At 40.0% G+C, this 576,716-nt stretch overlaps 5 protein-coding genes across 6 annotated transcripts in view; 2 read left to right on the top strand and 3 right to left on the bottom strand.

Moving 5' to 3' along the window:
- Nucleotides 1-17,253, top strand: part of CLRN3 (clarin 3) — a 17,542-nt gene extending 289 nt beyond the window's left edge. Inside the window, exons 2-3 of the mRNA XM_075215151.1 lie at nt 12,413-12,595; nt 16,808-17,253. Coding sequence (XP_075071252.1) covers nt 12,413-12,595; nt 16,808-17,082 — 458 coding nt within the window. The 3' untranslated portion in view covers nt 17,083-17,253. The remainder of the gene's footprint in view (nt 1-12,412; nt 12,596-16,807) is intronic.
- Nucleotides 17,254-73,929: 56,676 nt separating this feature from the next.
- On the bottom strand, nt 73,930-76,860 carry FOXI2 (forkhead box I2). The gene is made up of 2 exons (XM_075215150.1): nt 76,211-76,860; nt 73,930-75,134 (listed from the first exon to the last, which is right to left on the bottom strand). The coding sequence occupies exons 1-2, from the start codon at nt 76,764-76,766 to the stop codon at nt 74,656-74,658; spliced, it is 1,035 nt and encodes a 344-aa protein (XP_075071251.1). The 5' UTR covers nt 76,767-76,860; the 3' UTR covers nt 73,930-74,655.
- An 86,179-nt stretch (nt 76,861-163,039) lies between these two features.
- NPS (neuropeptide S) lies at nt 163,040-170,446 on the bottom strand. The gene is made up of 3 exons (XM_075215149.1): nt 170,358-170,446; nt 170,193-170,271; nt 163,040-164,560 (listed from the first exon to the last, which is right to left on the bottom strand). The coding sequence occupies exons 1-3, from the start codon at nt 170,378-170,380 to the stop codon at nt 164,381-164,383; spliced, it is 282 nt and encodes a 93-aa protein (XP_075071250.1). The 5' UTR covers nt 170,381-170,446; the 3' UTR covers nt 163,040-164,380.
- A 69,239-nt stretch (nt 170,447-239,685) lies between these two features.
- On the bottom strand, nt 239,686-495,867 carry DOCK1 (dedicator of cytokinesis 1). Of its 2 annotated transcripts, XM_075215996.1 has the most exons (53): nt 495,740-495,867; nt 459,419-459,502; nt 457,459-457,499; nt 452,169-452,198; nt 449,029-449,084; nt 440,835-440,931; nt 440,498-440,646; nt 436,555-436,690; nt 435,398-435,552; nt 430,554-430,635; nt 428,381-428,516; nt 427,775-427,847; nt 422,637-422,716; nt 420,000-420,125; nt 415,677-415,801; nt 413,905-414,003; nt 412,858-412,930; nt 412,503-412,606; nt 411,092-411,275; nt 410,060-410,157; nt 407,041-407,130; nt 406,503-406,603; nt 403,572-403,706; nt 403,361-403,469; nt 395,923-395,993; nt 393,832-393,938; nt 390,806-390,933; nt 389,430-389,525; nt 330,259-330,360; nt 328,395-328,489; nt 302,635-302,713; nt 300,475-300,575; nt 298,504-298,562; nt 294,435-294,583; nt 286,248-286,333; nt 285,919-286,075; nt 285,327-285,367; nt 284,266-284,356; nt 281,092-281,211; nt 272,196-272,285; nt 270,810-270,914; nt 267,821-267,962; nt 266,312-266,393; nt 263,337-263,421; nt 262,704-262,790; nt 261,129-261,305; nt 259,279-259,362; nt 254,218-254,355; nt 250,631-250,776; nt 247,577-247,775; nt 245,966-246,119; nt 244,163-244,311; nt 239,686-240,442 (listed from the first exon to the last, which is right to left on the bottom strand). In XM_075215996.1, exons 1-53 carry the CDS (start codon nt 495,783-495,785, stop codon nt 240,347-240,349), a joined length of 5,625 nt encoding a protein of 1,874 aa, XP_075072097.1. In that variant the 5' UTR covers nt 495,786-495,867; the 3' UTR covers nt 239,686-240,346. The 2 variants fall into 2 exon arrangements, with proteins under 2 accessions (XP_075072097.1, XP_075072098.1); XM_075215997.1 differs by lacking the exon at nt 452,169-452,198.
- Nucleotides 347,359-386,229, top strand: INSYN2A (inhibitory synaptic factor 2A). Its single transcript, XM_075215995.1, has 4 exons — nt 347,359-347,628; nt 363,087-364,266; nt 379,183-379,254; nt 385,030-386,229. Exons 2-4 carry the CDS (start codon nt 363,092-363,094, stop codon nt 385,211-385,213), a joined length of 1,431 nt encoding a protein of 476 aa, XP_075072096.1. The 5' UTR covers nt 347,359-347,628; nt 363,087-363,091; the 3' UTR covers nt 385,214-386,229.
- Nucleotides 495,868-576,716: the final 80,849 nt, after the last annotated feature.

Here is a 576,716-nt window from a genome sequence, read left to right as displayed (position 1 = left end):
AGTTTCAGTGGTTGCTCCCATAGTCCTCAGTAGGCCCCAGAAGGCAAGGTTTCCTGTTGTTCTAAACAAAAAATGATCATAGTGGATTGCCATCAACATTTGTAACGTTCCAAGACTGATATAAACATATCTGAATGATTACTGGCTTTGATCAGCATGCAAAATGGAAAATATAACCTGTTTTTGAATTCTAAGTCCCAATGACAAAAACACCTATTGAGTTTATGAGGTGTTACCAATCAGTCATTTCGTCTACATAATTAAGTATAAACTTGCACATACTTATGTTTTTGTGTCAGAAAATCTTTTTGATTTAAAAAAAATGTTTTTGTAACTCTAAAAACATGTCAGGTGCACCAAATTAAGCTTTTGTTTTTATAAAATAGATATTGGGGTAAATGTATCAAGCTGAGAGTTTCGTGGTGGGTTTGAAAAACCAATCAGATTCTATCTATCATTTATTTAGTACATTCTACAAAATGCTAGCTAGAATCTGATTGGTTGCTATAGGCAACATCTCCACTTTTCAAACCCGCCGGAAAACTCTCAGCTTGATACATTTACCACATTGTAGACAAAAGAGATTTCTTCTCTTACAAATTCATTTATCAATTAATCTAATTAACTGCAGTAGTTTTCATTGTTACAGAATATCTTGTGTTTTACAAAACAGATGCTTACCTTTTCTTTCATGTCTTTGTACGTGAATTGTTTATTATTATTATTATTATTATTATTATTATTATTATTAATAATAATAATAATAATAATAATAATAATAATAATAATTATAGTTGAAATAACTTTGTGTCTCAAAAAACAGTTTTGGTGTTGCAAAACAATGCCTCTAGAATGCAGATTTTGTATCAGGAAATTTGAAACACAAAATACTTTTATACAATTTATATACACCGATCAGCCACAGCATTAAAAGAAATGCTGACAAGTGAAGTGAATAACGTTGATTATCTCATTTACAAAAGCTCCTGCCAAGGGGTGGGATATATTAGGCAGCAAGTGAACAGTCAGTTCTTGAAGTTGATTTGTTGGAAGCAGGAAAAATGGGCAAGTGTAAGGATCTGAGTGACTTTGAGAAGGACCAAATTGTGATGGCTAGATGACTGGGACAGAGCATCTCCAAAACGGCCGGTCTTGTGGGGTGTTCCCAGTATGCAGCGGTTAGTACTTACCAAACGTGGTGAAAGGAAAGACAACCGGTGAACTGGTGACAGGGTCATGGGCCCCCAAGGCCCATGACATGATGTGCATGGGGACACAGATGTGCATGGGGAGTGAAGACTAGCCCGTCTGGTGCAATCCCACAGAAGAGCTACTATAGCACAAATTGCTGAAAAAGTTAATGCTGATTATGATAGAAAGGTGTTCGAGCACACAGTGCATTGCAGCTTGTTGCATAGCGACAGATTGGCCAGAGCGCACATGCTAACCCCTGTCCACCACCGAAAGTATTTACAATGGGCATGTGAGCGCCAGAACTGGACCATGGAGCAATGGTAGAAGGTGGCCTGGTCTGATGAATCATGTTTTTTGTTTGCATCTTGAGGACGGCCGGATGAGTATGTGTTGGGGACGGGATGGCACATGGATGCACTCTGGGAAGAAGTCAAGTCGGCTCTGGGTAATGTTCTGATGTGAAATCTCGGGTCTTGGCATTCATGTGAATGTTACTTTGACACGTACCACCTACCTAAGCATTGTTGAAGACCAAGTACACCCCTTCATGGCAATGGTATTCCCTGTTGGCAGTGGCCTCTTTCAGCAGGATAATGGGCTCTGCCACACTGCAAAAAATTGTTCAGAAATGGTTTGAGGAACATGACATACAGTTCAAGGTGTTGCCTCAGATTTTCTCAGATCTCAATCCGTTCGAGCATCTGTGGAATGTGCTGAAAAAACAAGTCAGAGTCATGGACCTCGCAACTTGCAGGACTTAAAGGAGCTGCTGATAATGTCTTGGTGCCAGATACGACAGGACACCTTCAGAGGTCTTGTGGTATCTTGCCTTGAAAGCCATTGCCGATTTAAATCTCCCCTGCAAAGTGGCCGAATATCGACGACTTGCAGAATCCGCTGCTTAATACATTTACCCCCAGGTGTTTTCCTATACAAGTGGTGCCTGTGACATAGGATCTACTTTTTTTTCCCTCCATATGCCTCACCACAGTTATTGTACCGATTGCTGATCAACAATGAAAGGGGAATGAAGTTCCACATTAAGGATAGATGGACAGGATGGGTACGTTGGGAATGTATCCAGGGAAGATTTATCACTAAGAGACATCATTAAAACAGACAAAGAATCTGAGAGAGATATTACATTTAGTCAGGCAGACTGAGGTTAATACCAATGATCAAAATGGCACATAACCAAGACACATACACAACACACAAGACAGCAGCAGGATAGACACAAGGATGGGAAAGAATTAGTCACCTAAATCAGAGAAAGGAAAGGAAAAGAGAAACTAACATACACAATCCACAGAGAGTAACAAAAACAAAAAGCACAAGGCCTCAGATCACAACAAGAATCAAGACCAGAACCTGACCCAATATAAAGTTACAATAGGCAGCCAATCTACTGATAGGTCGCAATCAACCTTTTGTCCATCTGCCCTGTAATTTGAAAGATATTTTATATTCTGTTCTGCCAAAACTAATTGACGGATTATTAGTTATGATAGCTCTTCCCCTATGTCTTCAGCAAAAGGCTCATCATCCTGGTGTCAGGACTCTGCATTTGCTACTTCTTCCCAAGCCTGTGGGCTAAACACTTGTCTAATATTATGTTCGTGTCTGTTCCTGTTACACTACCTAGACCCACATCCTGCTTTTCTGAATTAGTTTGCCTTGTTTGTAACTTTGAAGGTCCTAGTCTAATCATTGTCTGTCTGGCCTTGCCGTGTTTCTCAGTTCCCGTTTGCTGTGTGACTGTATATTGCATCATCCATATCCTGGACTGTTTTGTCATCAATCATTACTGTGAGATCTGGGCTTCTTCATCTGCTGATCTTTGACGTTTGCTATCTTTTATTTGTTTCTGTTGTACTGTACTGGTTTATTCTTTTGGTACAGTAAATGATTATCTATTTCTAATTGGTGTTTGTGTGTTTTGATGTATGCATCAATCTCCTGGTCTCACGATTCCCTGGTCTCATGTTACTTTGCACGCAGAGGCAAGATAAAAAAAATAGAGAAGAGTTGGGTAGGGTTTAATGTGGAAATTCATGTAATCAAGTGGGCGGGGCAGTCACATAATCAGGTCACACCCCACCCCAGTAAACAGCAAGTGGTAGGGGCTTGATGACACCGTACAAAAACAGAAATATAGTATGTAGCTGTGCATGTGTACGGCGAAATTAAAATGGGTGTGTCTGCGTGTTTTATGGTTGGTAAATTTACTGTAAGTGGCAAAGTTACTTTCATAAGGCGAATGGGGCACATGAACACAGGACAACAGTGATTATAAAATACAGGATCAACGAAAGCTGTCTCCTATTTGTCGACACTTGCTCTGTCCCCTCACATATTACTCGTCATCTTTATCTTGAGCCTGGGAATCTCACCAAGGGCCCTATTGATTTAGGCATTTTTAAATATAGTGGCAATTTAGCAAAAGCCTAATGCAGGAGATATCAGAGATATAAGAACTGCACAAAACCACAGTTTCCATAATACGCAATGAGGACTGCCGTCTGGGCCCCAATGGCGAATGCCATCTGAAGCTGGTGTTAGCCATTCAATCCTGTTGGGAGAGCATCGCAGGAGAGATATTCGCATCCCTCTCTGGTAGTCTTTGTGCTCTCCCCTGCGTTAACGGAACTGACAACTGAGCGGTAAAGACTCCGAGCCAGAACCCAGAATTGTGTAGATCCGTGGTTCCCAAACTTTTGCAGTTTGCGGCACCCTTAGAGCCTCCATAGGGCACCCCTCCAAAATAATTACCGAGCAGTCCCGTTTTATAAGTAGTTGGGTCAAAAAAAACATAATAAGTATTTAGGTCAGGACAGAAATACTTATTTAGTTGTATGCACAAATAATACACAAATAATACACATAAATCTAAGGGAAAAAATATTTTTATATATTTTTTTCAATTATATTTCTGTGAAAGAATAATTTACAGCTAACTCACACTGTACCCTCCTTCATCCACACACTGTGCCCTCCTTCATTCACACACTGTGCCCTCCTTCATTCACACACTGTGCCCTCCTTCATCACCACACACTCTGTGCCCTCCTTCATCTCCACACACTCTGTGCCCTCCTTCATCTTCACACACTCTGTGCCCCTGCATCCACTCACTTTGTGCTCCTGCATCCACTCACTCTGTGCCCTCCTTCATCTCCACACACTCTGTGCCCTCCTTCATCTCCACACACTCCGTGCCCTCCATCATCTCCACACACTCAGTGCCCCTGCATCCACACACTCTGTGCCCCTGCATCCACTCACTTTGTGCTCCTGCATCCACTCACTCTGTGCCCTTCATCATCTCCACACACTCTGTGCCCTCCTTCATCTCCACACATTCTGTACCCCTGCATCCACACACTCTGTACCCCTGCATCCACACTCTGTGCCCCTGCATCCAGTCACTCTGCTCCCTCTGCATCCACACACTCTGTGCCCTCTGCATCCACATACTCTGCCACCCATGCATCCACACACTCTGTACCCCTGCATCCACACTCTGTGCCCCTGCATCCAGTCACTCTGCTCCCTCTGCATCCACACACTCTGTGCCCCTGCATCCAGTCACTCTGCCCCCTCTGCATCCACACATTTTGCCCCCTCTGCATCCACACACTCTGCCCCCTCTGCATCCACACACTCTGCCACCCATGCATCCACACACTCTGTACCCCTGCATCCACACACGCTGCCCCCTCTGCATCCACACACTGCCACACCTGCATCCACACACTCTGTGCTCCTGCATCCACACACTCTGTGCCCCTGCATCCAGTCACTCTGCACCTCTGCATCCACGCACTCTGCCCCCTCTGCATCCACACACTCTGCCCCCTCTACATCCACACACTCTGTGCCCCTGCATCCACACACTCTGTGCCCTCTGCATCCATACACTCTGTGCCCCTGCATCCACACTCTCTGCCCCCTCTGCATCCACACACTCTGTGCCCTCTGCATCCATACACTCTGTGCCCCTGCATCCACACTCTCTGCCCCCTCTGCATCCACACGCTCTGTGCCTCTGCATCCACACACTCTGTGCCCTTGCATCCATACACTCTGCCGCCCCTACATCCACACACTCTGTGCCCCTGCATCCACTCCCTCTGTGCCCCTGCATCCACACACTCTGTGCGCCTGCATCCAGTCACTCTGCCCCCTCTGCATCCACACACTCTGTGCCCCTGCATCCAGACACTCTGTGCCCCTGCATCCACACACTCTGTGCCCCTGCATCCAGTCACTCTGCCTCCTCTGCATCCACACACTCTGCCGCCCCTACATCCACACACTCTGTTCCCCTGCATCCACTCACTCTGTGCCCCTGCATCCACTCACTCTGTGCCCCTGCATCCACACACTCTGTGCCCCTGCATCCAGTCACTCTGCCCCCTCTGCATCCACACACTCTGCCCCCTCTGCATCCACATAATATGTGCCCCTGCATTCACACACTCTGTGCCCCTCTGTATCCACACACTCTGCCCCCTGCACAAAGGCCATACAGTCTGAAATGTAATACATTTCATTATCAAATCCATGCTACATTAAAAAACAGTCAGTATTTAACTTATGTGCAAAACAGAATACTAATTTGCACCCCTTGCATTGTAACATGGTTTTGTCCAGGAGACTGAAATAAGAAGTTTCTTAAGTTAAGATCCCTAATGAATCAGGCCCCTTATCTTGTGAAAAAGTTAATATGCTTATTTTTAAGAAGAAACAGGGAGTTAAGAGTGAAGTTCAGATGGATTTTCATCTTAACTTAAGAAATTCTTCACTTATGCAGTGAATTTTGCTTCTTATCTCCCTTTTCTGAGCATGCACAGAGTGGATTTGCTTAAGATAAGCAAAAACGGCAGATAAAATCACTAATGAATCAGGCCCTACATGTTTAAACTTGCTGGTTTTGAATCAGTTACACGCCAGTGTTAAAGGATTGCACAGGTCTGGCCCTTCTAGGATGAAAAATCTACAGTAAAAGTACTTGATACACTCTGCTAAAGAAAGTATCTAGGATATGATGGGACATAGGATAGTGGTTTTAATGGCAGAATAAACAATTATGGTCTTTTTTCCCCTACGCAAAAAGGAATAGCCATATTAGGCATCTCAGAGCCGTAACTAGACATTTTAGTGCCCTTTGGCGAAAGACTCCATTGGCGCTCCCCCCCCAACAAAAAAAAATCTTTGTGAGTGTAGATGCTGCCTCCCAACGGTAATGCACTACCGGAGGAAACACAGCCATCCTTCTATGAGTGTGTGCCTAGCTCTTTACATGTGCCTGACCGTCAAGGGGGATGACCGCCTTCGTTACGGCCCTGCCAAGACACAGCGCTGACAGTGAACTGGTCTGAACAATCATATGACAAGTTTGCAGGTTAGGAGGGAGAAACAAAAGTGGCACAGCACTTAGAAGTCCAGTATATAAAACTGTAAAAAAGCCTCTAGAAAAATATGTAAAATAATTTTTATAAAAGATTAACTGTGAATCGCTAGTAATAAAAAAATGCATTAATACCAATAAAGCTAATTTTAAAACAAAATATGTGAATAGAGCCTTATAATTGTAATCTCGTGGTCATACCTGCACTTTATAGCTGAATGCAAACACAATGTAAAAGAGGATCTAATAACAAGGCAGCTCTTGCAGTGCAAATGTTCATGTAATCAGGGACCAATATTCAGTCCTAAGATATTGCAATATGTTCAAAGGGTCTACAGTATCTGTCCCCCGTTTCGTAATCTATGAAAACTTCATCAGAGGAAATATTTAGACACTCCTCCTCACACACATATAGGGGCATATTCAATTAGCTTTTTGATTCGCGGTAACGCGCGTTGCCGCGAAAAGTGCGCGTTCTTGCGGGTATTACGGTACCGCATTAACGCGGATTTTCGTTCGCAACCCTATGGGCTGCGAACGAAAATCCACGTTATTGCGGTACCGTGTATTACGTTTCGCGGCTGTTCCGGCGCGTTACCGCGAATCTAAAAGCTAATTGAATATGCCCCATAGTGTGATTTTAATTTTAAATCTATGTACCGCTGAGTGCAATACATTCGCTTAACGATTCACACAAACATTGAGAAATATGTGATTGGAGCAAAAACAAGACAATCATGTTTCCAAATAAATACAACATAATAATAAAAACAAATAAATATAAGTAAACATACATATAATATATATAAAATTGCTCAGTGAGCATTAAACTCAGTGAGGAGCCACTGTAATTTGATTTTAGCTCATAAAATTGCTCAACAATAAATTATATTAATAACATTCATGAAAGTCAGAAGAGTGTCCAATTCTTTGAGTACTTGAATATATATATATATATATATATATATATATATATATATACAAGTTCACCCGTGCATGATACTCATGCATTCTAGTCAAATCAAGCTACTTAAGGTGTTAAAAAGGTTCTTGTCATGCATTTGGGCCATAGCCCAGGCCTCAACCACCAACCACTCCCCACTGTCACCCCCGGCAACCACCAACCACTCCCAACTGTCACCCCCGGCAACCACTCCCCACTGTCACCCCCGGCAACCACTAACCACTGACAACTGTCACCTCCGCAAACCACCAACCACTCCCCACTGTCACCCCCGGCAACCACTCCCCACTGTCACCCCCGGCAACCACCAACCACTCCCAACTGTCACTTCTCCTTCAAGAAATATATATATATTTTTTTTAAATCTTTATAAACACTTTTAACAATTAACAAATTAAATTAACAAATTAAAAACATCTTAGTATACCAAATTTCAGCCCTTTCTGAATTTTTTTTTCCACACACTAAGGTGGGTATTCAATTGTTGCTTTTAACGCGCTAAAACCAAAAAAAACGAGCGCTCGAAAAACATTACAGTTTATACGGTAATATGCGCGTAAATACCGTTAATACGGTAGTTTACTCGCTGAATTTCATCTCGCAGCTCAGGGAGCTGCGAGATGAAATTTAGCGTGTAATTGCCGTATTAACGCTAATATTTTTAGAGCGCTCGTTTTTTTTTGTTTTAGCGCGTTAAAAGCAACATTTGAATACCCCCCTAAGAATTTAGTAGGTCAGTGTATAACTCCGCCCAGCAGGTGGCGCTGCAGCTTGGTTTTATATTTTCCACACACACACAGACAGACTAACACACGCCACTAGACATTTATATTATATATATATATATATATATATATATATATATATATATATATGGACTACCGCAAAATCTAATAATTATCTTAGATGTTGGTCACATACTACCTTGTGTGATAATATGTAATCATATATGTTCTCTTTTACAACTTTAAGGTTATATAATATTCATTCTTATTCTTATTCTTTTGAACAGACAACCCCAAACTCTCTAATGAGTTCTCTGTATATAAACTATATGTCTCAAAACATGAATCTCTGATACTAACCTGCAAACTGTCCTTGCAATTTAACTCATAACAGCTATAATAGCATACCATCTATCATGTATACTAAAAATTCTCAAAGGACAAAATCAATTGCAGATAAAAATTGGTATCTGCAAGACAGCAGCTCAGTCCATACAGCATCATTGTCTAAGCTAACAGAGGTAAACTTTAAGGGCAAAAAAAACAATCCCAATTACCAATCTAACTTCCTTCCTCCTTTCATCCGCTCCCCCTCTGCTCCTCTCCTTCGCCCCCCCCTCTTCTCCTCTCCTTCGCCCCCCCATCACCTCCTCTCATCCGCTCCCCTTCTCCTCCTCTCAAGGGCTATCCTTCTCCTCCTCTCAACTGCTCCTCCTCTCCTCCGCTCCCCCTCTCCTCCTCTCATTCGCTCCCCTTCTCCTCCTCTCATCCCCTCCCTTTCTCCTCCTCTCATCTGCTCCCCCTCTCCTCTCATCGGCTGCCCTTCTCCTCCTGTCATCCGCTCCCCCCTCTCCTCCACTCATCCGTTCCCCTTCTCCTCCTTTCTTCCGCTCCCCTTCTCCTCCTCTCATCCGCTGCCCCTCTCCTCCTCTCATGCGCTCCCCTTCTCCTCTTCTCATATGCTCCCCCTCTCCTCCACTCATCCGCTCCCCTTCTCATTCTCTCATTAGCTCCCTTTTTCCTCCTCTCATATGCTGCTCCTCTCCTCATCTCATCCGCTCCCCCCTCTCCTCCTCTCATCCGCTGCCCCTCTCCTCCTCTCATGCGCTCCCCTTCTCCTCTTCTCATCTGCTCCCCCTCTCCTCCACTCATCTGCTCCCCTTCTCCTTCTCTCATCTGCTCCCCTTCTCCTCCTCTCATCCGCTCCCCTTCTCCTCCTCTCATCCACTGCCCCTCTCCTCCTCTCATGCGCTCCCCTTCTCCTCCTCTCATGCGCTCCCCTTCTCTTCCTCTCATCCGCTCCCCTTCTCCTCCTCTCATCCACTGCCCCTCTCCTCCTCTCATCCGCTGCCCCTCTCCTCCTCTCATGTGCTCCCCTTCTCCTCCTCTCATGTGCTCCCCTTCTCCTCCTCTCATGCGCTCCCCTTCTCCTCCTCTCATCCACTCCCCTTCTCCTCCTCTCATCCGCTGCCCCTCTCCTCCTCCTCTCATGCGCTCCCCTTCTCCTCCTCTCCTCTGCTCCCCCTCTCCTCCTCTCATCCTCTCCCCTTTTCCTCCTCTCATCCCCTCCCCTACTCCTCCTCTCATCTGCTCCCCCTCTCCTCCTGTCATCCGCTCCCCCCTCTCCTCCACTCATCTGCTCCCCCCTCTCCTCCTCTCATCCACTGCCCCTCTCCTCCTCTCATGTGCTCCCCTTCTCCTCCTCTTCTCATCTGCTCCCCCTCTCCTCTTCTCATCCACTCCCCTTCTCCTTCTCTCATCCGCTCCCCTTCTCCTTCTCTCATCCGCTCCCCTTCTCCTTCTCTCATCCGCTCCCCTTCTCCTCCTCTCATCCTCTGCCCCTCTCCTCCTCTCATGCGCTCCCCTTCTCCTCTTCTCATCTGCTCCCCCTCTCCTCCACTCATCCGCTCCCCTTCTCCTTCTCTCATCAGCTCCCCTTCTCCTCCTCTCATCCGCTCCCCTTCTCCTCCTCTCCTCCGCTGCCCCTCTCCTCCTCTCATGCGCTCTCCTTCTCCTCCTCTCATGCACTCCCCTACTCTTCCTCTCATCCGCTCCCCTTCTCCTCCTCTCATCCGCTGCCCCTCTCCTCCTCTCATCCGCTGCCCCTCTCCTCCTCTCATGCGCTCCCCTTCTCCTCCTCTCATGCGCTCCCCTTCTCCTCCTCTCATGCACTCCCCTACTCTTCCTCTCATCCGCTCCCCTTCTCCTCCTCTCATCCGCTGCCCCTCTCCTCCTCTCATCCGCTGCCCCTCTCCTCCTCTCATGCGCTCCCCTTCTCCTCCTCTCATGTGCTCCCCTTCTCCTCCTCTCATGCGCTCCCCTTCTCCTCCTCTCATCCGCGCCCCTCTCCTCCTCTCATCCGCTGCCCCTCTCCTCCTCTCATGCGCTCCCCTCTCCTCCTCTCATGCGCTCTTCTTCTCTTCCTCTCATCCGCTCCCCTTCTCCTCCTCTCATCCACTGCCCCTCTCCTCCTCTCATCCGCTGCCCCTCTCCTCCTCTCATGTGCTCCCCTTCTCCTCCTCTCATGCGCTCCCCTTCTCCTCCTCTCATCCGCTTCCTTCTCCTCCCCTCATCCGCTGCCCCTCTCCTCCTCTCATGCGCTCCCCTTCTCCTCCTCTCATGCGCTCCCCTTCTCCTCCTCTCATGCGCTCCCCCTCTCCTCCTCTCATGCGCTCCCCTTCTCCTCCTCTCATCCGCTCCCCTTCTCCTCCTCTCATCCACTGCCCCTCTCCTCCTCTCATCCGCTGCCCCTCTCCTCCTCTCATGTGCTCCCCTTCTCCTCCTCTCATGCGCTCCTCTTCTCCTCCTCTCATCCGCTCCCTTCTCCTCTCCTCATCCGCTGCCCCTCTCCTCCTCTCATGCGCTCCCCCTCTCCTCCTCTCATACGCTCCCCCTCTCCTCCTCTCATGCGCTCCCCCTCTCCTCCTCTCATCCGCTGCCCCTCTCCTCCTCTCATGCGCTCCCCTTTTCCTCCTCTCATGCGCTCCTCTTCTCCTCCTCTCATCCGCTCCCTTCTCCTCCCCTCATCCGCTGCCCCTCTCCTCCTCTCATGCGCTCCCCCTCTCCTCCTCTCATACGCTCCCCCTCTCCTCCTCTCATGCGCTCCCCCTCTCCTCCTCTCATCCGCTGCCCCTCTCCTCCTCTCATGCGCTCCCCTTCTCCTCCTCTCATGCGCTCCTCTTCTCCTCCTCTCATCCGCTCCCTTCTCCTCCCCTCATCCGCTGCCTCTCTCCTCCTCTCATACGCTCCCCCTCTCCTCCTCCCATACGCTCCCCCTCTCCTCCTCTCATACGCTCCCCCTCTCCTCCTCTCATGCGCTCCCCTTCTCCTCCTCTCATGCGCTCCCCTTCTCCTCCTCTCATGCGCTCCCCCTCTCCTCCTCTCATGCGCTCCCCCTCTCCTCCTCTCATGCGCTCCCCCTCTCCTCCTCTCATGCGCTCCCCTTCTCCTCCTCTCATGCGCTCCCCTTCTCCTCCTCTCATGCGCTCCCCCTCTCCTCCTCTCATGCGCTCCCCCTCTCCTCCTCTCATGCGCTCCCCCTCTCCTCCTCTCATGCGCTCCCCTTCTCCTCCTCTCATGCGCTCCCCTTCTCCTCCTCTCATGCGCTCCCCCTCTCCTCCTCTCATGCGCTCCCCCTCTCCTCCTCTCATGCGCTCCCCCTCTCCTCCTCTCATGCGCTCCCCCTCTCCTCCTCTCATGCGCTGCCCTTCTCCTCCTCTCATGCGCTCCCCCTCTCCTCCTCTCATGCGCTCCCCCTCTCCTCCTCTCATGCGCTCCCCTTCTCCTCCTCTCATCCGCTGCCCCTCTCCTCCTCTCATGCGCTCCCCCTCTCCTCCTCTCATGCGCTCCCTTCTCCTCCCCTCATCCGCTGCCCCTCTCCTCCTCTCATGCGCTCCCCCTCTCCTCCTCTCATGCGCTCCCCTTCTCCTCCTCTCATGCGCTCCCCTTCTCCTCCTCTCATCCGCTTCCGTTCTCCTAATCTCATCCGCTCTGGGCGGTCACACCGGCCGCGCCGCCCTCGTTACGGCCCTGAGGCATCTACTTTGCTGAAAGTTAACTACTGATGTGTTATTTATTTACTAATTAAGTTATTTACTGTCTTTTTCTAAAATTCAGTTTTTCAGGTATTAAAGGAAGCAAACAGCGCTAAGATTACCCACATTGTAGTCATAGTGTTCCTGGCCATCGGGCTGATATCTTCATTTCTGGGTTCGGCAACAACCTTCCTTAATAGTGTGAGCAATCCTTATCTGACGTTCCTGGGCCCCCTCGGAGTTTATGTATGGACCGCGGTGAATGGTAAGCAAATGAGAGCAAAGTCTATTAGTACACCAAGGAACCAAGGATATCATTATTATTATTATTATTAACCTTTATTTATAGGGTACATATGAGTTCTGCAGCACAGTACAGAGGACAAACAACAAGACAGTACATGGTATAACAGTACAATGCAGTAAACAAATAATACTACAACTCTCAACACAGCTACTGGGGTGCCCATTACCGTGTGCACAACAAACAGCTATTAGCCTGCACGTATTGTATTTGCGCAGTGTTTCCCAAATCCAGTCCCCAGGTAGCACTAACAGTGCATATTTCCCATATCTCTTTGCTGGAGCACAGGTGTACTCATTATTGATTATAAAAGATCCACAGGCAATACTAATTATGTCACGGGTGATCTGCCAAACATGCACTGTTAGTGCTCCCTGACCACTGGATTTGGGAAACACTGTACTTGTGTGTGTAGAATCACGCAATCACACCAGTAGACTTTCAGATACACATTTGCAAGAAGCACCATTATAAATACCACATAGTACTAACGTAACAAAATAGAAAGTGGAAATTCTATTGCACTGGAGCCCATGAAGGAATCTTTCGATATATATAGACATGCGTGCCAGTTCAGGAGACACATGGTTAAGAATTAGTAACAGACAAGAGGAGATGCTTGGCTGGCATTAGAAGAGATTTCCCTACGGGCAATTATGTTTCCACGGGTTGATGTCTGAACGAACAAAAACAAAAACATCTTGCAGGTCTTGAGGTACATTTGCAGAAAGGTCTCGATTTACTAAAGGTCAATCAGTAAAACAAACAAAACGTTGCTATAGTGTTTAATATCACCTCGGGCTGTGTCATTTATATTTAATACTGTGCTAGATTAATAGCGCATAATTTATTAGTTTTTAGGCATATAGGGGCCAATAGAGGTGCCCAAGAAAATCCGAGATGTTGGGTACCGTGGTACCCTGGAATACAATCAGCCACACATCACGCTGAGTTCAATCGGTCGCATATATTTTCCTGGCAGAAAGTAATGTCATCTCCCCGAGTTCGTACCAATTTTATTTATGGTTAAATATACTGAGGGCAGACTTCAATTTCTTTCCAAGAAGGGCATTCTATAGTTAAAATGTTTTTGCCATGGCCTTAGAGACATAGAAACATAGAAATTGACGGCAGATAAAAACCACTTGGCCCATCCAGTCTGCCCATTTTTTAACCTATGGTAACCCCCAACCCCATTTAATTATTATTTCTTTTGTAAGAATATCCTTTTGTATATCCAAGCATGTTTAAACTGATCTACTGTATTAGCCTCAGCCACCTCTGATGGGAGGCTATTCCACTTATCCACTACCCTTTATTCAAAGTAATTTTTCCTCAATCTAAGCTGAACCTACTTCCCTCCAGTGTCAGTACATCTCATCGTGTTCTCATACTTCTCTTCCTTTGTAGAATGTTTCCCTCCTCTACCTTGTTATAACCCTTGATATATTTGAAAGTTTCCATCTTGTCCCCCTTTCCCTTCTCTGCTCCAAACTATACATATTAAGATCTTTTAGTCTATCTGGGTAAGTTTTGTGCTGTAGGCCATGTAAACGACGTGCAATTACATTCCCACACAATGAGAATTTGGGTTTAACATCTGCCCCTGTTGCAATACTCTTCTCTGTGTCCTTACCTGGAAATATTAAAATTTGTTGATAGTTGGAATTAAAATTCTCAATCCAAAAATGTTAGCGTGTGACTCAGAAAAAAAATAAAGAACAAAAGTGTACACTGTTTGTTTGAAAGATTAGTATAATTATATTATTGCACTCACCTTCATTAGGTGAAATCGGCATTCCGGACAACATGACACCGATGTCCGCCATCAGGTGTTCTCACCACACTGTTACTACATGCAGTCTAGTATCCAATTGATACACGACCCTTTATGTCTTTGATTTGTCTGGTTCCTCCAAACCACAATAATCTTGAAAAATGGAACAAATGACAGAGATGGTGCACACTTTGGGCAGTATTAAACCAATGTTTACCAACGTCTTGGTAAGAAAGAATCTTCAATACAATAAGCGACCCGTTCCGCTAATCATATTCCTTGTGAATGCAGACTTCCAAAATTGGAAAGTGAAAATCAAGCTAAATTTAGCCAAGCCCCCATTTTGAAAGGCCACTCCCATCCTACAGTGTAAAAATCATGAAGTTTACCCTAAAACGGGAGTACGGCAGCATCAGTACTTCATCAAAAGAATGATCGATTGATCAATATAACAAGCGCTGTAATTATATTTTGCAGTTTTCTCAAATGGTGGATGGCTCATGGATGCAACACGTATGATCTAAAAAACGTTTAGGGGTATATTTACTAAACTGCGGGTTTGAAAAAGTGGAGATTATTAGTGTTAATAAATACAAAAGTTGTGTATGTCATAATTGTCTCCATTGAAGCTCATTGGTGAGAGGTGTGAGCCTGTCAATAGGTGATTTGATCTAGAGTTTTGACGTATTTTGAAGTGTCTTTGAAAACCACAAAGTTGGATATGTCCACTTACCAGTACTATACCAACATTGCAGTCCTGTATTTTTCTAGGTGTGTACATTGCATCAGTGATTCTGTGATTCCGTTGTCATTGTTACTGTGTCAATAAAGATTTAAATTGCTAATCTGTGTGCAATAAAATTGGATTGTTCAGGACACAAATACTGTAAATGGGGATTCCGCTCCGCGTTCTATATGATACGCAGTTTGGACCTAATTGAAAGTTAGACACAAGTCCAACTCTAATGTGCAAAATTCTGCTTTGCTTTACTATGCAGTAAAACAACATACAATTTATATTATAGTATAAGTTGCGCTGGCAGCCAACACTATAGTGGAGAGAGAGAGATTGGGGACATGTAACTGCAACTGACTCATAGCCTGGGAGGGTTACAGCTTACGTGGGGAGAAGACACTATTACAAATAGAGTGGGCGCAAGAAGCACCAGGCTATTCTAAGCTGGGACGGTCCCACTATAACAGAGAAATCCCCTATAATAGTATTAAACAATCCCAGCCTGCACAGTACAGGTCTGAATTCCCTGTAGGGATCGGATTCACAAAAAAGTAATTGTCCAACCCTCCCTCTTTTTGAAAACCGGCCTCTTGCTGATAGCACTTGGGTTCACTTAAACCTCCCTGGTGCCATTTGGATTTTGGGGTAATAAGTTAAGTAGTAATAAATAATACTATAGTATGTATCACTTGTGGTCCCAACAAGTCATTCCAACCATTAACTGCTTGGTTATGCAGCATGCCCATGACAACTAGTACCAGCTAGACCAGTGCCACATATAAAACTGAAAGTTAAAAAAAATACACTGATTACAAACATTCAGCCATGTTTTAGTTGCCATTTTTATTTCACGCCTATATCCATAGGGATCTTGATCTTTTGGACTTATATCCATAGGGATCTTAATCATCTTCTTTATAGTCTAAAAACATCTTCTTTTCTTCTTTTTTTCTTTGCAATCTATAGGCATCTTCTGTTCTTATTTCTGCCTTGTAGTCCATAGACATCTACTTTTCTTCTTTCTTCCATGTAGTCCATAGGCATCTTCTTTTCCTCTTTCCTCCCTGTGATCCATAGGTATCTTCTTTTCCTATTTGTTTCCTTATAATCCATTGGCACCTTTTTTTTTCCTTTTTCTTCTTTGTAGTCAATAGGTATCTTCTTTTTATTCATAGGAGAGCAATTCTCTCATCATTCAAGATTAATTTATTTTATTAGTGTACGCTAGGACCGTAAAATTGTGGTAAACTCTTAAGCCAGTGTCCTTATCTGGAATATTCTCATTGTATCCGGACTTTACCGTGCTTTCAAATGATCATCAATTCCACACATTGGCACAGGTATCCAATCAGATCTTCTTCCTCCAGTTCACGTCTCCATAGATTTTCTGTGTCTGCTTTACAATGCCATAGCCGATAAATAAACTAGACTTTTTAAACTCTACTGGATATTGTGCACATCTGCCATCCAGGATAAATTACTAGGAAGTGTATGGTGGGCACAATGTTCTGGTTATACCAAGGCATACGCCACTGTTGACACTTCACTAAGACAGCCGTTTAGTTTAATAGAAAATATTGTCATGTTTTACAAATCTACATTTATGTGTCAATTGATTAAATAATAAATGAATGATTAATTAATTGATTGATTCTTCCAGGGGTCCTAATTCTTCTCGCCATGATCCTGAGTGCTGTTAATATGGAGGTAAATAATATGCCGAAGGAACTGGCAAAAGCCATGGACACCACAAGTGACTTGTTTGGGGACAGCCGGAACACGTATGGATATTCCTTCTGGCTGCTACTCCTCAGTATATTTCTTGACCTCGCCACGATAGCAGTCATTTACTACTATCAACACGCGAGATACAAGGAGCAGAAGCATCAAGAGAGACCTATGGAAACGGCAGCCCAGGAAGTCATCTTATTCTAAGTGAAGAGCCACAGTTTCCATGCAGAGGAAATGACTAATTATTTAATTACTTATAACGTGTGTATCACCAGCTGCCCACAATAAAACCGCAGGGACTTCTGGGGAGGAATGTTTTTAGCAAATAAAGATGCTGTTTTGGTGCTTGTTTAAAACACTAATATCCCATACTTATTAGATGGTTTTAGGTTAGAGAGACTCCCTAAGTATGTATATGTTAGTCTCTCTCTCTGCTTATCTCTCTCTCCTTAACTCTGTTTCCTCCTCTCTCCTCATCTATCTCTCTCCTCTCTCTCCTCATCTCTGTCTCATTCTCCTCTCTCTCTCTCTCCTCCTCTATCTCCCTTCATCTCTCTGTCTCCTCCTCTCTCCTCATCTATCTCTCTCCTCTCTCTCCTCATCTCTCACTCTCTCCTCATCTCTGTCTCCTTCTCCTCTCTCTCTCCTCCTCTATCTCCCCTCGTCTCTCTATCTCCTCCTCTCTCTCCTCATCTATCTCCCTCCTCTCTCTCCTCGTCTCTCTCTCCTCATCTCTCACTCTCTCCTCATCTCTGTCTCCTTCTCCTCTCTCTCTCCTCCTCTATCTCCCCTCGTCTCTCTGTCTCCTCCTCTCTCTCCTCATCTATCTCCCTCCTCTCTCTCCTCGTCTCTCTCTCCTCATCTCTCACTCTCTCCTCATCTCTGTCTCCTTCTCCTCTCTCTCTCCTCCTCTATCTCCCCTCGTCTCTCTGTCTCCTCCTCTCTCTCCACATCTCTCTCTTTCCTTATCTCTCACTTTCTCATCTCTCTCCCATCTCCCTCTCTCTCTCTCTCTCTCTCTCTCCCCTCATTTCTCTCTCTCTGTCTCCTCTCTCTCTCTGTCTCCTCTCTCTCTCTCCTTTTCTCTCTCTCCTCATCTCTCACTCTCTCCTTCTCCTCTCTCTCTCCTTCTCTATCTCCCCTCGTCTCTCTGTCTCCTCCTCTCTCTCCTCATCTATCTCTCTCCTCTCCTCATCTCTCTCTCTCTCTCTACTCCTCTATCTCCCTTCGTCTCTCTGTCTCCTCCTCTCTCTCCTCATCTCTCTCTCTCTCTCTCTATCTCTCTCCTCCTCTATCTCCCCTCGTCTCTCTGTCTCCTCCTCTCTCTCTTTCCTTATCTCTCACTTTCTCATCTCTCTCCCATCTCCCTCTCTCTCCCCTCATTTGGATCAAAAAAGATATTAAGAAAGGTTGCCCGGGATATTGCTGAGATTCAACCTCAACGTAATTAAAAACATTTTGCATATTCTAGCAATGGGAGGATGTGTTACTAACCACCACCTGGTATGAACAACTAAACACAGGTACTCAGATGACATGAAATATAATGGAACATTGGTGGACACTAAAGACCAACATAGAGCAAGTACTGTCACCTGAACCCTCTAAGTAACATCAATAACCAAACAGAGACCACATTCATCCCTGAAGAAAGGTGAAACGCGTTGGTGTTTATTGACTTTTTATGCAAAAACACATATAAGTGTATCTATGCCGACAAGCAGGATACACTGTTGAGATTGCATAGAAATCGCTAAGAGCGAGCTTACGGAGACACCTAAAACTGGACACTGCTGTGCATTCCACATTGGAACATAAGTAAGGCACACAGTTTTTATCAATACCAGCAGGAACCTGGAAGTAACAAGTGTCCTATAAGCAGAAGGAACATGCGGAAGTTTTCCTGGAGAGAACATAGGAGAACCACTTCTAATGGGATATTCCTTTTACATGAAATCCCTGGAGAGATTGTCTAACACTCAATTGCTAGATTGTGATCTCACTAGGATCACAGGTTGTACTCTTGCAGTCAATTATTTATTGCTCTCCCTTAATCAATTGGTGGAAATAGGACACCTCCTCTCCACAGTCACTCCCCAGAAACATTAGATTCTAGCATCCCAGATATCCCATTCTGAGCGCAGGTTCTCTTCCTACTTTTAAAATGGTGCCTCAGAACACCTTAATTTCTATAAGCAGTGTTTACATTTTTCTATGCAGTATATTCCATTTCAGTTGTCACAGTCATATGTAAAGGAGAGAGAGAGAGATTCAAAAGGTAATCTACAAGATTAAAAAATTACACAGCTTTTGTTCCATGCCTGACCGTTTTCATAATGCAGTGTTGAGTGTCGGCAAAAAGATCACTGTAGTTCAGTGATGATTTTGAGCAACCAAGACTGATCACCTGGAAATGGGGCATGCCATTAACCAAAATGGCTCTTTGACTGGGTCTAATAGTCATACTCTAATGTTGGCAGGGAGGCACATATGCTGTTGCTCTGAGAAGAAGGATGACATTGCAAATAATCACTTTTATTTTTTAAGGGTACCTATCATGCAATCTTTCATCCAGCATGCAAATTATCAGTATTTGTGGTTACAATTTCCGCAAAGCCGAATATTCGGGCTTATTTAAGAGTATCGCTGGGCAGTAACCAACAGCAACCAATCAGATATCCAATGATAGCAGTCTGGTATAGTCAGATGAATGGAGGCAAATATCCAAATGGTTGCTAGGGGTAAAGCACTGTTTAATTATTTAAGCCCTATTGTGATATATGGTAGTGTGAGGTGTAACAGGGCAAAATATGGTGGTATGAGCACAAAATATTGTAATAGTACAGGCAGCATATAGTTTGAGCTGCATTTAGTGGATGAGCTTAGTAGGAATTACCAGCCTTCAATAAAATGGCAGTCAATTATTTATTTGTCTAACAAACTTGCATACAATTTCACACAGCTTTATTTATTTGTCATAAACTTCATCTATTCAGGAAGGAGTCTTAGGGCTCATCCACACAAGTTTTTTCTGAAGCGGGTGAGAAATTAATGCAGATAGACTTCCCCACCACAACATCCATGCTGCCATGTAGCAGTGGATCTCTGGATCAATGGATCTCTCTTTCCTTTGCCGTTTTCTTCACTCAATTTCCATTTGGAGCACAGCTTCAGGAAACGCTCTTGTGGACGAGCCCTTATGGTAACCATAGTTAGCTAGATTTTAAAAAAAAGACATCAATTTCAATGTTATGGTAAATTTCATATTCACATTTTTTGTATCCACTGTATTCACAAATAATTTTGATTATAAAGTGATCTGAACTCTCTGTAACTTTTAGTAAGTTTTGCTGATGAGAATCAGTACTTTTCTATTAAAATGCAAATTTTAGTCAAATTCTCCTAATTCATCTCCTTTGAGAATTTTGAAATTAGAACGGCTCAGAGGAATAATGTACAGCAATAAATAGACACGGCTACATCATTTTACTGTGTTGAACAAGGAACTTCATTCACTTGAAGGCATTTTAAGTCAAACCACTGCAATTATTTACTGGAGGGCATTCAATGCTTAGATGTATCCACTTCTTATAGCGTTTCATATTTAACCTCCGTCCTGTTGCCTAGAATATATATAGATTTCAAGGCTAAAGGATCTGCAATGTGGTCTGCAGAGAAAAAACATCATATGTGAGATAGGTGATCTATTATCTTGTTATAGAACAGACCTGGCCAGCCTCAGGTGTTGTGAAACTACAAGTCCCAGCATGCTTTGTCAGTAGATAGCCAGCCAATAGCTGTCAGTGCATCCTGGGACTTGTAGTTTCACAACACCTGGAGAGCTGCAGGTTAGCCTGGCCTGTAATAGAGGTTTGAATATGAAAAATACAAAAAATATAGCAAAAGCATTTCTTCCCAAGCGGTTGAATGACTGGGGACAGAATTATTACCTGTAATAATGAAAACTAAAACTTGGTTTCTTTATGCATGCAGTGGAAGCTGGCATTTATTTTTATGTCTGCTTCAGTGATGTCACTTGATCGTGGTGAAAAAAAATACAAAATTTTGTGAATATTAGTTTTGCCCACACAATGTTTCCCTGTACAGTGTAACTGACCATAGCAACAATTGTCACCAAGGAAATAAACTAATACATACCTATCCAGAACTTATCTTAAATAGACAACATATTTTATGCATTTGTTAACATTGCATTTGAATGCAAAATTTGCACAGAAACAAAGCGACCAATTAGACACTGGCTCTCATCGACAGGCAGTAGACTGAAAAATAGCTAATTTCTGATTGGTTGCTGTGGTTAAGTGTAAATTGTGCATCTGAATTCAATATTAGTAAATGATCCCTTCTGTCCAATTTTGCTTCCCCTTCTGCGCTGACTTTTGAACCTCTATAAAATATGTACTGCTCCTACCACTAAACGTTTGTACCATTTTTAGAATATACTAACCCTGCATCATTCGTTCTCTTCATCTGTAATACATCCACAATGAGAGTGTAAGGAATTACTGTGATATTTGCACCTCCGGCCAGTAGAGGTCTCTGTATTTGTAAACTTGCCCTTAAATTTGCCCTTTTTCAAGATGGCCAGTATGGCATCAAAGAGATCTTGGATCCTGTTTCCTGTTTGGGTCTATAATAGGCACTTCCTGGATCAAACATGTGCTTGAATATTCTGCCTGCTCAGCTCCTGCTACTTGCCACACTTCCTTGCATCCATGACTACCTTGTGTACTGACCTGGCAAAAGTCTGACTAGCCGCTTGTGCACCGACCCGGCTGACGACTGACAACCCATTTGTGCACCGATCTGGTAAACGTCTGACTACTCGCTGTATATCTGCTCGGCCATTGGACTTTAGATAATACCACCAGTATCGTTACAGAGATGCATTAAGGGCCAATTACAAACCACACCTACAATGTTTATTCATGTGCTCCCCCTATTTGTCGTAAATGCCTGTATAAAAGCCTTCTGCCCGTACATCTGTGCATCAGAGAATACTGAAAATGCGCCTGTTGAGACCAGAAAAAAGTCACATAAATGTCCAACCTACTAACACTTTAGGACCACGCCCCTCATAATTTCAACTTTTATGTCTACTCTACTAAAATACTCCTCTGTTTAGCCTCTTTTATGCCTTAATTAATTGTTAATAATATTTATTATGAGAGTGAGAGAACATCAGGGGGTATATTTACTAAACTGCGGGTTTGAAAAAGTGGGGATGTTGCCTATAGCAACCAATCAATTCCAGCTTTCATTTATTTAGTACTTTCTACAAAATGACAGCTAGAATCTGATTGGTTGCTATAGGCAACATCCCCACTTTTTCAAACCCGCAGCTTAGTAAATCTAGCCCCAGGTCTTTATTACTTATCACTTTGTGTATTTGAATTTATTACATCACACAAAGTGCATATGGATGGTGCGAGATGCGTCTCGTACTACAATAACACTAGGTGCATTAATTATAGGAATGGGGCTATCACCAACTCTGATCAGCCAGAGAATTCAGGTCCTTGGGAGAAAAGAGCTGAGTGCCTATCATGGGCGGAACAGAGGGCCCCATAGTAAAGTTGGGTAGGGGCCCAGGAAAGCCATTCTAGCCTTCCAGGTCCCAGTGCTCTACTTTAAAAAGAGCAGAAGGGAGGGGGGGCGCTATTGAGTATGCGCAATCCTATTCATACAAGAAAGGTGGGTGGTGGATGAGGGGTGGAGGCTTGGATTAGAGGGTCGACCTGGGTCCCCTCACCTCCTGACCAGCTAACAACCACACCTCCTGCCACATGAGAGTTCAGTGACTAGTTCCAATATGTAAAACATTGAAAATCTCCCTGCATATGCCTCTCCAACCCTGTTAGCTCATTCACATAATCCGGTCATACAAAATGAAACATCGTTTTATGCTCAAGTGCAAAGCAAGGTTAGCAATTGTGTGCTTAGTCTGTACTTAGCAAGGGACTCCCCCAACCTGCCTAACTGTCCTCATCAGATGGTGAAAATCCCATTTCCCTCCACCTCCCGCAGACGCTACCATTTTGGTAGAAAAATCCATATGTTCCAGGTGCTTGTGCGTGGAATTAGGCCCACGAGGTCACAAAAAAAGCGTTCACACTGCACTTTTGCATGTACCATTTATCCTTTGGATTATTTTGCAAAACCAAAATGACTGTTTATTACAGTTTGCTCATTTGGTTATTTCATTTCAGCAATATATTAAAAAGTATGAATGTACTAGTTGAAGTATCCAGCGTTGGCCGGGTTTAAATCTTCAAGTTATTAAGTTATCAATGAGTTGGATGTAACTGTCAACATTTTAAAAATAATTAGCAGCTAAGATGTCATCCAAATCCATCCAGTGGACGACCCAGAACAGGCTCCATGTGTCAAAGTTTTGCCCAGCGTACACCAACAGGAGGGCCGACTGGGACCTCAACCCCATAGTATGCCTTCTGGGATCCAATCTTACCAGTCTGTGAAGTTTTCGTTCAAATCCATCCAGTGGAAGGCCCAGAACAGATTCCGTGGGTTAAAGTTCCTGCCCACCGTACAGCAATGGGAAGTCCGACCAAGACCCTAAACCCCCTAAAATCTGTCCAGGATCCAACTGGACCACCTTGTATTGGTTTCATCCCAAATCGGTGCAGGGGTGTCCGAATGAATCACCGGGCAGACAAACAAACAAACTGACCAATGATTGTTATATATAAGATATGTAAATAGATACAATGGTTTGTATTTGTTTCCCTTGTTGAACGTTTGCCTGTTTGATGTAAAACCCAATATATAAATTCTGCTTAAAGGATAACAAAGAATGGGTCTATTTAAATTCGTCTTTTAAACCTTGCTGCCATCTAGTGGATCAAAATAATTTTAAATGGATTTTACAAAGAAGTTTTCAAAAGTGTCATATAGTGAATTTAGGATGATAAAATATCCAGTTATGTGATGAGGTGTGTTTGGTTATGCTGAGAGCACTTCATCTCCTGCTCCTCCATGCGTCCCCAGCTTTAAAGAATTTAATAGCAGCCAATTAACCTACCATTATTAAAAAAAAAAGTCCACATCGGACGAAACGCGTAAAAAAAAAACGATCTTGAGAAAGTCCACATCGGACGAAACGCGTTGATCAGTCTGCTTTTTGACACATTCAGCTCACTGTAGTGACAGGAACCTCCGTCAGAGGGAGTCTACACAGCGCTCACCGCGCTTACCGGAACAAGCAGGGGACGTGTGTGGACAGTATCCCGGGAGGATTCACCTGGTTCCTTCACCTCCGGACCCACGAGATTACCAAGGAATAGGGTAAGACACAGGGAAAGTGAGGCAATCTTGAAACTATCACTGCGGAAAAGAGTGTAAACATTTGTGTGTATGTCTGTCATTTGCGCTCCCTGTCCCTGTTATTTTAACCTACCATTATGTTTTTGGAGTGTGGGAGGAAACCGGAGCACCTGGAGGAAACCCACGCAAATACAGGGAGAACATACAAACTCCACACAGATAAGGCCATGGTCGGGAGGTGAACTCTTAACTCCAGTGCTGTGAGGCAGAAGTGCTAACCACTAAGCCACCATGCTGCCCACACTGATCCCAGCAGAACAGATTATTTCAGCAGAAAAGTGTGGTGCTCTTGTGTCTTGAGGGAAACAAGCAGGAGGCCACAGAATAAGAGTTAGACAGTGTTAGTACCAAGGTCCCGAAACTTTGCAGAGTAGTAATGTGAAGCTTATGTCAAACTTTTAGGGATGTTATTGGTGTCAGACACAAATGTTCATTCATTCAACTGTTTACAGACATTACACCCCTGCAAAGGGACTTAAAATTCCATTCCTGTCTTGTACCATACCTCCCAAATGTTCTGATTTACATGAGACAGACCCAATTCACAGACCCTGAAGGGGAGGAGCTTTCTGGAGCATGGGTGGAGTTTTCCAGAAAGTGGCTGTGATTGGTCGTGTTTTGTGTGAAGTTGGGACGTGTGTTGCATAGATTGAGCGGGACTTGATTTGTCCCTATTTTGCCTGTCACTATGCAAACATTTTGGGTCCTCAGTGTTTTTACCAGTGCTGTTGTTTTATTCTCTTTAAAGCTATGCACAGTGATAAATGTCATTTTTAAGTATTAAAATAACACCTGAAAAAAACTCTGTAATAGTTAATTGATCTTTCAAGTTGTTACACTAAGGCAAAGGAATAACACTGAATAAGAGGAGTTTTAAATTAAATTAAATCTCTTGGGTTTTTAAAACAAAAACAAAAATATTTATGCAGAATTTTAGCAAAAATAAATAAATGTTATGTTTTATCAAGGGAGTGTGCAGCACATTGATTTGTTTTGCTATAAATTATTAAACTTGTATTGAACTCTTTACTCAGCAAAGGAGGAGGCTGAATTGGAAGTTTACTGTAGCTGAATATGGAATACCCAAAGAACAAGCCCATGGAAAAGTTCAGGTAAAACTTGCAATCCTTGGGCCTGAGTCAATAACAAGAGCAAAGCATAGAAAATGAGTAACTTTGCATCTGGGAAAAACCATGTTGCATTGGAGGGGGAGGTAAATTTAAAATGTGGGGACAAATTTATAGTTGGGATATGGCATGTCCTAGATCAACTTCAGTGTAAAAAATAAAGCTATCAAGGATTTGTGTGATACATGAAAAAATAACCAGTAACAACTTATGTGCAAAACAAAAAAGTAATTTGCACCCCTTGCATTGTAACATGGTTTGTCCTGAAAAACATTTACTTCTTTTTTGCCTTACTTTCCTTAATAACTCAGGCCCCTTCTCTTTTATGCCACGCAGAGCCAAGCCTTGCTAAGTTTGCTCTGTTTTACAAAAGCTATACAAGTCATGGGGGTGAATGTATCAAGCTGCGAGTTTCTGACGGGTTTGAAAAGTGGAAATGTTGCCTATAGCAACCAATCAGATTCTAGTTATCATTTATTTAGTACATTCTACAAAATGACAGCTAGATTCTGGTTGGTTGCTATAGGCAACATCTCCACTTTTCAAACCCGCCGCTTGATAAATTTACCATATAATGACTTAGCTGAACAGGAACAGCTCAGAAAAAAATGATCTTTTACGTGCCAACATTTTTGGTTATAGGTCTGGCCAAGAGTTTGGACAGGAGTTTTACTGTTCATAGACGGTAACCTTACAGATCTGCCATAGGGTTCTTGCTTTCAAAGTTAAGCACCTGTACAGAAAAAAATAATCAGAATCACTATAGCGCTGAGTCAATCCAATCCCCACAATTAAGAATTCATGGGGAATGTGGATTAAAAATTATATATATTTTAATAAAATTCATAAAAAAATCAATACAAACATAAAGTAAAACAATACACTTGATATAACAGTTCTACATATACATTTTTGGTGTAATATTTCGCAGTCCTAATCAGGGCACTGATATTTACATCTTTTTTTTTTTTAAATCAAATATTTTTTATTGAATTTTTTCCAAACAAACCAGAAATAAAAATAACAAAATAACAAATATAGTTCCATTGTAAATCATACCTCACATTTAATGAGTGTAATAAGTACAATAATTCTAGATATTAAACCTTGTATTTATATCAAAGTAGATTTGTAATGTGATCTGATAAGCGGTATATGGATATCTATCCTGGATATCTTCATCATGGAGAGAAGATGTCGATGAGCATGAATGACAATGACTCAAGTGTCTCAGTTTAGTTTAGTCTTATAGAACATGTATCTGAGTATGAATTAGTAATGGGGAGAGGGGTGGATGAGGGGTGGGGTTGTGGTAGGAGTGCTTAACCCGGATCAAAGATATTTACATCTTGAGAAAAATAAAATCCTCTATGTTTATTAAAAAGCCAACAGCTTAATAGGCAGTGTTCTCCTGTGTGTTGCTTGTTGATTGGATTCAAATGAATCAATAAATCATTTGAAGTCTCATAAGGTCATACTGCAAAGGACGCTCTGCTCCGTCTAATTTAGCTGACAAGCAATAATCAATAATGGTGTTTATATGAAGTCTCTGGACAAGTAGGTAATCAGTCAATAAAGTGCTTTTTCGAAAACTACAATGTTTCTCCATCGTAATGCGCTCTATGGTTCTGCAAAATTGTGGTGTGTTAGTAAAACGGTTTTTAGCAAAGGAAAAAAGACACAATGCACTAATCTGTCGTGTCCTGCTCTCATTGGATGTTTCTAGTTGGTATACTTGTCTCCCAATAATGCTGTATCACTACCGAATACTTTTCAAGATCCACTATACCGACCTTATAATCTGCCAGACAAAATCAGGGCATGAAACACCAACCTCATTAGACTCGGGGCTAGCGAACAAAATTTCCAATGCCAATCAAAGACAAAGCATCTGCAATCCCATTATCAGACCCAGGCACATGCCTTGCCCTAAAGAAAATGTTAAACGATAAGCATTTGTACACCAAATGCCTCAATAACCTCAAAGCCAGAGGGGAGGTAGCCTTTTGATTATTGATAGCATGCACTACCCCTATATTATCACACCGGAAAGTTATATTTCTATTGCCAAGGCGATTACCCCACAATTCCATTGCCACAATAATTGGGAACAATTCCAAAAACAGGAGATTCCTCGTGAGACCTTCCTGCCGGCAAGAAAGGGGACACGATGACGTACACCACTCCCCATCCAGGTAAGCACCAAAACCGGACAAGCCAGCCGCATCCGTAAACAATTGAAGCTCAACATTATTGGCGGCAGGCGACATCCACAAACAAACCCCATTGAAGCTCTCCAAAAACAAACGCCACATAGCCAAATTGTCCCTAATCTCCTTGGATATCCTTACCAGATGACGGGCTTTCCTAACCCCAACTGTAGCTCTCTCCAACTTCCGGCAAAAAACCCTACCCATGGGGATAACACGACAAGCAAAGTTAAGTAGACCAAGGAGGGATTTAACTTGCTTTAACTGTACCTTACCCTCAACCTGCAACGAGTCAATCCCACCCCTCAATTTAGCCACTTTCTACATAGGCAGCCTACAACACCCTGCTCTAGTGTCAATTTCGATACCCAGGTGTCATGTGCAAGCTAATTTTTAGGCATAAATCTGCAAATATATGTTTGTGAATTACTTCCTAGAAATAGTGAGACATGGTTCTCTTAGGAGCTGTTAGATCAAGGGGTTTTGTGTATGTTAAACCACCCAGGGGGGCTGGTAGATAAGGGTAGCACCTTATACCATTTATGGCAGGATGGCAAATGTGAATGCCTTTGAGGAGATCTCTTGCAAGACAATGAAATCTCACACATGTTTGGGAGGCCCCAGACAGGCCGACTGCAGAGACTGGGTTGTATGTTAATGACAGATTTAAGCTGAATAAGGGCACAGGAAAAGATCATATCATTTTCTCCAATATCATACATACCAGAGGCATGTGTGGTATGCAGATGAAGGGAAACTTAGGACCTGTTGTGTGAAGGTAAAATCATGTTCGTAAACCATACTGTTGAAAAGTTAGGACGGTGTAAAGAAAACTTGACTTAGAGGTATTCAAACAGCAAAGTCATAAGACCCTAATTTGCATTCTCCCCTCCTGTTGGTTCTGACCTCACAGGGAAGGGGGCTGGGGGGCCCTGTAGCTTGACTTTAAAACTGTATTGAAAATGTAACCCTGGGTTCTTCTTCTGAGGGAGTTTAATTGAAGAGGTTCCATTTTTTCCTGCTCCTCCCGGCACCACAAACTTGATTCTAAGTGAGGTATCAATTCTGTGTTTTATCCTTTTTATTTTATAAGAAACAATTGCACTCCATTTGTATGTCATTTTATTATCTTTTTATCTTAAGCATTGTGGATGTATTTTCCATATTAAATTACACTTAATAAGTTCTAGTCTCTGTGTTCTTATGAATTCACGCGACAGTTTGGTCCAGACGCTACCTAATTGAAACTGTGCAAACCTTGTGGTTTAAGTGAACTCTGATTAAAGTAAATTGTGTTGGATTAATGCTAGGGAGAACCGAAGGCTTCCTAAATAAGAGTGTCAGCTCTTATCCGAAACAACCTTGGTGGTGGTAATTAGTATCGCAAAGCTAGTGTGTGGCATAGATAGGGAAGGATTTAATCATTTTAGACAGACCAGGTGGTTGTCTTTGTGGTTGACCCTGTGTCACATATGCGTCACGTAGACTCAGGTGAGTGCTGTTCGTGACACCAGGTATGACAATTTCTCCGTCGAACCTTCCGATTTTCCTGCTGCCACTGGAAGTCCCATAACTCTAAACAATGACTGAGCGGAAAAACAACAAATCCTGACACACAATGGACCCACTCGGCCCAATGAACAAGAAATCGTCCAGGTGATGGGCCACACTTTGATGCCCTAACCCCGCAACAATACACCACTTTTTCAAACCCGTCAATAATATAGTCATTTATGATTAGAAATGAAAATTGTATATAAAAAAAAATATATATATTTTTTTTCAGCTGAAAAACAAACGGGCAGGTAAATACACAAGGGAGATCCAAAGAGAGGTCAGGCAGGCCGAGTCAGATCCAAGCAGACAAGGAAAGTACCAAAAGGAGATACAAAAGCGTAGTCAGGCAGCCAAAGTCAGACATAGGGATCAATAACCAAAGCCAGGAGGGATAACCAAGAGCGAGTCAGGAGATAGTTGAAGTCAGACACAGGGAACAATCTGGATGCTGGTTGGCAATTTAGGCAGCGCTGTAGCATGGGGACCCAACACTATAAATAAAGGAAGGAGGTGAACTGCCACCGCGGGCCCAGGATTAGTGTCCCGTTGCCTAACAACGGGATACGCAGGCGTAGAACAGTCCCGCCAGGCCGCAGCTAGTGCTTCTGGTTGCCAAGCAACCATATGCAACTTCGTCGTAGGAGAGGGACGCCCGTCCCTGTGCGGAATCGAAAGCACAGGGATGGCTCCTGACACTTAATTGCTAATTCTATACATTATCCAGACCACGCTTCTCCCAGCACTGACATAACTGTATTACTCTGCTATGATGACCTTGTCACAAACGTAGATTGTATCATTCCTGTCTTCTTCTCCAGTCATCCTTAGGCTCCCACCTGCAGGGAACCCTCTGCTTCATGTCTACACCTTCGCCTTGTTCTCTTTCTATGTGTGATTTGTTTTGTGTATGATATTTTATACCGTCTGTCAGGCACTGCAGAGATTTGTGGCGCCTTATAAATAAATAAATGATGATGATGTGACAAGTACTTCCTCTAACACTACTGACATGACAGCCACTGTATCATGTAATTCTCACATCATACAGGACATGGTGAGATGTCTTTATAAATGAAGGAACTTCAGACACTATCCAGTCTCACAGACTAGTAGCTACTGGGTCTGAGGAGCAGCAAAGGGAGAGTTCAACCATGTAGAAGTCACCGGAGAAGAGGTAGTTATAAGGAAATATACATTTAATCCGACCAGACCTTTTCTAGCACTAATAGAGCCCTGTGTCTCTGCTCTGCTGCCCATACCACAAATATACTGGGATTTTTGTTGAATTTCATTTTCATTCATCTCTCCACAGTCATTCTGTGGAGGTGACATCTGCTGGTACTCAGAGCTGTAATTAGACATATTAGTGCTCTAGGTGAGAGAGAGTGCCCTCCTCCCATCCAGCCATCTGATTGGGGCGTGCCTGGCAGTGACGGAAGTACTGTGGATGCAGGGGGTGTGGGCACTATGGGGCTCAGCGTGAGGGGGCCTTACAATGCTGGGTGACCCCCTTCTTCTCTGAAAATAGCAGACCAGGACCTGTACCACTCAGAAGAGCCCTTTTCTGACTGCCCAGTGGGCACATCCGCCGGATCGTGCATTCTTAGAAGAGGCCAGGAAGGCTACAGTCAGGGGCAAACGCAGAATTTTTAAGGGGGGGTTTCCTCCCCCCCCCACCAAAAAAAAATATATAGAGAGAGAGAGCTGCTGCAAATGCGGCCGTGCATGTGCAACAGCTCCATTTTGGCGATGCTGTACTGCACAGTGCTGCTGTGTAGGGGCAATGTATTGCGCCCGTTAGTTCGCGGAGGGGAGGGGTTTCTGGAGAACCAAGGCTAGGCGGGTGTAGTAACAGACCAGCCCTCACCGCCCCAGTAGTAATATAATAATAATAATAATAATAATAATAATAATAATAATAATAATAATTATTATGTTATAATGATAATATAATATAAATCAAAGTCAGCTATTTGAAAAAATAAAGCAATTAATCTCACTACCTGAGTCGGACACATCTTGCACTATCCAAGAGGTTGTGAGCTCCTTTTATAAAGCTAAATTCATGACATTTATTGATGCAACTGATTGGCCTTTACACATCCCATGCACTTTGATTGGCCTGATTCTACTGTAGAAACAATTTGCATATTAATTTGCTGACGGAGAATCTCTGAAATGCGGACAAATCAATTTGCTCCCTCTCTACTGACTACAGTCCTGCTAGTTTATATATTGTGACTATAAGGTTGTTGTTTTTTTAATTTGTGAAAAAACAATGTTTACTGTTCTTGCTGCTAGTGTGATCTAAAGGAAACATAAAGAGAGCTTGCGGTATATTACTATGAATTTGGGGAGATGTTATTGCTGTTTGAAAGTGGGAGACCCCTTATGGGTTTCCTCAGTTACAAAGAATAGCGCATGACGGTCAAGTTCAAGCGTTTCTCATAGTTAAGTCATTTCCCAGAGTTGATCTGCAGAGTTGTTGAACAGCAAAGACTCGTAATTCTAAATCAGCATATAAGTAATTATATGAAATATAAGCATTTGCCTATTCTATGAAACCAACAATAGAGAAATAACATGTAAAGAGGCTCTGAAGCTACCGTGATATTTCTATCTCGATATAAAACTTAACAGTAACCCCAGTCTTTTGCATTCTGTTAAAATATAATTGATGTTTACAGTGTAAAATGGAATTTCTTAAGCATACTTGCCAACCCTCTCGAAAATGTCCGGGAGACTCCCGAAATTCGGGTCGGTCTCATGGACTCCTGGGAGAGCAGGCAAGTCTCCCGCATCCCGCAACTGCCTAGCCTAAATGACGCGATTTCTCGATGAATCGCGATGTTTTGGCGCGCCCCCGCGACAAAACCGCACTTCCATTACAGGGGCGGAGCCAAAATGACGCGTTGACCACGCCCCATCCCCTCTTGCTCTCTAGTCACGTCCCTCTCCCAGACTGCATTTGCCGAAAGTAGACAAGTATGTTCTTAAGTTGAACTGAAAGCTACAGTATATAAAAGTATGTGAAGGGCACAAAATTATACTTCTAGCATACCATAGACCAGACCTGGCCAACCTGCAAGTCCCAGCAAGCTTTGCCAGTAGACAGCCAGCCGATAGATGACAGGGCATGCTGTAACTTGTAGTTTTACAACAACCGAAGAGCCACAGGTTGACCAGGCCTGCCATAGATGTTAATATGTATTCATCTTTAAAAATTTGCTTTGCAAGCTACTAGACATATATGAAAATATCTGGGGCAGGGCCATCTTAACAACATTATGGGCCCCCAGGCAAAGCAGTGCACCGGGGCCCCTAGATATAGATATAGATATAGATATAGATATATAGATGTATACAGATACAGATACAGATATAGATATATAGAGATAGAGATAGATAGATGTACTTGCTCAGTGACCCTTGTAGGTTTTTTTTGCAGGTTTTTTCTTTTGCAGGATTATTTATTCTCATTAAGAGCCCTGCCTATGGGGCCCCCTTGCCCGTGGGCCCCCCGGGCAGCTGCCCATCGTGCCCAATGGAAAAGATGGCCCTGATCTGGGGGTCTATTTACAAAATGTTTGTATTCACTTTGCCCTATATATACTACAGGAGATGGCCCATTTATCACTAACATAATTCTGCCGAAGTATTGTTGGCTTTTGATGACAATATCTCTCCCATGCAGAAGCAAAGTTCGAAAATATCCAAAAAGCGCTAATAAGATTTGTGTTAAAGGCTACGCCCCAGAGGATTTCAACATCCATCCTTAGAAAACCTATAATAAGAGGGGGAAAAGGACAAATTATATTACCTGGCTTCACATTTTACACAACTAGCACCGAGCTTTGTTCCCACCAATACAATTGTTTGCCTAGATATTGAAACCAAGTTCTCCAACTTGTTATCCCTCTCGTTTATCGGGCCCATTCAAAATAAACACAGACCTCCTCTGTCCAATATTCTACCAACAGTATGGTTCTCATGACAAATCTGGGACTCTTACTCTTTCAAATATGATCTCTCTAGTCTGAATTTCCCCGTTAATCCTCACTTGAATAATCCATATATTCCACCAGTCATATCTACTACTCGATTTATCTACTGAATCTAAGCAGGATAACGGTTTGCAGTAGATATGACAGATCAAAAGCGATGCATATCTCTGTTCAACATTCAACAGAAATCTCCAGAACTGACTCTTCGTCACCTAGACCATATCCAGAAAAAGCATTTTATTACTTCTATAACAAAGGGAATAGTTTGCCACAGGCATCTAAGAGAAAAATTAGGCCTTCAGTTGACAGTCTGCAGGGCAAGGCTGCAGACATTACACACTTATACAGCAGTATACTTCAAAGATACACAGGTGGAGGACATATGTGTGACAAAAGAATAATATAGAGTGGTTTAGAAGTCTCTTTTGTCCACAGCTAGCAGCAAGCTGACAGGGTATGTCTGCAGTGAGAGTAATCAAGAAGAGCACCTGCAGAGAACTCCTTTTAAAAGGTAATTTGGCAGTGTCACATGACCATCAAGCTAGGGCTGTGGGAGGAGTCTAAACTATTTAAGAATGAGTTGTTCATTATTCAGTGCGACCAATAACAAATAAGTTGACCAGTGTCTAGGGAGCTGGTCTCTGTTACTTTAGCATTATGGTGAAGAAAGTGTGTGGGACTTTGTGTTATATGTTACTTTGCCATTCTGACAATAAAAAACAAAGTACAAAGCAAGAAATTGTTTGAGTGTGCATCACCAGAGGGGAGCACACTTCTCTCCCACCACAACAATCTGCTAAAGATCTACTACCATCGAAAAAATTTGCCCTTAGATCTCCTGTTTGCAAGGGTTTGATCTCCATACTATATGGTCTTCTGATTAACTCTTTTAACCAATCGTAAAGTCCCCATGAGAAGGAGTGGGAAAGAGACCTAGAACCCCTCCAGGTGAGAATGGATGAAAAGAGATAAGAAAGGACATAATATATTATAGGTAGTACTACATCCCAGAGAGACTAAATAAGATGTTCCCTACATCTTACCCGAAACGCTGTAGTAATTGCATACATGCCAACTTTCAAAACTTCTCAACCCGGGAGATCCTGGGGGAGAAGTCATGTGACAAGGGGTAGGAGGGGGCGTGGTGACGTTGTTGAGTCACCATAGCCCTACCCCCACTATAAAATTCTAAAATGCTGAAATTCATGGCATTGAATTGTGCTGGTGGGGCTTAATGACACAATTAAGCCCCGCCCCCACCATTCAATGCTGTGAATTTCGGCAATTCCGGGAGATTTGCCTACACTTCCGGATGTCCAGTAGGACCCCATGAAATTCGGGAGCCTCCCGGGAATTTCGGGAGAGTAGGCAAGTATGAGTAATTGTGGCCACAAGGGTACCTTTCTCCATATATGGTTGACTTACCCCCAGATCTCCCCCTTCTGTCCCTGCAGCTGCAAAAGGTCTTATAGCTAAAACCTGCAAATTGCCTCCCCCTACCCCTCCCTCAATCTGAACCCTTGAGAGCCGTATTTGGCAGATAGCCTCCATTGAACAAATAACATAATTCCTCTATGACAGAAGGCATGTCTTTAACATACTTATCTACTCTCCCGGAATTTCTGGGAGGCTCACGAATTTCGGGGAGTTTTCCAGGACTCCCGGAAGAGTAGGCAAACCCGGTCCCTGTAAAATGCAGAAATTCACGCCATTGAATATAGGGGGCGTTGCTTAATCCCGTCAATAAGCCCCACCCCCCACTACTCAATACCTTGAATTTCTGTATTTTATGGTAGGGACGGAGCTATAGTGACTTAATGAGGTCATCACGCCCCCCCCCCTACCCTCAGTCACATGATCTGTACTCCGATCTCCCGGAGTACAGATTTAAAAAGTAAGCAAGTATGGTCTTTAATCAGGACATTAGTTAAATTACAAAATCAAAAGCAATCCACCTCTGACTAATATTCTCCAACCCATTAGCACCATTATAACTCCTCTCTTCCGAAAATATATCCTTCATTATAAAAGAAAATTCTAAACAAAAACAAACCAAAAGCCATCCGAACTCTCCTGACCAATTTACTGTCATGAGTTTTCTAAAAAAAAATCCTCCTAAGCTGATATTTCCTGAAGTATCCCCCAGTTTATTATACAAGCCAACCCTCCCACATGTCGATCATAGGTACATAATTATACTATGTCTTACAATGTGCAATGATGTACCCAAAAATGTATATATGGTTTACTAATGTTAACCATTTAAATAAAGAATAAAATAAAACTGCACTTAAGATTTTTACGAAAATATCTATTGCAAACTCTATTTGCAGTTCAGTCTTAGTGATTGTTCCCTAAAAACTCATTTGCATACTACAGCTTAAATCATTATACATAAAACCATTCCCCTCCTTGACCACTTGATGGCACTATAACCTTTGCCATTAACACACATGCATCACACTAAATATTTTTCTTCTAAATTTCAGCATAGTTAGCTGTCTTTTATGTTAATTTGTATCTGAAAGTGTACCAATGTCAAGGTATTTGTATACCCATTGTTAAAGTGTCACTCTTTTTTTTCTTTTTACATTTGGGAAGTATATTATTATATGGTAATTTTATATTATTATATAGTAATTTTATATTATTATATGGTAATTTTATATTATTATAGGGTCATTTTTTAAATGAATTAGCAAAAAATGAGAACTACAAGATTTAGATACAAAATGTTTCAAATTTATAAAAACTGTTGTGATCATTTGTTATAAATTTTTATTTTGCAGTAGTTCTAAAAAGAAGTTTTAACAGAAGATACATATAAACCCATTTTATGCCATGTGGCATTTAAATGATAATAATACCCAGAGCTGAAGATTCACGTTTTGTTGGAATATCCAAGTAATATAAGTAAAGCCCAATTCAAAGAGTAACTGGGGTCCAGCATTAAAGCTGTCTAGCAGGTTGTGGTCTTGAGCGCCTGTTGTTGATGGACAATGCGCTACCTGTCTGAAACAAGACCAATGGTTTCTTCCATCACGGATCAATGCAAAGTGCTCTGTAATGTCAGATACAAAGACAACGCCAAACCTTTTTGTTAATTAATTATAAATAGCAAACATTGATTGCATAATTACTCCCCCTTTTTTCTACGATACATCAAAATAAACATGGGTGCAAACAGATGATAAAAAAAAGAAAACTTGAGTCAGGCGCTAGAGAGTAAATCCAAAAATATATCTAAAACACAACTTTTTTCAGGAAAAAAAGCAAAAAAAAAAACAAACACCAAAAACTTACTACAATAATAATAAAAATAGAAAAGTACAATGTATACAAATGTAATAATGTATGATAAATAAACTAAAGGAGGCATAGCCTAAACTGTACATTAACAGCAACCAACATTAATATTAATCTTCAATACATAATTTATTCTTGACCCTCTTATAATAATAATAATAATAATAATAATAATAATAATAATAATAATAATAATAATAATAATGAGACTGATCTTCCTCTCTCATCGCTCCACATCTGCTGCACCACTTTGCAAATCCCTACACTGGCTCCCTGTGTCTTCCAGAATCCAATTCAAATTACTCACCCTGACCTACAAAGCCCTCAACAACACCACCCCTGCATACATCACAAATCTCATATCAAAATACTCTCCCTCCCGCCCTCTTAGATCTACCTCTGACCTGCACCTTGTCTTGTCTCTGGTAACCACCTCTCACTCCCGCCTACAAGACTTCTCCCGTGCTGCTCCCAACTTATGGAATTCCCTACCACGCCCAACAGCCTTCAAATGTTTAGACGTTCTCTAAAAACCCATCTCCTTTTTAGAAGTGGTGACCTTATCCCGATAACACTATTCACACTAATAGACCCTCACAACTGTTCCAATCTCCACTATGAGCCACACTCACTCCTCTTGTTTCAGCTGTGACCTCTTCTACTTAGAATGTAAGCTCTCTAATGAGCAGGTCCTTCATACCCTTTGTTTTCATGTCTGTATAAATATTGTCTGCATTGAATGTGCATATTTTATGTATGTCCTGTTTTCTCTACAGTACAGCGCTGCGGAGCACTGGGGCACCATACAAATCTACAATAATAATAATAATAATAATAAAAAAGTAATATAACAAACAAACATCCAATGAAATAAACCTAAATTCCAATTAGTGTTACAGTTGCTCACCTAGTGATTCACATGACTCCAGGCAGCCAAAAAACTGCAGAATATCACAAGCAACTTAATTTTATTGCATTTTCCTTTTCTCTAAAGTGACAGAAAGACTAGAGACGAAAATGTGAGAACAATTCTGGCAGCCATTTTATTGAAGCCAGAGTTCATTAAAGCATAGGCAGATGCCCACAAAAATTGGGTCTTAGACTGCTACCAGCGAGGTGGGTGGTGAACTATCATGGTCGTACAGGCAGACATCAAAATTGTGCGGACTAGTGAGGTACCAGGCAGTAGACCAAGCAGGGTCAGCAAGCCAGGGGTCAAAACCAGAGAGCACGGAACAGATCAGAGGAGAATCCAAATCGGGGTCAGGACAAGCCGGGTCGGTACACAGGGAGTCAGTCAGGATACAGAAAGAACTGCTGAGGTGCTGGAGCATAGGAGACCTAGTTACTCTGGCACCACTAGGATGCCAGAGTCTCTCATATATACAGGTAAGTGCTCACTCATTGGTGGACAGTGGGGCGGCGGTCAGCGTGGCTGACCGCCAACAGGAAGCTGGCTGGCGAAGAGGAGAACGGCGTCCGTCCCCGGCGAGAGAGAAGACGCGGGGACGGCACCTGACACTTATGCAATTAGCTTTTGCCTGTTTTTTATTTGTAGCGTCATTTTTCGTTCTTATATACTACAGAGTATTTTGTGCTGATCAGCGCCAAGAACACTGGAAATTAATCCATTTAGTTTCTATGACGTAAGAAAATGAAATGTGGAAAAAGGTAAATTTTTACATCCATGTTACACTTGTTATTAACATTTGGGGCATTAGGAAGAAGATAACATTTTGTGCTTTATTTAAAAGTTAAGTAAAATAGTTTGAAAATATTGTAAAATTAGCACTGTTTTATAATAAAAAGTTTTAAGGGTTAAAAATGTTTGTTTTGCAAAGTTATTTTTCATGTTTCCTCAAAATATTGTGAAATGAAACCTTATTTTTTAAAAAGTGGAGTTAAAATGTTGATAGGAAGACATTAGAAGATAAAACAAATAACAACATTGACATAATACTCCATTTATTCCTAAACGTGATGGGAGGGTGACCTGGCAGTGTGAGTGTGGTCTCTGGCTGTGCTAAGATCACAAGTAATATTTTTGAGAATTATATTAGAGTATGTGGACTGGACAAAATCATTTGTGCTCAGGAAAGATGGATACGGCGCCAGAACTATCGCTGGAGCATGTCCGTTAATCTAAATGAAATTCATATGATGTCACATTATAAAATGCATACCTCCCAACTGTCCTTATTTTAGCGGACAGTCCCTAGCGCTTAGGCAGCCCTCTGGGGATGTGGCCACACCTCCATCATAATGTGACCACGCCCCCTGTCCCGCTGCCAGGGTCACTCATGTTGGGAGGTTCGAAAAATGTAGAGGAAACATCACTGAAAAGATTGTAAGCTTGTGAGCAGGGCCCTCTTACCTCTCTGTCTGTATGTATTACCCAGTATTGTTTTATTACTGTTTGATCCCAATTACGGAATTTTCTGGCGCTATATAAATAAATGTTGATGATGATAGCATGATAAGCGATCAGTCGTATGCCTTTTTTTTTCCATCTTGTGTTATTTTATGTTTCTGTGTTATGCAAAGTCACGCAACTACATCAAGGGCCGCAAAAGTAATTATTAGTTGATCAACAAAACTGCACGACTAGTTGCCTATGAAAACGCGATCCTACTAATTGCTATTGCATGAGATTAATCACATGGCCGTTTTCAATGGTCTAGTGCACTCAATTACTTCTCTGCATACAATTGATTGAGATTTAAAAGGATTGTTACAAAATAATTTTCTTTATCACTTCCAGGAATTCCTCCTCCGGATAGGAGCTTTCCACTATATTTAAGAGGTTTAATAAAGCCTCTCCCTATCCAATAATAGTACTTTGATGAGAACCTCTACCTGGCTCCCCCCATTTGCTGTATTTGTCTGGGTCCTGGAACTTACATATAGCCGGAACTTCTACCGATCACCTTCGTCCTTGTTCGGCTCTCTCTGTAGCAGGAAGAGGTCAGACACAGCAGTTTTCAGTTAGAACCTCCGATTCAGAGAGAGCCTAGAAGCCCTAAATGTGATCATCACAAGTCCCAGCTATCTGCGAGCTCTGGTACCCAACTACATACAGCGAATGGTGCAGAATCCAGCAGAACGATCCCCACCATAGTACTAATATTGCTAAGGGACATTATTTATTAAAATTCAGTTTTAATGTGGGAAACCCATTTAATGTGATTTATTGGGAATTCATTAATTTTAATGAGTGTGTTTAATTGCAAGCAGATGAATGCGATTAGATTAAACTTCAGCACACTGTAATTGTATCAAGGAATTCCAAACAAACAATTTGCAGGGCTCATTATCAACAATCTGTAATCATGAGATTGCAAATCTAAAATTGATCATGTAGCCTAGCTCTTAGGGCTATGACCATTTCTGCTCAATTAACCCAATGAAAAACGGATCAACAATAACAAATAATAAATTAAAGTCAATAGTAGCACAGTGTCAAACACAGCTGCAGCATTCACAAACTGATAGAATAGGACTTTGGAATAGACAGCAGAATATTACTTAAAGCAGCAATCCCCAGGTGAGTTTTTCTTTCTATCTTACATCACCGTTACATCTTGCAGTACCGTTGTTGGTACCCCATAGATTGTTAGATTGTGAGCAGGGACCTCCTACCTTTATGTCTGTCTGTATTACCCAGTATTGTTTTATTACGGTATTTGTTCCCCATTTGTAAAGCCCTACAGAATTTGCTGGCGCTATATAAATAAATGTTGATGATGATTTACCATTTTCCCTTATTTTATCTTGTCTTCAGGCTGCTATTAATGATTTATTATACACATGATATTGGGAGCAGAGAGGCCTTGGAATGTTCCTCTGAGCTCTTCCTGCACTGTGACCACACTCTTCTGCCATCACATGACCTGCTGAGAGCTGTGAAAGTGTGTCTGTACAGCAGACTGATTGGGCTGTGTCTTGCAGATATTTTTGCTTGCCAGACAGAGATATTTTGAAATGGAGATGATTTGTAGGAGCACAGCAAAGAAAAATGATTTCAGATGATGCTTAAAAGATACTTAACTTGCTATTTAAAGAAAGAAAAATAAGGTTGGATTACTGCTTTAAAATGATTGTGTCACACATTGCACCTGCTAACCTGCATTTTGGTCACTGTTCTTACCTCATACTTTCCAACTTTTTAAATCTGTACTCCGGGAGATCGGAGTACAGATCATGTGACAGAGGGTATGAAGGGGCGTGATGACATCATTACATTATGTCACTATAGCCCCGTTCCTACCATAAAAGACAAAAATTCACGGTATTGAATAGCGGGGGCGCGGGGCTTAATGACACAATTAAGCATCCCCCCGCTATTCAATGCCGTGAATTATGGCATTCTACAGGCTCTGGGAGGTTTGCCTACTCTTCCGGGAGTCTGGGAGGACTCCCCGAAATCCGGGAGCCCCCCGGAAATTCCGGGAGAGTAGGCAAGTATGTCTTACCTGTTTCCCTTGGTTCTCACTCCCTGCATTCGCTTGGTGGACTGAATTGAGCATGCGCACATCTGGTCTTTTCAATACTTCCTGCATTCTATTGATTGGCTAATTGCCTGTCAGCTCTGTCTATTTAAAGCACCTGCTTCTCTACTAAGTTGTCAGAAATTCAGGTCTCCTTACCTGTTGGGACGCTGTTCTTTCTGGCTCCTGTCCGGACATCAGTATCCTGTGTTATCTGTTCAACGATCAAGACCTGTGGTATTATTGCAAGAACCTCGTGCCTCACCATTGGTCCCGTCCTCAAGCTATTAGCTTTCCAGGGATCTCAGTGCATCAGTTCTCTGCAGTTCACCACCTCTCTGTTGGTATCCTGTGTTACCTGTTCCACGATCAAGTCCTGCGGTATTGTTGCAGGAACCTCGTGCCTCAAAATCAGCTCTGTTTCAGCAATTCGCTTTCTAAAGACCTCAATGCTTCGGTTCACTGCCGTTCACCTGAACCTCTATAGTTATCATCCAGCAGTCCTGCTCCACTCCACGGCTCCATCTCACCCTGCTCTAATCCCCCTTAGAGGACCGCGACCTCCAACTAGAGAGCAGCTAAGTCCATATTCCCTTGCGGCGATCCCTGGTGAATACCTCTTTACCGTAGACTTTGCACCTCTCTGGGGGTAAGCCTATCTAGAGCCGGGTTTGAGGCCTATTCCAAACTCAGGCTCCGTGAAAGATTGTTTTCCATTTAAAAGTAGGTGCTGTTCTTAAAAGTCTTAACAGCTGATATCCTGACTTCCTTTACCCTCTTACGTAACTATAACCTTAAATAACTGACATGAGAGCTGAGTGTGGCAAATTTAAATAGTTTATTTAAATATGATGGTGGAGAAGAGAACAGTCAGTCTGACATCCGCCAGGCAAAACCCAACTGTCCCAGCATTACCATGGGACCTCATCAACTGGGGGACAATCAATCAAACCCCATGTTCAAGTGGGGGACAACTAATCACACCCCGGGAACACATATCTACCTTAGCGGAACACCAGGTCCCGGGCTTACAGAACCCACCAATCCTCTGGCCTAGACGCAAGCACACGGCGACCCACAGGGACGGTACCTGTACCGAGACTACAGCCGATTCACTCGAAGACAGGCGGGTTCAGCCTGCCCACTACCATAATGTGCACCATAACCACTGGCCGTCGACTGCAATGCGTTTTCCGGCAAATCTCCATCCACCAGCCGTGCCAGCATCCCAATAACTAAGCACTAACATGATAAGCATCCAGCCCTGTATCCGTGTCACCAAGTACCGCCAACCAGGGAGGGTGGGTGGTCAACGTCCAGACTGCAGAGACTGTTTAATTCCCTGCCCATCCAGCTTATAGACCCTGTCTACCCCTCCCCTGTGACAACAGATGGTTGTACTTTATAGTTAACTATTAACCCCAGAGAATAATCCAGTTTAATGATGCAACCTCAGCTTTTAAATTGTCTTCGAGCTTGTTTTAGCCTTCAGATCTTATTACTTACCTGAATACTGTATACTGTTAAAAGTGATGGAATAATGTAATTTATTTTGTGGGGACTTTGAGGACGTTATCTCTTTTAATCTTACCTGTCTATATTATTCTGCGTGGAGAGCATCCTTCCCATGATCATTCCTAGCCATAAGTACTTTGTCTACTTACTGCACAATACTTGTAAACTGGTGTACACATTGGGAGGAAGTATGGATTTGCATATTAGTGTCTGGGGACTCACCGTTTATAGTGTAAACATGATCCAAAGATCTTTATAAATCCATAATCCCTTCCGCTCCTCCGTGGCAATTGCTGTCACAATTGAAAGATTTGCAAAGACCCAAGAGGCAGCTTTAATGTCATACAGGAATATAAGAGCTTGGAAGATGGTAGAACATTGTTATATCGTGTAAAACGCACAGGGACCATACCAGGGGGTCTCTACTATCACTGGGGAGTGGGTGCCCATTGCTTGTGTCAAAATGATTGTGGAGAGCGGAAGCCTGTAGCCAAGCATTGCATATTCAGAGGCACAATGTATTCCGTCAGTCAAGCTACCAAATAATTCTGATGAACCGACCAGCAAATAACAGTGAAAGCAAACTGCTTATCAGAAATATTAACATTTAATAAATATTAATACATTTATTTTTATCCAATTGTCAGAAAATCCATCAATCTGTTTAATTCTGGGAGTTTATGTGCTATTCCTTTTTTTGAGCTACTTTTGTGCTCTTAACCCTTCACTGTGTCCCGTTCTTTGCCATCCTGGGCATTATGAGGACCTTGCCTTCGGTGACAACTAGCGCCAACAGAGCACAGTGCCCGGAAGCAGGCTGCCAGTGAGCTGTGTGACACGGACTTCTGGCACTTAGCTAGTTGTCCAGCACTTGATCCATTGACAGATGTAAAGTTCTAGAAGACGGTCTGATAGCGCTTAATTAACATCCCACCGCTGAGAGTCTAACTCCAGGGAGTAAATGTACTAAGCTGAGAGTTTTCCCGGCGGGTTTGAAAGTGGAGATGTTGCCTATAGCAGCCAATCATTTTGTAGAATGTACTAAATAAATGATAGCTAGAATCTGATTGTTTTTTTTAAACCCGCCGGAAAACTCTCTGCTTGATACATTTACCCCCAGGAGGCGGGAAGAGAACACTGGCGTCGTGATTGTTGAACATAAGAGTCCTAGTTCTATTCTACAGCTTTTTAAATAGTTCTAGGGGGTCTAATTGTTTTTTTTCAGAAACCTAAAACTTGTTTTTAATTGTACTTCCAGTAACGAATTGACTGTAGTAATGAAATATGTGTAAAGGAAAAAATGTTTAATACCAGGGGGAGAGAAACAATCATGTGTGACATTAACAGGAATACAACTAGGGTTATCTATGGTCTCTTCTGCTTGCTAAACCCAGCAACTTAATGTGTAACAGACCTCCCACCGTGCCATCCATATGTGAACTGTTTTCCTGCTGCAACAGTATCATATGTAGCTCCTTATTTAAAGAAAGAGGCTCATTAGGTATTTAAGTACTCTGTTATGTACACTCACGAATTATTAGAAAAAAAAATAACAAATATTACTTAATTTCAGCTACTTGAGAGTCCAGGCAAAATCAGGACTTTTGTTAAATATTACATTGTGTAAAATCATCATCTATATATACATCATTTTGCAAATTGCTACTTAAAGAGTTTGTTAGGTAAAATAGCAAATAATGAGTCCAAAAAAGCATTTGATATCATTTAAAACACAATGGGGCATATTCAATTCTTTGAATACCCCGCCACGTTAAAACTATCACCGTTAATATGGTAATAGTAAGCTGGATTTCAGCTCGCGGTTTAGGGAGCTGCGAGCTGAAATCCAGCGAGGAAACAGTCGTAATAACGGCTTTTACGTGCACTATTGCCATAATAAAGGTAATAGTACGCGGCGGGCGAGATTTTCGGTGTTTCTGCCGACAATTGAATATGCCCCAATGAACATAAAATAAATCTAAACATTAAAATGTGATTAATTACCCAACCACATATGTACATATACGAAGGCTAAATTGGCAAACTTAAACCGCCACGGAGTGCTTTCACCACCGTTGAAGGCAATGCTTGGCTCATTGAATTCCCCCCCCCCCCGTTATGTTATTCAAAATGCAAATGAAAGTAACAAAAAAATAGACTATTTAGAAAAACGCTACATACATGAATGTTATGTCAAAGGGGTAGATTTAACAAATCTTCTAAAAAGAGTAAGGGCTAGATTTACTAAGCTGCGGGTTTGAAAAAGTGGGGATGTTGCCTATAGCAACCAATCAGATTCTAGCTTTCATTTAATAAGTACTTTCTACAAAATGACAGCTAGAATCTGATTGGTTGCAATAGGCAACATCCCCACTTTTTCAAACCCGCAGCCTAGTAAATCTAGCGTAAAGTGTTGCTCATAGTAACCAATCAGATTCTAGCTATCATTTCTCTAGTACATTGTACAACATGAAAGCTAAAATCTGATTGGTTGCTATGGGCAAAATCTTCCCCTCTCTTGTTTAGAAGACAGGGGCTGGCTGGGCTGTGGGGCTACCTGCATTGTTTTTCCTTTAAAATGTCTCCCCCATGGGCTAAAATTTGCCAGCCATCCCGTTAGAAGGTTTGATAAATCAACGCCAGAAGCTGTGAAATTCAGCTCTTTGTTCATCTTCAATTCTATGGATATTATTAATTTAATTATTAATGCAAACTAATTTCCATTTGCTACTTCGATTCCACACAGTAGATCCTATAGTGGTAATTTATGGCCTGCTGATATATACTTACTATAGTATGTTACACAGTGGCCTAGTGGTTAGCACTTCTGCCTCACAGCACTGGGGTCATGAGTTCGATTCCCAACCATAGCCTTATTTGTGTGGAGTTTATATGGTCTCCCTGTGTTTGTGTGGGTTTCCTCCGGGTGCTCTGGTTTCCTCCCACACTCTAAAAACATACTGGTAGGTTAATTGGCTGCTAACAAAATTGATCCTAGTCTCTCTCTGTCTGTGTGTGTGTGTTAGGCAATTTAGACTGTAAGCTCAAATGGGCAAGGACTGATGTGAATGAGTTCTCTGTACAGCGTTGCAGAATTAGTGGCGCTATATAAATAACTGATGATGATGATAGTGGCAATTTACGACGTGCTGATATATACTTACTATATATATACTTACTATAGTATGCTTAAATGCAAATAAAACACTAACTACTGCAATAACATTTGTTAATGTTTACTGTCAATATGAGCCAAATTAATCCTGGAGAAAGGCTTAAAAAAAGGATATTTTTATTTAATAAAGAACGAGAGCCCTTCTCTGTAAGGCTTTTGATGCTTTTGATGCTTTGACAAATGAATACAATTTGAATAGTGCTTAATGAAATCAGTAGAGGGAAAGTTAATGTACTTGACACACACATGGTAATGAGATGTTTGATGGCTCTTCACATATGTTAGTGCATAAATAAAATAGTTACTGACTTATGTGAAGGCTTTATTGTGCAGTAATCCCTACACGTCTTAAAAAAGTAACATTCATGGAGCATGGAAAAGGCTTTTAAACACTTGTCTGCAATGACTGAGCTCTCCCAAGTTTTATGCAGTATCTGTTCATTCCGTATCGAATCATTCCTGCATGGCAGATTTCCCACTATAAGGCTTGTGATTTACAGAACATATGTGGTCTTTAGTTACACCAGTGATTCCAAAACCAGCATGCTGAGACATGTCTATTTGTCATAATACAATGCTGGACATGAATTCAGCTGTGATAGGTGGAGATGAGCGGAATTTTCAGAACTTACTCGGAATCTTTGCTTCCTTCTGCATTAGTGCGAAGACTGTCGGTGGAATTTAACCTTAAGTGTTATGTAAGGAATCCCCCCTATCATTTTGGTGCTGATATGAACCCGTTACCATTTTTATTCTGCTTAGGTTTATCCCTTATTATAGTCCAATCATATCACAGAGCTGAATTAATTGACACTACTTGTTGTCACAACTCTATTGATAAACGGTAATTTCCGTAACATCCTGCGCGCACATGTACAGGGCAGAATGGCTACAGCAAAGCCAGAGCTCAAAGATTGTATCACCCGATCTTTACACCCTTACAAAATGGGCTGTTCTGCCAGGAAATCTGATTTTAATGAAATTCTGGCACAACTTTACTTCTGTCTAGTAAGTCTTAATAAAGATTTAAAAATAAACAAGAAGTGCGCTGTGGGTTTATAAGTGATGTATATTTTAAATAAAAAATAAATAACTAATAATTCCCTTCCTGTTATTAGTTTATTGTATCATATTTATGACAAAAATTTTTAACAAATGTGTATTATGAAACAATAGAATACAAGAAAGCTTTGACCCAACATATAGGGGGGAATTTAATTCAGCCGCGACTAACGCAGCTCTAAAGCTAATACCGTTATTACGGTAATTTTAAGCCTGCTTCGTGCTCACGACAAAAAGCCGGCATTGACAACACCGTATTAATGGTGATTACGCGCACCATTACCGTAACGGCGGTAATAGTGCGCAGGCCGTGCTACTTTGTACAGTAACGCGGCCAATTGAATTCCCCCCCATATTATAGGATATGCGTCAAATTGTTGCTACGGAATAGATCTAATGGATATTTCATTTTGTCTTGTCAAAAAGATTCCATGTGTAAATGGACAGTCTTAGATACAGTGTAAGTGGGTACTACTGGGTAGTCTGTTGGCAGTGCTAGATTTAATTCTTTTGCACTCCCCCCCCAACCCATAGCCAATTTTACTGTGCTCTTTCTTCAGCCCCCTTGCCATAAAGCTGAAAGACCCCCACCCCAGAGGTTGCTATTGGTCCGCTTTCCCACTCGTAATCTGGCACTAGTGGGTCCATGGATGGGCGCATGATGGGCTGGAGGGGGTAGGCTGAAAGAGCTCAGGTAGGTACTTACGGTACTTAGTCCCCAACATGGTAATGACTGGAGAGAGACTGGGACAAGTGCTCACATTGGTAGATGGACTTTCACATAGGTTCACACAGTTTTCTACTGTGATTTGTCTACTTCTGTTTCCTTCTCAGATTCATTACATGGCCCAAGAGGTTTATTATTTTGCCATATGGTTGGTCTCTTGGTACTAGTGATTTCCGAGGGAGTCACCCTTGTAGATGTTATACACTTACAACACACATTTGGAGTCATTTAAGAACATTCAAATTTCTGCCCCAGTTGAAAACTGCATTTTGCGCAAATGTGGAAATCTGCAAACCGTGAGTGAGAAAATGTCGCACAAGCATAGGGGCCCCATAGGCTTGCCAACTTTATAGTATATTTTTCCAGGAGATTAATTCAGAACCTTAAAACCCTCTTTATTAAAACCTTTAGGTGGACTAATCACCTCAGTATCAGCTGTTATCTGTACATTGCTATCTTGCTGTTTTGAATACACATCTTGACCTTGACAAATACAACGTACACGTACTAATTGTACATAAACAAAACAACATGAACACACATCATTTTTTGAAGCAATTTTTGAAGCAATTCTCTGCAAATAAATTTTGCAATGTTGAACACTTGATTAACAATAAATAATTCATAGTAATTTCCTACTGTGCCATCTCCGTCTGTATGATTTACCAACTGAGCACCATTTTTATGTTGAATTTCTTGTTTTTCAACTTCAAGGCTCATGTTATATTGTCCAAACGTTTGTGTGGATCAATCTCTGCTGTACAGCATGTTTTTTAATGTTTAAACACTGATTTTGTTGGAGGTACCAATAAATATAAGCTTCATTTTATCGATCATTTACATATTTATTCTTGTGAGTGGTTGTCTAGGTAGGGCCCCAGTGCACTGCTTTGCCCGGGGGCCAGTAATGCTGTTAAGACGGCCTTTGCCAGAGGGCCACTAATTCACCCACGTATTCTTACCAGAAGATGCCATATTTTGTACCCCTTCATCTGGACACAAAATCCCTGTGCTTTCTGTAAAAATTGGCCCATTTGCACACAAAAAGGCACATTATGTTACAACATACTTACCGACTACTTGAAGTCGGCTTCCGGGAGCTGCCAGGTGAGGTGGGCGAGCGGGGGCGGGGCTCAGCAAATCGCATCATTTTGGTCCCACCCCTGTGATGTAATGACGCAAACACGACATTTTACAGCGAGGGGCGGGGTCAAATGCTGCGATTCCTGGAGAATCGCTGCATTTTGGATCTAATTCTGCGCACTTCCTAGTGAAGGGAGGCTGCCATATTCTCCCGGGAGTCCAGGAGACCTACCTGCAATCTGGGAGTCTCCCGGACATTCCGGGAGAGTTGGCAAGTATGTGTTACAAATGTCTTTTTCACATTGGGACCTGTTCCACAACTTTGTAAATCACCATATGTTTGTCTACCAAGACCCAAATGATTGTCATATACCTTAAACAGTATCTGGATGACAGTGTATGTTCTAGAAGTCTATCAGCTGTTGTCTGCTGTTCAGAGAGTGTTCAGCGTCAGGTAATCCCTACACACGCCTCATCACGGAGACTTTCTGTAGCCAAAGGCTATCTCACCTAGACATAATTATCTACTGATTGGTGATGAAAAGTCTGCCTCCAGGGGACGAGCAATCGTCTTGCAGAGCAATCGTTCTTTCGCACCTGTCAATGTATTATATTCAGCGCTAGAAATTGGCATTGTGGCAGCAGAAATTAACACACTTGCCAGTGTTTAAATTTATTTTTTACACAAATGTTGTTGTTAGGGAAATGGGACAGAGCCAACCCCAGACAGACGTAGGGTAGTTAATCCACCAGCATGAAAACTTGACAAGACCATTAAAAATACTATGGTGTTTTTAGTTCTCATATTTAGGGGCGGATTCAATTCAGTGTGAACTCATTGGAGCCTTTTGTGATGTGCTCCTGTGCGGTTTTCTGGGTATTACTGTACACAACACATCACTTATTTCTGCTTGCACCTATAACTTGAGGAAAGGAGCTAATGAGGTTGGCAACAGAGTAGGCAGCAAAGCAGCATAAGAAAATAGATATAAAATAGATATTGGGATAAATGTATCAAGCTGAGAGGTTTGCGGCGGGTTTGAAAAACCAATCAGATTCTAGCTATCATTTATTTATTACATTCTACAAAATGACAGCTAGAATCTGATTGGTTGCTATAGGCAACATCTCCACTTTTCAAACCCGCCGGAAAACTCTCAGCTTGATACATTTACCCCCAGATGTACATACATGTTTACACAAAGGCACATATTGGACTGTCATACACATGCATAGGTGAACACTGGCAGGATTGCGATGAGAATGGAAATACTGGAATAAGTAAAAATATCTCTGCACTATTGTTCAATTAAAAGCCAATTGCTAATGATCGTAAATAATCATTGCGCATGCTATTTGTATAGGGCAAGTTAGAGAGTAAAATCAAATATCTGACTGGTCGCTATTATTTAGGGCAAATTTACACCTATCCACTATGGTAGTAAAATGTTAAAATGCAAATGTGCATAATTATTCATGGCCGCAGAAATGTAAAGGACTACAGCAGGGGCTACAAATCATGAAAACCTTTTTTGACCTTCATTGATATCATGCTTGTCTTGCCCCAAACCCCATCCCGGCCAAAAGTCTGATCGCTTATCACAGTTATCAAAAATCCCTTACCATTACAATTTAATGGTAATATCGCCAAGGCAGGTGATCACTTTTTGTAAAAAAAAACAAAAAACTTTAATGCACAAAAAAATGCCTGTTTTTGTCTGTTCTCACCATCCTGCGACGGCAATAACAGAGCAGATACCACCGCAATACTTGGTAAATAGGCTTTGCCAAGGCAAAACTTACCGCCGGCAGAGTTAAGAAATGTCGACTTTACTTTCTCATATTTAATTTTAAACTTAATTTAATTTGTTTATTTTTCAATTAGTGGTTCTGTAGCCCAAATCTGGGCTTTCAGCTCCATCCTGCACGTGCCAGTCTGCATGCCGACTCACGCGTGCGCTCTACTAAGGAAACTTAGCGGCAATTTAAATTTTAATTTGCCGGAGCAGCCGAGTATTGCTTAGCTGCATCAGCAATATTCTCTTGATAAATGCTGGTGATAAGATATTTTATATAATTTAAGATAAACAGCAATAAAAACAATACTACTTATGGCTGCGGTCAGAGACTTACTGATAAATAACCTAGGAGAGCTCTCTGATGTTAATACAATGGCTTGGGTGAAGCTGAGGAACAGAGCACAGAGGCAGGAACATCTGCGCAGTCTGCTCTACATATGAATAGCCAAAGTGCAGCAGAGAAGACGGAAATATACAGCAGTTATAGATGAGCAACGTTGTGGACAAAACAGGTTTTGCAGAGGTGCAAATTTCCACATTGTACTTGGAAACCCACATTTTGCAGAATTTATAACATACTTGCCAAATCTTCCTGAATATCAGGGAGACTCCCTGAAATAGGGGCGATCTCCCTCACAACCTGAAGAGTCTGGCATTCTCCCTGATGCTGAGCCAGTACAAGACGTGGTTGGCTTCTCCATCTGTGGCATGATCACACTGTTCAGAAATTCTGTCCTATGTCCATGTATTGATGCCTATGGAGGTGGCCATTTTCATGGAGACCAAGATTTAATCAGACTGACAGGTAAGACAACATGACTTCAGTAAGGGAGACAGAAATGTAAAAGACACTTCAGTCTCTCGAGATTTATTAGCTGCTTTTCTTTAGTGCACAGTTGCCGGGAGAACCCTGCATTTCTGGGAGACCTCCTGGGCTCCCGGGAGAGCAGGGCAACCGCCCGGTTCTCGCCCCTGCAATAGATAAGTGATGGGGGCGGGGCTTAATGACGCAAATATCTCGTCATCTTTGCCCCGCCCCCTGCTGTAATTGGCCAAAATTGTGACAATCGCTTAGGGGGCGGTGCCAACATGATGCCCCGCCCCTGCACACCTGCCTCCCCCTGGATCTCCCTGAAGCTAACAAGGAAAAGTTGGCAAGTATGATTTATAATCTATGAACAGAACTTGGATGATGACAGGTGAGGTTGTGGGAGGACTGGGAACAACAAATTAAGCTGATATTCTGTATTTAGATTTTGCTCATCTGTAATGCCATTGTGGGGACAATTTGCACACATGAAAAATATCATTGGCTTAACCAAAGTACGCACATAATATGTTTGGGAATATATAGTGTGTTAGGGATATACATCCATGTACTGCATATTTGTTGTTAGAAGTGCAGTATTAAGCGTTCAGAGAGGAGGAATACGGCTCTGCGTGATACAGAAGATATCAGTTTATGCAATGATTTCATATAATGAGCATAAGTAAGCCGAACAGTAGGCAAAGGTAATTGTATTATTTTACCCCTATTCGCCTGAATACCAATAAACTATAATTCACATTTCCTGTCATTTTGCAGCCCTGAAACAGCTATATTGAATGTTTCATTTTTATTTTCAAAGTAAAATATAATTCCCATGTAGTTATTATTTTGTGCATCCTAATACACCTTTTACTTTGAAATACCCACCTAAAAATCTTTGCTAGTGACCACTATACAATACATAGTGACTCAAATATAATATTAATAATAGGAACATTCTAGTGAACCACGTACAATACAGGGAGACTTACAGTCACTCAAATATAATACATGGAGCATATAAGTGACACATATACAATACAGGGCGCATTCTAGTGACCGACATACAATACAGGGAGCATTCTAGTGACCGATATATAATACAGGGAGCATTCTAGTGACCCATATACAATACAGTAAGCATTCTAGTGACCCATATACAATACAGGAATCACACTACTGTCCCGTATACAATACAGGTAGCATTTTAGTGACGCATATACAATACAGGAATCACACTACTGTCCCGTATACAATACAGGGAGCATTCTAGTGACCCATATACGATACAGGAAGCATTCTAGTGACTCATATACAATACAGGAAGCATTCTAGTGACCCATATTCAAGACAAGGAGAATTCTAGTGACCCATGAACAAGACATGGAGCATTCTAGTGACCCATATATAATACAGAGAGCAGTCTAGTGACCCAAATACAATACAGAGATCATTCTAGTGACCCATATATAATACATGGAGTATTCTAGTGATCCATACACAATACAGGGAGCATTCTAGTGACCCATATACAATACAGGAAGCACTCTAGTATTCCATGTACAGTACATGGAGCACTCTAGTGACCCATATACAATACAGGAAGCACACTAGTGACCCATTTACAATATAGGAAGAATTCTAGTGACCCATATACAATACATGGAGCATTCTAGTGACCCCTATATAATACAGAGAGCAGTCTAGTGACCCAAATACAATACAGGGATCATTCTAGTGACCCATATACAATACAGGGAGAATTCTAGTGACCCATATACAATACAGGGATCATTCTAGTGACCCATATACAATACAGGGAGCATTCTAGTGACCCATATACAATACAGGGATCATTCTAGTGACCCATATACAATACAGGGAGCATTCTAGTGACCCATATACAATACAGGGAGCACTCTAGTGACTCATATACAATACAGGGAGCATTCTAGTGACCCATGTACAATACAGGGAGCACTCTAGTGACCCATATACAATACATGGAACATTTCAATGACCAATATACAATACATTGAGCATTCTAGTGACCCATACACAATACAAGGGGCATTTTAGTGACCTATAAACAATAGAGGCAACAATTTTAGCGATCCATATACAATACAGGAATCATTCTAGTGATCTATATACAATACAGGGAGCATTCCAGTCAATCATATACAATCCGGTTTCTTCCCCCACTCCAAAAGCATACTGGTAGGTTAATTGGCTGCTGTCTAGTGTGTATGTTCATGTTTGTTAGGGAAGTTAGACTGTAAGTTGCTACATTGGGTCATGAACTAATGTGTATGACAAATATTTTCTCTGAACGTCGCTTTATAATATAATGGCGCTATATAAATACACAGAAATAATAAGAAATGCACAAAACATCTTAATGATCACTATAAAATATATCCCCTTAAATCTCTCTCAACTTAAAAAATGACAAACCGCCTTAAATCTCCAGTGGCTATACAATTACAGTCACTCAAATATAATACATGGAGCATATAAGTGACACATATACAATACAGGGCGCATTCTAGTGACCGACATACAATACAGGGAGCATTCTAGTGACCGATATATAATACAGGGAGCATTCTAGTGACCCATATACAATACAGTAAGCATTCTAGTGACCCATATACAATACAGGAATCACACTACTGTCCCGTATACAATACAGGTAGCATTCTAGTGACGCATATACAATACAGGAATCACACTACTGTCCCGTATACAATACAGGGAGCATTCTAGTGACCCATATACGATACAGGAAGCATTCTAGTGACTCATATACAATACAGGAAGCATTCTAGTGACCCATATTCAAGACAAGGAGAATTCTAGTGACCCATGAACAAGACATGGAGCATTCTAGTGACCCATATATAATACAGAGAGCAGTCTAGTGACCCAAATACAATACAGAGATCATTCTAGTGACCCATATATAATACATGGAGTATTCTAGTGATCCATACACAATACAGGGAGCATTCTAGTGACCCATATACAATACAGGAAGCACTCTAGTATTCCATGTACAGTACATGGAGCACTCTAGTGACCCATATACAATACAGGAAGCACACTAGTGACCCATTTACAATATAGGAAGAATTCTAGTGACCCATATACAATACATGGAGCATTCTAGTGACCCCTATATAATACAGAGAGCAGTCTAGTGACCCAAATACAATACAGGGATCATTCTAGTGACCCATATACAATACAGGGAGAATTCTAGTGACCCATATACAATACAGGGATCATTCTAGTGACCCATATACAATACAGGGAGCATTCTAGTGACCCATATACAATACAGGGATCATTCTAGTGACCCATATACAATACAGGGAGCATTCTAGTGACCCATATACAATACAGGGAGCACTCTAGTGACTCATATACAATACAGGGAGCATTCTAGTGACCCATGTACAATACAGGGAGCACTCTAGTGACCCATATACAATACATGGAACATTTCAATGACCAATATACAATACATTGAGCATTCTAGTGACCCATACACAATACAAGGGGCATTTTAGTGACCTATAAACAATAGAGGCAACAATTTTAGCGATCCATATACAATACAGGAATCATTCTAGTGATCTATATACAATACAGGGAGCATTCCAGTCAATCATATACAATCCGGTTTCTTCCCCCACTCCAAAAGCATACTGGTAGGTTAATTGGCTGCTGTCTAGTGTGTATGTTCATGTTTGTTAGGGAAGTTAGACTGTAAGTTGCTACATTGGGTCATGAACTAATGTGTATGACAAATATTTTCTCTGAACGTCGCTTTATAATATAATGGCGCTATATAAATACACAGAAATAATAAGAAATGCACAAAACATCTTAATGATCACTATAAAATATATCCCCTTAAATCTCTCTCAACTTAAAAAATGACAAACCGCCTTAAATCTCCAGTGGCTATACAATGCAGATCCCAGATCTCTGGTGGACATTCGCTCTCAACATTCCTGTTTGTGTTCCCTCTCAGCTACCACAGTGGGCTGTTCTGTACTGGCAGTGCTCATATCCACCAGACCATGTGTTCTGATTGGGGGAACAACAACCTCTATCCACCAATCAGAGTGCTGGGAGTGGTATAGCAGTATAACCACTTTGTGGCGCAGCCACAACTTTAGTATAGCAGAACGGAGTTACAGATTGGCTGCTGGAGTGCAGTTGCGTACTCTCTACCTGCAGCGGCGGTGTAGGTGTGAGGAATGTCCTACGATGGATCAGTCTGACACTGGGTAGTTTTACAATACAAATTTAATGAAGGGTAAGTAGATTTCTTGTTTTCACGTGCTCTTCCAAGGTAATGGTACGTCTAACATTGGATCTAACTTGGATCAGTATTTAATGACATAATCAAGCTGAAGGTAACCTTGCTAGGTGTTATTTCATCTAATATGCAGTTATAGGTGAACATTGGGACATATAGAAGCCTATTTATCAATATTCACCTCACCAAGGGGAGAGAGATCATTTTTGTAATCACTAACGTGGCGATAAAAAAATTACTGTTCATCTACAAAAAAATTAAAAGCGGAGACAACTGAGCATTACTCATCTGTTCCAGCGACACCCGGAGTGATACAATTTCTTCCCGCCTCGTCAGGCCAGACTCTGTGGTTGTGCCGCCACGCATGTGCGAGATGACTTTCCAGCTCCCGCATGTGCAGCGCAACCGAAGGCCTCGTAATGTTTTTAGTTTTTTTTCAGAAAGACCACACAAAAGCAGCACTATATATTATATTAAACATATTACATATAATGTTGTTTTTAACTTAAATGAATCAGCTTTATTTTCTTCTTTTATAATAATCAAATACAAATAATTTTAAAAGTATTGCATTAGGAATTGTTATTATTCATGGAATAAAGCATTTTTTTAATTGCTTGTTTTCTGATAATGCCATCCTTAAATGGCATTACCAGAACAAGCATTGTGGCATTACAAGCACTGCCACAGTACTTCACCAATTGCCCCCCACATGTAAATGCCAGCAAACTAAGGGGTCTATTTATTTAGCTTCGATGAGCCAAAAATCCAGATAAAATATCTGTTTTCTCCAGAATGGCCATCGCAGACCTTCTTTCAATTTATCAAGGGCTTACAGCAGGAGAAATGGGAGATTAACCTATTTTCCGCTGGTCACTGCAGTCCCCATAGATTTCTGTGTGGACTGTGATGTGACCCAATTTAACTATTTCATCGCCAGCCTTAAAAAACTTATGTCATCTCAAGATAAGATGGCGTTAGTTTACCTTTCCAATTGAGTCCACAGCTGTCCATGGCCACTGGAGACGCCTCTGTGGATCCATCACCGAGTTCCATCCCTTTGCGAGACCTTAACCATGCATGCGCGGGAGCCACACGGGGGTCACATGCTCCTTTCTCGCCAATGAGTCCTGGCATGGTAAATACCAGGGCCGTTTTGTATCGCTACTCTTTGGAGGGTGGAGTCAGGGGCAAACGCAGGATTTGTAGAGGGGGGTTTCCACACCATGCCGGCAGTGGGCGTGACAAGCATGCATGGGGGCGTGGCTATAACTTTAGACAGTGCCTGGCTGCTCTCCAACTCTTACTATCCCTATAATATACATGTGCAATGCTGCATGCACTGCTGTTAGGTGCATGCAGCTCTCCCTATTCAAGCAGAGCTGTGTGAAGTGGGGGCAAGATCCAGCCACCTCAATTATACAGGCTTGGAGGGGGGTTTCCAAGCACTAGGAAGCCCCCTCTCGGTTTGCCTATGGGAGTGGGGGTCTTGGGGATGGGGAAGGGGGTGTTCCAGGGCCTGTGGGAACCCACACTACAAATTCATCCTTCCCAGTGACTTCCACCTCTTGCAAAAACAACAGTGTACAGACTAAGAAGAAGATATGCTGTTAGGTAACTTTTGTCCATGCGCCTTTGGAGAAAGGACGTGTAATTGAACCCTTTTTATTAAAGTTCCTCCATACGTTCTGCTGGTAGACACAAGAAGAGACCTACATCTGTAACATTCTCACTTCTGTACTCTCAACTTAAAAACAACAACTGTTATTCCAGGCGAGTGAGTTCGCAGAAGATGACATTACCTGTTCTGTGAGGTTTCTTGCTGTCATTTTTGTAGCTACAACAAAGTGTGACCGAAGCCTTAAATGAAAGTGTTTGTGCTTTTCTCAAGACATACTGGGCAGATTGTGGAGTAAATATGATCTTTTAATTTGTTAACTCGTGTATCTCAGATGAAAGCAGCTTATGACACTCAGGAACGCTCCTCAGATCTCAGTCCATGCCTCGGGGAAAGTCTTGTGTGGTCCTGACAGCAGCAATGTCAACTTGCCTTAAAAAGAAGTGATCTTAATACAGACACTTGTTCATTTTCTGTAATTACTTTTTTTTTTTTTACACGGATCACTCTGCACTTGGATTTATTAAATTGCACATTTATTTTTTGCAGTTCAAAAGCTTCACAGCTGTCTGCACTTGTGAATCCAGTGTCCATCTGTAACAGAATGTTATGCTTTGTTTTGCTTTGAGTTAACATGCGATTGGATACAAAAGAATTTACTTGCTATTAATGGTTCAACCGCCATCTATCTGAGATTGTCACCTGTCCTGAGCACTCCATACATTATAAGTATATCTCAAATGATTTCCGTAAAAAAAAAAAGGAGCCAGGGATTAAACAATAAAGTAATTTACAGCAACTAATGGGATTATTGTCACAGGTATAACATGTGTTGGGGTAATCACTGACTAAATATCTGACCCTATCATTGAATAAGTGTAACACAAACATGTGAACCAAACGATCTGTTTTACTTCTCCAGTTTGAACAGCTGGGTCCAGTTCTCAATTCTGTTCTTATTTTGATGACACAGTTTCTGGTGTCAGATTTTCTCCCACTCAATTATGCGTTACTTGTACATTTTGACCAGCAGCTGTCTTGTCACCACTCTTTTTAGGGTATTTTATGTGTGCAGAGTATACACGTTTATAGTAAAATCTAAATATATTATTAGTTATCTCATTTAATTTTAATCATACTGCCAATTTATTGGACCTTTCCTCTGGGAGATCCTTGAGGGGACGTCCATGGGACACGCACAGGGGGCGTGACGACTCAATTTGCTCAATTACACCAGGCAGCGGGGTCACGATGGCGCAATGTCCCCATTCAGCCCACTTCAGTGAGATGCAGGAGGGTGGTCTACTATCGTGGGAGAGTAGGCAGGTAAGATTTTATTTTAGGGCTCAACAAATAAATTGATGAAACTGTACTAATATGCTGTACCTAATAACAAACAATGAGATATTAGATCAGTGAGGGGCAAGATGAAAGAGGTGGAGAGCCATATGTACGGCCCTCAAGCCTACAAAGGGGCCGAACAGCTGCAGAAGGGAGAATACAGTCCATGCCCTACTTCTTCATGTATGTAGTGTGACCTCCCTGCACTGTGCAGAGGAGGTCACGTGACACAGACGTTAGCTGATGCCTCTATGATAAGAGCAGCCACCAGAGGTGCCACAGGTGAAGGCTCGAGGACCACTTGCTGCCCAACCCTGAGTTAGATAAAATTATTGCACATGTCTGGTTGCTTTAGTGTCACGAGCTCTGACTTGCTCTCATGGCCTTACCTGCCGGTATTGGCGCTGCTGCGCTGGGAGGTGCGGAGTCTAAACACGCCTCAGGTCTTCACCAGGGATCCCCGCAGGGAGATTTGGGTTTAGCTGCAGAGATGTGCAGGTCGCGGCCCTTCCAGTTAGGTACCATCGAGGTGTAGGGAACAAACAGAGTTGTACAATCCAAGTTCAAAACCGAACGGCAGAACAGGTACCGGAGGATAAGGCAGAAGAAGCATCAGGAAGCCAAAGGTCAAAATCAGAGAATCAGGATGGGTCCAAGGGAGAATCCGAAAGAGTGGTCAGGCAGAACTGAGGTCAGAATCCGAATACTCAGAAATACAGAGTCAGGTTTAAATACAGGTTGCCTAATTATCATGGGTGGATGTGGGTTCGGAGTCTCCATTGCCTAGCAATGGAGACACAATGTTCCGGCGCATGAGCCCGAACCTCCTGTAGAATCCCGTTAATAGCGTCCCATTGCTTGGCAATGGGACGCCCGGGGAGAACAGAAGGCGACCGTCTCGGGACCTAGCATGAGTGCGGGTACGGCGCCTGACATTTAGGTTATAGTTTAATTGGGAGCCTCCCAGATGGAGATTTCAGCAGTGTATTACACAGATCAACTGCAAGAATTAATATCAGTAATTTACAGCACCCAGAGGAAGTTTAATTTTAGACCATATATAAACAGCACGGAAGAAGAGCATCTGGGAACATATAAAATGGTGACAGTTTTGTTTATTTTTCTAGCAACCTGATTGGGTGGACAGTATAGGGAATCTGCTTAGCCACTCTTTTTTTGTGGAGACCTATCTGAACCTTGTGGTAGAGCCACTCAGACATTAAGGTCTATTTATAAACCTTCGCATTTTGTGTCACGTTATCATTTTTTATCGCAATGATAAGAAATAATTTAGCAATACTTTTTTTTAGAAATTCTTTACCGGGACAGAGCTCCGATAGGAGTCTGTTCCAGCGAATAGGCTATAGTACAGTGATCACAATCGCCATCATATTATTTAAAGGTACTACTGGCCTTTACAAATTTGCGATATGGAGGAGCACAAAGTCTGCCAGAGAGGGATACAAAGATCCCTCTCCTGCAGTGCCCTCCCCATAGGATAGAACCAAGGGAGGGCCGGCAAATTTTAGCCTGGGGGGCAAGACTGGACTCAGCAGCAGCCTATTAGGAACATTTTAAAGGAAAAATAATGCAGGTGGCCCAGTGACCCAGCCCAAGGTAGCCTACTATGGGACCGACCAGGGGGAACAGATGCCCCCCTGCCCCCCTGCCCCCCAGCCCATGGATAGAAAGGGTAACACCACCTTCAGATGGTGTCAGCTGTCGGATTAAGCTACGAATTCAGGAGCTTGATAAACAGGGCATTTTCACAGTCCCCATAGGCACCCCTGGGGTCTGCACCTGCGATGAGGTTGGGACCACAGCCCATATTGCAGGTATCTGATGCGATCCTTCCATAATAATTAGTCTCTTTACTTTAATGTGCAGTAAAGCTGCATTTTTCAGGGGATTTAAACCTCTTTGGAGGTTCATAAATAGACCTCCTTGTTTCTTAGCTTTATTTCAGTATATTATGTATTTAATACAGAGCTACAGGAGGAGGTGTGTTATCCCTTGTAATACACAAGTGTCAGTTCTAAATGTTAAAATAAAGACATCACTGATCGCTCTTGTTTCAGTTATAATTTACATTAGTTCTAGTTAAACTAATACCATGGTGAAGTCTAATTGCAGATATGAGAATGAGCACCAAGACCCATTAAAATAAGCCAAAGTTTTTGCTTGTAGTAGCAACACACCTTCCTGGCCTCATGGGGACCTCAAGGGGCACCTTCCTAGGAGAGTCACAAAGGTAACAATTACAGTTCTTAAGGTAACCAGATGGTACTTAGCATTGTTGGTAGAGTTTGGGAAGAAATGGGTGCTAGTCCATTTGTACGATTTTCAGATTATTATTATTATAGGTATTTAAGTAAAGTGGCTTGGTTATAGGGATTTACACATTACCCCAAAGATGTTTCTTTAGATGCCAATAGATGACACCCAGATGATTCCAGGAGAACGCTGATGCAAATTGTGCAGCTATAACTAAATTAGAAAAGTTTTATGTTAAAATTAGAGCAGGGGAAGTAGGTCTCTCAAACTGTCCTTCAACTTTTGTAATCTCGGCAACTTCTAGGCTAGAAATGGTTTTGTCCTGGAGTAAACATAATCATTTTTTTGCCTTACTTTCCTTAATGACTCAGGCCCATGATGACCGGGCTGAACATACGCCGTTAGTAAAAGGTCTGTGGGAATCATAACGAGGTCATGTAGATGGTTCTTACGTTTTCACCTGGGGCGGTATGGTCACAGCTCAGTGGTGAGAGGCTGATTAAGACCCTAGCACTGGAGCCCCAGGAAAAAGGTTGATGGCCGGCAGGAAAAATGGTCAAATGACAGGGTGGGGAACCCTCTCAGGTAACCGCAGCTTTATACATTTCCAAAGGAATTCTGTATAATCATGAAGTAGATAATAGTTCATGAAAGCTTTGCTTTGGGCTACTCACTCTTGTGTGCACATTCCCTATAAGAGACATATTACATTTATATACTTGTGTATGAAGCAATGATTCTTTTACTTTGCACAATATTATATTATTACCTTAACCCTAACCTTATTATTATTATTATTATTAATTATTATTATTATCTTTAATATCATCATCACCTTTATTACCATCATCATTATAATTCTCGATAATGTTATGCACTTAAGTTTTATATGTCCCTGCCCTTCCATATGTGTGTATAAGTTTATATTTCTTCCCGCTATCAGGGCTTCTTATAGAGATTTACCATTACTATGGCAGGTCTTATGATGGAGTAAACAATTAGTGCAAATATTGCACCATGTGTTACCGTCCAATGAATAGATTGTAAGGCCAACGCAGGAACAGGACATCGCTGCCGCCACCTAAGGGAGTTATTATTCGCTTACACTAAGGGGCCAATTCAATTCGTCCGCGTTATTCTAGGAATAGCGCAGCCTGCGCACTATTACTGTTAGAACAGTAATGTTAATGCTGATTTTTGTTTACACCTCTCGGGGCTGTGAATAAAAATCCAGGTTAAATTTTTAAAGCTCTTTCTAAAATATTTTCATATAAAGTAAATAAGATTAAATAAGGCAAGACTTGGCAGTCTGCCTTTTTCTTGTTCGTACTCCAGGGCTCATGACTTAGATAGTACTTGTGAATGGTTCCATACGGAAGGGCACTGGGACATTACGGGCCTGATTCACTAAGACGCACCAAACGAACATATTTTGCGTTTTTTAAAAATGCACGTAAATTTTGTCTGTAGCCAAGAAGACCAAAGACCTTCTTTTGGCTAAACCTAGATTTACATTTACACCTGGCAATCTCAAAAATTGACAACACCAAAGTAAATGAGAAAATCCTTTGTCTGTTTGGAAACAAAGAGCCCGATTCATTAAGGAAATTAATGCCGATACAGGCTGAATTTTGCGCCAAATCTCTCTGCGTATGCCCAGAACGCATAGAACGCAGCAACGTTCAATTCATCTATGAGCGCAAAGGACCCTCACTACGGACTACAATTTCATCCGTGGAAAGAGGGAGGGGGCTGGGTGTATGCACGTAGTCAATGTACAATTAAGGCATGCACAGCTTGAGTGCCGGCAGCAAGCTTTGGGCATCTCAAAGGTACGTCCGCATTCAACAAGGAGCGGATGTAATGAAACGTCAGTTGTTGAATGCGGATCACTATCACTCGGCATTTGCATCTTGAGATTGCCAGGTGTAAATGTAAATCTAGGTTCAGCCAAAAGAAGGATTTGTTCCACTTGGCTACAGACAAAATGTGTCAATCCAGCCTACGGTTTTGCAAGTTGACACAAACCTTACCAATTTAAAGTGAATAACAAAAAAGTGGTAAAGAAATACAAAAAAACAAAAATAGAGAAGAAAAAAAGCAAACAAGTTGTCAATACACTTTTTATTATAACCCAAAACATACACCAAGCCTTCAATAAAGTGCACACAAGTGCGTGTAGTATTTGCATTACAAGTTACAGGATAGAATAAGCATTTTTCATGGGTTGAATTCATTTCAAGAAACTAATGTTAGAATCACAAAACAGAAACTTTTTTTTTTAAAAAAAAACCAACATCACTACTTCTTCATTTCCCATATACTCACCATATGTCACAAAGTTTGTAACTCGATTATGGTACAAAAGAAATGACTACAGTATGTTGGTCAAAAAAAATATCATTTGGATACAATAGTTTATTCCCACCTAAACCAGCGCAACTCAAACAAATGGTAGATCCACCTGAATTACAAATCTACCACAGACCACTGGCAGTAACTCTAACATCTAGACATTAAATAAATACGTATGTTGTGATATTACAGAAATGTTCTCTCCCCTCCAGTTGGTAATACAGAAGATTATCTATTAAATTGATGACCAGTTAGGTTTGTAAGACTATTTGTACTTTAGCTTCAGATATCCTTAGAGGCAGATGTCATAGAGAGATATACTGTACATCTGTATTTTCATAACCTCTGACCTACAAGTGTTATATTTTATGATGATATGGAGACCTGCAGACACAACAGGAGGTCTGGTAAGCTGTCTCTGACACCTGATTCTTGTAACGTATCACATACCTGAGCTCTATATGTAATATGGGATATAGTGCATTACAATGTTCTTGCATAGTTCATTTGGCTATTAAAAGGTTAATTGCATCCAATGAAGTTTCCATCAATTCCTGAACTACTAAAAGCAAATTTTCTTTTTTACAGTTTTAATTCTGTTAAATTCACAAAATAATAAATGTACGTTTGTGTCAATGTGTCTAATGTGGAACATTTGTGATTCTGGTGATGTTTATTACTTCATATTCTTAAAAGTAATATGCAAACAATATTTATTTTTAATTTTAAATAAAAATAAATAAATTTGGCTGACTACATGTAGTGATCCACAAGGATTTGTGTTACATAAGTTATGTGTTGTTTATTTTAAATACGTTTTATAATACATTTTTGGATGGACTGTAAATAGATTTATTTTGCTTTCCATCCATTACATATTATATTTGTATATATATATATATATATATATATATATATATATGTATATATATATATATATATATATATACACACAGCAACACTTTGTTGGGGTCCGCATATATGATATTCCCTTGTGCTGTCGCTTTTTTGCTTCAGATGTTCTTCTGTCTCCTCCTACTAGTTGGGTGGAGTCAGAGCCGGCTCCTCCCATCTCACCACCACTCACAGATATGCGCACTGCTCCTGCCTGACAGTGGAGCTCAAAAAACAAAAAAACACATTTATATATAGGGCTCTAACAGGACAGATGGCCTCCCTCAGGGGTAAGCCCCATATCAGCCGCACCCCTCTAATTATGGTAGTTCTGCATTTGTAAAAAGGGTTACAGATCAAAGTTAATAATTATAAACTTGAAGTCATTAATACTAACAAATCAGTGAGGCAACTGTATTGGGCAGGTTTAAGTATAGGACTACAGAAGCCCGGCCCCCCTAAAGATGGCAAACTCTAGGAGAGGTAAGTGTTAGATATATCCTAGAAAAGAGTGTATCTAACAATCTGTTATAATACAGTGTATATAATTGCACATATAAACAAAAAGGCTGTCTTATCCTTTAAATGTTATTTAATTGTAGGCAACATATTAATTTGTGTTTTAATTATAATTTTCTTTTAAATCTACACACAGACTCATCCTAATGACGTCTGCCAATAAGAGAGATTACCTGTGCTGCACATTGGCCGGGAGACTGGCGCAGACACTAGGTTTCATGATACTGTCAGTGTCTGCTTCCTCGCAGAGGGTGGTAGGAATCTATTAGGGCCCCCACTGTGGTTCCCAAAGAAGAACATTTTCATGCATACTTGTAGAAATTCTGTAACGGATTCAGTATGCGCCTGTAAAGCAGCTTTAGACATAGATATCCAAGATGTACATCATTTTTATGGTGTGATAAAGCTCTTCCCAACTCTCTGTATTATTGCAGCAAGTCACGTTAAATGACCCCATTATATCTCAACTGCTTTCAAGACCATGTGCTGTATCGAGCACCACATTCAATCTAATGTTGATAGATTGTAGAAGAAGTTGAAACACAGCACAGTGGCCTAGTGGTTAGCACTTCTGCTTCACAGCACTGGGGTGATGAGTTCGATTCCTGACCATGGCCTTATCTGTGAAGAGTTTGTATGTTCTCCCTGTGTTTGCGTGGGTTTCCTCCGGGTGCTCCGGTTTCCTCCCACACTCCAAAAACATACTGGTAGGTTAATTGGCTATTATCTAAATTGATCCTAGTCTCTGTCTGTGTCTGTGTGTGTGTATTAGGGAATTTAGACTTTAAGCTCCAATGGGGCAGGGACTGATGTGAATAAGTTCTCTGTACAGCGCTGAGGAATTAGTGGCACTATATACATAACTAATGATAATGATGACACCAGCTACTTTTGTAGTTTCATTTAACTGTGGCCAGACACAGCTTTATACTATTATCATCATCATCATCTTAATTTATTTATATGTCGCCACAGAATCCGTAGCACTGTACAATCAACAAAAAATAAACCAGAAAAAAAAAATAAAGATAAATAAGGGACAAGAGAAACAATAAAATCTGTAGAAATCAATACAAGAGAAAACAACTACATAAGAAGATACTACTAGAACAAAGGAAACATTACAAAGAGGATGAGGAGATAGGAGGTAGAGAGGGCTAAACTTGTGAGAGGTAACATTAAGGGGATTAGGGTAGTAAATGGAGATGATCGAGGTGGAGTGAAAGGTGCTGGTGGAGCATGAAGAGGAAATTGTCTAGAGCAGTGTTGGCTAACCTGTGACACTCCAGGTGTTGTGAAACTACAAGCCCCAGCATGCTTTGCCAGTTATCAGCTAGTATTGGGCAGGTCAGGGAGTTCCAAATGGGGGGTGCAGAACGGGCCAACTCCTGAAGGCTGGAGTGTGAGGTAGGGATAGGTGATGAGGCGAGGTGAAGGTCATTGACAGAATAGAGGGAAAATATTTCTTGACAAGAATAATTAGAATATTTTAGAAACTTCAGAACCCCAAGAATAAACACATTGGCGGACAAACTTTGCTGCACTCTCGGGAATATCAGCACATTATCGTCACGTTTGTCTCTCCGTCTATCTGAACAAATCAGTGAATCTGTGAGAAAAAATTGGCAAGAATGTGTGATCCAACGTCTGATTTCTGCGCTAGCAATCACAACGGGTGATATATGGTGCAGGAAGACGATCGCTGTTCATTATAGAAGCATGGGATGGGCATAAAAAGACTAGCAAGTAAATTCCTATTGGGGAATAAAGACAAGAATGTTCACTTGGATGGAAGATCTACATTAATTATTTATTAGAGTTGCGTGATTATACGAACAATATATTGTTGAGACAATATAATAATAATATTAACGTCACATGTTTTCTTTTCACATGTGATTAACACAATTGAACTCTTCAAGTGAATATTATTAAAGTTCCGAAGAAAGGATAGAGACAGATAAAAATGTAAGTAATTTTATTGACATTATATTTTCGTGAAATCAATCATTAGAGCTGGAAACTCTCTTAGCTTCACATATTTCTTGACAGGGTTGCAGATGTAAGAGGGCTTTATAAGTGAGGGTAAGCAACTTGAATTGTATTCTGGAGGGAATGGGGAGCCAATAGAGGGTTTTGCAGAGAGGCGTATCAGAAGAGGAACATCAAGACAAGTGAATTAGTCACAACGCCACATTCAGCCCAGGTTTCAGCGGGGACAGACACTGGTCAGACAAGCCAGAGGGGAGAAGATTGTATAATTAATGCATGAGATGACAAGAGCATGGATGATGGTCCTGGTGGAGAATTTTGACAACGTTGTGAAGGTGCAGGTAACAAGATTTGGCAAGAGAGTCGATGTGGGGAGTGGAATTGAGGGCGGAGTCAATGATGACCTCCAGGCAGTGTTCGTGGGGAACAGTGGAGAGGACATCACCATCAACCTTTAAGGAAATCAGAGGAGAGGATGTGACGCTAGGAGGTGGAAAGATGATAAGCTCAGTTTTGGATAAGTTGGGCTTGATGTTGTGTCCAACCATTCAGTTGGAGATGGTGCAGAGACAGTTAGACACACAGGAGAGGAGGGAGGGAGACAGGTTAGGGGAGGAACGGTAGATTAGAGTGTCATCGGCATAGAGATGTCAAAGGAGCGGATGAGTTGGCCAAGAGAAGAGGTGAAAATAGAGAAAAGTAATGGGCCAACAACAGAGCCTTGAGGAACCCCAAAATATAGAGGAACAGGAGAGAAGTAGGCACCAAAGGAAGATACACTGAACAAATGATCAGAGAGGTAGGATTTAAACAAGGAAAGGACAGTGCCATGAAGGGTGTGAAGGATGTCAAGGAGGAGGTGGTGGCCAACTGAATCAAAAGCGGAGAGGTCAATGAGCAAGAGCAGGAGAAGTGACCCTTCGGCTTAGCCTTGAGTAGATCATTAGACACCTTGCATTATCTCTCTGTACAACAGTGATGGGTAACAGGCCCTCCGAGACTTCACCTGCAGCCACAAGCTCCGTCCTGCTCTTCTGTTAGAGTTGTTTGTTATAGCTTGTAACACTTGTTTCAAATGCCTGCTGATGTTATTACAGACAGGTGTCTATTTCTTTGAATAGATGTACTGTTTTACCTATTACTGAAATTAAGGGTAATGTGAGGCCCTTCAGACGGTTAGAGGGCTGCCCATGTGGCCCCTGATGTGTATATCAGGTTGTCTATCAATGCTCTACAGGGTATGAGCAAACATACGGGTTTGTGCCTCGCTCTCCAAGAATTAAGGGAGTGGTAAGAATCTCTTTTGAGAAATACATTGAAACTTTTCATATATACTATTCTTGCCCCCTCACACCATTGCTTCCCCACTACGCAACTTCGGATTCCCGGCTCCAGTGCAGCTCCACCGCAAACATCCTATTACAGGACATCAAAGAACTGTAAACAACACTCCAATATGGCAAATGGGGACGTAAAAAAACCAAGAAAAAAGTATGACAAACTCTGACACTACTATTCTAGAGATCACGTTGCATTCACCACTCCAATACCTTCAAACTGTCCCAACTACTGAGAATGCTGGGAGGTGTCCGCCCTCACAGATGCTCCACCGAGCCGATTGGTGGAGAATGGATGCTGGTAGCAATGGAGGGGAGTGTCCAAATCAAAAGAGGAGTGGTGAGCTAGGCCTAGCAATTAAAAAGCACTAGATATGCCAACAAGGGTGTGGTTATGCCCACTGTCACATGACCACACTGCTAATCTGATGCAGTTGGCAATGATGGCATGGGCTATCTACAAAGTGTATGGGATCAGGTAATATTGTGCATATATGGGTATTTCAGAGGTATTGGCAATTTTGCCTTTATGCTGTTTTCATTTATGAAATATTGGGAAATGCTTAAATAAAAATTTAATTGAGAGAGGACACCCCATTAAGAAAAATCCACCATAGGACAGCACTAACAACATAAACCTGTTATGTCAATACAACTCTCACAATTACGGTCTATTACAAGTAATATCACTTTGATCAGGAGTTATCCTCTCATAGAGAGGCTACAAAGTAATCAAAGTGACATGGCCCTAAATGTATCCTGCTTTATAAAAGTGTCAATAGAAGAGGAGGTCGTGACTCCTCCAGTGATACTTATATCACATTAAAGAGCTTGCTGAACCAAGTGGAGATCATTGATTTAAAATTGCTCTCTGAATTTGAAACCTTCCATTAAAGTATTAGTGCAACTGACATTTAGGACCATGTCTACCTTCAGTGTCATTTAACTTGCCCCAGGCTCACTAAAGCAGGGGGTTAGTGTAACGAACTAAGCCTAAGTCGGACAGCTGACACTTTCTTTGGGAAAGGTGCTAAAGTGAATCACTACTATAGGTGGGGATGTCAGAATCAGCACATGATCTTTTACTGATTAATTATGTTCCTTGGAGAGGACACACAAATAGCCGTCCTGTAGAGGTGGAAATGTTCATTTAAATGTGCAAGTATACTTGTCAAAATGTTAAATGTGCAGTATATACTGAAGAACAAATAACAGGCAAACAAGGAAAGACGTTAAAATAACGTATGTATTAACATACATATATAATAACAGGACAGTTTAATTATTGATCCAAGTCAGTGTCCGCCCAACAATTGTATCAGTGTCAAGCAACAACTTCCGAATGATGTCTCCAGTAAACAGAACTGTTTGGACATTAACAGAGAAGGATGAGAACATTATTCCTCCTCCATTACAACATGTCAAATTATTTTTGGTGGGATAAATGCAATTGGATCATAACTTAAATGGACTTTCATTAGTTTACTAATTATTCTAGTTATGCCAGAATTTTGTAATAAACAACTCTATTGTTTCACGACAATGTTTGATCGATAATAGGAAGGAAAATAGCCAAGGATCTCACTGACATGAGAACACAAGGGGCTAGATTTACTAAACTGTGGGTTTGAAAAAGCAGAGATGTTGCCTATAGCAACCAATCAGATTCTAGCTGTCATTTATTTAGTACATTCTACAAAATTACAGCTAGAATCCGATTGGTTGCTATAGGCAACAGTTCCACTTTTTCAAACCCGCAGTTTAGTAAATATACCCCAAGGTGTATTGATCACTGGTGTGGAGCAGACACAGTTACCTACTTTTTGGACGTTACCTCCAGGGAATCCCAGAGGAAAGGGCCAAGTGCAGGGGGCAAGAAGATTCATCATCGCGCACCGGGGAAATTGCCATGATGACGCGATTATCATCAGTCAACGCGATTTTACAAGAAAGAGACGCGGGATCTGGGAGGGTCGTTGTTTATGTTAAATGCCTTCTAATTACATTCACAAATAAGTGGAAAACTTGCAGAAGCTCATCATAAATGAAAAGGCATTTCCACCTTTAACGGATCTTCTGCAATGTTTCTGATATATGTTGCTTTATCTTTCCTCTGTGCTTTTCAGCCATGAATTTATTTTATTAATTTTGTTTATTTTCCTTACCCATGAACATCACACACAGATACACGTCCTATCCAGAAACAATTGTATTCAGTGCTTAGAGCATATCCCAGGGAGCAACTGAAATATATGCATATATGCTCTCTGATGATTAAAAAGGCATGGCTGAAATAGGCAGCCAGAACGATAAATACATGTATACAGTAAAAGAGGCAGCAATGCATGCACAAGTTAATAAATTAAAGGCTATGTTTACATTCATGTACTTCAAATTCAGGAGTTAAAGCTGCAAAATAGATACAACGGGTTGATTTTGTAAATGTTACACCTATGCTATCTGACCATTTGCTATATAATTATGTACTATATTTTGCGCATTTGACACCTAACTCATGGAATGTTTCTTAAAAGACATCTGAAGGCGGAGAACCATTTTCAAGCAGAACTAAACCTAGGAAAATAATTGTATGAGAAAGGAGTGTAGACTGTATTGCTTTGTCATTCCTTTGTTTACAGATATTTTCCTTCTTTTTTTTTTCTTCAAAAGTTGCTCTTTGCATGCCGCCATATTTCTGTGAAATCCATCTCGCATCCCTGACTACTACCCTTAATCAATAAACTACAGTGTACACTGCATTTTATTACTGGTTTACAGAACATACTTGTAAAATGTATAGAGAACAAAACAAGGAAAGATTTGCCCCCACTCACACATATTAGGAAATCGTTTTGCGGGGTGTTATTAATGTGTGCAACTCACAACTTGAGATGTAGTATTATCTCCCTGTAAAGTGTGCTGGGTAAGAGATGTATACTTTAAGAGGGGATATTAGGCAGTGTGTTTTTTTTTTTTATTTATGAGCCACATTTATTAGCAATCTTAGATCCCTTCAAATGTGGAATAATAGCAGCTATATCAGATTATATAAATTAGTATCATGGATTGGGTAGTGGTATTGTACAGGAAGGATGGATTTGAGTCTTCTTAGTCCTATGTAAAAGTAAATCTAAACCTAATATACTTAAACCTCATGTAAACCATCTATATATGTGAAAGCACTATATTGGTGTTTTAGACTTAAATCAGTTTTACACAGCACCTGATCTCAAGCCACAGCAAAGGTGCAGCCACTCTGATGCCAGAGATGGAGGGAGGTGGGGCAGCACTGCCACACCTCCCTCATGAGGCTCCGCCTCTACTCTCCTGCACATGTGCTGTGGATGTCCCATTGGAGTGTACAGTATATATATGGGAGCAGAGGCATTCCTATGCTGATGTAATGAACAGATTGTTTCATTATTTTTTCCCCCAGAGTGTGAAAAACAATTTAATAGAAACAGGCTGTTACAGTATAACGTTCTACAAACAGGGCAGTTTATTCATTGACACAATGAGTATGGATGATAGACTGACTTTCATAGACATATAATCATGTGAGTAACACGATTATTAAACAGAGATACTGTGATTTTCAATGACTGATGGGACAGTCTTTGACCCTGCTCTGCAACATTTTCTTTTCTTTAAGTTCCACCTCAGTTTCAGTTTCTACTGGGGCACTTGACAATGTCTGGCCTGGGGAAGAATAGTCCAAAAAAAAAATCAAAAAAAAGCGCAGCATTCCACCTCAGACAATCACCTTAGCAATCGCTTTTAGGTTAAAGCAAAACAGAGGTAAGAACATCATAATGAGCTGTCTTCACCTACAAGATAATTGTTTTTGTATTTAATCCAGTGACAGGTAACCCGATACACTTCAAGGACCGAATGTGTGACTGTGCCATAAAAGGTGAGAAGAGGTCAGAGCAGGGGGGCATAGGCTCAGGGACCCATTCCCCATCACTGACCTCGTCTCTTATAGCCTTCTAGGAATACCCGCAGCACGTCTGCAGCAATGGAACAGTGAGATTAAAGATCACAAATAGCCAGCTCTGTATACAATAACTAATCTGGAGGTGGCAGCCAGCAGGACCGTGCCTAGGAGTAAGCAGAAGAGGCAACTGGCTTGAAACCAATGACGCTTATAGGTACAAGCTTAAATGCTATTATTACATAGAACAATATCTTCATTATGAAGTCTGCATCTGACCATCAAAAAACCATTTCCCAGTATATAAATAAAAGGCCATCAGAACACATAGGATAAAATATTAGCTCTGCAATGACACCAGGTTTATGTGAAAAGGCCTAGAGAGTTGGATATGGTTTGGCATCTTTGCGCTGGGTGCGATAACAGTGAGAATGGGCAGTGAGACTAGATGACATCCTGCCCCATCTTTGGCATTTGCATTCTCAAGGTCAGGCTGGGTGGCATCTGCCCCACACCAGTCTCATTGTAGAGTGTTCCCCACTAATCTGACTTTGTATAAAACCTGTAACGAGTGCTTCTGCTGCCAGCCCCGTCCTCACCCTCCACTGCGCTGCCACTAGCATGACAATAGCTGGCTGTAGCATTCGGTATTCAGGCCAGAAGTAATTACAGAGCACCCCTGCAGAGATCCGGATTTATTGAGACGCTCAATTAAACCCTAGATTTTCTCTCTGCAAAAAAAAAAGAAAAAAAATTGGACATCTTCATAGAAAGGAAAAACAAAGACGTTATTTTTTTTTTTCTTTGAGGTGAGAAAATAAAACACTGCTGTGCTTGAGCGTGAACAGAGCCCAATTCACCACACAATAAAAATCACCATAATATGACATGTGTATCAGACAAAAGTGGAATAAATATTGTGATTAGGGGGAGTAAATAGTAATAGAGCTGTTTGTTGTGTTTATAAATGATCATTCTTAGGTGCAAGGAGGACTAGATAAATATATATACACAAGTCATCTGGTTATTCTGAAGATCAGAACATTATTGCAGCTTCTCATACACAAAGTTCACCAAGTGCCTCTTTCTACAGTCACTGAGCAGGGCCATCTTTTCCATTGGGCACGATGGGCAGGTTCCCGGGGGCCCCACGTGCAAGGGGGCCCCATATGCAGGGCTCTTAATTAGAATAAATAATCCTGCAAAAAAAACCTTCAAGGGTCACTGAGCAAGTACATCTATCTGTATCTATATCTAATGTAGGGGCCCCGGTGCGCTGCTTTGCCCGGGGGCCCATAATGTTAAGATGGCCCTGTCCCTGAGGAGCAGTGTTAAACAATTTAATGAGGAGAAAGACAATGGTCGCATATAAAATGTATATTTTAGGTACAACTAATATCAGGCAAAGACTGAGGAGTAAATTTATCAAGCTGTGGGTTTGAAAAAGTGGTTGCTATAGGCAACGTCGCCCCCTTTTCAAACCAACTGCTTGATAAATTTACCCCTAAGGGGTGTTAAAAAAAATAAATAAAAAAAAAGTTGGGCAACACAAAAAAAACAACTTTCTAGTAGTATTTTTCTGAAATAGAAAATCCAAGTCTAGATTAACAATAAAGTTTGCACAGGCAGAGTGGAACAGCAAGCCTGCACTTAGGGTTCCAGTTCTACTTTCTACAGATATTGTAAACAAAAACACATAAAATAAAATACATTTTATGGAAATAATAATTCTGGCGATAGGACAGCAGTACGTATACCACTGCTGTGCATGGTAAACAGGCTCCCCATGCAATGCAGAGATGCTTCCCCACCCAAAGGACATCACCAGCAATAGCCACTGGCCAAGCAGCTTTGTTAAATAAGGAGAAGCCCTAAATCCAGCAAAATCTCCTGTTTTCTATATCTAGGGAGTTTCTGTCTAGAATAAATAGACCACCTACGTCCCAGCTTGCCAGATAATAGATCCCAGACTGCTAATATTTCTCACTGATATTTTAAAATACAAAGACTAAGAAGTCATATGTACTAAACTTTACAACAAACACGGCATTGTCAATTCTGGCTGCATCAGCAGAATGAAAGGTCTCTTTAATGATCTCCCCTCATTCAAAAATAAAACATCTTTTCTTTTAATAAATACACTCGTATATGGAGAACATGATGCTGGTTACAAAGAATATTCAAAACCTGTTAAAAACACACAGCAAAAAAAACCCTCCATGACCTCAGTGATGGAAAAGCTACTTTATATTTTATAAAAACAATTTAAAATTTGTACAAAAATAAATGGAGTGCAAAAATAAACTTTCAAAATTAAGTAATTTCATTAACAAAGGGAGAATATGTAATCTCATACTTGTCACAAAGATATTGTAATGTCTCACTAGTGATCTGGATTTAAACAATAAAACACACATCCCCCTTCGAAGTACCCCAAAAACCCATTGGAGCAGGATCTCTATGGTTCTCAGTCCGGCCTTCATGCGAGTTTTAGCCTCAGTCCTCCTTATCGCTCCACTTGTGCGCGGTTCTGTACAACCACCATCGAGCGACAATATGCAGCTCAAGGTGGAACTTCTTAATGTTCTATGAGTTACAGAGTGTTCCATTCAACCATCTTTAACGGAACACAGCTTAAGGAGAGGAACATGGGCCAAATATCCAAACATGTACTGGAAACCGTAGATCTAAAAATCAACCACTTTAAGTTGTTGCATAGTCTATTTGTCCCATTTTCATGACACTTTCCAAAATTCAACAGTTACACAAGTCATTTGTTCTGACTTTATGAAAAAAAAGTGAGGTAAAATGTGTCATGTAGCCCATCAGTGTGTTCCATAGTCTAGGTCCATTGTTTAAATACAGTATGACAAAAATGATAATAAGTCAAAGCAGTTCAAAAAGGCACAGTAATGCTAAAATGCATAAACATAACTTCAGTGCAACAGGCCTGTGTCATACCCCTGACTCACAGTTATAGAGCATGAGACTGGCATGCAGAGGATTAAACGGGGAAGAACCAAGACTATTGTGGTTGGTTGGGTAACACCTAGGTCTGAGGCTGGCTTGGGACGTAGGTTCATAGAGTTGCGAGGAGTTGTTAGAGATGGGGTAAGAGGCTTGTCCAGTATAACAGGGCTTGGTAGGAGAAACATCCACAATGCTCCCGGTAGTCATCATGGTGTTCATGGCTGATGTCAAGCTGGGGAAACATGACTTGGTGTCCAGCGTTGGAAAGGATTCTGGAGAATACTTAATCATACTCTTTGGAGTTCCCGCAAGGCTGGACTGACCATCACTCTTCTCAGCCTTTTCAGGGCATTCAGGCGCTCTGTTGGAACTAGCGGCATGCTTCTTTTTCCTTCTCTGTCTAAAGTTACCTTTATCAAATATCTTCTCAGAGTTAGGATCCAGTGTCCAGTAATTACCCTTCCCTGTGGGAACATTGAAAATATGTATTAAGAACTTTGACAACCAGTAAATGAGAGGCTGATAGAAATAACACACAATACACCACTGGCTACAACCAGTCTTTTTTTAATCAAGGAACAGAGCATCCTTAACATGTCCTTAAAAGCAGCATGTAATTTAGAAATGTAAAGTCTCCAAATATCATCTGAGAACGTTCTCAATTGGGCTATTCTAGTGTTGTGATACTTTGTTTGCATCCAGGACAGCTTGTAATTTATTGTACCCTTTAGACCACTTAATTTTCAGGGGTTGCACATTTTCAACAAGTTGCACCACCCATTAAAGTCAGTGGCTGACATCTGAAATTAAGAGGTATCCAACCTGCTACAACACAAACACTACAGCCAATTACAGGTGCAGATCACTTCCTTTATAACAGGCCATGTGCCTAGTCAGTGACAAAATGGTTAGCTGTGCTTAACCCTCAATATCTTGTTGGGTGAGGGGTAATAATGAAGTGGAGTTAAGTTGTTCCAAAATCACTGATATTATCCTATATATTAGCCAAACTGCAGAAATAGTACATGACTCTAAACATTACTACCACCTTACACTCTACTGGCCAATGTTTACAACCAATAGTGATGTCAACAAACTGACAGTGTTAATAAATACTTCCAATTTTCATTTGCCCCTCATGTGCAATATATATTGTTTATCATCAGTCACTGTAATTCTGGGAACATACAGCCTTATGCTTTTATACAGGTCACAGAAGTTGTATGCCAATACCAACACCTGTAATAACCTACAAACAGGAGAGTAATATTCTTTATAGAGCTATAAGATGACATCAAAACACAGGATCTAGACAGATTTAACTTGTGTATTACAGGTTTATTTTACACAAACATGAAATACTGGTTTAACAGAAACCCTTTTAAGCAATATCGAAGACATGAATGAAAATGAAAGAGGAAAAAAACCCAAAAACAAACAATCACCCCCAATAAGAGACCCAAGGACCACAAGAACTAAAAAGGTGGATATTTCATTATAAACTCCTATACACAGTAGTCTTGGAATCCCCCCTCATTACCTGGGTCAGTTTCGTCTCTAGCCACCTTCTTGAAGCAGGCATTAATGGACAGGTTGTGCCTGATAGAGTTCTGCCACCCAGCCTTGCTAATCTTATAGTAAGTAAAGCGCTCAGCCACATAGGCGTAGATCTGGCTGAGGGTGAGTTTATTCTCGGGACTGTCCTGCAGAGCCATAGCGATTAGAGCAGAATAGGAATAAGGAGGACGCACAGTGTGGATCAGCTCATCCTGAATGAGATAAGTAAGCCAGGGGATCTCTTGTGGGACGTAACCAGATGTATGTGACACGACCTGTGCCTGGCTGGGTCCATAACTTCCCTGCGCATAGCAAGACGCACTTCCATAGAGGTCTGCTGAGGAGTTACTGCTCAGCCCATTCAGCCACCATGGAGGAATAATACTACTAGGCGCAGTGTTGTCGTTTATACCGTATCCAAAGGTGTCGGCAGGTGGGTTCTGCTGGTATATACTGAAGTTCTCACAGTACACTCCCATGTCCTGTGCATAGGGATAGCCTGGCTGGGGGTTAGGTGGGTACTGCCCAAAAACATTCATGGTGTTTCCTCGTAAGTGCTGGGAGCTTGGACGTTGGCGCAAGACGTTCACCCCTTAATGTGCTCCAAGGCGTAGGATCGCATTGAAGTAATTACCTGGCACACAGCTTGCAGGCTATTGTCAATTAAGTCACAAGTAGTTGAAACAGTTTGTAGTAATGAGACAAGAGCCGCCCCTGACCCTCCCCTTGTATGGACATTACAAGGAGACTGATAATACTAGAGGTAAGACATGTGTGTATTATACATAGTTACATACTGTATCGTTATCTCTATAATAATCATGTCTGCTGGATTATTATAATAAATATATGCCATACTGCTGACTGATTACAATACTGACACTGTTTTTACTAATAAAATATAACGATCAATAAGTTAACACAATGTTTTATTTTAGCATATTTAACATGTTTCCATTTAGAGGTTTATATAGTATATGGAGACTAATGAGAGGGTCACTGAGTCATTTACACCTTGTTCCTCAAGATGCAAATTAACAGTGGTCACATGATCTGCCTAGTTATTCACACACCTGACTTGTGCAAAGTTTACTCTTCCAGCAATCACTGTGGGCATGTAACCTGCCGCTAGAATGTGGCTGACAAAGTATCCTTGAGACTGTTGCACATTCACATCTGAGCACAACTAAAAGATACTCTGAAATGCCTGATGCTGGATTATATTGTTTTTATTGGCTCATCCAGATACATACTTGCCAACTTTTCCTCGTTGGCTTCAGGGAGATCCCGGGAGATGTAGACGTGCGGGGGCAGGGCTTGACAAATCACATCATCAGGGTTAAGATGACAAGATATTTGCGTCATTAAGCCCGGCTCCCACTTATCTATTGCGTGGGCAAGACCCGGGAGGTTGCCCTGGTCTCCCAGAAATGCGGGAGTCTCTATGGAGTATCTATGGGATGTCTAATAGATATGCCTCCTAAGGACCTATACTAAGGGGCATGTTCAATTGTGCGCGGAGTGCCTTTGCACCCATTTCAGAGGCACTCTGCTTTACCGCAGCATCATTGATTTCCCTTTGCCTCCCCCATAGTGTTGGGAAGGGAAATCCGCGATGTTGCGGTACCGTAATAACATACAAAATGCGCAGCTGCAATGCTAATGGAATATGCCCCTAAGTGTTGTGGGCATCATACGTGTGCACACCACTACTTATGGAAAATTCTAAATCAGGCTCCGATGCCTGTGTGTGTGCACAGACCACCCAGCTGTCCTTATCATAAACTGATACCCATTGTTATCGTACTAGTGACCCCCACTGCTATGATTCTAGCATCTCCTCTATGTGCTTCACACTGAGCAGTGCAAGCGCATCTGACCAGGAAACGATCGCGCACTTTCCAGTTCTTTGGGGAATACCTGAGATATGGCGGCACTTCAGCTGACCACAGGAGACACAAGTTTGCTACCAATCTACAGGAATGTATAATTGTTGTATTCTGGTGTCAGACTGCACTAATTATACAAAAACACCAGCTGACAAGAGAATGGCTATATTTATAAGGGAACTGCTAAGTAAAAGTGTGGCCACATATAAGTTTTATATTTATAGGCAAACTGAGGGGGGGGGGTTCCTAGTGCCTGGAAGCCCTCCTCTAAGCCTGGGGCACTGTATAATTGAAGTGGCTGGACCCTGCCCCAAACTTCACATGGCTCTGCTTGAAAAGGGAGAGCGGCGTGCACCTAAAAGTAGTGCACGCAGCATTGCCCATGTATATTATGGGGATAGTAAGAGTTGGAGAGCAGCCAAGTACTGTCTAAAATTATACCCACGCCCCCATGCATGCTGGTCACGCCCACTGGTGGCATGGTGTGGAAACCTCCCTCTACAAATCCTGTGTTTGCCCCTGATATTAGACCATTTAACATAGATAGTGACTCTGCAGAGCACTTGGAGGAAACCCACGCAAACACAGGGAGAACATCGAAACTCCACACAGATAAGGCCATGGTCGGGAATCAAACTCATGACCCCAGTTCTGTGAGGCAGAAGTGCTAACCACTAGGCCACTGTGCTGCCTGCTCCTTTCTTTATCTTTGGTAGTGCTTTGTTAATTATCTTACTGAAGATTTTGGAACTGTCAGACAGAGCACGGTACAACTGGAACTTGTTCATAAGGCTGAATCAAAATACTTTTTGAAGTACTTGGAAAAGAACTCTATTGACATCTGGAACAGGGAATCTAACCCTTGTCAGGCACACTATACAAATAGAACTTCATTTAGATTTTGGTGTATGTCCAATTTTTTGGTGTGAATATTCGCATTTCTGTATTACACATAAACACCAAAATGCATCAGTATCTACATTTATGTGTATTTGAGACTCCGACGCCCTAATACCTAGAATGGGGGGGGGGGGGGCATGATTTGAGTACAGTAAGGACGTGTTCACAAGTAAGTATACACATTTGCATGCCTGAGGCAGAAATACTGCAGTTTTGGAGTTGGACATATCTAAAGATACGTACAACGCAAAACACACGAGTATGTTATCCTTCTCGCAGCCTCTATTTTATTTCTACCCAGTACTGCTTCACCAGATAGTAGTTTAAAATGAATTGTGAATATTGTCCTCTCTGGTATTTTACTAGAAACAGCTGACAATTTGCAACTATGCTGTCAGCACTTAGCATTGCTTATACGGGTACACAGAAGTTTATGTTATAGTTAAGTAATTTGTAAAGCTAAAATATATTTTGTTTAGGGAACATAATAAGAATGGTGCCTTGATGAAAGTTTTACCTTAAATGTCTCTATTCAGATGAATAATAATAGTTCTACCGCCAGGCTCAAAATCTGAGCGTGTAAAAGAAAGCTACTTCCCACACACAACCCACAAAGCTAGTACACCTATGTTTGTCACTGTTTTGAATTGCATTTAATGTACAAGCTTCTGTTGCATTTAAAATTTCATTTAAAGGAAACATTAACCCTATTTATAGGTAGCATTTAGTTATCTAGAAATGGTCAGTAGAATATAGGGCATAGGCTATTCTGCGAAGGTACACAGTGGCCTAGTGGTTAGCCCTTCTGCCTGCACTGGGGTCATGAGTTCGATTCCCGACCGTGGCCTTATCTGTGTAAAGTTTGTATATTCTTCCTGTGTTTGTGTGCGTTTCCTCCGGTTTCCTCCTACACTCCAAAAACATACTGGTATGTTAATTGGCTGCTATCAAAATTGACCCTAGTCTCTCTCTGTCTGGGTGCGTATGTTAGGAAATTTAGACTGTAAGCTCCAATGGGGCAGGGACTGATGTGAATGAGTTATCTGTATAGCGCTGCGGAATTAGTGGCGCTATATAAATAAATGAGAATGATAAAAGGTAACTCAGATTTTCTGACTTTTGTTATTGACATTAATATTAACATTTATTTATATAGCCCTAGCATATTCTGTAGCGCTTTACAATTGCACCCTGATAAACGATAGTGGGAGCAGCCATAGTGTTTTCTCAGACAAGGTAGCATCAAATACCATGTAAGCCATAGGCCAATTTTGCTTTATAAATAAGTCATGTTTCAGTATATTAGAAAGAAATATGTGGGGTAAGATCTGAGTAAGGATTTATGGGGATATTACATTTCTATTTTATACATCATGGGATAATGATTAGTGATTAGAAGGTACAAAGCCACAGACCACAGGAATCCACGGTGACTGCTAAAATATTTAATAATTGACACTAGTACACCAATTAAATGACAACTCATAGTTTATAGGGATATTATTTACAGGAGTTTATAAATTTTAGCCTTGTATTATAACTCTGCTTTCAACTGTAGAAACAGTACCATTTGCAAAATATCAAAGAGACATGGCATACTGTATGTAGGTTACTAGAGAAATGTTATAACAGTCTCTGAATGTATTTAGTTGATGTATAGCTCTTCAAGACGACCTCCCACAGTAGCAATCTCACACAATGTTAAGAAGAAGATTAGTTCCGTGAGAGCTCAGTATCGGTAACAGTCTGCAGGGGGCAGAGATGACCAGACCTTAAGTGTCTTCTAAAGAGGAAATAGTCAGGAAGATGATCTTTAATAGCTGTTTGGAAATTCCCAGCAGATAGAGTGGCCCTGGGGCACAAGCAGAGAGTAAATGACTTGACACCTCACCGCCCTTAGGGAGCAGGTGAAGGTACTCTACTAAACCAATTTGTGTCGCATATGAAGACGGAAAGACATTTTTTTTACCATGGGAAAACAAGCAGACAAGTTCAGTTTCTGTCTACATGAAAATGTAACTGTATCTTCCTTGTGTCAATTTAATGATGAATCACTAAGTCAGAATATAAGTTTCAGTACATGGGATTGTTGTATGTTTTCTATCTATATAATATAATGTGAATGTCTTCTATGCGTTAGCAATACCTACACACTATTACCACAATGATTGCGTCTTCCATGAATGTCTTTCGACCATCTGGTTGTCTATAATGGTTTCCCGTGTGAACCTGTCACCATATATCAACTTTTTCTAATTCAATAAAGCAGTATAAAGCTGTGTTTATTATTCTAGACGTTTGTTCTAGAAATGGTTACTTTTTATGTTGTTTAACGTTTGCTACTTACTCTTGGAATGAAATATGATTGTGGAAAGCTGAGATGAAGAAGGACTTGTGAATACTAGTTGACAGTAAGCTGAGTAGCAACACACAGTGCCAGGCAGCAGCTGCAAAGGCAAATAAAATCCTGGGACTGCATAAATGCAAAAAAGGGGGATAAATGCATGAGATGCACACATAATATTCTCATTTTATAAGTCATTAGATAGACCATATCTTGAAAATAGGGTATTTTTTGGGAACCTCACTGTAAAAAGGACATAGAAGAACTTGAGATGGCAGAGGGAATGGAAGGGTTAAATTATAACGAGAGATTATAACAAAGAATGGGTTTACTTTCTTTGGCAAAAAAACTTTGTCTTAGCAATGACCTAATTAATATGTATAATCAATGCAATACAAAGATTTGTATAATGATTTTTTTGTACCAAGACTGGACTGAGGACAAAAGTTCAACAATGAAGAAAGCAGGAAATAATGCAAGAAAAAACAGTTTCATCCTGAGCGTGGGAAGGGTTTTTTACTGTAAGGGTGGTAAACTGTGGAATTGCTTATCAAATGAGCTGGTGATGACAAATTCACTAGCAGAATTGAAAAATGCATTGGATGCCCTTATACAATAAGTGGTATCTGTAGCTGTAAATAGTAGAGGACATTATGGGGGTTATGAATGCAAGAGATTTGTCCGATTGCTATTTTAGATTCAGGAAAGTACTTTTTTGTTGATCTCTGTGAGGCTAAATTGGCAACTCTCACACTGAGGGCTTTGTATACCCTTTCTCTGAATCTATGGAGCTTGTCTTTTTTTTTAACCTTACTATGTAAAATGTTTTACTACCTCCTGAAATTGAGAGGGAGGAAACAAATATATAATAAGCATTTCTAATTTACAGCGAGATCTTGCTTTAACCATTGTAGCTTTGGGGAAAGGAGTGGTTTTTTAAAAAAAATTATTTGGTATAAGCACCTTTACGGGTCCCTCAAACATATGAAATGAGTACATAAATTCTAATAACAGGGTAATGTGTTTAATAAGAGTAAAAAGGTAAAAAGAAGAATTTGATGTTATATTCAAAACCTATACATACTTCAGATAGTCTTGGGAAACAATAAAGTTGTGACTATTTTGTCAGCCGATAGAGACCAAATTGTTCCAAAATTACTGTTTGGGTGTGTTGCCATCCCCACAATCCTGTCTGTACAATGGTACAGTTGGCCGACGACAGCTATTGCTATGTATGTGTATGTTCATCAACTGTCTGCACTAATGAAGCCCGATTCTGCCATTCAGCCCGACCAACTGAATGTCAAATCTGTCCAATTTTGCCACCAAGTATGGGAAGACATTAACTGCAGATCTGTGAATCGGTTAAGTATTACAAAGCTTTTGATAGATACAAACAATGGGTTGCTGATGCTAGAAAATGGCAACAAATTAACTACTCATTAACTGTCATATGCAAACTAATTACTAGTCAAATAAAGCTGCAAATATTTGTTAATGAATTAATTCCTAGTATTAGCTTGGTGTGGCTCAGATGAACCCCGTGTCCAGCCATGGGCTAAAACCTAAAAGAGAGGATGCTAAATTAATTTAGCTCTTTGATTGTACTAAACTCTTTTGTTCTCATAAGGTGTTTATGGATAAACATGTGGTTACAGATGAGTGCCCAGTACCAATTTATGGTAAGAGTCGTAAAATCTGAGGCTTTTTAAATATCTCTTCAAGGGGGATGGGGGGTTGTAGGTCAGACCAGTTGTGACAAGTGTGAATAAAGGGCAATAAGGACACACCAAAATGTCATATTTAGTCAAATATCTCACTTACAGGAGTCATGTTGTGTATGCAAATGAAGGGAAACTTATGACCGGTTGCGTGGAGATAAAATCATCTTTGTAGAACATTCTGGTAAAACCTAATAGATTTGTTCACTTTTGGGAGTCCATTTCATATTGAGAAGTGTCCCTTTATTCCTGTTCTCCTTGCAAGCAGAAAACTTGATAATTCGTAAGTTTATAAATTCTGTTGGGTATTCCTTTTTATTTTACAAGACACTATTGTATTATATCTTTGTATGTCATTTTGTTAATTGTTTTTCATCTTAAGCATTGTGGATTAATTTTCCACATTAAATTACACTTAATATGTTCATGTCTCTGTGTTCTTACGAATTCACCTGTGAGACTTAGGAACGCTACATAGTAGAAACAGAGGAGATCATTTGGTTTATGATAAATCTGGTTCAGGGAGATCATTTGGTTTATCATAACGCTGATGAAAGTAAATTGTGATAGAAAATTTAAAGGGAGAACTGAAGACAAATAAATGTTGGTGATGGCATAATAGGTAACGCAAAGTTAGTGTGCGGCATAGGCAGGGAAAGGTTTAATCATTTTCAACAGACCAGGGGGTAAATGTATCAAGCTGAGAGTTTTCCGGCGGGTTTGAAAAGTGGAGATGTTGCCTATAGCAACCAATCAGATTCTAGCTTTCATTTTGCAGAATGCTCTAAATAAATGATAGCTAGAATCTGATTGGGTTTTCAAACCCGCCAGAAAACTCTCAGCTTGATACATTTACCCCCAGGTGGTTATTTCTGATTAACCCTTTGTCACACACACACATCCCGCAGGCTCAGGGTAATGCTGGCTTGTGATAAACTAACAAAATTTAGCTGCAAAACTTGCACTGACCCACAGCAACCAATCAGCAATAAGCTTTTATTTGTGCAGTGCAAGTTCAACAATGAAATCATGTGTCTAATTGGTTAGTGTTGAATACTGCACGTTTTACACCTAAGTGTACGGGCATTTTTTCCATTGGTGGAGGTGAGAAGGTTTTCTTAGGTGGCACCATCCAAGCGATGCCACAAATGAGGTTCTCACTTCCCGGTTGTCTGTCTCCAAGTTCCCCAGTTCTGCAGTAATTGAGTACATAAGTAGCACCGGATAATAAGAATCTCCTGTAATCTCTTTAGCATGGGAACTGACTGTAGGGGAAGAGTAGGGACAAAAAGGGATGCATTCAACATGTCCTGCCCATACAAACCTTGAGCGACCAGTGACCAGAGTTTCAGGGGGTTGTTAGGGGGCAGCGGTGCAAGTTCTGTCTCAGGTGACAGAAAAGGGTAGAACGCTCCTTCCAAAATGCCTTATTGCACATACCTTTACCTGCAATCTGCACTAAGGACTTACTACGGTGACAGCAAATGGTGCAGATAGTGTTCACTATTTAGTGTCAACATAGTTCTGAAAAATGTTATATAAAAATAGTGGTTGAATGATGGATGCTGTCATTGGTTTACCTCAAACCTGAGTTATTTCCGTTTAGCACCAACGTTTTGGTGAAGAACTTATGGAAGGTAAATTAATTTCTAAAAACAACCCTCTAAGGGTTATTTACGGTGGCATAGTGGTAGCATTTCTACCATGGCCTTATCTGTGTGGAGTTTGTAGGTTCTCCCCGTGTTTGCGTGGGTTTCATCCGGGTGCTCCGGTTTCCACCCACATTCCAAAATCATACTAGTAGGTTAATAGGCCCTAGTCTCTACCTGTCTGTCTGTCTCCCTCTCTGTCTGTGTGTGTGAGTGTGTGTCTATATTAGGGAATTTAGACTGTGAGCTCCAATGGGGCAGGGACTGATGTGAATGAGTTCTCTGTACAGCGCTGCGGAATCAGTGGCGCTATATAAATAAATGATGATGATGATTAGAAAATCTGCAGAGTCACAATTATTCATGATGATGATTTTTTCATGCCCGATTCCCGTTCTCTGGAAATACCTCTCTGTATGTAAGCAGCCTCGGCCAAGTTTTGTGGGTTAACTTATGCTCCTGAAGATGTTCATGGTGGAAACAGCAAAATAACTTCACAATAAAGTCCTGCCTACTATAGGACCACCCCTTTCTTTATTTAAATTTGTAGGTGTTTCTCCTAAAATAATGCTTGGTTGAGCTTCACGTCTAGCTTAAATTATAATGATGATGATGGGACATTGGGACGTCTGTATTATGTTGCCTTTGTGTATAAGTTTTTATTACTTTGTTGTAAGGTAACTCTTTCCCACTGAAGTGTAATTAAAAAGCAAAAGTGTGTTCTATTATAAATTTAGGGATTATACCTGAACCCAGAGATGTCAGAAGCTGTGGAGAATTCAAGTCCTTTTGGAAAAACTGTGACCCCTGTAAGTGTGTCTTCTACACCCCTTTATCTAATTTAAATAATCTTGTCTCGCTAAACAAAATCCCATTTTTCCATGCCTAATCCTTATTCAACCCCAACCATCCAGATGCCACCATCTTGCTCCATAAATTCATGCACTCTCATGTAAAACCATGACGCAAAAGTAGGTTCATTAAATCACTAAAGAGCCTTTCCGCTTTCAGACAGTAAACCCATCATACATCTACCCCCAGCCCAAAATTGTGTGTCCCAAAATCCCAAGTATCACTTGCTCACATATTAGTGTATTGTGTATGGTTATTTCATTTCTCCTGTCATGACTTACAAGGCTTTTTAAACTGCGCAATTATATTGTTTACTGATTCTACTCATTATAATGAGATAATAAAGACACCAGTAATGTGTTTTTCAGCAAAATAAGCAGTATATTACAGAAATACATTTGGCAACTTAGGAAATACAAACAAAATTGTTCTACTGAATAGTTTATGATCATATATGATGCACTGTATAATTCTGGTGCTATTAGTCTCTGATTTAATGACTATCCAATTTCTCATAACTGAAGTTATGAGGTCGTTTTATCTACTCATTAATTCAGCACATGTAGCTGTTGCTACAGTAGGCATTTGCAAAGTATAAGTGAGCTTAGGTACTGATATAACTAATTATATTTATGATCAAATCTGATTAAAGTAAAAGTCCTTTCTGGTGGACTTTTTTAAGGGGTGGTCTATTCTAGTACAATCATGCATTAGATACTTTATCTTGCAAAGTATATCTAGCACAAACCTTTACTCCAGCATTTTAATCTCTGGGGGGCTCTAGCACATCTACTGGTTGGGAAAGGGAGGGGAGGTTTGTCCTTATATTATTTTTTTTTTATTTAGATGTTCTCCCTTTTAGAATGAATAATGCTTCTGTACATATATAAACATGAAATATACAATGTACTAAGTATAGACAAGCATTGCTTATTGGCTAAGGCACACCAGTAATTTAAATATTTTAGTAGCCCGGTAGAGAACAAACCATGTACATTAGACCCTTTATATGCTTCCATTGAGCTACACATACTTCCATATAGCCAATATGCCAACATTATAGTCAATATACCGTCATACAGTCTCACATGCTACTACTAAACCAATATACCTACAAATAGTCTCGCCTCACATGCTAACACATAGCCAATATACACCATAAATAGCCAAAATACCTGCATATAACCTCCATACAGGGGTTGGCTGGCAAATTTAAGCCCAGGTGGTGAGACTCAGCTGGGCAGCCTATTAGGAACGTTTTAAAGGAAAAAAATATACAGATAGCGCAGTGACCCAGCCCAAGATATCTCACTAAAATATGCCCATGTGATGTCATATGCCCCAAACAGTATATGGAGGCATTTGAAGCTATATGATATATAGTCTCATGTTCCCCCACCTCTTTCCAAGACCTATAGTACTGCTTATTTAAAAACGCAGCTGATGAGCTGTGAAGACGTAAGAACAAAGGCAACGTAGGAGACTCGGCTATCCAGTCTTTGGGAAACAAATGGTGTTCAGGGTTCACCAAGTAATGAGCTCCAGGCTCTCTGAGACTGTGTGCCGACTAGTTGGACCATGTGACCTGGGTAGTATGAGACACTTGTAGTCCAACTTATTCCAATGTCTTTACGGATAATCTGCGCTGCCTTGTAATGAATGTCTAGCAGTCAGGAGTGCTGCCTATGATCTCTGTATCTCCCAAATCCACTTGCAAAGTGTACATCTGTGAACAGTAAAATAAACCCTGTTAGATAATATGTAATGGGGGTGTAATATGTCAGCCAAATTGAAAAGTTCTGATACAGACGCATAGTTAAAATTCAATGTGAACCTTTACTGCAATTGTTAAAGTTACTTACATTATTAAGACATAAAGTTGCAAAACCCTGGTGTTGTTTCACACAGAATTTATCCCAATAAAAGAATAAAGAGATCTTATAATAGCACACTGAAAGTTATGTTTGCTTGTTAAAGTCTATCAATTAATAGCGACAGTTTATATTGTCCTTTATCATGTATTATCCGTGTATCAGAATAAAAGAAGGGTTTTAACTGTCACTTACTGCACGCAGAAGCGGATCCTAGAAGCTCTGATTTCTTTAGTGCTCTTTTCAAATCTTCTCTTTCGTAGTTGTTTAAGAGCCTGTTCACCCTTTATTGGACTATGCAGTGAGACAGCTTGGTACGGTGCCACTCATAGCGTGATGATGTCCCACAGCTCATCATAGTTGGAATGGAGTAATCCACTGCTCTCTCTGCAGCTGTTCTTAGAAGTTATATACACTTAGAAAAGCTAGTCCTTTAGCAATTATATAGTGCTGCGTGCTGTCTTTTTAAAAAATCATTCGATATGTTCAAGTTTTTACCCAACACGTTTCATCTGGTATCCATCCACCCTTCTTCAGAGAATACAAGTATGTGTTTGCTTGGTATTATCATCATCGTCATCATCACCATTTATTTATATAGCGCCACTGATTCCGCAGCGCTGCACAGAGAACTCATTCACATCAGTCCCTGCCCCATTGGAGCTTACAGTCTAAATTCCCTAATATACACACACATACAGAGAGAGAGAGAGAGAGAGAGAGAGAGAGAGACTAGGGTCAATTTTTTTTTTATATCAGCCAATTAACCTACTAGTATGTTTTTGGAGTGTAGGAGGAAACCGGAGCACCCGGAGGAAACCCACACAAACACAGGGAGAACATACAAACGCCACACAGGTAAGGCCATGGTCGGGAATTGAACTCATGACCCCAGCGCTGTGAGGCAGAAGTGCTAACCACTTCGCCACCGTGCTATTAGTCATCTCTTATAGATATGCCCAAAGTTCTTATTTTTGTGCTTGTAATTAACCTCATACAACTGATGCTCAATTGCGCTCCTTATTTTTTGATTGTTAACCCATTGATTGCTGATTCTTATTTACATGAAATGGGATTTCTCCCTCCTCTGTTCAATATATTGATAGCGTCCTTTTTGATAATATCGGCTGGTCTTCGTGAGATAAGTGGTGTGACATAGCAAAAAGCCATTGGTATAAAGAACATCAAAATTCATTAATAAAAACCATTAATAGATTTTTTTTTTTTTTTTTTAAAAAGATCAGGCATATATTATAGCACTGCGCTAAAAGGTGTGAGTTAACTCTATGTTGGGATTCTGCAAATTATTGTATATAACTGTTCCCGGGATATAAACCCTGTATACTGTCACAATAAATAAGTTGGCTCAAATAATGTGTGAAATAAGAGGGGGATTCTTCGACTGATGCAGCTGATATTGCAAACTGGTGGTTGGTGCAACGATGTCCAAAATTCTCGTAAAAAATTGCCCAATTAAAAATCTCTGAAAAAATTGCTGAAATGCAGCCTCAAACTTGCGAGGAAACCTCCACCATGCATCACTGTTGCCTGAAGACACTTATTATTGTACCTCTCTCCAGGAAATGGAGTTGGGTATTTGGTCAGGATTAATGGTGTCCTCAATGCTGAGAAATATAGGCAGGTACATATCCATTATGCAATACCATCATGGAGGCGTCTGATTGGCTCCCACTTTATTCTGCAGTAGGACAAGAACCCCAAATATACAGCCAATGTCATTAAGAACTATCTTCATCGTAAAGAAGAATGAGGAGTCCTGGAAGTGATGTTATGGCCCCGACAGAGCCCTGATATCTGTCGGGGCCATAACATGGTCCATCTTTACCTCCAAAAAAGTCTGGTGACAAAAGGGCATATAGTCTAATAGACTAGCTCTATCTGTATTCCCTGGCTGTAATTTAGCAGCTTCGATTCTGCTCTTGTCATAATCCCTTTCTTCAAACTTGAAGATAATTCTTTTGTTTGTTTTGTAAATAAATTACCCTTATTACAATTGCGCCCAGGTCTAGCAAATTCTAACTGTGAAAAATTGTTTTCCATTGAGAGAGATAACAGCTGCTTTATAAAATGCTGTTGGTATCTACTTTAAAACAAAAAATGTACTAGTGAAAATCTATCCTGTACTATCAACTTCTATAGTTTTATATACCTTATGGGTACAGTTAATGTTCCAGTCATTGATATTGCTATATGAAATGAATTACTCAAACTCTAACTGGCTACCATTCCTAGTCAGCAATTAATCCTAAATGGCTCAGTGATAAATACAAAAATCTCTGTGTAAGCTGTTTTATTATTAAAAAAAAGTATCATACTTAGTGATCATTAACTCCTATTTTCCTGCGATGTGGCATATGTCATGATGTCATCACCATGTTGCCTTTTATTAGAAAAAAAAAAGTATCATACCCAGTGATCTTTAAACAAATTGGCATAGCTGTGTTCAAATTTTGTACCCATAGCAGTCCCACTTACTTGCAAATCGTAAACTTTCCTTGCAAATATTATATTCTTATTTAATTAAATAAGATTCTATCACATTTAGTCCCTTTATCATGTGTAATGGATGTATAAAGAGCTTGTAGATCAATAGCTTCTTAAATATATGTGTCCTCCCATTGAAACTGGTCTAGAGCTTGTATAATAAAAGTGGTATCTCTAATGTACAATGTCAAACAAATCACACCATTTTGTAATTGTAGAACTATAGAGTGATTTATATAGTGAGAAAAATGGGGAGTCAATGTGGATATCCAGAATGATGGGAAATAAATATATTTATTTTATTTCATGTTGGTATTTTATAAAAAGCTTCAAAATAATCCATATGCTTTGTATACATAAGATATATTGTCTTGAACCACTATAAAACCACCTTTATCTTTGTGATTACAATGATTCATCCCTCATTACGGACTCAACAGTCTGTTTTTCAAAAGTAAGTTTCTGTGTATACCGTAGATAAGAATCACAAAGTTTACTAAAAACCAACTTCACTAAATAAAAAATTATATCAACATAGCTACCTCTGATTCCACCAGATAGAATTTTGCAAGTAGTTTATAGTCAAATTTATTAAATTATAATAACATTTTTATTCAGTTTAATTGGATTTTTGAGATAATTATGCTTAATAGTTGAAGAATGTCTAAATCAATTTATTGAGACCTAAAAGTAACTCAAAGTTGTTTGTATAATATATAAAAGTATACAGACACAACTCAGGGTGGGGCCTAATATAAATATAATGCTAATGTTATTGTTGTATTAATATAAATTATACTATGCATGTTTTGTCTAAAATGAATTAATGAATTAATACATAACCATATATATAAAGAAGGAGCACAAAGTTGATTACAGTAAAAATTAATGAATATAACTATAATTAAAAATAAACAATATGTGGAATAATCAAAATAAAGAATAGAAATAATAATAAAAAACTAGGAAAAACAAGCGGTAAATGTCTTAAATTAAACTGAAATGTAATGACTAATTTACTTTATTAACATAATGCAATAACTTTTTTTTATACACTACATTACCTGTAGAAAAGTTAACAACGGAGTGTAATGAATAAATGACTATATTATCTGTGCCTTATTATCTGTGTGGAGTTTGTATGTTCTCCCCGTGTTTGCGTGGGTTTCCTCCGGGTGCTCCAGTTTCCACCCACACTCCAAAAACATACTGGTAGGTTAATTGGCTGCTATTAAATTGCTCTTATTCTCTCTCGGTTTGTGTGTGTGTATGTTAGGGGGTTTAGACTGTAAGCTCCAATGGGGCAGGGACTGATGTGAATGAATTCTCTGTACAGCGCTGCGGAATTAGTGGCGCTATATAAATAAATAGATGATGATGATGATGATATATTATAAATCACTATATTAAAGAAACAAAATAATGCCTTTATACACTGCATTATATGTATAAGTTCTTCCATCAAAGTTACATTGCTAGGCATGGATCCTATGGAATAGTCAACAATCAAATCTAATTTAGCCAAATCCTCAATTTCAGTTAGAGTGAAGGAAAATTCCTTCAAGCTCTTCTATAGATGGTATTTAGTCCCCTCACTTTTATATGTCATATTTTTTATATATTTTTATGTCATATTTTTTATTTTTTTATATGTCATATTTCCAAATTCCATAGACCTATGCTGGAGAGGATGTGGCTACCGTGGTACCTAGCTGCACACTTGGTGGATCTGCCTAAACATGAGACCCTATTGGCAGCAAGATCATGCGCTCATTGATTCAATCACACAGATTAAACCGCCTGACTCCCCGCTATTCTTGCTGCTCTCCAGGCTTCTCCCGGAAACAACCCAACCTGTACAGAAATTAATCAGGCATATATTAAATGCAGCTAAATGATTAATAGCGTCTTATTGGAAAAATGTTCCTCCCTTCTTTCTGCAACTCCTATGGGGGACAAAGAAAAATCTGCGATTTTACTTCGCTGCATAGTGCCTTTGTGACCCTTCCGGAGGCACTCCACGGCTAATTGAATATGCCCCATAGAGACGCCGTGAGCGGGCAACATTTTTCCACCATATTTTATCCTTGATTCTAATGGATTTCCTCAGGAATGGATAATATTTTGGGGCAAAGCTTAATCCACTATGAAATAGATATATTTGCTTTATAGCTAACATTTTGGAAGAAAGGTTGAAGACCCCAGTCATATTTTTATCACTTATGAAAGATTCTTCTTTTTAAATAACCTGAAACCTCATCTCTTTCATCCTCTTCTTTTGATTCTCACTGAGGAACCTATTTGTGTGGTATATATTGGTCTATGTTGGAGACCTTTGTGCATACATTACGTTCTCCAATTATGCATTCTGCTTACAGTATACTCTTATCTTTGCCTCCAAATATTTTTTGTGTAATGGCATCAAACTCTTGTTCTATCTTTTCAATAATGATCTTAACCTTATCACAATGTGATTAATATTGTGCAGTGTTTTTGAAATGTTTTAAGGAGCCATAAATAAGTAACCCACCTGTTTCTAAATCATATGATGCCTTTTTTTGTTCAAAAATAATGAATCTTCTAAAATTTTATACCAGCACTTAACAAAATGTGTATTTTGTGACCAAATGTAGATTAATTTGTTGTAATGCCTAAGGAATATGTCCCACTTCTAAATATTTTATTTATAGGTGTACTCCTATTCTACCACAATTTAACTATTCTAATTAATATTTATTAGTGCAATAAATGATGTACCTATGGACTGTAAGTGCTACAGTACAAGGAGCTTTGGTGCTCAGTTGTATGGAACAGAGCTCTGCTATATGTAATATTTAGTTACTGCACACAATGGGACACTAAGGCAGCATACTAAGCGCAGAATACATTTGTTTTAAACTGCACGTAACTCGGCTCTGCGTACTCATGAATTCATCATCAATCATCAACATTTATTTATATAGCGCCAACAAATTCCATAGTGCTTTACAATTGGGAACAAACATTGATAAGACAATACTGGGTAATACATACAGACAGAGAGGTAAGAGAACCCTGCTCGCAAGCTTACAATCTATAGGACAATGGGAGTTAGAAACACAAGGGCATGTGTTACATCATATTGCACAATGGACCAGCTAGAACGCAAAGGTAAAAGTATTGAGTGGGGGGGTGTGTTGCAGTGTTGGTCAGAGGGTTGTTGTCTTGCGTTAGCTGTGTAGAGGACGGTAATAGGGTAATCTAGGGAAATTAAGATGGTGGCTTAGGAATATCATAACCTTGTCTGAAGAAGTAGGTTTTCAGTGAACGCTTGAAGGTTTGAAGACTAGAGGAAAGTCTTACTGTGTGAGGGAGGGAATTCCACTACGTGGGTCCAGCCCGGAAAAAATCCTGTAACCAAGAATGGGAGGATGTGATAAGAGTGGAGGAGAGACATAGATCTTGTGCAGAACGGAGGTGTCGTGTTGGGAGATATTTTGAGACAAGTGAGGAAATGTATGTCGGTGCAATTTTGTTGATGGCCTTGTATGTTAGTAGAAGAATTTTATATTGGATTCGTTGAAATACAGGCAGCCAATGTAGAGACTGACAGAGTGGCTCAGCAGAGGAAAAATGGTTAGTAAGGAAAATCAATCTAGCCGTTGCATGCAAAATAGATTGTAGGGGTTCAAGTCTGACTTTGGGAAGACCAGTAAGGAGGGAATTGCAATAGTCGATGCGGGAGATGATGAGTGCATGAATTATTGTTTTTGCGGTGTCTTGTGTCAGATATGTGCGTATTCTGGAAATGTTCTTTAGGTGTATGTAACATGATTTAGATATGGAGTTGATGTGGGGGATAAATGACAGTTGTGAATCAAGGATTACACCTAGGCAGGGCCGGTGCTAGGGTCCACGGTGCCCTAGGCATTTTTAAAAAAGCGGCGCCCCCCTTCCTCGCAAAAATCGCCCCCCCCACAAAAAACGCCGCCCTCCTCCCTCCTCTCCTTACCTTGTCTCACCGCTGCCGCCTCTCTGCTCCGTCTCCTCCCCTCCACTCACTGACACTAGTAAGTGGAGGGGAGGAGACGGAGCAGAGAGGCGGCGGTGGTGACAAAATAGCCTCTTCCCCCCCCCCTCCCCGTCTATCTGAATGCTGTGCGGCAGCCGTGACAGGTATGGTCAGCGGTCGCCGCACAGTTTTAAAGTATTTTAGAATACTGTGGCGCCCTCCAGAGCCCGGCGCCCTAGGCAAGTGCCTAACCTTGCCTAATGGGAGCACCGGGCCTGCACCTAGGCAACGAGCTTGCGGGGTGGGATTTATGGTCATGTTATCAACAGAAATTGAAATGTCAGGCAGGAAGCTTCTGTTCTTAGGTGGGAATATTATTAATTCAGTTTTTGAAAGATTGTGTTTGAGTTGGCGAGAAGACATCCAAGATGAAATGGCAGAAAGACAGTCAGTAACGCGAGACAACACAGATGGTAAAAGATCAGGAGAGGATAGATAAATTTGTGTATCATCCGCATAGAGATGATACTGAAATCCAAAGGAGCTCATTAGTTTTCCAAGAGAAGTGGTGTAGATAGAGAACAGCAGAGGACCTAGGACTGAGCCTTGTGGTACTCCAACTGATAAAGGAAGCGGAGCAGAGGTGGATCCAGAGAAAGTAACACTGAAAGAGCGATTAGATAGGTAGGATGAGAACCAGGATAGGACAGTGCCTTCAAGACCTATGCAGCGTTTGTATGAGGAGAGAGTGGTCAACAGTGTCAAATGCAGCAGAGAGATCCAGGAGAATTAGAAGAGAGTAATGGTTATTATTTTTTGCTGTGATCAAATCATTGACAACCTTGGTCAGTGCAGTCTCTGTGGAGTGTTGAGAGTGAAAGCCTGACTGAAGAGGATCCAACAGGTTATTTGCTGTAAGAAAGTGTGTGAGGCGAGTGTAGGCAATTCTCTCAAGAAGCTTGGAGGGGCATGGGAGCTGGGAGATGGGGCAGTAATTTACGAGAGAGTTAGGGTCAGAATTTTGTTTTTTTAAAATGGGAGTAATCACTGCATGCTTGAATAGTGATGGAAAAATACCAAAAGAAAGAGAGAGATTACAGATTTTAGTTAGAGGGGGAATGAGCACAGGAGACAGGGACATACCCATTTGTGAGGGAATGGGATCAAGAGGACAGAAGGTAGAGTAGGAATATGAGAAGAGAGTAGAAACTTCCTCTTCATTTGTGGGATCAAATAGAGAGAGAGTGTCAGAGGGTGCTACAAAGGAATTGAGCCTGAATTCATTGCCTGTCAAGGGAGATGATACCATTTCAAGCCTGATCTTATCAATTTTGTCCTTGAAATAAGAAGCAAGAGCCTGTGCACTGATGTTAGTTGGAGGATTCGGGGCAGGAGGATTCAGAAGAGAGTTAAATGTGTTAAAGAGGCGTTTGGGGTTAGAAGCCTAGATGAGAGATTGGAAGTATGCTTGTTTAGCAGTGTCCACAGCTTTTCTATAGGAGTGGTAGATATCAGTATATGTGATGAAATCATTAGAGGCACAAGATTTACGCCAGTGACGTTCTGCTTTACGAGAAAGTTTTTGTAGAGTTCGTGTTACTGTAGTGTGCCACGGTTGGCAACGATTTCTACGCGAAGAATGTAGTGTCGCTGGAGCCACTTGATCCAGGGCAGTTGCTAGGGTTTGATGAAAATGGGGTACTGCCCGATCAGGGGAGGAAAATGTAGAAATTGGGGAGAGAAGGTGTTGAAGAGAGGTGGAAAACTGTTGAAAATCAATAGAGTTGAAATTCCTGCGGTTGTGAGGAGGCTTGGAAGAGTTTGACACTAGGGAGAGAAAAGAACTGGGGGTGAGCGAGAAGCTAATAAGGTGATGATCCCAGAGGGGGAAAGGAGTGTTTAGGAAATGAGAAACTTAGCATAGTCTAGAGAAAACAAGATCAAGACAGTGGCCATCCTGATGAGTGGCGGATTCAATCCACTGGTAGAAATCAAGTGAGGAGGTTAGAGAGAGTAGTTTGGAAGCATCATTGGAACGTGGATTAGAAATAGGAACGGAATTCAACAAGGAACGGATCTCAAGATATGTGTGATGATGACTATGGGTGTATTATATGTACAATATCTATGTGAAATATAAAACCTCCAAAGAACGCATAGAAAAAAATATATTCAATTAATGGTACATGTCAATATTATCGTCATTTATGAGTATTTTTTTTAAATGTTTTTTTGCTTGAAAAACATTTATTAGTTTGTACTTAATGTCTTCTGTACATAACAGAGATTTTTACAGTGGCTACTGATTGCAAACACATGTTATAGCATGCATACAATACTGACATCACTAGGACTCAGGGCTTAGACTAGACCTCTAGCTGGTGCAAGAGATACTGCAGAAAACCAGCGTATTTCTGCATGCACCAAAGTCTGACTTGGACATGGACAATGTACAACGCTTTGCAAAGTACACTGTCCATGCCCGCATACTTACGTTACCCCCTTAACAGCACCGATAGCAGCGTTGCGGTCGTCAGTGACATCATCATCTCTCACCGGCTTTTTCATTAGTCGTGATGCCTTGCAGTCGGTTGCCACATCAGTCGTCCTGGAGCCTGGTCAGGACGGAGCCGTTCACTGTGAAGACGACGGGGTAAGTCTTGTCGGAATAATCATCATCATTATTCCATACCCCACCCGTAGTAAGTGTCATTTGTGCTCAAAGATGACTTGGACGTGGCTCAGAGGTGGAGGAGGACTTTCAATCACAGAGAAAGAGAGAGAATGGCGCACATCACCTCTTTACCATGCATGCATGCGCTAGCTCCGCCCTGACTCCTCCCCTGGCCACGCCTTCAGGTTGACAGCCAAACAATGGTGAGACAAATAAATAAGAATGATGGAAATCTGATGCTTTTTCATCCATGTTTGACTTTTTACGTAGATTGTTATATTTTTAATCAGACTGATCAACTATTTCATATGAAAAGAGGACAGAACAATGTTGTGGCCATGTAGTCCTATAGGCAAATATAAATCTAGACTATTACTAATTTGGGCCCTTTTCCAATAACAAGACTCATTTTTTGTTATCATGGTGAATATAGGAAAAAGAAGAAGGGACGTCTGCACAGATTATCCACTGACATTGTAAAGGATTGTCGGATGAATAGTCTGCTCAAGATAAATTATCAAAGCATATTCTACTTCAATAACTTATATAATAATCATTCATATGAGCAGAGGGTGCTTCCCATTGAGAATATAATACAATATATTAACCAAACAAAGAAAAAAGTTCTCTTAATATCGGGGCACTCCTCTATTCTTAGTAATGATAAATATTAACTGTTAAAACTTGACTTATTTTTCGTTAAAATTATACACATACATTGAAGTCGGCGAAAGATAAATAAAATCAGATAGAGTTTAGTGTAACTAGATAGAAACAGTGAATCTAAAACGTTGTATTCCTACCTAATGTTGTAATTGTGCTTATTATAGCTTAGATTCTCCTTAAGATAGAATCAATCAAATATTTTATTAATATAATCCACTTTAGAAATCTCTATTAGGCAGAAAAAAGTCCTCAAACTATTGTTTCCAACCTGAAAACAATTCAGCTGTTTGTGATTCTCTGTTGCAATATGTAACACATCTGTTACTAGATAAATATTTGTGTCAGTTCATCACATCTATACAGGGCCGGATTAAGGGAATGGAGGCCTGGGCTAAGGGGCTTCCACTCCCCGGTGAGGGGCTTCCCCCGTGATCTGAGCCGAACCCCCCCCCCTGGTGATCCGAGCCACCCCCCTGGTGATCCGAGCCGCCCCCCCCACAAGGCACTTACCCCCTTCTCCTGGCATTGCAGTCCTTCCCCGGTGCGCTGTATGCTCTTTACTGAAGAGATCTCGTGAGAGTGAGACTCATGCGATCTCCTCAGTAAGGAGACTACAGCACGCTGTGGAAGGACCGCAGTGAAAGTGCTCAGCAGCATTGATCGCGCCGGGGGCGCCCCCGCCTCGGACCAATCACTACTGCTGCTGAGCACTTTTAAGGGCCCCCTGGATGCCCGAGGCCCCTGGGCTGTAGCCCAGTTAGCCCTATGGTTAATCCGGCCCTGCATCTTTATTAGTATATCTAGTATTATTTCTAGTTATTAGTCGCTGGTGGCATTATAGAAGGACACAATTATGCTGTTATCAATATTTTCATATATTCGTTAGATTGGTTAGTGGTCAACATAAAGTGATAGTCCCGATCAGTTCAATTTATTAGCACAGCGCAAGGAATGTACTAGTTACAGGATTGCAATAGACAAATTGCGCTCTGCTAATAAACTGAATTGATCAGAACTATCACTTTATGTTGACCACTTACCAATCTAATGGGTAAGGGTCCAAGCAACTTTTGGGCCAAATTGTGATGGCTAGAAAACTGGGTCAGAGCATCTCCAAAATGGCAGGACCTGTGGTGTGTTCCTGGTATGCAGTGGGTAGTACCTACCAAAAGTGGTCCACGGAAGGATAATTAGTGAACCAGCAACAGGGTCCAAACCCACAGAAGAGCTACTGTAGCACAAGTTGCTGAAAAAGTTAATGCTGGCTGTGATAGAAAGGTGTCAGAACACACAGTGCATCGCAGCTTCCTGCGTTTGGGGCTGAGTAGCCGCAGACTAGTCAGAGTGCCAAAGCTGACCCCTGTCCACTGCCGAAAGCGCCTACAATGGACAGTTGAGCACCAAATTAGGACCATGGAGCAATGGAAGAAGGTGGCCTGGTCTGATGAATCACGTTTTCTATTACTTCATGTGGACAGCCGTGTGCGTTGATGTACTATGGGAAGAAGGCAAGTCGGTGGAGGCAGTGGGATGCTCTGTGCAATATTCTTTTCAGAAATCTTGGGTCCTGGCATTCATGTGGGTGTTAATTTGACACATGCTATCTACCTAAACCTTATTACAGAGCAAGGACACCACTTCATGGCAATGATATTTCCTGAGGGCTGTGGTGCCTTTCAGCAGGATATTGCCACACTGCAAAAGTTGTTCAGGAATGGTTTGAGGAACATGACAAAGAGTGGCCTCCAAATTCCCCAGATCTCAATCCGATCAAGCATCTGTGAGATGCGCTGGAAAAACAAGTCGGAGCCATCTAAAATGTTATCTCTGGACAATGAAGAAGAACACAGATGTTTGTTTCCCAGGCTTTATTTCCTACCAACGATGTACAGCAGGTAACACAATCTTTAGTAATAGAGGATTTCAGCACTTAGCTTCATGAGACCTTTCCTGGTCTAGGCAGACAACCATCGGTGAGAAGGTCAGGAGTCTTCTAGGAGAAGGCTGATCTTGTCTCAACCCACTGACAGAGCCATGACTACGTTATCCCTTTAGTACTCTGCTGCAGACCCCAAATTTCTGTTTGTAAATGTCCTGGGACCCCTATAAATCAATGGGCCCTAAAGAGGCAAAATATTGCATGTGTGACCTTCAAGAGACCCCAAAAAACAGGATTTAGGACCCATATGGGGTCATGACACACATAATCTAATATATGGGAGATAAAGATATATTTTCTTATAGAGAAATCATATAAAAAAAACATCATTACTTTCTTTTCTGAATCTGTCTTTTGAATATGTATAGATCAGAGGTGATGAATCCGATTAATTTAGAACACCATGGCAGAGGAACTTTGAAGTTTTTACATTTATTTTGGTAGGATCCTTCTGAATACTGTAGCAAAAGTTATTGGGGTGGTAAATTAGAAAAGCTGGCTTTCCAAAAGCCTAACCAAGTTTAAAGTCCTTTTGAAGGTTTTTTGTTGTTTTTTTTAAAGTGAAAACTGTGTTTACATAATATGACCCCCAGAGGGCTAGCAAATGCTTTAATATAATGTCCCAAAGTAACATACAGCATGAGCAGAATGTTCTTTACACGTGGATCAAATCTTTTAAAGAGAAAATAAGGCTCATAATTTAAATGCTAAAAAAAGGTGAAAAGTAGACACATTGCAAATCCAGCTAGAAGTTACATATTGTACCTTGGCAAAAAACCATATTACGCTGCAGTGGGGCAAATTTAAGTTTGGTGGATATATTTAGAGTTGGGAGGGGAACATGTCCTAGATTAACTCTAATTTGCTATATAAATATAATGCTTCCCAGTATTTGTCTGCTGAATGCCAAAACAAGCAGTATTTTCCCTGTATGCAAAAGCAGAATTGCATTTACACCTCTTGCATTGCAGCATGGGTTGTCTAGGTGGAAATATGCCCTTTTTAGCTAAATTTGCTCCTAACACTAACTGAGGCCCTACGTTTGCATTTATTTATTCCATACTTAGCTACTTATTATATGCTGTCCTGAAGATGCCGAGGACAGGTAGAAACAGAGTGGGTGTGACTTTGTGTTCACCAGTGGGCGGGGCTAGGAATGATGATGATGTAATCTGCATCATCACAGCACACCCCACTCATTTTGGAAGCAGATGCAGTGCCCTCCAGGAGCTTAGCTGTTCCTCCCAGGAGCCCGAAAGACCTCCCAATAATCTGACAATGATGGTTTATTTTGCTATACATATATGCTGATACTAAGGGGTATATTTACTAAACGGCGGGTTTGAAAAAGTGGAGATTTTGCCTATAGCAACCAATCAGATCCTAGTTATCATTTATATAGTACGTTCGACAAAAGCATAATTAGAATCTGATTGGTTGCTACGGGCAACATCTCCTCTCATGTTTAGTAAATCTAGCCCCCACAAATGACACTTACTACTGCCCGTGACATGAAGGGCGGATGTGAGTAGGTAATGTACAGTCTGCGTCCCATCCAAGCTCTGTGCATCCCTTAGACACCTGTGTTTTAGCCGTATCACTTGCACCAGCGACTGATGACTACACGTATATATGCCAGAACATGGGTTTGCAAGTAAGAGAATCTATAGAAATGCATTGTATGTACAGTACGCATCAAGAACATCCTGATTTATGTATTTCATGTAAAAAAAATAAAAATGATCTTTCTTTAACATGTATTTTTATTAATGATTATAGTAATAAGTTGTTCATTTATTTAATAGATTTTTTTGCTTTCTGATGGGTCTTTATATTGCACATATATGTTTGCGTGTTCTGCAGAGTGTTCCGTCTATCTGCATACGGCAACTAACGTGTACCGAGCGTACTTATACCCAGAATCACATGTTTATTGACATCCGCTTGTGCTTCAGTATGGGCGTCTGTGCGTGCAAGTCATGTGCGATTCTTATTATTAAACGCAATTTGCGTTCACATTACGTTCGAAGATGAATCAGACCCAGTGTGTTCAAAAGTTTACTAAAGAGACGTCCAAAGGGTGAAGTATATTTAAGTGGTGCCCTGAATATATTCTATGAATGCAAACTTAACAAAATGTATTGTGATAGGGATTGGGACAGTGTCAAATATGGAGGTATCCAAACTCCTGGGGGGATAATTACTAAACTGCAGGTTTGCAAAAGTGGAGATGTTGCCTAAAGCAACCAATCAGATTCTAGTTATCATTTATTTAGTACAGTCTACAAAATGACAGCTAGAATCTGATTAGTTGCTATAGGCAACATCTCCACTTTTTCAAACCTGCAGTTTAGTAAATATACTGCCTAGTATACAAAATCTGAATAGATATCTGTCTCTCAAATCACAATCGTTTAAGGGTGTTCGTGCTCAAATTGTGATGCTTTATCCCTCGGCTGTTGGCAGGTTTCTTCGGACCCTGTTGTACTAAAGGATGAAGATATCCAAACCATGGCCGAATGTAACAACGTGAGACAGAATTAAACAATGTAACGTGGCAATAATGACCTTGGGGTATATTTACTATACTGCAGATCTGAAAAAGTGGAGATGTTGCCTATAGCAACCAATCAGATTCTAACCGTCATTTTGTAGAATATACTAAATAAATGATAACTAGAATCTGATTGGTTGCTATAGGCAACATCTCCACTTTTTCAAACCTGCAGTTTAGTAAATATACCCCCTTATGTGTCAGCTGTCTCAGTGTCACTCCTAGTTTGAACTTGGTCATAAGGGCAGATTCAATTTGCTGCGAAGTGCCTCGTGCCCCATAGAGGTGTGAGGAAAAATGAGCAGAGTTCTTACAGTAAAAACGCGCAGCCAAGATGTTCCCAGGAACATTGCGGCTAATTGAATCTGCCTCATTATGTCCATATTAGATAAGTAATGCAGGTGTGTTCTTTGTTATTTCGTTCCACGGTCAATGTCCCGACATATTCACTGTCCAAAGACCATGTATCTGATTGGAGTTTGAAAGTTACAAATGTCAAGTTACTTTCTCAGTGTGGTTTAGTCTCTTATTCAGAGGTTGTCCTTGGTCTCCTATTAGAGTACCTACAGGAAAAAAACGTAAAGTACAAAAAATGATGCAATAGGGAAGTATTGTGGGTAAGGTGGTCTATACATACACAGTCATGCACTTATATCTCAGTAGTATGGTCAGTGTCCCTGTTCCCAGCAGTGACATCTGGGATCCTCAGATCATTACGTCTCATGTGTAAAACAGAATCATATGATATACTGCTGATTAGCTGTGACTGCAATACAATCCTCATGTTCTTACACTATATACTAATGGGTGACGCCCAGTGCTTTTTTTGTATGAAAAAAGGTGCCAGAACTCACATCACGTAGTCACTCACAGTACACACACCCACACACGTCAGTTGTGTAACGAAACATAACGGTCACCGCCCGCAGTAAGCTCTCAGCGCATGACCAATCACAAGCTGAGCAGCGCCACAATCCGAGAAGTGCCATCAAGACCAGCGAGGATGAAGTACGCAGACATCGGACTCGACACTCAGGCAGCCCGCATGCACCGTTTTGATGATTTTGCTGCCGACCTGCTACACTCGACGGGGCGACTCAAGTCCACGTGGACCAAACATCAAATGCTCAAAAGTTACTTTTAAAACTTGGAAAATCCGTTCAAAAAAGGTGCGAAAACTCAGTTCTGTGAGTTCTATGACAAAAAAAAGCACTGATGACACCTCAAAGAGCTGCTCCTGTAGGGTCCATCATTTTTCAACCATGGAACTTCGACCCTCTTTATTGTTAGACTGTCCTTTGACGCTCTGGCTCCTCCGCTTCCCGAATCGTTCAGTTTATTCAGTTTGTTATCAGTGTTCCTATTGCACTGTGTTACAATTGCGATCCATCAGGAAAGCCTTCTGTCATTCCCCCTCACTCTGCACATTCTGTTACATTTGCTCATAATATTTATTATAAACATAGTATCACACATAAGGTCGATATTGTCACATTCCGTTGTTTTCATTCTGTTTCCCTTAGTTGCATTCTGTTAAATTCAGCTATAGTTTGGAGATCTTCCTCTTTTAGCACAAAAAGGTCACAACTCAGCAGCCAGGGGGGTGGGTACAGCAACACAATTTAAGCACAAAATACCGTCATACCACTAGAGGGGATGGCGTTGTGGCGTTTTTGCACTTTGTAAATGTTGACATCTAACAAGTTAAAAAGAGGATGTCTGCAAACTGGATTTATGAAAAGGAATTAGGAACAATTTGTAAGTCTCTCCCCTTTATTACTAGGGGGATGTGTCGTCTTGCGTGCTATGGTTTTGCAGCATAATGCTGATTATTAATCACATGTATGCAGCCTGCTATGAGATGACCACCCCGAGGAGAGTAATTTGCAGCCACATAACAAATGTGAATACAATTTCAAGTACATTAACATTCTGTTAAGGAAACAGAACTTTTAAATATATATATTTTTGTCACTTTTACAAGATCAGATCTTGAGATAAATGTATCAATATGCGGGTTCTTCAACACCCGCGTGTTCAGCCTCTTCCGCGATTAAATTTCAAGCGGCGCTGCATTGTAAAGGGAAGTTAACCCTTTACAATGCAGCGCCGCTTGAAATTTAATCGCGGAAGAGGCTGAACACGCGGGTGTTGAAGAACCCGCATATTGATACATTTACACCCTTGTGTCCTTTTTTCTCATTTCTGTTTCCTAGTAGGATAAAAGATTAGAGGCTTTCCACGTTCCCTCTTATAGGGGCATAATTAACAAGTGGTGCTATTACACTTTCACACACTTACTATAGCTTCAACGCCACTTGTAGTGTCCCGCAGATTTATGAATCGTGCATCGCAGCAGATATCGTGGATATTTTATATCTTCGTTTTTGGGAGCAGTCACCATGCAATAGTACGGTGACTGCTCCCTTCCGCAATCTAACAAGTTCCGCCAAAAAGGTTTTTTTCGGTAACTCGTTGTGCTAATGCTGAAGCTGCCGTACATTATCGTAATTGAAAAATTTAAGTGCTGTCAGCTCTGCTCCGAAGAGCAGAGCTGGACAGCGCATGTGTGGAGGGATCACATGATCCCTCCCTGTCACTCACCGCTCTCTCTCTGCAACTATAGTTGCAGAGAGAGAGCAGAGATGTTTGTGCGCATGCCCAGGTCTTCGAACTGCACATGCGCAATTGCAGTATGAAGAAGAACGAAAAAGACAAGGAGGAGATCCAGAGACAGTGCATTCCGAAGAGGACGTGGTAAGTATTTTTTTTTTATCACAGAAACAGCAGTTTATCGGAACTGCTGTTTCTGTGTTGCGTTCTTCATAAATTTGAGAAATAGTTCAATCCTTATTAGTGCTATAAGGATTGAAAACTATTTTTCACTTCTTGAGAACATTGATAAACGTGCCCCATAGCTGAGAGTACAGCTATACTTAGTGGATGTTTGGCTTGCACTGGTGACGTGGGTCCTGTGTATAAGACATTATAATGATGCACAGGCAGAGGGCAGTCACAGCCAATCTCAGCGATTGCTTTTCTAATAAAATCCTCTCCTTGGTCACATTTAACAGACGTCCATCAAGCAGCTGCCACATTGTGTTAGACGGAAAGGAATTAACCGCAAAGCTATTGGAGCCTCTATCATCTGTAAAGAAAGGCTAGATTATACACTGACACGTGAGGATGCTCTCCAAAGCTGTGATTTTTAGCTGGTGTCTTGTTATGCCTGCAGACATCTGCGGTATTCAAAAATACAATATGTATTTTTTTTTTTCTTCTAAAATGATCCTGTTCTGTTTAAGTGCCTCATTTGCGGTATTTTTCTCGGATCCCTGTAGCGTCTTATAATGGCTATAGAAACATTTACCCAACTTGAATTAACAGCAGTCGACTTGCTAAATGTTCTGGAATGTTTGATTGTCCATTGTTGGGAAAGTATGAAATGCAGCCATTGTGTCCAGATTTTTATGTATATTTTATCCTATAATGCGGAGTCGCCAACATAGCCGCAGGGTTTTGTCATTTACTTAGATTCCTTTCATTTAGATTTTAAAACTGTAGAACAAAATAAGAAAACTACAAGACACTGTGTTTTTATATATAATTTAGTCTCTGCACAGGTAGTATTCACTATGTGACTTTCTAATCTCTTTCTTCTATTACGATAATGGCTACTTAGTGATGACCTGATCTGACCGTACTTCTATTTAAGAAGTGGTGATTTCACACATCCCTGCTGTCCCGATTTAGGGGCACATTTATCAATGTTCTCAAAAAGTGCAAAAATAGTTTTCAATCCTTCTCGCATTGATAAGGATTGAACTATTTCTCAAATTTATGAAGAACGCAACACAGAAACAGCAGTTCCGATAAACTGCTGTTTCTGTGATAAAAAAAAAATACTTACCACGTCCTCTTCGTAATGCGCTGTATCTGGATCTCCTCCTTGTCTTCTTCGTTCTTCTTCATACTGCAATTGCGCATGTGCAGTTCGAAGACCTGGGCATGCGCACAAACATCTCTGCTCTCTCTCTGCAAATATAGTTGCAGAGAGAGAGCGGTGAGTGACAGGGAGGGATCATGTGATCCCTCCACACGTGCGCTGTCCAGCTCTGCTCTTCGGAGCAAAGCTGACAGCACTGAAATTTTTCAATTATGATAATGTGCGTCACACAACTTGGCACAACAAGTTACCGAAAAAAACTTTTTTCCGGAACTTGTTAGATTGCGGAAGGGAGCAGTCACCGCACTATTGAATGGTGACTGCTCCCAAAAATGAAAAAGAATGCAAAGCAGCAGATATCCACGATATCTGCTGCAATGCACTTTTCATAAATATGCGGCACACTCAAACTTGCATTGGAGTTACGGAAAGAGAGTGAAACTGTGCTAGTACCACTTCATAAATATGCCCCTTAGGGAGGACAGTCCAGATTCTGGGGTCCTCAGTGATGTCACTAGTGTATAGTAGGCTACATTCTCATGAATATTGGTTCAAGTACAACACATGAAATGATTACTTCCAGTGTGTGCAGATAACTGGTACATGTTAAACAAAAAATTGCATGGAAGCCTGGGGAGATTAAAACTATTAAACTATTTGAAAAGTTAGCATTTGCTAACTGGATGTACAGAGGCGGAACATTGGATTGCCAGGTCTGCCGGTACTGATCTAGTCTCCTTGGCCCTATGGCCGTATTTCGCAACCATCCAATCAGAACAAACCTTCGTACTGCTCTTTTGAGCACAGAGCGAGGACTTGTTGGAGCTGGGAAGCCCCGGAGGGGGCCCTGACATGGCTCTGTAGTGGCTGGAACGACTGTAGCTCCGCCCTTGTGCATGCGTGGTACGTAGACCATACCAACCAATCCAGGCAAGAAGTCTGTATTATTAAACTCTAAGGACAATGGGTGTTCCTAAGGTTGCTAGTAGGAAGGATTTTGAAGTGATGGGTTCCCAGGTGATATCCCTAATGGATACATTAAACAGAACAGTCCCTGTTACCCTCTGGTCAGGTACCAAAGAGGGCTCAGTACTGTTCAGCATTGGGCCAGGCCTCTCTAGGTGCGCCCCAGTAGATCAGGCCTGATGCTGGATGGATTGGAAGGTAACGTCGGTTGTATAATCGGATAATTTCCATAGGATTTTACTATATTTTTTGGCCTAAATCTATGAGTTTTAGGGCTAGATTTACTAAACGGCGGGTTTGAAAAAGTGGAGATGTTACCTATGGCAACCAATCAGATTCTAACTTTCATTTATTTACTGTATTCTACAAAATGACAGCTAGAATCTGATTGGTTGCCATAGGCAACATCTCCACTTATTCAAACCATTTAGTAAATCTAGCCCTTAGTGGTTTTCAAACTACCACACATCGCATATTGAGTTTTCGCCCTCCAAACCACAGGATAGTAAATTCTGCAGTTTGGGGCTGGAAACCACTGGGGATGTGGGGCAATCTGCAATGCAACAAAAAAACACCCCTTAGTAAATGTACCCCATTGTCTTTTAGCCAAAACTTTATCCATATATCCATCCCACTAACATTGAGTCAAATCCATGCATTTTCAGTTTTTTTCCATTTATTATGGGATAGTGTCACTCACCGGACCGTGAGTGCCTCTGCGCTGGCGCGTGGTTCTCTAGCCTTCCTGCCGGTGCCTGTCCTGAGCCGCGGCCTTCCGCCATCTTGATGGACTGCGCATGCGCAGCATCCAAAAACTTATGACCTTTGCTTTTAATCTAATTGGTGGATCAGGCACCTCTCCCTATTTAAGGCATCTGTGCTCATTACATCGTTGCCTGATCTTGAGTCTCATTCCCTGTGAGTCTCTGAAGGTGTCTCCTGTGTCCTGCTAGTGTCTTCAGCTTCCTGCTGATTACCTGCGCTACTCATCGGGGGTTCCCATACCCGCTACTGATTCCTGTATCCTGCTCATGTCCTCAGCTGGCTTCTGGATTACCTGCTCAGCTCATCAGCGGTGCCCCTACCCGCTACAGTTTCCTGTATCCTGCTCGTGTCCTCAGCTAGCTTCTGGATTACCTGCCCTGCTCATCAGCGGTTCTCATACCCGCTACAGACTCCTGTATCCTGCTCGTGTCCTCAGCTGTCTGCCGACTACCTGCTTTGCTCACCTGCGATTCCCATTCCCGCTACAGTCGTTCAGCGCTCCTGCTGTGCCTGCATATCCTCGTTGGACAAGCTTCTCCACTCATCAGCGGTATGCTTACTTGTTATTGACTATCAGCTGTACCTTGCATATCCGCTTAGGACAAGCTTCTCTACTCAGCAGCGGTATCCATACCCGCTATAGACTATTAGTTGTCCCGCTGCATATCTGTTTGAAACAAGCTTCTCTACTCAGCAGCGATATGCATACCTGTGATTGACTATCAGTTATTATCTCGCATATCCGCTTTGTACAAGCCTCTCTACTCAGCAGTGGTATACATACCTTATAGACTATTAGCAGTAACGCTGCATATCTGTTTGGAACAAGTTCCTCTGTGCTTCCATTGTCTTCATTCAGTTATTGACTCTTTTCATGCATCCACTTATCCGCACCTGAACAAGTCCTCACTTACTAGCAGTGGTACAACTTGCTATACGCAGACCACTGACTTCCCCGCTACCTACCTGGACAAGTTTTCTCATCACAGCAGTGGTACAACTTGCTGAACGCAGACCACTGACTTCCCGCTACCTACCTGCACCTGGACAAGTCTTCTCATCACAGCAGTGGTACAACTTGCTATCCGCAGACCACTGACTCTCCCGTTACCTTCCTTCACCTGCTCACGTCCACTCAGGTCTCCGTGGTTAAAACCTGCCTTCCCACTATAGCTGCAAGTCGCTGACTCTTCTACCAATATAGCTGCAAGTCGCTGACTCATTTACCAGTATAGCTGCAAGTCACTGATTATCATCAACTCCATTGGCATCCTCTCTCCATCTGCTGTTATATACGTTCCACTATTCATCCTACTACCAGAGGACGCTGTGCAAACTCCGCCCCTCTGGTAAGCATAGTCAACTGGTGAATCCTGGGCAGAACTCCTAGTGCCCGTGACAGATAGTGTATAAAATATGTTGCTAAAATCTAAATAAGATATTGTTACTATCTTTTATTGACAAAGCACTGACATATTACTCAATGACATGAAACAGAAGATAAAGATGGTTCTGTCCACATGAGCTTACAATCTAAGAGGTGTGGGGAACACTTGACACATAGGGTAGTAGAATAACAATTGTATGTCCCAGTCGGGAAAGTACAGGTGGTTATTGTCAGGTAGCAGCTTATCAGCCTCCGATAATTAAGCAGTCACTGGCTACCGGCATCACTGTACAGGTGGTGTAGTCCGGTTGGGACCGTTGGATCGGTGACCTTCAGAGCGGAGTGTCTGGAGGTACCGGCTTCAATTTGGCATGGCCCCTTCTGTTGGGTCCTGGCAGACTTCTTCCTCCACAGCTGCTCTGTTGTCACCGTCAGCCGTTCTTCAACCACCTGACGCCACCAAGATCACACGTGGTAAGTGCGTGCAGATTGTGGTTCTTGGGGAGTATTGAAGGGCTGCCCCAACACATGCTTGGCGGTAAGAAACGTACACTGCCCTTTCTACTGTGCCAAGTTTGGTGGAGAGAAATGCCCCATTGCAGTCTTATTGCTCGGCCACTGCGTGTGGTACAGTCCACAACATGTGCCAGAGGTAGGGTTGCCCAATCATCTGTATATCTACCAATTCACCCTGATCTATCATCTGTTACAGAGTCAAATAATCTACTTCATTTGATCTTCCAACAGAACATCCATGCTTCCTTGGAGTTTGCCATTTTTTATAAATAGTCAAACAAATTAAACATGGTTCCATTGATTACCCTATTATTGATACGAGACTCACAGATTTATACGTCCATTCTGCCCGTCTTCCTTATTTATTTACCTCCGAACATTCACTGCAGTTGATACAAGAGTACTAGCTGTTGGGATGGTCGGACAGTCCCCCGGAATAGGAACAGTCCCGCCTAAATTGGGTCAGTGGAAAGATATGCTCAGTTACAAGCTATACACAACCTACAGTCATTTTATTATTGTATCATTTATATTATTCTACTTATAGCACTGCATATAAAAAATAATATTGCTCCATATAAGCAAAAAAAAATAACCTGAATATTCATGTGGACTTCTTTAGTACTAGGTATAAACCTGTATTTTATAACATCACATCACAGAGTTCGGTACTATTGACAGAGAATAAGTGATTTCTCCTCTGCAAAGCTCTTAAAGGATTTTTTTTTTAAGCAACTTGTGAGTAGAATTAAGACAAATATAAAAGTGCTGATTTAGAAAAAGGTCAAGTGCATGTTTGTAGTTCGGATACAGAATTCCACAAATACTGGAACATAGTGTGTGAGCAATGAGCAGTAGAGGACAAAGCTATAATTTGCTATATTATCGAATATATTGTGGTATATGAGTGAATATACATGATTTAAAGAAAACAACAATACACTGTTTTAAGGAACTGCAATGCAGTATAATGTTCCCCCCTGTTTTATTGGGGGTAGGTGTAGGGGTTACTCTCATCTCTTACCCTCTGGTACCCTCAGGTAAACCATCCAGCATTGGCCTAGTCTTTCTCCCATCCCAAGGTCCTGCTGCAGTAATAATAATAAAAATAGAAAAGTACAAAGTATATAAATGTAATAATGTATGTTAAATAAAAGAGGTATAAATTAAGCTGTACATTAAAAAAAAAAACCCTTGCATTAATATTAATCTCCATTTACATAAATTATTCTTGACCATCTTGGCAAAATAATATAATGTAATAAATACCCTCTAAACCAATACAACAAAATGAATACTAATCTCCCACTGAACGGCTGGCTCATAAAATTTAGCCCCGGGGGCAAGCAAGCAGCACTGGCCCATAAGTAGCGGCCCTGGGTTGCACTAAACACACCCATAGGTGGAGCTAGACACACCCCTGGGGTGACGCAGGACACACCCCCTTCGGAGCAAATGGCGCTTAGGTGTTACTTTCCTGATTGATATCCCTGGAATGATTATTCAAAATTAGGCAAGTGTGCCATAGCCACCAATTGGACATTTGCTTTCTTATCCAATGTGTATTTGACTAGACATTTTTGTTCTCATCTCCTGGTAGTCCTTGCGTATACGGTTTAATTGTGGACAGGTTAGAACATCCTGTAGCCGGACAATCGCAATGGTCACAGAAGCAGGAGATGAGTGGGCAGCACGGTGGCTCAGTGGTTAGCACTTCTGCCTTACAGAGCTGGGGTCATGAGTTCAATGCAGAACATTTCTGTACATGATTTTTCTATTTAAAAGGATAATCTGTAAAATTAATTTATAGGCTATTTCTTTTCCAGTAAACACCTTCTCTGTAGATGACTGCATCCTTGGTGGTCAAGAATTGCAAATACACTTTCAAATTTGTATTGTACATGTCCAACAAGTGACAATCTATATTAAGATATTTATAAATGTATCAATGCGTCTGGATTCCCGGAGCTTCCAAAAATATTTTGGTGACAAATGATGAAGTAACGAGTGATGATAATCTCCCCCCCCCCCCCCCCTCCAAAAAAAACGGACCCTGAAACAATTTTTTTTTAGAATTTAATTAAATGTGCCCCAAGCTTTTTCGCTCTCGGAAAGAGACACCAAACTTGGGCTGATATGATGAAAGAGATAGGAAGGTAATACCAGTGTGAGCCTTAGAGCCTTTCTCGAGATGTATATATTTCTTTCTATATTGGGAAGCAGGATCAAGATGAAAACACAGGGATCCTGGAACCAGTGGGTATGATTAATTTACACATACATCAATGTGCCACAGAAGGTCACAATACATGCTTAGAAGTGTGGAATAATGAACCTGGTAAAGCCCAAAGGGTTCCTGCAGTACTGCATAGAAACTAGACTGCTTGCAGAGTGCTTGAAATCATTTAATAATTTATCGCTATCTCTTGCTAAAACCAATAGGATGAATTATTTAAGGCTTCCATATTATTAACGTGTCAACCTGATTTGGTGCTGAGAGACCAAAGTTGGCCGCGTACAAGTGGACAGAGGTAAGCAATAGCCGGGTCTCCGTTTTTCCGGTGGAGCGGACAATCTTGGCAGGAGTTATTTTAGCCGGGGACACTTTTCATTCCTAGACAGGAGTGTTTTTCCCCGTCAGGGATAACCTGTTTTCTTCAAAGGGAAAAGAAGAAAATAATGCATATGGTTCTGTTGAGCTGATACCACTGTAATGTAACTAGTGTTTGTAGCCCTAAGCGTGTAGAACATTTGTGGCTTGTTTCTCCAGACAAAACTGCTGCGGAGAATCTGTCCACATATGTGGCACACGGTCCTAGAAGTGACATTGTAAAGGCGCATCTGCAAGTGCTCGTGACAGTACTAAAATGAAGGGGTTATTGAAAAGCACCAACAGGGAAGGATATAAAAATGTTTGAAAAGATTTTTAATATCCCTGGAGCACAGTATAGTCGATCATTAATGTATGAGCAGGGATATATGATGTAAATGACAAACAAATATCAGTTGCATAGTAAATACAGACTGTTATGTCCTAGAACTGTCTGCAAGTAATTGGGAATATATTTACATGCTGTGGCCCGCTTATCCAATAGGCCGACCAGGCTGCAGCCTAGGGTGCAAGTCATTTTGGGGCTGTTATTTACAATACATACATACAAGAAGATATACATGTTATCAACAATGCAAACATTCAAGAAGCAATAAAAAGTTAAAGGGCTCTATACCTCACTTGGCAACAAACGGTACTGCAACAAATGTGCTCCTGCTAATAATGTTCAAAGGATTATTTCAGCTATATAGTATTACAGATACAATAAATGTATACTTTTGTTTCTATTTAATTGCATTAACGTACTTACAGACTCTCCAAATATCCACCTCTTCCTCCTCATCTTATTCTATTATTTTTAAATATATGCAACACTTGCTCTTTGTTCGTTGGGCGTGCCTTTGAACATTTCTTTTTATATTTCCTGACCACTAAATATAAATGTAAGTTTCTTTATGTAAAATAGCTGCTAATGAAATATTACTAAACACACACCTAAATTATAGTTGCTTACTCTCCCTGAATGTCCCAGAGTCACCTATTTTAGAGGACATTCACAATTTTTGGGGTCAAGAAGCGGTGAGAGGTGAGTCATTATACCTACAGGATTTCCATACCCACCCGTCATCCAAACCAGTCATGTTCCCCTCTGCATAGGGTGCCGAAAAATCTATCATAGGGGCCCAAAGTCATTTGAAGCGTAACATATGTAAGTGTGGTTGTGGCTGATGATCTGAGCCTGGTTTTGGCATACAGAGGATCTTCTTAATTTTGTCTCCATTCTTGGACCTGGAATGTCATACCACCCAGCTGTCTCGATTTAGGCAGCACAGTCTGGATTTAGGGCTCAGGCCCGCCGTCCCGTCAGTCAGAAGGTTGGGGGGTTAATTACTGTTCAGCATTGCAAAGAAGTTGGGAACTGGTGCACGCATCAATGAGAGTGTTGGGCGGGGTTAAGGGGTGGCCTAACGATTCAAAAGTGCTGTGCATACCCCAGGGGCGTGGCCATGCCGCCACCGTGATGTGGCCACGCCCTCTGCCTTGATTCCCGGCGGTCCAAAGTAGGGAGCCCTGGAATTCATGGACTTCCAGTGATTAGATCATGACACTGCTGGGAAACTTGTATTGCGGAAAATGACTGATAGCAGTACTGTATATAAGTGTAAATGCAATATTTAAATGTATTAACATACCTGAAGGTAATGAAACTGCACACTCACCTGATATAAAATGAACTCCTGATATTATTATTATAATAATTATGAATAATAATAGTAGTAATAATAATATAGTTATGACTAATGTTGTTATTTTACTAATTTATCTAACTCCTAGGTGTATATTTACTAAACTGCAGGTTTAAAAAATTGGAGATGTTGCCTATAGCAACCAATTAGATTCTAGTTATAATTTATTTAGTACATTCTACAAAATGACAGCTAGAATCTGATTGGTTGCTATAGGCAACATCTCCACTTTTTCAAATACGCAGTTTAGTAAATATACCCCCCGGTCTATGGCTTCCTGCTTGTCTCCTTTGCCCTCCTCACATCATGTTCCCCTTTCTGACACAAGCAGTCCTGTCCTTATCTCTTGCTGCTGTATGGACCAATGATCTGATTGGCTACAGATTTTTCTGGGCCCACCCACTTCAACAGTGGAGACAATGTGAAGATTTACAATAAAAATTAGGTGCACCCCAGATATAAATAAAAAGTTGGGTTAATGCTGAATACTTTTTTTGTTTGTTTTTAAACTCCACTAAACGTAATAACACACGTTATCTATCATGGGACCTTTTCCCTAACATAAGACTCTCCTCAGCAGTACACACGTACAGACGATGTATTAATATTGTGTCAACTGTGTACGTTCACTTTGATACATAATAATACCCACAAGGATTGTTCAAGTGTGACAGTTCTGAAATCCGTATGCCTGAATTCTAATAAAGCAGACTTATTCAGACAGCCGGAGGTTTTAAGAACCACAGTGTGTGAGCAATATGCAACAAACTCCTAGCGGATTTATATTAATAGTCCCTTCTCATTTAATGCATTGGCGCCTTAAGTTTTAAGCTATAACATAAATAAAAATGCAGTTTCATAAGGGAGAATATCTGTAACTCTCGGAGTCATTTCCAAGCAGTTTCCCCATACGCTGAACTGTCCTCTATCAGACAATCAGAGAACGTAGAGTGGAAATGTGACAGGATTTGTGACTCTGAAAAGAGCCTGAAACTTTTCAGAAGCTAAATGAACTTTCCTTCCAATAACCTTTACCTTACTTTTAATTGTCAGCTTTGTTTCTGTATTTCTTAGGAAATTGCTCAACAAAAAATCTTTTAAAAGTTAAATCCACCTAAAGCTAAATAGTTTACTTTTACAAAGTGATGTTTAGTGGATTCAGCTATTCAGCTATTTCTATCTAAAGATCTGAGCAGGAGATCCAATCTCCTACTGATGCAGACCTAGCTCTGGGTTGTCAATGCTCCTCCCCCATTAACTTTTCAGCTGTATTAATGGGAAGTTATGTGCAAGTGCTTTGCCAACACAAGCCAGGTTTGCCCGTGCAGGTGAGAGGATCTTTCTGATCGTTAGACACATCTGGGCATCCAACAAGTGCTGGTAAATTTGTATTTTCTTTTTTTTGAGTGATGATAGCCTTTAGTTCCATGAGTCTCTGGGAGTCATTCATGACATAGCGAGGCAGAGCAAACTTGTATGTCTTGTTGGTGTCAGCTTTTGCATCTAATGCACACTTTGGTTCATATCTTCTCCAGTGTGCTTGAATTTGTCCCAGCGGTTGTGTGCACCTACTGAATTTTGTGCACTGCAGTTCCCTTGCTTATTTGGGTTCATGGTTCAAAGCCACGTTAGAACTCAGTATCACCATTTGCACTTTTTCCCTCATTAACATTGTTTTTTTTTTAAATTTCATTCCTGGAGTTGTTAGTACACCCTCACTTGAGGATTAAAATGAGCTCAAACCATGAGCCTCAACTTTTCTTACCTTTTTTTAATCAATTGTGAGTGTAGCGACCATAGCAAATATGACATGGGTCATTAAAGCTACAGGATTTCCATATCCACCCGTCATCCAACCCAGTCATGTTCTGCATAGGGTGCTGAAAAATCTATCATAGGGGCCCAAAGGCCAAGTACAAGGTGCAGGAGGAGCTGTGACACTGGATAGTGTTGCAGGAGGAAGAATGACATTGGAAAGTGCTACAAGAGGAAGTGCGGCACTTGTGACTGATGCAGGAAGTCGTCTGATGCTGGAGACTGGTACAGCAGGAAATGTGACCTTAGATAGTGCTGCAGGAGGAAGTATGATACCAACAAGCAAAACAGGATGTATGGCCACGGAGGGATGCAGGAGGTGATGCCACACTGGATATTTCTGCAGGAGGAAGAGCGATGTTGGGAAGTGATACCTGAGTCAGCGTGTAATGGTAAGTTATCCAAGAGGATATGTGACACTGGAGAATCTCAGGAGGAGATATAACACTGAAGAGGGCTACAAGAAGAGGTGTGACACTGGAGAGTGTTGAGAGAGAAGGACATATGCTCCAGAAGGAGGCATGGCCTTGGTAAGTGATGCAGAAGGGTGTCAGACACTAAGACATAATGTGACACTCAGGAGTGTTGCAGGAGGAGAAGTGGCACTGAATACTTACATGAGGAGGTGCAACCCTGAAGAGCTCAGCAGGTGATGTGACACTGGATATTGCTGCAGGAGGAAGAACGAAGTTGGGAAGTGCTACCTGAGTCGGCGTGGTAATGGTAAGTTATCCAAGAGGATATGTGACACTGGAGACTCTCAGGAGGAGATATATGCGTGTAAGAGGGCTACAAGAAGAGGTGTGACACTGGAGAGTGTTGAGGGAGAAGGAATTATGCTCCAGAAGGATGCATGGCCTTGGTGAGTGTTGCAGGAGGAGAAGTGGCACTGAATACTTACATGAGGAGGTGGAACCCTGAAGAGCTCAGCAGGTGATGTGACACTGGATATTGCTGCAGGAGGAAGAAGGATGTTGGGAAGTGCTACCTGAGGAAGCATGGCGATGGTAAGTTATGTAAGTGGATATGTAGCACTGAAGAGCTCTGCAGAGAAGATGTGACACAGGGATTATACTAGTGCGTTAGAGGACATGACAATCAGCTCTTCTCTTACATTTATAACAATGTTTGCATGTTTTTTTTTAATACTTTCTCTGATGTTTATTTTCTGATATCAAAAGAGGACGTCAATACAGCTAAAATACACGTTATTTACAATAATGAAGTACTATCTGTACAGTAATGCTTGCTCCTGGTTAGCTTAGAGGCTGCACAATATCCGTAAGGTGTGCTAAAGCCAGCTGTAAATGTAGTAGTGCTAGATTAGGAACATGTTTGCGCAGTAATCATTTTAAGACTTCTAGAGATTTATAGCACAATTGCACATCTTTTTCTGGGATAAAGTTAAACTCACAGATTGAACGTTCAGAGTTTTCTAAATTTCCCTTCCTAGGGCTAGATTTACTAAACTGAGAGTTTGAAGAAGTGGAGATGTTGCCTATAGCAACCAGATTCTAGCTGTTATTTATTTAGTACATTCTACAAAATGACAGCTAGAATCTGATTGGTTGCTATAGGCAACATCTCCACTTTTTCAAACCCCCAGTTTAGTAAATATACCCCCCTAGACTCTGCCACGGTCTGACGGTAGAGTATGTCCTACCACATGCAAGCATGTATTTTGCATTATAAAGTAACAATCCCAAATCGCCTTCAAAGTGGCACTTCAGGAAAAAAAATATAAGAGAACTAAAGAGGTCCATTTATTTGTCCTGCCACCATCTGGGAAAATTATAATGAACACATGAGATTGTTATAAAACTATCTTTTTTGTTAAATGGAATCTCATGCGAGTTAAAAGTGGCTGAACTATATTCTCTTTTCTTTTCAAGTGATGGAATTACTCAGAGGAGAGGTTTAAAAAGAGAACGGCTAGTGGTCTTTGTCAATCACATCTCTCAGAAACAAGGCCAGTCCATTCGAAACATTTTGAATATGAAACCCACATCAAGGCTTTCATCCTCTGTTTGAAATTCTGTGTGATGCACACTATAGAGAGGAACAAAAATCACCCAGTGTCTGTTGTTGTATTTGTATGAGAATCTGCAGCAACTGTCGCTGTAATTTAAGTAGTTCAGAAATGAGCATTTATAAAGGTGTAGGACGTACAAACCTGGTTTGACAGCCAGTGATTCATCTGTGAAGCCCTTTTGCTGCACTTTATGACACATACTGCCCAGTTTGGTGCCCACATCCTCCCCAGTTACGTTAGTTTTTCTGTGATCACGCGCACTGGTAGATTATCGTATCACAAATTAATATCCACATTGGCACAAGATACATTGCATGACACAATCAGACACTTACCTGTTAAGTTGATATTCTTAGTGGGTAATTCTGCCAAAACTAAAATTCCACCAAATCTAAAATTTTTGCTTTGGAAATATTATTATTATTATTATTATTATTATTATTATTATTTGGAATTATTTCGTATTCTAAACTACAGGCCTCTGCGTATTAACCCTTTTAAGAGAGATGATGCCTCCCCTCCCCTTAAAGGATGTATATATTTAGTATTGGTAAGGGTATTGGCGCTGCCTAAACCTCTCCGGCTGAGTGGTGTTAAACACGTATGTTAGTTCACTTTGTATCGATATCTAAGGGCGATCTCTGTGACAATATAAGCTGCAATGCACTTTGACATTTAATTGCAACATATAATTGTAACATTGTTTCGTGATTAGAGATACATATGGGGAATACTGTGTATTGTTGCCCTAAACCATCTAGATATGTTACCCTCCTATACGGGTGTGATGTTACCCGTGACTTTCTGATGTTATTAGCTTATCAGTCCCAATGAATCAATGTTGTACAGTCAATAGGATTAGCTCAATACAGGTTTTGTTTCTTACGGTTCTGACACTCATACAATCCGTGATAGTTGTTTTTCGGAATCCAGGAATTATCATCATCATCATCAGTTATTTATATAGCGCCACTAATTCCGCAGCGCTGTACAGAGAACTCATTCACATCAATCCCTGCCCCATTAGAGCTTACAGTCTAAGTTCCCTAACGTAGACAGACAGAAACACACACACACACACACACACACAGAGAGAGAGACTGGGGTCAATTTTCATAGCAGCCAATTAACCTACCAGTATGTTTTTGGAGGGTGGGAGGAAACCGGAGCACCAAGAGGAAACCTACGTAAACACGGGGAGAACATACAAACTCCACACAGGTAAGGCCATGGTCGGGAATCGAACTCAAGACCCCAGTGCTGTGAGGCAGAAGTGCTTACCTCTATGCCAGGAATGTAAAGATTTGGCACACTTTCCTTTAACCCTAGAGTCCCCTTGCTTTTCCTTAGTCTCTCAGAGATCGAAGGGATTACATAGGGGGAAATAGAATAAAGCGGAAAATAGTGACGTAACAATTTAATGTTTATTAACAGATTAAAAAAGTTACGCTTATTTGTTTTCATTAAATAAGGCACTGTAACACGTTCAATGGCTGTCGCTGCCAGTGCTCCCCCCGAGGATGAGGTTGTAGACAGTGAGATTACCCTACGCGTTTTGTTGCAATCAAAGACTTCCTCAGGGCTTATGATTGTCAAGGCCTGTCATGATGAACTTCCCAAGTTCATGTGGGAGGGTCATTGACAACCACTGTGTGATGTTCTCAAGGCCTACCCAAACAGGAGAGACTGTCTCCTGATATAGCTGTTGTCTTTAACCCATACTTGCATTGAGGTCATGGGTTTGATTCCATCCAAGGTTGTGAGGAGTTTGTATGTTTTCCCAATGTTTGCGTGTATATCCTCTGTGTGCTTCTGGTTTCCTCCCACATTCCAAAACATCCTGGGAGGTTAATTGGCTTCTAACTGGACCCGTGTGTGTGTGTGTGTGTGTGTGTGTGTGTGTGTGTGTGTGTGTGTATGTGTGTGTGTGTGTGTGTGTATGTGTGTGTGTGTGTGTGTGTATGTGTGTGTGTATGTGTGTGTGTGTGTGTGTGTGTGTGTGTGTGTGTGTTAGGGAATTTAGAATGTAACTAGTGGCGCAGGAGCTGATGTGAATAATTATATATTCTATTTACAGTGCTGCGTAATATGATTGGTGATATGTAAATAAATGATAATAATATTATAAATTATGTTATTTATAGTCAAAACAATTTCTGTAATTTTGTTTTCTGTAGTCAAATTCTGTTTCTATATTTTAACATTGGATTCAGTTGGGCAGTTTTATTTTTGAATTGACTTTTTATAGTTGAGACATCTGTATTTTCTACCACTTGCAATCTACGCTATTTGTGTGTTAATTTATACATTGGTTAAGTTGCAGCACACTGGCAGATCTGCTTGTTCATTGTCAATTTAACCACCGCAGATAAATCAGAGTTAGTTGCTGTGAATGGAGCCCCCCCGACACATACTGTTGTTGTTTTTTCAATGTGATCCAATTTTAAGAACCATTCACAGCCAAACTAAGCAGCGGTCCGGTTCTCCTGCACCTCCTGCACTATTTACTCCACTAAACTCTACTCCACCTTTTTCAATATGATAATATTAATTATATGAAATGTAAATAATATAACTGAAGTCTGTCCAATTAATAAAATAAGTGTCCATAGAAAACAGCAAGAAGAACTAAACTGGGGCAGGGGACCCCCATAGATCGCCCCCCACAAATCTTTGTCTGACCTTGGCCTATCTGGCCTTTTGTGACCATCAGTAACCACAGTCTCTTATAGCAGCCCATTTCCCTTATGCTAGATATGCTCACAAATATTCTACTGCCCCCAGGACCCCTGAACTGAGTTATTGGTGGTAAATACTCAGGTGCAAAAGGTCAGACAACAAAGGAGAAGGCAAAGACAAACTAACCAGGGTCAGGAACCTAATCAGTAGAGGGAGTAGAAAACCACAGGGCATATCGAAGATCAGGAACGGAGCATGGGCTAGTGCTGGCAGTAGGGCTGATGGAAGCACTGTGGGCAGCCTAGGCGGCACTCACTCCCCTCAGAGTGTGGCACCCACCTTCTTTCTTTCTTAACCAGAAGGGAAGGAGTGGGGGTGACATACCCGGCTCCCTTTAGTTGGGGAGTGCGGCACCCAGCAGAGACACTCTCCCAGCCCATCACTGAGCACCAGGGATATTAAACACACTGGACGAGGGACATTATGTCACTCATTCAGTGTATTGGGCTGCCCTAGCCATTGACGCCCTACGTGACTGCCTAGGCTTGCCTAATGATAACACAGTCCCTAGCTCGTGGTGTTCAATAAAAGATAAAGGTTCAGGCAGAGTCAATACATGGAATAATAATAATATAGAGCACTCAGACAAGAGTTCTATAACTTACATCAGGCAGTGCATACACGTTAGATTTAAACATAGCGAGCTGTGGGCCCCGGTGCATGGAGGAGGGAACTGGGGCCCCCTATCCTCTGCATCTGCCATGCAGCGGGCCCCATTATCTCCATGGGCCCCTGTGCATGGCACCTGCCACACCAATGGTATTTCCACCACCGCAGCATGCACCCCTGTGTACGTATGACTTATGTTACTAGGTACCGTGGTGCATTCCTCCACCCGATGTCATGTAGACATAGAGCAGTTATGATGAATAGATTACAGCAAAACTTCATGTGCATGTCTAAGAAGTCAGTAAGAGGTAAGCCCTTTAAGTCAGCTTACCACTGAACATTTATTTTAAAAAGTTATATATTTTACCTTCACGGTTCATATCTGAAATTGCAATTTTGGAGCTTAGTAATCTAATATATATAAGCCTAGTGGCGTGTGTTAGGCTGTGTGTGGAAAAAAAACAACCAAGCGGCAGCGCCACCTGCTGGGCGTAGTTATACACTGACCTACTAAATTCTTAGTGTGTGTGGGGGAAAAAACTCAGAAAGGGCTGAAATTTGGTATACTAAGATGTTTTTAATTTGTTAATTTAATTTGTTAATTGTTAAAAGTGTTTATAAAGATTTTAAAAAAATATATATATATTTTTTGAAGGAGAAGTGACAGTTGGGAGTGGTTGGTGGTTGCCGGGGGTGACAGTTGGGAGTGATTGGTGGTTGCCGGGGGTGACAGTGGGGAGTGGTTGGTGGTTGCCGGGGGTGACAGAGCGAGAGGAGTGTGATACTCGGGACCGCTGAGAGAGATCCCTGTGTCTGGATAGACATCTGGATAGATGTGGCGATGAAGATGAAGGATGAGGTGATGGAGAAAAATGATGAGGTGGTGACATGTGGACAAAACCACGTTAAAAAAGGGCGCTTGCATCGGGAAGTAATGCTCTTCCCCTGAGGAGGCCTGGGCTAGCCCCAAATGCATGACAAGAACCTTTTTAACACCTTAAGTAGCTTGATTTGACTAGAATGCATTAGTATCATGCACGGGTTAACTTGTTCTTTAAATAAGTGATTGTCGGCTACTGCTTTGATCATACTTGTGAGCTTCCCTCAGTGCCTCACAGAGCCAGTCTAGCTATATGTCCATGAATAAGAGCTAACTCCAGCTTCCTGGTCCATCACCGGTTTATAAGACAGCCAGCAAGGCAGGCTCCGGAGGCCCTTACAGTGTAAGCAGATTATCAACAGATATATCTGAAATCTACGGGCCAGCTCTACAGGGGAGGAATGGCAAATTTTAGCCCGGGGGGGCAAGACTCAATGCAGGTGGCCCAGTCACCCAATACAAAAACCAATGTATCGCGCTCAATTACCTAAGGTACACTGATAGTTGAATGTGAGAAAAAGGGGGGGAGGAATATTATTGATGAATATGACGATCTAATGTGGTACAATAGTGCAAGAACTATACCTTCTTGTATAACCAGGGATGAAAATATATATCATTAAAATTATATCATTAAAAAGTGCAAAATTAACTGAAGTGCACTAATCTGTGGTTAATTATGTAAAAACAACGTTAGTGGTATGTATCAATGGATATGATGTAATCAATAAAATGGGCTTCCAGTGAGTGGATTTATTCAGTACATAGTCCAACATTGAACTGAAAACAACAGAACAAAATAAAAATTAAAAATAATTAAAAATTAAAACATCATAGTGCTGATTGACCTCAATGGCCCAGTCACCCAGCCCAAGGTAGCCCACTATGGGCCCGGCCCGGGCAGTAGATGCCCCCCTGCCCCCCAGCTCAGCCTGCCCCTTGCAGCTCTACAACTTAGAAGTCGCCATGTGCTAAGCCATATTTGCTGCCAGGTATAATACTAATATAATCTAAAACGGCTAAATCTTTGTATAATATGCTGTGCCAAGGTGCAGGTTACACAGAGTAGAGTCATATCTGGTGCCCTGTGTTATATGCAGGGCCACATCTGGTGTCACGTATAATGTGTAGAGTCAGACATGGTACCAGGTCTAATAAGCAGAGCAATAACTGAATCCATTGGTAATATACAGAATCATATCAGGTTCCAAGTCTAATATGTACAGACCCATATCTGTTGCAAAGCGTAATATGTAGAGCCAGTGGTGGAAGTGGGGATGTATAGATTGGTATGTCATACCACTTGTGTCAGCATCTAATAGATACTGACCTACAATGTCTGTCTATCCCCCTCTATACAGCAAACCAAGTGCTACCTACAGGTACCACTCAATGCATCTCTCATCCTATTAGCTTATAGTGCCGTTTATCTGAGCTGGGGGTGCTGAGATGATCGATTAAGGTTCTCTGTAGCTTGGGGCCCCACGTAAACACCCCAGTCAACAAAAGCCAAGACTGTAGAACTGATTATGAGGCAGTAATAAATATTAATAATCATTTAAATAATCCTTTTCACATTTAGGCTGAGTACACACTACAGAGGATTTCTGCCGATGTGGCGTCTTTAACGATTTTACCAATGACATAAAGAAAATAAAAAGTCCTGATCAGCAGCCGATTCCTGTGTACACACTATACACATTTTACATGTTTTACCCTCAGATCTGTGCTTTTCATCTGTAATAACCATCTGCTGAAAAGATAATGAATCTGTAATCTGATCGTGAGTGCGTACACACTGCAGGATTGGAACGCCATTGTTCTATCGTTGAACGAGATTTTAAGTCCATTTTAAAAATCAAATGAAACTATACGATGTTGTTTGGAACAATAATCGTTCATTGTTGAAGCGTACACACTAATGTGATATCGGTCCGAACGAGTGTTTATCCGAACGAGTGTTTATCGTGTGATTGGTCCAATAATCTTCTGAAAACACTGTAGAGTATACCCAGCCTTACAAATGGATGGCTCTAACACGGAGCTTTACTATCTGTTTGTGTAGCGGGTCTTCAGTGTCAATTGGTTGTTAGCTGAATGTCAGCGGAATGGGTCAAGCCGAACATAAAGAAACACAGGGGTAGAGAAAACTTTTAAACACCTTCATAACAAGAGTGGGAACAAACTGACCTTTTTATAGAGCTATAAAATCCCATAGGACTCTTTCTTTGCATGAAACAGCTCTTCTATGTTCAGGGGCTGCTTATAAAACAATTGTGATTCATACACTCGTCACAGCTGTCAAATCATTGCTGAGAAAAATGTAAGCGGAGTTTTTTTTATATATTCACCTTTGTGTTACAGCCAAACGTATCCAAGAGATGTGAGCACGTATGTTCCTGACACCTGGTCCTGGCAACACGTATTCAGATATTAAAGTCTTAGAGATTTGGTAATTATTTTGTTATAGCACATATATTATTTACTTCTTTCCTTACTTTATACTTTGAATGATATTGTACACTGTAACATTTAACGAAAGTCACCGGAAACACCGGTTTGTTGGTTTTATGTGTCGTTACGTAATATTCCGCATCATATGCAATCCTCTTGTATGACTCAATTTTTGGAGTGGATAAAGACATAGTTGCCTACTCTCCCGGAATGTCCGGGAGACTCCCGAATTTTTGTGAGTTCTCCCGGACTCCTGAGAGCGCAGGCAAACATCCCGGATCCAGCTGTCTCCATGTTGAAGATGGGTGGGAGCGGGGCTAAACGCGGCATCATGCATGGCCACGCCGCTTCAACGGACCCTCCTCCCGGACGGCTGCCTTCAAAAGTAGGCAAGTATGGATAAAGAGCATCATGGCTTTGTGGATCATTGAACTGTGTCCAATCTTTTATATTATTAAAAATAAAAATCCCCCACAAATTGATTTAATAATTTAACCCCGCATGAACATTAGGGGGTAAATGTATCAAGCTGAGAGTTTTCCGGCTGGTTTGAAAAGTGGAGATGTTGCCTATTGCAACCAATCAGATTCTAGCACTCATTTTGTAGAATGTACTAAATAAATGATAGCTGGAATCTGATTGGTTTTTCATACCCGCCGGAAAACTCTCAGCTTGATACATTTACCCCTAGGTTTCCTCTCCTGAAAGTTGCACTTGCTGCAGAAATATCTTATTGCCTCTTGCCTGTAAGTAGGCTGAAGGAAGCCCAGTAAGCGCTAAACTGGCGCTGGAGACTTTGCCGATTAATCCCGGGTAAACTCTCCACCAGGGGAAAAAATCCTGTGGATTGGTTAAGTGTTTGGCGGCCCTTTCTGAAATCAGCTTCCTTGTTATGTGACTCTGTACGAAAGAATAAACTATTCTGTAACGCAGACTAAAAATAAAAGCTGACGGTAATATATTACATTTTCTTTTACAACTGAGAGCATTTAGCCAACATGTGACATTTTCACTCACTAATCTTTATGATTTGTATTTTATTTCCTGCAACGATTTAGCACTATTGTGCTGTCACATGGCAAATCGGTAAACGTCTCACAAAAATATAGCTGGAACCTTTTGCCTTTGTGATACTTTTACAAAAAGAAAATGGCTTAAAGTAGAAACGGTTTCAGTTCTTTAGAATAAAATATATTGTCTGCCAGCAGGTGGCAGTAGTTTCTTTCTTATCCTTTAAATGATATTCTGCTCTCCTATTAAGAGGAAGAAAATGAGATGCACAGTCTAGTCTGCTTAGATTTAAAAATATAATTTCTTCATTAGCACTGAAGACTTCCTTTATCAACAAGTTGTACAATCCCAGACAGTCTCACTTCCCTCTGTAGCTTCGTTTGCCTTCTGTGTTCCGACAGAACTAAGACAATTTTCTTGCCAAGACCAATTATCATCATCATCATCATCATTTATTTATATAGCGCCACTAATTCCGCAGCGCTGTACAGAGAACTCATTCACATCAGTCCCTGCCCCATTGGAGCTTACAGTCTAAATCCCCTAACACACACACACACACACACACACACACACATACACACAACGAGAGACTAGGGTCAATTTTGATAGCAGCCAATTAACCTACTAGTATGTTTTTGGAGTGTGGGAGGAAACCGGAGCACCTGGAGGAAACCCACGCAAACATGGGGAGAACATACAAACTCCACACAGATAAGGCCATGGTCGGGAATTGACCCCAGTGCTGTGAGGCAGAAGTGCTAACCACTAGGCCACTGTGCTGCCCCAATTATTGAATGTATAGTGTAACTCTACATCGTATAATTAAAATAAGGCCTTTCATAAGTCTTAGAAATGTTGCTCCTGATGAAGTAAAAACCAACCTCCCAGAAACTTCATGAGGGGGGGGGGGAGGGGGGTGAGGGAAGGATTCACTTGCTTAATCACCCCAAGGCATACTTGCCTACCTTTTACCAGGGTAGGTGAATTGCAGATGATGAGGAGGCGGGGTGACATGAATAGAGTAATTTTGTCCAAGTCCCCCCCTCCCCCTTTGTCGAAATGACTGCCTCTCTTGACAGTATGCAGTCGAACTTCCTTAATAGGGAAAAATCAATTTACATTAGTAAATGTTGACAATATATTTTTACTTTGCTTTATACAAAGTAATCAGAGCCAAATATTATTATTATTATTATTATTATTATTATTATTATTATTTATTTTATTTATTTATGTATTTATTTATCTAGCACCAAAATATTCCAAATTGCTGTTCAATAAAATAGTATTGTTCAGGCACTCCAGTTGCTGTCCCAGCAGAGCTTACAATCTAATTTATGTATTCCAGGCAGGTAAATACGCACCAGGCCAGTTTTGTTATTTAAACTACCAGTTTGGGCTATGGGAGGAGACCCACATAAGCAATCTCCATGCAGATAACAAACCAATAATTGCAGTACTTGGAGCATTAATATCTACTGTCCAACCCTGACGCACATTTGCCTATGTTTAGTTAGTGGTTAATCGCTTTAAATGACCAAGCACAAGGATGAGGCTTAATTGAAGCGACAGTATTCTGATGCTGTAGAAGCTGGGAAATCTTATGGCTGCAAATTGCTGAGACACATTTAGTTCATGCAGTTGTATGTGTTTTACAGGTGACATTTAGTGCACAAATGCTGACTATCCAGAAGAAGGAGCGTTTTAAAGACATGAGATTGTCAACATTTTTACAAACATTTTTGTTAAGTACTTTTACATAATAGAATTTGTGCAACGATGTTGGTGACTTTATCTTCTAAATTCTGTCTACGCACTATTTCTCCCTGATGCATATTTTTAATTTTGCCCGATAATTAGGCAGCATTTTATACTAGAATTGTAGATTGATTCAATATTTATCTTAATCCTTCAGGAAAAATTTCAATACATTTGGTGTTGTCTAATTATACCTTCTCTTGTACTCAGTATACTGCAGCGTTTCTTATTTTCCAAACAATAAAAGACATTTATTAGAGTGTAAAATTCTGCATATATGAAGCTGATTGCTGGGTTTGCAGGGGTGCAAAGTTTGGCGTAGTTTGATTGGTGTGTTCCCTTTGGGCTGACTAAGGCGTTTGCATTCAGTAAGAGAAGCCTTTTGCATTTCCAGGAGCACCTTATAAAGACTGTCCCAATATCCCATTACTCTCGTGATTTAATTAAGGCCTAAACTAAGGTTAAACTGAGCAGTATTTCAGGAGACAAAACTGAAAATTAATGAACAAGGTGGTCCTAAAGTGAAAGTAATCTGGACTTAGACCACCATGCGTATCTTCAGCCGAACTTGCGCACCGGGAAGAGGTTGTGCAGAACGAATTTAAAGGGGGGAAGCTTTGTAATCAGGAATAAAGGTGTACTGCACCTTCTTATGTTCAAAGCAGGGGAGGGATGCAAAATTGTAGCCCAGGGGCAAGACTCAACTCAGCCTATTAGGAACATTACTGGGTCACCCATCCCAGCCAGCCCCTGGTTCGAAGCAGACAATTTGTGCTTCTGCATTTCTTCCAGGTAATATATAGCCCAAATATAGGGACTCTCATTGTTTAGAGTAGGACCATCCTATTAGCAAAAGCGCCTTGGCGTGGCAGGATGGCTTAAACATACATTTGCAAATGTGTGCAACAAAGACTTTTGCATTTTTATCTACAGTAGAAATGGCAGATCTGTTGCTGGCTATAGCAGTGTGCTGGGGGAAAAAATGTTGTGTGTATGTTCCTTGCAGGATAACCCCACCCTTTCAGCACCTGTTATGGCCTATAAATTGATTTGAGCAACTTCCACTTTTGTATTTCTTCCAGGTAAGTAAGTTGCCTTTAATGGGGACATTGTTTACAACTGATGCACAAGAACATATGATTTCCTTGTTCTAGACTTCTAGTAAAATTTAGACAGTAGTGTTTAGAACATTAAGACAAAGTTATATGGCATTCAGCAGCTTTTCACCTCTGCACTGGTTTTCATAAATTTGATATGCTTAACAAAATACAAAATCAGACCTCTGAAATCTTAGGCATGATTTTTTGGGTACAGAAAACAAAGTATTATGACATTTTGACCACTAGAGGCACCGTTCCACTGAAGCACACGGTCCATACTGTATAATTCTAATATAATTTTACTTTCTTTGAACTAAAAAGCTCCAAACTGCTATTAGCAATCACAAATATGCAGAGAATATAACATAACTAGCTCATTCTGATCAGTTTTGCTGAACAAAAGGGGAACATCTGTAAATAATGGTTTAGGTTTGGAATTTGCACTAATGGATGTGAAACTATACCCTTTTTGTCATAAAGATTTTGATATACCAATGTTATTAGTCTGTGCAGTATTCAGAATATCGCTTGCCAACCAATTACCTACCTCAAAGGAGTCATTTCCACTTAGAAAATGTAATCTTGTGATTAGGACTCAAAGCATACAGGCAGGAGATGTGCTAAATGAAGAGCTAGGGATGAACTGAGAACAATTTAGGGGCAGGAGCAGACAATGCTGTGACTGTTCTGCATGCACAGTGCAGAGCTTCTTGTAAATGTGTGATATTGCTCCGTCCGTGGCCACACACTAAGAAGGTCACCAGCCCATAAAGTGTAAGCACATTTTTATTAGTGCCAGTAAATTGATTATTGATTTAGACTGCTGCAGTAACGCACAAAAAGCCTTTGAGATTTTGTTTTCCTTCCCACTCTTTGTTATGCTTTCTTTTAAATGAGACGCCTTGTGGCTGGTCTACTTAAATAATGGAATGAAAACATTAGTGGTCCAATTCTTTTCAAACCACGCCCCTAATTGATGAGGCCACGTGCCCAATAACCAAGTTCAGATCCTAAAAATGTGCAGTCCTGCACAATTCCGGACTGATGGCAGCAATGTAATGTGTGCAGCTGTAGGGCAGGTGTTGTATCACAAAGCTGAGACATCAATACCCGCCCCTGTGTATGACTCAACCAATGCACATTGTGCATTTCTGCAAAGCAACTCTGCCTGGCTGTCAATAATGGCGCGTCTGCTGTGTTAGCGAAGCACCACACCCGTAATGTGGAAACCTGCCACTGAGGGGTGCAAGAGAGCTTTATGGACGTATTTTATTTCATAGATAAAGCACACAGATGGGGTGCGGTATATTTTAATGAGTATAATTTTCCAAGGTTAAATAAACGTACATTTAAAACTTTCCCATATGTGCAAAACTTAATATCTTTCATACAGAAACAGCATGGTACAGATCTGTTACCGGTTCAGCAATAATACCTCCCGGTGATAGTCCAGTCCAAACCACTCTATAAAACCATAGAAACAGCTCAGTATTATTACGCCATTCACCTCTCTACCCAACCGGTTTCGTCCCTTCCTGAGACTTCATCAGGGGTATTGGATGGTTCTCTAACACAGGTTTTTTATAGCTGTCTCTGACCAATGGTAATCAAGTAATTATAAATCGATTTACAACATAAGATTTAATACAAAGCACTTTATAAATCACTCTTAATTAACATCTTGGTGTCTGTAGTAAAAACTAATTCCATCAAACATATTTTAATACTGCGCTACCCTGCGCCTCCTCTGTGTTTTTTGTCTATTTCAGATTGGACCCTTAAAAGAAAGGGTGAAAAGAAGGGGACCTGCTGATCCTTGTGCATTTATTTTTATTCCTATATATGGACTATATTTTATACAATACAGCAGCTACACTGTTGTATTGTATAAAATATTTAAGCTATGTGAGAGAAACTCGGCTAATATTGGATATTTTACTTCATGTAATTAGGTGGTTCTATAAATCACGGCCTTTTTTATATAGATATCATTTTTTTTTAATTCTTTATTTTCAACAGACGTGAAGTATAATAATTGAATATTTACAGGATTTTAAAGAAAAATAAATCTTAAGGTAATGTTGTTTAACTAGGGTGTAGGAAGGATAGGGGAGGAAGAGGGGGTATCTACGGGAGAACAAGCGTAATGTTAAATGGATTTAACAAGATTCAATAAGAACGCTATTGTGAGGTAGGTAAGATTAAAAAGAATCGTAGTTATTGTATTGTGATGAGTATTATGAGGGAGGGGATTATGGTGTTTGTTCTTCTATGGAAAGCCAAGGAGAGAGAGAGACTTGTATGTAAAGGTCAGGTTTGTTATACTAATGTGTAGATGCCAATAACTGGCTCTTCAGAATCAGGACACACTCCAGAAGTGATGGGTTACGTCATGAGAGGTATGTGACCATGTCTTCTGCTGGCGTGTGTAGAGCTTCTGCTGAATCACTGCTAATCCCCTTCTTCTCCTTTAAAAAGAGGCCATAAAAATCCACGTCACTCACTACCCCTTTGCAATGCAAAGTTGGCGGTGAGCATGACATACACGCCAACAGTGTGGGTAGTTGGCGGTGAGCATGACATACTTGCCAACAGTGTCGGTAGTTGGCGGTGAGCATGACATACTTGCCAACAGTGTCGGTAGTTGGGGTGAGCATGACATACTTTCCAACAGTGTCGGTAGTTGGCGGTGAGCATGACATACTTGCCAACAGTGTCGGTGGTTGGCGGTGAGCATGACATACTTGCCAACAGTGTCGGTAGTTGGGGTGAGCATGACATACTTTCCAACAGTGTCGGTAGTTGGCAGTGAGCATTACATACTTGCCAACAGTGTCGGTGGTTGGCGGTGAGCATGACATACTTGCCAACAGTGTCGGTAGTTGGCGGTGAGCATGACATACTTGCCAACAGTGTCGGTAGTTGGCGGTGAGCATGACATACTTTTCAACAGTGTCGGTAGTTGGCGGTGAGCATGACATACTTGTCAACAGTGTCGGTAGTTGGGGTGAGCATGACATACTTGTCAACAGTGTCGGTAGTTGGGGTGAGCATGACATACTTGTCAACAGTGTCGGTAGTTGGCGGTGAGCATGACATACTTGTCAACAGTGTCGGTAGTTGGCGGTGAGCATGACATACTTGCCAACAGTGTGGGTAGTTGGCGGTGAGCATGACATACTTGCCAACAGTGTCGGTAGTTGGCGGTGAGCATGACATACTTGCCAACAGTGTCGGTAGTTGGGGTGAGCATGACATACTTTCCAACAGTGTCGGTAGTTGGCGGTGAGCATGACATACTTGCCAACAGTGTCGGTGGTTGGCGGTGAGCATGACATACTTGCCAACAGTGTCGGTAGTTGGCGGTGAGCATGACATACTTGCCAACAGTGTTGGTAGTTGGCAGTGAGCATTACATACTTGCCAACAGTGTCGGTAGTTGGCGGTGAGCATGACATACTTGTCAACAGTGTCGGTAGTTGGCGGTGAGCATGACATACTTGTCAACAGTGTCGGTAGTTGGCGGTGAGCATGACATACTTGTCAACAGTGTCGGTAGTTGGCGGTGAGCATGACATACTTGTCAACAGTGTCGGTAGTTGGCCGTGAGCATGACATACTTACCAACAGTGTCAGTAGTTGGCGGTGAGCATGACATACTTGCCAACAGTGTCGGCAGTTGGCGGTGAGCATGACATACTTGCCAACAGTGTCGGTAGTTGGCAGTGAGCATGACATACTTGCCAACAGTGTCGGTAGTTGGCGGTGAGCATTAACATACTTGCCAACAGTGTCGGTAGTTGGCGGTGAGCATGACATACTTACCAACAGTGTCAGTGGTTGGCGGTGAGCATGACATACTTGCCAACAGTGTCGGTAGTTGGCGGTGAGCATGACATACTTGCCAACAGTGTCGGTAGTTGGCGGTGAGCATGACATACTTGCCAACAGTGTCGGTAGTTGGCGGTGAGCATGACATACTTGCCAACAGTGTCGGTAGTTGGCGGTGAGCATGACATACTTGTCAACAGTGTCGGTAGTTGGCGGTGAGCATGACATACTTGTCAACAGTGTCGGTAGTTGGGGTGAGCATGACATACTTGTCAACAGTGTCGGTAGTTGGGGTGAGCATGACATACTTGTCAACAGTGTCGGTAGTTGGCGGTGAGCATGACATACTTGCCAACAGTGTGGGTAGTTGGGGTGAGCATGACATACTTGCCAACAGTGTGGGTAGTTGGCGGTGAGCATGACATACTTGCCAACAGTGTCGGTAGTTGGGGTGAGCATGACATACTTTCCAACAGTGTCGGTAGTTGGCGGTGAGCATGACATACTTGCCAACAGTGTCGGTGGTTGGCGGTGAGCATGACATACTTGCCAACAGTGTCGGTAGTTGGCGGTGAGCATGACATACTTGCCAACAGTGTTGGTAGTTGGCAGTGAGCATTACATACTTGCCAACAGTGTCGGTAGTTGGCGGTGAGCATGACATACTTGTCAACAGTGTCGGTAGTTGGCGGTGAGCATGACATACTTGTAAACAGTGTCGGTAGTTGGCGGTGAGCATGACATACTTGTCAACAGTGTCGGTAGTTGGCGGTGAGCATGACATACTTGTCAACAGTGTCGGTAGTTGGCGGTGAGCATGACATACTTACCAACAGTGTCAGTAGTTGGCGGTGAGCATGACATACTTGCCAACAGTGTCGGCAGTTGGCGGTGAGCATGACATACTTGCCAACCGTGTCGGTAGTTGGCGGTGAGCATGACATACTTGCCAACAGTGTCGGTAGTTGGCGGTGAGCATTGACATATTTGCCAACAGTGTCGGTAGTTGGCGGTGAGCATGACATACTTACCAACAGTGTCAGTAGTTGGCGGTGAGCATGACATACTTGCCAACAGTGTCGGCAGTTGGCGGTGAGCATGACATACTTGCCAACAGTGTCGGTAGTTGGCGGTGAGCATGACATACTTGCCAACAGTGTCGGTAGTTGGCGGTGAGCATTAACATACTTGCCAACAGTGTCGGTAGTTGGCGGTGAGCATGACATACTTACCAACAGTGTCAGTAGTTGGCGGTGAGCATGACATACTTGCCAACAGTGTCGGTAGTTGGCGGTGAGCATGACATACTTGCCAACAGTGTCGGTAGTTGGCGGTGAGCATGACATACTTGCCAACAGTGTCGGTAGTTGGCGGTGAGCATGACATACTTGTCAACAGTGTCGGTAGTTGGCGGTGAGCATGACATACTTGTCAACAGTGTCGGTAGTTGGCGGTGAGCATGACATACTTACCAACAGTGTCAGTAGTTGGCGGTGAGCATGACATACTTGCCAACAGTGTCGGCAGTTGGCGGTGAGCATGACATACTTGCCAACAGTGTCGGTAGTTGGCGGTGAGCATGACATACTTGCCAACAGTGTCGGTAGTTGGCGGTGAGCATTGACATATTTGCCAACAGTGTCGGTAGTTGGCGGTGAGCATGACATACTTACCAACAGTGTCAGTAGTTGGCGGTGAGCATGACATACTTGCCAACAGTGTCGGCAGTTGGCGGTGAGCATGACATACTTGCCAACAGTGTCGGTAGTTGGCGGTGAGCATGACATACTTGCCAACAGTGTCGGTAGTTGGCGGTGAGCATTAACATACTTGCCAACAGTGTCGGTAGTTGGCGGTGAGCATGACATACTTACCAACAGTGTCAGTAGTTGGCGGTGAGCATGACATACTTGCCAACAGTGTCGGTAGTTGGCGGTGAGCATGACATACTTGCCAACAGTGTCGGTAGTTGGCGGTGAGCATGACATACTTGCCAACAGTGTCGGTAGTTGGCGGTGAGCATGACATACTTGTCAACAGTGTCGGTAGTTGGCGGTGAGCATGACATACTTGTCAACAGTGTCGGTAGTTGGGGTGAGCATGACATACTTGTCAACAGTGTCGGTAGTTGGGGTGAGCATGACATACTTGTCAACAGTGTCGGTAGTTGGCGGTGAGCATGACATACTTGTCAACAGTGTCGGTAGTTGGCGGTGAGCATGACATACTTGCCAACAGTGTGGGTAGTTGGGGTGAGCATGACATACTTGCCAACAGTGTGGGTAGTTGGCGGTGAGCATGACATACTTGCCAACAGTGTCGGTAGTTGGCGGTGAGCATGACATACTTGCCAACAGTGTCGGTAGTTGGGGTGAGCATGACATACTTTCCAACAGTGTCGGTAGTTGGCGGTGAGCATGACATACTTGCCAACAGTGTCGGTGGTTGGCGGTGAGCATGACATACTTGCCAACAGTGTCGGTAGTTGGCGGTGAGCATGACATACTTGCCAACAGTGTTGGTAGTTGGCAGTGAGCATTACATACTTGCCAACAGTGTAGGTAGTTGGCGGTGAGCATGACATACTTGTCAACAGTGTCGGTAGTTGGCGGTGAGCATGACATACTTGTAAACAGTGTCGGTAGTTGGCGGTGAGCATGACATACTTGTCAACAGTGTCGGTAGTTGGCGGTGAGCATGACATACTTGTCAACAGTGTCGGTAGTTGGCGGTGAGCATGACATACTTACCAACAGTGTCAGTAGTTGGCGGTGAGCATGACATACTTGCCAACAGTGTCGGCAGTTGGCGGTGAGCATGACATACTTGCCAACAGTGTCGGTAGTTGGCGGTGAGCATGACATACTTGCCAACAGTGTCGGTAGTTGGCGGTGAGCATTGACATACTTGCCAACAGTGTCGGTAGTTGGCGGTGAGCATGACATACTTACCAACAGTGTTGGTAGTTGGCGGTGAGCATGACATACTTGCCAACAGTGTCGGCAGTTGGCGGTGAGCATGACATACTTGCCAACAGTGTCGGTAGTTGGCGGTGAGCATGACATACTTGCCAACAGTGTCGGTAGTTGGCGGTGAGCATGACATACTTGCCAACAGTGTCGGTAGTTGGCGGTGAGCATGACATACTTGTCAACAGTGTCGGTAGTTGGCGGTGAGCATGACATACTTGTCAACAGTGTCGGTAGTTGGGGTGAGCATGACATACTTGTCAACAGTGTCGGTAGTTGGGGTGAGCATGACATACTTGTCAACAGTGTCGGTAGTTGGCGGTGAGCATGACATACTTGCCAACAGTGTGGGTAGTTGGGGTGAGCATGACATACTTGCCAACAGTGTGGGTAGTTGGCGGTGAGCATGACATACTTGCCAACAGTGTCGGTAGTTGGCGGTGAGCATGACATACTTGCCAACAGTGTCGGTAGTTGGGGTGAGCATGACATACTTTCCAACAGTGTCGGTAGTTGGCGGTGAGCATGACATACTTGCCAACAGTGTCGGTGGTTGGCGGTGAGCATGACATACTTGCCAACAGTGTCGGTAGTTGGCGGTGAGCATGACATACTTGCCAACAGTGTTGGTAGTTGGCAGTGAGCATTACATACTTGCCAACAGTGTCGGTAGTTGGCGGTGAGCATGACATACTTGTCAACAGTGTCGGTAGTTGGCGGTGAGCATGACATACTTGTAAACAGTGTCGGTAGTTGGCGGTGAGCATGACATACTTGTCAACAGTGTCGGTAGTTGGCGGTGAGCATGACATACTTGTCAACAGTGTCGGTAGTTGGCGGTGAGCATGACATACTTACCAACAGTGTCAGTAGTTGGCGGTGAGCATGACATACTTGCCAACAGTGTCGGCAGTTGGCGGTGAGCATGACATACTTGCCAACAGTGTCGGTAGTTGGCGGTGAGCATGACATACTTGCCAACAGTGTCGGTAGTTGGCGGTGAGCATTGACATACTTGCCAACAGTGTCGGTAGTTGGCGGTGAGCATGACATACTTACCAACAGTGTCAGTAGTTGGCGGTGAGCATGACATACTTGCCAACAGTGTCGGCAGTTGGCGGTGAGCATGACATACTTGCCAACAGTGTCGGTAGTTGGCGGTGAGCATGACATACTTGCCAACAGTGTCGGTAGTTGGCGGTGAGCATTAACATACTTGCCAACAGTGTCGGTAGTTGGCGGTGAGCATGACATACTTACCAACAGTGTCAGTAGTTGGCGGTGAGCATGACATACTTGCCAACAGTGTCGGTAGTTGGCGGTGAGCATGACATACTTGCCAACAGTGTCGGTAGTTGGCGGTGAGCATGACATACTTGCCAACAGTGTCGGTAGTTGGCGGTGAGCATGACATACTTGTCAACAGTGTCGGTAGTTGGGGTGAGCATGACATACTTGTCAACAGTGTCGGTAGTTGGCGGTGAGCATGACATACTTGCCAACAGTGTGGGTAGTTGGGGTGAGCATGACATACTTGCCAACAGTGTGGGTAGTTGGCGGTGAGCATGACATACTTGCCAACAGTGTCGGTAGTTGGCGGTGAGCATGACATACTTGCCAACAGTGTCGGTAGTTGGGGTGAGCATGACATACTTTCCAACAGTGTCGGTAGTTGGCGGTGAGCATGACATACTTGCCAACAGTGTCGGTGGTTGGCGGTGAGCATGACATACTTGCCAACAGTGTCGGTAGTTGGCGGTGAGCATGACATACTTGCCAACAGTGTTGGTAGTTGGCAGTGAGCATTACATACTTGCCAACAGTGTCGGTAGTTGGCGGTGAGCATGACATACTTGTCAACAGTGTCGGTAGTTGGCGGTGAGCATGACATACTTGTAAACAGTGTCGGTAGTTGGCGGTGAGCATGACATACTTGTCAACAGTGTCGGTAGTTGGCGGTGAGCATGACATACTTGTCAACAGTGTCGGTAGTTGGCGGTGAGCATGACATACTTACCAACAGTGTCAGTAGTTGGCGGTGAGCATGACATACTTGCCAACAGTGTCGGCAGTTGGCGGTGAGCATGACATACTTGCCAACAGTGTCGGTAGTTGGCGGTGAGCATGACATACTTGCCAACAGTGTCGGTAGTTGGCGGTGAGCATTGACATACTTGCCAACAGTGTCGGTAGTTGGCGGTGAGCATGACATACTTACCAACAGTGTCAGTAGTTGGCGGTGAGCATGACATACTTGCCAACAGTGTCGGCAGTTGGCGGTGAGCATGACATACTTGCCAACAGTGTCGGTAGTTGGCGGTGAGCATGACATACTTGCCAACAGTGTCGGTAGTTGGCGGTGAGCATAACATACTTGCCAACAGTGTCGGTAGTTGGCGGTGAGCATGACATACTTACCAACAGTGTCAGTAGTTGGCGGTGAGCATGACATACTTGCCAACAGTGTCGGTAGTTGGCGGTGAGCATGACATACTTGCCAACAGTGTCGGTAGTTGGCGGTGAGCATGACATACTTGCCAACAGTGTCGGTAGTTGGCGGTGAGCATGACATACTTGTCAACAGTGTCGGTAGTTGGCGGTGAGCATGACATACTTGTCAACAGTGTCGGTAGTTGGGGTGAGCATGACATACTTGTCAACAGTGTCGGTAGTTGGGGTGAGCATGACATACTTGTCAACAGTGTCGGTAGTTGGCGGTGAGCATGACATACTTGTCAACAGTGTCGGTAGTTGGCGGTGAGCATGACATACTTGCCAACAGTGTGGGTAGTTGGGGTGAGCATGACATACTTGCCAACAGTGTGGGTAGTTGGCGGTGAGCATGACATACTTGCCAACAGTGTCGGTAGTTGGCGGTGAGCATGACATACTTGCCAACAGTGTCGGTAGTTGGGGTGAGCATGACATACTTTCCAACAGTGTCGGTAGTTGGCGGTGAGCATGACATACTTGCCAACAGTGTCGGTGGTTGGCGGTGAGCATGACATACTTGCCAACAGTGTCGGTAGTTGGCGGTGAGCATGACATACTTGCCAACAGTGTTGGTAGTTGGCAGTGAGCATGACATACTTGCCAACAGTGTCGGTAGTTGGCGGTGAGCATGACATACTTGTCAACAGTGTCGGTAGTTGGCGGTGAGCATGACATACTTGTAAACAGTGTCGGTAGTTGGCGGTGAGCATGACATACTTGTCAACAGTGTCGGTAGTTGGCGGTGAGCATGACATACTTGTCAACAGTGTCGGTAGTTGGCGGTGAGCATGACATACTTACCAACAGTGTCGGTAGTTGGCGGTGAGCATGACATACTTGCCAACAGTGTCGGTAGTTGGCGGTGAGCATGACATACTTGCCAACAGTGTCGGTAGTTGGGGTTAGCAGAACATACTTGTCAACAGTGTCGGTAGTTGGGGTGAGCATGACATACTTGCCAACAGTGTCGGTAGTTGGCGGTGAGCATGACATACTTGCCAACAGTGTCGGTAGTTGGCGGTGAGCATTACATACTTGCCAACAGTGTCGGTAGTTGGCGGTGAGCATGACATACTTGTCAACAGTGTCGGTAGTTGACGGTTAGCATGACATACTTGTCAACAGTGTCGGTAGTTGGCAGTGAGCATGACATACTTGCCAACAGTGTCGGTAGTTGGCGGTGAGCATTACATACTTGCCAACAGTGTCGGTAGTTGGCGGTGAGCATGACATACTTGCCAACAGTGTCGGTAGTTGGCGGTGAGCCTGACATACTTGTCAACAGTGTCGGTAGTTGACTGTTAGCATGACATACTTGTCAACAGTGTCGGTAGTTGGCGGTGAGCATGACATACTTGCCAACAGTGTCGGTAGTTGGCGGTGAGCATGACATACTTGCCAACAGTGTCGGTAGTTGGCGGTGAGCATGACATACTTGCCAACAGTGTCGGCAGTTGGCGGTGAGCATGACATACTTGCCAACAGTGTCGGTAGTTGGCGGTGAGCATGACATACTTGCCAACAGTGTCAGTAGTTGGCGGTGAGCATGACATACTTGCCAACAGTGTCGGCAGTTGGCGGTGAGCATGACATACTTGCCAACAGTGTCGGTAGTTGGGGTGAGCATGACATACTTGCCAACAGTGTCGGTAGTTGGCGGTGAGCATGACATACTTGCCAACAGTGTCAGTAGTTGGGGTGAGCAGAACATACTTGTCAACAGTGTCGGTAGTTGGCGGTGAGCATGACATACTTGCCAACAGTGTCGGTAGTTGGCGGTGAGCATGACATACTTGTCAACAGTGTCGGTAGTTGCCGGTGAGCAGGACATACTTGCCAACAGTGTCGGTAGTTGGCAGTGAGCAGGACATACTTGCCAACAGTGTCGGTAGTTGGCGGTGAGCATGACATACTTGCCAACAGTGTCGGTAGTTGGCGGTGAGCATGACATACTTGTCAACAGTGTCGGTAGTTGGCGGTGGCCAGGACATACTTGCCAACAGTCTCGGTAGTTGACGGTGAGCATGACATACTTGCCAACAGTGTCGGTAGTTGGCGGTGAGCATGACATACTTGACAACAGTGTCGGTAATTGGCGGTGAGCAGGACATACTTGCCAACAGTGTCGGTAGTTGGCGGTGAGCATGACATACTTGTCAACAGTGTCGGTGGTTGGCGGTGAGCATGACATACTTGCCAACAGTGTCGGTAGTTGGCGGTGAGCATGACATACTTGCCAACAGTGTTGGTAGTTGGCAGTGAGCATTACATACTTGCCAACAGTGTCGGTAGTTGGCGGTGAGCATGACATACTTGTCAACAGTGTCGGTAGTTGGCGGTGAGCATGACATACTTGTAAACAGTGTCGGTAGTTGGCGGTGAGCATGACATACTTGTCAACAGTGTCGGTAGTTGGCGGTGAGCATGACATACTTGTCAACAGTGTCGGTAGTTGGGGTGAGCATGACATACTTGTCAACAGTGTCGGTAGTTGGGGTGAGCATGACATACTTGTCAACAGTGTCGGTAGTTGGCGGTGAGCATGACATACTTGTCAACAGTGTCGGTAGTTGGCGGTGAGCATGACATACTTGCCAACAGTGTCGGTAGTTGGGGTGAGCATGACATACTTGCCAACAGTGTCGGTAGTTGGCGGTGAGCATGACATACTTGCCAACAGTGTCGGTAGTTGGCGGTGAGCATTACATACTTGCCAACAGTGTCGGTAGTTGGCGGTGAGCATGACATACTTGTCAACAGTGTCGGTAGTTGACGGTTAGCATGACATACTTGTCAACAGTGTCGGTAGTTGGCAGTGAGCATGACATACTTGCCAACAGTGTCGGTAGTTGGCGGTGAGCATGACATACTTGCCAACAGTGTCGGTAGTTGGCGGTGAGCATGACATACTTGCCAACAGTGTCGGTAGTTGGCGGTGAGCCTGACATACTTGTCAACAGTGTCGGTAGTTGACTGTTAGCATGACATACTTGTCAACAGTGTCGGTAGTTGGCGGTGAGCATGACATACTTGCCAACAGTGTCGGTAGTTGGCGGTGAGCATGACATACTTGCCAACAGTGTCGGTAGTTGGCGGTGAGCATGACATACTTGCCAACAGTGTCGGCAGTTGGCGGTGAGCATGACATACTTGCCAACAGTGTCGGTAGTTGGCGGTGAGCATGACATACTTGCCAACAGTGTCAGTAGTTGGCGGTGAGCATGACATACTTGCCAACAGTGTCGGCAGTTGGCGGTGAGCATGACATACTTGCCAACAGTGTCGGTAGTTGGGGTGAGCATGACATACTTGCCAACAGTGTTGGTAGTTGGCGGTGAGCATGACATACTTGCCAACAGTGTCAGTAGTTGGGGTGAGCAGAACATACTTGTCAACAGTGTCGGTAGTTGGCGGTGAGCATGACATACTTGCCAACAGTGTCGGTAGTTGGCGGTGAGCATGACATACTTGTCAACAGTGTCGGTAGTTGCCGGTGAGCAGGACATACTTGCCAACAGTGTCGGTAGTTGGCAGTGAGCAGGACATACTTGCCAACAGTGTCGGTAGTTGGCGGTGAGCATGACATACTTGCCAACAGTGTCGGTAGTTGGCGGTGAGCATGACATACTTGTCAACAGTGTCGGTAGTTGGCGGTGGCCAGGACATACTTGCCAACAGTCTCGGTAGTTGACGGTGAGCATGACATACTTGCCAACAGTGTCGGTAGTTGGCGGTGAGCATGACATACTTGACAACAGTGTCGGTAATTGGCGGTGAGCAGGACATACTTGCCAACAGTGTCGGTAGTTGGCGGTGAGCATGACATACTTGTCAACAGTGTCGGTGGTTGGCGGTGAGCATGACATACTTGCCAACAGTGTCGGTAGTTGGCGGTGAGCATGACATACTTGCCAACAGTGTTGGTAGTTGGCAGTGAGCATTACATACTTGCCAACAGTGTCGGTAGTTGGCGGTGAGCATGACATACTTGTCAACAGTGTCGGTAGTTGGCGGTGAGCATGACATACTTGTAAACAGTGTCGGTAGTTGGCGGTGAGCATGACATACTTGTCAACAGTGTCGGTAGTTGGCGGTGAGCATGACATACTTGTCAACAGTGTCGGTAGTTGGCGGTGAGCATGACATACTTACCAACAGTGTCAGTAGTTGGCGGTGAGCATGACATACTTGCCAACAGTGTCGGCAGTTGGCGGTGAGCATGACATACTTGCCAACAGTGTCGGTAGTTGGCGGTGAGCATGACATACTTGCCAACAGTGTCGGTAGTTGGCGGTGAGCATTGACATACTTGCCAACAGTGTCGGTAGTTGGCGGTGAGCATGACATACTTACCAACAGTGTCGGTAGTTGGCGGTGAGCATGACATACTTGCCAACAGTGTCGGCAGTTGGCGGTGAGCATGACATACTTGCCAACAGTGTCGGTAGTTGGCGGTGAGCATGACATACTTGCCAACAGTGTCGGTAGTTGGCGGTGAGCATTAACATACTTGCCAACAGTGTCGGTAGTTGGCGGTGAGCATGACATACTTACCAACAGTGTCAGTAGTTGGCGGTGAGCATGACATACTTGCCAACAGTGTCGGTAGTTGGCGGTGAGCATGACATACTTGCCAACAGTGTCGGTAGTTGGCGGTGAGCATGACATACTTGCCAACAGTGTCGGTAGTTGGCGGTGAGCATGACATACTTGTCAACAGTGTCGGTAGTTGGCGGTGAGCATGACATACTTGTCAACAGTGTCGGTAGTTGGGGTTAGCATGACATACTTGTCAACAGTGTCGGTAGTTGGGGTGAGCATGACATACTTGTCAACAGTGTCGGTAGTTGGCGGTGAGCATGACATACTTGTCAACAGTGTCGGTAGTTGGCGGTGAGCATGACATACTTGCCAACAGTGTGGGTAGTTGGGGTGAGCATGACATACTTGCCAACAGTGTGGGTAGTTGGCGGTGAGCATGACATACTTGCCAACAGTGTCGGTAGTTGGCGGTGAGCATGACATACTTGCCAACAGTGTCGGTAGTTGGGGTGAGCATGACATACTTTCCAACAGTGTCGGTAGTTGGCGGTGAGCATGACATACTTGCCAACAGTGTCGGTGGTTGGCGGTGAGCATGACATACTTGCCAACAGTGTCGGTAGTTGGCGGTGAGCATGACATACTTGCCAACAGTGTTGGTAGTTGGCAGTGAGCATTACATACTTGCCAACAGTGTCGGTAGTTGGCGGTGAGCATGACATACTTGTCAACAGTGTCGGTAGTTGGCGGTGAGCATGACATACTTGTAAACAGTGTCGGTAGTTGGCGGTGAGCATGACATACTTGTCAACAGTGTCGGTAGTTGGCGGTGAGCATGACATACTTGTCAACAGTGTCGGTAGTTGGCGGTGAGCATGACATACTTACCAACAGTGTCGGTAGTTGGCGGTGAGCATGACATACTTGCCAACAGTGTCGGTAGTTGGCGGTGAGCATGACATACTTGCCAACAGTGTCGGTAGTTGGGGTGAGCAGAACATACTTGTCAACAGTGTCGGTAGTTGGGGTGAGCATGACATACTTGCCAACAGTGTCGGTAGTTGGCGGTGAGCATGACATACTTGCCAACAGTGTCGGTAGTTGGCGGTGAGCATTACATACTTGCCAACAGTGTCGGTAGTTGGCGGTGAGCATGACATACTTGTCAACAGTGTCGGTAGTTGACGGTTAGCATGACATACTTGTCAACAGTGTCGGTAGTTGGCGGTGAGCATGACATACTTGCCAACAGTGTCGGTAGTTGGCGGTGAGCATTACATACTTGCCAACAGTGTCGGTAGTTGGCGGTGAGCATGACATACTTGCCAACAGTGTCGGTAGTTGGCGGTGAGCCTGACATACTTGTCAACAGTGTCGGTAGTTGACTGTTAGCATGACATACTTGTCAACAGTGTCGGTAGTTGGCGGTGAGCATGACATACTTGCCAACAGTGTCGGTAGTTGGCGGTGAGCATGACATACTTGCCAACAGTGTCGGTAGTTGGCGGTGAGCATGACATACTTGCCAACAGTGTCGGCAGTTGGCGGTGAGCATGACATACTTGCCAACAGTGTCGGTAGTTGGCGGTGAGCATGACATACTTGCCAACAGTGTCAGTAGTTGGCGGTGAGCATGACATACTTGCCAACAGTGTCGGCAGTTGGCGGTGAGCATGACATACTTGCCAACAGTGTCGGTAGTTGGGGTGAGCATGACATACTTGCCAACAGTGTCGGTAGTTGGCGGTGAGCATGACATACTTGCCAACAGTGTCAGTAGTTGGGGTGAGCAGAACATACTTGTCAACAGTGTCGGTAGTTGGCGGTGAGCATGACATACTTGCCAACAGTGTCGGTAGTTGGCGGTGAGCATGACATACTTGTCAACAGTGTCGGTAGTTGCCGGTGAGCAGGACATACTTGCCAACAGTGTCGGTAGTTGGCAGTGAGCAGGACATACTTGCCAACAGTGTCGGTAGTTGGCGGTGAGCATGACATACTTGCCAACAGTGTCGGTAGTTGGCGGTGAGCATGACATACTTGTCAACAGTGTCGGTAGTTGGCGGTGGCCAGGACATACTTGCCAACAGTCTCGGTAGTTGACGGTGAGCATGACATACTTGCCAACAGTGTCGGTAGTTGGCGGTGAGCATGACATACTTGACAACAGTGTCGGTAATTGGCGGTGAGCAGGACATACTTGCCAACAGTGTCGGTAGTTGGCGGTGAGCATGACATACTTGTCAACAGTGTCGGTAGTTGGGTTAAAATTCTCACTGTTGGGGAGGTTGGACAATCTACTATAATCGTGTCTGTACTGCCTAAACATTTGGGAGGTGCGATTAAATATAGTGATTTTACGTGCTTTGTTACTACTTTCTTTAAATTGAACTGTTTTATCTTACAGTGCAGCCATCGCCTACATACAGTAAAGGTTGCGATGGGAATGCAGCCTATCAGTCCACAGTACACCTTGTGATGTCACTGCAGCCTATCAGTCCACAGTACACCTTGTGATGTCACTGCAGCCTATCAGTCCACAGTACATCTTGTGATGTCACTGCAGCCTATCAGTCCACAGTACACCTTGTGATGTAGTCACAATCTGTGACGAAACGCGTTGGGACAATTGGAAACATCCACGGAGTAACCACGCCCCCCGGACGTCACAGGGTTCTTTCCGGCACTCTAGGACTGAGGATGGCTGGAGTCACTCAATACACGGGGATTTGTCTAATTGCGCTTTCCTGCGGGACTTTGAGGGTTGATTTATAAAGAAACCTTTATGGCAACAGACACCGCTGCTCAATGTGAGTGTTTTTAATGATATTTTAATAATTGCAGATTACATTTTTACGCTATGAGCGGATCTTTTTCTCTTCTTTCCCCACATATGTGCTAATCGGTATGAGGAGGAACTAAAACATTTTTCAAGAAGGGTCCACGGGTACCATCAAATACTCTGATAGAACTGTGATTTCGAATTGATAACGTCAGAGACATTCCCCATAAGGAGTGGGGTAGGACTCATTAAGTTTGGAAAGTCTAATATTTTGAATATTGTTTGTCTCCTTCTGTCTCCAAATCCTTCCCCCTGCGCCGACTTCTGTCTGTATTAAACACCTTGTGATGTCACTGCTTCCTAGTGAATGCATAGGCTGCATTATCATGAATGTTGGTGCAGCCCAGAATATGATGGCCTTCACTGTGTGTAGTTGACGGGTGCACTTTAACTGCAGTAATAAGGGAAACAATTGTGAGTAGCACGGTGGCTCGGTGATTAGCACTTCTGCCTCACAGCGCTGGGGTCATGAGTTCAATTCCCGACCATGGTCTTATCTGTGTGGAGTTTGTATGTTCTCCCCGTGTTTGCGTGGGTTTTCTACTGGTGCTCCGGTTTCCTCCCACACTCCAAAAACATACTGGAAGATTAATTGGCTGCTAACAAATTGACCCTAGTCTGTCTGTGTGTGTATGTTAGGGAATTTAGACTGTAAGCCCAAATGGGGGCAGGTACTGATGTGAGTGAGTTCTCTGTACAGCGCTACGGAATCAGTGGTGCTCTATAAATAAATTGTGGTGGTACTGTCCTTAAAGTATTAACACAGTTTCATTCATTCTCAAAGCTCTCAGGGCTAGAAGTTGCAGGAAACTTTTCAGCAGTAATAAGTATTCTAAGACTGCAATGACAGGATATCATAAGGGGGAACATATAATTTATTAAATCCCTGTAATTGTTCTCCATACAGGGCTACAATCTAAATGTAACCATCGAGCAGAAAGCAAGTAAAATTGTAGAAATTAAATAGACAATACAATGGTCCGTGAGATGTTTTAATGTGTAAATGACAAGGACTGTAGTATATTGCATTTTTTTGTAAAGTACGAACTAGTAAGCCGAGTCTGATGTTACAATATAGACAGGTAAGCAGCACTAAGGATTTTCATGATGTTGCTTTCCGTCACCAAACACATACTGCAATTTGCAGATATACATTATTAAAACTATTGCCAGAGGGTATATTTACTAAACTGCGGGGTTGAAAGAGTGGAGATGTTGCCTATAGCAACCAATCAGATTCTAGTTATCATTTATTTAGTACATTCTACAAAATGACAGCTAGAATCTGATTGGTTGCTATAGGCACATCTCCACTTTTTCAAACACGCAGTTTAATAAATATACTCCCAAATCTCAGTGATAAAATTCCCATTGTTTTCCATTTTTTATTTTAACAGATGAAGTTACAAATATTTTAAGGAAACAAATATAAGCAGCATAAAATAATTTCTAGTGAGCCCCTTGATTGATGCTGCCTTAGGCATATACCTGGTTTGCCTATTTGGTAAATACAGTCCTGCCTAATGTACCTGTTGCCAGTGATCACTTGGAGTAATGTCACGGTACTCCGCTCCCATGAAGTGTCTGGGGACAGTTTTGACACCTCTCTGTTGGTTGTTCTGTGAAACAGATCCGTTGACATATTGAAGTCAGCAATTTCACACGGACGCTCAGACCTGTGACCCTGACAGCAAAGGGTTAATTATTAACATTGACGTCCCCCTGCCCATAATTAGAAATGTCAGCGCATGACCTCGGCTTCTATATATCATTTTATGGGATTGTTATTTCGCTACATAAATCACTGTGCTGTATTTCAATTGAAATGGTGCTTTTGGGAAAAATCAATACTAAGTAAATGAAAGATTGGCAGTGTATCCCTATGTATATATTCCTTACAACCATGTGGCTATTTTTGCCTCCCTTTCTATTTTTGAGTCAATGTGCTGTATTTGGATCACATATTCTGTAGTGAATTAATAAATGATCTGCAGAACGGTTTGCTTGGGCAGGACATCTGGTCTGGAATGAAGGTATGGGGGAAGTGAGCAGAGTCCTCTCCAGTGCCCACCCCATCCCCCCTCTCCGAGTTCCCACGTGCGCACTAAAGCCCCTTTGGGCTTCACTTCGCATATTTCAATCCCCACTCCTGTTCAGAGCCGGGACTCGGATGTTAAGGGGAGCACGTACTTAGCGGTCATGTCCCTCCGACTCTGGAAGTGAGCACTGGTGTACAAATGGCGCACTCTCCATTTGCTCATAAGTCATCATAGGCAAATGCCTAGGTCCTGTATCTAGACGGAAGGCCCAGATAAAGGCTACTTAAGCCTAACGACGGAACTACCATTGGTGCAGGGAGTGTGGCTACTAAGGGACCAGTAGGTGAGGGCCCCCCTCCCCTCAGAGGTCCGCACACCCCTCCCGGCTCCCAAAGCACTCCTTGACCCCCCCCCCCTCTGCTCTTCTGGGTGGTACATATGCGGATCCACTAAGTTTGGCTCTTGGACCCGGCGATACCCTGATCCACCCCTGTTTGTGGCTATTACTGTATTTGTCACAGTATTGTCAATCCTCACTTACACACATAAAACTGAAGAGTTTGAACACCAGCGGGGGCGGTTTTGCACGTGACCAGAGATGACGAGATCTGCGGGTCATTTTGCAGTGCTGGGTCATGTTTTTTGCAAGTTGCCCCCCTTGTTGGGTGCTTGGCATATTCTTTAGCACAATTTCAAGCCTTGGTGAAAAACCACAAATGGAAACAAGATAAATCGACGTATTTAGCAAGGAAATGCAGAAAGACAAACTAACACAGTCAAGTTGTTCAGAGGTGGGAACACCCTTCAGCATTATGATCAAAGTAAATCCCATTATAATTAGGCAGAATGTTGTGACCATAGTAACACAAGAACACGTTACCAGGAAGATGTTCATTATTGTAGCCGTGACAACATAAAATTTCCAGTAAATAGATGACTTCTAAACACATATAATATTCATGCATTGCTACTATTTTTCAGAGTGAGACTCGGTGACCTGAGGTCAGCAGTAAACTGTATTTATAATTCAAACCCACCATTGTTAGACTGTAGATTAAAGGTCATTGCCGGCGTTGTAGGTAAAATACACATTGTTATTATTACATTGTTACATTACTGCATATGCACAAATTATTCATGTATAGCTGTGAAAATGTCACGCGCCAGGTTCTAAAGTAACCCTGTGTTTGTGGCAGCCAATGTATTTGTCATTGAAACCTTAATCAATATAACGGCAAATAACATAATTTTTATTTTCAGACTTTTTGATTGGCTCTTTTTTTCTCATTTATTAGTGACACCTGGTAATGTCGCACGTTTTTCAGAAACCTCTCACTGATCAGGTAACAGATTTTCCTGTCTGGGCAGTAACGTGTTTATTTTAATTAGAAATGGTCACTGACCCCCGTGTTTTGGTTTTGGATTTGGTTTTGGATCTGGATTACCGTCGTGTTTTGGTTTTGGTTTTGGTTTTGCAAAACCGCCATTGCGTGTTTTGGTTTTGGTTTTGGTTTTGTTTGGTTTTGTTTTGCTATTTTTTGGGAAAATCCATGTTTTTGGGCCTAAATTAACCCAATTTAGTGCTCCAACTGTTTTAGAGACAAGTAATCTAATTGTTGAGGTAATAAATCATCCAAAAAAACAGTTTAATTCTTCGTTGGTAGGCCTATTCTACACACAAAACAGATTGTCTTCCTCTCCATCTATGCATATTGGCAATGCAGCCATCGTCTTTGAATGTATATTACACCCTACACTTATAGTTAAATATGTAAAGAAATGGAAAAAGCCAGTTTGGTTTCTGTCTCTCAAGGCCCCCCTCCACTTGTATAAAATACCAAAAAATTCAGCCATTATAGACTGTACAATATTAATTGACATGGAGAAAGCCAGTTTGGTTTCTGTCTCTCAAGGCCCCCCTCCACTTGTATAAAATACCAAAAAATTCAGCCATTATAGACTGTACAATATTAATTGACATGGAGAAAGCCAGTTTGGTTTCTGTCTCTCAAGGCCCCCCTCCACTTGTATAAAATACCAAAAAATTCAGCCATTATAGACTCTACAATATTAATTGACATGGAGAAAGCCAGTTTGGTTTCTGTCTCTCTAGGCCCCCCTCCACTTGTATAAAATACTAAAAAATTCAGCCATTATAGACTGTACAATATTAATTGACATGGAGAAAGACAGTTTGGGGTCACTCTGTCTCTCTAGGCCCCCCTCCACTTGTATAAAATACCAAAAAATTCAGCCATTATAGACTGTACAATATTAATTGACATGGAAAAGGCCAGTTTGGTTTCTGTCTCTCTAGGCCCCCCTCCACTTGTATAAAATACCCAAAAATTCAGCCATTATAGACTGTACAATATTATGAAAAATGGACAAAGCCAGTTTAGGGTCACTCTGTCTATGACACCCTACCCTTAAGGATAAATTGCCCTAACAGCAGCCTTTCAAGATGGTATGTGATATGGAAATGCCACAAGTCCCTTTCCTCTTTGGGGGTAGATTGCACCCTACACTTACATAGAAAGTTTTAAAAAGATGTTATCGGCATCATCTTCAGCTTAATCCTCACCCTCATCAGTGTGTACGTCATCATCACAGACTATCAATTCATCGCCGCTTGAATCCGCCATTAGAGAACAGTCAGTGCTTGGATGTCTTGGATGGTGAAGGCCTTCCTCGTGGAAGATGTAGTTCATTTTTATAAACATCATTTTCTCCACATTTTTGGGAAGTAACCTTCTACGGCGATCACTGACTAAGTTCCCTGCTGTGCTGAACACTCGTTCAGAGTACACACTGGAGGGTGGGCAGCTTAGGTATTGCAAAGCAAGTTTGTACATGGGTTTCCAAATGGCCTGCTTTTCTTCCCAGTAAGGAAAGGGACTGTCTGACATTTCCATATCAACTACCTCTTGAAAGTAATCCTCCACCATCCTATGCATGTTTATACTCATATTGGATGGAGTTATGGGCAAAGTGACACATTTTTTTGAAAAATCCTTCAAACCAGCCCAGATGTTAAATTGTTCTGGTCTGCCCCCTGTGTCTTCCCTGCTTCTTTTCTGGAAATTTAATTTTTTACGAGCAACAGCTTGAGAAAGTGAAGGAGGACACGTCGTCAAGCCGAGGCCCAGTTCAGCGGCCAACTTGCTGAGCAATAGCTCCTTGCAAAAGTTCACATCTCGCTCATTTACAAGTAAAGACTCAATGTAGGTTTTAAACCTTGGATCAAGCACAGTGGCCAAAACGTACTGATCCGAGTTCAAGATCTTAATAACTCGAGGATCATTGTGAAGCGAATTAAGTACTTGATCGACAAGGCCAACATACTTTGCTGAATTGCTTTCTTTCAGCTCCTCCTTCATTTTCTCAAGCTGCTTTTCCAATAGTCTAATTAAAGGAATGACTTGGCTCAAACTAGCAGAGTCAGCACTGACCTCACATGTCACAACTTCAAATGGTTTCAGCACCTTGCACAGCACTGAAAGGATTCCCCACTGTGCAAGAGTGAAATACATCCCCCCTCCTTTCCCAATGTCATGACTTGTGCAATATGCTTGGATGGCTTTGCGCTGTTCCTCCATCCTCTGAAGCATGTACAGGGTGGAATTCCACCGAGTTACCACCTCTTGCTTAAGTTGGTGGCAGGGCAAGTTAAACTGCTCTTGGAGCTGCTGTAATCTCCTACATGCTGTGGCTGAATGCCTGAAATGGCCTGAAATTTTACGGGCCACCGAAAGCATCTCCTGCACCTCACGGTTATTTCGTAGGAAGCTCTGCATCACCAAGTTGATGGTGTGAGCAAAACAGGGAATATGTTGGAAATCACCCAGCTGTAATGCTCGCACTATATTGTTGGCGTTATCTGAAATGACATACCCTGGGGAGAGTCCGAGTGGTATAAGCCATGCATCAATCACATCTCTCAGTTTGCGTAACAAATTGTCAGCCGTATGCCTGTTAGTGAAGCCGGTGATACAAAGAGTGGCCTGCCTGTGACAAATGTTACGTAGTGGTGTACATGCTGCTGCTGTTCCTGCTGGTGAAGGTGAATGACCAACCCAGTGGGCTGTCACAGTCATATAGTCTTTGGTTTGGCCACTTCCACTTGTCCACATATCTGTGGTTAAGTGAACAGTGGGCAGAATGGCATTTTTCAGCGCAATCTCAACATTTTTACATACTTTTTGGTATAGTTGTGGAATAGCTTTACGGGAGAAATGGTGTCGCGATGGAATTCTGTAACGCGGACACAAAACCTCAATTAACTGTGAAAAACCAGCTGCGTTTATTGTGGAGATTGGACGCAGATATAACACTAACATTGCAGCCATGGCGTCTGTGATTCGCTTGGCGACTGGGTGACTGCTGTCATATTTGCTTCCCCTCGCAAATGATTGTTTCACAGTTAATTGCTGAAATGTAGGACTGCTCATTTTATTCACCTGCCTCTGGGATGACGATTCACCCCCAGCAGCAGCAACAGCAGCAGCAGGACTAACGCTTTCTTCAGAGGAATCAATAATAGTGCCGGAGTCATCCAGCCTTAAGTGGGATGCCGGGCTAACTCCGAGCGCTACTGAGGATATTGATGAGGATGGTGTGGTGGGTGTATTTTGTAGCCGTCGGTATGTCGGTGAGCGGAGGGTCTTAGCTGATGAGGGAGTGCTTGTATTCTTTTGGGAAGAACTTTCAGCTTTTCCCAACACTTTGCCATGAACTCTCGTTAAATGGCGTAACATAGACGAGGTTCCAAGATGGTTAAGGTCACTCCCTCGACTGACTGTGGCTTCACATACACTACAAATGGCTATACAATTGTTGTCTGGATTTGGGTAGAAATAATTCCACACATAAGAAGTGGATTTTTTTGTTTTATGCCCAGGCATGACAATGGCCTTTTTCTTGTCACGTGCCAGAACTGCTGCCACTGGTGCAGGACTTACACAAACAACCTCATCCTCATCAACATCCTCATTAGCGCCCTCGTCGCCTACACAAATCTCCCCCTCATCCTCTTCTAATTCCAAAGTGGCATCCTCAATTTGGGTATCACCGGCTACACTCGGGCTATTAAGGCACACATCAGCAGAATGCTCACGATTAGACATCCCACTGTTGGATGGACTCTCCACAGGGATTGTTGTCATTTGTGAATCAGAGCAAATATTCTCCTGTAATGCCTCACTGTTATCTTGCAGCTCGGCTTTGACGCGTAACAGTAATTGTGCACCAATTGTAGGCTGGGTAACTTTTTGGGATCTGCCACTAATAGCCAAAGGTGAAGGCCTCATTCTCTCTTTGCCACTGCATGTGTAGAATGGCATGCTTGCAATTTTTTTTTTATCGTCACTTAACTTTTGCTCAGTTACACTTCTTTTTCGCTTCAATACAGTAAATTTTTTTTTGGTTTTTGTTTTTTGCACTAATTTGAAAACACTCTGTTGTTTGACATCGCCTTGGCCAGATGACGTACTGGGAACACTAACATCAGGACTGGTGACAGAACCTGGTTGCTCATTTAGATCATATGTGGACTGCTTTGAATCCATTCTGAGCGCAAACCACTGGGGAGTGCTAAAAATTATTTAGTAGATTCTGCTGACAGTTATGACTTTTGACAGCCAGAAATATTAATGCACAATTAGGGAGGACACCCCAAAAGCACTGAGGAGTGCTAAAAATTATTTAGTAGATTCTGCTGACAGTTATGACTTTTGACAGCCAGAAATATTAATGCACAATTAGGGAGGACACCCCAAAAGCACTGAGGAGTGCTAAAAATTATTTAGTAGATACTGCTGACAGATATGACTTTTGACAGCCAGAAATATTAATGCACAATTAGAGAGGACACCCCAAAAACACTGAGGAGTGCTAAAAATTATTTAGTAGATACTGCTGACAGATATGACTTTTGACAGCCAGAAATATTAATGCACAATTAGGGAGGACACCCCAAAAACACTAAGGAGTGCTAAAAATTATTTAGTAGATACTGCTGACAGATATGACTTTTGACAGCCAGAAATATTAATGCACAATTAGGGAGGACACCCCAAAAACACTGAGGAGTGCTAAAAATTATTTAGTAGATACTGCTGACAGATATGACTTTTGACAGCCAGAAATATTAATGCACAATTAGGGAGGACACCCCAAAAACACTGAGGAGTGCTACAAATTATTTAGTAGATACTGCTGACAGATATGACTTTTGACAGCCAGAAATATTAATGCACAATTAGGGAGGACACCCCAAAAACACTGAGGAGTGCTAAAAATTATTTAGTAGATACTGCTGACAGATATGACTTTTGACAGCCAGAAATATTAATGCACAATTAGGGAGGACACCCCAAAAGCACTGAGGTGTGCTACAAATTATTTAGTAGATACTGCTGACAGATATGACTTTTGACAGCCAGAAATATTAATGCACAATTAGGGAGGACACCCCAAAAGCCCTGAGGAGTGCTACAAATTATTTAGTAGATACTGCTGACAGATATGACTTTTGACAGCCAGAAATATTAATGCACAATTAGGGAGGACACCCCAAAAGCACTGAGGTGTGCTACAAATTATTTAGTAGATACTGCTGACAGATATGACTTTTGAGAGCCAGAAATATTAATGCACAATTATGGGGGACACCCCAAAAGCGCTGGGGAGTGCCAAATATGAAGAAAAAATAATAAACCTCTATCCTCCTCTCTGCACTAGCGATTTTGGTTAGAGCAATTGCAAGAACAATATTGTATTCTCTGTCCCTGCTCTAATTAGCCTATGACTACACCCTGCTCTCTCCCTCTGTCAAATGGCGATGGATTGCTGTGGAGGCGTGTATTTATAAAGTTGAAGTATCGCGAGAACCGAGTCCCGAGATCCGACAACGTCACAATGACGTTCGGCCTCGATTTGGATTCGGAATGGGCGGGAGAGTACCGAGCTGCTCAGCTCGGTACTCGGATACCCAAAGTTCGGGTGGGTTCGGTTCTCGGAGAACCGGACCCGCCCATCTCTAATTTTAATCGCCAGTTGTTTTGAGATCTGCTTTCCATAAGGCTAGGTACAGAATGCAAAAACTTTTGTCCAATTTGTTATCACTAACAATTTTACATACGGCTGAAGTTCCAATCAGTCTGCCGATTCATGCGTACGCACTATACACGATTCACCTTCAGATCTGTGCTCTTCCTCTAGTACAAGAGCAGTGTAGTCGGTCATTCCTGTCACACTGATTATAACACATCATCATCATCATCACCATTTATTTATGTAGCGCCACTAAGTCCGCAGCGCTGTACAGAGAACTCACTTACATCAGTCCCTGCCCCATTGGGGCTTACAGTCTAAATTCCCTAACACACACACAGACCAACAGACACAGACAGACAGACTAGGGTCAATTTGTTAGCAGCCAATTAACCTACTAGTATGTTTTTGGAGTGTGGGAGGAAACCGGAGCACCCGGAGGAAACCCACACAAACACTGGGAGAACATACAAACTCCTTACAGATAAGGCCATTGTCGGGAATTGAACTCATGACCTCAGTGCTGTAAGGCAGAAGTGCTAACCACTATGCCACGCTGCTGCAAAATAAACTTAGACTTTTCCACAATGTCATTATAAATTTTGTTAGCTTCTGTGACTCTGAAACAAAATATTCAGTCGCAGAATGAACAGACGAATTAGTCCACCTACAGTGGCTCAGTGGTTAGCACTTCTGCCTCACAGCACTGGGGTCTTGAGTTCGAATGCCGACCATGGCCTTATCTGTGTGGAGTTTGTATGTTCTCCCTGTGTTTGCGTGGGTTTCCTTCGGGTGCTCCGGTTTCCTCCCACACTCCAAAAACATACTGGTAGGTTAATTGGCTGCTATCAAAACTGACCTCTATTCTGTGTGTGTGAGTGTTTGTGTGTGTTTGTGTGTGTGTGTGTGTGTGTGTGTGTGTCTGTCTGTGTCTCTCTGTGTGTGTTAGGGAATTTAGACTGTAAGCTCCAATGGGGCAGGGACTGATGTGAGTTAGTTCTCTGTACAGTGCTGCAAAATTAGTGGCGCTATATAAATAACTGATGATGGTATTTAACAACACAGACACAGTGAGAGGTTCCTTCTCTCTCTCTGGGCAGACAGACGTGTGAGTGCATACACACTACAGGATCGGAAGACGGTTGGAACAATTTTTTTTAAAAAGGTCGAGCTATCAAATGAAACGACGATCTGTACTTTGGAACGAGTATACACACTGATGTCATATATTGCCCAACGGTCGTTTTTCGAGTGTTTGGCCCAATAATGGACTGGAAAAACCTGTAGTGTGCCCCTAGCTTAAATGTAGGAAATGCCTTTTGTACTTGTCTGTCTGTCTGTACGTATGTATGTGTGCAATAAACAGACTTTACCTACTTGTTACCGACCTCACCCACTGGGAGTAAACCAACAGGTTGGGTACTGTACTTACAATAGACCGGTAAAGGAAGCATAATGACAGTTCTCTGTAACAGTGGTTAGCAGATGAGTTTTAGGTGTGAACTTGTCGCAAGTCTGATGGATTCTGGGTAAAGACAAGAAATACATATAATTCAATTGTAAGCGCTAGTAAGCAGAGCCCGCTTAGCTTGTTTCATTGAAATGTGATCTGCTGCAAGGATGTAATTTACATTTTAAAGTATTATAAAGATACACATTCATATTCCTGCCCTGTGATTGCAGTATGGCAGCATTTTCTGCTTACATGGTCTGCAAAATAGCAAAACAAAGGAAACAAGAGGTTTTTTTTTCATTACCAAAAGTCAATGACATCTGTTAACATTTTGGAACATAATTTAAAAAATTGGCCTCGCTGTTGGACCCAAGCGCTGTTTACCTATGTGTATTATTGTCTTAGCACTCAGCTTAGCATTCCATTATTCAAATTTAAATATGTATATAGCCGTTTCTCAACTCTTGCCTTGTAGTAAATGACATTTACAGCTAAACCATTTTAAGGGCTTTCTGAAATTATGTACACCTCATGTTCCTCATCATCCATCTATATGCAAATATACGCAAATTAGAGAGTTTAAACAGAAAAAATAGTAATCAGCCGGACTACAAACAGTATTTCATTACCTGTTTATAGTTTATTTCGCGATTGGTGATGTGCAAACATTTTTAGTAAAAATGAAAAGTCATGCAATCTACATATCTATTAAAAGTGCATCAATGCAATCCTTTATTACCATACTTAAAGTCTCTTCGGCATTTGAAAATATCTTCTATGTACATATTTTACTTTCCTGTAAATAAGAATTTTAGCCTATATTTCTTTATTGCAATATTCCAATTCACTTCAGTGTGCCATTAATTTCGGTGTATATGAAGAAAATCCATTGATGTGGATGGGCCAATTGAAATTAATGGGAAATACTCTGTCTATGGGGTTTTCCATTACTAGCCCAACCGGCTATTTATAGATTAGTTTGACATTTGGACACCCTACAATTACCTGATTCTATACTTTTCACTAAAAAAAATGTTGATTTCACTGATTTTGCAATATCTGGGGACCCTATATCGGAGGTTTGAAAAACTGGTAATTTTTAGGTCAATTTACCTTTAATAGATTTAGTGAAAAGGAAAACAACTTGTAAATCATTAAATCATTACTGGTACGAGTAAAATATGTAAAACATTTAACTTAGAAAACCTTTTCAAATTTTAGAAACATTTTAAATATGATTGTAGAGGTTCAAGTGGTTATCACTGTAACATTATCTAAAGTATCATTAATACAAGCACAGGTTGAATCGGGCTTCATTGACATAAAACCTCATTCATTAGAATGTTGTTACTTTTTTTCCGTAAATAGTGTACATTTTATTGTAATATCATTTGCACCAATCTAGAGTACTTGAAATAATATCGGCCAAGACTAGTGTTTTTTGGATATTTTTTTCTCCATTTTTTATATGTTAGGAATTAGATTTCAAGGGCTTGATTCATCAAGGTTCGTAACTGCCGATACGTGCCATATTTGTAGTTGAACTGCACTGCGCAGACCCAGAAATGGACTATACGCAAGTGAACGTAAGTACATCCAATTAATCTTCGATCTTAAAGGACACTTCCGACAACATACAATTTGAGGGAGGGAACGGGGCAAGGAGGAAGTGTATGAATATAGTCGCTCTACAGTAAGGATGAGCGCACGCACCAGCGTCCGATTCAAACTCTAAGGTTGTGTTTTCCATACGTATCACTTGCACCAGCTACAGGTCTGGTGTAAGTGCTGAGTGATAGCGGTGAAGGTCGTATATGCTAGAACATGTGTTTGCTAATAAAAGAACTTTAAAAATGCATTTTATGTACATTAGACATCCCTATAAATTATTTTATATATTAATAACATCCCGATAAATGTATTTCATGGGGGGGGGGGGGGGAATTAAAAACAAAATTATATTTTTTAATGTTTATTAATGACCATGGGCCTTATTCATTAATGATCTTAAATTGAGAAACTTCTTATTTCAGTCTCCTGGACAAAACCATGTTACAATGCAAGGGGTGCAAATTAGTTTTCTGTTTTGCACATAAGTTTTCATGTACCACACAAATATCAACTTTACATTTCAGTGTACAAATAAGCTATCAAGTATTTGTGTGCTACATGAAAAACAGTCAGTATTTAACTTATGTGCAAAACAGAATACTAATTTGCACCCCTTGCATTGTAACATGGTTTTTGTCCAGGAGACTGAAATAAGAAGTTTATCAAGTTAAGATCCTTAATGAATCCGGCCCCATATTATTAACAGGTGACAAAATGTAAATACTTTTTTTTTCTGCTGGGTCTCTATGTATAGTACATATCCTGCAGTGTGTTGTCTGTCTCAATACGGCAAGTTCCGTAAATGCAGAGTGCACCTAGACCCGTATTCAACAGACATTTCTACAGATCCGCTTCTAGTTGAATACGGATGTGCGTATCCCCAAATTACGTGCGTTTTATAAATAAAAAAAAGTACATTACGTTAGTTTTGCGTACCTTCATGAATCAGGCCCTTATTCTGTAATTGCTACCCATTGCATATTTTGAAATACAGTGAATCAGCCATAGTTGTATTATTGCCACAAATCTTGATAATCCCAATGCCTCCGCATTCCAGTGGCGCACGCAGGGGGGGTTTCTGAGTCTCCAGAAACCCCCCCCCCTCACTAAATAAATGGCCACTATAGCGGCACTGTCTTATACAGCAGCCGCGGCGCTGTCAATGAAGCGTCCGCGGTGGTGCTGTAGTGTATACAGCACCGCCGCAGACGCTTCTTTGACAGCGCCTAAACGGAGCTGCTGCGCATGCGCAGTAGCTCTCGCGCGGGTTGGGTTTTTGGTTTTTTTGGGGTGGGGAAGGGGACAATCCTCCGTGCGCCCCTGCATTCATCATAGAAAACATTAGCAATACTAGATACGATTTTCTGTGGCGGAAACCCAAAATGTCCTAACAAAATCTGGGATAAATAGTAATTCATACATTCTTCCCCATCTTTAGATATAGTAAAGCCCATTCGTAGGCAAATACAACACTTGACTAAATGTACCATCACTTCACCGATTAAAGCACCGATGCAATAATTATAATTCTCTAAAAGTATTTTCTTGACATCTTTCTGAATATTTTCCTGAACAATTCAATCAAAAAACGATAAGAGTATTCATGATTTTCATTTTTCTCCTTATGTGAATATCTTATTATTTTAAAGTATACTGCTTAACTAGTTATAGCTTGTCAAGATACTGCAGAAAGTTTGAGCTGCATTTAATTCCTGAAACATTAGTACCCATTAATACAGAACTATAGCAAATAATTATGCTTTAAATCTCACCCACAGCGAGCCAATCTTGTCCTATAGCGCTTTATATTAAGTTCCTCTTCAACAAATCTAACTTGTTACTCACCACGCCAGTAATGTGGGTTGATACACTTAATGAACACTGTCAAATCTACTTATCGTATAAAGATTATGATGTATAAAACATATTCCACTCATCTGGCCGGATGAATAGGTAACACTCCTGGAAGGCCCTATTAATTACTGCAGGCATTGATCTTAATAGCGATTATGAATGGTAAACACAGGAAGTTTGACTGATTTTCTCATCTGAAATATAGTTGTTGGAGGGGATTATACCTATGAGAATCCGTTCTGTTAATTCTCTTTACAATAGATCAGTAAAGTTCACTTGACATTTTCCAGGCTGAGATTAGATTATATATATATTATGTTAGACATTTGTTTTGTGAAACAGTTTTATTAATCATGTTTTTACTCTTTCGATGGCAGTCCCTTGCTAATAACAGCGAAATATAGTTCACTGGGACTGTACCAAATGTTTAAAGGGTTAATTAGATATTTTTATTAAATAAGACACATATCATAAACTTATAAGAAAGGTGATGTCAGTATTTTTATTATTATTATTATTATTATTATTATTATTATTATTATTTTATTATTAACATTTATTTATGTAGTGCCAGATTACTCTGCAGCTCTTTACAACTGGAAACAAACATAGTAATAAAACAAAACTGGATATTAATAAAAGGACAAAGAGGGGAAATCTATACCATACAATCAAAATAAACTAAAAAAAAAATACCAATTGGTTGTTATGGCTAACATCACATTTCTCCTGTCAACCAATTTTCATAAACGTGTCCACAATATAACCCTTGATTGGGTCTCTAATACTTTTCCCAAATACCTTTTGCCTTATTTTGTCTCGTCTCCTCAGTGCACTTCCATTATAGACACTGTGCTCATTTTGGACTGCTGGCTGGAGTCTAAGGGGTGGTTTTATCGAACCTTCTAAAAAGGAAAAGTGCAGGTGTCGCCCATAGCAACCAATCATATTCTACCTGTCATTTTCTAGAAGGTACTAGATAAATGATAGCTAGAATCTGATTGGTTGCTATGGGCGACACCTACACTTTTCCTTTTTAGAAGGTTTGATAAATGTACCCCATAGGGCTAAATTCAACTTATATTAAACGTTTAGGGGTATATTTACTAAACTGAGGGTTTGAAAAAGTGGAGATGTTGCCTATAGCAACCAATCAGATTCTATCTGTCATTTTGTAGAATGTACTAAATAAATGATAGCTATAATCTGATTGGTTGCTATAGACATTATCTCCACTATTTCAAACTGGAAGTTTAGTACATATACCCCTTCGTGTTGGGTGTAGTTAATGAAGATACAATAAAAAACATTTTTTAGCTCAACCCAAACCTCTAATGGTCCAGTGAGGGGTGTAATAATGGACATAGTAGCCCTTGTGCAGGCACAAGGGGCCCAGTGAGATTCAGGCCCCTAAGGTTAACAGCATAAGGGTTTGCCGGTGTGGGCGACTTGTATACCAGCCGTAAGCTACAGCTGCACAGTAAGCTGCGTGGAGAGTTATCCGGTATCTCGGCTGTATTAGTGGGGATGCCCCCTGTTTGCTATTCAGGGGGTCAGGTTAAATTAGGAAGGGACTGTCCAAAAGTAAACAACTCTTTTACATGATCCAATAGCCCTAATGTATAACACATGTTTCAAAGGCCCAAACATGTCATGCCTCCCTACTGTATGCCGGTCAACATCCCCGACTGAAAAATCAGGATAAACGAGACCACACACCCGATACACCCAAACCACACCTTTTCCTGGCAGTGTAATACCACTTTTCCAGTAGACCATATACCTTTAGGTCACAAAATATGGGCAGAGTGGACTTTTGGCTGGATTGCTACTGTTCCACTTTTCATCATCATCACCATTTATTTATATAGCGCCACTGATTCCGCAGTGCTGTACAGAGAACTCACTCACATCAGTCCCTGCCCCATTGGAGCTTACAGTCTAAATTCCCTAATATACAGAAATAGACTAGGGTCAATTTGTTAGCAACCAATTAACCTACTAGTATGTTTTTGGAGTGTGGGAGGAAACCGGAGCACCCGGAGGAAACCCACGCAAACACATGGAGAACATACAAACATGGTCGGTAATTGAACTCATGACCCCAGTGCTGTGAGGCAGAAGTGCTAACCACTGAGCCACCGTGCTTCCCATTATCCTCTCCTGTTCCTTTTTTCCTTATGATTGGCATACTACACCTTTCTGTGCATTTTCACTGGCATATTAAATCCTGCTGGACATTAACACAAGCATATTATAACCTACAGGGACTTATCTATGGTATATTACACCTTACAGGGCACTGTCACTGGTATATTAGATGTTGCATGGCATTATTAGTGGCATTATATAGCAGCATTAAATGATTGGCATATTTGATCTTTGTGGACATTATCTCAGGCATAATAGTTTCTTACATGTGGACAATATCAGCTAAAGGAGGCAGACTGTAAATAACTTATACACAGGGCTCTGAGAGATGTGGCTTTGAAATAATTTGCACTACTGCAAACACATATAAAGTTCTGACAAGTGTAAAAATGCAGACAGGACGCATACTGCAGAATATTGTTCTGTGTAAAACAATCTAATTGCCTTCACAAAGCTGCCTTCACACCATCGCTGTTTAATGTTTATAATAGTTTGAACAAATCAAATTATTGTCTTCATAATTTGAGTGGCGAATAAACTGATTACTAGAGTTACAGTCAATCCCCATTTTCCATCCTCTGAGTTTCCCAGACGTTACTTTAATACATTTTACACCACATTTACCCAGATACAGAATTTTGTCACATTACAGTACATTAGTTGTGTAATACTGGAAGTGTTCTGTATCATCCATATGCACAACTGGATATTACCTCTCCGATGAGGATAGACATTTTTTCTCAGGTTAACATTTTATCTTACTGTACAGATTTAATTTTATTTTCATCGCCAACATAATTTATTTGTAACGCATTGTGTTTAGTCATTTTACACATCGCAGCAAAGTGTGTAACACATTCAAATTGACTTGTGTGTTCATAATTTTTCTTGAAGTTTTGGGAGACTTCTTTTCAGTTTTCATAACTTTACATCACTGTTTTTTTGGACTGTTTTATATTGCACTATATTATTATTATTATTATTATTATTATTATTATTATTATTACATTTATTTAGTGCCACCATAATACACAGCGTTATTTATTTAATCCCACATCTGTTCCTGCCCATTGGAGCTTACACTCTAAAGTCCCACACAGTCTAAAGTCCCACACCAGATCACTACCGCAATGCTCTCCACATACGGTAGAACGGCTAACACCAACAGGCTCAGGTTCCGTAAAGCTAGGCTTTTTGGAGCTTGTTAAATATCTCCAGACCGCAGTCCCTATTGAAAATTATATTGTATATTTAGGCTTTTGTTACATAGCTATGTAACTTATAAATGCCTAAACCATCCGAATAAAAAGCAATTTTTGCATTGTTTATGGCTTAATAAATAGGACCCTTATATCTCTGCCAGTCAGTGTAAGGTCCCACTGTGAATTGGTGACCCAGCATTGCCCAATAGCTGTTTATTTTGCAGGCAAACCACTTAGAGGACAACACACTACAGTTATTATACATTATTGTTACTAGGCAGCTGTATTTTTTTTTTTTAAAGAACTTTTGATTGGTTTTCAAAGATTTATAAGCAGGTAAAGGAATGGCTACAGGAAAAAAGATAGGGGACACATAGAAGACAAAAAGGGGCCAGTTATTTATTATTTTTTTTGTTTTACTTTGATTCCACTCTAGTGCTAGGGGCATAGAAACCAGGGCATGGTTTTGCATGGTCTATTGAAAAATGATTTGTTTGTTCACCAGCTATAGCAATACTGTAGCAATAACTATATCAATAAAAAGATCAATCTCTATTTATCTGACTTGACCACCAGCCTCTGTGTCTTTAACAATCTCACATATTGATCATTCAGATTTCCCTTGGTCTGTTCTGCACTTCTCCTTTACTACAGTTGCGAGACTTAATTAACACCTGGGGTAAATGTATTAAGTGCTGATTTCTGCAAGTCGTTGGAAATTGGTAAGTTTGCAGTGAAAATTTAAAGGCAACAATGCCTTTGAAGCCATTGCAGCTTTAAATTTTCAATGCAAACTCGCCGATTTCCAACGACTTGCAGAAATCAGCACTTAATACATTTACCCCCTGGACTATTCAAGGGAGTAACAACCACAAGGTTCAATACAAGTCTTGTAAGTGACCAGTGCATATTGTATGTTGCGCATGAAAGACAATAATTTATTAACACAAATTTTATTAGGTGCCAAAACAAATGTGGGCAAAATATTAAAAGTATGCACTGAAACACATGCAATAGTATGTTTGTTTACAGACAAAATTAAATGGATAAATGGCTTAAAAAAATTGTATAATAAATACTGTATTATGGTTTTCAATAATGGAAACTACAGTGTTGATACCCTTAACAATACAATAACACAGAATAGGTGCTGATTGGGTAAGTATAATATATTTTATGTACTATTAACCAGTATAGTATGACAATAACATTGCTGTCATAGTAATATAATGTAGCCATTTCTGCAGTCCTTTAGTGGTGTTATAAAGTGCTTTACATCCTTAATGTAATGAGCGGTAGGAAGATGAAACAAAGATTTGAGTGTATAACGACTGTGTGTGTTCAGTAGAAACCATGACTTGTCTAAGTTAATTGATTGTAGCTACAAGACTGGCATCTCTAAAATGAATGTAATTTCCCAGGATGCCTGTAAAAATTAATCAATATATCCCAAGTGATTTCTTCCTGGTTAAATTGCTTTGAAGAAATTAGACCAACCATTGTGTACAAATGTGACTTGTTTCTGCAATTTTTCTATGCATTTTTTTTTTTTTTAAATTTTTAATTACACTTTAAGTAATCATAATTGGTGCATGTGAGTACATATTTGGCACTGCTGATTTTATGTAAATGATAATTTAATTAGCATTCTATAAACCTGCAAAATAACGCCATGCAAACACGGCTATTTTTATTTCTGTATCTCTGAAGGAGGCGAGTTGGATATTTGCGCATCATTGATCTCTATGGAGTAACAGAATGCCTGTACACACAGCTTGCAGATGTCGGAACAGGGACGGGGGAAAATAGAATATGTTGTACTTTACCCGTCTATTTCTACGGCAACTGTTTCTCGAAGCAGCTGTGGACACAGTCACTGGAAGATGAGGTGTTGCCTATAGCAACCAATCAGATTCTAGCTATCATTTATCGAGCACATTCTAGAACATAACTATAATCTGGTTGGTTGCTATGGGCAACACCCCCACTTTAGCTTTTTAGAAGGTTTAGTAAATCTACCTCACTGATTCTCCATAGAGGTCATTGGGCTCTGTGTAAATATCTATCTCTCCATCGGAGGGGAGATAAAAACATTTCTAAAAAGTCCATGTAAGATTAGAGCTCCCTCTTTTTTGTGTCAATGCCTATAGTCATGGTACAAATAAAACATGGCTTAATTCATAAATATCTCACCATAAAAGGTACAGAGATTGCTTTAAGTGCATTCATAAAAAAAAATATTCATCTCTGTGATAGGGGCCATTCTGAGAACACTTTGTTAGGATTTTGCTCTTCTGAAAGAATTTTTTTTTATTCCCGACCCAACGCCATTCCGGAAGGACCTCTTCATGAAAGACTTTTCTAGAAACGGCTTCAGGAATGCTAGCTCTTCACTCCGATCGGCTTCAACCAAACAGCTGTTTAGCAAGACCAAGCAATAGTCTGATTTTCCAGAGGACTGTAGGAAAAGAGAAGTATTCATTAAATTAATGGTGCATGTTGTGCTGGGTTAAAACGGACACTCCACAGACCTAGCTACATTATTTTTCATAAAACTTTAATAGATATACTCTGGTATAATTTTCAGATAGAATGTTATTTAAACATAGCAAATCTCTCACTCCAAGTGTATTAATATGAAACTGTTTTACTCCAAAGAAAGTCTCTCACTTTATCTCTTGCACCACAGAGTGTGATTGGACAGGTCTGACAAAATTACAGCCTCCTTGACCATCATCCCAAAGATCCATATCTCCTTTAGGACCTCTGTTTTTACCTGAAGTTGAACCCCACCGATTATCTGCAGTTCCCATTACTGGAGAACTCTGCCCTTTGGACTGGATGTACTGAGTCGTCCTGCTGTGTAAACTGCAGAAGCTGATTTCAGGTACACTGTCTGCTCCAGCTCTTGGCTTCCAGTAAAAGTGGAGTGTCATATGCAAGCTAATTACTAGTCATATAAAGCTGCAAATATGTGTTTGAAAATTAATCGTATTAGCTTGGTGTGGATCAGATGAACTCTTTGTCCAGCCATGGGTCAAAACCCTGAATGAGGGGAGACTAAATTAATGTATCTATTTTGATTGTGCTAAACTATTCTGTTCTCCCCATGAGGTATTTATGGATAGAGAGTTCCAGACACATAGTTACAGATGATTGCCCAATACCAATTTATGTCACGGGTTGTAAAAGAGGTTTTGAAATCTCTCTTTAAGGTTATATCAGTATGCTAAGTGATATCCAACAAACAGACCCCTCACATTGTTGGTGATCAATGATGTCTCAGGAAATTTCAAATGGATGACAGCTGGCATAAGTTTGAATGAAGGGAAATAAGGACACTGGAAAATGTCATACTTACAGGAGTCATGTTTGGTATGCAAATTAAGGAAAGCTTATGATCTGCTGTGTGGTGTTAATATCATCTTTGTAGGACATTTTGGTAAGAAATTAGGCCAGTGTAAAGAAAACCTGATTTGAAAGGTGTTTGAACAGAGGTCATAAACGGCTAATTTGCATTTACACAAACTTTCTAGTTTTGATATCACTGGAAGGGGGGCTTTTAGCACCTGAAAAATGTTAAAATGTCCTGTAAAATCTAAAAGAGTTGTTCACTTTTGGGAGTTAATTTCATATTGCGAATCCACCAGAGTACCTCTTGCCAAACTTGGCAAGTATGATTTACAAAGTACAAAAAATGTGGACCCGCACTGCTTCCTTATGTGATTAAATACCCTTACTTGTCCTTCAAGGGGTGCAACCATCTCACTGTACTTGGAACTAAATTCGGAAAATCAAACTGTTCCCAGCTTTGTGGAACACCCCCAGTGGGAAGAGAGAAACCATTCAAATTATAGGATGAGACCTGATCTTTGACACCTCAAAGGTGGCGAAAAAAATCTGCCCTCCCACAAACCAGGGAATGTGCCCTCTTTACCTGATTGAAAAAATCTTGACCACCTATCCAAAATCTTATTTTTTTGGCATGTTAGTCATAAAATATGTGTACTCATGTGTAGTTGGCAAGGAACAACCCAATCCACCCCACTAGATTTTACAACCCATTAGACACCACCATCTTGACCCATAAATCCATGTACTTCCCAGTAAAACCTTTTAACATTTTGACCCTTGGGGGTATGTTTACTAAACTGCAGGTTTGAGAAAGTGGAGATGTTGACTATAGCAACCAATCATATTCTAGCTGTTATTTTGTAGAATGTACTAAATAAATGATAACTATAATCTGATTGGTTGCTATAGGCAACATCTCCACTTTTTCAAACCTGCAGATTAGTAAATATACCACTTAATGTTATTTAAATTCTTCTTAAAAATACGTTGCACAAAATACTCTAATAATTATCTCATCCAAAAAAACTTTCCCAAACTATCCAGAAATAAATCCAACAACCTGTGTAAGTATTTCCTCTTCTTTCCTATATGATTCCAATTATATAAATTTGCAGAAACTGACTTTACATCTAGAAGCAGTGAAGCAGCATTTTGTGGTTGTGAGTGCTGCATATGAAATGGTAATATGTATTGCATTATAAACAAACACATTATCACAATCAAAACAAAAATATATAATCTGTGTGGAGTTTGTACATTCTCTCCATGTTTGCGTGGGTTTCTTCTGGGAGTTTCAGTTTTCTCCCACAAAAAAAATATGTTAATTGCCTTCTGACAAAATGGACCATAGTGCATGTGAGTGTATTAGGAAATTAGATTGTAAGCTCCAATGGGGCAAGGACTGATGTGAATGACTACATATTCTCTGTCCACGTAGCATAATATGATTGACGCTATATATATATAAACGATAATAAATAAACCATAAATAGCACCCATTCCAAAATGGAATCCCTAGTAATTACTAAAGCTATGTTTCAGTGCCTGGTGTCTTTCCTCTGACATTTTTTATGTATAGTAAATGGGGGTTTGCAGATGTGTAATACCCTGCAAATCACAGGTATATTACTGCATGCACTCATTCAGAAAACTATAGCTCCCTAGAGTGTCTCTGGGAAGTTAAATGTAAATTGTGTCGGACATTTTTGGGTGGACAGTCTGCAAACTACAGCCCAGGATGCTCTCTAGAGCCCAATAATGTACTAGAAGGCTTCAGGGAGATTCTTGTGGAAAAGGGGAGGAGGCAAAAAGGGACTGGCTAGAGATGTGTGTGGCTGCTGGCTGAACTAATGGAGGATCTTCCCATGAAGAGACACTGAATCTATGGCTAAATTGTTGTCCTGAGGGATGTCTGTAGCCAGCCCAGAAAGAAGCACCTTTGCAGTATAGGAAAAGACCTAACTTGCCACTATCCATGACATGTCAGCAGGATTCATATGAAGACAGTTAAGTTTCTCTTGGTTTGCTATGTTCAAGTTATTTAAGTGAGACATGAAACTGTGTTTTTAAAACCTCTGACCAGGACTGTAATATTGCTATTGAGAGGTGTTATAGCACTGGCTAAAGGAAGAGTTTGTTCCAGCTAAATCTGCTGTATTTAAAGTTATCTACAAGCTGATGGAAACTGCCTAAAATGGATGCTGATGAGAGAATTGCAAGTTGTTTAACCCTACAGTTGCTGTGAGAGAGTTGCTTATTCCATTAGACAGATTGCTAAGTGGACTACTGATTTCAACTTGTACAAGTAAATAAGCTTCATGTGTCAGCTGAAACTTCACTTAAACCTGTGGATCATAATTTACCCCATTGGGTTCTGTATATCATAGAGTGAACTAGAAAGCATCTTACCTGAACAAGCCGGATTAATCCTTGTTGCATCTCTGCTGATTTTTGTCTGATAAGTATATTGGGTATAAATGCACTAAAAGTATTGTGTTGATTTATGTTTGCATATTGTTGAACCAAGATTCCTAAAATGTTATTTATTTTGTCACTTGTTGAATAACATTGCATGTTGATGGTATTGTGCTATTACTTCTCTACACTACTGCTACTCATCTGCTGCTGTGGTGGGTTTATTTATAAACCCACCAGTTTATGCAGTTTTAGCCCTGTGTTCCTCGTTTTATTCCAACACTACTGGGGGGGGACCTTCGCCTCTCTACCATACCCCCAGGCCTGTACAATCCTTCCTTATACTACTTTTGTGGTGCCAACCATCTGCCCCGTTACAACTGTACTATGTTTTGTGTTCATATTGTGTCTATGTATTTATAATACCTTTTTCTGCACACACACAACCATAAAAGCTCTGCCTATTTAATACAACTAAACGTAAGATTATGAACTTTAACTGTCCATATATGTAATTCCAGAGAAAAATAAGCCCACGCTCGGTATATCCCACATCATATATGGTATCAGCTGCTTGGCAACAAGCCCGCGATCGGTATATCCCATATTGTATGTGGTACCAGCTGCGGGGCAATATAAATGCCCATATATGTATACAAAACAGAAAGAAAATTGTCAGCGCTTATCCTTTAAACTGCATATCTGTGTGTGTCTATCAAAATGAAAACATGAGGTATTAGTTCATATTTGGATCAAAAGACTTAAGCCTGCATCCCACGTCAAGGGTACCTCATTATATGCAGGTCCTACACTGACCTATATGCTTTAAACACTATTAAAATGCAGTTAAAATCAGATGCACTCACCTCCCAGGTATAGGGGTTTACATCTAGCAAAGGCTGGCTTGTGAGCCACACCCAAATGTGCCCTAAATAGGCTTGATGGACAGCTGCTATGACAAAAAGGCAATATTTTGAAACAAAACCAGAGAAAAATAAGCTCGCGCTTGGTATATCCCACATTATATATGGTACCAGCTGCTTGGCAACAAGCCCGCGCTCGGTATATCCCATATTGTATGTGGTACCAGCTGCGTGGCAATATAAATGCCCATATATGTATACAAAACAGAAACAAAATTGTCAGCGCTTAAAGGATAAGCGCTGATAATTTTCTTTCTGTCTTGTATACATATATGTAATTCAGTTTCTGCAAATCTGTCTTCAAAGGAGAGTAAAAGCCAATTAGCATTAATCACTTAGATGTACGGTTTCATTACAACTTATATTCTCTTAATTCTTGCCACCTATATTGTTATTTACTTCTAAATAAGGGTGAGTTATTGTATACAAGTAGGAAAAATGTGATGTACATTAAACATGCAACAAGCATCAGTAATATAATTACACACACCGTTGTAGAAAATCAGTTGAAAATTCTAATATTACTAAACTGGTCTTCGTTCATTGTATCCGGAATACTGAAACGGGCTATGACATTTTCATCTTCTGCTAAAGAGATGTTTTCTTTTTTTTGGCTGCCAAGATGGATGCTAGGATGGTTCCTTTAAAATTCAATTTCAGATTAACAGCTAAGAGAGTTCATGCCATCTGGAGAGACTACAATGGGTAGGTCATTTACAAAAAGTCCCCAGCTAGAACAGTGTCCTATATGCCCTCCTCTCATTAAATATAAATATGCAGTGTATATATTTTAAAATGCTAATTAGGGTTTGGTTCAGTTCCACATTCAGTAGAATATTTTTTTCACTATTAGTCTAAATCCAAAAGTATAAAGTATTCTGCATCACAGCTACTTGGCTGGTGGACAATGGGGTTAGCAATTTCTGTTTCTGTTAACATCAATCCTTTTTTTTTTAAGGGTTGTCAATTTCAGGGACACAAAAAGCAAATAAGGAAAGAGGGACATAAAAAGGATCAAGGGAAGAGGATACAGAGTGGGGAATGAACACCATAAAACATATAAATCGGCATAAACAATCCCACTAATAGCAAAAAGAACATTGGGAGATCAAAAAGATATGTAATATAACTAAGAAAAAATAGTCAGACGTGGGTTGGGGAGATTCAAGCAAATGGACCTGTATCAGGGGTGGCACTAGGGGAGACAGCTTATGAGGGCTCTCCATCGGCAATGTCACATGCTCAATTTTTATTAATGTGCGCACCATCATTTTGGCAATCTAATCTGACCCCTTGGCAAAATAGCTGAGTTTTAGATATTATTTAGTCCTGTATCAAAAATTAGTAATTTTTTTTCCACAAGTACACAGACATACATAAATCAAGCTTCAAACTTACAGTCAGAGAAAATCCAGGTTGACACCAGAGATGCATTGTAGATATCCAAAAGAAGAACACAACATGCAATTTGGATACACTGTAACACAAATAATATATATCAAATGAGTCACTATACAATCAGCACAGATACAGCTGTATGAATTCTGCAGAGCTGCTCCTTACCTGTTTAGCTGTCGTCCTTCCATAGCGTCAACTTTTGAATAACCTAAGTCCTTCACTCATCTAGGGACGTTTTATACTCCAGAGTCATTCAGGCATTCAGCATTGTGACTAATTAATGTGAAGATGGCCTTTAATGGATGGTAAAAGTAAGAAATGCTACAAAAACAGATGACTTATTCTCGACTTGACTTGTCTAAACTTGTGGCCTTTTGCAAATAGATATCTGTCAAGTTCCCATTATAAACATATTCTACGAAGACCAAGGGACTACAGAGAAGTGATATTTTACTTGTAATGTTTCAAACAACCCCAGAGCATGACAGTGGTGACGATGTCACATCTGGAAATGCTAGGTACGCAACTATTTCTTCAACCTTGTTCCATACACGTTCTGTGTTATGACTCAATGGATCGGTGATGACTACGGTCTGTAGAATAAGTAGTGGAAAGAATTAGTCAACTATGTTGAAAAATGTATAAACTCCGGGCATTTCCTTCGGACATTTGTGATTTTCCTATTTCAGGAATCGATAATAAATATAGAGATTCAAAATTAGTATTGTTCTACCAAGTCGAGTCATTATATGTTTTTATATATTGTTCTTGTTGTAGACTTTTATATGATTATGTGCACTTTGGGGCTTACGGTAGCCCTGATCCATGTACAAGATGGTGCAAGGCTACGGTCAGCCCCAAAGTGCTCTGTGGGGGAAATTCAATTGACCGCAAATTGGGTTTTTTTCCCGCAACGTTAAAAAAAATCCTGCGTGGGTTTGTACCCGCGACCGTTTTTAGTTAACGCAGCGTTAAAACTCGTGCAATTCAATTGAAAAAGAGGTAACGCTGCGAATTTTCAGGGGAGTGAAGGGGAGGGTTTAACGTGGTTATGTATAAAAAAAAAAAAAGGATTGGCATATATTTGCATATATTAGATTGCATTATACAACCTTTCTATTTGATAATATCTACATACAGTACTTTCTTTTAGCATATTTTTTTATTTCACTATTTTTTACTATAGAATCATCTATACCATGTCAAAACACATTAGTACATACATATTATTACAAAAAAACATACATAAATATAATTAATTTGTGATTTTTTTTGATTGATTTTTTTTTTATGTTTTTTTTAATTATTTAAATAAAATCAACTTTTTCATGTTATGCATTACTGGTAAACATAGTTTTTCTTTTTTTTTCATTATTACATGATTTTAAATAGTGTTCCTAGGTTTTTTTATTTTTAGCACACCCCAAAGAGGTGCGAGATAAAACAGCATATTGGCCTGTTTAACGCACTACGTTAAAAAATAATTGAATAGCTTTTAACGCGGTGGGCTCTCACCCACGATAGGACTGTTTGATAAAAAAAAAAAAGCTGCTGCGTTTAAAACGGAATTGAATCGCGGGTAAAGTTAACCCGCTCGAAAATGATAAAAACACGTGTTAAAATGAATTAACGCGGTGTTAAAAAAAAACAAAAAACTTGCGGTCAATTGATTTCCCCCCTATATCTGCACAAAACTGTAAGTATATAGATTTGTATTTTTAATCTACAATAAATTGATTTTCAACTCAATCTACAGATCTGGTGACTTCTTCCAACTTTTCTGTATTCAGGAGAGGGGGGACAATTACTCAAAGAGGCGAGGGGAACTCCAAATCGGCCAGAGCCTTCTGATTTAGAACAATGGCAAGCTTATACACTTTATAGTTTTATATGTCTAAAACATCCTTGTATTTGATAATTTGTGGCTTTCTTACTTCTAGCGCCTATCCCTCTATTTCGATATTATTCTACCTTGTAGCTTAAATCTTGTTTCTATTTGGGGTAGAGCAATTAAGTTTCTACTACTTAATTTAGGAGGACCCTTTACTGTACTTTTTTGGCCATTAACAGCGGCGCACGGAGGATTGTCGGGGGGGCAGCAGCTCCGTTTCGCCAGCACTGTCCTATTCAGCAGCCGCGGCGCTGTCTAAGAAGCGTCTGCGGTGGAGCTGTATACAATACAGCACCGACGCGGACACTTCTTTGACAGCGCCGCGGCTGCTGTATAGGACAGTGGCCACTTAGTTAGCGCAGGGGGGGGGTTTAGAGACTCAGAAACCCCCCCCCCTGCGTGCGCCACTGATTAAAATGTCTTATTTATTGTGGCTAGCTTTGACTTATACCTTTGGTGTATCTTTGTTTGAACTTATACAGCAAGGAAATATGTCAGAGAGGAAATGTATCAGAATGTTCTCAACAACCTCATGTCAGTGAGAATGAGCAGAATAATGGAATTCAGCAAACTGTCATCAGAACCTCTCACTTGGTTAGAGAGAATCTATTAACAATCCAAACAAATCTATTTTGATGGGAATAATGCAATTCTTTTTATAATGAGGGCTAAGAGCTATACAATTCTTTAACGATGGACAGAAAGAGGTGAAAGCATAGTTAAACATCCCTATAGTGCTTCCATCTGAGTGTGATTCACTGTAATATTGGCAGAAGACGCCAGTGGACAGAATTATTAAAATTTGCCATTTAAATGCTTACCTGCCCTTGTTATCTCCTAAAAATGTACAGATACCGACATTTTTCAAAATGAATCAACAATGGATAACCCCTATATTCACCCTCTCCATATAAGAACAGTAATTGTGCTATGTATAAACTTTACTGTATCATGATAGGTGCAACCGGACATTAATTTGGATCAAATAAATATTCTGCAACAAGCAGAAAACTTCCATAAGCTAATAAGCTTCAAATGCAAATTTTAGTGATAACTTTTTCAGCAGATCCCTATTGAGATATGTTGCCTTGGACCCTTAGTAGGTAGTTTTGGTGCAGAAAACTGCTAAGACGCAGTGCAATCTCCTCTTTGGTGATGTCACGCGCCTCGCTTTCTGCCAGTTTGTTTGACCCCCTAAACACATGGACTTGTGGGCTAAGAATGGCAACATTTGCATAAGTGCAAGATTTGGACCCGCTGATGGGAGTAAATGGATGGTGAGCATGTTAAGTGGGGATTGCCTGGTTTTGTGGATTCATGCAAAAAAAAAAGTTTTCATTTTGAAGAGCAAGATTATTAAAATGAGAGGAGGGCTTTGCAGAAAGCTGCACAACCATAGGTAAAGCAGCATGGATGGCAGCTGCTATCGGGACTGTGTAATCACCTGTTTCACTCCAGGCCCCGCACCCTTCTGCCAACACGGAGGAGAATAGCATGATGTCTGCACTAAGTAAAGAGCTTATTTATTAACATTTATTTTTATAGTGCCGATATACTCCATAGCGCTTTACAATTGAGGACAAAAACAGTAATGAAACAAGTCTCTCCAAAAGTTTAGGACAAGGTACAAAAACTGGCACCTCTGAGCTGGTCTAAAACTCAAGTCCTTATGTGGAGTAGAAATGTTTGTGCAGAGGGGAAACTCCCTCAAACATGTACCCTCTGCGTCTCAATAATCTCATTCCAATTACTACTATTCTTATACATACATTCACTCTGTATTTACTACATAAGATATTCTTTTTTACATCTACTACATTTTCATCAGCATCAAAATAGTCCTCCACACTGTGGTTCCAGCCGTCTCCCACTTCATCCATCACATATCCCCATCCATTACATATTATCGTCCTACACTTTCACTAGATCAGTCCCAACAATATTCTCCCCCACCTGTCAGTTCCACCTCCTTTTTATCTTCCATTCTGCCTCTCTCTATTCCCTTTCTCTTCCACTTTGCCTCTCTCTTTTCCTTTTCTCTTCCACTCTGCCTCTCTCTTTTCCCTTTCTCTTCCACTCTGCCTCTCTCTTTTCCTTTTCTCTTCCACTCTGCCTCTCTCTTTTCCTTTTCTCTTCCGCTCTGCCTCTCTCTTTTCCTTTCCTCTTCCACTCTTCCTCTCTCTTTTTCTTTTCTCTTCCACTCTGCCTCTCTTTTCCTTTTCTCTTTCACTCTGCCTCTCTCTTTTCCTTTTCTTTTCCACTCTGACTCTCTCTTTTCCTTTTCTCTTCCACTCTGCCTTTCTCTTTTCCTTTTATCTTCCACTCTGCCTCTCTATTTTCCTTTTCTTGTCCACTCTGCCTCTCTCTTTTTCTTATCTCGTCCACTCTGACTCTCTCTTTTCCTTTTCTCTTCCACTCTGCCTCTCTCTTTTCCTTTTCTCTTCCACTCTGCCTCTCTCTTTTCCTTTTCTCTTCCACTCTGCCTTTCTCTTTTCCTTTTCTCTTCCACTCTACCTCTCTCTTTTCCTTTTCTTGGCCACTCTGCCTCTCTCTTTTCCTTTTCTTGTCCACTCTGCCTCTCTCTTTTCCTTATCTCGTCCACTCTGCCTATCTGTTTTCCTTTTCTTTCCATCCTGTCTCTCTATTTTCCCTCTATTTTCCTTTTCATTTCCAATCTGTCTCTCCCTTTTGCTTTTTTTCTTTGTGTCCAGTCTTACAAATGTCGTCTCACCACTATTCATATTTCTTCTATTTGCTTTTCCTCTGCTAACTCTGATATAGATATATATATATGTATATATACATATATATATATATATATATATATATATATATATATATATACATATATATATAAGAGAGAGAGAGAAAGATAGATATGGAGAGATAGATAGATAGATATGGAGAGATGGATATATAGATAGATAGATATCTATATATATATATCTATATACTGCCACATAGGTGTAAGATAATTATAATATATATCCCTCTCCACTTCTCATGATATTGACTTATTTGTGTTTCCCAGCAGCTTACACAATTCATACTCTATCTCACCAACCACCCTACAGAGAACAGGCCCCTGTGTAACACCCCTCCAGACAGATTTGGCATTGTGGTAACGTGGACTGAATATCCAATTGGTGATATGTGAATTTAAATTTATTATCTACTGAATAATCCCTGGACTAAGCCATAAAAGTAACTAGTCAGGTCAGTTTTTTAAAGTGTCCATTTTTGGTTCATTATGTGAAGCACACTGTTCTCTGTGCCCTGTTCCCTTTAGTTTCATCTCTATTCGAATTGATTCAGCGTAGCGGCGCTGCATATACTGCAATCTTTGGTTGGAACAGCTGGGTACATGCGAAGGAGCCAGTGTAGTGTGTATTTTCCTGATTATCACCTGATGGGCTCTGGGCTGACCTGGGTCTGGTGAGTAATGCTTGAGCATAAATATTTGTGGATCGTTAACCAGTTTTATCATCTCTTCCTGTGGAGTCAGAGAGCTGTTACATCAAACTAGTTTTCTGAGAGTTACTTATAAAAAAATAAGCATTATGGAAAGAAACTATTAAAACTGTGAATTTCAGATCTACAGGCCAGGACCTATAATCTCATTCTGAATATAAGATATCTTTACCATTTATTTATTTATAGTTATTATCATCACCATTTATTTATATAGCGCCACTGATTCCGCAACGCTGTACAGAGAACTCATTCACATCAGTCCCTTTCCCATTGGAGCTTACAGTCTAAATTCCCTAACATACAGACACAGACAGACACACAGACTAGGGCCAATTTGTTAACAGCCAATTAACCTACCAGTATGTTTTTGGAGTGTGTGACGAAACCGGAGCACCTGGAGGAAACCCACGCAAACACGAGGAGAACATACAAACTCCACACACATAAGGCCATGGTCGGGAATTGAACTCATGACCCCAGTGCTGTAAGGCAGAAGTGCTAACCACTGAGCCACCGTGCTGCCCATTACTTTTTGTAGTTTACCTGAGCTACTATAATGAGAAAAACCATCTATGTTATACAATCCGCAAGCGTACGTCTACTTCTGAACCAAGTTGATTCTCATGTCACACTGACTAAAATGTGTTCCTTGGATTCAACATGACATAGCATTGTAGATACATATATGTTACCTAAACACCTACAGACAATCCATCCCTTTGTTCACCTTTCCCCAGAAAAAGTCAATAGACAGGCTCAATCAAGTTAAAATGAAATACATGTACAGATAAAGATCCTAGCTGTAATATCTTGAGACATCTCCCGAGACATAATACTATTTAGCAATCTAAGACGTGACAAGCAGTTTGGTATTATCACTAATTCCACTTGGGATTTTTAATAGCAAACTGCTTAATGCTTCTTTGCCACTCTTCACCGTACGTGGAGGAATACTTCCATGGCCTCAACTGCTGTCAGTTTGTCACAATGCGGTATTATCCATGTCAGGGATCCTCATTATCCACAGAGGTATTCAGTCTGAAGATGCCACTTGTCTGCTAAAGAAAAAAAGTCGTCTGTCATTTCCAGAAAATTATATTAACGGCGATATAATCATTTACACAGATTACATCTTTCTTATTTATAAGCCTATGGGAGTTAATGCCCCGGCTTTTGCAAATGCGGGTCTCTGTTCTGTATCCATTGCAAGGACCCCCCCCCTGCTATTGCTACTCCCAATGTCCCCTTTCTCATTTCCTCATTCTGTCCTGTTCGAAATTCCCCTATTCCGCCTCTATTGTCATCATTATTATTACCAGTTACAAACGCATGATTTGTAGAGGGGGATTTCTACACCACGTCGCCAGCATGCATGAGGGTGTGGCTATAATTTTAGACAGTGCTTGGCTGCTCTCCAACTCTTCCTATCCCCATAATATACATGGGCAATGCTGCGTGCACTACTGTTAGGTGCACGCAGCTCTCCCTTTTCAAGCAGAGCCATGTGAAGTGAGAGCAGAGTCCAACCACCTCAATTATACAGTGCCCCAGGCTTGGAGGGGGGTTCCAGGCACTAGGAACCCCCCCCCCCCTCGGTTTGCCTATGATTATGATTACCATCATCCTACCCCCATCATCTTCCCTTCACAAAGCACAGGCACATAATTGGGATTGTACAAAACTCTAATCTTAATAAAAACACTTAGGATTTAACCAAATCCTGAAGCCAATACTGTATTTAGTCCAGTCAGTTCCCCTTGCAGTTATTTCATATATTCCTTGTTCAGTTAATTCTTCTCCTTTATTCAGTCATTTCAAATGTCAGTCAGGTCTCCGCCACCTCTATACCACAATCTTTCTTTAACACTGTTCAATTCCCATTTTTTATCTACAGTTATGAGGTACATAGGACAGCTGGTCAATAAATAATACAATCAATTAAGTGGTCTCTGCAAAATAACTTGTGGGTGGCCAGGTGGATGGGGTACGAAATTTAGGTGGTGGTGTCACCGACAGCTACTACCACGAAAGGACCAAAACGAAAATGACTTCCCCGAAGTAGAAGAAAGGAGGACTGACCTTAAGAATGACAGAACAAATGCCCGGCAGTGTGGTAAGAAATTACGATCCCCAGTATCAACGTCATGTTGTTAGTGCGTCATTTTCAATTGCGACTTGTCTCTCACTATTTTTAAAGCGGCGATGCTGCTTCTCATCCCACCTATTAGACTTGGGCTTAAGTGTGATAGTTAGGTGGGATGAGAAGCGGCAGTGCTCCACATGTTCTAAACTGTTATAAATGTGGTTGTTATTGAAGTCACTTGTTTCAAGAGTACAACAGAAGGTTGGGAGTACCTGTGTCTTTACAGCAGTGGAGAACTAACTGTTGGATGCAGGCCGTAGAGGCTGCATGGATGGTTGACATGTGACATGGAGATGGACATTAATTTTAACTGCAGAATCAATTACAGCTGCTCTCTTAACATTTATCTGTTTAACTCATTCCTATAAATGTGATCTAAATGATGCAGTGGATTAACTTCGTGCAGCACTATCCACCTTCTTTGCCAATATCAGATATGATGAGTAAATATCACTATGTATTGTTACATACTGCACATTGTCAGCAAGGATGAAGAAAAGACAAAAGTCCATAAAGTGGGACCTATTTTTATACATTATAGGTGTGTTAATCCAGAAGAATGCAAATCGAAACTCCAGGTTGGTAGCCAATTTACACAGTAAGAAAAAAAATTCCTTCCAGACACCCTAAATTGGATTTATTCTCTGGAGTGATCATCCAAACATTCTTATAGTTATACCTGGATATACCATTTCTTGTAAATAGGCATCCAATCTTGCCCAATCCGGTTAATTAATTGGTCATCACCACCTCCATTGGGAAAGAATTTTATAGTCTGACTACTCTTACAGTAAAGAACTCTTACTATGCCGATGATGAAAGAGTGTGTCTTCTAATAGACTTGGATGTCCACTTGAACTTGCACAGACCTATATGGGGGTCAAACTGACCACAAATTGAGAGATCATGATGAACAACTGGACTTCAGCATGTGGCAGGGTAAAAAAAAAAGTATGTAGACTCCAATTCACCCCTTAGAGTGTTGAGATGAGTGTAGTGGCGGAATATGTTCATGCCGTGTTCCAAGTAGAAGGTAACATTCTAAAACCACCAAAATACTTTAGGTATCAAGATCGCTGACCTTGGATCCTGCGCACCTCATGTGTTCATAGTATAAAACCGCAGATCAGAAAGAAAGGGCAGAGAATCCTGTAAGCACGACATATCAGCATTCTGCTGTGAACCAACTGAGTGACCACCAAAGCAGGGTTATGTGAGCAAATTCGGGCAAAAGCCTGTCTGTATAAACCTTAAAACTCGCCTCCAGATAGTGATTGGTTTGGATGTCTTTTCCGCCCCAAAAGTATGGAAGAAAAAAAAAAAGACGCAGAAAAGGAATAGTGCATTTACATGCATAAGTTCAGTTGGGCAAGCGGCACCCAGCTGTAACATCATACCATTCACTCCAAATGTACGTCAGGTTTAGAAACGTCCACATTTATCCCCAGTGACAGCTTGGAGAAAGAGTAGAGGCCTGACAGTGTTCGTGGTAAATGCTATGGTTGCATTACCCTGCTGTACACAATATAATTATGTAATGAAGTGTTCTATACACGAGAGAATAGTGTCTCGATAGTTATTAATAAATGCGAAAGTCGCATTTTCAATATAAAATATCATGAAATGCAAACAAAAATACAAAATACAAATTAAACTGCATGAAATTAAAATAATTACATTAAATAAAAATTAAATTAAGTTAAATTAAATAACACGGTCGCTTTCCTCTTTCCAAATGAAGTAGAAATCTTCTTTCCTGCAGTCGTCAAAAATGGAAATGTCAATTATTTTATGCGAATCGACTGCAGCAACATTATATAATATAGCCCTGATATTAATGAATGATGTATTATCAGTCATAAGGGGTCAATTCACAATCGGCCAATCAGAAGCGTCTAGCTAGTGCTGCTGAACATTATCATCGTCATTGCGTGTCATGTAGAAGCCCTCTAGCACGCGGAAGAGATATGCCTCACGGCAGTCGTGTCTGCACCAACGTCTACTTGACCTGCAATTACGTGATCACGCCTTTACTGTACATGGTACATGGTATACGCTTCACTATTGCAGCTCTTCAGGCGTCATAAGTGTAAAATGCTCTACAATAATTATTGGTATAAAAATGCATGGTGCTGCAATCCACTATATAAACTATATAAAAACATGTTATAGTGTGTAAAGGACACATACTTTATTAAATATGGAGCATTATGCTGAAGTCTGCCACTAAAGCACAATTCAGAATTCCATGTGTCCTGAGTTGTCAGCAATCACCTACACTGAGTGCAGAGATACTGGTTCCAGGGAGATACATTTGACAATCTTATACAAACTTCATCGATTACATTTGTTATACATGGAGAAATAAGTGTTCATTTGACTCTCCTATAAAAATGATCTTACATATTCCTCAATATCTATGACATTCTGCTGCATTCGTCCACCCCCCCATTCTGTTTTTCCAATTATCACTCCCCCAACATTTCTGACAGCCTGCCACGTAATCCACATCATTTCATTTTTTTTTTTTTGTAACTGGGCGCAGAACTAGAAACAATGTTGAATTATTAAATGAGTCATTTTCTGTGTGAATGCAAATGATTAACCCCAGCAAGATGCAAACGATAAGAACCTCGGACGTCACAGCATCAGTGCACGTTAGCTCACAATCTACGGAGAGTAATGTGCATTGACACTATGTGTCACGAGTGATCTGCCCCTGACATTATCAAACGTAATAACTTCCGCTTGTCTGCCAGACAACTTCATCTATGGCCGCAGATCCTTTATGTGAACATGTGTGAACAATACACCTGTAACAATAGAGAACGGAATGTTACATTCCATCTATCTCTAAGCAGAATCTCAAGTACAAATCTATTTTGCCTGTTGCAAGCGTACAGCACTTAGTGACAAATGGCTTCAATAAATTCTCCCTTATAATTATGCAACTTCATTTTCTTTTCATCTCTTGGCAGCAGATTCCTGTTTTTTGTTTTTTTTTGTTGTTTTTTTTGGGTCATTCTACTGTCTTTTGCTACCCAAAGGACTTGGCATATTCTTGCCAAGCCAACAAGTTCTGACAGAGTCGGCAAAGCTGCTCTAAGGCATGGCAAGGGGCTGCCATTTCCAATCTCATTTTACCGCACAGTGTTCTGAGAGATGCCACAAAGTGATAGCAGGAGAGGAGGAGGAAGGATAAAGAAAGTAAATATAGTCGTGTTGGGTAAAAAATAAATAAAGAAGTAAATATATCTAATAGTGTTATATAAAAGCTTTCGGGATCTATACAAAATACCAACAGTGGTTTCCTGCAATGAAATTACAATGTTTATTGTTCCATGTGTATATTGTGTTATATACTTATTTTATGTTTATTTTTGTTTTATGTTAAAGGACATGTGCCTATAGTATGTTAAAGGTGTGTGATTAAGGGAAAAAAAATGTAAAAATGCTATTTATATTAAATATTGACTAATGTTCATGTCAAACATTGCACTGACAGTCTGGGATTTTGGGTCGACCTTCATTGATTCCTGATCCTGACAAATTAAATATTTAGAAACAAAGGAGTATGAAAAACAACTGTCAAACCTGCCCCCGACCCCCCAAGCATCCCTGAACTATAATTTGTTTTCTACCTCCACTGTCTCATCTTACAACCAGCTATTTCCCAGGCGTTGAAATGAAAAGAATGATGTACAAGCTTGGGGTACACGTGTACGCGATCAGTCAGTTTTCATCTGTAGTCTCTGAGAAGGATCATGGCTAAAGTGTCAAGAAAAGACAAGTCATTTTTTAATGTAATTTAGTATATTTTAGGCATGGTGCTTCAAATTAGGGACAGAAAAAAGTCTTAGTGCTAGATTTACTAAACTGCGGGTTTGGAAAAGCGGGGATGTTGCCTATAGCAACCAATCAGATTTTAGCTTTCATTTTGTAGAGTGCACTGAATAAATGACTGCTAAAATCTGATTGGTTGCTATAGGCAACATCCCCACTTTTTCAAACCCGCAGTTTAGTAAATCTAGCCCTTAGTTGGAAAACTCTCAGTTCCCAAGCATTCCAGATCATAATCTCAGAATTGGCTTCAGGCATGGTCTAACTGGAGCAGCTGTGTGAATTATAATTATACCGTGGGAGTATTAATGTAATGTGAGGACTGGAGTAGGATTGGTGTGGGGGCTTAGGGGGTTAATGTTATTTGAGGACTTGAATGGGGACTAGGGGGTAATGTTATATGGGGACTGGTATCGGGAATGGGGGATTAATGTTATGTGGGGACTGGGGGTTAATGTTATATTGGGACTGGTGTCGGAAATGGGGCAATTAATGTTATGTGGGGACTGGGGATTAAGTAGGGACTAGTGTGGGAGCTGCGGGGTTAATGTTATGTGGGTACTGGGGGGATAATATTGTGTATGGAGTAGTATGGTGTGGGAACTGGTGGGATTAATGTGATGTGATAACTGGTGTGTGGGGTTAATGTTATGTGTGATTTAGAGGGTTAATGTTATGTGATGACCGGTGAGTGTGTGGGAGGGGGGGTGTTAATGTCAGTGTAAATGCTATTAATTTCATATTAAGGCTGGTTTGGGTTAACAGGCCTATTGATTAACATTAATACTGTTCATTTGATGTTTGGGTGGGTGGGGAGGAAATAACCTATTTTTTAAATGTGAATGCAATTGATTTAATGTTGGGTCCATGTGTGGAGGAGGGGAGGGTAGAGTGCTCATAATTGTTGCCCTTTCTAGGAGGTTAATAGTAGTTATCAGTTTTCCAAACAGGGTCCCACCATTCCAGGATCCGGCCCAAAAGCAGCTGGTAGTCAAAGTTGCCAGAACTGGTAGGAGAGAGCAGCTCTCTCTAACAACTATATAATTCTGATCTTGGGGGACAGGTGTGTAGTTATGCCCACCGAATGCAACTCTGCCAATGAAGGGTGAGCCACCTGTATAAAACAGTCATTACATTTTCATTTTGTCTGTTGAATAACTTTTTAAATAGTGAGCTGTGGGCCCCTGGTGCAGGGAAACGGGTAAGAGGGACCTGGAGCCGACAACTCACTAGTTCTCCATGATGAGGGCCCCATTATCTCCATGGGCCCCAGTGCACTGCACCTGCTGCACCAACAGTAGTTCGGTAGTTCTGCCCCTGCGTGGCACACTCTGGCCTACTTACCTGGACTATCCTGTCAGGCTAAACATTGCCCATAGTAGCACAAATAAGTAATTTTTTTATTTATTTTTTTAATAAATTTTATTGAGGTTTTTTTTCCCCAAAAAATAAGAGGTACAGAAAGTGACTCAGCAATACTTACCAGAATTTTAGAAGAAAGCATTAAAGTCATTTCACATATGTTTAAAGTAATAGTATTAATAACCTGTATATAACAGTCTAGAGCAGTATTATGAGGTTAATCCAGATTGAGATTTTACTGTTGAAAGGCACATTCTGCACCAAAATGGGGAGAAGAAAGGATCAGGGGAGGGGGGGAGGAAGAAGAAAAAGCAAAGAAAAGATAGGGGGGGAGAGAGGAGGGCTTGTTAGTAAAGGGATGAGCAAAAAGGGAGTAAGATAGGAAAGTAAGGAAAGTGAAGAAAGTATTGTATATATAATGTACATGTACATATTGCTGTTATAAATATATATCTATATATAATGTACATATACATATTGTTTTTTTTAGATATATATCTATGTATATTGTACATGTATATATCGCTGAGCATGGTATCCAGTTTGCACATGTGCAGACAGTCCCATATCGCAACAAGGCTTGGATCGAGCGTTGTACTTCCTGGTCTGAAGTTGGTTGGAGACTGATGTGGAACCATGCCAGGGAACTCTGATCTAAGGTCTACAAGGAGCTGCTTAGATAGTTTCTCTCCCTTCACTATACTTTGGGCTTTAGAACCCTTATTGATATGACTCTTTGATTCCATACTAGTGCCCTAATTCCTCACTATATGTAAGATCACTTTGTGTTATTCAGGATTAAACAACTATTGCATCACAGTACACTTCATTGCACTGTGCATTTTTGGAGCAAGAAAACATTTTTGCACATTCTATGATATTGATTTTTTTATGCTTCATACATTTGCTACTGCAGTTTTCCGCATCAGAGGCTAATGGGAAGGAAAATGAAATTAGTGCAACATTTTTGAATTGTAATAGCCCAAAACACATATGCACTATAACATCGTACTTGATGGCAAAGTGTTGAAATACCTGGAATCTCCTTTCTGGAGTTTTTGCCCAGGTGCAAAGTTACTCCTTTTTTTATGCTTTGCTCTCCTTAATGACTAAACTGTGGGTTTGAAAAAGTGGAGATATTGCCTTTAGCAACCAGATTCTTGCTATAATTTTGTAGACTGTACTAAATAAATGACAACTAGAATCTGATTGGTTGCTATAGGCAACATCTCCACTTTTTCAAACCCGCAGTTTAGTAAATAAACCCCTAAATGTTTACTTGTTTGCATCTCACTCCAGTTTTACTGTATATCTTCAAATAGAGCACATGTTGGTCTCACTGCAATTTTAAATAGACTTATCAATGGATTTTACTCAGTGTTTGTATCAAAGAAAGACAGAATGGAGAAGGTCATGCTAAGGAATTGTGAGTTTTTGAAGTGCAAGTCTATTATGTTGTTTTTGACATGCTTGAACTGTAAAAGGGTTATATGTCATTCATGTAAATTGACAATATTTGTAGCTGTAATGGTCGATCATGTTTGGAAAAATAAAATATCCAAGACCAAATAAGAAATAACAATTTCTATAAAAAAAAAAGACACAAGTAATAACTGCTTCTGTATTACAGTCAGGGGCAAACGCAGGATTTGTAGAGGGGGGTCTCCACACCATGCCGCCAGTGGGCGTGACCAGCATGCATATGGGCGTGGCTATAATTTTAGAGAGTGCTTGGCTGCTCTCCAACTCTTCCTATCCCCATTACACGGGCAATGCTGCCTGCTCTACTGTTAGGTGCACGCAGCTCTCTCTTTTCGAGCAGAGCCGTGTGAAGTGGGGGCTGGGTCCAGACACCTCAATTATACAGTGCCCCAGGTTTGGAGGGGGGTTTCCAGGCACTAGGACCCCCCCCTAGGTTTGCCTATGACATCTACACTTTAGAGGCCATGACATGTTCAAAAATCATTCCTGCAGTTTATTTACTTGCATACAAAAACACTGATGACCCAAATACATGCAGTTTACTTTTTTATGTACATGGAGATAGAATTTTAAAACTATATAATAGTGTGATTAACAGTTGTGTGATTTGCTATATAAAATACAAAATTTTCACACTGATTTTATTTTATACCTGTGTAATTTGCAACTACATAATATGTCCTAGCCAAAGTACACAACCAGAAAATTAATTTCTTAGACCAGCAGGTATTATCATATATGCTTTAACGTAGAAGTCCAAATAGTTCCAGTGTAAATATAGCTGGCAACATTTGGATCCTGTATTAAATATGGAGCCTGGCTTGGAGGGGCTTAATGTACGTGTGATGGGAAAAGGGGTTTTAGTGTAAGTGCAGAGGGTGTCTCTTAATGTAATGTGGGTGGGTGTGAGATATTAATTTTATAGTAGGGTGAGAGTGGGGGCTAATTGTTTAATGGTGGGTGGGAGCTTTTAATTTATTGGTGGGGGATATTTATTTGATGGTGGGGACCATTTAATTTAATAGTAATAAGTCCGTACACTGTTTGCTTCAGCTTTTAGTTGGTAACTGATGGCAAGTGCTCTCGTCGCCACCAGGTTTATACATAATTAGTAATAAACTGTGACCTATTTAGCCAAAATAGAAGTTGTCGTGTTTTTATTTATTGGATGGTAAGAGATTGTGATTATGCCTGTTGAGAGCTTTTGCGCCTGGAAGAAATGAATCTGTGATATGAAGTTTAAGATTGTGACTGCACACTGTACAGATACACCGCTGGTTGTGGGTGCGTACACACTTCCACATTTGCCCGACATCGTTCCAGCGTTGATCGTGATTTTTAGGAAGTTTATAAAACCAAATCAACAGATACAATGTGCTTTCGTACAGTAAAACATGATTGTGGGAGCGTACACACTAATGCAATATCTGACCAAACTGTTGTTTATCATGTGATCTGTGGGATATTTGCATTACTGTGTACCCAGCTTAAGAATTTAACTTTTTTTTATTTTCTTGTGTGTGCAGATGTCCTTTATACCATATGCCAATGCTTCTGTCTCTCTGTGTATATTATTATAGTATATTATTGTGAAAAGCAAAAGAAAGAATTAAAGAAATCTGCCTGATCTTGAATTTTTACATCAAACCAATGCTATCATAGCCGGAGAAGCATCACTCATTCTTACATTAAGGCAGACAGGTAAATACCAAAGCTCAGTAATAATAGCAGCAATTTTGCTGTTTAAAGCATAATATTCTGGAACCTCTCTGAATGTTGTTTATATTTGCAATAGCTGCAACAATAAAAATACCTAAAAACAAAAATCAAATGACTGCAACCAAGGGTATGATACCGAAAGAGAAATCTAACCTACTTACAAGGTAAAAATATTTTCAAGTGGAAAGAAAGATGTACAGCATTTGTTTTTTGTATATGTAGAATGTTCCTGTTATAAGGATTTACATTTTGTTCATATGTCCTACATGCCAACTCTCCCAATTTTCGGGTAGGTCTCCTAGAATCCCGGGAGAGCTGGCAATTCTCCCGCATCTGCCCACTTCAATAAATTAGAGCCGGCATGTACAGGTGGAGGGGGCGGGGCTTGATGATTCTGCGTCATTTTTGGCCCCGCCCCCAGTGATGTAATGCTTGTTTGGGGTCTTTTTACCACTGTATTTCCCAGAAGTCTGTTCTTCTGAACAGGAGTGGCTTATTTACTATTAGGAACCTATCTAAAACAAGTACCTATAGTCCTTTAGAGTCTGTGTGGGTTTTAATTATCAGCTAAACGTTTTGTCAAAGTCAAATAATTGGATGAAGGAAAGTATATTTGTTAATATTGTTTTACCATGCGATTGCAATCAGTACGCCACGTGTCATGGCGCAATCGTACGATAAATAACAATAAAATAGTTTATGTTTATTAACAAATGTTATTTTTTATATAGTTAAATATTGTAATGTTATATGCACTTTAGTGATATTTAAAGTTTAGGTCACAGGAAACATGTCATGTTTGGTATCATTCTAATCCCCTATTTATCCGCAGACGTCCGGTTCATTCACCGAAAGGATTGCACATTCCGTATGCTAGTTATGGATGATAGGGAAAAAATGGTTAGAATGATATTGTCTGTGTAATGCTAATAGACCAGTTTAAACTAGTCCTTGGCGGGATAATTAGTATTCATCCTCTGGAGAGCTGACCCCCACCCTTGGAAAGTAAACCCCCAGGGTGTCGTTTGAACTGACCTATGGACTGCATTACACTGGACCCACCTGAAGCCTAAACCTATGGAAACATGCCAAATCATCTGTATTGTTTTCACTGTATCACTGAGTATATATAACAGGGGCTCTGGGACCAGAAGGCAGTCACATTAACCACAGATTTCAGCAGCGTATGTATTGGCTGTATTGTACTTATTTATTGAACTGTAATACTTTTGCTTTTGCTAAATAAATTGCTTGTGCTTTGGAACCACACAAATTGCATAGACACTAATTATTGGAAGACAATGAAATTACTTTAATAGTTTGTTAATGCCTCTAAAACCAGACTCATCATCCTGGGAGAGGTCTCATTGGTGGGAATGGCCCAGCGCAGGCAGAAATTCTTATTCTCTAACTGGTATGAAACATCTTCGAAAGAAGGTCATGATGTGTTTGATCAATTATCTGGGATGCTTGGCAGACCAAACGGGCATCTCGTGGCTGGATGTGAGACAGTCGTGTGATTCTTTATGCACTTATGTGGCTCCCTCTTCTGCAAATACACCCATTGCGGTTGAATCTCCTGGACGATGGCATTACATAATACGATTTGGACAGTGAATCCATGCCCTTTAGGGACAACCTTAAAAACCAGGATTGTTTTTTTTCCATTAAAAGGGACTATAACCTCCAGATTTTTGGGGGGCATGATTGTGCCAAGCACAGGAGAATTTATATCTTAGACAATGGTTTATATTATCTCTCTGTGCAGGCTAAAGTTAAGGGGCTGTGTCTGCCACTTTAATATAACTGAGGGATTGAATTAGCCCGAGGTGATATACACGCTACGGGGGCAGGCAGATGAAAAAGTTCAGGCATAGCAGGAGTTAACTTATTTGGGTGGTAGTGAAAAACTGAGTCATCCAATCAGGGAGGACGGAAGGGGAGGGCTTAGTCTCTCAGAGAGGTTTATAACAAACAGGAAGAGGTTTCAACTTCCTCTTACCGTCTGGACGGTTTACTCACCCACCCATTCCCTATTTTTAGTATAGGAGTGAGTATTGGTTGGTTGTCATCTAAGTGTTTCATACTTCTAATTTGCAAGGGACGGTAAGCAGCACAATCAGCGGCCAATTTGGTTACATTTAAGGCATAGTAGGCACTCTCCCCTTAAAGGGATTGGGCAATTAGTCAGAATAGCCCTTCGGGGTTAGGGGGCTCTGCTTAGGCGGGCGGGCCTCAGCTAATGTGCCAAATGGGGGAGTTTGGCATTTTTACTCCTAGTCGGGTCCAAATTAGTTTGGGCGGAATTTACAACTTGTAGGTGTGGCCTGGAGGCTGATTGGTCTGCTTAGATTGGCCACCAATTTTTTTCCAGCAGATTCGCCTTTAATAAATTCCTGACCTTTCAAACGCCAATTCAAGTCTCGGTTTCGTTATTTTAGTTTGTTAAGTTAACTCTGGTAAAGGTAAAATATGGTAAAGGTATGAGGTCCACCGTAAGCGGTTTATTGCCCTCTGTCATTTATTTGTCCTTTCTGGACTTGGCCATGTCCCAATATGACATCATATCCCATCCCCATTTATGTCACACTTTGCCATTAGGCCTTACCACCAAGCTACTGTATTGTGAGAATATTATCAAAGTTCTATGGACAGGTGAGATCTGAGAGGCGTTAAAGAGATTCTGGGGGAAGTAAAGCAGAAGAATGGAAGTTAGTAAATGGTGAGCTCGACAAGCAGCCTTACTAGCTCTGTCCCAGAAATTAGATATAATTCTATTATAAGAATAATACTGTACATTTATTCATTAATGTTTATGTTAGACAAATACCCAAGGATAAAACATAAGTACAAGGTTGGAGATCCTTTAAAATATTGAAACTATTGATTAACAAAGTCTATGTCACTGGGACCCTTACCACAGCCCAAAATTACTACATCACACTAGAGGTGCCAATAATCCATGTGGGTTTCATTTCAATATTTTATGTAATTCAGAATGTAATACATTTAACATATTGTGACTGTCACTGAATTAACATTGTTTTTATTTTTTTAATTTTTAGACTTTCTACTCATCTCACTTTAAACTGGTTGTAAAGGAGGAAAAAAGTGGATAAAAAAAGTAAGTAAACAGTAAGACTGTCACTCACCGGACCGTGAGTGCCTCTTCCCGGACATTTAGGAACCGTGGCCGTCCACCATCCTGAGGGTCTGCGCATGCGCAGCCCTTTTCTATACTTCAGTGTATACCCCTTTAACTTAATTGGCAGATCAGGCAACCTCCCTATATTAAGCACCTGTGGTCACCACCACGTTGCCTGATCTTGGAGTCTCATTCCTCATGAGTCTCTGAAGGTGTTCCTGTATTACTTGTGTATTCAGTGCTGCTGATTCCTGTGGTTTCCAAACCACTTCTACTACTGTGGTTCCATACCACTTCTACCATCAACTGTATCATCATGACTGTTTGCTGATTCCTATCCGCTGCCTCCGTGCACTACAGTCTTCTACACCACTTCAACGTTATTTTATATCAATGTGACTGTTTGCTCATTGCTATCCGCTGCCTCTGTGCACTCCAGCTTTTACCTCACTCACCTGCTTCTCATCAAGTCTGTTTGCTGATTTCTATCCGCTGCCTCCGTGCACTACAGTCTCCTGCTTGCAACTCGCCTGTGTTCAACATCGTGACTGCCAGCTGGCTACTATCCGCTGCCTCTGTGCACTACAGTCTCCTGCTTGCAACTCGCCTGTGTTCAACATCGTGACTGCCAGCTGACTACTATCCGCTGCCTCTGTGCACTACAGTCTCCTGCTTGCAACTTACCTGTGTTCAACATCGTGACTGCCAGCTGACTACTATCCGCTGCCTCTGTGCACTACAGTCTCCTGCTTGCAACTCGCCTGTGTTCAACATCGTGACTGCCAGCTGATTACTATCCGCTGCCTCCGTGCACTACACTCTCATCTCATCTTTGCTGTGACTTCCTCGAGACTGCCGCTTTTCATTACCATCTGCTACACTTCGTGATCTACAGCTCCTGCCCTGCGCTGCACTCCTGTTTCCCATCGCTGTTGGTTCCTGTGGTTGCTACTGGTTACCTCCGTGTGCCGCTGAGTCCTGCCGCTGTGGTCAGCGCTATCGTCCATCTCCGGCTGATCCACTCTCCACGCCTTCACGTGTTCCACTGGCCTCTACCCTCCTGTCAGCATTGGATTTGTATCTCTTCTACTACCCTCTGCTGGATCATCTCCATTCTCCTGGGTTTCCTATGAGTCCAGTTCCACGTGTTGCTGACTCCTGTGGATTCGTGTCCCTGTCGGTCTACTCACCTGTGCGCTGCACCTGCTAGACCGCTGCTTCTCCTATCCAGGGACTTCCTATCCAGTCGGCCTCCAGCCGCTCAGGTACCGCTGCAATCCCATCTGACTGCTACTGCTGAACCACGGTATGCATACTTCTCATTGACTGTGCTGTGTATTGCATATCTTGCTGGACTGTGTTTGGTTCTCTCTGGAGTCTGCTATCCGCTGAGTCTATTGCCATCATTGACTGTGTTATCATTGTGCTGGACTACTTCAAGAGACTTTCTAGATTGCAGACCTGATCAGTCATTTACATATATATATATACCTATATTGTGCATATTACTGTGGATCGTGTATAAGGTGCCTGTGTATATCCTGTGTTGCAGTCTTCCCCCGTGCACCTCCTCACATATATATGCAGTGGTACAACTTGCTGATGTCAGACCACTGATCCCTGTTTCCGGTATCACCTGTTCCATTATCCTCTCACATAGCAGTGGTACAACTTGCTACTGCAGACCACTGACTACCTGGATACCTCCACTTGGATTCCATTCCTTCACTCAGACAGCGGTACAACTTGCTACCCGCAGACCGCTGACTCTCATCACCTCCTTGTTTCTGTTGGACATTCCTCCTCACTATAGCAGTGGTACAACTTGCTATCGCAGACCACTGACTACCTTCACGTGTCCTTGTCCATACAGTTCCTTGTGTATCATTACCTCATTATTACCAGTGTTGCTAGTCATAGACTTTCCTGAGCATCTCATCGGCCATCATTTCATGTTCCGTGATCACCCAGCTACCAGAGTACCCTATTACCATCTACATTGCTCTGGTAAGCCTACCATCTGGTGATCCCTGGGTAAAGACTCCTAGTGCCCGTGACAGTAAGATCAGGCCATGACAGACCCAGATGTGGAACCTACCGCCAAAGAGATGCTGCAACATCTGGTTAGCCGTGTGGAGCAACAGGATGCCCGCCAACAGCTGTTACTTCAGTGTTATCAGTCATTAATCTCCCAAGGAACATCTGGACAGACTGTGACAGCTACTACTGAAGCTCCTGTGCTTTCCTCCGTTTCCCCATTGCCATCCCAGGTGTCTATAGCTTCCACGCTTCACCTGCCTACTCCGTCAAAGTACGATGGAGACCCCAAAACTTGTAGGGGTTTCCTTAACCAATGTTCAGTCCATTTTGAGCTCCAACCTCAAAATTTTTCTACCCATCGTTCCAGAGTGGCCTATCTTATCTCTTTGTTTTCAGGACAAGCCCTGGCTTGGGCCTCCCCTCTGTGGGAGAGGAACGATCCAATATTACAAGATAGTGCCAAATTCATTTCTACATTCCGAAGTGTGTTCGATGAACCAGGTCGTGTGACCTCCGCTGCTTCCAGCATCCTCCGTCTGCGACAAGGATCTCATACTGTAGGCCAGTACGTCATTCAATTTAGGATCTTAGCCTCTGAACTTCAGTGGAACACTGAAGCCCTAGTTGCCGCCTTCTGGCAGGGGCTTTCCGATAAAATTAAAGATGCACTGACTACCCAAGAGCTTCCTTCGTCACTTGAAGATTTGATCTCTCTATGCCATCGTGTTGATATGAGATTTCGTGAAAGAGAGGCTGAGAAAACGATTTCTGCTAAAGCACCTTTTCGCTCTAACCCTCAATTTCGTCCAGTGTCACCCGCTGTGATTCCCATGGAGATTGGACGTTCCAAGTTATCTTCTGAGGAGAGGAAACGAAGAGTCAAGAATAGACTCTGTATCTATTGTGCTGATTCCACTCATGTCCTCAGCTCCTGCCCTAAGAGATCGGGAAATGCCAGGCCCTAACTAGTTCTGGAGAGGTGAAGTTAGGGTCCCTGGAGTCCTCTCCATCGTCTATGAAATCTAAAGTCTGCGCTTTTGATGTGACTATTTCCTTTGCTACCAAGACCTTTGAGTCACAGGCATTGATTGATTCCGGAGCAGCAGGAAATTTTATTTCCAAATCGTTAGTTAATCAATGGTCTCTACCAATGATTACCTTAAAAACTCCCATTACTGTGACGGCTATCGATGGATCACGTCTCATCAACGGTCTCATCACCCAGAGTACGTCTCCAGTAACCCTTCAGATTGGTGCTCTGCATCATGAAGAGATATCGTTTTTAATTCTTCCTGTTACGACAAGTCCGATTGTTCTAGGCCTTCCATGGCTTCAGTGTCACTCTCCCCAGATTGACTGGCGCACCCCTCAAGTCACGTCTTGGGGGCCTGAATGTCACCATCATTGCCTTTCCCAAGTCATTCCTCTCAAGGTACAGCAAGCTTCCATTTCAGCTATTTCACCGGGACTCCCTCCTCAATATGCTTCATTTACCGATGTTTTTGATAAAGCTCAGTCTGAACGTCTTCCTCCTCATCGTTCTTGGGATTGTCCGATTGATCTTCTTCCTGGCAAGACTCCTCCCAGAGGCCGGGTCTATCCACTCTCGTTACCTGAAACTCAAGCTACATCTGAATATATACGGGAGAACCTCCAGCGTGGGTTCATTCGACCTTCCACCTCGCCCGCTGGAGCTGGGTTCTTCTTTGTCAAAAAGAAGGATGGATCATTACGCCCTTGTATAGATTTTCGTGGACTCAATGCCATTACTATCAAGAACCGGTATCCCATTCCGTTGATCACTGAGCTATTTGACCGCATTAAGGGAGCCCGTATTTTTACTAAGTTGGATCTTCGTGGTGCTTACAATTTAATCAGAATCCGTTCCGGTGACGAATGGAAGACGGCGTTTAACACCAGAGACGGGCATTACGAATATCTGGTAATGCCTTTCGGGCTATGTAATGCCCCCGCTGTTTTTCAGGGCTTCATCAATGAGATTTTTCGGGACTTATTATATGTATGTGTCGTCGTCTACCTGGACGACATATTGATTTTTTCACAGGACCTGCCTTCTCACCACCAACATGTGGCAGAAGTCCTCTCCAGGCTACGGAAAAATTCATTGTTCTGTAAATTAGAAAAATGTTCATTCGAATTACCCCAGATTCCATTCTTGGGGTATATTGTTTCCGGAGTTGGTCTGAAGATGGATCCTGACAAAGTAAATGCTGTACTACATTGGCCCCAGCCAACTACTCTTCGTGCCTTCCAGCGTTTTTTAGGTTTTGCCAATTACTATAGACGCTTCATTCAAGACTTTTCTTCCATTGCATCTCCTATTGTGGCCCTGACTCGTAAAGGGGCTAATCCTAAGCAATGGTCTACTGAGGCTATTCAAGCCTTTCAAACATTAAAAGAGTCCTTCTCTTCGGCTCCAATCCTTCGTCAGCCTGATGTGACACTCCCTTTTTTCCTAGAAGTAGATGCCTCTAATGTGGGCTTAGGAGCTATTCTCTCCCAACGCTCGGAACAGCAAAAATTCCACCCTTGTGCCTTCTATTCTCGGGGTCTCCTACCCGCAGAGAAGAATTATACCATCGGAGACAAGGAATTACTGGCTATCAAAGCCGCATTAGAGGAATGGAGATACTTGTTGGAGGGAGCTCGCCATCCGGTGACGATCTTCACGGATCATAAGAACTTGTCATATCTCCAGTCTGCCCAATGCTTGAACCCTCGTCAAGCAAGATGGTCTCTTTTCTTTTCCCGTTTTGAATTAATAATTACCTTCAAACCAGCTGCCAAGAACAAAAAAGCTGATGCCTTATCTAGAGCCTTTGCTACGTCCTCTGATATAGAAGAGGTTTCCAACCATACCATTCTAGACCCCAAATGTATCTCACTGGCTGCTTCATCCACCAAAACGCTACCATTTGGGAAGACCCTCGTGCCTCCTACTCTAAGGAGGAAAATCCTTTCGTGGTTCCATGCCTCTCGTTTTTCTGGACACGCCGGTGAACACAAGACTTTTGAGATCCTCTCTCGAAGTTACTGGTGGCCTTCAATGAGGAGAGACATCAAAGAGTTCATTGCTTCCTGTGAATTATGTTCGCAATTCAAATCCTCCCGCAGAACCCCAGCAGGGTTGCTGCGACCACTACCCATTCCGTCCAAACCATGGACTCATATTAGTATGGATTTCGTTACTGACTTACCACCTAGTAAGAACCATAACACTATTTGGGTGGTAGTGGACAGATTTTCGAAGATGGCTCATTTCATCCCTCTGTCTGGTTTGCCTTCCTCGTCTATCCTGGCTGAACATTTCATTAAAGAGATCTTCCGTATCCATGGATGTCCATCTGAGATTGTGTCTGATAGAGGAGTACAATTCGTGTCCAGATTCTGGCGAGCCCTTTGTAAAACCTTGGGCATACGATTAGCACTCTCATCTTCTTACCATCCACAATCCAATGGACAAACCGAACGTGTCAATCAAGATCTTGAGACTTTTATAAGGATATTTTCATCAGCCAATCAAGACAACTGGGTAGAGTTACTCCCTTGGGCTGAGTTCGCCCATAACAACATGTACCATGAGTCATCATCCAAAACTCCATTCTTTGTGGTCTACGGTCACCATCCGTCTTTTCCGGAATTTCCTGCCCTCCCGCCCACCCAAGTTCCTGCGGTGGAGACTGTTTGTCAGACCTTTAAAAATATCTGGTCTCAGGTTAGAACCTGTTTAAAGAAGACATCTGTCAAATATAAATCTTTCGCTGATAAGAAGAGGCGGGCTATTCCACCACTAAAAATTGGAGATCGTGTCTGGTTATCCACAAAAAATATTCGTTTGAAGGTTCCATCCATGAAATTCGCCCCTCGTTTTATTGGTCCATATAGGATCATTCAAGTTATCAATCCAGTATGTGTGAAACTCCTTCTTCCTAAGAGTCTTCGGATTTCTAATGCCTTCCATGTATCTTTGCTCAAACCTCTTATTATCAACCGTTTTTCAACTCCTCCCTCAGCTCCGCAGCCAGTTCAAGTCCATCAGGAGGAGGATTTTGAGATTACCGAGGTACTAGATGCAAAAATTTCGCGAGGAGTCCTCCACTTCCTCGTTCATTGGAAGGGCTTTGGTCCTGAGGAGCGCTCTTGGATCAAAGCTGAAGATCTTAATGCTCCTGCCCTTTTGAAGAAGTTTTACTCCAAAAATCCGGACAAGCCCGGTTCCAGGCGTTCTGTGCCCACCTTTAAAAGGGGGGGTACTGTCACTCACCGGACCGTGAGTGCCTCTTCCCGGACATTTAGGAACCGTGGCCGTCCACCATCCTGAGGGTCTGCGCATGCGCAGCCCTTTTCTATACTTCAGTGTATACCCCTTTAACTTAATTGGCAGATCAGGCAACCTCCCTATATTAAGCACCTGTGGTCACCACCACGTTGCCTGATCTTGGAGTCTCATTCCTCATGAGTCTCTGAAGGTGTTCCTGTATTACTTGTGTATTCAGTGCTGCTGATTCCTGTGGTTTCCAAACCACTTCTACTACTGTGGTTCCATACCACTTCTACCATCAACTGTATCATCATGACTGTTTGCTGATTCCTATCCGCTGCCTCCGTGCACTACAGTCTTCTACACCACTTCAACGTTATTTTATATCAATGTGACTGTTTGCTCATTGCTATCCGCTGCCTCTGTGCACTCCAGCTTTTACCTCACTCACCTGCTTCTCATCAAGTCTGTTTGCTGATTTCTATCCGCTGCCTCCGTGCACTACAGTCTCCTGCTTGCAACTCGCCTGTGTTCAACATCGTGACTGCCAGCTGGCTACTATCCGCTGCCTCTGTGCACTACAGTCTCCTGCTTGCAACTCGCCTGTGTTCAACATCGTGACTGCCAGCTGACTACTATCCGCTGCCTCTGTGCACTACAGTCTCCTGCTTGCAACTTACCTGTGTTCAACATCGTGACTGCCAGCTGACTACTATCCGCTGCCTCTGTGCACTACAGTCTCCTGCTTGCAACTCGCCTGTGTTCAACATCGTGACTGCCAGCTGATTACTATCCGCTGCCTCCGTGCACTACACTCTCATCTCATCTTTGCTGTGACTTCCTCGAGACTGCCGCTTTTCATTACCATCTGCTACACTTCGTGATCTACAGCTCCTGCCCTGCGCTGCACTCCTGTTTCCCATCGCTGTTGGTTCCTGTGGTTGCTACTGGTTACCTCCGTGTGCCGCTGAGTCCTGCCGCTGTGGTCAGCGCTATCGTCCATCTCCGGCTGATCCACTCTCCACGCCTTCACGTGTTCCACTGGCCTCTACCCTCCTGTCAGCATTGGATTTGTATCTCTTCTACTACCCTCTGCTGGATCATCTCCATTCTCCTGGGTTTCCTATGAGTCCAGTTCCACGTGTTGCTGACTCCTGTGGATTCGTGTCCCTGTCGGTCTACTCACCTGTGCGCTGCACCTGCTAGACCGCTGCTTCTCCTATCCAGGGACTTCCTATCCAGTCGGCCTCCAGCCGCTCAGGTACCGCTGCAATCCCATCTGACTGCTACTGCTGAACCACGGTATGCATACTTCTCATTGACTGTGCTGTGTATTGCATATCTTGCTGGACTGTGTTTGGTTCTCTCTGGAGTCTGCTATCCGCTGAGTCTATTGCCATCATTGACTGTGTTATCATTGTGCTGGACTACTTCAAGAGACTTTCTAGATTGCAGACCTGATCAGTCATTTACATATATATATACCTATATTGTGCATATTACTGTGGATCGTGTATAAGGTGCCTGTGTATATCCTGTGTTGCAGTCTTCCCCCGTGCACCTCCTCACATATATATGCAGTGGTACAACTTGCTGATGTCAGACCACTGATCCCTGTTTCCGGTATCACCTGTTCCATTATCCTCTCACATAGCAGTGGTACAACTTGCTACTGCAGACCACTGACTACCTGGATACCTCCACTTGGATTCCATTCCTTCACTCAGACAGCGGTACAACTTGCTACCCGCAGACCGCTGACTCTCATCACCTCCTTGTTTCTGTTGGACATTCCTCCTCACTATAGCAGTGGTACAACTTGCTATCGCAGACCACTGACTACCTTCACGTGTCCTTGTCCATACAGTTCCTTGTGTATCATTACCTCATTATTACCAGTGTTGCTAGTCATAGACTTTCCTGAGCATCTCATCGGCCATCATTTCATGTTCCGTGATCACCCAGCTACCAGAGTACCCTATTACCATCTACATTGCTCTGGTAAGCCTACCATCTGGTGATCCCTGGGTAAAGACTCCTAGTGCCCGTGACAAAGACCACATTCTTCATTCTGTAAGCAGCAGATCTACTTAACAGGAGTTTAGCACCTGTATAAGATATTGTTGCTATTGGCTTTCATTCATTTCTTACTTACCGTACATAGAAATGTTTCGTAAGTTCAGAGGCATCAATTTTAATAATTTGTCCAAAATAACCTCTGATTTTTATTGTCAACATTTCCTGGGCTTTATCTAAACCGAACTTTCAGCCTTCCCAAAATCCTTTCCATTCCCACCTCTGGTCTTATTTACCTTATTAGACCTCACTGCTGCTTCTTCACCCTTTGAGAGCATTCGTTAATAAAACACTGAACAAATCAAGCAAAATATGTTTTAAAACACATTTATTAAGGATATAAGTAAAATGTCACTTTTTTTAATCTGCATTATAAAAAAGGATAATTATTGATCATGATTGGCCTGTAGCTCTTAAAAACTTGTCCTATAAGAGGACCAAGTTGGTGAAAGCCTCGTGACTCACAAAGAGTCATCCTTCAGCACTCAGGAGAGGAAAAACCCCCTGTGGAGGAAACCTCTGGGGACCCATGGCTTGAAGGACTGCCCTTCCCTCTAGGCATTAAGAGGCTTTGCAGAGATAGATAATCAAACTTAATGAAATATGAGCACATGAGACTGAACTATACATTACATCAAACTGATAGTTAAAGTAGTTTTGGCTGATGCAGTTGGTGTAGCGTGTGTCACACTACCCAATACACATTCCTCGCAAAGCTGCGCAATTTGCTGAAGAGGATGGTCATCATCTTTAGAGACGCACCGAATTACCCGCATAGCTAAGGTATCGCGATAGCAGCGCTGTCCTGCTAGAACCTCCAGTGGTAAAAGTAACCAAGCTCAAGGCCATAGTTTAGGGTAGTCAAGCTCCAAGTCTGCAGACACATCCACGTGAGATGCCCTTGTCTGTGGCGAGATACTTACCTTACGCAGCTATCTCTCTGTCAGCAGTATGTGTGTCAGTAGACTTCAGGGTGAGGTGATGTATATGAAGTCTGTAAGTGACAGCAGTGATAGTGCTCTGCCAGTGTCCTGGATGTGTATGAGAGAGGCAGCAACAGCTAAGCCCTGATATCAGCACTTACCATTATGACATCACAGCATGACCTCACTCATGTTCTGCATTCCTTAAAGGGGAAGTGCACAAATCAAAATAATCTGTAGTGATGTGTGATATATTTATATGCTTTTATCACTGCCATTTCCCCTCATACACAGACCACTTATTGGCCTCTTTCTCATGTCATTAGTCTGCTGTCTCTGTCTTCCAGTTGTTGAAGACTGCTAGTTGGTTAGAAATCAAGCAGGGGATTCCAGTAACTTAAAGAAACAATACAATATTGATTCCTGATGATTATACATTGAATTGATACCAATGGCCAGGCCAGGACTAGTCATTTCAGCTGTGAGACTCCTGTTGTCTTCTCCATGACCGACAGAAGGGAAATGTGGGAAGGACATTTCTTATCCCTCCTTTTTTAAATCAATCCCGATCACATTAGAATATGTTCTGTTATTTCTGTGTCAGGGCTTCCTTGGAGGTACTTGGCCTTATTAGGCTTTCAATTGTGACTGCATTGTCTTCAATATTGTATGTCACGATGCATCAACAATCACTCCAGTTAAGGTTATGGCGCAGCTTTCCCTCAGAAGTGTTAGGATATTTTGAATAAAACCTTATATTGGCCATAAAACCGAACACCACATTGTCTCCCTTCACCCTTAGGATCTGCGGAGCAAACATGGAAAGTGTTGGTCATTTATCAAGTAGCCTTTCCCAGAGATTTCACCTTTTATACCTGGATGGACATTAAGTGAGGGCTTAAAAAATGTAAAGGAAGGATAAATTTGAAGAAAAGTTGAGGAAGAACACCTCTGTCACAGATGATGGTATACGGGCAATAGGGGGCACATTATTATTATTATAAGCACAAGAGGTACAATCATTTCTAAAGCTCCATTCCGTCATTTCTAATTTTCCACAGCATGTGTGTATGTATTTGTGTGTGTGTGTGTGTGTGTGTGTATATATATATATATATATATATATATATATATATATTATATTATATTATATTGTAAAACTCCTGACATCTGCGACACTAACACCAAACTTCTTACTTCAAACGGTGCTTTATTGTTTGCATCACAATAGCAGAAAGAAGTCTTGTCTGATTCTAACTATCACAGAAACCAGCTTTGAAAACACCAGCCAGCTCCTCTAGCATTGGTCACTAGCAGAAGGGCTAGTCTATTCCCTTTGGTCTAATTACCTCATTACACCACCTGTGTGTGTGAAGTTAGGAGTTTTCGGCAAAGATTTAATCCTGTATGCAACTTTTCCCTGCAGTCTTCCCGGGAACTCACCTGTCCATATGCAGGAGAGGGGTGGAAAATAGACCTCTTGGCTAATATATATATATATATACTATGAATGTGTGTGTGTTTGTTCTATATACACTATTTGGACACAAGTGTTTGGTTGCACCTGTTAATTATTGAATTGAGGTGTTTCTATCAGACCCGTTGCCAGAGGTGTATAAAATCAAGCACCTAGCCATGCAGTCTCCATTTGCAAACATTTGTGATACAAAATGGGTAACTTCAGGCGTGGTACTGTGATAGGATGCCACCTTTACAATAAGAAGGTTCGTGAAATTTCATCCCTGCTGGATATTCCACGGTGAACTGTAAGTGATATTATTAGAAAGTAGAAACGTTTAGGAACAACAGCAACTCATGAAGCCATGAAGCAGAAGACCACATAAAATCACAGGGCGGGGATCAACAACTGCTAAAGCGCATGGTGTTTAAAAGTTGCCAACGCTCTGCTGATTCCTTAGCTGAAGAGTTCAGAATTTCCACTGGCATCAATGTAAGCACAAAATCTGTGTGGCGGAAGCTTAATGGAATGGGTTTCCATGGCCGAGCAGCTGCATGCAAGTCTCACATCTCCAATGCCAGGCGGTGGATGGAGTGGTGAAAAGCACACAGACACTGAGAAGACAACTGCCTTGGTGAACACCAGTCTCAAAATAGCCAAATATGCAAAACATACAGAGAGGCCCTCACAAGCGCCATAAGCCAAACACACCTAAAATCCTGTGTGTGTGATGTCATTCACTTACCCATTCGAGTTAAGTCACCTGCATACCCAGTCAATATGATCCACATGGAGGGTCGCAAGTTTCCCTCTATATGTCCACCCCAGTGGATGCTGGGTATTTTGTTTTTTCTGCACAGAATTTACGCCCTGCTATTGTTATGACTGTCAATACATTTTTATTCCCAAACAAACTGTGACATTTTGACAAGTTTATACTTGTGTTCATGTGGTTATTTATAATAGGAATACTGTAATATGATGAACATTAGAAAAAGGTTGGGTGCATGAAAAAAGGGACATCAACTCTATGCATTTTTTAGTATATAAAGAAAAGTGAAAATGTCTTTAGTATTTTAGGCAATCACTTAGATCTTAAAAAAGGGCTAAGTGATTGCTTGATAAATAATAATAAATATATTATTTATATACAAACAACATTCAGTTCTCTGAACAGCTAGTTTACAAGGGTATAAACAGAAATGTGCAAATTACAGTAAGGGGGAAGCAGTTAGGTCCCATATCACAGAACTCCTAAACCACACCCCCTGTTGCGGGCCTCCCTCTCTGGTCCTAATGGGTGCAAGGAGCCCACACATAAAGGGGATGGGGCAGAAAGCCACTTGATGCATTCTTTTTAAACTTTATAACTGTTTTGTTTTATTTATTTATTTTTCATCTGCTCTCTGTCCTGGGTGGCCCAGGCTCATCTGGGCCAGCCATGGCCCATTAATAGTTGACCCCAACATTGACCTACTTCCATTGACCAGTCACCTTATTATATGTGCCCTGGGCATATCATTGTCTACTTCGTCCCCCCTCCCAGCCTATATGTACTGAGCTCCTCCAATTTGGACAAAGCACACTGAGGCTCAGCCTCCCGTGATTGAGGGTGAGTACTTTGGAGAAACATCGCTCAGTATCAGGAGGAATGATGATGAAGTAGGAGGCAGGAGGATGGACAACAGTGAGTGCCTTTTTATGGATGGTGACACCTATGGCCTGGTCCATTGTAGTGGAGGGAAGTAGGAGGTGATGACATGCGCTTGAAGCAGAGTGAAAGGCGGTTGATTTCAGGTACCTTGGGCAGGTAATTAGCTGTGTGGATATGTAAACCACTTTCAGGTGTCCATTGGATGTGTCCCTTCCTTGGTGGAGGGGGTGGAGGTAACCTGAGCATAGGCTGCAGACCAGATGCTGACTATGTGACTCTGCACTGATCTCTGAATTATATTGCTGTCCATTGTATGGTGCTCACTAAGATGCTCATTGTATTATGTAGTCACCAGGATACGCCGTGTGGGGTGATTCTCTCCATACTGTATGGTGCCGCCTATCACATCAATACAGAATGCAGTTTCACCGCGATTCATCATAATTGTCCTGCTGAGCGATCCCAGATGAAAAACTATTTGCAAACACAGTGTAATCCATCTGGATCCCCTGCTTCATTAACATAACACCCAACAGTTGCAAGAGAGCAATTTTTGCCCTTTAATAGTTTGGCTTGATAAGTATGCCTGATATATTAAATCATAACCTAATACAAAATGCACCCACCACATTTTAAATATTCTAGATGTTAATTGAAGATTACACCCTTCTGTATTCACAAGTCCTTCCTTATCTTCCCAGCTTTCCCTCTCTCTTGTTTTCTTTACCGTTGTTAAATTGTTCATGTCTCCTGTATGATTGGTATAATCAAGTATTATCAAGTGAAGTGTGATTAGCATAACCCACTCCTGGTGCTTGCACAGCACTATAGCAGGTAATTCTATGTAATGTATTTTATATTTTGCTCTGTTTTTTTTTAATTCCATCTTTGTTCCTTGGTTTGTGGTTTACTAGATAAAAATTGCAGAATGGTTCATTCTCTAGTTGTTACTGGCGGCGTAACCTGTGTTATACAGATTTTATACCTATACTTTCTGCTAACTTGACTCTTTTGTGTTTTAATTTTATAACCATAAAAAAAAATGTCTGGGATAAATTAAGCAAAGTTGAGTCTTGTACGTTTCTGGAACTGTCTTGTATCTGCCATACTTGTTGGTGTCCGGGGGTCAGTCTTTGCCAAGATCCTTGCTGGAACTATCCCTGATTAGTAATTCCCCAGAGGCCTTACCTCTTGTAACTTCCTCTTCACGTGGTCAATTTGGTATGCACATTTGGACAGAGCCCCCCATTGACAGTGGTCCTCCATGATGACACAGTTGTTACTCGTTATTGTTGCTATATTTTATTAATCACGTGATAAAGAAATGACTGGGACTTTGGGCACATGTTTGAGCGAGCTTTCCTGACTCCCAGTTTGTTGAGTCTGAGTTTCTTTATTGAACTGATTACTCATGCTGACCCTGGCATCGGCGTATGATTGTTCTGGTTCAAATCACCTGTGTCACACATCAGACCCGCTGATCGACGGACTCCCCGATATTACTTACTTTATTTCTGACAGTTGTACTTCTCCGGGACGGACGCCGCGGCTCTCCTGGCAGGACACCATCTTCTCAGTTGTTCTGTGCATGCGTGAACTGGCAGTATTCCCATTCATTTCTTCCAGCCAATTGGACGCAAGGCTTCACTATTTAAACACACCTCTTGCCAGTGTTTGTTGTCAGATCTTCAGGTCTCTCCTCTTGTTCAGACGTTCTGTTCCCTGGCTCCTGATTATTGCTACCAGTTCTCTGAGTCTCCAGCACATCAATCCACAGATCATCACAGCCTCTCTGTCTACTCCACTATCTTTGTGGTAATCACTCTGCAGACCATCGCTACCAGTCTCCTGTGTAACCACCATACTATTCTACTGACACATGCTCCCAGTATATTAGCTCCGCTGTTTCCCAAGGAAACTGTCTCCTAGGCCCTCAGTTATCCCGATTCTTCTCATCATCAGTTATAGTCTTGGTTCTTACTACAGTTTCGCTCATCACCTCCTAAAAGAACCGAGACCTGTGGTTTGGGAGCTGGAAAGTCCAAACTCCCTTGCGGGAGCCTCTGGCAAAAACCTCCCTCTCAGTTAGACTCCAAGCCTTCTAGGAGGTAGTACCAACGTGAGCAGACTGTACGGGCACTCTTATGACCCTACCGGTAGTGACAACCTGGTATTGGCTGATGACTCTTCTGGATCTGATCCCTTGGCATTGGCTAACGATCCTTCTGGATCTCAATCCTTCTGGCTATGTTCTGGACCAGTCTTTTGTCTGATACCATTCCAATCCCAGAAAATACTCCTGTCTATAGGTAGATATTGATCATTTGTTCATATAAATATTGTTAAGGGAATTGACTGGTTAATATTATTGTCATATTGCTACAAATTTTTAAGGCTTTACAGTCTTTCTGTATATATAATCGTGATTTTCATAGGGTTGTCAAATACCACTAGCAACAATAGCTATACCATTTGGACAGTTAAAGGTGCCACCAGCACGAGGTAATTTTGTTTCTATAAATGATTTCCAATATTCTAATGCTGCAGCCATTTTGATAGAGATCAACATTTCTAAAACAATTATACACATGACTAACAATATGGCTCCTCTAATGAGGACGATTTTCAAGATCAGTTGTTCCTCTCATTTTCAATGTAGATACAACCTTGTGGACCAATGAAATCTGAAATAGACATTAGATGGTTAGAAGATAAACTAAATTGATAGGTAGTAAAAGAGATAATGAGAGAGTAAATTTCACATAATCTAAAAATGATCACACAATCAATATGATAATCACGTTATTCAGAGTAAGATCATGTTTTCAAGTTGAAAAACATGAAAGACAGATTAAAGTTATATAATATAACCTCACAAATCCAAAGCAAAATATGACTATTTGGCTCCTTTTAGGCCATATCACCGTAATGTAATACTAATTGCTCTTATAAGTTCTCTACAAGTCTTAAGGCATAGAGGTCTTTGTTCCATGTCTTGCACTGATGAGATCCAATCTAATCAAAACAGCTGTGTGTGAGTTGAATATTTGAACCTAGCTATATGTAGGTCATAAAAAACGTTTTCATCACCATTTATTTATATAGCGCCACTAATTCTGCAGCGCTGTACAGAGAACTCACTCACTTCAGTCCCTGCCCCATTGGGGACTACAGTCTAAATTCCCTAACACACACACACAGACACACACACACACACACACACGCACGCGCACACGCACGCACAGACTAGGGTCAATTTGTTAGCAGCCAATTAACCCATCAGTATGTTTTTGGAGTGTGGGAGCACCCGGAGGAAACCCACACAAACACGTACAAACTCCTCACAGATAAGGCCATGGTCAGGAATTTAACTCATGACCCCAGTGCTGTAAGGCAGAAGTGCTAACCACTGAGCCACCGTGCTGCCCCCATGTATTCCTAGTGAAATTGATTAAAATGTGATAATCGGGGAGTTAGGATGTGACTACCTGTGAATATGAAGGAGTTAACAATACACTTCACTGAGTCTAGGATCTAGCTCCAGGGTCTGACTGACCCTAAGGGCTAGATTTACTATCAGGTGTGATGCATGGCGGCTTGAAGCCACCATGCATCGCAGCGGTTTTCCGGCGGGTTTGCATTGCAAACAGCCGGATTTACTAATGGGCGCATATCAGCTTCAATTTGAAGCCGCCGGCGATGTCACGGCGGGATGTAATGCTCAAAGGGGCCGGCGGCTTTGAATAGAACATGGCGCTTTTGCTTTAAATGACGGCGCTTTTGTGTAAAGGCGGTTTTTTTGAAAATTACACCTGTCTCCTGGCCTGTTACTATTGGCTATTTTCAAACTCAGGAGATTTGACATCACAAGCCCTATATAAACCACTGGCCTGACACTTTTTTTTCTGATAGGGTTTAGAGGAGTTTTGTGAGAGGAGTTTGGAGGATAGTGGTATGCTGAGAGTTGGTGAGAGTTGGAGTTTGGTGGATTGGTGGAGCGATATCTGATTGAAGTGTGAGTAGTCCTGTGGTATTTTTCTGTTTTGTACATTTATTTTCTCTTTTATTTTCTGTCTTGTATTTTTTGTATTTGACTTGTCCTTTGTCTGTGTTACTTGTGTGTGCCTGTGTGGAGAGTGTGTCTGTATTTAGTGTAGTTTGTCCTTTGTGTTTGTAAGTCTTTCTGTGTTTTCTGTGTTTGGCATTTATTTGTCATTATGTCCAGAGATAGGAGGGGAGAACAGGCTGAGGAGAGGGAGATGGAGGTTGAGGGGTCAGAGGAGGGAGAGGGAGAGGTTGAGGAGACAGGACAGGGCAGGAAGACCAAGACAGGGAGGAATGTGCGCTTCTCACATGATGAGAATTGTGTGTTGGTGCACAATATCGTTCCCTGCTACGAGGTCATCCTAGGCAACCTGGCAGCCCGGACTCCTCTAAGGCGGCGTCACCAACTGTGGGGGAGAGTCTGTGATGCCGTGAACGCGGTGGGCCCACTGAAGCGGACAGTGGCACACTGCCGCAAGCACTTCTCTGATATTAAGAGGAGGCTTAAAGAGAAGATGGCCCAGGAAAGGAGGTCTACAAGGCGCACGGGTGGTGGCCCCCCACTTCGTATGGAGTACACCACGTACGAGGAGGAGCTGCGCCAGATAATGCCGGCAAAGATTGTCGAGGGGATAAACGTCCAAGACACGGATTCGCCCTCTTTTGGACAAGTAGTTGGTGAGTTATTTGCATATTTTACTCTAACAGTATTTATATATTTTTTCTCTTTTTAAAACTGCTTTTCTCTTTGCAAACGTTTTTTATTAATTTTTTTTTTTTTTTTTGTTTTTCAAAGTGTATTTTTGCCTCTAATAGTTTGTAAAGGTTTTTTTTTCTCATAGAAAAAAAAAAAAAATTGCAAACACATTTGTGCAATAAACAGTATATTTGGAAATTGTTTTTTTCTGGAAATACATTGTATGCTTTTTCTAATAAATCCAGAATCGCCAGGACCGCAGTTCAGTCCCAGTGCCAGACCTACACCTCCACCTTCAGCGAGAGATTCGGGCACAGACGAGCAAGCAGGTGCGTGATTTCTGTTTAGGAGAGAAATAATGGAGTTACTTGATTTTCTGTGCAAATGTTGCTGTCAATGTTGTTTTTTTTTCTTTTTATTGTTTGCAATGAGAAGTTAGGGCTACATTTTACTAAACTGATATGTTGCCTATAGAAACCCATCAGAATATACCTTTACTTTATTTATTGCATTCAATAAAATGACAGCTAAAATCTGATTGGTTGCTATAGGCAACATCTCCACTTTTTATAGCATGCAGTTTAGTCAAAATAACCCAGCATGTACTACACAGTCCAAATGATAATGGGTATTAAAAGGATAATAAGTGCATCCGTAAGCAGGTAGCATAGGACTAGAAATCAGGAATGCAAACATTGTGAAAGAATCTGTAGTTGCTAAAGAATATTCTTTCCTATCCAGTGTTCAGAATGTAATATACAAACATATTATATACTATATACTTACCGTCATTTTTCATACACAGGGCCCTCTTCATACCAGCCACCTCAGGCAGAGTCCCTGGAAATGTCCCCTGAGCCAGAGGATCTAACGACCATCACCCTGGTAACAGTGGATGCCCCTGTGTCTGGCCTCCAGGAAGTTTCACCTGGCCCTGCTGAACCATCACACCACCAACCTGCACCTGAAACTATGGACCCAGCCAGAGAAATGGCGCTGTCTATTGGCGCATTCCAGCAGCAACAGACATTGTTCATGGACAGGCAAACTGGCCACATGGCACAAATTGCGGCCCAGTTGAGGCGAATACACCGCTCCACTAGCCAAATCCCTGCTGCAATAAACCGGCTGGCAAGCGCTTTGGAGCAGACGAATGTGCAGTTGGCCCAAATGTCTGGGTCTGTGGACGCCATGCATTCCTCCGTTCGTGAGGGGAATGCCAATGTTATCCGGCTGGCAGGCCAACTCCAGCAGGAACTGATTGCCCGCTTGGCGGCCCCTTTTTCATCGGCCTCCACCAGTACTGTTAGTACGCCGACCAGATCAACATATAGCACTCCTCCAAGGAGAGGTGCTCGCACCAGGGGTGGGCGAGGGAGGGTAGAGAGTGGGGCTAAGCACAGTGATATGCCAGCGAAAAGACGGCGCTAGGGCAAAAAATGTATTATTGGGGAATGTTTTGTGTAAGCGTTATACTTTTTCTTTTATTATGTTGTAATGCAATAAATGCAGTTATATTTCATTCATATCATTCTTTCTTTTCTTCCCATTAAACAAGAGTATACTGTTTTCTTTAAAACAATGCACTAATTTCACGTACACATTGACCTCTAACTGTCACTTTCCAGGGATTTTAACAATTACAACATTCACAGTACACACTATCCTCTGTTTAAAGGGTCCAATTTTATTAAAATATTCCATTAATAAAACCATTGCACTGACATAAAATCAAAAACCAATATATGTTTTTTATTGTATGCACTTACATTTAAAGTAGTTTGTAATGAGACGGTCTCAAATCTGCCTCCCCCTGTGTGCTCTGCACATCACCAAATGGGACACGGGCCCCTACTTGTTCACTGTGTACTGCAATAATCGGTGGGGTAAGTTGATGTAAAGCTAGATTATGTATCAGACAGCAAGCCAGGATAATATCAGACACCTTAACAGGTGCATACATAAGCACCCCACCAAATATATCTAGGAACCTGGTTTACATGAGTACAAACATTGGTACTACGTCCACATCAGGCAAAGATTCCAGATTCATACGCACTTTAAATGCATGTGGAGTGGCCGGTAAACCTTTACATCAGTAAATAGGATTCAATAATACAGGATCTGAAAAAAAAAAAAAAAACCTCAAATTACATGCCAGTTTGCCCATTTCCCATATACAATCCTAAAGGAGGAAACTTTGCACAAAATGGCTCTTTCTCTTATGTTAGAAATGGCTAAATAGTTCAAACAGCACACTGAACAATCTCGCTGCTCACAAGCAGCGCTTTCATTTTGGTCTATTGAATGGCGGTTTTCCGGCGGCTTTATAAACCCCCTAATAGTAAATCCGGCTGTTTGTATGTAGAACATTGTTGAAACCGTCATGGCGCTTTATACAGAGGCGGGTTTGGAAACATCATTTTTGGCCGTTTGGACGGCGGGTTTAGCCTTAGTAAATCCGGCGATGGCTAAACCGCCGCCAAACCCGCCAAAAGTCGGCGGGTTTACAAACACGCCTGATAGTAAATCTAGCCCTAAGTCTTTATGTCTGCTTTACGGTAATATTTAGTGCGACCGTTAATGGTTGTGAATAATGTTACCGTGTTGTGGATTGTATGCAAATATTTTCCCGTTCTTCCGTACACAGGTAGAGTGAAAGGAAAAGTCCATTCGCATAGCGTTCCCCTTCCAGATCAGAGGAAATCTGTCTGAGCAGTTCCTGATCAATGCCAACAATAGCATTCAATAGAACAGATTCTTTATCTTCATATATTTGCGGCCACACTTGCAAAGATCATGGGAGGAGATTGAGATATAAACAAATTATAAAAGTCAATACAATAAATTGATTCAGATCTTTTGTGTGTGCACAGTGCTGGCGTGTAACAGCCTGAAGGGTAGATGTAAAGTGGAAATTTATCACATAATTCTAACGCACAAAAGAAATCATCACCGCAGTGACCTTTTACTAAAGATTTAGAAAACAAATGAAACATAGCTATTTTTATTTTAAAAAAATTAATTGATTATTATTCTAGGTAAAAGGCAGGGGTGAGAATTAATTAAGTGTGGGCCTAGTGGGTAAGAGACTACCTGATTGTTCGGAACATGTTATTTGGTAAACTCACATTAAGGCAGATGATCACTACTCTGCTTGTTTCCCGTTCACAACTGTGCAGGGGAAGGGCAGGTGGCAATTAGCAGGCGTTACTTCAGGGTATGCAGCTGTTGCTATAGCTATTCAGTATGAATCCAGAATGCTCACAGCAGACACATCAACGTAGGTCGTGTATCATAAATGTACAGAAAAATGCTTTCCAGAAATGTTAATAAACTTTTTTATATAACTCCTGCATGCGTTAGGCTTTATATTGTACCTTGCTTCCTCTACAAACAGAAAAGGAATTATTGTAATTATAACACGTGTGAACATTCTTTGGTCTTTGCTGATAATCTGATAATCATATACACTATATGGGCAAAGATATTTGGTCATACCTGTTAATTATTGACTTAAGGTGTTTAAATCAGACCCGTTGCCAAAGATGTATAAAATCAAGCACCTAACCATGCAGTCTCCATTTGCAAACATTTGTGATACAACATGGGTCATTCTGAAGCGCTTGGTACTGTGATAGGATGCCACCTTTGCAAAAAGATGGTTCGTGAAATTTCATCATTGCTGGATATTCCACGGGCAACTGTAAGTGGTATTATTAGAAAGTGGAAGCATTTAGGAACAACAGCAGCTTAGCCATGAAGCGGAAGGCCGCATAAAATCACAGAGCGGAGTCAATGATGGCTAAGGTGCATGGTGCGTAAAAGTCGCCAACGCTCTGCTGATTACATAGCTAAAGTGTCCTGAACTTCCACTGGCATTAATGTAAGCACAAAAACTGTGCGGTGGGAGCATAATGAAATGTATTTCCATGGCCAAGTAGCGATATGGGCATGCAAACCTCACATCACCAAGACCAATGCCAAGTGTCGGATGGAGTGGTGTAAAGCACACCGACACTGGACTGTGGAGCAGTGGAAATGTGTTCTGTGGACTGATGAATCACGTTTCTCTGTTTGGCAGTCAGATGGGGCGAGTCTGAGTTAGGACAATGCTGGGAGAACGCTACCTGCCTGACTGCATTATGTCAACTGTGAAGTTTGGTGGAGGATGGATAATGGTATGGGGCTGTTTCTCAAGGTTTGGGCTAGGCCCCTTATCTCCAGTGAAGGGCAATCTTAATGCTTCAGCATACCAAGTAATTTTGGACAATGCTATGCTTCCAACTTTGTGGCAACAGTTTGGGGAAGGCCCTTTTCTATTCCAACATGACTGTGCCCCAGTGCACAAAGCAAGGACTACAAAGTGATGGTTTGTAGAAGAACTTGACTGGCCTACATAGAGCCCTGACCTCAACCCCATCGAACACTTTTGGGATGAACTGGAACGGAGATTGTGAGCCAGGCCTTCTCGTCCAACAGCAGTGCCTGACCTCATAAATGCTCTACAGAATAAATGGGCACAAAGTCCCACAGAAACACTCATACATCTTGTGGAAAGCCTTCCAAGAAGAGTGGATGCTGTTATAGCTGCAAAAGGGGGACCAACTACATATTAAAGTATATATATCTGAGTACAATGTCATTACAGTCCCTTGTTAGTGTAATGGTCAAGCGTCCAAATACTTTTGTCCATATAGTGTATTGGAGATTTTCCTGACTGTAATGTAAAACAGAATCATTAGTGGTCTACAATTCCATATGAAGAATATATGAAATGGTTGTACTAGAATTGACACAGGAAGTAGTGCTAGTTAGTGAAGTGAGTGATGTGGCATAAATGCAAAGTATTTTTTGGTTGCTACAAATAAGTAGAGTGCTGAGTCCAGAGGGTCATATATGTAGAGAGCATTGTGCGTCAATCTGTATAGGTGAAAGTGTGCTTCATTCTATAGGGTCGAGTATACTCAGGGGAAAGCATCCATTCAACAAGTTTGTGTCAATCTCCACTTCCAAAGTGCACAGTCTTTGGAAGGTGGGACTTACATACGTACGTCTTATACAAGTGAAAACGTCACCACTAAGCATGTTCCGCTATCATATTCATCATCATTATTTCAGTATAAGGTTCGATTTCAGTATAAGGTTTGATTACTGACCATGGCATTATTTGTGTGGAGTTTGTATGTTCTCCCCATGTTTGCATGGGTTTCTTTAGAATTCTCTGGTTTCCTCCCACACTCCAACAACATACTAGATTAATTGGCTGCTATCAAATTCACCCTAGTCTGTGTGTGGTCTGTGTGTGTGTGTTAGGGAATTTAGACTGTAAGCTCCAATGGGGCAGGGACTTCTGTGAATGAGTTCTCTGTACAGCGCTGCGGAATCAGTGGCGCTACATAAATAACTGACGATGATGGTAGAAATAGATAGATATATATACACTGTGCACGTATTGGCACCTAGATGGGCTAATGCCACCAACTATGGGTTTTAGGTCACTTTCTGTGCTTAAAAACATAGCCGTGACCCAACAAAAAGGATCATTTAAATAACTTGCCCCACAAAAAAAATAAGTCTTGTTACTGCAGATTGTGAACATGTAGTTATATCATTGCACCTATTCTGCAGCGATGATCAACCAGCCCTTTCATTCTCATCTACTCAGATCTGCTCATTGTTCTGTACAGAATTTGTTCACTTTGCAATTTACCGCTAAAATCCCAGCACAGATGTGTAAATATCATTCTATGGTCGGCAAGTAAACTCTCATGAAGTCGCCATGTGCTGATTATTGGTGCTACACTGCCAGTTCACAACTAGCTCATAAATTATCTCAGAGCTGCATTGCCTTTAAGGCCTAGGGCAAAATAGTACGAATGGGTCCCATATCAGTTTGCAACAAATGACAGGTAATTTGCTAATGTATCCCAAAACTATATTGTGCTAATTTTTGATATAAGGAAGAAACACCAATATTTTTTTGGGGGTAGCATACCTTTGCGCCGCTCTCCACTATATATGCAGTTGTTTAATCCTTAGTTGCAGCATAATTAAATAAATTAAGGTGCATACATAAATCAGTGATGCATCATCATCATCATCATCATCATCATTTATTTATATAGCGCCACTGATTCCGCAGCGCTGTACAGAGAACTCACTCACATAAGTCCCTGCCCCATTGGAGCTTACAGTCTAAATTCTCTACCATACACACAGACAGAGAGAGAGAGAGAGAGAGAGAGAGAGAGAGAGAGAGACTAGGATCAATTTGATAGCAGCCAATTAACCTACCAGTATGTTGGAGTGTGGGAGGAAATCCACGCAAACACGGGGAGAACATACAAACTCCTCACAGATAAGGCCAAAGTCTGGAATTGAACTCATGACCCCAGTGCTCTAAGGCAGAATTGCTAACCACTGAGCCACCGTGCCGCCCTAAGACCCATGGCACCTGCCTAGGCAGTTATGACTACATTCACTTCCACAGTATAGCTATATGGAAGCCTCGTGGATCAAAGACCACCTAATCAATATGACCATGGCTATCAACAATACACATGCTCCTGATCCATCCATTACAATGTCCTATTCATCAATGCCATTCCCCAAGCCAAAACCCATGCCCTCATCATGGCATTAATTTTGAGGGGTCAAATATCATCTGTACTGTTATTGGCAAATAAATGTAGGGAACAAGTTAGGATTATCCCAAAACTACCTGTTTGTCAACGTATTTGGTATAATGGACCCGTTGAAATGTCAAGAACAAATATATCCAAACAAAAAGAAGAAATACACAGAATCCGATTGATAACTTATAACATTCTAAACGCATCATCTTTCCAGGCAGACTTAATTAGAAATTGAATCTACTTTTGTAAACTGTTTGTCAAACTGTTTTTAGAACAACAAAAGTTTAAGCTCAATAAATAGATTTTCCTAAAGTACGATGCAATTTCAGCAAGTAGCGCAGAAGAATAATTTACTGATCTTAATGGCTCTGTATTCAATATGACATCAGACTGCCCCCATTCAAAGTGAACCTTTGTTTTTTTTAGTTTTTTTTGAAGAGCGCATTTTACTTTGGATTTCTAGAACATTGTGGTAAAAGTAAGTGGGATGAGCTTTTATTATTAAGTACTAAGTTCTGAATGATCTGTTTCTCAAGTGTTCAGCGAGGACGTTGTAAAGCGGAGGAGGTTTGCAAAGTTTAATAACGCTTGCTGAAAAGAAATCTCTACAGTTAGTCAGTCATGTTAGGACAACAATATATAAAGTTAAAGGGAAACTCTAAAAATGTTGTTTCTACATGAAAGGACAATGGATACCGATCTACCCACTTCCCAACTGTCCTGTACCTAAAATCGGACTGTCACGAGTTTTGGGGACTATCCTACTGCCTCGACTGATGAGAATTTTGTCCCAACTGCGATCATTGTTTGAAGGTGTGTTCTGCTTACTGTCCCTTAGCATGGAAGCTAGCTTTGTGTCTAATGAGAGAGAGAGAGAGAGTGTGTGTGTGTGTGTGTGTGTGTGTGTGTGTGTGTGTGCGTTAATGGATTTAGACTGTATACAACCAGAGTTGGTGCTCAGTTATGACCTATAACCTGGAAATCCTCTCCACAAAACAAAACGCTGCCTTCAGCAGCAGACTATGTCACTATGGCCTTCGAAAGAGCAGCAATTCATTTGTAACTTTTCTTTATGTTCTTTTTTCTGTCGATCATTGACCATTGTGCTTTTTTCTTTGCCCTCCCTATCTCGTCCCTGTGATCTTGCATTTGTTCAGCTCTTGTTTCCTGGCTACTACAGTTACTAACTCTTGAAGAGTTCCAAGGGCTTTGTGTAATAATACATGAGAGTAACTGATTATCGAAGGGCTTTATCTGAAGGATAAAGTGGATGCTATAGGCTGAAGTACTACACAGCGCGGCAGGGGAAAGATCCGACATGATGATGATGATCAGCACGAGCCTTAGTACCAAATGTTAGATCATGAGAATAAAGAGCAGATGAGTAAATAAAAGCATTCATACTTGAAATAGTCCACTTTAACAATCTTAAAGGATATATCTACCTATAGTATACTAAAAGTATTTATAGTTCAAAAATTCAAGGGAATGCAAACAATAAATATAAACATTTTCAATGAGCACCACAAAAATATCTTCTTATGTATCTCTTATAACCATGTTATTAGAACAGTTAATTTTGTGCCGGGTGTTCGACAAACAGGGAAAAGAAAACAACAGAGGGTGAAAACAGGGCCATCTTTCCGATTGGGCACGATGGGCAGGTGCCCGGGGGCCCTGGCAGGTCTGCTGTAAAAAAATCCTGTAAGGAAAAAAAAAAAAGAAACTTACCTTTTGTGGTCAGTGACTAATTTTATATATAAATATATATTCACTATTTTTTTACACACACACACACACACGGTACAGAAAATCATTTATAAGGTTATATAAAGATAAATTCCACGTAGCTGGCCTGTTAGGATGGGAATCAAATACCACAACTTAAACAATATTGTTCTGGTACTTTACTTTTATAGTTGGAATTGTATGGATCGTTTAAGTTGGATATATATATATATATATATATATATATATATATATATATATATATATATTTATAGAATCCTTTTTTTTTACTTATATATTTATATATATAGGCCGCGGTGCACTGCTGTGCCCGGGGGCCCATACTGTTGTTAAGGTGGCCCTGGGTGAAAATAGTGTCCAAATTATCATTAATACTACAGGATGAGTGGGATACATAAGAATAAACTCAACTAGGATTTACATGGCATGCAAAATACCTAGGAATATAAAGTCAGAGTAAGATGTATTTCCACATTCTTCAGTCACTGTGACATTTTATGTATAAATAGACAAGCAATCTATGTATAAGTAATTCTCCCGACAAAGTGGCTTCATTAGCATGAAACGCGGAAGGGCAATTGTATTGTTTAATAAAGAAGCCGTTTATTTGTACCCCAGGGGACAGGTATATAATACCCCCAAACCACTTATGCTAGTAGTACCTGTCAGGTTCCTGTGATTCTTTCTGTAGCTTTCACCATGTTGTGCATTCCAGCACCTTTGGATTTAAGGTGTGTAAGTGTCTTTATTTTCTCATTGTGTCTCAGAATCATTCCTGAAACACATTATAAAGTTTGTGTAAAGGTCTTTATCTACTTTAATGTTTCTTTTAAACAATGCTATTTGGACACAAGTTTTGAGAGCCACGTGTGAAAAGAGGGCATGGCCGGTTTATCATGAAAATATCAAAAGGATTCAAGAATGACACAAATGCGTCTTTTCAAGTCCTTGTTCACTTTAGATAATAAAAAGTGGTGTATGTCTGTGTGTGTGTGTGTGTGTGTGTGTGTGTGTGTGTGTGTGTGTGTGTGTGTGTGTGTGTGTGTGTGTGTGTGTGTGTGTGTGTGTGTGTGTGTGTGTGTGTGTGTGTGTATGTGCGTGTGTGAAGGAATCTCTCCAAAATATGGATATTTACAAATTAAATAGTAGATTTTGGGTGAGAATTTTTAGGGTCATTAATTTTTATTTTATAATAATTTGTATCCCGTCAAAAGACAATAAAATATTAAAGCAGAAAATAGTTATATTCCCAGGAAATGAAATCCTAACAAACGCTTTAATAAGTGTGTGCTTATTAAACCTCTACCGACTATTAAAATGTTGCCCGTGGGTAGAGTCACCTATTAAATACTATCCATGCAAAAAGAAAGCATTAAAGAATGGACGATGACTGAGACATAAGGGCAAGTACTGAGCATTAGAGGAAACCAGAAACAACAGCCACTCAGGTTTGACATACAATGAGCCTGATGAGATGGAGAGGTCATTATACATACAGCATAGTTGCCTTCTCTCCCGCAATGTCTGGGAGACTCCCCAATTTCTGGGAATTCGGGAGAGCAGAGCAGCCTCTCAGATCTTGGCCACTTCGTTAGTGAAGCGGGGGGGGGGGAGGGGGGCTTAGTGATGCGATTCACTTGGCCCCGCCCCAGTTGTAATAGGCTAAATGATGATGTCCATTTAGGGGGTGGGGCCCAAATGATGCAATTCACCAAGCCCCACCCCCACACACCCACCTTCATCCGGGATCTGCTGGAGGCGAACACACAAAAGTTGGCAGGTATGACATCCAGAGCTGTTGTTTTGAGGCAAGTATGACATACAGAGCTGTTGTTTTGAGGCAGGTATGACATCCAGAGCTGTTGTTTTGAGGCAGGTTTTTTAATACACTTGTCTTGACATTTGTGTCTTAAATGCAATCATTTCTTATAGGATAAAGGTTTGTTTACCTGACCAATGACATGGCTGCTTTCTGGGTGCATCAAAGGATACCTGGAACTGGAAGGTTCCAAGTGGACAGAAGATGTGAGTGATCTGGAGGGCAAGGACAGAGAGGAGTATCTAGTAGCCATTAGACATGAGTAAAAGCCTAATACCAAACCCTCACACTGTTACAGGTTATCAGTAGGTCTGAGATAGGGAAGTTTAGGGGGATGGGGGGTAATGAAGTCTTTAGGCTGTGCCTACACTGTATGTACCTACATTATGTACCTACATTATTTAATGATTTTGCTGGTTTTAGCACCTACATAGGGCCGAAACCAAAGCTTCACAGGCCCGCCTAACTAAAGGGCTACTCCATGGAATCAAAGACCTGACAGTAAATCTTAACATCAGAACCTTATGTCCAATGTCAAATGTACAATGTTAAATAAAAAGCTTTTAATGAGAATGTAACCAAGCCTTTGATTAAAAGCATCAAATAAATACAAACCATAAGGAAAGCAGATGAAAACCCTACATAGAAGATAAAAGTAATCAGACTGCAAGTTGCTCTAGCACAATGTCTGTAAATAAATGTAAATGTACAATAAGCATAAGAGAACATGAAGACTGTTTTTTTTATTTTATTGGGAGAGAAAATGAAAGTGGAAAGGAAAAGATGGGTGGAGTGGAGACAGGGGAGGGGGTAACCTCTCAGACAATGAAATAGTGATAGACACTTAAGAGCTCAGAATGAGCCGCACTGCATTGTGGGCTGAAGCTAGAAGAGTGGATATTATTACATTGATTCCAGATAGCTGAGGTTTTGTTGAAATAGGAATAATCTTATTTCAGTATCTTTGCCAGCAGTTGAAGAGATGTGGAACAATAAGAGTAGAGTATGGATACTGCCCCAGTGTTGGCAATGCAATAATTAAAGCCTGGCACATGGCAAAGCTCCCCTGTCCTCGGTCAAATTAGAACTCTGCAAAAGGTGGCATATGAGGGAATCAGCATTAGTTTTGTAGAATGGAGTGAGAAGCGCCATCCAGTTCATGAAGCCTTTCAAAGGGAAAGGAACCAATGGTGTCCCCCAAACTACTCAGCTCCATCCAAAAATACCACCTGGTCATGTTGCAATTTGGGAGGTGAACATCATCTAAATATTCGGGGCAGTGGTGCTCCTTCATATGGCCTGAAAAAGTAATTATCCTGGGACCTGAGACCTCTGTATAGGTGGGGAGACCCCCTTAGAGACTGGCGTCCCACATTGATTCCTGTACTCAGAAACCTTGGCCCCAAAATGAATATAATTTGGGTGTAACTTGGTCCAGAAGGGGAAAGGACAACACTCTTTGACGTTCCTCCATGAGAGATTTATTGGAGAATGTTAGGTTGTCTACAAAGATTATCTCTGCCTCCATAGCAGCTCATTGCTTAGTGTTCATTTTAATACTTTAAATGCATTCAGATAGGACACCTCAGACATAGGCCCTAAGTGCAATCCCTACACAATAACAGTCAACATGTAATCAGTGGCAGAACTATCGCAGGGCCACACAGGGCCCCAGAGGTGAGGAGGTATTTGAGGGTGATATTTGTTTGTTCAATTATATTTATATATTTGTAAAATTATTATATTTTAATATTCACATTATTTTTAAGAATATCTAGCACCTCTATGAAAGTCTCACATTCCATGTTGGAGCTGATTTATTTTTCTCTTCTTTTTAACATCCTATTCACAAACATTTTATCCTCATGTGGATTCTTCATGAATATAACGGTATTAGCATTTTTAAAACCTTTTGTAAGTGTCAAAAAAAAAATCACTTTTGTAAATTCAGTGGTGTCGTTTGTGTGTTCTAAATGTAATTGACTAATTTTGACTATTGAGTTGAGCTCCCCTGCCTGTATTTCCAGAAAGTGCCCTTTATGCTTCAGTCCGGCACTGGGCATGAATGTGATATACGGTTATTAATTTAGGGTGTCTTTATCCCATGCTGGGGGCTTACAACAGCCGCGCTGTAATGAATTCACCTGCACAATAGCACTGAAAGTCAGACTGAATCAATTGGGCTGAATATTTATGTAGCTTCCTCTAGTTTCACCATTAAGTCTTTCATTAGCATGCAAGCTGAGACACAGCGAGGCAAGAGAGGGGAGATAGCTCTCTCATTTTACATAATACATTAATACTGAATTTAGGTTATCTCGCTGCGGTTCTAGCATAGTGGCTGCGGGAGAGGGTCCTTCTTTGCCTAGGCACAGACAACCTCTCATGTCAACAGAAAACGAGTTAAATCTCATGCACAGCTGACAAGTGATTTAAAAGAAGCCATTGACGTTTCTTTTAAACCCAGGACTGTCAAACTGAATTAATAATAATAGAGTCCGACAAGACGAAAGTTAAAAGACAAATTGTAAAATTGATCCACTCCAGCGGATCATTATAAATATAATTACTTCTTTCAGCTGTTTTATTTTTCTAAATGATTCCAAATTTCCCTGATGCAGCCGGCAAGGTATCACGTTTAAAGGGATATGTCCATCTATAGAGGTACTTATAAAGCCTCGTGCCCCTAGAAATCAGAAAGACAGCAGTCTGCCTCCAAAGACAGAGGTTTTAAAATCTGTTCTTCTGACACATTGTGACTTGGAATGGGTCCAGAGCACATTGATTGGTCAGAACCCTTCCCATGACAAGCTGCAATGTGTAGCAGGAGACAGATTACAATTATTGGAATTTCAAAAGCTTTTATTAATGTTATACTTCTTGATTTCTAACAATTTATTACTTGTGTTGGATAACATTTGTTGAATGTAAGTTAATGAAGTTGTTTGTGTCTAATTAATTCAGGATAGGTCAGGGTTTCCCAAACCCAGTCCTCAGGGCTCCCTAACAGTGCATGTTTTCCATATCTCCTTGCTGGAGCACAGGTGTATTCATTACTGGCTGACACATTGTAACAGATCCACAGGTGGTCCTAATTATGTCACATGTGATCCAGAAAACCTGCACTGTTGGGGAGCCCTGAGGATTGGGTTTGGGAAACCCTGGGATAGGTTAAAGATTCAAGCCTTTAATTCTAAAGTTCCGAATGTAAAGTGCTACGGAATTTGTTGGCGCTATATGAATAAATAATGATGATGATGATGAGGATGATGAATGTTTCAGTATATATAGCATCAATTATTTGGAACTAGAGGTTAATCGTTGCTAATCCTAGCCAGATCTTGCATTTTAAGCATTTTTGATAATAGCCCTGATATTGAGGTCTTTCACATGCAGTGAAAAGGGTACATAGTTGTACTTCTAGAAACATAGAAACATAGAATATGACGGCAGATAAGAACCACTTGGCCCATCTAGTCTGCCCAGTTTTTATTAACCTATGGGAATCTCAAACTCTATTTGGTCCAATTTGTAAGGATATCCTTATATCTATCCCAAGCATGTTTAAATTGCTCTACTGTATTGGCCTCTACCACCTCTGATGGGAGGCTATTCCACTTATCCACTACCCATTCAGTGAAGTTATTTTTCCTCAAATTTCCTCTGAAGTAATTTCCCCCCAGTGTCAGTGCATGTCCTCGTGGTCTAATACTTCTCTTCCTTTCAAGAATGTTTCCCTCCTGTACCTTGTTATAAGTCTTGATATATTCCCAATTGTAAAGCGCTACGGAATTTGCTGGCGCTATATAAATAAATGTTGATGATGATGATGATGATATTCATGTTCCCCCTTTCCCTTCTCTGCTCCAAATTATACATATTAGGATCTTTTAGTCTTTCCGAGTAAGTTTTGTGCAGTAGGCCATGCACCATTTTAGTTGCCCTTCTTTGTACAGTCTCTAATGTATTTATATCCTTCTGGAGATACGGCCTCCAGAACTGAACACAGTATTCTAGATGAGGCCGTACCAATGACCTATACAGTGGTATTATTACTTCTTTCTTTCTGCTACTGATTCCTCTCCCTATACAACCAAGCATCTGACTTGCCTTCCTCATTACTTTGTTACGTTGCTTACCTTCCGTTATGTCACATGAAATAGTTGCTCCTAGATCTCTTTCCTCCTTTCCATTATAGTGCCATTAATGCTATATTTAGCTTTTGGGTTTTTGGGACCAAAGTGCATGATCTTGCATTTTTTTGGCATTAAACTGCAGTTGCCACTCTCTTGACCACTCCTGTAGTCCACCTAGATCATCAGTCATTTGTTTTACCCCTCCTGGTGTGTCTACACTGTTGCATATCTTTGTGTCATCTGCAAAAAGGCATACTTTCCCTTCAATACCATTTGCAATGTCACCAATAAAGAAATTGAAAAGCACTGGTCCGAGTACAGATCCCTGGGGTACTTCACTGGTAAACGTTCTGTCCTGTGAATGTACTCCATTTACTGTAACTACTCTCTGTTTTTGTTAGGATCACAGCCATTGATAAGCCTTTAGAACCGGACTAGTAGAGATCTTCACCTATAGCAGCCGCCTTTCCCATAGAACTATATACGTTCACTGGTACTCTGATGCCCCCAGGATTTATCTCTATGGTAGTAGAGGCTTATCAGGATAACCATGGCACTGGATAGGGTAACTGTAAGACTGGAGGCCGAGGCCAGACCTGGGTAGCGAGTCTGTAGCCAGAAGAACGGTCAAGGAACAGGCCAGAGGTTGGAGCTGGCAGCAATCAAGCATGTCCAATATTCCAGCGAAGGTCAAGGTCACAAGAAGAGAAGTGAGATCCAATATCCAGGCAAATGGTCAGAGCAACAGGCAATCAGGCAAGTTCCAAAAGTTCAGGCAAGGACAATCAGGTATCAATCAGGTATGTCAGGAAACAAAGCAGGTCAGTAACACACAGGCAGTGGAGGCTATAACCGTCAGGGAGGCTAAGCTCTCCCTGCCTTACATACATGGAAGGGCCAGTAACAGAGTGGAAGCTTTGAAAATGATTGGTTGTATGTTGCACATGCGCCCGGCTGCCCAGCTGGCCGGGTCGCGGCAGTGAATAGAAATGCGTCACGTGTTGCTATGGTGACCGTCTGGACGAAAACCGAAAGTGACGCCCCGGTCGTCATGATGATGGCTGGAATGCAGCCAGGGAGCAGGAGCAAGTCATGGCGGCTCGGGCACTGTCGTGGCTTGTGACAGTTTTCTATCCTGCAACCAATATCTTATCCATTCAACCATCTTAGAATCCAATCCCAATGTCAAAAGTCTTACTGAGATCCAGATAAGCTACATCTTTGGCCCTCCTTGATCTGTTACTTTAGTCACCCAGTCAAAAAAGTCAATAAGTTTTCTTTGACACAATCTCCCTCAAGTAAATCCGTGCTGTTTGGGATCCTGTAAATTACTGGATTTGAGATATTCTACAACTCTTTCTTTTAATGGCGTTTCCACCAATTTCTGTGGATAATGTTTACCCTTCTCCTGGTATGTAATCCTTAGTCTATATTTCAGTCTTCTTGATTAATGACCGTTGAATTAAGATCTCATCTCATGCATACACACAAGTGTATTTACAATGGAAAAGATGTCTCTCTCCTGTATACTTAATTTATCTTTGAGTTGTTAACAACAAAGTTTAACAGTAATGTCAGTTTGTGGCTTCTGTGTTTTTAAGATTAAACACTGTCCATCTCAGTGTGTTGTATTCTCCTTTATCAGATCCACACTTGTCTGCTGCTCTAAAACCTCTTGCTGGCTAACCCTAATCTGAATTGAAGCATTAATTCATACATTCTTATAGATTAATCATTTTGAGGAGGATATAAAACAAGACTGACAACCCAATACGCATTTCGCTCAAACTTTTTCAATACCCTTTTCACTGCACCCTTAAGATACCAATATCAGGGGTCTTATCAAAATGCTTTGAGAACAAGATCTGGCTAGGATTAGCAACAAATAACCTCTAATTCAAAATAATTGATGCTATATATGCTGAAGCATTATAATTAAATGTCTAAATCTATAAACTAACTCTAACGAATTGAGACATAAGCAACATAATTCAACAAACGTTATATAACACAAATAATGAATTCTTAGAAATCAAGGAGGATAACGTTACCAAAAGTGTATCATATTAAAAAAGTCTTACAATATATATAAGTGGGTAAGAAAACAGTAGACAGAATTAATTGAACAATATTTAAAAATGTATATATAATGACGAGGATCATTGTAATCAATGGTGTGAGTCAGACATTAAGATAACAATTATCAGACAATCCTCAGGAAACACATTTCAGGCCTTTTGTGGCTTTTTTTTCTTTGACTATCTATTTTACATTTCGCTGCTTTTAATTACTCAATGTTTGGCAGGTGTGATTTGAATTTTAAAGTATACCAATAAAATGAAGGAAATTTTCATATTTGTTTATATATGAGTGTGCACCATCTCTGAGATGCCATATTTCTCTTCTTTGTGTGTGTGTGTGTGTGTGTGTGTGTGTGTGTGTGTGTGTGTGTGTGTGTGTATGTAACTATATTGCAGGATGTGAAAATAGCACCTCTACCGATATTAGTATGGTGTAGAGAAAAAGGGAACCGTCGCAGCAGATTGTATAGATTAACGATGTATATTGAACTAGATGCTCCTATTTAAAATGATATATTAGATGTATTATTCATCATGTATTCATAAAAGGTGCAACTATTATACATAAATAAGCATATGTCAAAAAAAAAAAAAAAAAAAAAGTATGTACCGGTATATGAAAAGGTGCACGTATGTGGAATTACCTTTGAATGGAGTTATTCAAACTATTGGCATATTGTGAAAGTACTCCGATCCAAACTAGATTTAAAATATTATCTTTATTAATTCAATATTAAAATCATAATGTCAGCGAATTGATGATTAAAAATGAATAGATGTAGTGTAGTGTGTTAAAAAGACACACTAGGAACTGGATATTATGTTATAATAGTACCCCTTATTATTATTAGTTAACATTCAGATATATTCACTACCGCAATTAGTACAGTATCAGTAATAATTCATTAATAAGTTCCGGCTGCGGTGAACTGCAATTTGTAAGCACAAGTTGAATTTCAAAAGCTGTTAGACAACAGCTGGATGGGTGAGTGTTTCAGAAACAGCAGGAGTCCACTGTTGACCAGGAGAAACTCGCCATCCCAGGGTCATCTAAGGCAGAGGTGCTCAAACCCAGTCCTCAAGAGCGACCAACAGGTCATGTTTTCAGGATTTCTGTAGAAACAGACAGAAAACTGAGCTGTTGATAACCCTTGAGGTCTGAGTTTGGGCACCTCTGGTCTAAGGCTTACTTTTCTGCAGCCGAAGGCAGGAGATATTTCAAATAATGTGCATTTTTTTTTTTACACATTTTGGCTTGTAATATGACCAGATCACTGATTGGTCAGAGCTCTTCTAACATGACAAACGACAATGTGTCGAAAGTGCAGAGTTTCAAAGATTGAAATTTCCATAGCCGTAAGATAATAGCAGGGAGAGAGAGTATCGGTGTCTTGTCACTGTGATATATGGAGGGAAAAAGGTTTACTCATACTTGCCAACTCTCCCGGAATGTCCGGGAGACTCCCGAAATTCGGGTCGGACTCCCGGGAGAGCAGGCAAGTCTCCCGCATCCCGCAACTGCCTTCCAAAAATTATGCGATTTGCGGTGAATCGCGTCATTTTGGCCCGGCCCCCCGTGACAAAACAACATTTCCACCATGGGGCGGGGCCAAAATGAAGCGTTTGGCCATGTCCCGCCCCTCCCGCCCCCCACTCACGCCTCTCTCCCGGACAGAACTTGCGAAAGTAGGTAAGTATGGGTTTACTAGTAAACTACCTTCATCGGTAAACATCTCTTTAAATTGATTTCAGGTAAATACTTTTTATATTATATTATTAAATTCTTATAATATTATACCCAGATTCAAATGGAACTGTTACCTGAGATCCACTTGTGCATTTTTTGTCCAAATTTAAAAATTGAAAACTGCATTTATATTGTATTCCAAGATGAATTAGTCCCGAAATGTCAATGATATACTTATATATATGAGCATTACATTGATTTAATTCTAATTTTAATAATAATGATCATTTTAATCAAGGCAGGATATAACTGCGGTTTTGATATAGATACACCATGTCTGCCTATGGTTTTAGCGATTATTAAACCTGTAGTTAAATGTATGTTTACTCAATCTGCTTTTTTTTTCTTTTCTCAATAAACACTAGGAAGAAATATTATAGTGTTTCTTGCAGTGAATGCTGTGTCATGCTCAGGATTAAGTGAAGAAACGGCTATTTTTGACAGATCTCTGATGAGATTAGCTTTTTAAAGCTTGGATTTTCACATTAATTGCAAAACAGTCTATACAATGGTGGGCCATTAAATGCAATAATCTCTACTTTATATGTTAGTTACTGAATTATATTATATTTTAACTAGTAATATTGTCAATTCCTTAATTTCCAATAGAGTATACTCATATGTTGTAAAAGGGGCCTTTATTCTTTTAGGGTAAAATAAATGTTTATACAAATGAATTTGGTGCTGTGGCAAGCCGCAAATGGCTTAGCCCTGTCGAAGTGGTATTATTTGATGAATGAAAGTATATTGGTTAATATTGTTTTGCCGTGCAATTGCAATCCGTGCGCCACGTAACACAGATGCGTACGCCACGTAACACAGATCCGTACGCCACCTAACAGAGCGTGTGGTGCGATCGCACGGTAAAATATGCACGCACACACTCGCATTACAACATTTAGTTATTTATATAATTCATATTCATATTGGTTCCGTTACACTGTAATTTATAAGCAGATAGTATTTGGTTTATTATTAGTCTATATATATATATATATATATATAGTGATTATATATATACTTCAGTGATATTCAAGGTTCAGGTTATAGGAAAGGTATCATGCCTAGTATCATATTGAAACCCTAATCATCAGCAGCTGTCCGGTGCAGTCGGCGAAGAGATCGCACATTGCATACTTTAGTTATTGATATTAGGGAATAAACCTTTGTATGATGTTGGCTATGAAATGCTAATTGTAACTGGAGCAATGGCGGGAAGAAAGGAGCTCATCCCCTGGAGAGATGACCCTCACCTTTGGATTCCTTAGATTGAATCAGCCTATGACCTATTTAGCCTGGACCCATGTGATGTCTGGACCTATAGAAGCAAGCCACGTCATTTGCATTGTTCACTGTAACACTGACTGTGTATATATGATCATAGCTGTGCACCCAGCTCTCAGTCTTCACTGATCACAGTATTCTAACAGATATACAGTCCACCGGGTCCCGTGGGTGCGCAGCGAGCGCATGCGATAGCAGCGGTATGTATTTATCTTTTGGTATTGGCTGTACTGTACTGTATCATAATATAATAATGTATTGAATTGTTGACTATTTTCATCTGCTAAAATAAATCACTTTGTGCGTTAGAAACACAATACAATCGCCTATGCAATGCTTATTTGAAAACGATAAAATTACTTTAATAGCCCCGCCCCATGCGGTGTTCTGGTTAGTCCATTGCAGGAGGTGCAGGAAAGAAGACCCGAAAGGTGAGGAAGAAAGGCGCGTAGAAGGAGGAGCCTTTCCAATCAAGTAGAGGAGCCTGCATAGACTGAAATGGACGGAGCCAAGTGTAGCTTTAAACAGGAGAAGAGGTGGCGACGGCTGGAAGAACTGGAAGAAAAAGAAGCGGCGGGGAGAAGATCTGTTTCCTGTGCAGAGCGGGTAAGTACAATTTCCATACTTTTAGCAGTGCTGGCAACCACCACTGCCCTGCACATCATACGTGGACACCTTTTCGGGCACTAGGCCTATGGAGCAGTGTTGGTTAGAAGCCCCGTGACTCTTAAGGTGTTTTAGGGTTTATTCACATTTTATTTGGGCACAGTAATTCAGGCTAAACAAAAGACACAATCAGGAATAGTCTGGTTAAAAACCCTTATTTTAATCAGAAATCTCATTAAAAAAAATGGGTAGGCAAGAAGACTATTGCTATTTACCATTTTCCCTTGATTTATTTCTTCAGGCTACTATTCATGATGTATCATCTTGTTCACTGGCATGGATTACCATGGTAACCACAGTCACATGACACATGATGGAGTGATCAGAGAGGCTTTGGAGCACCCCTCTGAGCTCTGTATCACAAGTCTTGCTGAGAGCTGTGAGCCTGTGTCTGGCAGGCATATTTGTCAACCCTCCAGAGAGTATTTGAAAAGAAGATAATGATTTGTAGACGATCAGCTAAAGAAATGACAGATGTACGCTTAAAAGGTACTTGAACATAATCTATGTGGGTATTGCTGCTTTAAGGAGGCAAGCTGTAGAACAATTGGTAGCTGTCAGTATTGAAGAACATCTGTGTATCTCGGGCAGATGCAGCAGCTGAAGACTGTAGGAGCATACTTACCTATTCTCCCAGATTTTCCGGGAGGCTCACGATTTTTGCAGAGTCCTCCCGGTCTCCCGGAAGAGTGGCTCTTCAAGGAGGTGATGGAGGTGGGGCTTTATTACGTGATTTTCAGTCACTAAGTCCTGCCTAGCAGGGAGCGGGATTACGGTGACACAATGGTGTCACACCACCTCCTCCCACCCCCCTGTCACATGACTTCTCCTCTAGGAACGCTGTGGATTACACATTCTTTAACTCATTCTGTGGATGTTAACTTGATTCCCTGGGGACTGCAGTCTACTGGCTTTGGAGTTATTTTTACAGAATGAAAACATTGATATGGGAATGCTATATGCAAATGCAAACTTCATCTATCTATGTTACAATTGGTAGAGACTTTTCAGTTGGATACCTACATCCTGTGAGAGAAGCCTGTTGTGATATGTGTAACTCAGTGTCCTTCATCAGCCTACATGTCTGTAACTCAAATCTGTTTATTGTTGGTTCCTAATCTTAGCTGGTAAAGTTTTTCAGGGAAGGAACTGAGCAGAAAAGTGCTATTAAAAGGGCCAGCGCTGCCACTAAGCAAACCAAGGCAATTACCAAGGTTTACCTGTGAAGCCTGCAGGCCTTGGGCATTGTGGCGCTAGGTTATGATGTCACAACCCAGCGCCACATTCCCAGTCTGACACAGGAGAAGAGGATACCGCAGCGGCTGTGTGTGTGCGTGTGGTGATGGGGGGGAGGCCTAGTATGCCCAGGGAAACTGGCCAACCTGTGGCTCTCTAAGTATTGTGGAACTACAAGCCCCAGCATGCTTTGCCAGTAGACATCTAGCAGATAGCTGGCAGGGCATGCTGGGACTTGTAGTTATACAACACCTAGGGAGCCACAGGTTGGCCAGACCTGATTTAGAAGATGGTTAACACATACTTACCAACTTTCTGTTGGTGAAATCCGGGAGCCTGCAGAGGAGGTGGGCGTGACAGGGGGGCGGGGCTCCAAGTGACGTCATTTTGGACCTGCCCCCATGACGTGATGACGCAAAATGCGTCATTTGACAGCGGGGGGGGGGGCCAAACGCCGCGATTCACCGGGAATCGCGGCGTTTGGGACTTAATTCTGCCCACTTCACTAGGAAGTGGGCAGAATTATCCAGATGCGGGGGATTGCCACACTCGCCCGGGAGCCCGGGAGACTCTCGCAAAATGCGGGAGTCTCCCGGATATTTCGGGAGAGTTGGCAAGTCTGGGTTAACAGTGTTGTAAGTGTAGCGGAAATATTTCCTTTGCTGCAGTTGTTAATCCTGGTTGATATTTGCAATGTACATTGTAACACAATCTCTTAAATAAGGTAATAACAGTGATTTACTTTTCACAGCAGAAATATCACTTTGATTCTCTAGAAATGGCTCTAATACTGAATAGATATGAATAAAACCCAGTTTTCTGTTTGTGACAATGTTATATGAGCATCTGAGTGAAGATTTGGATATTATGCCAAATACTTTACGAAAACTATTTTGTTTTTGTTAAAAAGCAAAATATTACCTAAAAATGTAGATACCTCTCCTCTAACAGGTTACCTGAACTTACAAACATGCAAAGGTTGAAGCAGCCATCTTGGTCTCGAACGAAGGTGCGATCTATTCCATTTACAGTCTATACAGCATGTCCATGTCAAATAAGTGTCACAAGTCACTAATCATTAAAAAAAAAAGAAAAACACAGTAAAGTGTTTTCACTCAGATGTGTCAAAAAGAGCATTTAATACATTAACTTTTCGCAACCCCAGGGAAGTAATTTCTTATTTAAAGTAAAATAGAAATAAGCAATAGGAACAGATCCACAGTGTTTGAAGAGGATTTTGCCTGAAGTAATGCCAAATCTATATTATTATTGTTAGGCGTTGCTTCAAGATAAGATCTGCGAATATAACATACATAATAGAATGTCCAGTAATCCCGCCATCATCCCAAAGCATTGTGGCAAGGATATTCTATTTCCATTAAAGGACTTAAGCCCTTCAGTCACTTGCCACCGTACTGGAGGTCAGCCTGTCCCTGGTACGCATTACATTTCTAACACAAAGGGCCGCAATTCCTTATCCTTGCTTGTCCTACTTTAGATGAAAATAGTGTTTATCAGCAGGTCTCCTCTGTATAGTGAGGCGGAGGCTGAGCACACTCAGCAATGTATTAACTGGCATTCAGCTGAGGGGCAGCTAATACTCTATTAACTGTGTTCTTGCTCTCAGGAGAGTAATGCTTAACCCTTTATCATTGAAAACTTTAATGCAAGCGAAGAATACAAATCAACTCTTTAAGGATACATATCCTACACACCAAATGAATCTGGCCTGTGGGTTGATGACACAGGGGTCGGTCGGTCGGTCTATCTATCTATCTATCTATCTATCTACAATCCCATATCTATCTATCTATCTATCTATCTATCTGTCTCATATCTATCTATCTATGTATCTATCTATCTATATATCTATCTATCGGTCTCATATATATCTATCTATCTATGTCTCATATCTATGTCAAATATCTATCTATCTATCTATCTATCTATCTATCTAACTATGTCTCATATCTATGTCAAATATCTATCTATCTATGTCTCTTATCTATCTATCTATCTATCTCATATCTATCTATCTATCTATCTATCTACTGCAAAAACTTTCCAAATGAACACTGAAGTGATGACATCAGAACTGGCAAATTATAAACTATGACATCTTAATTCACTGTTTATAAAGAGGTTATTTGCAGGAGTTTATACATATATTGGCATCTCCTGTTCACTAAAAGTTGATAACATCATGAGATCACAGGTCTAGTGGTTTTATATTATGTTTATTGCTATGAAAGTTTAATTTTGTTTGCTGAGGACACTGCCAAGACTGTTTATCCATCCTGACAAGTAGTCCTTGGTGTCCTGACGGCATATTAGCTAGATCTTCTGAGAACTTTGAGGCAGCATTGGAGGATCTGCGGCCCTATATTCAATAGTATGATCCCAAGTAGATTGTGTCCAGACTACTCCCTTCTATTGGCACCTCTAGTGTCCAGGCAATGGTTGGGCCCGGTGGCATGACCCCAACAACACTGTGCATGCTGTGATGAGTTGGTATCATCCAACCATCACTGTGGTAGCTAAAGTCAGATTGGTGGGTAATCCAAATTACCACAGGAAGAATTTGCCCCCCTATTACAAAGCTCTAGCTATAGTCTCAATGGATGCCTCAAGCAGTGAAACAACCAATATGCTAAACAAATCTCCTGCATGAAAGGGGTAAAGAGTAAGAGTGGCGTGGCTAATAAACCCTGTCTGGTAGACGGATGTGACAGTGGAACCACCAGAGAAGGGCAAGCCAAGGCAGGTCAACATTTCAGAAGCCCAAAAGTGGAGTGGGGTTATACGTTTTTAAAATGCAGACAGACAATTGTTAGCAGGGCAATGGGTTTGCGATATCAGCCTTTTTTCAATCAGCATGGCGGTCATCTTCCAGGACAGAAGACTACTAGGACTACTTCTGACACTGCCGTCACCATCACTAAGTCTCTAAAGTACTGCTGCTCACCACAAATTTAAGCTGTGTATCAATGTAATGTCCTGAGCACCTGCATGGACTACATATACCAGAAGTATTTTTATAAGCAACCCTTAACGGATTCTGTTCCACTATTGAATAAATTCCCTCAGTAAGGTTCTAATTTACTAAATATTTGTGTGAGATTATTACTATATATATATATATATATATCAGATTAAGTTTTTACTTTTTTCTGCTTTACATTTATGTGAGATAGACTAGCTCAATCTTCAAGTCACATAATGTAAATTGATATTGTTATAGGATGCAGCAGATTTCATTCTGACAGGGTGAGCAATCTGACAAACAAACGCTTCTGCATTCCAAAGCAAACCTCTGAGAAGTCTACGTTGGGATAAGAACAATGCAATTTCTTTGTTTAATGCAGTTGAGCTCTCAGGAGTTTTCTAACACATGAAAAAATAGGTGCGGAAAATCTAAATACGTGTTACTCTTCGCGAGTTGTGTCTGACTTTTAATTCTGACCGCACTTCCTCTTTCCCAATGGAAGGCTGAGCAGCTCAGAGTTTTGATATTAGTTTTTGGACTATTAAGGAACTCCATACACAAACCTTTAGTGATTTATGTATAAAGCAGTGTTACAGCTGAACTCCGGCAAAAACACTTGGCTCCAAATAAAGTACAACAATTCTATGCAATAACGTTATTGTACAACTAAGATCCACACTTTACAATCTATGTTCAGATCGTAGAGGGCTTGATCAATGGAAATATGTGTGGAGTGGGATGAATGTTTAGAAGAGGCAACAAAGAGGTGTGTAAAACTAAAATAGAATGTATGTCAGAAGATACCTCTCTATCTAGGCTTTTGCTATAGGAGGAGAGCGATGGCATTAGGTAACGGAGACAAACTCTGAAAAGCTTATCTTTCTTAAATTGAACAAGACCGCAGTTCCCATAGAGGATATGGGGACTGTGTTACGGAAAGATAGCTTAGTGAATACTGGGGATATCAGTGATATTTCCGGCAGTACACTGTTGTTATACTAAAAATTGGTTCAGTTCTGCCGAAACGGTTGAATTAAATTAAAATAATGTTTGATAAATAGGCCCCCAAATCTCCAAATCATGACTAATTATAAGACCCAATACTCGTTACTGATATCTTGATCACATATTTTATTTAGTCATGTACCTCTTCTATATTTAGCGCTATGTTTTACTTGCACTATCTATCCTTATTTAATTTACTTACATTATCTTTCAATTCTTTTGTATTTCAGTAATTTCCTATATTAACTTTTCTCGGCACAAATGTATTTCGTTACATGCTTCATTGTATACAGTCATGGCCAAAAGTTTTGAGAATGACACAAATATTGTTTTTCACAAAGTCTGCTGCCTCAGTTTTTATGATGGCAATTTGCATATACTCCAGAATGTCATGAAGAGTGATCAGATGAATTGCAATTCATTTCAAAGTCCCTCTTTGCCATGACAATAAACTTTATCCCAAACACAACATTTCCACTGCATTTTAGCCCTGCCACAAAAGGACCAGCTGACATCAGGTCAGTGATTCTCTCTTTAACACATGTGAGAGTGTTGGAGAGGACAAGGCTGGAGATCACTCTGTCATGCTGATTGAGTCAGAATAATAGACTGGAAGCTTTAAAAGGAGGGTGGTGCTTGAAGTCATTGTTCTTCCTCTGTTAACCATGCAAGGAAACACGTGCAGTCATCATTGCTTTGTACAAAGAGGGCTTCACAGGCAAGGATATTGCTGCTAGTAAGATTGTACCTAAATGAACCATTTATCGGATCATCAAGAACTTCAAGGAGAGAGGTTCAATAGTTGTGAAGAAGGCTTCAGGGCGCCAAAGATGTCCACCAAGCACCAGGACTGTCTCCTAAAGTTGATTCAGCTGTTGGAGGTGTGAGTGCATCTGCACGCACAGTGAGGCGAAGACTTTTGGATGATAGTCTGGTGTCAAGAAGGCCAGCAAAGAAGCCACTTCTCTCCAGGAAAAACATCAGGGACAGACTGATATTCTGCAAAAGATAAAGGGATTGGACTGCTGAGGACTGGGGTAAAGTCATTTTCTTTGATGAATCCCCTTTCAGATTATTTGAGGCATCTGGAAAAACGCTTGCCCGGAGAAGGAAAGGTGAGCGCTACCACCTGTGTCATGCCAACAGAAAAGTAGCAGCCATCAGTCAGAAGTTGATTGACAGCGTGCCAGGGCGAATTGCAGAGGTCTTCAAAAAGAAGGGTCAACACTCCAAATATTGACTCTTTACATAAACTTAATGTAATTGTCAATAAAAGCCTTTGACACTTATGAAATGCTTGTAATTTTACTTCAGTATACCATAGCAACATCTGACAAAAAGGTGTAAAAATACTGAAGTGGCAAACTTTGTAAACACCAATACTTGTGTCATTCTCAAAACATTTGGCATACGTATTCTTCATATGTTCTCAGGGCTGCCAAGAGAAATTCAGGGCCCCGGTACAACAAATTCATGGAGCCCCCCTTATAGGCAAGTATGCTAAAAAAAATTCCAACGCCCTGCGGCGGCGCAAAATTTTTCAGAGGTGTGGTCATGCGTTTGGGGGCGTGGCAAATGCGCCATTGGGGCTTGGCTAACATATCAAAATCACTAGGCTCTGAATTCGCCGGAGCGTCACATATGTCCAAGCACTCCTGACTTTCAGGACATCTAGCACCACAGTGTAGTATAGAAAGAATGCAGTGTGTACACAAAGGGTTCAGTCTTGGCCTGCACCTTACATTGGGCACAACACTCATCAAAAATTGCCATTGTCCCTACTAGAATCACAACATTTCACATACTGTCCTGCTCTCTCCTACCTGTTCTTCTCACTTTCACCACCTGCAGGTTTCTTTAGTTGCGGCTTGTCTGGATCCTGGAATGCTGGGGGCTCTATTTGGAAAAAAATGGCTACATTTAGATAATTCCAAACAAATCGGGCTTTAAATTAATACCTCCCACTATTAATATTTAGGCCTTCCTCCAGCTCCAACAATACAATAATGTGCCCCCTTCATCATCGGCATGCCTTATGATCACACTGCGCCCTCCATGCTGCTTTTGCCCCATCACCTGGCTCCCCTTCATCACACTATACTATGCTGCTCCCCCCCATTTTCAATCCCACTGTGCCATGCTGCCCCCCCCCCCGTTTTTAACCCCACGGTGACATGCTGACCCGTTTTATAACCCCACCGTGCCATGCCCCTCCCCCATTTTTTAACCCCCCTGAGCCTTGCCCCCTCCGTTTTCCTCCCTTTACTTACCTTTTCCTCTTCTTCTCTCTTCTTTCTTGGTCTTCTCTGCTCCTCTGTGCTCCATTCAGACTGTCTGAATGCTGGGCGTGACATGATGATGTCACACCCAGCATTCAGTCTGAATGGAGCAGAGAGGAGGGGCACCGGCACCACGATCACGTCAGTATGTTTATTTATTTATTTTGAACTACCCTGCTCCCCCCACCAACGACCGCCCCCCCCCCCCCTTCCCGCCGCAAAAAAAACAAACCAAAAAAAACAACAAAAAAAATTAGTTTGGAGAAAAAAAATAAATCGTCGGTGCTAGGGCCCGGGCCGTGCCCCCTGGCATGCCCGGGTAATTAGTACCCGCTCCCCCCCCTTTCGGCGGCCCTGTATGTTCTCTATATGTTCTTTATAAATGCACATATTTATTTACATGTGAACTTTACCTGCACACCTGTTTGTTATCCTTTGCATATTCACTATTGTCTTCATCTTATCTGTTGGATATGATATACATTATATATATATATATATATATATATATGAAAAACATACAATTTAAAACTAACGATGAGCGGGCTCGGATTATCGCAATCCGAGCCCACATAAACAGTGCGGATCCGAGGGCGATCCGAGCACTGTTCGGGTATTTCCGCCGCTGAGAAACACTGAAAACGAGGCTCTGAGTCCAGATCCCGGCGTCGGATCTCGCGATACTCGGATTCTATAAATTCCCCACTTGCTGCCATCTTCAGTCGGGCATTGATCAGAGAAGCGGGAGGTTGGGTTTTGTTAGTGGTGCTGTGTCCTGTGCTCTGTCCTGCTGAGTCCAGTGGTGCTGTGTCCTGTGCTCTGTCCTGCTGAGTCCAGTGGTGCTGTGTCCTGTGCTCTGTCCTGCTGAGTCCAGTGGTGCTCTGTCCTGCTGAGTCCAGTGGTGCTGTGTCCTGTGCTCTGTCCTGCTGAGTCCAGTGGTGCTCTGTCCTGCTGAGTCCAGTGGTGCTGTGTCCTGTGCTCTGTCCTGCTGAGTCCAGTGGTGCTGTGTCCTGTGCTCTGTCCTGCTAAGTCCATTGTTATAAAAAAATAAAAAAAAAAGTATAAAAAAAGTATAAAAAAAATTAGTACTGCAATATCTAACTACGTTTACTGTTCCTGCAGTAAAAAGGAATTTATACTGCAATATATAACTACGTTCACTGTTCCTGCAGTATAAAAAAAACACTACTGCAATATATAACTACGTTCACCGTTCCTGCAGTCAAAAAAAATTAGTACTGCAATATTTAACTACGTTCACTGTTCCTGCAGTCAAAAATTGTTAAAGTGCGCATGTCCTATTTCACCAACATAAGGGTGGGTGGGAGGGCCCAAGGACAATTCCATCTTGCACCTCTTTTTTTGGCATTATGTGCTCTTTGGGGCCTAGCTTTTGAAACTGCCATCCTGTCTGCCACTGCAGTGCCACTCCTAGATGGGCCACGTGTTTGTGCCGCCCACTTGTGTCGCTTAGCTTAGACATCCAGCTACCTTGGTGCAACCTTTTGGCCTAAAAACAATATTGTGAGGTGTGAGGTGTTCAGAATAGACTGGAAATGAGTGGAAATGAATGTTATTGAGGTTAATAATAGTGTAGGAGTGAAAAAAATAAATAAATATGGATTTTAGCACTTTTTATGCTTTTTAAAAAAAAAAATCAGAACCCAAAACACGAAAAGTGGCCAGTGCACACCCCTATTTAAAACAAGAAAATAAAAAGAAACATATTGAATTACAAACCTCTGCTCAGAACTTAAGGTACAGCCTGCAATACTGCCATGGTACAGAAATAGCACATATATTTTACAACCCTATTGTAAGTTCTACAAGGGGTAAATCAAAAGAAAACGGTCTCAAAAAAATGATATATTTTATCAAACAGATCTGAAAGAAGATAAACTTATTGTGGTCTGGTTTGAAAATAACATACTATGTAATAGACAAATTCAAAACTAACTAGGTTGTCAGTAGAGGACCTTTACAACTTGATTAATCCACAAATATATTGCTAGTGCTCTTTATGTTCTTTTATATATCAAGACCAACAAATGACGTTTTAAATAACTGAAGATTGAAAGATACCAGATTGTGAAAAACATGAGGATTCAAACTTGAGTCTTAACCAACATTGGATTGATTGTGTAGACAACTTAACCTCTAACCCAAACCGTTGTAGGCTGCAGTCATGTTTTGCAATGTTCGCAGCATAGAGTATGTGCCTGGTGTGTTTTACTTTTTTTATCCAGAGAGAACCTATAAAAATGTCACGGTTGTTTATGGAGAAGGAGTTGGCTTAGGAGCTAAATGTTCTATAAAGCCATTTTACCAGGTAGCTTACCTAATATGTTGGTTTCAATCCTTGTGCTGTTGGGACACATCACTTTATCTCCATCTGTCCCACCCCTGGTTCATTATATTGTAGGGACGAATGTCCTGCACTGGAAGTGTATACACCACTGGTTGGCAACGTGTTTCTATCAGTGCACCGGCTACAATCTAGTCAAGCCCAGGTGTGCCAGTTGGGCGCATATATATGTATATATATATATATATATATATATATATATATATATATACACACAGTAATAAACTCTAGAAATGTGATTGATGTTAGAATTTTATGTTTAAATCAGGATTCCTGTAATAGTAGTGGTTATAGCAATTCATTATGAGTTTATTTTAACACTGCCAGTTCCCATGGAGTTTAAAATATGATTTATTTGAAATAGTGAAATCAATAGAAGTAGTCAATATCAAGTTACCCATGTATTCAAGGGGTTAAATTTGAGTTTATGAGTTAGTTAAAATTTGCAGAGTAGTGTAATATAGTGTGTATATATATATATATATATATATATATATATATATATAAAAATATATATATCGTGTAATATATAAATTAAACAGGAAACTTTTCTTCACCCAAGTTTTTATATTCTTTTTGATTCTCAAAAGTGGATATTTGCCAGTTTAAGAATGACAGGTAAATTGGAACATAGCTATATATGTATATTTCTGTACCAGATTGCCTGCTACAACTGCACAGACTATCTTTAATAACAAAATATTGCTTGTCACATAACATTTAGTGCTATTATTATTAACATGTATTTATATAGTATCAGCATATTCCGCTGCGCCTTACAATTGTCACTTTGTTTAATTTCACCTACCATGTTACGATTATATTCACATTGGTATAATTATCTTTTTACAGTTATGCTACATAACACTTAGATATTACTGTGTATAAGTAATAAGCAATTAGGAATAGCCCAGATTGTTCCTCTTGTAGTAAGTTAATGTATTAGTGCAGGGAGCGTGATTTACGTCATTAATTTATGACTGCTAGTGCAATATTGAAAGAACTTGATATCTTCTATATTTTTTGTAATGATTTGTCCTAATTGACATAACGAGTGTATAGGATTTTAAAGAGAGTTATCTGACAGTGAACAAGTGTATTTTTCATAATGATCCAGTATTTTAATACTATGTGAAAGGTATGAACTAGGCTAATAGTTATGTCTTTTTAAAATTAAAACTTTCTCAGGTTTTAAATGGAAACTATTAGTGATACCGTTGTACTGTAATTAAATACCCAGTAGTGTTTCATTACTGTTTTTGTTACCAATTGTAAACAGAAACGGAATATGCTGGCGCTATGTAAATATTGATGTTGATGAAATGCATTACATTGTGAAGTTTTTGGTAATGATGTATTTTGTGATGTCGCTATGTCAGCATATATATGTTGTTTAATTGACACTAATTGTTAACACCTGAAAAAGGGGCACCACCCCCGAAATGTTGTTTTCTTTTCTGTGCTTACATAAATAAACTTACCCCCTCCTGGGAATGAGTCAGTAATTCCTGAGAGCAGCCTTTGACCAATTATTTCATGCCGACCTTTGGTGGTTTTGGTGGAGAGGTGCGTTCCGATTGTCTTCAGAGAGCTAGTGGAGGGTGTGTTTCTGGGATAAGTATTAAACCACCTTTAGGGAGCTACACATCCAGTTACTAAACTTTTAGTGGTCGTTTTCAGAGCTCTTTAGTGATTCACATTGGTTTCAATTAAATGTAGATTATAATTGAATTTATACAAAACCATGAACAGGAGGTTTAAGCTGTAAAGCCAGAATACAAAAGTTGTAGATGAATCGGTTTCATCTGAAAAAAATTCTAAATGTGATCCTCATAAATCCTGTGAAATAACTCCAATCGTCAAACACTGACTATAAAAAGGCCATCAGAGGATATCTTATTAGAATATGCTCCTTAGAGTCATTTTTTGGTTAGTAGAACCACTAACTACCTACCTGTAACAGTAGGAGAGATTATAAAAAGACCCAGACAACAGACAATGCACATCTCGCGAGGACAGGGAATTCAAACGGCCAAGGACACGGCAGAGGAGAGCGGCTCAAACCATTGTCCAAGTAGCGATCCATGTTGGTTGCTTGACTCCATTGACATCGGGGGAAGATGGTGCGGTAAGAAATACACTGTAGTATGTGTCACTGATGAAGGGCTGTTGGAACACCTTGACACATTGTGATGTCACATGGTACACAGTGGCTCAGTGGTCAGCTCTTCTGCCTCACAACACTGGGATCATGAGTTTGATTTCCAACCATGGCCTTATCTGTGTGGGGTTTGTATGTTCTCCCCGTGTTTATGTGGGTTTCCTCCCACACTCCAAAAACATACTGGTAGGTTAATTGGCTGCTGACAAAATTTAGAGTATTTAGACTGTAAGCTCTAATAGGGCAGGGACTGATCTGAATGGCCAATATTCTCTGTACAGCGCTGTGGAATCGGTGGTGCTATATAAATAGATGGCTACACAAACTAAGAGGGATCCTATAAGCAGTTCTGCCTCCAGTTTAGCGGATGATCTGAAGGTGAGGATGGTGCAATCCTTTTATCACTCCGTGTGGTGAAAAATAGTGAAAGCACAAATAATTTTAATATTTTGAAGTGCTTTAATATCAATTAACAGTGGCACAAGTGTGTGAGTAAAGGACGACCAGGTCATCTTCATAAATGAGATCGACAGTCTGTATAGTAGCAGGATTGGGACCTGAACGTGACTTCAGCATCCTGACTATTCCTCCTGCCACTGAGATATATGGTGATCTCTCTGGTGTGGAAACACTTCAAACATGAAACATCAGCTTTTAATGCTAGCGGAGAATGCAACACCTTCAACCAAGATGAGGGCGTTGTTGATTTTTGCCGGCTATGCTTATTTCTTACTAATGGGTTTTGATTGAAAGTCTTAACTGTACGACATGTTGTGCATGTCCCCATATCATTTGCACATTTTTTAAAATAGAATCCATATAATGTATCCACATATAGGACTGCTTTTTACAATTTAGTTGTTTAATCCAAGGGTTAACCCCTGCATTGATTAATACAATATATGATTCACTGCAAGTTGTACTGTGCCAATTCTATATTAAATAGCGCTCATTGCTACATACAGAGGAGGCGGCTATTTAACGGTATGCACCAATATTCAGAAGAACGCAGCCTATCAATTTGCTAGGATTGTGTACAGTATTATACATTGTCTGGTGGATGAGACTCTGAAAACAAAACCCACAGTCACTTAAATGACTAAGCTTTCCTTTTATTTTGAAAACATCTTTTTATTTGTTTAGTCAGTTATATGTAACAAAATCTACAGGGCGATTATAAAACGGAACGGCAGAAGGATACATATACAGAAATAACATTATTGTCACGTGACAATTAAGGACAAATCTACACATGATTAGTCATCGGTTGGCACAGTACAGAGCTGCTGATCTATACGCCCTCAGCAGTAATGGCTGACAGGAAATGCATAATAGTGTAAGTAGATAATGAAAAGGTCTATTACAATAAAAACAAGTAAAAAAAAAAAAAAAATTTTTTTAAAACAACCTAAAATGACAAAAAGGAAAACCCTCATATATACAAACTTCTGTACAAGATGATGACACAGGAACTGATCAACATTATTAGCAATGCTTGCATCAGTCAATTACATATTTTTTATCTCGTATATAGATTGCGCCTTTAGTATTATACTACATAAATTAGTATCCACAACTCAATAGCTCACAATGTTTTTTCTTTTTTTTTCTTTGTCCTATTTCTTTTTTTACATTTCGTGAAATCTAAATAACTATTTTTCATCTAGGATCATTGCACAAAAAAGAAAAGTAAAACACTGCGGCCCAAATGAGGTAAATTCTGCATTATTAACCGTAGCAAGCTGTACATTCGGGGCGTGGCACGCGCCCTCTACTGCATGATGCCGGAGTCCACAGACGTCTGCTTTCTCGTGGTCTTTGGCGGGGGCGGCGGTGGGGTTTTGCTGGGTAGCGGAGGTGGCAGGTGCTGAAACACACATGGAAATATTAAATGGTCAATATCAGGTTAATACAATATATATAAGTTGTACTCTAGAGCTAGTAAAACGCTGAGTTATAAGTATGGGATCTCTTTTCTGGAAACCCATTATCCATAAAGGTCTGAAAATCAGTTACTATGTGATTAAAACAATCTACTAAGAAGGGGAATGTTAGATATTGGGCAGCACGGTGACTAAGTGGTTAACACTTCTGCCTCACAGCACTGGGGTTATGAGTTCAATTCCCGACCATGGCCTTATCTGTTTGGAGTTTGTATGTTCTCCCCGTGTTTGCGTGGGTTTCCTCCGGGTGCTGTGGTTTCCTCCCACACTCCAAAAACATACTGGTAGGTTAATTGGCTGCTATCAAATTGACGTGTGTGTGTGTGTTAGGGAATTTAGACTGTAAGCTCCAATGGGGCAGGGACTGATGTGAGTGATTTTCTCTGTACAGCGCTGCGGAATTAGTGGCGCTATATAAATAAATGATGATGATGATGATATAGTACAGGGAAAGAGATTGTGCCCTGAAATACAGAAAACAAAACTCTTATCTGGAAAATTCCAAGCCCCCAGCATTCTATACAACAGATCTCATACCTCTATTCTATGGTACACCTGAACTGATATCTCCATGCATTGTCTAATATATAAATCGCAGTATATTTTACTTTTCACACAACATCTACACCGATGGGGTCAATTTTCTTTATGAAACTACTACAATACTAGCTGAAGCGGTCTGCCTTCTTTTCATTACCCAGTATGTTGAGCCATCATCCCCTCCCAAATGTCAGTGACACTTATTAGGAAGAAGATCGATAGACGCTACATAAAGATACACAGTTATTCGTGTCTTACTGAATCAGGGAGTGTTAATTGTGTGTGACAAGTCCACGTTAATATGCTGCAGCAATTGTGAAAGTCATCAGCAAGTTACTATTTATCCTAAAGCTACAGGATTTCTCCCAAACCGCTGTACATAAACTACATTGCAGAATCAATAAAATCGTGAGGTAGGTCTGTGATTGACAGAACGGTATAGATTATGTTTTAGCTCATACGGCTAAAGATGCAACGATCTATACAAATATTAGGCAGGTCTTTAAACGAAAAAAAAAGTAACCTTAGGAAGATGTCAATAAGTGAAGCAAAAACACCAATACTTGTACACACAACACATCTAAAGTTACAGCCTATGAATAAACCATGAACGGATGCACAAAAGACCGATAACTGCTCTGTTCCATATAACTTTAAATCAGTCATTCATTTATATTAGGAGGCATAAAGCCTGCTGCTGAGCAGACACCCATTAATAGCTTCGGGGCATTCCCTCTCTATGTTCTTGGTAACCATCCTATAACCTGTCCTCGAAAATCTCCATTGACACTTAGCATGGGTAACGCCATGCACTGATAGCGTAATGCTTACAACATGTAGCAAAAAGAGACAGTTAATAACTAAGGATTATGTAATGTAATCAGTATAAGGAGATCTTAGATTTTAATACCGAACATTCATTGTGAAAGGATTCTATTGATGATCAGTAAAGTGTTTTATAGATCGGTATTTGTAATAACTATGTGCATTAGTTTTAAGAGATGTGGATTTATTCAGTGCACTGAGCTGTGATTTTTGGCCCTGAATCTATTAATACGAGAGAGAGTCCCTGGTAAATAAATAGTGATCATTAGACCACAAGAGAACTTTGCCCCAACATCATGAAGTAAGGTAGAACACTGGGGATTATCGAACAAACACATTAGAATTAAAGGACATCACCATCTAAATGATTGTATTTCCCATTCCACAACCCCATCAAGTCGAACCATTTCTCCTGTGTTTTTTTTATCTTTCTGCAGAGATCACCTAGATCTGTGCAATCCCGAAGCACATGGAACGTGACAATGGTCTGTCATTACCATGCTGCCCTCGTAGTGCAATCATACAGTAGGCGATCTGTGGGATTCCAGCTATTGTGGCACTACAAGTCTCAGCAGTGGCCTAAGTCTGATGCGGTGTATTGTACAGCAGTAATGACCTGTTCCATCAGATAGATTCTAAAGCCGGGAGCTGTGAAATGACAGCGCTCGGAGCGATCACAGTGCTGAAAGCAGGGATTTCACCAATAAACCAAAAGGTTAAAAATATAATAAAACAGACAACATTAAAGAGGAGAGGGAGGAAAAAGATAAATGCAGGAGGACATATTACTGCAAGAAGAGCCAAACAAACACTCTGTGTTCAATTCCAAGTAGATTTGTTTATACTATTTTTATAGTAGAGTTTTGCAGTTGTCCCTTTAAATCTAGGTGTTTCTTATTAAACAGAACCATGATATTTTCTACAGTATTTCCAAATGGTTTATTTTATAACACACTGACTGCTGCAGTAAACTGAGGGCTGGATACGTCTCTTCTCCTGGATGTGTGTGTGAAAAGTATATATTGAATCTACAACCTTTATGTAGTGAAAGTCTATTATGGAACTATTCAACAAGTCCTACGATGACAATGGCAATGTATTACTGTAATTACTGAGTGTATAGATACAAGTGACTACCTCAATAACGGAAGACAAGTCACTGTAGATATATGTCATTGTGGAATATAAGTAAGAAAAGATGACGTTTAATGTAGAAATCCCTATAGATAGATATGCAGTGCTGTGTTTCTTGTTTCCCTCTCAGATAGGAGAAGTCTGCCAGTTCACATTAGACCCCGTTGTGAGCAGATTCACTGACTCGCACACACCTCGGGGGAGAGAGGAACCTTATGTAAAAGGCACATCTGCAGCATAGCAGCAATCTGTCCTTCCAATATCCTGACATCCCTCTACTTGTCCGGCTTTCAGTCCGACACAATGGAGGTAGATCTAGAGCGTGTGTATCCTGAGCGTCACAGAGCAGCCTCTATGTTACATTTCACAACGAATGGAAAGGTGTGTGTGTGTGTGTGTACATCATCATCATTTATTTATATATATAGCACCACTGATTCCAGAGCGCTGTACAGAGAACTCATTCACATCAGTCACTGCCTCATTGGAGCTTACAGTCTAAATTCCCTAACACACACACACACAGACAGACAGAGAGAGACTAGGGTCAATTTTGATAGCAGCCAATTAACCTACCAGTATGTTTTTGGAGTGTGGGAGGAAACCGGAGCACCCGGAGGAAACCCACGCAAACACAGGGAGAACATACAAACTCCACACAGATAAGGTCATGGTTGGGAATTGAACTCATGACCCCAGTGCTGTGAGGCAGAAGTGCTAACCACTTAGCCACTCTTGTCTGCCAAATAAAAAACAGGTAGGGTGTTGCACCTCAAAGACTAATGCTGAAATGAAAACTTGTTTCACTTAAATGCAAGTGATGGGAAGCTGTATTATAACAGTGCTGTATGCTTACCTATTATATCCCCCATTTCAACTTTTATTTTTATTTTTAAATACAGTAAAGTTTGTACACAGCCTATGGATTCAGATGTATTAGGGGATATTGGAAATGCAGCCAGTGACATCTTGCTTTTTAATTGGGGATGTTTGTTGTTATTGTTGTTTGTGGTTGTATTAGGGGCAAGTCAACTGGCATTAATCAGCACTGCAAATATTTAATGTGTATAAGAGTTGGGTTGAGAAGGAAACAAGGTAGAATAGAGTTATTTGGGTTTGGCTATTTAAAGCAGGTGTACACTAACCCTCTGTGGTGGTGGCGGTGGAGGTGTAGCAGGTTGGATGTATTCTTGGCTATCCATGACATTGCCATAGTCTGCCATACTTCCTTTCAGTGGTAGCGGAGGAGGGATATCCACTGGTTCGGAGGCCGTTACGCCGTTTTGTTCCATGCCTGGAAAAACAACACATTTAAAGTACCAGTAAACCAATCCTTCTCACGTAGAAGATTAGGTGATATGGCCATCCCTGTGCATTGTCAGAATCTGTATGAGCACAACAACTATCTCAAACAAAGGTGCTCCATCTATATCACTTAATGGTGCCACAGTTCACAGAGTATTTTGGGGCACAGATAGTAGTAATTATGCCATGTGATTCTTAATCCGAACAACAACCCAGCATATATATTAATCTGAATCTTGACATAACCTAGCTCAAGTCTTAATGCAAATTTAGTAATAACCCAGCTCAATTAAAAAAAACCAAAAAAAAAACCTAGCTCACATCTTAAACTTTACCATAATCCATTTTAAATCTTAATCCACACCTAGTCATAATTCAGATCATCTCAATCCAAACCTAGCCCTAACCCAGCTCAAATCTTAATCCAAACCTAGCCTTAACCCAGCTCAAATCTTGATCCTAACCAAGCTCAAATCTTAATCCAAACCTAGCCCTAACCAAGTTCAAGTCTTAATCCAAACCTAGCCCTAACCCAGCTCAAATCTTAATCCAAACCTAGTCCTAACCCAGCTCAAATCTTGATCCTAACCTAGCCCTAACCAAGCTCAAATCTTAATCCAAACCTAGCCCTAACCAAGTTCAAGTCTTAATCCAAACCTAGCCTTAACCCAGCTCACATCTTGATCCAAAACTAACCACAAGCCAAGCTCAAAACCGAAAACTTTTAAAGTCCTGATATTCTGGATCTTCTCTACCCATATTTTAATAAAAGTAATAACCTCGCAAACAGATTTTTTTTTTTCGCACTAGATACATCCTACTTTTCGGATACCATTGTAAGTTCCTCTTAATGTTTTGTAGAAGGAAGTGGAGCTCTTAATGTGATCTTTGCCACAGGCCTATTTACGCTTATTACAAGAGCCACACACCAACCCTAATTACTGGCAGTCATTTTAATAAGACAGATAAGGCTTTCTTTTGGCATATATTTTATTTTCCAAGCATTAAAAAGTAAAGAAAAAAAAAAAGTAAAACTATAAAGCACAATACGTTTTTTTACATGAATCAACAGTTACTGTCACACATTTAGTGTAACCCCAGAAATATAATATTACTTCCGAAGTATAAGGATGCCAAGTATGTCTATTTTATACAGGATCTGACAGCTAGAGCACTCGGAAACTATACGAGATTACATTTCCTTTAATGTTTTTATCTTTTACACTTTTTTATACTATGGGTACAGAGGATTATGGCTCCTCGCCTGTATCTAGCACTAATATGCTCATATATACAAACTAATGTGTCTTTTAGTAATCAATTCCATTGACAGTGGACAACAGAAAAATAATGCAGGGAGTCTAAGGCTTATTACAGCAGGGTTAGTGTAATTGCTTGCGCTGATGAAAAGATGTGTTGTGAATTGTATTTCTCTTTACTTATAGCTATAACTTCTTACTGCCTACGTTGTCATATTTACACTGCTGGCTCATTGCTCTCAATCACTGCAATCCAGCCATAACGAAAAAACAAAACAATTCCCTATTAGTCAGAAAATAAATGTTAAGTTTAATTGTCTTTACTTTGGCACAATATATAAAACCTATTTGAAGTGCACAGTCCCACTAAACAGAATGACTTACCTAGAGGTGAGATAAATGTTAGCTTAGCTCTGGGGGTGACTGGTGGCGGCTGTTGCGCGGATGACGCTTGACTCGGAGATACGGAGAATCGCCTTTCACCGGCGACAGTATTGAGAACTTGACTTCTTGGTCGCTGAGGCCTCAAGGGGCTTATCTGAAACAGCAACATGTCATACAGCAATGACAGGGATTAAAAAAGGGACAAACCGGATATATTGAGGTGTTGAAAAATGATACAACCCCTTCACAATAGTAGATAGTAATAAATACAATTTAGTTGTCTACTCATAAAAGGAACCTGTTGAAGCTGATCTTTCATTACATATTTATTGCAAGGTCGTCTGAAGCTCCCGGTAATCTAAGTGACAGAGGTCTACTCCTGTTCAGAAGCAATTGGGTTTCACAAATGTATATGAATGCAGATGAAGTACATTTATTGCGAGGGCTGCTGCTTTTGGACTTGGTTTCCTGGAAGTCTTGGCGTGATAGATGGGAATATTGCTGGACACTATAGTTACTTCTCCCCATTCCCACTGTACTCCAGTGTATCAGTGTATAAATATTCAAAATATTCAATGACTAATGCATATGAGCGGTATTGTATCCGCAACAAGCTTCTTGCTAACAAACTTTACTCTTGAGCCACCTACATATATTTACTGCCACGTTGATTACTGCACAGACAGAGTTGATGCTTATAGTCACCACTACCGGTAGACTTAATTCTGAACTGTGCATGCACGCTAAATACATTTGTTAGTATAATCAACGTGCGTCCCTTTGCGCCTGGAGAGGAGGAATGAAGGTGGGCAGGGATGGGCCAGCGTAAAAGCAGTGCAGTGCCAATGATGACTATCAGTGGCACTACCTAGTCACTTCTGATTGGCTGATTGTATATTGACGCCTCCAGCTGATAGTGCTTCTATCATTAGCGCTGAGGCTATATTATGTCACGATGCAGCACTCTATTCACATCACTTAATTGACATGTCCATTTGGACTGCAGGAAAGAAGATTTAAACAACAGAGAGTGGAGGTTTTTAGTTACATTTCCGATTGAAACTGTACTAATAAGACTGTGCAGACACTATTCCCTCTGTCTCTTGTGTATACGACACATCAGTACATGATTATATTCTGTACACATAGGGTAACACGACTTTGGCATTTACTATTAATACTTTCTAGCCACATCTCTACGCTATCATTAGGCACAAGCATACAGACCTGTACACCTGATGCAAACATGAACGTATCACCATTGAAGTACTATGTGAAAGAACATTCTAAACAGTGAAGGGCCGCACCACGCGGGCCATGAAGGGCCGCACCACGCGGGCCATGAAGGGCCGCACCACGCGGGCCATGAAGGGCCGCACCACGCGGGCCATGAAGGGCCGCACCACGCGGGCCATGAAGGGCCGCACCACGCGGGCCATGACGGGCCGCACCACGCGGGCCCTGAAGGGCCGCACCAAGCGGACCCTGATGGGCCGCACCACGCGGACCCTGAAAGGCCGTACCACGCGGACCCTAAAGTGTATCAGGTTGCCCATCACTACTCTATAACATACACACGTGACTGAAGGTATTAACTGTAATAAAACTCACAGTTTCGGAAAGGATAACAGCTTCAGACTGCTGGGGGGAGATATCAGACGCTTTAAATTCTTTGTCAAACATCTCCTGGTGTTTGCTGTTCCTTTTCTCCCTCTTTTTCTCTTTTTTCTCCTTATCAAGGTCGTCTCTGTCCAATTTATCTTGGGATCGAGAATGCATCTTCTTTGGCAAAAGCGGTTCAAGAACAAACCTGGAAGAGAGATTGTTCCAATGAATCAATTAGGACGGATGCGTTTTACGCAGTCAGAGGATTCTAGGGTAGAGTTAATCTGTCCGGTGTCATGTCAGCTTTAAAGATGAAGCAGAGTATTTTATCTCCTTATATATTTACACAGTGCATGAAGGCAATACAGTCATATGTGGGCTTATCTCAACTATCTGTATAGAATAAAGAAAGAGATTCAGCTGCGGTGAGCAAAATTTGGTTTGGTAAAGAGACTCCCCTGAAAAATGGACTAAGTGTTCCGTTATAGCTACAGCTTACACCAAAATGCAAGTTTTACATATAGAATGTTTTAAAAACTTTTCTACATGTTTTAAACACATTTAAAAAAAAAATAATAAAAAAAAAAATAATAATTTTGTTACTTATCTGCAAACATCAAAATCAAATGTCATTTTACTGCTGCAACGGACAAGGTAAGGAAATATTCTATAACGATGGGTTGGCTAACTGGTCTAAATAAACATTTGTTGCTATAAATCTTTTATTTGAAAAGCTTCAGAAGAAATCAAGTGTAAGCAGCATTTTTTTCCATTGCTTGTTTACAAAGGATACAGACATGACACTTCATAAATTGGGTAAATATTAGGAATTTGTCATGAGGTGGCAGGAATACTTGTGGCAGCTGTTAGCAGTCAACGGGAGTTTGAGGCGGTGTGTGTGTGTGTGCTATATACACACATATATATATATATATTTACACACACATACACACAAATTGATGTATAGCGGTCAACAAAAGGTTCACACCAATCTGTTTTGCGGTATACATACAGTCATGGCCTATAGTTTTGAGAATGACACAAGTATTGGTTTTCACACAGTTTGCTGCCTCAGTGTTTTTAGACCATGTTGTCAGATGTTGCTATGATATACTGAAGTAAAATTACAAGCATTTCATAAATGTCAAAGGCTTTTATTGACAATTACATTAAGTTTATGGAAAGAGTCAATATTTGCAGTGTTGAACCTTCTTTTTGAAGACCTCTGCAATTCGCCCTGGCATGCTGTCAATCATCCTCTGGGCCACATACTGACTGATGGACGCCCCATTCTTGCCTAATCAATGCTTGGAGTTAGTCAGAATTTGTGGGTTTTTGTTTTTCCACCCACCTCTTGAGGATTGACCACAAGTACTCAATGGGATTAAGGTCTGGGGAATTTCCTGGCCATGGACCCAAAATGTTGATGTTTTGATCCCCGAGCCACTTAGTTATCACTTTCGCCTTATGGCAAGGTGCTCCATCATGCTGGAAAAGGCATTGTCCATCACCAAACTGTTCCTGGATGGTTGGGAGAAGTTGCTCTTGGAGGATGTTTTGGTACCATTCTTTATTCATGGCTGTGTTCTTAGGCAAAATTGTGAGTGATCCCTTTTACACTTATGATATGCTTGTAATTTGACTTCAGTATACCACAGCAACATCTGACAAAAAAAGGTCTAAAAACACTGAAGCAGCAAACTTTGTGAAAACCAATATTTATGTCATTCTCAAAACCTTCAACCATGACTGTATATTTATCACAATAAAAAAATGAGTGTTGTGTTAGGGAATTTGGAGTAGGCTATACGCTGGTAAAGTGTTAGAATGACCAAAAACATTTGGAGTCCACCTTACAGCTGTTAGTAAATTGCTGGACAATGCTTGACTGTCAGTTACAGTAAAACTAACATATTACTGCTTAAAACAGCTCAGTATTTACATTGGAATAAAGACTATTTCTGCTCACTTGATGTGTTCTAACCGGGGATTAAGCCAGTTTAAAATACAGACAAATACTCTTGAGCCATTTGGTAATACGCCATTGTCAGTTTCTGCAACCTTGTCTGTTGAGTGCATTGACATGACGAGTGCCAGGAGAACTGCCAGGAAGACAAAGTTCAATATTCGGAACGCCGAGAGGCAATCTAAATATTTGAAATATGCCACCAAAAAAAACCTTCCGCTTTCTAATTTAAAATCAACTGTATCATTGGCTTGATAAGATTGCAGAGTATATATATTTGCCTGCAGAACTGTGACAAACAGCTGGGGTAAATATTTTGACCTCCTCAAATGTCAATAGCCATCTGTAACAGACTACACTAAGCCTAATACTCTGGGTTTTAATTGAAGTGTGTTTTCTGTAGGCTTGCAGCATAAACATGTCCCGTGATTTGTATACTGTAACCAGCGGATTCTGAAACAGGGAGAAAAAACGAGGACTTGGCACTCAATGGCTGGCCATATGTATTCTTTATGTCAGCTGCAATTATTCAATGGTCCGGATTAACTATGTCCAATTGCATTGCACTTAAAGAAATATATACAAAGGAAAAGGATTTATAGGTATTTAAACAGTATGTATCCAGCAATCGTGAAATGACACTGATTATTTTGCTTTTAAAATAACTGAAAACACGTAAAACTAGTGTTGACAATCTTACGGAGATAAGAAGAAATAGTTATTATTTTCAGTATTGGAAGAAAGGATTATGGCCGAAACATTGGTTCATTTGCATAATAAATGTTTTGCATTATCTTTTGCTGGCAAAAATATCTAAAAATTAAAAAGCCTTATCACACTTTAAATGACTGTCTAAAATTGAGGACAGATAATTTGCTTTACGTATATTGAAATTTTCTTAGTTCTCTACTATCTTGGCAGCATTAAGAACCCAATTAATTACGGTACAAATATCCGCTTATATTTCCTTAGCAGAGGTTTCTGTCAAACTCTCCGCTGCAAAGTGTCTCCGGGAGACACTTCGAGGCTAATTCAATTCCCACCTTAGTAAAAAATAAAAGGTTCATGATTAGTAGTGGTGTAATACAACATACCCATCAGATCCCGGCCTTGAAGGTGTACTGTCAGAGGACAAGGAGGACACCGAAACCACAGATAGAGGTCTGGATGACGACGGCATTGTAAAAGATCTGACCATGGATCTTGGCCGATTTCCCCATCTTTCATCACTGCTGGAGGACTAAAAGGAATAAAAAGATCAAATGAGAGTCATTCAATTCTGTCCCTTTTATATATACTCAGAGGCCTATGAGAATTACTGTATATGACTCCTGACCTGGTACTTTGCTTAAATACAGAACAATTTTTATTATTTAGATACCTTTCAGTGTTAGTTTGATATCGTTATCTTTTATGTAATATGTATGAAGTTCAAGCCTTTGGTGGATGTAGCCCGCATGACTTTGGGCCTGTTGTTAATACACCGGTAAAAAAACATTTCTCCATCTGTTTTTCAGGTTGTGGTGTTCCAACATTACACCTCCCATCTCTCGCCATTTTGGAACTCTAAAAGAGCACGGTGTAGCGCCATGGGACACGGCTTTGGTAAAATGGGGCCAATTTGGCTCTCACTTTTTAGAATTCGAATTAGTATAAATTCAGTCCACTAAACGGCTGTCTTACAAAACTGCACAAGTTGATGCCGCTGCTTCCTAGGGAATGGAGCGGCTAAATTCCCACGGATAATTGTTCTGCTCACAGAACTGGAAGCATCCCCTGTGTGTAGGCCACAGGGTCACCTTACGCCACCGCTTTGATAAAACAGGTTGGAAGTTTCTGATGCCACCATCGTTATGCATCAATATGACATTAGCCCGACACCGCCATTCTGTGGCCTCCGTCCCATTCCACTCATCAGGTCATGACACAAGCCCAAGACAGGCGGCTGCTTCCCATAAAATCAGCGCATTCATTTCCTGAAATACCCTGCGCTGCTGTGAACACCCCAATGATCTGATTGGCTACAGATTAGCATGATACACCCAGAAGAACAGAGAGAAAGAAAAAAGATGCACGGACCCTAATTAAACAATTCTTGAAGAACACAACCTCAAACGGTGCAAAACAAAAATAAAACTAGTTATCATTTCTATACAATATCCGAGTCGTCTACGGTAATTTTGCTACAGGACACAAAAGGAAATGTATTCGGCTGCTCAACTGGCCATGCTTTTGTATTGCCAGCTCCTAATTGATGCAATGTAAGCAAACAGTATTAATAGCGTTCCATCATCCCTGGCAGCTGAAGCAATGATTAGAAAAAACATTAAGATAACATCAGACATGTGTAAGCGTAATGCTGGTGCTTTTTCAGTGTTTAATATGGAGACTTGGGTAAGATAACTTACAAAGTCAACATATCTTATCCTAATTGAAGCTTGTAAAATATCTTGTCATTATGATGGACTGCGTATCTGTAGTTGTACTCCATCTCCTTCGTAGGGGATGGGGGGAGGCTACACATTAGTATATCCTTCTGTTGTGCAGACACCGACCCAAATATTGTAACGTACTGCCTGGTACAGCTGCCATCATCATTGGCCGCAGACGCTCAGCGTGCAATGCCTTGTATGATAAACGGACGCTTTCAGAAAATATACTCCGCCGGGAAAAGACAAATTAGCCGAGAGTCATGTTAATATGCCATTAATGGGCTTTAAACTTAATTATAAATTCATACAGTGTGCCCTTTTCTCATTCTATAATAGTCTCTTATTTCTCTGATAATGTTAAAGAAAAACTAAAGTGTACCGGTGTAGTGTGTGTCAAATTGTCTTCCAGTGGAGGGCGATTTTGTTAATCTTCAGCGCAACTGCCGCTTAAAACCCCCCCCCCAAAAAATTGCATTTCCCGCATTATGTTTTTCTTTGCTTGGAGAGAAGCGTACTACGCTTGTCGGATTAATTAAAAGCAGCACATGCGTACTGTTCTGTGCAAAGCAAATTTATAAGTTTGCTTCCCGTTTTAAATGAATGAACACAGGTAACTGTCATTCACTTACAGAAAAAACACACGTTGCTGAGTAGCAGAGAACTGCGAGCAATAAAGTGTTACCTGTGCTCAGACCGCAGACGCTACACATTGCTAAGAAAATAATCGCAAAATGGGCATTTCCAAATAGTCAACCAGCCCCAATGCTCGACATCCTTGGCTGGTTTCTACTATAAAAGGAAGATCACGAGTGTGGGGTCAAACTGCTGTAGTGAAAACCACCCCGGGTGGGTCAGAGCAGGGCTGCCTTTAGGGGGTTAAACAGAGGCAGCTGTGTGACACTCGGTTGATACTGCCCAGAAGACAGCAATGAATTATTGATAAATGGCGGCAATAAGAGATTTTCTATGGCCACGATCATCCAACTGCTGTGGTTGGCTGTGGTCTTGTCAACGGCTTTGCGTTTAACGTTAACATTACACGTGGACAAAGCTTCCTGCATGCGCCAGACAATAGCAGCACATCTGCCCAGAAGTAAGACAATTTGAAGCTTGCTAGATCTGTATCACCAAATAATCTAGATAGAATGTTTCTATAACAAACTATTAATATTGCACATTGCTCAATTGTTAGCCAGTTAAAGGCAGTCAATTTGCTTTTGCAACCACCTCATCCCCGCCCAAGAAAAAAAAATCTTGTACCTTGTGTTCACCATACAAATTAAAGTATATGAATAGAAAATACTTGTAAATAATATTTTTAAATAATTGCCATGTTTTAAAAAATGTATTTGAAAACACAAATTTGAAAGCAATCTTGGAACGTGAATTTGGGTCAATTGGTAATTGCACAAAGAACGCGCTGGTACCCATCGAACCAGCTCTAAATGTTCGAGCATCTGTATAGATGGCAGGTGGTCTACTTTAGATTAGAATGATGGCAGCCTGCGATGTAGCTATTGGGTAATTACATTACTATCATGTACAAATACATTTTTTATTTTTTTAAAAACAAATGTCAAACTTAAAAAGAAAGTGACACCTATCAGAATGTATGATATATTTTATTTACAAAGCAGAGTTTTATCTCCAGCAGTCTTTTGATTTACTCTCTAACTGTAATACATGTAAGTAATCTTCAAACACCACAAGGTATAAGCAGGGCTGGTCCTAATAATAATGTTTTCCATGCACCCCTCCTGATTGTCCGGTCCTAATAATAATAATGTTTCCCATGCACCACTCCTGATTGACCGGTCCTAATAATAATGTTTCCTATGCACCCCACATGATTGGATCAGTCTGGCAACCCTGACACTGCATCTTTATCCCACCAGTACAGACAACCTTTTACAGCACCAATATAATAGGCAATGCCCTTTCATACCTCTCAACATTCAGACATGATAAATAGGGACAAATAAGCCACGCCCTAAATGCACCAAACTCCACCCGATCCACTCAGAAACACCCACTATGGTGCAAAACCCACCCACTTTCATGTAAGCCCCACCTCTTTCGAGCTCCACGAATCTGGAATATCCCTCCACATTCAGTCAGTTTGGCGGTACGCCCTGTGACTTCCTGGGGGCACACATTTTAGAAATGTGCTAATATCGGAGAGATGACATCCAATTCCCGCCTCAGTAATACCATTATGGGACCACATCCATTATAAGCCATATACCCACCAGAGTTCTAACGCCATATTGTTTCTCAATTTTCTCTTTCAGCTGCTTAAAACAGGCCTCCATTCTCTCGTGGAAAGGCCTCAAGGCCTCTGTCACTTTTTCTCCATGAATGCGTATTCCCTCGGCCAGAAATGGAACCTGAACAGAATAAAACATAAAAATAAAATGATTTACAAGGAAAAACAAATTGACGATTCACATAGAAAATTCATGTTAGAAAAACATGTAGCTCAGAAGCGATAAATTAATGATTGGTTTGGGGGGTTGAATAATGGCTTTGGTAATATGATATTCAACACATACTGAACACAGAGCAGGTTGTGACGTTCACTCGTCAAAGACAAAGACTTACTAAGCTGAAAATACCCGATCAGTCATCGATTAGCAACATTGACAAATATGTAAGAGTTTAATAACCTGACACACATAACGCAAACCTTTATTCCATTAGTCGATTTAACCTTTCCCCCCCTAAGCTACATACACTGTGATGGGGCATCAAATCCCAGGGCCGCCGAGAGGGGGGGGGAGCGGGTACATTTTACCCGGGCCCGGCCATGCCAGGGGGCCCGGGCCGGGCCCTTGCTGCTATTTTTTGTCATTTTTTTATTTTATTTTATTTTTTTGTATTTTGCGTATTTTTATTTTTTTAAAAAAAAAATTCCCGCGGGGTAGGGGGAGGGGGGGGGGGGGGGCGTTGGTGGGGGGAGCTATAAGAAATAAAAAAAAACCCGGCAGTCAGTCAGTGAGGAGCGCCGCAGCCTGACAAGACCAAAGAAGAAGAAAGAAGAGAAGACAGAAGAGAAGAGAAGAAAAGAAAGAAGCTGACAAAAGGTAAGGAAAGAAACTGAGAGGCACAGAGGAGGAAAAGAGGGGCACAGAGGAGGAAAAGAGAGGCACAGAGGAGGAAAAGAGGGGCACAGAGGAGGAAAAGAGGGGCACAGAGGAGGAAAAGAGGGGCACAGAGGAGGAAAAGAGAGGCACAGAGGAGGAAAAGGGGGCACAGAGGAGGAAAAGAGAGGCACAGAGGAGGAAAAGAGAGGCACAGAGGAGGAAAAGAGAGGCACAGAGGAGGAAAACAGGGGCAGAGAGGCACAGAGGAGGAAAACAGCGGCAGAGAGGCACAGAGTTATAAAAAAAAGGGGCAAAGAGGCACAGAGTGAATAAAAAGGGGGGAAAGCAGCATGGAGGGCGCAGTGTAGTTGTGATGGGGCTTGTTGCAATGTAGTGTGTGTGCGGTAGGTGGTGGCTAATTAATGGGCGCTATTTTGTTTGTAGGGTGATGGTGAGGCAATTTAATAGTGGGGATTATTAATTTAAGATGGGGTGATTTGGGGCCTATTGAATGTGGAGGTGAGTTTGGGGAGGATGAGGTCTATTTATTAAATGTGACTATGAATTATTTAATGGCAGTGATGGTTGCGGGAAATAGGTATTGCTGGGGCTGTTTGCATGACGGGAAATAGGTTTATTTATTACATGTGAATTCTATTATTTTAATGTTGGGGCTGGAGGAAGGCCTAATTATTAATCGTGGGTGCTATTGATTTAACGCTGCGTCTGACTGAAATTTTCTAAATGTAGCCATTTTTTTCCCAAATAGGTCCTTCTACATTCCAAGATCCAGGCAAGCCACAACTAAAGAAACCAGCAGCCTCGGGTGGAGAAAGTGAGAAGAACAGGTAGGACAGAGCAGCATAGTGTGTGAAATGTTGTGATTCTAGTAGGGACAATGCCAATGTTTGGTGAGCCCAGTGGGCGCAGGCCAAGACTGAACTGTTTGTGTACACACTGCATTCTTTGTATACTACACTGTGGTGCTGGATGTCTTAAAAGTCAGGAGTGCTTGGACATATGTGACGCTGTGGTGAATTCAGGACCTAGTGATTTTGATGTGCTAGCTATGCGCCCAACGGTGCATTGCCACGGCCCCAAATGTATGACCACATTCCCGAAAATTTTTGCACCGTCGTTAGGCTAGCCACGCCCCAATGGCGCATTGACACGCCCCTGAATGTATGACCAAACCCGCGTCGTGTTTTTTGCGCCGCCGTTAGGCGGCGCAAAAAATTTTTAGGGCTTACTCAACTATGGGGGGGCCCCATGAGTTTGTTGTACCCGGGCCCTGAATTCCTCTTGGCAGCCCTGTCAAATCCTATCAGTATAACATGAATACATGTATCCTATCAGTTATTACAAAGAGCCATTGCCTTTTACAACTGCCACAAATATCTAAAAGGTACAGTTTTTAACTGTCCCTATTTAAAGGTGTCTTTGGAACTGTCCCTATTATTCAGTACCTGCCAAACGCATATTATGTGATGTGAGTGATTACATATTCTCTGCTCAGAGCAGCGTAATATTATTGGCGCTATACAAATACACGATAATAATATATGTCATTCTTCCGTCTATAATTATTATGTAGGCCAAGTTACTATTTATTGGAGAGAAGATTTAAAATGCAATAAAATAAATACAGCAGTTATGACATCTTTGGAAGCGTAGTCTCCAAGCTCCAACAAGCAGCCGAGAGCGGAGTGATAGGTCCCTGGATATTATTGTAAAATTATGGCAACTGTTTTATAGAGTAATTTCTGTTATTGTATAATAAACTGTGCCCCATCCTCACCTATGTATAAAATATCACAGGAAAGCACAGGACTCACTCACTCGCATAGAAAACCAACATCTCCCAGGTACTGCATACATGCCAAGCTCTCCCGGAATGTCCGGGAGACTCCCGAATTCCAGGTAGGTCTCCCGGAATAGCTGGCAATTCTCCTGCATCTGCCGGCATGGAGGGGTGGATGGGTGGAAAGGGGACGGGCCGTTGGGATTTGCATCATTTTGGCCCCGCCCCCAGAGACGTAATGTCTGCTTTGGGTCTCTTTACCACTAAAAAGATCCCAGACAGACATACATCACTGGGGAGCGGGTCCAAAATGGCGCAAATTGCCAAGCCCTGCCCCCTTCCGCAACACCCCCCCCCCCCCCCTCACACCCCTTTTCAGTGATCTCAAAATCAGGTAAGTAATAGGTACTGTCCCTGCTACAGTATTATAGGGTACTACCTACAGGCCCTTTCAGAGGTTCATAGAGGCCTGGGGATAGCCAAATTAAAAAGGCCCCACAATGCCCCCTTGCTTACAAAAAAAGAAAAAAAAAAAAAGATAAAAGAAAACATTAAAAAATGCATTTAAAAATTATTTTAATGCTTATCTTTATTAACATTTCAAAATAAAATACTTTAAACATATACTAATGTACTGGATTATTATAGATTTCAAATTAAAAATGCTTTTCCAACTTTTTCTTCTGCAAATGCAGTAAATCAATTTTGAAAAATCAAACTTTCTTGCCAGGTCACAGCATATATTGAGCACAACCAGCCCATTCAATCGCTCTTGCCCCACAGTTGAGTGATGATAGGTTTTTACGTTCTTCAGCACGATGAATGCTCCTTCATCAGATACAACATATGCTGGCAAACTGAGCAGAGCAATTGAGATTTTGGAAAACACCCCAGAAAGTCCTAAGTCTAGGATTTGTGTAAGAAGCTCCTTTGGCTTGTGCTTTCCAACTTTCCAAATTTGCTTCAGGAAAACTAGTTTGTCACGGTAGACACAAAAACAGTAAAATAGGAAAATTTCGAGGCCCCGCCCGGGGAAATTTCTCCCCTAGTCTCCCCCTCCCCCCCACCTCTGGTACGACCTGACTATCTATAGAGTGCTTGCACATAATATTGAGGGCGGGACATTATCAAAATGAAGAATATTTATAAAGGAACAAATGAACATTTAATTGGCAGTAAAACATTGCAACACTTTCCTGTGGCTGCAAAGTAATGGAATGACATGTGGCCAAGGACTGATACTGATGTAAAAATTATATAACAACCTTTTACATCACCTATATTTTTACTGCAAATAATCTAAACTTACTTTTCCCTTTTCCTCATCAATAATAAAAACATTATTTCAACAGTACCTATCGACACCAGTTATTTACAGAAGTCATGAGAAAAACCCGCCCACATATCTTCCTGCAGCCTTTATACTGTCTTGTACACGTCTTCCTGCAGCCTTTATACTGTCTTGTACACGTCTTCCTGCAGCCTTTATACTGTCTTGTACACGTCTTCCTGCAGCCTTTATACTGTCTTGTGCATGTCTTCCTGCAGCCTTTATACTCTCTTGTACATGTCTTCCTGCAGCCCTTATACTGTCTTGTGCATGTCTTCCTGCAGCCTTTATACTCTCTTGTACATGTCTTCCTGCAGCATTTATAGTGGCTAAACACATTAATTTATCCTTGTAACTTCCGTTTGTGCTTCTCAGCAATGCCTTTATATTACTAGGTACATTTCCCACCTTGTTTCCTCTGAAATACAGGTCCAAACTGCTCTGTGAATACATTAGTATCCAATACAACGTGCACACAAGAGCGTTGTCATATCCGAGACAATAAAACAAAACCATTCTGACTGATAATCTAAACATATGCCTGAAAAGCACAGAATGATAAAGTATTTATCAACATTGTAGAAGTCTATGTATAGGAAACATCACCAGAATTTTGGGGTTGACCTGAAAGTTAGCATATTTGCAAAATATATAACAGAGAACTATTTTTAGTAGCTAGAATAAATCACATTAAAAACATTGCTTCTTTGGGGCTTTCTTATACTGTAATACATTTATATAGTGTTTTAGTTCTCATGCAAGCTTTGTAATTGAACTGTTTTATGCAGTTTTGCGTATTCTCTGCTGGACACAAAAAGCATCTTCACTTGGACCACCAAGGCAATGACATTGTAACGCTTTGTCCTTTCCTTGATGTGAAAAACAGACGGTTAACTATTTATATCACCCATGAAATTATCAAATGACAATGTCAAATTGGAGTATGAACTGCGGCTTCCCTTCTGTAGGGCAGATAAATGCCACGGAAAAGGTATCTGCCACACTGATCACTTTTATACACACAAGCTGTCAGTGGAGAGAACGAGCTGTCGCTTCAGCGCTCGCCCCTGCACAAGGTAATTATGGGGAGTTTTACCTGCCATGCAATCAGGTCCTTCAGCTTCTCAATATTCTCCAGGTCCTCTGGGTGCTCGTGCATGTATTTCTCATTAAAGAATGCCTAGGGAATATACAGGAGATCCATTACAGCAGCTGATTTCTTCAATAATTTGCATGTAGTGAACACAGGAAGTGGAATCGTAACAAAACTTTACGCCACTTGGATTTTTATTTTTTGACATTTTTGTCAAATGGATATAATTATTATAGAAAATGTTCAATACGGTTTTTAAAGAGAACTGTAAAAAGTAAGTATACCTCCAACAAATTAAAACAATCAGTTTTATATTTACTACTTACAAGACAGATTTACTGTGTAGGTCTTTAAAAGAGTTTGTATCCATTTTTATGTTTACGTCTTCATTCTAGCAATTTTGAATATGTATAGGTCACTTCCTTTACTACAAAATGTTATTTATTCTTTGTCTTTCCAATAGTACTTGCCATAGGCTTCAGTAACATTTTATATAGCAGTTATGTTGCTCCCACAGATACACAAATATTAGTACTATTTTATATATCCAGTCAAACGACGAAGCAAAGAGAAAACAAAACAAAATCAGCTTCCACATTTTTATTCTTTGTTCTTTTGTGCTTCTTTTCTATCACAAAATCCATGACATAGACCAGTGATAGGCGACAGACCACTGCCAATTGTTTATCTGCGTCCCTGGTTCTTTCCTGGTTTATGCCCCATCAGTCCTTTATGTGCCAACAGTTATGTTCTGCTTCACCCATGGCCCCAGCACTTATTGAATAAGTAGATAGTAAGACTGAACTCGAGCTTAATCTTTGCCTGGAGCAGTCAACTTCCACATTGTGTGACCTCGTCCGCACGATACAAGGAGGTCACATCGGAGATCAGAGGAGGATGGACGTGCAGCCTACACCATATGGTATCCACCATCCTCTACAGCCGAGTCATTAGATTACCACCAATGATGTGTGGTCATTGGTTCTCCCAGTGAGGAGTGAGTGGGGGGTCTGTGGAACATTTTGTTTGGAGTGTGAGGGACATGGGGAATTTGAGTGGCAAGTGGGAGGTATGAGGCATGTTTTGGGGAATATGGGGGTGATTTAGGTGAGTGGACATTGTAGAGACCCTAAGGGGTATATTTGTGGCAAGGGGGGTGGAGGTTCAGTTACATGTGGGGAAGCCTGAAAGCAACAGTGTCACTCATCAGTAAATAGCGCTCTTTAATCACACAAGTGCAGAGGCATTTAACTACCTTAATTGAGAGTCCTACTGATGGTCTATTATGACTTTGGGCAGATCTGAGGTGGAGTGCACACTAAGTTGAGCATTTGGAGTGCTGTCAGACTCTAGTCTAGCCTCATGGAAACTTCAACAAGTATTATAAATTTGTTATAGAAAATGTATTTACAGCAATATTTGACACAACCTGCATTTTAAATAGAACTAGACACTCACAGAACAACTGCATAGAGGACGTTTTTACATCACAAGCTGTAAGTATACAAAAAGGACAACAAAACAGAACAGTATACCAATATATAGGTGTTGTAATAAGAAAAATTAACATTGGTTATTGTAACGCATGGGTCAAATTATTGCATTTTTGGTTTCATCACCATGGAATTGTGTGTTTTATGGAGTGTCGGCATGCTAATGGTGTGGTTAACTGGCAAGACATGAAAGAGAAAGTAAGAACATATTCTTGAAAAAAGTAGAAGAAACTTAGTAAGCGATTTACATTATACACACAAGATTCCTTTACTGCAGAGAGAACATAAAGTAAAATCACTCTCCACAATTTGCTGCCTTACAATTCAGTGTGATACACCCCTGTGGGAACGTCATCTTACCTTCTCATAATTTGCAAATCCCCCCATTACAGCAGGGTCCACGATACCATTCAGAAGGAGGGAGAGAGGGTTTATAGGCATGTTGGGGTCAGTCATATGTTGCTGCACCATGTTATTAATTTTTTCATTTGTTAGTTGCATGGTCTCAATTGCATTTTCCAATGGGCTTATTTCAACCTACGGATACCAAAAGAACATAATGAGTACACGCATAAATGGATATCCCACCATTCACATTTATAGTAGCAGATTTATATTATTAGCCGTTATGCCTGCCTTTCGGTGTATGTCCAACTCCCTTATTAGATTCTTAGCTCTTCGCCAAGCAATATGACCAGAAGCCTCTCTGCTCACATTCCTAGTAGATCCAGCCAGGACTTGGCACACTTACAGAGAACCTTTCCCTCCCCCCATTCCGCCTCTCCAGTCCCAGAATGACGCCAGTCTGCGTAGGGACATAGTACGGCCACTTTCTGGGCATGCGCAGAGCAATTTCACGCAATATACGCTACGCAAACTGGCATAGACCCAACTTGGCAACTGCCCTACAGTGCACATAGCAAGTCCACTCAGAGCATCGTTCTCACATACACAATTACCCCACCTAATATGCATATATTATCCCCAATGTGATTAAACGATAAAATAAATGATCATTATAATGTCCAAAGTATTATAAGAGTTAAAAAGTGTTATGTGCATGCAGGGCCGTAACTAGGGCTGTGCGACAGGGGCGACCGCCCAGGGCGCAACGCTGAACAGGGGCGCAATTTAGTAATATTTTAGGTTAATTTGGTTAAAATTGAGGGCTAGGGGGGCGGCATTTGTCTTTCTCGCCCAGGGCGCTAGAATTCTAAGTTACGGCTCTGTGTGCATGTACGTGTGCCCGAGTAACACCATTTAAACATGTACTTAAATGTTTTTACAGCGTGGTGATTTTGGTGACCTATTTGGTTAAACATTTTTCCGTGTTTGAGGCAGCCTAATCACAGCACTGAGGCACTTCCTGAATTAAAAGACTTTTGAGGCATTTAGGAAGTGGATCATTCCTCATGATGATATCATTGTGATATGTCAAGTTTTTAGTGAATTTATAGTCTGGCTTGTCCTAATTATTGAATGAGCCGCCATAATGTCTCCCTTCACTATGTGTAGGTGACAGGTACCCTTTCAAAAGGACTGATATGGTGAAAAAGATGATGAAAATCTGTGTTGTATTCTCCAAACTGGTGATTTCTACATACATGAGGACGTAACCTAATATACACTGAGCACCACTCCCATATACCATAGTGTAGATCAGTGTTGGCTAACCTGTAACACTCCAGGTGTTGTGAAACTACAAGTCCCAGCATGCTTTGCTAATATATAGCAGCTTATTGCTGGAAAGGTATGCTGAGACTTGTAGTTTCACAACACCTGGAGTGTCACAAGTTAGCCAACACTGTAGATGGACCACTGAACAGTTATTACTTTTGTTGCACTCTTTACACGACAAAACCCTCCAGATTTTGATTATTCAGCTGCAGTTATGAGTAGTTTCTGCAGGGAGTCTAAGCCAAGGCCGTTACTTACCATATTCACAGATTTTACTTCAAACCATCTGAGGATCCCTGGAAGCTTGTAAGCTATTGAGAAGGTGGTTCTCTCGATCCACATATTCTAAAACAGCAACAAAACGGCATATAAGTACACAAATAGTGCATCAGCATACAGATATGTTTGAGAATCATTGTATTTACAGAGCACCTTTTGCACACAGGTGAGGCGGCCATTTTGTCAGTGAACTAAAAGCAACGAGGACGCCAGACACCAATTCACTTGTAATAACTGCCATCACTGAGGCACTTTATTCTATTAATATAAATGCCAATATCATAGTGAATTCCCTATATCCATGAGGCATCTATCCTAACAGAACCAATAGGCTACATTCTCATTTGATTTAGCCTACAAAAAGGCATCCTCCACTGTATGCAGACAGCGTCTGCTCTTTAAACTTCAGTAGATTTGTGTAAATTAGGTTTAAATCACAATCAAAGCAGAAACATTTCAGGAAAACTAAACGTTGAAGTGTGATCTGTAAAGCGTGATATGCTAGTGGTACTACCGCAGTTTTACCTCAAGCAACGTGCTTGCATGTGACGAGATAACAAATTTTGATCGTGAACGTTGTGGGGGTAATTTTAGCGAAATCTTGATACTCACAGAAAATTCATTATCGGGGTCCTTTTCTCCTTTTCTGATTGGTCTAGAGTACTGGAACCGAACAACTTCATTCACTCTATAGAAACTGTAGAAAACAATAAAAAGTTTACTTGACAAGGTCACAAAACACACAAATGGTGCTAGATAACTGAACACTACACTACAGTAGAGAGCAATACATTTGCCCCATGAGCCACAGCTTACAAAAAAAAATCCCACTAGCTGCCTCCTGGTTCTCCCCCGTGTTAGATTGAGAGCCTGGACACAGCCCAGGTGAGGTAGTTTTAGCTGGGACTTGCCCATTTTAGGAAGCATAAACAACAGATATGGTCCAAAGTGGTCATTAAAAAATGTAATTCATTCACAACCACACCTAATACAATAAACATGGAAAAAATGCACATCACATTTATATAGTATATGTAAGAACACCTATTCGTAATTAAACAGGTATCATATGATGATGCATTAGAATATTTAAATTCTTTGCTGTAATAAGCTTGACAAATTGGAATGTGTCATGATAACAGATATTCCTCCGAAATCACAGCTTAATGTAAATAATGTGCAACAATAATGTATTCGTTTTAATGCTGTCTGATACTCAGCCCTTGGTGATGATTTGTGAGGAAAACATGCTGTTGGAAGGATTCCCAGTTCATACACATCTGAGGGACTATCTAAGGCTATTACTTAGCCTCGAGCAGCCACGTGCATCGTTAGGCTGCTCACAATCCTCCCCTCCTTCACGGACTCCCAAATCTATATATTCTACAAACACTAAGGGGCATAGTCAGTATGGCAAACCAAGTACAATATGTTGTGGGTAAAACTATTATCAAAATAACATTTTTAAATATGGAATTTTGTATTCAGTTGAAATGCAAAAGCTTCACACTGTTTCAAGTGATGTAAATGAACAAGACCCGTGAATAGGAACCAGTGACTCAGGTATTGTGCACCAACATTTTAATTGCATTCCTTAAGAGAGTCCACTCTGCCATAAAGGGGGCATGGTCAAGCGGTGGTGAGCGGGCACAACTCCTGGCAGTCAGGAAAGTCAGTATCGCAATGGGGAAAATGTGCCCTAAAATCAGGATTGTGCCGCTTAAACAGGGACAGTTGGGCTGTATGGTATTGTATAACTTACATCCATAAGGCACTGATTCCTAGTGAATTAAAAGGATATCTTTTTATTAATAATAATTGAGACCAAAAAATGTCTGCCTCCACTTTGTGTACATGACAGAACCACTATTTTAAGGGAGGGGGCAGGTAATTGTTTAATATGAAACCCATCAATACCTTTTACCCTGTTTCTACAGTACTGTGACATTATAGAGAGATGGTATGAGGTGACATAGTGGTTAGCATTGCTGTCACACAGCGCTGGAGCCATGAGTTTGATTCTGACTAGTGCACGGACCAGTCTGTGTGGCGTTTGAATGCTCTCCCTGTGTTTGTGCAGGTTTTCTCCGGGTGCTTAAGTTTCTTCTTTCAGTCCAAAAACATACTGGTAGGTTACCTGTCTGCTGACAAACCGGAGCCTGTGTGCATGTGCAGGACAGAATTTAGACTGTAAGCTCCACTGGGGTAGGGACTGATGTAAAGGATTATTCTCTATAAAGCACTGCATGATATGTTGGTGTTTGTTTGCAGGGGGGAGGGGGGATGGGGGCAGATAGTTTTTAGGAGTGTACCCAGGTGAGGAGCAGGGGGTGGGTTTATGGCTTCAGAGTATTTCATACACTTTCAGGTGACTTTAACTTATTGTCTTGTGCTGAAAATGTTACCAAAATACATACAATTCTTTTCTTTTTCCCTGGCTTCCTTCTGTGCCGTTTAGCCACCTATACTCATCAGACAGAGTTGTTGCTTGTCACTGTCCTGAGATAACACATAAATCGGGACTCTGAGTACAAATATATATCTAAAGAAGAGCTCCATTGTGCAGAATCTCAGGGAATCACAGTTTGTGGAGGAATCAGCTGCTTCACAGCGATACAACCATCGAGTTCCACTTTTCCTTCCTCCCCAATTCCAGGGTACAACCATTCTGCATTGTATTTGTAAGCTCCACGTTTCGTTGAATGTATAGTCTACAAATTGTTCTGGAATTACTACAGTGTCAATAAATGTTAATAATTCAAATAGTAATTAATTCTCTTAGATGTGGTCTGAATCCTGGACGGAGAATGATTGGGGGAATTCAGCACAGAACACTTGAGGCTGAACTCAGCTTGAGACACGTGCGGAATTCCGCAGACAAACATGAAACGGTTTTTATGTGTCACTCATCTGTAATTGTATCCAATGTAGTGAGCACAGCGAGGGAACGACAAAATGCAATTCTGTCTGATAAAATAAATACATGGCTTAAAACACAGGAGGAAGCCGCATGCATAAAACGATATAAAGCTGCAGGAGGGCACGTGCAAGCCAATAAATTAAAGTGATCTTAAGGTGACCCCCTCCTTACTGCAGTGTAATACAACAAAGCACATACACAGATACAGCAATTGTCAGCCTGCTTGTCATTCACTTCCCCTGTTTGTTTTCAGTTAAGCCTTTCTTTTACTTTATGTCCTAGGTGAATAGGAAATGGAAGTTTGGCATATGTTGAGAGTGTGTCCTATCCTGCCCTGCAGGGTTCTTCTGATCTCACCCCCATACATATGCTGACATCACACACAGGGCATCATGGGTGAGCCAGCGCTGTATTACGGTTATGTAATACCTCTCATGCATCTGCTGCTCTATTTCACATCTACTGGGGATTACTGGATGTATGGTCACATAGCAGAGTAACGTAATCTTACTAGATAAGCAAAGACCAGATTCCCTTGCAGAGCACAGACATCTCACTCATACAGACACGTTCTGTGTGGTCATCTCAGGCACTGTTCATGTAAGAAGTACAATATCACACAGGGCAAGCAGTAATACCAGTCGTGTACATTAGCTGTGTTTCCTACCTTAAGATCTGCTCAGAGACCGATTTATTCTTAAATTTTGGTGGCAACTCAAGCAATGGTTTCACCGTATAACACTGAATATCTGATTGTTAACGTTAAAGGAAAAAAACAACTTCTTAAACAGAAATATAAACCTATAAACATGAAACTGTATATTTTTGTTTATATAATAGTCTCATTTAAAAGCTATGTTTACTTTTGAGAGGGAAAACACTTATTACCTTTGGTGGGGCAATATATAATATTCTTATGTTTTAGCAGTGCCCAAATGAGGGCGCTCTACCTCCCCCCGCCCGCCCCAGGGCCTGTGTTCTGCCTGAGAGCGACATAAAATAAATTGTTTGTCTTTTGTTTCTTTTTTTCCTTCCTTGGTCTTTCAGCTCTACTAATAAAATAGGCAAAAATACATAATAATGGCGAATGAAAAAATACTTTATTCAAATAATAAACTATTCTTTCATTCATTATCTTCTGCTATGCTGAGATGGCGATAACAGAAGGATTGTAGCAGTACTTGTACCACCGCGATCCTCCTTAACAAGGCTTTCCATGCATTCCATAGTGAAGCTATGGCCAATGAAATCCAGCGAAGCTTATCAGTGCTGGGGGTTAGTTTCGGAGATAGCAGTGCTATGGCCTGGAAGCCTCATCTCCGGCCCCTAGTACTATTTGGGCCTCATTTTTCTCCCCGTCCTCCTGGGAGGAACTACACTACTCACATGGTTTTAGTACATTGTATAAGACAGTGGTGGAGGGGGTCCTAGCGCCTGGAAACCCCCCTCCAAGTTTGGGGCACTGTATAATTGAGGTGGCTGAACCCTGCTCCCACTTCACACAGCTCTGCTTGAAAAGGGAGAGCTGCGTGCACCTAACAGTAGTGCATTACCCGTGCATATTATGGGGATAGGAAGAGTTGGAGAGAAGCCAAGCACTGTCTAAAATTATAGCCACGCCCCCATGCATGCTGGTCACGCCCACTGGCGGCGTGGTGTGGAAACCCCCCTCTACAAATCCCGCGTTTGCTCCTGGGCCGCATGCAGCCGTCCGAGCCTTCACCTGCAGCTCCTCCCGGCTTTATTGGCAGATTTATAGCTTGTATCACTTGTTTTAAATGTCTGATGATTACATTTTAAATTATTACTGAGCCTAGGGGCAATGTGCGGCCTTTCTGAAGGTTAGAGAGCACCTGAAATGTATCAGGTTGCACCAAGGTTTCATGAATACAGCGAACACATTTCCTACCCAAAGTTAATTATGAAAGACATATGTTATAATTCAGGGGAAAGCAACAATTTCAACAAAGAATAGCTACACATTAAAACAACCCACAAAACTTTCTCTATTTCCCCGTCAACTTCTTTCTTAGCACTTCTCTGAGTGACAGCGCCACAGAAGGAACAGGGAAGAGTATGTTTTCCTTTCCTCTCTATCATTCAGGACGGCAGACACCCACACTTTTTCTCCTTGCCATCACATTGTAAGCAGAAAAGCCTTGAATTTCAAGGATACACTGTCCAGAAGAATTCTTTAAATCATCGCCTGGTGGAGACGTCGTCTTCATCTTTTCCGCATTGGGAAACTGGGTTAGCAGCCGAGCCTCAAAGTCTTCACGCCTTTCATATTCTTTTCCTCTGTAAATGAACACTTTGTTCTGGAGAACACAGAGGAAAAACATATTTAAACTGTATATATCAAAACGCCCACAAAAACTTAGATTACCGTCCTGCCACAATCCCTCTTTATGTCAGGCACAGTCGTAACTTTCTTACACACATCAGAGCAATAATCAGCATCCGTTTTGCTGGGTTGCAGATTTCAGTTTTCCACTCGTGTAGTTTTGTATAAGTAAGATAAATATTCTGGTCTGTTTGAGATCCAGGTTTTGGAAGGGGCTGAAACTCCTGCACACCTGTTTCATAGTGGAAAGTTGAACAGAATCCATACTGTTATGGATTATGGCCGCCCCTTGACAACAATGGTGCAGTTGTCAGCTGACCCCCTCTCTTACAGGGATATAACAGGGACAGTTAAGGTGCGATCATATTTGGCTTGGTGGATATAATTTTTAAAGCATCTCACAAATATCTTGCTCACTGCAGAATATTTGAGAAGTATACAGGGGCGAGCACAAAATTTCAGAATGGCAACGCCATACATAAAAAGAGAATGCACACAGGGACAGGTACATTATTTTCATGGGTACCATTTAAATTTTACTTTTTTAAAATGCAACATCACATTTGTCATATATGTAAAGCATGTGTATAGTATATACACAAATAAGGTACATATGATTTCTACATTAGCAGAATATAGTACATTTTGAAAGCATGGATCCTGATTCTAGTGGTCATAAGTGATATTGCAATTTGTTTTTAAATTCCTTTGGACATAATTTCCAGCTCAAGGGACTCCTAGTGCAGTTGGGCTGACAACAGTCGTATCTTGCTATGTAACCTTAGACACACTGATGCTTCCAGTCTCCAGCCCACACCATCGGGGAAAGCCCTCTGAGTGATTAGTGGAACCCGTTCTGTTGTTTGCAAATAAAACAAGACTATGACCCGAGTGTGTGTATCTCATGTAACAACCAGAAAGCAGGAGTGACTTTATCTGGGACTCCTAGTACTGCTAATACAAGCAGACACTGCCCATGTAACCTTTATTTAAATGTCTCCAGCTCAATATTAGTGGCAATCCTGGCAGGAACGTAACAGGGAATTACAGTGTTTAATAAGACTGCCAGCAGGCAATGGATTCCGACTTTTGCTGACCTACTTCTGCACATTTGTAACTTACTGCAGCTTTTGCACACACTGTAAAAAAAAAACCGAGCGTCGATGTGGAGTAAGTTATATAAGGTAAATTCATCAAACATAAGTGCATGAAAAGTAAATTATTGACAAGGGTGCTAAAGACAAATTGAAATAAAGGGGGCAAAGGGAGCTGGTTTTAAAATAAAATTCTTTGTCAGCAATGCATTAAACAGGCGATCAAACATTACTGTACAGCACAGTAACAGAATGACCCCCCTGCCCAATGATTTGTGAAATGCGGTAAATGCGTTTCTGCACAGACTCAAACCCACTGGCTTGTGAAGAAGAATCAGCCCTGGATTAATAAAGATGCTTAAAACGCTATTCACAGTCTGCATTATTCACTCTCTTACTACACACATAAAGCGGCTAAAGCTGGGAAATTGCTTGTTGGACTGAACTGACTTTGAATTTCAATGCTGTGCAGATCGTGTCTCGGCAGCCTTTATACTAGAAGCCATGGAGACACCTGCGCCGTTCTACAAGTGGATTATTAGCACAATGGAGCTTCGTTTCACAGTCCTGCAGCAGATAATTGGGTGAATGACAGAGCAGCACACCTTCCGAATAGGCAAAACTGCATAATGCACACATTGCACAACCTATGGTCATATTTCTAATTGTTACAATTTAGCTAAATTTCATGGGATGCTGGTAGATATTCCCCATTTATAGATATATAACTATGCTACAGTGTAGTCCAATACACTTAAATCTACTTTGTTGAAATGTTAAAGGAATATGAAAATGGCAAAATAAATGGGGGGAATGGTCAGGATGAAGGTTCTGTACAATGCAACATAATGTCCTGTGCCCTGAACTGTGAATAAGACCCTATGCGGTTTGTGGTTCTGTATATTCATCACAGAACATCACACAACATATTATTCCGGCACATGATAAAGTTCTCAGGTCTGGTTCTCACGACAGGTTGTTTGAATGACAGAGTGGCCAGTATTATAAGTTATATAACAGCGATACATCCAAACGCCTATAGAAGACCTGACATCTGGCACATCCAGGGTCATTAGAACTCCAAGGGATATTTTTACTAAACTGTGGGTTTAAAAAAAGTGGAGATGTTGCCTATAGCAACCAATCAGATTTTAACTGTCATTTTATAGAATGTACTAAATAAGTGATAACTAAAATCTGATTGGTTGCTATAGGCAACATCTCCACTTTTTCAAACCCGCAGTTTAGTAAATATACCCGCCGAGTAATTATTGTGCAGATATTTGTTAGAACAGCAAAGAACAGTTTAAAGTACCATTTATTTCTCTCTACAATGTAGGATTCTTCCTAAACTGATACTATGTCCGATGAATCTGTCTCCTTCCCCTCTCATTGCATATACTGTCACCCCTGCAGGAGAAATGAATTTCTGCAATACATCCCAAGTAAAATATATAGGTATGTATCAGTTGCTATGAAATCGAATCAGCATAGGTTAATTGTTGATTAATGGCATTTGCAGCCACGTTTGACATTTCCACAAAGCAGTCACACACAGCCCGTAAATAATTAAATAAAAACCACCTATTAAGAGAAAAAAAAAAAAGTCTTGCCATGTTCGTCTGTTCTCTGTATATTTTTTTCCAGTTTCTAAGCAACTTAATACATGGTCTACCCAAGCAGGCTATAGTATACGTCCATTCCACATAAGTGACTCTAAAATTTACCCTAAGGAATGTGGGAAATCCTTGTCCAAAATACCCAACAGCGAAGTAATCAGGTTTTGGCCGGATGACTTTCACGATGTTTTCAAAAAATTGTGCTTGTTTTTTCTGAAAGAGAAATATAAGTATTACAGAACAAAGAAAGGTAAAGAAGACATAATATAGGTGATACAGTACATGGTGTACAAGCAGTGGTCTGGAAGGTGTCATCAGTGTTATCAGGAGAACAGTCTGGATTATTCGCTGCTTCAGATGACAACAGATTTCAGGGAGCTGCGCTGAACACCAGCCGGATCCACATTAAAATCTTATTCCGTTTCAGTATGATGTTTGCTGCTGCTCGGACACACAGGAATGCCACTTTCACTGTTATTTGTTGTCTCCTATCTTAGCTTAGATTTACACTGTAGATTTCACACCTGTATACCACATCATCATCACCACCATATATATATATATATATATATATATATATATATATATATATATATATATATATAGCGCCACCAATTCCACAGCGCTGTACAGAGAAAATTTGTCACTTACATCAGTCCCTGCCCCATTGGAACTTACAGTCTAAATTCCTTACCACACACACAGACTAGTATTAATTTTGTCAGCAGTCAATTAACCTACCAGTATGTTTTTGGAGTGTGGGAGGAAACTGGAGCACCCGGAGGAAAACTACGCAAACACGGGGAGAACATACAAACGCCACAGAGATAAGGTAAATTATCAAAAACTGATTGTTGGTTTCTTATTTCTTAATAGCAAAACCCATATCTTTAAATGGGGCATATGGGATATCCTGCATTTTTTTTTGCTTGAAATGAAATACAACATTACAACAGTTAACCACATAATCCCCCACCCACCAAACTTCTACAGTGAGCTTGGCGCTCACTATTTTGGGTCCTGGATTGGCATATATGGCAGACAGAACCTAACAAAATGGTCAAACATAAAATGAGTTACAATGTTGATGTAAATCTGTTATATTCGCATAAACACAATACCATCAGATCTAGTTAATTATGCAATACACATACAAATCTTTGTAATGGCAAAGGTGCATTGGAAATAGTTTATTTGTAAATCACTAGAATTTTTCCTGAATCGTTCTAACAGGTTTGCAGTGTCTAAAATACTACTGGGGACGCTCTCCCAGAAATAACGAAAGTGTTATATAAATGTTATTTTGTAGACCGTGCTCTATTGTGAACCATTTATATCATTTAAATGTAATGTGTTCTAAAATCAAGTTGAAAAGAAATCCTGAGACATAGACGGACATATTTTCAAATGACACTTTGTAACAAGACAAAACCATAGTGTTTAAACTCACACTTGTCAGCATTTATTTTACCAATTAGTGGTGCGATGACTTACCAGTAATTCACTCAGCTGTTCATAGTCAAACATTTCATTTTCATATTGCTCTGCCAGTTCCTTGCCCAGGGTAATGGCTTCCTCCCACATCTGTGTAGACAGCAAAATTAATTATTATCTAATTATTATAGATCTAATTATTATTTGCAATAAAGATGTTCATGGATTATTGTTTTTCTTGTTTTTCTTTTTATAGAGCCTATTCTATTTTAGGGGAGACAAAAACAATCAATACGCCAAAATGCACAATATAAATATATATATATATATATATATATATATATATATATATATATATATATATATATATATATATATATATACATACACACATACATACACACATATACATATATACATACACACAAATACAGTCATGGCCAAAAGATTGAGAATGACACAAATATTATTTTTCACAAAGTCTGCTGCTTCAGATTTTCCAGAATGTCATGAAGAGTGATCAGATGAATTGCAATTAATTTCCAAGTCCCTCTTTGCCATGACAATGAACTTTCTCCCAAAAACAACATTTCCACTGCATTTCAGCTCTGCCACAAAAGGACCACCTGAAGTCAGGCCAGTGATTCTCTCGTTAACACAGGTAAGAGCGATGATGAAGACAAGGCTGGAGATCACTCTGTCATGCTGACTGAGTTAGAATAAGAGACTGGAAGCTTTAAAAGGAGGGTGGAGATTGAAATCATTGTTCATCCTCTGTTAACCATGGTTACCTACAAGGAAACGCATGCAGTCATCATTGTTTTGCATAAAAAGGGCTTCACAGGCAAGGATATTGCAGCTAGTAAGAATGCACCTAAATCAACCATTTATGGGATCATCGAGAACTTCAAGGAGATAGGTTTAATAGTTGTGAAGAAGGCTTTAGGGCGCCCAAGAATGTCTAGCAAGTCTCCTAAAGTTCAATCAGCTGTGGAATCAGGACACCATCAGTGCAGATCTTGCTCAGGAATGGCAGCAGGCAGGTGGGAGTGCATCTGCACGCACAGTGAGGTGAAGACTTGGTGTCAAGAAGGCCAGCAAAGCAGCCATCTCTCCAGGAAAACCATCAGGGACAGACCGATATTCTGCAAAAGGCGCTATATAAATAGCTGCTGTTGATTATGATGAAGGTACATGGATTGGACTGCTGAGGACTGGGGTAAAGTCATTTTCTCTGATGAATCCCCTTTCAGATTGTTTGTGGCATCTGGAAAATGCTTGTCTGGAGAAGGAAAGGCGAGCGCTACCATCAGTCCTGTGTCATGCCAATAGTAAAGCATCTGGGGGCCATTCATGTTTGGGGTTTGCTTCTCAGCAAAGGGAGTGGGCTCACTCACAATTTTGCCTAGGAACATCCTCGAAGAGCAACTTCTCCCAACCATCTAAGAACAGTTTGGTGATGGACAATGCCTTTTCCAGCATGATGGAGCACCTTGTCATAAGGTAAAAGTCATAACGAAGTGGATCAAAACTTTGGGTCCATGGCCAGGAAACTCCTCAGACCTTAATCCCATTGAGAACTTGTGCTCAATCCTCAAGAGGTGGGTGGACAATTAAAAACCCACAAATTCTGATACACTCCAAGCATTGATTAGGAGAATGTGCGGCCATTAGTCACTATGTGGTCCAGAAGTTGATTGACAGTTTGCCAGGGTGAACTGCAGAGGTCTTTAAAAAGAAGGGTCAACACTGCAAATATTGACTCTTTGCATAAACTTAATGTAATTGTCAATAAAAGCCTTTGATACTTAGGAAATACTTCTAATTTTACTTCAGTATACCATAGCAACATCTGACAAAAAGGTCTAAAAACACTGAAGCAGCAAACTTTGTGTAAAATAATATTTGTGTCATTCGCAAAACTTTTGGCCATGACTGTATATATAAACACACACACACACGTGTTACAGATACACTGATGAATAATTTGCAGGGATTTCCAAGGAGAGTTGACCCTTAGGTGATCGGCAGCCGGCATGTGTGTACATTTTGGCCCTTAACATCGAAGTTTAAATGAACAACAATACATCAATGAGATGTAGTAGCCTTGATCCTCATCTATAATAATAATGCCTACAATTAATTTACCTTTATTTAAAATTACTCAAAATATTCCCTTCAAATTTACTACATTTATCTAAACGTGTCAGAAATTCATATAGAGTATAATGACTCGAACCAAACACCACCGTCCAACAGAGATGTAGCGTTTGGTTAACATGCCGTGGGATGTCGGTAGGGTTCGAAACCGTTAAGTGCTTGGGCATTGTAAACAACATCTACAATTTTAGAAATTACAAATGATTTCCAAGTCTGTTTCAGTCCCTATACCCTCATTATTTTTTATTAAAGGTGGTTCGGTCTTGTGTTTGTGTATGTATGAGTAACCTAGTCTGTAGTGGATAGGGTTAGAACCATGTAATACCAATCAGAGAATTACAGCCTTGTGTTTCCACTAAAGAAGAACCATTAAACCTCAAAAAGTAAAATTTTGTTAATGGTTAACCTGCTATTTCACTCAGGCAAAGAAAAAGAAACAGAACAAAACATGTTTAGGACAGTTTCCTAATGAGATCTACTGCAGGAAAAAAAGCTGAAACTGCAGTCAGTGAAGCTACTGTGACATCACTGACCCCGCCTCTGCGTATGAATCCACAGATTAAGTCTGCAAGGTTGTTACTCACATTTCAACATGGCAATCTGCTGCAGAGAGGTTAAAGAGCACAATGGACATATTTAGTCAATTATATACACTTCATGTATTGCAGGCATTTTAGTCAGCACAGTGATACACAGCCTGTGATATAGACTAAGAGGTATATTTACTAAGCTGCGGGTTTGATAAAGTGGAGATGTTGCCTATAGCAACCAATCAGATTCTAGTTGTCATTTATTTACTACATTCTACAAAATGACAGCTAGAATCTGATTGGTTGCTATAGGCAACATCTCCACTTTTTGAAACCCGCAGCTTAGTAAATCTAGCCCTAGATGTCAAAATGCCAAATAATAACTTTACCCACTTGGTGTGAAAATACTAGCATGAGGAATAAGCAATTCACATCAAATTACTCTTTACTAAACTGTAGCACAGTCCACATTTTGTGTCTGTTTATGTTTCCATACTCCTTACAGGTAATAAGTCACAATTTCATAACCCTCTTAGAGAAAATGTTTCTGACCTGTAATATATAAAAAGGTGCTTAAACTCCTACAAATACCAGTAATGTTAAAAGAAACCCTGTATTCATTGTTCTTGACATAACAAAATGGAGCGGTAGACATACACTGGATACGCGGGAAGACAAAAGGCCAAGGAGACTACGCATCATTTCACGGAGGCTTCAATAGATATATAAATCTTTACATTTACTTTTCAGGTGGATGTTATGTAATGAGAAGAGTCAAAATGTCAAGTCACTAGAGTAACCTGCATGCTTCACAAAGAGTAGTAAATTCTCCTTTATTGCCTGTGGGGATTGTAGCTATCAATCACTCACTCCCTATAATGTTGTCTGGCACTGCTGCTATCTGTGTAAGTATGATCAAAGACCCAACGGATTGCCATATTTTCCCAAAGAGGACAAAATACTAAATGCCAGGGCAAACATAGAAAGACTAAAACAGGTAACATTAACTGCTGCGTACCTTGTTGTGTGTAAAATAAACGCACTAAAGTGATACAAATTGTTCCGATATTCCCAGACAAAAAGGAAAAAGTAAATTACCAGCCAGGCAGATGATTTTCTCTCCACCGAAGAAAGATGTGATGGATTATACATGTACTATGTCATTACAAAGCACATCTGAATATGATTTCCATCTCTATTACATAATGCTCAGTTCTGTATCAAGCAAAGGCCCTTTGTGATGAACCTTTCCATTAATAGGAGAACTGTCCTTGTGATAGATAGCCCTGGCGTATCTTCTGGGTCACACTCCGAAATAGAATTTAACCGCATAATAAATTGATGAATGTTAAAGTGTGCGGCCCGTCTACACACAGTAGCGGCAAATGTGTCTGTAGCCTGAACCCGTCTGGTTGTACAGTGCGGCTGAACGTGACGACACAAATCATACATTTATCAGAATGCAGCCTGTTAAGTCACTAGTAACATCAATGAGTCATTGTGTACAGCAACGTTCAGTGATGTCAGCGCTTCCTATAGACACTGTGTCCTTCTGTATATTAGTACAGCCACAGAACAGTTGCCTTAAAAGTCTACATCAAATAAAACTAGGATTCATTTAATTAAATTAAAAAGTAATTCAAACCATACAAATTAAGTACAATTTGTAGGTGATTAAGTAAACATATAACACTATTATAAAATATATATATTTTATTTTGGTAGATCATCATCACCATTTATTTATATAGCGACCCTGATTCCGCGCTGTACAGAGAACTCATTCACATCAGGCCCTGCCCCATTGGAGCTTACAATTTCCTAACACACACACACAGACAGACATGGAGAGAGAGACTAGGTTCAGTTTTGATAGCCGCCAATTAACCTACCTGTATGTTTTTGGAGTGTGGGAGGAAACCGGAGCACCCGGAGGAAACCCACGCAAATACGGGGAGAACATACATGCCAAACACCCTTTGGTTAAAAGTGAAATCATTACAGTTATATGGCTACAAAAGGACTGGGCTTTAGAGAAGAAAGCAAATCCATTAACTAATGATTATACGATTATGAATTATTTAATTGTATGTGTAATTAGATGTGAGACTATAAAGGTTTCAGGAAGTGGACAATGAAGAAATATGAAGTTTCTGAATTGTACCCAGTTGTTCCTTGTATATAGAAAGGACAGCAATGTAAGCTGCTGGTAGCTGGCAATGTCACGGGCCATGGTATAGCACACCTTCACATCATGTTGGTTAAATATAAAACCATAGACATACAGTATATACTACACATACTTTATATTAAAAAAAATGAAAAAAAAAAAGATAAATATTTCATGAAATGTTTATATATAATGAAGAGAAGCCAAGAGATACTTCCTAGATATATTCATTTTAATATCCGTGCTTCTTCTGTGTATATCTCTTTTTAATATATTTACTTCACACAGACTTACAAGGACCGTAACAGAAACATGATATTATATTGTCCATTAAGTCCTTCAAGATAGATGATGCTTTAGAAAAAAATCAATAGATAAAGGTGAAGGATAATTATATAGAAATAATATGATCTTAGGCCTGCTCTAGATAGAAGGCAAAGGAACGACTCAGAGGTTAAGTGAATTGATCTTATAACAAAGCCATTAATTCCAGAGTCTGCTCCTCGTGGCCTTGGACTACTCACTTTATTTACCTTTGTTATATAGTAACCAAACATTAAATTGTAAGCTCAGTTGGACAGAAAATTGTTCCTGAACAATTCTGTGAACAAAGCTGCAAAAACTGTAACGCACTATAGGAAAAAAAAATTGTAAAACGCCTCAGCAAAGGACAGGCTGCATTATTATACAAACCGGTCATCCCGCTAAACTGCTTTCCCCATTGTGTGCAGACTGCATTTTATGCATACTTGCCTACGTTCTCATAACGTCTAGGAGGCTCCCAAATGTTCGAGGAACACAGCAGGATGAGCAGGCACTCTCCTGGATCCTAGACTGAGGCGGGGCTACAGTATGCAATTATGTCACTAAGCCCCGCACCTCAACACAGCCAATCATAACAGGGGGTTTGGCTACGGTGACACAATGACATCACCACGACCCCCTCCCACACCAGTCGGCTGACCAATCATTGGCAAGTATGACTTTATGGCTTATCTAACACATTAAAAATCATAAATCTTTGGGGAGCAATGTGCTAAAGGTCCTGTTGAGTGTCTTATGAATAAGTAATTCTTCATTTATTAACATTTATTTTACAAGGTGCCAGCACATTAGATAGCGCTTTGCAATAGAGAACAAAGACAGAAATAGAACAAGACTGGGTATTAACAGACAAATAGATAAGCAGTCATTGCTTGCAAGCTTTCAATATATATTCGTCACTGACTTTATCCTTTAATGCTACATGCTATATTGTTTACAACATATGTTGTAATAACTAAATGTATAGCCAATGCTTTAATGACATCCAATAGGTTAATTTCTATTTCCATGCATATGTCACATGTATAATCCATTCCAGCATTATGATTTAACAGATCTGTGCTCTGTGGACAGGATGTGTGCTCAGGCCAGGCAGCACAGGGTTAAGAGTTCTAGCGCAGAACTTTATACTAAGCAAGTATTTCTGGTCCACTGCTACTACACAGGAGCTTAATAATATTCTACAAAGTCCTTGGATTAAAGGGCTTTATTAAAATTGCTTTGCTGCTGCAAAAGACAATAAAATAAATGAATATAAAGCATATCCAGCAGTAAAGGTTAGGCTGCTGCAATGAACTAAACACAAGGGTATGAAAGCAAAACCCACAGAAGGGAAGATTATGACTTTATTTCAATGCTGAAGGAAATTCTGCAGCCCTATGACACGCAGCAATATAACATGCTCTCAGGGCTGTGTTCTGAGTTGATGCTGGTCCAGGCAATGTGGTGATACAATCCCACCTGTCTCCATTATTTTCACCAGGAAAACAGGCAGCTGGCCATAAGCATAAAAGAAACTTAGCAGAAAAAGCATAAACAACGATGCTATAGCGCCCCATGCACAGTAAAGGCATGTGCCTAGTTTGCCGATATGGTAAACGTGGCTCTGCAAGCACTGTATACAGAGCTTCTACTAGTCACGTCGTATTTAGACATGACGTATACTGGTAGTGTTCAAATGAATGGAAACACTAATACTAAGTCACTTCATAGGGCACTGGTCTGTATGCCCCGTGGCACTGCCACTATCTGGGAATGTGCAGAAGGGACACAGCATCATTCCTCCACAAGAAAGTCACTGTACTGACGCGGAGTTGATGGTGGTGGAAAATGCTGTCTTGGGCATTGTTTCAGAATATCCCATAAATGCTTTATTAATTTCAGTGTCAGTGTCATGCTTATCAATCCATTGGGAGACCATTATGAGCTCTGTGGATGGGGACATTAACATCATCCTGACATTCACATTAACATCCTGAGAAGACACCCTTCCCGTAAGGAAGAAAGGCTTTAACATGGGGTGAGATCTCTCAGCACCAATAAGCAGCATTAGCATTGACCTTGCCTTCTAAGGGAATGGGTGCGCCCAAACTGTGCCCAGGGACCTGCTTCCTACAACACCGGGGGGTATATGTATCAAGCTGAGAGTTTTCCGGCGGGTTTGAAAACCAATCAGATTCTAGCTATCATTCATGTAGTACATTCTACAAAATGACAGCTAGAATCTGATTGGTTGCTATAGGCAAAATCTCCACTTTTCAAATCCGCCGGAAAACTCTCAGCTTGATACATTTACCCCCAGAACTCTTCACAGTTGGAAACAAGCACTGTAGAGCTGTGTAGGTTGGTGCCAGATGTGTGCTTGTCTGTTTGTTGAAGGATCATTCGTCTAGCAAAAATCACCACCCTCCACTGCTCTGCACTCCATTCCCAAGCTGAAACCATACACATGCATTGTCGGGTGTGATGAGCAGTTTATGGACTGCAACCAGACTACGATATCCCGCTTTGTGTAGGTCTACTTGGAGCGTTTCTTTATAAAACTGGCTGCTCGTGCCACGGGTTAAAACTTGCAGTCAATTAATCTGCAGTGGTCACCTGTTTTGTCTTGAGCTCCTGCCAAATGAGCCCCCACATCCCTCATTTACCCAGGTGCTTCCATGTGCTTGTTCACTACCTGTATATTTGAACAAATTTTACCATGGCCTAACACAGGGGCTCGTAATTTAAAGCGGCAATGTCAAACCCCGCAGGTTAAGTGTTTAAACACTTAACCAAACATTGCCGCTTTAAATTAAAAGGGATAGAATGCGCACTGACGTTAAAGTCTCCTGACGGACACCTCAGTAGTCGGAGTCACTTGCGGTCAGCATCCTGCGGCCATGGGACATCTCCAACGTCAATATGCAGGTAAGTCTGCTTCTCTTTACATCGTTTATTTTTTACAGATTCTTATCGGAGGAGTCCTCGGTGTCGTTATGGTGGTAATCGTAAAAACGATTACCACCGTGTGGAATAGAATGCAGTATCAAGACCCTAATTCGTGTGATCTTGAGCCTCTCTATTGGCCAGGATCTGCAGCTTATCAATCTTTCCGCTGTGCGATTGGTTGTTTTAGCTGTCCAATCTCTTTAATGATTCTGTGATGTCAGTGCTAGATAGACAACATGCATTCTTATAAACATGGGTTCAGACCAAGAAAACGTCTGCCTTCACTGCTTGCAGGGAATGGGAACACTTTAAAGCATCAAAAGCATTTTCCATTAAATATTATTTTAACATCAGCTGATGGTGAAACTTTTACTGGCACATTTTTAAAGGTTTCATTAGCTTATGAATTTGCATTTCTTCTACGGTATGGACAATGATTCAATTTGCATTTTAAATCCGGAGCAATTGATTACCCTGGTCACATTTGTACAACTCCCAGCTATTCTGGTATTCGTGATAATTGCTTTTAGTCAGAAGGGAGCCGCAGTGTTACCATTCTCACTAAGTCTATCCAGCAGTAATTTCACGTAGGGTACACCGACACATTTACATGGATTACAGGAATCCGGATACCATTTCAAATGAAAATAATAACTGCATCGTTTACCCTCTTTCAGAGGAAAACCTTGCATGTTTTATTAGTTTGGGGATTGGTATATTTTATGCAGGCAATAAAAACATCATAAAACCGAAACAACATATTTGCTAGTATGGAATTCAAACACTTAGAGGAAATGAACACAGACCATGGAATGTGATAGGAAGCGTATTCTCTCATTACCTTGCCTTTGTCAAAGAAATGAATGATCTCTTGGTACAGCTGATCCTTTAATTGTCCTTGCGTAGATGCCTGGTAACCGTCGCGTTGAGTTAGATGCGCTGCACAAGCCTCCTCTGACCACTTGTTGGAGAACGGGTGACCAGCGTGTTAATGGCGGGTGGGAGGAAAAAAACACATGGTTATTAGAGGACAGCTGGTGAGAACACGTGTACGTAGCTGAGTACTGCACATACATGCACTCAGAACACGTAAAAGGCATTGATTTGATTTTTAGGAAATCCACTCCGGCTGATGGCTGCACACCTATATGGTCACTGCCCGTAGGCATGTGCCCTGCTGTGAGCCAATGATTAGACATGACCATTACATGACAAGCAGATCTGCCTGGAAGTACAAAGCTGGCTGAGGAAACTTAAGGTTTTCCATCTTTTGAACTACAAGTCCCAGCATGTCCATTTTAAATTATAACATTGCATCATTTTAGTAATCCACTGCAACCACCAGTACAAATAAAGCCACAATCAATTAAAGAAACATTTTTTATTCCGCTATCATGCTTGCTGTTTGTTCCAGAAATGTTTATTTTATATTTAACGACTACATGAATTAAATTGACTTTTTTCTTTTCAGTCAGACACTATATAATAGATGCAGCATTGTATTTAGAATTCAACAGGAATTCTAAAAGATTATAAAGAGCATGGGGTTTCCAAATAAGAGAAGATACATAAAAAATGTCTTTAAATGTTTTAACTATGATCAACCAGGCAAGTCTGATTTACACCTTTACCTGTGGGGTAATAGGTCCATTAGTGTCTATTTGCAATTCACGTTTGCCCTCCAGGAATCCTCTGAGCAGCAAATATTTACAGGTGAACATTATCATGATCGTCTACACACACTTCTTACTAATCATGTAGATAATTTATAGTGGAGGCTGCGGGTTGAAAAAGATGTTTCCACTGAACGATTTTATTGATTAAAAAGTATAATCTAATTTGAGGAGATTCTGGGAATGAGTAACGGAAATGGTTCTTGCTTGTACAATTTATAGCCGACTGTTTAGTGAGAAAACACTTATAGAAATATTCATAAAAATTTTATATCTCGGGAGGCAGTTTATAACGATGTTGCAGAACTTTATGAGTGATGTAAATTTCTAAAGCAACTGTGGACAAAATGTACTTTATGGGAACACGAGCAACAGTTCTGCAAAACTAATTGTAGAGTACTAATTGTACACTGTCTATTGTAAGGGTTCATACGCATGGAATAACATGGGAGATAAAACCTTCTAGCCAGTGCCAAAGGGGCAGCTACATGCAGCATTCCTCCTGGGACTCTAGAACCAGTAAATCAATTAAGCTAACTAACTTTACATGAGGGGGGTGTTTGATCGGTATGACCCATCACAACCTGTGCTGTGAATGGTGGAGATCCTGTAAAAATAATTGGACTACGCAGGACCCCGAGGCTGTAGCTGGGGGAATGGACACATTAGAAACATATTTTACTAGGTAGTAAGTGCAGCTTTAATAAAAGCTCCTATATTCCATTATACTTAACATTAAAGCAGCAATCCCAAATAGCAGATTTTTTTTCTTTAAATAGCAAGTTAAGAACCATTTAAGCTTATGGTCATTTTTCTTAGCTATCCTCCCAAAAATCATTCCCTCTTTTCAAAAACTTTCTGGATTGCAAACAAAAAAAAGCTGCCATATATAGACACAGGCTCAAACCTCTAAGCATGTCATGTGATGGTGGGGGGATGGAATGTACACAGTGCAGATAGAGCTCAGAGTTCCAAACCACTCTGCTCACTACATCATGTGACTGTGGTTGCCATGGTAGTCCAACATCATAAATCATCAATAGCAGACTGATTTTTTTTTTCATGCGATTGAATTGACGTAAAGCAAATCGAACGCTTGGCAGAAAATTTGTATGCACAGGTCCATTCATTTACATTACATTAACTATCAGGGTTAGAGGGCATTAAATAGGCTAAAAATGCAGGCTGAAGGCCTGGTATTAAGTCTAATGTGCCCCTAGGTAAAATAAGAACTCATCACGTAAAAAATGTATAAAAATAATAAATATATATATATATATATATATATATTATATATATACATATATATATATATACATACATATATACACGTGTATATATATATATATATATATATATATATATATATATATATATATATACACACACACACACACACACACACATTTAATTTTTTTTTTCTTTTTTAAAAAATAGCTGTATTATTTTATTACTATACTGATCATAAGCAACAGCTGCCCACGTCCCTGAAATCTCTGCAAGAGGAGAGGCAAATCTACAACTTGCTGTCTCGACAACATCCCAGAGGGACTTAATGACTACATGTCACTTCTGCTTTGAGAACTCTAATGTCAGTTTACAGATCTGCCTGAGCCAACTATAGGAAACTAAAAGGTAGGGGAGAGGGAGGAGACCATAACAAAAATATCAAACTAGTAAATTAACAGAAATCCGTAATATTGTTTGACTAGATCTTTCATGTTATTCAAATACTGACTGTTAAAGTTAATTAATAAACATACGTGCCAATGTTTTGGGATATTATAAATAAAAAAAAAGCAAAGAAAGAAAAGAACTCTAAATATTTGAGAAACAGTTTTAACCATGGGGAACATACAGTATTTCCCCCCTTATTAGTCAACCTTTCAGAGAAACCACTGTAGAGTTTTGTAAGCAGCCTACCTGAATGTAAAAAGTCTCAAAAACAATGTCAAGTATATGAATTCCTGTCAAGTGTGGGAAGGTTATATATATATATATTTGTGCATGTCACAAAATGTATTTTTAATCGATCAACTTGTATTTTTAGTTTAAGTGACCATTTAATGAAGGGCTGCTGTCTTTAAGTCTTTTATATTATTTTATAGCTTAACCTAAATTGGAGATACTGGCAGGAAAATAAGTACATGTCCATTCTCATCTCTGCAGGAATTCGAGACATCAGAACCCCCGGCCTTTCTGCAGCTAGGGACAGGGCTTTCTAGGAAAAACTAAGTAGTCAAGTTCTACTTCAAATAATGACAGATCACCTCTAACCAACAGGAGAGTAAAACAAGTAGATATTACTGTCAACACGAACGAAATAGAGCAGCTTTCAGTACCTTGAGCAGTTTGGCGTGCAGCAGTAGTGTATACGCAGCCTCCGTGTAGTTATCACATTCTTTGTGGAGGTCACACAGTTTGTACAAATATCTAAAAAGCAAGAAAGATCTTGGTAAAATGCAGCCACAACTATTCACATCTCCAAGTTTCTGTTGGGAAAGTTTGGTCTGCCAATGTAATACATATAGGAGTAACGATACCCTCGAAAGTTTAAGTAGAAGCCTGAAGGGTAATGGGGTAATTAGGGGTGCTTGCATATCTTGGGGAGAATTGGCAATCTATAGGACACTTTAGGACGTTGATAGCTATATGTGCGATACTGCTCTTCATCATCTATATAAAGTATTGTATTTTCACATCGGTTCTATAGACCATGTTAGCGGCACAATTATCCTGAAATAATGTAGGAAATCCATATAAAGTACAAAAATGTTAAGTCACCAACACATTGAGATGAATAACACAATTTACATATATGTAAGTAAAGAGTTAGCAAACCAAAAACAGCACCTGGTAAACGTAAGTCATGACGTGCCTCAGTGAATATAGGTGGCCCCATCTATAGGTGCATTTTAATACGTTAAACATATATATAAAAAAAAAAATTTAGTTCCCAAGCTGTTCTAAAGTTATAAGACTTTACCCATTTAGCCTGGAGCTACAGAATCTCCTTGTTTTAACAGATAACAGAGTGATCGATATATAAATGGACGGGGTACATTTAAGAAAAAAATGTGTTGCCCATAACAACCAATCAGACTCTGTAATTTTTCTAGTGCAGATTAGAAGATGAAAGCAAACATCTGATTGGTCCTTTGTTTATTTTCATCAATATTTTGATTACAAAAATAAACCTTTCCCCCCTTCAAGCAATTGCATAGCAATACCACGGGTGTTACAAAATGCTGAGCGCACAGATGTTGTTCTGGAAACGTGGCTGAGGTACATATATATATATATATATATATATATATATATATATATATACACACACACATATATATATACACACACACATATATACAGAGAGAGAGAGAGAGAGAGAGAGAGAATTACAAACCTAATATACATTTCTTCTCTTTCAATCTCTTTGTAGAAGTTCTGCAGAGACATAAAATGGCATATTTTATGAAGTCTTCTGTGTCCTGCGATAGTAAAGCAGTTTAATATAAATAGCACATGAATATTTACGGTCAGTTTTAAGGCAAATTCGAAAAATGACAAGTTCTAGCACTTGTCTGAGGGCTTCTCTGGTTTACACTACAGTACCGGGAAAACAAATGGATATCCAATGTCTGACAATGTCCAGGGCCCCCCGATCCTATGAGTATCATCAGGTCTTAAATCTTAGATGGAATTGGCTTCTACTGCAGATGGGACTGAAGAACACAGATAGACTGAATATTATTCTGTGTTCCATGTTTTGTGATGAATTATCAGTATATGTACCGGCCAATTTCCTGTAAAACTGTCCTGTACACTTGTTTCAATAGACAAATAAATACAGACATATACGTTTCGGAGAATGGGCAATTAAAGGAAACTCAGTGCTATGTGTAACTAGAACGGGGCTTCTTCATCTGTGGGCCAGGATGCAGATTAGCGAATACTACAGCAGAAGTTTCCCTTTGTAGGAGGGTCTAGACACTGACCAAGACATTGACCGTGCAGCTCATACGGTTCTCTTTGTTCTCATCATGCATAATGGTTCTGTAGTCCAGCAGCCTCTCCATCAGTCGGACGACCAGCGTAACAAAGGTCTCACCGCTCTTTGCCAGGTATTTGTGCTTCCTACAATGCTCCAAGAGTCTGAAAGACAAGTCCTCGGTCACAAACCTATTCCTGACTTTAGCGTTATTTTAATCTCAAAGCTTCATTAGCACGTTTTAATTAAAACCAAACTGTAGAGTTCACAGCTAGCTTATTATTGTCTCGTGTGCATATACTTGGGTCTAAATCTTAGCGGTTAATCAACACTTACATTTTCTCAAACAACACTTTGTACTGCTCATCCCCTCTTCCTCCTTCCACTTCGTGATCCAACTTGGTGATTATCTCATTCTCAAACTGCAATAAAAACAGATCAAAGATAAATGCGATCTTACCGTAAGAAACAAAATAAATAAATATAAATATGGTAACAATAGAAAATCACATAACATGAAGGGACCACTGAACTTAAAACACAAATTTATTTATGTACAAGAGAAAATATATATAACATTGCTAACTTGCGGTCAGTAAGCCGGTCGGTCAGACAATGGCCAAAAACAAACAATAGTTATCCCTCAGCTGCACAGTAAATACAATATCATATATCTTCAGTTCCATCAACATATGAGAACATTTACATACTGGAAGACAGCTGCTGAGAAACACTGGCTATTTATGGTGAGTTTATAAAGCCCATGGTTAGAAAATGTGAAACTCATGAAAATGGCAGAGGAAACCAGTTGTACTGGGTGTTTACAATATATGAAATGGGTTTTCTACAGATGGATTGGGCTGAGGCTCTATTCTACTCTAGATTGTACAGTTGCTGAGAAGGTGGGGGAACAGTCTCTCTTTGGGTGATGATCAGAGTCTCTAAGACTGAATGTGCTGCAAAAACTGAATGAAAGCACCTTTGTTCGAAGTGTCCTGGGGATCTGAGAAATGTTTTGGTGACTTTAAATAAAAGAAACAAATTTTTAAAACTTGCCATTGTCCCTGGAAATTACACAATGTGCTGCCTAATTAAGCGGGGGTGGGGCTACCATGGGACTAGCAAGTTTGCAACCATGTACAGCAGTGATTTAGGTGGAGGCGGAGCTTATTGATGTGATTCACAGCTGATCGCATCATGCTAGCCCCACCCCCGCTTAATTAGGCAGCAAATTGTGGCGTTGAGCAGCTGGGGGTGAGGCTTAATGACATGATTTGCATGGCCATGTACCCTGGACTAGGCAGCAGGTTCTCCCTTCCAAAATGTTGTAAGTATGTGCTTATAGCATCCACAAATGTATAAGTTAAAGTACCCATAGAATGTTAGGCACAAAAAGGGTCACTGGAGTATCATTCTAGCTGTGGCAGAAAGGACCTCCTCCGTCGACCAGAACTTGAGTTTAGAGATCGCATTAAACAGACATGTAGGAGTTATTTCAAAACTGACTGACATCATTGTTTTATTCTCTTGTGATTTTTTTCCCCCTGCATTTCAGTTTTCAGAAAATTAACATAATTGAAGAACAGAAAACAGGATCTAGCTTTAATTAAAATTACTATCATTATCTCTTCCCATAATTACATATTATCTGCTATCGTTTACAACCTTTCAGCAGAATTATGTAGTTGATTAATTTAATATGTTACATACTATCAGAAATTTGACCTTTTTAGAACTGGAATGAAGTGAAACTTTACATCAGTTTAGATAAGCGGTAAGGTGAAAGAGTGCAGGCGGTTTGACCTTTTGCTATTTTCAGGCTGTGACCTTCTAGATGAGCCAACTTCACTTCTAGCCTACAAAATTATGAAAAATTCTCAAGTGTTATTCACATTTCATTGGTTCAGGGAAAAACAAACAAAACCGCTGAACAGTCACTGGTATGTATAGCTGGCTATGGCGAATGTTTGTCAATTGCAAGCACTGCTGTCAGGGGGCAGTTGTGTAACTATTACATATATTTATCTGTATGGTGCAGATAAGCATTTTCCAAGGCTGGGTATACACTACAGATTTTTTAAATGACTCAAAAACGACCGTTCGGCCCGATACCGCATTAGTGTGTACGCTCCAACGATCAGCGATTATCCTTCCAAAGCACATGGTATCGTTTGATTTGATGTTATAAAAGAACTAAACATCTCGGCAAAGGATGTTGTTCGAATTCTGCAGAGTCACAATCTTTTCAGCCGATGGTAATGACAGATGAAGAGCACAGATCTGAAGGCAAATCGTGTAAAACGTGCATAGTGTGTGTACACATGAATCGGCTGCTGATCGGGACTTTCAGTCATTGGTAAAATCTTTAACGATATCGCATCGGAAGAATTTTCTGTAGCGTGTACCCAGCCTTAGGCTTTACTATCAATTTCAGATTTTTCTTAGAGTTGTAAGTTAGATCCACTTTAACATTTAGCACCCAAAACAACACACAGTTTTATTTTGGTTTCTGGGGACATTATTGCAACTTCGAGACACTAGATCTATGAAAGGTCTTTGGAATAACCAAACATCATCATACAAAGAAATCAATGAACTACAGTAACACAAGCACAGAGTGAGTTGGAAAGGTTTCACATGTATTACAGAAAAACAAAACAAGGTTGATGTAATGAGATGACATTTGTGTGTGTTACTTTAAAGCCAACTCACAATCAATAAATAAAAAGAAAATCTCTAGGCGATAAGACAGAAGAAAGGCCAAGTGATAGAGCGTTGAGCTACGTATTCTGGGGCAAGCTGGGATTGGGTTTCTGGTGGAACAGGAATAGGTGGAAGTGCAAATAGAAGATACAAAAACATACAAAAGATTGTGGAATCTGTGACTGGAAAAACAATAAATAATTTTATTAAAATATGAATATACCAGACTAACCAGAAAAAATGGGAATTGAATGATTGTGAATGTTGAATGTGCTGAAATAAATTATAAATGGAAAACTAAACCTAAAGTTTATTTTTTTTATGAAACACAACTAAACCATATAAACGTCTGCTCTCTTCAGAATGTACAGGTACTTAAGGTAGCATTTGTTCCATTGTAAAAGCAGAATTTTCCCGACATTTGGGAGTAAAAGGATTACAAAAACAACAGTTGGGAATCACTCAAACCATCATATGTAAGCCAATGATTTGCCGATAACATAAAACTTCAAAAATATAAGGTGTGTGGCTTAGAAATTCGTGAAACTTATTTATTTTAGATAAGACCATGTCAATTTGTCATGTTACAAAGAGTCACAAAATTCCATTCTTAGGGACCGATTCAATTCGGCCACGTTCGTGTAGGAATAATGCGGCACTAACTGTATCATCGTTAATACGGTAATTTTAACCAGGAATTTTGCTTGTGGCCCTGAGTGTTATGAGCAAAATTCAGTATTAAAATTCCCATACTAACGGTAATACCACGCACTTTTACTGTAGTAATGGTAATAGCACCGGATTGAATTGGCACCTAAGAGCTAGTTAGAAACTATATTTGTACCTCTCTACACAGTTCACACAAGACCTACATGTGTCCTTTCTACAGTCATGGGCAAAAATTTTGGGAATAACAGAAATATTTTTCACAAAGTCTGCTGCCTCAGTTTTTATGATGGTAATTTGAATATACTCCAGAATGTCATGAAGAGTGATCAGATGAATTGCAATTCATTTCAAAGTCCCTCTTTGCCATGACAATGAACTTTCTCCCAAAAACAACATTTCCACTGCATTTCAGCCCTACCACAAAAGGACCAGCTGACTTCAGGTCAGTGATTCTCTCATTAACACAGGTGAGAGTGTTGACGAGGACAAGGCTGGAGATCACTCTGTCATGCTGATTGACTTAGAATAACAGACTGGAAGCTTTAAAAGGAAGGTGGTGCTTGAAATCATTGTTCTTCCTTTGTTAACCATGGTTAGCTGCAAGGAAACACGTGTAGTCATCATTGCTTTGCACAAAAAAGGGCTTCACAGGCAAGGATATTGCTGTTGGTAAGATTGCACCTAAATCAACCATTTATCGGATCATCTAGAACTTCAAGGAGAGAGGTTTAAAAGCGCCAGGACCATCTCCTAAAGTTGATTCAGCTGCGGGATCGGGGCACCACCAGTGCAGAACTTGCTCAGGAATGGCAGCAGGCAGGTGTGAGTGCACACACATAGGCGAAGACTTTTGAAAGATGGCCTGGTGTCAAGAAGGCCAGTAAAGAAGCCACTTCTCGACAGAGAAAAATAAATCAGGGACAGACTGATATACTGCAAAAGGTACAGGGATTGGACTGCTGAGGAGTCATTTTCTCTGATGAAACCCTCTTCAAATTGTTTGGGGCATCTGGAGAAACGCTTCTCCGGAGAAGAAAAGGTGAGCGCTACCATCAGTCCTGTATCATGCCAATAGTAAAGCCTCCTGAGACCGTTCATGCGTGGGGCTGCTTCTCAGCCAAAGGATTGGGCTCACTCACAATTTTGCCTAACGACACAGCCATGGATAAAGAATGACACCAAAACACCCTCCAAGAGCAACTTCTCCCAACCATCAAGAACAGTTTGGTGATTAACAATGCCTTTTCCAGCATGATGGAGCACCTTGTCATAAGGAAAAAGTGATAACTAAGTAGGCGCAGGGATCAAAACAACAAAATTTTGGGCCCATGGCCAGGAAACTCCCCAGACCTTAATCCCATTGAGAACTTGTGGTCAATCCTCAAGAGGTGGTTGGACAAATAAAAACCCACAAATTCTGATACACTCCAAGCATTAGGCAAGAATGGGTGACCATCAGTCAGTATATGGCCCAGAAGTTGATTGACAGTTTGCCAGGGTGAATTGCAGAGGTCTTCAAAAAGAAGGGTCAACACTGGAAATATTGACTCTTTGCATAAACTTAATGTAATTGCCAATAAAAGCCTTTGACACTTATGAAATGCTTGTAATGTTACTTCAGTATACCATAGCAACATCTGACAAAAGGTCTAAAAACATTGAAGCAGCAAACTTTGTGTAAACCAATACTTGTGTCATTCTCAAGACTTTTGGCCATGACTGTATACTCAAGCAGCACCATGACCAACATTGCTGTCTGACTGAATCATAACGTGCACGAAACACATTTTACCTCTGCATTCTAGCTGGACAAATATGTAATATGTAGCACTTACCCTCATGTATCAAAGAATATGCTGGCGCTATATAAATAAATGACAATAATTGTAGTTATACAAGGAGTGCCGATTCCTGTCTTGTTAATGCAATGTTATATTGCCTACATTATATATTAATGTTATATTCCCATCTGTATTTTTATTATTCGGTCTTGGATTTAGAAAATAGAAGCAAATTAAACAAAGATATCCCAGATGATCCCCAAAAAAACCCAAAAAAAAAACAACCCCTATATACTGAAAAATAATTTAATACAGATCTAAAAAAATTAATGCAATTGTCATTATTTAATTAAGTATGACTCTTGTGTGAAAACTGGCAACAGTTTGCAATTCTGTGCAAATAGTCGGGCACAAGTCTGCAACGTGAGTCAGCACGCCCTCTCCTTCATCAAACATTGAGTGACTATGACACTCGCCGCCTGTAGGGCACAACAGGCAGCATCCCGGATATCCCAGGGAAACGCTTTAATGTGTGCAGTACCTTTTTAAAAAGCCATAACAGAGACACTAAGGCTGGAGCTGACAGCCAGTCCGAGAGGATTGTTGCCGCATATTGGAACTTAGAAGTGTCTGGGGATTTACAGAACAACATACTCCCTTACACATGGACTGTCTCAGACCATTAAGGTCTCTGTTCAATTAAAACTTAATGAGTACAGTTCTAGTTACTTAAATGCTCTCTGCACCAATAATTATTAAGCTCTTGCTCTTTACTCACCTGCATGGGGATGCATTAATGTCTTACAATAGATCTACAAAACCTCTTTACATTTAGAATCAGGCGTTTAATTTCCATCACAAACTTATTAAGTCTTTGAGTGATTTTCTAAGGAACAGTCTCTGGAGCAACACGCCAGTAAAGAGCATTTAAAACGCAAATGTACACAAGTTAAACACTTTTGTTATTCGCTATGTTGATTGCATATTGTTGTTTTTTGTTTTTTTATCAGTGTAAGCATTAGCTTACATTTCTAAAGAAAAATTAATGTATAAAACAAGAGAAAAACTTTTACTCTCGCAAATATTACATGCTTTTAAATAGCTTCAGTTAACAGGTTATGTAAAATAAAAATAAAATAAATATCTGTAATAATGTAGAATATTTTTAACTAATGAGCAGAATGTACCGGGAACCAGAAAAGATGCATTAGTGTTATTGAACGGAATATATTCTAACTGTAACAGTCGCTAAACAAGAAGAAAGGTAAACCAGGGATTGCTGGATTGTACATCACTGTAGGGGTAGATCCGGTCCCGTGGCACTTTGATATGACAGGGCCACAATTGGCACCTGATTTGGACACATGTTGCAAATGTTGGCCAACTGACCATCTGCATCTATGTGGACATGGGCAGCTTGAGCTCTCGGAGCACAAGTTTGTACACTATACATTGAGGCCAACGTCTAAGACAGAAGCGCTCATGGTTAAATTACAGGGATGAGGTTCTGTTCTTTCCTCATACACACCAACTACAGGTTTCCCAACATTAAAATGACAGAACATGGACAGCAACGATTTGTGGAAATACACTTCTATATACTGTATTAGTTTCAATAAAGAGTGGGGAAAATTAAGGTTTAAGAGTCCTTATTATAATGCGTGCTAGTACTAGCGGTTTTTAATGTTGGTATTGGAATGTAATCCATTGGTCCCAATGACCTCCATATCCATTATCAATTTTGCTTGTGGTCGGGAGCATTTGCACTGTGGCACATTTTTTTTGATTCTTCGGGGGGAATTCAATTGGCCGTGTTACTGGTAAAAGTAACGCGGCCTGCGCATTATTCCCTTATTACGGTAATAATGTGCTTATTACCGTTATTACAGGCAGTTGCAATGCCAGCTTTTTGCTTGCAGCTCCCTGTATATAACGGTAATACATTTAACATTGCTCTAATTCGGGGGGAATTGAATTCCCCCCTTTATGCTCCATTTACTTGCATTCACCTCAAATAAATGCATTGGGTTCAATAGGGTTTCCTTCAGTGACCACAAGATGAATATATGGGTCGACATATTCCATTCCATTCTTGACTGAAGCCCCCAGTACCTCCCTTAATGTGTCCAATTAAGCATCAGGGCCTGTGTCTCCCCACCCTCCTCTCTCTTTTTCCCTCCCCAATCTGAACTTTATTGAAAATGTATTGCACTTAGTAATATCTGGAGAGTGCAATGCATAATGCATAGTGTAAGACATACTTACAAATTTTTGATGTTCCTCTTCAGAAGTTCCCGGAGAGGAGGTGAGGGGTATGGACGGAGGGGATGAGCTTGGTGATTTGCATCAGTTTCCCGAGAATCGCATCATGGCGGCTCTAATCCTGTCCACTTCACCAGGAAGTGGGCAGATGTTGGAGGATGCCCCACTCTCCCGGGAGTCTGGGAAATCTATGCGGAATTCAACAGTCTCCCGGACATTCCGAAAGAGTTGACAAGTATATTGTAAGGTGTTACATTGTATGCTGTATGTCATGCATTTTGCTACAATGTATGCCTGATTCATGCGGTACACAATGCTTGACTGTCATCTCACATGTTTATTTCTTGTATATGTATGCATTATAAAGTATATCTATCAAAAAATACGGACTGTATGTGTTTCCGAGTAAAACAAAGTGGGATTGACAGCTTTGAGTAAATTGCACATGTGGTCCCCAATCAACTTACACTATGTCAACTCAAGCACACACTGAAACATAAAAGATACGCCATACAAGTACTATACACTATTAACAGCGGGAAACTGCTGTTTCCCCTACGAAACAAGACGATACAAAAGCCCAGTATGGCCCCCCTGTCACACCACCAACACTAAAGACGGATAGAACCTGACCTCTAGCAGAGCAGCCTGTCTGAAGAGTCATTTAATTCAGTCTATGATTTATCTCTAGAAAGGAAAGAGCTGTGGCAGTAACTGAAGACAGAATCCACTGCTTGTCCCCACACACACTGACCTGCTGAAACTGTGCACAGCAGCGTGGGAGTGAGTGGGAGATCAGTGAGATGTCATTGTATTCAGAACATAAAACGCATCAAGAGATTTGTTTCCACATTTGCAGTCTGGGTGCTACTGTGTTGCCCCGTGTATGATCTCTGCTGTAGAGTCCAACCTTAATTAATCCTCTAGGTAACAGTAAAGATTTAAAAAAAAAATTTTTTATTAAAGGAACAGACAAATGTCACACAGGAAAAATAAAAGACTTTCCTACATCATTTCTCCAAGACTTATTTCCATGAATAACAATTAAATAAAATAATTACTGTAACGCGCTTGATTAAGGCTTTTTGCGCCAGGCACTTCTGCTTACCATCTGAAAACTCCTTGTGGAATGAAATTCACACTGCATCATGTCAAAGAAAATTGGTATGGTTGCTTTACGTAACTCTGTTTCAGGGATCAAGGTCATCTCCAATATAGGGCCGACCATTTCAGGAATAAATTTGATTTTGTGTTGACCTTCAGGGAAAAAAAAAAACAAAGGAGTGGGTTTAAGGGAATTCATACGATCAGAGGATATAAAGGCTGAACGAAAAAAAAACAAAAAACTATGTCTGTAGAATTTCCCTCACTCTGTGGAATATGTCCTTATATAAAGAGATAACCTTCAGGAATAAAGAGATGCATTATTATACTTTAAACAGTCTATAAGTACAATTACCGGAGAACTATTCAAGGGGGAATCAATGCAGTACTTGAAAGTCTTTAAATAAAAACGGCACGATTACTTGCATCCACTTAATACATTTGTCTGGATGGATCATACAGAGGGTAGGGAGAGTGCTTGGGGCAGACTTGTTTTATAATATAGTATGCTGCACCTCCTTTCAGGTTGAGCGGAGGGAAATATTTTCATGTCATCTGTTTGGAAATGTCTAATAAAAACATTGCTTGGGTACATTGCCAGTCGTGTATTACAAAGTCTCATCTCAGATTAACATAAAAAAAAACAACAACTTATTGATCACAAAAGGCAACAAATGTGTGTGTATAAAAAAACATGGCACTGAAAATATGACAGCTCCCATTTATACACATGTACATGTGACTAGAAATGTTATTTACAGGGTATATAGTTCCCCTTAAATCTCATATTTTAACCCTATGCCACAGATTCCCTACCAGTATGGGCACCCTTGTGAGTTACCATATCGGACCGAATGTGCCACAAGATCAAAATGATTCACCTCTTAAAATAATTTAAAACTATGCAAGCTATATATCCATATACAGATTTTAATTGTAAATGAAACCAATTAGCTCTGCTTCACTTTGGTTTTTAAAAATACTCAGTTATTCATGATTCTTTATTTCTTACCAGGTGTCAAGCGGGAAATTGTGTATCTGTATCAGCAGGTGTCTTGTAATAGCCCAAAAAAATTGGGAACCAACTAACCTTTGCAAATTAAGTTTACAAACCATAAAAAAACTATTACATTCTAAAAACAACAACTGTATCCCTATTTCTGTTAGTATCTATTGCAATATGTTACCAAAAGAAACCCCATATAAAACTTAATAAAAAAAATAAAAGCACATAAAAGGAAGAGTGGTTGATAAATTTTTATTATTATGCCAGGTATATAGCACCAGGGCTGCCAAGACAAGTCTCCGAACCTGGGATTACCACTAATGGAGCCGCCATAGGCTGCCTTGGGGGGTGTGACCTCATGGACACCTCACGGGCATTTGTACCCACACCCCTTTTGGCGCCCCATGTATGGCGCCTACATATCCTGTATCACTGTAAAACCAATGTTTACCTACCACCACATAGGCAAACTGAGGCAAACCGAGGGGGGGTTGCTAATGCCTGGAAACCCCCCTCCAAGCCTGGGTCACTGTATAATTGAGGTGACTGGACCCTGCTCCAGCTTCACACGGCTCTGCTTGCAAAGGAAGAGCTTTGTGCACCTAACAGTAGTGCACGCAGCATGTATATTACGGGGATAGGAAGAGTTGGAGAGCAGCCAAGAACTGTCTAAAACTATTGCCACGCACCCACGCATGCTGGTCACGCCAACTGGCGGCGTGGTGTGAAAACCCCTCTCTGCAAATCCTGCGTTTGCCCCTGCACCAAAACACAAATGAACATTGATAAAACTAAGAGTAGCCTGCAGTTCGGCTAGGACAGACAGCGAGGAGCTTCCCAGCTTTAAGTGACACAAACATACGTTTCTGGTAAAGTGACAATGTGGCTATTTTATCCTTGTAGAGTTAAAAAATAATATATATAATAAAAGCACACACTATCCCCCTCTCCTGACAGCATGACCCCAGAAATATTTAATGGTTTGCAATGCACACTTGAAGGAGCTGTAAGGCAAACTCCTTTTTCAGGGCTGTTATTCTCAAACTTGTCTGTGACAGTTTTCATGTATTATGTCTTAGAAATGTCAGAGTCGGTGTTTCAGAAAACAAATGCCCCTGACACCGAGTTATTCATCAAACACAACATCAATGTCATAAAGTTTTCTGGAGGTTTTATAGCTCTTGATATAAGCATACCACAGACAGTGTAAACTTTCCCTAACTCTGGAAAAATACTGACAAGCACAACATTTATCACCTACACGCCATGCCAGGGCTTTCTTCAAAACACACTTGACAATCCTGATTGCTGCAAATTGGAGGAGTTCTAAAAATCTTTTATGGAAATGTTAATTTTCCGTTAATGATTTTGTGATAAACTTTATTTTAATTTTGAGCAGGTATGTCACATTTGTTTGGCAGTAAAACAGTGTATGTTATTGTCAAGGGTGCCACCGCCGAGTAAGGGATTGCTGCTTAAGTGATTGCAAGGAAAATTATGGACAAGAACCCTTCTAGTAAAGTGCTTGACATTATACAGCCAGGTGCTCATTATTTTATTTAGCTCAAGACTTTAACGTCGGGTGTGATGTTCATATATTCTTTACAAAAACAGAATTTGTGTTAAAGAAGAACATTGGATATATGTCTATGCTTTGAAGGATAACGGTTAGCACAGAAAGTCACTGAAAAAGTTCATGTATATAATACATTATTGAACTAAGTGATTATTTTTTAACTTTTTACTTTCAGCAATGACAACTTGCCTTTAAATAAAACACTCATAACCAGTAAAACATATACATTTTATGGGAGGACTTGTCTGATTTTCTAGAATACCCTATTATTTTATTTGTTCAAAAAGGGGGAGAGAGAAAGTAGGCTACCGTATAATAACATAGTTGCTACTTGCTCCTTTATTTTTACTGCCGGGATTTGTGGAAAGGACACTTAGGACTGGGCCTAGGGTGACATAAATACAGGGGCGGTGGGCTGACTGTTGTTTCCACATCTTATCACCATTCGCTTATGTATGACTATCAACATAACAAAATAGAATGGAACACATTTATTTCATGATTCACAATCTATGGGATGTGGGAGAACTCTGCAGTTATGAAGGATATCTGTGTAGGGGAAAGTAGACAACAGATGTGGCCTAGAGGACTAAACTATATAAATCGGGGTTTAAGTTTTTGTAGATCTATTTTTTTGCTTGAAGGGAAAGGTAATCTCCATCCAAATCACAATATGCATTGCCTCAGGCTGTAAGGCTTTGCAGGGTTTAACTGCCTGAAGCAGGGAATTCCAGGTTACAAAGTTACAAAGTGAGCCAATCAAATGACACTCACATCTAATCCCAGCTATATACACCTAGCTGCTGCCGAGACCCCCGGTCTATTGTAATAAAGATGGCTATCCGAATGGAGGTTCCCATCTTCTTTGAGCCTCTCGTGCCAAAACAAAATAGCAATAGGAAAACACATGCTTCCATCTCTGCACCTTCTGATAATGCAGAAGTGTATGAATCCTGTGATGTCACATCATTATGCATGATGTCACTAGTGCAACCTATAGTAAGAGACAGGGTCAGGTAGATTCAATGGAGAGCTAAATCAAGCCTCTAGCTAGGCAGCACTAATAGATCCATGTATAATAAATACCATTAAGAACCAGTTTGCGTTGTGTTTAAAAGTGCTGGATATAAAGGAGACCCCTCCCACCCAAAAAATATATACATATATTCTATGTGCCTAGGTGTTTCACTATATATTATCCAGCAACAGCCCCTCTTACTGAGGAGTACATCAGTCATTGTAATGGGCTATGCTGTAAGGTTTGATTTGTGTTATTCACATGCATCAGTTATATGCAGATGCATTAACTTTTTGTTTTCAGTATACTGCACCTTCCCTTCATAATGAAATGTTCATCCAAAGTAAATATATGAGCAGTACATTATAAAATCAATGTAAATATGGCCATATGGCATGTGTTTTATATTCTTCAAAGGAAAAACACAGTTTAGCTAAACCTGTAAAACAAATGCAGGAAAAGAAAATACTTACCCAAATTATACCACATGTCCCTGATTTCAAAGCCGATCTGTCTTCTCATATCACCGTACCTGAAGGATGAGGATAGTGTAATTTATGTATTTATGTCATTGCTCCCAATCTTGTGAATAAATATTAGCAATGCAGAATGACAGCGGCAGCGCTGATTGAAGATGACAAGAAATGACAAAATCTTTTCAGTAGTGTGTTGGAAAGAGATCGGAAAGTTCTTTTTGCTCGCAGAAACCAGGGGAAAAGCGTACAGTAGACCCAGCTTTCTAAATATTTACCACACAGCTAAAGGATTCTGAACATATACCGCACAGTTGGGTGATATCCAACACTTAACATTACATACAGAACAAGTCACTGGAACTAAAATCTGATACAGAACAGATTTATATGGAAAAATGGACCCAGGTAAGATGGCTTTAAAAAAAATCATCTACCTCACTAGTAGTCCCACTTCTCCATCCCTTTCCATATTTAGATTATTTGCAGCATACTTGCCCACTTTTTGAACCTCCCTACCGTGATCTAAAGTTGAAGTGAGAGGGGGCATGCAGCACGATTTGTGCCATCAGGGCCCAGTACACTGTTGTGCATCACCGCGATTGCTCACTTCAGAAAAAAGTGAAGTGGGATCAGGGAGGGTGGTCTACTCTGCCAGGAGTCCAGATGACTCCCCAAAATTTGACAGTCTCCTGGACATTCCAGGAGCGTAAACAAGTATGATTTGCAGTCACTTGCAATTTATATTTTTAACTTCCAATTGTGTGCTTTGCCTATTTTATTACATTATTTTTATAACTACATTAAAACATACTGTTCCATAAACATAGGTATCTAATAAATGACCCAAAATGAAGAATATGTAATCTTACTATTATCATTAAATAAATTGCTGGTCTCATTTTGCACTAATTGAGTTGCATGGAAGAACAGAATACTTACAGAGGTGCAATGTTTTGGCGATGCAAACTTTGAGCCAAGCTTCCGCTTCGCCATTCTTTACTGTATTTCTAAACTTACATTTTGCTGAATTTATAGTCTATACATAGAGCTGGGACAGTGACGGTTAATTCATCCTACTATATGGTGTGGTTAACATTGGACTGCGAACACTTAAGGCCAAATACCACCTAGCAACATGCGCAATTGAATATTTCGCATTCGATTTTTAACATTTTTGTCTTGTGTCTACTATACACCATTAAAGTGAAAAGTGGTAACACCCGCTGGGCAGCTCAGATAGAGTAGGGATCACGCCAATTATGGGAAAAGTATTATCTGGTCATTGCCAGCAGACAAACAAATCACTTCTGGGGTCAGCATTACTACGGGCTGCCTCTGAGTGATCTATAATTTTCCTGTTCTTCAAGTTGTATCCTGCAGGTTTCGCAACACTGCAGGGGTTAAATCTTAGTAACTTGGCCGTGGAAGACCAATTATGCCGCTAAAACTACACCTGTTCTGGACCAAAACCAGCATCCTTTAGGCTCCAATTCAAACACAGGAGGGTGATGAATGGGTGATTTATGATGAGTTTACATGAGCATATGAGGCAGTGATTTAGAATCTTTAAAAAAGCAAAACAAAAAAAAAAAGCAAAACAAAAAACAAAAAACAAAAAAAAAAGGTATTATGCATAGAGTATCCTACAATAAACACAATGATTATGCTCCCTGGGTACATAGGTAAGATTTGTAGTGTGCAGACACAAAGTTCTAGAGAAGGAAAATGGATTAACATTTCATTCAGTCTGCATGAAAATACAAAGCTTCCCTCCCGCCATCTTATTTAAAGAATATGTAAAAAAAAAAATCATCAACGCAATTCTCTTCTCTGGCATCTGTACCTACATTACTGAAACAATAATATTTCATGGGTAATGTGAAGATGGATCGAGGTTTTCTATACTTTTTATATGTTCTTATGTATCTTATATAGCTATATATCCATTAACGTGTATGACCGACTTACTTGTTGAGGATTTTTGTTCTTTTTGCACTAGAAAAATTCTCCAACTGCAATGATTCTTGGGTTTGGAAAGCAACAGCCAAGTGAAAATAATTATTCCACAACTAGAAAGCAAAAACAAAAATGGTGATTAGTTCTCTATGGCATACATTCTAATTCATACCTCTATGACATTGCCTGGAACGTTTGGGAAACAAGAGCATCAGGTTCAGTAACACTTGTGCCCAGCAGGTGGAGATAAAGAGCTGTCACTTCCGTTACCTATCAATTCTTCATGATTTGCAGACAATTCCATTGCACAACTGTAGAAGTGATATATATTGACTAGGTTTATATTTCAAAAGGCAAGATTGAAAATGTGGCAATTATCCAGTGCCCATCAACAAAATAGTATAGCTCTTGTATAATGTTTTCCAGTTTTTAGGCTACATGGAAATCATAATCACGCCTCAAACTGGCAAAATTCAATCAAGTTTCAAACCAATCTGAATAAGAGAAGAATTCCTAGCTACTACTTTTGTGAGTTCAGTTACGTGTACGGACTACCTAACAGCTATGGGATTTGATCCTATAAATCATAACAAGGAGTCACGTGACTAATACCCATATGTTCTATGGACATACGTTTGCAGTATGTCAGTGTTCGCTATCATATGTATGCCACTCACGTTTTTACTAGCGTTAAATGCTAGCGTTAAGACAGACAAGAAATACAAGGGAACAGGCATGGGGGAGGGCAGGAAGGAGAGACAGTGGGTGAGTCATAAGACATTTATTTTGTAATGATTTTAGCTACAGTAAGCATTTTAGAACCATGCTTAGTCAGCTAAGTGGTTAATGCTATGTAAACAGTCACTGTATACATATATAATTCAGGCGCTTTAGGCTTGACGGGATTATTATATTCTTTCACATCAGCACGCTAGGAAAGAACTTCTTTTAAAGTTTAACAGCTCCCTAAAGTACAATGTGTTCTCTATTTACCAAGTGTGTATGGAGAGCCGCATTAAGTGGGAAAGCTTGCCAGATAGACTCCCCTGTACTCAGAAATTCTGTGCAACGCAACAAACGCATATGTTTGACTTGATCAGACAATATGGGCGAGATTCAATTCGGAGCCACGTGCCTCCGAACAGTCTGCGGAGACACTTCGAGGTGAGATCCGGATGAAATCTTTACTTAGTTTTCCTCGCATCTCATAGAGGTGTGCAGGGAAATGAGTGGAGATTCCTTACCATTATAATCGGTAATGTGCGCAGCCAGACATTGTGTTGATGTCTGACAGCACAGTGCTCCGAACGGAATATATTTGTCCGCAGCATCAGGATCGCCCTTTGTACAGTTGTTTAAATAAAGAAACTAGGTTAAAAAACAAAAACAAAAAACCTTTGCTAATTTCGGCTCCGGTTTTCACACCTGAACTATCAACTTTTTTTTTTGTCACATTGAGAAGCTGCGATACCTTGACATACTAAGGATGCGAGAATTCTGTGTATCGCTGTTTTTACACATTGCGACAGTTCCATCACATACGTTTTATACGTTCTATATTTATATGTAGTAGGGAGTCACAGCATTAAACAACGTGTATAAAACATTATATACCCCTTAGAAAACGTATGGCTACAATTCATGCTGTTCCATTGTGAAAGAAATATGTCTTGAATTCCCAGATAAGTAAAACTTGTTTACTAATTTGGAAAAAAAAAATGATAAATTTAGTTTTAAAGGGGAAAATATACCTTCAAATGTTTACTTTTGGCTTTTAATCAAAGGTTTTTCAAACATATGGATATATTGGACCTACTGAATACTAATTTTCTTCCTTTATCCTTTGGCAGCCAATCTTTCGCTGTATGTGCTATTGAATACAGACAGAGTGAGATCAGTTGAAAAGAGGCGAAAGCCGCTGCATGACTACAGCTGTGCTACAAACACCAACTGCCACAATTTAAGACCTGCCTGGAAAAGTGGAACCTTCTTTACTCTCCCAACTGACCCCCTTTATAACTGTCTCGGATCTGGGCACAAATCACAGTGTGCCTTTCCCTTTCAAACCGCCCCTACTCAATTCATTTATACATATATTATCATGATAAGATTGCTAGAATTAGCAAAATTGTAAATGTGAGTTTATCTAGCAAACAATACAATGTCTCTTACCTGTAGTTCAAAGTTGGCCTGATCCAAAAATTTTTTGTTCAGCATGTCCGCATACTGAATAACTGCTCGTAGAAATACCCTGAAAGACCAAGGTGAAATTAAACCGTTACCGACATTTGGCACAAACGTCCAACATTTTACATATGGACCAATAAGAAAGGAATAAAAACCATACGCATGCTATTGGGACACGTTAACTCATCATGCTAATGTTATGCACACACTAAGAAAAGCCACTGTTTGACATTAATATGTAGTAAAGGCCGTAAATCGCTGAGATGAATAATGTGCATATTAGAAGGTAGGGTCTTCTCTAACTAAGCAGGCAGAGTGTAAATGAGACCTGCTGCAGAAATGCAGTATGTGGAATGGTCAAATCATACATCAGGGGACAGGACAGGGGGATGGTAGATTAAATATCTAAACAATCAGCCTTTTGATCTGCATATTGCCCTAACGATGTGGGAGGAGCTTCAGTTACTGGAGTATGGGAGAAGCTTTTACGTCTTGGAGTATGGGAGGGGCTTCAGTTACTGCCGTATGGGAGGAGCTTTTACTTTTTGTGGTGTGGAAGGCGCTTAAACAGAGCTGCAGTAAAATTTCAAGTTACACAGAACAAATGTATTTTACCGCCATGGTTCACATTTTTTTTTAAATTTTGGGATTTAGCGAGACCACACTTTTCTCAACAATCCTGACAAGTACAGTGCAAAGCAGGGGAGGGCTGGAAAATTTTAGCTCAGGGAAAAGACTCGACTCAGAAATGCAGGTGGCCCAGTGACCCATCCCAAGGTAGCCCACTATGGGACCGGCCCAGCCTGACCCTGGTGCCAATACTGAATGTTCACTATGAACTGCTGCCTTGGTGGGAATTCCCCGTCAGTTTGTGGGTAACATAGGAAAATACTTAAAATAATTTTACGCTATACAATGGATGGGTTACATGTGACCCAGTTATTAACTATAAACAGAAACATTTTGGTTTTGAAATGTACTTATTGATTTTGGTTTCTTATAATATTATTACATTAGCATGTCATGACAAAATTAATCTCCTGGTACCAGTGGGTGTCACAGAGAACACTCAGCAGCACTGCGTATAACAAACAGAGGTGCAAACAATGATCTCACTATAGGGGGCATATTCAATTGTTGGCGTTATAGCCAAAAATCTCGCAGTGCGTGCACTATTACCGTCATTACGTTAATAGTGCGCGTAAATACCGGTATTATGGTACTTCTCTCGCTGGATTTCAGCTCGCAGCTAAGGGAGTTGCGAGCTAAAATCCAGCTTTCCATTACCGTAATACCGGTAATAGTTTTTCCGCTGCGGAAAAAATGCAGAGAATTGAATATGCCCCTAAGAGTCTTATTGTTACATTCATCCAGCAATCGGGGAACATGCTTTAGGAATGTGTTTCGAAGTGATCAGTTTTGTTTCCCCCTTTCTTTCTCCTGACAATTTCCAGATACAGTTACATAACACATCAGGCTTTTCACACCACTGTACCATGAATAGTATCTTATGTAAAGGAGGAGAACTTAAAATATATGTGATACATCTAACCAAATATAGAGGTAATAAAGACAGATAGGGGCAGGATGAGTTCTTGCATGACAGTTATGTATTAGGCCTGGCAATAACGGGAAGGATTTGATAAAATGGAAAGAGTTTTAAAGGAACAATCGCTGCTGATTTCAGCCCTGTTTAATGCTATTCCTTTCCATGCTCCTGTCTATTGTGATGAAAATGATGGCTCCATTGGACATGCAGACTGATATTCGACCGAAGAGCTCTATCAACTACTATGTAATGAGCCATAATTAGCAATTATGTTCTAAACTCTCACATCTTGTACTATTATATACTATCATGACACTGCGTTGTCATACTGCTATATATCCAATATCTGTATGTACCACCATGCATGCAAATAGAAGGCAGTCTAGCCAAACATTCTGTACCAGGGCCCTGGACGTCCTCTCTATATCATTGACTGGCTTCAACAGCACAATAAATAAAATATGCAATTATTATTATCATAGAATTGTAAAGTGCCACAGTGCTCTGCAGCGCCATACAGTGTGGAAAACAGGACACACATAAAACAGGGACATACAAGGTAGACAAAATAAATGCAGACATGAAAACAAAGGATAGAGGACTTATCAGGCTCATCAGAGAGCTTACATTCTAAGTGGAAGAGGGCACAGCTGAGACAAGAGAAGTGAGTGTGGCTCAGAGTGAAGATTGAGACAGCTGTAAGGGTGTATTGGGGATAAGGGAAACGCTTATAAAGAGATGGGTTTTCAGAGACCGTCTAAATATTTGAAGGTAGTGGGAAAGCCTGACTAGACATGGTAGGATAATACAGAAGTGGGTAGCAGCACAGGAGATGTGTCTCCTTCACAAAGTGTATAATGGCTAAGGCCCAATGCATAATCTTATACAATACTTGTTATAGAATGCATTTGGCACAAAAAACACATTTTAGATGTACTTTGTAACAAAATAAAGAAATAAAAATATTGTCAAACACATCCTGAGAGTGAGGTTACATGAAGGTCTGAAGTTTCTCTCACTCTTAGGGGCATATTCAATTGACGGCGGGATCGCCGAAAATCCCACGCTCCAAAAATATTACGGTAATCCTGCGCGTAAAAACCGTTAATACGGTAATTTAGTCGCTGGATTTCAGCTCGCAGCTCAGGGAGCTGCGAGCTGAAATCCAGCGAGATATTACCGTATTAACGGTAATATTTTTGGAGCGGGGGATTTTCGGCGATCCCGCCGTCAATTGAATATGCCCCTTAGTATTTATTTAACCTAAGCAGTATTTTAGGAGAAAAACTTGTATTTATTAAAATAAGTGGTTCTACTGAAGTAGGAGGCTCACTTCTAGTTTGTGGGGGGTGTATAGGGGTGCTCAGTGCTGGTCCATACAGGAATACCGGAGCAACACCAAAGAGTTGCAGGCTGTGCATCCAGTAAGCTTCTTAAGTAAGGTCCAAAGTGTTCCAAGTCATTCATAAAACACCCTCTGGTCAAACTAGTAACCCTGTCAGCTAGCAACTAAACTAGGTATAGTTTAACCACATCAACAGATCAGCATTAAACAGAACAAAAACAGTACATTCTGATGAACATTTATTTATTTTACGAATCAAAAGGTGATAAGATACTATGAAACAACATGTTATAACTTGCAAAGTTTTCAACTAATTACTGTATATTTCACAACATTTACATAGACTGCAGTAAACCTTAAAAGAACAATATTAAATTTAAAAAAATATTCCATGTAATTATACATATGTGGGAAATGCCTATGTCTGTGTGTGCACAAGCAGGTCCAGACGTGCACACAACCTTTACACAAACACGGAGTCTGCAGCCATAACTAACAATATCGTACATTGCCAAATAGGGACACTTACATTTGGTGTAAACCAAACCATAAATCTCAGGGATTACAAGGACCAGTAAATTATACACAGCACTGATCAGCAGATCGGGGGTTAAATTACAGGAAACTTTGCCTGCAGCTACTCATCCATCTAATTCAGCCGCAGTCTTCATTCTGCCTCTTGAACCCATCTATCCAAATGTGACCACTCACAGAACAATCTACACATCTATGGGATGGAGAACTTGTCCCAGGACCATCATCTTGATCCCTTCCAGTGTCATGGAGGCCCTCGTACTGTGATCGGAAGAGAACAACTCACGTAGGCCAAATGTGGTCATCCATCGGCTGCATTTTCAACCATGTCCAATAATAAGTCCATCAATTTCTATAGGACATAGGTGACTTTCTCACTGGATCACCATAAAATATAACAATTACATATATTGATCGTCCTTTCTAACAAACTTGCTCATTAAATTTCAGCCATGGCAGTTGAGTCGCTCATGCATTGCAGTAGTATCAATACTGTATATACCAGCGTGCTTTTGGCCTTGATAATAACAGCTGAATACAATCAATAGTGATAATTATTTCAGTCTAAGGAATGAAATAATGGAAAAGATAACCACTATAATGAATATAGAAGCCTATTAACTTGCTTAATTAGCCAAAGTCACAGCTATTAGACCGTGAGGCATTATATTTTCTGATAATGGCTGTCTCTGGCTAAACTTTAAATAGTACTAGATCAGTGTTGGCTAACCTGTGACACTCCAGGTGTTGTGAAACTACAAGTCCCAGCATGCTTTGCCAATATATAGCAGCTTATTGCTGGAAGGGTTTGCTGGGACTTGTAGTTTCACAACACCTGGAGTGTCACAGGTTAGCCAACACTGTACTAGATCCAAGTCTACTGAAAGCATAGCTAACTGTGATCCACGTCTGTGTAGTACTGATATTGTATTGTATCTCACCTTTAACATACCTGATAAACATTACTAATGTTTACTGGTGGACACAATTAATATGTAGCGTGTATATATACGTTCCTTTCAGAAAATACACTATATATAAGAGGTTTTTCTAAAATAGATGCGTCCTATAAAAACCAGGGTCAAAAAACTCCATGGTATAAAAATATAAAACCTGTAACTGGTTCTGCAAAAAGGAACGGTTGGCAAATATACGTGAAATGTGTGTTATATTCTGCAACAGGAGGTCTTATGGTTTGTAAAGCTAATGTGGCTAATTAGATAATTAAAAACAAAATATAATGAAAGTACTCGTGAATCAGCACAACAGATTAGAAGCAGCCCTCTGTTTTCCAGCCCTGATCCAACAATGAGCCGCAATACACAATAAAGACAAAACAATTGAAAACAGAGATGGCGCTACTAATTCAAATCTTCCATACAGTATTCTCAACAAACACATCCGAATAAATGTGACCACAATCAAATGCATCAATTAATAATTTAGAAAAAAATCTTAAGTATCGGCTGCTAACAAAATTGACCCTAGTCTGTGTCTGTCTCAGTGTGTGTGTTAGGGAATTTAGACTGTAAGGGGCATATTCAATTGTTGGCGTTACAGCCAAAAGTAAAGCGCCCCGTCATTACGGTAATAGTGCGCGTAAATACCGGTATTACGGTACTTTTCTCGCTGGATTTCAGCTAGAATCCGGCTTACTATTACCGTGATACCAGTAAAAGTTTTTCCGCGGCGGAAACCGCGGACAATTGAATATGCCCCTAAGCCTCAATGGGGCAGGGACTGATGTGAGCGAGTTCTCTGTACAGTGCTGTGAAATTAGTGGCGCTATATAAATAAATGGTAATAATAATAATTATTGATTTGGAGCGCCATCTCTGTTTTCAATTTTTTTGTTTTAATTAGATAATAAAGCTGAAATCACTTCTGCATTTTTTACTCTACAGATATCCAGTTACCATTGAAATAGATTGTAGTGGGCTGAGCTACCTCTAGTTCGCACAATGACTTTGCCTGTTGTGTAATTTGTCTCAATGTGCTCCATCTGTACATTAAGGTTAACACTGTATCACAAACTATTTAAAGCGCAAGACAAAAACGCTTCTAGTGCCCCCGCTGTGGAATGTTATCATTGTAGGGGCAGAGCTATGACTATGTGATTCATCTAGAATAGTTTTTTGTCAAATGCGATCTTATCGCTAGTGGGTAACCAGCCTTATTTTGTAAAACACCAAGTTTAAATCATCTTATTTATTTATGGGATTAAAAAATTAATTAAAAAATAAAATAAAATAAAATTGTAAGAAGCGCCTGATAAAAAGCCTCCCAGAAACATGGAGCCAACAAATAAAAAATATAAATAAGACACCAGTAATAAAGGTCATTGTAGCATCACTTATAGAAAGCATAATTCCTCTTCAAAATAGATTTGTCAGCTATATCTCTTGTGCCTCTATGACCAGCACTTCTGCTTCAAGAATGGATTATCAAGTTGTATAATGTTTGCAGCTCACGAACTCTCACAAATGACATCTAGACACCTTACATAGGCAGTGAATGAACTACAGCAAAATAGAATATTTTACTTACTATTCAAATTGCTAAGTATTGATCTGCATTTCTAAAAAGGTGCACTGGTCTAGTAAAGTTTAATTAACACTATTAAATCAGCAGACTAGACTGGTATCTTTGTATATTGGCCTGTCATACACGGCGTGTTGTGTTGGTGACAATAATAGGTTTGCAATAATAATACTGCTCTGTTGCTGTATTAACAAGCTCTTCTCTTCCAGGAGAACACAGGATTTCACTGATGGAGTTATGTACACTGGCCGGAGGTCTCGCAGTGCTGGTTCTCGGGATGTCTTCCCCAATCCCAGGATGAATGATGGACACAAGAGAATAACAATCACAGGCAGCTTTATAAGTGCCACTGGGGAACAAACCCTGCACTGTTGTTGTGGCCTGGGAGCAGCTATATTTGGACATTGTTAATCTATGTACTTGAACATTTTTAAGGGAGTGATATTTGCAAAGATAGTCAAAAGTTTTAAATGTTGTTAAGTTTTAAAGGTTCATGAAGGATGTGACATGACTACATCCATGGTTGTAGTCATGCAGTAAAAACCAAGGATTTAATAGGGCACCACCTTGGTTTCTAGTATTATCCATTCATATTTCTCTGGTTTTGGCTGGCATCCATTGTCACTGTTCAGTAGAACTGTATTACGAGCATGTACAGTGGCCAGGTCACATTGGGATATCTACTGTGTTATGTAATAGAATTGCATTTTGACCATGTTAGTGGTCAGGGTCATATTGGGAGGTTTAAGGACTTCTATCTCTATACAATGTAATAGAATTGTATTATGAGCATGTCCAGTGGTTGGGAGGTCTACTGACCTATGTCTATATACAATGTAATAGAATTGTATTATGAGCTTGTCCAGTTGTTGGGAGGTCTACTGACCTATGTCTATATACAATGTATTAGAACTGTATTATGAGCAAGTCCAGTGGTTGGGAGAACTACTGACTTATGTCTATATACAATGTAATAGAATTGTATTATGAGCTTGTCCAGTTGTTGGGAGGTCTACTGACCTATGTCTATATACAATGTAATAGAATTGTATCATGAGCTTGTCCAGTTGTTGGGAGGTCTACTGACCTATGTCTGTATACAATGTATTAGAACTGTATTATGAGCAAGTCCAGTGGTTGGGAGATCTACTGACTTATGTCTATACACTATGTAATAGAATTGTATTATGAGCTTGTCCAGTGGTTGGGAGGTCTACTGACCTATGTCTATATACAATGTAATAGAATTGTATTATGAGCAAGTCCAGTTGTTGGGAGGTCTACTGACTTATGCCTGTATACAATGTAATAGAATTGTATTATGAACATGTCCAGTTGTTGGGAGGTCTAGTGACCTATGTTTATATACAATGTATTAGAACTGTATTATGAGCAAGTCCAGTGGTTGGGAGATCTACTGACTTATGTCTATATACAATGTAATAGAATTGTATTATGAGCTTGTCCAGTGGTTGGGAGGTCTACTGACCTATGTCTATATACAATGTAATAGAATTGTATTATGAGCAAGTCCAGTTGTTGGGAGGTCTACTGACTTATGCCTGTATACAATGTAATAGAATTGTATTATGAACATGTCCAGTTGTTGGGAGGTCCCCCCACCCCCACCCACCCCCCCCAAATACTAAGTTTCACTGCGGCAGAGACTGATGGGAACGAATGGAACATTCTCTGTAAAGCAATTTTGGCGCTATAGAAATGTTATTACGAATAAAAAATACTGATTGTTTTTAACGCACTGTGGTTTAATGTAGAGCATATAATAATCTGTTACTGGTATTTTACGGTATTTTCACGGTATAAAATGCAGACCTTGATTTGTCTCTTGTTTCAATATCATATATATCTGTGGTGCGAGTACAATATGGAACAAAAACAGCATCCCATGAAATGTTAAATATGGGTTTAAGTTACTGAGCTATTAATAACTAGCAATCTTGCTATACTCGCTACTTAAAGCAAGTCATTTCTCAAACACATAATCATAATCAGTGGGAGTTTTGATGCTCAACTGTACTGAATACAACCCAGGGAATCGAGTGATTGAGAGAAGTGTTCTATTAAAGGTCTTGATGTGTCCCTTTGACAGTTTCACACTCTGACTTCCAGACAATCAGAAAAATGCACAGACCATGTACAGGTGAGGTGGCATCCTCTGGGCATGGCATTGCAGGGCAAAAGGGCAGACATGGCAGGGCTTTACAGATTACAGCCGCAAATTTACTTAGCAAGGAGCAGTCCCTTTACCTTATGCTGGATACAATCACTTAATATATTTGCTACACTTATTTAGTTACAATAAAGCAAAAAAAAAAAAAAGCGTGGGACGGGAATTTTAATCCATTGCTCAGCAATTTGAGACATTTAATTGGGGACAGGAATTAATCATGTTTCTCAGAAAGTTAGTGCCTATTTCATTGAATTATTATTATGAATTCTAGGAATACAATTAACAAAATGCCTATACTACCCATTGTTCTGCTTTACTAATAAGTGCTTCGATCCTGCAGAAAGAGCAACTATCACAAAATGTAAAAATTAATAGCGGCGTTATTGTAGCTTAAATTAAAAAACAAATAAAAACCATTTGCCCATTAATATTTTAAATGAAAAGTATATAAATCCAACTAACTAACCTTGCAGCATACTAATCACAAATCTCACCTACCACCCAGCGAGAACTGTACACACATTTAGGAGGGTACCCACTGGTGTTTGAAAAACGTAATTTAAAGGCTAGTGACACGGTATGTCATACGTGAATACACAGTGGTTACCGAGAGTTTATACTTTTATTCGGCAAGGTCAACGGACGACATTCCATTGACCTTAACTTGTTTGAATTGCATTTAACACAAAAAAACGGTTGAGCCAGCATCAGAAAAACCGCGCCGCAAAACGCAACAAGTATGAATGCGAGTGAGCATGGCACCACCCGTTTACATGCATTGTACAAACATAAAACAGCTAATTAAGAATTGTGTTTTGACGCCAGTGGGTAAGAAGTCTTATGATGCAAGTTTAGGACTTTATTATAAATTCTGATTGCTATCTTTTTTCCATTTCCGATATCATTTAATAATCAACTAGAAAAATATTTAATTTTACTGTTCTAAGGACATAAGCTTTTAGTTTTTGCAATAGTAGTCTTTACAGTGATGGCAGTATAACAATTTAATTTATTTCAAGCAAATAAAGTTACATAAAAAGTTGCAAAAGAAAAACAAACGGGCAAAACACAATGCACACAGCATCTGTCTGCATCTCCCGGAGAAGATTGGATCTTGATGCCACTTCCTGTCTGACCACTTATTTGATGGGTTGTGTGCGAGAGTCACTGGTGCTTATTATTGTTCTGTGATTAGAAAATCTCAAGTAAATCTTGTTGTGTTTTTTTTTTCGTCTTCTACAGATTACCAAATCAGACAAAATTGCAGTGCAATTTAAAACCTTAAAGAGATAATAAAATCTTTAGCCATGCAATTCAGAGAGCACTGCCTGGACTGGAGGCTTAGCTAATTTCAGTAGGTTTAAGAATGCCATGATTGATAACAAATTTTAAATGAGGTTACAAAAGGCATTACTAAAATGTCACACCAATTAAGTTAGATGGAAAGATAATGAAGGTTTTTTATTTCAGCCGATCAATCCTATCGAGATTACACACAACGATTTTCCATTGCTTTGATAACAGAATGTTTGATATCAAAATAAGGGACATTCGACGGAGTGAAAAATAAATCAATTAAAACTTAATTTAACATCAACGTCTGCAGAGGCGGTTACAGAAACAAGTGCTTCGAAGGTTACAAAAGGTGGAAGGCAACAACTAATATAAAATACACTGCACAACAAACCCCCATCAAAACAAACAAACAAACAAATAAATAAACAAACACACAAGTTATATGGAATTTATGGTTATATTAATATTTTTAATTGGTTGCTGTGGTTTTAGCACACTCAAATCCATTGCTCCCTAAAACTCTGCAATATGATCATTCCCTTAAAAGTAACCACTGCCTACCTATAGTGGAGGCAGACATGTTGTTGGCTAAATGCCTGCACCGTTGTGGCATGTGTATGCCATCTATCCGTTCCCTTTATGCCACGTTCTTCTAAGTCATCATTAGTTCCTAGATAATGAACAGATTATTGTTTCCGCGTACAAGATGGCTGCCTCCGCTGTGTGTGGGTAAGTTAACCAGTTTGTGGCCGCAGAAGAACACGGCAGTGCATTCTGGGTTAAAAGAGATGCACTACATGATATCCATTTTCTCCAGCTTTTTTTTTTTGCATATGTTGTATTACAATAGGCAATAGATTGTAAACACATGTGCTTCACACAATCTGCAACATTTACTCATTCATGCTCATATTTTATTTACATATTCTGCCCTTTTCACAGTCAGGAAACGTGCTGAAAACAGACATCAATGCTACCATAACCTCAAGACATTTAGGAGTTCTATGTCATAAGCACGTTCATCAAACAAACTAAATTAAACATCTTGCAATTTTTCTAGTCGACCTACTAGCTTCAAGTGGCTCTGTGCTGCTTACAACACTGACAGTAATTCATGCATTCAACTAACAATAAACACCCACAGTGTGGACGTTTTTTTGAGGGGATATAAAGCCTTAAAAAAAAAAAATAAAAAAAAAAAAAATAACAACAACAACAACAATAATAATAATAAAAAAAAAATACACAATTTTTTTAAAAAAACCCCAAAAGGAATGTATTTTGCACTTATATATTCAGCCTATGCATTCCCTAGGAGCTAGTGTCGATGGGACAGTACCTCATGCCTCAGTGAGATCACATAATCACATTACGGATGTTGGTTCACCTCATCATCATCAACATCATCATCATTTATTTATATAGCGCCACTAATTCCGCAGCGCTGTACAGAGAACCCATTCACAACAGTCCCTGCCCCACTGGAGCTTACAGTCTAAATTCCCTAATATAGACACACACTCACACACAGACAGACAGAGAGGGAGAGACTAGGGTCAATTTTGATAGCAGCCAATTAACCTACTAGTATATTTTTGGAGTGTGGGAGGAAACCGGAGCACCCGGAGGAAACCCATGCAAACACAGGGAGAACATACAAACTCCACACAGATAAGGCCATGGTCGGGAATCGAACTCATGACCCCAGTGCTGTGAGGCAGAAGTGCTAACCACTAGGCCACTGTACTGCCAAAAGGTTGCATCCCCTCTGTGTAGACAACACGTAGCCTTTAAAGCTATCGCTGCTTCTTTACCCATGATGCTCAGTCAGCATTATGGAAGATGCCATTCAGCAAGAGCTAGAGAGCCATCAAAGACACACACAACTGTGGAGGAACAGCAGACCATTGGGGCAAGTCCATGACTGTGCTGTTGGTTGGGGTCCTGAATGGAGTTCTTGTTTAGTTCAAAAGATAAAAAAACAAAAAAAAAAAAAAAAAAAACTCTTAGGCATTGCTAGAACCCAAATCTCAATGTATGAAGCAAAAGATCAGTAAAATAACGTATGTTAATCAAGCCACTAACTTGATTAATGTTCCCGAAGGGACACATCATTAATGACTAATGTACAAGAAATCAGAGCACACATTTATATATTGAGCTTCTCTGTTCTTGTAATTACTGTCAGCCACCGTTATTTGCTCAAATATAGGACACTTAGAATTAACCGACCAACTACTGCCTCCTCTGTAAATTAATAAAAGTGAGCGTTCCTTTATGCAATTTGTAACGTATTCTGCAGATATGATAACACTTGAGATCGAAGCATTTTGATTTTGCTAAAAAAAAAATCAAAGCTAATTGGTCCGTCGGAAAAACAGTTTATAAAAGAGGTTATTTTATGTTTTATAGAAGAGGTTTTAATTGATCTAGAGTATGAAGGTCTGCACCTGAAATATGATTTGTTTGTTATTCACTGCTAGTCTCTAAAGAACAAACTATCTTAATTAAAGCCCTGAGGATTTCATTAGCTAAATTAATCTTTTTTAGAATGCACAACGTTCAGATTAGGGCCTCATATTATTCTGTTAATTTGGTTTACTTAAAAGTCTGGATTTTATTAACCTAGATACAGTATGTTATGCTTGCACTGTATAAAAGAGACATTATTTGGATAATAAAATCTATAAGTACCCATTTTAGTATTACTAATACACTTACAGATTTCACTACATGTCATCTATCTGGAAATGATAAAACATTAAACGCAGTAAGATTCCCTAGAATTACCAAGTAACATTAAAATAAGAAAAATGTGTACATTATGCACTGTAATAAAAATATGGTTAGAAATTGCATAGATAGGGAAAGGACTGCTATCAAAAGGAAATGTCAGGGCTACCGGCAGACAAATGTTTTGTTTTAGCGTATTTGAAGCACTTTGATGTTCAGATTTGCTCCTAAGATGCTTCTAAAATGCTGTTCAATTCACTTGAATAGGATTCTAAAAATAAATGCTAGAAAAATGACAGGTACAAGCGTGAAAGATTAGGACATATTTTCCACACTCCTGGGCATGGTAACGAACAAAAATACCTAAAGTGTTTTTTAAAAAAGGTCTATATATACAATCTTAAGTGGATCTGTTAAATCCTTATTTGGAAAGGTACAAAACATACCTAAATAGCTTGTTAGCCATTTCTTCCAGAAACTACTGCTTTATAGTTCTAATGCCTTTTGCTTACTGACCCCCCACAATGTCAGCGGCATTCTATGCGAATGAGGGGCGTTCTAGTCACTAAAAATTGACCTCGCCACTTTAACTTTAGGTTAAGACGACCAGTGTCAAAAGCATCAAATAAAGTTTTATGTTGTTATTGTTAGAAACTTGGACCACTGTCTATTCCTTTGTTTTAGTGATTTTCAACAGATCTTATCTACCAATACAGTTAAGGGTGATCTCAAAACCAAATGCAAGCTGCAACACACTCAGACTGTCAGAAAAAGCTGGGTACACACTGCAGATAATTACCGCAGATGTGACTTCTGTAATTATTTTACCAACGACCGAAAGTCCAGATGATCATACAGATTCATGTGTACACACCTACAAGATTTACTGTCAGATCTGTGATCTTCATCTCTCATAACCATATGCTGAAAAGGTGACTCTGTAAACTCTACAGATACCTGCCTACACTGCTGGTTGTGAGTGCGTAAACACTTTCACATTTGCCCGACATTGTTGATCGTGATTTTTAGCCCGTTTATAAAATCAAATCAAAGGATATACTGTGCTTTGATACGATAAATAGTGGGAGTGTACACACTAATACAATATCGGAACTAACAGTCGTTTATCGTGTGACTGGCACGATAAGTGGTTGAAAAACCTTCAGTGTGTACCCAGCTCTAAACAATAGTCATTCGCCAGTGTTCTTATCTTTATTCAGTTCCATATGTTACAGAACTTAGCAGCAATTTGTAGTAGATTACAAAACACTAGTGTAGCCCAGAGAGATGAAAGGAAACTCTTTATGTTGAACTAGGGCTGACTGCTTATTCTACATTTACACAGACGGCATACAGTGGGTTTTGTGCCACACAGAACTATGGCATTTAGAAAGGGGCAGGGGATTATGTAGTGCCACAGAAACAGTGAGTGATAGGACCAAAAACATATTTTAATCTGGGCCTACATGTGAGGCAGTGGTTTTATTATCCAACTACAGAAAAATAAAATTAGAAGCTCCACCAACACAGACAAGACGTAGATCAACTAACGTGTGAAGCCAAGTAAAGAACTAGAAAACATATCAGTATATTTTTAATTAACCACTTATCACTTGAAACACTTAAATGATGCTATATATGATAAACATGCAGAAAACACAACAGCAGAATCACGCTTATAAATTAAAGTCAATACGGATTGGGACAATTGAAGTGCATTGATTCTGCATTAAATCAATAGGACTTTATAAAATGAGAACATCTATATTTGGGCTGCACATTAATACCCTTGTTGAAGAAGCTGAAAACAGTCAGGTATAGAAAAATGATCATATTTAATCTATTCCTAAAAACAGCCCTTCATGATGTAATTTGGCTCTTTAAGGCATTTTATTAACTACCGGTACTTTTGTTTTTATATACAAACAAGAAGCTCAGTGTCCCAGGGCCTTGGTATGAGCAGCCAAGACCGCAGCGACCCTGGCATAGGTGCGCTACCAAGTGCCTGGCACCTCATATGGGACCAGCCATCTTACTGTAGGTGGCATGCAGATCAGCTGCCTCATCGCTTCCTCCCCCTTTTATCTGCACATACCAGTGCCCCTACCCCCCCCCCCCCCAGCCAGCCAACCTACCTTTGTATCCAGCTGTAGATTATGTATTATAGACAGTAATATTGTTTTGAGGATGAGTATTAATGATGGTGCAGGAAGGAGCCGTTTACAATGATTAATGATTGGTTGTTAAAGATGATGACGGTGTGGTTGGATCACTTAGAAATTACTTACTAAAAACATTTTTTATTTCCCTTTGTGGCGTCGGGTGCCAATATTTATTATTGCAAATAATAAACTACTGCGCAGTTGGCATTCGCAAGTTGGCAAATGTTTGGTGGCGAAGGAGTGGTCAGTAAGAGTCTGTCACTGGGTAAGAAAGCAACCCAGATAAACTGTGCAACATCCCTTCATACTTCTTCCCCAACAGACCGGGTAAGTAAGTCCATCCGGTCACAAGGGGTTAATGAGGATGAGGGTTAAGGAGGACCGGGGAGTTAATAAAGATGAGTTATTATGATTACAAAGATGACTGGGAGATGATGGGGCAGAGGGTTGGTGATGATGAGGGAGAAATGATAGCAATAAGAGAAGTGAAGGGCTATGGTGTGTACTAGAGAAGGGTTATGGTGTGTATAAAGAGAAGGGTTATGGTGTGTATAAAGAGAAGGGTTATGGTGTGTATAAAGAGAAGGGTTATGGTGTGTATAAAGAGAAGGGTTATGGTGTGTATAAAGAGAAGGGTTATGGTGTGTACTAGAGAAGGGTTATGGTGTGTACTAGAGAAGGGCTATGGTGTGTACTAGAGAAGGGCTATGGTGTGTATAAAGAGAAGGGTTATGGTGTGTATAAAGAGAAGGGTTATGGTGTGTACTAGAGAAGGGCTATGGTGTGTATAAAGAGAAGGGTTATGGTGTGTATAAGAGAAGGGTTATGGTGTGTATAAAGAGAAGGGTTATGGTGTGTATTAGAGAAGGGTTATGGTGTGTATAAGAGAAGGGTTATGGTGTGTATAAGAGAAGGGTTATGGTGTGTATAAGAGAAGGGTTATGGTGTGTATTAGAGAAGGGTTATGCTGTGTATTAGAGAAGGGTTATGGTGTGTATTATAGAAGGGTTATGGTGTGTATAAGAGAAAGGTTATGGTGTGTACTAGAGAAGGGTTATGGTGTGTATAAGAGAAGGGTTATGGTGTGTATAAAGAGAAGGGTTATGGTGTGTATTATAGAAGGGTTATGGTGTGTATAAGAGAAAGGTTATGGTGTGTACTAGAGAAGGGTTATGGTGTGTATAAGAGAAGGGTTATGGTGTGTATAAAGAGAAGGGTTATGGTGTGTATAAAGAGAAGGGTTATGGTGTGTTTAAGAGAAGTGTTATGGTGTGTATAAGAAAAGGGTTATAGTGTGTATAAGAGAAGGGTTATGGTGCGTATAAGAGAAGGGTTATGGTGCGTATAAGAGAAGGGTTATGATGTGTATAAAGAGAAGGGCTATGGTGTGTATAAGAGAAGGGTTATGGTGCGTATAAAGAGAAGGGTTATAGTGTGTATAAGAGAAGGGTTATGGTGTGTATAAGAGAAGGGTTATGGTGTGTATAAGAGAAGGGTTATGATGTGTATTAGAGAAGGGTTATGGTGTGTATAAAAGAAAGGTTATGGTGTGTATAAGAGAAGGGTTATGGTGTGTATTAGAGAAGGGTTATGGTGTGTATTAGAGAAGGGTTATGGTGTGTATAAGAGAAAGGTTATGGTGTGTATAAGAGAAAGGTTATGGTGTGTATAAGAGAAGGGTTATGGTGTGTATTAGAGAAGGGTTATGGTGTGTATAAGAGAAGGGTTATGGTGTGTATTAGAGAAGGGTTATGGTGTGTGTTAGAGAAGGGTTATGGTGTGTATAAGAGAAAGGTTATGGTGTGTATAAGAGAAGGGTTATGGTGTGTATTAGAGAAGGGTTATGGTGTGTATTAGAGAAGGGTTATGGTGTGTATAAGAGAAAGGTTATGGTGTGTACTAGAGAAGGGTTATGGTGTGTATAAGAGAATGGTTATGGTGTGTATAAGAGAAAGGTTATGGTGTGTACTAGAGAAGGGTTATGGTGTGTATAAGAGAAGGGTTATGGTGTGTACTAGAGAAGGGTTATGGTGTGTATAAGAGAAGGGTTATGGTGTGTACTAGAGAAGGGTTATGGTGTGTATAAGAGAAAAGTTACGGTGTGTATAAGAGAATGGTTATGGTGTGTACAAGAGAAAGGTTATGGTGTGTATTAGAGAAGGGTTATGATGTGTATTGAATAAGGCAAGAGGTCTGTAAGAGGGGTGAGCTGTTTGTAAAGAAGTCTATATATGTTTATATTCAGTCTATGTGTATGGTCTGCTATTTATTAGAGGATACCATATACAAAAAGGTTTTAAAATTTGCCTGGTTTCTAATTTTGTAGGCTGGCTTCTAGACTCTAAATTATTGCTGGGGTCTTTTAACACAATTAATTGAAAGATGGAGCATATTAGGTGAAATAGCCCAATATATTAAATATATTAAACAGGACCCCAGCATTCAAGGATCCAGATAAGCATCAACTGAGCTTAAGACACATGAACGCTGCAATAACAGATAGAGTGCAGCACAATCTGCCAACCGTCCCGATATATGATCTAATTTTGAGGGACTGTTCTGTACGGTCAGGACTTTGTTCTTACTACAGTGATAGTGACTGCAGGGACAGCATGCACCTAACTGGTGCACACAACACTGCAATGTGCTTGAAAGGGAAACTGTTGGAAGGCAGCCTAGTACTTTCTTAACCGTTAGCCCCTTGTAGTGTTCTGACCTTGCCTTGGAGGACTTGTTTCAAAAGAAGGTAAATAAAGCTATTGATGGCTTCTTTCTATTACAAAAATGGAATCTCAGGGGCCATGTGAAGAACTTGTTGTAACATTATACCATATAATAGATTATGATTTTATAGTTTGGTTTTTGTGTGTCACCTACACATAGCAGCCAATATTGTGGGTTGAGGCAATCTTCATCCAGTCTATTCACCAGGAACCAGTATCATCACTGAGAAGTGCCACAGAAAGGTCACTGGTTCTTAGCGATTTGATAGGTTGCATTCTGATGAATATTGTTACAGCCTACAAATCGGCTGCTTCTACTTTCCTAGTGTCTACATTAAATATGCATAGAAAATGGATGTCTGTGCTGAATATTACTGGAAACCTATTGTGAACAAGCACTGGATGTTTGTTTGCTTTTTGTCCACGTCAATCAAGAGAAGTAAACCAGCATGTAAAAGCAGAAAGCCCCCAAAGGACTTCAGAAGGTTAACATACAGTAGGTAATTGATGATTTTAAAGGAATTCAGGAAGAAATTGATTTTTCCAGTTCTTAGAAAGCATCGTATGATGTTATTGCCACTGTCTGGTATTTAACAAAAATGTGAATTCAGTATTTCCTTAGAGAATGTACTGTAGAAATAGAGTAGAAAAGATGAAAGGGAAAACCAACTGTAATATTAGTATATAATTATCTTAATGAGAAAAATACTGTATTACTACAAAAATACCCAGAGTGACTCTTTCACAGCACTGGTGTACCTAGTCCTTGATCAGGGGCTGCCATCTGCCCCTCCCCTAATGTTCCTAATATATAGATGCTCATTTTTGGAGGACAGCCGCTTCTAGATAAATTTACAGTTGTGCCATATTCTCTCTGTTTCTGTGTAATGGACTTGACTGTGCTCTCTCTGGGGGATATTACAATATTACAAGTCTTTGAGTATAGGACACCCACTGTTTGGTGCTTTCCAATAACTTTTTTCATATTTGCTTTGAATGTTATTTGAACTTCATGATGAAGCTCTTATTTTGAAATTAACTTACTAAATGGTGTAACCTCTCAAAGACTAATGTATTTATTTTGCATTCAACCCAACCACTAATTGTATACAGGTAGACTCCAATAAGTAATTATGTGGCCCCTGAAGACACAGATTGTATCAGGGTTTATTGAGTTGAATACTTACATAATCAATTATTTATTTATTTGACATAACACAGTATTTTGTGTTCACCAGTGGTAAGACTATCCAAACAAAATCATTAAAATTCCATGATGCAGAAAAATAAAACATGACAGGGTGTGAGCACATTTTTTAGCTACTCCATCTATCCAATAGGTTTTTTTTTTTTTTGGGGGGGGGGGTTAATTACATTATTAGATTGGTCTAATTTGCAGGTCACAGGAATTACAGCACAGGTAAGTAGTTGTCAAAGCAGGATCTTGAAGCAGTGATGTTTTATTAGCTCAAGCCATCCTAATAAGGATAGTAACACTAGTTTGTGGTACTAGTGATCTCCAGACGGTACAGATGGTATAATGATACGTTACATGGTCAAACATAAGTGCAGAAATTCGCATCCATTCAGCCACAAGAGCATTAGTGAGGTTGGTTGGGGAATGTTGGGCAATAAGGCAAGGCTTGCAGTCGGCGGTCCAATTCATCCCAAAACTGTTTGATGAAGTTGAGGTCAGGACTCTGTGTTGGCCAGTCAGCATTTTCCACACCAAACTCTGTGTTTATTACATCATTACAGTTGATGTTTGCCATTGCGAATGGAGATCTGAGGTTTGTGTGCGGCTATTCGCCAATGGAGACCCAATCCACGAGGCCCCGTTGAACAGTTCTTGTGATGACGTTGCTTTCAGAGGAAGTTTAGAACTCCGTAGTGAATGTTGCTAGTGAGCACAGACATTTTTTATGTGCTAACTGTTTTAGCACGCGTTGGTCCCTGTGAGCTAGTGTGGCCTAACGCTTTGCAGTTGCTAGACATTTCTACTTGAAATTAACTGTAGTGTCAGTTGACTGAAGCAGAAATATGCGTAACCAAGTTGTGGGAAAGGCGGCACACTGACAGTGCTACGTTGAAAGTCACTAAGCTCCTCACTACAACCCATTCTACTGCTAATGTTTGACTATAGCGATTGCATGTATGCTTTTTTTATGAACCTGTTATCAATGGGTGTGGCTCAAGTGGCCAATGTAGTGTACCTGTGATGATACAAGCTTTAAATAAAATTACATTTGCAAACTTTTATGGTGACAATTTGCAAAATTTGGTTAAAAATACAGTTTGTACAATTAACCAATGAGTGATGACATTGTACTGTTTAGTAGGCATAACACAATTTAATCTGGTGTTTGGATCCATTACTCTTTTGCTAAATACTGCAGGTAATTTTCTTTATTTTAATAACTACTTCATTATAATTGCTGGTGTCAGCTGCTGTTCTTATATTATATCTGCAGGGCTCTGCTTTAATTTTGTCAGCAAAGTTTAGTTTAATATAGTGGGATCCCTTTATTTGGGCATCATTATAACCATAAATTTCTGTCTCTCTCCTTGTTAGTTTGTGGAATTCTTGTAGATTATCTACAACACTTAAGAGTAATAATGTTTTTGTTTATTCTTAATTAGATGCAAAGTATCATTGACATCAGCACTAGGCTGAAAACGGTGTTACAGTTCCTCTCCATTCATATTAAAAACCTTTCTTCGAGCAGTGCTAATAATGGACCTAAAATGTAAAGCATGCAGTTATGTTTCAAAATATTTGTGTTTGTGAAGAGGAAATGTGTATTGAAAACCTAGAACAAAATATGCTTTAAATTTGTCTGTACTTATTAGTGCTCAGTTGACATCAATCTGTATTAGTATTAGACCATGGCATTATCTGTGTGGAGTTTGTATGTTCTCCCCGTGTTTGCGTGGGTTTCCTCCAGGTGCTCCGGTTTCCTCCCACACTCCAAAAACACACTAGTAGGTTAATTGGCTGCTATTAAAATTTACCCTAGTCTCTCTCTCTCTCTCTCTCTCTCTCTCTGTGTATGTTAGGGAATTTAGACTGTAAGCCCCAATGGGGCAGGTACTGATGTGAATGAGTTCTCTGTACAGCGCTGCGGAATCAGTGGCGCTATATAGATAAATGATGATGATGATTAGTGGGCAACTGGTGGTATGATTGCTTGCTCCATACTCCTTGCAGAATGCTCCCGACACACAACTCCTGTCTCTCCCAGAACTCCCATCGCCTACCATTGGTTTCTCACTGATTCCTCATGCTTGTATGAAAGAGGCTGGAGGAGAAGCCGCTTGTATTAGTACAATGCACACAGAGACAGGAGTGGTCTGCAGGCAGAATTCTGCCAGAGAGTCAGAACACACAGTTGATGAAGCTACAGTGAAAGACAGATAGCGATCTGGGGAAACTGTGGCTAGATTAACTAAAGAAATAAAACAACCAAAGATATTTTATCGTAGCATTATAATAAAAACACATTTTTGAGATTAGTTTCCCTTTGATAATTCCCACTATTAACATAAACTCATCCATACTTTGCATCTAAGCTCTGCCTTTCAAACGGCTTGAAGAAACAAAATTTGAGATCAGCCTCATAAATCACTTGTGTCGTCAAGGCTCAGGAAATATGCTTTTCTTCAAAAACTATTGTTGTTAATGATGTATGACAACAAACACGCATCAATATTCATTAACGTGACTCTGCAAAGCTGAAACAGCCAACATATGACTAAAGCAATTTGTTTTGCTTGCAGGTTACCAAGATCATGAATGCTTAATCTATGTGGAATGTGACAATGATGCACATTTTACCATATGAACATCTCACAAGAGCTAAACCTAGTGTACTGTTTCAGACTCCACACTGACACTCCCATAGCTGTGGGAGGAGCTGTCTGTAGTGGAATGTGGAGCTAACACTCTACTCCAGTGGTCAGTGGTCAGGGAACAGGGGTAAATTACCCCAAATGGGGTAAAAATGAAATTCCTGGGGGTAATGCTGCCGATTCACATGCTGTCAGTTGGATTGTAGACCCCTTTAAAGGGGAAAATGCTATTGTACCAGAAGAGCCTCAAGGGTTGGCAGAGGCACTTCTTGAGCTTCGATGCAATAATGAAGCACGTATTGCATTTGAAAACAAAGCAGATCTGTCATATTTTTGGATGTCAACAGCTGCAAAGGCATCAAAATTGCACATGAGGAGGCAGTCAAAAAGTTGCTGCCTTTTGCAACAACCTACCTTTGTGAACAAAGATTTTCCACTCTAACGAACATAAAAACAAAGCAGAGAAATCGATTGGATGCTGAAGACTGTATCAAAATTGCTCTAACATCAAAATGCCCCAATATTGATACTCTCGTATCAAAAATGAAGCAACATCAATTCCTCAAAACCTGAAGTTTTGAAGTTGAAGCTTTCAAAGAAATTTTGAATAGATTCAATAAAATTTTGAATTCCAATAATTAATAATATATGATTTCCTTCCTTTCAAATCAAGGGGATAACGGCGGCGTATCTAAATATATTTGGGGGTAAAAGGTAAAAAAGTTCCGACCCCTGCTCTACTCGTTGCACAGCGGCAGTGGAAGCAGAGTAGCACACAGGCTATAACCATACATTTTACAGAGCCTACCTACACATACGATAGGAGTATCTGAAACCTATATATAAAGTGTTTGTGCCCCATGAATATCTATTCACCCTCAACAGAAGAGGTCACAAGTCACGATTCAAGGTTACGTAACTTGCTAAGTTGCAATGTTATGTTCTAGAGGGCAGTGCAATTAAGGTCTTGGCAATGTTGGACAATTTTAATTGGAATGTAAAACAAATAAAACATGAAATGAGTTGCAGGAATAAGTTTAAAAAAAAAACCTGCACCCTTTTTAAAGAATTAACATAATTTATTATATCTTGTTTGTAAAACTACTTGCCAATACATTCTTCTTAAGAGACATTCCTTATCTACGTTGATGGGATGAGCCAAAATAGTGCCACTTAAAAATCCTTGATGCATATAAAAGAGTACTATTAAAGGACAGTGTATTGGTGCGGAAAAGGGACCATAAATCTGTTGTTTTTTTTTTTTTTTTACAATATAGAAATTTTTTATACACGTACACACACTGCAGTGGAGATATTACCTGCTGCTTAATTATAGTTGCCTACTCTACGGGCATTCTCCAGGTGACCCCCAGAATATTGGGAGACCTCCCAGATTCCTAGTAAGATAAGCCAAGTTCCCGAATCCCCGCTGTGCTACAAGAAAATGGACACCGCTCTCCAGCACACAGACATAGGCGCACTACAAGAAAATGACCACCGCTCTGCTAAGTTGTGACGGACGTTTAAAAATAGTAATAATAGAAAAGGGTCTCTATTTATCGGTCTGTCTCAGTTGCCTACTCCCCCGGAATGTCTGGGAGACACCCAAAAAGGTAGGCTAACCTCCCAGATTCCTGCTTTGCCAACAGTCGGCTTATGCATGCGAATATATATATATATATATATATCATCATTTATAGGAAGTCCAAAGAGTACTTATAAAAGTTTGATAAAATGTTTATCGCAGAGATTGAGGTTTTTTTTGTTTACTCTTATTCCTCCCGTCATCAGAGGCAATTGGGCCCCCTAGCGTCTGCATGAGTGATCTTATTTATGAAGCAGTGTGGCAGAAGTTTCATTGCAGCGCTGCTTGGTTATTGCCTCGTTGGTGTTGCCATAACTTGTACAGTAGAATAAAAATATTCTTTCCTTCAGCCTACACTATAAATGATAGCTAGAATCTGATTGGTTGCTATAGGCAACATCTCCACTTTTCCAAACCCCCAGTTTAGTAAATATACCCCTAACTGTATTGTGCCCTCTCTGTCAAAGCAGAAAGTTTTCCCAAACTTTCTAGCCGTGATCCCAGAAGTTTAAAAACCTGGGATAGTCCCGGGAAAATAGAGACTGCGTCTAAGTTTTGTAAATAGGTAAATTTGTTTGAAATGTACAATTCATTTTAGAGAACAAAATAGCACAAAAAGACAATCGCTTTTTTTTAAACTTTGCATTCAGTCTTAAAATGTTGCATGACCTAAAGATGGATAAACAATGCAGGTAACAAATACTAAGGTGCTCCTGATATTTAAGAATGTTTTCTCAAAATTTCTTTTATACTATAAGTATACTAAAATGAACACCTTATTTGTAGGCAACTATTAGTCTGGCACGTCTGTAAGCGGCAGTTAACATGAACAAAAATAGACACACATTATCCATAGTGTGTTATGTACATACATAGATGTATGATCACCCAACTCCTTTACATGTCTCATATTTACCCTTGTAACAACCTAATTCCCATCACAACAGACTGTACAGCATCAAACAAGAGCTATAATGCTGCAGTAACACGAATGCTGCAGTACAGCACATGTTGTCTATAAGAGTTTCTCCACAGAAATCATGACATGTATACATAAAGCGTAAAATAATATAAACATGCAAAAGAGAGAATTGGCCCTGAATAAAGCACAATTTATTCACAAAGAACATACTGAGGCACAATAAGAAATATCTGTATGAGAAACTAACGTACGATACTACAACCAGGTTAAAACGGTGTTGGATTGTGCAGTGGATTCACATAAAAGAGAATATAGTTAATAATAACCACTTTGTCACAAATGCCACTTAAGCAACGCAAAGTGCTCAGCGAAGATAAAAGTGTCCTCCCAATATAATAAACATTACGGCACCATTAGAACACACAATAAATAATATTGTCCTCGTCTGTTCTCAGAAAGCACCTGCTATTTATCAGAGGGGTTACACTACTAAACCCATGAGGGGTTACACTACACAGGGTCCGGAGACAGAACAGATGACATAATGACATATTTACAGACAAATAATAATTATTGTTATAATAATATAATTGTTTTGCGTAGGGTTTTTCAACTGTCAAAAATGCAACAAAAAAAAGAAGAAACTTCTTATCTCTACAATATTGAGGCCATAAGATAAACAACGGCTTAGGCTGCAGATGAACATGTATCTAATTGTTTAGACAATGTGCATACACCCAATTTTATTTCTAACTACCCATAATTCCATATTTGTGATAAGAGAGAAGGAGAGACTGATACCCGAACAGAGAGCATTGAACCCTATGGAGTAACGCAATGCCTGTGCACACGGGAGCAGATTACAGAAGCGGATGTTGCAGCAGGGATGGGGGAAAGTAGAATATGATGAACTTTGCCCTGACGCTGCTATGCTAATATCTCTAATATACACAGTCACTGTTACTCTATTAAGAGCAATCACCTTCATGAGAATATTTGTATGGTCCTTACAAACACTGAACGGAGGAGAGAAGGAACTGAAAACGGGTATGTGCCTGATAGCCTAACTATCTCAAGGTGGTCTAGTCCGCATAGACATTGTACGGAGATGGAGTTCCTTATAGACCACAATTATAACTGTTATATATATTATACAAAGTGTAGGAGAAGCATTACTATGATAGCAGATTGTACACTATTTACTCCTCAGAAATAATCTACATTATTTTAAAGCATGTATATATAAGAAAGACAGAATCACTAGAAGGTATGGGAAAAAAAAACCCCCCAAGTAATACACCCACTAGAGATTAAGATGCCTTTATCGGGCATCGGGATTGCACCTGTAAGTGGGGTGCTAATTAGTATTAGAATATATATATATATATATATATATATATATATATATATATATATATATATATATATAAACAAAAAGGGGAACGTGAATAAACATTTGGATGTATAAAATAATTTACATATTTCTTAACATAGAATAAAAAAAAGCAAAAACCCATATGCATGCACAAACAGCTCACCAAAGAAAGCACCATCCTGGCCAAAACACCTAGACGGTAACAAAAGCACATACAAATCAAGCACTGTAATATGACCAAGCCATGGCTTCCGCGTGAAATTATCATTTATAACTGGTTTTAAATCATCAAGTATAGCCATCAGTTTATGTATCCCGGAACCTGGACTCATGGTGATAGTAATTCATTATTGTCCACATATCTATTATAGTTTATGTAATGTGATAAACTATAGATGCACATGTTAAAAGGCAGCAGCGGAGACTGTAAACCCCCGATTCTAAACCATCAAGCTTTGTAAAATCGATTAATACAGCGTGGCCAAAATATATTTACAAACATCAATGTAAACAAACTAGACAAAATAAATACCTATGGTACATACATCATAATAAAGTTAGAATTAACAAACAGGCTTAGCTTACATAAGGATAAACTGTACACCGAGAGATGGGTAGTTAATAAGCAATGATAGAACTACTGTGGTACTGGTAGCACTAAACACCAGACATGTGGGAGATTTGATTCCGATCGATCAGAAATGTTGGTAAATGCGGTTGGCAGGTGAACGCGATATAACACCACTGCGTGCGGTCTGCGGCTGATCACACCTAATCCCTAACAATTATAATACGATGACAGACCTAAGGGCACTCAGCTGGACCTTTAGATAGAACGGGCTGTGCAGGTTGAGCCAATGGAGAGAACATTGCACGCGATACTCTATATAGAGCTCGGCACATTTAATAAGTGACCTTTGTGCTCTCAGCCGGTACTCACTTGTTTTGCATCATGTTCATTATTATCCAATCTGAAGGATACACGTTCTTCCCAATGAGGTTCTTGAACATGATAAATGTTTCCATAAGAAAATCCTGCAAATAGAAACAAATATAATAAAGAGGTGACACGTCGTAGACAATTAGGCAAGATCAGCATGCAACAAATGTCCCCATTAACAGAACTAATGTATCAACTTTAGTAAATGTCAAACAGAAGATGGGAAGCTCAGAAGGGACCATCACTGACACATGCTCATATCAGAGAGATATCACAGAGGAGAGCAGGGGTGCAGTGCAGCTTTGCTACTATTTGCAAAATAAAATTAACATCATGCAAATATTGTATGAATATTGCACACCTGTGTTTATGTAAAGAGCACAATTCAATAAATTACTTATGGTAAAAACAATATGTTTTGTTTGATAATTCTTCTTACTAAAATCTGGGATACATATATATTTATTTTTGCCAATTGACTGTCACCTGCACTATCCCCATCAGTTGTTATTCCACTACCCTAAGTATCAGGTGCTCCCCACACCTCTTAGATTGTAAGCTCCTTTGTGCAGGGTCATCTTTACCTTGTGTTTATGTCACTGTATGTAATGTGTGTCATGTCATGATCCCCCCAATGTACAATGCTGAGCGCATGGGACAGTGCTGAAAGTAAAGCTTGGGTCTGGATGACTGTGGCCCTTCTAAATCCGGCTATGGGGTGCTGTGATGAAGCATGTTATGGGGTGGTAGTCACTATTCTGATATCAATAAACTGCGTGTACACCAAAGGCCGACAGTTGAAATTGTCGGCAGTTCAAAACGGGACTGACATTTCCGGTTTTAAAGCGGCAATGCACGGACCGGGCGCACTATAATCTAAGGGTTAGGGTTAACGTTAGGATCAAGCACCGGACCGTGCATTGCCACTTTAAAACCGGAAATGTCATAGTTGCGCTTTCAACCGACGTCAATTTCAACTGTTGGTCTTTGGCGTACTCGCAATTTATTGTAGCCGGCTCGGCAACGCGGTGTGTCTGTGTGATGGTAAGTCACTATTTACCCCATGTCGCCATGTTAGCCTTCAGATTTTTTATGTCACGCTAAACAGTGACGGGGATAGGACTATCGGAAGATCATACCACACCCATGTTATGCTGGTACTGAAGGCTTGGTGTAAGGATATGGGATGATAACGACTATCAGCAGCACTATCAACCACTTCCGATTGGTTGTTTATGTACTGACCCCCGCAGATGACAGTACTTCAAACATTAGTGTTGCTGCCATATTATGACAAGTTGCAGCGGCCTTTTCAGACTTCCAATCTGTCATTTCCGTTTGGCCTCTGTCCCGTTGTCTGGCTGTCCCCATAATACTTGCCAACAAGTTTCCGGGAGAGGGGGCGTGACTGGAGGGCGGGGCGAGGCCAATCGCGTCATTTTGGCCCCGCCCCTGCAAAACTTGTAATTTACATCGCAGGGGGCAGGGCCAAAATGACGCGATTGGCCTCGTCCCGCCCTCCAAAATGGCGTGAAAAACCGAGAATCGCGTCAAATGACGCGATTCTCTGTGATATCCAGGATCCGGGAGAAATGCCAGCTCGCCCGGAACCCAAATTTCGGGAGTCTACCAGACTTTCCAGGAGAGTTGGCAAGTATGTAATACTTATGTCAGTGATTCTCAGCAGCATTGCACGGGTCAGTTCTCATCCAATCTGGCATTCTATGATAATGGCCAAATTGGACACTGACCATTTCCTTCGGGCAGAGCTGCAGGACAGGTCCATGGCACTGCCAGCCTAAGAATACATTTATTGGTTTATCTTACAGAGAACTAAAAAAAGGGGCAGTATGCATAAACTTACCACAACATCAGTCCTCATCTTCCCAAAGGTCTTAATAAGATGACCGTAGTGATAGTCTTCCATTTGCCTTAATATTGCCGTCATGGAGGCAACAAAATATCCCTAATAGGAGAAAAATAAGATAAGAATGCAGTCATAATTTACTAAAGAAAACCAGCAAAGATTAAGTAATTCTCCTTTTATACAGACAAGAATACAACACTCTCTTTACCGTGATACAACTTCACAAGATGCAACAAGCTTTTTCTAAATTAGGAATATCAGCAACAAGAAAACATCATAAATTTAATGTAACGTGCTAGATGGAAACCAAGTCCCATTTACTAGAAAGCTTTTTTTCTATGCATGTTCAGATAAGCCTCTCCAAAAGGAAAAAAAAAAAAAAAAGACTTCTGATTACCAGCTATTACATGTCAATTCCTCACCTGGTTTCTACAATATGGCACAGACAACCATCTATAGACAGACTGTTCCGGCCTTACTTGACCTCATCATTGCAGGACATGTTGTTTAGTTCAGCATGAACAGAGTCATAGAAGCACAGCCTCACTAAAACATTAATAAGAACTATGGAGACTTCAGGCTTATCTCCCAAGGCACAATATGAAAAGAAGTCTCATTCAAAGGAGAATTGACTTCTGGGTGAAGTTCAGTGAAGCCTACAGACAGAAGATATCCTGAACAGAACGCTTTATTTCTCTTCATAGTAAACCTGCATTGATTATTATGAGCTTAATATGACCGATTATTCATCTGTAGCATAACAATGTATTACCCTAGTATAGCAAGAGCATATCAATCTCTCAAAGTCTAGTTAACAGATTGCAGGATGCTTGCATAGCATTACTAACCAATCGGGAAAGCATCCCGCCAACAGAAGATATGTACAGTAAGCCACAAGTGTTCTGAGAAGGGGGGACAGCTGAAATCAGACTACATAATCCTGCAGGTCTACTGTGCAACATATCTGTTGCTTTATAATAAAATAAGAAACTCTATTATTACTCTATATATACTCTGTTATTCAAAAGATGTACCAGTGCAGGGTTCATTCCTAGTGGACAATAGATTAGAAAGTGGGACCATCATTTGAGGACCAAGGAATTATAGGTAGGGTGGATCTTCCAGTGAATAAATGGGTAAGGGAATTCTCTTGTTTAAGAGGATGGAGTACATAGAAAACATACAAAACTATTTTGATGCGTTATTACCATGTCTACTAAAATAATGTTTGGTTTAAAGATTGATGTTATAGTTAGAAGTGTACAGCCCGAAAACAGGAGAGGTGCAGAGATCACCAGTGAGCGAGCGCATAAAGCCAGCAAACGAACACACAATAAACAATGTGAATTACTTTAATAAAAACCAAAAGGCAACAGATAAACTTACATAGATGGTATATTCAATCGAATTTTAATGCACTATAATTTATAATGGTCATTCACTGAACGATTTATCTTATAAGGTAAAATACAATTTACCATACAATAAAAAATAAAAAAATTACTACAAGCTATTGTCTTATATTATCAAGCACGTGTCGTAGAAGGTGGCTAAAAGAGGCTATCTGCAATGTCCTTCAGTGGGACTTCTGACAAAGCGCCCCCCCCCCCCCCCCAGACACAATAGTGATCTTATTATAATCATTTATTTGTATAGTGCCATCATTGTCGAATATATCTTCAAAACTATTAAACCCAGGAAGGTTTTACATATATAATTCATAATGGTTTTAGTAGTTCTTGTATACAAGATTACTTTGCAATATATGTTTTACATATATAATATATCGTTTGACAAAAGATACAGGCAAGCCATTGAGAACTGAGTCCCATCCCTACAATAATTCCCAGTGCCATATTGTAACCTTTACTGGTGTCATATTTCTCGCACGCACTGATGCAAGGTTACAGGTGAAATTATATAAGTAACAATATGTTAATTACTTCTGAATTGCAGTAAGTGTAATTTCTGATAAGTGCTAAATATGGAAAGCCATCATCTGGCTTTGAATACTTAGACTAGCACTGGGGTTTTCAACACGTCATATGACAGATATAGGGTCTACGGTAAACCGTGAACCACTAAAAATAACAGATTACTATATTACTAAATAATACAATATACTCATACTTAGCACTGGGAAAAGAGATGTTGGGCACAAAAAAAAAAAATGCTAACAAAGTTATAAAAAAGAAAAGAAAAAAAAAGTTAAAAAAAAAAAAAAGAAAGAGGAAAAAACAAACATTTTTACGCTGCCAATTAAACTATAATGTCATAGGTATGTGCCTAGTTTCCTCCATGGTAATACAGCCCTGTGTAGCAGTTAGCATTTATAGACATTACATTGTAATTATAAACAATAATAATAATAAAAAAAAAAAAAAAAAAAAGTGTACTGGCTTTAGGGGTACTTGGTGAATATGGATGAGAACAAGGCAGCTGCGGGTGAATATGGATGAGAACAAGGCAGCTGCGGGTGAATATGGATAGGCACAAGGCAGTACCGGATGAATATGGAAAGGAACATGACAGCACCGGATAAATATAAAAGGGAACAAGGCAGCACCGGATGAATATGAAAAGGAACAAGGCAGTACCGGGTGAATATGGAAAGGTACACGGCAGTACCGGATGAATATGGAAAGGAACAAGGCAGCACCGGATGAATATGGAAAGGAACATGACAGCACCGGATAAATATAAAAGGGAACAAGGCAGCACCGGATGAATATGAAAAGGAACAAGGCAGTACCGGGTGAATATGGAAAGGTACACGGCAGTACCGGATGAATATGGAAAGGAACAAGGCAGCACCGGATGAATATGGAAAGGAACAAGGCAGCACCGGATGAATATGGAAAGGAACAAGGCAGCACCGGATGAATATGGAACGGAACAAGGCAGTACCGGATAAATATGAAAAGGAACAAGGCAGTACCGGATGAATATGGAAAGGAACAAGGCAGCACCGGATGAATATGGAACGGAACAAGGCAGTACCGGATGAATATGAAAAGGAACAAGGCAGTACCGGATGAATATGGAACGGAACAAGGCAGTACCGGATGAATATGAAACGGAACAAGGCAGTACCGGATGAATATGAAACGGAACAAGGCAGTACCGGATGAATATGAAAAGGAACAAGGCAGTACCGGATGAATATGGAAAGGAACAAGGCGGTACCGGATGAATATGGAAAGGAACAAGGTGGTACCGGATGAATATGTAAAGGAACAAGGAAGTACCGCATGAATATGTACAAGATCAAGGCAGTACCGTGTGAATATGTATAAGATCAAGGCAGTACAAGGTGAATATGGATAGGATCAAGGTAGTACCGGGTGAATATAGAAAGGCACAGAGTAGTACCGGATGAATATGGATAATCACACGGTAGTACCGGATGAATATGTATAGGAACAACATAGTACAGGATGAATATGGATAGGAACAAGGTAGAAATGGGTGATATGGATAGAAATACGGTGATACTTGGTAAATATGGATGATAATAACAAGGGATTAGTTGGAATGAAAAAGTTAGGACGTCCATAGGATTCTATTAATACAGAATATATTTTAAGAGTTGCTACAACTGTCGCTAATCTATTACTTTCCTTAAACTACACTACCAGCTGGGTAAAGAAATATCTGCAATGGCTGCTTAATCCAGCTGTTTTCTCCCAGTGGCTCTACTGGTTCTGTATTAATCTTAAGCACCTTTACATGGTGGTGGGAGGGGCTGTTATCAGAGATTGGCCCTTCTACTCACACAACCCTCCGTTACTCATCCGAAGCTTTAAGAGAGACAGGCAAGTCATCGGAGCGAGCGCTGGCAAGGGGGAAGGGGGCACCTTAGGAAAACAGTTAGTGCAGCTTTAAATTGGTGCATTGTTATTTATACTAAAACACAATAATGCCATATTGAAGAATTTGTAAAGAACAATCCACAAGAAACTTTGTGATGGGACCTCGTTCAGTTTGATTTTATATGGGTAAAGGAAATAAGAAAATCAATAGATTCTTCATGTCGCCATCTAGAATTTAGCAGCCTGAGAAAGAAATGATAATTCTTTAATGTTTCCTGTTCCTTTACTGCAGAGTGTATTTCAAGCGGACACCAAGATATTGGTTTACTTATTAAAAGCATTATGAACAGTGACATGCCCAATTTATAGCAAATCCGTGTTTTATGGGGGAGATAAGGAAGAACATTCATCTTCATCATGAGGCAAACAAATGCTGCATTTTGCCCATTTACGCTGCAGCATTCAGCGGACCCTAATAAATACATTTACTGTATTTTTTCAGTCACTCCTGGTAAAATGCATTAGCCAGTGTTTCAAGTCATGTCTGATTGCTATAATCATCAATCAAAATATGTTACAAAGGTTAAGACAAAACTGCAAAATACATCTGAATCCGGCATAGACATCATTCAGTATGCATGTAATTTGGGTCCCTAGAAGCATAAAAACTCATTTCTGCTAACAGGCTTTTCATAGAATTTGAAGGGACATTATGCTCAAGTACTCTCCCCTGGTCAGTGCACAGTAGATTGGAATCAAAGCTATTATTCTGCCGTATCGGAGGCTGAGCGGCATCTAAAGTGTGTTTGACACAACTTCCATATCTTATCAGCAGCGTGCCATCAATCTGAATTACAATGTGAAGGAGTGATTGTTTAAAACTTATACACTGTGTTAATATACAAGTGTCTGTCATCTAGCTACAGAAGTGTGAGAAATAAAATGCTGAATATTTACTCAGAGGTGTGATGTTCAGCTGTACTACAAAACAGTGGTCCATACATAGTAAAATAATATATCATATTATATATATATATATATATATATACATACATATACACACACACACACACCTGTAACCAATGCATTATAGTATATAAATATATATAGTATATAAATACAAAGTCACCGCCCACTTGTGTCTATATGACCCACCCACCTCATTAGTGACCGGAGGAGGTGGCAATAGCTATTTCATATATGCCAGCCTTTAAGATTTCTCCCCGGGGGAGAAGTCATGTGACATGGGGTAGGAGGAGGGCGTGACGACATTGAAATTCACAGCATTGAATGGAGCTTTTTGGCACAATTAAGCTCCACCCCCTCCATTCAATGCCGTGAATTTTGGCAAATGCAGGAGCTTTGCCTACTCTTCCGGGAGTTTGTGAGGACTCCCCAAAATTCGTGAGCCTCCCGGGAATTCCGGGAGAGTAGGCAAGTATGAGCTATTTTCTGCTCTGAACTAATTGTACCCGAGTTATGTATGGCTAGGGCCTCAGTGATGTCATAATGCAAAGTGCCTAATTACATTACTTTCCAGTGCGCACAACCACACTAAAGCACATTTGCGCGTCAAGGTAAAGGACATCACACACCTGCAAAATTAAGCTTTTGTTTGCACTGTATTTTCATGTTGTAAATAAATGTTTTATTGAGACACAACATCTTTGACTATTCCCGTGTACCTGCCTTTATAAATAGTTTTCTAACTGTAAATATCATTACATGTCTTTTATAACGGATTACTAATGAAATACAGCTTTTAAACTCTTCCTTTCCTTGTCTTCTTGTGGAGGGAGGGATTTTAAAGGAATCTGGAGAAAGGTTTTGTTAAGAAAACATTTATTTTATGAGACAGAACCAATACAGGAGCTTGTGTTCTATAAATGCCTGAGAGGTGGGAGGGGAAACAGGTGAGGATTATTTCGGATTTGTGAGGGAGACCGAACGTTATCCATCTGGAAAAATAGAGGTTTTTAAAATACAGTATTTTCTGCTATGAAGCAGATATCCTGTCAATTAAATACTTTTTGATGGATTTGCAAAAATGGTTAAACAGTATTCTAATTTTTAGCAAAACCTTATCTGCATAAAGAAAAAAACAACACAGAAAAAACACAGTACAGGAATTGTAGTAAAAGTAATAGCTCATTAGTGCCAAGACAAAGGCGCAATTTCATATGTTAATTGAAATATGATTTGAGCTGCCATCAAATTATTAATCAGCATAGTTTATTTATATAATTATAATGACCAGACCCTGCACTCAGTCGCGTCTCTCCTGAGACTATCCAAACCGTTTCACTGACAAACACAGAGCTAACATTAGACAGATGTCAAGCCTGGGAGCAGTATTTTTAACTACTGTGTTTTATTTGGAAAATATGTTTTAGGCAAAAGCACATTATGGTTCGTAATTGACTAACGCAAATAAATCAGTTTTCAGAATCGTGACCTAATTTAGACTGGTCAGTGTTCCATAGAATCCTTTTACGTGGCAGATATTATTCTATCTATTAATGTAATTAATAATAGACAACGTGTGAATGAAAGTTTTAAGGAGATGGCCACAGCCTTTTTATTATATCCCGCGACAGACAATAAAATAACCTGATTATCATTATTAATTTTATTTATGGTTGAAGAGATTAACTTTTCTTCAACATTAGTGGTAAATTGTTTGCAGAATATTGTTGCATCAAAGTAAAAAAAAAAAAAACTGTAAAGACAGTAGTGGTAGTTGCCTAAGACGTTGTATTGTAATGAATAGGGAAGGAGAGAAGATGAGAGTATTGGAGCTCAGACTGTTGTTTTTTCAAACTCCGTTGATAGAAGTAGGCTGAAAGCATAAACGCACAACTTTAACATAGGCTTATTTTTCCACTAGGAATTGCTTATGACGGCTTAGAAAACTAGTATATATCATGAAGAAAAAAATGGGATTATGAAGATGTAGAAAGCCGGGTAGCAATCAAAAGCATTGTATTTTTCAGTCTGCTTGATATATTATCATCAAGAATGGATAACAAATGAGCCCTTTTCAGTTCATGGACCTGTCTGTAAATGTGATATTTTAACACATGTGGTGTATCTTATATTAACCCATGGTAGCATAGGTTGAACAAGCAGCCGGTATCCAATTGGACTTTCAGGATGCAGCGTTTTCAGAAAAGGGCAGATAATTAGGAAGTGGTGAATTATACCTTAAAACTTTCAATTTGTGCTATGCACCGATGTGTGCTCTGGTCAGAAATGTATGTGAAATTAAAGCTAGCTGCCTATTTTGCCATGGTACAGGATAGACATGTCTGTTTTCAGCAAGGCAGCAAAAGTCCCAAGAAAAGGAAATTATAGTGCAATGGTGACCAGGTAAATGTAACTAAAGTTAACTTTGATCATTTGTACATTAAAACACCCAATGAGGCCAGATGAAGTGATAACTCTGCTGTATTTTATTTACTGCAAAATAAATCTACTTTGGAATTATTTAAGCCTCATTCAGTTTGGTTGAAGTGCTGATGTTACTGCTTAATTAGTGTCATAGTTGGGCAGATGAGGACTTCAATGGCTCTAATGTCAATGCAGGACCAGCCACTGGCACTCCCCAGCTTGCTCTGTGCTTTGGGGTATGGAGACCCTGTTGGACCCAATACTTGTGTAGGACCAGTAATATACAGACCCCCGTTCAACAGCTTCTTACAACCACATTACATTTAGAAGTCTGAAGACCTGCCTAGCTATTAACACTGGACCCGCTAATGATTAACCCAACTGCGTTGTGTGGGTGATCACTGAGGGTGGAATAATATTAATATCTCCTGGCATAAGGACAAAGGCTTGTTCCCCCCTGAGAAGGGTAACATTTTATTTTTACTAATGTGATAATAACATATCACAATCACCGATTTCTTTACTGCTGCTCAGTAAATGACCCACAGCCATAATTGGCTGCAACATACAATACTGATTTTTTTTCTTTAATCACCTTTTATGGTCAGGAATCACAGATTTGTGTATTCCCCGAAAATACAAACATGGAACAAAATGTTTTATGAGAACCAAAACAAAATCTAGTTATACTTCGATTAAAGAGACCTTGTATACATGGTACTAACAAAGTGGTATTATACCTCTTCCCAACTACAAGCCACAAATACCAATCTTTTGCTTTCACAGCTGGGACCAAACAGTTGATATGGTGCCATTCAGTGGGAGTGAATGAAGAGGAATCCTTAAATTCTAAGCAGTATCTGGGTCTGTCCAGTACACAGTGGGCCCGATTCACGTCCGGATGTACGCCGGTTTATATAGTGTATCCTACGCGAGCCTTGTGTTTATCATAAATACGCTCGTTTTCAGCCAGGTCTTTTATACAGTCTAAATGCTGGATGATAGTGATGACTGTCACAGCTCAGTCTGTTTACTGCCTTCCACGCAGGCGTCTCTGTAGCTGGCACAAAACAACTGTGTGAAATGAAGATTTTCAATCCCCAATGAACAGCTATTTAGTTATTTATTTTCAAATAATAGATTAAATAATTAAAATAAATTCTCAAATATATGGATTATATTGAAAATAAATTAGTAACATTTTTGTTGTTTGTTTGTTTTTTTAGCTGGTTTGTTACGATTTGATTATTTTAATTTATGATCATATAAAAGTGATGCGCGTTCTGAAGTAAATTCATTGTAAATACGCATGTAGTAAACATAGTGCAGATACTTCTATAAATGCTTCAGCCTGTATGTGTGTCTACGCTTACAGAAAGTATACAATGTTTTTACACAGCGTATTTCCATCACTATTGAAACCGGAATGTATCTTAGGAAACAATTGTTATAGAATATGGGCGAAACTACGCAAAAGTTGCGCAGTCGTGGGCAGCATGGTGACTTAGTGGTTAGCACTTCTGCCTCAGCACTGGGGTCATGAGCTCAATTTCCAACCATGGCCTTATCTGTGTGGAGTTTGTATGTTCTCCCCATGTTTGCGTGGGTTTCCTCCTACACTCCAAAAACATACTGGTAGGTTAATTGGCTGCTCTTAAAATTGACCTTAGTATCTGGTTCCTCCATAGCCAAGATTTAATAAAATGTTCAAGATTGGGAAACATATAATTATCTATCCTTCTATAGGCCCCTTATGATGCCTTCCACTATTATTTTAAACACTTCTTGTTCCATTTCAGTGCCTCTGGTGTGCAGGTGAAACCTTGTATTCATGTCAATGGAAGCACTTTATAAATACAATGAGATGTGGTGAAGAAAGGTTTTCCTATGCATTGTATTTGGGCAAGTTACCAGCTTGTAAACACAATGCGGTTTATAAACATGTTTACTGATGTTAATAAACCAAACATTTGCAATATCAGTATCGCTTTTCAGTGGCAGTCTCTATAGACCCCATTATATATTCCACCAAAGATTTGCTAGTAGAAAGGCTTTTATCATCATGTCTTTTGCTTCCATCTCTGATTTTAATATACTTTTTCTATAAAGTAACTCAGTCTTGCTGAAATATTCCATACATTGGTCTTTGTGTAATGCATAATGCTGAATTCTTTGAACGTTAAACGACACAGCCTTGGTTCCTGTATAGCAAATTAATAGGTATTGGCGTTTGCCATCTGATACAATTTATATACTGTGGTTTCTTAAAGACTAAATGTGAATATGTGTACTATTTTCTGTTGCCCATGACAGCATACCACCACGGCACTACCATGTATTGTGTGCAAAAATACTTAGTTTGGGAGAAAGTGGCGAGTGGACCAGGGATCACAACTACAGAAGTTGGTATAATTTGGAGGGCTTTGTGGCAACCTTTATTTTGGATGACATTCCCACAATTTTGTGAGAGGGCATGGCACTCAAAATACACTAGTCTCACACAATGGGGCTGAAGCGGAGGGGTCTGAAGCTGGGGGGTCAGACAATGGGAGTAAATTACTCTTAAAAAGAGAGTAAGGAAAAATAGTGTATTTCCAATCATATGCAGAGCCAGTGGTATATGCACCTGGTTTACCACCAGTTGCCAAGGGCCAGATTAAAGGAATGGAGGCCCCTGGGCTAAGGGGGCCCCCATTCCTCCTTGAGGCCCCCCTGTGAGCCGCTCCCGGCCCAATCAATAATGCTGCTGAGCACTGTCAAGGGCCCCCTGGATGCCCGAGGCCCCTGGGCTGTAGCCCAGTTAGATCTCGGGTTAATCCGGCCCTGCTAGTCGCCATGTATCAGGTGCAAAAGATACGCATCCTAACAGGATCATATGCGTGTTTCTGAAGGTCTGCATTTGTTAGAATGTCCCTTCCCTCCCCTACTTCCCTAGAATCATGCAAGTCTGCAAAGTGGTTTTCATGCAAAATGCACTATGCAAACTAGTTGCAGGTCGCTATGCATCTAATAAAAGTGCCAGAGACCTGATCGGAATCTCCCCTACCTTTTACTGGGGCCCCTACCATACAGGGAATACCTGCAATGTTATAATGACATCACCAGGTTACCCATCATTCCCCTGTGGCTGAATTAAGCAGACCATGCTCACTATGAAAGCTGTGAGCCAGTGATCACTGGTACAAGCAACTTATCAGTCAGCTATTCAATATGCATGGCTGGCAGTGAGATTCAACAAAAGAACATCTCAGAGTTAAAAAAAAGAAAATCAACTGCTAAAAAGAGAAGTAAATTCATTTTTTTTTATTTATGATTACCAAAGGAAAAAAAAAATACTTATTGAGATAGTCTGGTTTGTCTGTACAGAGGTCTTAAGGTCAAGTCAAGTATTTGACATTGCTAAAGATGAAAGCCTGTGTATTACGGAGCTGAATAATATACACTCAGTGAGTCACAACTTGCAGCCCACAAGGTTATTATTTGTGGCCCTTGCAAGTATGGCAGATACAGGGAGCCCATAAGGGGCCTGGGAAGGAAATACCATAGTAGTACTTCCATCCTGACACCTCAGGTCCCCCTGTACTGGGTCACACCATGGGGTGGTGCGTACTCTCGGCGTCCCAATCCCACAGTAACTACCAGCTGTCCGTCAGTGAGGTCTGGCAGTGAATCAGAATGAATAAACTGCACTCGGATTCACTGCCGGACTGTTAATTTACTACTGCGGAGCTTAGTCTCACAAGTGTCATAATCCAAGTCTCCTATGTGACGTGGCCACTCCCATCAGCTGCCACCACACACAATTATATTCCCATGAGGACTTTGTAACAATGATGATAAGTATAGCATCACATCTGAAAACTGAAATCATTGTGTATAATGGGTAAAATGAATGACCCAGGTACATCTTACACAGGTGTCTGGCAATTGTGGAGGTACGTGGGCAACAGACGCCTGGCAATTGTGGAGGTACGTGGGCAACAGGTGTCTGGCAGCTGTGGAGATACGTGGGCAATAGGTGTCTGGAAATTGTGTGGAGGTACGTGGGCAACATGTCTCTGGCAGCTGTGGAGATACGTGGGCAACAGGTCTCTGGCAGCTGTGGAGGTACGTGGGCAACAGGTCTCTGGCAGCTGTGGAGGTACGTGGGCAACAGGTCTCTGGCAGCTGTGGAGGTACGTGGGCAACAGGTCTCTGGCAGCTGTGGAGGTACGTGGGCAACAGGTCTCTGGCAGCTGTGGAGGTACGTGGGCAACAGGTCTCTGGCAGCTGTGGAGGTACGTGGGCAACAGGTCTCTGGCAGCTGTGGAGGTACGTGGGCAACATGTCTCTGGCAGCTGCGGAGATATGGGGGCAACAGGTCTCTGGCAGCTGTGGAGATACGTGGGCAACAGGTCTCTGGCAGCTGCGGAGATATGGGGGCAACAGGTCTCTGGCAGCTGCGGAGATACGTGGGCAACAGGTCTCTGGCATGGGGGCAGGGCCAACAGAACACAGTATGCACAGCAGGAGGGTTCTACAGGACACCCAACCAGCCTGCCTGCACTGAAAAAAAACCCCATTTTTTTCGGCAACTTACCCCCTTCTGTTCCGAGTCGCCAGTCTAATTAGAATGGGTATCAAAACAGGGGCAGAGGTATAGGGAATTGTCGCATGCGCCATGAAGGCATGCGCAATCACAGGGCAGTGGGGACAGCGGGTTGAACTTGTGCAGTATATGGTTTGTAACGATCAGGTACTCTGAAAGATGAAATGTTTAACAATTAATGGGGACATAATTATGTGGACCACCTCATCTAAATATCTTGCTAGTTTCTATTTCGGATGTGAAAGCTTCTAGGTCTACCAACGTGAAAGCATCAGCACTACGCGGAAAGCTCCTGTAATAAATGACTGGTCTGCTAATGCCTTTGTGTTGAGAGGCACTAAGCACTACTACACACACAACACACATACATAATTAAAACCTCTATTTTGCAGCAGTGTCGTATTTTAGCATGAGGTACAAATGAAACTGTAAAGTGAATGCCCAGCTTAATTGGAGGTCACTGTAGGTTAATTAACTGTTAGAGCCCATGAATAAGTGCCCAGATCGGCTTCAGTTTAATGCTTGGGGAAAATAGGAAATGTGTAAACATCCTCCGGAACAGGGAATTATGTTGTAAACCAGAATGGACAGCTAACTGACCTGGGAACATTAACATAAAAGGATATACATTTTGTACTGAACTATATTGGAAAGTCTACAGATGAGAAATTATAGACCGTAGCTCTTACACATCAAGAGTCCTCCACACCGCTTAGATTGTAAGCTCATCTGGCCACAGCCATTTTTACCTTCTGTTCCGTGCAGTATACGCACTTGTCACAGAATGAAAAGTCATAAAAAGGCAACACAACAACTGTTAACAGTAAATTTATATAAATATTTATTTTCATGTATACATTTTTAATATTATTTCCATAAAGATGATTTCAATGCGTACTGTACATGCTATGCATTTTTATAGTATATCTTACTTGCATTCAATTTGGTCAGCATACATGTCATTTTACATCAAAGACCATGAATGTCAGTCAGCACTGACACCTGGCCCTGCGGTGGGGGCAAATGATAACAAATTGAAAGCAAGAGTACTTACAAGATACCCAGGACTTGAATTGCCCACATCTGGGTTGGAATGCTTTTACTGTACATGGGCAATTTTAGCCCACCCCCTCCCCTGTTCTGGACATGAACTGTAAGTACGTTCAATGGCATAATGCCCATTTCTGGCCAAGTGCAGAGCTTTTAATTTTGTGAGTAAATTCATGATCCCAGCGCAGTGAGACAGAAGTGCTAACCACTGAGCCACCGTGCCGATAACTACATAACTTGCAATATTCCACGTTTGGGAATCACCCCATAGGTAAACCGAGAGAGAGGGGGGGGGGGGGGGGTTCCTAGTGCCTGGAAACCCCCCTCCAAGCCTGGGGCACTGTATAATTGAGGTGGCTGGACCCTGCTCCCGCTTCACACAGCTCTGCTTGAAAAGAGAGAATTGTGTGCACCTAACAGTAGTGCACGCAGCATTGCCTATGTATATTATGGGGATAGGAAGAGTTGGAGAGCAGCCAAGCACTGTCTAAAATTATAGCCACGCCCCCATGCATGTTGGCAACACCCGCTGGCGGCGTGGTGTGGAAACCCCCCTCTACAAATCCTGCGTTTGCCCCTACACCCAGTCACCAATGGAGTGCTTAGGGTACCCCTCCCCCCAATTATATCCATGGCATTTCCCGGCACACCAGTGGCTGGCGCATGTGGTGGATATACCTCCCAAAAATCACAGCAGTTGGCACAAAAGTTCATTAGACTCTGGACTGTTCTGCCTAAATCAGGAGGTATGTAGTAATTATTGTGAGAACCAAAACATTTTACATTACTTCCCCCATATCCCATTGGAAACATTGCTTTAGATAGAATGGCCAAATTGAAAACCAATTGGGAAGGGGGCACAAGTAAATGTTGCCCATGAGGCCAATCAGCAACGATAGTGCAGCCAGGAAGAAATGTCTTCATAAGATAAAAAAGAAAGAATAAAATAAAAAAATAAAAAAAAGTTAAAAACCACAAACGTATTCTTTGGTAGAGTTGGTGAAACCAACGCAGCGTGAAAGTGCAGCAAAAGAGTTAAACGTGAAGGAGCTCTAAAGTCGTATGATGCGGACGAGTAAACAGATATTTTGTAAAAATCTTACCAAACTCATTGTGATTATGATGGATGTATAATTTGCTCAGTTATTAGGGGACCAGATATAGCAGCAAGCAATCTTATAATCATTTCTTTACAAGGCTATGAGACTCATTTATACTTTGCAAAACAAATAAAATGGTTTCTCACTGCAATTATTGGACAATTCATCAGACCACAAGAAGCAATTACACCAGACGATATCCCATAGTTTGTGAGATTTCACACTTGATCTATCACACGCCGTATCTTTATAGTTTCAAAATGTCTAAAAATGTGGACATTACGATCTACCCATACCCTGCCACATTATATTTTAAAACTAATGCCTATTATGCAACATGAGAAATGTAACTACTATATATAACTGGCAAGACTCATTCTATCTAGCAATTTGTTTAACATCGGGATGTTATTTGTTGCAGCCGTTTAATCAGTTTCCATCGGTTTCAATTTGCACTTTTAAGGAAATATGATTTTGCCAGAAACACTGAGAAGAACCAGCAGCATTGTTCTGCCTGGCCGCCAGCCAACAATCACTTATGTTCTTGTACTTTTACGGGAAGAAATAAAGGAAAAGTTGGGTTGATTAAAAATATTTGCATTGAAATGTAAATTGCACTGCAGCGGAGGAGAGAGGCAGAATAAGGCACAACGTGTGCCGAAACAAGGATTGAGATGTAATTGTGAGTATGCCGGGCTAGTTTACCTAGATAACGTTATTTCCTCAAATGAAGCCTGAAAACTATGACAGGGTGAAGGCAGTACGGAAAAATGCGGCAAATGGTCAAATTGGATACGAAAAAGTGGTTTGTTTTATAAAGTGTCATTTTTTTATTTATTAAGATGCTTTCACAAGATGGTTGTAAAATGCACCCCAGAAGGTGCCAGCGTCTATACTGCTATGGCTTTCCATTGGATCTACAAACTGGCACTATCATCATTTATTTATATAGCGCCACTAATTCCGCAGCGCTGTACAGAGAACTCACTCACATCAGTCCCTGCCCCATTGAAGCTTACATTCTAAATTCCCTAATACAGACAGACAGACGGACTAGAGTCAATTTGTTACCAGCCAATTAACCTACCAGTATGTTTGTGGGGGAGGAAACCGGAGCACGCGGAGGAAACCCACGCAAACATGGGGAGAACATACAAACTTCTCACAGATAAGACCATGGTCGGGAATTGACCTCATGACCCCAGTGCTGTAAGGCAGAAGTGCTAACCACTGAGCCACCGTGCTGCCCACATGTCCACAGTTCCTCTTTCAGAAGTGGTCTCAAAAGAGTAGAGCGAGGGTTTCTTCTGAGTACATGGGGGACAGCGTGACCCCCCACTGCAACTCACCTTCAGGTCCCGTAGGGGCAGCACCCTTTGTACTCCCTCCCTCTGGAACTAATATAACAATATCAGGGACAATACAACTTCATGAACAGTAAACTTTTTCTCCATCCTTAATACAGAGTACTAAGTAGCACAGGTGATGCACAGAGCATTATGTGCAGTTAAAACTCTCCCAGGCATTCTAATTAAATACACCTTGGGCTATTAAGGAGAGAAAAGCATAAAAAAAGGAGCAACTTTGCACCTGAGCAAATCCATGTTGCATTGGAGGGGAGGTAAATTTAAAATGTGGGGACAGATTTCTAGTTGTGGTAGGGCATGTCCTAGATTAACTTTAAACATCAGTGTAAATATAAAGCTATCAAGTATTTGTGTGCTACATGAAAAAACAGCCAGTATTTAACTTATGTGCAAAATAATAAACTAATTTGCACCCCTTGCATTTTTTTGCCTTACTTTCCTTAATGACTCAGACCCCTTAAGTTAGTATGACTACTTATCCAATGGTAAGGACTAAATAACAAAAAAGAAAATAATGAGAAATAAAAATACACAAACTAAAACAATCAATTTCTATGACACCCCCACCAGTGCTGCTCAAGATGCCTAGTTTGCCCAGGCAAGAAGAGCAAAAAGCGGATACGACAAAGCAGGCACAATGTACAAATAGTGGCAAAAATGTTTTATTCCCCTCTAAAATCACACGTTACACAACGATTACAGATAAATCTGCATTACCATGTTTTTAAAATAAAAGAGATTAGTTTATTAATTATAAATCTTTATCAGCACTGAAATAAATACATTGACTGAGATAGTAGATCCCAAGCACACACAGATGAAGTGTGTGTGTGTGCGTGTGTGTGTGTGTTGCCGGTCACGCTCTACCATGACTCCATTTCTTTACCTGTTGCTTAGCAACCAAAAAGCTGAACTATCCAGACTGTGGACATCCCCATCATCTCCGCCGAATGCAGCTTTTTAAAAGAGTTCAACTGGGGTAATTGAGAGAATAACAGAGTTGCTAATTAGCAGAGCCCGTTGTCTAACGAACATTGTACATTAAATCCAAGAAAAAAAGCAGGCGCAGGATAATACCACATTCTGAAAGTTGTAACTTCAATGCTGTTGAGTGAGAGTTGTGAATTATAGATACAAAGCACTGACAGAGTGACCCGGGGTGAGAACGGACAGTGCCATGCCACACACAGAATAGCTGCATGCAAAAATGCTACCGGGCACTTTAAAAGGACACTAACATAGACAACCAGCTTTTGTTGCCAACGCCACATCTTCAACTCAATATTTTTAACTAATGATAATTCAACATAATTTAGAAACTAAAGCTCCTTTCAAATGAAAACTACTACTGCTACTCAATATTAGGTCATATATTAGAAGTGGAAAGTAAAAAGTGTTAAAAAGGAAACTAAGCCTAATTGAATTGATTCATTATTGATCTCTAAAAGGACATAAACATTTAAACAAAACCATCAAATGGACAAAACATGTCAAGTATAGTAGAACAACAGACAATGTCAATGCATGCAAAGTCCACAAAACATAAACACAAGATACATAGATACTAATCTAAATAAGCTAATATCACAAATACACGTGCCAATAACAGGTTGTCACAGTGAAGTGAATAGATAATAAAGTAGCAAATATCAGTAAAGGTTTCTCTTTGCTGGACACAAGGTGGCGCTCCTTCCCTTGCAAATGCTATAGCAAAATCTCTATGGTTTTCATGCAGTTTGAGTGGTGACTTCGAGATGGAAGCAGCTTTTGTGTTTGTGCTCTAATCATTCCTCCAGGTTCCCCCCCTCCCCCCCTCTTTTTCAGAGAAAAAAAAAAAAAAAACATCCTAAAACAAACAAGTTTTAATAACCCAAGACAACTGCTTTAATATAACAGCTATCAACTCTCAGGAAGCAAAGGAGATTGCTGGGGATATCTTGCAGCAGATGCTTAGCCACAGAGCATCCTTCACCAGTAGGCTTGCAGAACTGCAAGGACCGACAGAGATGCATCAAAGGAGAACTTCCCAGTCTTTTACTTATTTTTAAGGATACATAAAGGTAAGCACTTTTCTGCTAACTCACCTATGAATCAAGCTACATTAAGATCTGATTTGTCTGTGTGCTGCTTCCACTTTCTTGCATACGATTGTGTTTGGATTAATTTGACATCTGTGATCAGAATCATTGTAAGTACTGGCTAGCTAAGCTAATTTACTGGCTTGGACACAGGGGTTAATATTTGCTTGTTACATCTTGGGAACAATCAATGTTGTCACAATTCTTGAAATCCACACTTCTCTGCTTGTTTTTCCTCCAGAAAGATCTATGGCATTGGGGTAATATAGAATGGTTTGGGATAGCCCTCTAGAGATTGCAACATGCACATAGGTTTGGCTAACTCATATTTATGCATATGCTTATAGCTATCACGACTATGCTTTAGTGATCAAATTGTATGAAAAACCATGATCAGAAAAATAAAACAGCTGATACATTTTTGTTTTCTGCAAATTTGTCCAAAAACAATTCTCTAGCCCAGAAATAAATCTTAAATAGGTCTCAGATGAAGACGCTCAATTTGATATACAAATAATGGCACTGGCTAGATTTGCTCCTGGGACTTGTATAGTTATTTTAGCCAGTCTACTTGCTTATGCCGATAGCACAGCACTCTACCTGATGTTTGTAAATCACCCTGTCGCCTTCCAGGTAATTATGAAAATATCACTATAATGAACGCTGAGGATTGTTAAGCGTTTACCAGCTAGATAAAATATTTAAGAGCAAATTAGCTAGTCGGAGTGGTGTTTTATATCAAGGAGTAAATCCCTACAGGCACAGTGGCTCCTTCCATCACTTTAACCGGAATACTCAATGAGTCCATTTAATCTGACCATCTACTGAAGACCTACAAAGAATACAGATAAAATGGTTTCGAGTGCACCTCTGTAAAACGCAGCAGGGAGAATAATTCTATATTGTTGCTATTTTATTTTGGTGGTTTATTTGCATGGTCTATATTGAGGAACTGCTTGCAGGATCTACATGGGATTCCGTGCTGCAGATATGTCACAAGCAGTTCTTGCAAACCATTACTATCGTTATCACTTATTCATAAGTGTTTGGGAACAACATAAAGGTGAGGGTTAGGTTCCGATTACTGATTGAAGCACTGGCCGCAAGCATCTATCTAGCTCTCTCTCTCTCTATACACACATATATACATTTAGCACATGCAATTTAATTAAAATTGTGATTGAAATGTGTTGCTCACCCATGATGTATAATCTGCATATGCATCACCTTGCTAAGCAGTGAACATTTCCTACACTCCCCCCCCCTTCCCAAACCTGGCTCTTTCACTACAGTTGTATCTGCATTAGATGGCTCTTTCATCTCTGAAATATTCATTACATCTTTTGAGGTTACGCTGAAATATACAGAGGCTTCTGAATTTATAACCATGCAGCAAGCACCCGGAGCAAGGAATTACATATATTACACAATATGTGGGTCACACGCAAGTGTACCGTGCTCACATATGTATGGGAGCATGTTGATTTATCTTAACATCATTCCAGAAACATGCTTCCAGCATCCATCTAAACATTTTTTAGGATTGTCAGTAGCTTAGGAAGGCAGCAGACGTCTTTATCATGCAGAATCTGATTGTGTTTTAACCAGCATCTTATTCTGGTGATCTACATAGTTCATGTTAAAATTACGTGTACTCTGAAGACTAAATAAAAAATAAAAAAGTTTGGCTGTTAAAAAAATAAATAAAAATGCTTTGGACTGGAATAATGCTGGACAACTGTTATTTTATGCAGAATGCAATAATTAAAACAAGAAAATCTGGCCCTTACTCCCCTCTTGGCCATGTTTGCAAAGTAATCGCTTTATGTGCCAGTATAAGTTATAGTGACATTTGCATTTTTGCGACAGGTCATTTTGCAGAACAAGATCTGGAATATATTGTGACGCATAAAAGTGTAGATCATTTTAAGTAAAGACTTAGCAAGGTCATTGTGGAGGAAAGTCTATCTGCTTCCCTACCAATCACATCTCAGGCGTATTCCCAGACTGTTCTCAGCAATGCAGATATTGCAGTTCCGGGTGTTTAAGTAAATGGTACATTGCTCAGGGAGAACACTGAGTGGTGACAATGTTTCACAGGGGGAAGTTTGTGGTTTTCTTTTTTTAATTACCATCAAAATAACTTAGCTGACTTAAACAAACAATCTATACACTAGAAAGATTCACATTGCAATGCAGGGGATTGCTATGATGCTTATTTGCTAATGGACCGTATTCCTCACCAACCTCATGTGACACAACTGGATGGCACTTCAGGACATTCACTGTAAGACCTTGATGGAATTACAGATGATGAGCACCAGTGTTGGAGCATGGACACGTTACCAGCATTACCAGGAACATGACCGTTACAAGTACATCATTTTCAGACTTTGGTCAACATATTTGTCAAAGTGATACATCTGCAAAAGCCCAGTACAACTTCCAACCACTTGTATACTGTAGATTAGGGTTCAGGGATTTTTTTTACCCTTTACCCCAAAATATATTTAGATACTCCGACGTTACCCCCTTGATTTGAAAGGAAGGAAATCATATATTTTTAATTATTGTAATTCAAAATTTTATTGAATCTATTCAAAATTTCTTTGAAAGCTTCAACTTCAAAACGTCAGCTTTTGGAGAAATGATGTTGCTTCATTTTTGATACGATAGCATCAATATTGGGGCATTTTGATGTCAGAGCAATTTACTTAATATACAGTCTTCAGCGTCCAATCGATTTCTCTGCTTTAGAGTGGAAAATCCTTGTTCGCAAAGGTAGGTTGTTGCAAAAGGCAGCAACTTTTTGACTGCCTCCTCATGTGCAATTTTGAATGCCTTTGTAGCTGTTGATATCCAAAAATATGACAGATCTGCTTTGTTTTCAAATGCAATACGTGCTTCATTATTGCATCAAGAAGTGTCTCTGCCAACCCTTGAGGCTCTTCTGGTACAACAGCAATTTCACATTTAAAGGGGTCTATAATCCAACTGACAGCATGTGAATCGGCAGCATTACCCCCAGGAATTTCATTTTTACCCCATTTGGGGTAATTTACCCCTGTTCCCTGACCACTGCCCAGCAGCAAAAGTTCCTTGGCAATTGTATGAAAATATTGGCAACAGTATATCCCTTCACACTAGAATTTTCTCATTTTTTATCAACAATGACATCTAAACATATATGCAGAAGTTGTCAAGTATCTCCCTGCAGACATGTCAATAGTCTGCTAAACACAGATAAATCAATGACAGGCTGAGTATCAGTGAGGAAGGAGAACTGGAATCCTGAACTGATGCTGGGAACTGGGAGACCGAAGCTGGAAATTCCTAGAGTCACACTTGTGACCACTCTCATCAATTTCCAATTTTACAATTGCTACAGAACAAAATATTTCAACCTCTGCCTGAATGAGCGTTAATGGGCCACTAAACCTAACACAAGACGCTAATAACATTCACAGATACATGTAAAGGTTTCCATACATTGTCAGGACTTGATCTATTTCAAATTCTATAAACATTTGCAAGTTACTGCTCTCTGTTATCAGTCTATTTAGGCATGATGAGAATCTGGCTTTCAACAGCTTTACTGACATGAAAAAGACTACGTGCAGGAAACTTAGATATTATTTGTGATAATTTTTAGTAGATCAGTTAAATAAAACAACTTGTAATTTAGGTTTAGCAACCCTTTAAGTTTTTTAAAAGGTTGTTGACATTTTCTTTACAATTATTGACATTTATTTCCATAAACGTGTGCCTAAAATCAAACCTGAAATATAAAATGCAAAAATGTGCACTGAAAAGTGATCAGAAATACTAATGACATGCATGACTTTAGTGTATAAAGATATATTGCAGCACAGTGGCCTAGTGGTTAGCACGTCTGCCTCACAGCACTGGGGTCATGAGTTCGATTCCCAACCATGGCCTTATCTGTGTGGAGTTTGTATGTTCTCCTTGTGTTTGCGTGGGTTTCCTCCGGGTGCTCCGGTTTCCTCCCACACTCCAAAAACATACTGGTAGGTTAATTGGCTGCAATCAAAAATTGACCCTAGTGTCTCCCTCTCTGTCTGTCTTTGTGTGAGTGTGTCTATATTAAGGAATTTAGACTGTAAGCTCCAATGGGGCAGGGACTGATGTGGGTGAGTTCTCTGTACAGCGCTGCGGAATTAGTGGCGCTATATAAATAAATGATGATGATGATGATGATGATGATGATATTGCGCCTGGTACACCAATCAGCCACAACATTAAAACCACCATGCCTAATATTGTGTAGGTCCCCCTTGTGCTCTGACCCATCGAGGCATGGACTCCACAAGACCTCTGAAGGTGTCCTGTCATATCTGGAACCAAGTCGTTGGCAGCAGATCATTTAAGTCCTGTAAGTTGCGAGGTGGGGCCTCCATAGCTCGGACTTGTTCTTCCAGGACAACCCACAGATGCTCAATTGAATGGACTCTGGGGAATTTGGAGGCCAAGTAAACACCTTGAACTCTTGGTCATGTTCCTCAAACCATTCTTGAACAATTATCCAGCTGTAAGAGGCCACTGTACTCATACAATACTGTTGTCATGAAGGGGTTTGTGTTTGGTCTGCAACAGTGATTAGGTAGCTGGTACATGTCAAAAGTAAAATCCGCATGAACGCCAGCACCCAAGGGTTTCTCAGCAGAACATTGCCCAAGGCATCACACTGCCACTGCCAGCTTCCTATAGTGCATCCTGGTGCCATCTCTTCCCCAGGTAAACAACACACACAGCCGTCTACTTGCTGTAAAAGAAAACGTGATTCATCAGACCAGCCCACCCCTTCTCCCATTGCTCCATGGTCCAGTTCTGGCGCTTACAATGTGCCCATTGTAGGCCCTTTCAATGGTGGACAGGGATCAGCATGGGCACTCTGACCGGTCTTTCTATCATAGTCAGCATTAACTTTCTCAGCAATTTGTGCTACATTAGCTCATCTGTGGGATTAGACCAGACAGAGTGTCTTTCGCTCACCACGTGAGCCTTTGGCGCCTAGGACCCGGATGCCGGTTCTACGGTTGTCCTTCCTTGGTAGGTACTAACCGCTGCGTACCGAAAACGCCCCACAAGCCCGGTCCTTTTGGAGATGCTCTGACCCAGTCGTCTAGCCATCACAATTTGGCTCTTGAAGTCGACCAGAACCTTATACTTGTCCATTTTTCCAGATTCCAAAACATCAACTTCAAGAACTGACTGTTCACTTGCTGCCTAATATATTGAACTGCATGACAGGTGTCACAAGATAATCAATGTTATTCACTTCATTTGTCAGTGGTTTTAGTGCTGTGGTTGAACCGTGTATATGCCTGTTACAGTCTCAGGCATTACCAGCACAAGCAGTACTGTACGTAAACCTGTGACTCAGCATTCCAGCAATAACCAATGTCTGACTCACTTCTCTAAACCACTTGGTTACGGTCCTTGAGGACTTATTTAGTGCCCATACACTTGAATAAACAGCAATGATCATATTTAAGATCCAAATTTCTTATAAACCACACTAAATTTATAGTACATTTGTCTTCCTATAATATAACAGGTTGTACACTGAGAACTGTAACTACTTTTGATTTAAAACACTATTAACCAATGATCAGATGAGTTGTATGCTGACCGGCGTCTGACAGAGACCATTGTATAATACACAATTACAAGTCAATTTTCTTTGTGAAAATATATTCAATTTATAAGATTCAAACTTCATTTTACTGCCCTGTAAACACTGTGCACAAGTAATTCAGTGCAGAGGATCTTAATTCTCTGTTAAACTTGCATGAATTAATGTGAGTGGGATGTGTGGATTTGTTTTCCTGCTTGAGCTGTGATGAAATAGTATCTGTAACCACCAATCAAACAGTGACCCACGAGTCCATATTATACCCCATTCATACTGCACCAAAAACTCGGGTTTTTGCAGAGGCGCGCTGAAAAACCCGGGTCTTGGTGCAGTATGAATAGTCCAACCACAAAATCCCGGGTCTAAAATCCCGGGACTTAGACCCGGGATTTTGCGAGGGGTAATTCCCGGGTTGGACCCCGCTCGCCTGTAGTATGAATGGTGCAACCCGTGTAATTCCTGGGTCTCACCATTCATACTGTGAAAAAAAAAAAAAAATGGGGAAGTAAAAAAAAAAAGATTTTAATTAATAAAAAATACATAACAAATGTTTACTTAACTTATTTTCAGCCAGCGGTGTCTCCGGTGCGTTGCCGGCTGTCAGGTGGACCTCTGGGTACTAAAATTACGTCATTTCTAATGGACTAGAAATTACGTCATTTTAGTACCCAGAGGTCCCCCTGACAGCCGGCAACGCACCGGAGACACCGCTGGCTGAAAATAAGTTAAGTAAACATTTGCTATGTATTTTTTTTTTTTTTATTAAAATCTTTTTTTACACTTTTTTTTTTCTAAAACCCGGGTCGGGCAGGTGCAGTATGAACCCGCCCGACCCGGGAATCTTCTTATCTATACTGCCCTGTGCCCCGGCCCGGGATATTGCCGGGGCGGCAGTATGAAAGTGGTATTATATAAGGTATAACAATGCTTCAGTAAATATCCTATTTAAAAGGGAAACTCCTACTGGCCATGAAAATAAATAAATCTGCAATGTTATGTGAAGGTTAAGTTTCCCTTAAAGAACATAATAAAACGTGTTATTCTAGATAACAATGATTCTGTGTTATTATGTGTACTTGGTTGAAACTACCAGATTAATGATACAACAATCTCATAATAACAAACATGAATAAATGAAAGCAACAGTGGCAGTGTAAGCCTACAGAAGTGAGCAAGGCACAGGTACATTTCTTTGCTTCTGCAATTTTAAATACTGTAAAAAGACCACTCACAACTATGATTCTATACTTTCCTAGAATGCCAATGCTTATGTAAGTCTGTTTTACAGAAACATCATACTAACAGTAAGGGAGAAATGGGGACTGAAAAAGCTCAGACTTGCGTCTGTTCAAAATCACTTGTACACATCATTTGGATTTTTGAGGTAGATGGTCAAAAACAGCATTAGTATGTGCTTTATTTCTACAATAAGAGAAATTAAGATCATCAAATTTCCCTTCTACGTGTCAAACCCCTCGAGCTTCCATTCCAACCCATCCACTTTAAATTGTAAGCGCTAACCAGCACCCTATACCCTACCTGTCTTCTACCCCTCAATTGTCACTACCTGCCTTCAGATTCTCTTGGCATCCTTGTATTTGCCCTGTTATTGCCTCTTATTATAGGACTTGCATTATGTAGATGGTCTTGTATTACCACATGTATTTGCTGCTTTTCAGGGTTACTAATGCTTTGTTCATTTTTGAAAACTTTTGTGTGTAAGTAAACAATGTCTACCCTGTTAATACTACCACCACGTGTGGAATCTTGTTAATAAACGTTAAGAAAATAATAATACATTTTAAAACCTTTTTTAAATTATAGGATCTAAATAAAACATTTAGGTGGGATCACCAATCACAATTGATCTAATCATGAAAACATGGCAGCTATAAGCTTGTAAACTAAAATGTGTCTTTACTCATGGACGTTATAGCTGCAGTAGATCTTAAATTAAGTAGAAATATTTTGCATCCCTAATCATGGGAGACTCATATTTAGGAGAGCAAAGTAATGGGGTTGCACTAAATGTTGAAAATAAAGATGAGGACAGCATGGTAAAGTACATTTTGTTTCTATTTGTGCCTATATAATTATATAATGTAGCGTTACAATATGCTAGGTTCTAGGATTGCAAAATGCTTCCCGGTGTTCTTCAAAAAAATTACCCTCTGTCTGGCACTGCCATGCCTATGTGAAACCCGTAATGAAGCTCTCTGGTATCATTTAGTCTCTGTGAACATAGCCATAATGTAATAAGGTATCTTTAACTGTGTTGATTTCACTGTACATCCACTGCCACTAAGGGAGCTAAGTTCACATTTTACAAGCTGGTATGTGTAGTTTTCAGGAACCAGCCTCTTCCTGTTCTCTGGTGATGTCATTTACTGAGGTCACATCTTCCAGGTAACAAGTCTGAATGTTTACAAAACCATTGCATGTCTAATAATGCTACAAGTATCAAGAACATGAGATACATGAGGTATAAAACATATCAGCATGGACATCTTTATTTAGAATTGTAATCCAAATTCTAAGTTCTAAAATTATTAGAGTGTTCTAAAAACAATAATACTTATTCAATAGAATAGTTATGATTTTACAAATATACATTCAACCGCAGCTAATACTTGGGGTGTCAGGAAACACTCCTAGGAATTATATCTATATGAACTGTGGCTGTTGACAATTTACTTAGTGATGTTATCAGTTAAATTGACTAAAAATAGATGTTATGGGCAGCATGGTGGCTCAGTGGTTAGCACTTCTGCCTTACAGCACTGGGGTCATGAGTTCAACTCCCGACCATGGCCTTATCTGTGAAGGAGTTTGTATGTTCTCCCAGTGTTTGCGTGTGTTTCTTCCAGGTGCTTCGGTTTCCTCCCACACTCCAAAAACATACTGGTAGGTTAATTGGCTGCTAACAAAATTGACCCTAGTCTGTGTGTGTCAGTCTGTGTGTTAGGGAATTTAGACTGTAAGCCCCAATGGGGCAGGTACTGATGTGAGTGAGTTCTCTGTACAGCGCTGTGCAATAAGTGGCGCTATATAAATAAATGGTAATAATAATAATAATAATAATAAATGTTATGTACAAAAACAAAACTAAGCTGAAATATTCACCTTGGAGTTCTGTGCTTGTTTATAAACACTTTTACCCTTTATAACATTATTATTAAATATAATCTGATATCCAGGAGTGTTTATTAGGAACCCTAAATACATTGCATATACAATTTAACAGATCATAAAAAGAGATACAGAGAAATAATAAGCTATAGAACAATTTGTACAAGAATCATCCAGAAAACAATAGTTTGCGAATGGGAACTATAAAGCTTCAGCATTTGTCCTGCACAGTGGTGATAACAGCCATGCTTTCCTTATCAGAAGCTTTTTTCCCATGATTTAACGATTATCTTGCTTTTAGTGTCACCTGTAAACTGTATACAGCCTTCCATTAATCTGGCTATTTGATAAGAGATTTTCTTCTGTACTGTCATTCAACACCGTTTATGCCTCTTGAAGCCCTCCAAATGCCAAGCCAAACAGTTTTAGCGCTGATAAAACATGTATAAAGCGATGTGAGCCCTCAGTTCCATTCACAGCTCAATACTCAATCATTGCAGCGATATCATTTAATATTTTGTACTTGAGAGACATGAATTTTAAAAGAAAACAAGAACCGTTGCTGGTCTGACAGTAGTGTAACACGCAGGAAATCGCCCAGCAGGTAAAATGTCTTAACATGACAGGGAAAAGGCACTTCCAGGATGCACGGCTTTTATGATGTTTCTTTAGGGTGATATTTTTTTAGCTAACATTTAATGTACTGTCATGTTTGTTTATTGTGTTAAAATAAAAAGTAATAATTGTAAATCGAGGAGAGGTGCAGAGTTTTTTTTTTTTTTTTAACTGTGCACAAATGCACCTATTTATATCTACCCCGCACATACATTGGCGCTGCCCCTGGTCAGCCAGTATGGTGTTACTGTTTCAGGATTGTGGTTCCAAACTCGAACTTTAGGGCCACGCTATTCATTTATTTTAACTTTTCTGTTTTTGCCCTAAAATACTGCTCTGTTTAGTCTCATTTAGATCTTAAATTAATTCTGGTGTTACTTTGTGTGCTTCTCCATATAAAAGTATACCTGCAGGGGCGCACGCAGGATTTTTAGGGGGGGATCCCCCCCCCACCCCAAAAAAAAAAAGTGAGAGAGCCTGAGCATGCGCAGCAGCTCCGTTTCGGCAGCACTGTACAATACAGCACCGCGGCTGCTATATAGTACAGTGCCGCTATGTGGGGCACCTCGTTAGCGGAGGGGAGGGGTTTCTGGAGACCCAGAACCCCCCCCTGCGTGCGCCCCTGACCTGGAAGGTGCCACAGGGGCCCCACTGAAAGCACAGTCTGATATGTAAAATGGATGGGGAGAAATATGCTCTGCTGCCCCTCCCCCCCCCCAAAAAAAAACACCTTCTCCAGTCCTTTGGTCTCATTGAATAATCTCTTACAGAAATCAGATTTTGTATTTGGGTGTATAACTTGGCTTATTCAGACACCCTGACCCCCCCACAAGCTCTTCCCATTGCAAGCTCCTACATGATATAGTGTCTAATACTGGTGATTAGGGCTCATTTACCAACTACATTCAAGTACCAACTTTACACTAAACCAAAGCAACAAATCGGATACTTGCAATAAACAGATGAAAGCTATTTTTCGATTGGTTGCCATGGTTTGTTGCAAAAGTTGCACATAAATGCAATGTTGAAATTAACCCTATTTTCTTAGCATTAATTAAGGTTAAAAAAACAATCATTTGTGTTTTTCTCACTTATATTAACTTGCAGTATGGACTTTGACTTGGAGGCCCACTTTCTCTGTACAAGAGCCTTACAATGCATCTAGGACTTGCTTGGTGGTATCTCATTAGAATGTAAGCTCTTGCGAACAGGCCTTTGTTCAGCATTTTGTTTCTGTCTGTGCTACGTAGAATGATGGCTTACAAATACTGGCCAATATTAACAATAATTTCTTGTTCCAATCACTAAGCCTAGCACAACTCCCCAAGACAATCAGCTAATTAGTGCTAAGACAGTTACCTCTTCCTTTGCAGCATAGTGACAAGTGACATGGCATTTGGATTGAGGAAGAAAAAGCTTACAATAGTAGTGGCTCTACATGTTCCAATAATAAGGAAAGTAGTAAGTCTTGTCTGCATTATTTTTCTTGGAGGAAAAAAAAGATAACTATCTTTTGTTTTGTCCAGGCTGAAAGCCTGTACCAGAAAAATAGTCTCCCGACCCCTTCACTCAGGAGAGGGACATACTGAAAGCAGGATAATAATATACAGAAGAGTGACCAGTCCCTTCCCCCTGCGCTCATCACTGATGTAGAACACTGAAGTGAAGCAGGAGGACGCATGCTGGTCAGGCTATTTAGCATATTAGCCAGGCTGATTATCATGCTAATCGCGAGAGTCATGGAGCTTCTCTGTGGGGAAAGGAGGTGGTAATATCTTTCCGCTACAGAAGTGCCCAGTTCTCTTTAATGTTATGTGGATAAAATAAACATTTATACATTTTTAAAAAAATGTTATTTAGTCAGGATATTCTGAATATATATTCTGAATGTACAATATTTTATACACAAACTATAGAACTGTATACTATATTTTATTAGGTCTTTTCTTCGGATGTCAATTTTCCTTTTTTAGTCCTTGAAAAATATTTTTTCATGCTTTCCTAAGAAAATATATTTTTATAGTTCTGTATTCTAATCAGACAGGCTACTGTTCTATATGACTTATTAAGTTGGGAAAAAATACACAAAGACAACTTAAATTGAATACTATAGATTCTTTTGTGTTAATATTTTTACTTACTAAGGTTACTGTAGGTGGAAGTTGAAGGAAAAAAAATAGCGATAAAACATTATACAATAGAATAAAGACAACTGTAAATACTAAATTAAAGTAAAACTTGCATTCCTCCTCTTTTATAGACTATATCCCATGAAGGCTGAAAATGTTTTTCTATGCAGCACAACACAGCTGTGGAAGCTGTACCATACCTACGAACAGGCTGTTTAATTTGGATTTACACTGGAAGAGAGACCTCTAAGTGTAGATTTGATTGTGCTATATAAATTCCTGCTAGGTCAATACAGAACCGTCTCTAGGGACCTCTTTGTCATTAGGGCTATGCAGAAACCACAAGGTCACCCTGCATTACAGAGCAAAAACTGCTACAGCTATTAGAAGTTGTGTTTTGAAATACAAAAATATAAAATGCTTCTATTTACAGGTACACAATGCTGTAAACCTAATGATACAAGATTCTTGTTCCCCCCCCCCCTCATCTGCTATTGTTAATTCACTGTATTTTATTTAAGAATACAGAGCTACAGTTTGTGTAGTTATAACCAGAAACATCTTGTATTTGTTTTTAAACTGCAAAAACGCACAGGAGTTCAGCTAAGAGAAGAGGATCACAATGAATTTGTTTTAACATGTGTAAATGCCACTGTGACTGCTGACTGACAATTCAAACCCTCGGATTTCGTGTACTGTATTGCTGTGCTTGCTGGTTACTTAATAGCACGCTTGAACAATTCAGGTCTGTGCCCTATGCCGTATAGCTGGCGTAGGTAACCTGTGGATCTCCAGCTCTTGTAAAAAGAGTCTCAGCAGAGGTTGGTACAGCTTGTGGAGACATGTAGTTCCACAATAGATGAAGCCTCGCAGGAAGCCTACCTCTGCTCTACACTGTGTCATGTTCAGAAAACATAGTAGAATATAGTTTTCTTAAATATTTAGGGCTCAATGATGACTGAGTAAAAAAAATCTAATTATGCTTGAACGTTTTAGCACTGCATTTATGGTTAGTGTACTGCAAATGGAAAATCAATCATTATCTGATTAGCATCTTGTACACGATCAGGAGTCAATATGTAGATGCATATCTATGGTTTTAAAATGTCATATTTTATAGCTTATCTCAATGGATTAATAAAATAAGTATTTTCTTTTTTTTTATACCTGCAAATAAACTGCAAGATACTACTTACACGGGTATCCCACTAGCCTCTCTGAGCCACACTCGCTCCTCTGCCCTCTTCCCATTAGAGTGTCAGCTCTCATACAAGCAGGGTCATCCCTGCCCTTTGCTTTTACATCTGCATTTTTTGTCTACCTTGTAAGTTCCTGTTTTATGTACCATCAGTTCCCCCCACCCCTTGAGCTGCTAAATTCCTATTGGGAAATGTTAATAGTCAGGAAGAAGTGAATATTTCTCAAAGGCCAATCCTGTACCAATCAGTGGAAAGAGGAGGTTGTAGTTAGGATCGGGATGACGACTTTTGGCTATAGACTGTGTAATGGAATAGCCGAGACAGACAGAGAAAAACATGTTGCACTACCGGCTAAAGACCAGTGAACCTGATTTTTGGCTATGTTTGTTATATTCAGTCCTTCTACTCTTCCAGGATGTCTTTAATTACGTGTATAGGAAAAGAACAACCAGGAGCCAATCCGATCATACAAATCTGTAGGACAGCAGAAGATGAGGTTGATAAAGTGGGAGGCAGTGACCTGTCCTCTTGTGTGATTCTGTTAGTAAGGACTGGGATGTAGGTCACAGGTTCTGTATGTTGTGATGTGAAGGGGGGATGGAGACAAGCAGAATTAGACAGTGGAAAGAGCAAGGTCCATTAGCACTTCTGCCTCACAGCGCTGGGGTCATGAGTTCAATTCCCGACCATGGCCTTATCTGTGTGGAGTTTGTATGTTCTCCCCGTGTTTGCGTGGGTTTCCTCCGGGTGCTCCCGTTTCCTCCCACACTCCTAAAACATACTAGTAGGTTAATTGGCTGCTATCAAAAATTGACCCTAGTCTCTCTCTAGCTCTCTTTGTGTATGGTAGGGAATTTAGACTGTAAGCTTCAATGGGGCAGGGACTGATGTGAATGAGTTCTCTGTACAGCGCTGCGGAATCAGTGGCGCTATATAAATAAATGGTGATGAAGATAAAAGCACAAAGTAAGGAAGAGAGGCTCTTATCAAACAGGGTCAGGAAGGTTATTTCATAAAGAGGATGACACAAACTTCATACATTCAACTTGTTGTACTACAGCTCAACTGGTAAAAGGAATATGCTTCACTCGCCCTTCGTTTTCACTTGAATCAGTCCCATTAAATATCTCCCCTTTAAGTAGAATGAGACAAGAGGCCTCCATGGTAACTGAGTGTAAGGGCTTTATAAGAATAAAAATAATAATAGTAATAATAATAAAGCATTTTCAAAGTAACCAGCAGATCTCTGGAAGAAGAAATCAAGGATACAAAGGAATAGAAAGATATTAAGGACAAGCCCATAGAGTATCTCCATGCCAACCTTCACCGCTTAGATAGATCATTCAGGGGCAAGTAGAAAGGAAGATATAAAGTGGTACAGTCAGAGGGGGAAGAGAGAGATCAGAATATCCAAATAGGAGAAAGAGGATATGGAGTGGAGGCTTTTAACGGAGAAGCTGTGGAATGTTCCATTCCAAATAAAATTTGTTGCTACTATAGAATTATTTATCAGAAAGAAAAACACCTATTGGTCCTCTAAAGTAGAGATCTTGAATGCATATGTTCAATCTTATATGTGAGCAAATTCTGTCTCCTAGTTCTTATAATATATAGAAGTGTTTCACTGCGTTTTACATTTGGTCGAGTGTCTCAAATATAGGTCAGAGAACAGAAACTGATCAATCTAAGTTACATTCGTGAAAGAGCAATGCTCACTATAAACTAGGCCCAGCAGTGATACAACACACATGACTGTAGGTTACAGAAAACCATGTGACAGGTACCAAAATGTAACCCACCTTTACAAGTACCCAGCTGCTTACCCAAGATCAAGCTCAGCATTTTAGTCTTAAAAGATATACAAACCATATATTTGTTTTTCTTATGTATCTGGTCTAATTTAAATATTAGGGGATAAAATGTATGACAATCTTTAGTTTAAAAAGCTGTACAGGGTCATTGTCTTTGTGTTTATCCCATAATTCCCTCAGCTCTTCTCTCTAATCTTATTAACTTACACAATACAGGCACTTGGGGTTTGACCTATCCCCACTGGGCAGACAAGAAATTAAACCGGTAAATCACTGGGGGTGTCACAGGTCCAAGACTATGAGAGCAAAGGGGGAGACCATCACAAATCCATAATTTGACTTATTACATAGACAGAGAGAGAACAAACAATTATTTATAACATATAAGATAACAAATCGGCTGCCTTCAGTGAATGTAAGAGATGGGACTACTTTAAAGGCAGAATCCATCAGGTTGGCATAAAAAAATGTGAGATTCAATCTTTGTCAGCCAATGAGTTCTTGAAGACCTCAGGTAAAGTACAGATTGGTGACAATTTTTAATGCAGAGGAATGTGTGTCAAACTTGTGATGGAAAGGAGAGGAAAAACAAATATGTAACATGGTGTTAAAGTAAAAATGGGGATGATCTGACCAAGTATAGGTTCTTACTTCACGGTCTTGTAGACAGTCATATCAATGTTCCCAAATAATGACTGATGTTTTATGCATGAGGTTTAAAACATTGCACTAACTTATATAAGAAGTGAGAGGTTACCAAGATATGGGTGAATGCCAAACTACAGCTAGAATCTTCTCCCGTTGTCCTTGACCAAAGTTTGAAGGCTTTAGCTACATCCTGACTTACCGCTGAATTATAAATTGTTGTATGATTCACAAATGACTTTGTGTTTACATGCAGGAACCATGGTGAGTAAGGAGGGGGACAAATGTGTGCTGACATCCTCGGAAAGCGAAGCGGAGCCAGCTGTTTCCTTAGCCTTAGAGATGAAATATGCATTGGACCCCAGCCGGCAAATCAAAAAACGGAATAAAGCCCTTCAAGTGAGGTTTAAAGATATTTGTGAAGCTCAAAACGAACAGAGGGATAAACAGCTTTGTACTGTGCCGCAAAGTGAGAAGAAAGATCCAAAATCTCTTTCTTACAAAGCGTATCGTAAGTACATGACAGTGCCTGCTCGGCGGTCTATACCCAACGTTACCAAGAGCACAGGGGTTCAGACTTCGCCAGACCTGAAAAAGCGTTACCAGACTTTTCCGCTGGACCGCAAAAAAGGGAACCTCTTAAAAAACGCTTCTGGTGCGGATACGTTGAAGGGTCAAAACAATGGATTTCTAATAGATGTGAAAGAATCAAAAGACCACAAAAGCTCAGGGGAGTCTAATCAATGCGGCAGGGTCAACGACCAAGTGGTTGCCGACTTAATGGTGCATTCTAGTGAAAACATGGACGTCATTACTTCTAGCAATTGTTCAGATGCATGTGGAAGCACTGATTTGCACAGCTGTACTAAAGAGTCCCCTTTTCTTCAAAACCCAGCAATATCCACTTCAGAACAGACCATCTGCCATCTGCATGAATCAGCGAAATACGACAAAAGGCCATTAGGGAATATGCAGCCCCACCACTTGGCACACGTCAAAGTGCTTTTGAAAGAAGAAGCCACCATACACTCACCTGCACTTAACCCAAACTTGAAAGACCCCGAAGACTTGAGTGACACGGAAAGGACAGTTTGCCCACTAGCAGATGAAGACGACAAAAGAACTACTCATGTTAACGGCCTGCAAGGCCAAGATGTAAATCCGAAAGCCTGTACGACGCAGCCCCAGACTCAGACGATGGAATGTAATGAGCAGGCCCTGCAGATAAATGTTTTACCCGTGGAAAAAAATCTGCCTTGTCAGACAGCAGCTGATTTGAGTGATGAATGCCAACAAATTGTGCCTCACACGGAAGTGATAGACTTAAAAGCACAGCTTCAGACCATGGAAAACCTGATCAGTTCTAGTCAGGAAACAATTAAAGTGCTTTTGGGTGTTATTCAGGAGCTGGAGAAGGGAGAAGCTCACAGAGAGGGGTAAGTGTTACAAATTACAAAAATCGCATCATAATTAGTGTGTGGGTAAATAATTGACAACATGTTATTATTAAAAAAACAACAACTTATTCTACAAAAACTTGAAAAAAATGTACATATATTGCTAGAGTTTATGGTGTCAGACAAGATGGCCAAGAAAAAGAACAAAGAAAAATAATACAGAAACGTTATCTCTCTAAAATATTATAGTCGTTTTTGCAGGGTGTACCATTTTTGCGCACTAATATAATTTAAGTTATTTGTTTTTTATAATCTCTAGAAACATATAGGAAATAACCCTGTTCCAAATAATCTGGTTTATGCAGAAAAGGGAAGTCTTTGAAACTGTAATACAAAAATTAGTTTATGATACAATGTAAAGGATGGTAAACTGTAATTAGCAGAGCTTACTAAGGAAAGTATAAAGTTGTTCTAAACATCAAATTTATTTTTTTGTCATGTTTGATAAATATGGTTTACTGTTTTTTGGGTATCTTATTACTGTGCTTATGACTGTGCCTTTTTTTGCACATATATAAAATTGGTGTTAATGAATAAACCTGAAAAACTCCAATTTGTATTTTTATTTTTAAACAGGCGAGAAGGGAGTATGTCAGGGAGCAGAGTCTCAAATACCCTACAGACCAATGTTTTTTTGTTTTGAGGGGGTTGCATGCAACGTAGGAAGATGCCAAACACTGCGGGTGCACTGACCGCCAATCAGATTGTTTTAACTGAAAATGTCAGGAAAGCTCTCATTTGGGAGGAGGCTTTTTATCGTTATATATAGATAAAATGGCTCTCTGCTGGAACATTTATTAAGGAATATATATACAGGTATATGGTCCTTATTAGTAGAATTCATAGGTCACTCTATGGTCAATATGGTGATATCAAGGGCATAGATTTTAAGGTCAATATGGTGATATAAAGCGGTGGTAGTCACCTTAACGATACTGTAAACACAGACAGTGTTTACATTTGGATTATTTAGGTTGCTGTAAAGACCGCGACATGTTAAAAACACTGACTTGCGTTTACACAGACTCAGCCCAGTTCAAATGTTAGGAGACCCCGACAATTTAAAATGACGTCACTTTGAACCACGACTTGAATATGTAAAGCGGCAATGGATCCGGTGTACGATCTTGGAATGCAAGTACTAGGATTAGGGTATTTACATTACATGATCGTGCACCGGGTCCGTTGCCACTTTAAATATTCAATTCGCGGTTCAAAATGACTTTGTGTAAACGTGAGGAGAGCCCGACAATTTAAAACAGACTCGGCTCGGTTCCGATGTGACTCAATGTTTTTAATATGTCGATGTCTTTACATTCGGATTATTTATTTAGGTCGCTGTAAACACTGTCGGTGTTTACAGCAGCGTTAACACGTACTACACCCATATGAAAAGCATAGATTTGTTCCCATTATAAAGGTCAAAATGGTGATAAGAAGAGCATAGATCCGTTCCCATTTTAAGGCCCAGAAGGCCTGGAAGAGAGTTTACCCACTAGGGGCTCTCAGATGATATATTTTCTTTGTTATTTATACAAATATTTTTCAAATGTTGGCATTGGGCAATTGTCATTAGCGGATTTCAACTCAAATTTTCATGTGTGTCAATTTTTATTTTTTATAGTGAGTCTTGTGGCTTCGCAGGTCTTATTCACTGTTTATAATATCAGTACATACAGTTTAGTTTACAAGAAATTATCATGGAACGTACCAAATAACCTATATTTAGGAATGGAGAGAGTTCTAAAATAGTTTCCCAAATATGCCTCCCTACCTACCTTGCACCACCAGCCAAAAATGTGGAAAAACAAGTGATACAGTAACTAACGTGTTATTCTTATGGGATATGATGTCTTATATTACTGAGATACTGGATAACAGACAATTGTTGTAGAGTGTTTCTTTCGGTCACATATTTCCAGAGGACTTAGCGCTCGTTTTATACAAGGATATTTCTGCTGATTGAACAAAGTATCTATTCCGTTAACATGGGTACACAGATCTATCATCCAATTATTGTGCAGATCACACGATAGACGACCATTTGGTCAGATATTGCATTGGTGTGTACATCCCTGCAATCATGTTTTATTGTACCAAAACGCATTGTATCGTTTGATTTTATAAACGGACTACAATTCTCTCAACGATGGAACGATGTTTGGCAAATGTGGAAGTGTGTACACACACCCGACCAGCAGTGTAGGCAGATATCTGTAGAGTGTAGAGAGTTCCAATCTTTTCAGCAGACGGTTATGAGAGATGAAGAGCACAGATCTGAAGGTAAATCCTGTAGGTTTGTACACATAAATCAGCATGATCATCGGGACTCAGTCGTTTGTAAAATCGTTACAGAAATCGCATCTGCAGTAATTTTCTGTAGTGTGTACCCAGCATTAGTCATGTTACCACATGACTAATGCTCCTACATTCATTTGCATATATATCAGTCCTAGTGAATTTATATCGGTTTTAGTGAACGGATATGATGAAAGGTCAAATACTAGTTCAGCTTACAACATGGCTGCCATTACGGTGTGTGGGCAATAGGTACACTTTAAGCATATGCTTTGCTTGTTTATCACTTCTTTTGTTCTGACCTACAAAACTTCTTATTATTTATCTTCTGTCAATTAAGTTGATCTACCGATAAAATTAAATAATAATCATAAAACATTGATGCAAAAGAAAAATTAGTTAAATTAATTACATCAATATACTACTAATTTATATAATAAAACCTGCTAATAATGACATTTTAACAGCACTGTAAATTTAAGGAAATATGTTAATTATACGGTGTGAATAATGTTGTTTGAAAACACTCGCACATATTTGAAAATGTCTCTTACTGAACATACATAAAAGCAGATAATCTAAGTTACTGAAAGTTGAAAACACTGCAGATATATTATAAGCCATCTCATTTGTATGGAATGGAAATTACAATTTCCAGTTCATATAATTATATATTCAATGTTCTTCAACAAAACTAGTAGCAAGTAATATTGATCATTACTTAGCTTGGCTCACTTCATTTACTCTTATCTTATAATTACGACCTTTGTATTTTGCAAGGCTGATTTGCATTATCTGACTTAATAGCTGAAGTGAAGTTTTCACCAGATGTCATCAATATTCCCATTCAATAGCTACTTTCTGAAATTCACATTAAAAAGTAGTAGAATTAAGGAACAATGTGTTTTGTCTTGAGAATACGACTTGCTTCGTTAACGAATACTCTCATATCTACATTACAATTGTGATAAAATAATGAGTGGCATAACCTCTTAGAATAAATAACTTAAAAATACTTTAGACTTTATTGTTTTTCTTTTGTATTTGTCAAATGGAGATGGTTAGAGATTGATATAAAATAATCTACGTATTATAGTAGTTTCGCTGAATGCGTTAGTCTGCTCACAAAACATCCAATCCATTAGATGTCCATTTTTTTTTCTCTCTATCTTGTAATCCCTTTATCTCCTAACAGAGAACAGTCCCGTCAGTCTTGTTCATGTGTGAAAATCCTGCTACAGTGCAATATGTTAAGAACATTTATCTAGTGGCAAACAATGGGTATGGCATCATTGGGGTTGGCATATGACATAATTGTGGCCAAGATTAAGGTCTGGATTACAGAAAATATCACAGAGTGCAAATAAACATGTTGACTACTTTCTAAATTTGCCCAAAGCCTGTACACATGTGATAACAAAGCTATGTATGTTAGGATGTAGGTCTAAAATTCTTATTTCATTTAAAAACAATTTTTATTTATACGCCGTCTTATTTCACACCTTAAATAATGATAATTAACCTCTCCCATGTACAACAAAACAAAATAATTGGTATATCTGCGCAGGCAAACTGGAAGCAGCCCTCTGTTCACACACACATAATCCACATATAATGTGCAGAAATAGAGAATTATAACAATAACAAGTGGTGACAGAGCTGGCGCTAACAGTTCTCCAAAAGTCAACCTTGCAAGTCAACCCACACTGGACCTTTGGGACTTTTTAGTGATCATTTGGCAAAATTATATGTTACATATTGCGCTATGATATGGTTCTTTTTTCTATGTTTCCTATATGATCTTAATCGTGATGAGGAATATCTGAAATTTGCAACCATTTGGATTGTCACAAAACTTCTGGAATTTGTGGAGGATTATTCAGGGAAAAAAAAAAAAAAAGAGGATATATAGAGACCTTGCAAGGTTGACTTTTGGAAAACTGTTAGCGCCAGCTCTGTCACCAATTGTTTATATGTAAATCAAGTTCATCATCATCATCATCACCATTTATTTATATAGCGCCACTTATTCCGCAGCGCTGTACAGAGAACTCATTCACATCAGTCCCTGCCCCATTGGAGCTTACAGTCTAAATTCCCTAACATAGACAGAGAGACAGAGAGACAGACAGAGAGACAGACAGAGAGACAGACAGAGAGACAGACAGAGAGACAGACAGACAGACAGACAGAGAGACAGACAGAGAGACAGACAGACAGACAGACAGAGAGACAGACAGAGAGACAGACAGACAGACAGAGAGACAGACAGACAGACAGACAGACAGACAGACAGACAGAGAGACAGAGAGACAGAGAGACAGAGAGATAGAGAGACAGAGAGACAGAGAGACAGACAGACAGACAGACAGAGAGACAGACAGAGAGACAGAGAGACAGACAGACAGAGAGACAGAGAGACAGAGAGACAGAGAGACAGAGAGACAGACAGACAGAGAGACAGACAGACAGAGAGACAGAGAGACAGACAGAGAGACAGACAGAGAGACAGACAGAGAGACAGACAGAGAGACAGACAGAGAGACAGAGAGACAGACAGACAGAGAGACAGACAGACAGAGAGACAGACAGACAGAGAGACAGACAGACAGAGAGACAGACAGACACACAGAGAGACAGACACACAGAGAGACAGACAGACAGACAGACAGAGAGACAGACAGACAGAGAGAGCTAGAGAGAGACTAGGGTCAATTTTTGATAGCAGCCAGTTAACCTACTAGTATGTTTTTGGAGTGTGGGAGGAAACCGGAGCACCCGGAGGAAACCCATGCAAACACGGGGAGAACATTCAAACTCCACACAGATAAGGCCATGGTCGGGAATTGAACTCATGACCCCAGCACTGTGGGGCAGAAGTGCTAACCACTTAGCCACCGTGCTGAGTTTAGGTTAGTACATTTTACAGCTTTGCCCAAATTTTGCTTTAATCTGGTAAAAATTGGATGGTCTTGCTGCCATTTAGAGGTGAAAATACAAACCATATCAAGACTTGCTCTCCTTTCATTTCACTCCAAAGATGCTTTACTAGGTGAAACAGACAATGGGGCATATTCAGTTAATTTTTCGGTGCGCGGCTGTACGTGTAAAGTCACAATACGTTAGTGCAACATCGCGGATTTCCTTTCACAACACTATGGGGTGCGCATGGAAATCTGCGATGTTGCGGTATCCGGGACTGAAAAGCTAATTGAATATGCCCCTTTGACTACTACATTTCTTCACCTTTATACCTGTGCCCAATAAAGTTGTTTAACATTCAAATAACAAATCCATAAACTATACGCTGAATATAGTAACACTGCTTATGATAGGCTGTCTAGCTCTGCCATATGTGCCGAGGGAGGTGATTTATGTTACCCTGTGGTTCTCCACTACCACGGAGTCTACAATTTCTGGCAAGTCCGGACTGGCATAACATCCTGGGACGTGTAGTTCCTCAAAAATCAGAGAGCCACAGGTGGCCTCTCTACAGTCTATAGCAGGCTGTATAAAAGTTAATGGCTATGGTCAGGGTGCAGACACAAGGAGACAGAAAGTAGCTGCAGCCACGTACATGCTGCAAAACCATTACATAGTAACACAGCTTCTTTGCAAATATATAATTTCTGTGCAATAAGAATACACCTATATTATTTGTTATATCAAGAGACACAAATGACTATTATTTCAAATAAAATCCTAAATGTTTGAAGACCTTTCAAAAAAAAATGTTGCAGTGTTTTATATATTTTCCTCTAACAGCAATAAAACTGATAAAGAGTGGGGCATCCAAACTCTTAACTTGGACACTGACTCACCAGGGTCTAACTACAACAAGCTCTAGCTCATAAAGAAGGCACATGGGGACTATCCTGCATCCATCTTCTTATTGTAGTCATAAATATCTTGCAGCTGAGAAACTGGCCATTCCTGCTTCTTCCAAAAGCTGCGGTAAAGATGTAGGTGGTGCTGTGACACTTCTCGGGCAAAAACAGTCGATTCTACTCAACTATACTCCAGCGCAACAGCGTCCATGAGTTGTACAACATTACACTAGATAAAAATTGGGTTATTATTAGGGGACATGCACACTTAATCTTTTGCCATCTGAAATGGCAAGACACCCAAACCATAAGCATTTGTAGCTAGGACGTGTCCTCTTTCCAGTAGGCAACATCCCTTTCCTGACATGCACCAAGAAAATCGATACCGTAAGGAAGTATACTATCATCATCATCATGTTATTTATATAGCGCCACTAATTCCGCAGCCCTGTACAGAGAACTCACTCACATCAGTCCCTGCCCCATTGGGGCTTACAGTCTAAATTCACACACACACACACACACACACACTAGGGTCAATTTTGATAGCAGCCAATAAACCTACTAGTATGTTTTTGGAGTGTGGGAGAAAACCGGAGCAAACACGGGGAGAACATACAAACTCCTCACAGATAAGGCCATGGTCGGGAATTGATCTCATGACCACAGTGCTGCGAGGCAGAAGTACTAACCACTAGGCCACTGTGCTGCCCACTATAACATTTGGTTGCACTTACAACCACTTGCAATTACATTTGTGATGATGGAATTAGTCTGTATGTATAGACGGTATAGCTGGAACCAGTCAATTGGGTACTTCTAATACATTACATTAATGTCATGTAATATAATTTTTAGTTCACATGCAAATATTATTACCAGGTTACACAAACAAAGACATTTAAGAATCACTGATTTAGCATTTGTTTTTGCCCTAGAGCTGCATTTTACAGTACATGTCTACACTCATTAAATACATTTTATACACTGCTGAAATGTAACTGAATAGTCTCAAACAAAAGGTATGAAGAGTGCCAGCCTATCTCGTCTGACCTTGACCCAATCATACTATTAACGGATGTCACAGCAAACAAATGCGGAGAGGCCCAAGATGGCAGAGCGAAGCTGCATCTCGCAGAGATGAATCCATCACTGTGAAATAAAAGCAGACTGTTTGCACTCGCTCTTTACCCAGAGTGCCCTTATCCAAACCTGCTGCTGTTCTCCTGTCAGCATCCCAGAACAAATGGCTCGTGCGGGAAGCCATTGTACATTGCAGTCACATAGGACTTTTATAGATTAATGTTGCCGTGGTAGTACGAGACTTCAAAATAAATTTAAAGGAAAAAAAAGGAGCATATTACTAAGAAGCAAATAACTGAGAGAACAAAATCACTGAAGTTGCAAACTAAAATGTAAATAATTCTATTCTAATAATTCTAAATTAGATTCTAAGCAAGTGTTCCTAAACTAAGATACCTCTAGTACAGATGCAACTACAGGAGTTGGTTCATCTCCTATAAACAAACAAAAGCATTTTAAACGTATTCTAAATTTTATTCTATTTTGGCTGGAAGATACTTTAGTACCTTAAACTGTGAGGTATTCTGGGCTGAAGAGGATGGTATATAATTGGGTTTCAGACAAGGAATGTGTCATATTATGATTATCTCACAAGCATCTGTATTCTTAAGATGCCTTTCACTGTCTTTGGAAAGATGGCACATTTAATGCTGGCCACAAACACTGTTCTATATGTGGCAATATTCAAAATTGGTCCAATGCCACAGCTATTGAGGTCTTAAAATTACCGCCACGACCGATAATCCCAACAGATTATTATCAGACAAAGGTCGGACGTGTGAGGTTGACTTCCGACCAGATGTGAAGAGGAGATAAACCGCTCGGATTAAGTGGAAGGATTGGACAGTCTTAATACTTTAGATCAGTAAATCCCAAACTTTTTCAGTTCAAGGCACCCTTAGGGTCTCCATAATTTTTTCAAGGCGCCCAAGCCAATATAATTACCAAGTAGTCCCCCATCTTGCCCTGGCCTAGACACCCCTGTGAGATCGCCGAGGCACCCCTGGGAGCCTAGGCACACAGTTTGGGAACCACTGCTTTAGATGTCAAACGTTCAATTAATAGGGCAGCTACAGAAGAATGTAAGTGCTACAAGTTAGGGGAGAAATCAATTAGCCGTAATGGTCCTTACTACAAGGTGTGAGGAAAAATCTGCAGAGATTTGTGTAACGGTAAAAATGTGCAGCCGCGATCTACTGAGGAACATAGCGGCTAATTAAATTCTCTCCCCCTTAAAGTCAGAAATATGGATAATGTTTACTATAGCTTGTAGGTCAAATATAATAATCCATAACCATGTTAGGATTTGCAGCAGGCATGAGTGTTTAGAAATGGGATTAGAGGGCTAAATGGGATTTGAACTGGAACTTCTTGGGGATTTGAACTGGAACTGAGGGTTTAAAAAAGTGGAGATGTTGCCTATAGCAACCAATCAGATTCTAATTCTCAGTTATTTAGTAGATTCTACAAAATGATAGAATCTGATTAGTTGCTATAAGCAACATCTCCACTTTTTCAAACCCGCAGTTTAGTAAATATACCCGTGTGTCATAATGAAAGTGCAAGTCAGTATTTGGCATCAATATATCTCAAACGTATTTGTCAAAAGTTGTGTATTACATAGCTGAGTAATATACCTGAAATAACTAAAGGGTTTATAATTAACTAAGTATATCAGTCATGTTCTCTAAGTCTTCTGCTGTAGGTTGGTCTAATGCAGTTTGACTTTTCAGGAGAGTTGCTTCGCTAACTAAACAGAGTGATTGATAAACATACATAGCTCATATGATTGGAATGATATTTCAATGTTAGGGTTCAGTCATCCCTTCAAACATTATTCAAAATTTTGCTTCATTTATTTCTGAAATAAATCATGCAGTAAGGGGACTCTGGGACGGTCTTAATCACCTATGGTACTTTTGAACATTACAATATTTTTACTGCACTGGCTGAGGCTCAGAGAATGGACAATAAAGACCTTTTGTATAACAAAAAAAAAAATGTTAGGCGTCTCTCCAGAAAACACTAAGGGCCCTCCTAAAGGCACGTTTTATACCCCTTTATCTCTACAAAATAATGTGTCCAACAAAAATAAATATCAGTTGTGCAGGTGGGTGCAAAATGACCCCAACATCTAGGATACACACAGTAAGGAACACCTGCACTATCAAAACCAAGAGTTTGCACACACATCTCATCCTTAAATCCCTAAGCTGAACTGTCATCATGGGTATCTGTATGTAAAAGGTGTTTTATATCACAGCACTTATAACCTTTCAAAAATAATCCTTAAATTGTGTGAATTCCAACCTGCTAATAATGAATACACCCTCTTATGGCATGATAATAATCCAGCCTGAAGGGAAGCGGAGGTAACGTTTTGCTGTAGAAAGTAGACACTTGAGATTAGTTCAAATAGTTCTCAGATATTTCCTCTTTTCTTCAGTATTTTAAACAACGCTCAAAATAATTATATCTGTCTCACCTGGCGTTTGATAAACCTTGAACAACATAATGTTACCTACAGGAATAGATACTAACACATCAGTAACCGTCCCGATTGCTTTTGATTACAAACCAACTGCAGTGACCGGCTGTATCTACCGAAGTATAATTGTAGATTGTACAGCATTGAGTGGTACTGAAAGGAACACATGAAGGGAAATCACACAAGGGAAACTAAATAAATAAGTCAATATTTAACACAATAAGTTGAAGTCCCAGAAAGGGTTAAGATGTCTGAAAAGCACAATATTCAGATTCCAGGAAATCCATTAGACTGACAGCTGCAAACAAAGCTGCATTGTATAGAACACCAAACAAGGCCGTACAGCCAGTGGCAAAGCCAGTAACACACCAGACTGTCAACAACCAAGGTCTCACTTGTGGCTGAGACTATGAATGAGATTAAAGTCCAAGGTCAAAGACTGACAAAATTCAAGACAAACCTCTGAGTAACCGAGAGGCAGCCTCTAGTGTAAGAGAATGATTTTTAGTCTCCTCCGGTCAACAGCATCTGACAGACAACAGAGACTCTCAGAGCAATACTGGCAATGACTGAAGCTTCTCTGAGCATTAAGGATTACTGTAAAAATAGATATTTAACCCTGCTGAGATGACATTGTGACTACTTAATGTGACATGTTGGAACAATATGTTGTTTTTTTTGCCCTGAATATCTACCCTTGAAAGTGTTCTTTATAGGTAGATAATCCCTTCTCTGAGACAACAGTGGTAGAGGAGAAAGGATGTTAGATGGGGTTAGATAAGTAAATAGGGGAGGAGTAGAAGTACGGGACATGGGGAGTTGTGGAAGTACGGGACATGGGGAGTTGTGGAAGTACGGGACATGGGGAGTTGTGGAAGTACGGGACATGGGGAGTTGTGGAAGTACGGGACATGGGGAGTTGTGGAAGTACGGGACATGGGGAGTTGTGGAAGTACGGGACATGGGGAGTTGTGGAAGTACGGGACATGGAATAGAGAAGGAGAGAGATAAGTATAATACATGGGGGTACAAAAGTAAATGGGGAAAGACATGTAGGATGTAGAGCTATAGATAAGAGAGGCGGGAGATATATAGTTACACAGTTATTAAGCTGGATGACCATTAGTTCTCTGTAACAAACAAGGAAGACGTGAAAGCCGTGCAAGAATTATGGTGAGAAGAGAGTGAAAGTGTTCCGTTACAAGCTGTGTACTTGATGTGTCCTTGTTCCTTTCAATATATATGTATACATATGTGTATAGAACAAAGACTCAATCTCTCTGCTTATCCTACAACATCTGTAATATTATCATCCTGCGGCATACTCTGCCCTGTTCTCACTTTGAAGAAAGAGCACAGCTCCTAAGGCATTTTAGTATAAAAAAATATATAAAAAGCCCTTTAGAAGTGGAACTGGCATCTACTTCAAGAATACAAGATTACGTACAAGAGTATGAATGGGGAATTTCAGATGTACGTTGTGGGTCATTTAGCACCGACCCTTTCTCGTGGGTTCCTCAAAGCAATTACACTACTCTCTGATGCCAATAGGCTGCAGCGAGAGATCTGCATAATTATTACAGGGTACAAAGGGTGAGCAAATTAAACAAAAATGTCAGAGGAGATCAACAGGATTGTAGCCTCAGAAGAAGAAGATTGAAAAAGCCTTGCAAAAGAAAAGATGATTATAAACAAGCAGAGTTATGTTTGTTTATCATAATTGTATCATGGTAATTGTTATACAAGCCATATGTACAATGAGACTAAGCATTATTAATTAACAAGTAATTGAATAAGGCGATCTTCATATGGCTAGAGGTGCATTACTTTCTATTTTTTCCCACCACACAACACTTTCAAAGGGAGTGGGAGTAATATATTTCTTTAATACACAGAATTGATGGAAAAAATACAACCAAAAATATAACAACACTTTACAGTTTTCCTAAAAAACAAAGCAAAGAAACATATTTTCCAGAGGACAGCAGAAATCGAAGCAAAGTAAAGCACACGAGCCAGCACAGTGTTCATAATAGAAGTTCACCTCGGGGGCCATGTCAATTTAATGTTACGTTGACATAGAATCCGAAGGGGCTCAAGGGATTAAAGAGACGCTTTTAAAAGGAAAGGCAAAAAGAGGTGAAGGGTTAGAAGGGGTGATAAGGATGTGCATAAATAAGTGGCAGCAGATATATCACATGTATGGCAACAAGTACTATGAGAAGGGGGTTGAAAAGTGTGAGAGTCTTTATGGGTAGATATAAATGGAGAACAAATAAATGAAAAAAAACTAGTAAAGTACTTATTGGGGTTTTCTACAAGCCACCCAATTCTACTGAAGTTCAAATATCATTACCTTGAAAAGGGCAGCAAAGAAACGGGATGCTCCGTGGATGATTTTAAATATCCAAGTGTCAATTGGGGCAAATAAACTTGTGTGTTTACAAGAGAATTAATGTCACAGGTCAAGTAAACTCAAACACTCTGACAAACACAGTGAATACCATGTAGGGAAATGCCTAGCAATTATAAGTGTAGAGCAGTTGTATTCCCTCTGAAATATGACAATACTGTGACAAATTATGTTTAAATAACTATAAACATGGTGTATTGAATGAATCCTTTATTAATCACACTCAGAATTGTAGTCTAACCTTATAGATACACAGAGGCATTCTAGGTATAGGGTTATCTGAAACAAAAGAACCTTATTTTGTCGAAGAGATACTAACAAGATGGTAAACGAACAACAAGAAGTAACAACTATATACAAATAAAGCAAAGAGGTCCCTTGTTGTTTAAACACAACATTTTAATTACCAAGCACTTTTCTTTCCATTTCACACATCTTCATTTCCTTTGTTGTCATATATTTCGCCGAACACAAATGGATATCGGAGGAATGTAGCAATATATATTTTTTTAAGGAGAATCCATAAAGGATTGTGATTTTAACATGAATTAGTAACAATTGGTGAAATATAGTGTGCCCCCATTATAATAGGACTCTTTTTCTTCTTTAAGACTACAGAACTGAATCATTAAGGAGAGCAAAAGCATAAAAAAAAAAAAAAAAGTAACTTTGCACCTGGGCAAATCCACGTTGCATTTGAGGGGGAGGAAAATTTTAAATATGGGGACAGATTTTATAGTTAGGATAGGGCATGTCCTAACTCACTTTAAATTTCAGTTTAAAGATAAAGCTATCAAGTATTTGTGTGCTAGATGAAAAAACAGCCAGTATTTAACTTATGTACAAAATAATAAACTAATTTGCACCCCTTGCATTGTAACATGGTTTGTCCCGTAGAATATTTACTCTTTTTTTGCTTTACTTTCCTTAATGACTCAGGCCCTACATGTTTGCCATTTCTCTTGCGGTAGTACCTCTACTCTGATCATTAATAAATAATGACAGAATTCTTAGAAGGATAGTAAACCATACTACGGAGCAGTTTCAAAATATAAGTTCATAAACCCAATGGTAATTCTTTTCGGATGTTCACCGTCCAACTTTCACAAAAGATGTTTGCAAGAGAAGTCCGACAGTGTTCCCTATCGAACAGGTCTTTTATCTAACACGTGAGGGGGCGTTAATAGAATAGTGTTCACACACTATCACTTGCATTTCAATAAAACATTTTGTAAAAACTATGAATTTAAGAAGGGCAAAAAACCTCAGAAAAGTACTGAAACTTTTAGACTGGGAAAGTATCCCATCATAAATGAAGGCAAATGGGATACTGTAAAATATTTTAAATAATCCTAAAAACTAATGCAAGTACATACTGTTTAGCAACAACACTTCTAGGAATATAAGGCACACAAAATGGGAAGCACTGAAATTGTTAAAACTATAAAAACTAATTCTGATAATAAAAGGAATGTAAAAAGGAACATAAAAAGTTAATCAGATTTGCAAAGACTGAAGCTGAAAATATATTGCAACATATAGCAAGTACATACATAACAAGAAAGAAACAACTTTTTTATTGGGCCACTAAGTATTAAAAACAAGGCAAAATAATTTTACAATATAAAGAGATGATCTTTTAAATATGTTTTTTTTCCCCTCTATATTCGCAAAAGAAGGAAAAGTATTAGACCACTATTTTATTTATTAAACGTCATAATTGGGTCAGTATTACAAGTTTGGCAGAAATCAGATACTGTACTAGCTTTTAAAGATGGAATACAATCAGAACCAGGAAATTATAGGCCTGAGAGTTTGACTTCTTTTGTAGGTAAGTTATTTGAAGGGATTATGAGTGATGGGATTTTGAAATATATTATAGAAATGAGTTTGATATCACATGGCATCATGAAGGACCAGTCATGCCTAACAAATATGACTAGTGTTTATGAGGAGATCAATATCAAATTGGTTGTTGGTAATGTAATTGATGTGATATTTGGATTTTGTAAAAGACTGATACTGTTCTACTGGTCTAATACAAGCAATGTCAGCTGTAGGTCCAGGGGAAACATCCGTACACAGATATAGAACTGGTTGAGGATAGAAAACCAAGATTAGTTGTAAATAGAACATTCAGACTCGGCTAAAGTAAAATGATTGTGTACCACACAGATCAGTATTGGCCCTGTCCTTTTTAATCATTTTATATTAAATTGTAGATGGCCTAGAATGTAAGGTGTCCGTCCATATTTGCTGATGACACCAAGCTATTTAAGGTTATTAATAGAGAGCTATATAGATAACTACTAAATATGTTTCATTTTTTATCTTGCCAAGCTGGATCATGACGCAGAGGATGAAACATATAGATAAATGCTGAGGTATTAGAATTACGCAGTGTATACATACAATAGAGCATAAAAAACAGGGATATACAAGGTAGATAAATTAAGTGTAGATTTAGCTCTGATTAGTAGAGTACAGTATAGGGGGATTGCGTCAGTGAATTTATCAGATTGACATTTTTGGGGTCAGGTAGGAATGGTTTCCTCCCCCTGTGATGATAAATTGGCAACAGTCACTCTAGTCATTGTTTTTATTCTGGATCAACACAATTCACATTTATAAAAGTTTGAACTCTATAGACCAGCGTCTTTTTGGAACCTTATAATTTAAGTATATAACTGCTATCTTTACTGATGTGTTGTTGTCCAGGGAACGTATGCGATGAATAGAAGCTTGTCATGACTTTCATGCATATAATTATTTTTAAATTATTTTAGACTTTCATATCGGACTGGCCAAGATACAGCAAATTGCGACACGTGCAGGAACAGTGCATGTATTATCTACAGGTAAGTTAATAACCTTTATTTTTTTTTACAATATCTCAATGTTTTTATTGATATATACTGCCGATACATTTACAATATTATATACACAGCAGTTGTTAGTAAAATTATCTTCAATGTTTATTAGCAGAGCACTGAAATTTAACATTGACGCAGTAATTGTGGACACATTTTGACATGGAAAGAATACTAACTAGGACAAGCAATGGGAAAACCTTAAATCATCATGTTTAGTGTTCAATATCAACCTGATCTTTTAGTGTAAATTTGCTAAAAAGTAAGTACAGCAGAGCATTTATTCTTCCTGAAATACACATTCTACAACCTATAGTGGAGTGAAAAAGTCTTTGCCCCCTGCATGAATTCTTCTATTTTTGCATATTTGTCACACTTGGTTGTTTCAGATCTTCAAACAAAATAGAATATAAGACAAATACAACCTGAGTAAACACAAAATACAGTTTTTAAATGGTCATTTCATTTATTGAGCGAATAACGTTATCCAACACCAACTAGTCCTGTGTGAAATAGTAATTACCCTCTTACTCATTCAAAAAAAAAACCCAAATTGAATTGATAATTGGGTTCAATTAGACTAGACAGAATCAGGCTCGATAACTGCCAATCCTGTTGAATCTAAATATCACTTAAATATAAAATTTCCAGCAATGGGAAGTAGGTCTCAAGAAGCAGCACAGTATGCAAATTCCAAAAGAGAGGAGAAAGAATGTTAATGAAATATATCAGTTTGCAAATAGTTACAAAGTAATTTCTAAGGCTCTGGGACTCCAGCGAACCACAGTGAGAGCCATTATCTTCAAATGGAGAAAACTTGAAACAGTGGTGAATCTTCCCAGGAGTGTCCGGTCTACCAAAAAGTGACGGCTTATCCTGGAAGTCACATAAAAACCCAGACAAACATCTAAGGAATTGCAGGTGTCGCTAGCCTCAGTTAATGTCAGCGTTCATGATTCCTCCAGAGGAAAGAAACTGGGCAAAAATGATATCCATAGGAGAGTTGCAAGACGAAAACCACTGCCAGCCAAGAGGAACATAAAGGCTCATCTCACATTTGCCAAAAAACACATGGATGACCACCAAGCCTTTGGGGCTAATGTTCTGTGGACTGAAGAGTCAAAAATTGAACTTTTTGGAAGACATGGGTCCCCTTACAACTGGTGTCAAGCTAACACAACACACCACACTAAGAACATCATGCCAACCAACATAGTGGTGGCATTGTAATGGTGTGGGCTGATTTCTGCTTCAGGACTTGGGTGACTTGCCATAATTGACAGAATCATGAATTCTGCTCTCTACCAGAAAATTCTGAGGGAGAATTTCCAGTCATCAGTCCGTGATCTGAAGCTGAGGCGCAATTGGATTATGCAGCAAGACAACGATCCAAAGCACAAGAGCAAGTTCACCTCTGAATGGCTCAAAAGAAACAAAATAAAAATTTTGGAGTGGCCTAGTCAAAGTCCTGGCTCCAATTAATATGCTGTGGCAGGACCTGGAACGGGCAGCTCATGCTCGTAAACTCGGCAGTGTGGCTGATTTAAAGCAATCCTGCAAAGAAGAGTAGGCCAAAATTCATCCACAGGGATGTGAAAGACTGATCTCCAGTTATTAGAAGCATTTGGTTTGGCACAACTAGTTATTAAGATTTGGAGATTAAGATTTGGGGGGCAGTTAATTTTTCACATGGGTGATGTAAGTGTTGGATAACTATTTTCCTTCAATAAATGAAATGACCACTTAAAAGTTGTATTTTGTGTTTACTCAGTTTGTCTTGTTCTTATATTCAATGTTGTTTGAAGATCTAACACAATTCAGTGTGACAAATATGCAAAAATAGAAGAAATCAGGAAGCGATGAAAAACTTTGACATCAGCTGTAAAAAAAAGGGCTTTCCAGCTAGCTATACATAGCATTTTTTTTTTTAGATGTAAACACTTGTCTTACGATGTATTAATTTCAATAATTTCAGTTCATATTGCAAGTAAGTCAAACAAATATACTTTACAACAACTTTGCTTTATCTGATCCCATACTGAATCCTAATTTATTTACCACGTTACTCATTATAGATTCTTCTATTGTAAAATGCTTTAATACATAAGCAGGGTAGACAAAGTTCTAGTTTACCACATAGTAAGAAGTGGTGTTAATTAGTTTTATGGAAATAATTGAAATCTTAAATCAGTAATATTTAACCATTTCTAAAATAACACATCAGTGGTCAGAGCCTAAATTATGACATAGGGAATGTTTCATCAGAAGTTATCATGAGGAATCAACTGAACGTAGGAAGGGAAGTATTTTGTGCACAAATATCAATGTACTGCTAGTTACTGTACTACCCCATTGACACTTGTCGTTTTCAATAAAACAAATGGATAAACAATTGTATGGACTCCTAGAGAGCCCAAATAAATGACTGCCTCCTACCATCATTTGGTTAATTTGTACTCTCTATACTGTAAACACTCTAAATTTACCATTTAAAAACGTGAGTGGTTCTAGATGAGAACCAAGTTCTTGGTGACACGATGGGAAACTAGGTAGTATCAAACGGGCATAGCAGTTAAAGCTATGCAGAAATACAGCAAGATATTTCCTAGCATTGAAAATTAAGCGTTAAAATATTATTGCAAAAAAACATCATGTCATCGCTTATTTCCTTTCGTCAAGGATCATTCTGAGACATATACATAAGGATTCCAGATGAGCGTACTCCGAGATTTAAATAGGTTTCACTGCCAACCAGGAAAATACCCATCTGTTATGTAACAGCTGAATAAAGGCAAATACTTTAACATATTTATGGCACCGTCTCACTTAAAATATTGAATCTGTTTTTAGATCAGAGCTGCTATTTGTTATAATGTGCAAGAAACAAAATTAGATATATGCAGAATTTAGAGCAATAATTACATAACTGTGGTGAGGAATCCAGGGAATCACTGATTGTCACATACAGAATGCAGGTTGTGTTTTCCTTTCTCTGGATAAACATATTGAAATTAAATAAATTGACTCAATGCTTCTGTCCCGGTATAAACGCATATCACGTTGCTCTAACAATCATAAGGATTCAAATAAAATAAACAACTAAATGATCGATGATACTACTATATAAAACAAATCCAAGTGCACTTTTCTCTCATTTACCTTACAAACTAATGCTATGAGATTTATTTCTGCAAAGTAAAAATAAAGTTCTGTGTATACCACATATTACCCAACAGTCAGAACATGCACATATAGCCTAACACTATTGAGAAGAACAGCGCCTCTAATTGTACTAATAGATTTGTTTTAGTGTGGAGCGCTCGGCAAAATTGAAAATAAATCATTCAGAACAGTATATGCTATTCAAATATTGGTTCCCCCACCATCTACCCAGTAACACCCCTGAAATTTAGCATGTTGTATATGTAGATGGTTTAATTGCGATTTCAGGTGCAGAGTTGCATTGTCTATTTTTATGTGCTCTAGATGTGGATAGTTACAATGTTTCTTCACATGATCAGATCTGTAAATTATTGAATCCGTTAGGTATAGACATTTTGGATGTTAGAAGTTGTAGGACGCCAGCAAATGTGAAATCAACAGGGCAAAAAGCTATTTGCTCTTTTGCACTAAAATCTGCTGATGTCTGGCATATAAGGTAGTTGGTGGGGGCTATCTACACATGATGTCCAATACCTCCTCCCTAACAATTAGAAGGCTCTTGGTTTTCAGCATACCCCAACAGTGTAAGACTCTTCTAGAGAGTAGGGAGAGAGTAGGGATAACAATGCTTTTGTCATAGAAGCTTGGGCGTTCCTTCAGATCATACCACCTTACTTCTGTGACATCATGGCCTTTATTAGCATACTCAAATACTCAAAATTGTGTGTGTTTTCTTCATATGTATGTTTTGGTCACACAAGGCCCTTAATTTGATTCTTAACTTTATTCCTTTGCTTCTTCAATTATTAGTATATTTACGATGATCGTGTTTTTACAGATTTTGGAGTTTGCCGCATTCCTAATGGGGGTGGTGTTATTGGTAGGGTACCCTTGGTAGGGATATGTACAGTATATGTTCAAAATAGAAGTTATGGTTCTAATACATATATTTCTTAAGGAATAAAAATGATCCCTAAAAAGATGGATATGGTCTTTAATAGCCAATTATCCTCCAAAATGATGTCTTATAAAATATCAAATATTACACAGAAGTTTTGTTCCACCTTCACAATTAGGTATTGAGGGTAAACATAATTGTGCCACGTAAACACACATCAACATTGTTCAGGTACGTATAAAACATCTGACATATCAAGAGAGTTAAATATACCACCAATATATATTTTGGTTAACTTGTATCCATTTCTTCTTTCTCCTTAATGGATATGTCCTCTTAAATGTCACTGATAGACTAATGATATGGAGCAGAAGCTTTCAGCAGGAATTCCAAATGCTCATTTAACAAATATTCAGACAAAGAGACTGTGTGTTGCAAATACAGGTCACCTTTTAAAAGACAACTATATTACAGATTTTTGTCATAAATATTATCTGCAATTTTCTACAAGATGAAGCAAAATGTTTGACTAAAACCTGTGAATATAGATTGTATTTACTTCAAGTTTTTTGCTTTTATCAGGAAGTTTAACAGCTCCCCATGTTAAACTTCCCTTCCCCCTCCCTAACACAACAAAACGCGCCAGTAGAAGGTGCGCGGCACCCCTCCACCGCTGCTTTGCTATGCAGAGCGGCAATGAACGTTAGGATACCTCTCAACGTTCTCACTCGTAAGACAAACATGTTCGTGGTTCCAATTGTAAAGCGCTATGGAATTTGCTGGCGCTATATAAATAAATGTTGATGATGATAGTGATGGTTGGGACAAAGCCCTAAAATAGTGACTGTCTTGCCAAAATCGGGACAGTTGCGAAACACGTGTGTATAATTAATGTGGCAGTTCCTGTCCTTTAAAATGGTAAGAAGCTTAAACTGCATGGGCAGCACAGTGACCTAGTGGTTAGCACTTCTTCCTCACAGCACTGGGGTCATGAGTTTGATGCCCAACCATGGCCTTATCTGTGTGGAGTTTGTATGTTCTCCCTGTGTTTGCGTGGGTTTCCTCCGGGTGCTCCGGTTTCCTCCCGCACTCCAAAAACATACTAGTAAATTAATTGGCTGCTATCAAAATTGACCCTAGTCTCTCCCTCTCTGGCTGTGTGTGTGTGTGTGTGTGTGTGTGTGTGTGTGTGTGTGTGTGTGTGTGTGTGTTAGGGAATTTAGACTGTAAGCTTCAATGGGGCAGGGACTGATGGGAATGAGTTCTCTGTACAGCACTGCGGAATTAGTGTCGCTATATAAATAAATGATGATGATGATGATGAATCGAGGAACAGCTGGACTGGACTGGAAAGCAGTAAATCTTGTGGTGTGATCGACGGTTTTCATTTTAACGTGACTCACCAAATGTTTACTGGCCCTTACTAAAAGTTTACTATAGGGATTGATCCTTTCAGGCAGGGAACATAAAGAATGCCATCCTACAGCCCTATATTTTCAAATTTAATTAAATTCAGTTTAAAATGTGGACCTCTGACCCGTGAGCCAATTTAGGTACTGTATTCAGCATGGGGATCTATGGCAAACATTTTGGTGGAATTGTTTAAAGACGTTGTCTTTCGGTTTTCTAATTCACTTGTTTTTTGTTAAAAAAAACCAAATAAAACCAATTTAGTTATTTAATTTGCATCTTCTACATTTCAGCGTTGAATTGGATTTCAAGCAACAAGAAGACAAATTACAACCAGTATTGAAAAAACTCCATCCCATTGAGGAAACTCAGGTTGCACCTTTGCCTTACCCTGCAGAGAGTTACACATCAACTCCCAAGCAAAAATCTAAAACAGAATCAAAAAAGCATGGAAGATGGAAACTCTGGTTTCTTTAGCTAAATCTGCTGAAAATCGAGCCTGTGGCCTTGTAAGGCGCATACCTGAAACACAACAGTTCATCAACAAAGGGATCTTGTTAACGTGATGTTAATCAAGAGGTAAATGGTTGGGCAGTATGCAGATATCTACTGTGCGTACCAAAAAGGCCTTTATACTTGCCACTCACTCGCAGAAGCAAGGTATAAAATCACAACATGCCAACGTTCACTAGCAGTTCACTATGCGGGATGTAACATCTGGATTTAAGTTTATATCACCAAATTTGAAGAAAAAGAAAATTATGGTATGAAGTTTTTTTTCTCTTCTTTCCCTTTGGTTCGGCATAAAAAAAAAACAAAAAAAAAAACCTACAGCTACAATTTGGGTCTTGGTTCCTTTGTTTAAAACATGAATATAAGAAGAAAGATTATAGCCTTATATTGAAAAAGGGGGTCTTTCATTTAATATGTTGTTCCAAAATACAAGCAGGGGATGAGTGCAATTCTCAGCACATCAAAATTTGGAGAAAGCACAAATTTTCAAATGGTCGGAGACCAGAGAAAATCTCAAAGATGTGACTAAACATATTTGCCTTCCCGTGCTACTGAATAATATTTTTCAGTCATTTTCATGCTTATTTTAATAGTACAGAAATGACATTTAAATTGCTCAAGTGCGAGCAGCCAGGCATATCCCAAAGTCAGAACATGCCTTTAATCTCATTGTTCGTTGACAGGGTCAAGGCTATGGGACACTATGTTTTCTTAGATGTAATTTCTAATGTTTTCGTACCCAAAAACCCAAAACTATTTAAAAAATAAAAGTTCTGGCTAAGTTTCATAACTGATGTTGGAATACTGTTGCTCTTAACATTATAATATTTTGTATTCTAAAGTCTCAAATGCCATACCAATGTAAAACAAGCCAAGATTTATTTATTTATTTTTTCCTCTTAATTTGGCATTATGCTTTATTACACAATAGGTCGTAGAGATCTACAACTTTTTTCAATAAAATGGTTTCATTTAGATAAGTGCAATTTACATTTATTAGTCAATGTCTGTTTAATCAAAATACGTATATATTGGTATTTTCTAGCTAATTTTAAAAGGAAAGCAAGTCAATGTAATTTTAATCTTTAATTAATACAATGTTAACTTAACGGTGGGTTATTTCACTACTTAGTAAAAGCTTACAATCTTAATACTGGATTGTAATTATTAGGAAGTTATTTAGAAAATATTAACTCATAGTATAATAAAAGTAATACAATACACATGTAATATGCCCCTAGAATAACAAAAAAATATATTTTTTTGCAATATACCCTGTAGCTTAAAACTTGTTTGTAAGCATTGAATGTTTACTTTTTTCTACAATATTTTCAGAGGGATCGCCTCCCACAAAGAGCGATACCATAAGGTTTCAATTACGGAGGAATAATTGATATTGTCAAGTAATTGTAGTAGTATACAGAATTCTACACTATATTTAAAGTCTTAGCTGTTTTCTCAGCAAACACTAGTCACTTTTATCAAGAGTGATCACACAAGTCCATTAACAATGAAAAGACAGTCGATAAATGGATCATATTGTAAATTCGCTGTTGCACACAGGAAATGTCACATATCACAATAACTTCCTACATTAAAACTTAACAATAGAATATTTCTAAGCTGGTTTCTGAATTATCAAAGAAATAAAGTGGCCAGTATATTTTTAATTTACTGAACATTTGGACTAAAGATTTGGAATATAAAATGGCAATTCATACCTAAATTAATTTTTGGAATGTTAAGAAACAGTTTATGTGACAACAATACAGAGTGTATGGCATAAGTGAAGTTCATTATTTATAAGATAAGAAAAACAATGCATGGTAGATCTTTGAGTGAGTTTTCAATACTGGGAAAAGTAAGCTGGAAAAAGCTGCTATCACTATGTGATATTTGAAGCAAGTGTATGGATTGTGCATTTTTTCATCAATATTGTACAAAAATTGTAATCATGCCCAGGAAAAAAATGTTTTATGAGAAATAATATCAGACTTAATAGGGCTACTAAAAATGTACATAAAAAATATTAAATTATTTTTGTGTATAAACTAGTATGTGTAAAGGGAATATAGTGACAATGTGCCAAGAAGGAAGTGCAATTGTTTTATTTGCAGGGTGGGGATGAAATATTACTGTATTTTTTAATGTTTTTTAATTAAAGATACATATGTTTATATTGCACAATTAAAACTATGTTTTAAATTCCCCAAATAAAGTATTGCCCATATATTATGATTAAATCCATAGAATAGTATATTAAATTAAACTCTGGTTTCGATTTGAAAATAAAAGTTGATTTTTCACTAATTAACCGTGCTTCAAATAAATATTACAGTTTATCAATTGTATTTAAAGAGATCTCAAAAACACTCAGAACTTTTTATCAGGATGAGTATTTTTTAATTGTGAATATTGTATTTTATGCGTATATTTTAAGAAAGATTTACCACTTCATATTTAGAACGGTAAGTAAATTACCTATTTTTCTACAAATGTTTGTAATGTTTCAAAAATAAATTATAAAAGCAAAAAAAAAAAAAATATATGTTAGAAAATACAAGTGTATGGAAATTTACAAAATATTTTAAACACGGCAGGTTATCTCTAGAAAAAAAACTAAAAATATATTTAAAGGATTTGTACAATTGTGTTCATATAGATGATCACCACAAAATCAGCCGAATGTCAGTCAAAACCTTTAGGCAAGAAAAACCACAGCATTGTAAATTTTTCACTAGTGGCAGAGTTTAAAAGTCGGTAAAATAAAAATGAAACAAATCAAACCAATCTGATATTCTGTATGAAATGGCTATTCATGGGTTAAAAAAAAATATATATAAAAATTCTGAAAGCTAGAAATAAATACAGAAAAGTATATAGACTGGTAAAAGTGCCAGTGTTTGTAATTGAATAAGACACTGTCCATGTAAAGGACAAATACACAATATGGAATAGCAGACACTTGTTGCTATGTAAAACATGATTATTTATGACTGAGCAGGGACCTATCGAAATTTAAGGCCGTCTGGCACTCTGTAGGAGATTGTAACAATTGCAGGTTATGGGTATTCTTCCTTTGTCAGAATAATCAACATGGCTTATTTTCAAACAGAAAATTGTTAAAAAGAAAGTAACATAAATAACTTATATCATCCATAGGTTTCAAGCTAGCAGAAATACTTCAAACTATTGACACTGCTAAAGAAAACACTTGAAGTTGGCATTAATTAACTACATATCTATCTATATATATATATATATATATATATATATATATATATATATATATATATATATATATATATATATATAATTTAAATTAAATTCTATACATGCAATGTTTTTTGTTCAAATCTTTATGTGAAATCTTCAGTGTGAAATCAATGTGAACTAATAAGCAGTAATTAAAAGGGTACCATTCTGAAGGATAACAACTGTAAATTATCCGCCTATTAATACATATCACATGATACAGAGATGGAAAAGAGCTGCGTCAGGATAGCATAGGAGGAATGATAAGAGCTAAGAATTGATTTACTGCTTGTTATATCCATCAGCACTTAACAATTACCATAGTAACCAATTATGTAGATGTCAATTCTCGTCAACTTCTTGCAAGCTGGTACTAGAAACTGAGCACTGCTAGGTATGGATGTTTATAAATGCGATTAGAGCCTATACTCTTGCCTGAAATGGGTTCAGATAGGGATATATTTTGGAAAGGCTGATGACCCAGGAATAAATGAATAATTATTTACTTTGCACCTGATGTTCATAATGCACTGTCCAGCACCAAGTTCTCTACGGTTTTACTGCATGCATGTCAATCTGGTGTTTTAGGGGCCACATGTGATCCGCTCCCACCTGTCTTTCAGATCTCAATTATAACTATTGACTAAATCAGCCCAAACTATTTCAAATATTTCTATATCTTCTGCAGTAGCGCTGTACTAGTAATTTAAGTTGTATTTTATTTGAAATACTGATTGAAAAATTAGCCAACAGCAGTTATCTAAATATCAAATACATAAAATAAAACAGTGATACCCGATTATAGTTTATACATTTAAAGGGAGAAGGGAAAAAAAAACATGGTGATCAAATTCAATTTAAAATCATCCAGAGGACAAAAGAAAACAGAATTATGATTTTGTGATTTTATCAAAAATACACTTACAATGAGCTCGGAATCCCGTCCCATGGATATAACTGTTCTGTTTACAGTTCTCAAAAGTTTTTCCATAATTATCTGGATATGTCGCTGTGTTGGTCCCTGTACATGAAATCATAGAACAATAAGAAGACTTGGCAACCATCAGGAATATATCTATTCATTTCAATTCAAACTTTAAAATTATCTTAAATGATCATGTAAAATGAAAGATTACAGTATTTTTGTAAAGGTCTTAACGTTTTTTTTTTGGCTAAGATTTAACAAAAAAAAAAAAAAAAAAATACAGTAGGTACTCCCATGTCTTAGAGGGGATTTGTTCAGGATGTACTGGCTGGTAAAGAGAAGCCAATATTCTATCAAATAAATAACTACAAATATGCAGAAAATTTCCAATGCAGAATAATTCAAGGTCATACGTTTTGCCAAATGGTTATAAAGCAAACAAATTATATATATATATATATATATATATATATATATATATATATATATATATATATATATATACATATATATATACACATATATGATGTTTTTCATTTCACATGGCAGAACACAAGGAAATTTATTTAATGCATTTTTAAGTGATGCAAATGGTTTCACTGAATTGTATGTTGCGGAAGAACATAGAACTTTTCATCTGTACCAAAATGATCTGAAATTACACATTTCTCCTACATTCCTGTTCACTTCCATTACATGACTACTTTCAATAGCTTTAAGCACATTACTGATCTTTTTTTTTATTGTCTTGCTTGGTAACCATTTCCAGTCTGAGGTTTTGCCTTGCCTGCACAGATATCATTATGTCTAGCATACAAGTTCCCTGTGTTAGGCACAATTAAACAAATGCATGTTTTTGGAGGTGGGGTTAACACAGTTAAGCAGCCATCTTTCCCTCAGTGTTAACAATGGCTACTTTCCAAAACCGGTACAAATCCCAGACAGCCACCTCCGCCCACCATCGCTGCACCATTCATCCAATGTCAGGGGGATTAGTCTATACAGCACTACGTGCCTACTCTACTGCAATGTCCGGGAGACTCGAATTTTGGGGACTCCAGTTAGGAGTAGGCCACGTTCTCGACTCCCTTCGGGTCTTCTAGTGAAGTGGGTGGGGCCAAGATGACGTGATTCACTGCTAATCGTGTTGTCATGGCCCTGCTGCGCAATGTCCTACTTTTCACTTGAACCTCTCCTCTAGAATATTCCTTTTCATTTAGGGATGGGTCACATGGGAATTAATCGCTACCTTTCACCTCAACAGAGATTTACAATTGGATTCATAAAGTCTGCAGAATTATGCACAGAATACGGCACAGCCCAGGACGGCGATATTCTTATGTCGTATGTAAAAGAGCGCACAGCTCATTACTAACCACGTCTTTCCTGTAAAGCATCTCTAGGATGTTGCTGAGCAGTTGGCAGCATGCTTCCAGTTCCTCCTGTCTTTCCAAGTGATACTTCAGCTGATCAGTCATCATTGGAAGCAAAATTTCTCTGCAGTCTGAACACAAAACAGGTTGTTAAACTGCGGGAGAATGGATCTTCAATGTTTAAATACCCATAAAACAGACTAATCAAAATCTCGCAGTACTGCACAATAGCAAAGTGAGAGGTAAAATAAATCTACAAATCAGACAAATCCACGGACATCTCCAGCTGTGTTGCAGGAGCACATAAAAAGGATATAACAACCCCTGGTACCAACATCTATTACATCCCATTTATATAAAATAGCTGAATGCAAATAATGTTGCACTAATCCAGCCCATAGTTAAATGATTATATTATGTATATTAAAATGTGCTAAACAAAGAAGGGTAAAATGAGCATAGGGTCGCCACTGCAGATCTGCCGCCCTATGCCTGGGCCTTTCTCAAAAAAACACTGGGAAAAGGACATTTCATGGAGTTGCTGTGCATGCACGCTAACTCTCTGCTGCCAAGGACGGTCTCTGTGCTAGTATGGGGACAATGGGCATTAATAACATATTTCCAGTGTCGCTTTAGGTGTCCTTATAGTGTTCCAGCATTCCTCACGGAATGTTAGGTCACTACCGGGACGTCAGAACATGTATACATCAGGCTGGGGAAAAAACGGAGCTCATTAAATCCCATGATACAGTTTTTTTCTTCCTCCTTACTCGTTCAGGCTTTTAGTATCCTACAAATGTGACTGTATAAGATACTGTTTAAAATTAAATACAAATCTTTGTTATATTTATGGTTATTGTCCCTCTGAAAATATTCACAGAGCGCAGAAGCGTCAAGTCTGCTGAGGTCACTATCCCAAATCCAATTGGCCGACAGCTAAACCTCTCCATAGGCAGCAATGGGAACAGCGCCACCTGCTGCCTATCAAAAATGAGAATGTCCACATGTGTTGTAACTAATGACAATAGTCCTACAGTGGTGTATGCATTTTTCATTTACTCAATCGGATGACTCTTACAAGTCATATTTGTGGATGTGGCCGTCCAGCTGGCGTGGAACAAAACTAGGCATGAAAATTTAGCTTTTGAGCAATGCGCGCCCTACTGTGACTTGTAGTTCCACAATAAACGGAGAATCACTACACTGACCCAACGCTGTTTTAGTGGGTGGGTAACATTATAATTTTTTCATTGCAAGACACTAGAAATGTGCTTTGTATTTTCTGTACATGGAGCTAAAGAAAAAAAGAGAAGATACCTGTGAAGGTGGCTGCTAATGACATAATAATTGCAGCCATGAATAGCTGTACATCTGTTCATACGCTGTTACAGCTAATTCACAGTGATTAACACAGTAGTGATGGGTAATGAGAACAATAATAATCTCTATAAAAAAAAAAAAAAGGCTTCCGCACATTACGAACCTGGGACTGATGTAACAGAGCAAACATTGGAACATAGAATGTTGGAGAAAACATTGGAACATAGAATGTTGGGAGAAAACATTGGAACATAGAATGTTAGAGAAAACTAGCCCGGTCATAAATGTGTCTTCATATTTTAACCAATCAAGTTCTCAACACAAAGAATGTGTGATGTACATATAATTTTACATAGCAATTAAGTATGCATTAAGACTGAGTGAAAAAAAAAAAAAAAAAAAAGGGATTTAGAATAAAATTTAAAAAAAATGAGCATCTCACTGATAATGCCATTCCACACTGTCACCAAGACTGTGGTGACATAATCCTAGGGCTGGCAGAAATAAGACTCAACCCTTCGACCCTCCCAGCGCTCTGATCACGGGCTGTGCTCTGCAATAATCGATTGGTTGAAGGAGCACAAGGCGACATGAGTTACCACAGCGGCTTCCAGCAAACACTGTAGTGACTGACAGCATGAGAGGCATAGGGACAGGTGATGAAGCCCTCTTCCTCTCCTGTCCCTAATCCTCTCACCATTCCCGTCACTTCTGCAGTAAGTGGGTGGGAACTGGAGCAATGGTCCAGTCAGAAGAGATCGTCCCTGTCACCAATGGGGCTTCTTTTGTAGATTTCCTCACAGATACCCAGGCGGATTAAGGGTTAAAAGTACAGAAGATTTGGTTGTATCCATAAATTGGAGTTTAGACAAAATATCAGACCTTCCTACAGTACCCAAAACCCAATGTCACACTTGCTGTTTCCACCAGATGTTGGTAAAATGAATTAGCTTCAAGAATTCAACTTTATTTGCTCCACTTAACTTGATGCTAATATGGTAATGAATCAGTTTCGGCTTATAACCTTTTACAGAGTTTAATAAAGTTTAAATAGGTTGACGTGATTCTGCTCTATAACAGTAAATGTGGTAATATGTACTTTATTTCCACCATAAAGCAGCAAATTATATTATTAAGGGATATAAATATGGTCAAAGATTCCTTTTGATGGACAGACCAGTTGGTGTCAGAATTCTAGAGCCATAATGAGCCGTGTCAGAATTTATTGCAAAATCTTATTTGTCATTTTACCATTTATATTAACAACCAAATTGGAAAAAAAATAAAAAATTTTGCTGTGATAAAACTTATTTTACAATTTAATGATTGTTTATGCCACGAGTATTATAAAGAGGATAAGTTTTGCCAGTCACACTCAGATGTCTTTAAAACAAGCATCCACCAACCATCAATGTTTCCATATGCAGCATCCTTTCCAGTAGATAACTAGTTTATTACTTCCATATAAGACAAATGTACACGACTGTGTGTGCATATACAGATTACTCAAGCAAACATGGGATAACCGTAAACATAGGGTTAAGCTGTTTTGTACGGGCAAAAGAACACTGTTGCAAGCGAAAATAAAATGCGACCTTGAAGCTACCGTCAATACAGACATTAAAAGAGTCTATATTGTGCATTTCCTTGAGGTAAATGACTATTATCACATATAAAAAAAGCATTGATGCAAACACGTTGCTTCTTACCAAGCTGGCTGAAAAGGTCGCTGTGTACAATCTCAATGAGGCAATAGAGTTTCTGGCGCACAAGGCGATCTCTCGGAACATTCAGAATGAAATCTGTAAACAACTTGCTGTGGAAAATAAAGGTTAAGGCAAAATGCTTTAGGGGGGGGAAAAAATAAAGCTGTAATGCCAATTCATGTATGTCATGATATTTAACGTATATTCCGCCATACATTGTAGTACAGTAACCATTGATACTTCTAAAGATCTATCGATGATATTTAAATTTACACCCGCAGCGGGGACAATGCCTCCTATGAAGATCACCAGTTTTTCGTGCTGAACCACTTACCCACATAGTACATTTCACTGACCATCTACTGAACAATGTTAAATAATCTGTGTTTATAAACTGAATATAGTGTGCTAAAGACAAGTGTTGCAAGGTATTGCCAATTAAAAGGAAAATAGATAGTCCCGTAGCATTAGCCCCATCTCTGGAAATCGCTCTGCTGCCCTTATACCTCCTTCTCTCCAACATCATAAAAGATATGTATCTGGCCATACCCTTATTGCTACTAGAGCAGCTATTGCACAATCCTGGAAGTCTCCCCTTCCCCCCAACCCCTTTCAAATCTTATGCCCAAAATCCATAGAAGCTACGTTATGGAGACTCTGGGCCTCCCTTATACCTCATCACCTTCCTCCCATTTGATTAAATGGTTCAATTGGAGCACTTATTATTCCGAGCACTTAGCCCCATCACAGGTATCATCCTCTTCTTAAAAGCTTCACAACACTACCAGTTTTTGATGTATCATTTTTGCTATTGTCTGAAGTACTTGTTTAATGTGACTCAATGTACTCCCCCCATCTTTCCTCTTCTTTACTTCCCTTATTATGGATATTTCTTATTTTGTTTTCATACCCAAAATTTTAATAAAAATGTAATTTGTTGGAAAGAACAAAAAAAAAAGGAAAATAGATGGCATAACTATAGATTGCATTTATAAATATAGAGTAACATTCCTAATAATGGCACATACAACAACTATTGCAAAAGTATAACCTGTATAAAATATAAACATTTTCTTGTGGTATGAAATAAAGAATACATTCATTCTAATAGGTGCCCAACAACATGACAACGAAAACACAGACATATTGTCATCACCTTTTTATTCCGTTATATGTGAGAAACAGACAAAACCTTAATAGGTGTGAATTAATACTTAAGATACAGGATTACATCCCTAGTTCATGTATCCTGTCTCTCGATTTCTCCCAGTGATAGAGTTAATTGAACATTCCATGCATCAACCACTGTCTCCGATATAATACCCAATGAGCTACAAGAGCCAGTGCTGTGTGTTTTTCCTAGTGCCTATGACTGACTGCCTGACAATTGCTGTGTCTCAGCTGGACCCTTCCAACAACAACAACGGTGACCGAGCAACACTAGCTCTATCAAAGCCCTAGTCAGTCACAGTATACTGGTGATCGATAGGGTAATCCTAGAAAGAACTAAACCAAGAATACAACATGCTTTATATAAAAAGTGCATCTAATAATATCTTGATGTAAAAAAGCTGCTAATAACCGTCTAAATTCAACTTCAACTGCATTTTATATATGAGGAGTTGTGGATTTGTGTTTATAAGTTTGCATTTGTTATGCAGTGTAGGTTCTCTGTTATCAGACATTATGGGGGAGATTCATTCGGCCCGACGTGTCTCTGGAGCGTCCACGTAGACACCTTGCACCAATGGTACGGCTGGAATCTCCCGTTTTATCCTCGCACCCCAAAAATTAGCGCATATTCTTACCGTAATTGGTGGCAATGTGTTTAGCCGGAAATCACGGTGATGTCAAAGCACCACATCGCCGGCAATTGAATCTCCCCCTATGTTTTGGATAAAATAGGTCACCTACAAAGCGCTAAACCTACTAGTGGTTGTTTTAGGATCACTACGGACATTAACTCACATTGTAAAGAAAAATAATGGCTTCTTCTACATTAAAAATAAATAAATGGGTACAACACTTCAAAAAAACTCACTGTAGGGAAAATACATTTACATTAATAGGTAATGGAGGACACACACGACCCACCTTAATTCTTTCGGATCAAACACCAATTTCACATCATTTACAATGGTCGGCAAATATTTCAACGCAGCACCCTAAAAAAAAAAATCAAAATTGCTGTATTTAGGTTCCACTTTGTGATATCATTTACATTCTTCCCATGGGAACTATGCATATTGTTTGATCAGGACTTCTGACTACATAATAAAAATGCAATGTTCTGTAATCTGCCAAAGCTGCCATTAGGAAGATTTATCCATTTTAAAAAAAAAAAATTTGCATAATGGATTAAAGCATTTGCAGACTCACATGAAATACATAGGGCACTGATAAATATGAATGATGACCGCGCATTGCATACACATTAGAGCAAACAGCGAGAGAGTGATTGATCTGAAGACAGAGGATGTATTGAAGCTCCAGTGCCAAGTGTGCAGTAACAGACTCATGGTTTCTCTCAGTTCTTCCTTAGGGGTAACATCTAACCTCATAGATGAAAAAGGAAACTCTTTGATGGGTGTATATATATATATATCACCATTTAACTCCCACGGGGTGCAATTTGGACTTGTGTTTGACGTCAATCAGGCACAGAGCTTGTTTGGTTTGCTGTGCTAATATCAAGAGCTTCCCAATATCATGTATTTTGTTCAGTAGTTCTGTATAACACAAAGGGACAGTGGTACATACTATGTATTTGTAGCTGCAATTACAGCAGACAGTCATTACCAGAGTCATACTGCCCTATTACTCAGGTGCCACCTTAGTGAGGGGCGATAAACATCTCACAATAAAATATCTTTGTGGGTGTGGTTTAGTGACTAGGATGTGTGACATCATAGGTGAAAGGTCAAGTGCGCAAACAACCAAAATTATGGCAGTAAGCAGGAAAAATTCACCCAAACTAATTTTCTCAACCAGTCCCACTTTCTGGCAAAGCCATACCCACTTTCCTGTAAGCACCACCCATTCTGGGGTACAGCTATTGGGAATTTTGGGAGTTATTGTTACTGTCTTCTTAAGAGTGTGAAAAAACATTTTGTACAAATACCAGATCACAAAGCATCAACTAAGCAGTTGTTGATGTAAATTACAACAAACTATATACATCTCGTATTATAATACTGTTATTAGCATGAGAGGGGAAGTTGGTGCAAATGTGTCTAAAAATAACAATAAATAACAGATAACAAGAAGAGTAAAAGACAGAAGTATAAAATAAATCCAGTGTTTGCATCTGCACTGCAGCAGCAAGATGAGGCAGTCAACTCACTGGATCTGGATTTATGATTTAAAACTGTATAACTATCACGTAAAGGAATTGAGATGCTTAAGAGTTCAAGGTGCGATACAGGTTAATGGCTAGCTAAATAAAAAGGTCCTTCACCAAGTTAAAATTAACAGTGGGATGTAGACATTCAAGTACAATAGATTAAATTGCAGCAATTGTACTAGACAGATATAATAGGCTTGGATGCTTCATAATTATAAATATGGAGAGTTTTTGTTCTGATTATATATATATATATATATATATATATATATATATATATATATATATATATGTGTGTGTGTGTGTGTGTGTGTGTGTGTGTGTAAAACACTTGCAATTACTAATCCAGGGCTGGAGAAAGCCCACGAGACAAGCAGTCAAAACACCTAAAGAATGACTGACAGGGCCTAATTTTTGGAAGTCGTTTCTTTTGAGATGAATGGATGTAGCATAGCTCGCAGTGGCTCTAACTGAAAGCCTGTGGTGTCGGATCTCCTCAGGTACGCACCCCCACCAAAGCACTAATATTGGATTTCATATATTCATATAGAGGTTAAAGTGGAAAGTCAATTTAATGGATTTAAAAAAGAATGCAAGGAGATTTTACAATTCCTGCTTAAAAGTCATTAAAAATACCACAAAATAAGTAAAACATACCATATATCCTGTACGTAATCACGTGTGGATGTAAATATTTGTCTATTGAAGCACATTTCCATTCTAAGTGTATAATAAGGTAATAATACTGTATGTCAAATCAATTTATGCTCCATGCAGAAGGTTTCAGATTAATCAGCACTGTGTGAAAGTTACACCCAGTTGAAGTGTCAGATATTTTAATTATGTCTTACAATCAATACACGGCTTTAGTCACATTTCATTAGCATAACAAGAGATATGTAATTATGAAAAATAAGCAGTTCTGGTCTTAGCTAACACACATAATATTCTTTCAAGAAGACAGAACAGAGGAAATTTAGAAGGAATAAGATCAAATTTACTTTAAGAAACTAGGAATAGTGCTACCAACACTAAAGTAGTTGTCCCACAGGTCAAAGATCAGTCTTATGAATGAAAACATTCTGCATTGTCAGACATAGCGAGAGATGACCCTGGATCACACCGCTCGTTCATGCTTGTGTTATTTGTGGCCCTGTTCCCATGAAAATACCCCTTTAATTAACTCATCATTAAAACAGGACTGCCGAATACAGATTTTGACATACATATAAGGAGATCTTTTCTGTTTACTTCCGAGATTAGTTTCTAAGAGAGGCAAAACACAAGTGCAAACACTATGTTCAAAATTATTTGTATTGCATTATTCTCAAACTGGTTTGATCATCTTTTCCAAATGTATAAATGATGTTCTGTGGATTACAGAAACCATTCCAGGAATACAAGAAGTAACATACAACAAATGGAGACAAGCTTGGAGGGGCATTCATGGTTGTACAAGTTTTTATTTTGCTTACCGTGTTCCCTTTTACATCCCCCCTCCCTATAATACCACCCTCAGTTGACAGCACAGATATTATCTGCACAAACATACATTACAATATATGAAGTCCATTAGGACACTCTCCTTATAAATACTAAACCAGCTTTGGTCTGTATATTAAGGTGATGCTATAAGGAGGGAGCGCTTTATTTTGTACATTTATTAAACAATATAACATCATTTAAAATGACTTTAGATTTCCACCTTTCAACGGGAAGCATTGTCCATCTTTCAGTTGCCTTTTTGTAGAAAAGCACATTTTATTGCATTTATTAAAGTGCGCATAGAAAACATTCAAATACACAAAAATAAATACAGCGCTAATGTCCCCTCACCTACATGATTAATTGGACATGTAAATGAGGCTATACTGATAAGTATGGTAGAAGAAGAAAAAAAAAGTTGAGATGAATTAAAGGGCCTCAAGCTTACTTGCCACCGCCATGCAGCAAAAGGCCGCAATCCTGTCATCATACTGTGTGGGCGGAGCCAAAAATGACACTGATCACAGCAAAACGAGTCATCGAGAATCCCGTCCTGCCCATTTCCTTAGGAAGTGGGTGGAATCCGGGAGAACTACCCGAGATTCAGGAGTCTCCTAAAATGATAGCAGATTTGGAAATGGCATTTAGGTGGATCCACAAACCCACAGATTTATTTTCAAGGGAAAGTTCCAATGATTGGGAAGTGGATGAGCCACTTAGAGACCTCGTTCACACCCATGTCTGTAAATTTCACTGTCAATTGCTGAAAACCGCACAACACATAGGATGGAATGGTTTCTTATTGCCTTGTTCCGACCAATGTGCTTTAAAATGATTACAGCGCGTTTACATTTTTAGAAAACGGCAAAGACTATTTCCCATAGGTTACGGTCACAATAAATTTGATTGGTGAAAAGGGCATGTAACACGTGTGAAAAAAAAAATAAACATCACTAAAAGCACATATATAGCATGTGTGGGCTCTCATTTTACCCATCTTCTCAGCACATATGCGTGAATGAACCATTAAATGCTCTTAGTGGTCAAGTAGACACATCTGTGCAAAAGCAGCGCAGACCGGCATTCATTGGGGATTATAAACAAGCCTTCGTGTAAGCCACTAAATACTGGAAGTGGTAACGTTCTATGCGGCTTTGATAACACAACAATACTTTGCTCTCCTACTTCATAATAACAGTTACAATCTGAAAAGGCCGGCATTCAACAAACATGTAAACTGCAGAAACCTATTACGTACAATAGCATTTATATATAATATACCAAAACGATGCCTGGATACATTTATACCGCTTCGTTATAGATATATAAACTCTTTTTACTTCACTCATAGAGATGTGAAACTTTTCACGATTCATTTCATTATTTATAAGCATACTTGTTTATGTTTATGACTAGAGGTGAAACATTTGATATAGTCAAGTATATACTTATTCTAACTAAGTGTAGATAGAATTACACTGCTGCCAAAACACACTTACCTGGAGAGAGCGTTTCATCCTTCTCCCCGAAGCAAAAATCAAAATGTAAACTTCTCTGTAAACACATGATCAATACACTCAATGTGTGCCAGATACGCAGAATAAATGGCCCCGTATTGCTATATACAAATGAAGCCTTCAAAGGGAATTGATTGGCCCTAAGTTCTTAAGTGCTGGACACGAAAAGAAAAGTCATTTACATAAACCTATAAGTCATTCCATGATTAGAAATATTTTCCTTGTTTCAGGCTACCAAAGCTGCCCGATGTGAATTGCTCAATAGATTTCTATTCCTCGATCCCCTTCCGCCAGAACAGCAGCAAATCCATTTCACCATCTCCGCAGTCTGATATTAATCAAATATATCATTGGATTTTCCCTTTACTGCACTGACATGCTAATCAGTATTTGAAACGCCAGAAATCTTAAACTCTACTTATTACCCTGGGAAAAAACAGAAAAGGTTTAAATAGCCTGAGGTCATTTCCAGGATTCTCTCTTTCTTGGCTCACCAAACTATTTTGATACATAATGTTTTTCTATTGCAATTTCAGGTTTATTGACATATGAACAGTTACCGGAGAGCCAGTGATTTTTTTCAATCCATTTAACCTTTAGAAAACTCAAGCTCTAAAGGCTAAAATATCTAAAATAAGCAATATGTCATTTTAAATTCAGGAAACAAATTGTTCTATAACCTTACCATTGCGAAACCCAGATAGAAAAATCCAGGTTTGATATGCAATGACAGAACAATAAAAAACTGATTTTATACAGCCAAACAAATTGTTGTCTTATTCCAGCCACTGTATTTGGTAACTAGGTTATCCTGACCTTGTTTTTTCACTTTCTATACATGACATTGTGAATTGGCACATTAAGTGTAAGGAAGGGGGGGTGTCATGTACCTTAGACATAGTTACCTACTCTCCCGGAATGTCCAGGAGACTCCCGAATATTTGGGAGTCCTCCTGGAGTCACGGGAGATCAGGGCAAGCTCCCGCATCTAGCTCTCTTCATTGGTAAAGTGGGTGAGGGCGGGGATAAACGAGATTTGCATGGCCATGCCCCCCATGATGGAGCCCCCTCCTGGCCAGCTTGCTGCAAAAGTTGGCCATTATGACCTTAGAATATGCAAATTTTGAAGACCCCCACGGAGTTCATACCTCTAAATGTCACTCTCTAATTTGCCTTTACTCCCAACATTAGAACAAGGTCTAAATGAACTCTGTCCACGTTTGGAATATTTAGACTTTCAAAACGATAATACTAATGATAATACCAGAGGTCCTTTATATTACACAACGATCTCTTCTATACTTACCACAGCAGATACTTAAAAAAAGTGGCATGTGTTTCATACCCATTTATGGGCACAATCTAAGGTCATGGGGATGTATGACTTGCCATGCAAAACTTCTGGGAATGGTGGGGCTGGCAGGCCTGATATTCTCTTACAAGTTAACCCGTGCATGATACTCATGCATTCTAGTCAAATCAAGCTACTTAAAGGTCTTAAAAAGGTTCTTGTCATGCATTTAGGCCTAGCCCAGGCCTCCTCAGGGGAAGAGCGTTACTTCCCGATGCAAGCGCCCTTTTTAATGTGTGTTCATGAGGTAAAATTACCTCACGAAAAGGAGTTTGAGCCCTCAACTCGTAAATTTAGCCTTTACTACCCCTCCCACTGGGGGAAGGGGGGATGATGGAAGTTAACTGACTTCACTATTATAATTTTTTTGTCAAATAATGTCAGTATACCAAATTTCAGGTCAATTGGATGAGCCCCTTTCTGAGAAAATAGTTTTTTCCACACACACACACTAACACACGCCGCTAGGCTTTTACTTTTATATATTAGATAATGCTAAGAATTTAGTAGGTCAGTGTAGTATATAACTCCGCCCAGCAGGTGGCGCTGCAGCTTGAGCACTCTGTCACCCGGTAGTTTTTTCACACACAGACTAACACACGCCGCTAGGCTTTTATATTATAGATACTCTACACTTCTTATACTTCTACACAATTAAACCACATGCGCCCACTAGCAGGCAAAAGGAGAGGCTAATCTTCTTATATCGCCATGTATGTGTGAGCCCCCTTGGGTTCCTGAACTAGGAAACTGGGGCACAACTCCCCCAAGGTGAAGAGATATGCCATAGTATTTTTATATTTGGAAGAGGGTCAGGCTTTCTTAGTACAGGGAAGGCTTTCATGAGAACAATCTATTATTCCATGGCTGGCTGAAGTTTGATTGAATCCTCACAAACTAGCTTGGGCCCCATATGGGCAGAAATACTTAAGACAAATGTACTCAAATTATAAAATTAAATCCCTTCAACGGCTAGCAGAGGACTTCGAGGTCCCAAATTTCTTCTTTTATAGCCTTACAATCCCAATCCCTCAGGCAGAACATGGCCTTCCAGGACTTCCCCAAATAAGGTTTAAGATGTAGCTTGTACAAAACCTTACTTTCACGGGAAGTGTGGTGATAGACCCAATGATTGATTACAACTAGGAAGCACGAATGCAATCTCCCCAACCATCCTCCTCAAATTACAGTATGAGATTGAGACAATTTCATTTCTATTGAAATGTCCTATTACCCCTACCACAAGGCTGCACAAACTGCACCCAACAGACTCCAAAGTGTCCTAAACGCTGTGTCAGGAATGAAACCATGATCTAATGTTTGCATATTCTATTCTAATGTAAGCAGTTTCAGGAATCATATTGTGTCTGACTTGCTACCTCCATGGTAGACACTGGCCTACTGCTAGGTATATTAGAGATAAGAATTATTATTATAGGTCTAAGCGCTGAATTTCTTACTAAACCATTAGTGACGATTGTTCACATTTGGTCACAGTTAGAAGAGTTACATACAGGGTAGGGGAGCCCTTTGTTCATTGAACCTCTTCAATGATCATCATCTTGGGCAGGTATCTCCAGAAGGTGCAGCCAATGACTTTGAGATTACTGTTATGCCATTATTACGTATGTGCGGTTTTCATTTATTTTCTTTAGTTGCTAAACAAAGTGTAACAGATTATCTCTACGTCATTGCACAATGTCTATGCCTGTGTACTCTTGTACATGCCACTACCGTCTACTGGATTATCCACTCGATATGTGTACATTGTTACTGTTCAGATTTTAATAACCCGATAGGCTACAACGTGTCCATACTTTTATCGCCACTGCTTACCTTAACGATAACAGTCTGATCAGTCTGACTACTTGTCATCTCATTCATGGATTTAAACAGCAGCAGTAAGGATTCCATAAACTCTGCTTCTCCCTTGTTTTCATAAAGTCTGAAACGTAGAAATAAATGATATTCTTATGCTTGGTTAAGAATGTGACAATTCGCCGTATTTCACAACAAAGCCAAAAGGACCGAAAAAACAAAAACTTACTGAATAAACAAGATTCTGGAGCGCACAATAAATTTGAAGATGTATTCCAATGCCTTCATTACTTTAAATACTTGTTCTGTTATGCCAGGTCTGTCTGCATTGTCCACATAGTTTTTTAAGACTTTTGTCAGTTTTCTGAAAGATAAATATGTACATGCATATTAAATGGTCGTGTTCACCTCACTTGGCAGGGAAACTTAATGAACAAAGGAAGAACAAGAGTAAGAGTAAAAGATACTGATAAGTGGCCTGTGATAGGTGCAGCACATTGGCATAATATACTGTGTGCCCCCCATATGTAACACTTGTATCTTCATTTATGTGTTATTGCTGAGACTATGGGCTAGTTTTACCAAGCTGCGGGTTTGAAAAAGTGGGGATGTTGCCTATAGCAACCAGATTCTAGATGTCATTTTGTAGAAAGTACTAAATAAATGAAAGCTAGAATCCGATTGGTTGCTATAGGCAACATCTCCACTTTTTCAAACCCGCAGCTTAGTAAATCTAGCCCTGTATGTGTGAAATTGCACTTGACGCAATGACGGCCAAGTAAGAGAGTGGGATAATAGGCTAGGGAAGAAGGGGAGGAGAAATTGTAACTAATGGGAAGGATGTAGAGAGCCTGACCTTATTCCAAAAGATATGATACTGAAACATTAGAGATGTTGAATATATATATTTAAAATACAAATTTGAGGCGCAGGAGAAGTTATAGAAAGCACCTCAGAACCAATAATAAAACATAAAAATAAAAGTCATATAAGACGACCATTAAAAAAGCATTCCATGGTGCAAGTTATAATGGCTCAGTTCATCCACCAATAGATGGATCATTATGAAGTGGAGGAATAACTTTTAAAACTCTATCAAACTCATTGATTTCCAGTTAATGTCATAATTGCAATTATGGACTTTATATTGTCCATGTTGTATTTTATTCAACTAGGATTTATGTTACTATTTTATGTTTGATATTTTATCATTGGTATATTAAAGTATCGACTATATAAATGCCTAGTGGCGTGTGTGGGAAAAAAAAACCCAAGCTACAGCGCCACCTGCTGGGCAGAGTTATACACTGACCTATATATTTCTTGAAGGAGAAGTGACAGTTGGGAGTGGTTGGTGGTTGCCGGAGGTGAAAGTGGGGAGTTTTTAACACCTTAAGTAGCTTGATGAAGGATGTGGCGATGAAAATGAAGGATGAGGTGATGGAGAAGAATGATGAGGTGGTGACATGTGGACAAAACCACGTTAAAAAAGGGCGCTTACGTCGGGAAGTAACGCTCTTCCCCTGAGGAGGCCTGGGCTAGGCCCAAATGCATGACAAGAACCTTTTTAACACCTTAAGTAGCTTGATTTGACTAGAATGCATGAGTATCATGCACGGGTTAACTTGTTTATAATATATGTTATACATTAACACATCTGTTGCCATTGTTTTGACCATTATTCCTATATCATTTTGTAATTTTTATATTTTATTATTGGTTCTGTGGTAGTTTCTATAACTTTTTCTGTGCCTCAGATTTACATTTTAAATTGTTTTGTGTGGATCTAGAAATACCCCTTTTTGAAGCAATGAACATTTACAGGGGAACATCTAGGATGCACTGTCCTTTCTTTATTGTACGGTACATATATAGTTTGCTCCTCTGAATTAAAACAAAAGTTACTCATTTTAAGAAATGCTTTGGTTAAATAAAGGTTATTAATACATAAATGCTAAATTGCTTGTTCGACCAATTAAATTAAAATTATCAATACATTTTTATGTCCCAGAGGCCAAGCCAATATAAAAATATCTGAATGACAGATATTAGGACAATTGGACAAAGCAAATCTTAGTACCCCTGTCACCAAGAAGAGCTCAAAAATGTATAGTTTTGTGAATAAATAAGGCTCCAGACACAATGTACCTTTAGTAAACTCAAATATTAGAGAAATTAAATTCATTGTACCAAAAAACTAAGCCCCTATATTGTCCTGACTATTTGTAATAAATACAAATAAACCCGAAATTACAATATTTTCTCAGGTCTATTGCCCCCTAGTATCCTGCGGCCTTTTATTTAATTAAAATTAGTCCTTATGGACAATGACATTAAGGGCAGAACAGTGGCTCAGTGGTTAGCACTTCTGCCTCACAGCACTGGGGTCATGAGTTCAATTGCCGACCATGGCCTTATCTGTGAGGGGTTTGTATGTTCTCCCTGTGTTTGTGTGGGTTTCCTCCGGTTGCTCTGGTTTCCTCCCACACTCTAAAAACAAGATACTAGCAGGTTAATTGGCTGCTATCAAATTGACCTTAGTGTGTGTGTGTGTGTGTGTGTGTGTGTGTGTGTGTGTGTGTGTGTTAGGGACTGATGTGAGTGAGTTCTCTGTACAGCGCTGCGGAATCAGTGGTGCTATATAAAAATAGCTGCTGCTGCCAATATTGGCCAATTCTTTTTACAACATAAATGAAAAACATAACCAAATACAGATGTATTAACATTCTCACTGTAAATTCTATACTATACAGTTGTGATTAAACTTGCACGGGATAAATGCCGGCTTAGTCTGAGAATTATGGATCAGTTGGTATTGTCAGCATTTCTCTCAATAAAAATACCAGAAAACAAAAAACTTGTTGTAAATTGTAACCAATCAATTTATTTCATTACTCGCATCTTGCACGACATTGACGCTAAATCAGAATGGGTTACAGCTCATTAATATGTATCATGGCATTAAACGTGCCTTGAATATTAGCAAAAGGTAAATGCAAAACAAGAATGATGCATCTATTTGCATGATTTAAATAGGTCAAAAATCCAAGATAAGTTTTATAAACCCCAGGCACATAATTCCTAGGCGTTTTCTGGGTATTAATGCATTGAGCGCACAGTGTCACTACCGATCTGTTAATAGGGGAAAGATTAAACATACGTATAAGCCAAGGTTGCACTGAAGTGCTTCTTTATATAAGTTTCCAGGACTGGATTGAAGTGCTGAAACTTCCGATCTGCAATCAGACCGATAATGAATACCTGGAAGAGAAAGAAGTGTTACTGGTAAATAATGCATGATGGTAGGAGGCACATCCTGAGCCGAGGAACATTACATCTCACTCTGCATGTGCCTCCAGCACAGGGCGTCCATTCAAAGGGAATATCAGAAAATCACTGGGAACAGTATTACAGGAAAACCATATTACAACACGTTCTTCACATACTAAACAGCATTTTGTAATGTGCATACATTTTATAGATCACACAACACTGTTCGATATGAATTTACCTCTAAATGCACCTTGCAGTTCTTTAAAGAAAATAATCTATTTCTTGTAACCAAAGTTTTTACAAATATGTTCATCAAGACGGCAGCTCAAAACAATGGCTGTTTACCCGTGACAAAAGCAATGAAGAAACAAATTATTTCAGATAACAATGCATGATAATCGATCATCTTCTTTCCTTTTACTTACCAAGGCATCGAATACTAATATATCAAATGTTTCACTCTCTGAATTTTCCATTATGATGTTAAACAGGGCATCCAAAGTGTCCTGCAAGAACTACAGATACAAAAACAATGACGATAAAGTTCATCTGGAAACTTTAAACTGATTTCAAGAACAACATTAACATTAAGCAGCGTAATAAGGCAAAAAAAAAAGACAATTATAAAAATGAAGGATTTTTGTTATTCCATGTGACGGTTAAAAATGTAAAGAAATCAAACTCTGTATATTAACTAGTTATGTGCTGTGGGAAATGTCATTCTGGGCAGCATGGTGGCTCAGTAGTTAGCACTTCTGATTCACAGCACTGGGGTCATGAGTTCAAATCCCAACCATGGCCTTATCTGTGTGGAGTTTGTATGTTTTCCCTGTGTTTGCGTTGGTTTCCTCCGGGTGCTCTGGTTTCCTCCCAAACTCCAAAAACATACTGGTAGGTTAATTGACTGCTATCAAAATTGACCCTAGTCTCTCTCACTGCCTGTGTCTATATTAGGGAATTTAGACTGTAGGCTCCAATGGGGCAGGGATTGATGTGAATGAGTTCTCTGTACAGCACTGCGGAATCAGTGGCGCTATATAAATAAATGGTGATGATGATAAGCAGAGAGCGCCATCAAAAGTTGTGTAGGTGGACAAACTGTGCCACTAGAGGTTGTCGCTGGTGACCTGAACGGAGGAGCTATTTTTATAAAGGGTAGTTTGAGTTTGACATATTTAGTGGAGAGCCATACCTTATGGTCATGATGTAAAATATATACTGAATAATGCCCATCTGAGTATGTTTAACATCAGAGGCTATCAGAAGAACATCCAAGGGTGTATTTTCAAACTACTTGTAGATCAGACAATTTGGTATCAAAAGCAGAAGTCCCAAGAAGTGGTGATACGCCTAAAAATAAGACTGTAGGTTAAGTTCAAGGGTATGATCGACCCACCCCACCTGCCCAGTCATCTGGGTACGGTATGCAGATGAATGGTCCAATTTGGTCTCTAACTGAATGCACAAGGCCCACCAAAAGTTCAAAACACTTTGCGCTCTTCTGTTAGATACAATGGAAAGGGGCACGCCGTGGACACAGAAAACTTTCACAAATAGCTTCACGGGAAGAGAAAAAGGTGACAAAGCCTTAAGAGGAAATAAACTACCCATTTTGGAGAAGTAGTCAACCATGATGGACCATGGGAAGGTAGTTGAGGACTGCATATTAAGACAGGCAAAATCTGACACATCTGTTTTGAATTTGTCCACAAACAACTTGAAGTGATCAATTCCAGAGTACTTTGATGCCAAACACATAAGAGTTTTGGGCACAGATGAGAATCTTAGGACTAACTTCTACATATGTTAAATAATGGTTTTCCCTGGAGGAAATATAGATGTACTCACAGATGTAGCAATCAAAATAGGGCAAGGGGCACACACTCTACTCACGCTGCAAAAACACTGAACTTTGCACAAGCTCCGAATTGGATGAGATCATCCAATATTTTATAGGGCACATTTTACATCATTTAGTTGTACTTTGCTGGGGAATCACATTTCTAGACACACTCTGTCCTATGGAACAATAAAAAACCTCAACTACATAAAACTGCACATGTAATACTCTCAAAGTCCTTATTCCCTAATTTCACTATTGAGTCATAAGTTAGGCAAAACAGAGCAGTATTTATTTGAGAAAAACTAAAAAGTTCAATTTAATGACAGGAAGGATTCTAAAGTGGTCGGAGAACAGACTAATGCGACGTTTACACTTTTGCACTAGGAATCTCGCCGGATAAGTGCAGTTTCAGTTTGAGAGTGGTCACCAGGGCGTGGAGCGTCGGTTTGCACACTGAAGTTAACTTACTAAGGATCGTTACTTAGCAAAAGCAATTCAGAAGTAGCTGAGACACCGAGACGCTGGGTGGTGAAGAAGCAACTGACGAGCTGCTAAAGGGAGAGTGCGACATCTAATCCCGAAGCACCAGTGAAAGCGTCCGAGCCGGAGAGCAAGGAAAGATACCCTTATATGCGCAGCAACACTTACTAAATGTAAGTTCATTTTAATCGTTTGAAGGAATAAATGTTTCAAGCTATATAACACCATTGGACTTCTGTCACTTTTCTCTCCCCGTTCTTTGCATGAGACACCATGGAGAGATCAAGATCAAGAGATTTCTAGAAACTTGCTATCACGCCACTGTTGTGAATTTGGACTTTGTGTTCCAGCAATTTATATTGACTTTTACAAACTGATTGGCATTATTGGCCAAATAACAGACAATTACCTTTCCATTTGTGTTAATATCCATAGCCATATTGCATTTAGTACATCATTTATATGATGAGATTACATTAGATGCATATACAATATAATTGGCACAGTTTTTAACCCTTCCCCCTCTCAACACCCTCTTTTATTGCGCCATCCCTTTTCGGAATATTGCAACATTATGTGGGGAATTTAGTCAACACCGAGGAACTAACAGCTGCACCCCCCCCCCCCCCCTTCCACACACACACACTTTCCCCAGTTCTGGAGGAGCGCAGGATAAGCACCGGGGCAAAACCAAGGCTCATCAGGTGTCCTTTGTAAATGACGTCCAAAGCGTAGAGATAATGCTGCTTCTTCAATGGAAGCTGCGTATATTATTAGTTTTGACAACTTTTGGTTCGTTTGTTGGTTAGTTTTAACAACTTTAAGGAATGTTTGCATAAAGAACATTATTTGAACATTAACTCAATTTTCATTTTAGTTTTTCTTTAATCACAGTATACAATGTTGAAAAATTATTAACGTCACTCATCAAAACAAGATAGATCAATAAAGAATAACTTGTGCCCAAACAAATATTTCCTTTTACTCCCTTGTACAATGTAATTAAATCCATTTCTATCAATCTGCCCATATGGTGTGGAAGCTGGCTGAAATTTTTTTATTTTTGTCTAAAGTATACTTCAAAAAGAAGAAAAACAATAAGAAAATGAGAAGTATATTACCTTAACAACTTCTCCGCCATCTACGTTCATTAACTGACGCAAATTCTGTTGCAGCAAATTGGTATTTGAGCGCCACTTCAAGAGACCTAACAAATCCACTGAAAGACAAAGGGACGTAGATGAATATTTATAAAAAGGACATTTATAAAACAAATACAATAAGTGACCAAAACAGTAACAGTTTAGTACAAAATATATAATGCACCCAAAAACTTTATTTAAAAAAAAAAGAAAAAATAAGAACAAAAATATAGCAATTGTGATTCCATTACACAGTGTTGTCAATTTGACATTTTAATCAATAACCTTGCCTATGTGGCTTTGCGATCAGAATCGTTCACTGTTGATAAAACAGTGATATGACTGAATATGATACAAGTGTATTGTAATTGCGAGTGTGTGCAGTTGTCTAAACAATCCTTCACCTGCACTGCATTGTGCATGTACTGGCAACGACTTTCTACTTTGTGCGATCATAAATTGCTGTGTGGCTTTAACTTTAAAGCCTTTTTCGCAAACTATGAAAAACAAATATTTTAAATGAACGATTACAACAAACATAGAACAATTTAAAAACTACAAACTTAATATATACGCCTGCAGAAAATTCACTGCCTAATTAGGATTAAAAATTAAAAAATCCTATTTCTGAAAAATCTTTTTGATTAAATCACCATCATTTAAGGTAGTTTGTGTCCCACATGTAGCAATGGTCATAAATTCTCAATAAAGGTGATCCCATGGGGAGAAAAAAAAATAATAAATTGTTTGTGTAGGCACTTAATAATGAAAATACAAATTATCAGATTAGTATTGTAACACTTGGGCCTTAATTATACATTGATGGGATTGTACAAATTTACAGTTTTTTTCCTATGAAACAAAACTGATGAAGGTATGGCCAGTTTTAACCAAAGGACAAACATTATTTTAAAAAACACCCTCATTGTAAGCTAGCCCAGGGGTTCTGCCTCGTTTTTGTGTTAATGATAGTACTGGGGGGGGGGGGTTTTGTGTGTTCTACCATCCTACCATTCTGTGTGAGTTTAGTTGAGCAGACGAGAGTGGATATTTGGAAAGAATCTTTGCTGATCGTGCAGCTGCCCAGGTTCGTCATGCTCTTCCCAGTGGCCGAGTGTCCTTTCTCCTCCAGTTCTATTTTGGTTGCCGGAAGGCCGAGATATGTCGCTGCATCTTCAAGTTTTTTCGCCTCCGCCTTTTCCCCAAATAGAAGACAAAAAGTATCATGTGCAATTTAGAAACGAGAAACGGAAATATAAATAGAAACAAGAGCTATTTGGTCCTTCTCAGTCTAATTCTTAAGCAATGGGAAACGTGTAAATAAATACTTTATTCCCAGCTAAAAGTCATGAGCATACCTCCGATATCTAACAATAATGTGCTTAATAACAATGATCAATTACTCCCAACTTGTGATTCATGAATTTGTTTTATCAATCACAGATATTCAAATTAACTGTTAAAATAATCTGCAAGTTATCCTCAGAAACATATATTGAGATAACTGCTACAGTAATTCACATATGTAATATTTAGTAACTATACAGGTTATGCATTGGTAGGCCATCATGTGCACAGTATCACAGCCGATATTGGCCGATACTGCAGAGAAAGAATGTAAGAAGATGTGGTTGGTCTGTGTGTGTGGTCATCTTCCAGCTACACTAACATACCATATGCTGCTCAAGCCTGGGGCTGGGGGCATTATTTACACTGTGTGACAGTCACACGTTTCTACACAGTTGGATTATCAGATACCATGCAATGTGAAAACCCCAATGTGTATCCCATGTTCACTGTTCTACGTTAACTACTGTACAGGAGAGATATAAAGGGGCAGAAATACTCGTTATGGTTCCTGGCTGTCACATAGGGAGAAGCAGCTGTCGGTGAGCTTGCAGCAGCATGATCTTCCAAAGTCAACACGCTGTACAGTACTGCCTGGTGCATGAAACTACCCGCACAGCCAGGGGCAAACGCAAGATTTGCAGAGGGGGGTTTCCACACCACGCCGCCAGTGGGCGTGACCAGCATGCATGGGGGCGTGGCTATAATTTTAGACAGTGCTTGGCTGCTCTCTAACTCTTCCTATCCCCATAATATACATGGGCAATGCTGCGTGCACTACTGTTAGGTGCACGCAGCTCTCCCTTTTCAAGCAGGGCTGTGCGAAGCGGAGGCAGGGTCCAGCCACCTCAATTATACACTGCCCCAGGCTTGGACGGGGGTTTCCAGGCACTAAGAAACACCCTTTCGGTTTGCCAATGACAGCACTACACACAGTGACATCCACTTGCGATGGGGCGAAGGTGTTTAGCCCTTTGGTAAAATTACTTAAGGTTAATACTGCTGGTTGAACCAATCGAGTCATGTTTTAACAACAGTCACTGTCAGTAGCAACCAATATAATGCAATACTTTACCTTGTAAACTAGGAGGTCATGTTCTCCATCTCTTAATGTTGTCCCGTCGTATCTCATAAGTTTTACAAATGCTACTGCAAATATCTTCTCAGACTTATCTTTAGCTGTGTAAGAAAAATATAATTAGGTACTAAAGCAATTTCTTCATTTTAATTGCAACACAACCAATTTAGAATAAGACAGTGAATTTATATAAGCAAGTGCTTGGGCTGAACACCAAAGATAACATTGAACGCAAAATAATATAAGCACCAATTAGATAGATGCAAACAAAACAATTATAGGACATGGAGCAGTACACTGCATGGTCACAGGCAGACAATGGAAATATCACTAAGTAATGTCTACCACTTACACTCCTGGGATGATCTGTGACGAAACGTGAACCTTAAATGGGTCCGATTTACGTCTTCAATCGGGATTGCAACCTACAGCGAAACAGAAGAAAAGCTAAGTGCATTTGCCTTAATTACTGGACCAACAATAATATGAGTATGTGGTGGTATGTGAGGTTATTACACGTCTGGGAGACATTCACGGAAGGCGGGAATAAGCACAGATGAACAGAACAGGTCTCTAAAGAAAAGCTGCTGTAAGCAAAACAATCAGTATAGCAGATGCTTCCAAATTAATGGAACAATTTGTTATTAATTGTAATATTATTAAAACACGAGGCATTCACTATGAAGTTGAAGTTATTAAACTAGTAGAATTTAATCAAACGCAAACTGAAATCACGTTTGCTTTACCTATACACCCACTCTTCCAGAGTAACTTATTTTAATACAAAACACTAATCCATAATTAACTGATGGTGCGATGCTGACAGATATAGCAAATTGTTTCTGTAAGTTCCCTGGGTTCTGGCTGTAAGTTATTATATTTCCATCAGTCAATGGTATTTTTCGGCCCTGGCTTCCGTGCAGTTTCCGGCCAGGTATCACGGATTAGACTGTACTGGCAGGAAAGGGAAGGGATTCCAGAACTAGAAAATACCAACAAATGCTTTTAGGATCAGGGACACTGGCTAAGCGATCAGTATCTGACTGTGGTTCCAAGGTAAGATTGGGCTAGAGTTTTGTGGCAAAACAAGTTATTGGGGGAGGGTGGTGGTTGCTTTAGAATGGTTAATATATATAAATAAATATAAGATGGAGAACCCTTTTACCATAACTTCTGTGATCTGTCAGGAAAACTCTTAGCTGTGATTTATACAAAACAGCTCATATACATTTAATTTACTGCAGTGTAAAAACTATTTGGAATAAATGTAAGTATTAGAAGAGTAAACCTAAGCCATAGCCAATCTCCCAACCGGTTTAATTTTATATCTTTGTGACAACATTCAAGAATTGTATCTGGATTAAAAATAAAAATTTGGTTCGCTCGTTGCACAATTTACCTTCACAGTCTCAAACCACCGCGGCTGCTTGACTTGGTAGTATATAACCGATTTGTATTCTGAAATAGCTTCATCACCAGCCCCCGGGTAAATAACATTCTTGAGAGAGAAAGACAGGATGACAAACAAAGTCAGGTGTCCTGAGTTCCCCTGCACAGGCATTTAGCTATGCAATAAAAAAGTTACACCAACAAAAGCATTTTCTTCTTAATGCTTTATCCAATGTCATTTTGAATTTCTAGACATGCATGAATAAGAACGAAGGGATTCTGACCCCATATGTTTTCCCCCTGAAATTGGGTATAGTAAATGTAAAATGGATGGACGATAGAGCGTTACTTATTTGCTATAACAGTGCTAGTGAGTCTGATCAGCATTCAGTACATACAGGTGCCATTGATTCTCTTCTCTTCCCAATGATCTTTTATCTCTTCCCAGAGTTGACCTATCAAATCCTATGAAGGTATGATAATACAATACAAAGGTGCAACAACCTCATCAATAAGCTGGCATAAAAGGCGCAATATTGACAAACTGCAGACTGCTATGGGTCTGGCTGGGGGAGGATAAACCTCTGTCTGGGTCATCGTGAAAAAAAACAAAAACAAAAACAACTGGTACAATGGAGAAACCCATTGAATTCAGTACAGAGTCAATTATGGGTATTAGTATAATCAGTATTTGGAAAAAAAAATAAAAATAATAGTAGATATATATACACACATTACAAATATATACACACACATATACATATATATATATATATATATATATATATATTACACACATGCACACACGTATACATACACACACACACTTAAGTATGTGTAACTTAGATTCCCTGTGTTTTAATATATAAAGGCGGTTTAGTTAGATAGATCTCATATGATGGTCTGCACACATTATCTTTTGAGAATGGCACGATTACCACTCTAACAGTTTAGATGCATATCCATATCCTGAGCGTTCAGTGTTATTTTTTATGACAGCACTACATGGGATTATCGTTTTGTTTTGGATTGGTGCACAGAAAATATCCTTATGGGCATAAATAGGATACGCAAGTAGGAATATCCTGATATGAACAGAAGCGCAGTTTGTACAGATCGATACTCATCTGTTGCCTTTATTATACAGGACTATTTTTTAAACTCAGCTGGTTTAGATCCAACTTCCAGTGTATGGTTCTTATTTAACCTTATATAAATAAACGTTATTACACAACATGGTTTTTCTTGTGTATTTTATTCAGGTACTTATACCATAACAGGAAGTGCTGCTCAGTTTTAATTTGTTTTGTGTCAACAAGGTTGTGTTACAATTATTGTTTGTGATTGGTCTCCTAGATGAGCACTGCTGGACTGTAGGTTTATTTCAATACAAGATAATCGTGTTTATATAACAGGGACTCGTGGGTTGAATGATGGCACAGTATTTTGTCTTTGCTCTCATAGAACTATTTATAACACAAATACAAATATTTTTGTACTTTTCTGCTATTTAGAGCTCATTATTTATTGTAATGCTATACAGACATCTAGGGGGGATTTAATTATGCGCAGAGTGCCTCCGGAACGGTGGCGAACACACTCCACGTTACCGCAACAGTGTGATTTCTCCTCACCCCCTATAGGGTTGCAAGTGGGAATCCGCGATATTGCAGTACTATAGTATCGGAAAAATTTTCTCCAATGTTGTCTCTTAGTGGGTCCTTGAAATTGGTTTAAAAACTGCTGGAATAATGTAATGCGCAATAGATCAGTGAACCATACCTCCAACCGTTTCCCATCTTCATCAAACACAGACACGGTGACTTCCACATTTTTGGCTGTGGTTTTGTTGCCTCTGTCGTAGTCACCCTGAAGCAGGGTAACATAGATATCATTGCGCACATCACCTGCAAAATATATTAATATTGCAAGTTAGCAATGCACCAAAGTTATTTGTGAGCATAGGTAAAGCTGGGTACACACTACACGGTTTTCATCCAATAATCGGCTAAATCAGCCGACATACGACCAAAAAGTCGGGTCAGTGTGTGCAGTGACACGATGGTCGAAAGTCTGCCAAATGGACGATTGTCGCCTCATTTGGTTGGTCGTACCGTTAAATATTTTCATTCCAATCTCGTTTCCATTGTGTAGTGTGTATAAACTTCCGACCGATCCTCGACCAAATTGCAATCATTGCTCACGACAACATAGCTGTAAAAAGACGCTAAACGGATGTCCGCTCTTCCCTTTATCGTCTAAAACAAGGCTAGTGTGTATGCAGTCCATGGACCGAGCGATCGGACCATCGATCGCATGTAAAATCGATCGGCATAAAAGGTTGGTGTTAAATTCTGTAGTGTGTACCCAGCTTTACCCAAACATTTTGCTTCAAGGTCACTCCTGTAGTGTGTGCATTTACAGGACATTAAAAGGAGCTTTTAAAGCCTCCTTTTAATGACATTTAAAGCTTCCCGCCTTCCAATGACTTTATGATGCATTAGTCTGTGAAGGCCCTCCTGCAACCTTTACTGAGAACACAACTGTCTCTTTCTATCATCTTGCTGTGTTCTTCAGCCAAGTCTTTATATGAGCAGTCAGAATTGTTTATATTCCTTGCAGTGGGAAATGAAAAGCTGCATTCTACAAACAACTACATCCAATGTAGACAGCACAGCATCAACTCTGCCTACTCATATAAAGACATGGATAAAAAGCATAGAAGTAAGCAACAAAAAGAAACGTATTTAGTAGAAATTGCAGTCAGGCATATAAAGGGAATAAATTCAGGTCTTTTAAAGGTGAAGGACTATCTTACATTTATTTTGGAACCTCCACATTCGTTTTATCAAGAGAAGGACACGTTCTCATTGAGATCTGACTGTAAAGATTCTGAAGTACTAAAGAACTTATATCAAGGAGCGACTTGCATTGTAGTTTTAATTTTCCTTTTAAGAACAAGTATATATAAAAAAGCCTCCAGATACAACTCCCCAAACCTTGCTTTAGTTTAATGTAACAGTCAGGATGCTCTATTGCCGTGGCGATGCTTATGCATAATTAATACAAGAACATCACTGAGCTTTCACGGCTTATAAAACGAGAAGAAAAGCAGGCCAGCGATACACTGCACATTCTGGTTCTAGGCTACGTATTCTCATAAAGAGAAATGAATCACATCTGCCATATTAGGGCACATTTATCAAACTGGGGTTGATGTTAGACTCAGCTAAAATTGTTATTTGTAAAAATGTTATCCAACATAGTTTTTAAAAGTTCTACATATGTTAAACTTTAAAAAGAAATGTAAAGTCAGTAGCTGCTGACAAGGGAAAAAGCTTCAAGTTTTCGTGCAGAAAACTTTAGTCGCGGGTATCTCGGGTCCCCCAGTCTTCTATTAGATATGGATTTGAATCTTCTTATAAAAACAAAATATATATAATTTTGTTTTTAAAAGAAAAAAAAAAAAAAAAGGTGGGGAACACCTAATACCAGGGCCAAAGAGCACATGCATTCCATATTTGCCATATTTACCTGTACTATAATATTGGCTAGCACACAGCTGGTCATGGGACCAAACAAGCCCCACTGCGCAATTCATGTTGTAGCGCAGCTGGGGGTGGGTCCGCAACAACGGGATTTACAGCGATTCATGTCGTTGCAGTCCTACATACTTTGCAAGAAGTTAAGAAGGGACCTGGGAGGGTGGCTTACTCATCCAGAAAAAAATCTCCAAAATTTAACTTTGTGATGCCATATCCCCAGTGCATCCAGCCCCTAATGTCACACTGTCAGTTACCCCAGGGTTTCCCAAACCCAGTCCTCAGGGCTCCCTAACGGTGCAGGTTTTTCGGATCACATGTGACATAATTAGGACCACCTGTGGATCTGTTACAATGTGTCAGTCAGTAATGAATACACCTGTGCTCCAGCAAGGAGCTATGGAAAACCTGCACTGTTGGGGAGCCCTGAGGATTGGGTTTGGGAAAACCTGAATTACCCTATTATGGGTTATTATGAGGTTGTTCCCCTCCTCACTATTGGTCCTGTATACTCTCACTCCCCTCTACCTAGTCCTCGTCTATATTACTAGTAAAATTGTCTTTAAGCCCTAAAAGTTAGTCACATATATTCATTCCTTGGTTCCTGGTTGATATTACTTTTTATACACTTTGTTATGTTTTTTTTGGACCTAGATACACTAATATTTGATGCTTTCTGTGTTGCTGTTTCGTCACACTTTTACTTGCAAACTTTTTGTCCAATCAAACATAAAGGATTAAAAGAAAAGAAAAAAAAGATATGGAACATTGTTTCAGGTGTCTATAGTGGAATGGGTAAAACTATTATAAACGTTACTTTATAACGAAGCTGCAAGGGAATGTCAGGGTAACACTGAGCTGTAGCGATGACACAATCCATAACATTCCAGGGGATCAATAAAGAACTATGGAAAAACCATAAAGTTCTTTTGATTCCCTTCCAATAATAAAGTCATTAAACGGCTGAAATAAGTCATAATAGCAGTTAGTGGGGCTTTTTATTCTCCTGGCACTGGGACCACAGCAGTAATTACTGAGTACTGTGGGTGTCACTTCTGGTTAAGATCACAATTTCAGCGCTGCAGCTGTGTACTGTTACCAGGGAAAGGCCACCTCTCAGGTGTACATGCATAACCTTTACTGTGATCATGCCCTGATGTCATTCATTTCAGCATGCTCGGAAACACAGAGCAGATCAACAACAGTAATGTGTCAATCCAGGAAAAATAATACTCAAACATAGGAAATATAAACTAAAAACACTCAACAACATCACCTTGGAAAGCTAATCACACGTACTACTATGCCTGGATTCAGGTCTGCAGTATGATCTCTATTTCTTCCAACTCTCATTACAATCACTAGAACAAACCTCTAATGAACAGTACACTGTATCATTAAAAATGTCAAATATAGAATACAAAAATTAGGACAGCACTCGCAGAGGAGGGGACGTCAGAGTACTCAGTGGATAGCAAACACCTGTAATGGGAATGATGTATCTAGCAGTGAAGGCTCTGTAGTTACATAGCTGACAATGGTCCCTAATTTCCAAGGACAGGAATGTTACCATGTGTTCCTGAATATATCTCTATTTTTGCAATATTAAATAAATGCACAGTGCAATTCCTCTATGTTGTATACTAAATATAATTCTCAGTTTCTAGTCCTATCCTCTGTGCTTTGTGAGATTAAAAAATAAATAAAAAATAAAATTAAAATAAATTACATTATAATCTAGTTTAACACACATATTATGGAGTTGTAGCGCAGCAAGGTCCACTTAGACAGTATGATTGCTTAGATTCCCTCACTTAGCATAACTTTCCCTAGGACGTATTTTAGAGTGTTGGCATCTGTGTAGTTAGTCAATGTTGATCAGTGGGTCTGATCTAAGTTTTAATACTAGAATCGCTGCTTTCAGATCCTGTCTGGCGCTCAGAGGAATCAGGGGCTTTCCTCGCTTTATGAAATTCCCAGCTATGATGTCACAAAGGTTTCCATGGGAAGTGAAAGAGGAGACTGCATGCCGTGCACAGTGTTCAATGTAGAAAATCATGCAGAGGATCTATTGTATTTACACAAGGAGTGAAAGTACATCCTGCTGCTCATGAGATGTAATCACAGTTTTTAAAATAAAAATAAAAACAAAAACAAAACCTTGAATTAGTCTCTTAAAATGGAATAAAACCGATCAACTGAAAAGTATAGAAGCTTCGGTAGATGAAGTTATAAGTGAGGGAATACATTTTGCTATGAGCTGTGTTGCTTAAACATTTTGGGGCAGATTCAAAACAGGGCGAGGTGCCACAAAGCATCTCCGAAACAGTCAGCAGAGATATATCACTTCTATATTCTGACTGAGATCTCTGCACAATTTCTCTAGTGCCCCAAAGAGGTATCTTAATAGGTGGCAATCCGAACACTTAGGCTATGTTCACCGGCACCTCACAGGGATTTGAATATTCACCTGACTTCATTGGGGAAAAAAATAAAACACACATTTGCACTGAAAAAGCTGCCAGCCATTGTCTTCAGACCACTTAAATTCAGCTACACACACCTGGCATGATAATCTCAGGGAATCCCATTTTACGTGCAACGGCTGTAGTTCGATCGACGAGGTGAGGAAATTCTTTTCGAATCTGATGAATGTCACCAGGCAGCAGTTTCATGGTCACCCACAGACCTGAAGACAGAGTTAGGAAACCGTTACATTTTCTTATGAACCAAAGTTTATGTTACATGCTAAAACCTCTCTACATGACAGTTTTGCTGCCCACTTTAATTCTTTCATTATAAGGTAAACAAACAGGAGTATTGAAACTATCAACGTAAATTAGGCAGACAGACGAGGGTGGCAGGGAAGCCTTTCCCTCCTGGGCTGTTGTCCAGAGATATTTGCACACCAGCCCAGCAGAGAAGGTCCCATCACACTGATTAGTGAATGGCTGGGACTATTCACCAGTGTGCTGGATGGCACAGAGTATGACAAGTTCCAATAGATGAAGCAAGGAAGCCATCATACCAAGTGGACAGCTCCCAGCACACTGGTGGAGAGAACTGTCCAGTCACAAAACAGAGCGTTTGAAGCCATCTACTGGGAATGGGGTGATGGTAGTGTGATGGTGGTGTGATAATGTGAAAAACTAGATATCTGGGGACAGCATGGTAAGGCCAACACGTATGTGGGATCCACAATGTGTAGTAGCCCCCACAACAGGGCCAGCACTGTATCGTAGACACTAGTATGACCTGTGTTGTGTACAGGTTGTGTACAGTGGTCACTAGAATGCTCTCTAAATTGTATATTAGTCAGTAGGATGGTCTTTGTATTGTTTGTGTGTACGTGAAATAGTCCTTGTATTATACAGAGGTCATTAGAATGTTCTCTACTGTACAGAGGTCCCCGGAACTCTCTCTGTATTGTACAGAGATCCCCGGTATACAATCTATTGTACATGGGCTACTATAATTGTGCTCTACATTGTATAGATATCACTAGAATGCTCTTTGTATTTTAAACTTGACAATTGTAAATTTAGGACACTAGAATTATTTATGTATTTTACACAGGTCACAGACTACTCTGTATTGTTTATCTGTCACTAGAATAAGCTCTAAAATGAATACAGTGAGGCTTTAAAGTATTTCATTATACAATTTTTTCATATAAAATGCTTCAAGTATTTCATTGGCTGCATAAACTCATGTTCACATCAGACTAACCACACCCACCTGACTCAGCCACACCCACTACTATGAGAACCTGGGCCGTTACCTGTGTTTGTCCTCTATGCCAATGGTTGGCAGTCCACCCAGGAGGCAGGTAGGACATTAGGCAAATACCCTTGAACATTTTAAGCATTTTATAGATATACCGATTCACAAAGCTCCAATGTGCCATTAGGCAGTTTTATACTTATGGCCCCCTGCATGGGCCCCAAATGCAGTCAGAGAATGTCTGAGATCTGACTGTATGTTGGGTCATTGTCCAATCCTACTAATTGACTGTCACCTATCACAGCCCAGTATATTGAATAAAGGAGGGATTCCATTTACACATAAAAGGACGGGTATAACTGAGAAGGGTTGCTGTTGAAAAAGTTCTGTTTAGAACAAAACGCGTTGACTAACGCCCGATGTACTTTAAACCAACACTGCTGGAATTATACAATAGAACTACTGGTGCCAAGAAGGAAGCATCTGCATTATTACCCTGATCCGCAGCACACTTCACCTATGTGTAAGTGATACTATTGTCTGTGTGCAATAAACTTTATGTTACCTGAACACCCCCCTCTGTTTCCTCATTGGGACATTGCGGTTAATTTGATTTTACAGAAGTTCGGCACAGCATTGAGTGGACGAAGGATTGTGGTCTCCACATAGAAGCCCCTCCGTTATCTCCACACATTAAGGTCTAATTGATGTGAGCGAGTTCTCTGTACAGCGCTGCAGAATTAGTGGCGCTAAATAAATAAATGATGATGATTGTTGGGATTGAGCAGATCCTGGGGCTTTAGCTGCATCAGAACGGACACGTTACGCAGCAGATCCATATGTAAGTGATTAACACTTTATTTCTGGCGATTTTACTTCATACCAATCCCAGTTTTATTCCTTTCATGTACATTCATTGATGAACTTTTATGAAGATAATCAATTAATCATCCAGGTGGAATACTCATGTATATGGACTACCTATTGGGATGTTGAGATGTCTGTTTATTGAACCTTTTACATCTGTATATAATGCAACATAACAGTCCCTAAATTGAGCGCTTTAGGATTTAACGGTATATTGTGAATTGGAAATTGGGATATTTACCCTTGACAGCAATTCATTCAGGATTTAGTTGTTACAGTTGCTTTGTTGCGCTATCCCTATCTTATGATAACCACAAAGTGCGCTATTAAAAATACAACTACAAAACCAGACATATTTGAAAAAGTATATTTGTGCAGATTTCATTAAAATGAGTGTTGTTTATATGATAATGAGATTTCCTCTAACAGACCAACTGGCTGCATCTATCCTGCGGTGGTGAGAAATGATCTCCTTCCCGTTCTAGAATACAATCATTTATTTTAATTAAAACAAAACACCACTCAGTACAGTAATATTTTAATTACAGAGCAGAGAAGAGGATGTTCCCAACTTCAAGTCGCTTTGCCAATATTGCATGAAGATACGTACCTTGACCTTTGTGGTTGACTTCCTTGGCAGCAATCACTTTGTTTATAACAGTCTGCAGGAAGTCACTCTCCCCTGCCACCCTGGGTGAAAAACGGGATGATAGGTTGAGCTGCTTGTGTCGGATGACGTCATCCAATGCTAGCCTGGAGTGTGCACATCACAGACACCACCACAGGAAAACATAGGGTCACAGAAAACCAGAGAGCACAGAAACAAGGGAATGGATAAGGTCATAGCACAGATTGCACAAAAGTGTGTATTAGTCAACAACATACAAAGAACAGAAATAGATGACAAGAAAGATACGGAAAGATCAGTCATCGTGAAATCATTGCAGAGCAGAAAAAGCAAGTTCATGTATGACCATAAGTCCCCGTGACGTGTCTGGGAAACTGCACTCTAAGGCAAAACTGACGCCAACATAAAACTTTTATCAAAATAAATAAAAAATAACATTAATATGTTGATATGCAAATGTATCAGGAACGTGGCAGAATGGAAAGTGCAAGAGGGAACGTGCAGGAAAGGACTAAAAGTTTAACTTTAAACCAATTGGACACAACAGGAAGCAAAATCCTAAGGATCTTAGGTTCAGTGCAAGAAGTTTTACATGTAACAATATCCGTATGTCTTTTCCTGGAAGAGAACATAATAATCCAGGTGTAGTGTTAGACAATAAGCAATAAACACCCAAAAATATTATAAACATAAAATCACCAACAGATAAAAGAATAACTCTAGGATGGATAATATTATATATACAGTGTGTACACACACCCATATACACACAGATTTTTTTAATGTAACAAAGCCTATTTCCCCTCCGCATCGAACATAACCACAATGTACATAACATGTAAACATCCTAACAGTTACTGGTGCAAGCAACTTCATTGGTCTCCCAGTAGGGGGAGAGCACTACCGTTTTCACAGACAACTTCTAATCAAATACTCAAATAATATAACAGATTGCTAACAACATGCTCACGTCTAAAAGGACTGAAACATAAACAATAAAATGTGCAGAGGATGAGACGGAGATAGTGACGTCAGTCATGTTTCATGGCCAAGTCTATCTTTAATAATTAAGCCACATAAAGAGATTTTGGATTTTTAAAAAGAAAACAAAATTTGACCTCATCCTGTTATATAAAAGTGTAATCAATAAAATAATATTTTAGGCTACATTACGCTATGACACATTTTCTATATTTTGAAGAAAATTCGCTCTGGAAGCTTTAAGGTCAATGCCGAATGAAAAGCACATAGCCGAGGTGCACAACCTGTGCGTCTGGAATGCGAATGGGGTCCCCGAATTTGGTTTTGGGACAGGGGAACGTTCATATATGCAATATGTTATATTGAACCACCCTCCTTTGATGACCCAAAAAATAGATGCCATTCTGTCTGTGATACAGAGAAAAACAAAACAAACTTGGATAGCAAATTGTAATTATACAAGAATAATTCTTCTGTACGCTTCCTCTTCGTGCTGCATACAATGTGACACCTTCCCCTTACACGTCACAGGCAATCTGTTCAGTAGCAAAACAACGTTGGTTAAATTCAAGACTATGTCACATTTTGACTATGGACTTCGGTAAACTTCAAGCCTGTGATAGAAGAAAGGACAATACACACAAGAACAAGTCTATCCGAATACAAACATTGGCCACAGACTGCAATCCAGTTGGTTTAGAGGACTGAATCTGATCAGATCTGGGATTTATTTGGCCACATTGCACAGATGCTTATGTAGGATTCCTCCAGATACTTGGGTTTCCTTGCACACTCCAAATACACACTGGTAGGTTAATTGGCTACTGACAAAATGAACCTTAGTGTGAGTATGGGTGTGTCAAGTTTAGATTGCAAGCTCCTATGGGGCAAGAACTGATGTGAATGACTATAAATCTTCTGTACAGCGCTACGTTATATGACTGGACACCACTCAGCCTGATTTTCAGGCCTTTAATAACTTGGACTTTAGAAATAGTAGCAAGTCAACATTTTATTCTGTTAGGTTTCCTACATGACCGGGCTCCAGGACATTTAAGTTTGAAGTGTTTTTACAACATTTTCATCATGATAAATTAGTAAATGTCTGTAGAAATGCATACAGTAAGGCTTACCATAAGACCCATTCACAAGAAACAAGATAAAACAAATAGTGGCAATGCACTTTTTGCAAATAGGACGTTCTCTCTCTTTCCTTAAGCTGATGATTATTGATCACAAACCTTCACTCAGTCCTGGGGCAACTGGGTTAAATGATTTACCATTGGAAAATCTGACTTCATTGTTCCAAATTACTGTTTGGGGTTTCAGTGCGGAGGGTTCCCAGATAGGGGTACAGGGACAGGTACGCTATACTCGTCTGTTTTTGTGTTTTTGAGTCTCTGGCTGTGGTTGCTCTGTGCAGACATGTTACTAAGTGAAGGTTTATCCTGTTTCTATTGGAAACTGTTACTGTTGTCTGATACAGCTGTAGGATGTGGGTCTTTCAGTTCTTTATTACCTATAGCGACCACAGTGCTTTTGGGGGTTGAATTGTCTGGTATCGGCTACAGTTTTTGTGGCCACCGTTGTCTGTACCTGCTGAGTGGCGTGTGGATGTCTTGCCACTATTTTTGGGCATGGGTTTATACTAAAGCAGGCGATCTTCGCCTGTGGTGCTTTAATATTCGCTCATCACCTAATGTCAGCGTACGGATGGTAATCATGGCATTTATCAGTGATTTAATTGCTACAAGAGAATCGTTAGTCCCTCGTCTCTTGGTCTCTTACTGCCCTTAAATACCAGATGTCCCCGTTGTTACCAACACCCTACACGCAGGATTTGACTATTAGTCAGTTTACTATTCAGTGTTCTTGTATATTGTTGATAAATTATTTCTTGCCACAGACTTTTCTACTGGTTACAGGGATAAAGCGGTTGCACTTTTTGGTAATCTTGTGCCTGCTCCAGACGTCTGTATCTGAGCGTCTGGCATCAGGGTGCTGTCAGTCTTTTTAAATGGGGTTGGTGTAGGGAGCACAAATACACATTGTAAAGCAAAGAAGAAAGGTCTTTAAGTAGTGGCAGTGTTGACGTTATCCAGCTTGTCACCCAGATCACAGCACAAGACACTGGCAGAGTTTATCTGGCTAGAATAAAATACCAAAATTCAGCTTCCACCCTAAATAATTACCCCAGACTCACTTATCATTAATGGCTGTTGTACTGATGGCTTTCCATTGACAAGATCATTCCCAACACCACCTAATAGATTATATAAAGTTATATGCTGTGCTGGATTTTTTTAATCACCTTTTGTTAATTGACTTGAAAAGTCCCATTTCTCTGCCCCATTTACTACAACAGACCTATTAAAGAAGCCTATTAAGTTATGATAAAATACAATGTTCTGCAGTGGTGCGGTAATGTTCCCATCTGACTGGTCCCCATATTGGCAACAACGACCTAGCACTGCTGTCCTCTCTGTTACTACTGTGCTCCAACAGGCAGCAGTGTTGTCGACACCCCTCCCACAAACGTCCTATTCATGCAAATAGCAAAGTTAAGTGGGAGGGGCTTCATTAACAAGGTTAATGTTTGAAATAGGCCCACCTTAGTAGCAGAGAGTAAAGCTATATAAAATGATGATGGATGATGGATGATGGATGAGAAAGGGCAGCAATGCTGTACTGTAGGAGCATTAGGGGAGACCAGCTGGATGGAAGGATTGCAGCACCCCAAGTAAGTAGAACAGTGAATTGTAACTTGGTGAATGCCACCAAAAATATATTATGTGTTGAGTGGACTTGAACATTTGATGATTCAGAGGTGCAGAACAGCATTTGTAAGAGCTATATTTCAACCGTAAGGCAGCAGAAAGCAAGTGGCAATATTATCAGCTATATACAATTAGAAACTACATGGTACACTAATGCATATGTGATTTACTTAATAAGGGAGCACAGTGGCTTAGTGGTTAGCACTTCTGCCTTCCAGCACTAGGCTCATGAGTTCAATTCCCGACCATGCCCTCATCTGGGAGGAGTTTTTATGTTCTCCCCATGTTTGCGTGGGTTTCCTCCGGGTGCTCCGATTTCCTCCCACACTCCAAAAACGTACTGGTAGGTTAATTGGCTACTAACAAATTGACCTTACTGTGTGTGTGTGTTAAGGAATTTAGACTGTAAGCCCCAATGGGGCAGGGACTGATGTGAGTGAGTTCTCTGCACAGCGCTGCAGAATTAGTGGCGCTATATAAAATTAATGGTGAATGGTGATGAAGGGAGGGGTATTAAAAATCTATATATGTAATAGAAGTTTGCAGTTACAAATGCATATACAACACAGGGGGGGAAATAATAAAATCACTATAAATGAGCTTACTTCCGTCAGGTTACATAGAACAATAAACCTCCTTATATTTTAGTGCACTACCTGAATGGAGCACATAACCATGCAGCCTTTGAACCTGTGTGATTTGATGCCAGATGACATCTCCTGCTCCTACACTGATAAAAGATTCTGAAAGCATTACATGCGGCCGTGTCATAAAAAGGTATATCCCCGGGAAGCCGAGAACATTATTAGAACCAAGGTCAGAGTGGGCTGAGCAGAGGCGTTCAGTCCTAATTAATGTGGAACAATGACTTTGTATTGTTTGTTACATAAGCTCATAAAACAGCTGTCTTTGTAAATTATTCAGACTGTACTGTTGTAACAATCCAAAGGCTTCAAACACATCTTACAGTAAAATGTCATGTGCATTAAGATAAGGACTTTAATAAAAATAATATATAAAAAAAAACACAGTTGTCCAAGGGTTTCTATGGAAAGAGCCACATGTAGGCAATAAACGAAATGATAAAATATTGTATTATGTCTGCCCGAGGCATAGCCAAGATTTGGAGGGCCACATTTGGCTTGTACAGTCCCCCATCTGACAAATAATTGTATAATGCTTCCTAACACTGTTAGTGTTATATATAGGTGTGTATGTAATAAGTCATTATCTCTATGCACTGCTATATAACAAATCAAAAGACAATGAACTATATTATATTTCGCAGCAGAAAAAATAAATAAAACTGGAAGCACAGATTGTACATTATAATTATAAATGTTTTGAATACTCAGTACTTACGGCTGAAAAGGTATAAAATGCTGCTTGTCCTCATCGTCAACTTTTCCGGTAATTATGTCAGTCACATCCATTACTGGAAGCAGAGAGACATAACATTAACAGAGAGGGCCATGTCTGTGAGGGCTTTAATGGATGGAATGCTTTAATGGCATTGCCTAGATGGAATGTGCATCACATTCACAAATCTATATTCAAGCTTTATTCAGCATCTGTCGCCGCTTCCCTCGCTCATTTCACTCCCGGAGATGCACGGTGAATCGTTAGCAACATGAACTCTCTCTCAAACAGCTTTGATCAACACCACATAACATTAAAATGTAAAACACATTTCAGGAATAGGTATAAAAAGGGTTTATTTGCATGGCCAAAACACATGAGAATGTTCAGATAAGCGGCATTTGTACTGTAAATAGTAAGTGTGGCAGACAGTACCTTATGATAAATATAGTAATAACCCCCAAAAAACTTATTTGTGGACCTTAGGTGAAAAAGGTTTACCTGTGTGTACACTATCTAATGTGTCAAACAAGAGGTAAAGTGTTATTTTATTGTTACATTCAATTTTATGCTAAATAACTCATAGAAAGATTTATTTAGGTAAAATACCTGCCACACCAAAGGGTCTCCTAAGTCCTGAAGTTAGTTTTCTGGTGTTGTTGTCTCGTAATTCCATACGTCCGACTCTCACAATCTGACAGACAAAGCTTATTTTCTCTCTTTTTAGGTCTTTACTTCCAAGATCCTGTAAGGGAAGAAAGCTGCTAGTAAGAAAGAAGAAAATTAAAGTCCAATGCACATTGAGCATTTAACTCGGGGGAGTTTGGGTTTTGTTTACCCCTCCCACAAACGTCCTATTCATGCAAATAGCAAAGTTAAGTGGGAGGGGCTTCATTAACAAGGTTAATGTTTGAAATAGGCCCACCTTAGTAGCAGAGAGTAAAGCTATATAAAATGATGATGGATGAGAAAGGGCAGCAATGCTGTACTGTAGGAGCATTAGGGGAGACCAGCTGGATGGAAGGATTGCAGCACCCCAAGTAAGTAGAACAGTGAATTGTAACTTGGAGAATGCCACCAAAAATATATTATGTGTTGAGTGGACTTCTTGAACATTTGATGATTCAGGGGAGCAGAACAGCATTTGTAAGAGCTATATTTCAACCGTAAGGCAGCAGAAAGCAAGTGGCAATATTATCAGCTATATACAATTAGAAACTACATGGTACACTAATGCATATGTGATTTACTTAATAAGGGAGCACAGTGGCTTAGTGGTTAGCACTTCTGCCTTCCAGCACTAGGCTCATGAGTTCAATTCCCGACCATGCCCTCATCTGGGAGGAGTTTTTATGTTCTCCCCATGTTTGCGTGGGTTTCCTCCGGGTGCTCCGATTTCCTCCCACACTCCAAAAACGTGCTGGTAGGTTAATTGGCTGCTAACAAATTGACCTTACTGTGTGTGTGTTAAGGAATTCAGACTGTAAGCCCCAATGGGGCAGGGACTGATGTGAGTGAGTTCTCTGTACAGCGCTGCAGAATTAGTGGCGCTATATAAAATTAATGGTGAATGGTGATGAAGGGAGGGGTATTAAAAATCTATATATGTAATAGAAGTTTGCAGTTACAAATGCATATACAACACAGGGGGGAAAAACACAGGGGGTTTTGTTTACCAGTAGTTTAAAAGATCCTTTGCTCTCACTTATAAACCTGCACTGATCTTCATCATGGAATAAATGTAGGCCTACAGATTACCCTCTATCGTTTTCAGAATGCCATATTAACACAGCATAAAAATTAAATATTAAAGAATTGACGCTAGGCTCAATCACGTTACCTTCATTCCTTATCATAGCCATGGAGAGTACAGTGGATGATGATAGAAGATTACGCAGAGGTGTTGTATTTTGGATCTCAGCAGTAATATTTGCAGCTGAGCCACAAAGGCACTGCGACCCTATCGGCTTACTTGTCAAAATGGAGGTGCTGACATACATTCCAGTGCATTCTCCCTTCAATGTGGAGCACTGATCCAACCAACTCGACGTATAGTGCCACTACACACACTACAATTTTGATGGCCAATTATATAGTTGTAGAACAGACTAGAAATCAAAGAGTGAATGGGCCCAGGAATACCGCAGATCCCAATGGTGAAGCCATAAGATGTTGGTGAAGACGGTGCGTGAATTTAGCCAGACGATGACCGTGTAAGCACGATAACCTATCTGCACTGACTGCCTGCTGGATCAGGCCGTTCGACCACAGAATCAAATGGATAGATCTATCCGAATTGGCTACACCACTGTAGGTACTCGTATGTCCAAATGTGTCACAAATCCGGAAACCTGGTGGTCTGCCAGATTGGCCAATATATGGGCAACTTTGCACTGAAGACCACACATTATAAAACATTATGTTCCTGCTGTTATATCTTAGCACTATCACAATCAAATAATTGACCCTAAAATAGGAAGCATCCTATCCTTCAGCTTGCTTACAGATATACAGTCCTTAGTGGTAAATCTATGCCATAACTAAAGCCGATAGATCATACTGAGAACTGTAGTCCTACAAGAAATCAGCACCCGAAGAGCCACAGGTCATCTACCCCAGTATTATACTATAAGCTCCAAGACTGAACAGTATTCTGCCAATTACACATTTCTATCCAATGCCGTCCAACTAGGATTACTTGAGAATGGAGACTAGTGTAAGTTTACAAGCCTAATTATTCAATTCAGAATATCATACTGAAAGGTTTATAAAAATAACTTACTGTGAAAACAGCTCGCAGATTGTGCAGCCTTTCGATGTCTTTCGGCAAGCCCGAACTTGACCAGCGCACCAAGTAGTTTTCACTGAAAAGAATTTAAGTGACGTATTAGCAGAGCAGGAACATTTTTTTATAATATAAATATTATGGATGACAATCTGATGCAGCAGCTTGACTAACATACATGGACAAATCATTCTAAAAATAATATAATATATTTTGTTTTAATTATTGTTCTAGTTATCGTCTTTCACACATTTGGATGTATGTATGTATGTATGTATGTATGTATATATATATATATCTATATCTATCTTTCAAGGTTTGCACTTTATGAATTATACAATGTGATCTCTGAATAACCAAATAAAAAATAATAATAATAATAAAGGTTATTATTAATTATTATTATTGTTAACCTTTACTTATAGGGTGCACATGAGGTCCGCAGCGCTGCACAGAGGGCAAACAACAAGACAGTACATGGTATAACAGTATAATACAGTAAACAAATAACACTACAACTCTCAGCACAGCTACTGGGGTACAAGGAGTATATTTAGCATAGGCCGAAACTTGTGCCCATTAGTGTGGGCGCAACTAACCGGTTTAGAGCCACTGAAAGAGGTGCAAAGACAATGGAGGAGTCAATGGGCAGAGAGCCCAAGGAGGAGGTGCGCAGTGTAGCTGGTGAGCAAAAGATATATTTAATGAGAACACGAGGGAAGAGGATCCTGCTCACTAGAGCTTACAATCTAAAGGGAAAGGGGCAGACGAACGGTTGACACATGGAATCTGAGGGCAAGAAGCAAGAGTGGGAGAGAAGGAGGATGAAAGAGGGTGAGGTATACTGCATGGTGAGATGGTTAACTGGAGGACTGGTAGGCTTTTATAAACAGGTGGGCTTTCAATGACCGTTTGATGCTATACAGGGTAGGGGATAATCTGATGAGGGAGATTGTGGGAGATCGTTCCAGTGGGTGGGGGCAGCACAGGAAAAATCTTTGATAAGGGAATGAGATGTGGTTACCAGAGGGAAGGAATATATATAGATAGGTAGATAAAATAATGTTTTATTTATGCATTTTATTATAAAACTATAGGTAGGGTTTTCAATTGTTATTTTTTTCTTATTTTGGGGGGAATATGATGCTTATTACTCTAGTTAATGAAGAAATACTATATAAAAGCCCCATATAATTTGGTGGTACCTTGTCTATTTTAATGAGGACAGAGGGAAGGGAGTCAGAAAGACAGGCGTTTAGGTGTCCAGGAACCAAATATATTTTGTAGTCTCGAGGGGACATAATACCCCCTGTGCAATAGTTTGTTAGCATTTTCTTTGATGCGGACATTTATAGAACAACGGGCTGTACATTCATAAATATCCGACCACTCTTCCTGGTCTAGTACAACCCCCAGGTCCGCCTCCCACTGCGTCTGAAAGCGATCTGTAACAGACGGAGTGGCGGGGAGCAAGGCATTGTAGAGAATGGATATAAGACCTTTGGAGGTTGGGCCAGAAAGGCACAAGTTCTCAAATGTGGTGGGTGGTCTGGAAGAGAGTTGGGCTTTAACCGTTTGATGACAATGCCTAATCTGAAGATACTGGTGGAACTGTCCCGGAACAAAACCGCACAGTTCTACTACCTCTGAGAATTGTGGAAATATTGTTGTCTTAGCTATATGGTTAAGTAACTGCAGTTTGCCCTGACCTGCCCATTTTGTGTACATGGAGCGAGACAATCCGGGTGTAAAAGCAGGGTTAGACCATAAGGGTATCAGAATCGAGGGAGCAGGAGAGAGGGATGCTAAACGGTTGCATCTAGACCAGATCGAGAGAGATACGGCCAGGACTGGATGCGCTTGAATAGAGGCTGGACGCTGTGCGGCTGATAGCCAGAGAACAGAGCAAATCGGTGAACCACCCAGTATATCTGACTCTATGTCCACCCATATCCTAGTTCCAGGGGGAGAGTGCCATTGTACACACTGGGCCCAGGAACCAAATATAGACTGGTACCCAACAATTTTCAGGAAAAAATAAATGGTGGTCCATTATTTGAAGTCATTAGTAATATACTGTATGTTAGCAAAGAGCATCCAGTGGTTTTAGCCTAAAGCTGAAGCAAAATAACTGAGCACTACAAAAGTGTAATTTATCAGACTACAGTGTGATCTTTCAATGCAGATTATTATCTGTCTCTACTTTTAAGACTAGAGGTTAGATCCGTCTGGCTGCATGGAGGAATGCCCAAAGAAAAATGTAGATTCGACCTATGTGGATGCTCCATTGCCGGGACAGGGAGTTTTTAATGTACACTCTGTAATTCTTCCCTGTATTTCAGGTCATTAAACACTTATTTTGACTCAATCACTGCTGACAAAGTCCTGTGCCAAGGACAGTTGATACACCTAGGGACAGCTTTCTCGGCATATGATCCCGTGAGATTTACAGGTTCCCGGATCTTATAAAGACCATGTCAGTTTTACCTTTAAAATGTAATATAAACAAATGAACTATTCCATTGCTATTTTGTCTTTAATGGCTCGTAGTCTATATTTTTGGATTTCCACTGGATTACTTTACACACACGCTTACTTTGCCCCCAGCTCCTTCCTGCTCTGATTTCCCTTAGCATTTACAAAATAAAAGCAAATGCATCAATTGGTGGCGATGCATTAAAAGAACTTTTTCCTGTGAACCAGTTTTCACAAATGTCCCCATTAATGTTTGTTCATCTCGAACAGGCGTCATGTGACACTAGAAAATGCACCATGTGGGCGGGGTTTGTTACTCAGTACAGATAAAGTAAGCACACAAGGCATTTCTTGTCTATGGTAAAACATGCCTAAAGATCTTGAAAGCCATTTATTTTAATATTACATATTATATCCAACTTCCAGACCCATACAATTACACAAATGCTCAAATATTTTCTAAATCAGTTTGAACTTGGCATTTACACCAATCATCCAGTGTCAGTGGATTCTGTCATCATCAGGAATTATTGTCACATGAAAAAAGGGATCCTATGAGTGAGAAACTTCCCCTTCCCAGGTCTCAATCATTCTAAATGTCAAACAGTGTCAGCACAGCTCAACCATCCACCACTGTACCCACATGAAGGTGCTAGCTATACAAGGGTTAGGCACTAAATTGAAACTAATTTAGGCGACAAGTTACTTTAATGAAATATAAAGAAGTGTGTGAACGAGATATCACCCTTTATCCCTGTACTAGAAATAAAAGTTGTTCATTTTAGAATTGTAGTCTTATTTATTCTGAGATTTATTTATTAGCCAAAAGAATCCCAGCTGCACAGAATAGGAGGGTTTTCATCTATGTAATTACAGGTTAGCGATTCCAAGCACATAGATATAATAATAGTTGTAATGGAAGAGTTTTGTTATTTACTATAAAATTACATTTTAGACCTCTAGTTAGACATTCACTTTATGCGCTTTAGAGGAGAAAGAATCTTGAAACTAATGGCATTAATTTCAGATGACTGCTTTAATTACCATAATGCAAATAGGATTTATTAACCAGTTACGAGCTGCGTGCAGTGTTTCTTTTCCCTTCATTAATTTTCAATTAAATTAGATTCATTTACAAATATACAGTCAAATAAAAATAAATAAAAAACAAAAAAAACAGTTATTATAATTTACTTATAGCTTCAAGGATGTGACCCATCATAAACACATCACCAATCACACAGCGACATAACATTGTACACCTAGAGCTACATGCGGCAGATATACGCAGGCCCCAGCAGAACAGCACAGAACATGATTTTAAAGCCTTCAGCATCATCACAAATTGCTCCTGGCTTTTTGGACAGAGCACAACTGTAACTATAGGAAACGTCACAGTAACACTTTAGCATGCTGGCTGCAATTTTCATATCTGTCCTTGTTTTGTATGTATAAACAATGGCACAGTACCACCTCCTCTTGCTCTGTGTGCTAGATGGAATAAGTATTAACTGCTGCAAATTTGGATTAGTCAATTTAACAATTCCAAACAATTTTTGCTGATATTTCTTACAGTATCTTATAGAGCCGAGTACACACTCCTAGATGTGATTTCTGTAACGATTTCACCAACGCCTGCAAGTCCCGATGATCATGCAGATTCATGCGCACACACCTACACGATTTAACTTCAGATCTGTGATCTTCATCTCTCATAATCATCTGCTGTAAAGATCGTGACTTTGTACACACTCTACAGATATCTGACAACACCGCTGGTCGTGAGTGTGTACACACTTCCACATTTGCCCAACATCGTTCCATCGCTGACTGTGGTTTTTAGGAAGTTTAGAAAACCAAATCACAGATGCGATGTGTTTCTGTACGATAAAACATGATTATGGGAGCGTACACACACTCTGGTAATATCCCTCCCACCAGAGGTGCAATTTCTACCTTCCATAAAAGGTGGTAGAGGCTAATACAGAAGAGCAGTTTAAACATGCTTGGGATAGACATAACAATATCCTTATAAAGAATAAAGGATCAAATAGGGTTTGAGGTTACCATAGGCTAATAAAACAATGGCAGACGAGATGGGCCAAGTGGTTCTTATCTGACGTCAAATTCTATGTTAATATCTGAACAAATGGTCGTGAATCGCATGATCTGCACGATAATTGCACAGATGTGTACTCAGCCTTACAGCAGGAAAACTGAATATTTGCACATACAACACCACACTGCAAAGACGACCAAGACAACAGGTTCAACGGACGACTGTTTCTCAGCGTGATCTTTTTCAGTTTTACAAAATGTGTTTTTTGCAACGTTAACATTATTCTGGTGGACAATTTAACACTGACCTGATAAATTTCGACTCCAAAGGATCATAAAGGGACATTAGAACTTCAGCATCCTCCCCAATTTTGCAGACGACGTTTTTTAAATTAACAAACAATGCAAATGAGGGAGTGGCAGCAAACTTGGCTTGTCTGTTGATGTCATTCTGTTTCTGGGACTTTAAAAAAGAAACGAAAAGAAACAAGGCATAAAATAGGTAAACAAATATAAAGTAAACGTCAAAAAAAAAAAATCAAACTTCCAATAGTGTAATTAAAAAAACGTCAAAAAAAATAATTTCGTTTTGGGTGTAGATCACCAAGTTAAGATAATAGTTCTACTTATGTTTGGTCTGGGGTTCCCCTAATTTGGATTATTCCCCCAACGGCTCCCTGGTCCTGCAAAAAAATTCTCACTCATACCAAGGAAGGACTTTCTCAAACTGTAGTACTGTGGACTATAACGACTGTTGCCTGTATAAATTAGATGAGCGCCAGTAGGAGAGGGTATCACAGTGCTAGACCACTGTAGCCTCCATGGGGACCTTATAGGTTGGGATAATGCCAGGCATTACGCACAACTCTGTACCCTACCCTACTAACCACCAACCAGCACTCAACATTGGGTGGAAGTCTAAGTTTTAGAATCTATATTCTATTCCAAACATATAAAAACTTTCCTTCATCTTCACTGAGCAGAAGGTAGAGATCTCTAATTACCATTTCTGTCATAGAAGTAATGTATACTTACATGACACAGGCATGTATTACTGACAATAACCGTCATTAAATAAATATTAAATGGTATGCCTTTTATTCTAGAACTATGGCATACAGGTCACAGAGCCAGTAGTACTTTGCAGAAAACCGCATGGAGATCACTCGATACGGGGTATTCTGTCAGAACAACAATGTTTACTGCTTCCGGTTTCTCCTTTCCTGGTCCACCAATGTTTCGATAGCATTGGTGGAAGTGTTCCTGTGCTAGACAGTGGGCAATTACAACCTAACTGTGCTGTGAGTTTAGCTTGTATGGAAAATAATAATTAATCTAGGGTATGGGATGCAGTCCCTGCCAGAATATTGTTTCTAATAAAGGCAACATAAAATTTAGACACAAGAGGGAGAACTTTGAAAAAATATATAGCTGTTTAGTAAAACCCATGAGCGATGTGTTCTACCTTTTCTTCTTGGATTCTCTCCTCAACTTGCTTAGATGCGATTTCATGCGCCCTGAAAAGACTAATTGTGCTGGTCTGTTCTGGATCTAGAATATTACCATCTTCATCTCGCACAACCAGGTCTAAGTCCAGGATCCTAGAGGAGACCACGAAAAGATCATAGTGAGAAGATCCATAGACTACAGCGTGTGTCATATTTACCATCATTTACAACTTCGGCACACTCAGAATGATTATTACACAATATAATACAGATCTACTATCATTTTACATATAGTCATAAAATGGTCTTCTGTGCCAACTTGTTTAAGCTGTATTCTTCAACTTACATCGCAACAAGCACCGGTACGGGATCTCGTGCAGAAAGCAGTTATGCAGAACGCTTCAAAAGCCATACTGAAAAAATAAATGACTGCTGCTTGGTGATTATTTCATATAGAACGGCATGATCACCATCCTGCCCCCTCTGCAATCACAGTGAGGATGGAAATGCCAGGAGCAGTGTGGGCGAAAGACAGGGTAAAATGTAAGCTTAAATATTTTAGTGAGGCAGGAAGCCAAATGCGCCTAAAGAATTATAGCTGGTGCCTAACTTTTGGTATTCATCTCTATTCAAGTCAATGGATGTGCTTCATGTATGTATGCATGTATGTGTATATCTACTATATAAATGCCTAGTGGCGTGTGTGAAAAAAACAAAAAACCAAGCTGCAGCGCCACCTGCTGGGCAGAGTTATACACTGACCTATATATTTCTTGAAGGAGAAGTGACAGTTGGGAGTGGTTGGTGGTTGCCGGGGGTGACAGTGGGGAGTTTTTAACACCTTAAGTAGCTTGATGAAGGATGTGGCGATGAAGATGAAGGATGAGGTGATGGAGAAAAATGATGAGGTGGTGACATGTGGACAAAAACACGTTAAAAAAGGGCGCTTGCGTCGGGAAGTAACGCTCTTCCCCTGAGGAGGCCTGGGCTATGCATGACAAGAACCTTTTTAGCACCTTAAGTAGCTTGATTTGACTAGAATGCATGCGTATCATGCACGGGTTAACTTGTAATATATATATATATATATATATATATATGCATAACCTAAACATAATAAAATCACTCTGTCTAAGAAAAACATAGCAGGTGAACACTAAATCCAAACTCCTAAAGACAGAGACATGAAAAGGTCTCTACAATCAGACGCTTCTGCAAAACTCTCTGTCACAGGAACAGTGTAAAATGACTTTCTGCCTAAAGCAAACACTGTGACTACATTTCATAATATAAGGAGCAAACATGTCCTAGCTGGGGCACGACCATACTATTTTGGAGCCTCAGAAGAACTTGCACCAATTCGGGTTTTTTGGGAACGGAAGAAGTTTTCCAGTAAGTCTTGTTGCCATTTGTCAGAAGTTTTAGAAGAAAACAAATGCTCAAGACGTTCATTGCTGTTTGAACACAGAGCATCTGGAGCCTATGCAAACTTTAAGCAAATATGTTGGCAGATGGCAAGACACAATAACAAACAAGGATTTCATTAATTGAGGAGAAGGTTAGGCTTTAAGATTCTTTCCTCTGAATAGAACTGAGGGTCTGTCTCAAAATTGTTTCCATGCAAAGCTAAACACTGTCACAAGAAATACAAAACTGCTATATCACACGGAGCCATACACCAAATGACATTTTCATGAGGATTTATACGGTTAAAGGCTAAAAGCCACCTACTCACAGAAAGGTAATCTCCTGGTTATAATAAATGACAAATATTCAGAAATCACTAAACGACTGACTGCATCTTCACATAAGTAAATCACTTATTCATATTCAGCTCAGAAGGTGAAATGTTATAAATTAAAGGTATAACTATCCTCTTATAGACAAGACACTATAAAGACAAGCAGAATTATCATATGTTAATAAAAAGCCATTTCAACTACTTAAGGATTATAAGAATAATGGTGTTTCAAAGTAAGGCTGTAACCTGAATAAACATGCACAACACTGACAGCGTTGTAATCAGAGTATGTGCCATTTATGCAGAATATTAGGCTTTTTAAATCCTGGCAGTAATATAGTACAATGATAATATCTTATTATTTGGAGGGTTTTTTACGCTGTAACCCACTCCCACAACTCTCAAGGGGAAAAGAAATGGAGATTATTCTTCTCAAAGTAAATTGGTGTAGAGAAGACTGCACCAAAAACTGGAGGGAGAACATTACAGTACCGGAGCCTGGCGCAATGTCTGGTCACATGGGTTGGTGTAACACTATATGTTGCGTGTATTTAGAAGGATGACCTATAAAACTCCGAGCCCCTCACCAATTATAGGAGAGCGAGCGTGAAATTTGTGTACCTACATATTTACTGCAGAACTATTTACATTTTTATTACAAATACATTTTTATTTTGGTATACTTTGGCATCATTAAGGAATGGCTATATACACAGAACACTCTGCAAACACCTTTAAGAGGCCAGGGATCATGCATCCTGGCCAGGGCCGTCTTTCCCATTGGGCACGATGGGCAGGTGCCCGGGGGCCCAGGGGGAAAGGGGGTCCTGGCAGGTCTGCTGCTGTAAAAAAAATCCAGTAAAGAAGAAGAAGAAGAAGAAGAAAAAAAAAAAACAAAAAAACAAAAAAAAAAAACTTACCTTTTGCGGTCACCTGTCCGTTTAGGTCAGGTGACGATCTGGCTCACTCCCTGGTCCTCTCTTCCGTGATGCGCTCGCAGTAAATGTCGGGCGTGATGACGTCATCACGCCAGACATTCACTGCGAGCACAGCATGGAGGAGCACAGCAAAGAGGATTCAACTTATCGCGATTTAAAGGTAAGTTAAGAGGGGGAGATATATATATATATATATATATATATATATATATATATATATCTATATATATATATATATATATATATATATATATATTATATATATATATATATATATATATATCTATATCTTTTTTTTTTTTTTTTTTTTTTTTTACCTATATATTTATATATAGGGGCCCCGGCCCATACTGTTGTTAAGGTGGCCCTGATCCTGGCCATGTATATGGAACCTTTGGCTTTGAAACATAGATAAGTTTACAATACAAGAAGGCAACTTGAAGGGGGTGGGGAACGTATTGGCGAAGACTACAATAACGACAAGAAGGACACCGACATAAGAATCACGATGAGCATCAATGCGACAGTGAATAAATATCTACATACCATTATGTTATACCAGTCAGCTGTAAATTGCGAATAGAGAAAAACCGTCCACTGCTAAGCTCGTCATGTACAGTGGTCACAGTGCAACTGGTGCTTTTAAAGCGGCAATGGGTGGAGCCGGCGCTCGACTACATTATAGAGACGTCGGGTCCACCCATTGCCGCCAGGCCCACTGTGACCACTGTACATGACAAGGTTAACAGTGGCCGGATATTCTCTATACGCAATTTACAGCTGACGGATATAACTGCTGCCGGAGACACAGTTCATCTAAATAATGGTATGTAGATATTTATTCACTGTCGCAGTGATGCTCATCGTAATTTTTAGGTCGCTTGAAGGCATCTAGTGCAAGTTCGGTACCAAGCTTCAAAATGTAAAAACTTGACTCGTTTATAAAAGTAATGCAGAGTGCTAGCTCTTACTTTTATCCTACTGAAGAGTGGGAGGTTGTTTTACCATTACTCTAGAAAAAGCAAACTGGCACAGAATGCAATTAACCTTTCATCGTATTTTCACATAGAATATTAAATAAACCTTATAATGTCTATTTTGTATTTGTGAGTGTAAAACATCAAAAACAGCAAGATAAATTTCAATAATCTAAAAACAATCAGTAAGCAAATACAGAAAAACAGATAATAAAGCAGACTTATAAGTAGCAGCTGTATTGTGTTTTTAGTACATCCCAGCAACATAACACAAATAAAAAGTTGCTCATTAAAATCTACAAACCTGTTTCCATAATCGATCCTGGCAGTGATTTTCTTTTTCAGTTCTTTAAGTTCATCTTGCGGTAGCGTTCCCGAGAGGATCTGTGATCTCCACTCCACCAGGTCACAGATCATATTTCTTACGCAATTAAACATATCGCGGTTATCTTGCTAATAAAAAGGAAGACATAAGCTTGGTTTGACTTTCTAATGAGGACATAGGCGGAAGTGTACAGAAGCAAACTTTTTTTTTTATATCCCTCCCTCTGTTTGGCCAATATGTACATTAACAGTTAACATTACACAGCCCAATAAAAATATTCATTATGCAGGATTTTGAAACATTTTGCCGCGCTTACCACATAAAGCAGTCGCCATATGATGGACCACTCGCGCAGCGTTGAAGTGACCTCTTGTACAAGAGGAATCTCACACGGTACAACGGTTTCATGTTGCCTACAAATTATATGAAATCATCAAAGCAGATTTGTTATACATATAACGTATCAGAAAGAAAAAAACCAAAAAAACCAGTTTTTAGGCCAATCTGCTAGCTTCACCGGGAATAGTTTTCTACACCATAAGCAACTTATATATGTTTTCAGTACACTTAGTGCTTTTTTTTAGTAATATACCCATATATACATTGCTCTATTTTATGGGACGAAAATACATTTTTCGTGATCTTTTCCACGTTTACTTTCACCCATGTAGTAAAACCCAAAACATTTACACCAAAATGTAACAGGCTAGTATTACATACAATACAAAATAACAGCACTTAGTATTATGTCCAGGAAGAAAGGAGAAGGAGATGCTTTTTGTATTTATTTTTTATCAACTATTTAAAAAAACAAAAAAAATAACAACCTTATTTCATTTTATTATAGAATACAATGAGCAGAGTCTAGATATATGTCCTGTGCACATTATTTGAGTGTTATCTGGACCAATTGGCAGCTTTCCATGGCAGACATGCACACCAAGGGGTAAATGTATCAAGCTGAGAGATTTCCGGTGGGTTTGAAAAACCAATCAGATTCTAGCTATCATTTATGTAGTACATTCTACAAAATGATAGCTAGAATCTGATTGGTTGCTATAGGCAACATCTCCACTTTTCAAACCCGCCGGAAAACTCTCAGCTTGATACATTTACCCCCAAATGTTTTTCGGAATAGCAATACGAAACGACGGTACTTTCTACAAGATCTGACAGGTATAAAGTACAGTAAGAAAAGGTAGACAGTTTAGATATTTTTTGATGAGCTGTAATGTACTCATGTAAATAAATGTACATAATGTCTGTGCTTAAAGGGAATGGGGATAGGTTAGGATCAGAGAAGACAAGTTTTGGAGGCTGCGGTCATCATTGAGGGTAACATTCACGCAATGCTGTGACCTACCTCCCACATATCACACATCTTCTCACAAATATAAAAGTGGTAAACATATATGCAGGCAATGGGAAAAGACTGTAGAATGAGGGAGCGTCATCACACCAAGGGTTGTTTTGAAGATCTACTAGAATATCATCTCCCCTCAGTGAATCCAACCGTTATTGCTGTTGCCATCTCTGGTGATTTCTGTGGCCTATTTGGCAGCAACAGCTGCCGCCAACACTTCTGTGAACATGGGTAACAAGTGTCCTGGCTCTGTCACCATCAGCAAAGAAAAACACCAGGCATAGCTATCCTGACCTAACGGATAACACCAAAATAGTGACTATGCAGCATAAAAACGAATGTCTTCTCCAAAACCAGAAGAGGAAGGAGGTTCAGGTGAGGTAGGTGATGAGGGACAGTCAAGGTTCCCAGCAGATGACTGGCTTCAGATTTCTGCAATGTCTAGGACAGCTTTCATGCATCCGTCTCTCCTCATACCAATCATACCAGTCATATCACACCCTCGGTAGCTGCACAAAGATGCCAGCAGCCAACTGCTGCTTAAATGTTGGTGGCTGACAATGCTTCTGCGTTACAGTAGCCGCACACCTTCCCCACCACCCGCTACAATTGTTATTCCACTAACATTTATATCAAATGTTACCTGCACCTTAGATGGTAAAAATGGCCTTGTGTAAAAGAGCTTTCAATCTGTTACATGACACTGGATGTTATTTATTTGTATTATGACAACACTACGTAATAGACCCGCACTTTATAAATAAAGGATAATAATAATCATATTACATTCACACAGAATATGTGTCACGCATATTGCATGATTTGCTTTCTTTATGTTGTGGAAGAGATTAAAGAAAGGAAAGAGATGCTTTTTAGGTGTCATTTTTACCACTTTGCTGCCAAAACCTTATTTCATATTATTGCAGGCCACATACAGTGAGCAGAGAGTGCTATAGATGTCCCATGCACACTACCATTATTAGATGCAGTGCTATCTGGACCTGAGACCACACTGGATCCAACAGGGGAGATCGGATCTGAACCTTCCCGATACTACCAATGGGAGGCCTCTAAGCACACAGGGAATGTGTGGTGATGGTGTTATGATGCCACCTGGTATTCCCTCTAAGTAAAGAAGAGCTGCATTTATCTGTGTTATGTGCAGGAATGTAAATGTGATCATCATTGGAGGAAGACACAACCGGGGTAAAACGACCACGTTCCCATCTGTGTGTAGTTTGTATGTTCTCCCTTGGGTTTACTGCCACACTCCAAAAACCTGTGTGTGTGTAGGTTAGGGAATTTAGACTGTAAGCTCCAATGGGGCAGGGACTGATGTGAGCGAGTTCTCTGTACAGGGGTGTACACCATGGAGCTATATAAAGAATAATAATAATGGTCCGCTTTTAAAAATTCCTGTAATGTGCCTTAATATGTGCAAAAAAAAGAGGAGGCTACTATGAATCTACACTAGTAAATGCCCAATTTGAGTGGGGACAAAATAAAAAAAAACTACCAAAGCCAAAAAAAAAACAAGCGGACATATGGTATGAGCCATACACAGTGTGGGCTGCTGTAATAGGAAAACACATTTGACTCCACTGGGCAATCAGAGGCACAGCTCTGTGTCACATGACCATTGTACAATGCCGCAGAATCATTGAATGCTGAACCTTGTTTAAAGACACAAAGCAATAAATGGGAAAGACTATTTCCTTGGCATGAGAGAAGCTATTAAAATCATACTTCTTTCAGACTAAAAAATAAGCTCATTATCCCCCTTGTGTGACAGAGCCATTAAGCAGTGAGACCCAGGAAACATTTTCATTCATAGGATAACATCAGCATAACAAACATTATTAAAATGGCCACTAATAATAATTACATTAATACATTTTGTGCTGTGGATGGGCCTGAATAATGGAGGAAATAAAACAAAAATCTGGTTAGGAAAGACAAATAAATACTAAATTTGTATGTTAAATAGTGAATTTATTTGTAACAGACTGAAATGTGTTCCCACTAATGGGCAAGACAGGGCTCCGTTGTTATCCATACCAGATGTAAAAATACTCTAATTTGCAAGTGACAAAGGACTACGTGGTAACACTCAACCAAAAGAAGAGGTCGGTAAGGTTGTTCTTAACAGTAAATTGTTATTGATCAAAACAGCTAGAACTGCTATCAACTTTGCTGTACTCATTTTCTAGTGTGCACATTTTTATTTAAGCAATCATTTCTTCATAAAATTGGTCACTTTGAAAAGGTCCATTTAAACTAAGAGACAGGTGACTTACTAAGAAATATCATAACATTCACAAGTATACAAGTCCCTATGCCTTGACAAAATTCAAGATGTTTACATTTTGCATCGTGTTGTTTTCTGGTTAAAACGAATGCATTGTCATTCAGTAGTCATGCTAGCCACACAAGCGGCTGACACGGCCACTCGGCATGGGCAAGAACCAGCCTTTCAGCACATTGGTCAACCAGTCGGTTCTGTTCCGGAACGGTGTGTGGAAGATGACTGCCCACATGGACCAATATCGGTCACCTTCTGACATGAGCTGTGACTGTGGGCCAATTGCATGATGTCAACCAAGATATAGCAGAGTGTGTGTGGCCTGATCACACCTTATAAAAGATATGTCCCAGAGTTAGCAGACACTGGTTTAACCAAAGAGACGAGTGACAGAAATGTGTATTAGGGAGTCTCAAGCCACCCTTGAATATAATTAATATATATCAATAAAAGCACTCTAGAAATCATCCAAGATAAAGCAATAACTATCTTCACTTCTGAACCTCGTGGAACTTTTACATCTGTATGTTTCAATAGTATACGTAGCTCTTTATATGCACCAACAGTATTTTGGGTCTAATGGTTCTTCGAGGTTAATTAAGTGGCTAGGAAGAGACTCCATTTAAGGAATTGTCTCATTTTTATAGCCCATAATACCAATTTTACTTATTATCTACTATAACATAAAATAAGCAAACACAAAGGAGCACTTTATTATTTGATCACTGGGAAGTGCGTTCCCAGGAAACCTTCAGCGGTTTGGACTGCAGCATTCGTTAGTTCATTCATTTGTGCAAAACTGTGCAAAGGAGAAAACAATCGCCTCAGAGAAGCAATCGCTGCTGCTCATCAGTCTGGAAAGGGTTATAAGGCCATTTCCAAACAATTTCATCATCATCATCATCATCATCATTTATTTATAGCGCCACTTAATCCGCAGCGCTGAACAGAGAACACATTCACATCAGTCCCTGCCCCATTGGAGCTTACAGTCTAAATTCCCTAATATAGACACACACTCACACACAGACAGACAGACAGACAGAGAGGAGGACAGACAGAGAGGGAGAGATTAGGGTCAATTTTGATAGAAGCCAATTAACCTACCAGTATGTTTTTGGAGTGTGGGAGGAAACCGGAGCACCCGGAGGAAACCCACGCAAACACAGGGAGAACATACAAACTCCATACAGATAAGGCCATGGTCGGGAATTGAACTCATGACCCCAGCGCTGTGAGGCAGAAGTGCTAACCACTAGGCCACTGTGCTGCCCACAATTTGAAGCTTCTGCACTAAGAAGGATCATTTACAAATTGGGAACACCAATGTCAGCGGCCAATCTGCCCAGGGTTGGGCATCTCGGCAAGTTAGCCCATTTCAGAAGCTACGTCCAAGAACCTACAGGCCTGTGTCAGCCATGTAAATGTTACAGTTCACGAATCTACAATCAGTAAAATAAACTGAACAAATATGGCTGTTATGGAAGGATAGCCAGGAGAAAGCTCCATCTGCACAAAAACCAAAAAACACGACTTAGGTTTGTAAAGTTGCATCTGACAGAATATCAGAGTTCTGAAACAATGGTTCTCTGGACAGACAAGATCAAAGTGTTTGTCAAAACTCAACCACCACAAGAAGCTCATACCAACTGTTACGCACGCTGGCAGACAGGTGATGATCTAGGACTGTTTTGAACGCCTTGCAGTGATTGGGTTAAATTTAGCAAGCTGTGGGTTTGAAAAAGTGGAGATGTTGTCTATAGTAACCAATCAGATTCTCACTGTCATTTTGTAGAATGTACTAAAGAAATGACAGCTAGAATCTGATTGGTTGCTAAAGGCAACATCTCCACTTTTTCAAACCCGCTGTTTTGTAAATATACCCCATAGAGTCCATCACAAACTTCTCTTTATACCAGGGTATACTAGAGGAAAGCGTTGGGCTGAAGCTTGGCCGAAAAACTGTATAATGCAACAGGACAACGATCCTAAGCATACCACCAAATGTACAACTGAACGGCTCAAAAAGTAAAGAATCAAGGTATTGGAATGACCAAGTCATAGTCCAGACCTGATCCCCATTGAGATACTGTGGCAGATCTCAAGAGAACTGTGCATGAAACAGTGTTGTGGAGGTGAGAGACTACAAGGTACTGAACCATGAGGTGTACATACTTTTTCAAATATGGCTTCGTTTTTCTTGATGTTTTATCTGACACATTGGATCAAATTCTAGGACTTGGTGAGGACTAAATGATTGCTACATATATCCCGATATGTAAAAGCACATGTTCATAAGAGGATGTTACTTCCTTTATTACATAACTGCGTACACAGTGGAGGTAGATATTTTGTAGCAGGAATCACTATTTTTTAGAATGCAGTCAATGAGTTCACCAGCAACTAGTGACATTAGAGGCACGAGGCACAGCGTGGAGGTCACTAATCTCAAATGCAAATGAGACTGCTTCCCACAAGTATTGGTTCAGCCCTCAAATTGTCTGCTTCCACTGTGTATGTATACGTGATGGGCACATTTTAATATCACTTCTCTTTAACTATATGCTGACTGGAAACACAGGTTCATATTCTACTTGTTATGCTAAAGTATATCAAGTTAGTAGATATTACTACCTAGCAGGAAAAGAAATATCAGCAATTACTGGCAATGGTAACAATTATCTATGGTAAAAGATGGCATCCTTTTGGTCATTTTTTGCTTGGTTTACAAATCTTAATACAATTCTACTAACCGAATAGCAATTTATTCTCTGTTTTTGGTGCATCTGAAAGTGTTTCAGGACAACAAGATTTGTAGTTCTTTAACTCCAAGATCAAAGTTTTCTCGGAAACTCTAAAATGATTGGAAGTCAATGCCAAAACTTCCTGCAAGTAATTTTGTGTTTATGACTATTTATTTTTTTTATTTTAAAATGTATTCATTATATAAAAATAAATCAACTTTCTGCTATTTTAGTCCTGTAAGTCTTCTCTAGAAATCAATTTTGTAATCAGACTAGGAGATGTCATTATGCAGTAATCAGATGATTAGAATACTGATGCGGAACATATTTAATGCAGAGGGTAAGACAAAGACGGCAACAAAACATATATTTTGTGCGTAGCCTTTCAACAAGACTGTCACTAGCTTGTAACAATGTGGCACAAGCCAGGCAAACACCATTCAAATAGACATTTTACAAAAAAGGCCCCAGAACAATTTACTGTATAACCAATTTAACCCGTACAGGTTCCACTAAGGATTCCCTTTTATTTACTGCAAAAGCCATGGCCAGTTTACATGTATATATAATTTCATTGACTAAAAAAACCCATAATCAGAGAACAAATAAGTATTAATGCAATTTACCTTTCAAAATATATATTTGTTTTTTCAATAACTAGTAAAACCACAGGGATTCAATGCCAGGAAACCAGAATTTTGAGAGTCTGGAGAAGCTAGCGAGCACACGGGTTGTCTGAGTTACTGCCAGCAGAGCAGATTGCCGTCATGTCCGGTCCAATCTGAGCAACATCTACAGCATTTAATGTATCCTGTGTGCTTTCAAAGTTCTCCTGCAGTTCACATCTGTAAAAGTAACGGTTACCTGAACGGGTCAGCAGCTCTACCATAGTTACACTGATTTGAGGGCTGGAGAGTTATTATACTTCATTCACTTTGTTTTGAGACGCAGACCACCAACATTTTCAATTCCTAATTCTCAGGACAGCTGTGTTTGGCAACCTATGTTCTCTGGTGAAGCCTCTTACTAGATGGAATTCTCGGGTTGATGCCATTAATTTGGCACCTAAATCAAGCGGTCATGCATATAAATGGAAAAGGCTTCTCCAGAACCAGCAGAGGAAGAAGGTTCAGCCAATATAAATGGTGACAGAAGTTATGGTTGGCAGCAGATTTCTACAATGGCTAGTTCATCTACAGATACAATTGTTAGTTCACTACCTTATGTATCAAATTATTCCTCACACCTCTTAGAAGTTATAGATGGTCCTGCCCAAATAAGTTTACAATCAGTTTTATGTCATTGGATGTAATTTGTATCACAATCCCCTCAATGTGCAGTGCTGGAAAATATATTGGTGGATAAATTACAAATATCCTTTTATAAACACACCATCTACTGGGAATACAGGAGGAAGATGTGATCAAGAATGGGAAAATTAATAAGTAATTCTTTCTGGAACCAATGGCTAGGCTGAAACCTAGAAACTTGCTACATTACTGCAGAGAATCTCAGTTTGTTGGGATATAGATTTAGTTTTCTGAATATATATATATATATATATATATATATATATATATATATATATATATATATATATATATATATATATAGCCATGAGGATGAGAAATGAATTGTAATTATCTAATAATCAAAACTGCACTTCAATAAAAGTAAATTCAGCTTTATGATTATTTTTCCAGATTTAGGAATTACTCGTTACACTATTGAAACTTTTTGTGCCACGAAAAATGAAAAAAAAAAAAAAAAAGAAATGGTAACTGCATCATAGCATCAAAAAAGGCTAGGAACGTCTCTACTACTGAATTAAAAACAAAACAACGGACCCACTTTTCTTCTTAAACTTTCTCAGACAATTCCATAAAAAAAGCAAATAATTGAAACTTTTTGTTATTACATTCACTCTAAACACAACTAAATCAAAACGCAAAGATTTGGTTCATTTTAATAAAATTACAGAGGTTGCAAATTGTCCGGAATAGCACAAGAAACGTCTTATTATAGTTAATGCAGGCATACTTTCCCCAATAACTAAACCTATTATTACTTAATTATTATTAAAAGTAGAAGTTAAAGTTACCCCTTTCCTTCGACTGTGGCTTCCTTAAGATGAATATAGCTGGCAGGAAATATGCCCTGGAAAAAACAAATAAAGCAGTTATTTAAAAGACATTTAGCCATAAGCAAAATAGTAATTTAGCAAGAAACTAAATTAAATGATTTAATACAAGTATTCAAAAGTTTAAAATAATGACAATGAGAGCTTAGAAATTAACACAATAAACAAAAGGTGATCACCCAAAACAAAGCATTTTATTTTAAATTTCTCTTTATATTTTTTTAACTTAAAATATCACGCCTCGTGATTGGTCCTCCATCTCACATGCCCCTCCCACTGCCATGGTTACTTGGCTTACAAAAATAAATTTTCTAGTTCCCTACTATCCAAGCAGCTGGAAATAGCAGCCACGGGAGCCCTGCTAGCAATAGTAAAGCTTTAACAAGATCAGTGACAATATTATATAATAAAAGGACAGGAAAAAAAAAAAATAGAAACTTAAAACAATTGGCAAAGATAAATTCCCATTTTCCAATATCTAGCAAACACAAGCATGTAAGCAATATGTTAAGTGATATCAGTATGTTGCATCAATGATTAACGCTCAATTTTGAACTGGAAGGTCTAGCAGAGGTTTCTGATGTCTGTGAGAATTTAATCATGCATAGGACAAAGCATACTTTAACAACAACCGTGAAGAACAAAATATATTTGGGTCTTCAAATCAAGAAGAGAGTACAGATCCTGGGACTAAAGTGAAGAGCTTAGTCCAGACTAAGATGTAGTGGCTAGCCAAAGATTTCACTTGGTATACTCTTTGGATGCATAATAAACTAGAAGGACGTATTAGTGTGGTGTGGATTGGTTTCTTGCACTTGGGACTAATCTTTTGGGCAAGTCAAGGACTTCTTTAGAGAGACAGGACATGCTCCTAGAGAGTCCTAATTTTAAGAAATTAGACTGTAAGTCATTAGTCAGCCAACTATTTAAAGCAGAGGGAAGTTTAATTTATCCAGACAAATTATATCTATTTTCAATGCATGAATCAGCCGAGAGGTCTGTATGTGAATCTATTTTACCTTCCATGAAAACATGGTCAAGTGTGGTAATGCCATTATGTCCCCACCATATTTTCATTAGGCAATAGCAATAATTCTAGAGTTGTAGTGAGGTTTGCATCTCAGTTTATGTGCGTCCCTCCTGACAGTCCCAATTAGTGTGGTATTTGGAACAAAATGGATCGGTCCCAATTAGTTTCCCAAATCACCATTTATTTCTAACAGGTTTTGGAGGAATGCCAGGTATAACATATCATCTTCTGCATACAAAGATTATTTCTTCCAGCTCCCTAAGCAAAACCTACAATTGTCTTGCTGTAGCGTATGTCGGGCAAGGGCTTACAATGTGATTATCACTCCCTATCCCCACTCAGAGTCTAACACCTTAGCAGTTTCTAGAGATACTATGGGGGGGATTTAACTCAGTGTGATGAGCTGCTGCATGCACCCAAAACATTGCCAATTTTTGCATGCACCTGTACGAGGGGTGAGGGAATACCAGCAATGTTTCGGGTACCCAACATCTCGCAGAACCCCTTTGAGCATGGCTCTGATGGGACACTATCAAACACTGAATCTGTCTCTAGGAATCTAGAAACAGCGTTGTCATGTTTACTTTTGAGATTCATTCATAGTCTATGATTATTAGTGGTGGTAGATCTTCCAGTCATAAAATCAGATAGGTCTCCATTTATTATCTCTGTGGTGACAACAGAGTGAGAGTGGGGATCCAGATGTTGCTTGATCTCTCCCAGGTTTTTATATTATTATAAACACCTTGCTCATTGAGGGCGCAGTAAGCCATTCCTAAAGATATATTTATATAATTTTAACATCTGTGGAGGTGAGTCTTCTGTTTGCTATTCATACCATTCTACTGGTAACCAGTCTGTGTTGAGGTGTCTTATATGTAGGATAAAAATAGTATAGCCTGTTGGATTTCCTAAAGTGTAAGATCTAATTCTAAGAATGTGATCCAGGTTCAGGGAAGGCATCTAAACCAAGGACAGATAACTCCTTAATCTCATATCAAAACAGAGATTGACTTAGTGTATAGTGCAGAAAAAAAATCAGTTAAACAGGAACTGATAGTTCTAGGGTTTGTTAATCATCCACCATTTCTGTTATAATTTCTGGGATAAAAGAAAAAGGGTACAGATTTTTTGTAAACATAAGTCTTCCAGGTTTGCAACACGGTGGCTTACTGAGTAGCACCGCAGCCTTACAGCACTGGGGTCATGAGTTTGATTCCCGACCATGGCCTTATGTGTGTGGAGTTTGTATGTTCACTGCGTGATTGTGTGGGTTTCCTCCGGGTGCTCCGGTTTCCTCCCACACTCCATAAACATACAGGTAGGTTAATTGGCTGCTATCAAATTGACCCGTGTGTGTGTGTGTGTGTGTATTAGGGAATTTATACTGTAAGCTTCAATGGGGCAGGGACAGATGTGAGTGAGCTCTCTGTACAGCGCTGCAGAATTAGTGGCGCTATATAAATAGCTGATAATGATCAAATACACTGAGAAGCATAAAATTATTATTGATGAGAAACTTTTGTCAGACAATACGTTTCTGGAGGTCTTATGTGCAGCTGACTCAGGGAAAAGTAGTTTATCATTTCCTCAACACTTCTCTGTATGACCTGTATATAGGCCTTAAAGACATCTCTGACCATATCCATTTACTTGACCCTGTAACGAGTGTGTTACAAAAGGGTTAATCACAAAAAACTATTAAAATCCCCCTTTAACTATATTTCACCCTCATTAATAACTGCCACCACCAATATTTGATTCCAAAGCCGACACTGTTGGAGTTCTTCGGCTCTCCCTGACTTATATTCCAATATGATTAAACTTAAATGAATCAGTTATCATAAAACAATGTCATGTATTTAACTTGTGTAGTGTTTCTATTATCTAGGCTATCTAGCATGTGAATCCCTTAAGAACACAAGGACAAAACATTATTTAGTATGACAAAAAAAGTCACAATGTTTAAGGTATAAAAATGAAATAAGTGTACAATAAATAGATTAATATACAATAATGCAAACAAGTTTCTAAAAACAAAAAGTTGAAATACAGAAATAGAAAAACTCACGTAAGTTCTTATATCTGTTGTCAGGGAAAGCTGAAATATGGAACAGATCCTAAATAGCAAAATAGATCCCCAGGAAATGAACAATTTTTATTCAAATATAGTGACCTTTTTAATATGTTTCAGCCCACAGCCCCCCTTTACTGTGAGGTCACGATAAAAGGTCTGTTCTAATTAGGGAATTTACAACTCTGGTAGGGCTTGTGCCAAAATTTCCTTCTATGCATGAATTCTTATACATGAAATATTTTTCTCTCAAACCTCATAAAAACATAATACATTTAAGCAACAAAGCATAATTTATACACAGATGCATACTAAACAGGAATATGAATATTGGCACTTCAGACTTCTATATTTGCTGCATAAAGTGGACCTGATTATGCAATAAAGCAGGTTGGATGGTAGCTGGAAAGATCACCGGAGAGCATGCTAGGAATCTGATTCACCATATGTCAATCACTGAAGGATTAAATTATCTAACCCCCGAGATATTGCCAATCTGTTTGCTAAATATTAAACAGGCCTTTGGAACCTTAAGAATGACTTGGCCACACCACAACACTCATCTACTGACATTAGCAACTTTCTCCACCACCTTCCCTAGCCCACGACGCACTGCAGACCCTGAATGCGCCCTGGACCACTCAAAATTTTATATTGTGATTAAATGACTCCTGAAATGTAAGACCCCTGGCCCAGATGGGTTCATTTACGATTTCTATTTTCAGAAAGCCCTTGTACCTATATTGGTTAATTTGTACAATGCCGGCGCAGTCTGTTGTGGGTTCCCAGATGAAACGCTCGAGACTCAGATTGTGGTAATTCCCAAACCAGGTAAAGATGCAACGGGTTTCCGTAACTATAGGCCAATAGCACTTCTCAACACTGACCGTAAACTATATGCCCCTCATTCCGAAGCTCATCCACCCTGATCAGGTTGGATTTGTAATGGGACACCAGTCTTCCGATAATACAAGGAGAGTCCCCAACATAAGTAAAAACGTTTTGAGGCACCGGAACGAGCTGCTGGTCTTTTCTTTGGATTCGGAGAAGGCATTTGACAGGCTCCACTCAGACTTCATGCGACAAGTTCTGCTTAAATTTCGGCTTCAATTAAAATATGCTCAATGCAATCATGGCTCTTTACCATGACCCATTGGCTAGAGTTTTTAGCAATGACTTTCTCTCAGACTAATTTAGTATTTCCGATGGCGAACTGGGACATCTCTGTCTGGTGCCCCGTATGAATATATAGGCCATAGAACCCTTCGCAGAACACCTCCATAGTTCTACGGACTTTAGGGGCTTAATCCTCCTCGGGGCGGATCACAGTCTTTATCTATTTGCTATTGATGTCCACCTTTTTGTGTAAACTCTGGAGACCTTGCTAGCGTCACTACACCAAATATTAGACAACTAAATCCAGGCTTCTTCTTATAAATAAAATACTTCTAAAAAAAAAAAAGCCTTCTCCATTAATATTCCACTGGACTCCTTGAAGTCAAGTTTTTAAATATGCTTGAAAGGAGTGCTCTATTTCTTACCTAGGGATCCATATTCCTTCAAACATATCTGATGTGTTCGATATCAATTACCCCCCAGTAATTGTTCAGCTAACTAAGCTGTCTATCTCTTGGATGGATGGCGATAAGGTCTACTGGCTGGGTAGAGTGGCTGCTTTTAAAAGGGTGTTGGTTCCTAAGCTTATATACATTTTCCGAATGATTCCCTACCTAATCCTAAAGAGGTTTATGGATGGTCTCCCTTCCCATATGTTTAAGTTTATCCGGAGAGAGGCAAAACTTCCTGGTTGTCTTTTACCAGAATAGCTGCACCCAAGGGACAGGGAGGTATTACCGAACTTGGTCAAGTACCATAAGGCATGGGCCATCTTGCTTCTGACTTGTGTCAAGTCAATAATGCATAACTGTATATTCTGCGATAGTGTGTTTCTGGCTTTTTATATACTCATATGGCTCATTTTGTAATGTTAATGTATGTTTTCTGGTGTGCTCGGTTGGGATTGCTCCCCACTATGTACCTCCTCCCTCTTCTCTTTTTTTTTTTGTACGCCTTCTCGTTTACCCTAAAACCCTTTAAAAAAATCAATGATTATAAAAATGTTGCTTCAGCCCACAGCCCCCTTTCACTATGAAGTCACTAGAAGAGATCTCATGTCAAAGTCCCCTTCTATTTCGTGATTCCTATACCATTTTTCTCTCAATCCTCATAGAAACATGTTAATACATTCAAAGCATAACGGTACACACAGATGCATACTAAACATGAACGTAAAATATTATTTATTTACTATGCTTCTCCAGGTTGGCACTTCAGTTTGACATATTTGCTGTATATAATGGCCCTGATTATAAATGTATCAAAGACCTTCTAAAATATGAACAATAAAATTAATCATTTTGATGTATTAAGTTCCTATATGTCTTCGTATTCATTCATTAGTACAACATTTGCTCTCCCATAAAGGCTCATCTTAGTCTGTGGGGAGAGATGTTCAGGCTGTGTAAGAAATACCCTTTAGAACAGGACATAGCCTGGTGTAGGGTACTTTGATAGGGCAAATGGGCAGGTGATATGTCAGCAAAGTTAAATTAACCCTTGCTTTGCTTGCACGCAGGGTGTTCAGAAGTTACACACAATTCACTCTTTATATATTAACCCCTGCGCATGACACCTGTATTTAATTGAAAATATTTTAGCATGCATTCAATACAATGTGCTTTGGAAAGATAATCATTGATCGTGGGAGCGTACACACTAATGCGATGTCGGGCCGAACGGTCATTTATCGTGTGATAGGTCCGATAGTTGGGTGAAAAACCTGTAGTGTGTACCCAGCCTTAGAAATGCCATGTCCAACCAAGATACAGAACAATACGAGGCTGATAGATAAGTGTTTTGAACAGGGTGTAGAAACTGGCAAGCATTTACAATACTATCTATAGTTGTCATCATAGAACCCAATAAGGACACCTGTGGTTTATAGAGCATTAATCTTGAGAATTTCTCTAGCTGCCCATTACGAGTGCTGTTAAAATCACCCAAAATAATAAAAATCGGTAATAGATTTAGTTCCATCACCTTTTCAAGTATCTCTGAGATAGGGAGATATTAAATTGGGATTGCATTATACATTAATAATAAAATGTATTTTTTCTTGGGTTTTTTATCCCAGAACAACATAAATTCAACATGACCTACTTTGGAACCTTTCAAAGCAAAATTTACATGTTTGTTAACCAGCATTGAGACACCCCCTGAGTAGTTAGAGAAAGTTGAATAAAAAGTATACCCAATTTTATGTTTTTTTAGGAGCTCTATAACCGTCCTGGCCAACCTGTGGCTCTCCGGGTGTTGGGAAACTACAAGTCCCAGCATACCCTGCCAGCTATCGACTGACTAACAGCTGACAGTGCATGCTGGGGATTGTAGTTTCACAACACATGAAGAGCCACAGGTTGGTCTGTCCTGCTCTATTGTATTTAAATCAGGGAGTGTAATAATACCAGTGCTCTTTTAAATCTAGTTGGACATTTCAGGAGATAAATGGAATAGGATCAACTCGCAACATTTTTAAGTTATCCCTATTAAGCATGTATGGCCATCATATCTAGTGAGGAAGGCACGTCCACACTGATCATAATTCACACCCACAGTAAACTCCCAAGACCAATTATATATGCAAAATTGCTCCGAAACATATCTTGAGATATGAAAAGAATTCAGTCCTTTTCTGGCAATCTGCGCTGCCTGTTGTGGAGGTTAGTTTCCAGCTACAAGGACAGTTCTGTTTTGTCAGTGAAAAAGTAAGTCTTTCCTCCATATACTACACAAAGTTTGGCAGGAAATAATGAAGATTATTTAACTAACTGCCTTTGGACCTCCACTGAAAAGTCAGCACAGATTGAGCCATGGTTTTACCGAATTTCAAAAGCACCTTTATTCCCTTAGCCATGAGGAGTACTTTTTCCTTATCAACATAAGTCACAATCCAGATGATTTTACGTTCCATAGACCCAATGGCTGTATTATGTAAATAAACGTTCCGGACAAAATTATACCATTGGCCTATATATATATATATATATATGCTTTATAGAAGACTGTATCTAATATTTAAGCTTCTTGGTTGAAGTAACAGTATGTGAAGTATTTCATATATTCACAGTCACTGAAGGCAAGGTTCTTCAGCTGAGAGTAATGTTAGATGCATTCTACTAGAAAGTAACCAACCAACTGTAAATATCATAAAAAAAAAACAGTAACAAGTCCCCGAAACTCATCGAAATGTAAACTTACTAACCTATAAACTATGCATTATTTGTAATCCACATGCCATAATTGGGATGTTCTATATGATGATAGGTTGATGGAAAATGATCATCATGTAGTGAATTGTCTATTTGCACAAGTGGGTTGTTAGTATATTTACTACCAAGTAGCAATCCACATAGTATTATTCTGACTACTTAAGTTAAAATATTTTTATATAATTGCCTAGTATTAAATTAAGGAGACAAGGACTGCATAAGTTGAGTGGTGTGTGTCAGGAGGGCTTGCGTTCAGGTGGGTCTGAGCCATTCACAGCACCATTTTTGTTCACGTTTTTTGTCCTGTGTATTGTCAACCCTCATCAATTATTCAGGGGGAATCGCTGTTTCCGCTGGATTATTTACAACAATGCAGTGATGGTTTCATTACATTTTCCCCCTTCATAGTTATTATTTTAGCACCTTTTAATCAAATACATAGACGGATTTTGATTACATTAATTATATTGTCAAATTGATTGCTATAAATTAATTGTAGCTCATGTTTCTTACAGTATGCAGTTATGGGTCCTATAACACACATTGATCTCTGCTTTGTCAATAGAAGTAGCATCAATTTCAGTGTAGCCACAACTGGATGGATTAGAAGCAGTTTTACTTGCAGGAATAACAGTTCTCTGACTGTAATCAGTGCTAGTGTTAGAACGAGGAGTCTCTGCACTGGTCTGTGACATGAATGCTGAACGCAGTCAGCACATGATTAGCCCAGGAACATCACAAATACCAAAACTAAGCATTTCAGCAAGCAATACACAGATAAAGGAGATGGTGTGGCTTTATTTTAACGAAGTACAGAATATTATTATTTGTTCCAAGATTCATGTATTTTCAAGCAGAATAATGAAGGTTATTACAGCTTATGTTGTCTTCATTACAGCGCCTAAATAAACCACCTAAAATAGCTTGGCAATAATCCATTTTATTGGTTAGTAACGTACCTTTTTAGATTTTTTTCTCAACGTGTAACCTCTGTACCATCCTGCAAAAAACCAGACATTGTGTAACTTCACGGTTTTGAAAATATGGTGCAAATGGAGATCTGTGTTAAAGCAGTGATCACAGCTGATTAATACGGTTAAAAAGATAGACTGAATATTTTCTATACAACACACTGTACATTTGTAAGCATCCCAATACATGCAAAGTAAAAAACATATTTAACAGTGTTATCATGCCATTGGAACCTGCGTTTTGTAACATGAAAAACACAAAATCTTTAAAAACTAGAAGTAAAAAAAATAGCAGAACGTCTTGCTTGACATAAGTGTACCCTACTTTCACTGAAGAAATGTTTTACAAAATATAAACTTTTGTTTTGTTTTTTTTTTAGAACTTTTACTGCAATGTCTACTTTAAGTAATGACTGTATAGGACAAGTTCTGGGGCAGCACGGTGTCTAAGTGGTTAGCACTTCTGCCTCACAGCACTGGGGTCATGAGTTCAATTCCTGACCATGGCCTTATCTGTGAGGAGTTTATATGTTCTCCCCGTGTTTGCGTAGGTTTCCACCCACACTCCAAAAACATACAGGTAGGTTAATTGGCTGCTATTAAATTGCCCTTAGTCTCTCTCTCTCTCTCTGTGTTAGGGAATTTAGACTGTAAGGCCAAATGGGCCAGGGACTGAAGTGGATGGTTCTCTGCACAGCGCTGTGGAATTAGTGGCGCTATATAAATAGATGGTGATGATGATGATATGCAAGGTTGCCATGGGACGAGGCGGCATAGTGTCACATGACCCTGCGGATAGATTCCTACTTGCTGGCTGTGATTTCCTAATAGGCGAAATGTTTCAGAGAGATTAAATACTTATTTTAAAAGAACAAAAAAAGTAATTTTCAGTAGGGACCTATTGGTGTTTAATTAAGCATCCCGGACTCACTATATAATTTATGTACTGGATAACATGAACAAGCCTGAATGCAGTTCTATAAAGCCATTTTTGATTAATCTCTGATTAACAGTACTTCCTGTGTGTTGTGCAGCCATGCAGAAAAGAAACTCCTTATTAACAGCAGGATTTTCGCCTCCATCCCAGCTCATAGGTACATATTAACCCAGTTTTTCAATGAGAACAAAAGATCAAGTTTCTATGCTGACAATTCCACCAAAAACAAATGCCATGCGCCTCTGTAGAAACAAGTTTGAATATAGATATCAAGCCCGACAATTAGCACATATTAAAATTACAAATATATATATATATATATATATATATATATATATATATATATATATATATATATATATATATATATATATACACACATACACATATATATATACATATATACACACATACATACAAATATATACATATTACAATTACAGAACTTTATTTCAAAATATATTTTACATGATGATTATAATTATAATAGAAATGTACTCAGTGACTCCAAATAAACGCACAGGTATAATTACTAGAGACATTTCAACCTCAGTTTTAGTGCCTACTATAGGGGACAGTACATACTAAAAACATAGTTTGTGCTACCCCTATGCCCCTATGCGCAGGTTAAGAGCATTTAGTGAGCATTGTCTACCACCTATTTGCCTGCTCTCGTCGTTTTGTACCCTCTGGTCGCACTCCTAGTGATGTGATGCCCACAGCTTTCCACTAGATCACACCACCACACATTGTACATAAGGAGACAATTATCACACGATTGGCCGGAAGAAGATATATATATTATTATAGGAAATAAGAAATGTCTGGGAAAATGGGCAAAAACACAAGAAAATCAACATAATTTAGAAGATATTTACTGTGTTTTAACCAGGCACTGAGCTTCTCCTACACAAACTACTGCTCTGGTAGTGCATGTTAACATTTGAGCAGTAAGGCAAGACCTCTAGAATCTCTCAAACTCTCAGAATAGTATAAAACAGGTGTACTTACCTTCATGAGTCTCTAGTATGTGCACTGTATCGCCAATATGTAGATTCAGCTCATCTGGTACTCTAGAATCATAGTTGTACAGTGCTAGGAAAAAAAATAAAAAAAATGCAATGAGGCACAACTTGCTCGAATTAGGGACACCAATACATGTAACACACCATTATAATAACAGGTTACACAAAGCTGCAACCAAACGGAGTCCAGCCACAAAAAATTATCCCCCCACACCAACAAGCTGTACAGCATCACAATGACACAATTCAGGCTCTGGGTGGATGTGGTGCAATATATTACTATATATGCACGCAACCAATAGGGTCACTGTCATGTTTAGAGTTTGGAGAAATTGTTAAAGATATGATGGTTTAGAAAAAGAGCACCTAGAAACTTTGTGATAGGAGAACGGCATATGTTTAAGTTATAGATTATGTAACAAGGAACTCGCTTTTCTTACTTTTAAGTTACAGAACAACTCTACCTAAAACCTAAAACCTTGTACTGAAAGGAATGAAATTGTTTAAAGATTACATTTGTAGTGTGAGGATTGTCTGAACCACTAGATCCTTAAGGCTACCAAAGGTCCCACACAATGTCTGCCAATACATTAGCCCTGCTCGCCTGATTAAAAACAAAGAGCTTCCCACCCACCAAACAAGTTCTATTGTAATTGCAGTGCATCATGTACTCAGAAGCTAACAACGCTGTTGTTGCTACCAAGCAATTGTTCGGTTGAATTACCAGGTTACCCTCAAAAGATTAAAATTGCTTCATATGAGCAACTGTTCCAATGAAGACTGCCAAAATCACTTCCTATCCACCAAGAGCATTCTCCAAGGGGACACTTGTCTACTGCCCCCAGCCCCCTATCACTAGTCACCAGCCGCTCACTGCAGGATTGTGTGCAGTGACTGACACGGTGATGTGCGTTGGTGAGGCCCCTGTATATACTTCTGTCATGCTGTCAGTCAGTCCGCTCTCTCCTGGAGGGGAAGAAGAGGAGAGACGTGTTGTGGGCCAGGAAGAGAGGTAAAAACCTTGTCTTTGCCCTACCAAGTATATAGTTCCCACCATGCCTTGTGGCATAACTCCCCATATTTATCCAGGCACAATTGGGACAGAATAACTCCCTGGTCCTTGCAAACATTGTCCCAATAAGGCCAAACAAATCCGCTTTACACTCCAGCTGTCTGACAAGGCCCCCCGACTACCCCGTAAGCCTCTCTCCTTTCATGTTCTGCAAAGCAAGACTGTCTCGCTGTAATCAGGGCAGTTGGGCGGTATATCATGGGATAAATAGTCCCTGCCCTTCTCCGGGAAAAAAATCATCATCTATATGTAATAAAATTCAATGTAAGTGCTAAGTTTGGCAGTAGAAATTATTTTTTTGCAAATTATGACAAGGATAAAATAAATGACTAATTGTTCTTGCTCTCATGCTAAGGAGAAGACAGCAAGCTTGAGTTTGTTGTCAATTATCAGACCGATGAGGTCTTAGGGGTGGAATGAAATGAAGAAATCAGGAGCCAGTCAGACAAATGTGGCAGCCAACCAGCCAATAATGTTTTGTTTCAGCCAATAATGCTTTTAGTAGGAAGACAATATGTAAATTGTGACATGCCCTCTTTAGAGGAAAAGTCTGTCTTGTAATAACTTGTATTTAATGCTTCTGTAATTATCCAATAAACCTTTCATTAAATACAAAGCTGGAGTATAGTGCAACAATTTGTATACGAACGTACCAGCATTTGCCTCCGGGACATGTATGTTCAAACCTACCCGCCCAGGCATAGAGAAGACATGCGTGGCCCATTATGTAGCGGACATCATACTGTGAGACGAGTCTATTGCAAATAGTAGGCTGCATGACCCAGAGGAGGTGGGATGGCTGCATGACCCAGAGGAGGTGGGATGGCTGCATGACCCAGAGGAGGTGGGATGGCTGCATGACCCAGAGGAGGTGGGATGGCTGCATGACCCAGAGGAGGTGGGATGTCTACTTGCTGCCTGGCTGAGGTTGCCCATTTTGCCAGGATAGCATGAGAACCAAATTCAAAACAGACACATGTAGCAGCACTTACACGTTGGTAAACAATCTATTATGCTGCATCATTGCAGTTAGTAAAATGAATCATAGAGCAATATACCAGCATTAAATAAACTATTGGAATACAGATATTTGCTTTAAAGCCGCACTAACTACCTAGAAAATATTTTCCCGAGGTGTCTCCTCCACCTCTAGCCAGTGTTCCCCAGCACTCTTACAGAACAAATCAATCTTGTTAACCAACTGTAAATGGTCACTGTGAATTTATCGATTGCGGCTTCCGATTGGTTCCCCCTACACGTGTCCAGGTCAGCCGGAGCTGTGAGGGAAACTGAGAAGGCCCAAGAAAAGCATGATGTTCGGAGCAGTCCCAGGGGCTGCCTTTTAGGGTACTGGGGCACCTTAGGAAAATAATTCCACCGTAAGTAGTGCAGCTTTCAAAGGTAAGTCCACACAATTGTTTTCCTCAAGAAACGCATAAAAGAAAAAGCGAATTTCAGTATATAAAAACTGCAAATAAAATTAACAAATATATATTTAAATGTTTCAATAGGTTATCAGAACCGAAGTTATGGGACATTAAGTTCGGATAAATGGGTGCGGGGGAAAGTTTCCTAAACACACCACACTACCTTTCAGTAATCACTGAGGGACACGGCAGGAAGCCCCGTTTTGTCTGACATGACCAACAGTAGAACAATAGCTTATAAATACAATGGGAAAAAAGTTCTGTCAATATTTTATACTTCTATGTATTATTATTCTTTATTTATATAGCATGTGTAATCAGGGCCGGTGCTAGGGTCCACGGCGCCCTAGGCAAAAATCGCCGCCCTCCTTTCTCCTCTCCTTACCTTGTCTCACCACCGCCGCCTCTCTGCTCCGTCTCCTCCCCTCCACTCACTGACACTAGTGAGTGGAGGGGAGGAGATGGAGCAGAGAGGCGGCGGTGGTGACAAAATAGCCTCTTCCCCCCCCCCTACCCGTCCATCTGAATGCTGTGCGGCGGCCGTGAAAGATATGGTCAGCGGTCGCCGCACAGTTTTAAAGTCTTTTAGAATTCTGTGGCGCCCTCCAGAGACCGGCGCCCTAGGCAAGTGCCTAACCTTGCCTAATGGGAGCGCCGGGCCTGTGTGTAATGCAACTTCACAGAGCGTTTTTATTAATCTTTCATATCAGTCTCTGCCCCAGTTGACCTAACAGTCTAAGCACAAACACACACTAGGGTCAATTCCATCCAAAGTCAATAAACCAGGTCATTTTTGACTGCTAGCACAGTGAGAACACAGAGATAGTGCTCTGGTAGGAACTGAACCCATGGCTCCAGCGCTATGAGGCAGAAATCCTAACCACGGTGATACCAAAATACACCTGTACACCTCCTAGTCAATGCAAATAACTAACCAGCCAAATCGCATGGCAGCAACTGAAAGCATAAAAAGCATGTAGACATGGTCAAGAGGTTCAGTTATTGCTCAGACTAGAATGGGAAGAAATGTGATCTAAGGGATAATGCCGTAAATAACATGAATTCATGGATCAATTTTTCCTTTCTTGTGTTAATGGTGCAGGCTGATGGTGATGTAATGGTGTGAGGAACGTATTCTTAGCACACCTTAATACCAACGGAGCATCGTTTAAAGGTCACCCGAGTATTGCCGCTGATCATGTGCATAATGGCTACTTCCAGCAGAACAATGCGCCATGTCACAAAACACACGTCATCTCAAGCCGGTTCCACAAACATGACGAGCAGTTCAATGAACTCCAATGCCCTACACAGTTCCCAGATCTCAATCCAATAGAGTGACCTTGGGATGTGGTGGAATGGGAGATTTGTAGCATGAATGTGCATCTGCAGAAACTGCATGATGTTCTGTCAACATGGACCAGGATCTCCAAGAAATATTTTCAGCACCTCTATGAATCCATGCCGCAAAGAATTCAGGCTGTTCTGAGGGCAAAGGGGGGTCTGACCCAGTACTCGAAAGGTGTACCTAATGAAGTGGCCACTGAGTGCATATGGAGATATACATTTGTGAATGTTGTTAGTAGCATTTCTATATAAGGTAGCTTGACTGTCAAAATTAGAACAAACACCAAAACCCTTACCCACAAGATCAAATTATCACCATACTTGTACACACTTGGAGGTATTTCCCATCAATTGCCCCTTTTGCCCGGGCTCAAAACATCTTTATCATAATAATCTAACACTGAGTAAGGGAGGTTTATTTTTTCCTTGTGTACTGGACAACTGGTCAATATACCCAGTATCAGAAAAATAATCATATAAATTCATCCGAAAAACTAATAATTGGGAGACAGTCTCAGGTGCAAAGTAATAGACGAGAAGGGGGGAAATCGGCACAAAACATGAGGCTGAGCTGAAGCCACTAAATGCTACGTAAAAGAAAATAATTCTTGTGATGATGAATCACACAATGGAACGGAATCCATCACAGTATCTCATAATATCAAAGGAAAGAAACAAACAATTGCATTTCAGTGAGTAGACAGAACACAGTGGGCTGGATGCACAACACAAACCAGGCACGAAAGGCCTTGGATTAAGGAGACAAGTGGAGATAATCCACCACTTGCTGATCAATATTCCCAGATGCTAAAATCCCAGCCAGTAATCCTTCATCTAATGTGCATACGGATAAACTGAAAAGTTGATCAGATGATTGAAAGGGAAACAAGTTAGGTCAATGTCTTCTTTATGCCTCTCATCAAATAGTGTTCTACAGAAACATGGCTCATTTCCAAACCAATTCATATTGTGTGCTGCCTTTGGTGCTATGTATGAGAGATGCTTATTTCACTTATTGATTAATAAAGGATGGTAAAAACTTGACCATTTTCCATATAATTTGCATCTGTTCCATTGGCGTCTATTGTCGATATTTCATTTTTCGTTGGTACAAACAAACAAAACAAATAAAAAAAAATAAAAAAAACTCACAATGTTAATTAAACCATTTGTACAGAGAAACTAGGTACTAGACATGCAGACAGACATATGCTCATACTGCCTGTTTACTGAATATGTATACAACAATAAAACAAGATTCGAGTCCTACTGTGGTCTATTATTATTACCATTTATTACTATAGCGCCACTAATTCCGCAGCGCTGTGCAGAGAACCCATTCACATCAGTCCTTGCCCCATTGGAGCTTACAGTCTAAATTCCCTAACACACTTTTAGGGGGGTATTCAATTGTTGCTCCGGACAGCAAAAAAACGAGCGAGTTAAAACTATTACCGTTTATACGGTAAACTTGCGCGTAAAAGCCGTTAATACGGTAGTTTACTCGCTGAATTTCATCTCGCAGCTGAGGGAGCTGAGAGATGAAATTCAGCAAGTAATTACCGTATAAACGGTAATAGTTTTAACGTGCTCGTTATTCCGGTGGCGCCCGGAGGAACAATTGAATACGCCCCACAGAGACAGTGACAGACACACACACAGACTAGGGTCAATTTATTAGCAGCCAATTAACCTACCAGTATGTTTTTTTGGAGTTTGGGAGGAAACCGGAGCACCCCCACGCAAACACGGGGAGAACATACAAACTCCTCACAGATAAGGCCATGGTCGGGAACTGAACTCATGACCCCAGAGCTGTAAGGCAGAAGTGCTAACCACTTAGCCATCGTGCTGCCCTTACTTTCTTTGGTGCCTTATTATTATTATTTGGTCTTGTTCCAAATAATAATAATAATATATATAACCATTCCCAAAAGTCTGCTGCTTGAAATCAACATCACAGATTTTGGAACACCTATAGGGTATGTTATGCTCAGTAATTTGACCATTGCTTCTCTTTTCTCTTTCAAGGTGTTTATTTTCATAATTAAATATCTCAAATTTCAATATACTGTGCCCCTAATACCCATGTAATATGTTGATCACCTTACTGAGTTGGGATGTCTGAAATAATATCGGCAGCAAACCCACGATTAAAAAAAAACTCTATGCATTCACAATGTATTGGCTTATATAGACAAACATCCATGGCCTCCATATGATTCTATAATTCTCTTATCTCATTATTTGAACAAATGACTTGTTTGGAAGCTTAATCTTTAGAAGTGGCTACAAGATACAAGACTGGTGCTGTCTGAGTGAAAAGTATAAACAGATGTCTCGAAATGCTAAATGGTTATGTTTTATTCAATATCTGCATGAATAACCGGTCCTCTAAATGATAAGGTGGCCGCTGATTGATTTAATGAACGAGCTATCTGTGCTGTTCATCCCCCAATTCTCACATTGGTTATAACAAATTACAGAAACAAGAGCAGTCTTAACGTACCAGCACATTTATATCTATGTAAATAAGATGCACTGAATGTGCGGGTTTTTTTGGGAAAGGGGGGGGGTTTAAGGAACAATTATGCAAAGGTCCTGGAATTCTTGTTGCTGAAAAGTAGCAGGAAGTGAAAAGACTACCACTAAGCATATGGAACAAAGTGATTAGCATTTGCTGGCTCATAGGGCTGGGATAACAGACTTTATTCCAACCAGGGCCTTCTTTACAAAATTGTGAATGGACCCAATACAGATGATGCAGGACAGACATACCATCGGGAGACATCAAACGGGAACAGTGTAAACCGGTGCGGGTTATATGGCCGCAGTCTGTCAATGTGTGCAGTTATCAAGAGGGAACACAGTGACATTGGTCTGTTACAACCATTAAAGATCATCATCAGTTATTTATATAGCGCCACTAATTCTGCAGCGCTGTACAGAGAACTCACTCACATCAGTCCCTGTCCCATTGGAGCTTACAATCTAAATTTCCTAACATACAGACACACACACACACACACAGGGCCTGAGTCATTAAGGAGAGCAAAGCATTAAAAAGGAGTAACTTTGCACCTGGTCAAGACCATGTTGCATTGGAGGGGGAGGTAAATTTAAAATGTGGGGACAGATTTATAGTTGGGGTAGGGCATGTCCTAGATCAACTTTAAATTTCAGTGTAAAAATAAAGCTATCAAGTATTGTGTACTAGGTGAAAAACAGCCCGGATTTAATTTATGTGCAAAGTAATAAACTAATTTGCACCCCTCGCATTGTAACATGGTTTGTCCAGGAGAACATTTACTCCTTTTTTTTGCCTTACTTTCCTTAATGACTCAGGCCCAGAGAGATTAGGGTCAATTTTGATAGCAGCCAATTAACCTACCATTATGTTTTTGGAGTGTGGGAGGAAACCGGAGCACCCGGAGGAAACCCACGCAAACACAGATCGCACAATAAGAGCTGTTTTAAAACTATAATAAGTTCTACTGGTCTCAATCTGGGATATACTAATTGCATTTACAATGTTCTTTTTTTTTTTGCTAAAGACAAGTAGTTTTAGTGTAGGGAAAACTACGTGGCCCATTTTATCAGGCAAACTTGCAAAATTATCCGAGTTTTCAGATATCTGCCCTAAATGAACATCACAAATTAGTATAAAATACCATATACAAGACTATCAGAGAAAATAAAAACAATAGATCAGAACTATTTTTGTGGAAGTCGGCGACACCTCTTACAGGTTTCCAGGCGACAGTTATAAATCCTCTAACGCTGCAAAGTAACGGGTTGCAAAAGCCCCTTCACAACTGAAGGGTTTAATCTAGAATTTAATTCTGAATGAAGTATATTGTAAATGGTTACATTTACAATGTGTAACTAATCCAGGATTAAATGGATTAGTCTGCAGCACAAGTTAAATGTTCAACATGTAGGGAAATAGAAAGAATATATTGTGCATTAATTAACACTGCAGAAAAAAGGCCAAATGCTTTTTACCTGGGAGAGAAAAACAAAACAAAAAACACAAACTGTATCTTATAGGTTATAAATGAAATTATTAAAGCCAATATAAAAACAGGAGATTTAGAACTCTGCGATTTCCAGACAGGAAACATCGGCATTCTGAATAGATGGTACTCTGTCAACGGACCAAATAAGTGAATGGGGAATGTTGTTCCTCTCTCACACAACAGTGTTTCTGCATGCAGCGTTTTAACATCAGAATCGCAATGACCTTACAAAAGAATTCTAGAACACCCAACGCTATTAGTTAACAACGTCATCTGTACACAACTATTTTGTGACTAAACGAAAAAAAAAAAAACCACAGCATGCAATTCAGAAGAAACTAGTTCCTAATGAACTGAGAGGCTGGATAGTAGTTCAGCCCACAAAACAACTGCTGCGACTGTGTAGAGGTGACGTGCACTCAAAGATGGGGCTTCTTGGAACAAATTCAATCCCTGAAGCTGAAAATTCTTAACATTCTCTGAAGATGTCACCAGGGGCTCAGAGATCAGTAGTAAGAATGATGTATATTTACCATGCCATTACACAAAACAACTCTGCACTTTTCATTTTAAACATGTTGGGACTGTAGGAACAAAAAAACAAAAAAAAAACAAAAAACAAAAAGGTACTTTTTATATGAAAATAACTTCCTTTAAATGCCCACATCAGTCACACAACTCTGACATGCAATGTTTCTTTCACGGACCGGTCTCAAAACATGGAACAGACTAATGGATGCATCAGAGTGCAACTTAAACATAAATGTACATTTGACGGAATAAAAGCTTCACTGCCACCTACTGTAAATTGCTACAGACATGGTCCTCCAGCTAGCCAGATCCACAGGGTCTGCTCCGTACAGCCAATCTAACCAGGGCTCTGCCAGCTGCATTATACAGAACCAGCAAATCAATTCTGTTTCCCACTTTAAAATGTTCGAATGGGGTGGTAGCGGGAGAACCAATCAAAAACTACCCTTTATTGGTTCCCTCATCCACTCACACACCAGACAAGACAGTGAGAAGAACAGAGGAGGTTGGCTGCATGTAGCTGGGCTCCATCTAGATGGAGGAACACATTACTCTGCCTCCCAACTGGCCCACTGACTTGAATGCTCCGCTGGTCAGGACTTTGTCACGATGCCAGGACAGTTGGGAGAAGGGTGCTACTAATGAGTGCCACATGCATCTGCTGATGTTCATTTTAGGAGATTGGAATAGGGTTGAGGGTGGCCCACCACTTCCAAAGCACTAAGCACGCCGCACTGCGACCCGATCACGCCAAAATATGACACCTATGCCATCTTATGCACACACTGTCCCGATTTGAAAGGTGAATGGGTTGGGAAGAATTACATTAGTAGATTTTTACAGCAAGTCAAATAGCAAGACTGACTAAAAGCACAAGTTCTACCTAAGGATGCAGCAACAATGGCTTTTGGTTTATCCATTTGAAAACTGGTCTGTACCAAATCATCATTATTCCAATGTGTACAATACTGGTACATGACAGCTTTGGTATTTTATGCAAAATGAATGCATACTAATGATTTGCATTGGTTACTGAGGTTACCTATGTGATTGGGTATCTGACTAATTCAAGGAATTCTCTGTATCCAGACAGAAAATGTGAAACATGTCCCAACAACTAGAACGCATAAAGCTTCCTGGCTTCAGTGTAAATACTGCTTAACTCACGCAGAGCTGGTAAGACACAACACAACGGGTCACTTATGAGAAAAACAATGTATAAAGATTTTTTCCTTGCCATTGGTAAAAAGTAGCATGGAAATATGTCAATACTAAGCACAATTACAAAAACTGCAGTGTGTAGTTTTGCCACTGTCCAACATCGCAGCTTTCTGCAACAGATTCTCTTTACTGTGGGATTCCAGTAAGAAGCACATTTTATTTGATTCCTTAGTTACTTGTTAAAGAAAAAGCACAGGATTTATCATTTATCACCTTTATTAGGTACACACAGATAAAAGACAAACATTGTAGGTAAGAGGCACAGAGAGGACATAAAGCAACAGACAGTGCAAGTCCCACAGAAAACAGCTTTCACCATTATCTCTGTGGTTAGATACTTGCTTCGTAACAGAAATAAAATGAATAGTGAGTGGTGCCAGTCTAGTCTTGTCATTTCTATACAATGCTGTGGATTATGTTGGTGCCATGCACGGGATAACAACACTATAGAGCAGTGGATCCCAAACTTTTTCAGTTCAAGTCACCCTTAGGGTTTCCATAATTATTTCAAGGCACCCCTAAGCCAAAATAATTACCAAGTAGTCCCCTGCCTTGCTTTCCACTGGACCTGACCGAGGCACCCCTGTGAGATCACAGAGGCACCCCAGGGAGCCTAGGCGCACAGTTTGGGAACCACTGCTATAGAGCGAATAAAAACACAACAATAATGGTTCTGCTTAATGCTGACGTTGCGACAACAAGGAAATAGAACACTGACAGAATCCAGGAAACTTGCAGATTGTGTTCAGAGTTTTATTGTAGCACACTAAACTTTACCTCCTTCTGTTATTCTTTCAATGAAAATGTGACTAATTGTTTTCAGCAAGATGACGGATGACAAAGCATTTATATTTCTTTCCATAGTCACGCATATCATCATATCAGTCAACTTGTACTACCGCCCAAGTAAAATATTTTACCAAGGTGCTCCTCCCACTAAAGGAGCCCTGGGGGGGTGTTACATGAAGTCGTTTCTCCTAGGGCTCTGCCGGTTCTCCAATACAGAACCAGTGAATCATTTTTTCCACCAAGGAGAAGAGGTTTGAGCGGATGGTCCAATCACAAACGCAATCTCCCGACTGCAGTTGGTGTTCCCGCTTACACATATTCCCCCCCCCCCCCCATTCCTGGTTGTCGGCGGGTGCTGTAAAATCAACAGATGTTCTCTATGGAGATTGGTCCAGCCATTGCCTATATTACAGTGAATGCGGATTTTTAAACATTCCATTTTAAGAAACTCGGAGTCCCAAAGAACAATTACACTCAACTGCACAATTAGTTATGTTAAATACAGATTTACATTATAAAAAGTGACATGCAATGAACAGGTGCAAAACAATCAGTGAGCAAAATATATACAATACTGTGCAAAAGTTTTAAGCAGATGTGGAAACAATGCTGCAAAGTAAGAATACTTTAAAAAACAGAGGTGTTCATAGTTTATGTTTATCAATTAACAAAATGCAAAGTGAATGAGCAGAAGAGAAATTCAAATCAAATGAATATTTTGTTTGACCACCCTTTGCCTTTAAAACAGCATCAATTCTTCTAGGTACACTTGCACATAGTCTTTGAAAGAACTCAGCAGGGAGCTTGTTTCATACATCTTGGAGAACTAACCAAATTTATGTGGATGTGCTCAAATCCTTCTGTCTCTTCGTGTAATACCAGACAGACTCGAAGATGTTGAGATCAGGACTCTGTCGGGGCCATAACATCACTTCCAGGACTCCTTAGTCTTCTTTACGATGAAGATAGTTCTTAGTGACATTGGCTGTATGTTTGGGGTCCTTGTCCTGCTGCAGAATAAAGTTGGAGCCAATCAGACGCCTCCATGATGGTATTGCATGATGGATACGTACCTGCCTGTATTTCTCAGCATTGAGGACACCATTAATCCTGACCAAATCCCCAACTCCATTTGCTGAAATGCAGCCCCAAACTTGTAAGGAACCTCCATCATGCTTCATTGTTGCCTGCAGACGTATTTGTACGTTGATATAAGAGTGAAATACTTGTAGAAAAAAAGATCATATGTTCTGCTACACAATACGTGCAGTGGAGGATTGTCATGAGGCAGAGTAAATGCACTTTGTCCCAAATCCCGTGATAAGTCACATTAGTGAATGCGTTTTATTCACTACCTCTCCTTTTTCAACACATATGATCAGCTCCAACAAACTGGTCATTTTATACACTTCCATGGATTATTGTTCTGTTATTTGCTCATCAATTCTCTTCTGCATTACTCCTCTAAATAGTGTTGCATGGGAGTCATTTTGTACAACCATATATTTTGAGTGAACCACTATAATGAAGATAACTGGTCCACCACAATTTTATCATGAACTTTAGTTTCCTTTGTCGGTATCAATAAATTCTAAAGAAATAAAGAAGACTGAAAGCTAAAAAGTATAACCAAGTAATATTTGTATAAATCAGGTGCTACTTGTGTATTGGTGTTGTTGCTAATAATGCTATATTTACATAATCATTTGCAGATTAATATAATTAAGACAGGATGAAACGAAGAAGAGCAGGATAGATTTCTAGTAACATAGTAACAGTTGTACATTTAGTACTCTATTAAAAAAACATATATAGTTATATCTGCATGGTGATAATACATTTCAAACACAACACTGTATAAATATTCATTCGACACACTGGGAAACAGGACAATACGACCTCCGTGACGAGCAGAAAGTAAAAATCTACACAATGATATGGAAATGAAATAAATGATAATGTAAATAAAAATAAAAATAAAAAAAATAAGTGTAAATATCTATGATATTATGATGAAGTGAATACTGGTGAAATAAATAAATCATTTTAAGTCTCTTTTATTCTCAATGTAACAAACAGTATCGGAATTCTCTACTTTATTCTATACTCGTCACCATCAGAAAAGATCACATCCTATGATTTCTGTTCCTCAGTTCTACATTACTAATTCTTTCCCCATTAGGATCCTAATAACAGCACCGCACAAGCACAATCATTCCCCAGTAGTCTCATATTTAATAAAGCCATTATCAAAATTCTTTATAAATTGTTCCAGACCTTGTAACAACCTTCTAAATGAATATAATATACTCTAACACATTGCCATAGCAACCAACTTTGCACAGTATTAACTATATGAAACTCATATGTACCAAGGATGTCAAGCTGACCAGAGTCTGTAACAAACACAGAAATTAAATTTCTAGGACTCACACACAATTATTTTAATTATAGCCACCAGTTCCTTCTACAAACGGTAGAAGCAGACATGGGCGCCAAGCTTGCTTCAAGTTATGCCTATACACTAATGGCGTATTTACACAAACAGGTATATATGGGATGGATTCATCTAGTCAATATGGGTAACCTGGTGCAATGGAAAATATTTATATACTAAATGATAGTCATTGCAAAAAGAAAGAGAAGAGAGAACAGGGAAGAGAAAAGAGAGAGAGAAGAGAGGAAGGAGAGAGAGAGAGAGAGAGATAAGAGATTCTGGTGATACGTACTATCACGAACACATTCCCAGCTTCCGTGACTTTGGGTGTTTACTGTATGAGGTTACACACGATTCCAGCACTCAAGTCTCTACCTATCACACAGGTTATAGAGCTGCTGAATCGCCCCACAACATCGCTCTCACACCCCCACGCACTTTAGGTTTGCCACCACCTATTGAATATGGGAAATAGGACCCCGATATACTGTCCCACATGGCTTCTGGCTACCCACAGGTTAGCAAGACTCACCCCAGCAATCAAAGGGTTAACTCGTCACACGTCCAACCCGTTACACAAATGTAATTGCAAGCACAGACTAGGCTTGTTAGACAAATGTATTAACAAATCACACACTGGCATTTAAAGGGTTAACTTGGTCGAGCTATATTCTTCTTAACAGGCTAATGGATTTGTTACGAGTATCAAGGACGCCACTTATTACATTATAGATTTAGTATACAAAAGGTACAGGGCAATCCGATATAAAAAAAAAAACAACAAAAAACAACCAACTGACATGACATACACAAGAAAAACAGTTTAAAATACAAGGTATTACATTCAGAAACTTACATGAGTTGTATAATCTGTGCCATGGGAAATTGGTTTGGAAGATGGACAGCTTATCAATGTGGATTGATTTTCCCAAAATACTGACAATTTGTTGTAACTGGTCTTCGCATTTTTAAAGACACCTTTATACCTTTCCCCACCTCCCAGGAGGTTGTGGTCTGTGACACTTTTTTCTATCACCATTTGTATGTTGCCTGATTTACTACCCAATTTTACTATGTGACCTAACTTTTCTGTGGAGCGTTACACAGACCCAATTTTATTATTGATAGACCACTTGTGAATTTACCCATCTATAGATACCAAACAAGCCTAGGTACAGGGTGTCAGTTAAGCTTATACTCATTTCCTCAACTTCTCTGTATGGCAGAATTTTTAATTCGACATACGAGCTGCCCTTCATCATGCTATTAAGGAATATGTGGTTGATCACTACTTTTATTGATTTTAAGTGGCACATTTTAAAACTGAATTATTCTTGTCTATACAAAATACAGCCAAGTCAGCACATGGTCTCCTTGAGCCAGACACCATGCTGAGTGGTTCCTAAAAGTCTATTCAGGTGTCAAAACTCCATTCTCGGCCAGGATATATCTCACCTCAGGGGCCTTTGAAGCTGCTACAGGTGACACTGCAATCTTCTGACACTGGATTGTGCAGAGCCACCGAATACACACACAACAGACTCTCTGGCTTCACATTTTACACTTTAGTAGCTCAAATTATCAATGGATTCATTTGATATACCATATTTACACTGTAGTTATGATCTAGGCCTTATTCTCCACAATTATGTGATGGGTTAACCCTTATGAATAACCAAGTTCTCTATGTTCACGACAGAGCGAGAGGAGAGAGATGAGAGAGATTCTGGCGATGCCTACACAAACAACTTCTTGCTGAATAAACAGTGCTTTTATTGTTCACTACATGGATATATAGCACACATTCCATCAGGACACCAGGAAACCCAACACTGACTAGACACAGTCCTTCTGTCTAGACACCGGCCACTATCTGGCATTGGTCACCCAGAACAACGGAAAAGACAGGTTTTAATACGCTATACCAGGGTTTCCCAAACCCAGTCCTCAGGGCTCCCTAACAGTGCAGGTTTTCCGGATCACGTGACATAATTAGGACCACCTGTGGGTCTGTTACAATGTGTCAGTCAGTAATGAATACACCTGTGCTCCAGCAAGGAGATATGGAAAACCTGCACTGTTAGGGAGCCCTGAGGACTAGATTTGGGAAACTGCTCTATACTCATTTAACAGTCCTAGCTTATTTGGCAGGTGACATTCCCACCTTGCCTTTAAAAAGTAGTTCTCTACAAATGTTCTAAAGATATACTGTACAGCTGGATGGACACAGGTAACAATAAAAGGTTAGAATTATTGCTCCTTGCGAGTATAAATTTGGTTGAAAGGAAATTAGTGACTTGGGGAAGTTTCTTAAACTGCTAATAATTTATATTTAGCTATAAACCTAATGTATAACCACAGGTTGTGTTTTGAAAAATTGTTAACTAAGCAGATTAGAATTAAATGCAAAAATCAAACAGCACTATGCAACAGCCACAAGCAGCTGGAGTCACTTTGCCAAATGTTATTGCTAGTACATTTATGAGCATTTTCTAGGTTGAATTTGCCTCTTTGGCCCATTGGCATATTTAGTGGCTAAGCTAAAACTACTGTTATTTTAGGCTTGTTCACGTAGACCTTTCTTATTACAAATGACAATAAATGGTTTTGTAAGTGCTTGCATTTAGTCAGTTGCTATCAATTAAAACATCCCAGTAAGTACTTAGAAAGAACAGGTGCACAGATTAGCATGCTGCATGTGATTGTCTAAGGAGGCTATAACTTTCAAATATATTCCATCAGAAGAACCAATAGTCCTCTGGCTACAGGTATTAGTGTAAAGATAAACTGGACTATTAAAATACATTAAAAGCATTTGCTCATGCATGCAAATTATTCATTACAAAAAACATGCTTTCATGGAGATTCATTTGCAATGACCCTAGGTAATGTAGTCATAAATTCCTGGTGGATAGGATTAAACTTTTGTTTTTTTGATTAAAATGAACACAGGTTGTAAATTTAAATAAATTAAAACATTCCTATGGCTCACACATTAGTCACGTAAATTTAAACACATATGACCTACACCTGGTACTTGGCTCTACTCTGAGATTTTTTTTACATGCATGGCAAAAAAAATAACAATAGCAGGCCCACAGCATACATGTGAACTAATTTCAGTATATATATGCAGCATGTATAATTGTGACTGGATATAGATGGCTCATCCCTAAGCACACACTGTTCTACTCCTAGCAGATTGCTCACGAAAAGAGGGCCCCCATTTTAGGAAAACCAAGTTGGTAACACTGATTGATATGAATTGTTAAAGGAGCGCAGTAAATAAACAGCACACACACACACACAAGCCTCAATCTCCAAAGACCTCTCTGTACTAGGTCACCAATTCTAATGGATGAGAAAACACCTTTACTTCCAGAATAGAGGAGATTAAAGTGTACATTTTCACAGTTTCAGTAGGATACCCAGTGGACTAATAAAGTTAGAGGCTGACCTAGAGGAAAGAGATAGGCCTTTAGTGAACAAAGTCTCTGACATGCAGGCATCAACTGCATCAACACCTGGTTGACCAGAAACATAGACTCCAACTATGAAAACTGCAGAAGGTTCGGTCTGGGGTCTCGCTCCTAGAAAACCTACTCATCTATCTGTCAAGTATGCTATACTCCATCTCTGAAAGCAGCATGCGATGCCAGATTTATTTCTCCTGAGACAGTGGTAGACAAAATAATGTAGACTTTAGAAGTCAGTCTGTCATGTCAGCGTGCCAGCAAGATCTTTTACGGAGACAGGTAAAATGTGAATCCACTGTTCCCCAAAACATGTTCGGGTAAGGCCAGACATGTCTCAGAACCCATGTACCACCATGTACCACTGAACCTGTGGTGGTACCTCCTAGTGCAATACTGTCATCTCTTATAGTTTCCTCACTCTAGAGTATCACGTACCATAGAAAGAGTAGATAAGGCCTATTTAGGATTCCCTTTTTCATTTTTCAGACACACATTGAAGTTATGTTCACATTTATTAAGAGGGCACAATATTTTAATCCTTATCTTTGCGATAAGGATTGAAAGTGATTGTGTTCAAAATGCACTCAATAATAAATTTGCCCCAATGTGTCTTCTACTTCTCACGTCCAGGAGTGAGAACATATAAATAGCAAAGGCAAAGATAATGTAGATAACCTCCAACATAGAAAGAATGCACAGTCCTCAGATCAGGTTTTTAAATAATATAGTTTAGAGTTTTGATGGAGTGAGGGGGTCTCTCTATAGGAGGATTGACTGCTTGTATTCCTTTCTCAGTAGTCTTCTCTGTTCCTGTGAAATATAAAGCGGCGATGGCTTATAAAGGCAAACTTGCATTTACAAGGCATCGCCGCTTTAAATTTTCACTGCAAAGTCGGCGATTTCCGGCCACTTGCAGAAATCGGACTTTCATACATTTGCCCCCAGGATTCTAAAGAAATATTGATTTATGATGTGCACTCTTGAACTGTAATGTTGATATGTAGGATACTTTATATACGGTAATCACTGAAAACCCGAAGTGCCGTTTTAAAAATGAATGGGTTCTACAGACCCGCCGCATAGTAAATATACCCCTTGGTGAATGGGGATATGCACGGTTGGGATAAAACTCCGGTACGTAGGAATTCTATGGGGCGTATTCAATTGTGAGCGTTAACGCTGAAAAACGAGCGCTCGAAAAATATTACCGTTTATACGGGAATATTGCGCGCGAAAAGCGTTAATACGGTAGTTTACTCGCGGAATTTTAGCTCGCAGCTCAGGGAGCAGCGAGCTGAAATTCTGCGAGTAATTACCGTATTAACGCTAAGATTTTTCGAGCGCTCGTTTGTTAGCGTTAACGCTAACAATTGAATACGCCCATATGTATTAGTCACTGATGTGAAAACACACAGAACAACTTATAGAGATAGTTCAAAGGGAATTGTGTGGTTTAATTATTCACAATATAAGTGTGTTTTGTGCTTTGTTGTGCGGGTGTTGTGTTCAAGGTAAAGCACATTAGTTTTTCTACTGCTGTGCAAGTTTATAGTAATTGTTATAGACAGTGCGTTCAGCCTGTTACATGTTGTGGGTACAGGTTTGCACAGGTTCGAGGTGATACAGGTTTGTTTATCAGATCTGTCATCTCGTGTTCATTGAATCACACAGAATACATAAAACTATTATGTCAGTACACACTGACTCATTGACCATGGCTAATGCAAATATCCCATTTCTTACAAACAATGTAAATGGGTGTCATGATAAAGGATCATTGGTTTTCCAATACCCTAAAACCCATACCCCAGATATTGCCTGTTTACATGCATCAGGAGGACAGCAAACGCCTATCTTTATGTAGTCTGTGGGTGAGATCAGTCTATTACTCCTCACTCTAGCGGGTTATCTATCCTTATTAGGTAATCAGTCAACTTTACCCTTCAAGGTTTATCCCATTGGCTGTTATCTTTTCATCCGGTGTATATTTGGAAATATATCACCCTCCTCCCTACAAAAAACACTAAATGCTAAAAGACAATGCTTAGTACTCAAGTAAGCCCATTAACTGGTTGGAAGATTTTAATTATACCATGGGATATATTCTCTTTTTCACCTACTCTCCATCAGTCTGATCAACTTTGAATATTTCTGGAGAATGCTGACATTAACATCATATTGATCTCACCTTCTCTTATCATTCCAATACTCCTGGCTCTCTGGTCAAGCAGGAATTTGTCGCCAATTATTGCTTCCAACCTACCTAGTAACTTGAACAGACAACCTTACCAAGTCAGTATCTGATTTTTCCCAGATAGATCAGCCCTATACAGCATGGGGCCCTTAACTGGAGGTTAAAGCCTACATAATATGGCATGCTTTTAGGGCCCACTTTATAGGATAATGTTAAATGTGTTCATTAATACATAGGAGATCTCCTTGAGAGACACAAACAATAAAAGCTGCATTTAAAGCATAACTAACTCACTGCAGGCCACAAAAACACAATAGCCAGAGAATCAGCAGGTGTAGGCAGACTTACTTTTTTGTGAAATAGTTATTTTTAAAGACAGAAGTATGGTAAGTATTTTGCATATGTTGCCAAAAGCTTCTAATCTATTCCCGTTATCATGCAACTTGTACTTAAATACCGGTCCTTCATTTCTGATCCTAGGAAGGAATCCAGCTATATTAATGCTGCAAGTCCTCTTCCCAGTCACCTTTGGATAATGATAGAGCATAGCTATCCATTACCATTCCCACTCAAGACACTCCTTCTCAGTGCAATATCTGAAGAGTAGGCCCTCTGAAACAGACACTTTACCATTTGAATTAAACAATTAATTCTCAGAGTGCATTGCCAGTAGCCTGCTCAAGGTGTATGTGGCTGGATCACTTCAAAATAACTACTGTATAAACTTATTTAAATTAGTGGTGCAGTGAGCCGCAGTATATCATTGCAAATTAACCGATTTTTGTATTGGAAATTTACTGATTTCTGAGACAGTATGCCATGTTGGAGGAAATTTGTTTTGTAACTTTTCTAAAGGAAGTCCCATGCTAATTATGCTTTTATCAGAGTGAACAAAACATCTTTTAGCCAGAATGCACAGGAGGTCAATACCTTTCCCTCCTGAGTCTAAGAGAGATAGGGAACCAGCAAGAAATTTCGGAAATCACAGATTGAGGTGAATTTTGTTAAGCTTAAATTGCGATAAATCCAAGTTTAGAGAACATATTACATCCTGTTGCTATACATTGAATGTAATATCTCAGCCTTTGTGATGCTATATAAAAAAGGAGACTGATTTACCCCCTGCCAACATGTGTGTCAAACAGTATATCGAGCGGTATTTTAACTGTATTATATCATCTGAACTTCTGGAGATCAATAGTACCTCTAACTAGTGTGTAAAGGTCCTCATCAGGACCCTTGAGCAATAAACATCACTGCTTGAAGTTTCTGCCTGAGGCCTATTGCCTTCTACATCCTGTGACTAACAGATAAGAGCTTACACTCTAATCAGTTACCCAGTTTTCCGGTACTGAACCCAGCATCTCTGTGTCAGCACTCTGCCAGCTACCCAGCAGTCCTGATTCATAGTAAGCGGTCAGGAGGTACCTGCCAACCCACAGCAAAGCTATACCAATTATCCAGAAGTAAGTGGTTCTAGGTGCTGTGAAAAAGCATAGTGGTGGCAGCGAGATTCTCCTACAACTATTGCGCAGTTGGCATTCGCAGACAGTGAGTGTCTCGTGGCAAGGTGACGCCATTGGAGTGGTGATGGACAGTCTGCTACTGATGGTGAGAGGGAAACCCAGATAAACTTTGTAAGAAGAACATACCTTCATTTTTCTTCCTCAACAGAAAATGTGGCAAAGTAAGCACATCAGGAAAAAGTGTAGATCTATTATACAATCGCATGTTCTTCGGTGCAACCTTGTTATAGTACTTGACCAGGTACCCACTGGTGTGGCGATAGGATTTTTCTATTTTTTTTTAATGCTAGTAAAAATGTATGTTACTAGCATCTGGAGCTCACTTGGTGCTTTCAGTAGACTTCCGCAAAGCTTTTAACAAGTAAATACATGTACATCGAACAAAACTTCCAAATACTAGTAACAGCAGTACTGGGTATTCCAGCATTTGAAACAATAGTTTCTAGTGACACCCCCATTCACATGCTGGATCACTTAAAAATAACTTATTTCAATTAGTGGTGCAGGCACCTCTGTATATCATTGCAAATGTACTCATTTTTGGTATTAGAAATGTATTGATTTCTGGCAAAAGGCATATGCTGGAGGAAATATGTTTCTACAACTGTCTGAAGAAAGGATCTCATGTTAATTAGGCCTTTTGATGTGCAAGTGTCCAACACATCCTTTAGCCTGAAGGCACAGGAGGGGGTATTTAGACTTGTTGTTAGGTTTCCTACCTCTCTAAGACAGGATGTAAGTAATTTAGGAAATCACAGATTGGTGTAAATTTTGTCAAGTATATATTGCATTTAAAATCTAAGTTTAGAGAACTAATTACATCCTGATGATAATCTTTGAATGCAATACCTCAGACTTTTTAGTGCCTGGTCGGAAAAGGGGGCTGGTTTACCCCCTGTCAACATACGAGTCAGAAACTGTATAAAAAGAGCACTGTCTGACCATGTTTTGTATCACTCCATCTGTAACATCTGAATCACTAATACTTCGAACTAGCGTGTAACTATCCTTCTAAGGACTACTTGAGCTAAGAAAACATCACTGCTTCAAGATCCTGCTTTGACGCCTACTTAACAGCTGTAATTCCTGTGACCTACAAATTAGACCAATTAATCCGTTATCTGACTCTTCTGAGGTTGGGACCCATCATCTAATTCAAACACTCTGCCCGCTACCCTGCAGCTCTGGCCAGTGTGATAGGCTAGGTTGAACCATCCACAGCAACCCTGATCTGAAGGAAGGTGGTCAGGGTTACCAGCCCAGGTGCCCAGCGAGAGGGTACACTAGCAACAAACATTACCCAGAAGGAAGTGCGGTTCTAAGTGTTGGCGAAGGAGCCTTGTGGTAGCAGCAGGTCCCTTCTACTGCGATTGGAGGGGCGCAATTGGGATAAACAAAGGGTGCGGTGGCAAGCCCAGCCTGTACTCAGCACCACAAACAGGGTGGCATAGGAGGTCCATCCTGTCACACTAGCTTTAAAAATACTAGTACAATACATGTAATTAATGCAGTAGGTATGAGGCACTTATACTCTTGTCCAATCTTTGTTTCACACACTGTATCCTCACCTTGATGCCCGTCATCAAGGTGAGGATGTCAATTTGACTTTTTCGGTGTGGTAGACGATTAAAACGAGTAATTACCATTACTAGACGATTAATCAACAATAACACTAGGCATTTCTTTCATGGAATTTTCTTTCAGTATATACAGGACAGTAATGTCCATTTTGAGGGGGGGTCAAAACTATCTACTATTATGATCAACATCTGAGTGGGATGCATCAGATATCGATTGAAACTTGCAGAAAACACAATCAAGACTGTACCAGTGATCAGACTGTTTGTGTGTTCAACCACACTGATTGTGTCCCAGAGGATGCTGGCACTGGGCGGGATACAGGATTTCTTCTACAGGCACCAAAAAAAGAAAAATATATATATATATATATATATATATCTTTTTCAGCTAAACTGTTTAAACCTGAGCAAGGGAAGTGCAATCCCAAAACCTTCTGTACTGTGTGACCAGAGATACTTCCCATCATCCTTCTGTATAGATTGTGCTATATTCACAAACATGAGAAATAGAAGTAAATGGATTCACTCTCTTACAATTATGATGCTGCAGATTTTGCTCCAAACCAAATATAAAAAGACAACTAGTCTTGTAAATGGATTATTTTCATTTAGTTTTGTAAGGCATTAAATCATGTTTCAAAGATTTTATGAACCAGAAGCCTAAAAAAAAAAAAAAAAAAAAAAAAAAAGAAGAGGCACTTGCATGTTTCTGACTATACTATTTTGAAAGTAGCAAAAAAAATTCTGCACAATAAACCAATATGTATAAAAGGAAGAAAACTGTCACATAGGTAATATAATTTTTTTCACTATGTACCGTACTAAGCAAGTATAATAAAAAAAATACACGTTAACAGAATAAAAGTACCGTACACCCAGGAAATCATTTAAATGCATTGGAAGCACAATGTACAACGCCATGCGTTCCCACTGGTGCCCCGATATCGTTCACTCAGGACTTCTAGGCGCACGCCTACTCTCCACTCTCAGGAGATGTCTCAGCAATCTATAAGTGTGACTAGGTTTGTGTGGAGGTGAAAAAAATCTGAAGAATCGCGCGGTGATCAAGTGTACACATCCCACCAAACCCCAGCCTCCGTTGCAACGTCTGATCCTACACTAATCATTCTCTGCAAACTCCTACCCTTGGGGAAATGAAGATCCTTCTGCACTAATCAAGGTTCCCACAACCACCAAAATGAGACCACTTGCAAGCAATTGCAGGGACTCCTAGCAATATGTGGCCCATATTCTGCACTATACTGACCAATGGGCGGCTGTCTTCTTTCATCACAGTACAGTAGTAAACACAATCAGAGCAGCCGGGCAGCACACTGTCACTGCCGAACAGACCTGCACATAGTGGGCAGCCGCCGGCAGCAAGCCCCTGCTAGGGGGGGGCGATCCCCCCCCCTTGGATCCGCCACTGGATGAGTGCAGAGCGTAACATTACTACAGTAAGTTAATCAAGTCATCATCAGTAACAGAGATATTCATTTATAACCGTGCTACAGATCCATCTAGCTGGTATTCACCCGGTTACATGGAGAGGCACGGTGAATGTTCAATCAAACCTAGCTTACACTTTTAGGCTATTATTATTATTATCTTTGACTTATAAGGCGCCACAAAGGGTCCACAGCGCCGTACATAACATATACAGAAAACAGAACCAACACACAACATGATACAAAAATGTATACAAACACAGGTGACCGGGTAAAGCAAATCAGATTATTTCTGGGACAGATAGTGAAAGGGATGGTAGAAATCAGCAAGACGAAGGCCAAAGGTTAAGAAGACAGGGAAAACAGGGCTAGCGAAGCAGGCCAAGAGGTACAGAGGGTGAAGGCACAGTTAAGGAGCACACAAGGAAAGAGAGCCCTGCTCATGAGAGCTTACATCTTAAAGGGAAGGGGGAGACACAAATAGGGTGGTACTAACTGGGGGAGAGAGCCGGGACAAGGAAGTTAGGCAAGTCCTTTCCTGGATGTCTGTTTTAGCTTGTTTCATAACGGCAGCACTTAAGTTCAACAGTATCGGAGGGAAAACCAGCTTGAAAAATGTTTAATGTCAACCATGTTCCCTTAACTGTGTTTACTTCCAATATGTTTGAAACAAGTCATGCTTAGTGACAAGCACGTGTGTATTTGCATGTGTCAAGTACAATTCAACAGAGCAAACATTGTGGTCAGTGAAATTTTAAGTAGCTGGAGAAAGCTCATACAGCTATTATAGGTAGAGTGAGCTGTTTACAGTTTGGTGCATTTACCTCTGGATGTGTTTTATGGTCACAACTGTGATTAGACTGAATTAGTCTATAAGTATTCTCCAAATTCATGATAGCTTTTTGCCACTTGTACATTTGTATAAAACTACCATTTCTTAAAATGTGTCTGTAACTTAGAGACAGCTTTTCTGTGAGGGGAGCTTATGTTCACAAGTCTGGCTCAGTAATGTGAAAGTATTACAACTGCCCGCACCCGGCTGCTTCTTAATGCCACCCAGCTGGCAAAATTTTCTGGGGAGAACACTGGACCACTGACCATCAGTCTAACCAGTCCTGGCAGCTGTGGGCAATAACCTCCAAAATATTACAACTGTCCCGAACCAAGCTACTTATAGCGCCACCTGGAATGCAAACTTTTTTGCGGTGAACACTGAAACCTAAACAGGTTTAATTTGTAATGCCTGTGCACAAAGCAAGTAGCTTTTTTGGTTGGTTTTTCGTTATCGCAAAAGGCAAAAAACACCCCACAGCCTGCAGTCAAATAAATTAGGGATGGGTAAAATAAAAAAAAACTATGAAAATGGGAGCAAGAGTGTAAGGGAATAAGACACTATTTCACATTAATATATCAAAGGCTGTGCGTGTTAGTGAACTAAATGATATAAACTGAATAACTGGACTATATATAGAATTTAATGGTGGAACCTACAGGCCCAGCGTGTCTGTTCTTTATCGGGTGGGTTTGTTCGTTTTCATATTGTAGATCCAAGTCTTAACAGTAGCCATATGTCAGCCGCATGCATTCTCACATTTTACTTTACAAGTCCCTGCCAAAACTGATAGTAGACTATTCCATGGATCGGTCATGCGTTCGCCATCCAATTTCAAAGCGTATCCCCTTGTTCTAAGAATGATCTACAAAATATCACCTGATCTCTTCTAATATGTACCTGCTGAGTTTGTCGAGTCTTTCCTGATAATGTGTGTTATGCAGCAGATGTAGCATTTGGTAGACCTATTCTGACTTTTTCTCTGTTATTAATGCATTTTTGGAGATTATAGAGTCCAGAACTGTACACATACTTTTCACCATGCTCTGTCTCACTCCTCTGCAGAAAGTGGTCATGTTAGGAAGAAATTGCTTATCTAAGTAACCAAGAAGACAGTGACTGACAGGCATGCAGCATTCCACTGCAGAAACGCACAGCGTTGACTGGCTGATTCATACACAGGGGGAGGGCAACTAATGTCTCAACAATTCAGCTTTTTGTAATGAATTTGGAAGGTAAAACATTACTTTTCTAAAAGAGCTGCAGTGGAATGTCACAGACACAGAACATGGTATTTTCCCTTTACAGTTCATATCTTAACATTTCAATGTTGGGGTTTAGTGGCCCTTTAATACACCACATCCCAAAGCTGCTCTACCGAATTGAGTAATGGTGACTGTGGAGACCATTGGAGTACACTGAACTCATTGTCATGTTTGTGGAACCAACTTGAGATGACGTGCATTTTGTGACATGTCCCGTTATCCTGCTGGAAAAGACATTAGAAGATGGGCATACTGTGGCCATAAAGGGATGCACATGGTCAACAACAATAGTCAGGCGGTAATTAAAAATTGCCAATTGGTATTCAGGTGCCTAGTGTGTACCAAGTAAACATTCCTCACACCATTACATCACCAACAGCCTGCACCATTGTAACAAGGCAAGATGGATCCATGGATCATGTTCTTTACGCCAAATTCTGACCTTACAATCGCAGCAGGAATCAAAATTCGTCAGAGCAGGGAATGTTTTCCAATCTTCAACTGTCCCATTCTTAGCGGATAGGTGTGGAACCTAATGTGGTCTTCTGTGATTTAGTCCATCCGCTCCCAAGGATCAACATGCTGTGTATTCAGAGACGCTCTTCTGCATGCCACTTTTGTAATACAAGGCTATTTGAGTTACTGTAACCTTCCTGTTAGCTTGAACCAGTCTGCCCATTCTCCTCTGCCCTCTCTCATTACCAATTTGTTTTTGCCCACAGAACTGCCACCGACTGGATGTTTTTCGTTTTGCGCACCATTCTCTGTAAACTCTAGAGACAGCTGTGTGTGAAAATCCCAGGGGTTCAACAGTTTCTGAGATACTCAAATCACCCAGTCCGGCACCAACAATCATTTCTCGATTAAAGTCACTTAGATCACATTTCTACCCTATTATGGTCTGAACAATAACTGAACCTCTTGACCATGTCTGCATGCTGTTATCCATTGTGTTGCTGCCACATGTTTATGCAAATATCTAAATCAGACAAACATGCAGGTGTACCTAATAAAATTACTGCCAAGTATACATATAGACAAAAACACAGATATGTGTAATTATACATATATAAAGTATTTAATACACCCCTAGATAACATTAATACGCTCCGCAGATAACAGTTCAGGCAGGCTAGGGAAGGAACGGATCTCTGATCTGCAGTGCAGTGTATTGGTAACTGAGCCCTGGGGAGGAGCCAGCCATTGGGAAGCAGAGCAGGCCAGGGCCAACCCCAATTAACCCTGTAATACAGATAACCCGCTAGATGACCTAGGTCCCATCCACTGCCGGGGGCAGGGGCCTAGGATGCCTAACAGCAGATCCAGCCCTACCTCCTCTTCTTCCAAAACTACAGAGTGACGCAAGAGAGGGAGCTGATTAGTGATAACTTGCTGGAAATATTTAGCTAAGAATACAAACACTTATTTCAAGTATATTACTCAAATAAAACACCCATTCAAAGAGAATGTAATAAATTCTGAACCTAAATGTCATATTAGTGACCATTAAAAATGTATTTCTTGAAATAGCTTTAATACCTATTTTCTCTCTCTTACATTTCCCTCACAAAAATCACCTGAGGCCACCTAATTTATTTGATATTACAGCCCAATAGTATGATATTAAACTACACATCACTGAATGAATGCAATCATGAGCCTTGCAGAGTGATTGGGGATACCTGGGGACTGTAACTTTTACACTGTGCTGTATTTTAAACATATAGTGGATAGACCATAGTCCCAGGCATGATGGAGGAAAAGTGAGAAACAAAGCGAGAAAGAAAGAGTCACAGAAAGAAAAAAAGAGAAAGAAAGAGTCACAGATAAAAAAAGAGAGAGAAAGAGTCACAGATAAAAAAAGAGAGAGAAAGAGTCACAGATAAAAAAAAAGAGAGAAAGAGTCACAGATAAAAAAAAAGAGAGAAAGAGTCACAGATAAAAAAAGAGAGAAAGAGTCACAGATAGAAAAAGAGAGAAAGAGTCACAGATAGAAAAAGAGAGAAAGAGTCACAGATAGAAAGAGAGAAAGAATCACAGATAGAAAGAGAGAAAGAGTCACAGATAGAAAGAGAGAAAGAATCACAGATAGAAAGAGAGAAAGAGTCACAGATAGAAAGAGAGAAAAAGAGTCAAAGATAAAAAGAGAAAAAGAGTCAAAGATAAAAAGAGAGAAAAAGAGTCAAAGATAGAGAGAAAGAAACAAAGAAAGAGAGACAGAAACAAAGAAAGAGAGACAGAAACAAAGAGAGAGACACAGAAACAAAGAAAGAGACAGAAACAAAGAAAGAGAGACAGAAACAAAGAAAGAGAGACAGAAACAAAGAAAGAGAAAAAGAGAATATGTATGTCTCACATTGCACTAGAGAAGCGGTATCGACAAGTATAAACACTAGTTGACAACTGCATGTGAAACATTTGAGACAACGGACAACAATTCATTTTATAGATATTTTACTAAATCGTACAAGGTATAAACAGTAGCAGCTCGTTCTACTTGTTACACTGACAATTCTGTTTATTGTTTAAATCCTGGCAAACCACATGCAAAATGTATTACTCATGCAAAATAACTTGAGGGTTAGAAAAAAATGTTTCATGCATTATCCTTTGTTTACTTTCATGATTTACAAAATACTTTTTCATTTCCTCATTTCTAGATTTGAACTCATAAATAGCTAAATCAATTCTGTTCCACTGTCAATTGGTAAATGAACATGGTGTCAGTTTTACTGTGATTTACACAAGCTCAGCACATCTGAGTTAAGCAGGCCCTACACGATGCCATATCGCAGCTGATATCGGATAGCTGGATTAATATTGCAGTGTCTGGCCCTAAAATAACACTGATCAAATTAATCACATCATTACCGGACACGTTGGTAAATGCGGTCGGAAGTTTTTCATTACTAATCTGAGTTCGGTCAACTGCTGATCACACTAAAAGACCCCCGCGGAGCCAGAAAAACATCTGGCGGGCAGCTCAATTTGGTGGGCAACGTATGTGGCCAAATTAGGCATTAATGGCTTCAATCTGTGCTGGTGGCAGGATCCGTCTGTGTGTGGCAGGTTCTGGCCTCCATCCTGTCCAATCACGTATGGATAAAGAACACGCCTCTTTTTATTCTCTGCACCTGATTGAACAAGTGAGAGGAGAACATGTATTTGCTAAGTTTACAAAAGTTAGATTTAGCAAACCATTCCCCCAAATTAGTAAGTTGAATGACTTCTGTAAGTACCTAGTACAGACACGGCACTATAGACCAGTGTTGGCTAACCTGTGACACTCCAGGTGTTGTGAAACTACAAGTACCAGCATGCTTTGCCAATATATAGCAGCTTATTGCTGGAAGAGTATGCTGGGGCTTGTAGTTTCACAACACCTGGAGTGTCACAGGTTAGCCAACACTGCTATAGGCTGTACTTAAAGGTGAGAGAGCACAAATGGACATAAGAAATTCACACAGCCAACCGTTAAAATGGAACAATATTGTAACCAGCAATTATTCCTGAAAATGATGACATATCCAATCCCTCTCCTAAACATTAGCATTTTAGAAAAATAAAAAAAAAATAAATCAACTTTTTTTTGTTCTAAACTTTATGCAGAATAAAATTATCCCATCCAAGCATATCAAACATAATGAGATGAATATGGATAGTCACTAAATATGCAAATAACGCATACAAAAATGTAATAATTAAATATACACTATGTCTGATTGCAATCAGCTGGTAAAGCAACAGGATTGACAATACCGAGGGTCATGTTCACCCAAGGAGACCCTCTCACATCACACTGTGCAGACTTCATTTATCATAACATCCTAATTCATAGTGATTATCACATATTTACATGAAGGAAGCACAACTCTGTAATAACTAAAGCCAACTGATTTGATCACTGTTCTTTCCAAAAAAAGATCCATCAAAACTGGTAAGAAATAATTGCTATATAAATAATGTAAGGGTTTGCCAGTACGTGAAACGTGACCGTAAAAACTCAGAAGGAACGCAGAAGCAAATGGTTAAGTACTTAGAACCCAGTTAGCACAAATATTGTATATATGAACTTCTTTTCATACAACGTTCTTATTGCGACTGAAGAAAGGAGGATGCATTTGCAGGACTCCATTCAAATGAATGAATCCAGAAGATTTTAGATGCTTGTCCTTGTGCATGTGACCCCTATGGATGTATTAAGTCTAACAAGAATATAATATCCTATATTAGCCTTTCTAAATGTATTACTTACAGATTCTGCATAGATATGTATGTGGAGGATATCTCTAAACGGTTTGATTTTTAGTATTTACAATTGGTACGCAGTTAACTATAGTTATTTTTTCTATTTTCTTTGCGAGCACTATACATTAAAAGTGTGACAATTAATATATAATTGAATGTACTGATTTGTGTACTTTCAAGAGCCACACAACTATTTACAATGATCATTTATACACCTTGTAAATGACATATATTATGATTACGACAATTTATTATTAATTTTTATTTATAGGGCGCCACAAAGTATCCTTAGCGCCGTACAAGGACAAACAATGGCACAGTACAAGGTGAAACAGCACAGTACAAGTAACAGTAAGCACTATAACTCTGGGGGCTCAGTCACAGCAAGAAAGAGAGGGAGGGGAAAAGTGAGTATAGGCAGGTAACTATGGCCCAAGAGGGCGGGCACGGATGACAGGTAAAGAGTCACCGAGGGGAGCGGAGAGAAGCGAGAGGAGACAGAGGGAAGAGGGTTGGAGAGGAGGTGAACTGAGTAGCTGGAGAGCGCAGTTAAAAGTGATGGAAACAGGAGGTAGGAGAGCCCTGCTCAAAGGAGCGTACAATCTAAAGGGAGGGGAAGACAGACAGACACATGGATGAGACGGAGACGGAAGGGGAAGAAGGGATGAGAAAGAGAGGAAGCCGACCAGTGGGAGTTTAGGCATGAGACTGGAAGGCTTTTAGGAAAAGGTGGGTTGTTAATGTTCGTTTGAAAGAGGACAGATTAGGGGAAGTTCTGATGGAGCGGGGGAGCTTGTTCCAATGGAGGGGAGCGGCGCGGGAGAAGTCTTGAATACGTGCGTGAGAGGAGGTAATCAGAGGGGAAGAGAGGCAACGATCGTTGGACGATCGCAGTGAGCGGGAGGGAGTGTGAATAGAGATAAGGTTAGAGATGTAGGGAGCAGTGGAGTTGGCGAGGGCCTTGTAAGTGAGAGTGAGGAGCTTGAAAAGGATTCTGTAGGGGAAGGGGAGCCAGTGAAGGGCTTGGTAGAGTGGGGAGACAGAGGTGGAACGGCGAGAGAGGAAAATAAGCCTAGCAGCGGCGTTAAGTACAGATCTAAGAGGAGCGAGATGAGAGAGGGGGAGGCCGATAAAGAGAAGGTTGCAGTAGTCCAAGCGGGAGATAATCAGAGAGTAGACGAGAGATTTGGTGGCATCCTGGGAGAGGAAGGGCCGAATGCGGGCAATGTTGCGAAGCTGGTAATGGAAGGATTTGGCGAGAGAGTGAATGTGAGGGGCAAAGGAGAGAGAGGAGTCGAGGATGACACCTAGGCAGCAGAGTTGGGGAACAGGGGAGATAGAGGAGTTGTCAACAGTGATAGAGAGGTCAGAGGGGAAGGAGGTACGAGAGGGAGAAAAGACAATGAGTTCATTTTTAGCAAGATTGAGTTTAAGAAATCTAGAGGACATCCAGGAGGAGATGGCAGAGAGGCATGTGGATACCCTGGAGAGAAGGGAGGGAGAGAGATCAGGAGAAGAAAGGTAGAGTTGGGTGTCATCAGCATAAAGGTGGTACTTGAGAATGGAATCAAATGTGTGCCGGTTGTTTCCACTGGGTTAAACAGTCCTAGCAATTTAGATTTGCAGTTCCTTACACTATCCTTCTGAAGAGAACATCTTTGCATTGTGAGTATAACTTCTGTGATATAGGTCCGTGCACTTACTTTGTATACTTATTATAGAGGAGGGTTAAACGCCCAGTATCTGATTTTAGATATTTATTTTCCCTAATGTTTTAAAATGCTGACATTAAGTTTTTGGTACAACCATTAAAATGATATTTACTTTACTACCGTGGGTGATTGCAGCAAGCGCCTTCATACTGGATAAAGACAGTGGTCAAGGTGAAAATTTAGAAGTGGCAGTATGGAAAATTTAGACAAACAAAAACCGCACCCAGCAATAAACTCATTTGACATCCCTATACTTGGCTAATTTCTTGACACTCAGGGAATATACAAAATATATTATTGCCTGTGGAGGTGCCTCCTTACACTTAATTATCAGAGAATATGAGAAACAAACAAAGAGAAGTGTATAGAGGGGAACTCAAGAGATGCGAGTCACAAATCATTAAAAAAGTATAACCTTTATCATTTCCGAATTAAAAAAAATAATAATAATAATAGAGTATCTCCAATATAGAAAAAGCTAGCAAAATAATTAAAAAGGAGAGTGAATGTGTGGAAAAAGACTCTGCCTGCCTGATAAATAGAATGATTTTATATGCCACTTGAATTATTATTATTATCATCCAGGTGTCAATGGTTATATATAAAATCACACCTAATTATTTGGATAATGTTTTTCACAGTATGATATAGCACTATAAACAGAATAGATATTATTTCCAGCTTAAATAATGCCTGTCTAAATAGAACTTAGATAAATGTCCAATGGTTATGTTATCTCATATGACTAACACCATAGAACCAGAATGAGGGCAAATGTGTTATCATGACTTCAGAAACACCGGATGTTCACATAACATCCAATAATAACAATCATATTTTGAAAATAACTATATGATTGTATAACATATAATATCCCTAATAATCAAAGAGTCATCTATGGGATTGCCCCCAAGATCGTGATTCCGCAGATACAAGTAGCTTGAAAAGGCAATCACTTTAACCATCTATAGCTGCAAGATATGATAGCTTGATTATAAGAGCAGTTGAGGGCAATCTAATATGGAGTCCGGGTAAGGGTAAAGGTGCCAGACCCAATGAGAAATAGCTAGTGCTCTGTGAAAAAACTAATAAATATATCAGGCAGGGCAGAGTGAACGCCGACGCGCGTTTCGCTTAGAAAGCTTTGAGATCTCTAAGCGAAACGCGCGTTATCTGATCTCAAAAAATGTTACATTGAGAGAAACTGTATAATGCCATCTCAGTAAGAGGTGTGTAGAGGAGCAAGGAAGGCATACATAACAGAGGGGATGTGGAGAGCCAATGCGCACCACTCAATGGGGCATATTTAAGAAAGCACGATAGTGCACTTACTGTGAAATTAAGGTTCCTCTGTGTCCTCCGCATATTTATGAAAGGTGCATCGAGCAGATATCGTGGATATCTTCTGCTTTGCACTCCTCTTCGTTTTTGGGAGCAGTCACCATTCAACAGTATGGTCCTGGCCGCAATCTACCAAGTTCCAAAAAAAAGTTTTTTTCGGTAACTTGTCATCAAAATTGTCAGATTTCAGTGCTGTCAGGTCTGCTTCGAAGAGCAGAGCTGGACAGCGCATGTGTGGAGGGATCACATGATCTCTCCCTGTTACCGCTCTTGCAGAGACAGAGCGGGGATGTTTTTTTGCGCATGTGCAGTTTCTTCGAACATTACAAAAACATACTGGTAAGTTAATTGGCTGCTATTAAAATTTACCTTAATGTGTGTGTTAGGAAATTTAGACTGCAAGCTCCTGGGGACAGCAAGTTCTCTGCATAGCGCTGTGGAATTAGTGGCGCTATATAGATAGCAGATGAGTCAATTTCTATAACCAAAAGGTACTATAACAAGCATTCCTAGACCTTTTAAGGTCTATACCATCTATTAGAAAATGTGATCTAAATGTTACAGTCTGTTTTGTGAAAGGTCAATAAACTAAACAAATTTTTTTTTTCACCAGACAGAATACCAATATAAACAAGCACATTAAATATTGACAAACAATATTTTGCTGGGGAAAACAGAAAAATAGAAGAGGGATAAATAAGGATACATTTGTTTCTTTATGTTCCTTTGTAAAACTCTTGCAAAGACAATTGTATCAGAATAAAGTACAAAACATCCCAGATTAATATACAATGACTGTAACCACATCTACAAGGACAGAAAAAACAACAACATAACAACACACTGTTTGCAAGCAAAACTTTCCAGAACAGACACATTTTTCCAGAGCGGTCATAACAATGGGAACTTGGAAACAGGCCGGGTATTCTGGCTGAGCCGAGCAGATCACAGACAGAACCTTCCTGAGAGCAACTATGTTTTCTCTAATGTAAAACAAAAGAGCTGCCCTTCAAAGTCTAAAAACAAACACTACAGGAGTTATTTATATTGTATGTTTCAGTAGAGACCGTCATGAAAATAAAGTTTTAGGTTTTTAAATATAGAACATTCTGTCAATGGTCAAAGGATAACATTTTAAATCAAGATGTCCCTATTTTGTTATTTTGGAATCACTGTGCAATTCCTTTATGTCTCTAAGGGGGGATTTCAATTTCCGCCAGAATACAGCCGCGGTAAACCTATTACCGTTAATACGGTACTTTTAACACAGATTAGGCTTAGGGAACCGCGAGCAAAAAGACGCAGTTCAAATTACCACAGTAACGATAATTATGCGCTTTATTACCACAATATCGGACACAGGCCATGTTACTTTTTACAGTAACACGGCCATTTAAATTCCCCCTAAGAGTCTTATGCCATCTTTATCTCCAGTTACTCATGTAGCCAAGTTATTTACGTTATAGGTTAATAATGTTGTCCATAAATAAACAGATTATTTATAATGTTGACATCCATATCAATTTCTGCCCCATTGGAGCGTACAAACTAAATAGCACATACACACAGTACGGACCACTTTGTCACAAGCCAATTAACCTACCAGTTTTTGGACTGTGGGAGGAATCCCACGCAAACACAGGGAGAGCATACAAACATAGGGGGCCCTGGTCGGAATCAAACTCATGACCCAGAGCTACTAACCACTGTGCCAACATCATTTTTCCAGTTTGACTACACAAAGAAGAAGCAGCAATTTCACCAATATCTATGAATGTGGCTGTCATAAGTGCTTATTGTTTGCAGCATATTAAACAGTGAAAAGCTTTTTAAGATGGAGAAAAAATAAACCTTTTTTTTTTTTAAAAAATGTATTTATTTATTTCCCTCTGGAACCAGTTACCAAATCAGCTATGCAAATATAGATACACATAAATTATATATGCTCAATTGCTACACTCCAGGTAGTTCACATATGTGCTGCATATATAGGTATGCAGCATATGAAATTCCTACACATAGACAATCTGTGGTCAGCCAGCTGTTGCAAGACAGTCAGGCTGCCAATGGCTTGCAAGGGATGCTGGGATTTGTAGTTTTGAAACAGCTGGAAAGTCACAGCTTGCCTAAATAAGCTATTCCATACATTATTTTTAAATGAAATGAGTTAGACTTAACACATATCAAATAAAACAGTGTTACTGTTCAAGCTTTTTGCTAGCAAATACTTGAATAACAAATGCACTTTGTATTAATAGTAGTTTTACTAGGAGGCTGACTAGGGGCAAATGTGACAGGCAAACAACATTTCAATTATGTACCCACAGTTCAAAACTATTTGTGCTTCCAAGATTGAAAGTGAATGTAATCTCAATTGAAGTGATTAATTTTTAAAACAAGATATTTACAGTCTGGAGTGTGAAAGAAGCAGTAAAATGTCACGGATAAGGCAGCAGCAATACAAGGAGGGGGGCGGCGAGTGTGCAGATTGGATGGAGACAGCCTTCCTGTGCTGGGGGAAAAGGCGCGCCTTACAGGCCATTCCAATGGGATGAGCCACAACAATCTCACACACAGTGCCTGCAGCAGAAAGGACACACACATCTGTGCAACTGAAAAGACAGTTTATCAACTTGCTTCAAGACTTGCTGGCGCTACGGTGTTCTAATTCGATTGCCACATGAAGCCACTTCCTCTTGTGACATGTTTGAAATAAAGTTTGCGGGAATTACAATACAAGTGTGCACAATAATTACAGTACTGAGCTATTTGCTCCAGTGCTGCAGCTGCCACATAACTCCTTGAAAAAAAAAAAAAAAGTTTAGCAATTAACATTCTGCTCTGCTTCCAGCAGGCTCCTATGCTTTACTTTTACAATATGCAGGTTTCCCTGCACCATGCCTAAAATATACACTCATAAGATAGGAGGAGGCCTAATAGAATTGTAAGATTGAATATCCTCTATTGAAAAAGCTGCAAGTTTCCCCCTGCTATACAGCAAGCACTAATGCAATGACTCAGTGCAGGCTGGCTAGTTACTCAGTATGGCATCACATGAATTTCCCATAGATATGTCATACTAGAAAAAAAATGTGGAATAAAAAATAAGAACCACAAAAAAAAAAAAAAACCTCTGTTCAATCTCATATAAAAGAAATAAATGTGTAATTAGCACAGTAACATGTCATACTCTACTTGCACAATGAATAAACTTGTTAATATATGCATACATAACAAGGACGCACAATAACAGAGTAGTAGAGATGTCATTATCTGCTAGTACTTTAAGATTAACACTAAAAATTTGATCATAAATAAAAAGTGACAACAGCTGCTGCAGAACCTCTTTGCATGTTGATGTCAATGTCTGCCCCCAGTGTAGTTGTCCCAGGACAGTTAGGATTTTTACAACTGGAAATGTTTTTTCTTTCATTGCTTTTGCCAATATGTTCTTATTTCTGTTTGTTTATGGCCTTTTCCTCACATGGGGGCCCCTGCTTGTCACTTCCAAATGATGGGAGCTTTACTTGTTACAGCTGCAGAATTTCACTTAACAATAAAAATGCATGCTGACAGCTGGCCAAGAGGTGCTGCAGCAGCTCCCAGGCTCCTAAGGACTGGGTGCACCAAGTCTGCATTCAGATCAACGTCCTGCTTGGCCTGATGCCTTGGAAAATTAACTTTTATTCCACCCCAACCTACAATAACTAGCAATCACAGCATAACCTCACCATGCACAGCACAGCACAGCCAGCTGCCATGCAAGTCACACAATACAGACAACACACAGATAACACAGAGGATGAGGCTCAGTAGGAGTCTCTCCAACTTCCTGCACTCACCCACTCCATACTTCTCCTCTTTCTTGGTGGGGACCCAGCGACTCATGGTTCCTGCTCCCCCTGCGCTCAGTCACATCCAGCCCGTCATAGGGACAGACAGCTTATAGAAAAAAAAGGGTAAATATATATAAATAAAACCCAAAACAACTACTAATAACAACAAAAGAAGAGCAGGGGACACAGTAATGAAGTTTGTGAGCAGCAGCAGGAGGAGGGAGGGGGGAGGTGATAGCCCAGCCCGGCTGGCGTGTCAGGGATTTCCTGGAGGGGGCTCCTCCCTCTACTTAGGGAAGCACAGCACACAAGGTGTGGAGGGGAGCGCTCCGGCCGCCATTTCCCAGCCCCTATGGGCAGCGGAGAACAAGAGACGGGGAAGGGGGGGGGGAGAGAAGTTTGTTGGTGTCACGTGACGGGGGTGCTACGTCACCGGTGGGAAGGGGGAGACTGTGCCCCCCAGGCGGGGGTGAGGGGTACTGTGCCCACCAGGGGGGTGAGGGGTACTGTGCCCACCAGGGGGGTGAGGGGCACGGTGCCCAGCAGGTGGGGTGAGGGGCACGGTGCCCACCAGGAGGGGTGAGGTGCACTGTGCCCACCAGGGGGTACTGTGCCCACCAGGGGGGGTGAGGGGCACTGTGCCCACCAGGTAGGGGCATGGTGCCCAGCAGGTGGGGTGAGGGGCACTGTGCCCACCAGGTGGGTGAGGGGCACGGGTCCCACCAGGCTGGGCGAGGGGCACGGTGCCCACCAGGCAGGGGTGAGGGGCACGGTGGGTCTATTAACAGCCCCTAGATCTGGCGAAAACAGTTTTCACCAGATGAAGGAATTTCCCCCCTATTTATCAAACTTATGCCTGTTGAAGACTATCACCAACAGTAGCCAGGGTGGGTTCTGGGGAAGTCTATTAGTCTATTTCACAAGGACAACTTGGGCTTCCAGTTCCAGATTTGGTTAATATAAAAAAAAAAAAATGAAACCTTTATTTAAAAAAAATTAATAAATGACAAAAAAAGGAGAAATGCTTTACTTAAATAATAAAGTTGTTTTTTTTGCTCTGTTCTTTCCCATGGTAAGACCAACCTGAGATAGCATTAGTCTGGGGACAGAACAAAAGTCAAAATGCTTTTTTATTATTATTATTATTATTATTATTAATAAAATAAAGCATTTTTACTTTTTTTTTAATAAAAAATAATAAAGTGGGTTGTTTTTTGTTTTGTTTTTTAATATTAACTTTTATCTTTTTAACCAGAACTGGATCAGGAAACACACAGGTTTGGACTTCCAGTTCCAGTGCGCACGCGAGAGCTGGATGCGCAGATTGACGCCAACTGGCCTGGAGTAGCGGTAATTCTCTAATCACTGCCAACAAGTGCCGCCGGGGAGCTGAGTGCCACTAAGCTGAACTGATTAAAAAAAGCTTTTGATAAATTGGTCGTTAGAAGATTTTCCATGACTGCAATAAAAGGGGTCTGGATAAATAGACCCCTAAATGTGTGTATGTGCCACAAGAACAGTGTTGTCAACTCTTCAAAAATACTCTTCACTGACATTTTTATACAAATTTACTGACATTTTCCAATGATGCAGTATGAAATAAATTTATGTCGTTTTTAAAAAGAATCAAAAATCAGAACAGTAGCATCTGGAGGAACACAGGGTCTAAGTGAAAATAGGCATATACTCCCCTTTGTATTCAAAACCATTGGTGTATTGAATGCAATGTGAATTTCAGTGTGGTCAGCTTGAAATATTTTTACTGATCTCTCTTTTTTTTTATTAATGACAGGCAAACAGTTGACGTTTTTGCTGTCAGTAAATTTACAGATCGTTTGCAACCACACAGATGGCAGACAACACATTACAAATCAAGTAGAAAAATTCTGGGGTATATATACTAATGAGAGATCTCTTAAAACTAGTTGAAGGTATGTTATATGTGAACTATATTTCAATTGTATATGAAGCAAATCAGGTGTAATTACTTTTGTTTTCAAAGGCTGCATTTCTCCATGAATGTTTTTTTTTACAATTAAATACATAAATCAAGCAAGCAAGCGCAGAGGAAATCAGGATAATAAAAGCAAAGTAGATGCATATAAAATTAATACATAATATAAATTAGAAAGAGGTGGGAGAAGCAAATAGGACTAGAATATACCAAGACTTGGAATGAGTAAACCAACATTAAAATCCCAAAACTGTAGTACAAGATACCGAGTACATCATCTCTTACGAAGCATTTGCTGTTTAATGATAGGCCACGTTGGTATAATGTCATCAGCATCCATTTATATAGCACCACTAATTCCGAAGCATTGTACAGAGAACTCACTCACATCAGTCCCTGCCTCATTGGAGCTTACAGTCTAAATTCCCCGACATACACACAGACAGAGAGAGAGAGAGACTAGGGTTAATTTTTGGAGTGGGAGGAAACCAGAGTACCTGTAAGAAACCCACACATGTGTGGTCATAGTCAGGAATCGAACTCATAACCCCAGTGCTGTGAGTCAGAAGTGCTAACCACTAAGCCGCCGTGCTGCAGTGTATTCAGACTACTGTGGAAACGCAGGCCACTATATGGCTATGGTGCCTATATGTATGGTGGAACTAAATATACCTGAAAGAATGATTGGTGAAGGGTTTTACAACTGTATGGTTTTATTTAAGGCCCCCCTTACCTGACACTTGCACTGTGTTGTCTATTCAATAGGGCCCTGGAACATACAGTCCTTTGCACTTGTTTGAAATAACAGCCGGCAGTTGCTTGGGGATGATTGCGTACCTTTCTAATCAGCAGGCGGCTATTATTTCAAGCCAATGCTTTGGATCCCTCCTCCAGCGTTTAATTCAGCCGCAGCTGACTAGCAGAGGACCTCATTTATTGTAGGTATTGGGATGCTACTGAATAGAGCCAACAATGGGATCATTATTATCATTTACATTTATTTATATAGCATCAGCATAGTCCGTAGCGCTTTACAGTTAGGGAGAAACACAGTAATTAAACAAGACTGTATTACAGACAGACAAAGCGGTAAGCTTACAATGTATAGGGAAATGGAGTTTGATACACGAGGTTAAGTGCCACATATTGCAATGGGAATAAGTGCTTAGTGGGGCTGATCCAGCAGTGGTCAGAGGGTTTGATAATAAAGGAAAATAAATATAAGATTATATGTCCTGTGTAGTGGTGGTGGTCTGGTGGAAGATTCTAGGGAGGCTAATAACGTCACTCAGGAATTTGGTAAACTTGCCCAAAGAGATGAATTTTCAGGGAGTGCATGATGGCTGGGGGCAAGTCTTGTTGTGAGAGGGAGGGCAATCTACAGAGTGGGTGCAGCCCGAAAAAAGTCCTATCGGGAACAGAAGCAGGTAATGAGTGTGGATGAGACACAAAGATCTTGGGCAGACTGGAGGGTCGAGCTAGAAGATATTTTGAGACAAAGGAAGAGATGTTTGTTGGTGTAGTTCAGTTAATGGCTTTGTATGTTAGTAGTATGTTAGGAGTTAGTAGAAGTACTTTATATTTGATTCAAAAAAGTGTAGGCAACCAGTGTAGGGACTGACAGCAGAGTAGCAGTAGAAGAACATTTTGCAATTAGTCTCGAAATTGCATTCAAAGTAGATTGCAGGCCAAGTCCCTCTACTGGAACCTGGATCCAACCCTGTTATCTGAAGCTGGTAGTGGTGCCTACCTATAAGCTGATACACAAGAGGAAACATGTCCCATCCACTTCAGTACAGCTTAATAGAAGATGAAAGGGGGGAGGGTTTAGAACTATAGACATTTTAATAAAAATAATGTACCTAATTTCTATCCTGTTAATTAAAAATAATTTTAGCATTGAAATTCAAAGCTGAACCTGGGTCCCACAGCTGACTCTCAGACCTCGGCTAGTGACAAGAACAGCCGCTTATCTTCACCCACACGAACCCATCGTTTACACTCAGTATTTGCCTGCCTGTGAGGACCGTGCGTCCTGATGGGTTCGTTGAAAATCAGCTGTGCGAATCGTTGCAACCGAAGTCTAGTTTAATCAGCAGATGACAGAACAAGTGAGTCGATGTACAAGGCAAAAGAATTCCTTACAAGTACGCCGTATTCACGTGACGAAGGGCAGTTCCTAGTCACCACAAAAACAAGATCCCTCTTTACAGCCCAAAGGCACAGGTTATATAACCCTCATTATTCCCAGGGTGATATAACTAAACAGGGCGTATTAGGGCGGTAGCTAGTTTGTGGTAGGTGGTAAGATGATTGGGCTAATCACAGGGTGTCTTCCCCCTGCTGACTGGGGACCGGTGGTTCACTGGGGTGAGGCTGATTAGGATTCTGGGCCAGGGTACTATTATGCAATGTCCTAGCTGGCCAGATGACAAAGTGGATGATATGGAGATTGTTGACGCTCATTGTTTAGCACAGACCTCTTGTTGTGTCTTATCCAGAGCCGTAACTAGGCAGGTGCGGGCGGTGCCGTCGCCCAGGGCGCAAGCCCAAGGGGGCGCAGCAGCCGCCCGCTACCGGCCTCTGTACCCTGGCTCAATCACTGCACACAACGCCGGCGCCCTGCCTGACCGATATGTATCGCCAGCCACAAGAAACAACTTGTTCCTGGCATCGGATGCAGTGGAACGGTGCGTTCCACTGTCAGAAACTTCGGCATTTGGAACGCAAACTTGCGTTACAAATGCTAATGCAGGAAGCCGCTCGGCCGCAGCTACAGCGCCGATCACCACTGTAAGAAAAACCTACCTCCTCCATACCCAATCTTCTATTTCAGCCCACTTAAAGTGGTGTGGCTGGAACCGCAATAAAAGAGATAACCCCAAGTCCCAAAAATAATCGTTTAAAAAACTAAACAATATTGGGAATTAGTGCTGCTTGTGAAATTGAACTATAAATGTGATATGAGTTCTGGAGCTAAACTTCTAAAAATGGTGCACAGCTTTTATAAATGAGTCACAACAGAAGTAAAAGAGCTACCTCTAGGACTATTAAAAAAATAGTCCCCAGGCTTATTTTCACGACCCAAGATACACCAATGGTGGTTCAGAGTGGGGCCTGTGTATAACTGGTCAGAAGGACATAATATTCCCTAGTCCCTCATTGCACCATCTGGGGGCTAGGAATAGCACCAGGCATAACTTTTTTTTTCAGAAACATTTCTAATGTTTCTCCCTTTTTTCCTCCAGAATCTAAAAAATAAATGCTGGAAATAAATAGAAAAAAGGAACACTTTATTTATAAATGTGCTACATTTAAAAAATCACAATTTGTTGTCCTATTACAAAAAAAACAACTCGCCTCTCTGCGGCGTCGGCACCTGCTCCGTCCGCACTGAATGTTGGGCGTGACGTGATGATGTCACGCCCGACATTCAGTGAGGAGCAGCGCAGAGAGGAGTCGGCGGCAAGCAAGAAGACAAGAAGAGAATCTAGTTTTGTGTATCTCTTTTACTGTTCTTATTTGAGTATTATATGCATGAAATTTTAGAATACCTTTCGGTATATATTTTTGTATACTTTAAATGGTCATTAGGGTAGAGAGCCGGTTGCTAATTTATTTGAATCCCACCACTGTGTGTGTGTGTGTGTGTATATATATATATAAGTTAACCCGTGCATGATACTCATGCATTCTAGTCAAATCAAGCTACTTAAGGTGTTAAAAAGGTTCTTGTCATGCATTTGGGCCTAGCCCAGGCCTCCTCAGGGGAAGAGCGTTACTTCCTGACGCAAGCGCCCTTTTTTAACGTGGTTTTGTCTACATGTCACCACCTCATCATTTTTCTCCATCACCTCATCCTTCATCTTCATCGCCACATCCTTCATCAAGCTACTTAAGGTGTTAAAAACTCCCCACTGTCACCCCCGGCAACCACCAAACAACTCCCAACTGTCACTTCTCCTTCAAGAAATATATAGGTCAGTATATAACTCTGCCCAGCAGGTGGCGCTGCAGCTTGGTTGTTTTTTTTTTTTCACACACGCCACTAGGCATTTATATAGTAGATCATGCATTTACAAATATGTATAGCAGAATTCTTTCAATAAAGTGCTAGCCACACCCCCACATTAGGTTGGTCACACCCACTTGGCAAATGTCACTCCCACTTCGATGGGGGCGTTGGTGCCCTGTCTCGCCCAGGGCACTAAAATGTCTAGTTATGGCACTGGTCTTATGTTAGACAAATCTGTCTAACATATAACCAATAGCTTCAACTACGCAAAATAGACTAAGAACCCTGGTCAATAAGCATTGTTAACATCAATCCAGAAGTCTAGTATCACAAACACAAAATACATCTGTTTATACAAATCTAAAAAATGTCCCTCTATACCTGTTACCAATGTTTGGAGGTATGCAATAATGGCAATGAAGTATGAAAAACTTGTTATTCATTAAATTCATGAGACGTATATGAAGAAATCTTCTGACAAAAAAATATCTGGCATTGTTCCCAAATCTTGTTTTACTGCTGTTCTCCTGTCCTCGAGAGCATTGGTAGTTTTGACAATTAATACAAAGATCTTTAATCAATAATCCTCCAACAAAGCATATGTATATTTGTGCTGGCTGAGAAGATATTATAACCCACAAACACTAAGATAATTTGTTTCTTGTGCGTGTGTGAAAATAAGTCACACAGAAAAAGACTGAATGCAGCTTTTCTCTTTGAGTAGTCTGTTTACAGACAAGTCTGCACTTTTCAACCTGCTAAATACCGGTGAAAGAGGAGGAAGTTGTGTTACATATTAAATGTTTACTGTATGTTGTATTATTTGTATTAGCTAGATTCTCCTTGGTGCCGGGATACTTCCTTAAGTTTTTATTTCTATCAGTCAGGGTTAGGGCTGGCGTTTCTAAGGCGCGGAGTCTAACAAACTCCCCGGTCTTCAACAAGAACCGCCACAACGGCGGGATAGATTTTGCTTCTGCTGGTCGCAGCACAAATTCGCCACCCATGGTCACATGACTACAACGAGCAGCGCCACCTGCCCGGATGTACAGTGCAGCAGTGATAGGGAGCAGGTAAGTTTTGTAACACTCAGTTGTGCAATCACCTACCATACTCATGCAGCTAATAATCCTGCAGTTTTTGATTGGTGCTAAAGCCTTTATAAATCTCTTTATGGCTTCATACCAATGCTGGTGATAGTTCCTACTTGACCTAGTGTGCCTTGTATCCTGACCTGTTCTGTTATCAGTGTTTGACTCAGGTTGTTTAAAGATTTCTGCTGTCTTCTCCACTCCTGACTCTTGGCTTGTTAAACAGATTTGCATATATGTCTCTACCTGCCCTGACCCCTGGCTTTTTTATAGGAACTGCTATCTTCTCCACATCTGACCCTTGGTTTGTTAAACGGATTTGCATATATAACTGTACATGTGCTGACCCCTGGCTTGTTAATAGAAACTGCTGTCTTCTCTACTGACCGTGGCCTGTCTGTTATTTGTGTTAATCCCTGCCTGTCTGATTGTCAGTTTGCAACACTATACTATCTGGTTGCTCACTGCCTGCTACCAAGTGCTGTCCACTTCACCAGGCATGTGCCAGTCTCAGTTTATTTTATGAAACCATCGAGGTTGCTCACTGCCTCCTACTGTGTTCTATCCCCTCCACTGGGCAATGGTAAATCAACAACTATTACTACCGCAGCTTAAGTCCTGGGGGAAACTGAGTACTGTGTAACGTGTCTAGATCCTTGGAAAGGGGGCTGCTAAAGGCAAACATCTCGAGAACCAGTTCTAGTAGTTGAGGATTACATACACCTTGCCCTTAACAAAAATGTTATATAGAGAGAGAGAGAGAGAGAAAAAAAGGTTGGAAGTGCCAAACAGTGAAAGAAATAAAATGCAGATTAGGCACTTAATATTAACCTATCAAATTGCCAAATGTAAATGGTCTTCCCTCATCCTAGGTAGTGGAGTATACATCCAGCAGGGTAACACAATGGTTCAATATCACAAATGCTAAAATTTTGCAGATCCTTAGTCACAGATGAAAAGAGTTTATTCACTGAAACGTATCATCTACCTCTTTATTTATATGGCGCCACAGATTCTGTAGCGCATCATAGAAAATTACAAACATGAACAAGGGTACGTTTGAGCAGAATAATGCATGCATGGATTTGATTAACATAGCAAGTTGCATAACATACAGAAAAGACACAGCATAGGAAAAGACAGGGACAAACAAGAGACGACAGACTGAGCAGACAGACATAGTGTAGAGGGCACTGCCTGTGAGAGCTTACAATCTAGAGGGAGGGGGGATTGAGAGGCAATAGGAGCTCAGCTTGGCAGTCTAGGCAGGTAGCAAAGCAGTTGGAGGCTAAACAGTCAAAGTTGCATGAGGGTTGTTTGAAGTGGTGATAGGTTATACTGAAGGGGGTAGGGATATGGGCAGGGAGGCTGACAAGGGGGACAGAGGAGGTAGGGGAGGAGAGGAGGTAGGGTAGTATGGAGACAAGGAATTCAGTCAGTGAATTGCAGGTAAAAGTACATGGTGAAACAGATTAATAACAGAATGGGCATACTGCAAAATGACTGTAATAATTTAGTAATAAATTAATTGAAATCAATAAAATATGATTTATCTATTTCACTGTTGGGCACTTCCAATCTATTGCCCTACACATTGAAGCAAGCCCGGCTAGCATTGGGGTCTTGGAAGGCTGCTTCCCTCTCCATGTTCTGAGATAGAGAACTATATGGATCTTCATTACTACATTGGCTTTTCTGCTTTTATACAAGGTTAATTACCTTGATGTTTTTAATAGCCGCTTAAAGGATACACTATCTCCTTGTGGCTCTCTTTTGAGCAAATATATAACGTATATCCCCATAGTGCCTATTCATTCCCACTCTCTAATATTACATCTGAATATTTCTGAACAGTATCTGGTAAGATTTAATAAAGAGTGAAATGTTCTCAAAAGAGCAATTACTCTGAATGATTTTCCCTCCCACCAATGCTATCAAATTAATTGAAATTCATTTTTTTTCTGTTCTGTTATTTGCTTATAATGTATGTATTCCGATTTATTCTGATTTATGATACAGTGATTTTAATTGTATTCTAGAGAACATAGACATAGTTATAATGCACTGTTAATGATTTTTATTATACCTCAGTTAGTTGATGATATTCTAACTCAGGTGCTTGTTGATTAATGAATTAATTTGATTGGTTAAAGTAACTATAAAAAGACTCATGAACTAACTTATTTTTACTATCTTTGCATCACCATGACACCATCTAGTATTAAGCTCCTGCCCTGAAAGCACTTTACTTGTGTGGCAGTGACTTTTACCTTGTATTATAAATGGTACTGTATTGAGTTCTTAAAGAAGACGTCCCTTTAAGTCCAAACAATAATTTCTCACTTGCTATATGCGATTTACAAGTGAATTATCTCCCATTAGGAGAATTGTGTTGTGGTTCTAAGGCGTACTAACCACTGATTGACATACTAATTCTATTTATGTTATCAGTATTTTTATCTATATAATCTATTAAACAATTATGTTGATCTATTAAGCCAAATCTTTAGAAACTATGATGTATTTTTTCTTTGATAATTGTAATTATTTATTATAGTTTATTTATGTAGAGCCACCATATTACACAGCGATGTACAGAGAATATGAAACCATTCACATCAGTCTCTCACACACACCCAGTATGGTTCAATTTTAGTCCGCAGACAATAACCCTATCAGTCTAGGAGGAAACCAGAGCACACAGATTAAAATCATCCACTGGTAGAACATACAAGCTCCACACAGATAAGGCCCAAGTCATGAATGGAACAAAAGACCCCACCTCCATAGTTTTTTGAGCAGTCCATTGGAAACTGAAAATGTGCTTTGAGTGGAGAAGTGCAGAAATCTTTAGAATGTACACTGTAAATGTCACATCGAAGGTCAATCTCTAACCCTTTTCATCATCATCAGTTATTTATATAGCGCCACTAATTCCACAGCTCTGTACAAAGAACTCACTGAATCATTTTGGAGTGTGTGTGGAAACCGGAGGACCAAGAGGAAACCCACACAAACACGGGGAGAACATACAAAGTACACACAAATAAGGCTATGGTTGGGAATCAAACTCATGACCTCAGTGCTGTGAGGCAGAAGTGCTAAACACTGAGCCACCGTGCTTATTATTGTTTGTATAGCACTGATCATATTATACAGCGCTGTGCAGAGAATATGTAGTCGTTCACATCAGTCCAAGCCACTTTGGAGCTTACAATCTAAATTCCCTAACGCACACACACTCTACAATGTTGGGTACAATGGTTCATTTGTCTACCAGTTTAGTTAACAATTCTGAAACTGAAAGATAAAATCTGATATGGGTAATATTAATCAGATTTTCTAATAAGTCAAATTTCCATATGTCACAAAAGACATTATTTTATATGCAAGTACTGTTTTAGCAAAATACTTTTTATGCCTATATAAAAACATAATTGTATATACAAACATTTGTCTATACTATAACTGCTTATGAAAGCCATAAATTATGTTATGCAATTACTTTTTCATTTCTGTGCCTGCAAATACATTGACTATTTTATTAAAATATACAAGATTTAACCTGCTCATTTTCCATTACACATAATGGGCTTGATTCATTAAGGAAAGTTAAGTAAAAAAAAATTTGAGTAAGTAGTCTCCTGGACAAAACGATGTTACAATACAAGGGGTGCAAATTAATTTTTTGTTTTGCACATAAGTTAAATACTGACTGTTTTTTCATGTAGCACACAAATATCAACCTTAAATTTCAGTGTACAAATAAGCTATCAAGTATTTGTGTGCTACATGAAAAAACAGACAGTATTTAACTTATGTGCAAAACAGAATACTAATTTGCACCCCTTGCATTGTAAGCAGGCTACTTACTCAATTTTTTTTTTACTTAACTTTCCTTAATGAATCAGGCCCAATATCACCAGAATATATTTTGGGTAGTCAGGACATCCTCCTGCAGCCTGGCCACTACCCAGTGGCCCTCAATGATACATTTTGGGGCAAATTGGACCCCTCCGCCTACAACACGATGACTAATTACGGTATTGTGCTGCAGGGGGGGGGGGAGTTGAAAAATGGCTCAAATGACAGCACCCCCTCTCACTTGCCACTTGAGCGGAGTAAAGTTGTCAAATATTGTTATGAGACAGAATACAGAAATAAATGAAGCTGAAAGAAAAATGAAATACATAGAAGTAAACAAAAAAAAACATGCAGTCCTGCAAGACACTAGCTGTGTCGGTATACTTTGTAGGCAATAGTTATACAAAAATAAACATCTACACTAAGGGCTAGATTTACTAAGCTGCGGGTTTGAAAAAGTGGGAATGTTGCCTATAGCAACCAATCAGATTCTAGCTGTCATTTTGTAGAAGGTACTGAATAAATGAAAGCTAAAATCTGATTGGTTGCTATAGGCAACATCCCCACTTTTTCAAACCCGCAGCTTAGTAAATCTAGCCCTAAGTCTTTATGTTCTGTTCCAGTGATCAACAGCCAGGGCAGTAATGTTTTTTTAGCTGCAGTCCAGTCAGCTTCGATTATTTGGGTGGGATTTAAAACCCAGCCTTTTGTTAAATTTCGGCCTCCTTACCTGAGACGTGACTACGTGATTTAACCGCATATCAGTGTCTGAAGCATAGATGCGAGTGAAGAAACTCACAATAATGAGGATCCTTGATGTTGAGTTGCAAGCTAAATCATTTTATTAAAGTATTAGCCAATACCTCATGCTTTAATTTAGCTAGATGCACAATTGCAGGAGTAAGGATAAGCAATGATAACTGAGGCTTGGTTTTTGTATCCACGGAGGGCATTTATATTTCATGCAGCTGGAACAATGGAAAAGACAGGTTTAAATGGAACGCTAATGGATTTATTTTCTACAGTGCCTTTAAAATATTTGTTACTCGACATTACTGTTCTTCAAAATGACCCTTCTTATTTTCTTAATATTTATTGAGCATAAACATGTAAAACAATTCATTATAAGCCAAGTTGTATTAAGATGTTATGATGTGGAAGGTCTGTCTGTTTAGTACAATTCACCACCTGCTGAGATGCACCTGTTCAGCAGCAAAACTTTCCAGGAAATTATTTTACAATGTTGGCAACTAAGCTATGCTGTTTTGTACCTGACCCATTGAAGACTATAAGGAGCATTTGTAACCAGGAAAAGGGGCAAACCCACTGTGCATACGTTCTTTGGTGACATAACATGCCAATATTATGGGTAAATCAGTCTCTGTAACATGCATGCACTGTCTCTTCTCGCTGAATGACAGCAGTGTTTTGTGACTCACAGTTTTCCGGAAGCTCTAACATAGGTTGACTTTTAGCATAACTCCCAACTGTCCCGATTTTAGCTGGACGGTTCGATCCGTGGGCTGCAATAGGAGTGTGGATAACAAAAGTGGGTTGTGTGTACACAAATTTGTCCATTTGGGCGGAACGGGGACAGGTCTTATTTTGTCCCGATTGAGTGATTCTAAGGGCTAGATTTACTAAGCTGCGGGTTTGAAAAAGTGGGGATGTTGCCTATAGCAACCAATCAGATTCTAGCTATCATTTTGTAGAAGGTAGTAAATAAATGATAGCTAGAACCTGATTGGTTGCTATAGGCAACATCCCCACTTTTTCAAACTTGCATCTTAGTAAATCTAGCCCCAAATGTTTCGAAATACGTATTAGAACAGGCTCTTTTTTCTGGTGTTAGAATTGCACCCACAACTGATTTCCGCCTATGACAACTCCCCTTACTATATTCCCATGTGGATGGGGGTGCAGGCCATCATGTTTCTTTACATAACTTCTACTACATCTTACCTTATTTATTAATCTTATGTGCTTTAGAGTATTACGCTTCCTTAAATAAAATAATAAGTGTAACTTGCAAAAATATTTTCTTTTCTTGGAAAAGAAGTGATGCTAAAAAGAGAAGAGGACACTGAAAACAGAAGACTGAAAGGTAGCGGGAAGCACATCTGCAAATTGTTCTGTTCCCAATTTATGGCAGCCGAAGGGAGTGAAAATTAAAATATGTCCAAAATGCAAAATGGGTGTGGTTTGGGGGTGCATTGGGGACGTGTCCCAATTTTAATTCAGGAATATTGATAAGTATGGATTTAGTCTGTCCAATTACTTACCTGGGACATTCAACATTGCGTGTTAGGCAGGTTTTTTAAAAGCATAGAAATGCATTGATTTGAGTGTGTTTTTTGGCTATGGTAAGCGCTCCTTTCAGTTATTCACAATCAGTCTTCAAAAGTCTTGACACATGGAGGAGCGTGAAATGAAGTGGGAGGGTTTATAACAACCTGCAGCCAGTCAGGTCATTGGAATAGTTGCACCAGAACAGAGTATTTCAGCAACTAAACACAAACAGAGTAGTTATGTCAGACTCTACTATTTAAATTTGATTGTGCAACGAAAAGTGACACGGATAAAAGAGGTCATAGTAATTCAGAATATTAATAAAGAATGTGTGAATCCACATGAAAATGCAGCATGTTCTGTTTGGAACAAAGTACCACAGTGCTACGTGAAAGTGAAAATGGTACCATCTCCGTTTTTATCTGGTTTTATTTTATTTTATTAAACATATATGAAAACTGCATAGGTATATGAATATGCCATAACCAAGTGTGTGCTATAACTGTTTTCACACCCAGGGTAGTGACACATATTAGCGGCCCTTCTCATCCCTGATATATGCTCACGTCTCGCTCCTGCATTCAAGATGTCTCCCGTGCTGTATCCATTCTCTGAAACGATCTCCCTCATTCTATCAGGCTATCCCCTAACATGCATAGCTTCCAAAGATGCCTTAAATCCCACCTGTTCAGGTAAGCCTACCTTCCTCTGTCTGACCTCTCCCCTGTCCTCATACCCTCTTCAGTATCATTCTCTACTATCATAATATACCTCACCCTCATTCTCCCTCCGGTCCTCATACTACCCGCTCTTGTTCATCTATCCCTTCAGATTCCAGTCGCATTACCCTGACTCCCCTCTTTGTGTTTCCTGTCACTCTGTCACTTTCCTTTAGATTGTAAGCTCCCACGAGCAGGGCCCTCTAATACTCGTGTATACCTCCTGCTACCTCTGCCTTCGGCTCCAGAGCCTCCACCTCTACACTGGACCCCTCCCCTTAGTTCTCCTCTTCTCCCTCGCCTTCTCATCTCCATTACTTTAGCGAACTTCCCACCTCTTCTCCTCCCCTCCTCTCCTAGATTCTGAGTGTTCTAGAACTCACTTATACCTCTTTGTTCTGTGCACCAGTTCTCACCGGAGTTGGTTTAATTGCACCTTGTTTTTTGTATGCCGTTCCTGTTTTGTCCACTGAGAACTCTTTGTTGCGCCATATAAATAAAGGATAATAATAATAATATGCTATTATAAACATTTGTATTTGTGCAATGGAAATAATAAGCAGGAGCATTTTTGCTAACCCCGAAAACATGTGGCTGAGACAGCTGCCTCGGTTTGACCCATTGTAGGCACACCACCGGCCGTATCCATGGGTAGCCTTCACCGTATGCACCTATTTTAGGCATTTTGGATTCATAAGTAAACTAAGTGCATCAGATGCACCCCGGTAATTGATTCCACAGGGCACATTTTTATTGATATTATTACCATTTATTTATATAGCACCACTAATTCCGCAGCGCTGTACAGAGAACTCACTCACATCAGTCCCTGCCCCATTGGCGCTTACAGTCTAAATTCCCTAACACACACACACACGGGTCAATTTTGTTAGTAGCCAATTAACCTACCAGTATGTTTTTGGAGTGTGGGAGTAAACCGGAGCACCCGGAGGAAACCCCACGCAAACAGAAGGAGAACATACAACCTCTAAGGCCATGGTCGGCAATTGAACTCATGACCCCAGTGCTGTAAGACAGAAGTGCTAACCACTGAGCCGCCATGCTGCCCACATGACTGCCACTCCATGCATTTTGCAATATTTAAATGTAAACCTTTGCTTTATTTTTTTGCATGTGATAAACTAGGAAATATTGCCTGCTTGTTGAATTAATTTTGTTTTTAGAGTATTAGCAAGTCTTGATACTTGACATTACCTGCTTAAACTGTGTAGAATACAGCTAACAATGTATCACACTTATGTGATGGAGACTTATCAGACAAAAATAGAAATAGTTTGCAAAAGTGTTTGTTTAAAAGAAAAACATTGTGCAGAGTCAGACGGCTGCTGACTTTCCTGAAAGTGAGAAGATCTAAATTGTGTGCTATGTGAACATGAGAGGCTTTCATGGAGTTATGTGACATAAATAGTGGCACACGTTTCAGCCTTCGCTTATCCGCTCCAACAACTCAGATGATGAAAAGACAAAGAGATCTTTGTATATACTGATACAAAAGATGAGGCTACACAGAGCTGCCATGGACAAGGAGAGGGAAGGGTGCCTAAAATTGCCTCCTCTTTAACACCATCCACACCAAACATTCCTTATAAACTCATCTGAGCACTACACACGTACTGCTGTTCACATATTAATTGTAAAGCGTTATACCAACAGATTAAGCTGTTGTAATGTATGTTCATTTTTACAGAACATGTTGCAAGTAGTGTCATAAATATAGATAATAATATAGACAACTTTGTTTCAAATGAAAATGCACAAACATGTATGATTCTTAGGGGTAAATGTATCAAGCTGAGAGTTTTCCAGCGGGTTTGAAAAGTGGAGATGTTGCCTATAGCAACCAATCAGATTCTAGCTGTCATTTTGTAGAATGTACTAAATAAATGATAGCTAGAATCTGATTGGTTTTTCAAATCCAATGGAAAACTGTCAGCTTGATACATTTACCCCTTAGATTTGCTTGTACACCAGATTGGCTCCTTAGCTAAGACAGACTTTTGATTTGACTCCAGGGGGTAAATGTATTAACTAGCAGTTCCAGGAAATTGCCGATTTTCGGCGACTTAGACAAATTTAAAACAGAAACGTGTTTAAAGGCAAGTTTTGCTTTTAAATACATTGCTGTTTTAAATTTAACCGGAAAAGTCGCCAAATATCAACGATTTGCTGGAACCGCTGGTTAATACATCTACGCCAAGGGATCTCTGTTTCAGAACATGAGTAGGCAAAATTATTCCCCAGTCATTTCCAAAGTCGTTTTTGACATGGTCCTATGTATTACAGGCATTTATAGACCTTACTCGGTAATCCTCAATGCAAGTACGACCTTGGCAGGTGATAAAGAAAGATTAAATACATTTGGGAAGATGTTTTTGCTCTTTTTTGTAGTTATTAGTCTAAGGCTTGAATATAAGTATGGTAAGTAATCCAGTGCATAGAAGCCAACTTTTTAAAAACGATCCAGAGTGGATATTAAAGTATAGTTTATTTCAGTGGTTGTTCAGATGCGAAAACATTATTAGGAGTGGAATCCCATGGTTGAAGGATGGCATTGAACCCAGAGTACACACGGTGCACCCATTTGTCAACCGTTTTCTCCACCAATACGAACTTGCTCCCCAAGCCTACAAAGAGAGTGTACCCATATGCATGTTTACAGATTAGTGCGCATCTAACACTTTTGATTCCTTAATACTGGAGAGCCAGAATGGGGGAGGGAAGGTCCGGTCTAACATAGCACACGTGAGATAGAGGCATGTTCACACAAATGTGGCTGAGGCAGACCAGCCAGGAGACGCATTTACACCAGTAAGGAGCTGTACCTTGAGCAGGTGCAAATGCTTACTGCTGATGACGCTTCTGATTGGCTGAATGCGAATTCACCTCTGAAGTTGATTGGTGCTTCTGCATTGATGGTGAAAATAGGATTTTGTGGGCTTATTTTAAAAATAAATTTTTTTGCTACTTTCATTCGTATGTGAGAAGGAGTATTATATCTTCTCTATTTTACCAAGCCTTATAGCGAATGTGTTTAACACTATCAAAAATGTTAACCAACTTTTCTTGTGCTTATGACCTGGTTGTGTGTATGTGTATGTGGGGGTATGTAAATCTGGCAGATAAACTTCAGGTGCGGAGCTGTACACATCTTGAGTCAGCACTGGATCATCATCAACTATTTATTTATATAGTGCCACTAATTCCGCAGCATTAGCGTATGGGCGTAAATATGTTCTCTTTTTTAGCTTAAATTGCGCCCAACTAATAGACCCAGAATTCCCACATTTTTTACAATTAATATCAGCACTTTGCCCCATTGTATGGAATATTATTAACATTACACAACTTAATAATTCATTATTTTTTTATTTAATTATCATAGTGTGATAATATATTAGTGGCAACAAGTCTCCTGATAATAGTATAGATGTATATGTGGGCAGTGCTTTCTTTGGAAATGACAAATTTTATACAGTGGGTATGTTTAGAATAAATCAAAATGGTAAGCTAGGCCCAGCTCGGACATGGGGTCTGTGACTAAAAATACCCCAGGCTATATATATACATACATATATATATATATATATATATATATATATATACATATATATATATATATATATATATATATATATATACAAAGCAAAAAGAAAGTTGTCAGCGCTTATCCTTTACACTGCTTAACTATGTGTATCTACCAAATTGAAATCATGAGGTATTAGTTCATATTTTGATCAAAACATTTAAGCATGCATCCCAGCATCAAGGGCACCTCATTATATGCAGGTCCTACACTGACCTATATGCTTTAAACATCATTAAATGCAGTTAAAATCAGATGCACTCACATCCCAGGTATACACCATCAGGCACCATCAGTACAAACTGGACTTCAGGTAGGTCAGCGTTCCTTCACAAGTCAAGTCAGTCCCCGACCTCCTGGGTGGCACAGGGGAACCAATAATCCACAGACTATAACAGTGAAAGCGTCATGTTACTGGAATTATGATCTACAAGGGAATATAACAATACGGCAGGATATATGGTCCAAAGCTTCTTGCAAACCTCAGATCAGCAGTTCCTTGATGTGACTCCATGCCGAGACATCTCCGACATCAACCCAGAAAGTATGCTCAACGATCTAAGCCTTGTTTTGCCATATCCAAGAAACAACTCCACACTATTGTCTCATTCAGTCTTTTAGGGGAAACTGTGTTAAGCCGATGGATCCAACGTATTCCCAATCTCAGAAGTGAGTTTGCTCTGTTGCCTTCTCTATGTAGCTCCGGAACATGGTCAAAAATGTTGTACCTTCATGAAGCCAGATTGTGTTTGGCCTCCTTAAAATCCTCTTATATCTGTACTTAGTACTAGATGTCTAATATTTTTCCATCTACTGAAACATACCATAACATACCCTATTTTGAAAGCATGACATGTCTTTAGTGCGGTGTTAAACACAGGCTAGTAACTTTCTGGATAATTAGACTGGCTGTGGTATAGTTATGTGTCCAAGGGATGCAGATTAATTCTTTAACTGACTTATTGTCCAGTAACAGTTTTTGTCTTGGGATTTTTAAAATGTTGGACTTTAACTCCTGGGGGTAAATGTATCAATTTGAGAGTTTTCCGGCGGGTTTGAAAAGTGTAGATGTTGCCTATAGCAACCAACCAGATTCAAGCTGTCATTTTGTAGAATGTACTAAATAAATGATAACTAGAATCTGATTGGTTGCTATAGGCAACATCTACACTTTTTCATATCCACAGTTTAGTGAATATATACCCCCTAGTTTTATTGAACTACTATCTAATAAGTCTGAAGGATAACCTATTTCCAGAAACCTCATAGTAAAAATATCTACCAGTTCTTCCAATTTTACATTATCAGAACAGCTCCTTCTGATTCTTGACAGTTGTGAAAACAAAATGTTTCTCTTCCAGGTGTTAAGATGACAGCTTTGTAAGTGTGGGTAGCTCTTACTGTCCACTGATTTTATACGTGCATATGTTTGTTTCATTTTCCCACTACACAGTCGGTCATGTCTAACACCAAATCAAGAAACTCAATTTTAGATATATAATACATTTTAAATTGAAATGATTAGTAAATAAATTAGATGAAATATTTCACAATTTTGTTTAGAACCTTTTCAAACATTGATTATATTATCAATACACATTTTTAATACTTTCATAATTTAATTCTATTAAATTACTCTTAAACAGATTATTTGATATATGTATTGTCTCTCCCATAGACACTTATGTAACAAAAAAAAATCTCAAAAAGTAAAATAATTGTGTTTCAATATCTATTTATCTATCTATCTATCTCAGGGGCGCACGGAAGATTTTTAAGGGGGGCTTTCCCCTCCACCCCCCCCCCCCAAAAAAAAAGCAAGAGAGCTGCCGCGCATGCGCCCGCGCTCCGTTTTCCGCGGCGGTTCTGTATACAATACAGCACCGCCACGGACGCTTCTTTGACAGCGCCGCGGCTGCTGTATAGTACAGTGCCGCTATGTAGGGACTTTTTTTTAGTGGAGGGGAGGGGTTTCTGGAGACAGAAACCCCCCCTGCGTGCGCCCCTGTATCTGTCTATCTATCTATCAAGCATCCATATTATGACCCATTGATAAATATTGATATACTGGTCATGCAGAACACTTATATCCAATGATTGCACATCAACTTTTCACCAATTAAAACCATGGCACCACTTGCTGCTTTTAAATAGTTTTTAAACATTGGTGGAGTCTTTAATGTATGAATCCAGTTTGGAAATCCCTTTTAATCAAGACGTCCACATATTGCAAAAGCTTTGAGTTAGCTGTCCCTGTTTCAGATACGAGTGGACTTCCAGTGAGGTTCTGTAGGTTTTTATCTATTTTTAAAAGGGAATAAAATGATTCAAATCTTTTTTTTCCCTTTGCCTTGATAAATCTTTGCTCGGTAATACATCAATTTCCTCTACAAATTGTTAAGTAGGATCAGAACTTAATTTGCTATATGTATTTACATCACTCAGGATCCTTATAGCTACAGTGAGATAACTATTCATAATCCATAAGGATCACTTTACCGCCTTATCTCCTGCTTTAATGACTAGCTTATTGTTATCCTCAAGGTACCTCGGGGTCTGTCTGTCCTGATTAAGTAATTATCTTTATGTTTATTAATATCCTTGCCCATTTTTTTCTATCAGTTCTGAAAATGTTTCAATATAATTACCTTTAGATTTAATGGGATAAAATGTTGATCTACATTTAAGACACTTCAAAGGTTCTAACGCTTTTGTTTGCCAACATTCTAAGGAAGTGTCTGACTTGTTACCTTGTTTTAAGGGAGTGTCTTTTCAGTGTCATATTTCTAATATAGCTATAGGCATCTAAAAACAGATGAAAGCTGTTCATTTAATTTTCACATTACTTAGCATATGCTCTAATAAATAAAATAATAATAATTGAAAAAAACATTAGTACATGGCTTTAAATTTTCATCTTTTTGCATTTTCTTATTTCTTTTTCCTCCTTTCTTCTGGATATCTGAATTTGTGTCTTATTGTAGAGGTGTTTAATGACGGTTCTCCCGATGCTGTTTCTATTTTATCATTGAGCAGTTGTTGATAATGGGGCTTGAGCTAAATAAATTGATGTCCTTATTTTCAACAGGGGGTTGTTATAATTATTCTTAATCTCCCCTTGCATTCCCTATTGTTAAATAAAAAATAGTTTAATATTTACACTGATTAATTATTTTCCCTTACCAATATTTATTCAGGTGTGTTTGTGACTGGAGTAAGTAAGAAAGATTAAAAGATGTTCGGAAGTCACATGGCCGGAAGAAAGGGGGGAGAAAGTGACCCAAAGCCGACCCCTGGGGGCAAGAATTCCAAGATGCAGATATATGCTAACAATCGGTTATACATTTTGAAGTTCAAATTTTTTTAGCACAATGCACAATGAGGCATCACTTTGAGTGAGTGAACTGAAGAAAATAAATAAACCAATCATACCAAATTTGTGTATATTTGTGAGATTTGTTATGTAAATATACAGAGATCTTCTCCATAGTCATTTTATTGAGTAGTTGCTGCCATATGGGTGAGGCCATTTCTAATACGTTTCCACCAGACACCTGCTGGGGGTAAATGTATCAAGCTGAGAGCTTTCCGGCGGGATTGAAAAGTGGAGATGTTGGCTATAGCAACCAATCAGATTCTAGCTGTCATTTTGTAGAATGTACTAAATAAATGATAGCTAGAATCTGATTGGTTTTTCAAACCCGCCGGAAAACTCTCAGCTTGATACATTTACCCCCTGGTGGCATTGGGGATTTGTATGGAGAGCTCATCAGAGATCTTATCCAGTCTCGCTGCAACCTCTCCAACACTGATCGGTGGCAATGCTGGGAATCCTCAGTAGTCAGGTGGGACTAAGACACCAGCTATAATACACCTTATAGGTGGTTTCCTTAAACACAGAGGAGAATGAGAACTTGGATGCTCTTTCCCTCTCGGTGGACCAGGTGTCCTCCTCAGGTGATCTTCCCAAGTCCTGCAGCCTGTATAGTGTTTACTAGCAAATTATAGAGAATAGAGATAATACCTTTGGGGAGCGGATTGTGTGCACATGAATATTCAAGCATTAGTGGCCTAATTATGGCGGGTAAGCGAGGGAATGAACAAAGTGTTTCACCTGCAGGTAGGCAAAAGGACTGATTGGTGGGAAGTAAAAATATTTCTGCATGGTAACCAGAGGAGCACACAGGCTACGTTACACAGTATTCTTATATCTCTCTTACACCAAGTCAGGAAGCTGGCTGTGTATTGTCCTGGAGAGACATCAGGGTTGTTCCAGAGGGACATAATACATTTTGAATATTTTAACAATTCAGTTTTGTGGATTGGAGCGCTCGCTTACTGGCTAATGTTAAAAGATCATCCCTCTAACAATATAAGTTAGAAATAAATGGACATAAGATACTGGTGATAGAAGAAATACATGGTGGGTGATGCTGGGCTATGTGAGTACAGATCAGTGATAGGTTACCTAAAACACTTCACGGACCACATTGGGCGCCTCTCTAACCTTCAAAAGAGCCGCTTGGCGCTCTTAATCTTAGTAATAAGATAAAACCATACTTTTAATGATAGGAAGAGACACCTATCTGTAATAACATATCAGCAGTTATTTTAAACTAGTGTTACCAGCTATAACTAACACATCTGACAATGAAGGCGCTGACAGCTAGACAAAGCTGTGAGTGTATTTTTAGCATATTTTAGATAATCTAATAACAAGGATATTTTATACCAGGTCTTTTTCTTTCCTTTCTTTCTGTACATGAGAGAAATACTGAAGGAGGTATGATGTGAATATTCCTAGTGCAAGTGGAAATCCTTAAACATTCAAGGATAACCGAGACATTGCTTTTACATGCCACTTTGAGCTGATCTAAAGTGAGTGCAGTTACAACGCGGACCCGATTGGTGCATGTTTGTGTGAGAATATAATTCACTTACATTTTTTTATTTGACGCATGCTGTGAATATTCTGCTGAGGTTATGGTTGTCACTTTGAAGACAGCGTTGTTTTTTAAAATGAGATATATTACATTTATGTCTTTCTTTTTTTCATAACACAGCGCTCTGTAAAGCAAATAATTAAATAATAATAAAAAATAATAAAAAATGTTCTTTTCCCCCCAAACAGCACAAGGGTTGTGTATGCTGTCTGGGAGGGGGTGCACACCTTTTTATTCTTTTCTTTGTTTTTTAATACATCAAGGTCTCCTGCACCAGCTGAAAGCACCTGGAAAAGATACGTCTCCTAGAGACCTATCTGTGGTTGCTTTCAACTCAAAATAGCATCTAAAGAGTGTGAGTAGGGTCGGATTAATGGAATGGAGGCCCCTGGGCTAATGGGGCCCCCATTTTCCCGTGAGCCCCCCCCCATTAGCAGCCTGGCCCCCCTGTTAGCCGACCGCCCCCCCCTCCCTCCCTCCCCCCCCCTCCAAGCGCTTACCTTCTCCTCTCCTGTCACTGCAGTCCTCCTTCCGCGGCGCGCTGTAAGCTCCTTACTGAGGAGATCTCGTGACACTCTCGCGAGATCTCCTCAGTAAGGAGATTACTGAGCGCCGGAGAGGGAGAACTGCAGTGACAGAGCTCAGCATTGATCGGGCCGGGGGCGCCCCCGCCCCCGTCCCGATCAATACCTCTGCTGAACTCTGTCAAGGGCCCCCTGGATGCCCAAGGCCCCTGGGCTGTAGCCCAGTTAGACCTCGGGTTAATCCGGCCCTGAGTGTGAGCACGCCTTTACATTGCTCACCCACTACCTCCCAGTTCCACCTCTCTAAGCACAGAGAGGTGCAAGGAGAGATCTGTCTCAGCCGGAGTGCTAACTGAGATCGATCTTTGGCCAAAAGTGCTTTTTCTCTGATCAGAAGGACTTGCGTCTGACTCTAAATCAAGACCTATGTGTCTACGACCCTAACGGGTAATTGGCATTCCTGGGAATGGTTCAGTAATCCGGCCAGCAGGTTAAGCTACATGAAAACGCAAAGTGCCCAGGGCTGCTGTAAAACCCCCTGATTGGTGCACTTGAGAACCGTTGTGGTATAACAGGACTCATATATCATCAGTTATTTATATAGCGCCACTAATTCCGCAGCGCTGTACAGAGAGCTCACTCACATCAGTCCCTGCCCCATTGGAGCTTACAGTCTAAATTCCCTAAGACACACACACACACACACACAGACAGACACACAGACTAGGGTCAATTTTGATAGCAGCCAATTACCTTACCAGTATGTTTTTGGAGTGTGGGAGGAAACCGGAGCACCCGGAGGAAACCCACGCAAACACAGGGAGAACATACAAACTCCACACAGATAAGTCCCTTGAACTCATGACCCCAATTCTGGGAGGTAGAAGTGCTCACCACTTAGCCACCGTGCTGCCCATATATAATGTAAAATTACTATGGAATTTTGTTGTTTGTATGTTTATGTCCACATTATTTGTATTCTTTGCGTATATGGACCATTTCTCTTTTGCTGGAAACCCCTTGTACCCTTCGTTTACCTTTCATCTTTCTCTCAGCAATCTTATACATAGCCACAAAAATGGACTTAAGAACGGTCTCGACCTTCCGGTCGAGATAGCTTATGCACATATTCAGGTTGTACACACGTACCCTACAACTTTATGCAGAAATGAAAACAGAACAATGTAACCGACTTTCAGTAGTTGGTAACATCTTTAATGATATCGCATCGGGAGAAATTTTCTGTAGTGTGTACCCAGCCTAACACATTTATTTTTCTTTGCATTTTTTTAAAAACCTATTTGCAGACACTAATAATAACCCCAGACACTAATAATAACCCCAGATTAAATTATAACTCATCATATACTGTATAAACCCTTCATAATTAATATATAATCATTAATAATGACCAAACAATCCAAATGTAAACACAGCATTCATTTTAACCCAGTCCGCATGAATAAAAACCACTTAAAATGAATCCATTACCTCCTGATAAGGACTAGTAAATATTAGGCCCGTCAAATTTAAATACCTTAAAATGAATGTTAAAATCTGGAAATGATACAGGAGGGAGGGGTTAATGATTAGGATGATCAGTATGGGTGAGAGGTTAATGCTGGTTATGGGAATGAAGAGGTTAATTATTATGATTATAATGATGGTGAGATTGAGAAGAGGATTGAGGGGGTGATAGATGAAGATTGAGAAGGGTTATGATGTCTATTGAATGAAATTTAATAACTACCTGTATGTTCTGCTAATTATTAGTGGATACCATAGAATACTGTTCTACAATTTGCTTGACTCTCGATGTTCTAACAAAATTGTTGAGCCCTGAATGGAGTCATTTAAAAAAGAAAATACCTGCAAACTTTGCAGACATCACACATTTCCTTGCAAGACTTTAACTTGGATCTCATAAGACATTAATATTATTATTACTATTATTATTATTATTATTATTATTATTCACGATTAACAACAGTTGCATAAGCACAGTTTACCTTAAGCTGTGTTTAAATGGCAAATGTTACTATTTTGTGTATAGGAGAAGCATGCAGGTCCCAGCGCTGACTGTGGCTGCCAGAAGTGTTTACCATAACAAGATTACCTCAACTAACAGCGTCACAGCAAGGCTCCAAAGTTTTTAAAACCCTGACCTCAACGTGTAAAGACATAAATGAAGCCCGCTAAACTAAACAAGATAACTAAACTAACCTTTTTCCGTCTCTTGTGCCAAGACAGAGCAGTTTGTGACATACTTGCATGTATCACGGAAGTCTAAAGTATAGATTAATAAGTAGGTCATTCTGTAATAACTAATTGCTTTAGTGGAGACTGGGCAGCAAAGCAATACTGCTCATTGTTCTCTAAACAGGAGTTTCCATTTGAAAAAAATCCACGCATTTCCAAATGTCCTCCTCCAAGATCCCCCAATCCTTGTGTACTAACCATATAATGTTCTCATTCTGCAGAAGTGTAATAAACATCTTTGAGAGTTGCCCTCCAGCCAATAAAAATACATTGCACTATTAATCCTGCTGACATTGAACATGTGACAGAGGCAAGTTCATAAAGCAAATTAGAAGAACAAATTTTAGAATGTTGTAGAACCATAGATTATTTTATCTTCTTTAGTGTTCTAACATTATTTTTCGAATCAAAGAAACAATTTTGTTATCATAGAGAATGGTGTACATAAACTGATTTTCTATGGAGAACATTCTTGTTTGTATAATGTTTCCTAGAGGATTCGCACATTAATAGTTGAATTCGGCTTTTACAAACCCATGTATCAAGCTTAAATCATAACATGTTGTATATTGTATTTAGCCAGAGGAGAATGAGGTCTATGTTGTATAACAGACAGAGGAAAACAATGTCTTTATTGTATATTAGCCCAGAGTATGGTTATACTAGCAATCATCGAATGTGGTCTGTATTGTATACTTGTTACTAAAATGGGCTCTGTATTGTGAACTTGTCATATAAAAAAGTCTTCTCATTGAAAATATAGAACTTGTTTTGAAAGAAGGAGGCCATGTGGCCAGTAGCTGACCCATCATCATCATCATCATCATTTATTTATATAGCGCCAACACATTCTGTAGCGCTTTACAATTGGGGACAAACACAGTAAACTAATAAACAAACTGGGTAAAACAGACAAAGAGATGAGAAGGCCCTGCTCGCAAGCTTATAATCTATGGGACAATGGGAGTTTGACACATGAGGTTAAGTCTACATTTTGCATTTTGGACCAGCCAGACTGCAAAGTTAAAAGTGACTCATAAGCTAAATGATTCTGTCACACAACAATGTTGGTCAGGGGGTAGTTGTATAACGGGTGGTAATAGGGTAATGTAGTGAGGTTAAGAGGGTGGTTGAGGAATATTATAAGCTTGTCTGAAAAGGTGAGTTTTCAAAGAACGCTTGAAAGTTTGTAGACCAGAGGAGAGTCTTATTGTGCGAGGGAGAGAATTCTATAGAGTGGGTGCATCCAAAAACAATATTGTAAATACACTCTTATCCCACCAAACATAATCTCAATTTTTGCATGTGGGTACAATTCAAGGCATTTGACAGACTTGATGTGAAAGTAACTGAGCCACTAATGAAAATGCATCATGCATGACTGTAACAAACCAACATATGTGTTGCCACATTTTTGCATGCTTGGAAATAGCACATGCAATTATTAAACAGAGCTATAGACACATAGAGATTATCCAACCAAGTTTCCCTGTACAGCTGAGCTTAATTTCAGGTTTCCTCCCTGCTCTTACCCACCGAGTAACCTCTCTTTTAACAACTAACGTTTGTTACACGTTATTGATCACATTTTTGAAAAAGATTTTGCTATGGGTCATTTAAGCCATGAATAACTCATATATATTAGAGAACCCAATTATATTCATATTTTATTTTTTAAGATGAAAAAAAAAACATTTGAATGTCAGACAATACTTTCTTGAGACTTTACTCAGGTCCTTTTACCTTGTGTAGAAATTCCATTTGTAGGTACTAGACTCTGATAATGTTATATAGATTAATCTATACATTTTAGATTTAGGCTGCATATAGATTTGTGTTTTAACAATAGTTCTCCTGACGTTATGAACGCTTTAAATTGTCTTACACAGCGATGTGCTTTTACATGTCTTTGAGCTGGACAGAGAACACTGGAAATTTCATCAGTGAAGTGTAAATTCTGTTTCACACTTTAAATTGACAGACAAGTATTCATGTATATTGAGTTTTTTTGCTGGTGTTGTTTGTGCTTTGACTACTGTCATTTGCTGCAATACTTGAGTAAAAGTCTTTGCAAAATAGCCCTGAAATTAATACATTATATATTAAAGGGATATTATAACCTATATAAAATTAGGGTATTGCATCATTTTGTAATTATTCAGTAAAACGTATAGTCATGCATAGATTCCACAGCGTATATATACTGGATTTGCTATTTTGCTTACTGAATTTAGGTATGTAGAAATGCAATGCTTTCTGGCAGGGGTGGATTGAGAATTTAAAGGACAAAAATACAGCTTTTGTCAGCACTTGTCCCTGACAATGCACATTTGTATCGGGCAAAATGAAAACATGAGGTATTGGTTCATAGTTTGAGAAAAGCATTTAAGCCTGCAACCCAGCATCAAGGGCAACTCACTGTATGCAGGTCCTACAATGACCTATATGCTTCAAAGTTCAAACATCATTAAAATGCAGTTAAAATCAGATGCACTCATCTCCCAGGTATAGGTGCTTACATCTAGCAAGGGCTGGCTTGTAAGCCACACACGAAAAGGCCTGATGAAGGTGAGTTCATTTGATTTTAACTCCATTTTAATGGTGTTTAAAGCCTATAGGTCAGTGTAGGAGATCCCAGAGGGGAAGTAATGGGCAAATACGGAGGCAGCATGCATCATTTTTGTACCCGTGCCTTTGATGTAATGTCACAGTCGCTTCCATTCACTGTGGAAAGTGGGGCAAAAATGATGCGATTCGAGACGAGTCCTGGAGACCTACCTGGGGTTTGGGAGTCTCCCAGAGTTTCCAAGTCAGTGGGCAATTATGATATGAACCAATACCTCATATTTTAATTATGCTAAATACACACAGATATACAGTGTTAATGTTACAACTGCCTATACTTTGTATGTGGCAGCAGTACCTCAAATCCACCAGAGGTGCTGCTGTTCTACCCCTGAATTTTACACCATGCCTGTAGGAGTTAATCTCCTTTTCTGATTAGAACTGCACCTGTCTCACAGCTTCTAATACCTGCCTCAATCTGTGCTCTGTGCAGTTCCTCATTTTTAACTGGCTGCTGTTGTTTCCTGTTTATTCCTGTTCCAGTTTTGCTTTGCTGCTGTCTGATCTCCTGTTGTGACCCTCTGCCTGATTACTGGGCTATGCTTCTTAGCTTGTGACCCTAACCTCTGCCTGGCTATTGGATTCTGCATGAACTCTTGTTGCCCTGACCTTTGCCTGGTCACTGGACTCAGTTAGTCTGTCTGCTTCCCTAGACTGCCCCGTGCCTCTGGCAATCTGGAATCCTGACCCCTGCCTCCTTAGTCTGGAGCTTCATGCTTCCTGGCAATTGGGTAACTCATTATACTTGTCCCTGCATTTAAACTGTATTTGTCATTGCTTGGAACCTGTTGCTCTGTGGACTATTCCCGCCGGTGTCCGTTCCTCACACCTGTTCATAATTGTGTAGTGGAGTATACCTGTTTATTCTGCTACCTGAAATCTGCATGTTCCACAGACTCAATCCTTCTTCACATATTTTGCCTAAATAAAGACACTTGGTTTTTCTACTGCTATTACCGTGTCCTGAATTCGCTAGGAATCATAACAGTTAGGGACAATTGCCTGAAAAAAACAGTATTTTTGTTTTGTATATAATGTCATACTTGTCCACTCTCCCGGAATGTCCAGGAGTCTCCCGAATTTTGTTTAGGTCTCCCAGACTCCCGAGAGAGCAGGCCATTCTTCCGCATCCTGCCCACATCCTACTGGCATGGGCAGAATGGGCGTTTTAAAACAACGATTTCGCTTCATTGCGTCACAGGTCCAAAATTATGCGACTCACACTGCCCTGCCCCCTCCCGCACACCCACTTCACCCCCCCTACGGTGTTTTCCGGAGGGCAAGACAACAAAATTAGTAAGTATGTATAATGTAGGGCATTTATATTGCCATGCAGTTGGTACCATGGCCTATTTCTTCTTGAGAATTTAAAGGTCCTGTAAAATACTCTGAAAGTGGCTTCATGTGGGCAGGACCAAATCAATTATAGGTGGAGCCAACACAAAATTAGGTAGGGTTAGCACACCATTATCCCAAGGCACATCCGTGATAGGTGAGGCTAATGCAAAACACATAAACTCTAGGTAGAGCATGTCACAGTAGGAGGACCTATCATACAAGTAGGTGAAGCATTGTACTGCTTTGTGGAGCAAGTACAAGTAATCAGAATCAGCTCTGTACAACTTCAAAAAATATCAATAAAATAACAGTAACAATGGACTGTGATTGACTGTTCTCTCTTATCCAAATTTTTGGCGGGCAACCTCCCGGGTACAGCTCACCTCGTTGGTGAAGAGGGTGGGGCTAAACGCGTCATGCTGGCCAGCCCCGTCGACTGAGACTGAAATTGACAAAGATTTGCAGGGGGCGTGGCCTAACGGCTCGATTCACGTGGCCACGCCCCCATGATGGGGTCCCCTCCCAGAGAGCTGGCTGCAAAAGTTGGTAAGTATGCTCTTATCTGATTTTGCAGCTATGAGTACCTGCTGTTTTACCATGCCTGTTATGAAAACACAATAGCACGGTGGCTTAGTGGTTAGCACTTCTGCCTCACAGCACTGGGGTCATGAGTTCGATTCCCGACCATGGCCTTATCCGTTTGGAGTTTGTATGTTCTCCCTGTGTTTGCGTGGGTTTCCTCCAGGTGCTCCGGTTTCCTCCCACACTCCAAAAACATACTAGTAGGTTAATTGGCTGCTATCAAATTGACCCTAGTCTGTGTGTGTATGTAAGTTAGAGAATTTAGACTGTAAGCTCTAATGGGGCAGGGACTGATGTGAGTGAGTTCTCTGTACAGCGCTGCGGAATTAGTGGCGCTATATAAATAAATGATGATGATGATGAATAGCTTGTATTTAGCTGCCAATGTATGGAAATACGTACATGTATATTTGGAGATATTATTAGTAAGGCAACTTGTGGTAATAAATTTAGTGGAATCGATTCAGAAAAATGTGTTGAACAGCGCACATACGAGTACGAACCAATGGAAACGAATCCCATTTTTATTTTCCTTCCATCTTACTGTGGTTTGAACAAGCTTTTATCCAGACATTCATTTCCCCGAAGTCACACTGGATATCACTCTTTCTCCTTCCAACAATTAAAATGATTAATTAAGCAAACTCATCATTATAAAAAAAAAAAAAAGCTTAGAATGGGAAAAAAAAAAATTTGTGCATTAAAATGTAAATAAGCTGTACAACTGAAATGAAATAATTACCTAAATTTAATGTGAATGATGCAATTTTTGCTTAATATATTAATTGTTTTGCATATAACATTTAAAAAAATAATTAACCTGTATCCATAGTGATTAAGCAGAAAATCATGGCTTTCACACCAAATACTTCTCTGTAAGAAGATATTTACAGATTCTTCTTTGTTTAAAACTAACTTTCTAAATGTGTTGCAAGGAGAAAATATTTAGCTGAAATGATACACAAATGTAAAGACTACAGTGGTAACTATGGGTCTGTATTGTTTGGATGTGCAGCAGATAGACCCCGGTGTAGTCTAATGTGTCTCGGAATGTTTGATGTAGCTCCGCTGATACTTTGTATCTGTTAATGAAGAGGTTCTGTTACACTGCGAGAGTGGATTGAGCTATAACACACTAATAGAAGCACATCGATATTACTCTGTGTTGAATAATGATGGTGCGAACTCCCAGAGCGTCCAGTGGATATTTATACTTCCCAGGATTATACCTGTTGGGATCAATATTGCTAAGTAAGAGGGACTATTTTAGTTCCAGTTTTACTCTCACCGTTTGGCCAGTGTCCCTAATTTGTGAAATCGTTACAGCCTGTGTGGATGTTACTAATTTTTCAAAATTCTTAAACGAATGTTGCTCATGGGATCCGGCGAGCCGCGCCTCGCTCTGATGTATAGGAGCAGATGACGTCTTCAGGTGCCGAATTCAAAGTGGCGCTTGTATCTAAAGAGCACTCTGGGCACCGCTCAGCGTTCTTGTATTCTGATAGTGCTCCTCTGTGTTACAGACGTTGGCTTGCTTTGACCACTCTTCTGATTGTGCTTCACGCTTTAATAACCATCCCACCTGCTATACCAGCCTGTCACACTAGGAGGCAGCTCTGAGGGCTGCGACCTGAGGATTCCCTGCTACTTAACCCATACTTCCTTGCGGGGGACCCTGGTGAATACCGGGGGATTCGTTACACTCCATACCTCTATTTTGGCACCAGGGTTGCCATCAAAAATTGTGGGACCTGGTACACATGAAACACCCCCTTCTCTTGACCAACTCCACTCCCCTCCAGTGGACGCAGAGGTATAGCAACAGCGGCGGAGAAACAATATGCCCCCCAGTCCACATGCCCCTTACATCAGACCTCCCCACGTGCCCTTTACTACAGAGAGAGAGACAGGGTGGTCAATTTTATACCACCCTCTGTTAGCACCAACGTTACTTTTACGCCTTAACAAATGCGACTAGAAAATATTCTATACTGGCAATGGAAAGAAAGAACACTATATAATAACATAGTAAATATTTTTATGTATTTTCAAAATGGTTAATAATTAATATAATATGGCTGTAGGCAGCTGCATGAATTAAGTAAGCTTTGAAGTAACAATGTCATATGTAAGTCTCTTTGCCTTAAACGCAGTGCAGCAATTGATTTATAACCTCATATGTGCGTAGCCTTCGGCGAACCGCGGTACGGTTGTATAAATGATGCTTCTGGATTGTAATGTTCTTAACATTGTCACCATAACCTTACAGATACTAACGAAAGTATAACCAAATTGTTTAAAGGCATTGAGACAGCCTATCCTTCTGATTTAATGGCCATGGGGAAAATATATGACCCAATGTGCTCAAATGATCAGTGTTGACCATGCCATTGCACATACGTGCTCATCCAATGCCTGAAAGTCAATATGTGCTAGCTCCAGAAGAGTATAGAGCAAAGCAGTAAAATATAGCTCTAAATTAAGAAACGCATCACAGTTTTCAGCGTTGACTTCGTTCTCACATCTAAATCGACACAAGAGCAGAAAATCGTTCGCTAGACGTAGACATGTTGACCTTTTGAAATGTTGACTTTCTCTGAATTACCCTGTGCATCCAAGGATCTGTGTCCCATCTATAGAGGCAGCAGAAAACCATGTATAACTATTGATATACTATACATTTTATCTATTTTACGCTGATAGAAGCTATAATTGTTCGTTTTATACATTGTTAATTGCAATCTAGTGTCCTCTGCTTTCAGATGTTTTAGACAAAGAAAGTTCTCTGTAATGCACTTCAATAGGCTCAGTATTTTACATATAGTATTGACTTATGCACAAACATATCTGTTGGTCACATGTTGAGGTCAAACTATGCAGCTCTGGTGATTTTTGGTAAAGTATATTAGGTGGTAGTGCAGCTTTAAGTTGATTTTATATTAATGATATAATTACTATCCAAGGCAATTCAGGTTCAAGATCAAAATCTTGATGTCTTTTAAGGAACCATCTACATTTCAACCATAAGTGTTTTGTCTTGACCACACAGTCTTTTAAGGTGAACCTATGCAGAGATTAACCATCGTGGTCTGTCCTCAGTACCTACAGTTTTCTGGATCTGAATAATACACAAGTGTTTTTGAGTGTGCCCCATAACCTGAGCCCCATATTAAAGATTTCTTGAAAAAAAGAGAATACAAACTCTTAAAGTATATCTCCCGTCTAAGGAGAGCGCTTCCACTTTGGCTAACTTTTTTTTTTTTAGAACTTTATGTTTTTCAAAAACAACAACAATTGCCAATATCTAGGATAATAGCAAATGTAAAGCAAATAAACAATCCACCAAGTGTGCAAAAAGTGCAAAAAAGGAGACCCATCTATATAGAATAGAACAATAAACAATAACAAGGGCTTGTATATATGACCTGTGTTAAAGTTAAATAATTTGATGAAGATGGTAATCAATATTTTCTGTACACTACAATCAGTAGCAATGCAAGCTATACGCAATGTAAATATTTTCACAACAGCCAACAACCTCATAACGTTTACTAATCTTTTTCTATATGTGTAGCATTAAAATTATTTTTAAAAATTATTATTGCAGTTCCGTGTTGGCCAGAAAAATCTATGTGATGTTAGATACTTTCGGGCCAAAAAAGTCAAAAGTATTATAGGAGTGATACCTATTGGCTAACCAAAAAAATTATTATTATATTTGCTAGCTTTCAGAGCACAGAGGCCCCTTCATCAGGCAACTTTACAAATGTAGAGTCGCCTGATGCTCTGTGCTCTGAAAGCTAGCAAATATAATAATAATTCTGATAGAAGCTTGTGCTAACGCTAGCGGGTGCATGCTTATGCTCACCAAACTCTGCCTTGTTATTCTTTGCTGATAAATCCTTTGTGCTTTGGAACCACAGTGATCGCATTGAACAATCCTTATTTTAAACGATAGTTGCGGACATAACACCGGCTTTGTTAAAGAGTGCATAAATGAGGTATAATGGGCTGTGCAATGATGTGATGTGGGAAGGTGTAGGATGGGGAAGGGAGGGTCAGGAAGGTGAATTGATCCAAGCAGAAGACCCCAGCAAAATTGTGTCTTGGAGATCAGAAGCACTCATGTACAGCAGGCAGCTGAGTTAGGTTAGCTCATGTGAATGGTCACCTACAGAACTAACACTAAGGTGTCTGAAAAGCATTGGGATGATTTGTTTTGAAGGTAAGGGCTATTATAAATGAACCAATCCACCAGACGATCTTCTCCATGGTTGAGAGATATCAAATTGTGTTGAGAAGCTGCTTTCGGAATGGGGGCTATGGGATTTTCCAGTGGCTAGCAGCCAAGCTTCTGGCCACATTGAGGAGAAAAAAGAGAAAAAAAAACAAGCCCGCGCTCGGTATATCCCACATTATATATGCTACCAGCTGCTTGGCAATAAGCCCGCGCTCGGTATATCCCATATTGTATGTGGTACCAGCTGCATGGTAATATAAATGCCCATATATGTATACAAAACAAAAAGACAGTTGTCAGCGCTTATCCTTTACACTGCATATCTGTGTGTGTCTAGCAAAATGAAAACATGAGGTATTAGTTCATATTTTGATCAAAACATTTAAGCCTGCATCCCAGCGTCAAGGGCACCTCATTATATGCAGGTCCTACACTGACCTATATGCTTTAAACACCATTAAAATGCAGTTAAAAATCAGATGCACTCACCTCCCAGGTATAGGGGTTTACATCTAGTAAGGGCTGGCTTGTGAGCCACACCCAAATGTGCCTTAAATAGGCTTGATGGGCAGCTGGTATGACAATTAGGCAATATTTTGAAACAAAACCAGAGGAAAAAAAAAATGAGGATTTGCGTGGAAAGTTAGTCAGAATGTTTTATTTTGGTTCAAAAAGTTGACTTTTCAGAGTGACTTAAGAGTTTAGTACCCCTGCTATAGTAAGCTAAGGTCATCCATACAGTAGTACTATTATTTGTACCAGATCGCGCTTATCCAAATGAAATAGAAGGAGCACTATAGTAAGTTAAGCTAAGCCACACACAGCTTCATGGTAATTGGTTAAAGTAGGCATATGTTGGAGCGTTGATGGGATTTTAGTCTAACAACTTGTATACTATAGCTTTTATTGAAATGAATAAGCAATTTCTAGAACAGAGGCTTGTGTCGCCCTCATTGATATATCTGTGTGGGAGTCATTTCTCATCTTTTCTCAGATCCTGTTTACAAACTGCACAGTTTTGTGATTTTCTTTCTAATTTTCTTCTCATGTAACTTCTATTGGGGGTGTCTTGGCAGATTCCACAAAAGTCTTTTCTCGTTTTTTAAAAGTGTCTGTATAGCCAGCACTGAGGCAATCACACCCCAATCAATGCAGGGACCTTGTATTTTACCTTTTGTGGTCCTCAAAATGTTTTCTTTCCATAGCGTATATAACATGAAATAAATACCTTAAGATCAGATGCATGGAATGGCTTTGAGTGATAATTGTGTAGTATTTTTATAGATGGAAATATGGAATGTGAAATATATGATTTTAATAACTTAAAAACTTTTGACGTACAGAAGACTAGTCGCCTAACAGCAGAACAAAAGTCTCACAGTCTCACATTATGTTTTTTTATAACTATATGATCGCATATTCACAGTAACCATTTCAGGCTGTACAAGAGAAATTGTGTGAGCATAATTACCACAACCAGCATTCCTGCTGTCTAATGAGCCTTTGAGTCTCAAAGGACACACTTAACATTTTTATTCCAATTAGCTACATCAACATCTGAACAAAGGTTTGTCTCCCAATAGAAATTCTATGAGTTTGAAAGTGCAATTGTTATGCCAACATTCCCTCATCGTGTACATTGGTGCATATTCAATATGCCTGGAATATTATTAAAGCCACTCTTCTCCTTGCCTTATCGTGATAAACTGTGCATACAGCAAAAACTGTTTTCTAAATACACCGATATTGTATTTTTATTAAAATGAGCACCTGCCACATTCTCATTGAAATGTAAGACTGCTTTGAGAAAGGTGACCCCCGGGAATTAAAATGAGCGCAGCAGACTCTTAACTACATTGACAATAAGCATTATAATAGGGCTTGGCAGACACAGAAATGCGCCTGCCTGCAATTACAATAACCCACAAAGGCTATTTTTTTATACTTCTCTTCGCTGCAGAAGACAAGAAGACATATTGTGGGACATAGATGGAGTCACGGAACAGATGACACTAACTCCCAGATTTCTTAAATAGTGCAGTAATTTCTTGTTCCCCCTTCAAAATATTTGAAATTAATGTATATATATATATATATATATATATATATATATATATATATATATATATATATATATTTATATATGTATTTACACACACACAAGCACACACACACTCTCACACATATTACATACAAGTGCTAGATAGGTGCTTTGAAGCATATATATTTAGTGTCTTTTCATTGATTGTGGCTTTGATAAAAGCAGGATAAGTGTTCCTGGAGTGAGTAAGAGGAGGTGGGGGGAGTGCTAGTCCATTCCAAATTTTTAACCTTGCAGGACTATTGACAGCTGTGTGGACCTGATGAATGGATGTATCCTATGAGTCTACCAGGGCGACTTGATGTGTGAATCAAATACACATGAGTTGAAATAAAATATACCTTTGCTATGTGATTGTATAGGTAAGTCAGGAACTAATGAATCAGTATGCAGTAATAATGTGGGTTGGGGGCAAGGATTAACCAGAGTTAATAGGGACTAACAAATGAGCATGTAGTAAGTGACAGACAAGAATAAGTTTATGATTTATGTATTTTTCCTGTTGTGAATCTTTTTTTATCATATCTAGTGTGATACTGACACCTGTCAGACGACAGACACAAACAACTTCTTGCTTGGAGAAATAGGGCTTTTTATTCATGTCACAAGTAGTACAGTAGACTTATATCTGGAGGACACTAGGCAAACCTCGCTCTAGCTAGACACAGTTCACCTGCCTAATCAGTGGCCACCTAACTGGCATCGGTCGCCCCGCCCCACCCCGCCCCGCCCACAAAGATCAAACAGTCTTTTTAGCCTCCACCCAAGCACTTCAAACCAATCAAAGAAAGATAATGATCCAATTACAGCCCTGTCGTGCACCTGTGTGTTTATGTGCTGCAGGAGAAACCCAGAGGAAATGTAGTCCTGTATGCAGACTCCTTGGGTTTCTACCTATCCCTATACAGGAGAGGTGTTACAAATATGCCTCTTTGTTACACTAAATAAAACATTTCTGAATTGTGCAATATAACTGAAGGTGAAGAACTTAATGCCAGAGAGACACCACACCTCACCAAAAAAAACAATTTTTTAAAGCTTTTAATGTCTGTGGCAATGACACACTCAAACCAAGGCAAATTATTTCAGTTATTTCTTTATTGAAACCTATGTGCAGACCCAGGCAGTTCAGATAAGAGCTGAGGAGATGGCACCAGTACAGAGCTGCAGGTGACAGGAAAGGAGAGACGCCCAGTGATAATATAAACCTTTAAAGCTTGATAATCTCTTGAAATATATGTGGCAAAAGGCATTTGAAAAGAAAAAAACTTACCACAGCGAACTAACACTTCAATAGTTTGTAGCAGGGCCGGACTGGCCATCGGGCCCTTCTGGCAAATGCCAGAAGGGCCGATGGCTAGTTGGGCCGGTACAGCGGGGCAGGATGTCCGTCCGAGCAGCGCAGCTCAGTGCGCGCTGCTCGGCGGACAGTGTCAATGTGAAGTGCGGCCATGTGATTTTAATCACATGGGATGGCACCTGTCACGTGGTGCGCGTCCCATGTGATTACTGGCCGCACTTCACATTAACGCTCTCCGCCGAGCAGCGAGGTGACAAGGTAAGTGTGTCTCTGACTGGGGGGCTGGCTGTCACTGTGTCTGACTGGGGGGGCTGGCTGTCGGTGTCACTGTGTCTGACTGGGGGGGGGCTGGCTGTCGCTGTCACTGTGTCTGACTGGGGGGGCTGGCTGTCACTGTGTCTGACTAGGGGGGCTGGCTGTCAGTGTCACTGTGTCTGACTGGGGGGGGGCTGGCTGTCGCTGTCACTGTGTCTGACTGGGGGGGCTGGCTGTCACTGTGTCTGACTAGGGGGGCTGGCTGTCAGTGTCACTCTGTCTGACTGGGGGGGCTGGCTGTCGGTGTCACTGTGTCTGACTGGGGGGGGGCTGGCTGTCGCTGTCACTGTGTCTGACTGGGGGGCTGGCTGTCACTGTGTCTGACTAGGGGGGCTGGCTGTCAGTGTCACTCTGTCTGACTGGGGGGGGCTGACTGTCGCTGTCACTGTGTCTGATTGGGGGGGCTGGCTGTCGCTGTCACTGCGTCTGACTGGGGGGGCTGGCTGTCGGTGTCACTGTGTCTGACTGGGGGGGCTGGCTGTCGCTGTCACTGCGTCTGACTGGGGGGGCTGGCTGTCGGTGTCACTGTGTCTGACTGGGGGGGGCTGGCTGTTGGTGTCACTCTGTCTGACTGGGGGGGCTGGCTGTCACTGTCACTGTGTCTGACTGGGGGGGGGCTGGCTGTCGCTGTCACTGTGTCTGACTGGGGGGGCTGGCTGTCGCTGTCGCTGTGTCTGACTGGGGGGGGGCTGGCTGTCGGTGTCACTGTGTCTGACTGGGGGGCTGGCTGTCGGTGTCACTGTGTCTGACTGGAGGGGGCTGGCTGTCGGTGTCACTCTGTCTGACTGGGGGGGCTGGCTGTCGGTGTCACTGTGTATCTCACTAGGGGGGGGGCTGGCTGGCGCTGTTTCCCTCACTGGGGGGGGGCTGGCTGTCACTGTGTCTGACTGGGGGGGGCTGGCTGTTGCTGTTTCTCACTGGTGGGGGGCTGGCTGTGTCTCTCACTGGGGGGTGTGTGTGTCTGGCTGGCAATTGTGTGTGTATCAGTACATTGTGTGGAGTCTGGACCTATGTATATATATATATATATATATATATATATATTAGTGTGTGTGTGTGTGGGGCCATATATTTATTAGTGTGTGTATGGGGCCATGTATATATTAGTGTGTGTGTGTGGGGCCATGTATATATTAGATATTAGTGTGTGTGTGTGTGTGGGGGGGGGCATGTATATATTAGTGTGTTTGTGCGCGCAGTATTTTAATATAATATGTGAGGGAAGGGAGGATCTTAATATAGTGTGGGAGGTAGGCTATTTAGTGGTGGAGTGTAGGTGGGGGCTAACTATTTAAGTTGAGGTGAAGGAACCTTTAATTTCATGCTCGGGTGGTTTAGGGCTATCAATTGAATATGGTGCTGATTTTGGGGTGGAGGGCTATTTATTAAATTTGAATATGAATTATTTATTGATGGCGATGGTTGTGGAAAATGGCTATATTTATTAAACTTTAATGCTATTTAATTTATTGCTTGGACTGTCTGTAGGGAGAGAAATATGTTTTGAGTACATGGGTATATTGTTAATTTAATGTTGGGGGTGGTTGAAGGGTAATAGGTATACTTATTAAATGTGAATATTATTATTGTGGGGACTGGAGGGAGGCCTAATTATAAAACGTGAGTTGGAGTTTTCTAAATCTCATGTACCCCATTTTTTTCAGAATTGGGCATCCAATATTCCAGGATAAAAACAAGAAAGAACTGAGTTAAAGAAACCAGCTGCTACAAGCGGTGAAAGTGACCAAGACAGGTAGGAGAGAGCAGGACAGTCTGCCAACTGTCCTGAATCTGGTGGGGCAGTCCTGAATTTGGGTGGCTGTCTCACTTAGTCAGGATTTGGTTTGACTGCAAGGACAGTTGGGAGGTATGTCCCACTTCACAACGTACTGCTTGTGAAGGCAGAGCTGTGTGCTTCTAACAGTAGTGCACACAGTATTGCCTGTGTATTTGTCTAAAATGATAACCATGTTACATAATTGGGGCCCTGCTGTCTTAAATACCCTGGCCCCCCTGAGCCTTAATGCAGCAAGTTAGGGGAAGGGAACTGATAGCTGCTCTCAGTTCCGGGACAGGACACAGCCTGCAGAGGAAGCCGAGGAGCTCCAAGTATCACAAGATTTGGTAATCTCGTGAGACAAAGAGCTTCGCTGGTCACTCTACAGTAAGTTCCCACCCTTATGGAAGTCAGCAGCACCAGAAGCATCCCCTGTGGGCTGGGGATGGCGTGATGTGGCTGGGAGGGCGTGATAAATGTAATGTTTTATTATAATATATGTATCAATGCCACATGTTGGCCACACCGACAACGCAATGTGGTCCCGCCCTTTTCGGTGCCGCCACTGAGCGGCGGCCCACGGTTTCTTTTATGCTGGTACTGAGGTGGACCTGTGTACTTTAAATGCCAGGGCTGATTTTTAGTCCCAGTCCGCCACTGGTTTGCAGACTTTATTTTTTTTATTTCATTGTTGTTTTCCCCATAATTTCATTATTATTACTAATGATTTCTATATTTATATTTATCATTCATATTGCATCATTAACACTTTGCGATTACCATCACAGTGCAATTAATATGTCTAATTATTTCTTTTTCACTACCCCTACTGATTCATTTCACAATGAATTTATTTAATTACTTAATTTTCATTATTATACCGAAATATTTATTTACCATATATACTTCCCAAACAACATTTTTTAATTAAAAAGGCTTAATAGTTATCACTTTAAAGCATTAACCCCATAAAAAATATGTATTTTTAATTTTTTTTTAAAAAACTTTCTAAAGTTTCGTAACAAAAAATACAAACAACTGCCATAGTCAAAAGATAATATAGACAATTGATATCTATCAGTAAAGGCAAGATGAGGCAACCAAATTTGGTTAGCATGATTGCACAGTGTAAACATATATAGTAGGTACATTAGCACAGAATTGTAAATAGACCTAGGAAAGGAGTATAACAGTGTGACGATGTATATAGAGGGTAGGGGAGAAGTAGGAAAGAGAAGGGGAAGGGGGAAGGGAGTGGTGAGATCGAACCCGGGACTCCTGGGGGCCGAGTGATATTATGCAGTGTGTAATCTCCTAAATAATACTCACAGGAAGAGGACTGAGACACTCTGAAGAAGGTCAGGTGAGTGTGCAGGACCCAGAAGTACTATTATAAAGGAACCAGTTACCCCAAATTTGGGCACATTTGTGGGTTTTCTTATTTAGATAGGCAGAGATTTTTTCCATAGATGTCAGGTACCAGATTTTATGAAGTAGTTGTTGTCTAGAGGGGGGATCAGGATTTTTACAATGCTTTGCAAATAGACATCTGGCTGCATTGAAGACCTGAATGGACAGTTTGTCTGCATATGTATCTAGGACCTCAATAGAAGAGGCGGGGACAAATGACCATGGATGTTAGCAACATCACTAATGAGATCAGTAACATCATCCCAGAAAGAGGAGGACCACCAGACGTGGAGAAAGGACCCTTGTTCCCCTTCTTCTTTCGAACGGGATCACAAGCATGATAAGAGCAGGGGTAGTGTCTGGATTTAAGGTCAGGATGGTGGGGGACAGAGAAGTGAGTCTCTTGTAGGAACACTATGTCGCCCTTCAGTTGTCTAATAGTATGAAACAGGGTGGACCTCTTCCGTGGACAGTTCAGCCCTTTTACGTTAAGCATTAAGATTTTGATAGTCATGGTTATAGAGTTAAACTGCTAAAGCATAAAGAAAGAAATGAGAGGATGTCCTCAAGGTAAGGGGAAAGACGAGGTCGGGAAAGAGTAGAAGAAGGTAAATAACTGTGGTCTAGGGTCACTAAAATGAGTAGCCCGAGAGGTCGGACCCAGGAAAAGAAACGGCTTAGTAGCTGAAGATATCCGAAGTTGGTCCTAAAGACCATAGGAGGGTAATGTGGCTCTGGCATCAACCAAATGGAGAACAGAAGTGTGAGCACCTCAAAGGTCCATGGTGCGTGGGAGGATCAAAGCTTAAATTAACAACATGATAATGCCGCAATATAGTGGAACAACAGTGCAATATGTAACATCATTAAAAACAACAGTACCTAGCTAGGTGAATGTGGTGTGTAATGTGTGTAGAGATAAAAGGAGATATTAGATTTATTTATAAATGAATATGCAAAAACAGCATTCGAGAGGCGTCCTGGAGGGTTCAGGGCCCAAAATAGAGAGGGTTGTGGTGGGTAGTCTTGATGGAGAGCTTCAGAAGTCCAGGATGATAAGTAGACATTAAAGAATAATACAAGGAGAGAACACACAAGCAAACATAGCCATTGTAAACATAACAGTCAAGAGGTTGTATAAACTCAAGAGGCATTCGCCAAGTAGTAACAGGGGCAGGTGGAGCCAAAATATAACAGACAATGAATGTTCAGGTGATTGGAGGGTTGGCCTTTTTTAAGAAACGACGTGCCAAATTTGCCTCAGAGTTCTCTGTGGTAGAGGTGTAACGCCATGCTCAAAAGACTGTTCTAGCAATGAAGACGCAGGCACAGGGAGGTTCAGTTTCTCCATGGATTTAGCGGACAGCACTCTACCCTCTCTCTGGACTAGAAGGGCGAAGGGGAAGCCCCATCTGTATTTTATGTTGTGTTCTCTAAGGGTCTGAGTCACTTCTTTCAACTCCGTTTGAGTAAGGTAGAGGGGACTAGGTCTTGGACCAAATAATTTTAACCCTATCCATGAGAATCTCCTGGCGTCTTCTAGCTTCTCGAAGAATTTGTTCTTTCGCTATGTAGTAGTGAAGACAAAGAATGACGTCTCTCGGGGAGTTGGTATCTTCTGATCAAGGGTGGAGTGCCCTATGGGCTCTGTCTAGCAGGACCAGGTCGTCAGAAATTCAGGGGGCCAGCATAAGGAAGAGCCGGAGAAGATAATCCTCAAGTTGTGTCCCCTCCACAAACTCTGGGATACTACAAATTCTGAGATTGTTACGCCTGACCCTGTTCTAAGCGTCTTCCATTTTTATCAGCACGGGCTTGAAGACAGTTACGTATAGAAGCAAATTCTTGTTCCGAAGATTTTTGGAATTGCACAATTTCGTCATGAGACCGCTCTAAGGTGTTAACCAGATTGCCAATATCAGCGACCTCAGAAGAAAGATTGGACATATCTTCAGTCACTTCATCTTTAATGACCTGTTTAATATTTCTCATTTTGGAGAGAAGGGCAGCAATGTCTGCTTTAGTAGAGTGAGCTGAAGGATCATCACCAAGAGAGTCCATTTCAGAGTCACTACCAGGTAAAGATGGTGAGGACATCTGCCTGGACAAGGCATTGTGACTCGGGGTAAGATATTTCGCAAGAGATTGAGAGCCTGGTTTCTTGTTTTTGGGCATTCTCATAAGAAGTGGAGAGAGATTAGGAGCATGCACAATCAGCTAGGCACAGATATGATGTTCCAATAAAGAGTGGTTCACACACTGGACTGAATGGACTATCACATCGCAATTAGTTGAACAACCAAAAGCAGATAAATCAGGATTACAATCTTACGAGGCAGTGTCCGTGTCAAGAGACCAACATGAGGGCAGAAGGAGGTTGCCCACAATATAAAGATTTGTAAGAATATATTTGAGGCAGAAGTCTCTCCAGAATTCAGTGCAAAGGTGTGTATATATCTTATGACCAGTGAGTGGAAAGCTGGATATATGCCTTGAAGTTGTGGCACCCTCTGGTGGTGACTTGGGTGCACAACCAATGACAGCACTACAGATTGTAATTGGCCCTTGTGTAGATGGGGAAAAAATATGTGTTTTTTTACATAAATCACAATGGTATGCTATAAGAAAAAAAAAATCAGTATTTACCATTTTTCCTTGGTTTGATTTTTCAGACTGCTATTAATGACTTATAATTCTGTCATGGACTACCATGGCAACCACAGTCACATGGCACATGATCTCTGTATGTTATTTATATTGTAGAAAATCTTCCCCTTCCTTCTCCCCAATCTGCCTTCACATGACATGCTGGAAGATGTGAGCCTGTGTCTGTGTAAGTGGCAGCCATAATTTGTAACCACCAGAGAGATTTTGAAGTGGAATGATTTGCAGCAGGACAGCTAAGAAAAATGAGATGCATGGTTAAAGAGTACTTAACTTGCTATTTAAAGAAACAAATATGTGGGACTGCTGCATTAAGAGTATATCCCACCTTACTCCTTAATAAACTTGCACTTGCGGCCCCTTGCCCCTTGCCCCTGGAGAAGTGGATGAAGGACATATGTGTACAGTACATCAAAGGTGTGCAGCTACAAGTTAAGCATGTCTTTTGAGATGTGTCTTATTTAGAGCTACAATGATCTTGAAAATTATTAGTTATGATGTATAAATTTTGCACCTCAATAAAATGGGTTCAAGATTTGGAGCTGCACATAAAATATATATAAAATCCAAATACAGATGTGGAAAGGCAAGTATACATATGCAAATGGGGCATCTCATGTTTAACTTGAAACCAGGCCCATGGACTCATCTCAGTTCTCCATGGTTACAAACAACTTAGTAAACCTTTTTTTTATAGTGTAAATAGATAAAAGATTACCGTGTTTGTAATTCATACAATATTTCTACACTAGCAAAGTGCATAGGTGAACCCATAAAACTGTGCCTAGTGAAAGTAGCGTGGGGGCCTGTCTTTTGGGTCTCCTGCAGTGAATTCCTTCACTCTCTTGCTGGTGCTCCCTGGTGAAGACTCCTCACCCTAAGTTTAGTGGCATAGTGAGTACACGCCTGGACTTGTGCCATAGATGGAGCTACTGTAATGTACATCTGGAGCATTCTGCTGTCAGAACATGGAGATTATACTAATATTATGTGTAACAAACTTCACCTAGATGGCATTAGGTGACGTCTGATGGATTTATGAATAAGGACATAGTAATCTGTGGCAATTAAACTAGTAAGCTGATGTTTCATACTGATCACTATATTGCAACTTTGTTACTATTAAATTCAACGCAAGGTCTGGTAGGTGCCTTGTGCTATATAACACTGCGTACATTTCCATGTATTAGAGTATCTAAAACATTGCTTATTTTTTTTATTTTATTTTTTTAACTCAAAAGGTTTTTATTGAATATTTTAGAAAAGCATATTACAAAAATAGCAGTGGTTGCAGAGTACATACAGCAGATCAGTTATATTGAACAATCCACACTGCTTAGATAAACAATCAAACAAGTAAATAAAAATAAGAAAAAACATTGGTACAGACAACAACACATCTTATGACCCAGTGTACATAAGCCGAAGACGGCAAAGAGAACAGACAAGAAAAACAGATGGATAAAAGGGGGGAGGGGGGGGACAAGACAAGACAAGAGACTATCCGGTTATAGAAAGTGTACCGGTGGGTCTAGCCCAAGTACCCAACTTAACTCAAAAACCAGTCCACAGTACTCACGGATCAAAGATTGAGCTGTGATTCGTAAAGTACTCATACCATATAAACCACTTAACAAGCGGGGAGGAAGCCCCTGTAGACAGATTAAAACCTATGGTTTCCATTTTGTAGCTATGTTGGATCTTGTTAATAATTTTAGGGAGTGCTGGAATTAGAGGTGATTTCCAGTTCTGGGCTATTGCAGCTCTTGCTGCAATGAGATTATGTCCAGTGACGTAATGATTGTGTCGCTGGAGATGTTTAGGATTCAGATGAAGTAATGCCATATCTGGGGAAGGAGAGATATTATTTTTGGAGAACTGAGAGATTAAATGAAAGATTTCGGTCCACAATGGTTGAGGTTTCGAGCAAGACCAAAAGATGTGCATAAGCGTACCAATTTCACCACAATTCCTCCAACAATATTTAGATTCTCATTGCCAGATTTTATGCAGCTTATCTGGAGTAAGAAATAACCTGTGAACAATTTTAGTCAACATTTCCGAATGTTTAATACACTTTGACATCTTATATATGTTTAGGAAGACTCTCCCCCATACCTCTTCTAAAATAGTGATAAACATTGCTTATTTTTGATCGCACATCATAGTTTTAGGTACCGAAAATCCTGCGTGGCTCCTCGTGCTGAACTGAATTCCCACTTTTGTATCAGGATGCTCATTCAGCTAATACTGGCTGTATTAACAGTTAACTGTCACTACTGAACTCTGTTCCGGCTAATTTCTTCCACACAATGACAGCACTTTGGAATCTGCATATTATATTTGAGTTGAGTTGGATTATTATTCCCTGGAACTCTGATATTTTAGATTTTAATCATATGAAGGAGTTAACAATCTTCCACTGATTGGGCTACAGCCTATTGGTTTTATTAGATCAATCTCTTTAAATTTTTGCACAAATATTGATTTGGTAAGTATTGTGCTTGTCACTTATTTTAAGTTTAAAAAAAAAAAAAATATGTGTTATTAAAACATGTAGAATTTTTTTATTACATGGTTTGTGATATAAGTGCATTATATTTAATTATTTTAACTTTTGGTTTGTACTTATCTCTTCTTTATTTTTCTATGTGTACTATGTGCATATTATTAAATATGGCCTTGATATATTGTTCTTTACGAGTTCCAATTGTTTGAATAATCTCTACCATAAACAAACTCTACCTTACATGGTTACAAAATGATCTCAGTGAAATATTCCTTCACTCAACAAATTCTGCTTTACGGTGACCTTAAAAGATCTTATTTTGTTGAGGGTTACTGTGCGCAGCATATTAAAACTGCAGATGGTCAACCACCGCATCTGTTTCTTTTTCCTTTTCAGGGACTCGGCCTGACTAAACATATTTCTGTTATGTAATGTTGAAATGTCATCTCCCATATTAAAAAGTGATTGTGTCAAAATGGGAACATTTTGCTTTTAACAAACAAGACGTTAACTGCTGGCTGAGACTAATGTTAGCTTTGGAAATAAGAGCATTACTCACTTTTGAGATTACAGTGCAGGTCAGCGAGGTGTAATAATGTATCATTACTGAAACAACATTTCTCCTGATATGTCAAAAGTGGAGCAGATCGTCTATGTGGTATACAGAACCCAAATGTTCTTTTGCAGAGCAAAATAAGTTCTTTCTTTCTGTCATGTTGGGTGTCCGGTAAATGCTTTGTTCAATTAGCATTTATTATTTTTTTAACCATATTATAATGCAAAATATTTTGTGCAAGCTACACATCAAACCAATTTTTTTGGAATCTGGCGCCCATATAATTAACAAGTGCATTAAGAAACTACCTCCAAGTAATCTGCAGATTCCTGAGGGGACTGAAAGGGGACTGTTTCCACATGCTTAGCATTTATTATTGTTTTAACTATATTTTAATTAAAAATATTTATCAGTTATCTTGAGCAAGCTTCACGCCAAACCAATTTTTTTCTTCATCTGGCGCCCATATAAATAACAAGAGCCTTAAGAAGTTACCTCCAAGTAATGTAGATTTCTGAGGATCCAAAAGGGACTGTTTTCACCTGCTTGAAAAACAGAGAGAGACAAACATTTCAGAATGATTGGAAAATATCTGAAAACTGCTTTTTGTGTCTCACTACACACCCAGCTATATTTAGGATACCATGGAGAACCTTAACAAACTTGCTGCCACATGTTCATGGTGAAATTGGAGGAAGAGGATTTATCAACACGCACCACAAAAGTCATGATCTACCTCTCTTACATTAATGTATCCTGGGAATCAGCACTGGAAGTGAAGAAGACCACCTTAAATTTCTTTTTTGCTTTTTTTCTTTTTTTTTCTTCAACCCCTGCTGAAGAAGAAGTTTGTGCCCCCTTATGGTCACATGTTACACACAACTGCAAAACATAAAATCATAAAAGAACTCCAACCTAAAAAGGTAGATAGATAGTTTTGCATAGTTCCCTAAGTGACCCAGCAGAAAGGGCAAGGCCTGATTAGGGCATCATGCTGCCCTAGGTTAATTCACTCTTAGCACTCACTTGTCTTATAACGGTGGCAATTATATTCCCGGCGGTGGAAATGCCAACACTTATCCTGTCAACTCGAAAATGTCGACAGGGTAAATGTTGACACATGCATGCTACCTACATGATTAAAATGTAGACAAAGTGATTGTTGATAGTAGTAATTTCGACAGCAATTCCGGCGAGTTCGGTGGCTATTGCTGCTTAAAAGCCCAAAATATTCCTCTAGAACATGCTTGGCAAAAAAATGAACCATACAGATGACGCAGACTTAGTTCCTGTATGCAGAAACTCCTGGTGCATAATGAAAAACTGACAGCCACTAGGTCTATTTATAACCTGGGACTTTCCCATGCTGTTGGTAAGAAAGCCCCAGCTTATAAATATAGCTAGCTACTGTCAGACGATCATTATGCGTGACAGCTTCTCAGTAAAGAAGCTAGTATGCATCATCTGATAGGGTTTGAGTTTTGCCAAGCATGTTCCAGAGGATTATTTGTTTTTTTTCAATTTTAAAGTTTTTTTTATGAACAGCAAGGGACTCTTGGATTGTTTTTATGGTTTAAAGCTTACAAGATTTGGATCATTTACAGATGAAGAACACAGATGTCCGTAACTATTATTGTGTTTGTTGGTTTGTCAATAAATTTCATGGTGACAACGAGGTGTGTGGTTTACTTAAATTTTGTGTTGGAGCACTACAGGTCACAGCAGGCCCTGAGCGCCAGGGCATGCTGGCGCTTGTGGTTCCCCAAGCGCCAGCATGCCCTGGCTGCCATGGGTATGCTGTGCTTGTAGTACTAGAAGGATCGGCATACCCAAACTGTTAAAGGCATCCTGGGCTTGCTGGGGCCTCTAGTGCACCCACACAAAATGGTGTCTTTATTAATAAAAATCACTTTTATTAACCCACACCCACTGTCCTGGGGTGTGGGAAAAGACCTAATGCTTTCAGCATAGGGCTGGGTCCCCCTAGAGAAGGGGCCCGCATTTTTTGGGCGGACACCAACTCCCTAGGGAATTCAGCCCAGTGCTGACCAGCCTTGGGCTGGCTTGTCATTATGGCAGAGGGACCCCATGCTGCGGGTTCCCTTGCTATAGTGCCACCAGCCTCGGCTGGCTAAGCCTAGTGCTGGCTGTAGTAAAATCGGGGGTGCAGTGCTTTTTTAACCCCTTGTGTGCTTGTGGGTGCGGCGGCTGCCAGCACAAGTTTTTAGGAGTTTTTAGTTTTAACCTTTATTACTGTTTGGATTTTTATTGTGAGTGTTTTATACCAGTAGTTCGACAGTCACAATTTCTACATTTTAACCATGTAAGCAGCATGGATGTGTCGACATTTACCCTGTTGACATTTCTGTTATATTACTACTGTTTTCTTTCATGCTTTCTTTTTACTTTGGAGAACAAATATTCTCTCATATTCTAAAATTTATTTCAGTTTATACCTCTCCCTGTCACAATTTTGCATCCCTAAAAATTTTGTTCCCCTCCAAAGCCTTGCACCCTAGGCTGCAGCCTAGTCAGTCTATTGGATAATCAGGTCCTGTGAAAGGGACGCATCTTCCTGTCTACAAAGAAAGTATGACACCTACACACATATCTCTACTTCTGATGAAACTAGATTTACATAGCACAATTAAGGGCACTGTATCCTGTAAATAGCCCAATTGGGTGTCATTTATTATATGTGTAAAATGCTCCAATGCAAGACACTGCTTCAGTTTCCATAGTTTTACTGTTTTAATATATAATTTCAGAACACAGACAGGAAGAAGGAAATATAAATCCATGCCAAAATTCAAAACCCTTCGCTGTGTCCTAAAAAGTGACAGAATTTTATGTGCCATCATTGATTTAATTATAGTGTGGTGTCATATTTACTTCCTCTAAAAATATAGCCAAAGCCTGTTCCATATGTTAAAAGACTCTACCAAAATCAGATTGTCCTCACCTCTACTTTATGTACGAACTGAACCAAGAATCTATATCTCCCGATCAACCAGAAATTCATGTTCAGTTCTGCTGATAAACGTCTGTGCATCAATATTTGAATAATAGATAACACTGTAGATGTTGGTAAAAGGCTGCTTTTATTTATTTGTATTTATAAATATGGGGCTTTACGCTGCTGTATTGTAGCCTGCCTGAAAAACCAGTATGAAATCTAATCAGCTTGACAGTAAAGGGTATCAATATAAATTTAAATATGGTCGTCAGGGATATAAAGCATCTATGGTCTCTGTACCATGATAGATGCTCTATTGCTGTGATGTGAATCTTAATTACTGACTACTTACGTGTTACGTATACGAGAAGGAAGGTTATATCTGCTGTTTCAGAAGTGAAATAGCAATTTTCCCTATGAAAACAAATGTTTATAAAGATTGCACTTATGACCAGGTTCTGTGTATGTGGGTGTAAGTCCTACTTGCCTACTTTTGGCAAGTTGTATCCGGGAGAGGGGCGTGTCTAGAGGGCGGGAGGGGGCAGGGGAGCAGGGAAACGCGTCATTGTGGCACCGCGAGAAATATGACGTTTTGTTGCGGGGCCAAAATGACCCGATTCACCGCGAATCACGTCATTTTAGCTCCGCAATTGTGGGATGCAGGAGACTTGCCAGCTCTCCTGGGAGTCCGTGAGACCGACCCAATTTTCGGGAGTCTCCCGGACATTCTGGAGACTTGGCAAGTATGGTGTAAGTACTCCTGCCGTAAACTTAGCACCTGTGCTACAGATCATGAGATGCGCCCAGGGCTGGTGCTAGGGTCCTTGGCGCCCTAGGCACACTTTCACATCCGTGCCCCCCCCAAGGCACACTTTACATCCGCGCCCCCCCAGACACACTTTCACATCCGCGCCCCCCCCTCCCCACGTCTTTACCTTTACTTGCCGCCATAAAGCTGCTCCTCTCTGCTCCGTCTCCTCCCCTCCACTCACTGACACTGTCGGGCCTTGATGATGTTACGGCCCGACAGTCAGTGAGTGGAGGGGAGGAGACGGAGCAGAGAGGTGGCGGTGGTGATCCATAGCCCCTTCCCCCTCCCCGTGGATTTATCGGAAGCTGTGCTGCGGCCATGGAAGGTATGGTCAGCGATTGCCGCACAGTTTTAAAGTAATTTTAAACACCCTAGGCAATTGCCTAACCTTAAAAAACAAACACCAAATCTGCTGACAGGCGCCAATCTAAGAAACCACTAATACCTAAAGCACATGAATAAATATAAATATATATAAAAATATATATAAAAAAAATTGGGAATATAAATAAAATATATAAACACAATGTCCTGGACACAAAAAGAAAAAGAAAATAAGCGATGAATCTTCTAAAAAGTTCTCCAAAACTTCAGGCTTTTCCGTAGGTCCATATGAAAAAGAAAACAATAAAACAAAACATAGTGCAGACAATAAATCCAATCCGGAAATAGATAATAGCCCTTAGTTGCCCGTGCACTGGTAAGCACAAATATACACCACGTGTTGAAGAGGACACTCTAAACCCCTCAGGGGTACGCACTCACCAGAGGGCATATATAAACAAGCGTGTAGATATAATGTTGCTTCCCTTATATAGGTATATCTTCTAATATGGGACTCCAAACGACCATAGTGATAACAAGAAGAAAAAAGATGGCTCCATAGTGTAAAAACGTACAACACTTTATTCACAATGAGCACAAGTCTAAAAATATACACAACGACAGAAGCAAGCCTACAACTGGGAATGGATGGACCCTTACTGTCCTATAACTTGCACCAAGCGTCTCATAAAAGTCACAAGATGATCTCCTGCGAGCGGTATCCCGGGTTACCTCTCTCTCATGATCTCCGCTCCATAGGCAAGCAAACCAGGTCTGATCAGGGAAATCCCCCGCTAGAGTCGTTCAGCGTCTGACGTTACCACAAAAAACCCCCGTCAGCCAACGCGTTTCGGCTCGTCTAGAGCCTTTGTCAAGGCATGTCCTCGGGGTCCCAAAGAGGGTTCCTTATATAGTCCAAATGTAATTGCCTAACCTTGCCTAATGGGAGCGCCGGGCCTGGATGCGCCCCACTTAGTGTATGGGCTCAAATACGCGTTCCACTTTGCAGCAGGCCCACGGTGACTCTTTATGAAATATTGTTCTTGAAATGTTGTGTGTGTTGGAGTAACATTGTCCCATCACCATTGTGGCCAGCTAAATATTACTAGTTACTAGTAATTTTAATATTCCAACAAATGCTTCCAAACTTTTTCAAAATTGCTGTAGGCTTGAGTTTTGTTGTAGTTTCACAGGCTTTGCTTGCTGTCGTCCTCAGTGTCCCATCCATACATGTACACCAGCGGGGAGCAACAGTCCGTCAGGAGCCAGTCCAGCTTTTACCTGCAGCCCCCTAGTCGGCTGCTCATGATCTTATCAGAACGGGGGCAGTCGACTTCCGCGTAAGTGACCTCCTCTGCACAATGTTGGGAGGTCACGCGGTAAACCGGAGGAAGAGGAGAGAGTGCGCCGTGCATTCTCTCCTCCCTCTGTGCACCCCGCTTTGAATTCTACACTGCTCATCCCTGATCTACACTGTTACATCAAATTGTCTGTACCTGCATATGAACGTAGATTAATTCACTATATCCTCATAGAGCAGTGGTCAGGGAACAGGGGTAAATTACCCCAAATGGGGTAAAAATGAAATTCCTGGGGGTAATGCTGCCGTTTCACATGTTGTCATTTGGATTGTAGACTCCTTTAAATGTGCAATTGCTGTTGTACCAGAAAAGCCTCAAGGGTTGGCAGAGGCACTTCTTGAGCTTCGATGCAATAATGAAGCTTGTATTGTATTTGAAAACAAAGCAGATCTGTCATATTTTTGGATGTCAACAGCTGCAAAGGCATTCAAAATTGCACATGAGGAGGCAGTCAAAAAGTTGCTGCCTTTTGCAACAACCTACCTTTGCGAACAAGGATTTTCCACTCTAACGAACATAAAAACAAAGCAGAGAAATCGATTGGACGCTGTATCCAAATTGCTCTGACATCAAAATGCCCCAATATTGATGCTCTCGTATCAAAAATGAAGCAACATCATTTCTCCAAAACCTGAAGTTTTGAAGTTAAAGCTTTCAAAGAAATTTTGAATAGATTCAATAAAATTTTGAATTCCAATAATTAATAATATATGATTTCCTTCCTTTCAAATCAAGGGGGTAACGTCGGCGTATCTAAATATATTTGGGGGTAAAGGGTAAAAAAGTTCCCTGACCCCTGCCGTAGAGGAAATCTCATAAGCATGAGAGCAAAACTTCCAAAGTAACCGGTAATGGCCTCTCATGTTAATTAGACAGCATTAATCCAGATAAGTGACCAGTATGCTTTTATTGAATAAGATACAAATGGTAAACAACTCAATAGACAATATGGGTGACTGAAAATACCTCATTGAAACTATATTACTTGCTGAAATATTTCATTTTGAAGATAAGCGAACAGTTTGTACTATTTCTTGTATGTAACAAATCCACTTGGGGGTTTCCTGTGGTGTACATCTTCTAAAATCGCTTTGAATCTCACCATGGTGTTGCAGGGGGGGTACTGCGTTCACATATTTAGAATTTAGCTGGATTTTGACACATTATTTAGGTTTTTAACATGTAAGGAATACAATACATCAAAACTGCATAAGAAACACGCATAAAATAATGCAAATGAAATGTTTATACAAATCCACCACTACTAAAATGTGAATGTAACCCGTGAAACTTCACTGGCGTAAACACGATACACTTTAGGTAATCATTTTGGCGTGAAAAATGAAGCTGTCCGGTGATGTAAAAATTCACAGATCTACAGAGACATCTGTCCTTGCGGTGCTGAAATATTTATTGTGAACTGTTTAAATGGAACACAGGGGGGGGTTAGACGGACGACTGCAGCATGCCAGATTCCATGCAGTAAACGATACTTGGCAGTAGTGACACCATATTTCACTATCAGTTTATAATCTTCCCAGGATGCAATGCAAAGTGGTCACTTTGTGTAAAGTAAACAAGGTCACTTGGAGAAAATAACTGTAAAAATTTTATTTTTTATTTTTATTGTAACGTCTTGTGTTGAGGAAAGGACGTCGCAGAGATATCGCCTGGTAGTGTCTCAAATGGAAAATACAAGAAAATTGCTTCAGGGTTAGAACACAAATGTAGAAGACTGAATTTATCTAAATGAAATTCACACTAAGGTACAATGACAAATGTTTCCAGAATGCAAGATCGTAGATCAGTTTGATAATGATGAGAAATAAATTAAAAAGAAAAGCCATCATTGGCTGATTTAGTCCCAAAATGCACTTACTACTTACTATATCTCATTCACGATTGATTATTTTTGGCAATTCATTTCTAGTTATTACAATTAGAAAATAAAAATAAATCATTACATACAGTAGAGCTGCATTTAGCCCACATTTTGTTATTAGATGTGAGTTTAGAACATTATGACATTAGCAGAACACTATTGTCTGACTTGGCAGTAATTGAGAGACAGTCATTTTTAGACCATGTGATCAGAACTGTGCATACAATGGATGATTCCATAAGTGATTCTATAACAGCAGTATGTAATGCAGTATCTTCAGCCATCTATCTGGCTTTAAAGTGCTGCATTCACCCATTTAGGAATCCAGCACTAACTCAGCACAGAAAATTATGAGTGTTTAAGAAAATGTAAGCCCTAGTATTACTGGCAAAACACTGTGCATGCTGCAGTATTGATCCTGCATGCATTTTCTTAAAAACCTGTGCATATTGACTATTCATTTCTGCGTAGGAATCAATGAGTCCTGTGCTGTGCCGAGTTAGTGCTATGCTCCTGGCATTTAAAGATGGATAAACATGGATACTGTTTGTGTAATAAGTGCATTATTACTTAAAATTATTATTATTATTATATCTCTATACAACACTTACATATTACACAGTACTTTACTGAGATTAATCGGTCCCTGCCCCAGTGGAGATTGCAATCTATATTCCCTAGTCAGGGCCGGATTAAAGGAATGGAGGCCCCTGGGCTAATGGGGCCCCCATTCCCCAGTGAGGCCCCCTCTTGTGAGCCGCAGCCCCCCCCCCCGTGAGCCGCCCCGTTGACCCCCCCAGGGGCAAACCTATGATTTTTAAGAGGGGTTCCCCTCCATACCTCAAAAATAAAATAAAAATAGAGAGCGAGAGCTACAGCTCCATTTCGGCGATTCTGAATTGTACAGTAGCCGAGGCGTTGTCAAAGAAGTGTCTGCGGCAGTGCTGTATTGTAGTACAATACAGCACCGCCGTGGACGCTTCTTTGACAGCGCTGCAGCTGCTGTACAGTACTGTTCGCGTGCCCCCTGCGTGCACCCCTGCCCCCCGTGTGAGCCGCCCGCCGCCCCCCACCCCAAGCGCTGTAATCCCTTTACTGAGGAGATCTCATGAGAGTGAGACTCACGAGATCTTCTCAGTAAGGAGATTACAGTGCGCCGGGGAAGGACTACAGTGACAGTGCTCAGCACCCCCGCCCCCGGCCTAATCAATACTGCCGCTGAGCACTGTCAAGGGCCCCCTGGATGCCCGACGCCCCCTAGTTAGACCTCAGGTTAATCCGGCCCTGTCCCTAGCACACAGAAGGAAAACTGGAGCACCAGGAGGAAGCCCATGCAAACACGGGAGAAACATACAAACTAAACTCAGATAGGACCATAGCACTGTGACGCAGAAGCACTAACTACTGTGTTTCCAAGCTACCTATAGATTAATTAGAATTAAATACATACAAATATGCAATGCCCTACAAAATGACCCATAAAACCCATATTTATACTAAAACAATGCCATGTGGATGATGCATAGGAAGGTACAGTGGATGTATAATTTAATATATATGATTATACTTGTAAATAAATATGCAGAGTGAGTGCTATGCCAGTTTGTGTGCCCATGGAGATTTGGGTGATTCTGTCACTGACACCTCCTTGCCCCTGGAGAGGCGAGACAGGGGCGTTCTACCATTGGCGGAGTGCAGTAAGGGTCGTGTTCCCGCAATGGTGAACAGATGCAGGCTGGGACAAAGGAGCTCATGTGCGTGAGAAAGACGTATTATTTGCCGTTGATAGGTGCAAGTAGTAGATGATGATGACTGTCTTCATCACTAGGGAACCACTTGTGATTGGTTGTTTGCGAATGTTCTGCTTATGGTGATTGGTGGTTTATTTGTCGCTTTGTGTACGCATTTAAGCAAAACTTATAGATTAGTTATAGAGAGTAACATAGAGATTTCTTATTTTATAAAAATAATTTATTTGTTAATTTAATGGATTCCCTGTGATTGTCTCTACATTCATCCCATCCAGATTCCTTCCGTGACCCAGCTAATGAAGATCATTCCTTTTATAAGTGTTTAGTATATTGTGGTCTTGTTCTAATTTTGGGTCTCATCTCTGTCTGTGTTGGGGTTGGTATAAAGAGCATCTTCTGCCTTCAGTTTTATTTTATTCCTATTTTTGTTTTTATATGTATTAATTTTATACTGTAAATTGTGCCTTATGTATTTTTTATATGTTTTATCATAAAGATTCTGTTTTAAATTTCCACCACCTGGTTTACCTGTTCATGTGATACGATAGCCACTCTGGTTTCACACACAAATACACACACACATACACACCCCAAACAACAATTGCCCCCCGTGTGCTGAGACCATCCTTTTGTACCATTCAGTACCATTTTGAGGAAGATCATTTATAGGTCCGAGCTGCACTAAAACACACCATAGGATGCACAAAGAGGACTACAAACACACCAATATGAATTTTGGCTTTTGTTGCTTTTAGTTATGATTCTCATTGGAGTATGATGTTGTTTGCTATTTTCTTTTTGCTTTATTACTTTTCTGATAAAGGCACGAAATAGTGTAAGATAGGTCCTACTGAAGATTCTTTCTACATAAGCTGAGTGTAAATCACTACAAAACTTGTCATCTGCATAAATCAACTGTCTAGATAACCAACTGTTTTGCACACCATGGTACCACTACACTGCGAGTGAAGAAAAACATTAACATATAAGGATAATGACTTCTATCGGGTCTTGTTTTTGTTGTTTATGAAAACTACTGCAGTCTAATATTTTTTTATCTATGTTCTCTGACCAGCCATCATAAAGTATTCATAGGGGCAGATTCAATTAAGCGAGGGGTTAATGCGCGCTGTAGCGTCAATTACTGAACAGAAATCTTTGCTTATTTTTTCTTGCATCTCTATGAAGTGTGATAAGGAAAGATTTTGACCCTGACCGTTGAGGAACCTTGTACCAGGCTCCTACGTGACTTCGCCGGTAATTGAATCTCCCCCCTTCTCTTTTTGTATGTAATAAACTTACAGTATCCTCATTCAGTGCTGATGAATTGTAATACTTGGAATACTGTTCCATTTAATAGCTGAAATAGCTTGAAGTAGTGGTCTGAGCTGTTCCATTGGTTGAATAAGATGAAAAATAAGATGTTACCTTTGAATCCATCATCATCATCATTTATTTATATAGCGCCACTAATTCCGCAGCGCTGTACAGAGAACTCATTCACATCAGTCCCTGCCCATTGGAGCTTACAGTCTAAATTCCCTAATATCCTATCTTTTATATTTCTTTGAATAAACAGCACAAGTGTGGGTACAGTAAATGTAATGTCAAGCATGAGAGTAGCAGAAGGTTATCATTCAAATAAAAGCCCAAAGCGTTTAGGCAGTGAAATAAACTGGGTGTACTATGGTTTTTCAAATCTGTTTTAGGAACAAATTTAAAAACACAAAAACTTGTAAAGCAGTTTTTAGTCTCTTTACAATTATATGTGTGTTAGTAACATTAGAATCAGACCTTTCAATAAATAACTGGATAATAGCTCTGTAGATGCCACAGAATTATATTCAAGTGTACCATTATCTCATTTAAGTTTTACTAGCTTCATATAACGTTTGCAGGTTTGTTGTGACAATACAGTAAGTTACATTCTAAGGCCTTGTGACAGTAAGGACCGCCTATGCCACCCTGTCTGTTGTTGCTGGGACCCGGTTGGGTTTACTTTGCCACCGTCCCGTTTCGTTATTCCGAATACGTCCCTCCTTCCACAGTAGGAGGAGACTGTTGCCACCACTGGGCTCCTTTATGGCACCCAGAACCACGTTCCTTCTGGGTAACTGTTGCTGCTAGTGAACTCCCGTCCTGGTACACTTGGCTGGTACCCCTGACCACTTACTATGGATCAGGGTGCTGTGGATGGATCCCCCTGGCCTATCACACTGGCCAGTTGCTGGGTAGCAGCAGAGCAGTGAAACTGGAGAGCTGGGTCCAACCTCAGAAACAGCGGGAGAACGGATTAGATTTAGGGTCTAATCTGCAGGTCACAGGGTTACAGCAATATTGAAGAAGCTGTCAAGCAGGGTCTTGAAGCAAAGAGTGATGTTTTATTTTGCTCAGGTGCCCTGAAAAGGACAGTTCCACTGATTAAAGGTATCAGTGGTCAGGTCAGATGGAACATCAGAATCATACATTTCAGTGTACAAGACAGTGCTTTTTATACTGATTTGGACACAAACTATTTTTAGAATCAGGATGCAATCATAGATTTACATGCATTGCAAAGCTAACAATATTTACGCTTATCTGTGATATATTAAAACCCTTGCTGTGATTTCCTGCATCTTATTTCAGAGCCAGGAAGTCTACTAGCAAGTCAAAAAGTCTAATTAACATGAATTTAGCATGAGTCCTTTCTTCCAACAGTTGCAGAATACACATTTCAAAAGAAAGGTACAAACCCCAAAAAAGTAATTTCCCCACATCACGATCCACAAAAGACTTTCTAAACAAAGGTTCATTGTCTCAGATATATACATCAGAAATAAACATTTCCCTTAGCAAAATATACACAATATTAAAAATAAGTGCATTGGCAATTGTATAAATAAGCACCCTCTACTATTTTCTTTAAATAAATTTATACCTTAAGTTTTTTATAAGTGATCCAGTCACATGCTGGAGAATCCTAATCCCAACTACTTGTGATCTTGGACAGCCCACTTTGTCTTTCTGTGTCCCAGGAACCAAAATAATTAGACATCTTCTTATTCTGAGTAATGCTGCTGGCATCTAATCTTACCTCAGGGCTTGTGCTTCCACCAGTTATGGTTGATACACACAACAATTTACTGGTTGGCCCCAATCAACATCGACATCTGCTCCCCATTTACATACATGGATGACAGGATTGGACAGATTTGGTTGTTCCTGTGCTAAGGCTACATGACCAAATAGTAATGGACAAGATAAATTGTAAATTGTTCAATGATACCAGTATAATCATTGACCAATCACATTTTCCAACAAACCTGATGAGAATATTCATCATATATCAATAACAATCAGATTTTATATATCAAAGTAATTATTTTTGGCTCACAAATGGTGTGTTGTTGGGCCAGTTTGATTGAGAACTACCATATTGGACAACTACAATGTTTGCTTGTGGACTCGTCAATGACTCCCAGCCTCAACATATCTTGAACCTCTTTGTTTACTACCTCAATTTTCCTTCTGGAAGCCTATGCAGCCTTTGACTAAAGGACATTTCAAAAGAACGCTGACACTGGGTCTACGGTAACCTCATGAACAGCATAGAGAGGTTTGTCACAGTTTTTCTCTGATTAAACAAATCTTCTCAACATCTCTTACAATGTATTAGTAAACAATTCAACTAAGCAATCAATCTGCTCATGGTAAACCAACATCCTTTTGGAGTGGACTTTCAGTAGCCTTCGGACCTGTCACATTAGACAACACATAAAGTCCATACCTAAGTTCGTGAGGACAATGTTTGGCAGATTACTTTGGAAAATCTTCTATTATTTTGTAGGCCACATGTCTTGCATTGGCAGCTCACATCAGGAAGGCCCCTGGGCATCTGGGGACATAAGCTACAACCACAAATATGAATGTGTATCACTTGGAAGAGGGATCTATCAGACCCTACTAAGTCTACCCCCATTTTTCATAAGGAATTCTGTTTATAGGAGGTTAATATGAGGGCCTGGAAGTTGGTTCTTGGAGGTTGTCACCTAACATTCAGGACACATAGCTCATAATCTTTCTATCTTAGCATACATTCAGGACTATAATAAAAAATCAGGTAGTTTCCCAATTGGTCACCCCATGGACCAGGACCTCCACTGTTTAGTTTTTTTTATGTTAGTCCTTTCTATAGAAAATACAATTTTGCAAAATAAAGATAGGGTGCCAGGACTGCTCCATAACGGATAGTGATTAACTATTCACAACTGCATATTTTCAAATACTTTTTATATAGCAGGATATTTTCCTTGAGACACCCTGAGATCTTAGAGGGGTGGAAAGCAAAGTGTTAAAATATTTTTAGTAATATAAAATAACTCCACGTCATCGTTACCAACTTATGTTTCAACACCCCCCCCCCCCATTAGAACCTCTCATGAGACCGAGTCCATTTGGTCTTTTTTCCTCTGTTTGGGTTTTAGATGCTTTCCATAGGACAGAGAGATGTCAGTGGATAATGGAAATGTCTATCCAAGAGTCCCTGAGGCAGAAGCTCATCCCCACAGAGGGCAGAAAAATTTAGTTAGTCTGTGCCTATTAATACAGGAGTCAGTAAGCACAGATATACTTACACCTTCAGGGTAGTGATTTTTCCCTGTGTAGTAAAGAGGATCTGAGCAGTCAGATTGAACTGTACATTCGCATGTGCACCTCCAAAACCAAGTTATACACTAAAATAGAACCCACCACCCTTTTGACTTCCTTTCCCTGAGATAGTTCCAATATCTGTAAGTGATGGCATCACAACAGAAGCAGTGGTTAAAATCCTTTTCAAAGAAACAGTCCATCTAGAGCAGCCTGCGTCAAGATCTCCCTTTCCTCCACTTCCTGAACAGCTGGTGGCCTGGACGACGGGAAGATGAGATTGGAGTCTACAAACTTGGGAGTGAAGAACTTCCATCAAAACTCTGTCTTCTTTTTTTCAAGGTTCATGTCTGGTTTGCAAGGTGAGTGAGACAATATGGCTCTTTTCTCCAGTAGATTTGCCATATTGACAGATGACTGAACTTTGGTCCCTGCTCTCTCTATTGCAGCCTTCTCTCAACCATAGCATGACAAGCCCATGGGAGAACTTTGTGTCAGGGATGGTGCCATGGATCGATCCGCTGTCTGCTGCAGCCATGGTATTGTCAACCAGATGTGCTGCAGACATAATGGTGGTGGCTTGATGTTGGTGGAACCATTGTAGTAGGCGTTGTGAAAGTTCATTAATAAACTGTTCCATGATTTCCACTATCTGACTGTCAGTGTGGGTCCTTGGCTGTAGCCACTGGTTGACACAATCACGCAGTTCTTGTGAAAGATCCGAGGCTTGTTAGATATGGAAAAAACTTCAGCTTTGATATTTTTATAGTCTCCTTATATAACATCTTAAACCACAAAACCTATTTAGGCCAGTTGTGCTTCCCCTATTAGTAGGGGTGCCAGGTGAACAGGCCAGGAATTCTCAAATAGAATGCTGAGGTTACCCTTGCAAATGTTACAAAGGCATCAGCATCATCTCCCCTCTCCATCCTAGGGATCAGCGCAGCCATCAGCTTCTAGGATGACAGATTTCACGGGACTGTCTCATCTCTGGTTTTTGGCACCTCTTCAGAATGATCATCCTTCTACTGCTGAAACAGGTTGAAGAGATGTGAAGAAATGGAGCTAGCCCTTACTTCAGGCGAAGATAACCCCTTCCTCACATGTGGCAGATATTCACCCACTCTCTAACTGCTATATAGTTGGTTAAATAAACTTTCTTACCTTAGATTTAATGTAATATGTGTCTTACATACAGCCTGGCCCTCAACACCCATACCCTGTCACTTCCAGGTTTGTTCAGTCAACTCTCCCATTTATGTTTTAGCACATTTAACCATTGGCTTCAGATTAAGATTATCTTGGTCTTAGAGTTATTTTTGATATCCTTTAATTTAATTAGCACCAAACTATTCTGCAATACTATACATTCAAACAAACGTAAAATCTAATTTCTCAACCATAGACACACACAACGCAATCCAGAGCCAAATTTACAGAAGCGTGGTATTTAGGGAAAAATGGGTCCCCCATGTCCACCCTCCTAAAGCCACCCAATATGGACAGACAATTTATCACTCACCTATGTACCAATGAATTCCCTCTGACTGTCTAACAATCTCTATAATGATACATATTGGAATCTCTATCCTCTCCACTGGTTTGGGGCGCCAGGCTTGTTAACCTACATTATTCATCTTAATTCTGCTAATTGCCTCTATATTTGTAACTATCCACTTTGCAAATTTCAGCATAAATGCAGGCTGTGAGTAGGGTTCATCAATTTATGTTACTACAAGTCTTTAATTACATACGCATTATATTGTTAAGTTAAGCAACAGGTAAACTTGGATTAATTATAACCCACTAAATTCCATAATACAGGCATATAATATGATAAAAGTCTTTATGTCAGAACATATAGGTAAAATACCTTTAAGTGATAAAGCTTATCTTTGGATTGTGTTCCTTCTTTTCAATTTATCTTTGAATCTTGCAGCAATGAACTCTATTGATTCTTTCCATATTCTTTCCATATCTCAGTTATAGTTCAGAATGCCTCTTAGGAGGTGTAAACATATTATGTAAACAATCTGTGGTGTAAAGAGACAGGCTGATTATGATGACCATAAACATATCTTTACTAGGAGAATGAGGTTCTGGACTGTCTGTATTTGTGGGTGAAAAGACTGGTGAGATTTCGTTATTTCAGTGATTGTGTTTGTGTTGTGCAGTGTGGTTTTTGGTTCAGACTATGAGGGGAGAAATGTATCAATTGTCCTTGTAGAAAAGTCCCGGTGGATATTTTTTCAAAAATGTATCTGTTATCCTTGTAGTTCTATATCTTCATCACCATCATCATCACCATTTATTTATAATGCGCCACTGATTCCGCAGCGCTGTACAGAGAACTTTCTTACATCAGTCACTGCCCCATTGGGGCTTACAGTCTAAATTCCCGAATACACACATACACACAGACACAGACAGACAGACTAGGGTCAATTTGTTAGCAGCCAATTAACCTACCAGTATGTTTTTGGAGTGTGGGAGGAAACCGGAGCACCAGGAAGAAACCCACGCAAACACGGGGAGAACATACAAACTCCACACAGATAAGGCCATGGTCGGCAATTGAACTCATGACCCCAGTGCTGTAAGGCAGAAGTGCTAACCACTTAGCCACCGTGCTGTCTATCTTCTATTTTCTTCTTAGTTCAAAGCTCTATGATATAATATAGCTCTTTTGCACACTGTTGAAAGCTCATAATGTAAATAATTCAGATAGTATAGCATACAATGTAATGTACAGTCAGGGCCAACTGTTTTGAGAATGACACAAGTATTGATTTTCACAAAGTTTTCTGCTTCAGTGTTTTTAGACTTTTTTGTGAGATGGTGCTATGGTATACTGAAGTAAAATTACAAGCATTTCATAAGTATCAAAGGCTTTTATTGACAATTACATTTGGTTCTTGCAAATAGTCAATATTTGCAGTATTGACCCTTCTTTTTGAAGACCTCTGCAATTGGCCCTGGCATGCTGTCAATCAACTTCTGTGTCACATACTGACTGATTGCCGCCCATTCTTGACTAATCAATGCTTGCAGTTTGTCAAAATTTGTGGGGGGTTTTTTGTCCACCCACCTCTTGAGGATTGACCTCAAGTTCTCAATGGGATTAAGGTCTGGGGAGTTTCCTGGCCATGTACCCAAAATGTCAATGTTTTGATCCCCGAGCCACTTAGTTATCATTTTTGCCTTATGGCAAGGTGCCTCATCATGCTGGAAAAGGCATTGTTCATCAGCAAACTGTTCTTGGATGATTGGGAGAAGTTGCCCTTGGAGGATGTTTTGGTACCATTCTTTATTCATGGCTGTGTTCTTAGGCAAAATTGTGAGTGATCCCACTCCCTTAGCTGAGAAACAACCCCACACATGATTGGTCTCAGGATACTTTACTGTTGGCATGACACAGGACTGATGGTAGCGCTCATCAACCGTTTTTCCAGATGCCCCAAGCAATTGGAAATGGGATTCATCAAAGAAAATGACTTTACCCCAGTTCTCAGCAGTCCTATCCCTGTACCTTTTGCAGAATATCAGTCTTTCCCTGATGTTTTTCCTGGAGAGAAGTGGTTTCTTTGCTGGCCTTCTTGACACCAGCACATCCTCCGAAAGTCTTCGCCTCACTGTGCGTGCAGATGCACTCACAATTGTCTGCTGCCATTCCTGAGCAAGCTCTGCACTGGTGGTGCCATGACCCCGCAGCTGAATCAACTTTAGGAGATGGTCCTGGCGCTTGCTGGACATTCTTGGGCACCCTGAAACCTTCTTAAGAACTATTGAACCTCTCTCCTTGAAGTTCTTAATGATCTGATAAATGGCTGATTTAGGTGCAATCTTACTAACAGCAATATCCTTGCCTGTGAAGATCTTTTTGTGAAAAGCATTGATGACTGCACATGTTTCCTTGCAGATAACCATGGTTAACAGAGGAAGAACAATGATTTCAAGCACCACCCTCTTTTTAAAGCTTCCAGTCTGTTATTCTAACTAAATCAGCATGAGAGTGATCTCCAGCCTTGTCCTCATCAACACTTTCACCTGTGTTAACAAGAGAATTACTGACCTGATGTCAGCTGGTCCTTTAGTGGCGGGGCTGAAATGCAGTGGAAATTTGGTTGTTGAGATAAAGTTTATTGTCATTTCAAAAAAGGACTTTGAAATTAATTGCAATTCATCTGATCACTCTTCATGACTTTCTGGAGTATATGCAAACTGCCATCATAAAAACTAAGGCAGCAGACTTTGTAAAAAATAATATTTGTGTCATTCTTTAAACTTTTGGCCATGACTGTAGATAGCTCCTAGTTATATAGTTTACTGTAACTAATATTTGATGTTACAGCTGAAAATTTTCATAGCTCTCAAATGTTTAAAGCTCCAAACATATAATCAAACCTATAATAAAAAGAAATAAAATAAATAATAAAAATAAATACAATGCAGCTCTACCCCAGTGTCATCCATGTTGAGGAATGAGCAAAATGTCACTGTCAAGCCACTTAGTCCTGAAAGGACAGGTAATGAGGGACAAAGTTGAAGTCGATGAGTTGGAGATGGTAGTAAGAGACAAAAATGAATTCAATGGATTAAAAAATGTAGAATCGTAAAGGATGAAGCCAAAGTCGATAAATAGGCAAAGTAAACAAGACAAAAAATTGGGAGGAGAGAGGGCCTTATAAAGGCTAAATACAGGTGAGTTCTCTTAAGAGTCTTAATTCACGTTACCTTTAGCAAACTGCTGATTGCAGTAAGTGAAAAAGAATGTGCAGTTCTCAGTGTTTGCACTGCCACCTGTCATCTGTAGCTGGTATTGCGGTGGATCCTCATATGTTACAGTTGTCAGTGTTGATTGTGTACTGCCACCTGTTGTCTGTAGTTGATATTGCAGTGGATCATCGCACAATCTTAAAGCAGCCCCATGTCTTCATGGAGGCCACCGTCCTACTGGGAAACACAGGTGAAGTCTATCGCAAATCCACCCCTGCATACACACACAGCACATATATAATCTTCCACAACAAACAATTATATATTGTAAAGCACTGTGCTTCAGCTCTGATACAGAGAGTATTCTGCATACATAAGAAAGTAGTTTAGAATCTGGAGCACTGCCATGTGTCAAAGAAATGCGCATTATCACAGATCAGCATAAATCCAAACATCGATGCAAAACTTAACTGATTGCTACGTCAGTGCAGGCTAGGAGAAATCATAGCTGCAGATCAATAGCACATTTTAGTATAGTCTGCCAGTGATGACAAGGACCAGAAATTAAAAATGTCGAATTGGTTTTATTAAAATAAAGGTAAATGGTGACTTAATTCATGTATCAAACATAGTTGCTAGACTACCAAATAATGGCACATGGACAGACAATTAGTCATTGTTCTTTCTAGGAAATACATTTTGCAAAAGATTTGAACTGCTGTAAATCGTTAGACATTGATTTGATAACACTTTTGAACCAACAAAAAAAAAAGATGTTTAGCAAATCAAATAACTTCACCCGTTTGTACAAACATTTAACTATTGGCTCATTAAATACCTTAATATTGTTATTAACTCTTTGGGGGGGTATTCAATTGTTAGCGTTAACGCAAAAAAATGAGCGCTCAAAAATATTACCGTTTATACGGTAATATTGCGCGCGAAAAGCGTTAATATGGTAGTTTACTCGGGGAATTTCAGCTCGCCGCTCAGGGAGCGGCGAGCTGAAATTCCACGAGTAAACGAGCTGAAATTCCGCGAGTAATTACCGTATTAACGCTAAGATTTTTTGAGCGCTCGTTTGAGAGCGTTAACGCTAACAATTGAATACCCCCCTTGGTGTACATGAGTGACTTCATTTCGGGTGTTACATTTTGCGGCCCAAACTTGCGTGTAAAAATTTTGCAGCAAAAATTGCGGGTGTAAGTGTGTTTGTTGAGCTGCACATCTCACATCCAGCTGAAAACACAGCAGTATTCCTAGTAGAGTTGATGCTTGAAAGTGCTTGTTACAGATGATACAAAAGTTGCATTACAATATTAGTACACAATATAATGTATTAGTGCCATATACACAAGAGAGAATAATGCCTTGACAGTGTTATTTATAAATGCGAAAGTCACAATTTCCATGTAAAATGTAATAATATACAATCACCCCTGAATTCATCGTTTACCTCGTTATAAATCTAATAAGAATCTTCTTTCTTGCAGTAATCAGAATGGCCGCAACTTGACATAATATAGTCCTGACACTGATATAGTATTATCTGCTGGAGGGGTCAATGTGGAGATAGCCAATCTGAAGGGGGGTAGATAGTACTGCTGGTGACATCACCATCATGTATCTTTATATTAGACCTCCTAAGAATGACCCTGTGTCTGGGGATGTCTCCAAATCTCATTAGGTCACATCTCTAGGGTCGTGTTACACTTTCATGGACACATGGGGGTAAATGTATTAAGCTCCGGGTTCTTCAACACCCACGAGTTCGGCGTCTTCGGCGTTTAAATTTAAAGCGGCGCTGCCTTGTAAAGGGAAAGGCAGCGCCGCTTTAAATTTAAACGCCGAAGACGCCGAACTCGCGGGTGTTGAAGAACCCGGAGCTTAATACGTTTACCCCCTGGTCACTGAATTCTCCTTACATCCACTCGCTCCCATTCCATCTATCCAGGCTTAAGAGGCCGCAAGGCTCAAATTTATATACAGCTATATTGTGGTACACGTGCACTGTAGGAAAATTAATGTACTTACCCCACAAACATGGACTCACGGCCAACTCAAAATGAGACCCATGGTACGCAATAAGAATTGGATATATGGAAATCTATGGCATTTGGAGAGGATTATGGGACTGTATAGAATTGGTCTAGGGGGGCAAAAATGTAAAACCAACCAAGCCCCTTTAAGGAAAGGAAAACAAGCAATCCATTGTTTTAAAGCGGGGACTATTCTCTTTCCAGTGAACTGCTTTACCAAACTGATCTTTATATCTCCTATGTACAATAAAAAAATGTAAAATAAAAATATTAACATCAGCCTTAACCAGATACTGTGAATCCTAAACCATATAGCCCTAATATTACCCTAACATCTAAATCTGAACGGGACATTCACAATGTCTACACCATAAGATCGACAGTCATAATGTCGATACAGTTAAAAGGTAGACTGTCAGAATGTTGACATGTTCATTAGGTCAGAAAAATTAAAAGGTAGACATGTAAAATGTAAATGTAATGTTAGTACGGTAATTTTTATCGCTGATTTTTCTGCTTGCGGCTCAGGGAGCTGCAAGCACTATTACCGTATGAACGGTATTAGTGCACACTACTACCGTAGTAGTGGCAATAGTGAGCAGGCTGCGTTACTTTCGAGAGTAATGCAGCCAATTGAATTCCCCCCATGGAATAATTTGTATGTATCCTTTTTATTTATATGCATGTATGAGTGTACTTTTATAATATATCTATACTCATAATTTAAAATAGTGTCATTAGTTCAGCTACTGCATACATGTGTATGTGATTGTGTGACAAGCAAAGAAAGAAGGGAAAACTATGAGTTTATATCTATATATTTAGTGATCAAATGAGATGTGAAAATTATTTTTATTATGTGTTTTGTTTAAACCCCTAGATACAGTATTATAATTGTTTCATGTATACTTTCACAGTGGTAAGGTCAAAAGGCTGTCTTTGTTTTTTTTCTATTTTCAATTTTATTATTAACACCTAGATGACAATTAGGTTTTTTTTTGCTGTAGTTTTTCATAACAGAAGTTAGTTAGAATTTAGATAAAGTAACAATGAAAAGACACCCTACAAAATGTAGAGAAAGGATATATATATATATATATATATATATATATATATATATATATATATATATATATATATACATAAATATATACATAGACTTTAAAACAAAGATTGTTTAAAATAGAGTACTTACATGGTGGAAACGTGTTCTGTGGAGTGATGAATCACACTTCTCTGTTTGGCAGTCAGATGGGCGAGTCTGGTTTGGCAGATGCCGGGAGAACGTTACCTGCCTGACTGCATTATGCCAACTGTGAAGTTTGGTGGAGGAGGGATAATGGTATGAGGGTGTTGTCAGGGTTTGGGCTAGGCCCCTTATCTCCAGTGAAGGGCAATCTTAATGCTTCAGCATACCAAGTCATTTTGGACAATGCTATGCTTCCAACTTTGTGGCAACAGTTTGGGGAAGGCCCTTTTCTATTCAACATGACTGTGCCCTAGTAAGTCAGAAGGTATACGCATAATACATTTGATAGTAAATTAGGATATATTATGTCTCTTACGTATATTGTTATATTAATCATTAATTATTATATTTCAGTCTTAACATATGTTTTAAATCCAACTAACTTTGAATATACTCCTGATAATTGACTAAGATATTTCCAGTAGTCGATACACTGTTGAAATATAACATTATAAGCTTGAATATAATAAACTGTCAAGATCCCTTCCCAGAGGATGGAATAGTCGGTGTTGTTAACTTGAAAGATCACGTTTTATTGTAAATCTTTAGTATAGCTACGTATTGATAGCTATATATCAGTATACTGTATTGGTGTGTCTTTTTTTCTGTGAACATTTTGGTTCAGTTGTCTACTGACTGGCTCATGGGTAAATTGCCGTTATCCAGCTGTTTACGGTGTGACATGCGTCTGCAGATTTAAATGCACAGAGACCAGTATTTTTTTTAGTAATTCCAGGGTGAATTACCATCATTTTTAAACATTAAGAAATTCTTGTTAAATTTCAGTACCTTACATTTCATGTAGAGACTTATTTACACAGAAGCTCAAATTGCATAACGGAAAACAGTAATTCCCATGGCTCAGAGAATATGGTAAAAGTAATGCTATGACCATAGGTAGGACAGTCGGTGGAGCAGTGAATAATGGCAAGTAGGGTAGTGAAAAATTAGTCTTTTATTATATCAGTGCACTGAATACGTAGTTCACAAAGATACGTATAACTTTCAAATATTAACAGCGAACATACAAACAGTAAATATATATGGTGCTTACTGACAGAATTTCCAGGATGGTCAAAAAACCAGAGGAAAGATGGAAAATGACCAGTGGCCAGTTGGAATAAATACACCTTAATATCAACCATGGTAAAAGGTTTCTTGAGTACTTCTCAACATAGGGTGAGTCCCTTCAAATAGCTCAGAGATCTTAAGGTGGAATGCTTACAGTTTTGGTGATGGTTAAAAAGTTGTAATATATTGCTAGCAGTTCTATTGAAGTCTCAATGGCTTATCCGTGGTAACATCTATATATGTGCCAAAAGCTAAGGATATAGATAGTCATTTTCAAAGGTACCTGTATGGAATTTAATTTCTTTTTTCGTCAGCAGTAGCGTGACAGGGTGTAGAGACTTAGCCCTCTGAGGTGCCCGGTCCTTCTATGCCAATAGGTCTCGAATGGTGTGTGCACTGATATACTCGGGAGCTTGCATCCGGAAAATGACGAACTAGCGGTCTCACTGGGTGCTTGTGTGCTTTTTAGAAGGCTTGATAAATCTACCCCTGTCCTAAACCAAGCCTAAATTATAAAATTTAACTTAAGCTCTAAAATTAATCCTCACTGTTCATAATCTTATCACATCAAAAATATAAGAGCATCATTTCTTTGCGTGGAAAACATAAAGAAAAAAATAAATAAAACGTGTTAAAAAGATGTGTGCGTATATTGATTGTTTGTGACTTTCATTTATATAATGATTGCAAATAATTATTATTAATTTATTTCATCCCTAATCATATTGAAGTCATATTCCACTGTTTATTTTAGAAGTAGACTTTTTTAATCTGAAATTCAGTGATCCTCTGTTAATGAAAGGCAATTGCAAGTAATATACCCACAAAATTTAAATGTAACAAAGGCTATATTGTCCCCCATAAAATTTTTATTGTGACATCATTGAGATATTGAATGTTGAATATTTTTGGGAGCTTCTTATATTTCAGTACTAACGTTGGACCAGTTTGAGCTCCAAAATAAAGTGATGAATATCAAACTTTAGCTTTACATTCATAAACGTATAATGTAAAATGTATGATACTATGTAACGTAGAATCATTAAAACTAATAACCAAGCATAAAAAAAAAAGAAAACTAATAAAATTGAAGTAATATTGGTAATATTTACTATAACTATTGCTCATCCGAATCTAGAGATCTGCGATTCATCTATGGCGTTGGTGGTTGGATGTATGGAATTTGTATATGTGGGAGTATAATAGGACTTTAGTAGATGGTCAGTGATGGGGGGAAGGTGTTAGGTGATGATGGGGGTTTGATCAGTAAATAATTGGTGGGAGTACCAGGAGGTGTGTTTGAAGCTTTTTTTTATTATTGTTTTGTATGCGATTGGAGTATTCGTATAAATTTCTATTAAATAATTTTAATATATTATAGTACAGAATATAAAGTATTCCATTCCATTGTTAGAACAGTAAGTACTTGCACAGTGCTCCCTACCACATAGATGTAGCTGTGCCATGGAGGAGTTTCTCTCCCCCAATCATTGGTCTTACCATGAGCAAAACAATGAGTCTATGTCAGTGGTTCCCAAACTGTGTGCCTAGGCACCATGGGGTGCCTCGGCAACCTGACAGGGGTGCCTCGTCCAGGGCCAGTGGTAAGCAAAGCGGATGACTGCTTGGTAATTATTTTGGCTTAGGGGTGCCTTGAAACAATTAAGTAAGCCCTAAGGGTGCCTTGCACTGAAAAAGTTTGGGATCCACTGGTCTATGTACTAAGCTCAGTCCTGGACAAAACTGTGGATCTCCAGGGTTTCTGAAACTACAAGTCCCAGCATGCTTTGCCAGCCGATAGCTGTCAGAGTATGCTGGGAAATGTAGTTTCATAAACACATGATTGACCAGGCTTGTACTAATTAAACCAATTGTATCCATGTTTTTACAAATCCTGGCAATGATCAAAGCTAGCTGAGGTCTGCAGACACCGGTCACAGAAATAAAAAGACGGCCTATGTGTATAAACCTATTAACTATACAAAATTCTATAAAACATTAACTTTACAATTTCTATATCACCAATTAAATATTTAGCATAAGAGGGTGCTGAATATCGACAGCGGCAGGATGGGATTACCCACAAGTAATCTTTACCTAGCACCATGTTTTAAATGCTGGTGTTGGAGTGTAGTAATGGTAACTTTGCAGTGATTGATGTTGCCAGCAGAAGAAACAACACCTATTGACTACATGCTGAATCTTTGTTACCAGCACTTTATGGAATGTTATCATCCTACCGGAATGCAGCGTCTCCCAGGAATAAATAACTGTTTTGAGGGCTGGTTCTTCCATCCGTGATGGATGAGCATATGGGAGGTTACAAGTTTTGTTTCACAGTACATTCAATCACTGTCTTTTAAAATCATTGTGAAATTGGTGGAGACAAGCAGCCTAAAATAAGCAACATTTTACTTATTGAATATTATTTCTAGGTCACTTCTCTTTGTTTTTTTTATAAAGCTTTGTACTAAATAAAGTGTGGAATGTTTTCTGTTTCTTTACATATACAGACCATGACAGACAGATATAATTGCAGGATAGATAGATAGATTTTTTTTATATAAAAAATATTTTATAGTTTTAGTTGTACTATTCAACAGGCTGTGGCATGTTAATTAAGTATCTGCTCTGGACAAAAGGGGATGGTATTACCTTGACAACCACATTTTTGTCAGGCCTGAATACAGCAGAACACTAATCGGTATTAGCACTACTGAGCTAGTAGGTGCGGAGTCTAACATACCCCTGGTATTCACCAGGGACCCCCGCAAGGAGGTTTGGACTTTGCTGCACAGGGCACGCAGGTCGCGGTCCTACTAGCCAGTTGCAGGTGTAGTGATAGAAGGGTCAGACGGTCCGGGTCAAGCCAATCGGGGATGCAAGGTACAAAAGGAGAATCCAGGAGGGTAGTCAACAAGCCAAGGTCGCAGGAACAAAGTGGGGCACGCAGATAAGAGGATGGTCGACAAGCCGGGTCACAACAGGAGAGCAGATACTCAGGAGGATGGTCAGGGAAACTGGGTCACAACAGGAAAACACACACTAGAATAGCTGGAGGCAGAAACCTGTTACTCTGGCACTCTAATGGCGCCAGAGCCAGGTTAAAATAGGAGCAGGAGAGCAGGGATTGGAGGAGGCTGAATCAGGCACACAGAGTGCCGATAATTATAATTGCTAGGCAACGGGACGGACCTGGGCGCATGCGCCTGACGGAGGATAAATTTAGGGTCCCCAAACTCCTTTTGTAGCTACAAAAACATGTATACACAAAAAAATGGTGAAAGAAGGTGTATCCAAGCTCATTTGCGTTTTTGCTGACGCGTTTCTCTGCCTCTTTTTTTGGAAGGCGGTTTCATTTTAATTAAAAACTATTAAAAAATGATGGGAAAGTATGTGCCTTCTCCAGCCTACCGGAGAAATTAAGATTGTCCTCACCCGAGTTCTGGCTATATTTACAGGCCAGACATTTTTTAGAAATATCTTAGCTGAAGTGAAAAGAGTGCTGTCTCCTAATTTCCAGCACTGCTGGTATTTTAATGTGAATCTCAACTCTTGAACACCAGTCTCTTTGCAGAGTGCTCTTCCCGATATGCAGCTCCAGACAGAAATTATTCACTTTGAGTCGATCAGCTGCTTTCTGTATGCAGGTAACGTATAAACCGTGTGTAGCGTAAAATCCTTAACGCGTTTTAAGAGTCTATGGGCACTTTCATCAGAAGAAAGTGGCTGCTGGAATAACAGCTCCTGCATTACAAGAACAATGACCCTACCACAGAGGTCTTACAATTATTCAACACCTGGACTGGATAACCTAATATTCTCAGCACAATACAAACCTATCCCAAGATAACATGATTACTAGTACAATTCAGCAGTATAACACTCCATTCTGTGTTAAGATCATGCAATTATACTAGACATATTATTACATAATTAGCAGATACTGTGACCATCAATGGTCACAATGGTCACAGTATACTTTATATCATTTATCAACAGTATATAGATACAAAAAACTATATATATTGAAAATGCTAAATTTTAATATACTAATTCCCTATGAGTTCTTACATTTCCGTGGAAAGATTAGTATATTTATCCTCAGAGCTTAACATAATAAATCAGAATATCATTTGTTAACTTCAGAAAATTTTCCCCTAAAGATTCTACTGTGAGCTAGATAAAGAACAATGAACATTTCAGTGTAACAGCACTGAAATCTTTAAAGCACATAATATTGATATTAATGGTATCTATGCTATACTAATATTTTGCACAGAAAATGTAACTATGTAATTCTTGAATCAAGGTTAAACCAACAGGATTGTCCCCGTGTAATTCTAAAAAATATGTAGGGATACTTTGATCTCTTTTCTTTGCTAGGATATTTCACTGATATTCTAGAAATGTTGTTTTATGTGTGTGAGTGGTTCGTCCTACGTATCAGTAGTCACATGGACATTGTAATACATAAATGACATATTTTGCGTTACCGTCAATCAATAATTCCATTGAAAAAGCTTTTTTGTATTATATGATTCAAAATTATCTGTTCCAAACGTTACTGCATCTATTTTTGTCCTTTTACATCAGATCTTTCATCCTTAAATAAATTGGGGACTAAAAGATTACCCAGATTTTTCGACTTTTTTAAAAATAATAGAGGCCTGGGAATCTATGTAAGTTTTAATACAGAATCTGTCAGCAGAATATGGTAATTTTGTTTTAACGATTTTCTTTGTAGAGCTGGACGAATTGTTAAACTTTGAAATAAATGAAGTTGACATGTCTCTATCTAAGCAATTGCTACGTTTAGTTTTATTAGTATACTAATTGATAGTCCCTCTTAATTCAGTGTCAGAGCCTCTGTTCGTGACTGATATAATAAATATTTATGATATTTGTTCTCTTTAAGTGCGTCCAACAATGTGTTGGCCTGTATTCCAAATTGTTGATCATCTGAACATCCGGTTCTCCTAATTTGTCCCTTTGGGATATTTTGGATCCAACTTTTATAGTGACAACTATTATAATGTAAAAAATTGTTTGAGCGTAATTCCTTTTGATCGGAAGAGCTACGTACAACATTATCTTTGAGGGTAATATCCAAAATGTTTATAGTGCATGAACTGTGAGCATAGGTTAAAGTGAGATTATAAGTATTAGTATTAAGGTAATTTACAAACTAGACTTTATCCCTTACAAACAAAAAATAATTCATCTTTTGATCTTCTGGAAAAAATAAAGGGAACTGACTGAGATTAATCAATTCAATAAGAGAGAACTCTGCTATTTTGGAATCAATAAACTAATTAAATAAAAATACATAAATACAACAATAAATGTTATCCACAAACTAACAGCTGGTAATTATTAAAATAATGAGTTATGATTTTTGCCTAGATACTACTGACATGCACATTCTGGACCTGAATCATTAAGGAGAGCAAAGCATAAAAAAGGAGTAATTTTGCATCTGGCCAAAACCATGTTGCATTCGAGGGGGAGGTAAATTTAAAATGTGGGGACATATTTTTAGTTGGGGTAGCGCATGTCCTAGATTAACTTTAAATTTCAGTGTAAAAATAAAGCTATCAAGTATTAGTATGCTGCATGAAAAAACAGCCAGTATTTAACTTATGTGCAAAACAATAAACTAATTTGCACCCCTTGCATTGTAACATGGTTTGTCCCAGAGAACAGTTACTTATTTTTTTTGCCTTACTTTCCTTAATGGCTCAGGCCCTCTGTATCTATGACTAAAGATTATGTCAGATTTTATCTAGATAATTAGTTTCAATATTCAGTAAAATAACACACACAAAAAATATTGGAAATTTGAATTACCGATGAGTGCCGCACATTTGATTTACTGCAGAGAGTGATATTTATTTCCTTTTATCATTTGTAAATAAACATTCTCAAGTTCTCCCATCATTACTCAATTCTGAATTGAGTAATTCATATTGTAGTTACATAGCAACCATACAACGTCCGCTGGAAGTCAAATTTTTCAGACAGTGGAAAAACACTACATTCTCTGCAGATTATCTTCATGTTGCAATAGTGTTTATTTAATATAAATGTTATGTTTTTAGCAACATGGTCCAGATAAAGAAATATATTTTATATAAAAATCATTTTAAGTTTGCTTTTTCCACCACAGATAAACAATGTTCAAGAAATCCAGGCGGTTCACTTCTTCATTTTCTCTCTCTTTCATAGAAATAGACATAAAAGACAGTAGAATTGTGTCATTATTGTAAAGCAGTTCTGCAGAGATCAGTCAGCTACAATAGTTTGCTTATCAATTGCTTTTATTTTCAATCCTTTACAGAAATGACATGGACTAGTGACTACTAGTTGTTGTTCATGCATTGCATATAATAGTACTACTACATAGACTGGGTTAGATATAATTCTGAACTAAGTAGTAGATTTAGTGGAAAAAAATTTACATTTCTTTTTTTTTAAAATTTACGTTTTTCTAGTGAAAGTAATCTTATGTGGGGTAGTGACATCTGAAATCATTTTGGGGAAAAAAAAGGGTGTTTGCGTGGGAGCTTCAGCAGCAGCTGCACACCCAAAAAAGCTATATATTCTAATCTTCTCTATTTTTCAATACTTTTCAATTTTGAAAGGGTCATTCAGTGACATCTGTAGTTATAAAAGGGTGTTTTTTTGTGTGAGAGTCAATGCAGCTACACACCCCCCAAAAAAACGGAATAAAAATTATAATATGAAATTTCTAATGTGAGGAATGCTTTAGCATATTTTAAAGTACAAGTTGTTAGATGCTTGGATAACTGGGACTGTCTGTCAACATAGGCAGCACCGTGGCTTAGTGGTTAGCACTTCTGCCTCACAGCACTGGGGTCATGAGTTCAATTCCCGATCATGTCCTTATCTGTGAGGAGTTGGTATGTTCTCGCCGTGTTTGTGTGGATTTCCTCCGGGTGCTCGGGTTTCCTCCCACACTCCAAAAACAAATTGGTAGGTTAATTGGCTGCTATTAAAATTACCCTTAGCCTCTCTCGGTCTGTGTGTGTGTTAGGGGATTTAGATTGTAAGCTCCAATGGGGCAGGGACTAATGTGAGTTCTCTGTACAGCGCTGCAGAATTAGTGGCGCTTTATAAATAAATAGATGATGATAACGGGCGCACCTGAAGTCACAAGATTTACACAACAAAGCAATTCAATAAGTGAGAATTACAGCTTATCTCTACATCACATGCAACTCATACGTTTCTGATGTTCCTCAAACGTCTATCAAGATGTTTCTGATTATCAGCTCAGGCTTTTATACACTTTATCCACTATACGTTGCCATGCAGAATTGCAAACATCAACTGGATTACAATATGTGCTGCTTAACAATATGTCCCTGAGCCTTGTGGGGAGAATAATCCTCTGTGGACCCCTGATAAATGGGGAACATCAACTTTAAATATGCTTGAATCTCATTTAAGTAGTCACATCTTGCTAAAACAAATTCTCTTTTTTACATGTGGGGGCATAACCAGATGCCCTCGTGCACCTGGCCCAAATTCAGCAAAAAACAGATCTGCTAGGAGACAATATAGACTGCAGCATAGAATAGCAGATGGGCAGGGGCACAGCTCTGCCCATTTTGAAAGTCATTATTATTATTTTGTGTATTTAATAACACACTATTTACATATTACTTGCGTTTAGCATATGTTGAATTATTTAACACTTTCATTTGTGCAATAAGGTTAGGACATACTTGCCTACTCTCCCGGGATATCTGGAAGACTCCCGATTTCTGGGTAGCTCTCCCAGACTCCTAAAGACCAGGCAATTCTCCCGCATCCTGCCCCCGATGAGCCTCAATGACGCGATTCACCACAAATGGTGCCATTTTGTCGTCGTCGTCCCGTGACAAAATTACAATAATTTTGTCACTGAGGCAGGGCCAAAATTATGTGATTCGCCCTGTCTCCTTCCACCCTTTCACCACACCCCCTCCTCCTGGATCTCCCAGAGGGCTAGAACTCAAAGTCGGCAAGTATTGGTTAAGAGTCATTGAGAGCTGCAGTAGGTGTGGTTTGGGAGCTTGGTGCCCGTTAGGACCATATATATATAGCTACAGTAGGTATGACTATAGGAGAAAAATAACGTTTCCAATATGCACAATGATTTTCTTAGTGTGGTATTGATATGATTTAGATGCAATTGATCTGTTTATTTAAAAGCAATGGGACTGATTCATTAAGGAAAGTTAAGTAAAAAAATTGAGTAAGTAGTCTCCTGGACAAAACCATGTTACAATGCAAGGGGTGCAAATTAGTTTTCTATTTTGCACATAAGTTAAATACTGTCTGTTTTTCATGTAGCACACAAATATCAACTTTAATTTTCAGTGTACAAATAAGCTATCAAGTATTTGTGTGCTACATGAAAAAACAGACAGTATTTAACTTATGTGTAAAATAGAAAACTAATTTGCACCCCTTGTATTGTAACATGGTTTTGTCCAGGAGACTACTTAATCAATTTTTTTTTACTTAATTTTATTAATGAATCAGGCCCAATATTTTCAAAAACAACGCAGACATTAAACATCTAGGTACAGTCATAACAACAATGAACATGTGCTGATTTGCTTTATTTTTAGAATAACAGAAACAGGCAACAATCAGTATGAATGAAACTGCAAATTGATAGCAACCAATCAATACAAATCATTGACGACACAAAAGTTTATATTTCAAGATTAATTTACCTAAATATGATCATGTGATGCTTAACTATACATTCATGTATCTCTATTTTTTAGAATGTATGACAGTAGGTTTATGTCCTGAAATCTAAATTATATCACTTCAGATAATGCCCTTTTAATTACATCTCAATTATACAACAAAAATCAGGCTGTGAGTTTACACATTATTTTGTTGAAAACTGAATTTTAAATTTTAATATAGAGTGAGCATAATAATTTTTATCACAAATGTAGAATTTCTTCTTTGAGAAGTGTAAAAATATTTGAAAACATTTCTTATATTCAAAGTCTCACCTTTTTTCAGGTCATTAGTGTTTTAAGAATAACTATCTTAAGGTTTCAATTTGCAATTGCTTCTGTAAAGAGACTGTGCAAAAAATATTCCCGACAGTTAAATGGTAACTGGGTTTAAAGGGCAGTAGTCTTTTTTTTCTGTTTAACTTTCTGATCTTTTTCATACACACTTCTAAGGTTGTAGCACAATCTTTATCCAACTACTTTTTTTATGCTAATAGTGAAAATAATCAAGCATAAAAATAAATTAAAAAAAATACAAATAATTTTTTTAAACAATTTCTTCCAGATGTAGATGATACAAAGATATTTTTTATTTAATGTCCACACATGCACAATAAAATGCAATAGTAATACATGTGGGTACCCCATGGCAATGTAGCGTTGTCTAAATCCTCTTATATTGGAGTAGAGCAAACTTCCATTGAAAAATAGCGGTGGACAAAAGATGAGTAATCAGGTCGCAAAGCATAGGCAAGTAACTCCAACCATGGTAATGAAGTCGTCCACTTCCTTTATGCTGAAATATAGAAAACCAATTCCACTGTCTTGTAACACAGAGCTGAAGATATTAATCAGATGAGCTGCAGAGCTCCCTTTGGCTGCAATTACTCAATAGCTACTCAAACAATGGTACGTATAAGCTGCACAGGACAGGTTTCTTAAGATTATTACTAGACTGTAGACACTCCTTAGACTAGGACCTGAAATTTTTTGTCTCCCAGCAGTCCCAGGTAACTTCAGGAGTGCTTGGGGTATATTTACTAAACTGCGGGTTTGAAAAAGTGGAGATGTTGCCTATAGCGACCAATCAGATTCTAGTTATCATTTGTTTAGTATATTCTACAAAATGACAGCTAGAATCTGATTGGTGTCTAGTTCAGAGATGGCAACAGGTGACCATGGGGCCCCCTGCTCCTTCCTGCTTTATAATTTCCATTTTAAATTGTTTCTAAGCTGAAGGGCAATGTGTGGCCCTTTTGAAGGTTGGGGGGCTGTCTATGAAGTGTATCAGGTTGACGTCACTGGCCTAGAATTGTGTCTGTCAGATTTATAGATATCAGTACCTTACAATTTCCCCTAGTCCTAGATTTCAAATACAACTGCATCCTGCTCGTTAGACTTAACCCTCTCCTGACTCCCCCTGGAGGCTAGAGAGGCATAGCTGGACCTTGCACATATTTTGCTGTGGAACCCCGCCATACACTGTCCCTGGGTTTTAAAGCTCCCAGCCACACCATGCCTTGAACCACTGCTGGAGATACACCAGAAGGGGTTAATCAAATGATTGATGATCTAGGTAGACTCAGGGCCCTCTTAACAACCTTTTGGGCCCCCGGGCAAAGCAGTGCACCGGGGCCCCTATATATACATATGTATATATAAAAAAAAGTGGCTATATATATGGGCCCTGCAGCCCAGGGGGGCCCGTCGGAGGCAGCACAAAAAAAAAACCTGAAGAAAAAGAAGAAGAAAATACTTACCGTGCTGTCAGCTGGCGATCCGGCTCCCTCCCTGGTCTCCTCCTCCGTCGCGCTCCGCAATGGATGTCAGGCATGACGTCATCACACCCGACATGCACTGCACGGAGGAGGAGACCAGGGAGGGAGCCGGAGCGCCAGCTGACAGCACGGTTAGTATTTTCTTCTTCCTTTTTTTTCAGGTTTTTTTTTTTTGTGCTGCCTCCAACGGGCCCCCCTGGGCTGCAGGGCCCCCGGGTACCTGCCCATTGTGCCCAATGGGAAAGACGGCCCTGGGTAGACTAGAGGAGTGGTCAAGAGAGTGAAAACTACAGTTTAATGTCAACAAATGCAAAATCATGCACTTGGGTCTCAAAAACCCAAAGGCTAAATTGCATAATAATGGAAACTACTGAGGAGGAAAGGGATCTAGGAGTAACTACTTCAGGTGACAACAAACAAATATGAGGAACTGACAAGCGCTCCTATATACCTAGAGATCTGGGTGTGTCAATCGAATAAATTATACACAAACGTCTAAGGTAAAATGCAGTGTGTACTACTTGTAACCCAATGGTCCTCAATGGATAGATATAGTACTCATAGTCCTCAAACAATATATATAAATCCGGCAGACATAGGTATAAAACATGAGCAGTATAAACTACATATGACCCATAAACAATAGAGTTCTCACTCAATATGGGACAATAGATGTGAAACAGTACTTATCATCTGGTAAAATGTCCTCAAATGTACGATCAAATAATCCAACAGTGGAGTATGAGATGGATCGCCGCTATATCAATAACTGGGTGGGTAAAAAGCTTCTCCGTATAACGCGACTCCCAAAACTCGAAAACAGAGCCCAGAATGCCTCACAGTGACGTCATTCCTTCTAGCTCCAATACTCAGGCATCTCTGGAAATGGCCACTCCTTCTAATGGTAATCGGCTCCCTCTCATAGGTCCACAGCTCCTATCGTGTGTAAAAGGGTTAGGAACCTTTCTT

Source organism: Mixophyes fleayi, chromosome 6 (assembly GCF_038048845.1).
Source record: "Mixophyes fleayi isolate aMixFle1 chromosome 6, aMixFle1.hap1, whole genome shotgun sequence".
NCBI classification, from domain to species: domain Eukaryota; kingdom Metazoa; phylum Chordata; class Amphibia; order Anura; family Limnodynastidae; genus Mixophyes; species Mixophyes fleayi.
This window is presented reverse-complemented; position numbering and strand designations above follow the sequence as displayed.

Excerpts from the sequence above, each read along its gene's own strand:
- FOXI2 (XM_075215150.1), bottom strand. The coding sequence starts at position 76,766 with ATGAATGTTTTTGGGCAGTACCCACCTAACCCCCAGCCAGGCTATCCC. Across the intron at positions 75,135-76,210 it reads TAGAGACGAAACTGACCCAG|GGAAGGGTAATTACTGGACA; the intron begins GTAATGAGGGGG and ends ATGTTCCCACAG.
- NPS (XM_075215149.1), bottom strand. The coding sequence starts at position 170,380 with ATGGAAGGACGACAGCTAAACAG. Across the intron at positions 170,272-170,357 it reads GAAGGACGACAGCTAAACAG|TGTATCCAAATTGCATGTTG; the intron begins GTAAGGAGCAGC and ends TTTGTGTTACAG. Across the intron at positions 164,561-170,192 it reads AACCTGGATTTTCTCTGACT|TCCTCTGGAAAATCAGACTA; the intron begins GTAAGTTTGAAG and ends CTTTTCCTACAG.
- INSYN2A (XM_075215995.1), top strand. The coding sequence starts at position 363,092 with ATGGTGAGTAAGGAGGGGGACAAATGTGTGCTGACATCCTCGGAAAGC. Across the intron at positions 364,267-379,182 it reads GGAGAAGCTCACAGAGAGGG|ACTTTCATATCGGACTGGCC; the intron begins GTAAGTGTTACA and ends AAATTATTTTAG. Across the intron at positions 379,255-385,029 it reads AGTGCATGTATTATCTACAG|CGTTGAATTGGATTTCAAGC; the intron begins GTAAGTTAATAA and ends TCTACATTTCAG.
- DOCK1 (XM_075215996.1), bottom strand. The coding sequence starts at position 495,785 with ATGAGTCGCTGGGTCCCCACCAAGAAAGAGGAGAAGTATGGAGTGG. Across the intron at positions 459,503-495,739 it reads AGAGGAGAAGTATGGAGTGG|CACTGTACAACTATGATTCT; the intron begins GTGAGTGCAGGA and ends TTTTTTTCCTAG. Across the intron at positions 286,076-286,247 it reads AAAGTGTTGTTTGAGAAAAT|ACTCTTGGAGCATTGTAGGA; the intron begins GTAAGTGTTGAT and ends CTTGTCTTTCAG.